Source organism: Hesperophylax consimilis, chromosome 1 (genome assembly GCF_061612785.1).
Source record: "Hesperophylax consimilis isolate HC1 chromosome 1, BYU_Hcon_1.0, whole genome shotgun sequence".
Taxonomy (NCBI): domain Eukaryota; kingdom Metazoa; phylum Arthropoda; class Insecta; order Trichoptera; family Limnephilidae; genus Hesperophylax; species Hesperophylax consimilis.
Genome location: NC_142836.1, coordinates 47,776,793 through 48,241,786, shown reverse-complemented (window position 1 = coordinate 48,241,786; position 464,994 = coordinate 47,776,793). Strand labels below are relative to the sequence as shown.

Genomic DNA, 464,994 nt, shown 5'->3' with positions numbered 1-464,994 from the left:
GAGGGAAATATTTTCTTCATGGCCTCCTGTGTGGAGTTAATATAAAAAAAAGTTTATTATTTTTTGACGTAATATATTTTTACATTAAATCGTAAACGCCATTATTGAGTATTCTGATTTACTTAATCAGATATTTTTTACAAATCTACTTCTAGACAGTACGCCCCATTTCACACTACGGTTACAAGACTATCAACTATCAAATATGTTCTCTAACATAAACATAGACTTGACGGCCGGCATAGTCCAGTGGTAACGCATTGGACTGCCATTCCGAAGGTCGCGGGTTCGAACCCGGCGTGCGCAAATAAATTTTAGTTGATTAATTTTGTGTTATTTCACAATTAATTAATTAAAATAATATATAGTATATTTGCGGCACGTTCCAGAGTGGAAGATACTACCAGTATCGCCCTGGTGTAAGACCACCATTCAGAATTGAAAAGTTGGTTTTAGCCGTGTTTAGTGACTAGATCTGAATAGCCAGGTACTTCCTCACCTTCCTCTTTCACTTCCCCACTTACCTTCAGCCTCACAACATCCCCCAATTGGGGATGCCATAGTCTCACTGGCTCCAGACGGGAGCAGTTGAGACTCTTGTGAGGTATTCACTATAAAAATAAAAAAAAGTCCATGGTCCTGAATGAGTCCTGTGGAGGAGAAGATAACTTTAGTAATATGTTTTTGGGTCGATAAAAACCAACGTATGGAGGCATCCTATATTAATCAAGTGAAGAACTTTAACGTTTATATGTTTTCTTTAAGTTAGTTCCTACTTCAACCCTTTCGTATCATGTTTGTAAATGGTCTTTATTTTGTTTTATTTATTTACAGACTTACACAAGTACACATGTAAATTCAGTTAAACACACTTGTATTAGAAAGTTTCAGCTTCGAGTAGATACGACTGTGTCTTCGAGTAGAGAGGACAATATATTGCGCGATTTATAGTTGCTATTTTTTCCTCCATATAATTACTTTTATTAAATCTCTCTAATTTGTAAGGAAAAATATAAACATATTATAAAGAAAATTGACAATATTTGTTTTTGAAAGGCAATGAAATTCACAAATTCTACAATTATAAATATAATAAATGGATTTTCTCGGATCTAAGTTATTAAATAAATTATTTTGAAATCTATAGCGAATAGAATACAATAAAAGTCTCTCGGCTTTTCTTCATATGTATACATTACTTCAACCAACGTTCATTATAGTCTTGGGTCGATCGTAAATGACCCACTCATTGAAACCCGCTCACGAGTCACCGAAGATGGATATTTTTGTAGACCGTCTTTTCTTCTTGCATTTATTATCTTTTGCTATTTTCTTTCCTGTGAAATCTTTGAATCATTTATTTCTTAAGAATCTCTCTGTATTATGTGTGTATATTGTTTTTTTTAAACTTTTTCTTTAATATGATCAAGGAATTTTCAGTGACGTGCAAATACTGCGATCAAAATGTAAACACGATTTTCATAAAATATCGTGTAACCCAAAAGTAAAAATGATCTACCAACATAATATGAAATAAATCGTACAAACATTATTTACTTTGTACGTCCTCTTGTACTTCTATTCCAGTATCATGTGCATGTAACTGCGGTAACTGAAAACTGAAATCATAGTGATAATTCATTTCAGTTTCAGATTAACCATCAATATATCTGTGTTGCGGGGATGAGACTTGAGACGCCCGTTCTACACAATTTCACATCTATGGTATGATCTAATAGTTACAGGACCTAATTCATGAAAGAGCAGGTTTTCGTGACCCGCTCACGACGTTAGTGGGTCGTGAGCGACCCTATTCGTGTAAAACGAACAATTGACCCAGCTCTGGAATAATACCTTCCAATACTTATCAACGTTTCGTACTGAATCTTCGAATTACAAAAATAAAATCAACATGAGTAAAGCAGGCGTTATATGCTGAGTCAGATAAAATTTTACAGTTATTTTTATATTAAATCAAGTACATAACAAGAACTCAAATAGTATATCTGAAAATAATAATGCAACCGAATAAATAAGGATAATTTTTCTCACGTTTACTTGAGCCTCTGGTACTGGTTTGTGTATCTTTTTCGTTATTGGAGCTCTCGACAAAATCATGTTTATGTCAACTTTATCCTGTTCCCTTTTTGGTGCAGCATCTGTCTTTCGAAAATCCATTTGAATGTTCGGAATATTATATTCCATTTTGATAACTCTTAGATTAATGTCACAACTGTTCATTTTGAATATTGCACAAATCTTTCGTGTAAACACAACACAAGTCGGTATTATTGTTCTAGTTATTATTATTTGGCTATCAAAAACTTAGCACGCAAGCTTAGCTATTAAGACCTTTTAGGGTCTACAATCTATATATAACATAAAAGCCAAGTTTCCTTTCAATAAATACAATTGAACGCATTGCAAGCGTACAAGTTATCACTATAGACTGTATACTGCGTTTTAATAATTAATAATACGAACGAAATGATAATAAGTCAAACTGATAACACTTTTGTGGTATGAAGTAACGGATAACGCCGGAAAAGACAAGTATGCAGGTACACTCGTATATAAACTGTCGGTTGATTTAAAATTTATCCGATACCTAGTTAATGAATTCACAACCATTCGGATTCTCTTAAAATTTCAAGAAAACGTTTACAACATTTTACTGAACATGACATTTAAGTTAAACAGTACCATTTACGTCCACGAAAACTGTGTACTAAATATGAAATTTAAACCGTCCTAAACTCACTCGAAACCTGAACAAACGTACCTAGGAATTATTAAATTGGATACGAAAGTCGGCAAACGATATTGTCAACAATTAGTTACTCCTTCAAAGCGTTCTGTGAACAAAATCGCTTGTCACAGAGTAGCCCGCATGTTATCACATGTGCAAAGTGCTTCCGGTGATTAAATGCCTAAAACGAAGTAAGTAAATAATTAATTATTCGAAGTAAAACATGTTCAACCGAATGTAATCGTGTCGGCTAGTATGTTGTGAGAATGGGAAAGCGGGAGAATCCCATGATTATGCTGATTATGTGCTGGAAGCACTTGCAGAAGATTCACTTGCAGGACAAAACGGGTGGTGTACTTTTACGCAATTAACCCTACAGACCTTTAGCAAATTGACCGTTATATTTCTTAAATGTGATGTAAGAAAATCAAATGTGTGCAGCACTGGTGAAGACGTGGAGTCTTCCGGGTACTCCAATGTGAACGAGGTAGTCGAAGGTGCGATTGACCTGATGAGATGCAGGCCGGCAACGATGCCACGAGGCCGAGGCGCAGATCGGCGAAGGTGTCGCAGGGTCTAGGCGCGTGAGGTCAGCGCTGGCCAGGAACGATGGCCGGGGCCAGGGCGCTGAGGTGATCCCGAGGAGTCCATAATCAATTGTATTCCGTGCAGAGCCGGGTGTAGGTGATAGTCCTGTGGAGGTGCGACGTGGGGGAAACAGCTGTCGGTGGTCGGCCACTTCAGTGTGCAGCAAGCAGTAGCAGCGCTCACAGCTTAGTCACTCGTAAAACTGCTAATTAATGACAGACTAACTTCTCGATGCGCTTCATTATATAGCCGCCCCAGTGCATCGACAACATTTCAGAACTGTAGGTAGGAACGCCGAATGCTTGCATTGCGTCTAGAGTGTTCCCGTACAATGCATTTTGTATTGGCGATCGTTCCAGAAAATTCTCGTAGCATCGCATAATATATATAGTTTTTCCTGAATTGCGGTCGGAATTTTCAGTTAATTTGATGTATATTTTAATAATTATGTGGTTAACTTCTATATTTGAATATAAAGCTTTGTATTTTATAACCTAAGAGGCTTAGTTCATATTTCTAACTATGGTGGTAAGAGAGACACAACGATTTGTATGAGAGCATATTACGAGCTGTTCCGAAAAGCGAACGAATTGACTCTACGGGAAATAGCTGTTTGTTCCCAAAATCGAACGAATTAACCCGAGAAGTTAAGAAGTTATATCTAGCAATCTGCCAAATCACCGCTTAACGGAGTGTTTTGAAGCTGCGACAAGCTGCTTATAATTTAAACATTTTTGAAAAAATTATTTCAAAATACCAAACAGTGGCGTGCAGTCCATAAAGACTGAAAAGCGGTGTCTACCTAATAAATCATTTTTTCATATTTTTTTATGTCGACTTTCAACTATGAATTTTAAACAAATGACTCTCAACGGAATCACTGATTTGTAAATACAAGATTTTTCTCGATTCATGATAATCATCTCCAGGGCATCTAGCACTGTCGATCGATAAAGGTTTGATCGATAATTACGTAAACTTGTCATCGTTTCCTAGTATGACTGCAGATCGTCAACGAATAAGCAAATGTTCACTGCGAATAAGTGTTCATAATTTATTCGAGCGGAACTGTTGTTTTGTACCTAAGCTATCTGCAGTCGTACTCAGAAACGATGACAAGTTATTGGCATTTTTGATAAATCCTCTATAGATCGATCGTGCAATACACGCACATTATTACATTTAATAATGTGGTTTTCCAGTAAGTAAATACGTAGTATTTTAGATTTTTAAAAACCAAATATTGTAATAAATTTACAGCGTGCTCATTTTATTTCAATAATTGAGTGTTCTTCAAGTATCGTGTTTTTCAAATAATAATCTCCGAATAATAAATCGCTTTCTATGAACAATCCGCCTCTGGCATATATCGCGGACTAAGATATTCAATATTTGTAAGTGTAATTTTAAAAACAAAATAGGCAGTGATTTTTATTTATGTGGACAATATAGTAGTCGTCGTCTTTTGTATTGCCGGTCTGACTGTCAAATAAAACCAATATTTGATTATTGGATTGCTGTTGATATTCCGTAGGGATCTACATTTTCCCGTAAAAATGAATTATCTAGTTCTTCAAATAAAATACGAAATGAATTGCTTCGGGAGACGCTGGCTTGGATTTTTGAATGCGACATTTGAAAATGGGACAAAGAAAAATCGAAAAGGCAACAGCGTTGCTAGGATACTTGAGTATTTGTTTCCCTTCCCATTTAAGGCTTTGACGGCGTTCTTGCTCTGTTATTATATCAATATTTTCCGATAAAACTTAATAAAAGCCATTGTATTGTTATAATTCAGACGTGAAAATAAGATGTTTGAGTACGAGAGTGTGAATGATATCTTTACCGTAAAGGACGAAAAGGAAGAACGTAAAATAAAATACAGGAAGGACGCGAGGGCGCAGTCTGCAGGACAGGAGCACAGGTACAGCCATTTAGGTGCGTAAAAAGTTATTTATTCGTCGATTTTTTTTTGTATTACACGTATGAGAAAAAAATATATCACACAAGACCTAAAGATAACAACATGACTTCTGCCTCAATCCCTTCTAAATAATACATCATACAAGACCCGGAGATAACCATATGACTTCTGCCTCAATCCCTTCTCAATAATATATCATACAAGACCTGGAGATAACCACATGATTTCTGCCTCAATCCCTTCTAAATAATATATCATACAAGACCTGGAGATAACCATATGACTTCTGCCTCAATCCCTTCTCAATAATATATCATACAAGACCTGGAGATAACCACATGACTTCTGCCTCAATCCCTTCTAAATAATATATCATACAAGACCTGGAGATAGCCATATGACTTCTGCCTCAATCCCTTCTTAATAATATATCATACAAGACCTGGAGATAACCACATGACTTCTGCCTCAATCCCTTCTAAATAATATATCATACAAGATCTGGAGCCACATGAATCAGTAATATCGCAAAGAGAGGACTAGAGAGTCAGTTCTCGAGGACGACCTCAATTGAAAGGAAGAACCAGTTGCAGGAAGCAGGATTTTACCCGTAACAAGTGCACAGATAAAGAGTGGTGTGTGATTACCAATTTAAGTGGTTACCAAAAATGCATATTGCTTGCTACAGTACCTACCTACTTACCCACGTTTTGACGCAAAACGAGTAAACGCCTAGGTAGGTGTTTACTGTTATCAATAATATTCGGTTGATTTGTATTTTTGTGAAGCGCCGTTTGTGTGAAAAATAATCTCAAGGGCAATGTGTTAGGACTGTTATATATTGCGTATATATTTGCGAGCCGAGCCCCGAATTATGGAAAATGAATAATGGAACGAAGCAACCGCAAGCCACGTTTCGCGCCATTTGGTGATAATTCGTTCCTTTCCCATAATTCTAGCCTCGGCTCGCAAATGTAATCGTGCCATTAGGTGAAAGGTATTATCAACGCCTTGGCGCCTTGACGATTCGACGCCCGAAGCGGACAGCTCCAATGGCGCCTGCTTAGGGCCAGCCCTACCCATGTCATGGTTTCCTGAAACATGTTTGAAAAAAACACAGGGGATTGTGAAAAGGAGTGTAGATTAAAATTTAGTTGTGATTAAAAATACTTACATTATAATATTATTATATATAATACGCTAAATACACAAAATACAAGATATCAATTTTCAAGTTTTTTAGTGATTGTTTATAAATTGATTCAATAATTAATAAATTAATTAATTAGAATTATTGTAGATATAAAATACACAGTAAATTAATAAATTAAACAAAACACATTAAATAAATACAAGAGGGTTATAAATTGATTGGGATAATTTTAAGGAAACTAGATATTACTTTAATCAAATATGATTTAAGATTTTATCAAAATAGATATTACTTTGTATATATGTGCACGTTGAATATGTTTTTTTGACAGAAGACAACACGTATGCAATGTGATTTCTAAGGAAACTAGATATTACTTTATATATATATGTACAAGTTGTACATGTTTGATGACAGAGGACAAGAGGTATGAAATGTGAATTCTAAGGAAACTAGATATTACTTCATATATATGCATAAGTTGTACATGCTTGCTGACAGAAGACAACAGGTATGAAATGTGAATTCTAAGGAAACTAGATATTACTTTATATATGTGTACAAGTTGTACATGTTTGTTGACAGACTGAGGACAACAGGTATAAAATGTGATTTCTAAGGAAACTAGTTATTACTTTTTATATACCTATGTACAAGTTGTACATGTTTGTTGACAGAAGACAACAGGTATACAATGTGATTTCTAAGGAAACTATTTATTACTTTATATATATTTGTACATGTTGAACATATTTGTTAACAGAGGACAACTGAGCTCTCAACTCTCAATGAGCAATAAATTTAATAATGATAGTAAATAACCAAACGAAAATACCCAGTCATTTTCTGTTTCTCTGGTATTTTGTTCTTACTAGTCAGCTAACGAATAGTCATAGAAAAGCGCTCACTCAAGAAAAAAATGATAATATTATTTGTATTTGTAAAAGAAAAAATTAAAATTAAAAAAAAGTTCTACAAATTAAACTTGATAACATTAAATAATTAACTATTTCTGATAAAATATGTTTTGGTGTCTTTCAGATGCGGTACAAGGATATGGAAGCCAGGTAAAACCGCAGCATCCCTTTTACCGAACGTCGAGCAATGAGTATGGCTGGCATGTTCCTGGTAAGTGTCATCCTTCTTATTAGCTTCGCATCTTCTACCAATCTAGGTTTATCAATTATGTAAAACTATGGCTGCCGTCGACAGCAGTTGAACAATGTTGAATTTACTGGTAAAATGGTATCATTCATCTGCATTCATGAAACTTTGGTCTTACATTCATCTTGGAAGTATAAATGAAGGTTGGCAGAGTCCAACCAAAAAAGTGGGGAAAACCCCTCAAGAGGTAGGGAGAGGGGGAGATTTTTTGAAAAATGTATGTTTACAAAGTAGGTGGAGTGAGGTATCGTTTGCTATGTCTTTGTTTGTGCTTAACAAATCGAGAGAGACTACTCCCAAGTCAATAGGATTAATATTTGGTGAAACAAGAAAGGTTTTTAGTAAACAATCGTAAAATAAATTAACTGTATCACCAAAGTTTCATGAAGGAATGCGTTTTGTCATTTATCATTATTATTGTGTTTTTACCTGTGAAGATAAATATGGAGACATGGAAATGATCTATGAAAACTGGAAGGTGAATCAAATAATTTATTTCCAGGAAACCACAGCGTTCCCAGCGTCTACTTCCCCATCCAGCAGAGGTTCAGCAGTCAGCTAGCGGCCGCCGGGATGTACCGGAACTACTCACTCAACACCAACAAGAACCCTTCTCCGTACATTTGAAGATACTCCTATACCTTCACCACAAGAAATGCCTTCTTTTGCATAATGCCCTTTGTAAGAAAGTTGAGCACTTGAATTTAACTGATTGGTGATGTGATTAAACAAGATAAAACATTCCCAGAGTTACTTTTTCAAATTCGTGCACTTAAAGGCCATATTCATTTCAAGTATTCTTTAATGGAGACTCACCTCTGCTTTCCGATACATATTCAATGAATATCTGCTATCTTTACCTTGAAGACTTTAAGCAATAATGTAGATCACACCAATGCAAAGCAATGACTGAATAAATTAGTTTTTTTAATAATATTGCATTTATTTCATATCATATAATTTTATAGAATATAATATAATGTAACACCCACATACTTAAAATGACACAATTTTAAATGAAGGAGCAGAAAAAAGTCTCAGAGATTATTTCAAATAAAATGTGTGAACACAAATAATTCATTCAACTTAATTTTTTATACATTTCTAATTCCACTATGCTAATTATTGCCTTTACAAAACTGACTTGTCGGTAACAAATGAGTGATAAACTGACTTCGTAAACGCTTGTTAATTTAATCTACAAATGAACAAAAGTAAAACAACCGCCAGTACTTATTTCTGCCCTTTACGCGAACACTAACAAATGCGTACACATTTTATATAGCAACAACAACAACGGCTTAATTAATACTTTCATCTCATGAAATCCTTATCCAATCTATAAACCTATTATATTTATGAATCTAGTAATATAATGTAATACCAATCCTTCAATTATCATTCGGGCTCCAACAACTTCGACTGATAAACACGGAAGCGAAAAGTGCAGTTATAATATTGTAACGGTAAGTTATTGTAGACATTACGGTGTATGATACAGAATATACAACACGCCATTCTAGGGACTACATTTGGTGCCTCCACAGTACACAAGTCATTAACCAAATAGTATACGAGTTAGTGCTTTACAAACGGGCTACGTGATTAATAATCCCTGATTACGTATAATAATGAGTTTATGCTCTGAAACATGAATCTTTTGATGTTTTTTGCAGCAAAAAAGTTTAAACAGTTTAGGTAGATACCGACTCAGAACAATGGCATGCTTTCTTTGTTCTAAAACATATTTTTTGTTTTACCATTTGCTCAATCTCACTGAAAACAACAAATATAGAAGATCCAAATGTTATCTATTATAGCGATGTCTTTCTGCCATCAATAGAATGATTTGATGATAAATTCAGCACCCAAGCTTCAACGGCAATTAAAAAAGTTTCTTTAGTACTTTGAGAAAACTAAAACAGAAATTATGTAAAGCATAATTTAATAAATGTAATTATTCATGTCTCATTGAATTGAGTTGATTTCTAGAAAATATTAAGTAATTTATGTAAAAGGGATTGGTTTGTTGCAGTTAAAATGATTGAACTGTGGAAATATACATAATTATTTTCATAAATAATATATATATTTAATAATAAATACACATATTACAGATATGTAGAATCACAATGATTTGATAATGTTGAAGGATGCAGAAAAACAAACATGTAAAACAATTTTAAATACTAAAATTATAAAAAGGAAAAATAATGGACAATTGAAGAAACCACTGACAGGTTTGCTTACAATTAAACACGCAATAATAAGACAGCATAAGAAACGCAAAGCATTTTATATGTGCTTGCTGAAAGCTGTTCTGTTTGGATAAAATAAAATGAATATGTATCCACGTCATTACCAATTCGTTAAACGTTGAAAAGACCCATTTACGTAACATTCTATTCCTTCTTTTCAGTGTATGTATATATTTTTACTATGATTACAAATATTATGTTTAATTGAAATGGTTACAAAAGTTATAAATACTTTTAAAAAAGGTACCAATTTCAAACTTATTCTAGAATTATCTGACCTTCAATAACTTCTTCGTTGTAAGAAATCTATATGTAACTATTTTTTTGCTAAGCATTGATCACAAACACTACTGATGGATAACATTTACTTAATAAATACGTTATAAAAACGATTTTAGAAATAACTTGATTAAACTATGGAAAAACTTCTTATTTATTAATGCACATTTCTTTGGTATATACTTATTGTAAAGAATGGTAATGATACAATATTAGCTGCTAACAAAAGAAATCATTAATATGTAACAAGCCTTTATTCAAAAACGTATGTAAATAATAAGTATTTGTTACTTGCAGTGGGTAGATACTGTTTTTAAATGTAACGCCAAGAAAGATTCATCTCGACTAACCAAATTATACTGCATAATAAAAAGTTTTAGTGTAGTTTCTACATAATATTATCTAATTAAATAAATGAGATCTCAATGTGGGACATTATTTGCAATAAAATTAGAAGTTGTGTTTGTATTAAAATAATAATATTGTTCAGCAGTTTTTATGACATTGCATGAAAAGAAATATTAGAACAACAATAAAAAGTGTTCAGGTAAAACGAAATTTTAAACTGATAAGATTAAATTGTGCTCCTGGCATTTGAATGCTATAAATAGATCCTTGATACACTGGTAATCTGATAGGTAAATCCATTGTTGGATATACCGATAAGCTGCAGGATCTGATGTGATTAATAAATCTTTTGCAACCAATCCCGATCCAGTGTTTTCACTTGAAATTCTGGTTGATTGAAAATTCCCAATAATCTTAAAACGTAATGGCGTGAAGTCTTTTAAAATTTATACTTCCAGAAACAAGGTTCAGAAAATCGTATCACTCAACAGATAATATCAATGTAACGGAGATGCGTAAACAATTTGTACGTTTGTAATAAGTTTGGCCTAAAAAATGTGACTTTACTTTAAGTCAACAAAATGTTCAATATTAAAGGTCAAATATTGCATACAATAATTATGCTAGTAAAATAACTTAGTACCTAATGTTACCTTGAAAACAAACATGTATAAGAGTCAAAACGGTATTGTCGGTTTAATATATTTTGTATCTTAAGATCTACAAGAAGAAAGCGCATTAAGTCTACAAACACAAACATGGAAAGCCACTGCACCACGAGTTAATAGGATATCAGAAAGCTAAAGAGAACATTCTTCAATTCAGCAATTTACTTATTAAAATCATTCTGTAATCTCTGATGCAGATTTCAATATTTAGGAAGAAAAGTTCTTAGGAAATATCGTAGCATACCTACATCAGGGAGTTAAAAATGATACTTTGTTCAGAATGGTACAAACTAAAGGAATTTGAGTATGAGCGATTGTTTGTAAGACACCCTTTCGTTCATGAAATGGATTCAACCAATTTGTTATTTTTAAAAGAATCCTCGAATTTTTCGAATGATCAAAACCAAAATGGAGGGTTATATCTATAGTGAGGCATCTTAAAAATCACCGTATCCTAATAATCGCGTCCCCGATATAAATAAGTTTCAAATAGCTGCATAAAATTAAATTGCCTACTAACAATACAAAATATTAATTTTTAACAAAAACTTCAACATGTTTCAACTTCAAGCATTTAACAATAATATGTATTAGATTTTTTGTACATTTCTTTAAAAAATTATTAAACCTATTCAAAAAAGAGTAAGCCAGTAAAATAAAAATATCTCTCTTCTAAAGACTCAAATGAATGTGCAGAAATTATTTTTCTAAGGAAATAACTTTTCATTGACAAATAAACAATATGCATCGGCCAAATGCCAAAATTACATAAATATGTATGTATTTAAACCAAATTAGAACCGAACTTTACAAAATGGTGAATTTTACATGAGCATCAGTGACATTTGGGACATACATATTGGTTATTCGTCAAAGATATAATAAATTATACGATTATAATTCCTGGCCTATTCACTAATTCAAAATGAGTATTGTCACAAATAAATCACAGAAACATATCGTTTGACTAGAATTGCATAAATTTAAACAATAAATTTACATTTTTGTTATTTGTTTTTGGGGTATTATGCCGTGTTGCGCTAACTCCTTCTTTAGCCAACGTTTCGGACAGCATTGCAGTGTCCATCATCAGGGCAGATGTCTGCCCTGATGATGACCTGATGATGCCCTGATGATGGACACTGCAATGCTGTCCGAAACGTTGGCTAAAGAAGGAGTTAGCGCAACACGGCATAATACCCCAAAAACAAATAACAAAAATACTTTTGGCCGTGAAAATCTTAAATCATAATAAATTTACAGCTTATACATATATGGAACATGAAAATAAATAAAGACGCTTATATCACTAAAGTGGCTTTATGAATCTCAAAGGAATGTCAAGTTAAGACGATAATAATTATCATAAAACTTTAAACTACTAATGAAAGTTTTAAGAAAGATCTATTATCAATGACATTACAAACATACAGAAACGTTATTGTCTCATAAAATTAACAAAAAATTTGGTAAGTAACAAACACACTTACGTTTCCAGTAAGCTTTTAATTCAAACATTCATTTGTATATGACAAAGATAGACATTCAAAGAATATGTGTGTAGAACGAAATAGATATAGTACTGGCCTGCGATTCTGGAGTTAAACGATCAATCGTTTTCGTATGCGCCGTCTTCGAGTGAAAAACTACTAGTCGTCGCGACTAACTTTTTCGAATGTTTCAATTTTACGTATTCTTGAGCGTCGAACGGTCGAAGTTGGTAGAAGAGATGATTATATTGGCACCCCTGTGAATATTGTCTATGTTCCCGATGTTTTTGGGATTTCTATGGTGTGACTGTCAAACAGACAACAGTTATTCGTTATTCAAAAGAGAAATGGCTGCGGGACATATTACAAATTGCCAAAAGTAACTCTTAATTGAGCTTGTAAGCTCCGATAAAGACTTAGTAAGTGGGAAATTTTCACCCACTTTTACATTTGCGGAATCCGCGCGGTAAAACAAAAATTGACAGCTAGACTAGATTTTGACAGCCAATTCCATAGAAACGCCAACAACCTACCACTCGCTGCCCTGTTTCTACTGGTTATACCCAGTAGTTGTTGCGTGGAATGACTTTGACGTTTGGCGTCGAAGTATGTACCTTCGACCAATTTAGGGAATAGCAACGACGACCAACGTACGTACTTTCGACGGCGATTACGAGCGCCCTCGATTCAGGAATAGAGCCCCTGGGCAGTGTTTATATAGTTAAAAGTTACAGCGAATACTACATCCTACAACATGGGTTTGATTGAGATGAGAAGATAAGCTTACTCGCTATGCTGTATGAGATGACCTATTGACAGTAGGTTGCACTTCTTACACTTATGTGTTTGGTACGTTCACTATCTCACTTTCCCTATTGACGCTGAAAGTCTTCAGGAAGCAATTGAAATATTTATAATATTAATAAATAATAAGAATGAACATATGTTTTTCCTTGGCTTTTACTAGTGTTTGCCATATAATGGACACACTTTCTCACCACACACACGAGGGCTTATTTGGCACTCATTTACGTAATTTAGTTAGAGAAAGCACACAACCTCATGCGAGGTATACAGTTTTCTACTAAATCTAAAGTACAAGAATTACCGTAACTTTTGATCTCTATAACGTGTCTATGTGTTTTGTAATGTCATTGCCTAAATTAGAATTAAAATAATAATTTAATAGATCTTTTCTTACTACATAATGTAATGGTTGGATGTTGTCATCAAGATAAAAGAGTCCTATTGTCGAGACTAGCATTACGAATAGATTTAATATTACGTTAACATTTGACTGAAAGCCCCCGTCATATGGTGGGAGTCAATACTTTACGGATCTTTTAACTTGAGAATAATACTTTAAAATACACTTTACTGAATCAGGTTTATAATAATAATCTACAAAAACATCTGAATCACATCAAATATCAGTATTCGACAATGCAACAAGAATTATGAGGCTGATAAAGTAGTCAAAATTAGATGATTGATGAAGAGAGAACCTTCAAATCTAAAATAAGAATAAGGATATAATACCATTCAAACACATATATAATTCCCAAATTTGGAATAATCGATTAATCACAAAAAAATAAGGCTAAGAACAAGCAGAAAAGTCTCAGTAAAACTCTGAAATTTTCCAAAACATATCTGTAATATATGTATGCAAATTATATTTTAGAAAAATCAGAAACTTTACAAATATAATTTTAACATAAATTCAGCCTCATGATTTCTGTACCCAATGCGGTCTAAAATCTCAATCGCCTGCAGCATTACACATGGAATGCAAGGCTTTACATGTCCCCGAATATGCCGGCAAAGGTCTTGCGCAAGTTCTTCATGGTGTCCTCTGCATCCTCGGCTACGGAAGCCGACAGGGAGCCCTGGCGCGAGAAGCCGGAGCGCTGAGGCACGTCAGGGGCACGGGGCACGGAGGTCGAACTCACCGTGGAACTCTGGGAGGCTATAAAAGAAAAAGAAATTGTTCACTTCATGTAATAAAATTGAAACTTATTACAGTTCGTGAGCTTCGTGTACTTCTTGCTTTAACATTTTTTCCTCTTCATCTCTCCACACAAATTCTTTCTGATTTAAAATTTTTCTCTTCAACTCTCCATACACTTCCAATTTAGTATTTTTCATACTCATACCCACATCATTAGTAAGGATTAAGAACAATAATTTTCATCCCAGACCATATTACCAGTACATTAACTAAGTATGTATTATTCAATATTTAGTACCTTATAACTTGTAGTAAAATGTACTGTGAATGTCCACATAATAAATAAATAAAGGGTCAGGTAAACAAGCAACTTTTTATTATAATTTCTTTCCGGCAAGGTGTTTACATCAAGATTTCCACATTGTCATTCCGATTTCCGATTGTTGTGATTATTGTGCCTATTCTTGTCGAAGTATTGCCATGTCTTGACAATGAGTTCGCTCAGCTATTGATATTGCGACAATATTACCAGGTCAAAGCTATTTCGTTCTCACTCTATTACGTATGTTAGTTTCTGTTCGCCCTTACCTGCTACCAAAACTGTCGTAAATTATAATGCAATTAATTTAATTAATTTTAGTGAAATTTTTCAACTTTATACATGTAAGTCTGGTGTATATGCTAATAAAACTGTAACCTAAAATAATGTATTGCTGTATAGGAACCTATATTAAACATTTATAAGTAAACCATAGACAAAATGCGAGAAATAATTAACAAAAAATCTGCCTCAACACAGGTTCACCTAGTGAGGCAGGTTATGCACAACTTAAAATATAGTATATTATGCCATATCTTTATAACACTCAAACGTCAAATCACCAGAGATCAAATGGGAAAATAATTCACCGTCTCCAGATATTTTCATATCAGAGGGTTCGGCTCGGTAGAACTTCTAACAGGGCCTATAAATCCTACTGATCCCTCAACATAAATATTTAAAAAATCTTTTGTTATCCTACATGTATTCAAAATGACCGACTTTTGCATCTTTATATATAATTTTTTTGATAGATCTAATACGCCTAAATTTTTAATTAGAGAGCTAGGTATAATGCCAGTAGCCGAAATAACGAATGGTAATATTTTTATAGTCTGAGAATGCCAAATTCTTTTTATTTCATTTCCTAAATCTGTGTATTTTCTTATTTTTTCACTAACAGATTTTTGAATATTACAGGAATTTGGAATAGCGACATCAATGATATAAGTTATTTTTTTAATTTTGTCATGTAAAACTATATCGGGTCTATTATGACTAATCGCTCGGTCTGTTAGTATAGTTTTATCATAATATATTTTATAAAATTCGTTTTCTAAAAATGAATTTGGTTCGTATTCATAATATGGTACTACATTACGGCAGTCAATCAAGTTATGTTTAATTACCAAATTTTGGTGAATTATTTTTAAAACTTGATTGTGCCTAAATGTATACTCGGACGGTGCTAATATAGAACATCCCGATATAATATGTTCTATAGTTTCCGTTTTTTTTTATATTTATTTTTCTTCTATTAGAACCTGTTTTATTATTGTAACATTAGTTTTTCAACATGGAGTATGGAGCTTTGTCAAAACGCAAAGAAAATCTCCCTACATGCCGGAACACCTAACATACGGCTCGAAAATCGCACACAACAGTAAGGAGATCACTGATCTGTTTGCTGACTATTTCTCTACCGTCTTCACTGATCATACCCCAAATTTAGCACCTGATGTCAAGGAACCTGATCGGTTAAATAATATAGCCATAAACTCAATTAAAATCAATGAAGACATCACCTACAAATATCTTTCATCCATTGACATTAACAAAGGACCTGGTTTAGATAGTTTGCCTGGTATCTTCATACGTAACTGCAGTAAATATATCACTATTCCGGTCAGCGCAATTTTCAAAAAATCATTAAGTGATGGAACGTTTCCTCATAAGTGGAAATCTGCCGTAATAACTCCCATTTATAAAAAAGGCGGTAAACATGACGTTACAAACTATAGACCTATCTCTCAACTTCCTATCTTAAGTAAAATTCTTGAAAAAATCGTTTACGACCAACTTTACCCGACTATCGCTACAGCAATTACACACAACCAACACGGATTCATGAAAAACCGGTCTACTACATCTAACCTGGTCCTATTTGTCAACTATTTGCACAGCAATATGGACGAAAGGGTACAGGTCGATGCTATGTACACCGATTTTTCAAAGACCTTCGACCGCGTTATTCACTCAATTCTTTTAAATAAACATACTCGTCTTGGAATACACGGTGACTTATTTAGATGGATTAAGTCATACATTAGTAATCGTAGTCAAGTTATCTCAATAAATGGTGTCTTATCCAAAATAATCAACGCAACCTCGGGCGTTCCTCAGGGTTCTCACCTTGGTCCGCTTTTCTTTAACATATACATAAACGACATAGGCTCATGTTTCCAACACTCAAAATTTTTAATGTTTGCAGATGATATGAAAATTTATGAAACGGTCATCTCTCTATCGGACTGTAGAGAGCTACTAAGTGACTTAGACAGGCTCTGCAACTACTGCACAGCTAATTATTTGGACCTCAATGTTTCAAAATGCCACACCATGTCCTTCACCAGAAACAAGCATATAATTAACTTTCCCTATTCACTCCGCGATGAACCCGTGATCTCAAAAAGCGAATGTAAGGACCTTGGAGTCTACGTAGACAGTAAACTTATATTTAATACGCACATTTCTTCAATCACTACCAGATCTTACAAAATGTTAGGTTTCGTACTGCGTCTGAGTAAATTATTTAAAAATCCACGTACGCTAGTAATGCTTTATTCCTCACTAGTCAGAAGTACACTGGAATATGCATCGCCTGTCTGGAATCCCAAATACACTTACTATGTCAATAATATGGAGCGCATACAAAATAAATTCATTAAGTACCTAGGTTATAAATACAACAATAATTATATCTGCACTCTCCAATCCCTGAAATCCAGGCGAACGGTAGCTGACATGACATTTCTCCATAAAATAATACACAACGAAATAGACTGCTCAGAACTTCTATCCCAAATAAATTTTAACACCCCATCCAAAAGAACTCGACACACCAACCTTTTTTACACAACTAGTAATAATACAAACGCTGCAGCCAATTCCCCTATTTCTCGCATCCTTCAAACATTCAACTCAATTCAAACAAGCACAAATACCGATATATTTTTTGATTCTCTCCCTCTATTTAAGAAAAACTTTTTTAGCACACTGAATTCGCCCACATAACACATACAACCACACACAGACACACATGCACACGTACACACACACACAAACACTCACACACACCTCTCTCCTTCTCCAGCACACTAATTTAACTTAACTTAAAAATGTAACTTAACCGTAAAATGTATAATATACCTCATATGTATATATGTCAGCGACATGTCATTGGTACCAATTATTGTACTAACTTTTATAATTTTGTAACTATTGTCATCTATGTAATTATGTACTGTTTGTTTCTGCAATAAACAAAAATATAAAAAAACAATGTCATTGTTATTAACTTACAAATAGGTATTTTACTTATTAATGATATATTACATATTCTGTAATTTTTTTGATGAAATAAATAAATTTTAATTTAAAAAAAAGTTATTGGAGGAGATTGTTTTTTGTGTTGTGAATTTGTATACTATGGCAACCTTGACAGGACACTACAATATTGAGGGCCAACACCTTGTCCTGCAAGACTGTTGACAGCCAAGTCAATTGTTCAGCAATAGGCAATAACAGGCAATTTATCTTGCTCGTTTCCCACCATCTTGTAAAAAATAATAATTTATAATGTTTATTATTTTATGCAGATAAATACACAATGTACTCTAACCTAAATGAAAATATGCACAAGGTAGTCGCTAGCTGGTACGTAGGACGTTTTAAAAAGTTTATGTTTCCTATCTGGCCACTGCATTTATAACGTTTGCAAATTTCTTTTTGTATCAAATACTTGTAAATGGATTGATGGCTATCGTTTTTGATTATTCTAAAACGTTTTCCGTTAAAAATATTTGAATAGTTGCACAAATTGTTGGTAGATGGATCCCTTGGTTTTACACCTTGGGGTCTTTGATTACATTATTATCACTTGGAAATTACAGAAAATTTGAATATACCTTGAGAGTCTCTTCTTCCAACAGCTGACAAGGGTGGATTCCCTGGTGCGGCGTGATCAGGCTCCGCAGGGATAGGCGGCAGCGGCCTCTCGCCGCTGGTGGAGCCCCGCTTGGCCCTCTCGTCGCCTGGAGGTACGGGGGGTCCCATGGGTCCGGCGGGCGGGGGCCCGGCCGGGGGTCCCCCGGGGGCGCGCTCCTCCGTGGGAGAGGTCACGGACCCCGTACGGGAGCTGGTGCGGGCGGGGGCCGCGGTAGCTGTGGCGGCTCCTGGGCGGCAGGTGTTCTGGAGATGATAATGTAGAGTTTAAGAATGTATTGCGGTCGAAAGTTGAGAACAATAGTTCTATGCGAAAAGGGAGTTGCAGATATGGGCTGTTAAACATTTCATTAGACTGTAGTGAGCGTAAACACAAAGAAGTTTGAAAGATTGTCGCCTTAAACACATTGAAAGTAAAATAAGTTTATGCAATAAGAAATTTCAACTATTAGATAATGTGTTTTATGTATTATAATCAAATTAAGATTAATCACAGTAAGTTTTGAGTACAAAAAACGTAAAAGAAAAAAAAGACCCGTAAAAAACTAAGTTTAAAAAAAATATAATACGTACATGTATTTTCAATTTTTGACAAACCGTCAGTTTCAATATAATATAATGGATGACTTAACTTTACCGTTGTACTGAAAAAGATTGCGCTACCTAGTCACTACAGGCCCTGTACTGCCATCTGGAGTTGAGATTTTAAAACGATTTTGCTGTGAACTTAGATGGATGTATGGCACATAATCTGAATGGATCTGCACCATAACTTTATTTGTATATTTACACAGCAGAAAAAGAAGGAATTGGAGATACAAAAAATACAGCTCCTCAACTATTGAAGTTATACTGAAAAAAATCTATTATCATTACCACTCTATTACATGCTTCAAAGCGTTAGACTCCCTATTTCCCATAAATAAAATAGGTATGAAAATGCAATATTTGAAATCTATAGTTATAGTAAGATAAAGTCACTCCAGTACCTGCATTCTGTGTGCGACCAGGTCTGCAATATGGCGCCGGTCGTCTTCTTGAGATTCTCCCATCAGGGACAGGGCGCTGTCGTTCACCTCGATGATGTATTCCCGCCCATCCTTGGCCACCACCACTTCCAGCGCGCAGATCTCTAGACCGCCAAACAACTCACTTACCTATAAAACAACACACACAAAGTTTTAGAGATCTCGTTGATAATTTTATAGTCGTAAGCAGTAGTGGAATTGTAATTCCCAAATTAAGCAAATGCAATAGGATTAAAACCGGGAGCAACAGTAACATTGCCACACTAGAAATAAGTTAACAACACTTCAGTTTAGGTACACAGAACACAGATAGGAAATATTGAGAATAATGCAATCTCCTCTGCCTCATAGACGAGGGCCCTCCAAAGTGTCTACTAAAACTAGATCCCAACACTAACAATTTAAAGAAGCCCCTTTCGTCACTAATAATTTTGAATAACAGAAAGCAAACAGAACAGTAAGCATTTGAGACATTATAAATCATGAGGAAAGAGTAAGAATTTCAGATTTCCTTGTGAAGAATCTTGGAAAGTGTAAAATAGATATTTTTGTAGCCAACTTTATACACTCTGTTTCAACAATTACTACAAGAACTATTCATATGCAAAATAGTTATCAGGTTCTTAGTTTGGTTTAAATAAGTAATTTATGCGTATTTAGATTCAATCAAAAATGGCAGCAAAGGGATCGTTTTAGGGAAATTTGGATGAAAATGTATTTTAATGCATCTTTTATCATTTATCCCGGCTTCAATCGTTGTTTCTTGTGGCAATTAAGTTGAACGAACTGTATTTCCATGATCTGTGCCTATGAAGTGCGGCGGTTAGGGAAATATTTACCTGAAATAACAAATATTTTTACTGTGACCCTTCTTCACACACAATTTTAAATTAAAAGAGAGTAGAACTAGAGAGTATCATCAGTAAATAACTGATCTAGACTTCAAGTAACTAGACTATCTTAGTGAAAACTGTAAACAAACACCGAATACAATATCAAAATAATCGAAACAACGTCACTAAAGTCAGGTCAGTTGTCAGTTTGACATTTGAATCGGCAGTTTTCTACCCAAGCGGTAGATGGCGCCGTTGTACATTATTCATTTAGGAACTTTTAATGTCGCTTTATGTTCATGTTAATTTCGCGAGTTTCCGCCATACGGTCAATTATAATATAGAGCTTTCATAAAATATTGTCAGATTCATGTGGAAGTTGCGCTGGTCAAAACTGGTCCAAACCTTCATTAGTTTAGGTGTTTTATCACGCCAAAGGGAAAGGAGTAAGGCGGGGTTTCAATGGTTAAGTTACCTCATCCACCCAGGTCTTGTATCTCTCAGTCATGGCGAGTTGCTCCAGCATTGCGGACCCTTGGTTGGTTTTCCAGTTTCCAGAGATTGATTTGCGCCTGGAATTAGAAACACGGAAACCATTCAGTAATTATTTTAACACGGACGAGAAAATATTGCAGAAAACAGGCGCATGAATTTTCGCAAGTCTTACCGACGATTATATTATTTATCAATATTGCTTGCGAAACCTATATAGTCATTTTTGTAAAGTCCACAAATCTAATCAACATCAAAAAATATGTTTTGGTTGCACTCATTAACGAGAAAAATCAATTATTGGAAGATATTATATACATATTGTAATGGCATTGGATATATCGACGATTTTATCTGCTTAGAAATTAATGAATGCATAATGCATTGCCCGTATTTATTATTTTAAAATAACTCATTCAGCATAAAACAATTGTATTATTTTTCAATTTTTCTTACAATGGCCTTAAATACATTTAAGTAAGTCTCTTCAACTCAACAATCCAACGTCTAAAACGCAAGGGTGTGTCTCTATCTGAAAAGCACTTATGTTAATTTATTTTTGCTTACAAACTAACGAAATAAGTAACCATCACGCCATTCCCACAAAGAGATAGACGGAGAGGTCGGAAGGTCATATAACTCGGTCTTGGCATGCATTCCTTGCCTCATTCACATGCATATCTACATCGTCTAATACATACTGTTTTGTTATTTTGACTCTTGACACGGTTCGACTTTATTTGGTTCACTTCCCGATTTTTTCTACCATTTACATTAGCATCATATATTCTCCTTACCCTCCTTTCTTTGTTCATTCGCTCTACATACCCAAACATCTAAGCGTCCCTTTCTTAATCTTACTCATTACGCTTAAATCGGTCTTGCATTTTTCGTGAATCTTCCCACTTCTTATACGATTATACACGGTTTTACCAGACATAAGGTATCTCATTTCCACAGCATTCAGCCCATTAATTTATTTTTACGCTATGAAATCGAACCTGCAACCCAACTTAAAGTCAACAAGTCAACGTCGTAAACCACTGTAATTACCAAAAACGATCCATTCATGCGACATAGCTAAAATACAAACATGTGTTTTTTGTCATTGTCGCTTTTAGGAAAGATAAACGAATTGGCAAAATAATAAGGAAGCCTTCCATCGCTGAGTTGAGTAGGGACCAAAAAATTTCGTTTTTTGTGGAATTTCTGGGAAAAACCGTGTTATTTGTCCGCAAAAGAAAATGTATTGTTACCATATAGGTATTTCGAAGCAAAAAAGTGAAAAACTTGGAGGAGCGCCGTGTGTATGTATTGTTTTTATTTTTATTTTTTAATCATGAATAAAAGTACGCGACCCTTTCGATGTGAGGTTAGCTGCATTTTATGCTTATTCATTATGGTTATTCAAGTTTGTTCAACCGCAGACGAAGAAAATTTTATAATGTAGTATACCACTTTCTTATTTTAAATTGTTTAAGAGACAAGGTTTTTTATGCATATCACAAAAGATATTATTATTAATGCCTTTCCTACATAAATAAAGTTAATTGTTTTCTAGTGAAAAATCTAGTAAGTAATAATTGGCGAATGAAAAATCCAAGATTTTTTCAATTTATATGAGTGTTTCAGACTAATAATTATTGATAAAAAATAACAAAAAATCGCTTGAAAAATACGAAAAATAAAAAAAAACGCGCTATCTGCCTGAAAATTGTAATTTCGAGTTTGTTTCATTTTCGTGAAAATGGTAAAATTTGCGTTTTTCGCGTAAAATCAGAGAATTACTAATGCGAAGTTATCTGCCCTCTTGAAAAGAATAGTTATACAAAACTATACGCGAATTTAACAGAGCAATGCAAAACTTTAAAACTCATTGTAAAATAATATACATATTCCACACTATCCACCGGTGTTTAAAGATATTCCTGACACATATTGTAGGTTATATTGTTGTATTATTATAACAAAGTTAATATATTCAATATTTACCGACGGGAGACTGAGGAGTGGAAGACACCCTAGTAATTAAATTCGCCACAGATCGTCTTCAGTACAAATGGTGAATCATCACTTATTGCGGTACCACAACGTGGCCGCAGTGGTTTCAGGAGAATATGTAAATATACACATATAGGTATGTTATTATATTAGTAGACCACCGGCTGTGTGAAGCCACCATAAAATATCGAAGTTTTCGACGGTTTCTAAGGAATCTAGGGATCAGTAGGTATGTCGAATAGTGACGTATAAATATATCCCTCCCGCCGCGGCGCAAGTCAAGAGACCAGTTGGAAAGGCAAAAGGGTCTCCCAAAACCAGCCTCTCCCGATCTGGCACCCCACGCAGCTGGTGGGCAGGTGCATCCCGGCTAAACTAACAATACAAGAACAACACGTCAACTCACCAGAGATCAATTGGGAAAATAATTCACCGACTCCAGATATTTTCATATCAGAGGGTTCGGCTCGGTAGAACTCCTAACAGGGCCTATAAATCCTACTGATCCCTCAACATAAATATTTAAAAAATCTTTTGTTATCCTACATGTATTCAAAATGACCGACTTTTGCATCTTTATATATATATTTTTTGAAAGATCTAATACCCCTAAATTTTTAATTAGAGAGCTAGGTATAATGCCAGTAGCCGAAATAACGAATGGTAATATTTTTATAGTCTGAGAATGCCAAATTCTTTTTATTTCATTTCCTAAATCTGTGTATTTTCTTATTTTTTCGCTAACAGATTTTTGAATATTACAGGAATTTGGTATAGCGACATCAATGATATAAGTTATTTTTTTAATTTTGTCATGTAAAACCATATCGGGTCTATTATGACTAATCGCTCGGTCTGTTAGTATAGTTTTATCATAATATATTTTATAAAATTCGTTTTCTAAAAATGAATTTGGTTCGTATTCATAATATGGTTCACCAAATTTTGGTGAATTATTTTTAAAACTTGATTGTGCAAAAATGTATACTCGGACGGTGCTAATATAGAACATCCCGATATAATATGTTCTATAGTTTCCGGAAAAGCCAAACATTTTCTACACAAATCATCAATTTGATTTGTATCTTTGATTATATGCTTTCTATAATTTTTAGTATTAATGATTCTATCCTGAATAGCAAGCATAAATCCTTCTATTTCTGCGCTCAACTCTCCAATACTCATCCATTTGTTTGACGAAAATTTGTCAACATACGTTTGGTTGAAATAATTGCGTGTTTTGCGTGTAAAATTTTATTTGACCAGGAATCTAATAATTCCTGGTTGGGATTTATAAAAATGTTGGCATTCTCATCGTATAAATTTAAAGGTGTAATATTTCTATCTGCCTTGAAAATTATTTTGTGCATTTCTGAGCTATGAGCTTTCCTATGGAAAAAGTTCTTAGCATTTCTACCTGATTATGTTTCAAAGAAGTTATTTTGATTATACCTCTACCTCCTAAATTTCTAGGTAAATTAACTCGTTCTATAGCTGAATTCGGATGATGGTTTTTATTATTATTATGATTTTATTATTATCATTTTTTTTAAATTTTATTTTTATTTTTTTTTATATATTCAATAATATTGTTATTGGGTTTATACAAACAGTTTATTTTTAAACAAGTTCTGCTGTGTAATTATTATTACGCGTGACAGCTGTTTCGCCCTCTGAAGGCATTATCAAACTAGGCATTATATTATCGTTTGATAATGCCTTCAGAGGGCGAAACAGCTGTCACGGGTAATAATAATTACACAGCAGAACTTGTTTAAAAATAAACTGTTTTTATAAACCTAATAACAATATTATTGAATATATAAAAAATAAAATGGAGTTCTACAAATTAAACTTAGTAACAATAAATATGCAATTATTTTATTGAATTTTCGGTCTTATCAGGGATTTAAAAAATGTCAAGTAATGTAACTCTGCTATATTATATATTTCTGTGAGGAGATAAGGATCTCAACCTCTGTTAAAACAATTACCCATATTAAATAAGAAATTAATAATTTGGTCCAATAAATAGAGAAGCGATTGGTATAAGCAGTCACGAGTAATTCCCCATCCGACAGAACTTGGGAAAAGTATTACTTGTTTTGTTGACTATCTTCCTATTGGTCCTACAAAGCTCGTGCTGCCTTTACAAGCTAGACTCGGGGATCAAGGTGTCCGTGTCCTGTTGAATTTACAGTATTTCTTTTAATTTTCTAGATTCTTATATGCCGTGAAGTGGTGAATCATTTAAATTTACTGAATTTAAAGTTACTGTTCTTTAAACAAATAGAACGGCTTCTTTGCGCCTTACAATTTTAACCTCATATGGGTGTTTGAAATTTTACCTGGCTATTATGGACTAATAGGCCTTTTGTTACCTAGAAACACTACTAAAATTGCATATTTGTACTCATCATATTCTTCATCATCAGCTCACCAGCAGCCAAAAAGAATTTACAGTATTTGTGCGAGCCGCACCCCGTCCCATGCACTATTTGAGTCGTTAGTGTAAAACAGAAACGTGTCAATTATATTCATAACTATTCAAAAAATTTTAATACAAATAACGATTTTCAGATTCTATATTCTACCATTCTATTTTTTTCGATTTGCGTGCCATTTTCCAAGTACCGCGATAATAATATTTAAACTGGGTACTCCTCTATGTAACAACATTGGAAAGCTTTCAAAGTATGCGGAAATGTCGGGAAGAGCGGATATTAGCTTTGGATATTGCATCATCATCATGCGAGATATGTGTCTCAAGTGGTTGAAGTTAAATCATAAATAAGCACTTTGACGCAATGTTTGCAAAATACAAATTACGGGAAAATGGAAATAGAAATGCTTCAAACGATCGATTTGTCTTCTGACGTCGTCTGAATACCGCGTCTCGTAACACTCTATCAAAGAATGCTTCTTGAATGAGTTTTACATATTTTTTGGTTTACGGTGTCATGGAGTATTTTGAGACAATCTTCATCGAGTTTATAAAAACCTGTTTTCAATGATCTCGGTGTAAACAAACGATATGTGCGTTTTACGAAGACATTGCGTTGCTATAAGCCATAATGTTGTGTTCTTCTGAGAAGCGTGACGTTGGCACTGTTGGCAGTAACCTGCAAAACAATGCCTTTTGACGTGGGATTTTGCCTCATATTTGCTCATCCTAATTTAGTTACGTTTTCTCTGAATCTGGCGATAACCAACATCGACATATCCATTTCTTATTTGTTGATACAGATAATTTTTTTTCCGTGAAATTATGAAGATTCTAAATATAAGATAATTTTTTTTGTTAATCCCCCTCCACCTCTTATCTCCCAATGGCATCAATAGAAGGGAAGGGACAAAACAGAATAATGGGTGACGTCTACAAAATATTACAAAAAATGGTTATTAAAAATGTTAATGTTCTTCAGCTATTTTTATCGAATGAATTATATCCGAAAACATGTTACTTTCGTAGATTATAATGGGTATGCTATGCTAAAAAACAGTGCATATATTTAGCTGTGACTTCATTCGTTTTAAAAACATATTATTTTAAATCTTCGATGGCACCATGCTAACAGAGATGATGATGATGTTCAAAAATTTGCCATTAAATATCACAATAAAAAACTGGCCTAGGTGTGGTCAGAAATATTAAAAAATGAAGATAATATTACACTGCACATTAAAAATAGGCGATATTTTGTGATGAAACAAATGGGTCATTAAACCTTGTGGCCTCCACTGTTTAACACTTCGCTGGTTTTGTTTCGTAAAACAGCAGTTGGGATATGGATTCATAAAGCTATAGTTAATTACGATATTTACATGAATGCTTTGTAGTTGGCTCCAATCTTTTGCACGTGAATGTCAAACTTGGCGTCGATGTAAGGCTCCACTGTACAGTATGAGCCAGATATGGCCACTACTCCTGCCATATCCTGGAAAAAAGAAGAATAATCTTGTTATATGAAAATGTCAAACTTGACGTCGATGTAAGGCTCCACTGTACAGTAGGAGCCAGATATGGATACTACTCCTGCCATATCCTGGAAACAATAAGAATCAAGTTGTTATATGAAAATGTCAAACTCGGCGTCGATGTAAGGCTCCACTGTACAGTAGGAGCCAGATATGGCCACTACTCCTGCCATATCCTGGAAACAATAAGAATAAAGTTGTTATATGAAAATGTCAAACTCGGCGTCGATGTAAGGCTCCACTGTACAGTAGGAGCCAGATATGGCCACTACTCCTGCCATATCCTGGAAACAAAAGAATAATGTTCTTAAATGAAAATGAAATACTTTTCCGCACCACTTTTAATTAATAATAATATACATGTTTCAAAGTCAATGGCTTCGTCAGTTTTACAACAATAAACTAATTTAATTAATTTAGAATTAATTAATTTAAAATCAATTATTTAAAATTGATAGTTTTGTTGATTTTCATTATACTGACGAAGAAGCCCATTGGATTTGAAACAAGTAGATTTTAAATAATGAAAAGTGGTGTATACAAAGTATTTCGTTTTCATATAATTAAAATGATGCCACGAAGTAATTTTGCAACTATTGAAGAAGAAATAAAGCTGTTATTATGCGAGGACAACGCAAGTAGCGAATCTTACTTCCATCCTGTAAAATTGCAGAAATACGCATGGGTAAGGACAATCGGGTTCGCAGTCCTAAGATCTATGCATTCGCAGTTGGAGCAGGTCGCTCCAAGTGGCGTGTTGTTGCCAAATTTGTCGAGATATCTAAATCTACATTATAACTGCAGTTATGAGTGGTTTATTTATGACTGCAGTGCTCGCCTGCCTTAGCACCCGTTCACACGTCCAGCGCCCAAAAAAAAAACAATGATATATTTCATATTTTATTAGATTTGCGCAGGCGGTAATCAAACCTGTTAAATTTCTTACCGACAGATTCTTGGAGTGCTACCATCGTCGTATAAACGATATATTGTTGGTCGATGACTACTACGCTATATAATATGCCGTGACTAAAGGTGGCTATATATTGTACGGAAAAATACTTCTGTTTGAAACGATGCAATACAGGCAAAACACAAAAAGATCTAGGGTCCATAACTGTTCAGAGAATGTGTAGAGTGGAATTTGTTACATTCATTCCAAATGGCGCACGGCGCCAAAGCTGCTCCAGAGGGTTTCGCCGTAGCTCTGAGGTTCAAATTAATTAAGCACATGAACCATGCTCAATATGTAACACACAATAATAATTATAAAGCTATTTAACAACCATCGAAGAATCCCTGGAAATTAGTTTTAAATGTTAAATAAATGGTATCTTTCAAATGAGTAGTTATGCTGACTAAATCGCCGGTTAGGACTTCGGTAGACGTACTAATTTCGTGGCGTCAAATATCAGCTAAGATAAGATATTCAAATGATGCCATATTGAAACAAGTTAAAGTATATTGATAGAGACAGTAGAAGCATTCATTGCACGGATGGGTTTGTACGGATGTAAGCATGTCATCCCATAAAACGGAATTGGAGCGGAATTGTAGTTCCTATACAAATTAATATTACTAAGTAATAATAATCTCAAAATTTGTATTTCGTAATGTTTTACGACGCAAGCAACTGGTTAATAATGCTTACTTTATACATAGTTATCTACTCTTGAGACGACGCGCGACGTCTATCGTAAGGTGTCTTCACATATACATTTGGCGAGGAGAACTGGGCGAGGGGAGCTCGAGTTCTACTGTCGTATTGGGCGGTAGCTGCTTAGATTGTGGTGGCTCCGTCCTTTCGGGCATGAACAATGAACACAGCTGAGGTGACTTTACATCACTGATTTCCCATTTAAATTTTAGTTTCTGGAAAATTTTATTGGTTTATGGGAAATAATTCTTAGGTTAAAAAGGTGAAGCTGAATATTTACCTGAAAGTCGGATTGGTTTTCGATCTTGACCTTCCCCACTCCGCCGTGGGCGTGGCCAACCTTGAGAACCACGGGGAATCGCGGCACTGACACCTGCAACAAACAGCAAACAAATTCCAATTAATAAAACAAGTTCTGCAACAAATACAAAAGCGACAAACGCCCAAACATGACACATTCAGTGGTGTCATCAAATTTTCAACAACAACAAAAAAGTCAGTACAACAAAACACAGTTGTAGTCATGTGGAGAAATGAAATTAGATTATTAAAAACATTAAATATAGTGGATTTTTAATTATCGCTGGCCATTTAAAAATTACCTGTAATTGATCGATGGGCTATTCATCGGGCCCGTCTATCTATATATATCTTTCTACGTATGTAATTCATAATTACAAAAATAGGAGTATCCTGTGTGGGTTTGTTTTCAACAAATCTACAATTTTATTACGATATTCATTAAATTCTGCATATTTGACATATATAATACGAAAAAGGTAAGGTCTACTTGAGATATCATAAAACCATCTTCATCCCCTTTCCCAATCTTTAAATATTAAAGAATGTTGATACTACTTGGTGAAATTTTACGCAAATTACGTTCTAAGTAAAAGAAAAATTACTGTCCATATCTGATTTCGAAAAACTCTGTGTAAATCCCTGGCAATACGACAAAACAAACAAATGTTAGCGTGAACAAAAATATATTTTTAGAACATTCAATATCGAGATGCAAGAATAGGTTATTATTTAACTTGCACACCAGGAAGTTTATTTAAAATGACTAATTTCCAGAAATGTCTATTTTCGCGCAAATGGTTTTCGGAAATTAACTAACTAATACCTTACAGAGGCAAATTTCTCACATTTTCCGATTAACTTTCGTGATGTGCTGTACAAGTGGGCATTCAATCGATACCTCGTGGGTAATAAAAGCTCTGAAGATATAGTAAAGGAAAGAATAATAAAGATTTTCCACTGGTTTATTTATTAAACGAAAAACAACTTCACAGCTACGTTAAGCCTCATTCAGAGAAAGTGTTTTTTTTACCTTAGCGTAATTTTGACTAAAAATTAAAAATCTGACAAATTGTGGGATTTGTGTTATACCTCAATGAATTTTCCGAGTGTTATTATTTACTAATGTTATTATTGGGGAATGCAAATGTTAGCAGAAGCCGGGGACTCCCGAGGAAGACGACCAAGTGAATAAGATAGAGTCAGAATAATGGAAAATAATGCATGAGACGATGTATGAATGTGAATGAGGTAAGGAGTGTGTGCCAAGACCGAGTTGGTTGGCGATCCGTCCTCTCTGCCTACCCCTTCGGGTAAAACGGCGTGATGGTTAGTTAGTTGGTTAGTATTATTTGCTCTTAAGAGCTTCAAAGATTTTCATTATTCACAATGAATATTTGATTAAATGTTGACCTTTTTAATGCCTTTCTGTTCGAAAGGAAACTTACATGGAAAACACAACTTTAACACAATACTACTCACTCAACTCTACACCTGTTTTACGTAGGTAGGTACTTTTGACCTTTCCCTTTCACATCTTTTTTCTATTCCCAGTCCCTCCAGCCTCACACCATGCCCCAATTGGAGAAGCCTTATTGACTTCAGACAGTTGGAACTCTTGTGAGATGTTCACGTAAAAATGTACTTGCTCAAATCGAGCAAAAAAGCGCGAATGTGGCAAAAAGCTCCTGGCGAATGTTTCAATATCAGATGTTAAAGAAGCCTAAAGCCTTACTGCTTTTTGTGGGTTATGCCTAAATACTGTAAAAATAAGTTTATGTATTGTAAAGTGTCCTTTGCCATATAAATAAGTTGTTAATAGGTTTACACCAGACATAAAAATGTTTTTTATTGTAACTAAATAAAAACATACAATAAAAGAAACATACATCCAAGAACTTCTTTCTCCACACGCCACAAAAAAGTGTTACTACCGAATACGTAACTCCCTTCTGAAACAAATAACAACTCTCAGGCGTGTGTTATTTAGCCTCCGTGGCGGAAAGAGTAAATTAACCAGAAGAGAGTTTCTCGGATCTCTGATTTAGGTGGATGGTTCGGGCTTGGATTAATACAATCATTAATCTTGTGTTCGTTCGTGAAGAGTTTCCATTATTTGCGCTCGTTCCTGTACTAACGATAATTTCATTCAATTGTAATGTCATAAAAACACTACCTTTGTTGAATAAGATAGAGTAAGATCACTGACTGATTGGGACTAGATGTTGTTGGCTTTATTTGCGACACGAGAAGTTGAACTTGGCTCCGGACAGTCAGGAGCAGTTGAGACTCTTTAAAAATCTAAAAAAAATATTTAAAAAAATCAAAAGATGTACAACACAGCTCATTTTATAAAAAAACAGTTAAAATAAGCCTTTGGCTTTGTAAGCCTTAATAAATATCTTCCAGTATATTGAGATGAAAACGAAGAACGAAAATTAAAAAAAGCATTATTAATCAAACCAAATTATCCAACTTACATTTCGACTAAATGTTTGATGGTGAACCTTATTTGCAAGCAATATTAACTTCAACATTCTCTCGGCGTATCTAATACTTCTAATGTATCTAACCGCTTCGGTATTTGGTTTGGAGCCAGTTAGAGTGCGGATATTATAGTCCGGAATTACCGAAATTCCCGTGAAATGATTTCAGATTTACGAACCCACATCAAAGATTGTTTGATCTCAAAATTGCGATGGTGTTATACATACCAGACCTCCGTCAAATATTCAACTAATTAACGTCAATGTAGGTAGGTACTGCTCTCTGTTTCGTAATCTCAAATGAAAATAATAATGGGTGTTAACAAGTATACTGTTTTTGGAAAAGTTAATAAATAAACTTTTTTATTCGGAAACTAGATGGATTTTAGAGTACGGATATAAAAGGAGCGTACTGTCTTAAACTCTCATTCACAAAATAAGTTTTTTTGCGAATTGCATGTTTTATCTCACAAAATTTTTATTGTTGTTATTTGAAGATGGTTTTTGATGGAAATTATAAGGCGTATAATCAACGAAGTTAGGAAAACAAGTTTTCATTAAAATTACAAAATATGATTTTTTCTTTATGTGGGTAGTGTTAGACGGCCAAGCAAGTGCAAGCCGAATATTTCACAAGTTATTCATTTAAAATAATATATAGTACCTATACCTGCGGCACGTTCCAGAGTAGAAGATATCGATATATTCAGTATCGCCCTGATGTAAGACCAGCATTCAGAATTGAAACGTTGCTTGAAATGGCTTTAGCCATGATTGGTGACCAGATCTGAATAGCTCCTCCACTTTCCTTTTCCACATCTCGTTCCTCTCTGCACTACCTTCAACCTCACAAAATATACCAATTGAGGATGCCATAGTCTCACTAGCTCTAGTTGTTTTTCTCTCAGTCAATATTTGCAGGATTGAAATGAATGAAATAATACGAAATTCTGATAATAAGCTCGTAGTGTCGGTGACATCAATGTTACCATTAAAAAAGCGAGAATAACAGACTATTACTATTATTGAGTCAATATCCTGTTGGCGGGTGGTTGGTTTACAATGTGCGTTCGAAAAAACAACTCGCTCATTGCTTTTCTATTGACCAGCGCGGCGTCAGAGTGCGGAGCGTAGGCGATGCAGTCAAACATTGGACCAGAGAACGGCGGAGGTCGCTACATTTGATACAAGACGAGATAAAACATTTATATAAAGTCGGAATCTTAACGGTGTAAGTTAAGAAGCCATGCACGAAAATATGCGACTCGCAGACCTGGTTTATTGGATAGACCTGCCGTTGAATTTACCCTTGCAAATCTCTAAAAGAAAGTGGGAATCTTAACGACAAGTCGTGAACAAACAATATTTAATGGACCAGTCGAATATACTCTAGCAGGCCCAGAAAATTGATCTTTCCGAGGGGTTTATTTTAATTATTTCTGATGAACTTGGTACTAAATATCTCGGATGTTTCTTGAGGAATTCCCCGGGAAGTTATTAATTCATCGTCTAGAAATATAAAATCTGGTATTTAAAAACATAACTTTTATTGGCTTACTTTCTAACGTTTTCGAGACGTTATGACTAGCATGAAACCTTTATTCAGTGGAAAACCAGTAATGTGTGTACTCATTCGGTTGTAAAACGGTTTTTATTATTTAGTACAGACTGTCATTATTAAAGTTCCTCTTTCGGATCTCTTCAAGACCCATATTACAAGTTATTTTTAAATAATGTTTCCTACGCCAAACGAGCTGCCAGCTTTAGTATTTCATCCTTCGTTCAATCCGTTTCTTAAGTTAATTCCACAACCCACCTTAAAAAATTACCCGATCGGAAGGCCAAGTTGGCTAGTACAGCCAGGGGAACTCTTGTGATGCGTCAAATAAAAAAATTGTACCCATAGTAAATATCCCAATAAGATCATAATGCATTTTTTAAATGGGTTTTCCAGTTTTCCCCGATCTGAGGGAGGATGGAAATTACTTTGGTTTCTTTGACATTTTGTAAAATTTCAAGAATCATGTATACAGCCAGGGGGATTTTTGTGAAGCATCACATAGAAAAATATGTACTCATAGCTATTATCGTAATAAGATTATAATGCATTTTTCAAACGGGTTTTCCGGATTCCCCCGATCTGAAGGAGAATGGAATTGTTTTAGGTTTCTTTGACCTTTGGTCAAATTTATGTTCAAAGTAACCATGACTAATTTTGAATCAGCTTGTGTCATATTAAAAAATAATCGTGTAAGTTATGTTAGGGGGTTTTTGTAAAAAAAATATAAAAATGAATTGAAGTGATGTTGCGTTACTTGCTTCGCCTTGGTGCATTTCGTTAAATATATTATTATTATAAGACATGTTGTTATTTTACCTGCTTCTTTAAAAATAATTTATATAAAAAAATGAATCATTGAACACAATATCAGCGACTCTCAAATGAAAATTAGAAACAGAACAATCAGAAAAAAATTTGGTCGCATCTACGAATTGAATCCAGAATCTCAGACTGGGCCGGGGCTTCTCTCTACCACTGAGCTAATTCGACCCCACCCCTCATATTTAACTGTATCATGCTTTGACTAAGAACTACCAACACTATCATCATTTTCTGATCGCATATTTTTACTGGCTTTACTAACTTTTTGTATGTAAGATTCTTCCCGAACTAAATGCAATCTAGAGACTATCTCGGATAAATATATCAATTTTTAATTTTTTTTATGTGTGACATCTTCTGACTTTTCTACAAGTCTAGGATGAATTTAGAGTTTAAACGTGTTATAGTGTGAAGGCATACACTAAGCTTCTAACTTCCGTGCAGTTTAACGTCTTCGTTAAATAATGGTTTAAAAGACGCATGACGATGACGTAGCAAGCATTCACAATGAATCCAATTACACCTTATTGTTACACACTTCCTCCACTGGCTTTTTGTTTACAACAGATGTGATTCTGGGAAGTAATATACTAATAACCAATGGGCACGGTTACATTTCGTCATTGGAAATCATTTCCTGAATATCCCGATTACTACTACGCTAGAAAAAGCGGTTGGACATTGGACTAAATAAATATAATCTCAGTGGTTATTTACTGTGTCCCCAGTACCCACATGCTTCGGGTGGTTATTGATTATTGGTTGTAAACCAAATCATTTTTACCACCTAATATTTATCACAACTTAAATGTTTCTAAGATGTTTACGAAACAAAAAATAAGCAAGACTAATCCGTAAGTGTGTAATTTATTTTAATGTTACAATCTATATTCTAATTTTGATAATAGCCCGCAAATGTAAGCCTTAGCACGCATGTATCGAATAAAATAATCGTTTCGTGAAAATTATACATTGTCACTGGACGGCATAAGAACTAATTAGAATTTACATATTTTTTGCAATTTTATTCAGCCTATGGTAGTGAATTCATTCTCAATAATTGTGATTAGAACCACTCAAAATACAAAGTGTAATAAAAGTGGGAAACTGATGATTCTACGTCATATTTGGAGTCGATTTTGTAGTATAACTTTTTTTGATTTGAGCTTTTATTTTCGGGTCTGAAGTTGGAAATCTTTTGGCCAAATTTAAAATAAATCGGTAGATAAGGGGTTAATATCAGCTGTTTAATGTCTTTTAAAATGCGTCTAAACATAAACCCGAAAATATGAAAAGAAAGTTTAAAAAACATTGAAATAAAAAAAGTTATTTTGGTTCTATATCTGACAAAATGGCTTATAAAAATATGGAAAATATATTTTTAAACATACTAACACAAAATAATTCTACACGAATAACTTAACGATTAATTTACTGTTAAGGTAACTGAATAGAAAATAGATATAATATAAATTTTTTCGTTACGGATATTTAAAATTTTTATTATTTAATTTAACAGTGAATGTAAGATAATATTTACCGTACAAAACACAGGGACAATAACCGGTGCAAAAGTGAACTGATAATACACGACTAATGTTCATTCTAGAACAGTCACCCACTACTAGTTACACCATAATCACATTTATTATTATTCGTATGTAACATTATGACGTCATTACTTCTTCTCATCATTTTTTACGTAAAACGGTCGTAATAAAATAGGTTAATAGGTAGGTCATTTTTATTTAAATTTATTTATAAAAAATATGTAATTTTGACACACGCAAGCCAGAGGTGCGCAAGAATATTTTTTGATTAATTTGTGTTATTTTACGATTTACTCAAATAATATACAGGGTGTATCGGCACTATCCCGACAAACTTTAACCAGCTATTCCCTAGCACATTTGGAGTAAAACATGTTATGGGCACTTTGCTGTCCGGTAGCATTTTTTTTTCAATTAAAAACAAAAAAAATAAAAATTTCCACACTACATCACTGTCATTGGCATTGCTTTTCGTGTTCAACAGCTGTTATAAGCAAGTATGTCGAAAAGCGTCTTCGCTCTTTTGCACACACTAAATAATAATAGTTAAAAATGATGGTGCCGTGCCATTTCGTTGTGATTGTAAAAGCGCGCCAATCTAGGTACAGGTACAGACGTACATTATTCAACGGAACTCGAATAAAATATTGCCAGATGGATTTTCAAACTTTGACAAAGGATATAACAGTGGTGACATGTGGTGAAAATATAAATAGTAAATTTTTTATTAAAAAAACACGTTACCGGACAGCAAAGTGCACATAAGATTTTTACTCCAAATATGCTAAGGAATAGCTGGTTAAAGTTTGTCGGGTACGTGCCGATACACCCTGTATAGTATATTTTCAGCACGTTCCAGAGTGAAGTTACTCTCGGTATCGCTCTTGTGTAAGACCACCATTCAGAATTGAAACATTGCTTGAAATGGATTTGGCCATGTTTGGTGACCACATCTGAATAGCCAGGTACTTCCCCACTTTCCTCTTCTGGTTTCACACATAACAAATGATAACGAGTAATAATTCATATGCTAGTATTGTAACATTTAATTATTTTTTATTTATGTACGCAGTTGGGGCTTTTAAAATTTTGTAGTTTATTTCTATATTTTAGTTTAATGATGTACTCTATAAAAACTGTGCTTGTGCATTTGGTGGGGGGAGGGGTGCTATTAATTTAGTTAAAGAAGTTTTTTAAGTCTTTGTTTTATTTTTATTTTTTAATATTATTTCAATTTTAATACATGCTTTCAGTTTGTGTTTCGAATTCTTTAATCTTATTATTAATGAATCTGATATTTTTGGCAACTTAAATACTAAATAATGTTATTCCTAGGTATCTGTAGTTATGTTGGTCCGAAGTATTTTTTACATAGCTATCGAAATCGGTAACCTGTTTTTTTGTTATTTTGAAAGGTACTGTTTGATTTAAAAACTTTTCTTTATATATGAATGAAACGTCATTGATTAATATCATGTTTATTATTTAGATTTATTTATAGTTCGTGTTGTTTAAAGTACATATCAATAACACATTAAAGGAGATAGGATGGACTATCTCACACATAGCTTATTGTTTACAAAATAAAATAAAAACTAACCTAACCTAACCTACGGAGGCCCAGATCGAAAAAAGCGAGTGCCCCTATGTCCCTTGTATTTTTCAGTACCTACAGAAGTGACATTTATTACAGTGTATTAACATACACAATTTAATTAAAAGGAGCCAAAATGCCAGCTGCTTCAGGCGCCATTTGTCTACAACCATCCAATATGACGACACGCCGATGAGCTCATCATCTGGACTGTTTACTGTTTCTTAGAAAACCCTGTATAGTGTATCAAAACCTAAGTATGAAACAATAATTATAAATTAGATTTAATTCCGCGCTGACCAGTAAAACGTAAGGTTATATAGATCCACGACGCACGTGTTCTGAATTCAATGACCCGAGGTGATCACTGACCACTGATCAACTGTTGCAGCTAATCGCATTGAGCACGCTTATGAAAAATGCCTCCGCTGCGAATCTGCAGAGTAATTTGCACGTAAGACTGGACACTGGAAAGGGAACCCTCCCACGGGAACACGCCTCAGTAAGTCACCACTAATCTGACCGAGATAAATGCGCAGAATGCACCGATGATTCTCTATGGGAGATTATTATCAATTGCAGGCAGGATGAAGCTGGATAGGGATATCATATTTCAAAAGAACGTGACCAAAAACTGAAAAATGATTTATTTGTTAGAGCAATATACTCTTATAGGTAGGTAGATATTTATTCGCAAAGGCTTGATGGATACGAATCTTCAGCATTTAATCCTACAATTGTCCCACCTATGTAGATGAACGGTTGTTCCAGAAACACAGATTTAAAATATTGAGGAATACTGTCCATCGAGTTCATCGAGTCCAGCGGATGTGTAGAAATTAATAGTCCCATATAACATAGCCGTTGACATAGTTTTGACACTGATCCTTCGAGTGTGTAAAAAACATTGATGTATTATATTTAGACAAGGAATGAAGCGAAAAAATATGTTCCATCTTTTTTACCTGCAACTGACCTCCAACTGACCTCCAACTCTTCCAACGCTCTAACTAAAACTACCGAACACGCCGCACATCACTTATTGCGTTCTAATAGTGGAACAAGTTTAGGCTAATTGTTTCCCTTAGTATACAGAGGGCTTATCTCAGCAGCACCTTTTAACACTAACTCATACAGTGGAGTCGTAGTTTTACGTCAACAGTATTGTTGCACATTTTGTGTACAAGTGTGTCAAGAAATGTTCTTCTCCGGACGATTGCCCAGGTTGCCCATTTAGTTTTTACGTCGCTGACACAATATTCTTTTAATTTTAAAATTTTTATGGGTCATTCTTGGAGTAAATATATACAATTTCTCTAATGTGACACATGCGTCTTTGTGAAAAGAGTTAAGGAAGTGACTGTACATAGGAGAGGATTTATTAATGCGAGCCTTGAAGAGGATGGGATTATATAAAAGAGGAAAAGCAGATGCCGTTCCACATACGAGCCGACTTACACAAATGTGTCAAAGAAACGACCCGTTCTCATCCAACATCAACTGTGAATGGTTGTCCGTCTAAGTTCGCGGTCGTGTACCGAAGCATACCACAAACCTTTCTACAGAAGCAACAAAACTATTTATCAACTCTTACGTAGTCTCACGTCTCGATTACTGCAACGGCATTTATGCCAGCCTTCCAAAAAATCAAATTGATAAGCTTCAATCAGTGTTTAATGCAGCAGCAAGGCTCATAACCGGGGTTTCAAAATATTCGCACATTTCAGAACACCTTCGTAACCTTCACTGGCTCAAGTGCCCTGAAAGAATCCAGTACAAACTGTGCTGGATGGTGTTTAAATCCATCAATGAAATGGCCCCACCCTACATCTCTGAACTATGCGTCCCGGAAAACACTGGTCTGAGGCAGTCAACTCTTAAATCAGCAACATAATCAGCCGTAGGCAGACTGATGAAACCTTAGCGCAAGCCAAATACTTAGTTTGGTGATTGAGCTTTCGGAGCATCTGGGCCCAAGGCTTGGAATAAACATTCCAAGCCTTGGGCCCAGGCTCCAATCCCAAGGTTCCTCCGGAACAAAGATCTACAACAAGTCCAACTGAATTCAGGTCTAAACTAAAAACTTACCTTTTCAAGCAGCCATACCCGTAAATTAAATATTCCATTCCTGATAGAAAGTACAATTGTATCCAATTTTCCAATTATGTCCTAAATCCTGTATCTAAATTTCGCTAATAAACAATAAGATAATGTTTAAAAGTGTTAATCTTAAGTGACCTACCAGGTAAGTATGCTTTTTTTATTTTTTATATTATCTCCACACAGGAGGCCCTGAAGAAAATAACCTGATATGATCAGCTTATTAACAACGTATTGTCAATCAGATGGACTGCCCTCTTATCAAGTAATTTAGGGCTCCAGCCCAGAGGTCAAGCGATATCAAAAATATTCGGGTAGCAAAATAATATTAATGTTGAGATTTTGAAAAAAAGCCTTATCCACAAAAAGTATTTTTGGCGCATGCACATCATCTCGATTTTGAATGTAATCTGACAGAAGACGTGTTCACTGTTCAGTTTTAAAATACAATTTCCGTAGCAATTTAACCTAGTGGTTTTGCGTAGGTGGCCAATAAAATTTGTTTATGCTGAATTTAGCCACAGACCGAATTTGAAGTTCACCTCAGTCTTTATTCTAGTTTCAAAGGTTAAAATTTCAAAAATATTTACGTTTGAAAGAAAACATGAGTGGAGTTTTATTACTATTCTACATAATATATTATATAAATTACTGTGTTCTAAAAATAACAACAATACAGAAATCGACGTAATTTATAAACCATAAGAGGAATCCAAGCGACACATTCGATTGCCAAGATGTTTCGTGAATTTTAGATGCACAGAACGTTTCGAACCTTTTTATAAATATAATTTTTGAATGATATCTCGATTCGGTCCATCACTATTACCATTCACCCACTCATTTCAGAACCAGATTCCCATCATCACTGCAATTCTTCACGCGTTCCTTCAGAACTCTGCACTCATATGCAAGAAGCCACACTATCCCAATGTCCAGTGCACACACATCTATTGCACATGCGCGTGCATTGAATTCGGGAGTATTTTGGGCGATTATGCACTCGGTCAGTTAGTCACCCAGTCACCTTCAATAAGCTAACACACTATATTATAATATAGTCCCACCGGACCACGATATTTTCTAAATACAGTGTGTTTGTTTCGAATCTATTTTAATTTGTTTAACTCTCGCCTAGTGTTGAATGAATCATCCTAGCAGCGACTTCCCCGTTATAGGTTTTCTGCCGTTTATATTGGTATTAGTTGAATTAATTCACAACCGGATTATTTTGGCAGATCGTGACAAAGATCCACTGAATCTACATCAGTATGCATTGCAGTAATTATACCGCTCTCTACTTTGCGTGATGGGTAGAGGGACGGGTTAAACAAACAACCTATTTTTTTCATTTTTCTTGTAATATGTGTGGGGTTTTTTAACCAATTAGGAATTTCTCATAAAACACATTAATGTAACTTAAAATCAGTCAAATAAAATACAACCATCAGACATAGTAAGACCAAATGAGCTGCAGTACTAGTTATATAGATATATGAAAGGGAATTGTTATAAGCCCTAGCTAGTTACAGGATTACGAAAGAATCCATAAAATGAAAAAAAGAGCCTGGTCTAGATGAAAAATAGACGTTTGCCGGATCCAGTAGAACCAAAGATATTAGAAGAACAGTAGAACAGTAGAAAATTGGTAATTTTCTGTCACATGGGAGAGTGTGGTTGGATAGAGATCATATTATGAAAAAGAAAGGGGATAGGAACGTTTGTATAATAATGCAAGCACAGAGAAAAATGTGTGTTATTAAAAATCTATTTAAATTATTATCTATAATACGATTAAAAACGGGATGGCAGGCGCTTAACGAAAAAATTGATAGATTTTAACTAATGTATTATCACGATGTCGGAACTCATGTTCAAAAAAATCCTATTATTTTCGCATTTCGACATTATACATAAACAAAAACGGTGACCGGATAAATCATCACAATGATAATTCATCACATCTTTAAAAAGTTATATAAAGTCATGGAGATTAAACAAAAAAATTAACTGGGTTAAGTAGGTTAGGTTAGGTTAAAAAAAAAATTTTTTCGTCGTTTCTAATGACTTTATATCACTTTTTAAAAGTGTGTTGAATTTTTACTGTGTTGAATTATCATAATCCTGTTGTCAAACGGATTATCAAAAACTTGAAAATATTTTCAATAAATAAGCATTGAGCAATAATCATTTTTATCTGTGTGATTTGATTTCTAAACCCAGGTAATTCTAAGTTATTTCATTTCACCAGGGTATTTCTGATGGTAATTTTGGAATCTTGACAACACGGAGTGAAGCGCAAACATTATTTATATATTAGTTAGCCTACACAGCCGACGACTAAATGTTTCGTTTTAAGTATTAGCGTTGCGTTATTTACCTTGCGATTTTGAATCTAGCGTTATTGCCACCAAAACATCGTTAGTTATGTATTACAGTGTATTTTCATAATAGTAAACTGATTGTTTTACTTTAAAAAATATAAAGACTTCTTAACTTTAATTTTCACTTCCTTAAAAAAAATCAGTTTCGAGGTTTCACATCTGCTAGGAGTCCAGTGGCAGATATTTAAAAAAAATCTACCTCTGTTTTCTACCCTTAGGTTCGTTCTTTCCTCTCCATGAAAATGCTCTTCTCATAGTATTTAGTAATGATTACATTATGCCACGAGGGAAATCCCAGAGTTTCCTGTGTGTAATCATGAAAAATGTATTTTAAAATAGTTTTCTTGAGGTGATATCACAAAAGTAATAATGATATCTACAAGTTGTATACCTACCATGGACTGTATATATCTGACAAACCCTGTATGTGTATTGGACTTCATTTCCCTACCCTTTACGGTTACGTGGGCAAACTTCCAGATCGGAAAGTCCCATTTCTCTTGGAATTCAGCCAGTAAGCCATTGTGTTATTTTACCTGATTTGGCAACATGCATACTTAATTACGAAATCGTTGATGCTTTACTAAATACTTCAAGAATGAGTGTTCTTACACGTTAAAAAGTTTAGTAAGAGATTTAAGATGACTATGGATTATTTTTCGACATTAAATCGATAGAAATTTATCTTTTCTTGAAAGATTTTACGATCTTAATATTTATTTTCCATGGAAATATTATGAACAATCGACCTCTGCTCTGTCTAATGTCTACGCATTTGACTTTCAGTGGGAGGTTGCAGGTTGGATTCCGTGTAACGCAAAAACATATTAAATTAGGAATTCGGAAAGGAAAATAAATTATGATATAATATAAACTAAGCGGTGCTAGGATTTGTGGCATGAAAATATTCTAGATCCACCAATAAACTAGTAGTTTTGTGAACAGTAGACCTCGCTTATTTAATAAATCCAAACCAACATTTTCTCTGAGATCATAGTACTTGTAAGTAGGTATTTAAATACCTACCAACTTATTTATTTATTTATTTATTAAGTTAAAAGAAATTTACATTTCACTTTCTCAACTAAAATATATAACATTAAATAACCAGTTTTCTAATATTGTTCTAATAACTTAAGATTAAAAAGTTTTTTTTCAATAGATTTATACTCTCCGTTTTAAGTTTATCTAATAAGAAATTTAAAAAAATTATTTAATAGAATAACCATATTATAGTTCATGCAACTTTCAAAAGATTTCAAATTAGGAATTATACGATTTGTCCATTGAAACGTCACTATCTTGCAAAATTTAATTATTCAATGGAATACATATATATATATCATAATTTAAAATACAAATAAATAAAATGGCACGTAAGCCCTTTATTTAAAGACAGGCAATATTGTACCTACCAAATACTGGCCGCAAGCTCGTAATGTAGTCCGAAGACCAGTAGAAGTCCGAAGGAACAATTTCCTTCACTTTTTACGAGGCATATAATATTATTTTATGGTAAATCTAAGTTAATTTCTTCGCACTTATGTAGTAGAGTTAATGAATGGTAAAAACAATCGGGGAAGCTCCAGGAAGACTAAGGCATTATCTCTGCACTGAAATGATATACGAAGTCGAATTAAGGTCGATATGGTGTTTTTTTAACAGTAACAATATGGTGTATAGTAGTTATATGTAGAAAAAGTTGGTGAAGCCCGAGGAAGACATGGCGCGATCAAGTGAAACAAATACTTATGTATGACAAAATTAGGCGTATTTAATGACCGAAAAAAGGGGTATGAGGAGAATGTTTGACGTGGAAGTGAATGATAGAAGACGTCGAGGACACCCAAGGAAGACATGGCGCTATCAAGTAAAACAAATAATTTAAAAAAATAATATTATGCTTTTCCACCTTAACTACACCATTCAGTTTTTCGTTTGCATGAAGGTACACTAAAATTCACAAACTCAAAACTTAGGGGTACACGGGTCAGCTATTGAATATATTTTTTGGTATTATATCTTTTCACGTACTTAGGTTGGTTTATACACACCACTGCCTACTTTGAATACATCACCATTAAAAACTTTTAACAACTGTTGAATTTGGCAGCCACCTTTGGTCTGGAGCCCCAAAATATTTGAAAAAAACCTCGACTTCAGTTGACAATATTGGTTTGGTTTACTTTTTGACTTTCGTGTGTGTATCTCACTAGAACGGCTCGTTTATACGACTCGAAAGACTGCCGTGTTTCCTTACTCCTGCAATATGGAACTCTTTAAGACCTATTTTCACAACCACATCTTCTCAAAAACATCCCCACACAGCATCCCCAAAGATGACATAGGCCCAGAGGATTTTTTTTCTTAGGCCTCCTGTGTGGAGTTGTTGTTAAAAAAATACTTGCTAAAATTCCATTCTGAAATTTGAGCTATTTCATTTATTTATTTATTTCACGCCTATTAAGGCTTTTACATACATGTATGTAAAAAATATTTACGAAATTATACATGAAAATAGTGCAGAAAACGACTATTTAAAACAATTGCAGAAAAATAAATATAAAATCAAAATATCACTGAACTTGATCTACACAGCATGCAGGCACAAAACATAAAAAAATCTGAAATATTTTTTTTCTGTTTCAGTTGACAAAATTATTATATGTTAGTCAAATCAAATTAAATACCTTTATTAAAATATTCCACTACTTGATGAAAAAAACTTCAATAGGGTATGATTATATATTGAAATTGACGTACTAAATATATCAACAACATCGTAGTATTTGTTTCCTAGCTGTTGAATCCGTCGCATAGGAGTGTGATATTGGGACGTTGATATAGAATTGCTACAATAATATGGTAGGTACTGTCTTGTAACCGGCCTGCTTGGAGTATCAAAAGAGATTACATATAATAAATCAGGGGTATCAAACATTGAATTAATGATTTCATACAAACAGGTCAAATCGGAAATAATTCTGCGATCAGATAATTTTATTAAATTTAATGAACAAAGTACGTTATCGTCATTTAGGTTTTCTCTAGGAATGCCCATTTTAAAATTTACATATCTTATTAAATTTATTTTGGATTCTTTCAATCGCATGTGAATGAACCTCATAATTTGGGGACCAAACCGTGGAATTATATTCTACATGACTCCTTACTAGTGACACATATAATGTTTTTACAGTATTTACATTATTGAAATCACTAGATACCTTTAAAATAAATCCCAACATTTTGAAAGCTTTATTGGTTATTATTTCAATATGCTTGATGAAGTTAAGTTTCGTGTCAAACCAAATACCTAAGTCATTAATTTCCGAGACAGATACTAACGACATATTGTTAATGGAATAATGAAAAAATATTGGATTCTTTATTCTATGAAACCTCATAATTTGACATTTGCTTATGTTAAGTTGCAAGCGGTTATCACGACACCATATAATTAATCTTGACAAGTTATTTGACAATATATGGCAATCGTTAATGTTTCTGATTGCTTTGAATAATTTCAGGTCGTCTGCAAACATTAACACTTGAACATCATTGAAAATATACAATACATCATTGAGAAATATTAAAAACAGGATTGGACCTAAGTGTGACCCCTGGGGAACACCACTCGTAGCAGTGAATTTGTATGAAAATGTACTATCAATTTTAACAGCCAGTAATCTTTTTTTTTTTTTTTTTTTTTTGTTAAAATCTTAAATCATATTAGCCAGTAATCTGTTGGTCAAGTAACTATTAAACCTTTTTTGTTTTTAATGAGTTTTTATTATTCACAATGTACAATATTAAACCACTTATATAGTGAACCACCTATACCGAATTTATGGAGTTTATTCAGCAATAACGAATGATTGATTTTATCGAAAGCCTTGCTAAAATCGGTATAAATAGAGTCAACTTGACATTTACTAGACATGGAATCAGATATATAGTTTTGATAGGTTAACAAGTTAGTAAGGGTAGATTTTACAGTAGAGAAACCATGTTGTTTAGGAGAAATGACGTGGTTTAATCGGAAAATAACTTTTTAAGAAGAATTTTTTCAAAAACTTTGGGAATTGTTGATAAAAGGCACACCGGTCTGTAATTAATCACCTCGTGTTTATCTCCTTTTTTAAAAATAGGCATAAAAAAGCTGAATTTCCATTTAGTAGGAAAACATCCTGTTCGTAAAGACTGATTAAACAGCAAATATAAAGGATACGCCAGATTGGTAGCACAATTATTCAAAAATACAGGAGGTATTTTATCTGGTCCACCACTTTTGCTTTGATCTAGTAATTTTAGTTCAATCAATATATCATTATATTCTATGTGGATAAAAGATAAATTAAGATTATGATCAGTAGTAAAATTTGATACTGTACTAGCAGAAACTGGTGTCTCACATTCATAAACGCTTTTAGAAAAATCAGCAAAAAGGTCAGCGATACTTTGAGTGTCTTTGGACTTTTTACCTGCATATTCCAAGTTGGCGGGTATACCAAAGTTGTTATTTTTCATTGATTTTGCATAGTTGCAAAAATACTTTACATTATGATTTATTGAAGTTTCAACATTATTAATAAAATAATTGTAACACATTTTTGATAAGATTTTACAATCTTTTCTAACGTTTTTAAATTCAATATAATTTGATAAAGACCTGTCTTCTTTATATTTCTTATGTAAAACTTTGTTAAGGGCATATAATAATGTTATAATTATATGCCCTTAAAAAATTGAATTATAATTACATATTTTTCTAAATTAAAAAAATATTATTATGTAGTTATTTTAATTATGTTTATCTTCCATATACATAAATAAAAATGGAAACGTTTGTTTGTTAAAAATTTTAAATCTCCGATAGTTCTTCACCGATTGCTTAGAATATTTGACACGACGCACGTTCATTTGAATACACGTATATTTTTATATTATGCATTAATATGCATAATAATTATACTTATAGATGTCACCTGTGACAGAAAAAGCACCATCCATTGGACGTGAAAGCATCACGCGCTATTGTTTCTCTATCTGCACAGACACAATGAGCAACAGAAACTAGTGGTTGGGTACAGCTAGCTGAAAATAAAAATAAACGTATATTTACAGATACGTTGTGAAATTCCATGATTTTTAACTGGAACTGTATCCTAAAAACTAATTTTGAACTGTATCCTAAAAATAAAAATACGGATCTACAAAGGTATGTAAGTCATTTAGGCAATTTCATAGCTTCTGTGAATGCGGACGATCGAATTAGACAGTGATTTATTCCGGGGTTCCCAAAAATAGAGTGTGTGGGAACATGAATGTAGCGGAGACCGGACAGGTGTGTACGCGTGGTCGGAGAGGGAGGTGGGAGTAAGGGGAGGAAGCAGGGACTGGGGAGAGGATATCGGCTTCTTTCGATCAGTCACGGTCACTTTTGGACGTCCCCTTTGATCTTCATTTTCTTATTCATGGATTTTTATATACTTTTACTGATTTAATAACTTCACCACCCACCTTCGTATTGGAGTAGAATTCCACAGTAACCTCAACCCGCTGAATACAGAAGCCAATATAAATGTGTTGTGGGCGTGTGCGTTTGCCCGTTGTAAACTTAATTTATTCTAGTACATTTATGAAACATTTTCATGTATCGATTTTTTTTATCGATAAACGATTTTATAGTACTGTCCTAGGAGTCAAAATATCTCAAGTAAATTGGTGACAACGGTTTTCTTTCATATCTTTTAGCATCACACTTGTTAATGGAAACCGCACAAAAGTTATAAATTCTCGCAACCGCCACCAACCGCCAACCAGAAGGAGATGGAAGAGATGAAGGTGGGGAAGTACCTGGCTATTCAGATCTGGTCACTGAACACGGGCAAAGCCATTTCAAGAAACGTTTCAATTCTGAATGGTGGTCTTACACCAGGGCGATACCGAGAGTATCTTCCACTCTGGAACGTGCTGAAAATATGCTATATAATTGAAAAATAACAAAATTAATCGAAAAAAAATTCTTGCGCACGCCAGGATTCGAACCCGCAACCTCTGGCTTGCTAATCGAGAGGCCTACCTTTAAACCACGGAGGCCGTCAAAATTACATAATAGCCAAAGCCATTTCAAGAAACGTTTCAATTCTAAATGGTGGTCTTAACTATATAACTATGTTGAGAATATCTTTCAATATCTTTGGAGCATGCCGCAAATATAATATATATTATTTTATCGGTAAATTGTGAAAGACACAAATTAGCCCGTCATCCCACGGGTCGGTAAGTAATCGACATAAACTGAATGCTACAAAACCATGCGCAGAAAAGTACCACACTGAACCGCTGCAGACCGTTACCTTACTCGGTTTATATCTTACCGACCCGCGAGACGACGGGCTTAATCAAATAAAAATAAAGTTCGCACGCCGGAATTCGAACCCGTGAAATCCAGCTCGCTAGTCGAGAGCCTTACCCCTCGACCACGGAGGAATACACTTGACCAAGAAAATCGATACATGAAAACCGAAAATTTTATGACGCAAGAGTTATAATGATAATGCTGAATTTAAACTTCATTTTCCTTCTAAACATCACGGTTACAACAAACAACAAAATAATATAACTTCTAAAAAAATCGCGACTATTATCTGTTATTACACGTCTACTCTACTAAGCCTGTAACACTTATGAGGCAACCTTGCACACCAGCTGATCAGAGCTCAGAGCGATGACTATAAGCAGGTAGCCAATAATATATACTCTTATTATGAACTTGAACCAAACAAATATGATTTAAGATTTTTTTTTTTGAACCAAAAAAAATAAAAAAACTATGAATGACGTTGCATTTAAGTAAAGCCATATTGTGGTTCTCCAAAGTTATAAGTTAATTTCTACGTAGTAGGTAACTATTATCTACCTACCTATCTGCTTAAAAGTGCAAGAAAATAATATTTATAAAAAAATGTAATTTTGGATATGGTAACACAAAGTACAAATAAGATAAATAATTTGCTAGTGCAATTAAACACGTCAGCGATATGTAATTATCCGCTCGTTTAATCACGTAACACCAATTAATAACTACTTCTGGGTATTAAATCAAAAGATTGTTTATTGGACAAATAAGTAATTATGAAAAAGGTGACATCACAATGCGGCGTCTTCGGTACAATACTGGTATTATAATCCACAGATAAACGTTGGCGGTAGCTATCTGTCCGATAGTTCAAATGTCTACATTCATGAGATGATAATACTATGTCAAACAAATTAATATAAACATCACCAGGTCTCAGATACCTTTACCGGTAATTCTAAAATATCAGTTGTCAAATGTTTTGCTGCGTATATTACGAATAGATTTGGTTTCAGATTATTACAAAAAGTAGTGTGCCAACGAAAACGTGCACGTACATTTAACATTTTAATTACCGTTGATTTGAAATTGCTTCAAAATCAAAGATATACCTTCGAGTAGGTAATATGTACAATTCATGCACATATCTTTTAAGGTACCTACCGGTAGAGTCGTTTGGAAGACTTGTCTTCACATCTTCAGAGACAGATTTTTCAACCTAACACCTGACATTCTGACAATATTTTTTTTTCAATTTTCCGTTATCGGCCACGTATCTAACAATTAGATATCAATACAATAACATTGTAATATCTTCCTTAAAACACTTTATTACGGGTCATATTATGATATCAGCATGTCAGGTTTATATTTTACCATTTGAGATTCAGCTATTGAGGTACTTATTTATTTATGTCTATCGGTAACCTTATACGGACGTAATACTACCGGTTCTAAGTATGTGTATTACGGTTTATTTATATGTTCCATAGTCATGGATATGTTCAAACAATTATTATTTGATGTCGACTCCAAATATTATAAATATTATTCAAGGTAATTTAGATATTTTAATGAGGTATTGTTTACGATACGAGATCTCTTTCACAATACAGGATATTCAAATATTCGTAATCAGATATTCGTCATAGTAGATATAATTCTATAAAAAAAAAAAATTGAATAGATATATTTCAGGTGGTCAGAAATGTAAATAAAGGTTATGAGGTCACTAATTTAAGTCTTTGAGGCCAAGAATTTTGACCACATTTTAGTTTGGCTATGCTAATCTCATATAAAAAACTTATAAAACAAGTGCCTGCTATACACATGAAAATGGAAACAAATGTTTCATTTAGCCCAATAGCCCAGCGCTCTGTCACACTTATCCAATTCGAATTTAAAGCATCCAGTAGGCAAATATTAAGATCTCGAAACAAATCCACAATGTTATTCTTTATTCCATCGCTAATCTGGAAGAAACAGCTGTCACGTGTAAAATAATGTTATTCATTTTAACTTTTTAATACGACGTGTAGACGATTGCGGTGCAAGCATATTGTCGAAGATTGGAAAACGCTCAAAATTCTTGTTGCTTGAAAAGGTTATCCTTGTCCTTGTTACTTGAAAAGCCTTTCCTTCTAATTGATGCTTGAAAAGACTGTCCTTGTTCTTGTGGCTTAAAAAGGTCATCATCGTTTTTGTTGCTTGAACATGTATATCTATGAAGGTTAGCCTTTTTAAATAAGTAGACCTGTAAATAATCAGGTTATTCCAACCTTTTTTCCCTCAAAACTATTTCTTGGGGCAGGCAATGTTTTGGAAGGACTTTTGGGTTGGCTTACAAGAAAGAAGATAACTTCAAATTCATTATTCACTGTCAACTGTTCATGTTATTAATCACCTATCGGGCCGTTCTAGGTGATTATTATAGAGTTTTCAAATTGTTAAAGCATAAAAACATCAAATCATTACCGTATAAAACAAACTTTCAATAAAAAAAACTACCTGAACAAGAAAATGCTTTTAGGTGTACACTGTTTTTTTTTTATATGTGACAATGCCTTTAATAATTCATATTAATGATCACGAAGATTTGTTTTGATGACATTTTTTTTCTGTGGGTTTCAATTTGTGTTTCATTCTGATATTAAATGGCAAATACGTTTTATAGTACCTATTAAGTACTATAAAATAAAAAGAAGAAAAGTCATGTTTATGTAACATGCACTACTTAGTATTAATAATTACATTAGTCATTAGCAACTTAATTGACAGCCCTGCCATAGTTGCCACTGTTAAATTGCACGTTCCGGCTATGAACACATGACAAAATGTAACATTCTTCTGCAATACATATACAACCAACTATCAGACACATTCACTAACCAATGGGATGCATGACCTGGGCAACAAGTTTGGGGGTACTATTGCCATATTTACTGACTCCATTTATAGAATTTAACCAGCACTTTGTTGAATCCTACAAATTTTAGTAGCGTTAGTAATGTAGTTTTATTGATTTGTCTTATATAGTATTGTAGTTTCTATATTATTTTACATGTTTCACTAATATTGTTTCAAATTATTATAAGCAATAATTATTACCCTGAAACACAAATATAATTTTTTTTAAATCTTCCGAGTAAAGTTAAATGCCGCCGACGGGAATTAAATCCGCATCTTCTGATTGCCGGTCAGGTGCACGGAACCACTGTGCTACGTCAACATAAAGTTGGATGTTTTCAGGTGAAAACTCAAAAGTTATAAGGTCACTAAAAAGGTCAAAAGGTCACTTTATTGATATATTTTATTGTATAGTGGTTTCGGTTTATAATTTTTATAACTGCTCTGATGATGGTACGGAGGTACTGAAATCGGTAGACAATAAAATTTATCAATAGAGTTACTTAAAACCAAGTATTTTCATTTCATTTCATTTATGAATTATTTGGTAGTTAAACATAAGCCGACGTAGCACAATGGTTCCGTGCACCTGACCGGAAATAGGAAGGTGCGGGTTCAATTCCCGTGGGCGGCATTTATTTTTTCTCGGAAGATTTCTTCGATTTATATTTGTGTTTAAGGCTAATAATTATTGCTTTTAAAAATTTGTTATCCTTTGTGCATTGCACAAAAACCTTGTCTTATAAACATAAGTTTATCTTTAATAAAAAAAATATGGTTTCATATTTAGTTATTCATTTTAACATTATTTGATGCTTTAAAAACGTGTGTAAAATATTTATAGCTCACGAGGTATATTCTGTTCTTAAAATCCATGTAAAAGCCCAGCTGGGCGTAAAATAAAATAAAAATTACGCTGGACATACATGTTATTATAATATATCGATTTTACGGATACCAGTCGTTGACACGAAATTTAATAACACTTGCGTACGAAGTCCAGAATGTTTTTCTATCATTGTTGACTGAAATTTCGAAACATTGTTATGCATGTATTTCTTTATACATTTCTCGGAATCGAGAACGCATATTAATAGAGGTCATTAGCGCTGTTTTTGTTAATTATTGCAGCCTGGCGCCACATAATTTACAAAATATAATAGCTATTTTAAGTACAAATGCGTAGCGTTTCATTTAATTTTTACGTTTTAAGATATGGGTAGAAATGGAAGAAGCATCAAAAATCATTATTGAATATGGATATATTTTATTAATATTAACTTTAGTAAATTTATCGGTCAATTATAAGGTATTTGTGTAAGAAGGACATTGATAATAAGGCATATTAGTTTGGTAGCTTGGTGGCATTTTAGTTTTGGCTATAGTACATAAACTTTATAATAGAACTATTCGATAATTCTTGAGACGCTAATGGAACGGATTGGCGACAATATGTCATTTATTTTACACTAGTAATGGAAAATACTATGAATATACGTACATTATACACGAACATACATAGTTTCTAACCACTATTTAAAACTAGAAAATCGTGAAATTATTTCTTTAATAGACAGAAATGACTTAACGTTTTGGTTAGTTTAACTAGTAAGTGTGGGAATGAATAGCTGTGTATTTTGTGCTACTGTACTTACTATCGTGTATACTCATTATCGCGAAATGTGTATTCCAAACGGTGAAAGGAAAACTCGTCAAAATATCAATTCAATACACATTTAAAAAGTAATGAAACAAAAACTAAGTTAAATCAATTTTAATGACTTTATATAACTTTTTAAAGGTGGGTTGAATTGTAATTTTGTTGAATTATCATGGAAACATAAGATTGTTTTATTTATTACACATTTCACAGAAGTTTTCACGCTTTTTCGTATTATGTAATTATTTCATAAAAACCGTTTTTATTATAGATTACTGGTTTTTATCACGCAAAACAATTCAAATTGTATTTTACAGAAAAGTTTAGTAGTCGAAGAGAAAGGTCATACGTACGTCATCGACAAAACACGACTTGTATGAAAGCCAAAAAGACACACAATACTAAAACGATGATTTCCCTCTGCGAGCAATGTGTATTTTTTTATATGAATAGCGCCTTAGAGTCCCAGCCGCTGAGACTATGGCATCCCCAATTGGGGTATGTTGTGAGGCTGAAGGTAGTGGGGAGAGGAAGAAGATAAGGGAGAGAAAGGTTGAGGAGCACCTGGGTATTCAGATCTGGTTACCAAACAAGGCTGAAGCCATTTCAAGCAAAGTTTCAATTCTGAATGGTGGTCTTACACCTAAGAGTATCTACCACTCTGGAACGTGTCGTAAGTATAGGTTCGGTATATTATTTTAAATTAATAAATTGTGAAATAACACAAATCATATTATCTTGCACATGCCGAGATTTGACCACAGAGGCCGTCAGTATAATATAATATGTTTATCCTGATATCCTGTACTCCTGTAGGAAATGTCTACCAGACTTGGGACCGCTCTGGACTCGAACTAAATACGGCGAATACTATTCCAAGCCGTGAATCACATTCCGATCCCGTGTTCCCGACAGATAAGGGAGCGATGAGTATGATTGTACGGGAATTCTCCGCATAGGTCAATGATTTCTCCGCAATGGTACACATTTGTCAACAACATTACTATGAACCGAGTGCTGTTTCGCGTATTTATAAACTTTGAAGGTCAGCATGTTGAGTGTTGGATGCCACGCTATGTAACGAATTCGCAATTAGTACTTGCGGTCGTGTTCTTAACCGAACACAATTATGGTGAACAATGAGGTAATATAGTATCTACAAAAGATAAGATAAACAATGTTCATATTTCCTGACACTTGACACACTTGCAAAATAAAATAACTTCAATCGTGGATGCATGTTTGAAATTGTATGCCATAGCATGTTGTCGGATTCCATATATTTAGAAAAAGGAGATCACACACACAAACATTTTAGTCGAAATGGAGGTTCATTCCAAAAATTACTAATAAAAATGACCAAAGAACATTCGCTTATCTTGTACCTTCTATATGTAATAATATGCCAATGGGTGTAAAAAGAGAATCAACCTGCAACACTGAACTCAAAAAAGCAAAAAAAGGTTAATAGATCAAGATTATTACTCACTGAGGATACAACAGCACCATATACTTTAAATAGATCATTTTGAATTCTTCATCCCGATGTGATGAGTCTAAATGTCTAAAATAAATACATAGATATTGCACTGCTAATACTCATTTCTCGAATCAAGTGTCATAAAAGAAATACAATTCCTTAGACGGCTATTCACTATTAAAAAAAAACAATTCAGACTTGCAGACATGATCAATGAAATGTCATAAAATGAGCCAGGTGTAATGGTATATAAATTGAACAACAGAAACACAATTACCTTTTTTTTAATTACCGACTTTATAGCAAACTTATTTCTTCAAAAAATATATAATTTGTGAACAGAAATTCATGATAACTTTAGAGTTCAAATATTAAAACACCGAATATCTAATTTAGGGTTCAAATATTCAAAATAACCGGAACAGAATTAAAGCTCTTGCCACACGACACAGAGATAAAAAAGCATTAGCAAACTATATTATAGTATCTACAGTATTTGGTTCACTCGATGCTGTTGATTCATATATGTTAACTGTCAATAAATATTTTTTTTAAATTGTTTCAATATATAATACTAGTGTATTGCATGCCAATGGTTGCTTACGAGTATTTGAATCCATAAATAACGCTTCTGCATACTAATTTCCTCGAAGAAATTCTTTCGAGTAACGTTCCTCGCTAAAGATAGCAATACAAGTAAGTAGTTATTAATTAACGTAATGAACGCCGTGTAGCGATGTGTAGATGCTGCCGATAGTATCGCTAGAAGAGTTCTGGATAGCACTCGCGCTAGAGATGACACTCGCCAGAGAGCTCTGTGACTTGCTGTCACTAGTTGCGCAGTTAACAAGGTAAAACCGACATCCCTGGTCTTGCAAGCAATCGCCTAAGAAGCAAGAAAGGAAGTCTTACAAAGTTCAATGTCTAATAAACCCGTTCTTAAAAGCTCGTTCACTATAGGCTTATTTTACGCGTTTAGATGGAAAATGGAATGTCGAATGTCAAATTTAAAAGTTATTTTTCAAGTTCTGTGAAATATTTTTCCAAGTTCTGTTGTTATTTCAGTTCTGTCAAGCAACTAGCCTATAATGATATAATAACAGAACTTGAATAGGACTTTCACAGAACCCGAAAATGAAGGTTGAAATCTTGTTTGGAAAATGGGTTAGTCCGGCTGTTAAGCGATTTTTGTCCTAGTAGGTACTTGTTAAAGAACAGAGGCTTAGGAAGTTAAAAATAAAGGCTCTTGAAGCATGATCCAAACTTCAGCTTCAACAAATAATGCTTACAGTTATACGAGTTTCAACTCTGCTTGATATTTCATTACTTTTGCACTTCAATTCTGAAATCTACTTGAAAATCCGTGAAAAAACGTTTGCATCGTGAATACTCGAATGACAACATCCAACTATTGGTTGGCGCCCAGCGTAGAGTGACCTTTCACTGTACGTCAATCTCCACGGCGAAAGTTTCGCCGCTGAGGATTTAGAATGGGTATTTACTAGTTTTCTCTGCATGACATGTAAAATATGTATAATATGCGGTTCTACACACGACCTAAAATGCATAGAGCGTTTTACGTTCGGCAGCTTTTCTACCTCATGGGTGCACTTTGGTGCCTGATAGCAGTACTAGCTCTCTGTTTTCTTTTCAAAGGTATGCCCAGATTCTGCCTCGGGCGTACAAAACACAAAATCTACCGAAAGGAAAATAGGTGGCACACTGGAATCGCGGATGCTCTTAAATACCGTATTCTATTGGTCAGTATTATGGGTAATGGGTATACATAGAGAAAAGATTATTTCCATAGGCACCTACAAACCACCTTATTAGAATAAGATGTGAAGACATCCAAACATTTTTATCGATAAAAATACTAACCAATAACTTCACATTATTCTGAAATTGAAATTCTAAAATCTGTACATCACTTGGTTATGCAACCAAGAAAGGTTAGTCATATTTTTGGTATGAAGATCACTATTAGAAATATTCTTCATATTTGAACATTTTCTATTCTGACACTTGACGTCTGGGTAGGACATTAGTATCTACATATTATGTATGTCCGGAAACTGGTTGTTCAATTGAGAGACTGGTGAAACTACAAAATGTAAGAAATTTTTTAGCACATTTTTTTGTTTTGGATTTATGCATTTCGATTTTTGTATTGTTTTATTTCCTTTTTTCAACAATTAAAGTGTTACAAACTTTTGGAGCCGAGTCTACGCTTTGACGCATTTTAAGACATTAAACAGATGATATTAACCTACTAATCACCAAATCCAACTTTGGACTAGATTACTTGAAAATGAAAGCTCAAATCAAAACAAGTTATACCAAAAAAGGACTTTAAGTGTGATTCGGCAGTTTCACACTTGTAGGTACTAGAAGTTTACACCGTATGTATTATAATCTATCTCTCTGATTTGGCAGAGTTGTAACGCGGGTTAAAGTAGGGACTGAAGGAAGGGATCTATTGAAGAGGCCGGGATTATACGAAGGTGGAAAAACAGATGCCGGTAACTCGTTCCACATACGAGCCGTCACAAAAACGAGTCGAAGAAGCGAACCGTTTTGATGAAGCCAATATCAACTGTAGATGGTGTACCTCTCGTGTACGTCGAGTTTCATGCACGTGCACCGGTTCCCCGGGGATCAATGCTGCTGGCTCCTTTAGAGCAGGCTCCATTAAAATACCTGTGGAATAGGCTCAGCATGTCCACATTGCGTCTGTGCTTTAGAGACGGCAATCGGTCTTTTGACCATGGATTGTGAATCAGACGGACCGCCCTCCTTTGCACAGAATCAAGAATGTTTATCAAGTATTTGAGGGCTCCAGCCCAGAGATGGCCGCCAAATTTAATTGCTGGACGTACTTGAGATTTGTGCAGGGTTGGCAGCTGATTACTATTGAAGAATATGCTTACTCTATACAATACGCCTCGTAAAGTTCTCGTAATGTTGAAACTTTGCCATTATGCTTAAAATTTGTTACTAAACACTAAACTAAAGTAAGGACATCAAATCTTGACTTAAGGAAATATTGGAAGAAGAACTAGCTAATATATTAAAAACATCATCTTAGTCGCTGAAAACGTATACTAACATGAGATAGTCCCCCTCAGCACAGGATCTCCTAGTGAGGAGGACTTCAATGATCTGTTTTAATTTTATATTTTTTTTTTTTCATGTGCCATACAAAAATGTACCTAATTATTTAAAAAAGTAACTAAATAAAAAAAAATAATAATAGTTAAAAAATATATATATATTTTATGCTCTAGAAATCAAAGTGCAGGAAGTTGGGTGTATTGGGGAAAATAAACAACTGGATTAAATCCTCAATTACAATTACTGTTTTACACAGCAAATATCCTTAAATGGAGCGACAAAATTACACGCTGAAAAAATGAAAAGAAGGCGCCATCGACCAATGATATATTCATGTTGGCGCTAAAGCACAATACTCAAACGCTACTTGCCATTGTGACACAAAATAGAGTTGTTGGTCAACATTGCATGAAATTAGTATTATGGATGCAAAGCATGAACTCTTGATGCAAAAATATCCAAAAACAGATGGAAATGCAACGTGGGATGGATAAATGCATGTTGTTAGGCATCAGCAAACAAGATCGAAAAATAAATTAATAAATAAGAAAGAAAATAAAGTGATCACAAATCAACAAAGCAAAAAAGCTAACTATAATAACCATGACACATTGCTCCAAGTGATGAAACTGAGAGGGCTTAAGGTTGTCGAAACAGATACCGAATGAAAGACAAGTTGGTCAATATTAGATGATGTTAAATATTTTTGGTATTTTATTAAATCTCAAAAAGCAAATCCTCATACCCAAATAAACTTAAGCGACGGAACGGCGACTATTTCCGATCCCGAAATAGTTAGCCAAAAATTTGCTGACTATTTCAAATCAGTGTACAGCCAGACAGCCCCTCTACTAAATCTAGACTTTACTCGAACAGAGGAGCCCTGGAATATCGGAAAAATCAGTCTTGGGCTAACCTGTGCAGAGGAAGTAGATGCCTGTACTCGGACTTTAAAGCTCGATAAGGCGGCAGGCTCAGACGGAATACCCCCCTATACAATTGCTTATATGTCAAAAATCATAAGTCATCCACTGAGTTATATATATAATCTAAGCATTTCTACTGGTTGTTTCCCCCATTCCTGGAAACTCACGCGTGTGAGCCCAATTTTTAAAGCTGGAGACAAGGCTGATATTAAGAATTACAGACCTGTTGCCATTCTGTCAACTATACCCAAAATATTTGAAATGATTATTTATAAGAAATTACATCACCAAATTATGCCGTTTCTAGGAGAAAACCAACACGGTTTCATGCCAAGAAAATCCACGGTATCAAATTTGTTAACATTTTCGCGATTGGTGGCCGTCGGACTGGACTCGAGACACCAAACCGATGTAGTGTATACGGATTTTGCCAAGGCTTTTGATCGAGTTGATCATGATATTTTATTACATAAAATGTTTAAACTTGGCTTCGATCAACTGACACTTATCTTATTCGCGTCATATCTAAAATCCAGAAGACAATATGTATCAATAAATGGACAGGAATCTAAACAATTCCCCGCCTTGTTTGGTATTCCCCAAGGGTCAAACCTTGGTCCTCTGTTGTTCCTAATACTTATAAACGACATCCAGGTCTGTGTAAAATATAGCAGATGTCTTTTATTTGCGGATGATCTCAAACTTTTGATGGAAATAATATTTTACGAAGACTGCTTAAAAATGCAAACTGACCTTGATGCTATAGCAGAATGGTCAGATAAAAACAAATTAGAATTTAATATAAAAAAATGCGTAACAATGACATATACCCGCTCTCAGAAGCCCGTAGTTTTTGATTACACCATTAAAGAGAAAAAATTATGCCGAGTCAATAGCTATAAAGATCTCGGTATCGTCTTTGATCCCAAACTAACATTCTCGGACCACATATCACGACTTACTACAGCATGCTACAAACTCCTGGGGTTTATCACCAGAACATGTAAACAATTTCAAGACCCAGATGCAATGATAGCCATGTTTGATGGCGTCATACGAAGTAAGCTGGAGTATGCTAGTGGTGTGTGGACTCCGCACCAAACTAAGTATATTAATATGCTGGAACAAATCCAGAAAAAATTCCTCAGGTATGTCTATATTCGGATGCGTGGAACTTATCCAAGGTTCATGCACCATGTGGACTTACTTGAGGCAACAAATAGATTTAGCTTGGAAACTAGACGTCATGCAAATCTTGCAATACTTAGTTTTAACATAATCCATAACTATATTGATAGCCCGTTCCTCTTGGAATGCTATGGTTTATACGTGCCCGAAAACTTCAGCCGTAGTCGTCGACACGACTTATTCAAAATACCATACGGCAGAACAGATATTCTAGCACAACATAGCATGACAAGAGGAATGGTGCTATTGAATGAAATCTCAGAAGCACTAGATATATATAATTCTTCTTTAAATAGCCTAAAGTTTTTTTTGTATAATAATTATCTTCATAGGTGTTAAGATTGTCAAATTGAGAATTGTACAGTAATTGAATAATCTATCTGTTGTGCAATAAAAAAAAAAAAGAAAGTTAGATGGAAACACTTGGCGGCGCAAATAACAAAAATAAAAGTGATATCTCATCAAAGATTTAATTGTCTAATGCCAGTGGAACACTATCTTCGCAATCGACAAGCTGACTTATAATAGGTACACTCCAGGGCACGCGGCTGCCAAATTAACTAACAAATAATATATATATTTTTTTATGAATGCTGTCTAATATCTCTCTTTAATTAACATTATTGCGGTAAAAAAACACAAACATCAGAAGTGACGAGTACTAACAACAATATCCGCCGCTTGCCAACTTTCGTTTCTCGATGGCATTGACTTGATCTAAAGACACTGCGAGAAGGCCTATCCTTGCCCAATCGACAAATAAATGACGAAAGAATGACGGTTGAGAAGTTGTTGAGAGGAATGGTAAGGGGAAAGGTTGGGAAGTACCTACCCGGCTCTTCATATTGGATCTCTTAACAGTAGAAGTAATTTCATAAATATAATCCTTAAATATACAAATATTTATATGCTAAAGCCGGGTTTTACACACGCGGCGTCTGGATCCGAAGTTTACTAAGGTTGTCGTTAGATTGGACAATTGGACAGTCAATAGCTGATGATTATTATGACAGAACAGGCGAATATATAATCAAAATATGAATTAGGTACTACGATTACACAGCAGTATACTATTTAATATTATTACTAATAACTTATTTTATATTAACTCATAGCTGATTGCTGCGTGCGGTTTGCTGCGTAGGTACGACATTTCCCGGAACTGATCTCAAATCAATTATCGGATCTGGGATCTGCTACAGTTGATATCTGCTGTTCCTCTCATCTCCGTCACAGTCCCGCGCGGGACGGCCCCAGAACGGAGAACAATAGACCAATATAAATAATCCATACATCATCGCCAATAACAAATACACTTGTTGTGAACACGTGTTCACATCACACTTACTGTCTCGAAAAATAGATTAGCTGAAACAGATTAATGTCTATACCGCGTGTTAATCCTCGACTGAAGCACAGGGAATACAATGTATTTAATGTGATAGACAGTTCGAGCCGTTGATAAGAAATACAAATACAAGGAAAACTCGAGATGTAGCTGTCAATTACTTCAAGCAGTCATAACTAAGTGCGAAGGGAGACTGCGATGCCCGCGCGGTTAGTAATGAAGTCAACCACCTGAGCAGTCATATCCGACAGCTTGAGCAGTTGATATAATTATTGGTAGCGATTGAATGGCAATTCCGGCTGCGAATATATTGGTCGGGTCAAGTTGCGACTGCTTATCCTGAGAACCGCAGTTGGCTACGCAGTACGCAATCCGTACGCCCTCAGTCTTAGTGATCTTCACACCTCTACAAAAGTGCCGCTGATAGCTCTGTTGTAACTCTCCCTTCCTTTCTAATAAACAACGCATGTAACAGTGGCGCGCCTACATGTATGCAAATAAGTAATCGTTTAATGACGAAAAATAAATGAACTTCTTGTTCCGTAACGCCGATTGCTTTTGACAGGCTGTGTAGTAACCAATCGTATCGTCAGAATTTAAACTGTATAGTTTAAGTTCGCACACGTCAGCTAAAACCACGGAGAGCCGTGAGCCGACCCAGTCGCACAAAAACCGTTCACCCTGTCAAAACACCATCGCCGGTTCTTTATCGAAATAATAACCTTACGTATTTTATCGCAATTTAATTTTAAATTACGAGTGCGAACAAACCACGCTAAACGTTCCAGTGCTGACAGATGATGCTCACTATGCAGATTTCACCATCTCCTCCCGGTAAATTGATTGTGAATTAACGTTATGCATTGTGTTTTCGCATCGCCTGTCACAAGCCATAGAATTCATTTATACTTTATCTGTGTGGAATAGCCCTTTAAAGTGCGGCTATTCCAACCCTTGTTCGTTCCTCGAACACTTCTATTAAATTAACTAACGGCTAAAAAAGATTGAACGCGATAAAACACAGTTCACACTACTGGTTTCGTTCGTTTATTATCTCACACGCATTTTCTCAAATATTGATGCAATTATTACGATTCAGTTTCAACCCCAGGTTAAGAAACTGGTTCTAATCTCCGATTTTATGAACGATTATCGAGGCCTTTGATTTGAACTTCCTCAATGAAGTGTCAACTTCTTCCCCCAATACAAGGAACACCGTCTTCTTTACCTCTACATGTGTATTTTTTTACGAATAATTTACGAAGAAAGACAAGGAATCTTTACATTTTACGAAATGTTTATTTTAGTCTAGGAGTAGTTCAGCTAATCAACAATATTTTTATGAGTTTAAAACAATGGTGCAAATAAAGAAAGTGCATTCATTTTTCATTCCTTCGAAAGAAGAAAACGAGTCTATTTACATTTCCCCTAAATGTAAAATTTTATTAATCTTTTGCACGTGTTCTATTTTGTAATTTCTTCATTAATAATGTACCAGGCGGGCGGCGTGCATTTCATACAAATCTACAATTTCTTCATTAATAATGTACCGGGCGGGCGGCGTGTATTTCATACAAATCTACAATTTCTTCTTTAATAATGTACCGGGCGGGCGGCGTGCATTTCATACAAATCTACAATTTCTTCTTTAATAATGTACCGGGCGGGCGGCGTGCATTTCATACAAATCTACAATTTTATTTCGAGATTGACCAAATTTTGCCACGATTGCCTTCATAACAAAAGAACGGTCACTGTTCGCATCTGATTTCGAAAAACTCCCTGTAAAATCCGGGCGAAACCGGGGACTTCAGCTAGTAAAAAAATAAAAATCTGTAAAAAAGGAATAACATTTTTCATTACAAAATCGTAAGCACTAATGCAAAACTCAGTAGGTATGTACTAAATGCTCAAATATATACTGTATTAGTTAATTTATTTAATTATTGAATAAATATTGGCGATTCTTAAACGCAAATTTGAAACAGAAACATCAGAAAAATATCTTTTTCTGATTTTAGGCTTTACTCATTAAGTTATTCCAAAAAAGTTAATTGATTTATTGAGTTAGAATATATTTATTACACTTGATTCACGTGATCGTGTCATATTGTGTTTTTGAGACAAGACCGACTCATCCGAACCACAAATGCTAAGCCTAAATTTGGTTACAAAATTATAATAGAACAGGCCATGAACGACTAATAACCACATGATGTATCCAGGGCCGGATTAATCACAAGCTAAAGGAGGGACAGCTTGTGGCCTCACGCTCTAAGAAACGCACTCGAAAAGGATTATAAATGTACATAGGTTGGTACATTTATACCACAAAGCTTCCAGAAACAACTGTTTAATAACATATGAAAATTTATATGAGAATTTACAAAATTTCTTACAACTTAGAATAAATAATACCACAAGAAGTGGCTCCTGAGCGCGTTTCGCGATCCTAACATTTGCATAAACCTTACATTTCTAATACAAAACTGTGTTTACAAAATTCAAATAGAATGGAGATCTTGATGTCAGGTGAGTGTAAGTGAGATGGAGAGCTGGGCTGCCGGGAAAAATGGAACTTTTGTTTCCATTAAAGTTTGTATGGAGGGCACTTCCAGTTTTCTTTTTTATTCTATGACTTACAAAAAGTGTTCCAGTTTTTCGTCGATTTCAGCACTATTTAAGAAAAATCTTTTTTTTTAAATACGGAGAAAAAGGAATATGGCTTCTTATCTTTTTCGAACAAAATGGATATTCAAATGATGACTATGACATTCAAAGCTTTAAATAGTGCTGTTAACTAAACATTTCTAAAATAAAAACTCACAATTCGAACGGTTTTAGTAAGAATTTCAAACAGATCTTCAGTGTTAAGATAGTTCTTAACTCTTAACTTGATTTTGCTAGCTAATCATTCCTTCTTATTTCCTTCCTTGTAATTCTACTGGGGCGTAACTACTGCTAATTACATAAAAAAAAATCATTTACTGATCATTGCAATCTATCGGATATTTACAGACGGTTTTAATCACCTTCAAACTTGACTCTTTTTTTTCTAGATGTTTTTAACATAGGCCCTTTTTTAAAAATGCAATAAGTTCGTGTAACGGACGTAGTTGACCAACCCCGTGAAGAGGCCCATGTCCCCACGGGGACCACAACCGCTCCAGTGTGGCAACCGATTTGATGAGTTGCCCGAGGTAAGCGAAGGCGCCGGCGCGCCGCGTATAAAGCGTGCCAATACTAATAATAATTTCTCTCCCACAGGTACCGGCAGGAGAGACCGCGTTCCCCCGGTCGTGATGACCCTGGGGAACATGACACACGCGCAGATCACAGCTGCGGTGCAAGGACATCTGGGGGCTGGTAAGCATTTTACTTTCAGGTATAACAGGGGCGGCACGGCCAACATCGTGGTGCGCACGATGGAGGACCATCGCGCCCTCACCAATGGACTGCGGGCGGAGGCTCGCGGCTTCCACACATTCACGGCCGAAGCAGAAAAGATGAAAAAGGCCGTCATCAAGGGCCTGCCGCTCGTAGAAGTGGAAGATATCAAGGCAGACCTGGAATCGCAGGGATTCCCAGCAGTGAAGGTGGTCAAGATGACCGCCTCAATAGAATATCCCATATACTTAGCGCACTTCAATAAGGAAGTCAACATGGGACAGCTGCGCGCGGCCGTCAAATACCTGTGCCACTGCCGAATTCGACTCCAGAAGCACAGGAGCAACCACCTTCAGCACGGCACTCAGTGCTACAGATGTCAAGACTTCGGGCATGGGTCCCGAAACTGCTCGCACACAGCAAGGTGCGTAAAATGCTTACTGGAGCATTCTTCGGCAGAATGCCCCAAGAAGACGAGAGATGAGCCCGCCGCATGCTGCAACTGCTCAGGCCCGCATCCCGCCAATTACCGAGGCTGCCCCAAGCGGGTAGCGTACGTCGCCTCAATACAGCAGCGACCTGCCAGAAGGGCCCAACGCCCGCCGGCAGAACAGAACCCGAGCAGGCCACCTCCTCAGCCGAGGACGGATGGACGCACATGGGCCAACGTAGCCGGAGGCACCGCCCCCGCCCAAGAGCAGCGCGAGACCGCGCCGCCCCCACAGCCACGCCCACAGCAGGAGCCCGTGCGCGCGCCCACCTCTTCAGATGACAACCTGGACCTGATGGCCCTGCTCCAAGGCCTCCTGAGGATGCGATCACAGCTCGCCCGCTGCGCAACAAGAGCAGACAAGCTCGTCATCCTGATTGAGCTCCTAGACACCCTCGATGCCTAATACCGAGACGGTGAAAGTCCTCGTATGGAACGCATTTAGCGTGCGCAACAAGACAGACGAACTGCTCGCTTTGGCAAACGAATTACACACCGACATTATTCTCCTATCAGAATCTCACTTGAATCCAAGCGTACCGCTGAGAGTGCAAGGTTTCGAGATTTATCGTGACGACCGACAAGGAAGATCAGGCGGAGGAACCGCAATATTCGTTCGGCAATCTATGACGTCCACAAGAATCCCCACTCCGAAGTTGAAGTACGCCGAAGCCACGATTATCGAAGTCACCATAGAGGGTAGAGCGCACACCATCATCTCCGTATACTGCACCCAACATAACCTAGTGAGAGAAGATCTCAATAAATTGCTCAATCTGGGACCGATTGTTGTGATGGGAGGCGACTTGAACGCCAAACACAACTATTGGAATAACTACAGAGGAAATGCGAACGGAAATACGCTCTTTACACACATGCAGACAAATACCTATTCGATAATGGCGCCCGACAGACCTACGTACTACTCGCAACGATCTAGATATCCGAGTACACTGGACATAGTACTCGAGAAAAATGTCAAGACAATATCTCCACTGCGCACACTAGACGAACTGTCTTCGGACCACCTGCCCGTGAGCTTTACTATAGGCGGCACAACTTCAAGGACCCCCAGAAAACAGCGCAATTACAAGGATGCGAACTGGGAAGGATTCAAAAAAGAAGTCAACGAACGAATTCATCTCACTTCGGGAACTCTGCGCTCACCACAAGAAATCGACGCAGCTACAAGCACTCTCACAGAGATTCTTCAAACAGCACAAGATACACACATTCCTCTCAAAGAAATACACCCATACACGATCAAGCTTCCCGAGTACGTTCTATCGCTCATCAAGGAGAAAAATCGCCTGCGACGCATGTTTCACCGCACACGCGACGAATATTTCAAGACAGCGTATAACTGCCTGCAGAGGGAAATCAAGACCGAAATCGCAGAACTCAAGCGCGAACTTTGGGACAAAAAAGTCGCATCACTCACGCCGAAGGATAATTCCCTATGGAAAATGGCAAGCGCGCTGCGACATAAAGACTTCACAATCCCCCCGCTACAGAAATTGAACGGCCCCGGGACGGCGCTTTCGCTACAAGAAAAAGCTGAAACACTCGCCGACGGATTCGAGAGAGCCTACGCCGCTACAGACGGCCTTTCCGACCCGGCTACGGACCGGATCGTAGCTGACTCTCTACGAGACTTGAGGGAAGCGGAGCAGACAAACGCTGAAGATATTCACTTTGCTACGCCAAGTGAGATTGCTGTCACAATCAGGCGAATGAGAACAAACAAGGCGCCGGGAAGCGATCAAATTCACAACATTTTACTCAAACATCTCCCTCAAAAAGCCATCATCTACACAACAAAATTGTTCAATGCCTGCCTCATGACCGGGCATTTCCCCCAGATTTGGAAATCGGCGACCGTGCTGCCTTTCGCAAAGCCGAATAAAGATAGAACGCAGCCGACAAGTTACCGGCCGATTAGCCTATTATCTACGCTGAGCAAGGTATTTGAACAAATTATACTCAACAGGCTTGTACCACACCACGACGACAACAAAACGTTGCCAGACGAGCAGTTCGGCTTCAGAAAGAGGCACTCCACGACCCATCAACTCACCAGAGTAGCGGAATACATCGCAAGAAAATTTAACGAACATCGCTTCACCGCCGCTGCGCTCATCGACCTAGAGAAGGCATTCGACACCGTATGGATAGACGGGCTCGTGCATAAACTGCACCGCACTAACACGCCCATATACCTAACGAGACTGATACAGGAATACCTAAAGAATAGATCGTTCAGAGTGTTCATAAGGAACGTGCTATCTTCAATGCGTGAGATTCCAAAAGGCGTGCCGCAAGGAAGTTTACTTGGACCATTTCTCTTCATTCTGTTTACCTTCGACATCCCCCGAGACGAGAGATGCAATCTGTCTATCTACGCAGATGACGTCAAACTATACGTTTCCTCGCTGAAAGCGAATATGGCCGCTATTTACCTACAGAGGGCGCTCGACGCGCTCGTAGAATACTACAAAAAATGGCGCCTGAAACTGAACGAGGCGAAAACTGAAGCCATCATGTTCACGAGAAAACGTGTAAACAGAACACCTGACTTTAACATCGAAATGGGAGGACACAGCATAGAATGGAAAGATGAAGTGACATATCTGGGCCTGACCATGGACTCCCGCCTCAACTGGAAATCTCACCAAGCGAAGATGCACACGCGCACGCGACAAGCGATCGGCATGATGAAGCCAATTTTCAATAGACGGAGTCCGCTACTTCCCAAAACCAAACTCCTCGTCTACTATTTATTTATTTATTATTTTATTTACGCCCTAATGGGCTTTTACATGAAAATATACATTTACATTGATTACAATAATTGAACATAAGAAGATAAATGGAGTTAATTGTAAGAAAGCAACACATATAATAAAATTTTGTGCAAATTAGCAAAACACTAATAAGATGGATTCAATATAAAATATACCCAAGCATGAAATAGTAAGTAAAAGAAAGTTCAACATAAAAAGTAAGTAAGTGGGTGTGTTTAAACCCAGTATTAATTGTGAGTTTAACAAATCGATAAACCAATATAAATTAGAGTGTAACTTACTCGTGAGGTAAAGAACATTATAACAGAGATTTAAAAAAAAAAAATAAAAAAAAATAACAAAATAAGAGTTGCACCTGTAAAAGCAAAAACTAATAGAATTTAGCAATATCGACATGAATAAGAAATAATAAGATCTGAGATGGAACATAGTGTTATGTATAAAAAGTAGTTAGTAGGTATATGCATACAATTATAAGTGTATAGTAGAGCAAATAAAAAACAAACAAATATGGATATAATTTACTTGAAAGGTTTCGAATGGGAGAAGATGTAATAAAATTATTAAAGCTATAAAAGTTAATTATTAGCCGATAGAATCGAAATAAGTTGCCTTTTAAAGCTCACAAAATTGTCAAAACCAAACATATCTATAAGTTCACAGTATTTATTCGCAAGGTTGTGAATTCTAGGAATTGGTGAAAAAATAGAATAATTAGTGTTGAGGTTCTTGTTAAATTTAAAAGTATCTTTACTGCGAGTTTGCCTAGCAGGAACATTAATGCAAATAAGTTCCAACAGATTAGGGCTGTCAATTAAAGATTTAATAATTTTGAATAAAAATAGCAAATCAATTAACACTCTTCTATCAGATAATTTAAGAAGTTTAGTTTCAGCAAGCAAGTTATTGTAATTTATAAATTCGATTGGAATTTTCATTTTAAAATTAATGTACCGAAGGAATTTATTTTGTACCTTTTCTAATGATTGAGAATGGACCTTGTAGTACGGTGACCATACGGTGGAATTGTATTCTAATTTGCTTCGTACTAACGAGCAATACAGATGTTTTAATGTTGACATACTTTTAAAATTTGCTCCCATTCTCAAAATAAAACCTAGTATTCTCATCGCATCGCTTGTTATTTCATCGATGTGTTCGTTAAACTGTAGACTCTCGTGGAATATAACACCAAGATCACGAATCTGTGATACACGAAGAAGATTAGCACCATTCATAAAATAGGAAAAATTAAGTGGATTTTTGCCTTTGTAAAAACTGATAATCTGGCATTTACCTAAATTTAGTTGCAAATCATTGACAGAACACCACGCACATAGTTTATTAAGGTTCAACTGCAAAATTGCGCGATCGTCATCGTCTTTGATTATTCAGTAAATCTTCAGATCGTCGGCAAATAACAGGACTTTAACATTAGTAAAAATATTAACAATATCATTGATAAACAAACAAAATAATATTGGGCCCAAGTGAGATCCCTGTGGTACTCCGCTCGAGGCAGCAAATGTATAAGAAGTAAACGAATCTATCTTGACTGCTAAGTACCTTCCTAATAGATAACTCTTAAACCATTCCAACATGCTCCCTCTTATTCCCAACAATTTTAGTTTACGTAATAATATTTTGTGGTTTACTTTATCAAATGCCTTACTGAAGTCAGTATATATGGAATCAGTTTGATGTGATGCATTAAGGGCATTAACAATATCATTCGTGTACAATATCAAATTGGTAAGAGTAGATCTACCTTTAATGAATCCATGTTGAAGGGGAGAGATGGTTCGATTGATTCGGGATATCAACTTATCTAGTACTAGGCTTTCAAAAAGTTTGGGTAAAGTAGACATTATACATATTGGCCTATAATTTGTTACTTCGCTCTTATTACCTTTTTTGAAAATGGGCGTTAAAAGACTAAACTTCCAAAGGTCCGGGAATACACCTGATGAGAGTGACTTTGTAAATAACTTATGAATAGGTTACTCGCTCATTCGTCCAGTACTCTCGTATGCGATTCCCGTATGGAGCAGCATCTCACACTCAGACCACAAGAATCTACAGACACTTCAAAATCTCTGCATTAAAATCACATACAACACGAGACTCAGAACAAACTTGAAGAGATTACACGAACGAGAACAAATTCCAACTCTATACGAATTCACACACAGACTGACTGAACGCTTTTACAAATCACTCACACTTAGTAAAAATCAACTAATACGAGACATAGGACAATACAATGCTCCGAGCGACTTGACATTCAGATACACACATAGACTACCAAAACACATCCTCATGGACCATGACCACATATGGCACATACCAGAACTAGACGCGGACGAATAGCGAGCAGTAGGTATTTCCTAAACTCCCGACCTTCTTCCCAAATATATAATGTTTATATATCTATTTATATATTTATATAATATTTTATAATTTGTATGTATATGTATGTTTATTTTCTATCTTCCCATAAGTATATATTAACATAAAAACAGACACACACACACACATCTCAAAAATGCAGGACATCATATACCGATGTTACTGAAGGCCGCAAACGTTTCAAGTTGACGTTCGGCCGCTCCTTCCTGGGTAAGGTTTTCTGCGATTTTCCTTACTCCCAACGGCAAATGCGGAAGGACTCCAACAAAAGGGCGCAGCCAAAATTTCCTCCCCATTCCCAACACAACACAAACAGACACGTATGTAGTATATGGCCGCTGTAGGTCGCCGCTGGTGCTGATGCTGGATGATGATACATGCAATTTTAGTAGGGTTTTTAGGTAACAAATTTTTTCCCTACCGAGAAAATACAAGGCCTCTAAGTCTATAAAAGCCAGGTAATATTTGAATAAACCCATATGAGGTAAAAATTGTGAGGCGCATATGACGCCGTTCTATTTGTATAAAGAACATTAACTTTAAATTCAGTAAATTTAAATGATTCACCACTTCATGGAATATAAGAATCTAGAAAATGAAAAAAAAAAAAAAAAATGCATTTTTTCTATGTAAAAATTACTAGGAAAAATCAATTTTTAAATGTTGCAAATGTATGTATTTTACTTGTTCATCCCCTCGGCGGTAGTCAAATAAACACTATTTTCGATATACTACCGCTGAGGAGATATTAAAAAAGCTGTTTTTCACCCATATGTAAACCCATTTTTGAACAATATTTTTTACCTTTTTTGCGTGTACAAAAATCCAGGAACCTCGTAGCATAGTGAATCTTATCTCTTTCTGAGCGCTATGTTACGGGGAACCTCGGAAAAATACTAACTTAACATGTTTTACAAATTTGATCGCTTTGAGATCATTTTTACACATTTATTTACAAAAATTTCTTATTTTTTGTCGTATCTTGACAAACAAAAAATCTAGTTGTCAAGATACACATTCCTATAACTACTATGCATTTAAACTATGTAATTGTCATTCATGTAAGCGTTCAAAATCTTTTCTAACTCGCAAATTTAAGCGACTACTATCACCATTGCTGCCGACAAAATGAATATGCAACATTTTGTCGGAGGCTATAAACTCATTGTTGGCGCGGGTACAACCCCCCACCACTTTTGGGCTCCTAGCCCAATGTCGGGCGCGAGTCAGGCTAATTAAATATAAGCAGCCACATAATTAAAAATAAATCAGTTCATCTTTACCACCGAAACCAAGCGTTTTATTTATCTACAAGTGACTCCTGCCCAACATCTGCCTCACCTCGCCGAGTCTTCTGCTCCAAGATCTTCTGGTGTTACCTCTTCAAGACCAGCCGGCCCTCCTCTGGAAAACCGCCAACACCAGAAGCGAGCAGAGACGACAGCACACCCAGTGCCCAACATTCACCAAGCCTGGGTGCGGGAGGCAGATTTCATCACCAATATTACTACTATCATCATCATCGGCCGTAAAGGAGCATTCTCATCGGTTGAAGACACGGTTTGGACCCGGCGCCTAAATCTACAGTCTAGTGCGGACTCCCGTCCAGTACAGTTCGGATATTTTTGGAGTTTCTGATATATAACATAATTTAAACGTAGGTCATGTTAATATTCCCTCACACATTTATTTATCGGGAAATCATATTTGGTATCATTTTTAGCAATGTAATGAATAATATTCAACCTGGAAAACTTACTTACAATAATATTCTCTAAATTAAAATTAAAATAAAATGCCAAATGTACAAAACCTAGAATAAAAAAATATTTTTTATTTGAATATTTCTGTGTAGTTTGAATATTAAAGAAGGCATTGAAAAAATTGTATTTATTTAGAGAAATTAAGAATAACATAAAAAAGAACTCTTATTTGTATAGCATCAAGTCCCATTAATTGTGACTCCGACTCTGGTCCTACTACTTCAAATGCGTTAAAGGAGGAATGTCTGCTATGCGTGTACTCCTGTAATGCGGACGTCGGATGTGGTTGGCTATTTTTATAAATAATTCCCGCCTTGTAGTCAGTCACAAATCTACATATAAGTCATTACTAATTACTTCTTCATATCCCAAATGTAAGCTTTATGTGAAATAATTACATAGTCTGGATTTGTCTAATGAGAAAAAAACAAACAAAAAAATTAAACGATTTATCATGCATTTAAAATTGAATATTCTTCTTCTTCTTCGATGGCGCTACAGCCCATATCGAGCTTTGGCCTCCTGCAACAGTCGCCTCCAACTCCTCCTGTCCTCAGCGGCTGACTTCCAGTTTGTCACCTGGAGAAGCTGTGCGGCATCCCCTCTTACCTCATCTTCCCACCTCAGTCTGGGTCTTCCCACTTTTCTCTTTCCACCTGGGTGACCAGTCAGAATTCTTTTTGGGACGCGTGTATCCGGCATTCTCTGTACATGCCCAGCCCATCTCAGCCTGAGGAGTCTCATGTGTGCAGAGATGCTAGGGGCCTTATATATATCGTACAATTCTATATTGTGCCGGATACGCCACTGTTCGCCCTCTTTCACGGGTCCACATATTCTTCTCAGCACCTTTCTTTCAAAAGTATCCAGCATTTCAGCCATCTTTACCGTCAGTGTCAGCGCCTCACATCCATATGCCAATACAGTTCTTACAATGGTCTTATATATGGTTATTTTGGTTTTTCTGTGGACACTACGTGACTTAAACACTGGCAGCAAAGAGAAGTATGTTTTGTTGGCTGCTGTGATTCTCCTTCTGATTTCTGCTGGATCCTCATTGTTCTCTGTCAGGCTGGAGCCCAGGTAGGTGAATTGATCGACCACTTCATATGAGTAGTTGAATATTGGTGTTGGTAAAACAATACTGGGGATTTACTGCAAATTATATTTTTGAACGGAAGACGCTGTGGGTATACCTAAAACAGTATAGAGCACCAAAAAATTGTAACGTGGTTATGTAACGTAGATAGATAGTAAGGATTCTTATGGGTTGCCAGCTGTAGTAATGTAACGTGGTTATGTAACGTAGATAGATACTAAGGATTCTTATGGGTTGCCAGCTGTAGTAATGTAACGTGGTTATGTAACGTAGATAGATACTAAGGATTCTTATGGGTTGCCAGCTGTAGTAATGTAACGTGGTTATGTAACGTAGATAGATACTAAGGATTCTTATGGGTTGCCAGCTGTAGTAATGTAACGTGGTTATGTAACGTAGATAGATACTAAGGATTCTTATGGGTTGCCAGCTGTAGTAATGTAACGTGGTTATGTAACGTAGATAGGTACTAAGGATTCTTATGGGTTGCCAGCTGTAGTAATGTAACGTGGTTATGTAACGTAGATAGATACTAAGGATTCTTATGGGTTGCCAGCTGTAGTAATGTAACGTGGTTATGTAACGTAGATAGATACTAAGGATTCTTATGGGTTGCCAGCTGTAGTAATGCCAGACTAGCAGATAAAAACGCGCTGCCGCGGTTTGAAAATTTCAACGGTTATTTTTGAAAATATCAGAGGACGCCACTTCCGTTTACAATAATCCTAAAATGTACAGTCATAAAGGTAATAATACAAATAAAATAATGAACAAGTGGAAGCCATAGTCGAAGCGACTTATATCCAGAACACGAATGAAGTGAATTGACTACGTAGATAATTTTAGAGCAGGGTGTATAGGCTTGAAAACTGGAAAAAAACTAGTTAAATGGAATAGTTGGAGAACATTTAAAGTGGAGTGGAGGTTGATAATGCCCTTTGTAATCTAACTTTTCGAAAATAGTAGGGAGCCTACTATCGTGCGCAAAATATCTCAAACTGATAAATCATTTTAAGTGACTCCTATATATTCGATGAATTATTCAACTAACGATAACTTGTAACTATTTTTCAGATTTTTCGCCGCCAGCTATTTGTCAGACGCGTATAAATTATCCACAAACTATTTTGTAATTTATTATCTCTGTTTTATTTATGTGATTTGTTCACTTTTATATTGGTTGAAGAAATACCAATATCGTAGTGCGCAAGGTAAGTTCATAAGGTAAAACTCCAGAATATTTATTATTTGTAGTTTGCTTAGGTACATTAAATCATTTCTTGGCCCTGGATATATAAGAAGTGATTTGGTAAACATAATTTAGTGACTTGTCGAAATACGAAGATTCATTATTATACTAACTATGTAAGCAAGTCAATAATAAATAGTATCATTTTACAGTAATTTGAATATTTGTTATAAGTTATTATGTATTTGTATAAAATTCATGTGGTTGTTTACCTATCAAGAAGCAACAGTGTTAACATATCGCACCTCCGGTGCTAAACTGTCACTTATGCAAATAATGTAATTTTTCAGGAGAAGCGTTTGAAAATTCGACATCCTATTATAATGTATAGTTCTTCTTGTCTAAAAAATGAACTGGTAATTATTTAAACTACAACTTTAAACTTCACATCAAAGTAAAAGCAAACGTCTCACAACTTTGTAATAAAAAAATATAAACATTTTAAATTTACAACCCTCCCAGAAGTGACATTATGGCACTAGAAAACAATTTACCAGGCAATTATGTCATAACAATCAAAACACGATATCATACTTTTCTAAAGTTTTATTAATTAAAATATCAAAGCAGTATAACAAACTTTCTTAATTCTACATATAGAACTTTACTATTAATTAGACTTTTTAATCTCAGTCTTCTTACCATTTTACGAACGGTTTTCAGCGATGTTTCATATTAAATCAGTCATTGGTCACGTATGGTTCCTATTTAAATACTATAATTACGCAATCAACAACAGTATCAAACAAATACAATTTCTTTTACTTATTATTATTATTTTAATTAGCATTAATTTTGTACTAATTGGGTACTCTTAAAAAACAAAAACCTTAAATTTATTGTCACATTCCCAGGAAAATCAGGGAGTCTTTAACGATGTGGTTTCAATAAACTTGTTTTCCCTGCAAGTGGAAATGTGACTTTATAGAATGTTAGAAGCACAAAAAATTAAATGAGATCATTATAGAAACTTTCGTAGTATCTTGGTATGATATTTGCCTCCACTAATTGCAATAAATCACGCTTTTTGCGTTCTGTAATTGGTATTTTTGAAGTGTATGCTTGCTTGAAGGGAATGTCATCTATTCTTTGGGCGTTGCCTCTACTTCCGCGTAAATTTTTTCCTCTTGGTTGAATTATAGCTTTTGCTTCCTCCCAGTTTTCAGTTTTGTAAGTTGTTCGATATTGGTAATTTTCACAATTCTTTGTGAATTTAATGCATTTAATATCACCAGTTTTGATTACATCTCCGTTTAAATTTTTGCTATATTGAACTTCATGTTTTCCTCAAGTGACTTCAAATCAAAGAAATCATCGTAATTCATTTCTTTTACAACAAATGGTTTACCAGTCTTCTTCGCCCCGCGAATCAGGAACATTGTCACAATTGTTAATCGAACGAAAACTTTATACCATAAAACATAAGGGTTGGGGAAACAATGTCACTACGTACACAAGTATCTTTATTATTTCATGTCACAACCAACTTAAGTGTTGTTATTGCTCCAAAATCATAAAAATGAATTGTCATAATTACCTTAGTGGCGTTGTAGCTCCAGGAGACTGCTATTCGTGCGGGGTGCCGCGCGCAACTAACCAATCAAACGTTGTTTCTCCCAGTGGAGGTTAGATTTGCACCAAAACCATAACGACATAACTACCCTCACGCGGAAATTATACGCACTACACAAACGACGATGACACACCAAGTAAAGAGGTACATTAGTTATTTTTTCTCATACTTAGATCAATTTTGACAAAACTTGCATAAGTGACAGTTTAGCACCGGAGGTGCGATATGTTAGTAGAACAGGAAACAGAAAATGTATATTGTATTTCGATATACATGTTTTGCCATTGTAGGTATCTTATTTTCCTCAAAACAGAGGCGTAATACATCCTGTTTCTGGTAAATAATAATAATTAAATGTTAATGAAGCTTTACTTGAAATACGAGTAACATTACGAAATGGTATTTTGGCACATACTCAAAATTAAAGATTCACACTATCAATAACTGACTGAAAAATATTCACAAATATGTTTCGTTCTGCACGCTGGATTGAATTAATGTTGAAATATTTCGACTTCAAGGATCATGTAATAGCAAAACGAAAATTAATTGTACCCCATAGCGAAATATATATTTTTAAATACGAAACTCACTTTAATAAGATCGTAAATCATTTTTTAATTCGTTTTAGTGAATTTTAATGACGCGTTTTAAATAATTGTAAAGGTCGTTGGCATTTCAGATTGAATTCCTCGCGACCAACCCTCAAAATTACAAATCTTTACGTGTAATATTTTATTAGACACTATTTTACTAAAATGAAATTATATAACACAAGATAATAAGATCGCGGAACTTCGTAAAAAATCTTTTCGCATCACTGTTTTCCGCGTCTAAGCTCTGTATTGCTGTTGAAGCGTTTCGCCTTTTCATAAATTTAAAGTAATTACGTACATTCATTTCTCGCTTTGGACATTATTATTATGGTCTTTATAGTTTATAATGGTAATTCCACTTGTCAAAAGTTCAAATGCTTCTTGCTAGTTTCAGGGTTAATTCTCCTTCTACAAATAATATCTAGAAAATGTTATGTTTAATAATAATTATAACAATACAATTTTCTAAGCTTATTTTTATGATATTCCAACCTTGACCTCTGTTGCAAAGCATGTTCTTGATACACAAGGAGGAATTCTGACTATTTCAACTCCGTACTTGATTTTTGACAATAATTCTGCCTTTGATCGTTATCTTGACACAGGTACTTTTAATTGACTATGTCATGATTACTATTTATCGTCCGCAGCCACAAACCCGAGGAAGTACAGACCTTCTTATAAAGCACGGCTGGTGTCAGTTGGTTTCTGATTCGTGATTCTCCAGTGATTCCTCATCATTTAGATGTTTTTAGCATTTTGACAAAATAATAGGAAGGTAATTATAGTATCCGTAGAATCTTAAAATATAAACGAAAATAGTACCAACATTTCTTCATCTTAATTACGTAGATATCGAAAAAAAAAATTTGCCTTTTCCGTTGAAAATAATTGTAAAAGGGTTAAAGGTAGCATAAAAATACAATGTCGTAATTAAATTCCATTGAACACAATTCATATCTCAATGCTAGAGTATAAGATGTTTCTATCAAATTTTAGAAGGAAATCACACCTTGTCCTTCTCGTGTTTTCTCATTTCATTCACCCTTCCTTAAAAACTTGTGCAACTCTTTTTATTATTTTTAAATGATAAACTAACGTTCATAAGACAAGGTTTTATACATAGCAAAAAGGATAACAAATAATTATAAGCAATAATTAGTCATCCGAAATACTAATACAAATCTAAAATATCTCTCGAGTAAAAATAAATGCCGCCAAAGGGGAATTCCCATTGTCGGCATTTATTTTTACTCGGGAGATATTTTCAATTTGTATTAGTATTTCGGATGACTAATTATTGCTTCTAATTATTTGTTAACTCTTTTTATGTTGCGTTCAAAATCTACATACAAATTCACCAAAGTGAATCTAATTCATAAATGTACACAACAGTTCCAACTTCCAATAATGACGTCTCGTACAGGTCTAAAACGTAATAAGTAATAACGTACGCGTTTTCCTGTTACGCTCACAACCGTAGAAGACCTTCATTGAAGGAGAAACTTATTTGCGTCTCGTTACTCTGCAATTACAGAATGAGCGCACCCAAACGTGGGTACATAAATATGCTCTCGAGTTATAACGTCTCCACTCTATCTAACCGGCGAACATACCTTGATCTCATGACTCTGTATAAAATCTGTAACAACGTTATTGACTGTCCCGACTTACTGAAATTGATAAACTTCAAAGTACCACCCAGAGTAACAAGGCTTAACGACTTATTCCACATTAGCAGGACGCGTACAAATGCTGGTGTCAGGGATCCAATCAGAAGAATGTGCGAATCACTTAATCAGAATCAAAACCTCAAGGACTCTGACTTATTTTTTGATACACGCACTACTTTTAGTAGAAAAATGAAGACTGTTTTCCTACAAAGTTCAAAGTAAACAACTTAGACATACTTCGTTTAAATATATTTATATATTTTTTACTTTCTGTTTAACATTGTTTATCTATTTATATATATATATATTTTTTTGTTTTACCCTCTAAATTTTTTCAAAAATAATTTGTAAATTCTTAAAAGGATATTGCGCATTTCTTTCATATCTCTATTTGTAAAATAATATTCTTATGTATATATTTTTCCCCTATTTATAAGTGAAAATATTTGTAAATGTTTTCTGCTATTTAAGTTAATTCGTGAGAAATAGTTTGGATGCAGGTGAATTCTCTAGTTGATGTTTCGTATATATTTTTGTCAATTGATATCTGTATCTGTTTTTTCTCCTTAATAAAAAAAAAAAAAAAAAAAAAAAAAATGTATTTTGCCCAGTATGCAAAAAACGACTATTTAATTATAATTATGATGCCCTTCATTATCTCATTTGCTTAAACGCTCTGTTTATGAATGAAGCTACTCGGGATGCTGTGTAATTATACGACGGAGATTAGAGATTCTCTCATAGCCCACGCCTACAAACATACAGTACCTATATGTTAGAGTAGTAGAGTAGTAAGCTCAGTGAGTCAGGGGGTGAGCTAACAACTAGCTTTTCAAGAGTAATGCTGTCATTTTTGCTTGTGACTCATGTCTCGGCTCTTAGCCCATGTAAGTACCTACAATAATACACACTGCACTATACAGGGCCTATAGCCTATAGCCTATTGGTATATCTGGGATCTTCTAGAATGGTGTTTACGTATTCTTCGAAACAATGCGTGATAAAGCGTCATTGAGGTGATTTCTAAAAATAAAACGATGATAATATGTAAGGTTTTTATCCAATTTTTTAACATTACATGTTAGGAATATGTAGTATCGATATGGAAGTAAATATGTTGAGTTGAACCCTTCAAAAATACGAATAATGTGTTATGGTTGAACGAAATGCACAAATTATTCAATATAAAATTTTCATTTAAAAAGGGTAAATTTAGCAGACTTAAGGTTAACAGATTTAAGGTCAGTTTAGCAGACTGAGGACTAGAGGAAAGATTGTTAGCCGAGCGCCGGATGTGACCACAAAGAAAATTATTGCAAATATGTATTCCCAAAATAGACATAAATTTTATTTCTCCGGTTGGAGTGCCTGCATGGAGAAAAATGCGTATTGCTAATTTAATTAGAATCTCTTCAAACTATTGGTAATCTGGGTAAAAACGGGATTGCAGGCCTTATAAACTTTTAGTAAATTCCTAATATACTGGAACATGTGTTCATACACCTGCATTTACCTTCAAAATGTATACTGAAGAAATGCGAAAATATTCATTTTTAGACACGTGATCGGACATCGTGATAATACATTCGTATTTTCCTAAAAGCTTATCAGGAAACCTATCAATTCATTCGTTATGGGCCTGCAATCCTGTTCTTAACCGGAATACGAATAATTTCTTAATAAATTAATAATACTCATTTTTCTCCGTGCGTCGGCCACAATGTCAAAATCAATGACAAAAGCCTGTTGAAAAGAAAAGAACGGTTCGCTCAGCCACTAAAATATGTGCATTTAGATGGATATCAGCATATTAAAAAATGGTGATTTTTATATAAAGTTTAAGAAACCATTACTCGTATAAAATATTGTATAACTGAATAAAAAGTAATTTTAATTTTTATGGGCACTTTTGAGGAACAACTCCGTTACATGTTAAAATATTAATAATTTTTATTTAAAATATGTTACGTTTTATTTGTGGTTGATGTACAACTGATAACCTATATTAGTTGTATCGAATTAAGATGTCATTTCTATAAATAGCGATTATTAAATATTGTTTGTCTTGGGAATCTCAAATTTGCGCATATTTTAATCTTTATCTCAGTACGCAAATGTTAAATTTAAGCTTTTTGTCCTGTCAAAGTTATAGTACGACCTAACCCATAAATATATCGCAATAAATGAAAATAGAAAAAAAAGTTTTTATTTTAAATTCCGAACAATATAAAAAATCTTGCCAGAACAACAAAAATGGAGCCTAATAAAGTGGTTATTTAATTATTGTGATGAATACCAATTTTTATTCGTTCCAAATAAATGCTTCAATTAATTGCAAATAAAATAGCTGCTTTACTAACAAGTTTATTGGAAGTTTCTCGAAATTAATTGAAAAAACTTATATGCTCGCAAATATTTTAATTATTGTTTCCAAGATACGGAGATTAGAATTTACAACAAAGTTTTTGCTACCCTCTCCGAAGCTTGGCGTACTGCCCACTGTACAATGTAGAATGTACAGTGGGCAAATACTTATGGTGGTCATAGTAAACAGAATAGGTATGGACTGTACAAATCGGGAGTACTGTTGAGTTGAGCATACTCCATACCTCTTGTATGAAGTCGTAAAATAACACTCGACTAACGCCGCGCAAAAACGGATACCCTCCCTTTTAAACCTAACCTTGACTCTTATGAGATTCCCCTTTTCACATCGATCCTCACATATATTGGACCCACATGAAAAATCTTTGCTTTTTACGATCATTATTTTCATACTTGAGAAAAGTAATGATATTTTGGGACGGGATAAATCGTCAAATGATGGTAACATCTTAAATCACTCGAAAGCGTTTGTCAGTTGTCTTTGCCGTTGCTATCAACAAATTATAAAAAATATACGCGAAATCAAAAATATTTTAAATATCAAACGAAATAGACATGAAAAATTTTAAGATAATATAGTTACGTAAAACAATGACAGGTAATAATAATGTTTGTACGAAAATCATAACGAAAACAGATCACGCCATTTTTCATTTCGAATCCATATTTAAAAATGACCAAAAAATCATCGTGTAAAAATCCGATTATAGACGGAAATTCAATTATTATGGGCCCATCTACGACAGGAAATTCTGTGAACTATGTATTGTCAAACCAAAATCATTGATCAATATAGTACATTGTTCACTAAGCAGCATACATTTGACGTTTTCAACTTTCACGATATGTCAGCGTATTTGCTTCCTTCCAAAAGTAGCACGTGTCCTTTCAAAACGCCATCTTCATCTCGTTAATCATACTCCTGCATTCTGAGAGATGAGCGAAATTGCAAAATGAAATCCATTTTACAAATCGTCACATAACAACATAAAAAAATTATGATAATTATATGTGCATTTGTTTCTTGACTTAAATCACTCGATGTTAGATAGATCAGAAGGTGGATAACCTCATCTTGATGAATTAAATAAAAAATTACCCATCAGATTAGAATACATTACGCCATAGATTGGAGATAAAAAATATAACATAAACTACACACGCAATAGATTTTCTAGGTCTGTGCTTTTTCCGTGATGGAGTGTTTTTTAGATTCGTTTAGTCGCTGGCCAAGAATGATAATCTTATTCATTCATACTAATCTTCATTTCTTGGCAGTAAGACATCTTTCATGTTGGCAAATGTTTTGAAAATCAGTTTTTGTCAATGTGACATGTTTATTTCCCGGTACAATATTTACATTTCTCTTAGAGCCGAGACGGGCCAAACGTTGGAAGCACAACGCTTACCACGTGTTTTTCTTCAATGATCACCTCACCGGATTACCAACTACCACGTGGAGTGTTTGAATGAAGAAGAAAACATAGTTACTTGGACAAATTTTCTATATATGGCAATAAAAACAATTGCTAACCGATTGGATTTCTTTTAGTTGTTTATTTTTCCTGAAGGAATGGTGATTTTTTTAGTATATCGCCTCTGCCTAAAGGGTAAGTAGAATGATGTACTAGAGTTAATTGGATTTATCCACCAGCATTTATAAATTTCCTGAAACCATTTACTTGTTCGTGTACGAAAATTAATAAATATTGATAACTTAAATTTTTAACACATTTTCGGGAGTACTGTTGAGTTGAGCTTGCTCCATACATCTTTTATATTCTTCCTAGCACTATCCCAACTCATTGCCTAGGTAGGCTGTTGGGGTCGGCTCTTCTCGTTCTCAGGTTATAGCTTCTTCGGTTCTGAGTGTAGCTTTCATCTAGGCCGTTTCTTTGTAGGATTTTGGAGCATTGGGTCATCCAGGAGTTCTTTGGTCTACCTCTGGATGACTGTCTTTGAAGCTCTATAGACATTGCCTGCTTCACAGTGTGGTCTGGTGGTCTCCGTCTTATGTGCCCATACCATCTTAACTGTCGTTCCTCTAGCTTACTGTTTATGTCAGTGACACCCAGGCTACCACGAATGCGTGAGCTTTTAATTTTATCTTTTAATGATACTCCTGCCGTCCATCTAAGCATTCGCATTTCTGCTGATTCGAGTTGCCTAGAGTAGGAGTTGTACATAGTCCAGCATTCGGAGCCATACATTATCGCGGGTCTAACAATAGTCTGGTATGTCTTTCCTTTAAGTTTTATTGGCATTTTCGTGTCGCACAAAATTCCTGTTACGGATCTAAATTTCATCCATCCCACTCCTATCCTATGGTTGACATCCGCTGCACATCCTCCGTCTCTGTGGATGAGTGAGCCTAGATACTTAAATGAGTCACAGTTGGCTAATGTTACTCCATCCAATTGCATCGAAGGAGTTACAGCATTTGGGTCTTCAAATGGTAAATACAAATATTCCGTCTTTTTCCTGCTAATTTTTAGTCCATTATCCTCCAGGATCTTTCTCCACCTTTCCAGGCTATTTTGTAGATCACAATGGTTTTCTTCTATCAGTACTACATCATCTGCAAAAAGTATACATCTCCATCATATACAACTCCATACATCTTTTATGAAGTCGTAAAATAACACTCGACTAACACCGCGCGAAAACGGATACCCTGCCCTTTGAACCTAACCTTGACTCTTACGAGATTCCCTTTTTCACATCGATCCCCATATGAAAACTATATTGGGACCCACATGAAAAATCTTTGTCTTTCACGATCATTATTTTCATACTTATGAGAAAAAATGATATATTATATTTAAATTTAATGAAAGTAATATACTTTTTTTACACCACTATTTTTGATAAAAATTATCAACATGTTTCAAAACAAAATTTTTCTTCGTCAGGATACAAAGTATACTACCCCGATAAAGAAACCTTAGGTTTTAGCACATGTTGATCATTTACGTGTGCCCGGCTTTGCTTGGGGTGAATGCATGGCTTGGAGTAAAGATTTGAATTTGTGAAATCTAGTGTACCCGAAAAATAATATTATTCTAAAGAATTGAAAAGTTTATTATTTATAAGTTTTTTTCACTTGATATTAGCTTCGTTGAGATCACATCTAAACATATGTAATTAATACAACTTATCAATATTTTTGCATAGGTTACCTTTCACGAATATATCAACAATCTTCATTCAAAAGATAATAAAGAGTGAATGGAACGAGTAGCTACTTACGGAGGAAACAATCGTGTTACGTCTTGTAAGTTGTTATATATAGGGAAAATATATATATATAAATTTATATATATATATATATATATATATATTTATATATATATTTATATCGGACAACACTTATTGGAACATCTTTGAGTAAACCACCTTTCTTGATCATCCTTTCACATGTGATATATAACGCTGTAAATTACGTGGCAACATGTTTTTTTGTGAAATAAATTTAAAATGTGGTCAGCTATTATATATACAGCTATTTTATGCATATGCTCACAAAATTTTCATCATTAAATCATGAACGCATGTTGATCTTTTTTATGAAAGCACTTACTTGATATGCAATGTTGCCAAATCTTTTGTCCTTCTGTCGAGCTTCTGTTTGGACGGACTTGAACAGATTTATTTGTTGGTTGAATATTCGAAAATACGTAATGCATTGGAACGTTTGGCGCGAATATTTAAAATTGCGGGTTTATTTAAAAGTAAAGTTATACAATCAAAACTTATTTATATTACGTTTACAGTTGAATTAATTATTTTAAAATTAGTTTTGTAGAACAGGCTTTTATAAGATATTCTATCTTTTTAATAGCATTAATTTATTATTTGAAAATGTAGATTGATTTACAATTAAAATACCAAAGTTCAATAATATTAGTATTGTGTTTACAGTATTATTGGAAGTATATTTTATAAAATCTGATTTATTTGAGTTGTTTTCTTTCCTTTTATTATAAAATACCTATTATATGATTTTCAGAAAACGATTTTTGTACACAATATTTGTGCTGGTGTATAATAATAACTATTAATACATATTTTGTATTAATAGTTCTTCATTTTTGTTAATTTTATAACCTTAAATATAAAAGTTACAAATCAATGTACACCATAATATGTATGTATAGTTGTAATGTGTAAACTTTCCTAAATAAAGATATTATTATTATTTTTTAGTGGAATAAATCTTTGATTTTTTTTTTACATTTACTCCACACAAGAGGCCCTGAGGATAATAATTTCCCTCAGGGCCTATGTCATCTTTGAAGATGCTGTGTGGAGGGTCTTTTTGAGGAGAGGAAGGAGTGAACATGTGTCTTGAAGAGACCCATGTCATATGAGGGAGGAAACACAGAGGCCGGAAATTTGATCCAGAGCCGAGCCGTTGAACACCGAAACGAGTCGTAGAAACGACCCGTTCTCATGCGACTAATGTTAACCGTGTACATATGTTGGGCATGCATTTGGCGTGTTTCCCGACTATGCTCCGGTGCTGAAGGGATTAATGATGCTAGTTCCTCGGAGCATCTTCCATAGAAATACCGGTAGAACAAGCATATGCTCTAAAAATTGCAATCCGTTTGTTAAGATGGGAGAATCTATCAAACAGACCGCCCGTTTCTGCACAGAGTCGAGGGTTTTTTCAGGTATTTTCGGGCTTCACACCAGAGGTGGCTGCCAAATCCAACCGTGGGGCGCCCTTGTGATTTGTACAGGGTTAGCAGTTGTGTACTATTCAAGTATTTGCGGGCCCTGTACAGTACGCCCTCATTAACCTCAATTAATTGAAATATTCAGAACTGTTTTATAGTGAATTGTTTTATAGTGAATACCTCACAAGAGTCCCAACTGCTCCCGTCTGGAGCCAGTGAGAATATGGCATCCCCAATTGGGGGATGTTGTGAGGCTGAGGGTAAGTGGGGAAGGGAAAGAGGAAGGTGGGGAAGTACCTGGCTATTCAGATCTAGTCACTAAACACGGCTAAACCCATTTGGAGCAACGTTTCAATTCTGAATGGTGGTCTTACACCAGGGCGATACTGGTAGTATCTTCCACTCTGGAACGTGCCGCAAATATACTATATATTATTTTAATTAATTAATTGTGAAATAACACAAATTAATCAAATAAAATTTATTTGCGCACGCCGAGTTCGAACCCGCGACCTTCGAACTAGTTATGTTACTGAGCCATTTTTTTGTTTGTTTAACAATAGCTCCACACAGGAAGCCCTGAGGAAAATATTTTCCCTCAGGCCTATGTCATCTTTGAAGATGCTGTGTGGAGGGTATTTTAAAGGAAGGGAAGGAGAGGAAGGATAAGGGGTGGGTGGGTGGGGTCTGTGGGTCCAGGAGTGACGGACGTATGAATCCATCCCTCCCACTGCGGTGCAAGACGATGTTCCCAAAGAGTTCTGCCTGAAAGGTTTCCCTCAACCTGTCTCTCCGGCCTTCCACGTAGCTGGAGGACACATCCACCGCCAAGACCCGAGCAAACCTCACCCCATGAACCCGGGCACAGTCACCAAACCACTTGGGGTGACCTATGGCAGAGGTGTAGTTATCCAATAAATGGTTCCCGGGGTGGCAGTACCAAATTGTAAATAGATTAGAAGATACTTTCCTGAATGGTCGCCATTCCCCATGGGGTTACCAGTCACGTCTTCCACTCTGGAATGTACCCGGCAGTAGCTGTAGTATAATCTACCATAGCCACATATTGAACAAGTCTTGTGTTTTAATAAAATTTTGCACAAATTCATTGTTTGGTAAAATAAAAACAAATTTGAAAAAATTCACATTTTAATTTATTTATTTTCAGACATTTTTAAAAACTTTCATTAGGAAATTCAACAGAACTAAAACAAACTTTAAAACTAATTAAGTAATGATTTTTACATAATTGCAGTTTAAAAAATATACAATACGTTATACAAAACTGCCATTATCAGAGTTTAACAAAATATATAATAGCAAAATCGAGAGAAACAAAACATACTTAAAAAATAATGAAGTAATGATTTTTACATAATTTCAGTTTAAAATAATATGGAAAACGTCATACCAAACTGACATTATCAGATATTAACAAAATATATAATAGCAAAATCGATTGAAATAAAACATACTTAAAAAATAATTAATTAATGATTTTTACATAATTTCAGTTTAAAATAATATGGAAAACGTCATACCAAACTGACATTATCAGAGTTTAACAAAATAGAGAAATAAATCACACTTAAAAAAAAAATTGCATTCATTTTCAACTAATTAATTTTCCTTATTTAGTAAAATCCTTATTTAACAACATCCCCATTAAAGAATGCCTTAAAATAATTGAAAATATCCTAGAAAAATCTAATGTCAACCCAATAATAAGAAAAGAGTTATTCCAGCTCATAAAAATTTGCATACAAACAAATTATTTTCTTTTTAATGATACATATTTTGAGCAATTGGACGGACTTCCCATGGGATCCCCTTTAAGCCCACTTCTAGCGGAGATATTTATGGATCATATTGAAAATATTATTCTTAAGTCTCCCTTAGCTAAATATATAATATACTATGTCAGATATGTAGACGATATCTGAATATGTTGGAAAGGCACCAACCGTCAATTAGATATCTTTATTAATTGGACCAACACTGTTAATAATAAAATCTGCTTCACAGTCGAACATGAGATCAAAGCTAAAATATTTTTTTTAGATCTAACAATTGGAAAGAATAATAATAAACATACTTTTGAAATATTTAGAAAACCAACTTTTACAGACACTACAATAAATGCAAATTCAACTCATCCTTCAGAACAGCCAGAAAATGCAAATTCAACTCATCCTTTAGAAACAGAGGTAATTATCTTTAAAATGTACAAAAAGTACGTTACCTGAGAAAAATCCACATAATCGTGTTAGAGTACTAAAATCATCTTCTATATTATTATGCCCAGACAATTCTGAAATTTCAGAATCTCTAAGAAACTCAAATATTTCATGTATTTAAAAATGATAATATTGCAAAAATAGCAATGTCTGACCCATTAATATGTTCATATGGGTCTTTATTATTAAAAGTAATCACACGGAACACCATTTGAATACACATATAACATCGAAGATGAGGGATTTAGCCAAGGTGTATATAGTTATTAAAGAACAGAAACCTTCAATTTCAACCTTTGATTTAGCGTTTGACCCTGTGCATTTTGATGTTTTTATTAAAGCCGTACAAATAAATAGTGGTTACGATGAAATTACAGGTTCTGTAAAAATTCCTAGCATGTCTCAACGACTTTGTACGGCTATAAAAGATTGTACAAAGTCGTTGAGGCATGCTAGGAATTTTTACAGAACCTGTAATTTCATCGTAACCACTATTTATTTGTACGGCTTTAATAAAAACATCAAAATGCACAGGGTCAAACGCTAAATCAAAGGTTGAAATTGAAGGTATGTTCGTTACCAGTTTAGTACAATATGGACATGAGTTTTTACGGTCATGCACTCGTGCTCATTTACTAGTAGAAATAGTGCTTCGAGTTGTAGTCGATGACACTTCGATTGCCTCCTGCTTCTCTAAATGATGTTGCTCATCATCGGCGTTGGAAATTTTCATATCTAAAAAGTAACAATACATTATTTAGCTTTCTTTAAACTTAATTAGTAAAACCTCAAATTATAAGAAAGCAGTCATTGTTGAATGAAACACTAGTATATATTGAATTATTTCGCGGATAAGCGATAAGCCGCCATAGCTCAGTGGTCAGAGCTGTCGACCGGAAATCGAGGGGACACGGGTTCGAGTCCCGTTGGCGTTATGTAAATCTCAATTATTTGTACCTATATTTTGTTAACTCGGATATTTTCTTATATTATTTTGTATAACATATATTTATCATATAAGATATAAGATCTGTATAATTAAAAAAATATATAAATAAATAAAGATGTACATTATTATCTGTAAAAGCCCTATGGGCGTTTAAATAAATAAATAAATAAATAAAGTATCTTTTATCAGGAGATTTTTCAATGTGGATGAGTGTTTCAGGCGAATAATTATTGCTTTTAAAATAATTATAATTAAATTAAATTATTTAATTAAATGAAGACAATATTAGCATCACTCAATCTAAAATCTGAAACAGAAAAGATACGGTCACATCTGGGACTCGCACCGGACCTTCGGCTTTCTGGGCCGCACCTCTGACCATATAATAATCAAATTATATGTTACGTATTGATTGTTTCAAGAGTATTAAACATGTTTTCTGTAGATACCTGATTCTATCGAAGAAGTAACGTTGTTCGGTTTGTATAGTGAATCATCTTCGGACGTCGGCGGACTCCTTTCTAACATTACTTCAGTTTTGGTTTCTAAAATAAAGCATAATATATTATATATTTATTGTTATTAAGTTTAATTTGTAGAACTCCATTTTATTTTTTATTTTTTATATATTCAATAATATTGTTATTGGGTTTATAAAAACAGTTTATTTTTAAACAAGTTCTGCTGTGTAATTATTATTACGCGTGACAGCTGTTTCGCCCTCTGAAGGCATTATCAAACTGTCGAAGGCATTATCAAACTGATAATGCCTTCAGAGGGCGAAACAGCTGTCACGCGTAATAATAATTACACAGCAGAACTTGTTTAAAAATAAACTGTTTTTATAAACCCAATAACAATATTATTGAATATATAAAAAATAAAAAATATATTATATATTTATCCAATAATAATATCTCAATGTAGTAAGTAAGTCATGTGCACAAATATGAAACCTAACCTAATATAATAACAAAACAACAGACTAATTAAGCATTTGCAACGGAATATTTAATTAGCAGCATTTCTGATATTACCTATAACAATTTACTATAAGCTAAGGTAGCTCTGTAATATTTCAGATTATTATCAGTGAATATTACCTGAATCTGAGGAAGTTTCATGGTTAATTTCTTCGCCCAGTATGCTCTGCATATTGCTGATGATTAAACTTTGTCCTTTGGAAATTAGCGAAAAGGGTGAAGACGAGATCATGTCGTCAGTACTGTTTATTGATGTACGTAAATCACTGGTTCTTGGAACATCTATAAAATATCAAGAACAAACACATTGAAACATACATATATGTACCTGCAGTTTTCTGTTTTTGCAAATTTTATTTCCACAAAGGAATTTGTTTAATTTGAATATGAACAAATTAATGGGTGATTATCCGACGTGTAAAACTTCGTTTTAACTTAATTATTTTAAGAAACAACTGTTTGAAAACAAAACATGCTTTTAAATGCATATTTTAGTATAGGAATATGGCTTTAGTTTGATTTGACATTTTTACCACAAGTTGTTAGGTTAGCTTTTTTGAATTTTGTTAATACATAATATATATCTATTATTCAAAATAATTTTACTGCTTGGGTTCTCAAAAAAGAAAGAAAAAAATCATGACCTATATAATAAAATACGGTAATTATTCTGTACTCATTTGATAAGCATAGATTAAAATTGTTAATATTATATTTATTATATTAATTCTATATTTTACAATTAAGGTTATTACCTATTTAGAAATATGTAATAGCTTACCGTATTTAAAATCCATTTCGCAAAGCTGAAAGATTTTATTAAATCTCCTTCGTAATAAAGCTAATAAAACGCAAAAACAAATCAACCTGTCAACTGATTCGTGATATACGAACATTGAATAACGGTAATATTTAATATTATCTGTTAGCCAGTTACAAGTCATTAAGTGTTTCAGAAAACTAACCTGAAGCTAGCTTCAAATGGACCAATACAAACAAACCAGCCTTGTGCTAGCAAACAACATCATTCAATAATGGGCTTTAAATAATATAACTTTAGAGGTTAATTTTGCATACAATTCTTGAGCCTTATAGTTCCTTTCGAATATTGTTTAGACCAATACGCAATGTCGTACGATAATAAGCTCTAAATAATATTACTTTAGAGGCTATTTTTGCATACAATTGTTAAAACATTTAATTACTTTAGAAAATTATTTGTACACCTGCGTTTGACACAAATAACGATGGCAACGTCGCTTTTTGAGATCAATGAAGTTAGTTTAACATACGATAGAAATAATTAACAAAGTCAGGTTGAATATCTGAGATAAAATCGCATATAGGAGCATATCTAATGCTCACGAAAATCGCACTTGTCACATCAAATTGAGTTGAAAATGCCACTGATCTCGTCTCGCCGAGACGATTAAAATGGCATTTAAATCTCAATTTGTCGATGATCAAGTAAGTGCTCAATGATCAAGTAAGTCGAAATGATCCAATAGTTCCGGTTATTTGCAGACGCTAAGATGTACAAAGTGCCGTATCATAAACCTATATATATATATATATATATATATATATATATATATATATATATATATCATACACATGCTTACGGATTTACCGTATTTTCCCTTATTTTATAGGTATACGTGTATATGTTTTTAAATAATAACAAAAATTACCGATTTTTGAAATATAGATAATAAAAAGCTAAAAAAATAATGTTTCGCGATTGCATCTACCTGATACGTCTACACCAGAGGTTCCCAAAGTGGTCTATATGGACCCCCAGGGGTCGATATCGGCTTGCTGGGGGTCTATGTCAGCGAGAAAAAAAATGAGAGGTCTACGAGATTCAAATGGGGGTACATACGAGCGGACCACATTTACCTCAAGTCAACATTTAGGAGTTCCGAAATGACAAAATAGACCTAACATAAATATAATCGACTGAGAAATTACTTATTTGATATTTGTTTTTTTATATTTCGTAAAGTTGTTAATTGAGGTATATAAATAGAGTCTACGTTCCTTTTCTCGTCAGAATAAATATATACAAGCAAAACATTGCACATTGGAAGCCGCGAATTTTCCTAGTTCCCCAACTTGTTTTTGAAAAACGTCCAAGGTACTAATGACGTTCAACATTTAAATGCACTTCACACAGACTTCAAAACTAAGTTTGAGGACATTTTGACCATGAAAATGGAACGTTGAAGAATCGGATACCATGTGACAAGAATAATTGACCGGAATAAGCACTGACAAAGAACTTAAGTGGCAGTTCTGTAGGGCTAGCTACAGAAAGAAATTCCCGTTGCTTATCCTGCTTCATTTTAATTTGGTGTAATGCCTCACAATGGCGCCCCTGTCTGCACAGTGTAAAGACAGGGGAACTATACCGCCACCCGGTTGTTGGACAGGCAAGGAAAGGGAATCTTTTCACAAAAAAAATAAATGATTATCACATGGGACGTTAATAGTTTTAGGGAAATTCAATATTCTGCAGGCAGGGGGTCTACAGAAAAATTTTTTTTTGGCAAGTGGTCTACGGGGCAAAAAAGTTTGGGAACCTCTGGTCTACACTATACTTTTAAAAAAGTATGTATCAAGCACAGACATAGGAATTCATATGTCTATGGTATCAAGCAATACACATAAATAATATATTGGATTTTTATGAGAGAGTTTTCTGTCCTTCGCTCTTTGACTTCGCGTCCAATAAAGTACTTTTCAAATTTTCTCTAATCAAAACCAAAATTTCCCCTGAAAACATAAGATTTATAAATTGGATCTTAAATACTTACCTACTTAATAAATAATCATTTCACATTTGACAAAAGAATCCTTAGAAAACCATTTAAACAGACACCACCTTGACGCGGATTCTGAACGTACTAACCAATTTTACAGGCTGATGAAATACCAAATTGTCGAGTTAAAACAGGAATTCGCTAAACTCAGTCAATAAAGCTAAATAATGTATGATGTCATCCATAACGGGTAATATTTAATTACTAGCTGTTCCCCGGCACGCGTTGCTGTAGCTCAGTCTGTCGGTGCAGATAGAGAAAAAATAACGTTGTTTTTACCCATCACAGGTAACATCTATATAATACAGGTATATAAAAACGCACGCGTATTCGAATGCAACACAGTGTTAAAATTTCAAAGCAATTGGTGAAGAACTTTCTGAGAATTAAGCTTTTGAACAAAATAACATTTAAATTTTTATTTATATAGATAGATATCTCATGGTACGATCGATTTAATGTTCCACCCTCATTGAAAAGGTGATTAATAAATAGATTTTTTTTTTAAAGAAAATAGTACCTAAGCATAAGGTACCTAAATAAATCGATTTCGCTAATGTTACAAGGCACAATCTGTCCAACGCAGTAGTTGGTATTTTAAAAGATATCTTCTTGCTGAATGAAACACAATTTAACAAGGATGTTTTTACCGACAGTAATTATAATTATTGTGTAGGTTCAATTTATTATACGCACAAAACTACAATTAAGTGAATTCCATCAGTCATCTCACCTCTATAATAATGTATTCAAAGTGCAAGCCGATGCAAAATGGGAGCCCAATCCGTCAATTATAATATTATTTATTAGTTGCGGAGTTATATCAAATTATAAACATGATTTAGTACTTGCGTAGGTCCTCGAAAAAGCTATCGACTCATGTTTTGAGTTGTACGTGGTTGTGATAATTCATCGCAATCGCAGGTCAATGTCTTTGGTTTTATAATGTTTTATTACTCAAGAATAATCACTTATCAAAATATCTAAAAAGGAAATTATATTTATTTAATTAATTTTATTAATAAAACTTTTGTACGTAACAAAGGAATTCAGAGTTATTTTTTATCTTATGATTTAAATTGCTCTTCCATTACAAGCATTTGCTTGTGAATGTAAGAGTAGTGTACATTAGAAAAAAAAAAAAAAAACAGTTTAACAATATATCACGGTACATGCATAATTTTTTGAAATATTATACACCCGCCATAACACAGGGTCAACCCTAGCATGGAGGGTGAAATATCACAAAAACCATACGTACCCTCTAAGTCTTGTATTAATAAATAAATAGTAATAAATTAATAGTCGAGTTCGTCATATTCATAGAATTTCTTGAATTATTTCCAAGCCCATCAAAATTGCGAATTTCCGTTAAAATATTCCGTTAAAATAGCGACTTCTTGCTACAAAACGATTTTTGTGTTGCCCTTGATTAAATGATTGAGAAAGTTCGTCATTAGTAAGTATATACCTATAACACATTCTCGAGCCTAAAACAATGTTTATAAAGCGTGGATATTATTTGAAGGTTCTAATATTTAAACAAATACAGCATTCGTAAAAAAGGTTCGCTTACTGTTTGGATACCCGGAGGTCACGACTAAAGGATTCAAAACAAAAAGAGATGCAATGAAATAAGAAAAAATGGTAAGTTTTCAGATTCACTGGACACGCTTAATACGCATTAAAAAAATACCACTTGTTTCAACTTTATTACCACAAGACATAACAATTTATGTCGGGGGAGAAAAAAAACACTGTTTGGGTTATTTACATAATAAATGTGTATTTCCCAACCTTCAAACCTAACCTACGACAAACGTCAGATCAAAAACATGGTGTTTAAAAGGGTCACAACATGTAAAAAATTTAAGTTTGTAAAAATAAACTTTAATGCTGTGTTATCCATCACCCTCACGTAAATAGTTGACTAAGTTAAATTGAAGTGAAGTGAAATTTTATAAAAAAATTTCCAAATTAAAGTTTACCAAAAATGCTAATATTAATTACGTTCGTTAAAATATTGAAACGATCTTGTTGTTATCATCAAATCATATCTCATATCGTATCAAATCGTATATCGTCGTGGCCGGGAGTTTAACTGGCGCCCGTCAAAAAGACGTCTACTATAACCACCGTACTAGTCGCTTTTCTTGTCGATAGGAAAAGCATTTCCGTAACTTCCGTTAAGATGACGTCCACCTTCCGCCTCACTATTAATACACCATGACACAATACGAGATGAGAGACGAGCGATCAGTCCTACAAGCTACATAGTACATAAGGTAGCCCGGCTTAGCGAGCCATTCAGTTTGCTATCAGAGCCGAAGAGCGGTGGACGCGTGTTGTAGTACTTGTTTCCGATTAAATAAACCCGAGTCTGTTTACGCGCGCGATTGTTACGGAGAAACGTCAAACTGTTTACGCCGCATGCAAAGTGGTGTGTTTTGCTCCAATTTCGCAATTATTTGGATTCCACGGTGCAACGAAAAGTTATTTATCGAGGCTTTAACCACGTTTTAAGTGTATTGTGTGCCACAGCTGTTTTTCTAGCGGTTTAAATCAAGGTAAGTTGTTATTGACTTCTTTTTACCGAATTTAGTCTCGTTTGTTGATTATTTTACAGCTTGCTTTTCCTTTTCCTCGGAAGTAATTACAGAATTACTTATACGTGAGTGCGAGCTCACGAAATATTACTACTTAACCATTTAACTACAGTTAGATTAAAACTGATTGAAAATGTATGTACGAGTTTATAAATAAATAAAAATTTAAAAAATATATGGTCAATTTCTTAAATGACAGGAAAAGTATTTCCACAAAAATAATGTATTTTTCAAAAATGCATTCGATTTGTCCCTCGCACCTAATATGTATACAGAATAATATTTTTTTTTAACTAAATGCCGGGAATTTCTTTCACAATATTCTAACCAAACATTTTTTATAATCAATAAAAATCTGTAGATTATGTTATGCTGTCAACGTTGTAAGCGTTTGTCTTTAAAATTTATGTGACTTGTTATGTCTACATATTTATTGATATTAATTCTTACAAATGATTTTGGCCCCTTCATTTTAATATGATTTTACAGAAAATACAGATCTCTACAATAAAAAAAATTTGGGCCGAAAATTACTGTGACATACGTATACCTATACATCTATATAATAAATGTATTTAAAACACATGCGTATTCGAATGTAACGTTGTGTCAAAATTACAAAGAAACTGGTGAAGAACTTTCGGAGATTTTAGATTTTTAAAAAACGAACATTTACATTTATATGAATAGATTTACTAACTTTTTTCCTACAATGTTAAATTTAACAAACTTCAATAATTACAATCGGTGCCGCGACCTGCCTTCCCAGCAAAACTCAATAAATTGCCTATATTTAATTGTAAAAAACAATTAGTACCATCATAATTTTCCCGGTGTGGCTAGAAGCTGTCAAAAATAACACAACTTTTATTTTTATGATGTAACCTAACATAAAAAAAAAATCATTCTTAGTACTAACGTATAAACAAACTGTTGTAATAAGAAAAAATATAGTTGTTTTTACGATTTTGCGTTCTTGTTTCCATGGAAAACCTGAGATATATTACTGAGATATTAATATTTTATAGCATTTATATAAAGTTTCAAGAAAAAAATAAATATTGTATTTTGTCCCCCCAGCCATCAAGATTTGGTTAGAGTGTATTTATGGTAAAATGTGACAGTTATGGCAGGAAAACTGATAAGTTGTTACCGTCAATAGTATTGTGTGCGTAAGAACGGCACAATAATATATTTCGATTTCAGATAACAACTTGCATAAAAAGATATGGATTATAAATATAGCATTGAAACTGGGCTAGGTTATTTACAAGATTCGAATACATAGGTATTATTTTACATTGGGGCTTGTGTAAAATTATTTATTTTCCGTTATGTTGGTATTTCTTCCACACGAAGGCTTTGGCCTGCATTATGCTTACACCTTGTTGCCAGATTCTGATGGTTGCTATAATTGGCTTACATCTGCAAAAAACACACAAATCTGAATTAATACTTATTTTGTAAGTTTTAGTAAAAATAAATATAGTATTGGAAAGCAAAATACGTATTTTTCTCATACGTATTATCAAGTCTCTAATATAAATAATTTTATGGAGATAAAGGTGGCATGACAGATGATTGATTAATAATCTGTAATAAATAAGGTTGCCACACGTCCTGTTTGCACGCCGTACCGTCCTCCCGTATAACATGGACTACATTTTATCAGACTTCAGAACTTTATTTTTAATTCTGAATACAAGCCTGATAAATATCAACAGGATACAGGACAGTCACGCGAAAATATTTTTAATGTCAGTCTCAAAGTATAATTTAAAAATGACGAGCTCGAAATCAATTTTAGACTATGGAATCAACGACCGGTCCTTTATTCTTAATTAACCAACACAGGAGGCCCTGAGGCAAATTATTTCCCCAGGAAAATTCCCCTACGTTGTCTTTGGGTGTGAAAGTCCTGAGAAGGTAAAAGGTATGAGGGGTATGTAGGAATCTAGGAATCAGTTTCTCCAGATATTAAGAACGTACGAATCTATCCCTTCCGCTGCTATGCAGGACGACGGGTAGAGAGAGACCTTCTGGAGAGGTCAGAGGGTCTTCCCAAAACGGCCTCTCCCGATCCGGCCCGCCACGCAGCTGGTGGTGAGGAGCATCCGCCGCCAAGATCTGGACACACCTCACCCGATGAACCGCTGGCGCCCCTGCTAAGTCACCAAACGTAGCGAACCACTGGGGATGATCTTTGGCCGGTGTTGGTTATCTAATAAATGGTTCCCGGGGCAGCGGTACCCTTAACCGCCTCCCAAATAGGTCGGCATAGTCCAGTGGTAACGCATTGGACTGCCATTCCGAAGGTCGCGGGTTCGAACCCGGCGTGCGCAAATAAATTTTATTTGATTAATTTGTGTTATTTCACAATTAATTAATTAAAATAATATATAGTATATTTGCGGCACGTTCCAGAGTGGAAGATACTACCAGTATCGCCCTGGTGTAAGACCACCATTCAGAATTGAAACGTTGCTCCAAATGGCTTTAGCCGTGTTTAGTGACTAGATCTGAATAGCCAGGTACTTCCCCACCTTCCTCTTTCCCTTCCCCACTTACCTTCAGCCTCACAACATCCCCCAATTGGGGATGCCATAGTCTCACTGGCTCCAGACGGGAGCAGTTGGGACTCTTGTGAGGTATTCACTATAAAAAAAAAATAAAAAAAAATCAGAAATAGGCCTGTTATAAACAATTGTTATTTAATTTTTGAAATTTAAAGTTTTTGCAAATATTTTTTCTATGCTCACAAGGTTAATTAATATTACAATAAAATCCATATTCCGCTTAGTTATCTAAAAACTTAAACTATTTCCTTAATTCATCATCTTCCCGTATCCTAATTTGACATTTATGGCAACCCTAATAAAAAAAAGGTTGTAATACATAAATCATGTACTTTCTCCTGTCCGTCTCTTGAAATACTAATTTTTCTTCTATTTTTTTTTAATCATTCATCTTTATGTTTAGTTTGTCTATATTTGGCGATTTTTAAATTATATGCAAAAATTTCACAGAATTGAAAAAAATGAACTAATCAATTATCAAAATACTGGGTTTTCGATGATAATGTTGCTATGATTTGAGATTTCCACGGCCAAAAGTTTTATAGTGATTTGTTTTTATTTATTCATTTATTTACACATATACGGCACAACACGTGCCATTAACATAATTGACATACTTATAATAGTACAACAACATGAAGAATAACAGTATAAATGTTAGTAAAATTTAAGAAAATAGGTAAAAAGTAAGGTAATAAGTAGTGTATAAAAACTATAATGTATAAAAGTAAATTGTAAAGTGAATAGTTTAAAATATAAAGTATTAAAGTACAAACCATAATTTATTAGGAAAAAGTAAAAATAAAAATAAAAATTTAAAGATTGAAATAAAACAATAAAATGTACTAATAAGATACCTATCTCAAGGTACCGACAATGATTTAAATATAAAAAAGTAATAAATCCTGGATTATGTTAACCGATATGATAAATTTTACAAGTACTTATGATTTCAAGTGCATTAATAGTTTTAGAAGTACTGGTAGGCATATTATGTTTACATGATGTATTTACGTGGTACTAGCAAACAAATTTAGTTTAACGCATCTTTTGTATGAGACAGATTACCGGCAGCGTGATCAATATTAGCATATTCATTGCCTAAAATATGCAAGCGATTTATGGTTGAGTTTTGTTCTGCGTTCGTCATAGTATTGTCACAGTGGAAAGGTGTTTTGAGTCAAGTCGGTCTACTAGGTACATGGTAATTTATTAATGAGACCAATTCAGGGGAGTCAAACCAGTTATTGTTTATTTTAAATAAAAAAAATAAGATCATTGAGTATTCTTCTATCTTTTAACGATAAGAGTCTCATTTTTTGTAATAAAGATTCATAGTTTATGTCAACCGCGGGAATACCTAATTTGAAATTAATTGATCTGAGAAATTTGCGTTGGATTCTTTCAATGGAGTTTGCATGGCTTTTGTAGAAAGGGTTCCATATGGGGGAATTGTATTCTAAATGACTCCTAACCAGAGTTGTATATAGTATTTTAAATGTTTGGATATTTTTAAAATCTTTACAAATTCTTACAATGAAGCCCAGAATTTTCATTGCTTTACCCGTTATTATATCAATGTGATTGGTAAATAGTAGTTTAGAGTCGAAGGTTATTCCAAGGTCCCTTATTACAGGTACTGACAATAAACTGTGATTGTTAAAAGAGTAACTATATTTGATAGGGTTTTTAATTCTAAAGAAACTCATGATTTGACATTTTTTTATGTTAAGTGTAAGTTTGTTAATGGTACACCATTCTACGAATTTTATAAAATTGGATTGGAGGGACAAGCAGTCGTATATATTTTTTATGATTTTATATATTTTCATGTCATCAGCAAATAATAATATGTTAACATCAGTGAATATGGAAGTGACATCGTTTATGAATAGTATAAACAATATTGGACCATGGTGCGAACCCTGAGGCACACCACTAGTGGCTTCAAATTCGTAAGATAAGTGTTCTTTAATACAGACAGTTAGTACACGTTTTGATAAATAATTCTTAATCCAACATAATAAATTACCACTTATTCCTAATTTAGACAATTTATTTATAAGAATTTTAATGCAAACCTTATCAAAGGCTTTACTAAAATCCGTGTAAATTGAATCAACTTGTTCTCTATTAGCAAGAGCACCAGAGATAAAATGTTCATACAGTGTAAGGTTAGTTAAGGTAGATCGTCCAGAGATAAAACCATGTTGAAATGATGAGATATTAAATTTTATGCAAGAACATATTTTTTGGAGAATTAACTTTTCAAAAATTTTTGGTATTGACGATTGTATGCATATTGGTCTGTAATTTTCAACTAAAGACTTGTCTCCGCTTTTAAATATAGGAGTGAGAAAGCTATTTTTCCATATTTGTGGGAACTTGCCTGTTAAAAGTGATTGATTAAATAGTAGGTACAGAGGGTAAGAGACACTACTCCCACAGTTTTTTAGAAATACGGGGGGAATTTTATCTGGCCCTGAGCACGATTTAGGTTCCAGTAGTTTGATACATGCTGCAATTTCTTTAATCTCAATATGTATCTGAGATAGTTGTAAATTTTTTTAAATTTTTGGGGTATTATGTCGTGTTGCGCTACCCCCTCTTTAGCAAACCTTTCGGACAGCATTGCAGTGTCCATCATCAGGGCAGATTACACACGATAATGTTGCTGCTGACTCCCTGATAATCAGGCAATTTCTCAGAAAGGGCACGTAGAATAGATGGAATACCGTACAACTGCCTTGAAAAGCACTTCTTGCGTTATTCACACAATATACTTACATCACCTAACTTAACAGGCCAGGAGAGATATTTCAATATTGTATAGTTTTTGCTTATTTTCGAAGTGATCGTGTCCACAACTGCACCCAAAAATAAAAGTTTCAAAGCATATTTTTTCGGTACATGCAATGTTAATTTATATCTGTATGTAAATTGTTAATCTACCAGTAAATATTTTCATCTGTGGTCTATACGAACACATTTAAACATTTACTACCGTATTTATATATAAATAAAGATGTAATATTATTTTTTAAAACAACATAAATTATTGTACTTTGAAATCAACCCGACGACCACTTGCACATCAAACATTCTCCTTGTACCCTACGTCAATCTGCTGACAATCTAAACGTCCCTTTCTTAATCTTGTCCATTAAACTTACATCGACCTTACATTCTTTCAGCCTTGCAACTACTCAAAACATATTTAATTCGATTAAAAAGTGATTCAATAATATTTATTAACAACCACATGAGATAACATCTGTTACAAAATCAAGCAAATCACAGGTATTTATGTGTGTACAAACTTGTAAAAATTATACCGTACGAATACCGAATTAACATAAGTTTTGCGTTATTCGCGCCGTGGGACATAATCACCGTTCACCTCATAATCTAGTGCATCATTTAAAGTCACCTTATATTGACATAATGTTATGAATAATTTAAAATTCGACTTATAAATCAATTTGACGATAGTTGTTCAGTCTGTTTATGGAACGTAAAATGCCTCAATTACAATAAAATTATAGTACGTACATTGCGAACGATTTATTGAATCTTTTGATAATTTCATCTTTTATTTTTTTTAGAAAATTGATGCAAGTCAACGTAATATTTATTCCTGCCATTCTTTATCTAATGATATTGATATCTTTAGCGTTATCGGCATATTTTAGATATGATGTATTAAGATATGCGAAAAAGAGACGCAGTACGTTCAATGTCAAAGTAACAAAAATTGCTTGTGAAAATCAAACATGTAGTGTGAATTTTCTGAACTGCGTAGTGTTTATTATAATTTAAATAATAAAAAAAATGACTTGAAAAAAAACTGTCAAGATTAAAAATAATTAAAAGACACAAATGACCTGTTTACACGAGGTCAGTGTTTTATAGAGTGATCTAGTGGCTGCTAAACGGTTTAGTTAATTTTAATGCATTGTTCGCTTGTAGACAGTGTGCTCTAGGGGTAAGTAATTAGTTATCTTTTATTTGCAATTAAGCTGACTAAAAGAGAATATTTCGTATATTCCGGCTGAGCAGACCGCTTCACCGCTGCATGCGCATCCTTCTACTGTAGACATGTGGTCTAGCATTAATCATTAAAATTTCAAGTTCACGTATTACTATCGATGCAGTCGGCAAATATTCTCACCGCTGCATTCGCATCATCTATTTAATTTCAGGTTTGGATGGCACTCTCAGGACAGATATTTAGTTAAAACTAATCAGTAATCACTCGGCCTCGTGTAAACAGCCCATAAGATCCAGCTTTGCCCATGTTACGAATTTGCTAGTAAGAAAAAGAAGGTAGGTTTGAAACTCCATTTCTATTTTGAGTTGTTATTGAGATGTCGAGATTCCCAATTACCTTGTTAAGTGTCTCGCATTAAATCCAAACTAATTTGTCAAATCGAGACATCGTATTGTCCTGGTCGCACAGAACGCGGTTCGAAAGGAGGAAGCTTCTAATCAAATTGATATATTACATTTTAAGTAGCTGCTCGTCGATGGGGCATTTTAGGACCATCAAAACGTAATTTAAATTCACAACATGATGTACAATACGTACATGTAATGTTCATTGCATTGCATTCGTTTAGGTCATATATATTATTACGATGCTCATTGCGGTAATGTTCCGCCATTCACAGGACGAGTTATGGATTGCCAGGAGCTTAATAGAAACATGGAACGTAATAATGTCAATCATAATAATTCAATGTCAATCAGCGGCGTACTTTTATTTTATTAGGTTAAATTTTCCTATTCCGCCTCACTCTTAATACTTACATATTATTGAAATAACATTTCGTTTCAACTCAATTACTATAAAAAATCACCAACTTAAGTCGGGGGAGATAGAAAAAATGCATTTAAATTCACACTTGGTAAAAACTTTCGTTGGCAGAATTTGTAATTTTCAATAGACGCCATGTTTGAATTTCGGTATAAGTTATCCATGTGACAAAGCCGATCGTAAAAAATATTACATTTCAGCAATAATATACGCACACTAGGTAGGTACTATTTCAGTAATAAAAATATTACAGTACAGCTAAAATATATGCACACTAGGTAAGTACTATTTCAGTATTAAAAATATTACAGTACAGCTAAAATATATGCACACTAGGTAAGTACTAATTCTGTAATAAAAATATTACAGTACAGCTAAAATATATGCACACTAAGTAGGTACTATTTCAGTAATAAAAATAATACAGTACAGCTAAAATATATGCACACTAGGTAGGTACTATTTCAGTAATAAAAATATTACACTACAGCTAAAATATATGAACGCTAGGTAGGTACTATTTCAGTAATAAAAATAATTGATAGTATACAGGGTGTCCGGGGGTAAAGTGTGCTAACTTCGAAAGATGATTGGATATTTTCTCTAGTTTTTATATGACCCCTTTTTATTAGTTACCATTTTTCGTTTACCACGCTTCAGATTTATTCATTTTAAGATCTTTTCAATAACGATTTCAATTTTGCATGACGTAAAATGGCTCTCCTCATAAATTAAGATTACCGTTTTAAAAAGTCCCGGGAAATATTTATATATTCTTAATAAAAATGAAACACACTGACTTTCACACGAATTAAACGTAATTCCATTACGTCTTGTCCGCAAAAAACGTGTTGACGAATATTGTTTCAATTAGTGTATTGCAGCAAAGTTGACAGCTGCCACTGTGCCCGCTTATAACGTGTGATTGGTTGGACAAATGGCCGCTGACGTTATATCGGGGTGCAAGCAGCAGACGATGCTCGTCCATTATCCAATCTCAACTAACAACTAACTAACTAATAGACATAATAAATATATCAATTGCTTCACAGTCTATTAATGTTACTACGTTTCTGGTCACTTCTGATCTTTGATTATTCTGAGGTTTAATAGTGAAATACACTAGAGTCAGCAAAGTTCAGTTGGTAGTCGGCAGTGACCACACACACGAACATACATTAGAGCCAGAATAGTTTATGTGGTAGACCGCAGTGACCACAGACACAAAAATACACTAGAGCCAGGAAAGTTCAGTTGGTAGTCGGCAGTGACCACACACACGAACATACATTAGAGCCAGAATAGTTTATGTGGTAGACCGCAGTGACCACAGACACAAAAATACACTAGAGCCAGGAAAGTTCAGTTGGTAGACCGCAGTGACCACAGACACGAAAATACATTAATGCCAGAAGAGTTCAGTTGGTAGACCGCAGTGACCACAGACACGAAAATACACTAGAGCCAGGAAAGTTCAGTTGGTAGACCGCAGTGACCACAGACACGAAAATACATTAATGCCAGAAGAGTTCAGTTGGTAGACCGCAGTGACCACAGACACGAAAATACATTAATGCCAGAAGAGTTCAGTTGGTAGACCGCAGTGACCACAGACACGAAAATACACTAGAGCCAGGAAAGTTCAGTTGGTAGACCGCAGTGACCACAGACACGAAAATACATTAATGCCAGAAGAGTTCAGTTGGTAGACCGCAGTGACCACAGACACGAAAATACATTAATGCCAGAAGAGTTCAGTTGGTAGACCGCAGTGACCACAGACACGAAAATACACTAGAGCCAGGAAAGTTCAGTTGGTAGACCGCAGTGACCACAGACACGAAAATACATTAATGCCAGAAGAGTTCAGTTGGTAGACCGCAGTGACCACAGACACGAAAATACATTAATGCCAGAAGAGTTCAGTTGGTAGACCGCAGTGACCACAGACACGAAAATACACTAGAGCCAGGAAAGTTCAGTTGGTAGACCGCAGTGACCACAGACACGAAAATACATTAATGCCAGAAGAGTTCAGTTGGTAGACCGCAGTGACCACAGACACGAAAATACATTAATGCCAGAAGAGTTCAGTTGGTAGACCGCAGTGACCACAGACACGAAAATACACTAGAGCAGGAAAGTTCAGTTGGTAGACCGCAGTGACCACACACACGAACATACATTAATGCCAAAAGAGTTCAGTTGGTAGACCGCAGTGACCACACACACGAAAATAAAACAAGGTTTTCGGTGAGTCCTGCGTAACCCTGGTTCAATGAACTCAATTTTTTTTGAGTTTAAGTGTTAATTTCAAAATTGGAACTGATTTTGTGAGGAACTCAGACAATCGATAAAGTTCCTACCTGTAATATAATCTTTCAACACAAAATTATTTTATCTGTCATTTTAAAAATTGTAACTGATTTGTCAAGAATTCAGACTATCCCGTGGTTTAACACTATTCTGTGCTTAGTAATAATACGTATACTGTATTCACGCATATGGTTATAAGAGACTTCCTCTTCTGATGCCCTCTCCTATCGGATGTTGGCTATCATTAGGGCAATTTTGAACCTGCGGCCTGTATCACTCCGCCGCCTGCGAGTTTACACTAGTTCTACGAGCTGCTACGAGTAACAGTGAGGAAACCCTGAGGCTCAATGCCTTTCTCCATCCGTTTTCCATCAATATTTTCAATGGTTTATCTTATTTTACAAAAGGGAAGAGTATTATTTTTTTTTAATTTTATACAATAAAAATCAAAAACCATAAAATCAAAAATTAATTTTGATTTTAAAGTGAAAAGAAGTAATTCTTATCAAGTGGTTGCGGCGGTTGTCCGTGAAGCATTTCTGAACCTGCGCACCATCCTCTAAATATAACTTTATTACCAGACCTACAAATAAGAATCATTACTTTATTCTTTAGTGCGGTGCGAAGGTTAAATCTTGCATTATTAAAGTAAATAGCTTCATACAGTTCTTCGACGCTAAATTTAATAGTTATTTCAATATGTTTAATTTCAACCCAATTATTATTGAATTAAATGAAGAATTACCTCATTTATATAATATGCCATTCTTGTTAAACTTGTTATCTTGTTATAAAATGGAGTAATATGTATGATATGATGTGCAGTAAGTAAATGGAGTAATGTGGATGGATGGCTTCATACAATCGACTACTAAAGACACTGGTATGGGCTGAAAGCCGTGGTTCAGTCGACAATGCTCCGAAGCAGTTCGACGAAAAAACGCGGCTTACCGAGCCTACAACACATCTCGAACGCCCGAAAGCAGATCAGCATACAACAAATCGGCAAAGGAATTCAAGAGAATCATTAATAGGTCAAAATTCGAACACGACCTGCAGATCAGCAAAAAGCTGGCTGCCTGCCCGCATGGCAGCAGAGCATTCTGGTCGCTTGCGGGCTCAATAGGTCGGAATTTTTGCAAACCCAGTTTGCCACCTATTACCAGACCTGACGGCTCACTAGCAAACACCGCCACCGAAAAGGCTAACCTATTAGGGAAAATGTTTGCGGAAAACTCGACCCTTGACGATGGAGGTGCTGTTCCGCCGTCGGTTCCTCACTGCGGCTTCTATATGAAAAAGCTGAGGATCCGGCATCGGGATGTACTCCACGTCATACGGGGGCTCGATGTTAACAAAGCTAGTGGACCTGATGGAATACCTGCCCTGGTATTGCAGAGGTTTGCTGCGGAAATAGTTCCAGTTTTGACAAAGCTCTTCAAAATGTCCCTGAAGTGTGGCACTGTGCCCTCTGGTTGGAAAAAAGCGGTCATTCACCTTATTCCCAAGAAAGGTGACCGCTCTAACCCAGCCAACTACCGCCCCATAGCGATCACATCAGTTCTGTCCAAAGTGATGGAACGTGTGATCAACGACAAACTGCTCACATACCTCGAGAAGAACAAAATTATCAACGACCGTCAATACGGATTCCGGCGGAACCGCTCGTGCGGTGATCTTCTCGCGTATGTGACGCATGTTTGTGGGCGGTGCCTGGAACGTCACGGTGAGACCCAAACGGTCGCACTAGACATATCCAAGGCCTTTGACCAGGTCTGGCACCGAGAACTTGTCAACAAATTGCATTCTTACGGACTTCCCGCATCCCTGTGTACGTGGATTGCAGACTTTTTAAGGGATAGGTCGATTCAGGCGGTTACTGACGGTTTCACCTCTTCCTCACACTCCATAAATGCTGGCGTCCCACAGGGATCGGTTCTGTCTCCGACTTTGTTTTTGTTGCACACCAATGACCTTTTGACATGTTCACCGATTCATTGTTACGCGGATGACAGTACAGTTCATGATAGCTTTTTGTTTGACAAACCCCCAAAGGGCACACAAACTCCAACGGCTCGGAGGGCTTTGAAGCAGAGAATGTACGGTTATCTCGAGAGTATTTCCTCCTGGGGTAAAAATAATCTCGTCGAATTTAATGTTTCAAAGACCCAATCCTGTCTGATTACGTCTAAAAGGGATCCAAATGATAATCTAGTCTCCTTCAACGGAAGAAATCTTCCAAACAGGCCTTCCATTGATATGCTTGGTGTAACTATAAGTGACCAGCTCAGGTACGGGGGCTCCATCGAAGCCAGAGTAAAGTTGGCCTCTCAGAAGCTGGGCGTACTGTACAGGGCCCGCAGATACTTTAATAGTACACAACTGCTGACCCTGTACAAATCGAAAGTGCGCCCTACTGTCGAATTTGGCAGCCATATCTGGTCCGGAGCCCCAAAATACCTGAAAAAAACCCTTGACTCTGTGCAGAAACGGGCGGTACGTTTGATAGATTCCCCAATCTTAACAAACGGACTGCAATCTTTAGAGCACAGGCGTCAGGTAGGTATGCTGTCTTTGTTCTATCGGTATTACAATGGAAGATGCTCTGAGGAACTAGCGTCATTGATCCCTTCGGCACCGGTGCGTAGTCGGGATACACGCCAAACGAGCGCCCAACATTTGTACACGGTTGACATTTGTCACATGAGAACGGGTCGCTTCTACGGTTCGTTCTTAAGTTCAACAGCTCGGCTGTGGAACGAACTGCCGGCCTCTGTGTTTCCTCCCTCCTACAACATGGGACTCTTCAAGACCCATGTTCACTCCTTCCTCTCCACAAAAAGACCCTCCACACAGCATCCCCTAAGATGACATAGGCCCTGAGGGAAATTATTTTCTTCAGGGCCTCCTATGTGGAGTTAATATAAAAAAAAGAAAAAAATATGCATCATATGATGTGCAATAGGTACATGGAGTAATATGAATGATATGATGTGCAGTTTGTACATGGAGTAATATGTATGATATGATGTGCAGTAGGTACATGAAGTAATATGTATGATATGATGTGCAGTAGGTACATGGAGTAATATGTATGATATGATGTGCAGTAGGTACATGGAGTAATATGTATCATGATAATTATATTCGTAATTTAATAAAAGTTTATCAGGAAACCGTTAATTCATTCACAAGCCCTGCAATCCAATTTTTAACTAGAATTACCAATAATTGTAACAGATTCTTAATAAATTAACAATAGTAGTTTTTATCTATGTAGACAAATATAACATAAATGACATAACGTAAATGTAGTTTTTTTTGTAATCGCAATATGCGTGTACTAAGGTAAATATTCACTTAGCATTGAAAGCCACTTTGTATCCAATAACTTATGAAAAAAAAGAGTTTATATTTTCCTTTCAGTGAACCGAGTACACCAACTACTAACTACCCTTTACAGGATTTAATATTTTTATTTGTGTAAGTAATTTTCTTGGAGTACTTATTTACATTGCAATAATGACTATTTAATTGCTTTATTTACGCAAGAAGATTAGCGATGCCTTGAAAACTGTGACCTGTGCGGAATAAATTAACATTCTCTGCTCGCTGATTAATAATTACCAATGTTTAACGAACGTTAATTATTAACAGAAAATGTATGAAACATTTTTTCTAAAGCAGAAGCAAAGTACAATGCACATATATCTTAAATTTATTATTAGAGAACCTACCTACATAAAAACTTTCAATAGTTCGATCGAAATTACTCATCAAGATTTAAAACTATATAGTTTTTTAATATAAAAAATCCAGGTAAATTAAAATTACTGCGCAGATTTATTCCCATTTACCTCAAGATAAAGGAAAACTCATAAATTAATTCTAAGAATATCTTAAGTGGAACCATTTGTAATTATTTTTTAATGCATTTAGTAATAACTAATTAATTTAGACAAAGATCTGAATAATAAGGTACTTCCCATCATTCAGCTTCCCAATTACCTTCGGCCAAACCAATGTTCCTATTTTGTAAAACTAACTTGCGCAGTTTTAACACCTTTTTTAAATACGTGTTCTGGTCAGCTATGAGCTGTGGGTTTATTTAATAGACGCATAAAAAATAATTCTAAGATCAACGCAAGAGAAGAAGTTGTTACTTTGTAAATACTTAGTATTTCTTAGGCAAACAGAGAAACCCAGTTGTTTTCAACTTCGAGATGTCTTCATCGCGAGCAGGTCGTGTTGTTTCAGTCTGTCATCCATCAATCCAAACAACTCTGCGTTTGACAAGTTCAACATTCAACACGGCCTGGATTCTCCCTTGTCGCTTGTTTGCTGATTCAACGATTCCTTGTCGACCCAGGTTTGTTCAGTCTCATATTTTTAAAGGTAAAAGCTTGAGGAATCTGAATAAGTGAATACAATACAATGACTTGTCACTTTCCTGCTTTAAATTAAAGTTTTTACGAATCCAAATATGCTTCATTGTTAAAATGGTTTTTAATTTACATTTTGCTCAGCCAAGTTTTGTGACAAAACAAAGTATGATTCAGGAGAAGGATTAGGATATTGCGTATGACTCAAACATTCAGATGACACTTCCATAAAGGTTGTACACAAAGGCTGTATTATTTCACTATACGTACTCACTTGAAACAGAGAATAATATTTTTTAACTAGCCATCAGATTAAGCTTTATGAAGCTACCCTTGAAAAAGAGGATTACCTTGGCTTACTTTGTTAAAATATACAAAGGTTCTTAAATAAACAAATACTTACGACAAAAGACAAATAACTGTAGTTAAATATGCAAACGATAAAAGCACTCGATTTTGGAAAAGAAAACATCTAAAATCCCAAGCAAACACTGTAGTTTTATCTAAAAAACACTTAATGACACATTTATGTTCAAAATCTGGTGGGCCGATTAATTTTGTATGTAATATTTTTAATTACACTATTATTTTTTCTTGACAAATTTAAAAGAAACTACATGCAAGTGAAATGCATTGAAGTGTCGATTATCCGTATTTAACGCATCATAACCTTTTATTTCTAAATTCTTAAATTTTAATTGTATGCTCTTGAGGTAGTAGGGTTTACAACTTATCTAAGTGCAGGTATTTAAAGAATTTTCGAAGAAAAAAAGTTAGTTCAACACAATTCTTATTCACAATTCAATTAGTTTTACACTAAAGTCAATTAAAAAAAATACACCAGAATTTGTTGTTCAACAGAGTCTGAAAGGGCTTTCTGATGTTAGAATCTGTTGTGTTATGCGAGAACACCATGAAAATAAATGTTTTTAGTAATTCACAGAAAAAATAATCATAACTGTGAAGTAGAATGTTTGTGTACGTATTGTGTTCGTTCACGTCTGGGCCACTTGTTGACTCTGTTTGTTTAAAGGTGGATATCTATGTAAAGACAAACAAACTCTGCTCGTAGATTCCTTGTTCTGGCGCGTATTATTTCTTAAGAAAGAGAGGTAAATGAGCACCCCGTGAAATACTTCACGTTGACGCCATTTTGCGCACTTGAAATAAAGTTTAGAATAAACAATGTTTCAACATTAGATAAAGTCTAAAGTTTGAGCCGAGAGTAACGTGGCGTGAAAATGAAATTTCTTATCGAACACAAATGTTATATTTTTTATAGGCAATTATTGTTTGATAAATGAAATTGATATTCCATGATTCTTTTGTGAAGGGTTTGAAACGACCTTCTTAAACGATGAGATCTTTTCCCAGAGGTCATAGGTACAAAACCAGACAACGATTTATTGAATTGACATGACTTGACGTGTCGTTTTAGGTCTACATAAAAAATTCACACACATTTACGTTTTGTTCTAGAGTGGAAAATTATTTTAATATGATCTTGGTGGGAAAACAAAGTCCAGCATTATTTGAAAGGTTGCGCGTTGCTTAACTTAAACATAACTTAGACTATGTTTAGTAACAATAGAATTGAATTATAATCTCTCATTTCTTCAGTCCCACAATATTCCTAAATTTGGGGTACCATAGCGTAACATTAAAATGTATTATAAATATAAATAAAATAATAGAAAATACTATTTTCGGTCGCGTCTCTGGTTCAATGATTTCAAACAAGTACATAATAGGTACACACCCATAATAAATTATTAATTAATTCTAAATTTAAAATGTGTTTTAAAAAATATATATTGACAGATTTCACGGTTTTTCAAGATTACTAACGATGTCCACTAAAAAGGTAAATTTCAGATAAAGAAAATTAATAATATTTGTTTTTGAAAGGCGATATTCCTGGGGCAAATATTTTATAAATACTTTCAGCTTCACAAATCGTACAGTTTTAGAATTAAATGAAATACGCAGGAAGATAGCAGACATTACAAAATATTAAAATGCAAGAAACGCAATTTCCTTTGAAACAATAAAAAAAACTATTAAATAAATAATTGTGAAAGTGATACGCCCGAATCATTACCCGTTCATTTTAAAAGTTTAACCATGTTCCCTCGGCCAAATCAATTACAAACATTGAAGTGAAATGTATGGCATATAGTGTGCATGGAATAATATATTTTGAAGGCATCCATACCGGCACCAGGTAAATAAATAAACAGGCGTGACTTATTGTGACTTCAAAAAAATATGTTATTCCCGTGAACTAGAAGGGTACTAGTAGAGTTTAATGAAATGAACGTAGGTCGTAAATTATTTTGATCTCTTCGTTCAGTTGCGTGGTATGTATCTAAAGTAATTATATTTTGTTGTTGTTCTTACTGAATAAAGTTATATTTTGGTGGGTATTTATTTAAATGTTGCGAATTTCTGGGTCTGGTCAATTTAAGAGTACCTAGTCGACACCTATTTCAATGTAACCATCCACAAACAAATAATGCAGCAAACTCGCCAATTCCTCGCCTACATAGTCTTGCAAATGAATATGCCAATGATATCGACAATTTGAATGTGACAAATTCGATGTGATTTGAAATTTTCACGGCCAAAAGTATTACAGTGATTTATTTTTGGGGTATTATGCCGTGTTGCGCTGCCTCCTTCTTTAGCCAACGTTTCGGACAGCATCACAGTGTCCATCATCAGACACATCTGCCCTGATGATGGACACTGTAATGCTTTCCGAAACGTTGGCTAAAGAAGGAGGTAGCGCAACACGGCATAATACCTCAAAATAAATCTCTATACCAAATTCGATGTTTAAAACCTATTTAAACAATTTTTTATGTCAAGATATTATTTCTGATGAAATCAGTTAATAATAATATTATTATTTTTTATTTTATCCAATTTTAAATCACTGACGTTTAATAACTAGTTCCTAATGGTCTGGTGGTTAAATACGCTGTCCCGATAAGACAAGAGATCCTGGGTTCGATTCCTAGTTGTGAACTTTTTATTTTCTGTGTCTTGCCTTGTTTCATGATCCGTTTTGATTTTTTAGTATTATCTTCTTCTTCTTCAATGAAATATTACATTGATGGGTTTATGCCCAATAATAATTAGTTATTCAGGTTATCCTTGAAAAGAAATAAATTGTTTCTCAAATGAAATTGTTTACAGTGCTAGTTTTGTAATGCATAGCACACTACGACACATTATATGAGCTAGCGCAGATCCGTGAATAATCACGGCATATAATAATTCCAATTTTGAAAAACACAATTGAAATTATTTTCTGTTTAAATATTACATTATAGGTAGGTACTACTTTATCGCTGGTCTGAATTCTTCACGCAACTAGTTCTTATTTTTGAAAATGACACATACATTCAGAGCAAATCCGAGTTCATTAAATTAGTATTTTTGACAACTAATTAGGCAGTGTCCTTATTAGTGGAACATTACGGTTATGAGAATGACGTTTTTCTGCAATGATTTTCTAATAATTAATTTAATTAGGTTTTGGTTTTTTTAATAAAATGTTCCCTTCAGACGGCGAAGGGTTTTTGTTCATCCGAGAACGAAGCTCATTGTTAGAACCCATCACAAAACGTATAAAAGGAGTAGGTACACGTATGGGTTAAATATTTCAGATCACGTAACATCATATTTTATCTTTAGACCTTTGGGCCCAAAAGTCACGTTTCAAACATTTGGAGTCCTGACTCCTGAGCTGCCTCGATTATGTGAACGGTGGAAGTGTCAAAATATTAAATTGATGTTTATTCGATAATTTAAATGATAACAAAAAACGGGATAGCTGATAGAGCAATTCCCCAGAAACTAAAAGGTTTCTGAAAGTCTTAATTCCGCCACGAATCTTCTTCAAATAATGATCAGCTCAAAAATATTAAAAAAAACAATGTTTGTGGTGTGAAATTATATAAACATACTGAAAAATCAGTAACATTGACTTGCGTTACTCTTCAATGACATTTATATTCCGCTTGTGGTGTGACATTTATATAAAAATACTGAAAAATCACAGTTACATTGTATGCACCACTCCTTTGACATTCTAGATTTTAGATACCACTTGTGTAAAATTTTCATCAGGGCTGGATCACACCATACCACGGGTTAGCGACATACATGTTAATTAGCGAAACCGGTCTGCATATAAAATATTAGTATTTTATCAATGATTTGACAACGTGATTCCCTACTGCCCACTGATGTCTGAATAAAACTGCGTATTGTTGCACATAAATATTATTTCCTTTGAATGCGTACATATCCATTATCCATCCATCAATCTGCGAGATGATGTGGTTGAGAGTAACACGATATTTGAAAGCTGTTTATTGTCTTTGCAATGAATTTTCCAGATTGATTATTGGAAACAATTGACCATTATTCGATTCGATGCACATTTCTCGGTGACTAAGAATTTATAATTTAATTTGAAAATTGCCACAATGGTTGCTGGAAACATAGAACGCAATCTCATTATTTAATAATTGGTGCTATAACCCCGTTATTTATTACTTGCATTATTTTAGGTATGTAGGTAGGCATCTGATTAAATACATTACATTACTTAGGTTAGGTGACGACAAGGTTCCACAATATTGATGCAACAAAATGAAGATAATTAAACCCTCACTCACAAGTTAATAAACTTATTTTTAACCTGGATTTCGAGCAAAACTGATCAATTAGTAGATACTTTAACCAAACCTTAAAATCTAATAATTCGCTGACTTGTACCCGACGTTGTCGGACTATTTAGAGATGAATGAAAATTTTATAACGATTGAAAACCACATTTTATATAAATAATTTAGTCGTCGACTTGAAAAACCCGCTCCAAAAATTTCTGGTGGTTCTGATAAATTCGCTAGAATTGCTTCAAGCAATTTAAAAATCTGATATTATTAATACTCCAGCGTCTGGACGGTGTAGGCCCTCTGATTGGTCAAATTTAAATTGTCTGTTTCGGTTAAATTCCGCTAACTTCAAAATTAAGACACGATTTCATACTAAAATAGGATCGCCTCATAATAATACGAGATTTATTCAAAAGCAACGTTTCTGCTCATATAATCTTTGGATAATATCGAAGAAAATATGTTTTAGAAAGTTCATAATCCATTGGATTAATTACATTACAATGAAAATTATCCACAGTTACGTAATTATGCTTGACGTTTATAAAAAAAATCACCCGTTCCTTCAATGGCCGATACGCACGGCTATAGATGGCCGACAGAGAGCGCACCTCTGGCGGTTTAAAAACGAACCAAATGAATGGCGCGAATATTTAAATATGCAGCTCACAATATTTGACTACTTAGATTAACAAGCGTTTACTAAGAAGATTTCTTCTGGAAGCTTATCACTTTGTAATGGCATTTTTCATTATTATTTATATTTTTTTTGTTTATTAATTATAACTGATTTTATATTGACATGTTTTCTAATTTCTAAAATTTCAAAATTATTTATTTGCGGTGCTTTATATCCTGAGTGAAGTATTTTAAGACCTGATTTTTTTTATCGAAAGTGTGATCATTATTCAAAAGATGATTTGCAAACTAAGATTCACTATTTCAAAGACCGTTTGAAGAGAATATGTTTAATTTTTTTATTTAGTATTTCAACTATCAATTTATTAGAATAACCGTTATTAAATGCTATTTGTCTTATGAATATATTGTTTTATGGTTATATGCTATTTGTTTTTTTCAGGTCTTAAAATACTTCACTATAAATAATTTTGAAATTTTATAAATGAGGAAACATGTTAATATAAAAGCAGATATAATTAACAAGAATTTTTTTATAAACTCTCTTTTAAATATTTTCCCACTCAACTGGTCTTTCCCGTCTAACGATATTGTAATTCCTAATTATTATAAACCCAGCCTACTCTTACCCCTCCCCCCTCCTTCCACTTCTTCTTTCCCAATTGCAATCTATATTTAATTTTTGACTTCGGTGTATACACAATAAAATGTAAACATTATATTTTTTCATTTATTGGACAATTTGCATAGCGCCGCTTTTGTGAGATATCACCTCAGGGGCGCTATATTGTAATAATCTACCTTTATATATAAATTTTTACTCTCCTGATGATGTTGTATATATAATCTAACTTTAAACTTTATTAGATACAGTAACAGTTGTAGGTAAAGAATTACCACCAGTTGGAGTAAAATTAACACCTTTTAATTAAACCGACTGCTGATCTCATCGCACAATTCCCCTCCTTTTATTCATAAACACTGGTACAATTAATAAATATGTAATAATCTGTTATTTAAGTGAACTTTGTTATAACTATCTTTAATGGTGACAAACTAAACGATATTGATTCAACTTATAGACATTGACGGTTGTAACACATATTTAAGCACTGCAAGTCTCCTATGAGCTAATTATATTAGGTACCTAAGATAACAGTTAATATCAGTTGTAGACATGTAGTCAATAATAGTGTTTCATTTGAAATAATCCATCACAAATACGTAAAATTTCATTTATTCAAACAACTGTCATTCTTATTATGCGTAAATTTAGCATGTTATTATTAATTATCTCCTTCCTGTTCCGTGTTTTAACAATATATATACTCACTCTCTCTATGTGAATGTCCTAATATCTATCTATTAAATGTAACTGTTGTTAATATCACTTAAAATGGGCGAAGCCCAACCAAGTGCCGCCCGCAGGGCCTAGCAGAAAAAAACCCGCGGAGCGGGTTTTTAACTGCTAGTAAATATTAATATTTTAACTATTTATACTTTTCGCTAAATATTAAAAATAACAATCTATAATTATTTTGGTATTTAGCATAAGAGGTATCTTTTTTTTATCTTCAAAGTGTTCCCAACAGTTTTTCGTGGCATCTACCGATTTCCGAAAAATTCCGAAAAGAGTGGGTCGACGACACAATATTATGTTACTTCGTTGTTTGTTTTAAGTACGAATGTATCATTTTGGACAAATTTTCGTTTTATCAAACTATTCAAACTATTCAAACTATCCAAACTATTCAAACTATCCAAACTATGCAAGCTATCCAAACTATTCAAACTATTCAAACTATATAAACTATCCAAGCAAATGATGAAAAACAACTGTTAAAGAAATGAATACTTTCTAATCTAAAGTGAAAACATTCTCTTTATGTTTCTTTTAAACAATTCTCCTGTACAACAAGAACCTTAATATGGTTATCATGATCCCGAATTCAACACGAAACTTATAAATTGCAAAAATGAATTTTGGTAGTGAAAATAACTCCCAAACATCGTTGCCAGATTACGTGGTAGGTATAATACCAGCATAACGTAATTTATGTACCATGTAACGAATTTAACGGAGATATCAAATCGTAAATTGACGCGCGACGTACAAATGAAGTGCTCAAACATGCCCGATACGCGTGTCTTCCACACTGGCGTGTCTTCCACAATGAAGTCATTATAGAATTCTTCGGATTCATACGCGTCGCTTTTTATTATGTCCACCGAATGGAGTATTCTTACAGTGGTTTGCAGTTAGCAGTCCCCATTTGCCGTTTTTATTACCTGCAGTGCTTTGATGTTGATGGTTGATGGTGATGTATGTATTAAGACGGGGAAACAGACGCAGACGCCTCATTGATGGAGTCGTAAGTCATGCACTTTTCATAACGGTAAATTATTATCGACTGTTTGCATGACTGCTTTCACGACACGATTCGCTATTATTTACTGCAGAGAAACTGCAAAACTGTGGCTGCTGAGGGTTGGTCAGTTTTGACCAGCTGCGGCTATCGACTTTAAAATTGTTGTACAGTCTTATTGATCTTTTCATTTTTCTCCTTGTGATCAACATTTATTCTTCATCGGAATGTTAACCTGGAAAGGTTCTTTTAATATCTTTTAATAAGCTAGCCGATAGATAGAAACAATATTAGTTATAAAGAAATCTGTTGTGTTACACGCCAACGTCTGTTATTTTTATTAATTTAATTTAATTAGTTTATTGACATCAAATAATTATTAATCTCACTAGTACTAGGCCTGAGTCTATGTTACTTATTGCTATTTATAATATATGCTATTGTTGTTCATCTAGGTAAGCTTTTCGATACAAAAAGCTCGTATGGAACAATATGCAGAGATTTATGTTTGTTCAAGACATGTGCTATCGGGAAAAATTATTATGTGGAGGTATAACTGTCACAAATCTAAGTGACCGATAGCGTTGTCCGACTCCACCATTGTTATTATGGTGGATGTGAGCTTCAAGATGGATCATGTGAGTAAGAGGAATGAACTCTTTGTAAAATTAAGTCGAGTGAAGGGTTTGTCGTCCTTACGGAAACTAATGAACTTATATATAGGATTTCACTAATACTATAAGAAAAAGAACTAGCAGTGCCCATAAATAAAAGGAAAAATTTCTATGTACGTTGAAGGTGCTACAGTTAAAATTCTTTAGTAAAGAGTTAAGATAATAATGGTTGAAAGTGAATGCCTCTCAGTGACTGAGTACAACAGCGGACCGCTACAATTTGCACTTAAGTACGGCAGATGCACGGAGAATTGGGTCGAGAGTTATTATATTATATAATATACATATATATGCACCGAAATCCTATAGTACTGCACTATATGTACCTATTAACTAGTTCCTATCCAGAACACAGCAGAAGTAGTGCATCCAGCCATATGACGTGCGGCATCTGGAAATGTTATGCGAAGCTCGCCAGATTTCACTTTCCTACGACCTTTAACAACGATAATGGATAAAGAATTCTTTAAATAGTAATTTCGTGTGTTTTATTCTGAACTGCGTTTATTATGAATGATTAGGACCGTAACATTCTTCACTTTTTGCTAAAGTTACTTTTTCATGTACACAATTGGTACACAAACATATGCAATCTGCTAAAATGGAATATACGATTAGAACTTTGGGTACCTACAGAACAGTAATCAAAATAAAAAAATTATATTTTAGGGATTGAGTCAGCTCCCTTAAAAAACATTGACTACTAAATGAGATAAACCACTATAAGCCGTTTCCGAAACACATTTTTCGATAAGACAAAATACATGTATTTAATTTACTCTCAATTTCTTCACCGTCTTTTTCAGGCAGGCGTCAAATCATCAGATAGGAAAAAAATCCCTTGAAGTAATTAATGATCTATATTATACTTATCTCGACTGTGACTTATCTATGATAATTATTAGTTTTCATAGATTTTGATTCAATACGCGTTCTTTTCTAAATTCATACCTAGTATCCCGATAATGCCCATCACAATTCTAACTAAAAAATCTCATTATTTATCTCTTATGAGTTGAGGGAAAGCTGTACCAACTTTTACTATCGAATTTGTAAGTTGTTATCTGCCTTGCGGTGGTACCTATCCATTTGGATGGGAAACTGCATTATGTATAAATCCAATAGACCTAAAATTTGAACAGTAAACAATCGCCTTGTGTTACTTAAGCAGCCCAATGCAAGCAACAAGCGAGCAGAGTGTATTTGTATAATTTTATCAGCGTATCGGTAAAATGTTGTTTGCCACCTTAAGGGTTACGAGTAATATATTAGCCGTGAGCACGACCAGCCTATCAAGGTTTCACATCTAGAAAGTTCTCGAACAATGTGAGAGTATGAATTAAAAGGTTACTGAAAGCTCGGGCTTACATCTCTTATCCCAGCCCGATCAGATAAATCTCTGTACCTATTGTACCCAATTGTACCAACCAACCCACCTTCTCTCTACTTCTTGTGTCCTGGTATTATCATTTGGTCGCTTTTGGTCAAATGTCATTGTGATTTGTATAAACCGTAACAAAGGCTTTCTTAACAGACTATACTCCTTTTTGGGAGCACAAAGAGCAAGTTATTATAGGGAATAGGCATTAGTGATATGCACGATCAAAATCATTTTAATAGTCGAAAGATGGCCCAATTAACTGTATCGAAGTATTCCTGAAGCATGATGTTTTTAAATTTTTTTTGTCACCTCATGGAGAAAAATGAGTATTGATAATTTATTAAGAATCTCTACATATTGTGTGTAATCCGGTTAAAAACGGGATTGCAGATCCCTAATGTATGAATAGTTAGGTTTCCTGATTTTTTTATTGAACTACCTTGTTGGAACACATGTTCATAAAAATATTGACATTTACCCGGTTTTAACAGTATATTATTATTCTTAATGTATTAGCAACTATAATTAACTAGATATACAATCCTTGTACATTGATATGTCTTAAAACCGTTTTTTTTTTTTTTTTTTTCAAATTATGCAATTATATTTGATATAATCTTCAAATCAATGTGAATTATTACTTTATAAAAATGGTGCAGCGCAATATAGTCCTTTGCATGTCGTAACAGTATAATTTTGTTCCTACGCAGTTGGAGACGTGAGGAAAATGGATACTAAATTTGGTGTAATGCGTACCTTCAGTGGAATTGCTTTTATTTGCAGGCGAATTATAAAAAATAACATATTTGTACAATAAGCACGACGACCTCTAAGGTAAGGCTCGACTAGCAATCCGAATGTCGGGGGTTCAAATCCCGGCGGTGTTATATCACAATTTATTCATTTAAAATAATATTTACATATACATATTTGCGGCACGTTCCTGTTGAAGATACTCTCAGTATCGCCCTTGTGTAAGACCACCGTTGAGAATTGAAACTTTGCTTGAAGTAGCTTTAGCCGTATTTGGTGACTAGATCTGAGTAGCCAGGTACTCCCTTAACGTCACCTGTCCCATCCTTCCCCTCCCCACTACCTTCAGTCTCACAACATAGTGGTCTCATCAGGTGATTTTTCACAAAAACGGCGCTCTACAAATTATCCAATTATTATTATTATTATTATACCTCAATGGGGGATGCCATAGTCTCATTGGCTCCAAACGGTTGGGAAGAGTTGGGACCCTCGTGCGGTATTCACATTCGAAAAAATCACTTCTAATGTGGCCAACTGTGGATACCAATGTGGGATACTTATACAAATATTCGGATATTACGGACGATACCGAATAAGAAAAAATATATTTTGGTTTTTACTTTTTTACACCCGTCAGTAATGACGGACATTCACTCGGTAATTAATTTATAATACAGAAGAGTGTAGGACACATAACAAGTGTCGTAGTTTTCTACAGAGCTTGTTCGATTTACACCTGTATAAAATATCACCTCCACTTTCCATAATTAAATGAGGCTCATTTTACTCAATTTCAACGGTTTATTAACGCTGCAAGTACATCCATAGACCTTCTCTGTAAAAAACTGGTTTATAAGGTGATCAAATTAATTAAAAAATAATTCAGCTCTCACACTTACTCCGGGTCGTTTCTTCGTTTGGTGCATATGCAATGTTTTAAAATTAACTGGATATAATTTATTGGCCGAAGGGTCACAAATAAAACGTAATTAACATACCATATAAGACTATAGCGGCCATATAAGGTTTATGCGGTTATTTTTTATATTGCGACCGGATTACGCAATTATTTTTCCATTTAAGGTAATCGAAAAGACACACGCAGGTATTATAATCTCTATAATGATTAGTAATAGAGACTTATGAGCGTTTAGACATTTAGTTTGATTACCTAGATACAAGTGGTTTTATTAAATTCTGAATATAGCTGGCGACACGCCTAATTGTCGCGTGACGATTACTAATTGAAAACTACGAAACAAACGATATTACTTGTGGAAATAAAGCTTTTAAAATCAGTTTATTATAATTATAATCATTAGATTATAAGTAACTTACTGCCGCTTCAAGGAATGTCCCGGTTGTGGGTGCATCATTTTATGAAAAGTCCCTTCGATGCTTTAGACGCCTAGGAATCGAGATACTCGGTGACTATATAAGTACAAGTTTTATGTTTTGCATCACATTTTGCATGACGTTTAAATTCTGAATGGTGGTCTTACACCACGGCGATATTGAGAGTAAATTTCACGCTAAAATGCCATATATTATTTTTAATGAATAAATTGTTCAATAACACAAAATAATCAAATACAATTTGTTGTTGTGTTGCCGTTATTTGAACCTGCGACCCCCGGCTTGCTAGTCGAGAGCCCTACCCCTCGACCACGGAGGCCGTGTCATTTTGCCAATTGCCAAATGTTGCCATTTTCATCATATTGAAATGCAAGAAATGCGTTCAATGCATCATATTTTTAAGATCCGTGTTCCAAAGTCTAATTAATGTCAATAAACGGAGTTAATTTTTTCAATACCAAATTCCCAAGAGTACGAAGGTCAATAATAATGAATTATCGGCAACTTGAAAAATTTGTCAATAAAAAGAGTTTTTTTGGCAATTAATCAATTAAATGTTTTTAACTTGAGTCGCAATTCCCGATCTCCGCGTTACGCCGCACTTTAAAAATACCACAAAACAAAGCAATTTGTATTGACATTGCACCATCATTAAATAATAAAGTAAATGTTGACCTGATTGGCGAGGGGTGTTAACTACTAACTCTACTGCTATTGACAGCCCAATTACCAAACCAGGACACGGCCCGTCACGCAACTCAGATGACGGGCCTAGAGCTACTAGCTACTACCCATTATATTATATTATTACCGCAGACCCGTGAAAAATCACGGGATATCATAATTGTAGGATTTGTGAAGCTGAAAGTATTTATTGTCTCTGGATCATTGCCGTACAAAAGAAGAAATATTAACATCTATACAATGGCATTATTAAAATATAGGAAACGTCATAATCATACTAATCGACGGCCTCCGTGGTCGAGAGGTAAGGCTCTCGACTAGCAATCCGAAATTGTTTGGAAGTGTTTAAATAAATTTTAGACCTTTAATGCCATAAGTTTTTCTTATGTTCAAAATATTTCTTTCTTAATTTGTTGGAAGCGTAGGTTTTGATTTTATTGTACATAATCTTGAGAATTGATTTTTGTGTAATTTCTAGGGGTTTTATGTGATTATTGTATGTACCTTCCCTACAAATTATACCATGGTAAAGAGATGAACCAGTGCATCGTAAACTTCGAAGACAATTATTTGAAACTATAATTCTGTATTATTATTTTTTTTTCTTAGGTTTATCAACAGTGATTCATATCAAAGCTCTCGAAATACAATTACATTAATTAAACTTGGTTGATACTATCACTAATTACAGACAAACACAACATTGATTGTATTATGAAGAAATGCGTAGCTCACCTGATCATTCGTTCAACAGTGTAATATTACTTATCATTGGCAGTGATTAGCTCTAAAAAACTGGGTTAGATCAGCTTCTCCAAGGAAATTGAGACTTACCTGAAACAAGTGAAAAGGTATCATATTGAAAAAACGAATTGTGAAATAATCAAAAACATAAAACAGAATATCATCAAGGCAAGAAATCTTATTTATAAGGATCCAATTAATATTTAGTATCGAAATTTAACACTCTTTCTTGCTAATGGAGTATGAAACCAACAAAATAGCTCCTGGTCGTGTTTTTTGATAGAAAGGTGAAATATTTCAATTATTTTTATGACTATACCATTCTTCACTTCATTCACTTTTGTTTGTACCTGAACTATATATAAAAAAAGATTTTTAATAAGTATACATTTTTTCCAAGTTGGTGGGGAGTATTCAAACATTTTCACAATATTTGAATATTTATTTAAGAAGGGTATCACAATATTTTTTATATTATAATAACAGCATTATGACTTTCATTGGTAGGGCAGTAGGTATCAATCTGTCGAAGTCAATCGATAAATCTAGTGTAATTTGGTATTATTTCCAACAAAGGTCAGTGTAGATTTAAATAAACTAGTTTACGTTAAGGAGGCAGCGCATGTGAAAAAGGAAGGGAGGTTACGAAACAGGGACAAGCAAAAGGTCTTTTGGAAATAATCGGGCACCAGAATGGCCCGAGGGTTTTATTCAACGTTTATAAAACCGTAAAAGATAACAAAACCAGTTTAATAATTGATGCAGTACAATATCTGTTGTTAGTATCACAAATTGTAGCCTAATAACAATAACTAATTTTATTGGTACCCACTCAACTAATTAAAACCAGTATTTTTTACAGCAACGCAGCGTCCATAATACAACCCGTACATAATGGTACCTGCTAATAATTGTAGCCTAAACATTAAAGAGACTCATTGACACTATTTCATTTTGATACTAGTATTTTTGTGGTTGTTTAGTTATCTTTTCTGAGCCTTCTTCGGAGAGCATTATATTGTCTGTCTTCAGGCTAGATGTGTTTTTATATTCGTGTATCGGTGTTACCATGTTCAGTACGTGTTTCATTCGATCGTGAGGGTATTTTTAAGAAGAGAACTGTCTTGAAGTTGACTCCGAAGCTTTCCGAAACTTTGGCTCAACAAACAGATCGACATTTAACTTGGCACATTTCCCAAAAAGAAACCATTTAATATGAAAATTACTGTAGTGAAATCCTTTCGGCATCCGTGCTCGAGGGGTAAGGCTCTCGATTACGTCACGGGCGCTAGTAAATCTTATTTAATTGATTTGTGATTTTTCACAATAAATTCATTTAATGTAATAAATTGTATGTATATTCAGAATTTAACGTTCATTGAAATGGTTTTAGCTGTGTTTGGTGAGCAGATCTGAAAGGCAAGTACTTTCCCACCTTCTCCCTTTCTTTTTCTCCTCCTCCTCCCTTTCTTTTTCTCCTCCCCGTGACCTCTGGCCTTACAATAAACCCCGATTGGGGATGCCATAGTGTCACTGGCTCCAGACGGTTGGAAGCAGCTGGAATTCATGTACGGTATTCACGTAATTTTTTTTTAAATAACTGTAATTTTTTCTCATTTGTTTCTTTACCGTAATCCGCCAGAGTAAGATATTCGAAGCGAAAGCGTTATTTTCTTATAATATTAGCTTTGTAAAGCGCTGTTTTTACGCCAGCTGAGGTCGGCTGGGCGGCTTCTTTAGTACCTACCTTTCACACAGACGTTTATAGTCCTTAAAAATTAACACGAACGCCTAAATGCCAATGGACCGTCCCAAATTCATAAACTTCTCTACATCTTATAGCTTACATGTACAACATAAACTTTTGATCGCCTGATACTCGTCTTATGTCGAGATGTAAAGTAACATAAAAACATGAAATTTATGAAGGATAACACGGAATAAAATATTTGAACAGGATTTTTATGTCGGTAAATATTTCCTTTATAAGAACCTGAATATGGCCGACGGCGACACACTGAATCTCGAATAATAACATCATTTTTTAAAAATTTAACATATTTATAGTTTTAAACTCGGTCTACCAATAGAAACTATACATCACAATCACTTGATGAATGAATTCAAATTATTAAAACTCTCAGTTAGAAGGCTTGATTCCGACTTGACTTGTATTTTTTCAATTATTAATGGAATTATAGACAGCCCTGATTTATAGTGTCTAATCAACTAGACTTGCGATTGAAAATTCTCTTTAATTGCAAACAATAATATCAGTTCTGAGTCATTTAGATACTCGCTTGTACCTAGATTGCATGCAGTTGGCAACACCTTCGCTGAAATTGTTGATGTGTTCAACTGCACGGAATATAGTTACAAGAAGGCTAAAATAATATATCTTAGTAATAATATTGATTAAGGTTAACATAATACTTTCCTTCTGCATGGCTTTATATAATTCAAAACAGAAAATTTTACCTTTCCACGGAATTACTATTTACACACTATCTTATGTTTATTAAAGCCCATATTGGCGTTTAATATAAGTAATTAAATGTATAAATCATCGCAGTAAGCGTTTATCAGAATTTTATTTATTGGAGAACAATAAAAATAATGACAAACGAAATGAGAAATGAGTATTTTAAAAACGATGTAGGTATTTATATGTTTTATATGTATACAAAATGCAAACTGAAAATTCTAAAAATGTTAATTTAATTCAAGATGGGTAGATATTTTGCAGATTTTTGCGTTTATCGTGGAAGATGTGAACGCAGAGGTTACTCCTTATTATGATTTCACTTGCTTCTGTAAATAAAAATGTTTTCTGCCGCACCTCACTTTAACAATTCTGAATGAACATAAAGTCATTGTCTACCGGAATTCATTTCTTCATAAAATAAAAGTTTTCGGCACGATTGTACAAAGTCATAAAACTTAAAGAAACCTTCTGCTAAAAGGCTATTAAATAAAATGATGATGTCGACTTTGACAGAATACCACGTGATTTGAATTTAAATCAGAGTTTATAAAATTGGTTTGAAACTTGAATGTGTTTTTGAGTAACGACCTAATTTGTCGAAGGCAAAGTTTACATTTTATCCTCCGTTACAAATCTGGAGTCACACTGCGGACAAGTTAGGATGGTTATGTTGTGTGTTTATTATTTGTAAGATACATCTCCTATAAGTTTAATGGTATTTCGTTTTGCAAATAATTTGTATGGTGTACCGATGGAAAAATCCAATTGTTGTTGATAAACAACCATACATGTATAAACACCATAAATGGTTTTTCATTAGTTGTTTAAATCAAATTAATTAGTATGTGGTATTCCTATCCACCCTCACACCTTTATCCTTCCCAGAATTATTCCCCTTCGTTTCCTAAAACCAAACCCCAAAGATGAAATTATTTACATTAACTCCGAGGGGAATTATTTTCCCCAGGAATTCCTGTGTGGAGCAAATGTAAATAAAATAATAATAGTCATACGCCACACATATCGTAAGGTCGAGAATATTGTAATTATTATCTATCAATTTACCAATTATCGTAAGTATCTATTTATAAGACGTTGTCCAGATTACGCAAATAAAATCTATTCTCACACTTGATGGGCTTTCAACTAATATCACTTTCTTCGCTCCGAATTTCGAAAATGTTTCAAATTGATAGTGTAACTTGCCATAAAGGTTTTATGAGTTTATTAACCTTTCCGTTCTAGATTTTAAGTCTGAGATATATATATTTTTATAAATCCTTGTTCTCAGATAAAGTACCTATTTACAGTTTAATAGTTTTTACAGCGAACAAATTAATACCATCGCGTTTTTTTCAACAGCAGACGATACGTATTACGACGCAACATTTTTTTATCGTTTTAACCATTTTCATAAAACTCCAAAACATAAACACGGGAGTGCACAAATTCTTCTATTTTTGCTCCATTGAGTGCCGCTCGCCGCTACCAATCTTCTAATTTAACTTTATTATACTAAAAATGCTAATACATTCATCGGCTGAAGGCAATATATAAATGAGGAAGTTAAGCATAAAATGCGCTTTATGTAAATAAATTTGAGAATCCCGTTAAAATTTATCTGGGAATTGTAACATCCTGCAAGTTAATAATTTCCATTATTATTACGTCAGAACGCGATCTTTAAGAGTGCTTAAATCTTATAGTGCACTTCAAAAAAATGCAATAAATATTCGTTTTAAAAAAATTATATACAAATACAAAATCTATGCAATTGTGATAGGTTTAGCGTATTGCGTAGCTAGATTATTGGCTATATTTACTATGAAACCAGTAAATTAATCAATAAGCGATAGAAAACGTAGAAGGAACTAGTCAATATATTAAACGTCAACTGATATTGTTTAGTTTAGAAGAAACTTTTGTTACGATATTTTTATTTGATGAGATCATGTAGGTTTAATGTTTGTAATAGGCTATGGTATATTTTATGTGTATAGATTGAGATTTTCTTTGCAAGATAGGTTTTTTGTTTTTGTTTTGGATAAAAGGTTTAATTATATTTTTTTAGGTTTAGGTAGAGAGGTCTTTGTCTGAAGATGACAGGTGACTTCAGTATGGTCAATCACTCTTCTATGAATATGTCGATGACAGTTCGTAGATTAGTTTTAAGCAAGACATAATAAAAGCATAGTATTTGGTGGTTTCCGGTTTCGACGATTTGATGAATATCATTTATTATTAACAAGCTATAAAGAAAGATTTGTTGTTGGGGGTAAGGTTTTAGAGACAGGATATTTACAGGCATCTATAAATGTACAAAATTTTGGCAGATTTTTATTAAAATACTAGTAGACCCCGTAATGTTATTGTAATGTCGGTATTGCTAATGTCTTTCTCGGTTTATCGACTTTAATTCCACTCCGTATCTCATTCCGGTACAGAGATATTGCTTTAAGTATTCATCGGGCGTCCCCGACTTCTTCTACTATCAGATACCTCTCTAAACACTCCTGGCACTAATAAGAACAAACGTACTATTTTTCGAGTTTTGTGAACATATCGCATACCAGGCAGGAAATTTTATATAGATTAAAATTTGTGGCAGTTAACCTAGATTTGTTAAGTAGGTGGGTAAGTATTACCAACATTCCTATTTTCCACATTGAGAATCTTAGTAACATTTTTTTTAAATCATTTGATTTTGAAAACAAGACACTAAATTAGGATAAACATTATATTTATAACTTGCCGTCAAAATGTCTGCGCTCTCTGGCAGTAAAAATCTCACGCTTGACATTTAATGTCAACAGAAAGCCGCGCGTTTCTTCCGAACAATTATTATGCGTTTAACATGACTTGTGTAGTTACTCGTATGTAGCTCCCTTTATTCAGTATTGTTCCAGAAGCCGCGTTTAACAGCTGCCTGTTACTTATTACGTTATTAGTTACGGTTGTGCGACGGAACGCGCTGAACTCTAAGGTCAAATGCAACGGTTAACTCAGCTGTAGGTTAACTGTGGTAACTGAGGTAACTGTAAACGGTATGAAAAACGACTGTGATAGATTACATGAACCGTGGATATTTTATAAATTCCTTTGAAATAGTGCATCCATTGGTACACATGAGGATTAACTGTGAACCGGTTTTAAAACGCATAAAGCACGTCGGTAGAATTTTGTTAGTTTGGATAAACCTAAAACCTGAAAGCTTATCTTTAGAGTCCACAGAATACTTGATTTGACAATATTATCTTTTTACTCGCTGAAAATTTCAAAGTTTGTTCTTATTAATGCCAGGAGTGTTCAGAGAGTGGTTTGAATAATGGAAGAAGTCCGGAACGACTGAGAAAGACTTAACACATTATCCCTGCACTGGAATGAGGACGGAGTCGAAGTAATGTACTTTTTTAACAGTAACAATACGGATTTCATCCATAGACATATGAATATTAGTAGACCTGCCCTAAGTGATTAAAAGCGTATTATCCCCACTCCCCATACCGGTTCCATTGGAGGCGGCTGTGCTCGCGTATGGCCTCAAGTGAAATTTGAAAACGTGACGTCATCATTCTTGTGCGAACTATGGTCGAGGCATCATCGGTTCATTTTACGAAATAACACGGCAAAATGTTGACTTGTACTGTGAAAACTTGTAAACATAGATGTGAAAAAGAGAATAAACCCAATTGTCGTATTACATTCCATATATAAGCATTATTTTACTTTATTTTAAGCATATTCACATCGTATAATATGAATCAGTTGTTACTATCACATCGAGAAACGTCTGGACGCGAAACACAAAGCTGGTTGGTTGCTGGGAAGTAAATTATGAACATTTATAAAAGTGTCTTAACTAAATACTTAAACGAAATATTCGACTCTGAAAATGGAACCGAATTTTTTTGCCGAATTTGGACTTCGCAAATTTGTTCATAACGTGGCGAGTAATTTGCGCTCCCATGTAAAAATGTCTATTCACTCAAAAGCAGATTTTACTTTTAAGAAGTAAATGGTGATATTATAATGCGAGATGCCTATTTACTGTCAGATTGATTTATTGACGAATCACAGTCAGCTTCACTCCCTTCGTTCTTCAACAGTTGATTTTACCCCTCGCCATTATCTTCTCGTCTATTAATTCCTATGTCTGTGATTTCATCATATAACACCACGTGAATGATAGAAAATGTCGGGGATGCACGAGGAAGACACGAATCGAATAATTATATTTGGTAAAATGAAGCGTACGTAATGATCTAAGAAAGAGGTATAAGGAGAATGCACAACTTAAACAGATATTACTACATTAATATTACTTCCACCTTAAAAATGCATCCACTCGACATCCACATCCACGTCAGGTGCACTAAAATTCTCAACCTTTACTTTACCCCGAGCCATTCATAACACCCCGAGCAACACCAGGTATACGTCAGCTAGTGTATAATGAAATGAAATAAACAAAGTTATAATTAATATCCTGGCCATGAAAAACCATTCAATGACAACCTGTATTGAAATAATCGTGATATTATTGAGCTGATAAATAAATATAAGAACTTAGGGTTATTTACTGTGCAAATTATATTAATACTGTAGTAGAATTCCAGTTCTGCAAATAAAACAATTTAGAGCTCGTACGTTCATTTAAATTGAGAGTTTCCTTTGCAGTGATTTGAAGGTGACAATTGGCTATCTTACGTACAATGAAATAACTTCCCCCTCCCTACTGTTCTGTTATAAACTTAAACACTGATAACTACAACGTTTTCATGATTGGTTTCTTTGGAAATGTGAAACATTAGGAGAATGCTAAATGTGTAACTTCGTATGTAGATTGAAAGCGATGTGTTGCTTCTCAAAATCAAGAAGGGAAACTGCCTATTATCTTAGCCACATGAAACTAATTTTCTTAGTCTTATAAAATATATAAAATCTCTGTTCCATTTACTAAATACGAAAAAAATTATTCTCATTTGCGCTCTACGGTCTTTATTCTTTTTCATTGTATTTATGGCCTGCTCAAAAACGTATATCGTTTGAAAGTTTATTATATTTCATAATATCATTTTAGAGATTTTCACTGTGAACCTTGTCAATCAGAACCTTCCAAAATAAAGCAGTCTCAGAGAGAGGTCGTGATGTCGTCGTTCGAAGTCATGAGAAGGAAGATTTTTCGTAGATGACGTACGCACGACCTCTCTATGTGACTTCTATATGCCAACACCGTGAAATTGGTAACTTATTTTAATATGTCTTTACACAATATTGGAGATATTCAAAATTTTTTTAAAAACCGAATTTACCGAATTTTCTAGACCTTTTTTAGAACAGTATCTATGTCAATAAGAACATTCTGAACGCAGATCACGAGCTCTAACTTTATAATATTTACAAGCTGCCGGCTCTAATAAAACATCTAAAGGCCGTGATCAGACCCTAAAACACCCTGGGAATATAAACTCACGTCAATGTTTTTACACCCAGAGGGAATGGATGTAATTTATTCGTCTTCGCCGTCAGTATTCCCCTAATTAAAATCAACCATCCGTTCACTTTGTTTACCTGCTGGAAGCCATTAAAAGAACAATGCTCACTTTTGTTACTTGTATCTTTAATTACCGGTCTCGGCAGGTGCGCAATGAAGTGCGTATTGCGATCATATAAACACATATAATACATGCGTACCTATATTATACAATGTCTTCTCTCAGACTATTATGCTAGCTAACTAACTAACCATCAAGCCGTTTTATCGCAGGGGTAGACAGAGAGGACGGACTGCCAAACAACTCAATCTTGGCACACACTTCTTGCTTGATTGACATTCATACATGCACCGAGAACGATGAGTATTGTTGATTTATTAAAATTCGGTTAAAAGCAGGATAGCATGCTGTTTCCTAATACACCTTTTTTATACCCATAATATATCGGAACACGTGTTCATGCACCTGCGTTAGTTGTGATAGTACACAATGACGAAATGCGAAAATATTTGAATTTTTATGAACACGTGTTCTGACATCTCCGTCATGTTTTACTGATAAACTTAGAGTAAAATAATGTACTGTCATAATGTTGGAACACGTGTTCATAAAAATCCTAATATTTACACATTTCATCATATTATCAATGCAAATACATGTGCTCCGATGAATCAGGAATTTATATTTTTATCAGGAAACAGTCTGCAATCCCGTTTTAATAAATGAGCAATACCCTTTTTCTCCGTGCCCGACTTCTATCATTCATATTCGCGTCATGTATTCTCCTTACTTCATTCATTCGCTCTACCTGCCAAAACCATCTGAGTGCTCCTTTCTTAATCTTACTCATTACACTTAAATCAGCCTTTACACTATGCGAAGTTGTAAAAAGGGTGATAAGGGATGAGGAATGACATCCTTTAGCGGATTTTGGTCGGATTAAGCCTTTTATATTTAATGTACACAAATTACGGATAAATTTCAAGAAATAATTTACAATCAATATGTTTTGGTAAGTAGGCACTGACGTAAATAAAAGATTAATATAAATACAAGCATTACATAAAACATTATTTAACCCTTTCAGTACCAGTTCAGTTTCAGTTTCAGTTTACTCCACACAGGAGGCCCTGAAGAAAATAATTTCCCTCGGGGCCTATGTCATCTTTGGGGATGCTGTGTGGAGGGTCTTTTTTTGGAGAGGAAGGAGTGAACATGGGTCTTGAAGAGTCCCATGTTGTAGGAGGGAGGAAACACAGAGGCCGGCAGTTCGTTCCACAGCCGAGCTGTTGAACTTAAGAACGAATCGTAGAAGCGACCCGTTCTCATGTGACAAGTGTCAACTGTGTACAAATGTTGGGCGCGCGTTTGGCGTGTATCCCGACTACGCACCGGTGCCGAAGGGATCAATGACGCTAGTTCCTCAGAGCATCTTCCATTGTAATACCGATAGAACAAGGACAGCATACCTACTTGACGCCTGTGCTCTAAAGATTGCAGTCCGTTTGTTAAGATTGGGGAATCTATCAAACGGACCGCCCGTTTCTGCACAGAGTCAAGGGTTTTTTTCAGGTATTTAGGGGCTCCAGACCAGAGATGGCTGCCAAATTCGACAGTAGGGCGCACTTGCGATTTGTACAGAGTGAGCAGTTGTGTACTATTAAAGTATCTGCGGGCCCTGTACAGTACGCCCAGCTTCTGAGAGGCCAACTTTACTCTGGCTTCGATGGAGCCCCCGTACCTGAGCTGGTCACTTATAGTTACACCAAGCATATCAATGGAAGGCCTGTTCGGAAGATTGCTTCCGTTGAAGGAGACTAGATTATCATTTGGATCCCTTTTAGACGTAATCAGACAGGATTGGGTCTTTGAAACATTAAATTCGACGAGATTATTTTTACCCCAGGAGGAAATACTCTCGAGATAACCGTCCATTCTCTGCTTCAAAGCCCTCCGAGCCGTTGGAGTTTGTGTGCCCTTTGGGGGCTTGTCAAACAAAAAGCTATCATGAACTGTACTGTCATCCGCGTAACAATGAATCGGTGCACATGTCAAAAGGTCATTGATGTGCAACAAAAACAAAGTCGGAGACAGAACCGATCCCTGTGGGACGCCAGCATTTATGGAGTGCGAGGAAGAGGTGAAACCGTCAGCAACCGCCTGAATCGACCTATCCCTTAAAAAGTCAGCAATCCACGTACACAGGGATGCGGGAAGTCCGTAAGAATGCAATTTGTTGACAAGTCCTCGGTGCCAGACCCGGTCAAAGGCCTTGGATATGTCTAGTGCGACCGTTTGGGTCTCACCGTGACGTTCCAGGCACCGCCCCCAAACATGCGTCACATACGCGAGAAGATCACCGCACGAGCGGTTCCGCTGGAATATCCATCACAAGTGATACGCAATATATACGGGGTGATTTATTTGAAAAAATCAACAGATATTATTTTTTTTGTTCATGTTCCTCAGGAGGAACTTTGGTATTGAAAGGGTTCATTTAAAAGTTTGTCATTAAAAATAACAATAATGCGTGGTAGTGGTCACATTAATATATTATGAATGCCCTTTTTTATGCACCCATAATAATATTATGGAGCTACCGGTATTATGTAGGTACTGTTAAAAGGATACTATATAACAGGTATTATTTATTTTTACACATGCAGGTATTGCAGGTGTAGGTATATATTTGAAATTGAGTAAAATAAAAGGTCTTAGATAATTTTGTTGAAAAAAGATACAATTAATAATAAAAAAGTCTCGTATGTTTTGTGATATGGCTTCCTCAAGGAAAATCAACATGACTGGCACGAGTGCAGATCTGCTCAGTTATTTTGGATTGAAGTCTGATGGATGCGGGTTGCTCTGGTGTGATAAGAGAGAATACCGGAAGAAAAAGAAAATCATCGGAATAGCACAAAAAGTCGCATGTTTTATAAATCCTTTTCGATAAAAGGCGGTAACTCGGACACTATCATTACAAGAATCTTTAAAATAGCCATTTTTTACCCACGTCTAATAAAACCCTTTGATACGTTTGCGTCTTAGAACAATTTGATATCTTTGATAAGGTTTTTTTTTTCTTTATTCGTAAAATATATTTGTACACAATTTTTACATGCTTTTCGACTACCACACTAGACACATGTCTGTATTGGTGACCGAATAAATCATCACACCGATAATTCATAATATCTTTAAAAAGTTATATAAAGTCATGGAAAGTAATGAAACAAAAACTTTATTGACTGGGTTAAGTAGGTTAGGTTAAATTTTTTTTTTCATATTTTCTAATGAGTTTATTAGAGTGTGTTGAATTGTCACTGTGTTGAGTTATCATGGAACCGTCCGTATTATGGTAGTCGAAATTTGTATATAATTATAAAAATGTAATATATGTTCATTTGTTAATATATTATTTTGTAAAATGCAATGTATTTGTAAAATAGGTAATACTTTAACTGGTTTTCTAGTTAAGTAGATTTTACAAGAATAGTACATGCTCACCGATAAATTCTTCGAGTCCAGTCGCGTATTGACATTATTAGTGATACGACCATAAAGCGATAAAAACACTATTTTGATTTATATACCCATGTCCGTTACGACAGGTGTAAAGCCATTTCTGAACAATTGATGCAATCAACACACTTTCAACTTCAACAGTAAAACGACGAAACTGGATAAGCTTCTTGCACAATGTTTCCTTTCAGTTCGTTCTAGTAATTAAAAAAAATTGTAGCGCTTCCGTAGTTTTAGACGAAAATCTATGCGTGAGACTCATTTTCTCTTTGTAACGTATTTATTCTACACAGGGGAAGGTATGAATATACATATTAATTCTCTCGTATCTAGGATGAACCAAGTATATATAAAGATTGATTTAATGATGAATTTGAGTAAGTATAATGATGATTTTTGAAAGAGAGACTCTCTCTCTCTCTTTTTTTGAAAGAGAGAGAGAAAGAGAGTACGAAAACGTTTAGTACGTAGAGTGTGCAATATAGTTGTGAATGATGAATACTTGGAGCAGGGGGATGAGTTTGTGTCTTGAGGAAGTATGTTTACGAGAGATGGAAAGGCTGATTGAAAGTAGGGTTAATTCAGGAATCTCCAATTAATGGAGGACTGAACGCAGTTGGCACCAACGAAAAATTTCCAAAGATGCGAAGCTAGCAGTCCACAATGGAGTGTTGGTATCCAAAATGATGTATGGCTGTGCGACATGGAACTGGCAGAGGAAGGAAGAAAGCAGACTGAATGCTGTAGAAATGAGATACCCGAGGCGAATGTGAGATAAAACCATCTATGATCGTGTGAGAAATGTGGAGAAAAGAATGAAAGGCTGATATAAGCGTGATGAGTAAAATTAAGAAAGGGTTGCTTAGATGGTTTGGGTATGTAGAGGTAATGAACGAAGAAAGAAGTGTAAAGAGCATAATTGAGGGGAATGTGAATGGTAGAAGAAGTCGGGGACGCTTTTGGAAGACATGGCACGATCAAGTGAACTAGATACTTGAGTCGGGCCATGTCAAGAAGAGTATGTATGTGAATGTGAATGAGAGTTGTTTGGCTGTCCGTCCTCTCTGCCTACCGATGAGAGAAACGGCGTGGTGGTTAGTTAGTTACCTATTAATTTACCAAACTTCATACTTAAAGGTACGTAAAACGTGGATACTATGGTAGTATTCTAATAAAATTAGCATTGATATCGTAATAGCAAATAAAGGTAAGCTCAACGCAAATGAAATTCTTCCGACGATTTTTGTGTATTTAACAAAGGCCAAATAAAACAAAAATGATTACTCAGTCACATTCTTGTTCAAATCTGAGGCGTGTTTACGTCAGGCGAGTTAAGTAAGTTGACCTAGGCCATGATATTCAACTGTTGGATTTATTCCTAAATATAATGACATATTACACATTTGTCACTTGACCTCAAGTACGAAGAATGTATTCACAATTCTCCGATAAACAAGTAATTTTATTAATTTCAAGGCGAATGACGAGCTCAGTGGTAGAGCATAAGGATAGAGTGTTAACAACTATGGGCTCTGATTAACATCGCGTCTACCACGCGGATATGTGGGTGTGATTATGAAAGTTTTCAAATTTATGAAATTTCATAACTACTGCAAAACTCACCTAGAGCACCTACTTTGTAGTTTTTGGCTGTCTTCTGGTGAATATTGTCGGCTATGGTGAAATATTGCCATAGTTGGAATGAGTCAAACTAAATTTGGCACTGGGCGCAGAAGTAGCGGGTCAAAATCCGACGAAGTGAAAGTGAAGAATATTTTTAGTTTTTCTACACAAACTCAATGTAAGAGGAAAAATATGATGGATGGGTGGGAATCTGGGGTCAATGTTTACTCTGTTTGGTCTATTATTTACATTTATTTTACCTACTGTTTATATATTACTTTCCGTTGATAAAATTATACTCATCTAATCTATAAACCAATGTACATAAAACAGTCTTTCATGTATTTCTATAGTTATAGTTTGAAAATTTATCACAATAAAGATATTATTATTATTATATTATTATAATGTGTGCAGAAGTGAATCAATACTCCCACTGTGGTGCAAGGTGTTGGATGGAGGGGGTCCGGCTGGAGAAGTCAAAGGGTCTTCCTCAGCCGGCAGCTGGTGGGAAGACCCTGATAAGCCTCACCTCCTTGAACCCGGGTTCTTCTGCTAAGTCACCTAACGTAGATAACTACTTGGAGTGACCTATTGTGAGTTGTTGGCTATCATGGATTGGTTACCGGAGCGGCGGTACCTACATATACCCGCCTTCCAAAATAAGAAAGGTCACCGATTATCCACATTAAATTTCCCTAATCGAGAGTTCTATAGTTCTACTGCTTCAGGACCTGTGTAGTGACAATAATACAGAAACAGTGTTCCTGTAACTGCGCTTGGAGAGAACATTACACACTGAAATGTTATTAAGTATCAAGCAATATATTAATCTTCGTTTCATACAATGGATACGCAACAGGAAGCTCCAGCAGCTCTCCACATCAGTTGGAATGTAAAATCCAGCCTACAGCTACATTAAATTAAATTAAATTCATATTGTCACTTACCATTCATTTATATTTATGACTGTGTAGTTACTTCTAATGGTACTTTACCGAGTTCATAAATAAATAATAGTTAACGGGTTAGATCATACGGAAGGTATGAATTTTACGCATGTTTCCCAAAGTTCATTTATTCACCGCCCCCTTTTTAATATACTCTTTTTCCAGCGCACCCTCTGCAACTGTTTTTTTTTTGTATTTCCATTGATAATCTCAGTATAACACATATTTCTGTCAGCACGCTAGTGAATTGTTAAGAATCATTTTTAAAGTCAATGATTTTTATATTGATTTTATTATTACACCTCGAAACACAACATGAATGCATTTATTATTATCAAGTTTAATTTGTAGAACTTCATATTAAGAAAGTTTATTTAAAAAGAAATTCCGCTGTGAATTATTTTTATACGAGGCATTATCAAACTCTTTTAATAAGCATTTTTTTAATAAATTAAGTAATAATATTATTTAATAAGTAATAATGTTATTAAATAATTAATGTGAATAGTTGATATATGTATGATTTTGCGATGGTGAAAAGCGACTAATTTTTTCAGCTTTTGTATTGTCCACTCCACTTTCTTTTTGTTCTTCGACCTTCTGTGCAATTAGGACCACCGCCCCCTATGATTCAACCACCGCCCCCAGGGGTCGGCATCGTAAACTTTGGAAACACTGCTTTATACAGTCGGCTATATTTCGTAGTATCTAACTTTTTATCTCATAGATAAACTGACATTTCCAGGGAAACCTTTAATTTACTACGTTCCATTGTAAACAATAGAATATCTTATATTATGAGCCAAATAAGGCACCGCACTTTGAAATGAAATATAGCCAAGTCAACTTTAATTTGAACGTTTTAATGGATTTATTGTGGGTAATTCGAAGGTAGTTTTATATCAGTGAATGCTTCGTACAATGTTAAGTAAACTTAATGGTGAAATATATAATTGCATGCATGTTGCAATTACGTAACTGCACTGAAGAAAATAAAGTTGATTTATTTATGTATTTTATGGAAAAAATATCATAAACTTACAAAACAGTACATTGTAAGACTATACAGCATTGAAAATAATTTATTTACTAAATTAATTAATTATTTAAAAATAACTAACTAATTATTTCATTTATTAAATAGTCTATTCTTATATTTATTAATCTTTAGTACACGTTTATCATGACGAAGAAATCATTGGTTTCGAAAATGTCGATTATTTCGATTGTGGTAAACAATCTGATTAATTTTCATTAAATTTAACCATAAATAAGTAATATTTAATAAAGATTTACCGAATCACATATTTCGTACTAACGGGCTAGCTTTCCTCTTTTTCGTGACTGACGAAAATTCTATTAAATTTAATTAAAGTTGGATCTAAAAACGTGATTATTTAAATGTTTTTATTTTTTCATAAAACTAATGGTAATTTTTCTTTTTCAGTTGCTGTCTATCGAGCATTTCGTGAATCGAGGTAAGAAGATTTATAGTAGAAACGTTATCCATTTATTGTTATCGTCAGTCAATTTTTATTTTCTTCTTCTACCTCTGCTTGATGTTTTTCAGATCAGAGGTTAAAACATCATTGTAACCTTAATGGTAAAGCTTTAAATATTACCCGCCCTTCGAAATTCATCAACACCATTAAGTTCTCCTTCTTCAAATACTTGAATCATTGAATAAGGCTTCTTTTTTATCTGAATCTCTGGAAATTCTCGTACTGTAGAGAAAATTTTAAGCAAAAATTGTGAAGAAAATTGTAAATTACTTTTACTGAATTCAATGCGTCAGTTGTGTGAAAGAAGTTTGAAACTAGTATACGTAAAACAGTTAGTATAATTAAATATTAATAGTTGTACATTTTCAAATCAAGCGTGAAGATAAAATACCTTGAAATATTGTTGGAACCGTATTTTCACCGGAAAAGGTTTTCACAAACGCGATAAGAAATGCTGTTCATTCAAGTATTTAAACTTGGAAAATAAATTTACAAGTTTAAGCATGAGGTTAGTAATAATAATGGTGCAATTTAATATTTGCATAACTTATAAAACAGATTTTTCCAGGAAATTTTCTTTTTTTGAACATTTATTAGATTCGTTTGTACTCCGCGGTGAGTCAGAAAAAGGTTTCCGAGAAAATGTACATTTTTTTTACTATTTCAAAATCGTGGTTTTATCTTGCGTTAACATGAATTATTTATCTTTGATATTTACGGTGGGTTCCTGCCTAAAGCCTTTGCATTTCTTCTCCTTTATTATTTACATTCGTGATGTGGGTTCATGTTTGTACAGTCAAATAATGTTATCTTGATTAATTTTTGGGCTACTGTGCCGTGTTGCGCTTACTCTTTGTTTAGCCAACATTTTGGACACTGTTACTGTGTCCACTATCATGGCAGATGTGTTGATAATTGTGGTATGTGGCTTTATGTATATACGCGCTCAACATAGTATCACTTCTACATATATTAACACACACTTCACAAAAATCTAAACGTCTACCCTGATGATGGACACTGTAACGCTGTCCGAAACGTTGGCTAAAGAAGGAGGAAGTGCAACACGACAAAATAACCTAAGAATCAATTATGGTAATACTTTTGACCGTGTAAATCTCAAATCGTAGCAGAAAAATAAAGATTTGTGTAATAGTGGTTTGCTATCATTGAGCCGTTTCGCGCAAAACTGATTATTAAAAAGTTAAAAAAGAATTAAGTTCAATTGATTAAATAAAATTAAAGTACGTTCATGTGACACCCTAAAGTAATTCCCAGGGGAATTATATCGCCACCCGACTGCGAGGCAAAGTTGATTGCGAGGGGCGCGGCGTGTTGAAGCCGTTGAAGAAGAAGAGAATAAATTATGGAGGAAATATGTTCGCTGGTTATTTCTTATTTCATACAATCAAGTCGGTAATTTTTTTTATTCCCACGCTGCTTACATAACTACGAGGGAAACACTATCTACAATTTCTTTATACAAAGGTAGTGGTTCAATACGTACACTTAGTCTAGCGGTCTACAATCTTACGTATTCCTTCCAAAAATAAGGTATTCTTCACCTTTCCTACACGTCTAAGTCTGCGGGAAATCGACAACCTTGCAAAGCTTCCTCGAGCGGCCCAAACAGGTGAAAATCGAAGGGAGCAAGATCTTGCCTCCAGTGTACAGTACATCCAAATGATACACCGTGTCTGATGTTCAAAGAAGACGCTTCCTCACCAATGGTAACTCACCTATTCGCTAGGCCCATTCCTCAAGTCGTTGTCGTTCATAGGAGGTTGCGGGTATCCTGCTTCCTCATCGTGCATCATACACGTCCAGCCATTTTTAAACTCCTCGATCTACATAAAAACACTTACAAACCCCCTTATGAAGATTAAAGTCTAAATTTTAGCCCCTAACATACCCTCCGACCAGAGAAAAGTGATCACTGCTAGCTATTCCTCCTTGGTTCAAACTGCTACCGGAGAGGACATGTTTACACCGTAATAGCCGGAAGGCAAATGACGCAATCGGGATCAAATTTCGCTCACGTGACCGCATGCGCAAAGGCAGTTTGTTGGTTATGGGGAAAGTTTAGATAATTTTTTACTCGCCCAGATACTTTAAAAGAAGGCGTTCCCCTCTTTTTTGACAAATAAACATTCGATGAAACGATGTAAAGGAATCAATCATGTTAGTTTATCAATCTAAAAATTTGAATAAAATTATTTCCGTGTTAGCGTGAAGAAACCTTAGGTATATTCATCTATGAAACATAAACGTAAAGCGAAGATTTGTTATGATGCCATTGTAGTAGACATTATGTAAGTTGCGTTGAAACAGAAGAATTACACATGTACAACGTTGTGCAATTTTGTGACTCAGTTACGATCTATGTTTACTTAGTAAATGCACAAAAATTTCAGATAAGATAAAGCAAGAACGCTGTTCTTAAACATTTTGTTTGAATAATGTATTCCCTTCACATCACAGAATGGAATTGCCTGACAGGCGCGGTAGACCACCGTTTAATAGAAAAATAGTTCAATAAATTAATTCAAATCTATCAGAGGATCAGCGCCACGCAGGAGATAAATCAGTCAGATAAAGAGTTATGCACGTCGCCTGCACTGGTAATACGACGTTTCTGATACCTGATATTGATTAAATTGCTTAGATAAATGAATATATTATTATCGGCGTATTTGCCATCGCTACTAGTACCTACTTGAAGTGTATGAGTATTGGCAATAAAGTCAACATGGCGATATTGGCTACTTGAGCCGTGCGATAAAAAAATAGTAATAAATTTTATTTCAGATGAAATATTTCCTATTGAAAATTGAGAAAATATTTTTTTAAATTACGTTAAACCACTCTTTATTGTAAAAAATCGATTAATTAATGTTAATGCAATCTAACAACTTTTTGTTTAGATAATATTATAATAATGCACACAAAATGATTTTTTGAAATCAAGAGAAAATTACTGTGTTAAGTTGTGACTAATTATACATCTAACATTTGACGTTGTATTTAAAGGTGACCATTTAATGACTGAGTTTAATAGTTGCTAGTATTAAGTACTCAGAAATATGACTGGTAGGAGCATACAGAAACATTCCATAAATTATTAACTATTCGAATTATCCACGCTGAATGAGTCAGAAAGATAAATAAATCATAAGGTATGTTTCCTCACTTACACAGATTTTTCTGAAATTTACTGCATATCGAATGTACTATTTATGTTTATAGGAGATTATCTACAGACAGAAAATATAAAGTTTTATCCATCTCCAAAGCATAAAGAAAACTTAACAACTCACTTGATCGCGATTTCTCTTGAGATCTCACGTCATGTTTTTAAGACGTTCACTTTTAAATAGCATCTTAAACATTCTCTCAATTCTCAGTTAAACAGTCTTCATTGTATGAATCGGCTCGGACAGAATCAATGATAGTAAATATCGTACATCACATGCCAACTCTTAAAATAATGCAAACATTCAGCTAAAAATCTTAAGTGATTTCTGCATTGTATTCATTTAACATTTATGAACAACGGTGATTTAATATTCAGACACTCGCCGCGAGGCTACTAAATCCGTACAAATTAATCACAGGAATAATCATGTAAGGAAATAAATAAATTATAACTGCATTTCATTTGAATACCACACACGAATTCTACTGCCCGAAGCGAGTGGTCCTATTTAGTCCTATTTAAAATTCGGGATTCGATTTGTTTTATTTCTTTGTGTCCACGTGTCCGTAGTCCCAACGGTATGTACTATGCACAGAAAATGAAATACACGAGGAAGGGAAGAAAGAAGACGAAAGTTGGGAAGTGGTAAGTGGCTATACAGATCTAGTAAGTTTTCTGCTATTGATGGTGAAAAGGCTAGATGGCACGGGCACGTTACGTTTTAATTAGAGTTCCGAATAGAAGTTCCTTGAAGTAAGCCTTTACCCGATAGGGTTCCTTGCAATCTGCGATCTCCCACCCCATGATATTTAATATAACCCGACCACCTCTGCATGGATGTCAAACATAATTTTTCATCTATTGTTATTATTTCTTTTTCATGTTCAAAATTATTTCTCATATTAATTTTATACCACCTTAATTTATGTAAAAGCCTTCTGGGCCTAAAAATTAACAAAACAATGGTTTTAGAAGAGATACTGATTTCAATAAAAAGAAGAAATCTTCCACTCGTTTCAACAATGGCTAAAACCGTTTCAAGAATTGATTCCAATGGAAAGTGTGCACTTTTACCAGGGCGATACTGAAAGTCTCTTTTACTCTGGATAAATAATCCTTGAAAGATTTGATGCCCTTACAAGATTTGAACAAATAGCATAAACGATTTTCCTTGCGAATCTTATATTTGAACAGTGAAGTATAATTTAGTTTGAGATAAGGTAAGGTAAAGGGGGATTCCTTTTATCGAGAATTGTTGAAACGACACTGTTTACTTCAAATAAATAATAGTATTTTACAATTATGTTGGTTTTTTACGATTTTTTTTTATTTCGATGCCCACATATAAACATATTTACAATATTCTGAAGATAAAGGTCATCTGTTTCTTCAATAACAAAAAACCAATAGCTGATACTTATTTCACTGCAATATATGTTAAAACTACTTCATTATATGTTTTAAATCTCAAGTCTTTATTAGTACCGTGGTACGGGCTTTTTTATTGTGCTCACAATTTGCCCGTTTTTTTAAACTTTTTTAATCAAGACCTTAAAAGTACTTACACTAAGGACGGGTTGTTTCGGAGAATCTGAACAATTCATCAAATTTCAACGTTCATTTACGGGTTCTGTGAAAGACTTATTCAAGTTCTGTTTTTATATCATTGTAGGCTAGTTGCTTGACAAAACTGAAATAAAAACAGAACTTGAAAAAGTTTTTCACAGAACTTGAAAATGAACGTTGAAATTTGATGAATTGTTCAGATTCTCCGAAACAACCCGTCCTAAGGAAGGTTCATGGATTCTTGACATAAGAATCTTTAATTGGAATGCGATGACATTTGAAGGCGTCTAGAGTTTACTTTACTAATGTAAGCCTTCGCATACCCAATTTCTACTGATTTACGACAAGTTTCTCGTTTTTAAGTTCCTAAAAAAATATATGTTATTTTTGAAAATAACATCTAAATATTAATTTTATGAAATTCCCTCCATAGAAAAAAATCGCCAAGTAAGCTCCGAAAATTATTAAAAACACGTTTGTTGTGTTATTAAATTTGTTATAGGCATGAAAAAATTCACAGCACATCTTTAAATGCAACTAAATAAAGCATTTGACGAGAGATTTTTGCTCTATTTAAAACGAGTCGTGTATTATTAAACATTAACGCCTTTTTCGCTTAATTATTAAATTCGTATTTACATATCTCCCTTTCAAACCATCTTTGAACGCTTACTACGAGGCCTTAACCTTCGAGGGTATTTCAGTAATTAATCTTAGTTTTTTATCCGTGTCCACTGTCCATGTATGTATTTCTTACAAAATCTAAGCGTAAAGAGAAAGTGTAGAAGTGTTCCACTTCTAAAAAGGAGTTGATTGATATTATTTCCAAAAAGACACTGTTAGTTTCATGTTTGTGGTTCCATTTTCATTGGCCTAAATGGATTTTGAGACTGATATTCATAATACACTGTTCCGTCCTTTGAAGAAAAAACCACGTACAAAAAAACGAAAAAGAACGTATTTTTAAATGAATCGATACAATCTTTTGATCTGTGCTTTTTTATAATCTTCTGGAGTGTTATTTGTTTGAAGCTGGCAACTTGAATGATTGCTTTTGCATTTGTATTTCAAGTCGGAGCTCGGCAAAAGTAAAAGCATATAACAATAACAAGCGCCCAAATCTTTCAAAGACTGAAGTATCCAATTACCGAATAAAGCCTCTTGTGCGAAAGTAAAAAGATTTAAAAAACGGTCTCAACAAACCACTCATACATCAGGTCATTATTTGCGGAAGGCAACAGGCAATATGGCGAAGGTATTCCATTGAAATTGAAGATTTGCAAACAAATGTTTTCGGTTATGCTGAAATTAAGACTTCTTACCAAAATATTCCACTGCCGCTTGCATCGAAGTATATATACCGCAATGGCCGCTTGTTATGTTTTCTGTCTTGTGAAAAACGACAGGTTTATGAATTGGATAAAAAAAATCACATAAGGTTTCGATGTTTGAAGTCCGCCAAGGGAAGTATTTGTACACAGAGAAAAATGAGTATTGCTAATTTGTTAGGAATCTCTTCAAATAATTCGTAATCCGGTTAAAAACAGGATTGCTGACCTTAAAGAATATTTTTTTACAAAATAATATAAGATTTCAAATTATATCAGTATGAAAATAAATATATTTTTAATAATTAATCTACTACCTCATAAGGTGGGCTTCCAGGATATTCGAAGTCTTATTAAATAACTACAAATGTAATTCAACGTACCTAGAATTTAACATAAATCAATATTCAAATAAAATAAAAACATAATTATATTATATAGTATACAGTAAACGTAAATTAAGGATACAATACATCATTATCCAATTTCAGGGAGTTAATTTGCTTTTTGAATTGTTCATATTTCAAAGTTTCGTTTACCTTAATTTTGTTTTCGGACAATAATATATTTAACCAGTTCACACTAAAAAACATGTATTAAATAAATAGGTTTCCTGATAAACTTGTAGTAAACAACGAATATATATATATTATAACGATGTCGGAACACGTGTTCATAAAATTTTCGTCATTATGTATTATCAAGGCAAATAGCCTGCAATCCCGTGTTTAACCGATAGTTTGAAGAGATTCGTAATACTCATTTCTCCGTATACATATATTTATCACTGTGGGTGTGATAGTCAACAGGTTTCTTTAATTATCTAATTACAAATTAAAGCCCCGAAAGAGATCTTAGGACGCTTAATCATAAATTATGAACTTAAAAATAGTTATAGAGCACAATATGTATCACTCAATGCGAATGCAGGTATAAAGCTGAGATTGACATAATATGGGGTGGAAAGTTGGATGTTAAGTGTTAAGTATCACAAAACGACATTGGTAAAGAAACGGTCAAAGTAAGTAACCGACGTAATTGTTATACACGCCAAAAAAGGAAATGGCAATGGAGGATGTACAATGATGGACCCAACATTCTGTGGCGCCCGAGATGAATCACGGGGCTCAAGGCCGCCCCCCGCCCCACAGGCAGCTGGACGGACGAGATAAACAAGTTTGGCGGAAACACGCGGAATTGGAAAGCAAGGAACCTAAAAAATTGTAATGCTTCGGTTACGTTCTCACAACATCAGTCAAAAGGGGGAAATAAAGAGTGTGGAATCTTTTGTGACTATAATAGTGTAATCGAACCTTCCCATGGAAGAATCAGCCCTTATGTTAACATCACCTAGTTTCATATATTACATATATAATGTAATGGCAAGCATCGATAGGGAACGAAGTATATTTTAAAGTAGCTGCATACGTTCACAGCAAAGGGTCAAAGGATTATGCGAGGTGATTTGTGACCGACATTATATTTGTTTCACTTTTTTTATATATGATTTTTTTAAAGTAATAATGCAGCTCGTGTTTCCAAACGCAAATATTGATAATCATATCAGTATAGGTAACAGTGGTGCCGTCAAAAGAGCTGATCTTTTGATCCGAGGAACCAAATGCATATAGACGCAATAATTGAATTCATACACTTTATATTGCTCTTATGAGTATGAAGCTTCATCCAACGGCGATTTATAAAGAATGCAGAAACGTATGCTCACGGAAAAAAATCCACTGCATTGGGTGGATTATTCTTCGTTGCAAGGCATTCCTATTACATTCGTTTGTTTTTAAAGTGATTTCTTCCGGCGAACAGAGCGTAATTCCGCCCAAGTCATAAAACATACTGGCAGCATACCCAATAACACCGAACACAATTCAAAATTCAAGTAGAATAGATAACGTTTTCAAATCGTTCGGCCGAACACTTTCTAACTTGCTTCTTGCATTCGTTTGTTTTGTATGGTTAGCATTACGAGGTAAATAAAAGTAACAATAAATTTGAATCCTTACGTTTTGATTAATCGTGCCTACTTGAAGTACTGGGTGGTCTGGTACAATGGCCAGGGTTATTAAGTTAGTTGACTTGGTTAGTCTAAAAGGTGACCCCACTACCCGGGCGAAGGAGAGTGGATATGGAAAACAAAGCGTCAACTAATCTGGTGTTTGAATCTGGAATTCTCGACATTGATACAGTAATATGCGCATACACAAAGCGCAGACTACTTATGCTTGTTAATCTCAATGGACCACTTATATTTTTTTAGTGTTACAAAAAACTGGCGCCGCTGAAACATTCTATTTTATTCTGTAATCTTTGTTTATTTATTAATATTCCTTATCACAGCTGCAACCTACTCATGCACCCAGATTTGTACTAAAATATCGTGTTTTCATTTTTATGAAGTTTGCGAGACTGGACTCACAACTTGGCACGGAGGAATAGTTTCAAAACATAACAAAAGTATTACGTAAGTAGATACATAATTTTTTTCCTTCCTGAAAAGTAATCTCCAAGCAGTTTTCCATGGTCACATTATCGGGTAAAAACTCCAACCAAATCATTTTATTCTGAAACATGAGTAAGTCTGTGAAAGTTGAAAGAAAATTATCCAATATTCCTATTCGGTAGTATCTACGTGAAGATTTCAGAACTTTTTAATAAAATTTTATACATCATAAAATTATACTTACCTAATAGTTTGTGGGTACAAATAAAGTTCGTAAACTTCATAGGTATCTACATAATATATTAAAACGTAATCCTGTGAGAATCTCATCTGATAAAGTTTATGAAACAACAAAAAAAATCAAAAACGAAATTTTAGATAATTTTGTTTGCTTTTTTTTTTTTTTTGTAATCATTTTTAATTTTTAATAATATGTTTACATGGTACATAATTCATTTTACATCTTGTATTTTTTTTACTACTCTTCCATTGAAAGCATTTGCTTGTGTATGGAAGGGGAGTGTACATAAATGTTGTTGTTAGTTAGTACTTAAATAATTCTTTTTACATAAATGTATGTTTGCTGTAGTATTTTTTTTGATAGTAGTGAAGGATAATATATTAATTTATTAAATTTAAAAAAGAAAGGAAGTTATGGAAAACTAAGGATATTTGTGAGATTAATTAAGTGACAGTAGTTTTTTTTTTCAGAATATTTTTAAAATGTCTCTTGACAGAGAGCAGTATTCGGGTTTTATCATTAATGCTTCAGATTTCTTCTGGTAGACGATTGAAAAAAGTTCTTCTCTGGTAAGTATAATGATGTTGTGCAAAAGACGTATTTAGTTTTGGGCATAGAAAAACATGTCTAAGTCGCGTTCTGTTTTCATTTAAAAATTGATATTTATTTATTGTTATTAAGTTTAATTTGTAGAACTCCATTTTATTTTTTTATTTTTTATATATACAATAATATTATTATTGGGTTTATAAAAACAGTTTATTTTTAAACAAGTTCTGCTGTGTAATTATTATTACGCGTGACAGCTGTTTCGCCCTCTGAAGGCATTATCAAACTGTGGGTAGCCCACTTACAGACGATAAATTTATATTATTTCTAGGTAGGTATTTTAATTTCATTTACTGATTTCTTAATTGATTTCTAAGTAAAATATCAAAAATTATTAATGGTTATTACCCCAGCAAAGTTTCCCCAATTAGTGTAATGTTTAAATTTGACTGAATGTCTTTATGTTAGTTATTCCCAAACGATGACTCATAGGGTTATTTTAATAGCATAATTAAGTACTTCATAGTGCACTCGTATTTGCATTAGGTTTGAAGATATCTAGTAGGGGTGAACGAATTATATTTGTTTGTTCATTAATTAGAATAGCTTTTGGATTATTAGAGTTTTTGTTAATTTCTAACTGCTCTAAAAGATTCAGTTTACGGCCTTTATTTTGTATGTGTAACGGAGTTGGTTTATTATTATCATTAAGTGAGTGATTTTCATCTAGGAGATGTTTGGCAAATTGAGATTGTATTTTATTATTATTTTTAAAAGATCTTATATGTTCTTTAAACCTAGTGTTAAAGGACCGGCCCGTTTGTCCAACATAAACAGCGTTGCATTCGTCACACTGGAGTTTATAAATGCCACTATTTTGTAATTTGAGTACCTTACTTTTTGAGTTTTTAAGAGATGATCCTAAGTTGTTATTTGTGCGGAAGGCAATATCTAAACCACACTTTTTGAGGACTTTGGCAATTTTATTAGATGTCTGTCCGATGAATTCTAAACACCCGAATTTATTATTCGTCTTATTATTAGTCGTTGGGTAAATTAATTTAAGGTTATTTTTGTGTTTGTTATTATTAATTATTTTTTCAATGTCTCTACCCTTGAAGCCATTATTTTTAGCAATAGTTAGGATTGTATTTTTTTCCTTCTCGTATGCTTTCTTGTCAAGTGGGATATTAGTAAGCCTATGTACCATTGAGTGGTAGGCAGATAATTTATGTGACCATGGGTGTAAAGATTTATAATTAATGGTCGTATCTGTAAACGTAGGCTTACGGAAAATTTTGATATTTATCTTTTTCTTTTATAATTTGGATTAATGAGTTTTTAATATATAGGTCTTTAAATGTAGGTACTTGAAATTCTTCAAACAGGCGTTCTGTTGGGTAGTCAAAGGATTTTTTTAATGTAATTTTAATAATTGTTCTTTGTATAATTTCAATTGGAAGAAGGTTACATTTATACGCGGATCCCCAACTAATAATAGCGTATTGTAAAGTGGATTGAACTAAGGCATAGTAAATTAAATATAGATTTTTTATCGACAGAAAGTTTCTAATTCTTAAAAATATATATATTAATTTTCTAATTTTGTTTACTACTTGACATATTTGTTCCTTCCATTTCAGATTTTTATCAATAATTACTCCTAGATATTTAATTTTATTTGTTGTTTTTAGTACTGTACAGTTTGATTTGCAATAGTTTTGGCTGTGAATTTTAGTATTATTATGTATGACAATGTTAAAGTTTTTAGGAGTATCATTTGTATGGATTGCAAATGGAATTACAAATGTCTTTTCTTTATTAAGTGACAGTAAATTAGTGTCGAAAAAATTCTTGAGCGTGTTGATGTCTTCTGTGGCCTTTAATTCTACATTTTCCCAATTCGTATCACTTATTATTAATACTGTATCATCGGCGTATGACGTAATTTGACCATGTAAGGGTTGAAAAAAAATATCGTTTACATATATAGTAAATAGAATTGGTCCAAGCACTGTACCTTGGGGGATTCCAAAGCTTGTAATCTCTTGATCACTATTAACACGATTGATTTTTACTACTTGAGGACGGTTTTTTAAGTAGTCGGTGATCCATTTAATTGCGTTGCCTTTTATGCCAATATTATTCAATTTTTTTAATAACATCTCATGGGATATGCTATCGAATGCCTTTCTAAGGTCAATAAATATACCCGCACATTTTTTACCTTTATCTAATGATTCGTAAATGTATGAAGTTACGTTAGCAATAGCATCTTGTGTGCTGAGTGATTTTATAAAGCCAATCTGGTTTTTGTGTAATATTTTATTATTATCTAGAAAATTTACCAATTGTTTTTTTACTATTTTTTCAAAGATCTTTCCTATATTAGAAATTAGACATATTGGGCGATAATTCGTTGCTTGATGTGGATCTCCAGATTTGTAAATAGGTGAGATTATTGTGGTTTTGTAGTTCATTGGAAAAATTCCATTTGTTAAACTTAAGTTTATTAAATGAGTGATAGGTTTTATTAAGTGAGGTTTCATAGTTTTTAACATGTGTGTCGTAATAGAATCAAAACCGGGGGACGAACCTCCTTTCATATTTTCTATTATTTTCGAGATTTCACATTCTGTTGTTGTTTCAAACATTGAAAGTATATTACGTTTCTGTATATTTTTATTTTTATGGTTTTCTTGGTTTGAAGGCTTATGAATATTTTTCGCAAGATTTTTCCCAACATTTGCAAAGAAGGAATTAAATATGTTTGCACATTGTTTAGGCTGTATATTGGCATCTATAATTTTTTTATCATGTTCAATGTACTTAATGTTTTGTGTTTTTTTTTGTATTTTCTATGGCGAAATTAACAGTTTTCCACATTTGTTTATGGTTATTTTCTGAAGATAATATTTTATTTTTAAAATACTCTTCTTCACTTTTTTTAATATAAGATGTTAATTTATTTTTATATTTTTTATAGAAAATATATGCTTTTTCATCTTGGGGATTTTTTAAAGTTATTTTGTAAAGTTTTTCTTTATTTCTGATAGATATAATAAGTCCTTTGGTAATCCAAGGTTTTAAACATCTTAATTTTGATTTTATGTATGTTGTTATCTCAGTTGTCGAATTTTTAATGTGTTGTGACATAATATTTTCGAAGTTAGTCGAACAAATTTCAGTATCATCACTGTTAAACATTATTCCAATCTTCCTTTTTTTAATTTTTCAGAGAGAATAGTCATATCTATTGTTGATTTTTTGGTTATTAAATTATGTTTTTTATGTTTAATATTATTATTATACAGAAGTAAGCATGAGTGATGATCAGTTATGTTAGTTTTCCAAACAATTGATTTTATTTTGTGAAGATCTTTAATGTTTACATTTGTCCAAATGTGGTCTAAACAAGATGGAGTATGTTCTTTTATTTCCCTAGTATTTTTATTTATGCAAGATATAAAATTTTGTTCAGTCATACAATTGATGTATTCATTTTTGTTATTATTTTCTATTTTTTCATTAATATTAACGTTAAAATCTCCTACGACGAAACAAAGTTTATTTTTTAATTTTAATAATATGTATTTGAGGTCATTAATAAATGTAATAATACTCGAGCCATGCGTTCTATAGATAGCTATTATATGGTATATGGATTTGCCGAGTTTGAAATGTACTTCGATGCAGTTTACAAAGTGTATTGGATGTTCTATTATGTTAACAATACTAAATTTATTGCTTGCAAATATTATTATTCCCGAATTTTTATTGATGTCTACTTTGGTAGAAATATAGTTGTACTCAGGTAAGTGATAAGGCGGTGACTCAGCGTTCGTAAATGTTTCGGATAACACTATAAAGTCCGGTTTTTTAATTAAATTTTTTAACATAAAATTATTTACAGGGAGACTTCATTTACTAAAAGAAAAAGTTTTTTATTTAAATTTATTTTATTTTGGTTGTGAAAAATATACACATCTAAAATCTGAAGTTTTAATTTCTCATAATTAATTCTTGAAAGTATTTAATTAATTTTTGAAAGGTGAGATCTTTTAAAAAAAGTCTCTGAGAATTTAAAAACAAAAAGTTTTCTGGGGAGTATTCGAGTTCAAATCTTATTTATCATCATTATAAGCCGATTTTCTGTATCCGGCAAAATCAATTACTCACGGCGGTGTTTATTTGTCCTGACTCTTCATGAATTATTCAGGTGGCCGAAATGCAAAGCTCAATAATACGCGCCGCGACAAACTGAATAAGAATTACCATACATTTATCACTTGGACATATAATTATATATTATATTCCAGTATCGATTTACTCAAATTAGCCACTAATGTCTACAAATGTTGAAGTGAAGTATTTATGCATTCGTTTTAAAAGTTGTTTTTTCTTCTGACAAGATATCGTTTTTGTCCAAAAAATAAATTTGGTAGTAAAAATGTTTGTTTTGCCTATTTCTGAAAAAACATTTTTTTTATTTTAAAGAAAGACATTCACGGGTTACGGATAACCTAACAATATTTGAAAATCTCCTACTACCATCACACTAAGCGGAAAATGTTGCTTGTGTTGTAATGGAGGACTTAGCCAGACGAGGAATTGAACTGAGCCACCGACCAGTGTTGCCAACTCAACTACTTTAAAAAATGCTAGAGTGATGGGAAAAATATGCAAGAAATATGCTAAATTCCTTTAAAAAATGCCAAAAAAAGCCAACATAAATTTAACTTAGTATTTATTGAGAAATATAGTGATGGGAAAAATATACCAGAAAAATGCTAAATTACTTTAAAAAATGCCAAAAAAAGCTAACATAAAGTTAACTTAGAAATAAAATCAGTGAAATAAAATATCAAAATCTTCTTCTTCTTCATTAACAGCAGCTGATGTGGAAGGCTGAGAGACGGAGTCGTAACTTTCTTTGGTCCCAATGCAGCGTAGTACTTCGTCAGGAACAGTGTAAGAATAACAGCACTTTCCTGCTCTCTTTAGGCCAAATCTCACGTACAAAATGGCATTCAGGGTTCTCACCGCCAAAAGATTTCGGAGTTTTCTTTTGACCAGACTTATTTGGCTAAATAAACGTTCAATGTCCGCATTTGAATGCGGCAATGTTAAAATAGACATTGCAAACTGACATAAATCACCGAAGGGGTTATTAATAGCTGCATCTTTATAGTATTGCATGACTTTATTCCAACACTCTACAGTGGAAGTCAAGGATTCCCATTTAATGTGAATTATGTTTCTCCATTGAGACACCAGTTTTTCAATCGATATCATTTTTGTTGGTTAAAAAATTGGTTTTTATTATTTTCATGTTTATGTAAAAATAAGCCAAATAAATATGCTATATGCTAAAAGCATAAAAGTTATGCTAAACATGGAGTAATTATGCCAAATTTAGCATATAATATGCTAACTTGGCAACACTACCACCGACCGGTCATATCAGTATAGGTAACAGTTAGTTTTCAATGTTGTTTTTTGTTTAGTAATTTTTTTTTTGACTTTTTGTAATTCACCCTTTTATTTTTCATAGCATTTTTTTTATATTTGTTCAAAATAAGTCAAAATGATCGTCAAAATCATCGCTATTAACAATTAATTCGCCAACATAATTGCATCAGATATCGCTGTCTGGCAAAATGTAGCTTCTGCAATACATACACAACCACTATCAGACATACTCACTAACCAATTGGATGCATGATCTGGGCAACAAGTTCGAAGGTACTATTTTTATATTTACTGACTCCATTTATATAATTAAGCGTTATCTATAAGAGCACTTTGTTGAATCCTAAAAATTGTAGTAGCTTTGGTAATGTAGTTTTAGTGAATTGTCTCATATGTTGTATTGTTCTAGTTCTTATTTTATGTTACTGTTACATCTTTTACTAATATTTTTTTCATATTCAGTTTATCAGGACAGTTCGAAAATGGCTTTGAAATCCGAAACAGCCGAACAATAACAAATCCAAAATATACTTGCAGAACTTATTAATAATATTATTAAATTTGATATAGGTACATTAATTAAAAAAAAAAACAGTTTAATGTTATTTCATGCTTTAAAAACTTTGTGTATAATTTTTGATAGCTCACTAGATATATTCGGTTTTTTATAATCCACGTAAAAACTCAGCTGGGCGTAAAACCAAATAAAATAAAATACCATGATATTATAATCGATCATATTATTGGAAGGTTTTTGATTCTCAAGATAAATTAATCTTTCTTAATAGGTTATCGATTATGGCCATAGCTAATGGAAGTCTGAGAGAAAACACCCGCATAGCATCGATAGTAAATAAATTGATTTGCTATCGGCGTTATGTTGCGTTGCTGGTTCATAGTTCTCAGAGCGATTTCAACGTGCCATAAATCATCGAACAGTGTACAGAAAAGACTAGCCTCGAGTGTGAGATAGATAAATTCTACGCTTGTTTGCTCAAGTACGGTGAATTATGTTTCAGAACATTGAAATAAACCAGAATTGTATAGAAACGTCAATTAGACCCAACAAACTGTACTGGGAACAAGGAAGTCCATTACAAGTTTACAAACGGTAATATTTTCTGAAAATCGTAGTCTATACAACACTTCGACACTTCCATAACGTATAGAAGAATGCCTAAGGGCTAAGTCAGAAGAAAGTTAGAAATTCTTCGTTTCGTGTCTGTTATTGTAACATTTGACAGGTTTTTTAACATAAATAATGCATCATTCATTCTGCCTGACAGTGCTGTGTATTTCGAACCTAGTTCAGACACCCGAATACGTATTTACAGCTAATCACGTACAAACACCTACGTAAGTACTCGTTACGTGATATCGTGTGTTTATGATGCGCGTTGACAATTCGATGCCCTTTGGGGAGTGGTCTATGAGCAACATTCCGAAGATTTTTTGAATTCTGTGCGATTTTTATTATATTATTTTAAGTTTTAAATCAATCCAATTTTTGAATACGGCAATAAAACACTACAGTACATTCTAGATATTTGTAACTCGACCGTTTTACATTTCATCTCTCTAAATTTGTTTGTACGATCCGTTTTCGTTTCAAGTTTGTGGCAGTTTTAATTGATCAGTAAAAGTTCTGTTTTCAAATGTGAAATCGTCGTGTTTATTTGGAATTAAAAAAATATTATGTTACCTACCCGCTTAAAGTTTAGAAAAATAATTGTCATTTTGATAGTGACGTTTCTTTGGACAGTTTGTATAATTCCTTAATTTAAAATATTACGCAAAATACAGGATTTATAATCAACTAGGATGTTAATATGTTTAAGTACCTACATAGAATATTTTCGTTTTGACTTATTAAATACGAGATAATTTGAATTTGACCACATTGCTTTAGTCAATCCCTCAACTGTTTAAAACTCTGTGATTAAAACAAGAAAGTTGCGGTTGTGACTAGAAGCGTTTATGAATAGCTTTCGGTTTGGATGTAGTACCAACTCTCACGCTGAACATTTTACGCCAATCTGACGAAGGCTTCAAGGCACTTTTATGTTTATTGGGTGGTAATCGAGGTAGGCAGCAAATATGACTTAACGAAGCCAGTTATTAAAGTTTTTGGCTGCACAGACGACTCCATCTTGGCCCCCACACCCAACGTTACATATTGCAATATCGAAGATTAGTTATCGCGAGCCCCATCGCGTTGATCGAATTTGTTCGGTACTCTGCTTGATGAAGTCAGATTACGGTAATTTGGCGACTGGCCTGACCGGCCTCGTTCCCTGGAGGCAGGAAAGTAAGAAAAAATGCCTCGGGTGAGGCAGATTTTAAGCGAATTTTGAACAACTTGAAGTTGATGCTTTTTGGGATAAATTATGATGAAAGTATTATATTATCCAGATCTCGCACAAGCTTAAGATATTTGAACGATTAAATGCAGCCATTTAATCATAATCTAAACTAATTATTTGTCGAAACGACCCGTTCTCATGAAGCCAATATCAATTGTGAATAGGTATTCCCATCGAGTTTCACACACGTGCACCGGTGCACAGAGTATCAATGCGGCTAGTTTATTGGAGCAGGCTTCACTGTAATACCCTTATAACAGACCCAGCATGGCTTCATTGAGTATGTTCATTCGAGATGACAGTCGATTGTCAATCAGATGGACCGCCCTCCTTTGCATAGAATAAGTAGGTTTTTCAAGTATTTTGGGGCTCCAGCCCAGAGGCCGCTCCCAAATTCAGTTGTTGGACGTACATAGAAAAATATTTCTCTCTAATGATTGTATGGGTATGTATCTACATATACCTTCAGTGTACACTCTACAGTAGGTACAAGGTACAACGCTAATAAGAAAAAAAATGAAAGCCTGATTTCGTTATCGGTCCAGTGATGCATGGGCCATTTGACGTGTTATTAAGATATATACGATTTACATAATATAATATTAGGCATTTTAATTTTAATTCAACATTTAATTTCAGTTGGTAAAAAGTGCATTATGCATGAAGCCGGTCGAGGCGTGTTAGCGACGCACGCCCTGTGATCAGCTGTCCTTGAATTGTGCACGGCACTAAGCAAGCAAGGAGGAAGTTCTGACCTAACAATTTATGGAATATTTGTATAAGTGGCGGAATGCGACATTTTAATTTCAATCGGATCAGCTGCGTTGGAAGATCACTCATGAATTCTAAGTGTCCTCTGGACGATAGAGAACTTGGCAGGGGTGGAACTAGGTATTTGGGCACTACTTTTCAGTACTGAATGTAGATACAAGAAGGCTGTAATAGTACATCTCTTCAATAAATAATACTCATATATATGATCATAGAATATGTAAAAGCCCATAGTGTTAGGTACATAATGAATAAATATGTATTTTTAAGTATCCTTTTTATATATATTATATATACTGAAAAAATAATAATTTCTCATGAAACTAGAAACTAAAATAATTTGTCGTGAGACTATGGTATCGAACGATACTGAGAATATCTTTCCTACTGTAATTTATTTTTGAGGTATTATGCCATGTTGCGTTACTTCCTTCTTTAGCCAACGTTTCGGACAGCATCATAATGTGTTCCGAAAAAAAAATCACGGCTTTCGTATTCTTTTATTTTAATTTTATTTATATTCCCTTTGGTGAGCGTCTGGAGTCAGTCGGCCATAACGCAGTAACTGAAAGTAAACAACTCGTAACTAACTTGAATGCGCCTGTGTAAGTTTATCTGTTGCACCTGTCTAGTTACGGCACTGCCAGTGCAAACAAGTGCTAAAGTTATGTGTTAGAACATACACACACTATCTGGAGTAGAATAAGGCCATTGTTTTGTTTTGATTGTCTGTAGAATTGCATTTATAAACTCACAGCCCGAAATCCGAAACCGGCATTGCCAAATTTGAAGCTTAACATTTTTCAAATGACCATTTAGAATTATCGTTCTGTCTTAATGATCACGCTATTTCTCGGGAGGTGGTGGGGAGAGGTGGCCACTCCTTTTTTATTTCAGTTTAATTTAATTTAATTATTTTTTTATTCAGTTTCATTTAGTTTTATTTAGTTTCATTCATTCACTTTAATTCAGTTTCATTTAGTGTTATTTAGTTTCATTCAGTTTCATTCAGTTTAATTCAGTTTCATTCCATTCATCTTATTCACATTCCTTTAAGAATTTATTGCCGGCAACCCAGGTTTTTATTTTTAATACTTTATATATGAACAAAGGTTACCGCGCCTCAACAATCAATGCCTGTTCTGATATGGGATTTTTCTCGTTGTTGACATGATCCCTCTGATATTTGATTAACTTGAAGGTACCGTCTTCCTAGAATCACATCTTCATTAATACGCTTATATTCTTATGATATAGTATTACTGTACTATTGATCTATCCGATGAACGTATTAAACATATAATTATTATTTGTTTCACATCATCAGTAATTTTTTTTACAATTGGCGTATTTTGTCAAAGGGTATAGAATTCCTCAGAAAACAGACTGTCAAATGTTCATTTTTAGATATTTTGAATTATTCCAGTTTTAATCATGAGATGTTGTTTTTAGATACCAAAACACGTTTGGATAATTGATATTTCTATTAATTTAGAACGGCAATGTATCCTCCCCTAATCTCTGAATACGTATTGGCTAGTACGAAGTTGGAAAGTAACCCAGACCAGGTGTATTGAGTGATTGAGTTAGCAGGCTTCTGTTGGTCCACTTAGATTGGTCTGGCGCCAATCAATCTGAACATTTTAATCAATGTCCGATAGAAGTAATCAATAGCTGTCTTACCATATTATCTTTGTAGGTTAATAAAATTAAGATGAGTTTTTTTACCGACTGGTCTCTCAATAACAGAACACAGGCTGCCAACCAAGTATTTGGAAGGCCGCACGTAAATTGCTATTCTGAGGTTCGAAAGGGTTTTTTTGCGTAGTCAAACAATCACATGTCATATACATCTATTTTAGATATTTTTGTAGCGAAGTGCTGTTTTAACTCGACCATTTGTAATTTATTTTGTCTGTAAATTTGTTTGTTTCGTTCCGGTTCTGGTTCAAAAGATGGCGGCGAGTTGGATTCTACATTTTTCCTACGAGAGTTCGCATGATCGTGGTTCCTACTACCAGCTGTCAAATCAGAATTATGGTACCAACCGACCTGAATAATTTTTGTAATGATAATTGTCACCGATTGAGATTGTGACATTTATTTACTTTTTTACATCAACAGACTAACAGCTAATTCCGCTGAAGTTTTTAGGGCTTAAGATAAAATTGACAAATATTGAATTATAAACTCCCAACTTCTAATTAATCAATATAATCACCGCAAAACAGGGCGATATATTGTATTCAAATGGCATTTAAGTCGCCGTTATTAAAACAATCTACCACAACCCAACAGATTATTTTTATATGAAATATGTACCATTCAGTGATCCTAAAAATCCTATTCCACTGAATCCATTTCAAAATCAAAGAGTACTTACTCACAAACTTGTTCACTTATGGTTACACCGTCACACGAGTGTCCGCGTGGGTGAGATGATATGACGGACTGGAAAAAACTTGTATTTTTGACATTATTGTTCAAATAAACAACATGAAAATTCGTTTTGTGATTATGTACACTAGAAGTTGTCATGTTTTTTGTCGTGCAGCCAGAAATACGCTGTTACTAAAAAGTGGAGAGACGTTTAGAAGATAAATCTCACACACTTTTACTTAATAAATATGGCAGGTCAGTGAACTTACTGCAACTTTAAATTAGTTCCCAACGATGAAAGTGGGTTCATTATTAATACGTTCATTAATATAAGTTTAATATTAATTGAGAAGGAAATCTCTAATGTTTGTTATGTCTATGTGACGTTCAGCATGCAATATGAGAACAAATGGCTGCGCAGTATTGCCTTGTGCATATTGTAGGAGCTGGATAAGGATCTGCAATTAATTGAACTCTTGACAGTGAAGATTAATGATGTTGGCGGTATTTATGATGTCCAAAGAGTGTTATCACGGCTATTAATAGGTGATCGATATCATTGGTTACCTATAAATCAATCGTTTTATGTCTATCGAATGGGTCATCGATTGCGTTAATCGGATAAACAGGTACCTAGCGAAGGGATTTCTTGATACTTTCAGTAGTAACCTAGCTATATTTTAGTAGACTTCTATTTGTATATTATTATAAGTTATTGACTCGATCTCCAAAATATTTAAACAAATATGATGGGATACAAAATTTTAGCTTATTAGGTGAATCATTGTAACACTGGTGAATAGATGAAATACTTTTACGAGTATCGGTGGACTCTTGAGTTGGCACTTTATGGAAATAGATCGGGATGAACTAATGAAGGTGAACTCAGCTAGGTAATACGACGGAGAATAAAGGAGTAATCCCATAATAATGTAAAACTAACGCATTTATATTATGAATAATACATGTTTTATCTCTTCCAATACTGTAGTACAATTTCATCATATTAAAGTATTTAATTTCAATTTTATCTACATCGGTGCTGTACGAAACATAGTAAAAACCCAAGCATATAATATTTCTGGGAGTATTTTCGAAAAGGCTTCTCTAGAAAAGTCGCACACAGTGTAAGCTGTATAAGTGACCCATATAGGATAAACGCGCAGTATAACCTTTCCTTCATTCGCGATGGCGCCAACCTAGATTCAAGCGGCAAGCGCTTCGTGTCACATTGTTATTTACTGCAAAGTGAATGTGTCTTGTCTTCTGTCTTCCATTTCTCATGACAACATTCATTTAATGTGGTTGTGCGTGCATCGCGAGATTAACCCAGAAGCCAAAAACATTGCGAAATAGAAAATATAACCGAATCTCTGGCACCTTTTATAGAGTCTTATCTGCCCAATGGATTATCGTGATCCGCTTTAGGTAATGTTGTGAGTTGTGAGGCGAAGGTAATACATTCGGAATGGAAAGGCAAAGGTAAATATTACATTGTATTGATTTAACAGTCTTTCTTAAAGCTATTTATTCAAAGTCAAACATACTTGACCATCGACATCCAACACTAAATCGATCCCGCAGCTATCTGAATTAAAGTCAAATACACACACCCCTAGAGAGTATCTAGTAGAGACCATCTAATAAATATATAACTGGACAACTTAGAACCAACATTTATATTTATGGTCTCACTCGTTCACTTGTTACCAATCTGTAAGTATCCTACAATAAATGCATTTTTATTGGCACTTCAGGATATGAACCAGCAACCTCTCGGTCCAGAGCAAGGTACACAATTAAAGTTCTGCTATATATTTCCCAATCTCCATCCAAATTACTTCTTAAAAATGAATAAACCAGGGAGGCTGCCCTTCAAAATTAATTGTCTTTTCTTCAGTTTTATTGATAAGTATAAAAAAAACCTGAACTGGAATCACAAATGAAAAAAAACATAGCTCCGCCGATCCCATTTAAACGTATCTGGAGAACTATAGATGTCTAGACAGAAATAAAGAAAGGGCCCGATCAAAAAAAGGTTCGGCTGCTGAATATAATCATGCATGTTTGTAGGTTCTTTGATTTGAAGCAGAGTCCAAACGACCCAGAAACGAAGCCTTAAACGGTAATAATAACGGTATTTGGATAATTTTTATAAATCATTTTTTTGCGTAATAAACCTATTTTCTAACGTAAAATCTTAAATATAAAATCTTGTTTTAGATCCGCATAATTCTTCAGATGTAGAGAAAATGCGTTGTTTGCGATAAATACATGACAAGTATTATATTATCATGATAAAGGAATCAACATTTGCGGACAAAATAAATAGAAAAAGCGGTATTGATACAAGTCTTCTATCAAAGCTAAAAATAAACATTGGGCGCCTCGAATGAAAAAAAATCGTCGTAGATGTTGCACATACGTCGTAATATATTATAAAAAAGGATAAAAGCTATTTGAGATAGTAGATTTAGTACTTTTCAGTTATCTGTAGTGCCATAGAGACATAAATAAGAAAATAAAGTCGCTAGAGAAAACGCATTTGAATAAATGACTCGAGGGCCAAATGGCGCCGAGGAATATATTCCGAACATTTGATTAAAATTTAAAAAAAAACTTTTATGATCGAATGATGTTTCGATTACTCGGAAACAAACACGCGACACCGGTTTTAACTAATAAATAGAAAATAAACACTTTTTGCAAACCATCATGGTAATACGATCCATCAATAATAATAATTATTTTTTATTTTTATATTAACTCCACACAGGAGGCCCTGAAGAAAATAATTTCCCTCAGGGCCTATGTCATCTTTGGGGATGCTGTGTGGTGGGTCTTTTTGTGGAGAGGAAGGAGTGAACATGGGTCTTGAAGAGTCCCATGTTGTAGGAGGGAGGAAACACAGAGGCCGGCAGTTCGTTCCACAGCCGAGCTGTTGAACTTAGAAACGAATCGTAGAAGCGACCCGTTCTCATGTGACAAGTGTCAACTGTGTACAAATGTTGGGCGCGCGTTTGGTTATTAATTTCGCGTATTAATTCGTATTTTAAATAGATTTCGGAATCTTATTTGTTAATAAATTTTAAATGGTTTTTTACATAAACAGTCTTCTGATTTATTCACATTTTAATTACTAAAATCCTCGATTATTTTTCATTCGTATTCCAAATATTAAGCTTAGGTACTTTACAGGCCATTGTCAAAAGAGAGACTAGTTTTTAGGTTCTATCGTTCTGTCGTACAAAATATTCACGTTTCGTGAAATGGCTTTAGGCGTGGTTTTTTACCAAATCTCTTTCCTCCTCATACCCCAATTGGGGATGTCATAGTCTCACTGGCTTCAGACAGTTGGGAGTAGTTTGTACTCTTGTGCGGTTTAACATATAAGAAAACAAAAACAAATAACCAAGCAGGATACTCGAATCGCGAGTTATTAAAAATCTACCTTTAAGAATGTCTGCAGAAAACGTGAGGCAGCTTTTAAATAAATACTTTACTTCAATCTCTAGGTTCAGGAATTTGAAAGATAGATTAATTATTGTTTATTAAAATCGTTTATGCAAAGTGGAGTTTTTATGATTATAACGCGCCTTAGAATAATTGTATAATGACTATTAAAGTATTGCGAATTGTTAGGAATGCTTTAAACATTATAATTATGTGTCCAATTATTCATGTCGTTTTAAAACTACATAGTAAGAAACACAAAACGCCTTAAGACGATTGTATTATTCAGATCGCTGCTTGATATCAATAGACTGCACTGAACACTGCTATTGAAGGTTGCCACGGTCAATTATAAATAATAGAGACAGGCGGTCAATCATAAATTAGTCGAGAAAAAATATCTTTACCTAACGAATATTTGTATAATTTTTCAAACCTCACCAGCAAACCGTGTTCTTCCCTAAACTATGGAAACTCCAAAAACTATAGCAGAATTATGACGCTGAATTTGACATCTTTGAAAACAGTTTTACCGGTATAACCTTCATTTTATTTTTTATATTGAGGAGGAATACATGATTTGTAATAATACTAAGATTTGTATAAAAGTGGAAATTGTAGAAACTTTTTGAAATTTCTAATTTATTTAGAAATTGTGAAATTTCTACCCCCAAACGGGTTTTGGGTTTTTTATAAATGCATCTATTTGAATTTTATTTATGTTTTTGTCAATAAATTAATGCAAATCTGGCAAGTGGAAATTAACCCACTTCCCGACATATGATTGAGCTAAAACTCAGCAGATAGACTCGTTGTCGAAGACAATTTGATTTAATCTATAACTGGAATATTTAAAAAACTAGGTATATATAACAAATACAGAATTTGTCTAGTGAGGCAAGTAAAGAAAACTTTGTGATAAAAAATCAAAATAAAATAAACGACCGGGTTGCCGGCACTAAAACGAAAAAAAGAGTCATCATTATTAAGAAAAAAATTTCCCCAAAATTTTTGTCTAGGTAGGTATTACTTATATATTTTGTATGTATGTATCAACGAGAACATTAAATTAGGTATTATTTTACAAATTTTCCATGTTTTTTTTTATAAATAATTTTGTTGTGATGTAGGTAGGTTAGGTTAGGTTATGGTATTTTGTAAAATAAAGCAAATAATTTATTTTATTTTTATTAATAACAGGCTTACGCCGCCACGCATTGTCGTAGCTCAGTCTGTTTGTGCAGATAGAGAAACAATGGCACGTTTTGCTTTAACGTCTAACAGATGGGGCTGTTTTTTTTAAAGCTTGTTTTTAGCGGTCACAGATGACATCTATATAATATAGGTATACAAAAACACGCGTATTTGAATGGAACGTTGTGTCGAAATTTCAAAGCAATCGGTCAAGAACTTTCGGAGTTTTAAGATTTTGAACAAATGTACAGTTAGGTACGTTTTTATTTCCATAGATAGATAATATTTTTGTTGAACTAAAACGCAAGATATTTCGCATTGTTAAAACTAAAAAAATCTCAATTCAACATTTTTTTTAATTAACTTTGTGTTTAGTTTTCTTATTATTATAATCATGATTACGGTAATTGAATGTATCTTTAAATATCATCGTAAAAATAAAAATAAAACCCCCAGTGATTATTCATTTAAAACTGTACTCGAAAAACAAAGTTTTAGTGAAAAGATTCCTCCAGCATAGTGTGATTGTTTGAAACAAGTTGTCTTCCTAATGAGGGAGGGAACAAAATGAAAATAAATGAGTAAAGATGAGATGGGAACAAAACTAGATGGCAGCACAATGACCCTTTTAGTTTTTGAGGAAATCTCGTAAAACAATGGCCAGCTCATTCTTGATTGCACTATCGAAGAAAGTGTGAAGGTTGTAAGAGTGGTGGGTGGACAATTTAAGAGCCCTTCTTTAATTTGACCGAAGGGAGCCCATTAAGAAGGAAAATTGATAAAAAAAACTTACTCTCAGATAAGCAAGTGAGTTGATTCAATGCATAAAAAATAATGGTAAATCTGGTTCTATGAAACTCAGGTCAGTAATAATTCAAGACACTTTTCAAAGTGATATAAAGTGTTGAACAAAAACTAGCCTGTGAACCTATCACAACTATTTTAGTTAACCTAGTTTTTTTACTTTGTATGACTTTATATCAGTTTTCAAAAGTGTTGAACTGTCTGTTTTGAGTTGTCCTATTACCGGTAAATCTAACAATCTTTTATATGAAGAAGAGTAACTGTGGCGGGCGGGTGGCGTGGATTTGATTTGTATACAAATATACTGTTTGAAATGTTGCACACTTGACTTCCAAAACAATTGGAAAGCCCAGGCATAGCCGGGGTATTTATTATATTTCGCTCACTCTCACGAAGTATTATTACTTCTGGTAATTATTTATATTAGAGTCCAAAGGTCTAGTCTTAAGGAAAGTACATTTTTCTCATTTCCAAGCCCAATATATTGAGCTTGAATACTAAAATGACGAATAATCGTTACGCTAGAATTAAAACATAGGTTACGCGATAAATTCCACAAATAATCTGCTTCATCGAAACCTTTTCCCAGTAATAGCCGATGAGTAAATTAATGCGTGAGATATTCATAGCCACAAACAGTGATTGATCTTGATACCAAAGCTACACCGCGCAGAGTGAATAATAAACAATCACCCAACATGCAATACCTAACATGATACTTTGAGGAAAGTTACGAATTTCTCGAACGCCGATTTTGTTTGCGGTCTGTTTGTTAGTGGTGGAATCAGTTCATCAGAACCTCTCAATTCACGAAATTACGAAGGCAGAGGTTAAGCAATAAACGTTGCTAAAAAGTTTTTTTTATATACGAAAACAGAATGAATAGTCGTTTAAGTAGTTCTGTGTGTGTTTCATTTTTGTAGCCATTATTAGGTTCTCTGAAAAATTGCTGTTGTACAAATTAATCTTGTCTGCCTACTTCTGTCAGATTATTTTGAAAAAAACTAGGTATTACACAGGACGTTCAGGGATAAAGTGCACAAACTTCGGGAGGTGATTCTTCACTTTAGTACAATTAAAACGGTAGATCACATTTTTAGAAATTTCAAAGTTTTCAGGTAGAACAGTTGAATTGCTTATATGGAGAAAATAATATTTTTCTATGCAAAAATATTTTTAAATGAAAAAAAAATCAACGGAATTTCGAAAAAAGTTACTTATAATTTGTACTTCTACCATCATGTAGAATCACCTTCCGAAGTTTGTGCACTTTACACCAGGACACCCTGGATTATATGAGTAAGAAATGAAAGAATGAATTGAAATCTTCCCAAAATCAGATTGTTTCGTGAACTTTAGGTATTAGAAATTTTTTAAAACTACTTGGCCAGTATATATGGTGATAATCTGGCGTGTAAATAGCACAGACCATCAGGGAATATTTTAAATCCCTATGAAAAAAAAATTGATTGATCAATGAATTCACTCTGCAGGAGAACACAACTTATAACCGAGCCACCAAAATACATATGAACAGAAAGACTCACCAGAAAATAGCACTTGCAATTGAGTTTTGCTCCTTGATCTTCAATCAGCACAAAATATATTTGAGTTCGCACTAGGAGATTAAAATGTGTTACCAGCTCTCAAAAGGTGTCGGTAATCCGTTACCATTCACCTGCAGAGCAAAATCCATCCAAAAATGACCAGAGATGTCTCTTTTGTCCATTATATACATTAAAAATTAATTAATTCATTTGTGTATTTTAAAAATTAATTCACACTAATTTTATTTTAAATTAAATTTTAAATCGACTGCTTCTCCAATATACTAACTATTATGACTTGACTAAAAACTACTACCTGCAGCTTTTTTCTCTTACCGTAACGTTTCCCCAGATTTTTAGAGTTCTAGACTTAATCATATGGTATTTTTTCATGATAATAAAATTTATTGTTAAGGTGAAAAAAGTTTTATAGAAATAAAGGTAGTTAATTGTTTCATCCGGAAAAAAAATATCTTAGAAACATTCTTAGTGTGATAAATAACGCGTAAACGTGAGATCGTGGTAATCAAGATAAATACCACCGAAAATAACTTTATATTCAGAGGATAATTTTATTTCAGTCAGGTACATAGCTTACGCATGTTCTCAGTCGTAGGAATGCCGAGCCTTCCTGAAAATTCATCATTATTATCATAAAGGCTTTTTTCAAAGGCCACGCTGAATATATTAACACGTGAGTGAGAACATGCTACACATTATATTCTCATACCATTATGAGTAGTTGTAAGTCGTACCGCGGAATAAGCCAAACCAACACGGAACTAAAAAAGTGTTTACAAACAATTATTCTTCAACAGTCACTTAATTTTGATGCAACCGTTGATCTATGTCAATTTTTTTTACTTCACTGCACACTATAAAAAGGATTGGTTCCGCGGCACACCAAATAAAAATGTCTTAAAAAAGAGACGTGCTTAATTAATATGAATAAATGAAATCGTAGTGTAGGTAACTTTTAAAAATATTATGTTCACTCACTCACACTCACTCAAATTAACTCACACTCACCACGCTGCATTACTGTATACCAGCGAAACTGTATCCCTCATGTGTATCGCGTCGATCACTATTTAGGAACTTGGAAAATATTTATGTACATGTTGAATTTACTTAAAATTGAAAAAAATAATGAATAGGAATTATTTAAACTGAAAGAGTAATGAGGCTTCTTCCTTCGCGGCCTACCTGAGACTTCTTGCAGGACACAGTTTGGCAGCCACTGATCTAAATCTGTGTAAATGATCTGAATGCTACGATGACTCAAATCGTTGTTACACAATTCTGTAATGTCTTCGTGCTTCATTTTGGCTTAAAATTGTAAGTCATCACACATCTCAATCGGAATAAAACAAAATAGTGGAACATGCTCATAATAGAAGACTAACTACAAACGATGGACTTATTATTCGGAGATATCTAAATAATGTGTCGAAGAACCTTAGATACAATGTCCCTAAAATTTACAACATGTTACAAAACTCAATAAAAAATTGCGAACGAATTTTCAGAAGGCGATGGATGCATGCTGAAAAAAGGGTTAGGTTTGTGATAAAGACTTGGTGCTGATTTATTTTCCTCTGTAATTTGTACTTTTTTCTGATTCTGCATTAATTTTTTGGTGATTTGTTCTTTATTTTATCTTATATTATAAAATGCAATCCAAATGGTTGAGCTAAATTCTAACTGGTTTCTAATCTTAATATATAAAAATTCATCCTGCGTATGTTTGTACTCACAAAACTCTAAAAATATATCGTGAAAATTTCAAAGTTTGTTTTTATTAGTGCCAGGAGTAATTAGAAATGTTTAAATGGTGAAATAAGTCGGGGACGCTGGAGGAATACTTAACGCAATATGTCTGCACCGTATTGAGATACGGAGTCGAATGAAATGTAGTTTTTTAACAGTAACACTGTGGTATACACTAGAGGTGGAAGAAGTTGGAGGCCCCATCATTTTAATGATTACCAACTATTTGAAGAGATTCTTAATAAATTAGTAATACTCATTTTTCTCAGTGTACTATCTAGCGGTTTAACGGGACTTCATTGTAATTATGAAACAAATAAAAAAATCAGAGCATAATTTATTGTTCATTAGGAATTATTAGAGATGGTAAAATTTCGTTTTAACTAAAAACGCGAATAAATATTTATGTTTCGAAAATAGGGCATTTATAAGTTTTCTTTGCGTTTCAAGGCATTTGAAAGTGTTTCCAGTGATTTCTATTTCGCGAATTAACGCGAAAAACGTGATTTTGGCCGTATTTCAGCTAAATTATTCTATTTAGCGAAATAGGCGCGAATTTCCCGAAAATACCGGGTATTAAAATAATATGTGAGAATTTCAAAAAATCGATATTTACATTACGATTTTTTATAATTTTGTTACTATTTTATGTGTAAATATTTAATATTTTTGTACTGTAGGCTAAAATTGCTTTTTGACATTACACAAATTGTGCGAAATAAATTACGCCTATTAATGTTAATCGCAATCTGCATTTGTTGTGTTTGTGTTCGACCCGTACTTAGAGTTTCCTTCCTTATTAATTTAATATTAAAATTAATTATTTATAATCTTTCACCTGAAAATACTTGCAAATGAAGGTTAAACATATATTTTGCCAAAAATACTTAAAATATGCGCTAAAAACATTCAGGAAATACAGTTTTTTCTATTTTGCTACAAAACGCTAAATTATGCCTCAAAATGCTATAAAACGCTAAATTTCCAATTGTTAATGATAAAAAATCTGAAAATTAATGCTAAATTTTGCCATCTCTAGGAATTATGTAAATTTGAGTCGGAATAAAACAAGGAAGAGGAATGTTACGATCTAGTGCTATTGAGATCTGATTAAATTGTTGTGGACGATTCCCGCGCGGCGCTAAATTACGCATACATGATTTGATAATAACATTATAACATCACTGACGGCCGGCATAGTCCAGTGGTAACGCATTGGACTGCCATTCCGAAGGTCGCGGGTACGAACCCGGCGTGCGCAAATAAATTTTATTTGATTAATTTGTGTTATTTCACAATTAATTAAAATAATATATAGTATATTTGCGGCCCGTTCCAGAGTGGAAGATACTACCAGTATCGCCCTGGTGTAAGACCACCATTCAGAATTGAAACGTTGCTCCAAATGGCTTTAGCCGTGTTTAGTGACTAGATCTGAATAGCCAGGTACTTCCCCACCTTCCTCTTTCCCTTCCCCACTTACCTTCAGCCTCACAACATCCCCCAATTGGGGATGCCATAGTCTCACTGCTTCCAGACGGGAGCAGTTGGGACTCTTGTGAGGTATTCACTATAAAAAAAAAAAATCACTGCAAGGCTAAAGTATTGTTTTGTTGATTTTAATGTTTGGAAAACCACATGGAAGTTAATCTTCACCTGGCTTAATGAACATTGACAAATAAATACGACTGTAAATAGTTACGAGATGCTTCCGAATCAACTTGTTGAGACGTTGAGACAAAAATATATTCTGATAATAAACTCCATTATATTTTTTTCACACTATTTCTCCTTTTCTTCCTGCATTTTTTTAGCATCACACTGTTGACAAAAATTGCTGTCGTAATTCCACTGGTTCCAGGCAGCGCAATTTTTGCGTGGTTTTCATATACAAAGTTTTCGCATTGTGTAATTTAATTGCACGCGCGTTCTATTTTGCATAACGTCACTGAAAGTTGTAAACGGCTCAATGAACCCGACATTGACATTTACAATAATAATACCAGAAATTATTAGATTTAAAAATTTATATGGCTTAAAACATGATGAAGTACAGGCAGTTAAAATAAACGCTAATATTGGAAAGATTTATGTCTAGATATGATTAAAATAATTATCTCACAGCATCAGGAAATAATAATGTTGATCCTTCAACATGTTGTCTTAATAATTATCATTGGTAATACTCGTACCTCCGCCCAATAGGCGTAGTTCTTATGCCCGTATTCTGTTATGGATTTTATTATTTATCTGACGTTATTCTCTGACCAACCTACTATTTGAAAAGTTAGCATTGTATTTTATCATTCAATTTAATTTAATGTTGATTATGTTTATGTTAATTCGTAATTAAGTAATAAAATGAAGCAATCAATAATCAAGACAGACTAGTAAACTTCAATAAAAAAGTTTTTGCCAAGTAAATTGTTTGAATAATTAGCCCGGTGCGTAATAATTACTTTTTATTGCTTTATCAGCGGTGAAAAATATTTTCCTTGTAGATTTGGAATTAGTTATCTAACTAGGAAAAAGTGCTGAAAAATATTTTCCTTGTAGATTTGGAATTAGTTATCTAATTAGGAAAAAAGTGCTGAAAAATATTTTCCTCGTAGATTTGGAATAAGTTATCTAATTAGGAAAAAAGTGCTGAAAAATATTTTCTTTGTAGATTAGGAATTAGTTATCTAACTAGGAAAAAAGTGCTGAAAAGGGGTGATAAATTACATCATGGAATTTTTTGCTGTAATATTTTTAAATTTTTATAGTGCCATTTCTGGGAAATATCAACTCAATGACCCCAAATTCGTGCCTTCATTAATAAGGTGATTATTTATCGATGTGATTTACATACACACATTCTTACTAAAAAAACGTGGTTAAAAAAATAATCAATTGATAAACTACCGTGTAAAACTGACGAAAAATAACACACTTTAGTAAATTATAGTAATATAATTAATTGGTCAACATGATTGGAATCACAAATCAAAACTGTCATTTTACGGTTGTAGCTCAGTTGTGTTCGTAATGTTGTCAGTTCTTTCGCAGTGTAGTTTTTAAGTTTTTTTAAACTAATAATTGAAATAGAAATTGTAAAATGTGTAACAAAAATAAAGTTTAACGATTGTGATTTTTTATTAGTAACGCCGAGAATGATTTTATAATTACCTGAAATCATGGTTCTCATCATGTTTATTCTAGCCCGCATGAAATAAGATTGAATTTATGAAGACTACAAGTCATTAATTACGCGTACAGAAGTACGCCCTTTTTATTGAATTAATGTTTATATAAAAATACCTTATTCGGATGTTTCTGTTCACTGGGTTTTACATAAGCATATTGATTGTGTGTCGGAAAATTTCACAATTGGGTCAATAATGAATTAAATTTATTTATAAATATATAAATTAAATTCATTCTTTAATTTATTTATAAATATATAAATTTAATTCATTCTTGACCCAATTATGAAAATTTCCATTTTACTAATAGCCTGAGTCAAGTTGAATTCAAGCAAAGGTATTTAAATATATTTTTTCATAGATTTTGTAAGAATAACAAAAAATGCTTCGTAATTTCCCACACACGATGTTAACTCGCTATTTAACACCTTCGAACTAGAAAAAATATTAACACAAAGATTTGAGTATTTTATTTCCCTCTCCGTTCGGCATGTCCGGCTTCGTGAATTGAATTTTCCCCTGCGTAAATATGTCTTTTTCATTAGCAATAATTTATGGAACGTCGCAGACATTTTATTGACTGAATGCATTTTTAATTGGGTAGAGAAAAACTCCGAATTATTTACACTCAGCGCCACTATATTTTGTGTACTAACATAAATAGATTGTCTGAAAACGGTACGGTAGGCGAGAAATTAATGCTGAATAAAGTTTAATAAAAAAATATTATGTTAAAGAGCTGTCAACAAGAGTGCAAAAATTACATACCTTTAAAATTTTTATGGTGGAGAAATTGTTTTTTTCTCCTATCGCACACCTTTCGGCTTATATTATTGTTATTGTCTATCTTTGTATAGTATATAAACACACATAAATAAATGTTGCTTTGTTTCATTCGACTTATATTATTGTTATTGTCTATCTTTGTATAGTATATAAACACACATAAATCAATGTTACTTTGTTTCATTGAAAAGATTGATCTTATTAGTGACAGGAGTGATTAGAAAGTAGTTTGAATGGTATAAGAAGTCGGGGACGCTTTAACGTCTTAATGCCTAATCTCTATACTGGAATGAGTTACAGAGTCGAATTAAAGTGACGTAATGTAGTTTTTTAACAGTAACAAAGCGGATTTCATGACAATACATCTTATACCACTTCATCAAGGAATGGTAGAAAGAGTCAGAGATGCCCGTGGGAGACATGACACGATTAAGTAAAACAAATACTTTAACTACAATACATTGATATTATTTCCACCTTAAAAATGCACCCAGTTGTCAGGTAACATAGAATTCACAACCTGAAAACTTTCCTCCAAACCATTTATTTGTCCCCGGGCAACGCCGGATACGGATCAGCTTCTAAAAAATAAGTTTCCTTGACTTTAAAAAAATACACATCATTATTCCTGCAGACTCCCCAATTGAAGAAAAATAGAGATTATGTGAAACCCATACAAATAGTTACTTAATTGACCATAAGTTTACCGGGTGACCAAGATTTGCTTATTTTAAAAAATCTTTTGCATTTAATCTTTAGTACTTTTTTATATACTTGTTGTCGGTTAACGAGCGTAGAAAATACCAACTTAGCATCGAAATATTCGTGACGGAATGGAACAACAGGACGTTAAACAAATTTCCGTGATCCCACTGTTAAAACATTTCATTCAAAATGACCATTCAAAATAAGAATAAACTTGTTTTACCGCCCATTTGACGATGTCAATTTTATAGCATCATTACGTGCCTACTGCCTACGTCTTAATTCTTCCAGTTTCAATGGTAGTGAAATTTTTTTCTAGTGATGAGATGATTCTAAAATTGACGATTACGATTACGATTAACATAAAGAAATAATGCATTGATTTAATAAATTAGTAGAAAAATGATTTCAGATGTCCCTTCATTTACGAATTGTTTTTGTACATTCATAGAACCCCATTTAATTTTTAAAAATTAAACGCAAAAGAAGCCGGGGTATTTTTAAAAGTAAATGTAAATCAAATTGAACGCTTTTAGTATTTTATTTTCTTATTATTGTGACAGCTGTCTCGGCGTTCAAGCCTATTGTGCTTAGGCTACGGCCATCAAACAGTGCTTAAACATAAATAAATAAAATAGTAGGAGGACATACAATTTATCCTAAGAACAAAATGATTAAATAATGTAATTTTTAAAATTTATTAAAAATTTGATTAAAGGTTAAAGCATCATTGTACGATTATGAATAAAGTACGAAGATATGAAAATGAAAAATATATTTTTTATCGTTGTTGATAAAAATTCTTAAAAAAAATTGGTTCGTCATTCGAAAGAAATTAGTCATTTGTCAAAGACATCGAAATTGTCTCTAAAATCGAAATTTAGGTGATATAATTGCACGCATAGAAAATATTATGCAACTGCCGTATTTCAGACATTTTTAGATATAGTAGAGCGATTACGATTATCTAACATTATTGGAACCTACGTTTATCATGCAACAGAAATGCAGTTGTTGCGTCACTAAGAATATTATCATCTGCTTTTAAGGCACATGGCTGGGGAATTATTATATTATATCGTTTATCCTCGGGGCATCTTAAATCGTGATTCCACTGTGTCGAAATCTTCGAAAATTTAGACGAGAAAACATAAAAATGTTTTTGTGTTCGGTGTCTTCAGCATTCAATATTTAAGGATGTATTGAACCTTTTGATAATGTATCAAATATTATCATAAAACGTTTGGAAATTTGAGTATAACGTTATGTGTATTAATATGAAAACTTAAGCCGTTTCCTAATCATTTGTATTTAGTATTTTTTTTTAATTTATCTATGTTAAAAAATCAGCGTCTTATAAAAGCTTTTTATTTTTTGTCGAGTACTCGCGTAAAAATAAGGTTATCTAAAAGAATTACAGAATAGTAGTTCTGCGAACAGTAGACTTCGCGTAATGTTGATTATTCCGATTTGACAGCTCGTAACACTCGTGCGAACTCTGGCGGAGTATACACGGAGTATACGGAGGTACTATCCAACATGACAAATAAATTTACAGACAACCGAAATGCAAATTGATTGAATGATTTTTTAGTTTAAGCGGGGATAGTTATTGACCTGTGAGTGCAGCATCCAGTGTCAAATCTGCTCATCTTGGGCGTCAAACATAACGGTATGGGCAAATACCAGGAATCGTGCTGTTAGATGGGAGACGCTATCCGAGCTGCACAAAGGGATATGAGGCGAAGATGGTTGTTATTTGCCTTAAATACTCATAGAGGTCAATGTAAAGCGACGAAGACAATGCAGTCATTCAGAAAATGGCTTGCTTCAGGTTCTCCGAATACTCCGAGGTAAACTTAAAACAACACATCAGTAATAACACTCATATGTCACAAGAATCTTACTATTGCCGGGATTTGTACCTAATCACAAAATAATAGAGGTAAGTTGAGGTACCCTGAACACTTACCACCTTAGAAATAAATTTTAAAACGCGTAGTAAGGCCCTTAGTAATTATAACAGTTTCAGGCAGTACACAGGGAGAAAAATAGTATTTGTAATTTATTAAGAATCTCTTCAAATTATTATTAATCCGGTTAAAACGGGATGCAGGCCTGACGGACAAATTTACAGATTTCCTGATAAACTTTTAGTAAATTACGAATATATTAACACAATGTCGGAACATCCGAATAGTTTTAAATCATGATATAGTGCATTAGCCTTGATAATATATCATGACAAAATGCGAAAATATTCGGATTTTAGTGAACATATGTTTATTAAAAGTTTACCAGGAAACCCTTTCATTCGTTAGTAAGGCCTGAAATCCCGTTTTTACCGAACCACCAATAATTTGAAGAGATTGTCAATAAATTGACAATACTTGGGTTTCACTTTTTTGGTTTAATTTAAAAATATATATAAATGTATTTTTCTTAACGCTCGCTGATTTCCAAATCCGTCACCTCAGATTCAGGAGTTAAATATTTACCCACTTCTCCCACAGAGATCGTAATACTGTTTTTACCGCGTTTGCAAATATTTGGCATCGAAAATGGTGATGACACTACCAGCTTGAGGAACACCAATAAACAATAATAAAGTATTATTTATATGACTTATAGTGTGTAATAATCGTGCGACCACAATGAGAAGTTCGCAACGCAATCAATCTCACTAGTTAGTGACAAAAATCAGAAAAACCACAAAAATATAATCAAAGGCCGATACAAATATACCTACATTCCAGCGGTCAGATTTATTGAAAAGTTTACAAATAAGTATTATATTTTCTCGGAACTAACAACTTCTCCGTACTATATTGGTTTATTTGAGATTGCACACAGTAAAAAAACTATAGAAAAACTTTTATTACCAAGATAACAAAAAATAAACACTGAAAACTTTAAACAAAAAAATACAAGAATGTAATGAACATTATCGCATTGTTATTACATATTGTTTGAATAAGACACTATAATTATGTACACGGAGAAAAATGAGTAGGTATTGCTTATTTATTAAAAATCTCTTCAAATTATTCGTAATGAGGTTAAAAACGGAATTGCAGGACTGTAACAAACGAATTGATAGGTTTCCTAATAAACTTTTCGCAAGGTACGAATGCATTATCTAGATTTCGGAATACGTGTACATAAAATTCTAGTATTTTCGCGTTTCGTCATTATAAATTATCAGGGCAAATGCAGGTGCGTGAACACGTTTTCCGATATATTGTGAATTTACTACAAGTTCGTCAGGAAACGTCTGCCATCCCGTTTTAACCGGATTACCAATGATTTGATGAGTTTTTTTTAATAAATTAGCAATACTCATTTTTCTCCGTGTATTTCATCACATTGAGACAGACAATTGAACACTTTATACTGCACATTATTTGCTCACGGTGAAAATAACGTTCTAGCTAATAGATTTTGCCCAAACCGCATGTTAAATTCTTCCAACTAGTGCGAATTGTGAATGAGTCACATTTTCATTACTCTCTGATAACGATAACCCCAAACGCGTTGGGAAGAAAGTCGAATAACAATATTCAAATCGAGTGTAAGATCCCTCTACTTCGATTCAACGTTTTCGAGTCACAACATTTATGGCCGAAATTCAAAACCGACTTAAAAGTGAAACAATAATCAGTGTTTTTTTTACTAAACAGCCTTGGATCAAACATTAAAAGACAAAGTTGTAAAACTTCGGCTCAGGATTTGAACCGAACAGAAAAATAACGAATGTTCAATGGCCAACCTGCTTACCACCCTTAAATAAAGAGCAGCCCGCCAAATTCTCATTTTAGACGTAAAGTGAATAAAAATCAGTATTGAATTTAAAGGAAAGTTATTAATGCACGAAGTAGAAAACTTTCTATACCATTGTGTATATAGCATACATCTGAAAAAGAGTAGCTGAAATCCATAGCATCAATCAAATACAATCCAAAAGAAACCAACGTGTGAGATTTGTCAAACACGATTTGTGAATGTTATGTTGTTGTGATTAGACTCACTAATCATAATGCAACCTTCAAAAGTTTTAGTGGTTCCCGGCGATAAAGTTTATCTTACTTTCTTGCGATTATGACAAGTGTAATTTCATGGCATGTCATTGGCCACCAATGTTTAGTTAAAAATAAATTATGAGCAATCATAATTTAATCAAAGCTCGAACATTATCTAAATAAATAAACGATATTTTTATTTGCTGCACGGAGAAAAATGATAATTGCTAATTTATTAACAATCTCTTCAAATTATTGATAATCCGGTTCAAAATCGGATTGTAAGCTCCAACGAATAAATTAATAGGTTTCTTGATAAGATACGAATTATTTAGGTTAAAAAAACTCATAATATTTTCGCATTTCATCATTAAATATTATCCAGGCAAATGCAGGGACATGAACACCAACTAAAAGTTTATCAGGAAACGGCCTGCGATCCCGTTTTTAAAAGGATTACCAATACCTTGAAAATATTCTCAATAAGCTAATACTCATTATTCTCCGTGTGCAATCATTATTTATAGAGACGGTTGTTTATCTTTATCATCATAATAATTATGATGATATATTATGTCATGTCAGTATATATAATAATTACTATGATGATAAAGCTAATAATTATGATGATATATTATGTCATGTCAGTATTTATTATATCATAATTATTATAATTATTATGATGATAAGATAAACAACCTTTAGAAACAATTGTTTATCTTTATCATCATAATAATTATTTCATGTCAGATAAAACCGACCACCCATTAAAACAAGACTTCTTTCCTTTCTTTAGGTGGGTACACCATCCGTTCCCCACATTCTTTCATCAAATAGTTTACACCATTTAATTTCTTGTACAAAATTATAAGCATTCTCACAAGTAAGAAAACAGCCAGAATTTTTGAAGCCAATAATAAAAATAAATTCCACATGTCTACTCCTCATGAATCTAGATAATGCAGTCAGTTTAAATTCGTATTTTCTCTGATAATTCATTGGCTGCGCTTCACTTACCTTGATTCATTTACCAATTTTTATTATTACTTTGTAACCGAAAACTTTAACACGGTCTCCAATCCAAACCCTTTCCAAATAATCTTGACTATGTAAGTGCACGATTACTGGATATACCTAAGAATTGTTGCATATATTTAGGATGCATGTATAATCCATTTTGTACGTTGTACCTCCATCACCGCAATGTGCAATAAAACACCAATTCAGAAGATCAGCTGGTATGAAAATCTTCTGATGCGTGTTCCTTATGTCTTGCGGTGAATAATCCTTTTCTTTTGCCATTGTGGTCGGAATTTATTTTCGCATAAAACTGAGATGTTTCACAAAGCATTCCGCTTTTGGTGTGGCACAACTCATATAAAACATAACTCCCCTCTCCTTCTTAGCGAGCACCTTTCTTTCCTTTATACAAAGATCAATGCGAGATGTGATTTACTATTTACTCTGGAACAAAGTGGACGGTTCAGAAAAACCCTTCACAAAATGGAGGAGATAATTAGTAGTAACAGTAAGCAATTTCCATATAATATTAATAATACGCTCAAGTCCAGTAAACATCAACAACTCTGGTCTCAAGAGGCGCTGGTAATTCGTTTCAATGGCGGCAAATTGTATTTATTTAGTACTTGGTGGCGGTGTTTTGCGTTCTGTAATTTTTACTTTGATCAATATTGATAAAGATACATATAATAAAACTTGCAAATAAGTTTTTTCTGTGTGTCGTTAGGATGTGATAATTAAAAACACTCAAGTATTTTTCAGGATGCCAAAATTTTTTAAAAGGTTGGTTATAATTGTAGGAATTAAATTGAATTAATAATAAATCACTTCTTCAAATTTTGCAAATTCACTTTGTGGCACCATTTTATTAATAAAATAATTAAAACACTTTGTTTTTACCACGATAATCTTTATTTTTTATATAAAGTCAACATGTTTCGAGAACGATGTTCTCTTCATCAGGACAATTAATGTACTAAAAACTAAATTGTCAAGTATATAGAGACAGTTGTGGGTAGAAAAGGAAGTTGTGTGGGATTGGGGGGGGGGGGGGGTTGAGGGAAGGGGTGAGAGGTGGAAAGGGGAATATTATTATATTAATAAGCCGTCATCAAAGATTAAAAAAATAAAAATAATTTTTGTATTTATCTATAAAATATTTTATTACCTTTTCATCAAAGACAGTATCTATTAATAGCCGCTTTAATATTTTTTTACAAATCACTCTTTTGAAGGTGAATTGCCTGATAAAAAATAAAAATATTTCTTTATTTATTGTATGATCAAAAACAGCAGTAAAGTCGTATTAAGGTTACCTATTTCTTCTCGATTTCTATAATTTATTAGCGTAAATTAAATTATATATTTCATTACCCATAGAAGAAGATTTATTTTCCCATTAAAACATTAAAATTTCGAAAAAAAGTTATTTTTCTTTTTTTACTTCTCAAATCATGTAGAATCATCCCCCGAAGTTTGCGCACTTTATCCTCGGACACCCTGTATAAGCAATGCTTTAGAAGTATTCGTGAAAAAAAAAAAAAATTACGGATACCTATTATATTACGCATTTGAAAATTCATACTGGCACTTAGAAAGTGCTTAGTTCTATTGACGAGAGTTGCCATAAATTAACTCATCTCAACGAAGTAAACAAATATGTTGCATTGTATACGGTTAGGTGGAAAACGATAAGGAAATATGTTGAGAGCGAGTTATTTAATATTCGTTAGCCGTTTGTTGGTGAATTTAAAAACCCTGAAATTTTGTTCAAGTATGCAATGTTATTTTTTATAATCGGTGATTACTTTAAACTTTGAATTAATAGTTTAAGCCGCGGGTATCAAAACCGAATTCGTAATAGCAAATTTAAATTCTTGCAAATTAATAAAATATGTATCTATTATAAAATGGCGGTTCTTCTGAAAATCGCGATAAAAATAGCGGACCGCAATAAAATAATTACTTTATCTAAAATATATTATAGTATAAAATGAGAATTCTTATAAGATGAGTAGTATATTGAGGTTAACCTCGCTAGTAGCCAGTAGCAAGGTCTGTGTCATGATAAACATGCGAAACAAACAAATCATAAAATTGTCACCACATTAACCAAAGATTTATCGCGGAATTAGATAGTGAATATATATTATTACCAAATTCTACAAATTCAAATATGATGTACCTACTGGTAACTAGAAATGCAAAGATTTCCCAGGTACTACCAGTAATGATGGGAAAACTCAGATTAATGTACTGTACGTGACATTTTTCACGCACCTTACACGAAATTATTATCACAAATTAATATATAGAAGGATTGCGCTTTTCTCAAAATGGCTAGATGATTGGGTATATTGAAAATAATTTAACTAAGTTAGAACCGGGTGCAAATATTTTTTGTTTTAAAAAAGAGTTTGTTACTCGTACCAACCGATTGGTTGCAGAATCTGAGGATCTCTATGGAACCACCACAATTTACTTTCTAACCATATGAAGAATAAGACGATAAACTGATTGACAAAAATACGCAAGTAATTAACACCCATTTTTGAACGATGCGAAAAAAATAAACCTACACTTGCGAAATTCCATCTAGGACCCGCGAAGTCGCGCGCGCCCCACCGACCGCCCTACTATAACGTGTAAAAAGCACGAACTAAGTACGCAAAATGACGCACACGCATCGACTGTTAGGACTATTAGGACTGCGCTCATGTCATGTTCAAATGTGGACTGTATTCTACACAAACATGTACACGTAGGCGCAATGCGCATTTAAGGGAAGACTCGTTTGTGTCAGTGTCGAAAAAGGCCGTGCCTTTCAGTGCCAAATCTTGCGATCAGTGCCACCTGCTGGTACCTCCATTAAATAATACAATTTTACCAATGAAATGTTTTTCTCACTATGTTTATTTTCATTGAAATATTGAATTTTATTTACTAAGCGATTAAAAACCTAATAAAACATCCGCTAAAGCCAACAGGTTCTCCATTCCAAACCTACCAAGTAAATTAATCCGATGTTTTTCCGACTGCCTTCCCTGATTAAGAACTTTTTGCACACCACTGAGTGCCAGTGACCACAATGGTGTGAAGTCGCCGTTATTGGAATGCAAATGTCCCGCATTAGCGTTGGAGAAAGAGCCAGGTTCTTAGTTAATTAAGTTCCCCCAAGGGAAAGGTTGCGGTCGGGGCTACGCTGAATAGTGAATTATCGTTTTATTAAGCATGTTGGGTTTAAATTATTTCTTTACACCGTCCAGTAGACAGTGATATAAAGCTGATCCCAAAACAGCCAAAGAATGTTAATTTAACCACATTACGAAGATTTTAAGTGAATTGATCTATTTAAGGGCGCCGTACAACGCGGAAAAGTTATGTAAAACTATTATTCAAAATTATAATTTCGGTGGTGAGTCTCGTCTCGTGAGTATCTTCGGTTCAATGACCTAGATAACTCTGATTTCCTTTGATTTTCAAAATTGGAACTGACTGTCGAAACGATTCAGACAAGCGATAAAGTAGGTACCAATTTAAAAAAAATTAATTAATGATTATTTTTTGTGAAATGTGTATTTTTTATTGAAGTTCAAGAGATGTCATAATTTTTTAAGTTTGCTAATGTTGTTAATTCAAACTTCTAATTACTGTGATGATGTGTACATCCTAAGGCTAATATTTGTTTTACAAATAATTTCAGCTCCAAAAATCCAAAAATTATAGTATCCCGTGATTTTTCACGGGCCTTTTTACCAAACTAACCTTACTAACTAACTAACGGTACTAAATAATCTTGTAAAGTTTATTTTTGGTAATTTATACCTTAAACAGACGAATACAGGTATTCGTATTTATACAGATGCCGTGGGCTGTGAAAAGGAATGTAATGTATGTGATTTACTATGAGGATCGAATTTTGAACTTATCAAATTAAAGTACGCTTAGTTTCGTATCATAATATTCTCTACATACTAAAATTACTTTATGTCATCTGACAATTCACATCAGTTACTTAGTTGAAATCGTGCACAAAGTAACCAACCATCAAAATAAGTGTTGTAAATGACCTAGATCTTGAATACATAGGTACTTTAGAAAACACTTGGTAATTTGTCTACTTACGCCTCCATTAAATGCCCTAACACGCTTAAGTATTATTTCCAACAATACGGGAGATAAATCTCTTTTAAAATACACCAATTAAAAGGTCGTTCTCACGGGTCTTCTGAGAAAAATAATGATAGCTGTTACCGATGTAGGCGGGATCAATTCATCTCGTATTACATCCCATAAAGATCACAGTCTTTTTTGTAGGAAATTTTTTGTCTCAACTCACAAATAAATGTACTTTTGTCATACACTGGTGGGCATTGCTTTGATTAATAGGATTAATCTATGCGGATCTTGCGAATTGGACAATTTGGATGGGAGTAGTATGTAAATACTAAATGGTTACATTGTGGAGTGTATGTTCTTGTAAACTTCACAGCGGGTAACCATGTTTTTTTAAATAATTTAATTATTCTATTCTAAGAACTCTAAATATCTTTTATTAAATTTTTTTCAAGTTTAATTTGTATAACTCCTTTATATTTCTTTTATAAACTCAATAATATTATGGGGTTCTACAAATAAAACATGAAAACAATAAATAAATTGAAGGTAGCTGATATAGCTACCCAAGTGATACATAGCAGAACTTGTGTATAAATAAACTAGTTTTATAAATTGAGTAATTTTGAGTGTATAAAAGAAAAAAAATAATAATAAAAAACTCTTAAACTATCTGACCGTAAGGGGGGGGGGGGTGTAAGGATTATTTTTTTGTGTGAATACCGCACAAGAGTTCCAACTGCTCCCAACCACCTGGAGCCAGTTGAGGAACTCGGCACTACTCATACAACAGTGATACGTGAATTCGTATGACGTGTTTGACGCTTAACATGTTTTTTTCTGAAATTATTCCCCCCCCCCTTCCACTCCCGCAAATATGAAAATATCGTGACACCTGACCTCATTTCAGTATTTGAGTACCTCAAACAAACTCATTTTAATATCATGTCTTACCAAAGACTACTGCCATGGGTCACCACAAGTGGTTCGCTACGTTTGGCGACTTAGCAGGGGTGACCGGGTTCATCGGGTGAGGTGTGTTCAGGATGTGCCTGCCCACCATCTGCGTGGCGTACCAGATCGGGAGAGGCTGGTTTGGGGGGACCCTTTGACCTCTCCAACTGGTCTCTTGACTTGCGCCGTAGTGGGAGGGATATATTCACTCCTGGCCATCCCTAGATTTCTAACCAACCTTCAACCCTTTTACCTTCCCAGAAAAAACATCCTCTACTTCCTGTCCTTAAAAATGACCTCCCACACAACATCCCAAAGGATGACTCCTTTGTGGGGTTAATGTAAAAAAAGGTAATGAAAATGTGTTAGCATAATCGTAATTGTGAAATTAAAAAAATTCAGACAAAAACTTATTACCTTTATTTGAACCTTACCTACTCATTCATGCACCTAGACTTTCTATTTATTGTGCTCGCGAAACACAATAAATATATATTCTAATCGTATTTTATTGTAGGTAATATTAACGGTTAGTTTGATCGTCCATTTAAAAGTATACGCAATAATCATTAGGTATTATGATTATTACTGATAATTGTACACTGAACAGTTAAAATAATAATCACAGCCGTCAATAAATAATCTAAAATTATATGTGTACCTAAAATAATCTAAATATCAGGTCAAGATTTCATATAACATCGATTTGGTAAACGAATATTGCTCTCTCGATGGCGACTGTTGATAAATGGTGTCGTTCGTCAGCAAAAACTGTATTTATGTTTGAATTCATAGGATCATTCTTCAAATCAGACGGTCATCTATCACAACCTCGTGACGGTTGTCATCGATCAAATCCTTCGCAATTCTCCGAGAACTATAAAAATAAATAAATTGCATTAAACGAGATGCGAACCACGGCCATAACAGATTCAAGAAAGGATGAGCAACCCACGTCAACTTTTCCACAGTCATCTAACTTATCATTATTGTTCTAAATATTACCATCTTCACTGAATGCTGTTTATCCAGGGTGGTATGGAGGCCTCTCTCAGCTTACTTTGTAGTGATTGAACAATACTTTAGTTAAACCCTAGCTAAGGTCCCCGACGTTGCCAGGGTTTTATGCGGAAGTTTTTGAAGTTATATGAAGACAGTAATTTTATTCCTAATTTGAACGTGAAGTATGCAAGATTGCATCAAGAAGTATCAAAATTCTGCTTTAAGATGGGAAACTGGAATGGGGGTGGTTTCAAAATATCATAAAGAGAGTTGACCTTCGTCTTGTTTTGAAGGACAATTGTGGAAAATATCATCGATCTCGGAATAAAACTGTAAATGTGTACAAAGTCAAATCCACGCCGCCCACCATAGACACTCACTCTTCTTTATATGAATGGATATATGATAAAAATTACTATTGTTAAAAATTATTAGTTCTTTCCTAGAACTTTAAGTCCTTAAAGATACCTCTACGCAGCATCCCCAAATATGACAAAGGCCATAAGGAAAATTATATTTTTCAGGACGTAAAAAAATTGATTTTATTTTTTTTATAAAAAAAATTGACTTAAAATTTTGTACAAACTTTTGTCGTGGGTTTTATTTTAAGCAATTGGCTCTAATTTCCTTCTAAAATGCTTGACATTGAAAATTAACAACGAAAGCATTGTTAACGGTTGGATATAACCAACTGGATTCCCTTACCTGGGGGAACTGAAATAATTATTATTGTTAAAGGTGTCTGTAGTAATACTTTGAAATGTTTTGTATAAAAAATCTTTTATTTAACTATTTCCTCTGCCGTTTTCGTTAGCCAGGTATTGTCGATAGATCAGTGACGGATAAGAATAAACATAGATCGATGAAACGACACCCTCAAAACGGTGGTCAGTCTGGTCGTGTAGACTGTAGAGCACTAAAGCTGACTAAGGAACCGTAAACGAACCCAAATAACCAAAAGGACAATAAAAAGATGCATACCCGGCAAGGATCTTGAAGGGGTAGGAAAATAATCGAATGGTAAGAACACAGATCAATGGCACCACAACTTTGATCAATCGGCTGATGATATAGTCTTCCTCTCTACAGATATAACGTGGTGTCACATAAAAAATGGATACTACACTGTATTTGATGGAAGTTTTTTTTAACAGAATTTGAATTTTAACTTTGAAATTTGACTAATTGTTCAAATTCTGTGAAACAGCCCGTCTTAAGTGACGCCCAGGAGGAACCAAGAGGGCCCAAGGCTATGTTCTAAAACCCCTCAGGATTGAAAAAAATCATGTTATTTAAAAAATAATAAGCAAAACTTGAAACCTATGAGAATTAGGCTGGATAAGCTTTTATCCAAAAGTTAATAGAACATCTCAAAAAGGCATAAAAAATATCAGTCGTGATTTTTGGTATTTAAAAAATAATTAAAGATAAAAGTATTCCGTCTAAACACAAATTTTCGGGAGATCATGATATATTGTGGGTATTTACTTATCATCAAAAATACTATTTTCCATAGTATGTCTGTCTGTCTGTGAGTGATAGTAACTCTAGTTCAATGAACTCGGGTTTGTTTTGAATTTGAATTTCATTTTCAAAATTGGTATATACGTCTACCTTTAATATAATAATTTACCAAAAAAATATTTACACCGAAATTTTCAGAATTTAACCTAGTCAAGATTTCAGAATATCTTGTGTTATTCACGGTTCTGCGCTAGTGAAGTAATATTTATCTACAGACTAAATAGTAAAAAAGAAACTGGGTAGGTAACCTACCTACCGTATTTTAGCAGTCACAATAAATTCAATAATTTGGTGAATTCGCGGTGAACGCACTTAAGACTGAACACACTCCGAATGCTGCGATATGAACCCTTGATCTCTTGGCCGCATTTTATGTTCGCATTTCCAATTATTTTTATGGAACATCACCTCGTTTTACGACAAATACATAATCGAATAAAATAAGTGCCGTGTTTATGGCATATTTGAAGCCTCATTCAAATTATATACGATTTAAAAAAATAATTACTGCTCCGTTATTGAAAATTATAAGCGGGTGTCACCACACGTCACTGCAGAACAAATTATAATAATAATGTGGATATATTTTTAAAAAGTAAGCCATAAACGTAATACGTCATTATACCTCGAAAGATTTTCCGATATATATGTATATATATATATATATTGCATTTATGCGTGATTAATTTACTTTACTCCACTTGCCAACAGGTAGTTCGGTAAGATTTCATTCATGTATATAGGCAAACGTATACACACGAATGGTTATATACATGAATGTTTATATACATGAATGCTTATATACATGAATGCAATCTAAGTTCGGTAAGATTGCATTAATGTATATAAGCATTCTTCTCGTGTCAGTATGTAGTCCGTTACAATTGCATTTACATAATATATATCATGTTAGCCTAAGCTTTAGAGCGTGAGCACACAGAGAGCGGTCAGGAGTTCCGAGTTCCGAGTTCCGCGTTTGGCGTTCATTAGAATGTACTGATACTATAACAACAACGCACACAGCGGGCAGTCAGACCGCGGCGGTCAAAACGGAACGCCGCGTTCTAAGAGTTCTTTTGCCGCCGAGGCAGAGAACGCCAGAACGCCGCGATGTTTGAGGTTACAAACACAGAAAAGTTAATTGAATTGGTTAGGGAAAGGAGTTTGTTATACGATTTAAGTGATGCAAATTATAAAAAACGCGAAAAAAAAGTCGAAGCTTGGTTTGAAATTGCTACTAGTAAATTTAAATTTTAAGTAAATTTTATTATTAGTAAATTCGCCTTGTTCTTCTCGCGTTGTGTTGATTGGGTGCACCCAATACTTTCTTTTCTTTTTAGAAGCTGTTAAGCTCCACAAGAGCAATATATTTTCACGGATGATGAACTTTCTAGTGACATGTTCATATGCAAAGACCCAAACGAAACTAGAACGCGAGAATTTGAACGCCGCTTGTGTGCGTTGGAACTCTTGAGCGGTCAACGGTCACTAGAACGCAGAACTCTGACCGCTCTCTGTGTGCTCACGCCCTTAGTCTCAGTATTTTTTTCTTGTCAGTTGATAGTTTCGTAAATTACCTTATGCACGAAAATTGTACTTCTTATCCTTAGGCAATTCGATACGCTTGAAGAATATTATAACAACAGTGGGTATAGGTACTTAAAATAATTAATAATCTCTTCTTTCATAAAGGACGCTAATTTAATTATGTTAGGTAAAAAAAAAAATTTTGCAAGTTACGCTTTAAAAATTTAGATCAATTATTTATTTGCGCCCGTAAATACAGGTTTTCCAATAAGAGGTGTTATTTTTAATAGCCCGCTATTTCGGTAAATGTTACTTTTGAAGCTGTCATTTTTAAACATTTGACAAGTAGAAACTACGCCATTAATAAAAATGGAACAATACATGCTTCAACAACGCATTGAAATTATTAAAATTCACTTGAGTTAATCAAATGCAAATCATCTTGAGTGATGAGGCCCATTTCCACCTCGGTGGCTTCGTCAAAAAGCAAAATTGTCGCATCTGGGGCTCGGAAAAATAAGAGTTATTGTTGAAAAGCCTCTCTATCCTCAACGTGTGATAGTTTGGTGCGGTTTATAGTCCAGCGGAGTCATTGGACCTTACTTTTTCGAAAATGAGGCTGGAGCAACAGTTACGGTGAATGGATTGCGCTATTGAGAGATGATTAATGATTTTTTATGGCCGGAATTGGATGGTATTGATCTGGACAACGTTTAATTTCAACAAGACGGTGCTACGTGCCACACAAGTAACGAAACCATTGATCTTTTACGATTGAATATCAAAATAACACCACTCATTGGAAAACCCTGTACAATACATGAATATGAATAAATAGTTTTGTCCAAATTAAAACGCACTTCTTTCAAGAAAGGCATACAAATACAATATCGGATTGAGTCACTGATATTGGAATGTATTTATGTTATGCCTTTCTTAAAATAATGAACTTTTTACACCGATACACATAATTATTTATATTCATATTGATGTGTACGGGCGCCGATAAATAATTGACTTGAAAATTTTAAAGCATAACTTACAAAAACGGTTTTTCTTAGAATAATTAAATTAGCGCCATTTATGAAAGAGCGCATAATGAATACTGAAATAAGTTTCTGTCATTTTAAATTTTTGTATATACAATTAAAGACTTGCGAATATCTATTTGAAATATTATTTGCAAACATATTTATGTTGCGCGTTGCGTCTTCAGTTGAAACGTATTTTATATAAATATTCAGCAAATAAATTGAATCTACATTCTTAATCACAAAATAAAAAAATAAAAAATAAATTCGCTGACTGACCTACATTTTAGATGTATCTTGAATGCTGATAAAGTGCTTTCAAATTTAATGCACACAATAATAAATACATCACCTGAACTTTGATCTTTAAAATATGGCAAAAGAAATAAATTTGATAATTTCCATAGTAGATTAATGGTCTTATTATTTTAAACTGGCTTCCTTATTAGGAACTCAAGAACAATATGATTCTCTGTAAATGTTCGCCGAGGAGAATATTTTAAGGCTGCATACCTCATGATGGAAATGACAGCTTTCGATATATCTTTCATAATCTTCATGTGCACCTTTTACCACTGTATTGTTTAGCTTTATTCTATAAAATACTCAATATGGCGTAGTAAAGGTTTGCTAAATACAAACATGCTTTACCCGGCCTCCATTGTTGAGGGGTAAGGCTCTCGACTAGCGATCGGAAGGTTGCGGGTTCTAATCCCGACGTGCGCAAGTAATTTTTATTTGATTGAATTGTTATTTCACAACTTAATCATTTCAATTATACAAGGTATATTTGCTCCACGTTCGAGATTGGAAGATACTCTCAGTATCACCACCAGTCCGAAGTGAAACGTTACTTGAAATGGCTTTAGCCGTGTTTGGTGACCAGATCTGAATAGCTGGATACTTTCCCACCATCCTTCTTCCCCATCTCCTTTCCCTCCCCACCACCTTCATCCTCAAAACATGTTGGGGACGCCATTGTCTCACTGGCTGAGATGGTTGAGAGGAGTTGAGACTCTTGTGCAGTATTCAGGTAAAAAAAAAACGAAACGTAAAGAAAATACTGTTCTGGTTTATTTTTATAAATAACAACAAAATTACTACACGTTGCTCTGTGACAGAACCTTAAATGCTTATTTTACTCTTATGCTAATATTGCAATATCCCTTGTACAACTGAACTCTCTATGATAACTTGTATTGTACCTGCTTATATCGGCCATACTCAGTTTAATATGCTGTGTAGGTAGTATACACTTAGGATGCGTTGTTTCACAGAATGTGTACAATTCATCAAATTTAAATGTTTATTTTTGAGTTCTGTGAAAGTCCTATTCAAGTTCTGTTATTATATCATCATTCTAGGCTTGACAGAACTGAAATAATACAGAACTTGAAAAAATCTTTCACAGATTAACTTTGAAATTTGAAGAATTGTTCAAATTCTCAGAAACCACCCCTTCTTTATTACTGTACTCCTGAACAACTTACCTATGTAACATAACTTACCTTAACAGTGTATACATGTAAAAGCCTTCAAGGCGTGAATAAAAAAATAGATCTAGAAATTTTTAAAAATGCTATTTTCGTAAATGGCAGAGTTACCAGTCAGAAGGTTTTTTTTGTAAAACATAAAAAAATGCTTTTATGTTCTATATTCATGATTGTAAAGTCAGAATAGAGGAAGAGAAGCAGCAGGAAACAGAGATTAGGTACTACTGTACGGGGAACAAGAAGAACTCCTTCATAATAATATTTCCCCAAACACGTAAACTCAAAACCTCATTGATCAAAGAGAACGCCAGTAAACACGGTATCTTTCGCGAAAGTTAATTTCATCGTTTTATTTTATTGTACGAGTAATGTTGCAAACTATTGATCCGTCTTTCATATTTTGATTAAGTGTGATTGGAACAGCTCATTAAATGATAAAGTAGTTAAAGTTTAGTGCCTAAAGTGTTTAGATTTTAATTATCTTTTCGGGAAATAACTGACCTCTTAGTCATGTTATGAATGTCCATGTAACAATGATATGTAATGCGAGAGACTGCTCCTTCGATTCAATTGATTCAAAAACATCACTTACCAACCTGTAAAGTGTGTAATGTAGTCTAATATAATACTGAATTGTTATTCGCAAAATAATCTTTGTAAAAGTAGTCACCATATTCCGTAATTCGTATTTGATATCACAACAATGTTATGCACGGCACGTTCATTTGTGAGTTCACTAACCAGATTATGTGGGCCGTAGGTACCTTTTAAATGGTACACCAAGATTCATCCATTGTAAACTCTTTCAATGGTTGCATTTTCAAAACATCATGATGTTTAGTCATAACATAGATACTATTAATCACGGTCAATGACCTATAAAGCAAAATATTTTCTAGTAACATTAACAGTAGAGGAGCTATCTAATGCAGCGGTTATATAATATATATTATCACTGTATATATTATAATAAATACACGTCTTTTTTGTATTAAAGTAAAGTAATATACCGTCATACCGTGGCTTATCGTTCCGCCATCTGACTTCATTAATAACATCATTTCGGGCATCAGGGCGGTGTTCTTTGGCAAGCTTCAACGCGATGCAAACTGATCCACGTGCTCCAGGTGCGCCTGAGATGAAGTGTGATTGGGCAAAAGCTGGAACGCACACGGAGGTCAATTTCTGCATTAACAAAGGTAAAAAATAAGACTTTTCAGGAGTTGCGTTGTTTGCTGATTATAAGAATTTGACTGGTGAATGTAAGTGAAATTCTTTACATAGATTTACGTCTCTATCCGTGCTGCTAAGAACACATAGTGTAAGGCCGAAGTTATTGTGAGCACTTATAGTATTTTTTGTGTAGAGTGCACAGTACAGTAAAAGTGTATGAACGAAATAAATAAAGACATTTTTTGGACCCCACTAGCAAATTAAAATTGCAAAGTTTAAATGAACCAGTCACTAGAACATTTGGAACAAGACTGTGTAGGTTTCAAAGGCTGCGATGGGCTGAAAATGTTGTAATATTGCTAGATGACAAATTGTACCTCAGCAGATATTAAGGAAGAAATGGACTGATAGAAAGGCTCGGTAACTAGGAAGGAATGATTAAAAACAGGAACTAGTGAAGGTCACTTCTGGAAGAGGCTGCAAATCCGGGATTTAACTATTTCGTGAAGAAGATAGAAATTGACTGAACCAATTAGTAAGGAAACAAAAACTATTATATTTATTTATATTATATTTTAAAACCTTTCCAGTTTATTGACTAAGTGTGTACTTTGCAAATTCCTACAGGGAAAATCACTTAACCTCGTCGACGCAAGTCTTCCATCGGGCTCAAATTTCAAATGTGCTTTAAAGATAATATTGCAGTTGAAATAATCCAATCACCGCAGAATGTGCATACGCGGATAACGCTGTAGACGGAAAGATTATTAAGCAGTTTTATAATTAGTTGATAGTAGGAAAAATTGCTCATCCAAGAGCTTATCTCAGGCCTTCATTGAAAAAGGTTATCTCAGGTTTAAAATATTTCACAGAATTCGAAATCCAATTTTACATTCATCAGAATTTCTAGAATGTTGTCATTTTAAAATACCCATCTTTTACGAGATACGTTCCTATCTAACTATTCCGTTTTTCAATAAAGTTTTTCACCCGCAGATATATTAGCAACTAGATTAAAAAGTGCACACTACGAACAGTCATTTGTACATACGTGAGGAATAATGTTAAATTTAAGCATTTCAGTTTTTACGAATAGTTCAGAAAAAGATACGTGGTAAAGAAATTATAACTAACTATCTAAATCTAACCATCAAACCGTTTCCCCGTAGGGGTAGGCAGAGAAGACGGATTGCCAAACAACTCAGTCATTGCACACACTCCTTGCCTCATTCACATTCATACACACTTTTCTATTATTTAAATTTACTTGATCGTGCCATGTCTACCTCGAGCGTCCCTGACTTCATCTATCTTTCACATTTTCGTCATATAATCTCTTTACACTCCGTTCTTCGTTCATTCGCTCTACATGACCAAACCACCTGGGCGTCCCTTTCTTAATCTCACTCTTCAAACTTACATCAACCGTGCATTCTTTGCGGATCTCCACATTTCTCATACGATCAAACATAGTTTTACTACACGTACACCTCAGGGATCTCATTACTATACCATTCAGTCTACTTTCATCCTTCTCTGCCAATCACATTCCTCACTGCTAGACACCAGGTATAAAATTCTAACTGCGGACAATCATTGATGAGAAATAACCTTTGGTCGGATGATAATATATAAAAAAATTATATGTGTCAAACATTTTGTCCAACCTAAGAAACCAATCTAAAATGATTATGACAGTTTAAAAAAAATATCTTCTTACCTTATATTTGTTTAACGTGCACAAGTAAACAAATTAAAAGTTAAAAAATATATATAAACGAAACAGCTCTACCTTACAGGAGTTATTCATAAAAGTTTTTAATTAATACATAACAGCTGTAGCTATAATAGTACCCACGTTGTAGTGGGCAAATATTAAGAGATCTCTACGCAGAAAAGCTGCCCATTTCTGAAACGAATAATTTTAAACACGTAAGCAATAATACCTCACGTCCTCTGAATCAATTTGAAATAAAAACAAGTTTTGTAATTTAGAAACCCAGCATGTCATAATTAAACGCCACTTTAATAACTTATTTATATTAATTAGCGTACGATGGTTTATGCAGGGTCTACGAAACTAGAATGTTTATGATTTCGGCATCTCACAAAGGATACACAAAATTGGCCAGTCATAAATATTACAATCTTGTCTTCAAAAATCGTTCCGAGATTGTAATTTTGAAACAGTTTTTTTATTCTCTCCATTCAATTTATTGATACGAATACATTATATTGCCTGCCTAGTTTGAAGTGGCGGTCTAAAAAAGTAAAAAATAAATATCAATAATTGTTCTACAACAACAATCAACGGACGCCTACATTTTAACACAATATTGAACAATTTGTTATTTACAAGGAAAAATAAATAATATTATCTTATTTTAAGCATTATAAAGGAAAGGTGGGGTAGATAATGGTCCCATGATAACTCAACACAGTGACAATTCAACACACTTTTAAAAAGTGATATAAACTCATTAGAAACGATGAAAAAAAAAAATTTTAACCTAACATAACTTACATAACACAATTAATAAAGTTTTTGTTTCATCACTTTCTACGACTTTATATAACTTTTTAAAGATGTGATGAATTATCATTGTGACGATTTATCCGGTTACCCTTAAAATTATAGCAAAAATAATTTTCCTTCACATTTTTGTGAATTGATAACGACAAATTATTTACTGAGTATAAATCTACTTACTGAGTAGTTATTTTTAGATTGATAAGTATTTATATATCCTTAAAACATTATAAAAATAATTATGTGAATCATTTTTCAATTGTCTATATTAATTTATGCTATTATTTTACTAGAAACCTTGTTAGTATGTTCTTTTTTCCAATACACATTTGAAAGACTGCGGTCGTGTACGGTTTATCCTCCTATGGAAATTAAACAAATTTGGGATCAATTCTTCAACCCGAATTATACTTCAAAAGAAATAAAAATGCACTTTTATTATCTGTGGAAATGCTGGGATTCTGCTCAGAAAAATAAAAATGCACCTTTATAATTTGTGGAAAAGCTGGGATTCTGCTCAGAGAAATTAAAATGCACTTTTATAATCTGTGGAAATTCGGGGATTCTGCTCAGAGAAATTTTGGTATTCGTACAATATTTCATTTGAATGATACAATGATTGAAATATTTAAAAAAATTGTTTTTAGAATCAATTTATCTAAGGATGATGCTATCTTTCCTAAAGTGTTATTTGACTACGCTCTCCTCCTGATGTATCCATATTTTAACACTTTGTAGAAATGGGTTTCAACAGAAGTGGCGTATCACTGATATGATTATCAGTTGTAACCTCCTCCCTTTTCTGATAAATGGAGGTCGCATGTAGCAGAAAGAGAAATTATTATCAAGCTATCATTAGCAGGACCATGTCTCCATTACGCAATTATTCACTGGCTACTTTTTCTTTGTATGTATAAATCATGATAATCATTGTGACCAAGCTTTTCTCGGGGCAAAATTATTTTTTGAGCCAGAATTTCGAATTTATTTACAGTGCACACACCTATATATCAGGGCAGACATGTCACACATATGTGTAGAGATTTTTAAAAGTGGTTCATTCTCTCTGCATACCTCAGTTGGGAAATGACGGAATGATGACTAGTTTAATTGAAGCACCGTAATTGAATATCTAAAAAGGTTTTATAAAAGCTTTTTGTTCCAGAGTGAAAAATGATAACTGTATTCATCAATGTTTACAATGATGAATACAATTCCCAGAAATCTCCTAAATCGATCTGCCTTGACTGCACCGTGCCCTCTCCATAATCTGCTGATGAATTGGAGCTGCACTTCAATAGTTTAATGCACCGGCAAATTGATTTTAAGTTCTGTGTCGGGATGATTGCTTACGATGTTCAATTGCAGGAACACACAGCATCCGTACAGTATCCAATGTGTGTTTCCCAGCATCAGTAATTGGAATGCATTTCAATCTAGCGACATGCAGTTGACCATGCTATTGCATCAACCTATCGATAAAGAATGCGATAGATTGGTCTTTATGCTACGAAAACGGCTGCAAGTGTGTCAGATGAGCTAGTATGGCTACCAGACTACGGTCTATCTACTTATAATCCAGACAAATACTAAGCGTTTCTTCGAATTGGTAAACATGCCTGTTTTTTTCTAGCCCCGTCTTCACGTCGGCAATTTTTTGTTTGTCCGTAGACCCTTTGGCTGACAAATATTGATTTTTTTTCAATCTATTAACGTCAAATGTGCTTTTCAACTGACATAGTGCTGCTCACTGTAATTGAGTTTTTTGCAAAAAAAGAAAAATATGTACAATGTTCATTCAGACCTTTATTGAAAAGACTGAACATCCAAGTGAATATTTGGATTTTGGGACGAAAAAAATCAGAACCTAGTTATTAAATAAAAGTAAACAAGTTTAAAATATACATAATACATTAAATAATGCTGTTAATGGAAGGAATGAGTCTGATGCTTTGACAGCTATTGAGGGGTATTTGGCTTCGAATTAGTGAAGTATCGTCTCAAATCTCCACGTCTAGTGATTTCTTTCACGCAACCGATTCTTTTTTTAATGAAATTGGAAAGCTTTAAAAAACTTTCAACCACTCATTCATTCATCGAATTTTGCATACCAAGTTTGAAAAAACATTTTGAGCGATCGCTTGCTATAATGTGCCAAATTTATTTAACCTGAAAATATGAGATAAACGGTGAAATCTAGGTAGATTTATTGGCTTTAAACCGCAGGCAGTAAGTAGTTTCATATGTTTCCATATTAATATTTGGAGGAATGGTATTTATTAAATAATATGGTAAAAGTATAGAAATGACACCAATTGTTTAAGTGTTTATGATAGTTAATATACAGTGGCGGTTCTTCCCTTAGGTCAATTGGTGTTTGACCCCCCAAAATTATAAGACAACAATAATAAATATAATAATCAATTATGTGCATCAAAACATTTAAAATGTAACGCGAAACAGCGGCGGCGGCGAGTGACTAGCAGTGACATCTGTTGTCTCTAATAGAAGCTTTCATTCACAAGTCCACACGATTCGCTGGGTCAATTTAAAGAATGTCCAATTTGGCATCTTCTGTCCCTACGCGCGCCATAGAATAAACGAGATGGCACTATATTTTTCGTCGAAGTAAAAATTAGCTTCCGAAGAAAGTTTAGGGACGCTTAGGTCATGACCGTGGGGGAGACAACACGGTGAATATTATATGTTTTACAGAGATGGTGACATAAACAAATGTCGTTTTTTCATTTTACACGCTTGTAGTGTGTGGAACAATGGTTGTTTTTCAATTGCATAGTTCGGGAAAGGATTAGAATAATTATTTATGTTGTTATCGATTTAGAATGAAACAAAACAAAAAACGTAAAAAATCATTGTCAAATAGAATCAAACACTGATTTTATTTATTTTAATGTTGTGGACAACTACATTAAAACTTAATATCTTAAAAATAATTTGCCGTAAGTACATGGATTGTGTATTTATTTCCAATTTATTATATTAACATAATATTTATTTAGAGTCGGCGACTCTAAAACTCTATAACAAATTGATATAGTTAATAATATATGGGCATTTTTCACAATATCAAATAAAGATTAGTCACACATTTTTTTCAAATGACCTACCACGACTGAATCCCTAGAGCCGCCTCTGGTTAATAATGCAGGGTAATCAACTGCTGATGCAGCAGGGTACGATATTGTTTTATACCACAGACATAGGAATTAATAGACGAGAAGATAATGGCGAGGGGTAAAATCAACTGTTGAAGAACGAAGGGAGTAAGGCTGACTGTGATTCGTCAATAAATCAATCTGACAGTAAATAGGCATCTCGCATTATAATATCAGCATTTACTTCTTAAAAGTAAAATCTGCTTTAGAATGAATAGACATTTTTACATGGGAGCGCAAATTACTCGCCACGTTATGAACAAATTTGCGAAGTCCAAATTCGGCAAAAAAATTCGGTTGCATTTTCAGAGTCGAATATTTCGTTTAAGTATTTAGTTAAGACACTTTTATAAATGTTCATAATTTACTTCCCAGCAACCAACCAGCTTTGTGTTTCGCGTCCAGACGTTTCTCGATGTGATAGTATATGTTTCTAAAACTGATCTATATTATACGATGTGAATATGCTTAAAATAAAGTAAAATAATGCTTATATATGGAATGTAATACGACAATTGGGTTTATTCTCTTTTTGAAATCTATTTTTACAAGTTTTCATAGTACAAGTCAACATTTTGCCGTGTTATTTCGTAAAATGAACCGATGATGCCTCGACCATAGTTCGCACAAGAATGATGACGTCACGTTTTCAAATTTCACTTGAGGCCATATGCGAGCCCAGCCGGCTCAATGGAACCGGTATGGGGAGTGGGGATAATACGCTTTTAATCACTTAGGGCAGGTCTACTAATATTCATATGTCTATGTTTTATACGGATTTTGAAAGGAACGTCATTATTTATATCCCTACCTCCATGATTATTATCATAAACATGATGTCTATTATAAATATTATGTACACACAATCTGTGTAAGGTGTGTTATGTAATTAACTAAAGGCCTGAAAGTTGAAGATGACTCGATGTAAATGGGAGTATACTTCACGTGTATACTGTAAATCTCATGGACCTTGAGTCAATCCACGTGTAAATATCAGGGACTCCCAAATTTTTTTTCTCGCCGTCATGGACCCCTAGTAAGTCGTAATTGACCCCTGGAAGTCCATGTATACAACATCGGTAATCTGTAACCTAAACGGATAAACGTAGATTAAATAATCATGACCAATATTATTTAGTACGAGAGGGGCTCTTTTGTGTATCCTGTTTCAATGCATGCGCTATAAATAGGGACAACAAGCCGAGGAACAGGCATCAATGTCCATGCAACAGATGTTGAACAAGGTCGGTCATAACACGGGAAGGTCGTTCCTTATTGACTTGTTGCGCAAGGGTATGCACAAATAATAATGTCACAGCTTAAATAATACTTTCCCAAGGCTGTTAGGATCATAAAGAGCATAACCATGAACGACATATCGTGCCAAGGATCCGAGATTGTACGAGCTATCCAGAACGGATGGATCGAAGAATCGAACAAGGGATTATCGTAATACAAACGGCATACTAATTCGGAATAACACATAATCGATTCGAAAACATTGGAAATAGAATATGAGGCTATGAGGTTAATTGGTGGGGTTTGATGGGATACAGGAGGTTGGGTAAGCTACGTTTCATGTGTCATTGACATTGTTTTTTTTTGTGACTAAAGAATGCAGTGTTGTTTTGCTATCCAGCAATTTTTTTCGTAATTTATTCAGGTATTCGATAACAACAAAAAACCTTTGATACGTGTACATTAAAAAATACATACTTGCATGTTTTTCAACGTCGTAGTTATATGACGCATTTATATGGCGATCTTTTTTCATTCGAATCGAAAAGGTTGTTGCTTCTCTTGCAACACGAAATAATGCGAAATCGTTCGTGTTTGATTCGAATATTTAATCACTTAGACGTAGTTATAGATTCTTTAATTATGTACTGCGATTATATCTCAGTAAGGCCTTTTTATAACAGATAAAGTCTTTTATAGGGCTAGAAAAAAATATTTCTATAAAAAAGTTCATTTATTGTTTTTGTGTTTAATTCGTAGAACTCCATTTAATTTTTTTATAAATTTAATTTAGATTAAATTTGATAATATTATTATTAAGTTCTGCAAGTGTTTTAGTTTTTTATTATTGTGACAGCTGTTTCGGCTTACAAGGCCATTTTCAAACAGTTTGAAAATGGCCTTGTAAGCCGAAACAGCTGTCACAATAATAAAAAACTAGAACACTTGCAGAACTTAATAATAATATTATCAAATTTAATCTAAATTAAATTTATAAAAAAAAAAAAATAAAAAAAAAAAAAAGTTCTTTGAAGAGCTAAAACTTCTACTTACGAAACCCTTTTCGGATATGGTTTTATTATTTAATGTGGAAAATTAAGTATTTGGTCCATGGTCGGAAAACATTTTAATATTTATGCCTGAACCTTAAAAATGTTAAGTTGTTAAATCCGATGTTAAGTTGGACAATCAACCTTATCGCTATCTGCAGGAGAGCAAGATTTCGCCCGATTCCGAATATTACACGCCCTGAAAGATCGCCAAGGCCTTCTAAGGAATTTTATTCTTTTTATTGAGACTAATAAATAAATATGAAATTTTTTCTAGAAAATTATGTTTAAAAAAATTTTCGAGTCAAAAAATATAATGATGCAGTATTTTTTAATCTAGTGATTTTATTCAGGTTATTGCGTCAGTCAGAGTTCTCTTCTTTAGGGGAAATATGATTAGGCGTATAAATGTCGTAGATTGTGACAGTTCTGGAAGAAAATGCCCGAAAATGCTAAAAGAGATGCTGGAAGCGGTAATTTATTTCAATTATTTTACAAGCAATAATTATTCGCCTGAAACACTCATCCACATTGAAAAATCTCCTGATAAAAGATACATGACGCCAACGGGACTCGTATAAAATAAAGTTGGTTGTTTTCAGGTGAAAAAAATGTAACAAGCAGTAATTGTTGAATGAAACACTAGTATATATTTAATTATTTCGCGGATAGGAGATAAGCCGCCATAGCTCAGTGGTCAGAGCTGTCGAACGGAAATCGAAGGGACACGGGTTCGAGTCCCGTTGGCGTCATGTATCTTTTATCAGGAGATTTTTCAATGTGGATGAGTGTTTCAGGCGAATAATTATTGCTTGTAAAATAATTTTTACCCTTTGTGCTATGCATAAAAAATCTTGTCTTAAAAACATTAGTTTACCAAAAAAAATAATGATTAATTTATTTCAAATTATTTATGTATTTTTGATTGCAATGATTTATATTTCTTCTAATTATTTCGTCTGTGATGGGGATAAAGTATTATTTCGTACATGAAAGGGAAGTACATCTCTAATCTAGAAGAAGAAAACCGCAAGTCTAGGCCACATCCCAAGAAATGAAAAATATTGCCTCCTTGAACTAATTACGAAAGGATATTATGTAATTAGAAGAAACTCCTCGTAACCTTAATTTTTGAACACGCAATAAATACATTGAAATTCATATTGACTAATGAAATAAACTATACCTTATTGACTTGCACACAAAAAATATAAATATAAAAACATGAACACGTCACATTTCGTAAGTTCCTTTTGCAAAATGCCGGTATCTACGTATTGGCTTGTTTTGAAAATGATCTTCACGGATATCAGCGGAGCGTGGCAGATTAAAACACATTAATCCTATCTATTTATTATTTAGACATGGAATCTGTATAACTAATTCAATTCAATAGGTAATAGTCTGTCTTTGTTCACTAAAATAGTACCGCCCGTAATAACTCGCAACAATAGTTTATTGGTTTAGAACAGTTTTTTTTCAATGACAGCTAAATTTATCAGAACACCGTCAATAGACGCAGACACCGCACAACGAATTATCAACAAACCTGACCGACCTTGACAGTAAGAACTCGCTGATTTATACTTGCAGGTGGGTGGGCGGCTTTTATTATTGCACTGAATTAATTTAGGCAATGAACGCATCAATTATAGCGACAGATAACAGATTGGTTAGGGGACACACATTAAGTCTTGAAAGCCTGCTAATGTTTCGAATCAATTGAAGTTTATATCCTGGAATAAAAAGTGGAGAAATTTTGTGACTCCTGTTAAGGGAATCCCGTGTTGTGAGGCAGAGGGGAATTGCTACCAGCCCTAATCGGGAAGCAATCTAGTTACCTACAATAGCTACAGTCATAGAATACAGAATATAGCAACTATAAGTGCTTACACTCGACCGAAGTTGTAGACCTCACTCCTATTTAAATTTCGAAAACAGTTTTGTACGGAAAAATAGACCCTAATTGGGCAAATATTTGGATCACGAAACACGCCCACAAGGCACTACTTGATTTATTCTATATAATATGCGTACAGATCTATCTAGGATTGTTTAATTTTTAATAGTGGTACCTCGCTATGGCAATACTTTAACTTATACTATAATTCTCCACCTTTTTTGTGTGAATAAATTCAACAAAGGGTTTTTTTAATTCGTGCGACACGTGTTTAGAAATAGTGAATTCTGCTCTGAGAACAAATGATACTACCGCTCTTCTACCGTTTTCCCTAGCAAATTCTTTTTCTTCCAAAAATCCATCTCTTCTGCTTTGATCTGTTATACATGTTATCAACGAGGAAAATCTTATTAGGAAATTCCTACCTATTTTTATTTTGCTACAAAATTAACTCGACGCACTTACCTACGTGCTGTTTGAAAGTGTGTCTAGCTTTTTCTTTATTCATCCGGATTTATTATAGATACAATTGATATTCACTTAAGATTTCTCCAGGGATTGTCTTCAGTTATTTCAGATACTTCCGAGCAGAATACAAAAAATACGTTTTTATTTACCCAGCTACACATTGTTTCTGATGACTGGAATACATTTTGAAATGATGATTCACGCAGAAAAATGACTGCACTTGAAATTTAAAGCATCGAATAAGAATGCACTTTTTGTCGGTAGTTCCATCTGTTTCTTGAATTAGTGCATTGTGAGTATGCCCATTGCAAACACAGCATTACGCCAGGAATATTCAATGAGTTTGTAATGAATATTATGCATTTTTAAAGAAATAAATTACTACCGAAAGTTTGAAAGTAACGCATCGTGGGATGGAAATATCAATGTTTGACTTCGTGAAGTGTTTAAAAAAATCATGTAAAACCGCACTAGAGTTGCAACTGCTCCCAACCGTCTGGAGCCACTGAGCTATGCCATCCCCAATTAGGGTATGCTGTGAGGCTGAAGGTAGTGCGGCGGGGAAGGAGGTGAGGAAGAAGAAGGTGAGGAGGTACCTGACTAATCAGATCTGGTCACCAAACACGGCCTAAGCCATTTCGAGCACCGTTTCAATTCTCAATGGTGGTCTTTTACCAGGGCGATTCTGAGAGTATCTTCCATTCTGGATCGTGCCTCAAATATATTACATAATACTTTAAATGAGTAAATTGTGAAATAACATAATTTAATCAAATTGCACAAGCCTAGATTTGAACCAGCAACCTCCAGCTTGCTAGTCGAGATCCTTACCCCTCGACCACGGAGGCCACAAGATTTTAATCAATAATAAAAGCCTATCCCTTTTCAAAATCTTTGTCAAAATTTTGTTAAGTAAAATAAAAAAAAAATACATTGTTCTTACCTGTGTGAATATTAAAACAATGGATGCTTTATTTTGAAATCGAATAAATTTCATAACACCATGTATATGATCATGTTCACGCCAGGGTTAAAGAGGTTAGCGAGGTTAAAGATCCGCACGTTCAAGTTTGCCCCTTCATTTAATGTTCTCCTGTCAAACCTTCGTCAGGTAAAGGTAACCGCTGTTTCAACATCTAGTGGCCTAGTTTAAGGTTGTTTATATCTTTGAGCTCTTTTTTGAGACGAGTTTGCTTTTTCCAACATTGTTTTAATGCGTCGCAAGAGGTTTACATCATTTAAAGAGCGTGGGTTGGACTAGGTACTAATCAGAAATCTCAATAGGTGATGTTTACAGCGTATGACGTTTAAGGCAATTTAATCACAAACAGTAAACACTTTATTTTCTGTAAACTGACATCAGCGTCTGACGCCTCACAGAGCCCGGACAAGCATTTGTACAAACAGATTTCTCCATATTAGGAATACAGCGCACACTCCGTCCGTAACACTGTGTACCTACTCTCAGCCCACATCACTCCCTTTTCTCGTGCATGTCACCTCCGGAATTCTATGGAAGCGGAATGATGAGTTCCGTATTGTACGACTTAATAAATAGTCATTTTGATTCCTACGCTCTATCGATGTGACACTATTTTTTATAACTAAACCCACTCATTTAGTCGGATTACTTGATCGAATACATTAATGCATATCGCGGTCATAACCTCAAGGGCCGGACACGTAATATTTTTCGCCCGGTACAGGAACTGGTGGCGGGCATCATATCCATTTGCTGATTTATTTATAAACATTTCTTTATTATTTATTAAAGTTAAAGTAATATAACTAACTACATAAATCAAAACTATGTAATATTAATAAAATAATAATAATTCTACATTGTACGAATATATCTTATCGTAAAAATTATTCCACATTAAAGTATATTATAATTTTTTTCATTAACTTAAGATTGAACAGGTTAAAAAATATACTTATTCGATTCTCTGTTTGAGGCTATCGAGAAGGATATTTTAAATGTTTATACCCTTATAGTATAGCCTACGCTTCTTTTACCCCTTTATTTGATTCTATGTTTTGAGGCTATCGGGAAAGATATTGTAAATGTGTAAATCCTTATAGCATGAAGGGTAACAAATATTTTATAAGCAATAATTATTAGCCTGAAACACTCATTCACATTGAAAATCTCCTGATAAAAGATACATGACGCCAACGGGACTTGAACCCGTGTCCTTTCGATTTCCGGTCGACAGCTCTGACCACTGAGCTATGGCGGCTTATCTCTTATCCGCGAAATAATTCAATATATAGTAGTGTTTCATTCAACAATTACTGCTTAAGGTTAATAATTATTGCTTATAAAATATTTGTTACCCTTTGTGCTATGTATAAAAAAATCTTGTCTTAAAAACATTAGTTTACCAAAAAAAACAATAATAATAATAACCTTATAGCATGGCCTATGCTTCTGTATTAACTACATTTATTCCGTAGTCTTATATTTATAGTGTTCGGGTACTTGTGACGTTTTTATGAATGATGTGTTCATGTGTATAATACATATTTTTTATTTGAAGATTTTTAAAATTTTTATTTATTAATTATTTTTTTGTTACATACCTACATATAATAATATATTTTTTTGTTAATTAGAAAGAACTATATATATATTTTTAAATCTTATATGTAGATATAGGATTAAAAAAATATAATTAAACAAAAATATATTAAAATAGTATGCATATATGTATAATATCAAAAATCCCACATGGGCATTGCCAATTCGTGGGTATACTTACGTTTTATTATGCAGTTAAGATTACAAATTATAATCAAAATCTCTTATAAATATATATAAATATACATATATTAAAAAAAATAACATTATGTTTTAAAATATTAAGAAAATATTTAAAAAACAAATAATTCCAAGATAAGATTAAACAAATACTATTTTTCAATAAGTTTATTTCTTGGTATCCTTTTTCCGTGGTGGTATCTGGGTTATAATTGAAGAGTTTTATAGTAACTCTATTATGTATTAATTGTTAATCGTTAAAGAATGTAATGTATTTGTTTCCCCATATTTCCGGAAGATAATTTATTTTAGACTTGATTAAGGTAAAGTATATTATCTGCTTCTGTTGGCAGAAGATGAGCTATTCTACCGAATATACTGAAATTAGTGGATTGATTTTTTCTTTTAGTTTTCCAAGTGCTATTTAAAGGTCAATTAGTTACTTACCTACAAAAAATATACTACTTTAAGTTAATCGCTCGTATACAGAAGACATCGATATGGATAGGTGGGAACATAGGATAAAGAATAACACTAAAAGTGTCTTCCTTACAAGTTTTAACGGAAACAAATGTTCTATTCAGACCATTACGTCTCACTAAATTTCCATCCTATTTGAATTTCGTGAACACAGTTTGTATTGGAAATTTACGGCTCGATTAGGCAAATATTTGGATAACGAAACATGCTCACAAGGCGCTTCCATTATTCTATGGGTAGGATCCTATCAGCTAAATATATTAACAAATTATGGGAATAATAAAATGGTGCTCCTTAATTTTTCACGAGCTTTCTCCACAAACTTGTTCAGGATCCGGCCCTGGCAGACCTCACTAGTCACAATGCGCAAAGGTTTGTTCGAGATAAACGCATTTCGGAAACTAATTAATTAAGATTAAAAACAAGTTTCTTTAATTTCATTCGTGCTTTTATAGCAGTGTGGCTGAGAAAGTGGTTAATTAAAGTTTCAATTTAAAAGATACAAAAATTAATGCGTAAAATGAACATTTTTGTATTTTAAACCTCCAGATATCTTTATCGAAGATATCCAATCCAAGTTTCCTCTTAAAAGCAAGTGTCGCGTTAAGAAATGTGAGTTCTTAATATGATAAAGAAAAACTTTTGACTTGATATGCGGCCCAAGCATAAATGCCCTACGAAAATTCTTTTTTATAATTCATATATTTGCATTTATACAAAATATTGTCGCCATTAATTTCCCGTCAAGGCCAAATAGAAAAATTATTTGAATAACGTCAGTAGTAGTTTGCAATGGAAAAAACATCGTATTTATTTCGAAAACATGATGTGGCTCGCTTGTCGAGTAGTTAAGTCAATATTGTCATAGTTTACTAAGATTCTGCGTAAGTTATTGACTTTTTTGTTTTACACAAAAAATGAACATTTCTAAAAAAACATACACTTTCGCATAAAAAGGTAATTTTGAAAACCAACATATCTAAGTACTTCTATAATTCTTTTTTTTCTGTAAACTCCATCATCACAACTGATGTGTATAGATATTTATATTCAATTTATTATAGGAATAACTAGAATGTAATAAAAATATCACTGAAGAAGAAGAAAGTAAATATATATTAACGAAACACGGAACAGAAAAAGATCAGAAAAAGAAAATAAGTTTAAATCAAAGAATAACCAATATTAATTATCCTAATTAATTCCCAAATTTTTGTCTGCTATATTTTTTGTACGATGATCTAGTAGCTCAGAGGTTAGAGTATTATTCATATAAGACAGAGGTCCTGGGTTCAACCCCAGTTGCGACAGTTACCTTTTTTATTTTCTGTTTTTTTTTCGCTGTTTCATTTTTCGTTTAGATTTATTATATTATCTGCTTCAATGATCAGATATTTATAATCTTCGATAATTGAAAATTCACCTTGCTGCGTCAATTTACTTTAAACAAAATAAACAACTTTGTAAACACCACTATAAAGGATCGATTTGTTTCATAAACCGATGGTTTCTTCGTCACTTATTCATTTTATTTAAATTTAAAATGGGAATTAAAATGTTTTATCGACAAATCAGAAAAAAAATCATGCACTCTGACAACACATATTTTATTTACGTCTCAGTTGATTCACTAACTGGACAAGTCTTGTTCAGTTGATTCTTGTTACATCACGTTTAATTGTCAATTAAATCAAACATCACAATTTTTTTCGCTAGGCATGTTTTTGTTTTTATCTATTAGGCCCCTGCTATTGCAGGTTTTTATATGCATGCAAATTGGCCTTCGGTATGTGAAGCTTGTTTTATATTCAAATTACTAGATAGTGAGAGCTTTGTTCCGCAGCATTGTTAAAGTCTAGACTCTGAGGGACTTAAGTGTGATGTAGTATGTAGGGGAAGACTGTTGAATATGTAGGAATGTAATGTTCCATAGGCACTTATATTAGGTGCTCTAATCGAGAGGTATTCAGCTCGCTGAGGAAAGATTTAGCGAATATCTTAGCGTTGACACCCATTGTTTGTTAAAGATTTTCGAGCCCTCCGAAACGACCGGCAGTGACAAATATTAATCATTTAATAAGTATTTAATTAATTAGTCTTACAGATATGTGGTCTGGTATTGATAGAACCTTAATATTTCCGTGTTTGCCTATCCGATGATCTTCTATACATGTTAAGCATATGTGTAAATAGTGAGTTTATGTAATATCTGATTTAGGATGTTAGTAACTGTAAACCAATAGTTTTATTTATTAGGTAGTACTTTTATTATATATTTAAATAAACACATGTGGTACAGTATTATATTCTCTCCTAATATAAGTATTAAAAAAACTGTACGGTGATAAAATAAAAAAAGGAAAAATAAAAAGTAATAAATAAGGAAGGAAAAGCAATAAAAATTTACAGAAATTTAAAATGCACTCAACTGACCAAAAAAGCACCATGCTTATAATTATTTCAGAAATTTTAGATTTTATATATTTATCATTATATCTATTTGATACAAAAAGAAGAAAATAAAACTTATTATTTTTATAAGAATTTAAAAAATAGAAAAGTATGTAAATAATAACCCCCTTAACTATTTACCATACGTTAATAGTTGTTTATCACCTGTATAAAATTTAAAATATATTTATTAGTAAGAGGGTTAGTGATTTATAAATATTATAAATTATATGCACGATCATTAAAAAAAATGAATGTTCTAACGTGCATAGTTTTTTACCAGCTAAAATAGTGTACCTAATCTACATTTGAACGTATTATGCATTTAGTTTTAATCGTATCAATGTTAGAACATATTTAAATGCTACTATGAAAATAAATTCTGCTTGGTGTTTTAAAAATATTTCAAAATTTTACTCGAATTTCTTTGAATTGTTTGAATTCGTTCCAAAACGTGCAATGATATCGCGTTCGAAATTCGATTCGGATTTGAATTAGGCTAACGAAAAAGATACGGACTAACTCCCCCAGACTTGGAAATCATTTGTTTGTAGAACTAAACGGGTCCTCTATTCTAAATAGGTACATCGTAAGTATAATATTAACGTATTTTGTAATTTTGTCAAGGCTACAAGATGGAAGGGAAATGGTGGTGGATGGCGCTGGTGCTGCTGGCCGCCCTCTCCTCGCAGCCCGTGGAGAGCTGTTCCTGTGTCAAGGAGCACCCCCAGACACACTACTGCCAGTCGGACTTCGGTAAGTTCACAAACATATATCTAAATACCTAACTAACCATTTAATAACCATTCATCCATTATATTATACATTCATTATTTCAAATTAGAAACACAACAACCGGACAAAAATGACTTCAAATTTATTTTTAAAATTACCAAGAAACTCCGAAACTTTCCATATTCCTTTCCAAAGAACCAACTTAACCCCATTTCAGCCTCTTGTGCGAATACTGTATTATAACATTTGCTTTAGCGGCAAGATTCCGGACATATTTAGCCATAGCCACCAGAACTAAAGTAAGTTTCTCGAATCTCTTGTGTTTTCACTTGACTTCACTTAACCTCACTAACCCTAAAATCACTGTCTCTTTTGTTGTATTACATACTTATTTTTCACCATTCTCGTGATAGCTGTCAAAAGCGCTATTCATAGAATAACGCATATTTTCGCTTAACGATTTATTTGTAAAGTTCGAGCATACCATTTGGTACTTGAACCCATGTTTCCTATACATCGATCCGAGTTTGTTTTATTCATAGCGAGTATTTATTAATTTTAATGGATCTAAGGGATGCTTAGATGGTTTGGGCATGTAGAGCGAATGAGCGAAGAAAGGAGTGTAAGGAGAATATATGATGCGAATGCGAATGATAGCAGAAGTCGGGGACGCCAGAGGAAGACATGGCACGATCGAGTGAATCAGATACTCGAGTCGGGCCATGTCAACAGTCAGAATAATAGAATAGTATGTACGATGCGATGTATGAATGTGAATGAGGATACCCCCTATTAAAAATAAATTGCTGGTTGTTCACCGTTAATGGACGGTTGGTATTTATTATTTCCTACTATTTTAACATCTGTCTGGTGTGTAGGTACATTATACATTAAATAATAATTATGTTATACTGGCTCTTAACATGACCTGATACAAATATACATTCTGTTGTAGCGGCTCTTAAGAGGAAGCTACAAGCCAAAATGTGTATATTCTTGGTATACCTTATATTGTAGGTAATAGGCATTAAAATCATTTGAAAAACGGAGTCTGGAATCGTTCAATTTCAAGCAAAAAACCGTTTTTTTTTGTAAATTTATTTTGTAAATAATTTTATAAAAAATCAAAAAAGTTAATCAAGTGAAACTGTCACAGATACGCTTAGCTATATTACTGTTTTTTAAAGTTGTTTCCTTTACGCGTTCATACATTTCTATTGAAAAAAAAAAATTTATAAATTTTTTATTTAGTAATTTATTATTCTACTCAAGCGAAACGATAGGAAAACGTTCAATTTATCTAAAGCATATTTTTTGGTATTCATAATGTACACCAATTCGTAATTAAAGATTAATCAAAATAGTGATTTAGCATTAAGCTTCGCCTTAGCATGAACTGATACATTATACATTTTTTTCTTTTACTTAAAAAGAAAGACAAACATTCCCGGGTTACGAATAACCTGACAATATTTGAAAATCTCCTACTACCACCACAGTTAGCTGAAAATGTTGCTTGTGTTGTGATGGAGGACTCAGCCAGCCGAGGAATTGAACACACTACGCCTGAGTGGGACCCAAGCGCGATGTCAACTCGGCCACCGACTTACTTTTATAATGTTAGAATAAGTTATACCCCAAATTTATAATGGAGTTTTGAGCACTAGAACTTCGCTAATTATAGTTTTGTTTCCGTTTTTTGCCATGGAAAAGAAGACCTGCATCGTTTCTAATGTACCTATTAATTTATCATCGTATTTTTATTTTATTTCAGTCGTGGTAGCGACCGTAAGAAGACTGATGAAGTCCACGTCATACGAAAGTGTTTACAAACTGAAGATCAGAAAAGAATTCAAGGTAGGTTCAAAGATAATTTATCTTACTTTTACAGATGGAAATAAATGCGGTACCTCTCATTACCCTATTTCGTTTGCTGGTGACCAATCTAAAGTTTTCAGAAGACTAATAAATTTCACTTATAAAAAAATCCGAGCCATGTAATTATTTTACGTTTAGAGCCGACACAAAAAATAGCCCATTAGGCGTTTCCCTTTGTAAAAATTGTGTAAGTTGCTCAGCCTTAAGTTTTTCCATTATTTTGTGTCCAGTTAAATAAAATGACTTGTATTTGCGCAAATATTATTTACGGCGCCTTCAATACGACAAATTTACCTATTTTTTTTAAATATGAGTAAATTATATTGGAGACATGGTTTTAATATTACGTTCGTGATGAATATGGTCGAACCTTTTGTAAGTAATTGATACTGTTGCATAACTCGGGTCGTTCGGACATTGTTCTGAACTGGAGCCAGCGCAGTTAGTACTCGTTGATTGCTGGAGTCATACTCACGATATAGGATGCATGTGCAATGTTACATGGGGCTATACGTCGGTAAAGGTCTTAACCCTCTTAACCTTTCACGAAAAAAGTCTGGAAACATTTAAAATCGTTGTCAAAATTACGAGCTGCAAGACAAATGGATAATAATATGACAACCTTTGGGTTTACAATATTTACGTAAGCTAAGAATTTATTTTGTAGCAATAACTTAAAACTGGCTTATAAGGTCAAGAAAAGGTATGGACAAACCAGGAAACTTCAAATTATTGATATCTTAAAAATATGTAATTCAGTTCTTTAATACCTATCTCGCAATACCCATCACAATAGTTCCATTTTAATATAATTATTTTACTATCATTATCATCAACCCGTATGAACCAGAATAAAATAATTCTAAAATAAAACTTTTTTAACAGCCATATAAGTGATTTAATACAGTCCTAATCATTTCACTTTATTCAAAATGTGGACGCACTCAAGACTTGTAGAATTAACTTTCAAACTTTTGATTTATAGTATTTTTTTATTATTTGAGTTGGAAACATAATCGCTAAATTTCCTTTCAAATCTCCTCCGCATTGGCTTCACTGCTGTTAAATGGTTTTAAACCCTTTCAGACCCTAAACGTCAGAATCGATTTTCGTGTTATTTTGGCACCCGATGGTGTTTTTATACCAAATACCAATCCAAATTTCAAATAAATTAAAACAGAATTTTTATAAAAGAGTGCACGCATTTAGATTAATAATATCTCATACACTTGTCAATAAATATTTTTATTGTTCCATTTCTAATCAATAAGGATGTTATTATTCAAATGACTGAATGAATTTTTTTATGGGCACAGTAGCCAATTGCCGTTTTGCAGGGTTTGCACAACACATTGGACATATATTACACTAAGTAGGAGTAAATTTACTAAACAAGTGTCTTCTGTACCCTGGGAAAAATGAGTATTGCTAATTTATTAAAAATCTTCACAAATTATAGGTAATCCGGTTAAAAGCGGGTTTACAGGCTGTTTCCTGATTAAAGATTATCAGGAATCTTGATAAACTTTTAGTGAATTTCCAATATACCAGAACACGCGTTCATGCACCTGCATTTCCCCTTGATAATATACAATGACGACATGCGGAAATATTAGAATTTTTAAGAGCGCGTTTTCCAAAATCATGATAATACATTCGTATTTTACTAAAAGTTAAAGGAAACCTATCAATTCATTCGTTAAGGCCCTGAAATCCCGTTTTTAACCGGATTAAGAATGATTTGAAGAGATTCTTAATAAATTGGCAATATTCAAAAATTGTATTTTTTCTCTGTGTAGTATTATAGCTATTTGATTAACAATAAGATATAAAGTAGTAAACCATTTTAGGTACCTACTGGATGAACATACTCGTACATATACTTTTATTTATAAATACATTATAATTGAGATAGGGTTGGACATTCTTCATTACTGTATAATACATTGAGATTTGTTGGTGACATGGGTAACATCATATTTTATTTATAAATTAATGTGTTTAAAGATTTTCAATCACTTCTTTGACGGGCTTATGTGACTGTAATACATAGGATGGAAAAAAATTAAATTTAAAAATTATTATCTCCTATTATAAGATGGTAGCTGTACTATGTTTTGATATCTCTCATATTTAAAATCAATTCTGCAGTTTATTAACGGTTGTTGAAATCAATGCATTTTTTTTCTCTAAGCTGATTATTGTTTTAATTATTTGTTACACATTTTTCAATTATTCAATACAAAATAGTGTGAACTTTTGTTTATGTGCAAAAAAAAGTTTTTCAATTCTTCAATTTTTAATAATATTAAGGTATTCAGTAATAACATTTTTATTTCCATGTTTATATTATTATAACAATTTATTTACTTTCAGATGTCTGAAAAGGCGAGAGTTGCTCTGAAATCTGGACGGCTCATAACTGCTAACGTCGAAGAGCTCTGTGGGAGATCGCTGCAACTAAATACGACGTACCTCATCACAGGTAAAAGCCAAGTTTCAAACCAATCAGTTATTGTATCATACTAACTTTGGAATGTTCAATGCCATGTAGATTTGTAGATGTACACTGACATCGAATATTCATACATGGATGCATTTACAGCCGTTTATAATTTTATTGTTTATAATTAATCTGCCTTGGCGGAAAATATTTCTGTTATTATTTTGCAAATGTAATATCCATAATATATGGGATATGCTCTGATTCGTTGTTCCTTACCATTATATTATACATATTTTTATTAAAATTTCAGGAAGAGTCATAAGCCTTCAGGCGCATTTGAATCTGTGCAACTACGTGGAGCCCTGGAGGGATGTGACTCCTCGCCAGAGAAAGGGGTTCAGAATGCTGTACAAGCAGGGGTGTCCATGCAGGGTAAGGACTTTATTAATCATTTTAATCAGTACAGTTGCACAGTTGCACATGGAGCCCCGGAGGGATGTAACTCCTCACCAGAGAAAGGGTTTCAGGATGCTGTACAAGCAGGGGTGTCTTTGCAGGGTAAGGACTTTATTAATCATTTCAATCTGTACAGTTGCACAGTTGCACATGGAGCCCTGGAGGGATGTAATTCATCACTAGAGAAAGGGGTTCAGATTGCTGTACAAGCAGGGGTGTCCATGCAGGGTAAGGGCTTTATTAATAATTTGAATCTGTGCAGTTGCACATGTAGCTCTGGAGAGATGTAACTCCTCACCAGAGAAAGTGGTTGAGGATGCTGTAAAAGTAGGTGTGTCATTACAGTGTAAAGACTTTATTAATCATGGATTTTCCTGAATTATGTTAAAAATTGTCTACAAATACGACTTGAAAGAAAAACTAACACTCAATTTCGAAAACATGTCTTTGTAATTTAAAAATGATCAAGTGTTAGAATACCAACGTTATTACTCCTTCCGTCTAAACCTGAAATGTTTCTGCAAGGCATTCCTAAATATTTCTGCAAGGCATTCCTAAATTTAGTCACCAAGTTCGTTGCGAAATTACATGTAGTTTTAATTATTTCCCCAATAGTAAAATGTTATAAATGTCTGACTTCAAAAACCCTCAAATGCCAATAATAAGTTATTAATAGTGTATTTTTGTATTTAGATCAACAAATGCCACTCGCGCAACGAATGCGACAGCAAAGCCAAGCACATCTGCAGGTGGGCGCATCCCTTTGACAATCTGGATTGCCACTCGCCCTACGGCATCTGCCTCATCAACAAGGACGGTTTGTGCCACTGGGCTAGAGCGCCCCGACTGACGGAATGCCTTCGGAAAACAGCACGGGAGGAACTGGCGTTTAACGGATGAATATTTTCACAAATCACTACATTTTATAACTTTAGATTAAGTTTACAAAAAAAAACTTTAAAAAAATACACATAACAATGTGAACACACTTTTCAAGGACGGGTTGTTATAGAAAAATTCATCTTCTTTCGTTAAAACGTAAGAAAAAATGTAATTTTGACACGTTTTAAAAAAAATATGGATAAAATCATTTGATTTGTGAAAGAAATCGTTTGATTTGAGATCTGATTTTACTATTATTGTTAAAAAGTTGCGATTTGACCTATTTATAATGATATTATGTGTTTTTTAAAGTATGTACCTGGAAATTAATTTATGACATTACTAACAGGTTGTAAAGGGTACCTGTAGTTTATTGTACCAGGATCAGATTAAAGCATTATGAATAAAGCATATTTGAATGAACGAAAATTGAATTAATTCCATTAAATTAACCGTTATATTTTTAACTGCTGAATGAGATTAGAAAAAAACATTCTTATAAAGATTGTTAGTACTTTTAGTTAAAAGTAACATATCACCTAAAATATTGAAAGAATGATTGGTTATTTATAATGATTATAATATTAATGTTTTGTAAATAGGTAGGTTTTATTTATTTTATTAATTAAAATTAATTATTAGAATACATTAATTAAAAGTTTTTTTCTACATTTTATTTTCTATTACGTGAATGTTTAAGATTAATCATAAAAATTGTAGATTTCACGAATCAAGGAAAATAAATTTTAGGAGTACCAACAGCTAATATGATTAATTTATAAAAAGTTTAAAATATAAATAAGATAGGTGTTCCAGTTCTTGCTGTAAATTTGCTTTAAAAATGTACAATATTAAATAGTTGAAAAATATTATTTTATTTTATATCTTTTAGAAAACTCAATAAAAAACATTTAAAAAATGATTATAATATATTTCATTTCTTTTACATAGAAGATGGCATTGAAAGGGAAGCTAGAAATTATTCTTCTACTACTGAGAATTGTTTTTTACGATGCTAAATGAGTAAAAATTGTATTTGACCAACTGATAATAATGTCGCCAGCCACTTGATGATTTCCAAAATAAATAAATGAAATTAACATTCAAATATCTCTTCAATTAAGCTTTTGTATGGGTAAGGCTCTCGAATCGCAGGTAGAAGGTAGCGGGTTCAAATCCCGGCTTGCGCAAATCAATTTTATTTCACATAAAAAAATATATAGTAATGGCACGTTCAAGAGAGGAAGATACTCTCAGTATTGCCCTGATGTAAGACCACCCTTCAGAATTGAAACGTGGCTTGAAATGGCTTTGGCCGTGTTTACTGACCAGATATGAATAGCCCGGTACTTCCCCACCTTCCTCTTACCGATCTCCTTCCCACTCCCACTATCTTCAGCCTCACAACATACCCTAATTGGGGATGGCATAGTCTCACTGGCTCCAGATGGTTAGGACTCTTGAAAAAATGTATGTCTTTGATTTGAAAACAAAATATATTTTTAAGATAGTGTAAAATATAAATTTACCAAAACTGGCCTAATGAAATTTATAAAGAGGGGTTAAAAAACTACTTAGAATACAATAAATGAGCCGATATTGAAGAGAACAAATTAACTAACTAACTAACTAACTAACTAACCATCACGCCGTTTCCCCGCAGGGGTAGGCAGAGAGGACGGACCGCCAAACAACTCGGTCTTGGCACACACTCCTTGCCTCATTCACATTCATACATCGTCTCATACATACTCTTCTATTGTTCTGACTCTTGACATGGCCCGACTCAAGTATCTGATTCACTTGGTCGTGCCATGTCTTCCTCGGGCGCCCCCGACTTCTGCTACCATTCACAATTGCATCGTATATTCTCCTTACACTCCTTTCTTCGCTCATTCGCTCTACATGCCCAAACCATCTAAGCGTCCCTTTCTTGATCTTACTCATTACGCTTACATCAGCCTTGCACTCTTTGCGGATATCCACATTCCTCACACGATCATACATGGTTTTACCACACATACGCCTCAGGGATCTCATTTCAACAGCATTCAATCTACTTTCATCCTTTCTTTGCCAGTTCCATGCCTCACTTCCATACATCAGGGTAGGTACCAGCACTCCATTGTGGACTGCTAACTTCGCTTCTTTGGACAATTTTTTGTTAGCGCCAACTGCGTTCAGTCCTCCATTAATGGAGTTACCTGCATTTACTCTTCTTTCAATATCTCTGTCAGCCTTCCCATCACTCGTAAACATGCTTCCTAAATACACAAATTCATCCACCTGCTCCAAGTATTCCTCATTCACAGCTATATTACACACTGTTTTCGTACTTTCTCTTTCAAACACCATTACTTTAGACTTACTTACATTCATCATTAACTCATTTTTCACGCATACTTCGTTCATCCTAGACACGAGAGACTGCAGATCATCTATACTATTAGCAATCAGCACCGCATCATCAGCGTACAACAGGCAACATACTTTCAGATTACTCAAATTCGCGCCCACTCCCACATCTTTCAATTCTTGCATACAATTATCCATGTATAGATTGAATAACCACGGTGACATTACGCAGCCTTGTTTAACACCTTTTGTGATATCAAACCACCCCTTAAAACCACCGTTCACCCTAACACATGCAACGCTTCCCTCATACAGAGACGCAATTGCCTGAGTCAGATTCGCATTCACTCCATACTTGGACAACACCTTCCATAGCTTTTTCCTGTCGACTCGGTCGTATGCTTTTTGTAGATCTACAAAGGCACAGAAAAGTTTCTGGTTTTTTGCCAGAAACTTCTCGGTGAGCATACGCAATGAGAAGATCTGGTCCATGCACCCCCTTCCACTCATAAAAGCACCTTGCACATCCCATATTTTATCTTTTGTTTCCTTTCTTACTCTTTCAATCAAAATTCTACCATACAGCTTGCCAACTGAACTTAGCAGGCTAATAGCCCTATGATTCCCACATTCCATACGTGACCCTTTACCTTTGTATAATGGCACGATCACTGCTCTTCTCCAATCTAAGGGCGTGTAACCTTCCTTTAAACATTGGTTAAAAAGATTGCACAACCATGTGAGAATTATACGGCTACCTCCTTTAAAATATTCAGCAGCAATATTGTCGAAACCGACAGCCTTACCATTCTTCATACACTTAATTGATCTTTCTATCTCATCCATGCTAATTTCGGTAACATTCAGTCCATCATCGTTCATATCTGATTCGCCGCTAGAATCACTGTCACTCACTTCGCTTTCAAAGACTTCCTCGAAATACTTCATCCATCTCTCTTTTATTTTTTCCTCATTCGTCAACATTTTTCCATCTTTCGATTTTATTACTTTCATGCTTCCGGTTTCAGGGCCACACCGGGACCTTTTGACTTCCTTCCAAAACAACTTAATGTTTTCTTGGAAATGGTTTGTCATTTTCATTCCTTCTTCCTCTTCCAGGCGTTTCTTTCGTTCTTTCACTCCAACTCTTACTTTTTTCTTACATTCCTTATATACTTCTTTCGCTCGATCCTTCTCTTCGCTGGAAGCACTGCCAGCCGCAATCAGACATAACCATGCTTTCTTCTTCTCTGAGACCAGTGCTTTAATATCATCATCCCACCATGCATCACCTTTCTTTCTACCTTGCGTACTTATTCCACACACCTCTCTAGCAGATTCACAAAGACTCACTTTTATGTGGTTCCATGTTTCGTCTATGCTTAGACCATCCATTTTTTTCTCATTCAATCTCATCTCTGCACAATTCACATACTTACTCCTCTCATTATCGTTTTGTAGTTTTTCTATTTTGATTCTTGTTAGAACAAATTAACATCTAAAAATTCTCCTTGGAGGGCTTAGATTTTTTTATAATTATTTCTGTACTTGCAGAAATTCTGTCAGGCTTTTTATATTGTTAAATTCATCCCTTCCCGTTTTTTTTTTTTTTTTCAAACTTGTGGAAGGATGAAAGAGAAGAATTAAGATAATTTGATTATTTTCCGCGTTTTTACAATTTTTCTAAAATAAAATAAATATTTTTCCAAAAGGAACAATCGGTGACAAGGATAGGAATATCGAACATCTGTAGAGTATGGAGTAGGCACTCACCATGTCCGTGTGGTTCGGGAAGTAAGTCTGCTCGATGAGGGGGAAGTTTTCCTTGCCGAGCCTCCTCTGCAGCTGCAGGAGATGGCCGAACACCCACGGCTTGTCCTGGAAACAATCAACCGTCTTAATAATGGCTACCCACTGTTGATTCTCTTTTAAGAATGAACACCGTAAAACCAACAATTTTATTATAATTCCAATTAAACTTCTTTATACTTGAGACGTAAAATTTTATAAAAAAACTGTTAGAAAAATATTTATTTATTCACGTTGGAGCTTAAATAATTTTTTAACCTCTGAATTAATTGTAAAAATGTGTGGTGAGAAAATAAAGATAATATTGGTAGTTTTTATTCGAAGAATACAGTTAAATATGACAGAAGGAGATAGGATACCATTAGCTCAGTTGGTAGAGCGGCGCCCCGGCAAGGCTTCAAGTCCCAGAAGTGAGCCTATCTTTTTCTGTTTCAAATTTTCATTCAAAAATCGATAATATTGTCTTTAATACTTAAAAAAGTATAATATTTTCAAAAACTAGCACAGACCCGTGAAAAATCACTGATATCCTGAATTCTCTTCAAATCAGTTCCAATTTCTTTTATATACTCAACACTGTGGCCACAGTTTGATAATACCTTCAGAGGGCGAAACAGCTGTCACACGTTATAATAATTACATAGCAGAACTTGTTTATAAATAAAATGTTTTTATAAATTGAATAATAATATTATTGAGTATATAAAATAAATTTAAAAAATATAACGGAGTTCTACAAATTAAACTTGAAAACAATTTTATTTTATTGATACATGATTTAGAGAGTACATGTGGTTTTTTGTGATATTTCACCCTCCATGCAAGGGATGACCCTGTGTTATGGCGGGTGAATTTTACAGTTTGCGGACATAGAATCTACTCATTACTATAATATAAAAAAAAAAATAAGAAAAATGATAAAAAAATACTTTAACGCCTGTCTGAATTCTTTAGGCAAACACTTGGAGAATTCCGATAATTTTTTTAACTTGATTCAATGTTCAAAATTCTAGAGTTATTCAACTGGAGTTACAGACAGAGTCACAACCGAAATTATTATTGATTCGTTCAATTTTCAAATGTGGAAAATGAAATCAAATTCAAACCCGTGATTTTGAACATGTACCCGTACATAAATAAAATGCTATGATTATTGTAATACATGTCAATCGATGAACTCACAAATTGCAGGCTGCATGGAACGGGAAAATTGTGGACTGGCGTGTTTCGTGTAGCGTGTGGCGCGTGGCGTGTGACGTGTGGCGTGTGCCGGCGTCACACGCGAATGTCAAATTTATTATTACATCTCATTAATTACACGGTCACATACTTCCACTATTCCACTTTTCCACTGTTACGACCTGTACTATTGACTTCCGTGTGAATGCATTAAGCATTAGACGGATGAGCTTGCAACACGTGTTAAATAATACTATTGACCTAAATATGTTAAAATGATAACAATAAGCTAAAATAAATTATGGTTAATATTTTGTGTGTATGTTTTTATAATTATGATGATATGGATAAATAAAATCTCATTCTTCTTAGTATAGAAGGACTAAGAAAGACTACTAGTTTATTATATTCTTCATCCAAACGAAAGAAAAATATTAATTCCTAGGAAGATACTCAATGGGTGACATAAAAAACCCCCGTGCTTAATTACGAAACGTTGTATGAATTTCCGACCACTTAATTGAAACCGGCTATTACCCAAAACACATCGAACACGCCTAATTATGGAGGCAATTGAAATTCACAAAACCCTACGATGTTTAACTTAATAGGACTTGGTATCCAGTACTTGGCTATACAAAAACTAAACGATTTAAAACGATTCTACCGTACATAACTTGCCAAAACATTACATTTATCGTAATATTGTTCGAAATCTTTGAAGGTAAACACTAAAATCTTATTTTTAAAAGTGGGTAAATAGACTTACAATCTTAACTCGTTGAATGAAAATACACACGCATGGAAAAAAAATAATTGCACACGTGGAAAATTATACACCCGTAGAGGGCTTTTATTACTAACAAACTTAGAAATAATGGAAAAATTACTATTCATCTAACTTTCTTATCGAAAAAGGGATAGAGACAATTTGCCATGACTAAAAAAGCGACCGCAATTTATTAGTCGGGGAGAAAATAGGACCATTATTCATTGAAAGTCATTATTCTAAGCGAGTGATTCACAACAGGCAAAAAATGGCGGGCAATCCTAAGCAAAGAACCAATGTTCATTAAATTCATCTAAGGGCAATGCGTCCTCGCTGTACCTGCGCACATATTTCGTATTCATTTTGGGAGGCGAGTATGGGTACCATCGCACCCGAAAAAATTAATTGAATAACCAAAACTTCAACCGTAGGTCACCCCAAAAGATTCGCTACTTTTGGTGACTTAGCAAAGGTGCCCGGCTTTATGGACTGAGGTTTGTCCAGGTCTGCCCACCAATTGCGTGGCAGGCAGGTTGAGGAAGACCCTTTGACTTATCCAGCCGGACTCTCTCAACCCACCACCTTGCAGCACAGTGGGAGGGATGGATTCACACGTCCGTCATTCCTGGATATACTGAGCCCCAAATTCCTACCTACCTTTCATACCCTTTTCCTTCTCACAATTTCCTTTTCTTCCTTTTCTAAAAAAAACCCTTCACATAGGATCGTAAAAATGAAATTGGCCCAGAGGGAAATAATTATTATTCGTATTTCCAGTTGCCCAAACTCATGGAGAGATATTGCTGGCATATGCCTGAAAGATCATTAAACAAAAAGTGACAGTGACCAAAATAAATAGGCCTACGTCCGACAATGGGTTGAAAAAAATACAGAATTACTGTGCGATTGAATGGCTATCTCAAATCATACCATACTTTGTAGAACATCACTATTCTTGTTACAACGTTGCTAATATAAATTAATAAACAAACAAAAAGGTAAAGTTATTTTTTTGCAAAAAACGTGAGACAACATTGTGAATGATGCGGTTTAATGGATTTAATTTAAAGAGGAAAAGTTCTTCTAAATGATTTTCACTTTGTGATGGCATTATTTATTAACAGTTTCTATGAAACGTGTTGATTGTGTATCGAAATAAAGTAAACAAATCGATTTGCCTTTCAATTATTAGTTTAATGTACCTTACCTAAGGGATTTGTACATTTTTAGGGTAAATAAAGTAGTATATGGGTATCTAACGTTGTCGATCGATTGCAACAATAACATTTGGCTGTCATCAGTTGTTTTGTTTTGCTCCATCTAAAATTAATTTTTTACCATTCTTTTTTGTTTTCTGGCAAAAAAAAGTGTAGTGTGTTGTGCCTTGAGGTTTCTTCTCCCTCCTGATCTTCCAGGAGTCACTTTTCGCTGCTGATTTCCAGATATTTATAAACTTTTTTACTTCTGTCATTTTTCATACTATTATTGAAGTGAAACTTCTTTAGGCGCGTAATGGATTTTCGGGGACGGAGTAAAACCGAGTCAGGATCGACACGAAAATGCGGGTACCCCCACCACCGCTCACCATTCACTGTCCCTCTCTCACCATATGCGCTTGTTGAGGTGGGGGAGCCGCTCACGAACGTTCTCTCTCTTCTCTTCTTTCCTCTCTCTCAGACACCAGCGAACTGCGCCACGCCAAGCATCAGCTGCTTGGTTAGTATACTGCGTCGTGAGTGTAATACGAGTGAAATACGTAATTGATTGTGGTTCATACGGTTTGGTACAGAATTTCAGTGTTAAAAATGAGTAGTGACGAGATAGAGGTGATGAACACATCATTGTCATTGTAATTTCTTTGTAATTTTTAATTGTAATATTGTTATTTATGTAATATTGTATACTTGTGAATAAATTGAAAATTTTTGGAACTATACATTAATCGAACGTCATTCATCTATAAGAAAATATTAGAAAAAGCAAATCCATGCTTCGTCGTTGAATTATTTAACCTCTAATTTTCAAACTAACCTAAGAGAGAAAATAGAGATGATGAAATGAAAATAGAGAGAGAGGAATACTAGAAGTTTCACTTCTGTCTTGCGTAGGCTTGACACACCCACTTTTTTGTAGTTGTTTACTGTTGTGAATAATGGAGGAAGATTTCCCTCCTGGACCCCCTACAAAGCCCCCAGATCCCTCTCCAGACCCCCCAGACGGGGAAAATGTAGAAATTTCTGACAGTGATTCTGTCATCTTGACTTCTACCAAAAAAAGGAAATTTACTCCTTCTTCCCCAATAAAACTTGACTCGCCTTCGACTTCACTGTCCCCACCAGCACTTTCTCAACTTACTCCAACAAACTTTTATTCTCCTCATTCCCGTGGCCCATTCATAGCATACGCCCAAAAAACTGAGCAAGGAAAAACCATCAACCCTCTTGAATTTGGCAAATTCCTATCAAATAGCAAGAATCTTTCAATCAAACCTGGAGGTGTAAAAGCCGAGGGTCGCTTCCGAATCTCCGTCGAATTCCTCTCAGGGCCAGCTGCCAACAGTTTCATCAAAAATATCTTCATTTCATCTAATTCAAAGTTCAAGGCATATATCCCTACTTTCAATGTCACTCGCATGGGCCTGGTCAGAGGTATCTCGACCGATCTGTCCATCGAAGAAATTCTGTCTTCACTTTCAACCCCCCAACACATTGGCAATCCCATAAAAGCCAGGAGGCTAAATTACAAGGACTCCTCTGAGGGTATAATTACCTGGAAGCCCTCCCAATCTGTTGTTATCACCTTTGAAGGTCAATCTCTTCCCTCCCATATATATTTATTCTTCAACTCATTACCAGTTGAAATGTATACATATCCCACCACTCAATGTTTCAATTGCTGCCGTTTTGGTCATACCAAAGCTGCATGCAGATCTCAACCCAGATGTTTTAAATGTGGAGAAAACCACGCAGCTGACCAATGTCCTTCTTCCTCCTCACCTAAATGTTTTAACTGCTCAGGCTCACATACAGCTATCAACACATCTTGCCCAGAACAATCTCGCCAAAAAAATATTAAAATTTCAATGGCCTCTCAGAACTTGTCTTTTCTGCAGGCTTCTAAATTATTCCCGCCTGTCAAAAAATCATTTGCTGAGGCTTTATCCAGCAACTCCTCATCCAACCCTCTTCCCTCCACTACAACAACTTCTTCTCGTTCAACTAAATTCACATACAAAAACGCTATCTCTAAACCGGCTCCTGGATACGATCAGCAACAACACAACTCACTGCTCTTAAATCCCAATGGTTCACTTCTTTCAAATGCCACAAATGGGTGTGCAAATAATTATAATCCGTCCTCAATGAACTCTCTTAAACTTTCTGAAAAACTCTCCCAAGACAATTCTTCATTTATCCAAACTCTTATTATGCTTCTAATTGACCTTATTTCTTCTCAAAGTAATCTACCGTCCAACGCTGCTACTATTATTTCCACATTAAAATCATTTATTCAAAATGGCTCTTCAGGATGTCAGAATACTTCAGTGGAATAGCCGAAGTGCTATTTCTAACAAATCTGATCTCCTTAACCTATTAAATTCCAACTTTATTTCTTTGGCTGCTATCTCGGAGACTTGGTTTACTCCATCCACCCACTTTAATGTGGGAGGGTATTCCTGTCTCCGCGACGATCGCCCGGAAGGTTCGGGCGGCGGTGCTGCCCTTTTTATTAAAAAATCCATATCATTTTCCCCAATAAATAATATCAAACCCCCCAATGCTGACTTCCAAATGGTTGCAGCTAAAATAAAGGACACATCCTTTATTTCAGTCTATCTTCCCCCAACAGCCCACTTCAATAAACAAACTTGGTTGCAAATTGTAAGTCAACTAAGCCCTCCTTTCTTTATATTAGGCGATTTTAATGCCCATTCCCCCGTCTGGGGTTCTGCTTTCTCCGACCGAGATGGTCGAAGTGTGATGGATTTCCTAGATCAATCCAACCTTTTCCTTTTGAATGACGGATCTCCTACTAGGATCTCACGCCCCAGCACAAACCCCAGTGCAGTGGATCTCTCGATATGTTCTACTAGTCTGGCTTCTCTCTCCTCGTGGGTGGTGTCCCCCGACCCTTGCTCCAGTGATCATTTCCCGATCATCATTACTTATCAAACTTCTTTCCAATCGGACAAGTCTCATATTTCGACAAAGATTAAAACGAAACACACCAAATGGGATGAATTTAACTCTCATATGGACAAGTTCCTACTAAATTCACCCGCCACCGATATATTTTCCGTCAAAGATGATTATAATAACTTCAAATCAATGCTCATAACTGCAATAAATAAATCAAATCCTCCCCCTAAAACTAAATCTCTCAAAAAACTCCCTCCAACTCCCTGGTGGGATGAGGAATGTTCCAAAGTAGTAAGAATTCGGAAAGCTAAATCTCTTTCCTATCGTTACAATATGACTATGGAGAACTATCTTATATACAAAAACGCTGAATCCAATGCCAAAAGGGTATTGAGGTCAAAAAAAAGATCCGGATGGTACAACTTTTGCAGTTCAGTATCTCCGAACACTCCAATTTCGGAAGTTTGGTCTATGATCCGAAGATTTCGATCCTCCTTCAGTTCACCATCTCCTCGAGCGTCCCATTCTAAATGGATAGATGAATTCTTGGACAAAATTGCCCCCCCTTCTGTTCCTAACTTAGATGAAATAACGCCCATCTATAATACTCCCATGTCTAATCATTGGCTAGACTCTCCATTCACCTTAATTGAGCTAAAAAATTGTTTATCAACAGTCAAGGACTCATCTCCAGGCAGAGATGGTATACCTTACAGCATAATCAAAAATAGTAATGATAATGTTCTAAACCACTTCTTAAGCATCTTAAATAAAATCTTCCAGACTGGTATAATGCCTGATGACTGGAGTTCTCAAATAATCATCCCTATTTTAAAAACAAACAAATCTCCAAATTTTGGATCCAACTACAGGCCAATCGCTCTTTCATCCACCCTCAGTAAACTTTATGAAAAATTAATTAAAAACCGATTAGAATTTTTTGTCGAGAGTAAACAGCTTCTCTCTCCATCTCAATTTGGATTTAGGAAAAAAAAATCCACTCAGGATAACCTTGCCATCATCAGCACTGATATTAATTTATCAATTTCTAAACAGGAAGTTTGTCTTGCCGTCTTTATAGATATAGAAGGCGCCTTTGACAATGTTTCCATCCCAATCCTGAAAAAAAAACTTCTAGGCCTTGGCCTTCCCCCCATGTTTGTCCAATCAATTATTAATCTATTTCTAGATAGAAAAATTTTCATTGAACTTCCAGATATTTCTCCTCAAAGTAGGTCTATTTGGAAGGGTTTACCACAAGGCGATGTATTGTCCCCCTTACTGTATAATATATACACATATGATATGCATGTCACTATTCCCCCACAAATAAAAATTATCGAGTTCGCAGATGACATAGCTTTCTTCTTATCATCCAAAATCATCCCTCTTGCCGTCAAATATCTTAACGAAGCCATGAATGCCCTTTGCACATGGCTCACGTTACATGGTCTTGAACTTTCAATCCAAAAGACTCAGTGTGTCACCTTCTCAAACCGCCATAAAAACCCCCCCGTTCAAATTTTATTTAAAAATTCTCCAATCCCCAACGCTTCTGAAGTAAAATTTTTGGGAGTAACATTTGATAGGAAACTTAAATGGTCTTCCCATATTAATAATTTAGTTACTAAATGCGAAAAAAATTTAAATATCATCAGATCATTATCTGGCGTTTGGTGGGGAGCTCACCCTACTTGCATTAAGTTGCTTTACAATGCACTTATTCGAAGCCATCTCGACTATGCCTGCCCACTTTTTAGTACTGCCTCAAAAAATGTACTTAATAAATTAGACAAAATTCAATCTAAATCTTTGCGAATAATAACTGGAGCGATGCAATTGTCACCCATCAATTCCCTTCAAGTAGAATGTTCTGATCCTCCTCTTTATTTAAGGCGTCAACTATTTGCTGACAAATTTGTTCTTAAATGTTTAAATTCTAAATGTCATCAGGTTATCCCCAGCCTCTCGTTGTTCATTGACTCAAACCATTCATCTACAATCAGAGCTTCAACTAAACCTATTCCTGACATCTGTAAAAATTTTAAGTCTCTCTCAGAGCTCCACATCATCCAAAATGATCTACTTCCCTTATACAAACTAAAATATAGTCACGTCACCCTATCCCCAACAATATTAGAAGGGATTGGAATCTTTAAAAGTCATTCCAATCTCCCGGCCCGAACTGTCAATAATATGTTCAATGACATTATTTTATCTAAATGGCCCAACTTTTCTCTTTTATTTACTGATGGATCCAAATCTCCCGACTCTCCTAACTGTGGTATAGGTATTAACGTTTACCACAATAATTCTAATGATAGAATATTTCATTCAATTTCAAATCAATTTTCAATATTTTCAGCTGAGTGCATTGCAATAATAGAATCTCTCAAATATATAATCAAAAATAATTTTGAACATTCCCTCGTTCTCTCTGACTCTCTCAGTTCCCTCCAAAAACTTGAATCCAGTCCTCTTCTTCATCCTGATGATCATTTTGTATGCCTTATTCGAGAGATGATAGCATCCATTCAAAGCTCTGGTAAATCTGTAACTCTGATTTGGATTCCTGGACATGTTGGTATCATGGGTAATGATATTGCGGATGCCTTGGCAAAACAAGGAGCGTCCAACCCTGTTGTTACCCTCGTAAACCACATTCCCTTATCTGACATTTTTTCCATCATCAAAGAAAGATCCCGCAATGTTTGGTCAGAGTATTGGCACATTGCTAGTCAATCCAAGGGAGCCTGCTATGCCTCAATACAAAGGACTATACCATCAAAACCGTGGTTTCAGCAATTCCCTCATTTTTCCAAAAAAGAAATTTCTTCACTCATTCGAATGAGGATCGGTCATTGTTCCGTTCCTTCCCATCTTTTTAAAATTCACGTCCTTGACTCCCCAGATTGTACATTCTGTGGTCTAGAAGTGGGAACTTCAGATCACATATTTTTTGGTTGTCCCTCTCTAAACAAATATCCTCTCTTCTATCAAGCCTTAAATAAAATTGCCTCCCCTCCATTCAACATTTCATCTCTTTTAAGTCTGAACTCGACTCCAATTTTCATTATAATTTTGAAATTTGCCTATTTAAATAAAATTAATATTTAAATTCACCTTTCAATACACCTTTCTCAATAATTTTAAATGATGGCCAAGAACACCCTTGAAGGGTGAAAGCCAGAAATAATGGAAAAAAAAAAAAACGTTGTCGATCGATAATGGTCTTGTCGATTATGTCGGTAACTTGTAGTAGTTCCCGTGCTTGATTGTAGATCGCCAACGAACAAACAAAAGTTCACAACGATCTTAATTTGTTCTAGGTGAACTGAAGTTCGTTCGTTAGCGATCTGCAGTGGTACTAGCGAATGATGATAGTTATCGATATTTTCGATAAAACCTTTATCGGCTGACCGTGCTAGATACGCTGATTATCTCGACCTTCCCTCGAACAATTCTTAAGTTCATATTCCATTATTTTCATGTGCATTCAATGTTTGGTATAAGGTACATGCGATTAATTCAACAGTCCATCTTTCATTGGAGCTTGCATTATTTTACAAATTCAGTTAACCACCTACGGTAATAATAAAGTGCACATTCGTAATGCCTGTTATTTATTTATTTATTTATATATATATACTCCTAAAAAGGCTTTTACATAAAAGTGATACATGATGCAGTGTACATAGGAGAATATCTGTATTATACAGGAGATACTGACAGTAAATATATGTAATCCATTGTAAAGTAGGTACAAAATACACAAATGAAAATTTTTGATTATAAGTATAATGAGAAAATATTAAGAAATAATTTTAAAAAAAACTAAATAAAAATAAACTAAATATGAAGCAATATTAGTAAAACGTAAGAGTAACATAAAGTAAAAAAGAAATTACAACAACACTACATATAAGACAAAAAATAAAAACAAATTTACCAACGCTACTCTAATTTGTAGGATTCGACAGAGTCTTGGTATAGATTATGCTTTATTCTATAAATGGAGACAATAAATAAATCAATAGCACCCCCCATACTTGTTGACCAGATCGTGCATCCTATTTGTCAGAGAGTGTGTCTGCATTAACACTTGTTCCTTTTTATGATCACTCTTAAGTACTCTCCAAGTGCGTGAATTATTTGTACATTTCAAAGGCAAATTAGAAACATTGATAATACCAAGTACCTACTGATCATTTTTTTATCTACGTAAAAGATCCGATGACAATCGTGTGACGTTTAAGATTATTTTGTCTGGAAAATACCTGGAAATTGTAGATGGCGTTGATGGAATTGATAGAGGGGACTCCTCCGAACTTGAGGCCCAGCAGCAACGAGCGATACTCCTCCCCAGCATCCCGCAGATTCTGGCGGACTAGGACGAAATCTGGCCTGGAATAATCAACAACACTTGTTTAGAGACCTTTTATTATATTATATATATATATAATAATAATAATAATAATAATAATAATAATAATGTTTCAAATTTTAAATAAAAAGAATTTGGCATTCTCAGACTATAAAAATATTACCATTCGTTATTTCGGCTACTGGCATTATACCCAGCTCTCTAATTAAAAATTTAGGCGTATTAGATCTATCAAAAAATTTATATATAAAGATGCAAAAGTCGGTCATTTTGAATACATGTAGGATAACAAAAGATTTTTTAAATATTTATGTTGAGGGATCAGTAGGATTTATAGGCCCTGTTAGAAGTTCTACCGAGCCGAACCCTCTGATATGAAAATATCTGGAGACGGTGAATTTTTTTTCCCATTTGATATCTGGTGATTTGACGTGTTGTTGTTCTTGTATTGTTTTGTATTTATTTTACTTATATAATGCACTTACATAGTGTTGATTGACTAGCTGATCATTTGTGGAAAAGTGAGTGGAAGGGTTAAGTTTTTCCTTTGGGGAAGACTTAACCCGGACAACTAAATCGGAAGTTTAAAAAAAAAAAAAAAATAATTGCTTAGCAACGCTAGTTTAGGCATATACTTTGCATTTGCTCTCTGATTATTTTTTGTAATATCAGATAGAAAAGAATTAGCTTTGATCCCAAAAAATATAAATATTTAAAGAAGAGTATATCAGATAACGCATTAAATAAACTGCCAGTAAGCCATAGGATATTTAGGTAAATAAATAGGATTTAAAAAAAAAAAAAATATTTGAGGACCCCAGTAACCAAGGTAAACAACAATATTTGACATTCATTTGAAAAAAATAAAAATATATTTTTATGTTGATAACGTTTTTCTGGAATATAATATATCATAGATTCGTAATGTTGAAAGGTAGTTGAATTAGAAATTATAGATTTGTTATGTCGAAAGGTAGTTTGATTAAAATATTTAATTTGGTCACATTGAAAATTATTTATTGATTTGGTTACTGGAATGTAGAAGTAAAGATACAATCATCTCCAAGTTGTTTTGCAAAATGACAACAATGTCATTTGCAACCAACGTAGATGAACAGGGGATTATTATGTCATCTGTACAGATGAACATGGATAGTCTAAGACCCCAAAAAACAAAAGCAGGTATTCCTAGACAGCGTATGAAATGGACGAACGATGTCAATATGTTCATTGTTCGTTCATATTTTTATGTAACCAAAGTAGAAACAGATATGTTGTTATATAGGAAAAAATTACATTTACTTTTCTCACAAAATTATCCGATTGCCCAAGTAAGCGAACAAAGATTAGCAGACCAAAAGCGAGCTATTTTCAAAAATAATTTAATTTCTGTAGTCACATTAGAACAGATTAAAAGAGAAGTAGCAGATAGATTGCAAAGGGGAAATAATTTAGAACAAATTAACACAAGTAACAATGTCATATCAGATGCATTGAATGTAGATAGTTTGGATAATATTCTAGTCGAAATGTCCAATGATATTACAGTAGATTCAAATAACTTAGCCGTTATTTATAATCTTAGGGAAATCAACATTGCAAATTTAAACTTTGTTGATGAAAATGTAGTAGAATTAGCTAACTTACTTCATAATAATATAAACAGATATATAGATGTAGAGCCAACAATTAGACCGAAATTACCGAAATTGCATACGTCAAAGAAATTATCTAAATTAATTTTTGAATTAAATAACATAATTTTACCAAAAATCATATTTGACGAAATTAGTTTTTTAGATCTTCATACAATAGTATACGCTAGTGCGATTACTGTTTGTAATAAGTTAGGAATTAAATTATCATCCTCTGACGATAGATCATATAGTTATAGTAAACCAGAATGGCAGATCAGATTAGAAAATGATGTAGTATTTTTAAGAAGTAACATAGCTAGAGTAATAGAATATAAAAATGGAAATAGAAGTAGGAAAATTTTGAGACATGTAGATGAAATTGGTAGAAAATTTGGTTATAACATTGATAGTCATAATAATGAAAATATAATCAATGATTTATTGGATTTATTAAAACAAAAATTAGGCGTAAAAGCTAGTAGATTAAAAAGATATAATTATACCTATAATAAAAAAAATAATAATAGATTATTTCAGAAAAATGAAAAAATATTTTATTCCAAACTTGACGATAAACAAAATATTATTTCGAATAATAATATTCCGTTACCATCTGAATCAGATATGCGCAATTTTTGGACTAAAATTTGGAGTAAAGATATAAAACATAACGAGTCAACTCCATGGATAGAAAATGAAGAACTCAATTTTTCAGGTATTGAACAAATGAGTTTTTCTAATATATCGGTTGAATTGTTAACCAAAATGATTAAAAATACTCATAATTGGAAAGCCACGGGTTGCGATTGGATACATAATTTTTGGTACAAACGTCTGACTACTTTACATCCTCTTTTGGCAAAAAATCTTTCAAAATTTGTCAGTCAACCTCAAAATTTTCCAAATTTTCTAACTAAGGGTATTACTTATATGTTACCCAAAAGCGAAAATATTAATAATCCTTCTCAGTACAGACCCATTACATGTTTACCGACAATATACAAAATTTTAACCTCTTGTTTAACAGATTTAATATATACTCATTTAGATAAAAAAAATATTTTATCTGAACAACAAAAAGGTTGTCGCAGAAAACATATGGGATGTAAAGAACAATTAGTTATCGATTCTGTAATTCTAAAACAGATTCAAACTCGAAAACGTAATTTACATACTTGCTATATAGACTACCAAAAGGCTTTCGATAGTGTCCCGCACTCGTGGCTGATCAAAGTATTAAAAATATATAAAATTAACCCCATTATTATTAGCTTTTTGGAAAATATTATGTCCTTTTGGAATACCAATTTACTTATCAATTTAAAAGGTAAGAAAATAGTAATACCGGGCATTTCAATTAAAAGAGGGATTTTTCAAGGAGACTCATTGAGTCCTCTTTGGTTTTGCTTAGCATTGAATCCTCTATCTAAAATGTTAATTAAAAGCAAGTTTGGAATAAAAGTTAAGGGTAATACAAGGGAGAGTAGTACAATTTCGCATTTATTATTTATGGATGATATAAAATTATTTTCGAATTCTGAACAAAATTTAGAGAAAATGATCGAGGTAGTTAAAAACTTTTCAGATGATATCAAAATGACATTTGGTTTAGATAAATGTAGAACGATCCATATAGAAAAAGGCAAAATTGTAGATGGGGACGAGAGTATATTTAGAAATTTCCAAATTACTAGTATGAAAAGGGATGAGGTTTATAAGTATTTAGGATACCCACAATCAAATAGATTAGACCATAGTAGTATTAAAAATGATATTAGGATTAAATTTCAAACTAGGATAAGGAAAATTTTAAAATGCAATCTATCTGCTAAAAATTTAGTAAAAGCAATAAATACTTGGGCAATACCTCTATTAACGTACTCATTTGGCATAATTAAATGGTCTAATACAGATTTAGATAACTTAGAAAGATTAATTAGAACTACGCTAACAAAATTTAATTGCCATCATCCAAATTCAGCTATAGAACGAGTTAATTTACCTAGAAATTTAGGAGGTAGAGGTATAGTCAAAATAACTTCTTTGAAACATAATCAGGTAGAAATGCTAAGAACTTTTTTCCATAGGAAAGCTCATAGCTCAGAAATGCACAAAATAATTTGCAAGGCAGATAGAAATATTACACCTTTAAATTTATATGATGAGAATGCCAACATTTTTATAAATCCCAACCAGGAATTATTAGATTCCTGGTCAAATAAAATTTTACACGCAAAACACTTCAATTATCTCAACCAAACGTATGTTGACAAAATTAAGTCAAACAAATGGTTGAGTATTGGAGAGTTGAGCGCAGAAATAGAAGGATTTATGCTTGCAATTCAGGATAGAGTCATTAATACTAAAAATTATAGAAAGCATATAATCAAAGATACAAATCAAATTGATGATTTGTGTAGAAAATGTTTGGCTTTTCCGGAAACTATAGAACATATTATATCGGGATGTTCTATATTAGCACCGTCCGAGTATACATTTAGGCACAATCAAGTTTTAAAAATAATTCACCAAAATTTGGTAATTAAACATAACTTGATTGACTGCCGTAATGTAGTACCATATTATGAATACGAACCAAATTCATTTTTAGAAAACGAATTTTATAAAATATATTATGATAAAACTATACTAACAGACCGAGCGATTAGTCATAATAGACCCGATATAGTTTTACATGACAAAATTAAAAAAATAACTTATATCATTGATGTTGCTATTCCAAATTCCTGTAATATTCAAAAATCTGTTAGTGAAAAAATAAGAAAATACACAGATTTAGGAAATGAAATAAAAAGAATTTGGCATTCTCAGACTATAAAAATATTACCATTCGTTATTTCTGCTACTGGCATTATACCTAGCTCTCTAATTAAAAATTTAGGCGTATTAGATCTATCAAAAAATTTATATATAAAGATGCAAAAGTCGGTCATTTTGAATACATGTAGGATAACAAAAGATTTTTTAAATATTTATGTTGAGGGATCAGTAGGATTTATAGGCCCTGTTAGAAGTTCTACCGAGCCGAACCCTCTGATATGAAAATATCTGGAGACGGTGAATTTTTTTTTCCCATTTGATATCTGGTGATTTGACGTGTTGTTGTTCTTGTATTGTTTTGTATTTATTTTACTTAGATAATGCACTTACATAGTGTTGATTGACTAGCTGATCATTTGTGGAAAAGTGAGTGGAAGGGTTAAGTTTTTCCTTTGGGGAAGACTTAACCCGGACAACAAAATCGGAAGTTTAAAAAAAAAAAAAAAAAAAAAAAATAATAATAATAATAATGTTTATTTCAGCTGGACAGAGCGGTGTGTGCAATGCTCTGCCCGCCATAAAAGTTTACATTTAAGTTGATACATAAAAATAAAATGAATAAAGATATAAATAAAAATAATAAATAAAAAATCAATACATTGATGTGCACATTAGGACTTTATGGTGGCTTGAGTGAAATTCTCCATCTCCGGTGTAGAGGCGCTCCCTGCCACTGGGCAACGGCCTGGACAAGAGTGTTGTCCGATCTCTGGTAGCGCTGACTCGTCCCGGCTATTCTGTGGCGCATCAAAGCAGCGAACCCATGCACCCTTCCTTCGGTGAACATCTGTGAGGCGCTGCATCGCCAGGGGAGGCCAAATAGGGCTCTGTATGCGTGGTTGTACTGTACTCGGAGTGTGTTCATGACGCCTTGTGTGTATGTCGTCCATAGCTCGCTAGTGTAGAAGCTCATACAATATGTTTGGAAAAGTTGCTTCTTCACCGGAGGACTGCATTTGTTGAATCTCCTGGCAAGCATGTTAGCTCTCACACTCAGTACTCTTCTTTGACGTTCTATGTCTTTTTTATCATTTAGGTCATCGGTGATGACATGCCCCAAATATTTGATTTCGCTGCAAATTGTCAGGTTGGCCCCGCCGAGACGTATGGGTGGAATGACAGTGGGACCAGTATTTGCTTTAAATATCAGCAGGGATGACTTTTTAGCATTGTACATCAGCCCATGACTGTCAACGTAAGCTTCGCATATTGCCAGAAGTTTTCTCATCGCTCTTATCGATGGAGCTAGTATGACCATGTCGTCTGCATAGCTAATATTGTTCATACATACCCCGGCAATATGGCATCCGATTCTTGTCGTATTTAGTGTTTTACTAAGTTCATCCATATACACGTTGAAAAGCACTGGGGACATTGAGCCTCCTTGTCTAACGCCGCACTTTAATTTGGCTGCTTCTGATAGGCTTTCATTCCATCTGACAAAGTTTTCCTGTTGGTTGTACCATGTTCTCAATATATTAACAATTTGTGGTGGAACTTGTCGTTCGGTCAGTTTTTTCCACAACGCATTATGACAAACCCTGTCAAAGGCTTTGCTTAAGTCTAGGAAGCATGCGTACACCGTTGTTTTTCTGGCTTTATAGTATTCGATTGTTTGTTTCATGCTATATATGGCCGTATCAGTAGAGCATCCAGCTTTGAAGCCCATTTGAGAGTCCTCTGTATTGAGCTTGTCTTCCGTTAAATTTAAGATGACCTTTTCGAAGATTCTTGCAATTATTGTGGCAAGAGATATGGGTCTGTAATTAACAGATGATGTCAAGTTCAACTGGCGGCTTTTTGGGATCGGTATTATTATTGTTTTGGACAGCTCTTTCGGAATGTGTCCGAGGCCGATCATGGCAGTGAAGAGAGAGGCAAGCAGTATTGTTAAATACTCCCCCGCATGCTTTACATGTTCTATCACTAGTCCATCGTGACCTGCAGATTTACCTCCTGCCATGTTGCGTATTGCTCGCTGGATCATCTCAGGTAATATGACGATGGACGGCTGTTGTTCTGGTTGATGCGTTTTTGTCTCAATCTCTTTAACCATTATTTGCGGTTGATCTGGTGCGGAGCAGAATGTATTTCTGAAAACTTCAGCAATATCTTTATTTACAGATTTTCCATCAATCTGGCTCGGTGCGGTGTATTTCGCTTTCAATACGGCATTGGTTTTATTCCAGAAAGATGAAAAATTCTTGCATTCAAAGCTGTTCGCTATTTTGTCCATTTTGTTCTGCTCAAAGCTTCTTTGACAATTCTTATATTTTTTCTTAAAAAGCAATCTGGTTTCTTTTCTAGCTTCCATGATGGGACCTTCAGTAGGTCGTCCATTCTGCAGCCAATTTATGTGTGCATTTCTAGACGCTTCATAATATAAGGCAACCTGCTCATTCCAACCCGCTGTAGCCTTCCATTTTCTCCCATTTTTTGGCCTTCTCCCTGTGTTAAACGCAGATATAGCTGAGTTACTCAATGCTTGTACAATTTTTTTGTATAGGTCATCGATTTGGGCTACATTCATCGTGGTGCTGTCATAAGTTTCTGTGTTGGTTCCATAAATTATCTGAAGTTGACCTATTGCAAATTGGGCATACCTGGAGTAGGACTGCACTTCTACATGACTTTTGGGCCGCCATCGACACGGATCCTCTACTTTTGTGTGACTTGCGGTATATGTGGGTAACCCATTAGTTCTTAGAGTGGTGTGCATTGGTCTATGATCAGACCAGTCGGACTTGTAGTCAATATACATATTTTCTATTGTATTGAGTACTGCCTGAGTCACTAGACAGTGGTCGAGCCACTTCGTGGTATTATGTGCATCGCTTACGTATGTGTAGGAGTCGAGCGGGAGTATGTCAACATCCGCAATTTGTAGGTTATATTCGGAGCAGAATGATTTAAGCTCACGTCCAAATGGCGAATTCATGTCGGCATTAAAGTCTCCCAGAATAATACAATTAGGGTTGTCTCTTTCCTCAATTATCGTGTGCATTTTCGATAGACAGGATAAATATTCCGGTAAATTATCAGTGTTGTCCACTGGCATGTATACACTCATGACAAGTAATGTTCCAGTGTTGAGTGTGATATCAATCGCTATTATCCTGGGAGTTTCACAGTCGATTGTCACTGCCTTGAATGATTTCCTCCATAGTATAGCTAGTCCGCCATATGGTCGTCCTCGTAGTGGGCCATTAGAGACATCTACCGCTGAGGTACCATAGCTCATGAATTCAGGGTGAATTTCGCTAAGAAAATCTAAATCAGTTGGTATAAGCCATGTCTCTTGCAACAGAATGATATCGTTTGTAATACACAGATCAGAAATAAATTTTTCTACTCTTTTTACAGATCGGCAATTGATCGAAGTGATGTTTAACTTATTCATTTTGTTGTGTTCCTTTCGTGGTTCGCTCGATAGCTTCTCTGTATCTTCTAAATACGATGCCTTGGGGCCAGAAATCGTGATTCATCACAGTTTTAATGTCGCTTTGCTGGATCATGATTTTAAATGTCCTGAATGGAGTTTCTTTGAAAGGTTTTAGGATTTCAACATTAATTACTTTTAAACCTTTATTTTCGCAAAATAATTTTACATCTTCTGTGTTTGTTTCAAGTGCGAAACGAGATACATATAGCCCTATTGAAAGGTTTGCTATTTTTAAATTTCGATGAATATATAATATTATATATATATATATTATATATATAATATTATATATATATATATTTTTTATATATATATATATATTTTTTTTATTATATAAGTACATTTTTGTTTATTTGTTACAATATATGATCAATATTTCAAGACCCCTCTTCCATAGAAGCATTAGCTTGTGGCTGGAAGAGGAGTGTGCATTGTTTTATTACAGTATGTAAGTAATTAAAAATAAAATGATTTTAAACTTATTTGAAGAATGGAATGTTACTTAAGGAAACTAATTGAGATGAGTTATTCTTAAGATTAATACAATTGGAAACATTTTTATTTTTTTGTAAGTTTGTCTTTAAAATATTTTTTCACAGTGTTTATTATTTGGATGTTATCATTAATGTTTCTAATTTCTTCAGGTAGTCGATTGAAAAAAAAGTTTGTTAAAACTACAAAATCGCAACAAAGTTGAAAATTAATTTTATGATCAGGTTCGAATTATTGAATTGTGCTTCAACTCGCTATTTATTCATGAAAAATCAATGAAACGCTATATTTGGTATTTACTGTAAAAATATGATATATAAAGGCTTACTTTTGATTAAATGAAATATTGATCCCAAAATAAGGGCGATTTTTTTAATATTTTTAATACGCCAATTCAATGTTGGTGTGGTAAAGCCATCCTCGAGCCTGATTTAAGACCACTGCGTTTGTTTTAACCAAACAAACGCCTTTTTCACTGCGCTAACTTTACGCGCCGCGTAAAATTTATACCATGTTTTTCAGCAAGGCTAAACGACGGCGAAGCGCAAGTAATTTTATTTGATTAAATTTTATCATTTTACAATTTATCCATTAAAAATAATATATAGTGAACTTTTGCGGCCAGTGGCGACTCGTGACTTTTGAGTGTTAAGTTTAAAAAAATCGACATTATTGTTGCTTGCTCCAAATCGATTTTTAATTTTTTTTAAAGATTTTTAAGATTTTTAGGAATTTTCAGTTTTGCCGTGTGCCACACGGGTTTCCTGAAAATCTTAATACAAAATACCAAATTTACAAAAAAAAAGCTTTCAGCTACAAAAACATCAATAATGCCATATTTTTAATATAAGGCAAATTCCATAGCGGAAGATACTCTTTAAATTCAAGTCTTGGTGTAAGACCACCATTGGGAATTGAAACGTTGCTTGAAATGGCTTTGGCTGTGTTTGGTGACCAGATCTGAATAACTAGGTACTTTTGCACCTTCCTCTTCCCCATTTCCTTTCCATCCCCACTTCCCACAACATACCCCAATGGGGGAAGCTATAGTTTAACTGTCTCCAGACGGTTTGGAGCAGTTGGGACTCTTGTGCGGTATATACTTAAAATAATAATGTAAAAAACTACTTGAATATTTGAATACTATTTTTATACTAATTCATTTGATATATGTAGGCGTGTCGTTATAATAAGTTCATTTAAATATGGTGTATCAAAATCACCTACTAGGAAAGGTCTATTATTATATCACTCCCCAAACTCACCTACCTTGCAAACAAAATACGATATAACATCAATCAGTGAAAGGTCGACATTAAATACAATTATTTCAATAACAAGGTCTTTTTAAAGCAATTAATTGATGGAAAATGCTTTGTAATTATTGGTGAAATTACGGTGAATTTATAGCTGCTCTAACGTCTAAATCAATTCGTCGAATTCCTAAGGGAAATAATTTAGATTTTAATGTAAGGAAATTTCAATGGATTCAGGATTTTGACGTAACGGGGTGGAAGAGTGGATTTAATTAGGCATCATTAAAACTATTTATCCACTGAACAAAAATAAACACAGTATAAAAATGTTTACCCGTTCGAACGGTCAATAAACTGCCTAGCGGGCTGGCAAAAAAGCAAGGACGTTATACGTAATTTATTTAGTAATTATAGATAGAACTCGATTATAAGAGAAAAATGTTCATGAAAAGTGCGGTTTTGGCATTTTTTTCTTCTTAGTGAGATATTTGTACAAAGTTTTTACGTGCTTAATTTTGTAAATGTCAATATTATAATTTATAATCTCATTTTCTTAGTATATTAATTATTTGCCGGTATACGAGTAATGTATGAAACTGGAGAGAGCTGGCGCGGGACCGAGATGAGTGGAGGAAGACTCTTGAGGAGGCCAAGACCCACCAGGGGTTGTAGAGCCAAAAGTGATGATGATGATACGAGTATATATATTAACATTGAAACCATACAGGAGGCTCTGAGGAAAATAATTTCGCTCAGGACCTATGCCTTCTTTGAGGATGCTGTGTGGAGGTAATTTTCGAGGAAAGGTAGGGGAGGAAGTTCTGGGATGGAAAAAGATATGAGGGGTGGGTAGGAACCTAGGGATAAGTGTGTCCAGGAGTAGATGAATGTATATAATTGTCCCACTGCGATGCGATGGGTTGAGAGACCGGTTGGAGAGATCAAAGGATCTCCCCAAACCAGCCTCTGCCGATCTGGCACACCACGCAGCTGATGGCCAGACGCATCCTGAACATCCTTTGCCCGATGAACGCGGGTACCCCTGCTAAATCACCAAACGTAGCGAACTACTTGGGGTGACCTATGGCAGAGGTGTTGGTTATCCAATATATGGTTCCCGGGGTATTCATATATATAAATTGAAGTGATTTGAACATGGAAAAAATCAACCGGTAAAAAAAGTTTTTTCCTATAATACTTCTTTTTAAATATGTTTTCATAAAATTATTATTTTTTTGGTTTGGCTGAGGAATAAGCCTTCCATCCCATGAACTGGAGTCGACTACTCAACCAACCTCGTCAAATGCCGAACGGGTAGGACTGACATTTATTTCGACTGTTTAATGTAAATCCGATTTCAGAGAAATGCACATGTATCCGCTTGCGTGTGCGTGACTGCCACCATACGAAAACGAGTATATCTGCCAAGTTTCAGCTCAATCGGAATGGGGTTACTTTCCCCTTCCAAGATTGGCATTCATTCATTACGGAAAAGTAAAATTCAAATAGACATATTGATACTGAAAGATTCCAGAATGACAAATAGACGGCTAAGCGCAATCAGCAGCTGACCGGATAGTACCTATATAAGGTACAAGGTGTTCTATTTTACTTGATATTTATATGAATAATATGGAAGACAGCTTTTCCATAAATTGATATTGGAAAACACGTAGCTGAATTGTTTGATTTGAAGGAAATTAGCTGCCATTCGAAAACACAAAAAAGCAAATAATTTGATTAGCTGATTAATTATTGCCGTATTTAAAGAGATGTAGTATAACAGGAGGAGATCGAGATTGGAGCGGAGTGTAAGGAGAAGAAAATGATTATGGAAAGTAGGATGTGTCTAATGTGAATGTTGTAGTACAGAAACTACGTTGTAACTGTAAAACAACTACATTACATTAACCTCAATTCGGCCCAGTATCTCATTCCATTGCCGAGACCATGCGTCATAATGAAACACACATCAAAATTTGTTTAATATATGGTTCTTACCTAAAACACCGAGCAACCTTCGTCCCATTTCTGAATACAGCCATCGACACATTGACCCCATCAGCGTTAGCAGTTAGGGAGAGTTCCTGTTGGACAAATTAAACAAAATATATTATTATTTTTAAAAAATTGTGAAGGAGAAAAACGAATTTATTGTATTTTCAAGATTGAGGTATTGAGTGAAAAATAGTGTGTACAGCGAAACTTAAAAGTTGGAAACCACGTTAAAATGGTTTCACACAATACGATATTCGTGTTATTAAAGATAACATAATCGACAATTAAAAAAATTAAATACATGTATGGGTCACTCTCAATTTATGTCCGGGTTAAATCTTCCACATAGGATAAACTAAACCCTTCCACACACTTTTCCACAAATGATCATATAGTCCATCAACATTATGCAAGTGCACTATATAAGCAAAATATATACAAAACAATATAATAACAACACGTCAACTAACTAGAGATCAAATCGGAAAAATTAAAAATTTATTGTATTATTATATGACTTAAAAGCATTACTAAATTTCTTACTAATTTTAAAGATTAATTTGAAAATCTTAAATTTTTTCTGTAATAATCAATATTTGTGGTCCACAGAAGTGATTTTCGGACCACAAAATATTGGTTATTTCGGAACGTTTTAAAGATTTTCGAATGAAAATTTAAACTTAGTTAGTTCTTATTAATGCCACAACTGAAAGCCACTTATGTTAATAATATAGTAAATGATTACTTTTTGACCTGCTTTGGGAAATTAGCCATTTACATTTTATGGTGGAATCCTTTACGAGTAAAAACTCAAATTATAATATTTAAACATTGAAGACAATATTAACGACTCTCAAACGAAAGTTGTGAAACAAAAAAGACAGAAAAAATTCATAATTCCTAGATAGATGTGAAAAAGAAAAGATTCAGTCGGATATAGGAATTCCTAGAAAGATGTGAAACAGAAAAGACTGAAAAGATTCATAATTCCTAGATAGATGTGAAAAAGAAAAGATTCAGTCGGATATAGGAATTCCTAGAAAGATGTGAAACAGAAAAGACAGAAAAGATTCATAATTCCCAGATAGATGTGAAAAAGAAATATTCAGTCGGATATAGGAATTCCTAGAAAGATGTGAAACAGAAAAGACAGAAAAGATTCAGTCGGATATAGGAATTCCTAGAATGATGTGAAACAGAAAAGACAGAAAATTTCAGTCGGATATAGAAATTCCTAATAAGATGTGAAACAGAAAAGATTCAGTCAGATATAGAAATTCCTAGAAAGATGTAAAACAGAAAAGACAGAAAAGATTCAGTCGGAAATAGGAATTCCTAGAAAGATGTGGAACAGAAAAGACAGACAATATTCAGTCGGATATAGGAATTCCTAGAAAGATGTGAAACAGAAAAGACATAAAAGATTCAGTCGGATATAGGAATTCTAATTAAGAATATATAACTAATAAGAATATTTTTCTGCCTTTTCTGTTTCACTTCTTTCATTTTACAGTCGTTAAAATTTATTTAAATTATTATATATGTAACTGACGGAACTAAAGTTACGAAATTAATTAGGTAATTAGCTTTCGTAGCCAACTTAACCCGGATTTAATCTTTAACCAGAAGAAAAATATAGGAAAGATTCTATAAAACCGTGAAGCGTTTGTGACTTTTCATTTTACCCTTTCCAGTAGCACTCAAATATGACGTTTCATTTTTTTTAAATAATAATTTTAATGTAAATGTAAAATGATGTCATTTAGTTGTACAGGTAATTTAGTTTTTATTATTGTTACAGCTGTTTCGGAGTTCATTGCCATTATCAAACTGTGCTTATACTACATTGAGAGTCGTCTAAGAATTAAACATAATGTGCCTTACTAATAAACGAGTTTAAAATTTTACACAGTTGATAAACAACTATTAACGTAGGGTAAATGTTGTTAAGCAATCAGTTGCATAACATTTAGAAGACGTTTATAAGGGGGAATAACAATAAATACTTAATATACTTTTTTTTTTTTATTAAAACACAAATAACATTGTTTACATCACTTTATTTCGATACAAAATCTCAACATGTTTCATGAACCAAGTTCACTTCATCAGGAGCACAAGTATACTAAAGTTATAATTAAAATTAGGTCTAGAAAGAAGAGGTAGAAGGAGTGGGGAGGGGTAAGAGTTCTATTATTATTATTATTATTTTCGTAGGGAGGCCTATTTTTCCTTACATAAAGGGAATCCTCGCCAGGATACACGGATGCGACCGCGGGCACCAGATTCCTCTTCCTCAGTCGCCAGATTACCAGTTTCCTGCCACGGACAGTCGCCAGGAGGCGGAACTGACTCTTCCTCTTGCTCCGTCTGGAGCCCCCTGGAGCTCAGCCTGATGAGGTGCTGCTCCAGCTCGAGTAGGATGTTACTTAATTAGCTAGATAGATAAAGCGTGGTCGGAACCTTGGGGGTAAGCTTATATCTAACTTTTATTATATTGTTTTCGTTATAACTCACACGGTAGAGTGTATAGACTTATATTGTATTCGAAATAATATACATTAATGTTACTCTAAACCTTCTTTCCTTGACTCTAAATTACACATTGTAACCTGACACATTTCTGGTTTCGAACCCAACCCCCTGAGAACCCTGGGATCACAAACATTCTTGTGGGTATCTAACCCTCAAGAATTGGCGCTTCCAGTACTGGATAAAGTTTGTGATTCCACATTCATTATTATAACCTAAAATGTCTGGTGAGTATTGTAGGCTGCACGTAGCAAGTAACCATAGCAACTACTCTACGTAGCTATTGGCGCCCAACGTGAATAATTTTGAAATCCTAGAAATAAGAAAACACGTGAATATGAAAGCAGATATTATTAATAAACAAAAAAAATTTATAAACCCCATTTTAAATATTTTCCCAATTACCCGGTCTTTCCCGTCTAATGACATTTTAATTCCTACTTTGAATAACCCTCCCCCACTCTTACCCCTCCCCACTCCTTCTACCTCTTCTTTCTAGACCTAATTTTAATTATAACTTTAGTATACTTGTGCTCCTGATGAAGTGAACTTGGTTCATGAAACATGTTGAGATTTTGTATCGAAATAAAGTGATGTAAACAATGTTATTTGTGTTTTAATAAAAAATAAATAATGCCATCACAAAGTGAAAAGCAGTTAGAAGAAGTTTTCTTCGAAAAATTACTTAATATACGTCTGTGACAGACCACGCTAGACAGACCAGCAGTCATGAAGTAATGCAAAACGGTACGAAAATGAGCGTGACTCAAAAATGTATTATTATGGCCCTTTCAAGTAAAATGCATATTTTATGGTCGCATTCGTGATTTATTTCGAGCGAGAAATTTTTTAAAAACTGATAGGTGTTAAGGGATTTAATCTGAATTTGAGATGTATCATTTAATATATTTAAAAGAAGTAACGGTATTTATTTTTTAAATGAAGTTTGACTACCGAATATTTTTTCTACGATTACCTAAATAAGGATTTTTCAAAGTAGGGGCCTCGTGGGTACCTGCGCCTCCCATGGGGGGGCGCAAGGACCTTCAAAAGGGGGGCGCTACCTGTGTAAATGGATATTACATTATTTTGGGTCAATTATTTCACAATTTATCCCAGAATAGCAGCAAATTACCCTTTCCATTACTTATATGTGCGAAAGGGTATTTCCTACTATTGTAATTATAAAAATGAAGTACCGAAATAAGCTTAATATTGCTAGCGATTTATAATTTTAAGGCGAGAATTGGAAACCTCGTGAAAACCATCCAAGCTCATCCATCTCATTCAATTTATTAGGTTGGTATTACGTAAATAAGTAGTTTGTATGATTTTATGTTACTTTAATACGCCATTAATCAAACTTTGATTTTAATTAAATTTTTTTTCAAGCCCAAATTTATCTGTTAGAAACGAGGCAGAACATAAATAAGTTTGGGAACCCTTGACCTAAATAATAGAATAGCATATGTTATGTTTATAACTTAGACATCGCGCAAAACTCTCGTTGGGGGTAAGTGAATTACCCTACTTGGATCGGAGTGTTAACGCGTTTATATTGTTTCCTTTATCTCTCGAAAATACATGCTAAATTTTTCGTGATTTATTTATGCGCCAGCGAAAAATGAATGGTGTTTTGGAAATTCTGCTTGTAACATTGAATCTAAATTTTTCATTTAAGTACGAGTTTATATTTGAAAAAAATATTTATTCTGGACCAACAGAAAGCCAGTCAAATTCCTTTATGTTTTTCCTCTTCATAGTTTTATTGAATTCAGTGAGATTCGATACAAAAAATTGTAATTTTCTAGGAATAGTTGCTACGTAAAGTTAAATGATGAAAATGCTTAATTGTAGCAGGAATCCTTAAAGTTTTAATCAACCTCAAGTTGCTTCCACCAATATTTTTTAATTCATAAGGCATCGCTACGCAATCCCCCAATTGTCAATACACTAACAGGTAGTAGATGATGACCAGTTCTAGGAGGTATTAAAATTGGTTCCAATGCAGCCATAAGTACTCAAATGAGTTTTCTAACGAAAATGCACTTTTTTGGTGGTTATTTAATACGTTTTACCTATTTCTTTGGTTCCAGGAAAAGAATATAGGCATATTGGGATTGCAAGGATCTTGCCCCGAGGAAAAAAAAATTCCCTCGGGGCCTATATCACCTTCAGGGATCTTATGTGAAGGGTATTTTTGAGGGAAGGGAGTAGTGTACCTTGATCTTGAAGGAACCCATTTTGTAGAAAAGAGGAAAACAGAGACCGGAAAATAAGTTCACGAGCTTTTTGAACTCAAGAATGAGTATTTTTTTCAAGAATGAGTCATAAAAACGACCCGTTGCGTTGCGTTCGAAATAAATTTCGTACATTCCATTTGATTGTATGTCAAATATTTAATAATGTCTTCATGAAAATATTTAAAAATGATTAAGGACATACAAAGTCTTCAACACGTGTATAATTCCAGTCATCACCTATGGATGCGAAACTTGGGCACTCACCAAACGCCACAGAGAAAAGTTGGAACGCTGCCAGAGAGCCATGGAGAGAAGTTTGACAGGAATAAGAAAACAGGACAGAGTGAGATGTAGCAAAATAAGGGAGATAACTAATGTTGCCGATATAGTTACCCAAATAGACCAACAAAAATGGAGATGGACAGGTCATATGATCAGAGACCCACAAGAAAAATGGTGTAAAAATGTCACTGACTGGTATCCCAGAGATGGCAAGAGAAGTGGAAGACGTCAACACATGAGATGGGAAGACGACCTAAAACTCACGGCTGGACATCAATGGAGAAGAGTAGCGCGTGACAGGTCCCAATGGAAATTGTTAGAGGAGGCCTATGCCAAGAGGCAAACTGAGCTTCGGGATATATTATAATAAACAAAACATTTATAATATTAATGTACCTAACAGAAGTTCAGAATAAAAGGCTTGTTATTATTATTATTATTATTAAGGACATTTATAAATATCGAATTGAGATTCTGAATTTTTAATAAATCGCGTTGAATGCATTTACGTATTTTCTTACAGAAACAACAGAATCCTAGAAGATTGTGAATAATTTTTTTTATAAAGTAATTACGAGACTTTTTTCGGAATATATCATACCCGAAACATTGAAGCATTTTTAGAAAAGTACAGTTTGTACGATATTAGGTAGATTTTAGAAATCCCACACCGTAAAAGAGTATTAGAATGCCGTAAAAAAGCACGATGAAAAAAACTATAAAAGTCTATACGAAAACCAAATAAAAAGGAGTTATTTGTCTTGCCTGTCGGCTATTTACGAATTGAGCAAAATGACGAATTCTCCAACCTTCTCACGAAGCGCTTTTTCTACTTCAGTTGAAGCTTTCCCCTCAAACCTTCTCGTGTATTAACTTCGTTAATGGGATGTTAGGGTGTGTTCTGTGGAGAGGTTGTTTTTTTTTGTTAAGTTTTTCAGATGCGGCTAGAGTGATAATCCCATGACATCGTCTTGAATCTCAAAAATAGGCGAGAAAGTGAAATACAAGTGGATATAAAAGGTGAGCACAAAATAAGTTATTGAATAATTTAAAAGTTTAAACGATGAATATTTCTGATTTTTTTTTAACTTAAGAAAAAGTAAATCAACATGGTAGTTTAAGGATCTAGCTTATTATATTCCGATATCTTCGTTACAGGTAAATCATTATATAGCTAAATAGGTCGCCTAATATTAAAATATTGTTGAACGTAGCTAATAATATTGGAGACGTAAACCAATATACATATAATGTGATGACGTAGTATTTTAGATATTGGTAGAGTGATGAGTCGGAACACAGTCATGACATAAAGGTTTTACTCTCTAGAGCCTAGAAAGCCATGACTGGAAGAAGCCATTTCAAGATAAAGTCAATGGACGTTTTCAATCAACTTGGTGCGAATTACGTTTCAAGAATTTATTCAATGAAATATAACATAATAAAGCGGTAACCGTAAATTTGGATGGATTTGAAATATAATATATCCCATATCCTTTATATGTATATAAGATATTTTAAAGCGTTAGCCTCTAAATTAAGAGATACTATTATGCCTTGCGATGTTTATCATCCTCCATCTCTAGAAGAAGAGTAACAAATAGAATAATACCACAAAAATGTATTTTCAATTCGTTAGAGGGCTGCGTACATCCTGCAATCAATTCGATCGATATTGGCAAAAACTCAAATGCTTTGAGTATTTCATTTATTTTATTTATTATTGGATAATTTGTATAGCGCCGCTTTTGTGATATATCACCTCAGGGGCGCTTTACAGTTGATGCAGGTATTACAGAAAATATAAATATTACAAAAATAGAGTGAAGTTAAGTTAAGTAAAATGAATTAAAGGAACAGGTGACACGAAGATAGAAGATGGAGACTCTGAAGCCAGAATCCTAGGTGGTGAAGAAACTGGGCCAGCTGCTGCAGCGAAAGAGTCCACCGCGTCCACCAACAGTGCCAGCACGAGGTTCGTCATCCGTCCAGGTATGTGTCTGCTGCTAATAAAGCGCTGACACACTATCCTCTCACAGATACCAGACCTTGGCAGCACCGCTGTGACGTTCTACGAAGATAGAAGATGAAGACTCTGCAGAAAGAATCCTAAGTGGTGAAGGAACTGGACCAGCTGCTGCAGTAAGAGAGTCCACCGCGTCCAACAATAGCGTCCAGGTATGTATCTGCTGCTAATAAAGCGCTGACACCTCACATAGATAAGAGACCCTGGCAGCACCGCTGTGACGTTCAGCAAGTTCATCATTTATCTCCATGTAATCCTGTTCCTGGTAATTGTTGAAGTAGTGCATTCTGTCCGCAATAAAAAGCGACGGTTGGGTAATAAATTACCCTGGGCTTAGTAAAAAACTTGCCAGTGTCCAAGCTTGCCCAGTTTCCGAGAATTTTGTTGAAAAAATCTGGAATGCATTTACCGATCGCCGTTCGTTTCGAATGTCCAATATTTTGAGCAAATTTCCGAAAATTCACTTTTAAAACACTGCACTCAAATCACATATTATGAAGTTCTAATAATTATTAAGTTTATTTTTATTTAAGTTCAAATGTTGATTGATTGATTTTAAAAATAATTTCAAAGGGATGTTGCCTCATTTCCCTTGAAAATACTAAAAAAACATAAAGCGGTTGGAGGAAGCGTTAGGACGCGTCCTGCTGCCACGAAGGGCGCTATACTACTCTTTGTCTTTTATTAGGAATTTTTAAAAACGTCTAGAAACTAGACACTTTCTTTTAAACACGTGTTCCGATATATTAGGAATTAACTGAAAGTTTTTTTAGCAAATGGCCTGAAATCCCGTTTTTAACCGGATTACGAATCATTTGAAGACATTTTTAATAAATTAGCAACACTCATTTTTTTCCGTACAGGCGCAATTCCTGAAGTCTAGAATTTATAAAAACAACTTTTAATGTTGTAGTATCTAAAACAGTCATTTCCGTGACTAACTTAGCTATTTATGTGTTTAAAATTATTTAGGGTCTATAAATATACCTTAGCAAGTTTTTAAAACTAGAGTATAGTTTAATCAATAACAAATATATTTTTCAACCAGTAATAGACATATAGACAGTATTCATGTGGAAAATATGTTTTTAAATAAAAACATATTTTAACACAACTCATATCCTACGCAAAGAAACGTCCCATGATTTTGAACGAAAATGTATAATTGTAGTCTTATAAATATCAGTTATCAAGGTTAGTTTTATTTAACCTACCCACAGGCTCCATTCACAAGGGAGTAAAATATTCGGCGCCGAGACTTTTATGGAGTGGGAGTTTATGATTACGCTTTGAGCACACAAACGGTTTGATTTTATTGAATTTTCCAATATAATAGTAGGTTGGCGTGCCAACAAATTTCAAATTTATTTTATAATAATAAAAATATCAACTATTGGTGACGAAATATGAAATGGTAATGAACATGGATGAAGTTAATTTGAGCAGCATATATACTAACTAGTATATACATAGCTATCTTTTTCAGAATTTACAGAACAAAAATCTATTGTTTGAATATCCAATATTTGATATAAAATCATTTTGGCAACAGCGGTAAATCTAGGAAAAATGAGACCTTTATCTAAAGATCCATCGAAGCCAGAGTCAGATTGGCCTCTCAGAAGCTGAGCGTATCGTAAAGTTCCCACAGATTAATTAATTTAATAGTACACAATTGCTGACCCTCTTCAAATCGCAAGTGCGCCCTAGTGTTGAGTTTGGCAGCCACATCTGGACTTGAGTTCCAAAAAAACTATTGACTCCATGCAACGGGCATATATATCACCCTATCTTAAAAACGGATTGCAATCTTTAGAGCCCAGACTTCAGGTGAGAATTCTGTCTCTTTTCTACCGGTATTTCAATGGAAAATGCCCCGAGAAACTACCCTATCCCTTCAGCACCGGTGCATAGTCGGGAAACACGCCAAATGGCAGACATTTGTCACACGCAAACGGGTCGCTTCTACGACTCATCAAGAGTTCAATAGCTCAGCTGTGGAATGATTTGCCGACACCTGTGTTTCCTCCCTCCTACAACAAGTGTATTTTTAAGGCCCTTTTTTTACTCCTTCCTCTCTTCAAAAATACCCTCCACACAACATCCCCAGAGACACACAGGTCTCCCGCATAGACTAAATGTTAATAAAAATGGGCTTCAGAAGGCCCAAGAAGAAGAAGAAAAATTTAAAATCCTAAAATTTTATCGTTTTTCTTCTGAAAGCATTAAAAATAATGAATACAATTGCCCTGGGTTCGAAAAACTTAAATCATTTTCAGTTTGTTTTCTTGAAAAATGTTGTTGAAAAAACCTGCCAATCATGGAAAATAACATATTATTTAATCTCGAGTACCTACTATTACTAACTTCATTGGCACACTATTTATCAGATCATCTATGCAAAAACCGTACGGCCCTGTTGCTGGGTTACAACTTCCTGTCATCCAAAATTAGGATGGAAACACTTTCCTGAAGTCAAATAACAAAATAAAAATATCATTAATATTACTGTCTTTTTATTTTAACATCTTAATGATCTGAAATAAATCAGCCTTTGGTCGGTAGACAGAAATCATTAGTAAAATTTGTTAACCAAAACATCAACAAAAAAGAATATTTGCTAATGGAGGAATGGAATTATTTAACTACTAAAGTAAATACCGAAGTTACAAGTGGAACTAAAGTCAATTATACATGAACACCAAAATAATGTATGATCAAACATAAATTGAAACTCCGCTCACCGAGAAACTTGAATGGCACGAAACTTTGGCGTTTACCATACATAAGGGTTGTTTGATTGTTTAACAATAAATTGTTTGTACATTAACAATAATTGGCTGGTTTGTTGAATTATTAGTTGAAACTTAGAGACAGACATGGTTAAAGGTTAGCCAAAAGGTATTAATTTACAAAAGCGTTTAAGAGATGTCCTAACAATAACACAAGTTTATGAAACTCAACCAAAGTGTTGCACATTTGAAAACACATTGCAAAGTACTGTTAATTGATTCCACACGAAATTACTGATTTTCAAATACGCATTTAGTTTCAATAAATAAATAAGAAAACTTTCTCGCGGTACTTGCTTATTTATCCACGACTTTTACATACAAAAAATAGTAATATATATAATCGCGCCCTAAATTTCGTCTATACACACTCTTAGATCTAAATATATTAATATATATCATTTAGGGTTCCATGATAACTCAACACAGTGACAATTCAATACACTTTTAAAAAGTGATATAAAGTCATTAGAAACGATGAAAAAAATAAATTTAAACCTAACCCGACCTAACTTAACCTAACCTACTTAATCCAGTTAATAAAATTTTTGTTTCATCACTCTCCATGACTTTATATAACTTTTTAAAGATGTGATGAATTATCATTGTGATGATTTATCCGGTCAGCATCATTTTGATCTTAGAGTGCGTATAAACAGAGCGAAATTTACAGGAATTACGGAAAACAAGCTTGCGGTTGCTTCGTTCCTTTCATAATTCTTGATTCGCGACTCGGTTCACGGAAATTTTATCCTGTTTATACGTAGTAGGGTGTATCGATTTTTAACTTTTTTTTTGTTTTCAAATTCCAAGTTGAAAAAAAGTTGCTACTAGGTACCACAACTTACCACAAAAAAATTTGGATTTTTAAAAAAATGTTTAGGTCTTCCGCACAAGGCCCAAAGTTTTAATTTTTTTCAAAAAAATTTCAAATTTTTTTAAAATTAAAAAAAATAAAATCGTAACTTTTGTGTTTATTCTAAGTTAAAAAACAGTTATATTAGGGAATAAAAATAAAAAGGTAGTTTAAACTTTAAAAAAAAAATGTTTTTTTTATGTACACAAAATTACAAAATTTCATCAAAATTAACAAACTTTAGGGCTTGTGCGGGAGACCTAAAATCCATTTTTTATAAAAAAAAATCGTTTCTTACTTATTTTTATGCCCTAATATTACTGTTTTTTAACTTGGAATAAACACAAAAGTTACGATTTTATTTTTTTAAATTAAAAAAAAATTGATATCTTTTGAAAAAAGTTAAAACTTTAGGCCTTGTGCGGGAGACCTAAACATTTTTTTAAAAATCCAAAACTTTTTGTGGTAAGTTGTGGTACCTAGTAGCAACTTTTTTTCAACTTGGAATTTGAAAACAAAAAAAAAGTTAAAAATCGATACACCCTAATACGTAGCATTAGGTCGCTCTCTCTGGATATAGAGTGTGTTGAATGCCACCGAGCGCCCACGCTACAATTACTTGTGTTGGTAATATTTATACATCTCTCATTATCTATAGTAAACACAAGTTAGGTACTAGGTACATACATATGTATATTAGACAAAGTAACCCCTAGATGCGGTACGCTGATAGAACACTCGGGTGATGTCACAGCCTATAAACCAGAAACGGAAAACAGAGGTCCACAATAAACGTAAGAGCTTTTCCGCTTCCGTGACGTAGGTGAGGGGTGTTTGCGAAGCTTTTATGGAGAGAAATTTACCTAGGACACGTAGTAACTATATACTAACTCCCCGTGTGCGGCAAATGGGCTTTTTAATAAAACGCTCACTCGTAATTCTGGTCTAACTAGTAATGAGCACAACAGATCATAATTTTAATGTCATTTAAAATGTAATAAAACAGAGATTTATCGAGTTACTTCATAAAAGTTCGCACTTTCATGACACGACTTTAATCCTTAATTGAATTTCCAATAATGATAAATAGCTTTGTTGTCAATAATGCAGATACAGTATTTCCTTGACAGAAACTCTTTCTCTGTTCGAACGGAAATTCAATTTTCAATTCAGATCAGTTTATTATGTTAAAATCATTACGAAATTGATTTTTAGCTGGGTTTCAAATACATTTGTAAAGAAGAATTACAGTAAATTATAAGAGATTTGCTAATTTATCAAGAATCTCTTCAAATTATTAGGTTTGAAATGGGATTGCAGGCCATTTCCTGATACACTTTTAGTAAATTCGTAATATATAACACGCGTTCATGCACCTGCATTTACCCTGTTAATTGCGAATCGCGAAAATACTAGGATTTTTATGAACACATGTTCTGAAATCGTGATAATGCATTTATCAGGATATAATCGCGTTTTTAACAGGATGACGAATAAATGGAAAAGATGTTTAATAAATAAGACATTATTTTTAACACTTCTTTTCCCCCGTGCAGAAATAACAAAGTCTTCGAAGAGTCCATTATTTGCTAAGAAACCCAAAACAACTGATGTATTTTTGCATTGATAACAAGATAAAATTATCATTATAGTAAATTATTATCATTACGGTTAATCTACATTAATTATTGTTTACTTTGCTGTGTACGACTCACGCCCCACGTTTCGCAAGTAAGGTAAATACAAGTTAATTCAACAGGCACACGGTATTTTAAAAACTTTTTCCCTCGGTTTGATCAAAGCAAACATTGGATTTATCGACGGGAGTTTGTTGGTTGTAAGAAAACTCCAGAGATATCAGCCCCAGTGCCGCTGGGTTTATTAGATATAGTAGTGGATCTGCGAATGACGGCACAACTTAGTCAATTACCGGAGAAACCGCGTTTCATTGTGTCGCAAATCCGGGATTATGGCGACGCGTCGTCTTGGTCTGCGGCACATTCGCAAATAAACCTACCCTGGAATCTGGAAAACTGGAGTACCAGCTATATTGGCAGGAAAAAAATTACAGCAATTTTACGCGGTAAGTGGATTGCGTTAATCCCAGTTCTGGTGAGAAATAACATCTAGGACGGATATGAGATAGCTCGAGAATATATTGGGTTGAAATAACATCTTTGACGGATATGAGACATCTCGAGAATATGTTGGGTTGAAATATAAATGGATTGGGTTTGAAGGTAGTTGAAAACAGTATCATTTAAGAATTTTTTTAAAATAAATCTAAACAAAACATAAAACAGAACAAGAACCGTAAAATAAAATTGAACCCAGGAGCTCTGTCTTACCGGGACAACGCTTATAGCCACTAAACTTCTGAGACCTGATTGTCTCAATTTCAGAATTATCGTCAACTAATTCCTTATGTGTCCCATGTTAATAAAAATCGGATAGATTTATTTATTTATACTGGGTTTTTACAGATGATCACACTTACGTGAGAACAATCCACTTATAAAAACTCAGTTATTGTACAATTACAAAAATCTACAATTAAATAAAGGTACAAAAAATTAAATACAGATACATACAATTAAATACAGATACATACAATTAGAAAACAAAAACATCAAAAAATAAAAATAAAATACACAATCATATACAAGCTCGCTCAAGTAACACATTACATTATACATTATTACAAGTGGTAAGAGGCATAAGAAATACGAGAGGTATGCATAGAGAGAAAATTGACACAATGAATTAGCTAATATTTTTTAATAGCGCCAGAACTTTTTTTCTGAATCCGTACAAATTATCGACGAAAATATCTATTTCAGCACACTCTATCTTGTTATATAGTCGACACATCTGGGTCAGAGGGCTAAAGTAGGCGATATTATTTATAAATGTATTCAGGTGAACAATATTATGGCGTCTTAAACAATGCGAATTGGGGACATTTATTTTAATATTGCTAAGACATAATGTAGTATCAAGTTGACCGTGAATAATTTTATGTAAACATATGAGATCAGTCAATTGCTTTCTAGTTTTAAGTGTATCAATCTTGAAGTAATCACGACGTACGTCATATGATCTAAGATGGTCATGTAATCCACATTTGAAGGATAACATTCTTAGCATTTTTTTTTAATGGATTCTACAATATTTTCATATTTGCAGTAATGTAGATTCCAAATAGAGCTTCCATATTCAAGTTTACTTCTAATTAAGGTATTGTAAAGAGTTAGAATTGACTGAGGATCTTGGAAAGGTTTACATATTCTATGAATAAATCCCATCATTTTTAATGATTTGCACTTAATGTCGTTAATATGTACATCAAATATGAATTTAGAATCAAGAGTGATTCCTAGATCTCTTATTGAAGATACTTTTTTGAGAATAATATTATTAATAACATAAGAAAAATCCTTTATAATTCTATTTCTAGTGAAGTTTAAAATGTAACATTTTTCAACATTTAAGTGCATATCATTGACAGTACACCAGTTATTAAGTGTGTCGAGGTCGTTTTGAAGCAGTTGATGATCGGAAACAGACTTGATTTTACGAAAAATTTTAAGATCATCGGCGAAAAAAGCATAATCACAATTTAATTTCGAGCCAAGGTCATTTATGAATATAAGAAAAAGTAGGGGGCCAAGATTTGAACCCTGTGGTACACCGGAAGTTACAATTATAGGGGATGATTTGTATCCATTAATAAGAACTAATTGAGTTCTGTTATACAAATATGATTTCACCCAGCGAAGTAGATCTCCATGTATTCCTATTTGTTCAAGTTTTTTTAATAAGATGGAGTGATTAACTTTATCAAAAGCTTTTTGGAAATCAGTATAAATTGCATCTACTTGTAATCTTTCATTAAAAGAATTACATACATAATTACAAAATTCCAAAAGATTTGAGTTAATAGATCTTTGAGGAACAAACCCATGTTGCCTAGTGCAGAGAAGGGGCTTAAAATGCGAAAAAATATTTTTATATATCAAAGATTTAAAAACCTTAGCAAAACAGGATAATATACTGATTGGTCTATAACTTTTTACTAAAGATTGGTCTCCCGATTTTAATACTGGTACCACATGTGCTTTTTTCCACAGATCAGGAAAAGTTCCCGTGATTAGGGATGCATTAAAAATTATAAAAAGCGGTAAACATAAAGAGTCTGCAAAGCAACTGACAAAGAAAGGAGGAATATTATCTGGGCCTGGACCCTTGTTGGAATCTATTTTACTCAAAAAACATTTTATTTCATCTGCACCAATATGTATTTTACCCAAATTGCTCTGATTGTGTTCAGTTATGTTTGGCATTGAACCATTAGTGGATGATTCCGAATTGGTATAAACAGATGAAAAATATTTAGAAAATATGTTTGCTATTTGTTCACCTTCATTTGCGGAAATATCGTCAAGATGCATTAATTTAGGAATACAATTGGTTTTTCGTAATGATTTTGAGTATGACCAAAACACCTTTATGTTACCTTGCAGACCACTTTCGACAGAGTTGATGTATGATTTATAACATTCGCTTTGTATTTTTTTTGTAACTTTCCTTAAATAAGAAAATTCTCTATAATCTGACTCGTTACCATGTTTTTTTACCTTAAGTCTAATGTTGTTTTTTTTTTCTTAAGAAGAGCAATCAATTGCTGATTAAACCAGACAGGATATTGATTTTTTGTTTTAGTAATATATTTTTTAAAGTGTTTTTCAATTATTTCCCATAATTTTTCATAGAACAAGATCACCATACTATTCACATTTTCATTTTTAAAAAGAGTTATCCAATTAACAGATAATAGATCCTGTCGACATTCATGAAAGTTTCCCTTCCTGAAGTTATATTTTGAGTCATTTCTATTGATTTCTAAATATTGATCTTTATTTTGTTTCACCATTATTTCAAATGAAGGGTGATATTGATCCAATTTGGTTAAGCCTGGTGCTATATGTATATCTATGTTAACTTTATCAGAGAAAACAAGATCCAATAAATTTTCATTTGTATTTAGTACATTATTGAATTGATACAATTTGCAAATTGATGAAAGGTTGACAAGACTGTGTGCTTTCATGCTTTTATAATTAGAAGGTGAAAGTACATTATTTTTAAATGAATTGTCAGGTAACCATTTTATTTCGGGCAAATTGAAATCACCAATAATAATAAACTGTGAATTGGAAATTGAATACTTTAAATACAGATCTTGTAATTTTTCAATCTGATTACAATAATTGTCTACAGTTACACTAGGAGGAATATAGAGGATGCAAATAAAGATGAGCGAGTTGGAACGAGACTTAATTACAAGCCACAAATCTTCATTGTCACTCTCCCATTCCGTTTTTCTGGATACAAGAAGTTTTTTAGAAACGGCGGCTAGAACTCCGCCACCTTCTTTAGACGCAGATTTGGTTGACTCACGATCTCTCCTAAATACTATATATCTGTCATCAAACAGTTCTTCACTAAACACTGTTGAGTTCAGCCATGTTTCAGAAAAACAAATAATGTCATAATTATTGATTAAAATTTCATTGCGCACACTTACGGTCTTTGTTCGAATACCCCTCACATTTTGATATAGTATATTTAATGCATCAACAGCCACTGCCTCGCCATCTTTTTCCGTATGATTAAACGCCATAGTCGATGGTGGAGAGATCCTTCAATAAAGCCGCTTTGTACGCCGGGCAGTCCTTATCTCCAGTGGGGTGGGCCCGGGAAGCTGCAGGCTTTCCGAAACGTGCGCATGTAGCGCAACTGGGTGCTGCAGCAGCAGCGGGGAAGGCCTCGCGCGCGTGTCCTTCTACACCGCAGTGAGAACATCTCTTTGTATCTTTGCAGTACTTGTGAGAATGTCCAACCATTTGACAGTTCAGACACACTGTAAGTCCTACAAAGTCACGCACACCGCAAACGGTCCAGTCCACGAATACACGACCTTGTTGCACCAATGCATGACGAATGTTAGCGGGCACCGAGTACACTCTGTGGCAAGACGGTCCGGTTCGAGCTCCAGCCATATGACTAAGTTTGCACTTGGATGCACACTCTTTAAAGTTGTCACCTTCAGAGATTCCAGAGAGGGCATTCTCTAAAAATTTCTCATCCGATAGTTCACGGGCACGTTAAAAAATATTAACCTTGGCTGCCTCCTAACTGGAAGACGGGCACTCAGCAAGTCAGAGCTGGATATAACAGGATCATTTAAAAGCCTTTCTTGTTCCTGGCTGCTGGCAGTGTGGATAATGACTCCTTTGTTTTTTATGTTTTTTACTCCCGTTATCCTCACTCCTAATTGCGATGGCTTAACGATGTCCTTAATAATTTTTTTAGTCCCATCGCTATCATCGACCCCCGGTAGTTTGGGAAAAAAATATACAGATGGTCTTGGTTTCCCTATTTTGATACTGGTACGAGTGAGTGGTGGAGGCACTGGGAGTTTTTTCTTTGTAACTTCAGCAAATGAAAGGCTAGCCTCTGTTGCATCAGCCACACGGCGCATTACTGGACCCAGATCTGACTCAAGCTGTTGAATTTTGTCCAGCAGCTGTTTTGTATAATTTTCGGCCATTGTTTTCTCGGCCTGCAAGACCTTGATATTAGCTAGGGCCGAATTAAGGTCTCCTCTTAGCTCTTCCTTCTCCAGCAAAAGTTGGGCAACGGAACCGAGAACATTTGTCACGTTTCTCGATACTTTGAGCTGCTGCTCTTTAGACACTTTGGATGGCTTTTCAGCCAATGCGTCCTGTAAGGCTTTTATGGCAATTTGAGTCCCGGATAATATTTTATGTCCTGATACATGACTCAGGTCAGGGTTATTTTCGGCTTCAATCTCATCAGCGTCGGAGTCCGATTCTTCAGACTGGGAGGTGTAAGGGGAAGCAATTATAGGGTTTTTAACAGAGTTCTTTTTTTTCCCATAATTTTTAAACATATGTTTCAACGGCAAAGGTTAAACGAAGTATTTTTTAAATAAAATAATTATTTTCGATTTGTTAGAATGCAGAAAATATTTAAAGTTTCAAAACACTATGACAACCAATTGGAGCTCAGAAAAGTGAGCTCATAATCAAAGGCAACCAATTGGAGCCCAGAGAAGTGAGCTCATAATCAAAGGCAGCCAATGAACGCACTTGTTGTTGTAAATATCACTTGGTAGGTACTTCTGTTAGTGAAACAATTATTATGGATGATTAGTTTATAACTTTAAAAATGTGCTTAAAAGCAAATGATTTAAGAAATAACACTTCCACAAGTTGAACTTTCGTTGTTTTTCACGATAGATAGTTTTTTACTTTCGGCGGATTAGTTAAACTTGTGTTTTTCTTAGTATAAATAACAGCTTGACAGAACACGACAGGTACTTTACGTACGTTTTATATATAGAAGAGTCAGAAATATTCAGAGCCAATAGTCAGAAACACTGTCTAGGTTACAGTTATTTTCGGATAGAACTTTGTAATCAAACAAAGATGGAAAAGATGTATATTACATAGATGAGTACAACATTCAAAAGATATTCCATTTAATAAAAAATATTTTCTTTATTCAACCCAAAAATAGTACTAAACATAAATAATTTTAGTGACCATTGGTTGGTAAATATTTGACAAATAATAATTTAAACAAAATTAAACAATAAAATTTCATATTATTTTTAAGCAATAAGTTTTAGCCTGAAACACCGATGTAAATTGAAAGAAATCCGAGAAAAAATACATACTGCCGACGGGAATAGCCTTCTGACTGCCGGTCAGGTGCTCTACAAATTGCGCTTCGTCGCGGTCGGCTTATTCATATATTCTGGTATTTTTCATACAACAATGATTGCTTATTAGATTTTCTATATTATATAAATGTTTCAAGCTAATATTTATTGCTTAAAAAGAATATGCTATCCTTTGTGCTATGCATAAATAACCTTAGCTATTAAACATCAGTTTCCCATTAAAAATAATTATACAATTTCATTTAACTTGAACTTAAACCTATTTACAATAAAAATTATGACGAGCCACAAAGTAAATGCTTATTACAAATATATTAAACCTATTTGTTTTAGATTATATTTTAAAACCCGTAACATATGAGACATGTACGATATATACGTAAGTTGCGCACATATTTTTAAGTCTGGGAAATGTAAATATGTATGCTAATAAAATGGTATAATATGCTTTTCCTAAGGTCGGTAGGCGTAAGATGGCACTTACATATTTTTTACACATCTCTCTCGTCTGGAATTTAGCCAAGAATAAAACGTATTACGTCGTCTGGCTAGGGGGGCATCACATTACTTGAGCCATGAGAACACAATCTGTATGGTGCACACAAAGCTGCTTAATCTAAATGTTAAAGCTAAAACTTTTTGAGTAAAAGAGTAAGTAGAAAAAATTAATTGTGTTTTAAGTGCCATTTAAAAAAACAGTCTATAAATTAGTTTTTTGCGATAAGTAAGATAAGGACGTTTAAAGCTAAAATACTAATAATATCATCAAATATAACGAGAAACAAAGTGGTGTTATGAATTAGTAAACCGATTATAAAAGCTCCTATTCATATTAATATATGAAGCTTAAATACAATTCAGATAAATAAACCCCTTTACTAATTAACGTGCTTTAAATTTTGCAAAACCATTATGTGGGGTGATAAACATTGAAATCGAAATAAAAAAAATGTTTTGGAAAGCTAAAGATAAAACATAACTTTTTTGTTAAAATGTTAAAATCTTTTATGTTTTTTTGTTGAAAGTCATTTAATCGGTGGACAGCCGAGATTTCGAAAGATTCTCATTATTAAGTCAGGTCTCCAGCAACCAAATATTTTCAAAACATCGGACCAAACAAAAACATCGTGTCGGGGTCACAACGTTTTTTGTTTTCAATTTACTACGGAAAACCAAAATATTGTAGCCCAGCCCCAATTTTCATGTTTGCATAAAAATTTGGTTCAATGTCTGTGGTAATGTTGTCGCTAGAGTCGCGGCTTTACATATATATGAGTAATAAAGTCTTAAAAAATATTTCTAAATCAACCTATTTGTGAATTTTAATAATTCTATCTGTTTTTTGTCATTTTTTTCTGTAAATTATATTAGTAATATCACTGTACAGGTTGCTTAAGCCCCCGCATTCCCAATTTCTACCGATTCATAACATTTTCCTCTTTAACTTGTTATATTCCAAAATTAAAAATATAATTATTGTTTATTATTATTATTAAACATTTGTTATGCCGAAACAGTAATTATTAATAACATATAAACGGTAATTCCCTCGATAGAAAAAAAACCGCAAAGTACGCTCCGAAAAATATTAAAAACACGTTTTATTCTGTTATTTAATATTTCATAGTTATGAAAAAATTCACTGTGTATCGCTAAATGTAATTAAATTATTTGTCGAGACCTTTTTGTCGTATTTCAAACGAGTCATGTTTTATGAAATATTTTCACCATTTTCGTTTTTTAATTTTAGCGAGCTCCCTCTAACATTCGTATTTACATATCTCCATTTCAAACCATCTTTGAACGCTTACTACTAGGCCATAAATAAATATATGTCGTCAATTTACAGATTGCAGCAGATTGAAGTGCTTATCACACACGAATGTTCTCAAAATTTTATATTTATATTTATAGAGGTAACGGTGAAGTACTTCATCCAAAAATATATAAAAGCCCATTTTCAGATATCTCATTTGACCGGTTGGTGGCTGAGTTGACAAATGCGTCGGGTTTCCACCTATCAATTCCTCTGCTGGCTTCTTCATCATTGCACTAGCAACATCTTCTTATTTTAATGATGGTATTAGGAGATTTTTAAACATTGTCAGGTTATTTGTAAAGCTGGAGTGTTTATCAAACTATTTCTTTAAAAAAATACAAAATTTATGAATTTATTTCAACGAAAGCACACTGAAATTGTAAATGTGTCTTTTGGTGTTTTTAATTAATCTGTAAGTTTTTTGAAAACCTTAAGGAGACCATCCGTCAAATAGATTACAAGTACTCGTAGACTTTGTTGAACATTTCATTTCCCCGGGAACTAATGCATGAGACGTGAATATTAAAAAGCCGTACAAACGGATATCCTGTCGAGCTTCGTGATCACAATAATATTAACACACAAGCCCGATTTTATTTTCCTTTGAGCGAAATATTCGGGCGAATCTCTATATCTCTGAAAGTTATGAATATTTATTGAAGTGAAACTTCTTTAGGCGCGTAATGAATTTTCGGGGACGGAGTAAAACCGAGTCACGATCGAAACGAAAATGCGGGTACCCCCACCACCGATTAAAGTTCATTTGATCTAGTCAAAGTTTTGAAGTAACATATAAATGCTTCTTAGCTCATCCCGACAACTGGCGTTGGTGGTGTAATGGTCAGCATAGTTGCCTTCCAAGCAGTTGATCCGAGTTCGATTCTCGGCCATCGCACATTATTTTTTTGTTTTTAACGCCTTTTTCATTCAATATCTTATTTTTTAGTAGGTCAGAACATTTTTTAAAAGAAAATAATATTGCAAAATAATAAAAACACTTATCTCACTGTGATAAAACATTACTCCGCTAGAGCGCGCTTTGCGTTATTGTGTTGGATTAAAATTATTATCTAATCCATATATTATGATAATTGTATTACATTTATTTAATTAATTTATTTATTTTGATAATATGTAATAATTTTCAAAGTTTTGAAGTAACATATAAATGCTTCTTAGCTCATCCCGACAACTGGCGTTGGTGGTGTAATGGTCAGCATAGTTGCCTTCCAAGCAGTTGATCCGAGTTCGATTCTCGGCCATCGCACATTATTTTTTTGTTTTTAACGCCTTTTTCATTCAATATCTTATTTTTTAGTAGGTCAGAACATTTTTTAAAAGAAAATAATATTGCAAAATAATAAAAACACTTATCTCACTGTGATAAAACATTACTCCGCTAGAGCGCGCTTTGCGTTATTGTGTTGGATTAAAATTATTATCTAATCCGTATATTATGATAATTGTATTACATTTATTTAATTAATTTATTTATTTTGATAATATGTAATAATTTACAGAAAAGAGAAAATAGAGATGATGAAATGAAAATAGAGAGAGAGGAATACTAGAAGTTTCACTTCTGTCTTGCGTAGGCTTGACACACCCAGTTTTTTTATTCCATTGTTGCGCCAACGTTATTTGTGAAAGTTGTTGACAAGTTACTTTTTCGGATATATTAAATTCACAAGAGTCTCGACCAATCGTTCGCAAAATATAATAATACGTTAACACAGTTTCTGCGAATGTAAAGTTTTTTTTAAGGTTTCAATCTCATGTCAATTCCACCCCAAATAAAAAAAAAAAGTGGGTGTGTCAAGCCTACGCAAGACAGAAGTGAAACTTCTAGTTTCAGCTGATGCTTGGCGTGGCGCAGTTCGCTGGTGTCTGAGAGAGAGGAAAGAAGAGAAGAGAGAGAACGTTCGTGCGCGGCTCCCCCACCTCAACAAGGTTTCACTTCAAAAATGCCACAGCCGAGAATCGAACCTCGCTTAACTGATTGAAAGCCAACCACGCTGAGCACCAACTGTAAGCAAAGCCGCATAAATTGATTATATTATGTAGGTTCTGAAAATATGAGAGCTTGTTATGTTTTATAATGTTACCTACATCACACCCAAAATATAATATATTTTTAAAAATAATGTACAATGTACAGAAATAGAATCCCACACAAGATCGCGTAGTGCGCTCTAGCGAACGGATATTTTATCAGAGGGAGATAGTTTTAATTTTTTTTTCTGTAAATTATTACATATTATCAAAATAAATAAATTAATTAAATAAATGTAATACAATTATCATAATATACGGATTAGATAATAATTTTAATCCAACACAATAACGCAAAGCGCGCTCTAGCGGAGTAATGTTTTATCACAGTGAGATAAGTGTTTTTATTATTTTGCAATATTATTTTCTTTTAAAAAATGTTCTGACCTACTAAAAAATAAGATATTGAATGAAAAAGGCGTTAAAAACAAAAAAATAATGTGCGATGGCCGAGAATCGAACTCGGATCAACTGCTTGGAAGGCAACTATGCTGACCATTACACCACCAACGCCAGTTGTCGGGATGAGCTAAGAAGCATTTATATGTTACTTCAAAACTTTGACTAGATCAAATGAACTTTAATCGGTGGTGGGGGTACCCGCATTTTCGTTTCGGTCATGAGTCGGTTTTACTCCGGTCCTCGAAATTGCATGACGCGCGTAAAGAAGTTTCACTTCAATAACTATTTTTTAAACATATCTAGGCGATTTCCATAATAACTTTAAATTTGAAATGAAAGTATTCAATACATTACTTGGGAGGTTTATTTGAACAGTACAGCATATTGAACCATTTCAAAATGTTATGTAGCGGCGAGTCATAAATTTGCTGTGCCTCTATTATAACGGGCTTTGTTAGCAGAATTGATTCCATTTGCACCGATTCACCAGCGAAAAAAATGTACAAGACACGGATACCCGTTTCGGTTGATTTCGGCTGCAACAAACTGAGTGGTTTCTTCGACTCTTTTGTAAAATAGCATCCCTACTCCCTACTTACCTTCAGCCGCAATTTCTACCCACCTAGTTCCACAGGGTGGTGCATTTGAAATTAGAGTTTATGGCTCTACACGACATGGTTAGAGGATATCTAAATCAAATATAACTATCATCATGCATACGCCAAACGTCAAAAATCATTACACTCGATCAACGAGTGGCTCGAACCATTCGTTATTCGAGTGGAATGACTTCTTTGAGAATCGAAGCCAGACAGGAGTCTACGGAAGCCTAGCGGTAGACCATATATATTTTTTAGCGTTTCAATATAAATAAATTAAATTAAATAAACTTTCCATGTTGAAATTTTCCTAAAAGCCTCTGGAATTTCAAAGAATAAACCTAAGTATTTTCATTTCCTTATTATTAATTACGTTTATACGGATGTAAAGTTTAATTTAGAGTCGAAAATGATTCTCAGGTCATTTATATCTTCGACAGAGGTAAAGGTTGAGTTATTAAGTTCATATTAATAAATAATTGGTTGACTCATTTTGTAAAAATGTTAATTGTTTAGTTTGATAATCTATGAAACTTGTTTTATCTACTGATATTTGCATATTTAAAAATGCCAGGGTCGTGAAAGTTCTCAATTAATTCGGTAAGTCAAAATTTGCTGAATGATGCCAAATAAAAACCTTCTTTAATATGAAATTTAGTACGGTATAGGAATGACAAGATTGACAAATTTGGAAATTGTATTTCAAAAATTTGGAGATATTCTTATCTTAAGGGCCTGATGACATCGAATTTGAGATCTCCGAAGTTATCTCGACTGCGTTTTAGTTTTGTCATCCTTCCGATAAGTTTAATCAAGACTTTAATTGCAGTTGAACAGAGCATTGAAATAGTACAGGTCGAGAGTACAGACCTTGAATTCCGCCTGCTCCACTCGGATGTCCCAATCGTGGTGAAGCTTTTTGCCGCGGAAGTACTTGGACCAGTCCGTGTGCTGGTCGTCCACTACCAGTAGTGTCACGCATCGCTCCTTGTTGAAGGACGGCCGCACATTTGCCGCCGCTGAAGTCACGCTGCCTGTTATGAACAAATTATTTTATTGAAATAGCATCCGAATGGCGATGGCAAATCAAAAATCTGTTTCTGATATTGGAGAAATTTGAATGAGTTTAATTTTCAAAACTGGATACGATGAGTAAAAATCGGTGATCGGATAAATCATCAAAATGATAATTCATCACATCTTTAAAAGTTATATAAAGTCATGAAAAGTGATGAAACAAAAACCGTATTAACTGGGTTAAGTAGGTTAGGTTAGGCTAGGTTAGGTAAGGTTAAAATAAATAAAAATTCATCGTTTGTAATGACTTTATATCACTTTTTAAAAGTGTGTTGAATAGTCACTGTGTTGAGTTAACATGGAACCGTAAAAATCACATCAGATTTTAGAACAAAATTATTGTTTTCATTAATATTTTTTTATTTGAAATGTGTATTTCTTTTGTTTACATGTTTGACAGATGATGTAATTTTTAATCTTTAATTTTTTTTCTTTTGAAAGGCAATTATCCCGAGGCAAATATTTCACCAATTCTACAATGGGTCTGCGCTAGTAAATAAATCAAGAGGAGATAGACGGAAGAAAATACAGGAGATATCTAAGAAAATTGTGGTTAAAAGTTTCTAAAATAGTTGTAGGTACCTAGAAGGTTAGCGCCCTGATCGCGGGCCGCCCCGGTGAGGGACTGCACTCGCTGCAGCAGGGACTCTCGTGACTTGGCTGGGCTGCTAGGAGCCGAGGTGCCCCGGGGCGGGCCGCGCAAGTTCAGCGACAGCTCGCCCCCCGCGGTAGGGGCGCTGGCGCCGGGGGCTACGGCCGCCGCCACGCCACTGGCCGCTGGGGCTGCTAAATAAAATTATACACTCAATTAAAGGATATTTAGTTTAACATAGGTCCACAAGCAACATGGGTACTAACGAGTTATCATTCGACTGTTTAACTAGAGATAGGAGATCGACATCATTTCGAAAAATAGCTTTTAAAAAGTTTGTCCATCACAATAATTACGTAATATAAAATTAATATTTATTAAATCCTCCAAAAAAGTTGAGCTATGCGTTTAAATAGATACTAACATTTTTAACATTTCAAAGTAGGTACTATTTAGATTTTTTTTAAATTAAAAGTGTCCATTTAATTTTCGAAATGGATATCTCTCGATAAATGAGTTTATTCCCCGTGGAATAAACTCATTAATCGAGATAATCATGGATAAACATTATAAACTTTGAGTTATCGAGTAGGTTTCTACCCCTCATGAAGACAGGTCACCAGATCCAAATGTGCATTTACCTGGTGGTTGTGTGGACGACGCCGAGACGGAGGACTGCCTCTGCGTCGGCTGACTGGTAGTGGTCGGGGGCTTCTGCCCCACGTAGGGATCTACTTCTCCTTCCTCGCATTCTGAGGACAGGTCCCCAGAACTAAACCTACATGTTCAAATAAACACTTTTATTACGGTTCTCGGAATATTTCAAAATCACCGAGTCTAAATTCTTCTTTCGTTCACATAGTCGTAAGGTGGCACATGCAAATACTTCCAGAACAAGAGTGCCACATACAAACAAAAGTCTATTACATATATTATATAATATTATACAGCTTTAACATATATGTACACTACGGAAGAGATCTAGTAAATTTTTGCAATCACCGGGGTATTTAGAACGCTCGACTGATAAAGGTTTTATCGATAATGATGGTAACTTAAATTGACCTTATTGATTAACCGTGCTAGATACCCAACATACGCGCATGGCGCTTGGAAACATTTTTTATTTTATTTAAGGATAAAACACACATACACACAGTAATTAATTATCAATAAGACAACGTAAAACATTAATCGGAGAATTCGATTGCATCCTAACCATATCTTAAACATTAATTAATATTCGTTCAACGAAAAAAAATAAAGTAAATAAATTTTCGGGTTATAATATCAATGTGTGCGGCTCGCTAAAGTATGGCGGAGAAAATGTCTTATTTAAATACGTGCTACTAATGTAAAATAAATCTTTGATTGAAATTTTAATAAGTTTTAAAAGTTGATTGTTGTTACCATCCTTAGGTGAGTCGAAGCGATTGAAAATTAGTTCGAAAACGATTTTTGTGAACTATATCCAAAGTAACTCGTGAAGAAAGAGTTATAATTATAATATTTACAATCCAAAACAGTTAAATATTAAAAATTGAAGTCATAAGTATTACAGAATGCAAAAATAAATACTATGTGATCAATTATTCCGGTATGAAATAACGGTTTGTTTCAATTTTTGGCGTATTTTTCAAAAACTTTTTAGTAGTAGTGATAAAGCCTTTTCTGTTCTTCTTGCCACCCAGTGAGGCCACCTAAAATCTAAAACATCAAAATAATATTATATGTAAAGATGGACCTTTGAAGTTTGAGAAAATATGATAAATATTAGATGTTTTCAGTCTATTTGTTAAAATTCTGGTAAGGTAATTTTTTTAAAATTTAGGTACAATATTTTACATTTGTTTTACAGATGTTTCTAATATTAATCATATTTTCTCAAACTTCAAAGGACAATCGGAGCCTAAAGATATTTTTAAAAAATAATATTATTTTGATGTTTTTAGATACTAGACATCTTTTCGTTAGTAGCACGCAATGGGATTCTGAAGAAAAGAGATCAGCCCACACTAATTATACTTGAAGTTGCAAGTAAAAATATGTTTTAAGATATTTAAATGATAGATTTAGAAATATACTAACATAAAAATTTTCCTAGGTATAACATAAAATAGAAAGTTCTACGGCTTTAATAATATTATATTTTATATGAAAAATTATACCATGCATATTGTGTAATAATAATACAAAGAACAATTTCACTAACCATAAATGACAAAACGTGTATTGATTTTATAAAAGATATTAAATACTATGAAATGTAATTTAGATTACAGAACTCATCATCACATGTATGTTCAGTGCTCTATGTGGATAGTATATATATATTTTTAAATATACTAGAATCTCTGTTGATATACGCTCGTTTAATATCAGGACAAAAAGAATGCTTACTTTTTACATACATTTTATTGAGTTTCGTCATCTAAGATGGGTTGTTTCACAGAATTTGAACAATTCATCAAATTTAATTTTCACGATTTGTGAAGGTTCTATTCAAGTTCTTTTCTTATATCATTATTGGCCAGTTTTTTCACAAAACTGAAATATTAACAGAACTTGAAAATCATGAACTTTGAAATTTGATGAATTGTTCAAATTATGTGAAACAACCCGTCAAATCTTTGCTCGTTTTATTAATTTCTTTTGAGCAATATAAATTTAATTCAGAATAACATAGATTCAACGATATTACATATTTATTTCAATCATCGAAATAATCCAGTAGATTACAACATAACTTACATCCATATATTTTAAACTGAACGTACATTAAATGGTTTACGTTTATTATACGTTAACTTTGATTTTATCTTCAATACTGATTATTTAAAAACTACAAAATAAAAATAGTATTTTTCTACAACATTCCACATTAATTATAAACAAAAATATCAATTAAATGTAGTCTAACACCCCGTTTTTCATTACCAACTTTTTTTTAATACAGTCTGTGTATGCCTGCGCTCGTAAAAAAATGACACTAGTAGATCGATATCGCTGAAAATTTCAAAGTTTGTTTTTATTAGTGCCAAGAGTGTTTAGAGAATGGTTTCAATGGTTCAAAAAGTTGGGGACGCCCGAGGAACATTTAACGCAATATCTCTGCACCGAAATGAGAGACGAGGTAGAATTAAAGTCGATGAAATGAAGTAACATTGTGGTATACAGTAGAGGATGGTGTATTAATAATGTAACATGTACTTATAAATAAATAAATTCTTTTAATAAATAAACAAATCTTTATGAAGCTGATAAAAAACCAGGCATTCGTAAATAATAAAAAAGTACTAAGGAAATGGTACTGAAAAAAACCTACTGGTGCATTGTTTAATTTTCTACTTCTTACCCGACTGAATAATCCAAATTGGTGCTGATGAACGTATGGTATTGTGTCATACTGAACAAAACTCTTCTCCGTCACTCAAAGCCAAAGTCGTCAAAAAGATAAATCTTCGGTGTCGTATAAAAGCCAGTCAAGCTTTGCACATTGATGCACTTTCCGGCACAATCATTCGACCAAACCAAGGGAGTACGAGTACTTACAACAACATCAAGCGAATGGGAATAGAAGCAAAAATGTTTCTTACGAGTACCTCCGTTTCAGGTAATTGACATTGGTGGTGAAGGAGTTGCGGAAGCTGGAGAAAGACAGTGTGGGGGCGTTGGCGGGCTGCGGCCCACAGATGCCGGGACACGCCGACCGGTCTATCTTGGCTGCCGCCTGCAAAGTAACCAAGTGTTTACAAAATATAGAAATAATAATAAATACCAACCTTGGAATACCGGTGTACAACGATATCAAAGCATAAAATAATAAGAATGTAAAATAACAACAACAAAAAACAAGGGACAATATTATTAGGGTCAAGTGATAACAGCAGATTCCAGATGAATTTCACAGAACAATTTATCAAATTTTAAAGTTAATTTTCAAGTTCTGTTATTATTTCTATTTTGTGAAACTACTGGCCAATAATCACAGAACTTGAATAGAACCCTTACAGAACTTTAAAATTTACTTTGAAATATCATGAATTGTTCATAATTTGTGAAACAACTGGCCTGACGTTTTGAGGTTTCTCAGAAGATGGTGGTTGATATTGATTTGAGTGTGGCCAAGAGGGAAGATTCTATATGGAAAATAACGAAATTATTTAAAAAATATATATGTATATATATTTTAATATCTCTAATTTTAAATACGCTAGGTGTTTCTTCGTTTTAGTGCGAACAATCTGAGGTGTTCTAGTAAGTTACATTGGTAGTAAGGCTAATGAAGAGTTGGTTGCTAAAGCCGGAGAAAGAAATTGTAGCGACATTCTAAGTGGTCTCTCTCGGTTGCCGCTTGAAAATAACTTGAAAAACAGAAATCTGTGAAATCTGGTGAAGTATAGTTTGTTGGCGTAGGAAGGCTGCCTGCAGTCTGCAATTGCCGGAACAAGATAATTTTGGTATTTTATTGATGCAATCTACAAAAGTTTACATAAAATCGGGGAAGTGAGATTGGTGGTGAAAGATTTTCAAAACCTGGAGAACCCAAAATATGTCGAGATTGTCGACTTATCTATTTTAGCACGGGCCAGAAGAGATATATACAAGTTTACATTGGTGGCAATAGAGAAACGTCGAATAAAAAAAATAACCTCTCGAAATGTATCTCTGCTTATAATTCCCAAATTACTAGGCATTCACCAATACAAAGGGCACTATAATTAAGCCTGTATTATAATATATAGTTAGTGTTGAGGTGCCCTTTAAAAACTAAATCAGCCCATGCTAAAAAAAAAACCACTTAGGTCAGAATAATAGTATAAATTAACACGTTTGAATTAGTTTAGAACACGCGATATCCTAGTTATGCGGGAAACCCTTGTAAAATAACAATAAGCCGAATAAAGGACATGGGTACGTGAGCTGAAGCAAATCATTCGTTCTCATCATAATGACCGGTAATAATATTATTTCGACCATCGGCACAGAGATTTTCTGTAAATTTAATACTATGCATGTAGCTTGCTTTTAATGGGCATTATTCAAAATTTGACTGAGGAATGAAGTTCTCATGTATTAAAATGGGAAAACATGAAATTATCTGATACATAGGTAAATAGAGTTTAGCGAAATGGAGATATACGAAAGATACCTACGTAACTAATATTTTCTATAAATGAAGAATTTTAGTGTGAAAGATGGAATTTTTCTTGATGTGTCTAAAAGTTATTAGATCACCATGGCAACACGGGAAGAAACTTACTTAAATTCCAGAATTGAACCCACGACAATTGGGCTCCGAATCAAATCTCTCACCTCTTTAGCTTTACCTAGAAACACTAAACAAATTAATAAAAACATGTTGTTCCATTAGCACGATTTGTGATACGGCAGTTGTTCTCAAAGCAATTCTTACCTACATAGGTAATTAAGCTAGCGTGAAATGGAGAAGGCAATAAGTAGCTATAATTAAATAATAACACGACAAATTTTGTCGGAATTCCCTATTAATGTTCCGAGTTTTCCATCAATTATTTAAGCAAAGGAAAATTCTTTATCCATTTCGTTACCTCCAAAGCCAATATAATCTGAGTTAAATTAAATTAGAGACATTAGCATATTATATTTTAATCGTGATTTCGAGGGCTTAGACCATTTTGCAATAATTATTTTAACAAATCCGATATTTGGTTAAAATTAATAACATTACATATTGTCTGTATGGTAATCTGGACCTGGATTATATCCTTGCCGAGCAGAAACTATATTCAATTAAAATTTCCATAATATATAGATACCTCGGCAAACAAGAATGCTGTGGTTTTATAAACTATCTTAAGAGTTGAATGTATTAGTGAAAATTTCGTTTGCTATTGGGAAACAGTTGAGCAAAATGACACGCTAGAGGGTTGTCGTGATGGATGTTTAAAACGAATTTCCAATCCATTAAAGTTACTTTTACGCGTGAAAATTTTTGTGTCGCATTTCCAAGGAAATTGTTATCAATTTAAAAGGTAAACCCAATGGAGTTATTATTGTATTGTTTAAATTTTGCCAATTTAAGTAGTTATTAACTATTTTGTTTTTGCAAATAGGCCTTTGGAAGGCAAAAAGGCTTTACAAGTAAAATATAAAGAAATTACACTTATTAGTTTTTTTTTGTATTTTAATACTATCGCCGCTAAATGATTGGGAACTAACTACTTCGCATTTCCAAAGGAAGTAATGTAGGATGTGAAATTTTGAATTATGATTAAATTTTCATTGAAATCACCGTCGGAGTCGTGCAATGAATCCATACATTTATCTATTAACCAGTTGACTGTGGTTACGTCGGTAACCTTCAGAAAAAATGATATAATTTATTCCAAAGCCGTCAGAAAATCTGCATAAATCAAATAAAAAGTATTTTTGAAGCAATAATCTGAACTTATTCTTCATAGAGTTCTTATTTACACAAGGGTTAAAATCGCTTTAAAAAATTTCATCGATTTTTTAATAGAGGACACCGGTGTTCCACCCACAGTTAAAAAGTTAAGGAGATTTCGATTCGAATCCAACTCCGATGCAATTTTAACCTTTCGTAGTTGATAGCGATCCCAAAGTTTAATCGACAGATCGGTGACTGCTAGAGCAAAAGCAATTCCATCCCCTCGTATTGTAGTTTATATGATGTAATACCCTGCATCAAATATAATTTGTTTGAAGCACATCATATCAGTATTATACATTCGTGTCAACGGATAAAACAAAATAAGAGTCTTGTAATTGATAGAGTTTGATGGTGTGGTATCTTACGCCAGATCTTTGGTTTAAAAGAGGAAGATAGCAGGTGACCGAGAGAAGTGAATACGTTTATCAAAATTACATTATACTTATATCAGGCTTGCAAAGCCAGTGATTATGAAGGGTGCATCATTAATTTATGTTCATATCTCTGAAGATTTATTTAAATAGATCCTTTATGAATTCTTTTTAATTTAAAATTATTAATTTTTGACGGTCATGACGAAACGAATAAGTAAAACAATTTGGGGACTGCCTGTGCGAATTTACCCTCACATAAAATACATTATACTGGCAGATATTATTTTAAAAAAAGAAACGTACGTAAATGTGGACTTATCTCACAAGTAACAGTCTTATTTTTACAAAAATGCTGCAAAATTCCTTGAAATCGCAGCAAAATATACTCAAAGGTAAATTCTATCATTCCGCTTCAAACGTGAAAAATTCAAGCCATGTGATTTATTATTCTGTGCCATGAATAATTCTGACATTCTTTGCTTGAGAAATTTTATCTAAGTCCCTCAAATCTTGTTGGTGGAAAGTCAAATCAACAGACAGGCACGAGACTCCATTTACATGTTAAAATACTATGAAAAAATAATGTGCGGGTTGTACATCCGTGCTCACACGATGGAGAGAATTTGTCAGAATATTTCAAGAAAAGAAAAGGAATATCTAAAGCAAGTAGAAAATGCGTTTATAATTATAAACAGCTAAGTATGTGTAAAGGGAGAATTTTATTACTAGAAATCACAATGAATACTTCTGCAGTTTATGCCCACTTGTAGTAAGAAAATAAATAAAACAATCTAAAAATCTTATCAGCTGAATGATTCAGTCGAAGTACTCAGGTTTTCAGTATGTTAGAAATGTTATTTGAGCAAATAAAAATCACCCTTGTATCGCGATGGCGAACGCTGCTGATTGTGAAAATAGTTGTACATTCTGTAGCTTCCGTTATGTATTTTTACCGCACAAGAGTCCCAACTGCTCCCAACTATCTGGAACTAGTGAGACTATGACATCCCCAATTGGGGTATGTTTTGAGGATAAAGGTAGTGGAGAGGGGAAGGAGATTGAAAAGAGGAAGGTTGGGTAGTCAAGCACGGCTAAAGCAATTTCAGGGCGATGCTGAGAGTATCTTTCTCTATGGATCTTGAAATACGGATTGCTAGTAGATAGCCTAACTCCTCGACCACGGAGGCCGTCAAAAGCCGGGTAATAATTCAGCTCTCTATTCATTTTTATAATGTCACCCTCACGAAATGGAGGGTGGAAATAACTTTGTGGCCCTTCTGTTCTGAATTTAAGTTCCAGAGGGTCCACCACAGGACTTATTGTAATTTTATTTGAAAAAGATAATCGAAAAATCATTAAAAGTTATTTAGATATAGATGATATTTATTTAGATCCTGTGGCTACATGACGATTCTATCACGAATGTATTATGTATATTACCATTTGCCTTTTTAGTGGTATTGATCTAATTGATTTACGTCTATTTATTCGACACAAATACAGTCAATTAAAATAAAACAATATTTTATTATGTAATTTTGGAAGAACTTAATGAGCAAAAACTCTGTTTATTTTTTAATTACATTTTTAAAGATTGTGAGTAACATTATGTAATGTTAAGAAAAAATGCAATGACTATCGAAAATGATAAATATATATTATAGTATTTCGTGTACCGAGATTTTCACGTGTTGTTGATATTGTAGATTTAGTTATGAATAGATTATATTTTTATGTTAAAGAATATTATAAGAAATAAGTTGGTAATTTTGATCAATGTAAATGTTACGTGTTATTTCGGTACTTGATTTCTGGTATCTTAAAGCTGTACTCAGGAATTGTTTTTCTGCAATGTCTATAAAAATATATCTAATTTCAATGGAAATTCACTCCTCGCTGCGATAATATTAGTTTAATATTAGATTTTCAGCCAGGACACTATTTATGTTCAATTTGCAATTAGTTTTTGTTAAGAAATAACCTTCAGTGCTTGCTTGTTCAGAATTATTTTATTGAAAATTCTTCAATAACAACTTCCAGAAAACAGCCTTCATCAATTCAGTATTAAAGATTCTAGGCGTAACTGATCGATTTAAAACATAGGTCTAGACAAAACATTTTGGCTTAAGTATCTACTTTCAAAGAATGTTGTAAAATATAATATAGGTACATGCTGAATGATATAATATAAACGTATCATTGTTTTACGATTATATTATATATAGGTACATGCTGAATGATATAATAAAAACGTATCATTATTTTACGTTTATATTATATATAGGTACATCTGGTACATGCTGAATGATATAATATAAACGTATCATTATTTTAAGTCGTTTTATTGGAGAGACTGCCCACTAACAATTATTTGTTTGTTCGTTATTTGGTTGTTTTTTCTATACCGTCCACCAGGTCAGTTGAGTGTATAGATCTATTTTTTTAAGTTAATATTTTATTTTTGGAATAATTTAATGAGTAAAACTTCATATTGTAATATTTAATTATTGAAGACAATATTAGCGATTCCTAAAAGAAAATTTGAAACAGAAGAGTGTTGACCCGGCAAGCCAAAGGGCCTGGGTTCGAGTCCTAGATTGGACCGTATTTTTCGGATATTTCTGTTTCAAATTTTCGTTTGGGTATCGCTAATATTGTCTTCAATAATTAGATATTACAATTTGAGGTTTACTCAATAAGTTATTCCAAAAATAAAATATTCATCCCAGATTTGCAGAAAAAGTCAATAGATGTCGCACATTAAAATAAAAATAAAATATATTTATCTAAGACACTTTCTAGATTGCATTTAGTTCGAGTTGAATCTTGCGATCATACATAAAGATAGCAGTCAATAAAAATGTGCTGTGAGAAAATGAAGACAATTTTAGTAGTTCTTATTTGAATCACGATACAGTTAAATATGACCGAAGGGGATATGGTCCCATTAGCTCAGTTGGAGAGCGGTGTCCCGGCAAAGCAAGGGTCCTAGATGTGAACCATCATTTTCTGATTAAAATTTTCGTTTAGGAATCGCTAATATTGTCTTCAATAATTAAGTTATTATTATACAGGTAATGTAGATTTAAGGGTCTTCATGGATGGTATCTGACAGAAATAGCATGTCGGTTGTACCCGAATGGTTACGAGTTAAGCCGATGCTAGCCGAATTCTTGGTAGGGAGCTCACTTTAAATTGCGTCCCACGTTAGAATTACTCTTAGCCTCTGATAAAACGAAAGTATGCCATGTTAGAAATTCATTGTAATTATCTTGCGATAGTAAAGTACTCATAATCTCTGACGAACCAAAGCATTTATTGAATACTCCCGATTTTGAGAGTGCACACTTGAATGCATATTAATCATAACAGGTTTGTAGAACACGTAAATAATTATTGTAGGTATGCATATACGTATTTACTTGCTAATATTTATAAAATTATTTTTATTACTACTTATGTATTTTTAATTTCTACATTTTTTCATTATTATCGCAAAAGCCCAATGGGTGTCTAAATAAATAAAACATGTCCGAGATTCTGCAGATGAAAAACCTTTTGTATAGAGAGGCCTTCTTAAAGAAGAATATAATGCTAATAAATCTAAACGAAACATGAAATAGAACAAAACATGGTTAAATAAAAACTCTTTCTGGGACAACGCATCTAACCACTCGACCATTGGGGCCTAGTTATTATTTTTTTGTTGATCCAATATGTCAAATTCAGAATTACTAATATTATCTTTCAACTAATTTTTCCAGTATTTTTGGCAGCTATAATAAAAAAAGACGTATAATAATTAGGTCCCAATGGCCGAGTGGTTAGTGTTGGTCTCGGTCTTAGTAGTTAGTAATGGTCTCAAAAACGAGAATTATTATACGGGGTAGTGTTATTAAAAAAAACAAAGAGCTTGTAACCATTTGAATGTCGTACTAAATAATTAAAATTAAAAATAATAAAAATAAAAAAAAACATGATTGTAAAAAAATTATATTAAAGTAGATATCTAATTTGTTCTTTCGAGAAGTAGGTACCAGACCGTTATTTTTTTTCTAGGGCTTATATTAATCATTTATTTAACCACTGTAGAATGTAATCAAACACAACTTTTGTAAAAACAATAAAGCGGTAAATCACAAGAAACAGTAATAACAATATTACATTAATTGCTCTCTAACGAAATCCCAAACAAATACTGCTTCCCTCAGCTTTTATTATTTTCTTAACAAGGGTAGCCTTTTGTCTCTATTTTCTCACCCGATTTTTGTATTGCTATTAACTTCTAATTCTTCTAGTATCTAGATTGAAGAAAGACACGTCCCGCTAGATATTATTCCGAAAGGTCAAATGTGACCTGGCGTAGGGGAGGTATCTATCTTGTAAAATATCAACATCTCGGAGATACAATCTATGATGGAGTAAGGTTGGCATTTGTATTTGAGGAAGGCCAAAATTTGTCATCGTGCTCTGGTCAAATTATGAAGATAAAGTAATGTATACATATTTTCTTCACATATGGGATGGTCCGAAGCTCTGTAGGGAACCCGCTTGCACAGCGCGGGTGTAAACTGTGCACCCTAAAGTTTAACTTTAGACTTACGGAATTCAATACTTAGTTTGTGTGAAAGCACTATGAAACAATACATGATTAATATTAAAATTACTAAATCATGTAAAATCGCTCGTTTTATTATCCTACCTTTTTTTGTTCATTTTTGTGGAAGCTTCTTCATATTAATGAGTGATATTTGTCCGATAAGAATCGACGTAATGCAGGCGGTAAATATTTTTTCACAAATTTTATTGTGGGATATACTTGACACCAACTAAAGATCATATTTTTGCCAATTTTAACCGTGTCTGGCCTCTATTGAAAACGGAATTGTTTTAGTTAAAGGTACCTGTTCTACTGTAATATGTAGCTTAGTAATTCACTTCACAGAATAATGTTTTTATATAAGTGCTAGTAAGGTGTGATAAGATTTTAAGTAAAGTTGAATTTAAGTAAAAATTACAGTAAAAAAGGTTTTTACGATAGAAGTCCGCTTTAAATCTAATAATCTGATAGGAAAAATTGAATCTGAATAAATTGAGTAGATAAGAGTTTGCCCTTAAATGAATATCTATCGGAAATCTAAGATTGTATTTTTAGGTATTTATTCCGTTATTAATAACCGTTGTTATTCCATTAATTTGTTTTGCAGGACAACATTCAATTATTGATTCTTCAAAAATAAATGAATATATTTTAACTATGTTCATCGGGGTTATTTGACTTTCAATTCCACATGGTGTCCCCGGGCAAAGTGCGCTAATTTCGGGGGGTGATTCTATATGATTAAATGATTGATGAATGAGAAAATGATTAATAGTTCCCCGTGTAGAAAAATATCTTCGAATGGCTAATATCACGGTAGGTACTTTATGTACGAAATAATTTTGTTCGGCAAAAAGATCTGTGACATTTGTGCTGATGAGAAATATCCCACCCTTCGTCAGACTTTCAATGTTTAAAACATATAATTATCCTTGCATCAATTATTGTCTTTTGTTCATTATGTTCGTTGCGACGATAAAACAATTAGGCTTTTTACAAATGTATCATTAAAAAGATTACAAGCTCAAACACAGCATGTTATCAAGTTCTATGTAAGCAATTCGTAGAGTGAGAATAATCTAGACAGACGAGATTGTTTTGATAATTGAATAGAGGAGAAATACCTGCGATTTTTTGCGTGAGAAGTTGTCTTATATTTTTTAGCGTTTCTAAACAAAGCGCGTCGTTTAAATATCACAATATTTATATCAGTTTATCAAAATGTACCTATCATTATTGTCTCTTAAACTCAAGTAATTAACATAATGTAATAAAAATAATTTGAAAATCCATCCAGACAACATGCCAAATGCGATGAACATGAGAAATATTTTTTTGATTGGTTAGGCTTAATTTTTGCGGTTCTTGACCTTTAGACATTATTTCGAAGGCCAAAAGTGACAACAGAAAGAGAAGACAAACAAAAATAATTATTTCTTGACAAAGATAGAATAAATTAATTCTTCTATAGAATATAACGAATCGAGTAGAGTGGAGGCGCCTCCATCGACAATAATAACGTATTATTGTAGTCCGGGCTACAAGCACCGGCATCGTTATCTCCCGTACGGCGTCGCTGGCTCTGTGGCTTAAAATAGAACCTCCGCTTTAGATTCTCTCTTCCAATCCAGATAAAGAAGTAATTGCCAACTCTCCAGATATCAATAACTATGCTCAATCAGATATTTTAATTAGGTTCTCTAGGGTGAGGATAAGCTGAAATTTATTACATTGGTTTTACAATCAGATACAGAGGAACTAATAAATTGTACCATTAACGCTGTCGAATGTTTCCATGGATGATGTAAATTTATGAATATTGAAGCTACTATCCGTTATGAGGATTCAGAGTCTGATGTATACATTTCAGTTTCTGGAAATACATGTGATTTATACTATAGTTATCTCTTACATAAAAGTGGCAAAACATTATTGTTAAATTGTAGATAATTTAATTGAAAATCAACATGCTTGTTTGATTAATCGTTTCCTGCCAGAAAAATGATGCTTTGATAAAATAAGTGACTAAAAATTTTTTTTTTTTGTTCCTAGGAAATTTTTTAAATTTTTTTTGAGTTTACGTGATGGTGAAAATAAATAACTCTTGGAAATGCGTACAATATTAATTCTTAGAATGTAGGTGACCAACAAAATTAACGATGGAAAGGGAAAACCTAATCGCTAGTCGTTTGTATGGAGTATAGCATTAATAAGTCCTAGTTTGGGTAGTAAACCTCAAATGTCAAAAAGGTTTTCCAGCTACTAAATAGAAAAAAAGAAAGATTTATTTTTACCATTTGTTTTTTTTTTATATTTTAGTGAATATTTCATTGGTTCGGACAATTTTCCGCTAACTTTTGCGGAGGCTTCTTTACCAGTCAAACTGACTGACTGCTTATTTTATTTTCTCAAAGTCTAGGTCATCTAGGCTAGGACATATTATCTAGAATCGCGTCTGGGAGTTATATTCGAGGATTTTATAGTAGATTCTTACTTTTTCATTCGTTTTTGTTTGACAAATGAAGCTGTAAGGCTTCTTGTAAAAATAAAGGTTTTATTTCGTTGAATTTAGATAGCAGAAAATGATTAAATTAGACATAATTATTTTGACTTCTGAGTAATGTATTAACATTTCTTTTTAAAATTGAGAAGTGGGTTTGGGTACCGCCACCCCAGTAACCATTTATTGGATAACCGACACCGCTGCCATAGGTCACCCCAAGTGGTTCGCTAAGTTTAGTGACTTAGCAGAGGTGCCCGGGTTCATCGGGTGAGGTGACAGATGGAGAGAGGCTGGTTTATGGAGACCCTTTGATCTCTTCGACTGGTCTCCGCATTGCGAGGGATATATACATATGTCCGTCACTCCTGGACAAACTGATCCCTAGACACCTACCCAACCATCATACCTTTTACCTTCTCAAACCTTTCTCTCCTTCCTTTCCTTAAAAAAAAACACCCCAAAAGACTACATAGGCCTTGAGGGATATTATTTTCCTCAGGGTCTCCTGTGTTTTATTTTTTTTTATGATAACTCCACACAGGAGGCCCTGAAGAAAATAATTTCCCTCAGAGCCTATGTAATCTTTGGGGATGCTGTGTGGAGGGTCTTTTTGTGGAGAGGAAGGAGTGAACATGGGTCTTGAAGAGTCCCATGTTGTAGGAGGGAGGAAACACAGAGGCCGGCAGTTCGTTCCACAGCCGAGCTGTTGAACTTAAGAACGAATCGTAGAAGCGACCCGTTCTCGTGTGACAAATATCAACCGTGTACAAATGTTGGGCGCGCGTTTGGCGTGTATCCCGACTACGCACCGGTGCCGAAGGGATCAATGACGCTAGTTCCTCAGAGCATCTTCCATTGTAATACCGATAGAACAAGGACAGCATACCTACCTGACGCCTGTGCTATAAATATTGCAGTCCGTTTGTTAAGATTGGGGAATCTATCAAACGGACCGCCCGTTTTTGCACAGAGTCAAGGGTTTTTTTCAGGTATTTAGGGGCTCCGGACCAGAGATCGCTGCGAGGTTAATATATAAAAAAAAACATTACGAATACTATACTAAAATTCCGGTATTCATTACATGGCTGTTAATTAAAAAATATAATATATTTTTATTATTGTTAGTCTAATTTGTAGTCCTCCATTTTAATTTTTGTTTTTCTTTTATATCTTCAATAATATTATTGTTAAATTTACAAATAACGGTTTGCTTATAAACAAGTTCTGTTGTTTTTTTATAAATTTAATTTAGATTAAATTTGATAATATTATTATTAAGTTCTGCAAGTGTTTTAGTTTTTTATTATTGTGACAGCTGTTTCGGCTTACAAGGCCATTTTCAAACTGTGGTTAGTCCACATTGAGACGACGTTTTTATACTATTTCAAATGTAAATTTTGAAGGTGCATACATTGATTTATTACTGGTTACACCGATGACATGATCTATTGTTGGTTAAACCAATCTATGTTTTCCCCTCAGTAAATGGTAATGGGTTCTTAATTATTTACTAATGACTTTATTGCTATGAATTATTTGGGTGCATTATACTGCTTGGGTTTTGTGAAAATACTAAGAAGTGGTGAGTAAATTATTTTCCGTACTTTATTAATTAGTGTTAAATTTGGGTCATTCGTTCGTTTATTGATTTCTAATTGTTCAAGTAAATTTAATCTAATGCCCTTTTTTTCTATATGCAATGGTTTAGGACCCTTGTTGTTAAGTGGGTTATGATTATTCACCAAGAGATGTTCTGCGAATTTTGAGGATGTGTTTTTATTATTATAACATCGTATATGTTCTTGGAATCTAGTTGAGAATGCCCTCCCCGTTTGTCCGATGCAAGTGGCGTTACAATCGGCGTGGTCACATTTTAATTCATATATGCCACTGTTATTGAGTATAGGGATTTTACTTTTAGAGTTTTTAAGGCTTGTTCCTAAATTATTGTTTGTTCGAAAAGCTATATTTAAACCACATTTTTTAATTTCTTTTGCAATTTTTTCAGATATTGGGCCGAGGAATTCGAGACATGCAAATTTTTCTATATTTTTGTTATTTACCGGATATATTAAATTGATTTTATTTTTATATTTCTTATTTTTTATTATTTTTTCAATGTTATTTGCCTCATAGCCGTTATTAATCGCGATCGTTTTTATCGTTTCCTTTTCTTTTACATAAGCTTTATTGTCTAAGGGAATGTTAATGAGTCTATGTACCATTGAATGGTACGCTGATTATTATTACTCATTAACATTCCCTTAGACAATTCACTCACCACTTCTTAGTATTTTCACAAAACCCAAGCAGTATAATGCACCCAAATAATTCATAGCAATAAAGTCATTAGTAAATAATTAAGAACCCATTACCATTTACTGAGGGGAAAACATAGATTGGTTTAACCAACAATAGATCATGTCATCGGTGTAACCAGTAATAAATCAATGTATGCACCTTCAAAATTTACATTTGAAATAGTATAAAAACGTCGTCTCAATGTGGACTAACCACAGTTTGAAAATGGCCTTGTAAGCCGAAACAGCTGTCACAATAATAAAAAACTAAAACACTTGCAGAACTTAATAATAATATTATCAAATTTAATCTAAATTAAATTTATAAAAAAATTAAATGGAGTTCTACGAATTAAACACAAAAACAATAAATAAGTTCTGTTGTGTAATTGGAGGGCGAAAAAGCTGGCACGGATAATAATAATTCACAGCAGAACTTTTTTATTTGAATAAACATTTTTAGAAATTTGATAATAATATTATTGAATATATAAAAGTTAAAACAAAAATATGTGAATATTAAAATCTTTAAAACATTGAGAAATACGAGTACTTATACCTACCTTTATCGAACTATCTCTATAAAACCAAGTGTCTCAATAGAGGCGCCAAAACATCTCGTCCAACGTGTAAGATGGAAAAGCTATAAACTCTGTGTTCGAGGTGTATTTCATACAATAATAAAACAGTTGATAGATGAAATTTTAGTGTTTTAGAGACTGCTACTTTATTAGTTAGGCCGTACATTTCAAAACCATTTGTGTCGTAGGGTGGAAATAACATTATTTGCTTCCAAATCACTCAACACTAGTGTGCTACGACCAATCTGAACGTATGTGTGTACTGTAGATTAAACAGATTTACTTTTTAATTATGAGAGTAGCGATAGTTAAAAATCATTCGAAAAAATATAAACCCGCCCCGTACAAGCTTTGGATCTCCTGCGTTTTAAAAGCAATGTAGACGGTACCTACCAGCGAACAGCATAAAATAATAATTAAGTTAATTTCCTTATTATGGCAACATTTTGTGTCCAAGACAACAGTCCGTCAGTCCGCTGACCGATTCATTCCTGATTTCTCGTTCGTCTCGACTGGTTGTGCCCTTTTGAATACCGTCTACATTCTAGAATCGTCAACAACCTTCAAAAACAACCTTCTGATATTGAGAGTCTTTTAGGATCTGTTTTACCCACAAAACAAGTAAAAAACTCTAAATCATAATTAAAATATTAATTATGCATAAATGATTTTCTCCTTTTACTGGAGAAAATTCCTTACAATGAATTTCTTTTAAAAGTTGTCGATTAACTACAATAAAGTTTGTAATTTTCGCTATCTGCCAAAGAGTATTTTAATTAGAGGTTGGAGTAAAGTTAGAAAAAGAAACCCTAGAAATCCTGTTTGATCCACTGAAGCCTTTGTTCTACGCTCAATTATGCTGGGGGTATCTATGAGGTACTTTTATATTCAAACGGTTGGAAAATTCCACATTCATGTTGGAATATTTCACATTCAACACAATATTAGCGATTCTGGAACAAACATTTTAAACAGAAAAAGATATGGTCTCATCTAAGACCCCCCCGACAAGGCGAGGGTGCTGTGTTCAAGTCCTAGATGCGACCGTATCGTTTATTGTTTCTTTACGTCAGAATTTTTAACCTCACAAAAATAACAAAATGGTTATATATTGAGAGAACAATATTTTTACAATGAATTGGGTACCTACGGGTTACTTACATCTTTTTATACCGTATCTTTTTCTGATTTTTCTGTTTCAAATTTTTGTTTCAGAATCGCAAACATTGTCTTTGATAGTTAAATAAAAAAATGTCATTTTATAAAGAAAAAAAAGATTTCCGGTGGTATAAATGTGGCAAAACTTAAGAAATAATAATCCGCTTGGTTGAATATTTGTTTTATCGGTATTTCTTCACCTCTAAAATTCCGACCTTTCAGACATACTAATCCGATTGTTTTCCAACGCGAATTTATTTTGTTTGCTATTGCAAAAATCCACGAGAAAAATAGTTTCAGGATTTGTCTCAATCCGATAGCCTTATCCCTTCTCACACTATAACACTAATAATTCATGGTAGTATTAGCTGTTGACAAGGAGAAACTACTGCGCTCAGTAAATGTATGGAAGTTGAGGAAATTCCCCTCTTATCACAGAAACCAACACAGCCAAACGAATTAAAGGAGAAAGTTGGCGGCCAAAAGGTCTTGAAATTATTATTTTTATATAACAGGAATAACACCGAATATCTCTTTTTTGTTTCGAAGGAGTGGATGGAGAATATATGATGCAAATGTCAATGGTAGAAGAAGTTAGGATACCCGAGGACGTGTCATGGGTATTCGTATCTTAAATAACTAAATATTTCAATTCAAATTTGAAATACTTGAGTTGGGCAATGTCAAGAGTCAGGATAAAAGCAAGGTATGTATCAGACGATATTTTAATATGAAAGAAGCAAGGAAACGTCCTTGGGGACACGGAATGATGGTTAGTTAGTTACATTCTTAATAACATTATATTTATCGCTAGCTGAAAAAATTACCCTTTACAATATGCTCTCAATTATCTGATAAGGATTTTTCTAATAATAGTTATTAATAATAGATATAATGTTACAAAAACATAATTTAATGTTTTCAAAAATGCTCAAAAAATAAACACATATAATTGAATATTTTCTAATTTATTTTACCAATAAAAAAGAGTTTTCAATGACATGCAATCGAACTGCTAATTTACAAAGCGCCTTTGGTTTGGGTTCTAATACAAGGAACAACCTTGACTCATGCATAAAACGAAAAATGCATCTGATTCTCTAAACTCAACTGCCGAACGGCAATCGGAATAATTCCGACAGAAGTATTCTGCAGGAGCCGAGGAACAGGTGTAATTGACTTTGTTACTGATTCAATATTGGTAAATAAGATAAACCGCATTATTTTTCAAGTAATTCTTACGCAACACCGGGATCAGAAAATACTTGCCCGCTTTTATAATCTTATTTTCACAGCATAAATCTTCTCGAAACACAGTTTTACCCCTTCCACATTTTTATGGGAACCTCGAAGTAGCATCCCTAAGACCTGCTGACCACAGGACTATGTCATCATACATGGTTTGGTCACGTAAAGAAACGCGAGCTTAAGGGAAGCTTAACATTGTTAATTTTTTTTTTTTGGTAAACTAATGTTTAAGACAAGATTTTTTATCCATAGCACAAAGGGTAACAATTATTTTTATAAGCAATAATTATTAGCCTGAAACACTCATCCACATTGAAAAATCTCCTAATAAAAGATACATGACGCTAACGGGACTTGAACCCGTGTCCTTTCGATTTCCGGTCGACAGCTCTGACCACTGAGCTATGTGGCGGCTTATCTCTTATCCGCGAAATAATTCAATATATTCCAGTGTTTCATTCAACAATTACTGCTTATTACATGTTTTTCACCTGAAACAACCAACTTTATTTTATATGAGAAAGGCATTGTAAGTGCTAACTCTCTCACTAGATGGCGTCGAGACAAATTGTCTACATTTTTTGGTGAAGATACTAGAACTTGTCAAATATTAATTTTTTTTTTGGTAAACTAATGTTTAAGACAAGATTTTTTATGCATAGCACAAAGGGTAACAATTATTTTTATAAGCAATAATTATTAGCCTGAAACACTCATCCACATTGAAAAATCTCCAGATAAAAGATACATGACGCCAACGGGACTTGAACCCGTGTTCTACAGCGGCAACAGAATCTACACGTTATTTCTTTACACGTGGTGAAAGGAGCGACATCTTCCACCTTCGTGGATCGGGACCTCCGGTCCTTCTTCACAGTACTTGTGTGTCTCACCTGTCTGGCACACATATGATGAGTAAATATTTAACATAATGATAATTTATTTGTAAACACTTACGCATATTATATGATGCGAGTATTAATATAATATGCAATGTATTTGTGCATGTAGTTGTAAACGTGAAGGGTCGATAAAGCGTATAAATGCGTAACGAATAAAAAAATAAAAATTCACCAGAAGCATTAAAAATACATGACAGGATCGAATATAAAATTCCTCTGTCTGTAGAAGAACATAATTTATAACTCTTCCATAAGTTCAACTAGCAGAGGTCAAGAGCTTAGCCGAAGAAGGCTATGTAAGGGAGTAAAGAGGAAAGGCGTAAGGCAGGAAGGGAATGAGGGGAGATGGAGAGTACTAACCTGTAAAGTTTGGACGACGCTGGGCGCCGACTTTTCCTCGAGAAAGGAAGCTTTCCGGCTCCTTGGCTGGAGAAGGGCTGTAAGTGGGAAATGTGAAGGAAAGGGTGGGTTTATGACGTAAGGGAGAGGAAGCGTCTCCTTATGACTTGTTGCGTCTGAAACAAAGGAAAATACACATAAGGATTTTAAAACTCAACGAGTCTTGGGTTAGAGGTAATGGTGGTGCACGTTTCATATAAAGAGCGTTGAAACGTGACACCAAATGACGACAATTAAAAAAATCAAAACTGGTGAATCAACATTAAAAAATATATCAAAACAGTACGTGTCACTTATTTTCCACTTTAACTCCCCAGGCCTAAGGCCTATTCTTTCAGAAGGATTTTGAGAGTATTTCCGCCTTGCAATAATATCCAAATAAATTGAATATTTCAGAACGTATTCAAAAACTGAAATCTTTTTTTGAGAGTTGATACGCTTTCAAAATTTTATTATCAGAAATAAAAATATGTTTAAAAAAAAAATTAATTCAAAATAAAAAAAATGAAATAGTTCACTTTACGTAATTTGTAACTAAAATTACTGATAACGAAAAAAAAAACCACACGTATTTTATTAGACAAATGTATTTTGTCACCTCACTTCTGTCGTCGTTTTATATAAAAATAATTCACGAGGTTTTTTTCAATTTGCGGGCGGAACCTTTGGTTTTGTAAAGGTGAACATTTTAATTTTACTCTTAACATCTAAATAAAATTTAAATATAAGGAGTGGTGTTTTCTCTTTCTAACACCGTATATTAGCCTGAGGAGTTATTCATAGTAAATCTTTAAATTCCTACGCACACCAATATATTAGTAAGATTTGTCCTGTCTGAGTAGGCATATACTATATCGATTTTTATATATATGATGGGTAGATAGTTAGACATAACATCACACACCTGTCAAATTGCCCAAATTTATACATTGAATTGCTTCTGATTCCTTTTATCTGGATATGGTCCGACCCACTTTGATAACTATATACTACATCTTTCATACGCTCGTGCTTCACGTATTCTAGCGATAATCCTATGTATACAAATCTGTCCAATGAAAATTCAAAATATACAAGCGATACATGTCTTTATACTATTCATAATGTTTACATCGGCATTTCCGGATTCGTCATTAATTCGGTCATATATAGGTACACGTTTTACAGAGCATGCCCGGGACATGGGCCACAGATTCATGCATTGAATCTGTATTGTTTTTATTGTTGTTTATTGTTATTTTTCTTAAACTATGGAATTTGTTGTACAATTTGTGATTGGTGAACAATGATTTTATTTAAATTAAAGAAACTCATACACTAAATACCCCGATATTGTATATTTATTATAAGGAAAATTGATCTAGTCTGAAGATGGTCATGATAGGATGACCCGGTAATGATCAACAATAAAAAAGTGGATGCAAGCTTTAAATTGTCTAAATGAATTATTATAATGGAATTCCGCCAGGAATCGTAGAATTTTGAATATAAATATTTAAAAAATATCATGCTTTGATTGATTCAATAGCATAAACATATTAAATAATATATTCAATAACGACTACCTTTAAGATTACTTCTAAACAAAAGCGTGTGACCATTTGAAACATTTGAAACAGAACACACATTTTAAAAGTAAACACATTATTGATTCATATTCATAAGTGTGAAACGAACGATTGCATTTTTCCATAAATAAAAGCTAACAATCGTAAGCTAGTAACACAATGTAACTAAGATCTAATGTTTACTGGAATGTACATTACATAACCCCGTTATACAATAAAATTTATTACACGTGCTACTTACAACTCGCAACAAAGTTTGTTGGAAACCAAATTGATGTGTGTGTTGTGACGTAAAGAGTAAAGGGTCGCCCCCACTGCACTTGCTGTAAAGTTGCGCAACTCAGTGAGTGTTCCCCCTAAATAGGGGATGGCCTTAGGGTGGCTGTAACCTGTTTACTGCAGCTTTTGTGACATAAAACTGCATTGAACGTGTTTGTATGGACACTAAATTATCGCACGAAATAGAGGCGGTAGTTAAATGCTTCAGTGGGATCATTTTATTCGTAACACGTCAGCTTTTGGCACTCGGATAAAACTTAAAAAGTTGCGATTTCCCCGAAGAATCTACAATTTCTATGTAGGACAAAATAAAAACATAAATTTCATAATCTTTTCGTATTTCTATTGTAAAAACAGATGTTTCCAAGAGTTTCAGTCCGGTGGTAAGCCCGGTCCATCACAGGTCTAGTTTCTCCTCGCATTACTTCTTTTTGCTTTCTTCAACTTTATCTTGTGTGATCAACCATTCTACAAAATAGTCGTTGGTACCAATCGTAGGTACCAATTCCCTTGAGGTGATTTTTCACAAAAACGGTGCTATACTAATCAGCCATACATTATTTTTATTATATATTGATCCTGAGAATATATCCAAGTCACCACACCTGAGAAGTTTCTACAGTGAGTAGAAAGGGTTCGATGCCGAGTACTTCTCCTTCCAATAATGGAGCATCTAATTCACACACCCCTGCCTTCCACCGCATATCTCAAGAAATTAATTTCGGTATCTTGAACCCTTTGTTAATTGCCCTAATTGGGTTGATTTTTTCATCAATATAATATATATAATATTTATAGTTTGAAAAATAATGAGAAAATTTTCATTGTGATTGTCGTGTGTACACGGTATCCAGAAAATAAAGGTACACGCGGGAAACCAGTTAATCTACACCATCCAACAATTTTTTTTTTCCATGTGATCATTTCAATTTTTCTTAATTTTTTTCTTTTTTACCAGTAAAGAAAAAAACTTTCCGAGCCTGCTCTACTCGTCGACCTATTTTAAAAGACAATAAATATCTGAAAGATACCTCATTTTTCAAATTTGACCGAAAAATTCCAACTTCGGACTTAATTTACTCAAAAACGAAAACTAGAATCAAAAAAATTATCCCTGTAAATTTGATGAAGATAAACCAGTTTCTTTTTTATTAATAGTTCCCTATATTTAAGAAATGTTATATCATTACCAGATAAAGCATTATTACAATAATCGTATGTCGAAGAATGTACTCAATAGTCAGGAAAGCTTTAAATTCTAGTTTCGAGAAAATTTCAAACCCTTCATGAAGACAGCATTCATTACACATCTCATAAATAAGTCGTTCTCCCTACAATCATCATGCTAGTTCCAATAATAAAGCATTCAACGCACATTCATGTTGTTTAACTACACGATAGAAAAAACCAAAATTCGTATGCTTGGGTTATACTGACCACGAAAATAATTGCGAACAGACCTTTTTCATAGATACAATGATTTTGCTCGGAAAACTTCAAAAACAGATGATTATTCCAGACAGGGTTTATAGCTTTGAACATTGAAAACTCATAATACAGATTTTTCTTCATAAAATAATCTTTTAATTTAAAAGTGAAGGTATTATGTCAAGGTTAACTTTTATTTTTTAAGGTTGGAAGTCATTTATTTAATATTATTTATATTCATTTTGAAATATGTTCAAATAAATACCTACATCTTTATTTAATTCTTCCCGGAAAAAGTTTTTAAGGAATGAAGGAAGAGTTATTTGGTTTATAGTAATGTGTACAGTATAGTACACAAATATTAATTATTCCGTTGAAGATTGAGTCGTCCATTATAGGCCAGTGCAATTAGCGCCAAAAAGGGGGTCGCGATCGAAGTAATTCCGGTAGTCCCAATTTTTTTATATGTTATATAAACTGATCCCCTGATGTAACATCTGATTTTCCGACCTTGGCGCACCTGTGCTCGCGCCGCCATTTTGAAAAAACTGGCCGAAATCGGGCCAAAATCTAGTTTTTCCCAAATATCTTATTTCCAATGCAAATTTTGGCTAAAGTATCTTAACAAGTATGATAGAACATAAAATAACCTACAATTTTTGTAAATAAAAATTTCTTCTATCTCTAATAGGTACCGAGGTAGAAAGTCGTAAAGGTGCGTATATTTTTGAAAAAAACAAGTTTTTTGCGCGACTATGTTTGGTTTTTTATAAATACCTCGTTTCCAGTGGAATTTCATGAAAATTTTATTGATACCAATTATGTAGAACATAAAATTTCAAGAAAAGCTGTGCCGTTTTTATGTTTATATAGTTTTCTACCGATATAAAGAATAAACAAATCCAGGTAGGTACGCACAGAAAATCTATCACGGTTTATTATCACGTTATTAGATTTTTTTGGCATTTTTAAACACAAACATCTATAAATTTACTAGAGGGCACTTCGGTATGGGGGGGGCTACCCCCCACCCTTCTACTCCTCCCCTCCGGTTCCCTTCAGTTGCCGCATGTCACGTCTTGAGCCTGGAGCGGAGCTTGACAGCGTCAGTGTCACAGCAGCGTTCAGTTCGAAATGATTCAGTGCAATCGAGTATGAAAGATTTACAAAAGAGGGCTACTTTACGATCCGACGGTCTCATAAATTTTGGTCAGGGATTTGGTCTGACATGACCATCGAACAAACTCTGATGAGATCGATGAAAACATCTGGAGGTTTGACCCAAGGACGGGGAATCACAGACAGTTCCATCCTTCGTTGGACTGCTGGATTCGTTTATCTGCATAACATTTGTGAGGGTATCGAGTCATTTTGTGGGATTGAATCAGGAACGTCAGAGCAACGTGTAGAGATGAGGCCTGCAAGAATTAAGAGGGATGATCGAGACGTTCAAACTCTCATTGATTGGTTTGCTTGCCATGAACCATTTCCTAAAACAAACGTGATTATGTCTATTAGCAGAGGCACAATCGGGGATAGCAAAGTCACTTGTCACATGGCAGAAAAGATGGGGAAATTAGCTATGTCTAAAGTTATCATCAAAAACTTTGGAAACCTACACTTAAAACGTAATGATGCAATAGTTTCTCTTGCGGCGGTGACCAGCAGTGTCAAAAATCAGGGTGTGACTATGTCAATAGATCCATTAATGCTATTCCATCGTATGTGTATTGCCAAAAAGTCTGAAAGTGAACTTAAATAATATTTTCAATATGAACTCTCTCCTGTACCATTGTCTCTTTTCTCAGAAGAAGGCATGCGCAAAAGAACGAAGTCTATATTTTATTCATCATTAAACCCTCTACCAAATAATAGAGAACTGGGAAGCAGTAAAATACAGGTAATTGATGGAGAATATTTACTGCACAAAGTTGTATGGGGCTCGTGCTCAACTTTTTTCAGTAATTTTCCAGCAATATGTCAGATATGTACAAAATCACTATGGATCCAATGCAGTAGTGGTATTCGATGGATACCCAGATTCTATGGAAAAAAAAGCACTAAAGGGGTGGAAAGAGCACGGCGTGCCAGAGTTACAACTTCTGCTGAAGTTTTGTTTTATGAAAGCATGCACCCACAAGTGCCACAGGAAAAGTTTCTGGGAAATGAGAAGAACAAGTCTCGTTTTATTTCCCTACTCAGAACCTCATTTGCACGATCCCACATAACGACAGTACAAGCTGAAGAGGATGCTGACGTTCTCATAGTGAACACAGAAAATTCGTTGTCATCTCAACATGATGTAGTCATAATCGTTGGTCAGGATATTGATCAGCTGGTACTCCTCACAGCTCTCTCACCTCTCAACGTATATTACCAAAAAGTTCTAACGCGTTGTACTCGAAAAAATGTTTTTAACACATTGAAATAGTTGAAAACATTTTATTACTTCATGCCATAAGTGGTTGCGATACAACTGGAGCTCCGTTCGGTCAAGGCAAACACAAATTTTGTAATATTCTTCTCAAGAACCACTCAGTGAATGAACTTGTTCGTGTATTTCAAGACCCAAAAGCAAAGACAGAAACAATCACTTTGGCTGCCGAACAACTATTTGCACTTTTGTATGGCGGCAACGAGAAATCAAATTTGGAAAATTTAAGGTACATCATTTTCGTCAAAGTAGTAAAAAAGAACAAATTCAATTTATCCAGGCTACCACCCACCAAAGATGCAGTCCAGCAACACGCTTCAAGAACATACTTGCAAGTGCAGACTTGGCTTGATCACGATAAAGATCCGACTGAATGGGGGTGGAAAAAGGATGCTGTTGGGTTACTTACTCCAGTAACAATGTTGAAGGAAACTGCACCTCAGGCCTTTCTGAACTTCATATCATGTCAATGTAAAAAAGGTTGCGCTGGAAAGTGCACCTGCAGAAAGTCGGGTTTGAAATGTTCCCTACTCTGCATTCATTGCAATGGCAACTCCTGCGAGAATGCTGTAGAAGCCTTCGTTGATGACGATGACAGGAATATGATGACCCAGTCGCCACAAATTTGGGTGATAAGACAGATGAAGAAGCTATTCAAGGCTAGAAGTAAGAAACTATAGTCAAGGGCTCGTACTTCTGTCTAAACTGATCTACCATTAATTTTATTTTTTGTTATGCTGACAACTTAACTAATAAAGAAAAGAATGTCAGTAAATGTTAATTTTACGAAAATACCAATTTTTTATCTTTTTTAAGTACCTTATCATCTTAATTGTATTAATAATCTTAAATGTATGTTGTTATTACGTTGATAGGCATGTCAGACCAAGCTGCGAGCACAAATTTAGTGGCTTGGCCTATTTTAGTGGTCTTCCCATTGGGAATGTATGGCGACCAATATGCTGAAATAGTCTATCTACTATATTTATAGCTAGGTCTGACACAGGCATGATGATTGTTGTCAACGTATATGTTCTTAGAACAATAATTGTTAAAGAAAAATAAAATCAAGGAATGCCAAGTTTAAAACACCTAACCTCAGTTTCAATTTTTGGCCTGGTTTTGGTGGATTAGAGTTTGGATACGTAATAGAGATAAAAAATATAAATTATATACCTATTTCTTTAACGAAATTTTATTTTCTACAAAATTATTATCGATAAATTTTTCACAAAATTGTACTGGAAACGAGGTATTTATAAAAAACCAAACCTAGTCTAAATAATGATAGGGGAGTTTTTTTAATTGTATTGTAAGGATCTGATTTGTCAATGCACACGATTGGACAAATACGAAAAGTAAACCAATTTCCACGTGTGAAGTAATTTACCTACATAGCAGAACGTCGTGTACGTTGGAATCGATTTAAAAATACGGTGAAATTGTTATTTTACAGTTGCTGCAATCATTACCGTTAATATTAGTTAGTCATTTTCCAACAATGTCAGGTTTCGAAAACTTTTTTTATCGAACGCGATTTAATATATGATTTTTCTATACAATCTAAGCTATTTGGTTGGAACTTGGATTCAATGCAAAATATTTAAAGAGGTAATGACCGACCGGAACTAGATTTTCAGCCGAAACTGATACCAAAACCAAGTTTGGATTCTGTTCTAGTTTCAGCCGAATTTCAATTTATGAAAAAGAGCACCAGGTAGAGATCGATGAAAGTCGATGAATGGCATCATTAATCAACTACCAGCAGTTCAAAGGAAATTTTGAAGCGTGCAAAAGGGAATAGGAAGAACTCCTGATAGACAAAAATTCTAAAATTAATTCTGAATACCAATTACGACACGAATGCGGAACACGATGATAATGATTTATAACAAACGCACCGTATTCCAGTTAATAGTAACTTTATTTGAATGGTTATTGTGATTAAATCGATCAGTTAAAATTACACGGCGATGATGGATGTGTTTTCTAATGGAAATGTGATATTCAATAACGCACGCATGTGTAGCTCAATATTACACCTACTACGTTAATTGAAATAACATGTCACGGGAGTGACTAAAAAAAACGAATGCCTAAAGAAATAAATCGTCTTGAAATTTACAAAGGTAATATATAAATATTATAGTGGGTACTTACCTTCGCATACAGGTTTAATAATAGTTCTCGTCATTTTGGTCTCTGTAAATAGAGTACCCAACTCAACCTTTTTAAATACATCCATTTGAATTTCTCTTTTGTTTAAGGTAATAAATGGTAATTAATGCAAACCTGACATCCGATAGAGCTGAAACTAGGTAGATAAACTCGTTGTCGATGACAATGCAATCTATCATTTGGTGGCAATTACGCATTTTTCTAAAATCGGATGACATTACAGCAGTAAATAAACCAAATAAATGTCAGTCCTACCCGATCGGCATTTGGTGAGGTTGATAGAGTTATCGAGTTCAGTTCCTAGGTAAGAAGGTTCAATCTTCAGTTACACAAAAAAGTAGTTTTACTAGTTATTTGAAAATAGATATATTATAGTATGGATTGGGGTTGATTTTTTTTAAACTTTCAGTACCGCACTTTTATGTACAAATATAGAAAATATTTTAAGCTCGATAACACCTTAAGCAATTATTTAAAAATTTTAGGTTTATAATTTTTTTTGCTCACTAATTTAGATTTTTTCTAATTTGATTTTTATTATTTTTAGGTCTCAACGGGTTATTTTTTATTAATAAGGAGAAAAAACACATATCGCACAAACAATTGTTTAATCAAACAAAATAATAGTTTATAGTGTAACATACATAAATTTAAAAATAACATAAAACTTATAAAGGATCCCATTCCAAGCAAAAAAGCCAAAACGGGATCTGTCATTATATTTACAGTATTTGTTGCTGTAATAAAGATTGTAGCCTAGCATAAAAAAATAGACGTCCTTCACAAGCTATTCGCAAAATACGGGGCGATTTGTTTGGCAAAATCAAGAGATATTATTTTTCTGATCATGTTCCCCAGGAGGAACTCTGGTATTGAAAGGGTTAAATTTATTTTAATAGTTCAATAAATTGTATTCAATACATTGGTGATAATACGCTCATTTGAATGTATTTGTGCACACCGTTTGTGATTAAAATTGGTTCGAAATAGTTTGGAGTAGTCCCTCACTACCCCGCAGTATTGAGTTTTACGATATGGTGCACAACTACGCAAACAATTCGAGGGTAAGGAACTTTGATTTTTCAATGATTCATTGCTTAATTTTGGAACCACATTGTGCGGTCAATAAAAAATTATAGTAAAATCGTTGAATTGGACATTGTTTTGTTTTAAATTAGGAATTTTAACTACCTTGTATATATGTATGTTACTCAAGCTGATTTATAAATTTATCAAAATCATAAATGTTGAGGGTTAACACGGTTTATGCTGCGAGACTCTTAATTTTAAATTGTAATATCGCACTATTTTCGTTTTGCATATGAAGCAAAAATATCTTACAAGTATATTAAACCTTTTGTAAGGGCCATATTTTCCGCATATTCAGGGCTTTACCCTTCACAATGTATCCAACTATTTGTGTACAGTAATAATAGTTCTACGACCTTGAAAGCGATACATTTTTAGACACACGTTGGATTTTTTAAAATTCGTTAGAACGATAAATGACATACTAGGCATTTTAAAATTGAGAGCTTTATAATAATAACAAGTAATTATCGGATGAAACGCTATTGATAAGATTTTTTTGTATTAAAACCATTGACTACGATGATTAAAACCATGTTACTAAGTTAAGATATCTTTTTTATAACTATAATTTTCATATTTGCTTATTCTAAAATATATTTAGATCCAGAAGGAATTTAAACTACCCGTTTCTCTAAACTGAATCGTATTAATAAATAATAATTGTATCACTTGTATAGCGCCGTTTTTGTGCAAAATCACCTCAAGGGCGCTGTGCAAATTTATAATACATTTCTACAGTGATCTATGTTATTACTAACTATTTATGGAGATAATATACAGTACAATACTTACCTGGTAGGTCACTTGAGATTAACACTTAATTAACATTATCTAATTGTTTATTAGCGAAATTTAGATTCAGGATTTAGGACATAATTGAAAAATTGAATATAACAGGACTTTCTCTCAGGAATGGTATATTTAACAGCTTAAAAAGGTAAGTTTTTATTTAAGACCTGAATTCTGTTGGACTTGTTATTGCACGGATTGTTCTAATAAAAATAATATTTTTAATTGAATTAAGTGACTTCCGTGCTTTAACTCCCTGTTTTATTATTTTAATTTCGTAAAACCTAAAATAATGAATTTACATGATATAAAAAACGCCTAATAAAACGATATTTTAACAAAAGGTGCCTCAAAATTTTGCCTGCTTTGCAATAATTTTATTTGAATTCACAGAAATAATATTATACTTTAAGCACATTCCATGTGAATTCATGATCTTTTTGAATGGGACGAGGCAATGTTTACATACTAAGCTACCCAAAGATATTAGAAGAACGAGATGTGCTATGAGCAGTTCATATTGTGTGGAATTGTTTTGCCTAGTGTTGCCGGTTTTGTTCACCAATACTACTGCACAACTTCGCTTACGCTAAGGTATCCGCACTAATACAGAGAACAGATTTCTGTGCGTACACGTCCTGATAGTATTCAAAGTACCCTAATTAGGTAGTACTCCGCCTACGATCCGGCGGCCAACATAGCATATCTCGTTCTTCTAATATCTTTGAAGCTACCTCACTGCTTGGGACGTAAGGATTTCATATTAATAATTTAATATTCTTTAATATGAAAGCAGCTTTATATAAACTCAGAAAACTGCGATGTTTTCCAACTTGACTACACAAAGAAGTAATTTTCTGTACGACAAAGAAAATCTTATTATCTACGATAACTACGAACGTAAAACCGAGAAGAGTAGAAATGAGATTTAAAAATACGGCAGTCTGTAAATAAAACCAGGTAGTAGGTACTACTACGTCAGTGGGTAGTGTCTACTCGTTAACTGCAATATGAAGTTCTTACGTCCCGCGAGGAAAACTAAATAAACAAAAGATTCACCGCAAGTAGAGCTTTTTCAGTAGTAAAGTTTTAATGCCGCGCAATCCGGGTTATGCTTTCGGATCCCGCCTCATGGAAAATGGAATATATTGCCAACTCCTGCTAAATGGAGTTATGCAACCCAATAATTATCATTAGAAATTCATGAAATTTGTTTTTTTTGTATTTTTAATAAAACAGCACGAAGAATATGATCAGACAATTTCACCGTTACTCGTTAATTTAAATTTATTTTCTGGACACAGATTCATTTTCTTTATAAAAACAAATTACCGCTTACTAAATATCTTCTAAAGTCAGTAGATAATCTTACAATTATGTTTGAATCAAATGCGAAGTTGTAATTAAATCGCAGCGTGTTATGACCCAAATAATCACACACGTTGTTATTTTTACCGTCCCCAAAAGGCCATTCCACCAATTTCATGAATATTTGGTGAGGGGAAGGATGGTACTACTCCTATAACAGGAGGGTAATTTTTTATTCTACACAGGAGATTTGAATTCCGTCCTAAGAACCTACATCATAATCAAAGATGCTGTGTGAAGGGTCTTTCTAAAAATATAAATAAATGAAGCGGAGGAAACACAAAAAATTCAAAGCCGAGATGTAAAAACGATGTTTTCGCGAAATGAAATTTGGCAAGTATTTTTCATATGTCTGGCTGTGTTAGATGGCAAATCGATCAAATTGGATATATTAATGATTTTAGACTTTCGTAATGTAGACGGTATTTTTTCATTACGTAATATTATTTATTCTCTGGATCCTTAAAGTACTACACTTAACTCGCCCCGAGCTGCTACAGATGTAATCAAAGTACCTTAGCAAAGTTGTAGAATCCAGACCCATTTTAATAAAGATATATGATTGTGAAGGTGAACATGAAGGGTAGGAAAGGAAGGTCTACCTCTGGAGAAACCACTCGAAAAGTGACCCGATAACTTCTTATAATATTATCTGCAAAATAATTTAAAATTAAACAGAGGCATACTAATGCGATCTTTTATTACTCTTTGAACTCGAATAATACTTACCCTCCTTCAGTTTCAATAATATTATTTTTTTTACGCATTTAGGTACAAATTCTGGTAATTTTCTATTCTTACAAGATCAATGAAATGGTTGGTGTCAAATACTGAATTCATATTTTTCAATTAAATTTTGTAACTTGAATGAAACCATCTGGCCTTTAAGTAATTTGTTTTAAGTTTGCAAACTAATTAAGAGTCGGAGATAATCCGACAGTTAATATTTATCTTAACTTTTGCTCAATGTGTTTTTCTCTTCAAATTTATTCCCGAAATGTTTCATTAAAATTCCGTCACTTCTGTAGTTTTATCAAAAACCTCAGACTTTGTGAAACAATGGATTCCAGTGGAGTCACGCAAAATGAACATTAATTATAACTGAAAGGGGTTCCACAAACCGGATTTTCCATGATGCGTTGTAAGGGTTGCCGAGCAGTATTACAACATAAATACAACATATGAACATTTTGAAACACGATCATTTAATATTTTTCCTTTAAAGTCCCTTTTCTTTTACATTCGTTCTTCCGAGAGCCTACGGACAATATGTATGAATAACGAATTTCCAATTGCAAATGGTGTGTTCGTCAGCAGGCTTTTTTTGTTTCAATGATTCTAACTTAAGATTTGATTATTAAGCGTTTACCCACAAGTCCTACAGTCAACATTGAGAAGCGATTAAGATGCGTTTATTTCCCGTGAAAATAACCAACAATTTTTTGACTAGTGCTTAAATCATCAAAAAATACGTGGGACAATTGCCACCAATAATTTGGTGTGAAATACATTGATGTCGAAGAGGAAATACGGCTTTGTTTCGATTTACACGCTGAAAATACTCGTACAGTATTAAATTTTAAAACACTTTTATCGTTCATTATTCACGATGAAAGCCTAAAACAATGATTTCATAGAATACCCAAAATGATTTTTTAAATTCAATGAATGATATTTGAATATACGATCGTTTGCATCAGTACCTTCAAATTTACAATGGGTTATAAAACGATATTCAGAATTTCCGACAGTTATTTAGCGATATCGAGAAATACGGTGATTTGTAGGTCCAAATTCGTAATTATCATTCGTATTTAAATGGGCCTATTTTCTCACTACTCTTGTTAATATCCATTTGAAAGCTATATTTATTCTCACTCCGTTATGAATCAATAACACAAAGGTCGTCCCATTTACCATTGTCCATACCTATATTATCGTAGGCCGCTTTGAGGCACATCTTTCTGACTTCTGATCTTTAGGGCTAGCTTATACTGCGCTCCTTTCTTCATTGTTTATCCTATTGTATTGAAGATTTTTGACAGCAGAATTTGAAATTCCAAGTAAATTTGGGATACTCCGTGAGTGCTGTTTGTGTAGGTACCATTAATAAAGGCGAGACATTAAAATCAGGGCAGGTGTCTTCTGCATTTCTCAGAACGTTAAACATTTTCACCACCATCGTATGCATCGATGAACGGTTGGGAATAGCTGGATTTATTTAAATGACCTGTACGATATTGCTCTAAAATTACATGAGACTCTTTCTAAAAAGATAAAAAAAGGGTTAAATGTGAATTCAGAAGATAGTTACTTTCATGCCTTGAGATCTTGTGAAACTGTAACTAGATGGATGCCAACTGCTTTTCTTTCTACTGCAGAAGATAGTTTTTAAAGATGCTATATTATAATGGAATTCCACCATGAATTATCAGTTTCAAAAACAGAAATATTTAAAGATGTTGTTTCAGAACTTTTCTTGGGGCAATCACCGGAAGTACTTTAAATAATTTTAAAATTTGTATTAAGTTATCAGTTATCATTCACCAGAAGAACCAGGTAAATAGAATAATTCACCAGGTATATATTTTATTTTTATGTGACACCTCACAATAGCGCCCCTGTCTGTACAATTTAAAGGCAGTGTAAAGACAGGGGTTTGGGAAGCGTTGTGAGGCGGGTTAGGATAGAGGTTGTAGGAAGGGATTTATTTAAAATACCCTCATTATATGAAGGAGGAAAAATAGATACCGGTAGCTCGTTCCAAATACGATTCAACATATACAAAAACAATGGTTAACATTAGAGACGGTTGTGTCAGGAAATATAAGAGAATAGTCATATCAAATATTGTATTGGGTTTTGAGGAAGTCAAGCGTGATAATAATTACACAGCAGAACTCGTTTACAAATAAACTGTTTTTCACAAAATTGAATAATAATATTATTGAATAAATACATAAAAGAAAAACAAAAAAAAATAAAGAAACAAAAGTTAGTGTCAAATGCTAATGTTTGATATGTAAGTACCATCATCTTGGCAATAGGTGCTATTAACTTAAAATTCACAGAAATGCCAGGGTATCTAACTAAAACTACACGAATGCCATGGAAATAATATACAATGTTACTGCCCCGTCATCGAAAAAACACAAAACATAAAATATCTCGGAGTAATAATCGACGAAAATCTTAGATGGGACCTACACATCAAAGGTATTAGTGAAAAACTCACAAGCCTTATATATTTCTTTAAAAATCTAAGAAACGTATTAAATAAAAAGGATATGAAAAAGGTCTACTACGCATTATGTCATTCTCGAATTGAATATGGAATCATAGGATGGGGATCTGCTACACATACGTACCTACACAACCTGAATACGATTCAAAAAGGAATCATAAAGACCATATTGAAAGTACCAATTAGAACGCCTTCAATTGAAATATTCAATTCCTTTGACGTATCAAATGTACAGCAAATATATGCCAAAAATATATTATTGAAGCTCTTCAAAAATAACAAATCCTCTACTAGACTGTGTATGCATAACACTAGATCGAACAAAAATGATATAAAAAATATTCCAAGTTATAAAACCACATTCGGACAAAGAAACTATACATACTTTGCAACAAAACTCCATAACATTCTTCCCCAAGACATAAAACTAATAAAAAATCCTAATGAATACAAATCATTAATAAAAATATGGCTGAAAGAGGTCAATGAAAAAACCCTAATGAAAACACTAAAAACGATATAGAAGACACTAAAAACGACATAGAAGACACTAAAAACGACATAGAAGACAAATAAACCATATTTTAATAACTTTAGTCCACCTCGGCACAGGACCCCCTAGTGAGGAGGACTAAGAAATACAATATTTTATACTTAATTTCACCATTATATTTTGTATGTAACAATTATTTTATATAGTCGCTAAAATAAAAAAATAAAAAAAAATCTAGCACGATCGATGGATAAAGTAACTTTTCATCGTTCCCGAGCATGACCGAAAATCACCAACGAACAAACATCAGCTCAAAACGGCTATGTGTTCTTAATTTATTCGACTGCTATTTGTATCTTAGCGATCTAAAGTCGTGCGTGAGAATGATGACAAGTTATCGACAGAATCGATAAAATCTTTATCGATCTAGCGTGCTAGTCACCCAGAGGCTTATTATTGTATTTATTCATTAATTATAGGGATGTCTATTAGACTCTATTGGTTTCTTTATCTAGGTAGGCTCTAAGTAATAGCAAAATGCTTTAAAATAAGTATTTATAATATTAAATTCAAGATAAGATGTTTGATTTTATTTAAATACATCTAGTATTTTTTGTAGAACTTTTTCGGGTATGAAATCTGAGGACTCAGCCTCTTTTGCAACCCTCAAACCACTATACTTATGGCGATCGGTGGAAAAATGTTTTTTTGCGAGAAGGAACAAAATACGTAAAATTAATGAATATCCCGTAAGTATTCTGTTGAAAGCTCTTTACATTAAAATCGTTAGTACCCACTCACTGCTACTGTTCACTGCTGCTGGAAATATAAAGACAGAGAATAAGAAACATAATATTATGTTTTGGAGTAACTTTCAAATTTTTAAAAGTGTCTCCAAAAATATTTTCTTTTGTTTTCAAGTCATGAATAACAAATTCCACCGTCAAGTAACTTTCAAAAGATTGAAATTTGACATTTCGTAAGCCCCTATGTGATGGAATTCGCGTCTTGAAGTATTTTTTTCTGAAACGGAAGTGGGATTATCTGAGACAGGATAACTTTAGGACATACTTTTACTTTTACCAAATATTCCCGCAAGAATTATTTATCCCAGAAATGCCAACAAAATACCCGACAGAAGGCCAACTTCAAGATCACCTCGTAAAGAAATCATGAATTGAACTTTGAAACGTTCCTTATAAGCATAATATATTAAATTGGAGTAACCGATCATTTTGCATTGTTGCGTGTTATTTACATTACTAACAGTTTGTTTCAGCGTTGAAGTTCATACAAAATCCCGAATTGAAACGTTATTTCGAATGACTTCTGATAAGTTAATTTAGTTACTAGCAATGAATAGCATAGTGGCTTTTCGCCTGTTTCCGCTACAACAAAAAATATTCTTTTACGGCCGAAATATTTTTTCGCATTTGCATAAATATTGAAACATTTTTGGTTGGATTAAAAAAATAATATGATAAAAAGTGCTTGGTTATACTTTTAATCATATTCTTTTTCTTTTCATTTATTTTTTTATTCATTTATTTCTTCCGCCTCATAACATATTCCATCTAGGGGCGCTATGTGCTGCACTCCTGCCTATAATAATAGGGCATCGACACTTTTGTATGGTTTTATAAGAAATAGGATTATTTGATAAACGTGTTTTGACTCACGTATTCTCTTTCTATAGTGTTCTTTATATTATATCCGTTTTATTGTGATTTTTGCGCTGACGTTAAATTAACAGGCCTGTTTAATAAAACGTCAATTTAGGAATGTTTATCGATTTGCCTAGATAATATAAAATGAAAATACAAAGAATTTTTGTTGTAATTAAAAAATATTCGGATTTTCATGAACACGTGTTCCGACAACATTAGGAACTGTTTTAATTCATTGATAAGGCCTGCAGTCTCGTTTTTTACCGGAATTACTAATAATTTAAAGAAATTATTATTATATTAACAATAGTATTTTTTCTCCGTGTAACTAAAAGTTTAAAGATGAATTATATAACTAATATAATTCATCTTGAAACTTATTTTCCTAAAAACATGAGGCAAACTAAATCCAAATTCTAAACATTTCCCGAAATTGAAATCTACCTTAACAAAATTTCCGAAATTCGAAGTGTGATTTCACCAATCCTTCTTACAAGACGACCTTTTCCAAACCAAACAATATTATTGAAATTGGAATTCGTAAGGCGCTTTTTGGCAATGTAAATTAGGTCCAACCTTCCGCCTAAGCTCGCACACTCTTCGGAGGGATTAATATAATTAATAATACGTGTTCCTACTGTAGTCTGACTATAGATTAAATAATAAAACCGCCCATTCAAGCCCAGTTTGTTTTTCAGCATTGTGGCGGGAAAAATGATAGTGGGATTTGTAGGCCTAATTAGTGATTTTATTTTAAATAAGTTCTGTTTAAAACAGTTAAATTTATTCAGTGATTTAATTTCACACTTATAAATTATTATCATTTAAAAAATATAATCACCATACATTGTTAGCTAAATTCACGACGGAAAAAAACAGTTTGCATAAATTTTAATTGAAAAATATTGTGAATAAGTGAATTCCTAAAAAGTTCTGATACCTAAAATAACAGCAAAAAAGAAAGAAATATGTTAATTGAAGGAAAATGCTATAACCTTTGTTGTATCTAAAGTAAAAAGAATATAATAAGACTAACTAACGAAAAATGATTTGCATTCAATATCCGTACATACTAACATTTATAGAAGATTTCATTTAAAGTTCTTTTCACATTTGGCGCTTGCATTTACTATTTAACGCACAGTTATCTTAAAATACGTACATTTAATTCGTTTAGGATGTTCGTAACAAAAATATATTAATTATTTTTATAAGCAATAATTGTTCGCCTGAAACACTCATCCACATTGAAAAAATCTCCTGATAAAAAATACATGACGCCAACGGGACTCGAACCCGTGTCCATTCGATTTCCGGTCGAAAGCTCTGACCACTGAGCTATGGGGGCTTATTTCTTACCCGAGAAAATATTCAATATATGCTAGTGTTTCATTCAACAATTACTGCTTTTTACATTTTTTTCACCTGAGAACAACCAACTTTATTTTTATATGAAAAAGGCATTGTAAGTGCTAAATCTCCCACTAGATGGCGTTGATACAAATTGTATACATTTCTTACCTTTTTTACCTAGTATTTCACCTAAAAAATGTATACAATTTGTATCAACGCCATCTAGTGAGAGATTTAGCACTTACAATGCCTTTCTCATATAAAAATAAAGTTGGTTGTTCTCAGGTGAAAAAAATGTAAAAAGCAGTAATTGTTGAATGAAACACTAGCATATATTGAATATTTTCTCGGGTAAGAAATAAGCCCCCATAGCTCAGTGGTCAGAGCTTTCGACCGGAAATCGAATGGACACGGGTTCGAGTCCCGTTGGCGTCATGTATTTTTTATCAGGAGATTTTTTCAATGTGGATGAGTGTTTCAGGCGAACAATTATTGCTTATAAAAATAATTGTTATCCTTTGTGCTATGCATAAATAAAAATCTTGTCTTTAAAACATTAATTTATCAAAAAAATGATAAAAATATATTACTTTAAACAAAATTAATACATAACTTTGTAAACACCACTATTATATCAAAAAGAATTTCTTGATTCGGTTAGGTTTATTTTGTTTTTATAAATGTAAAATTTGTATATACAAATGTGATAGTTTATAAAAGTTTTTGTTATGTATTAGTATAACTAATTAATCACCGCTCGTTGTCTAACTTAGAATATATATTACAATATACTATAATATGTCTGAACTTGTTTGTCTATTTTCAAATTGTAAATTTTCATTATACGTTGATCCTGACGAAGAAACATGTTCATCCGTTTTGATTAGTAAGTTGTGTTTACAAAGTTATTTATTTTATTTAAATTTAGATGACGCCATAAAGGGATTTTGCAATTATTGAAGTTAAACAGGTTTCTCTAAACTTTGTAAGATAATTAGCGATATTTATATATTGAACATAAATTTCATTATTGTTCAGTATATTACTCATAAAGTAGTCGATTTATTGTCTATCCATCAAATCGTACGGCTTGATTGGGCATTTGGAGGATTTAGTGATGTAACTACGCACTGATTACTGCCTACTTAGCCGGATTACCGGGGCCATATGTATTATGACGAGATCATTTCAAATAGTGAAGCCTTGACAAGTTTTAATGGAGCAGTTATAGACGCTCACCGAATACATACTTTTATAGATCATGTGTTAAATATATCTAATCTAAACAACTTTTACCAAACACAATATGTTAAATATACCTAAGCTAACTAACTTTAACCAGACATAAATCAATAAAGTGGTAAATGTACCTAATCTAAATAACTTTTAACAAATATAATGTGTTAAATATACCTAATCTAACTAACTTTTAACAAACATAATGTGTTAAATATACCTGATCTAAAAAACTTTTACCAAACACAATAATATGTTAAATATACCTAAGCTAACTAACTTTAACCATACATAAATCAATAAATTGGTAAATATACCTAATCTAACTAACTTTTTCTAAACATAATATGTTAAATATACCTAATATAATTAATTTTTACTATAAATACATCTACCTAATAAAGCTGTTAGGTACGTCTCTTATATATCAGGTAGTCGCCACTATTATATGGGGTTAAATAAGAAAGAAGAAAAAAACTATCGCTGTTGAATAGAACTTATAAAGTAGGGAAAAGTAATGAAACAATATAAGTTCTCGAATTGAATACAAAATTGTGCAAAATGAATTAATTATAAGGAAATCGGAAAGTTTTCAATATCCATTTGATTCATAAAATTGAAAAGAAAACTTCGGAATGGAAAAGTCGTAGGGCGATAGTAACCGTCTTGATTGCGTAACGTTATTCAACATTTTCTTGTCCTTGTTTACACCAATTCTAAGCCGTCAAATAAAAAGGACACCAAAGCTGACGACTTCAAAGGATTAGAAAAATAATAAGGATTATACCATTAGTCCAGGGCTGTTTATCATCCGGAACACAACGGAAAGGTTTCGGAAGCTTTCTTTTAGCGAGCGAACTGAGATTTTCGGCCTTGAAATAAAATTGAATGTTTTTGAAACGCTAGCGAGGATTTTCACAAATCAAGTTAATTCTTACATCAAAAATGGGAGATGTCTGTTGACGAAGATTTTGAAAGGCTTATATTGTGCTCGTCAACTTTCTAAAACTTCCTGCTTTTTTTAAACGAAGCGTTATTGTGTTATTCTAGAATTCTTTTATTTTCACTAGTTTATGTTAAATTGTCTTTTTTACTAAGATTTATGTTAAAATAATATTTTGGAATTTGCAGTAAGTGTGGTATGACATATCAAATGAAAATATACACATACTATGTTTATAACCACGTTTTTTAAATTTATTTAATATTATTTAACCGACCGATTTCGCTTAGTACAAGCATCTTCAGGGTATAGAATCAAACTGTTCAAAGTTTAGTATTTGTTTTTTTTCATCCAATAATAATAATAATGTTCGTTTATTTCAGTTGAACAAAGCGGTGAGTGCTATACCCTGCCAAAATCATACATTAAATAAATTACATAATATGAAATTTAACATCAAATATAATGGTAAACATTTATAGTACTTGTACTACGGTGGCTTGAGAAAAATTCTCCATTTAAGTGGGGCGCGCCCTGCCACTGGGCGACGGCCTGGACAAGAGTGTTTTCCGATATCCGGTAGCGCTAACTCGTCTCAACTACTCCGTGGCGCATCAAAGTACCTTTGTATTTTGTTAATCTACGTTTGAGCTCCGAGTCGATAGAAGCACAATAAGCAAATGATACAATAAAAAATATCAATGTTAAAATTAAATACACGTCTTAGAGTTTTTTCATCGAGTAAGTGAAGTATATTTTGAAAATAATAATAATAGGTTAATTTATATAGCGCCGTTTTTGTAAAATCACCCCGGGGCGCTGAACATGAAAATATAGCATAAAGTAATCTTGTGGAAGACGGGCGTAAACGAACAGAAACATAAATAAATTAAATTAAAATTTCATTTTAACATATTGGTAAGCAGTGAATTTAAGAACATAATTTTAATCTAACCAATATAATAATTATTAATAACTTAGAAGCCATAAATATTTCAAGTAACTTTTATAAAACCTTGAACCCCAAATAATAATAAAACATTGTAATGAGGCACTTAAATTGTCACTATAAATAAATTCTAGCCCAATTGCCGTAAATATTTAATATTACGCGGCTATAAGGAACAACTTCCCGTACCATAGAGAGAGTATCTTATGCTGCGTATACATTTGCGAGCTGAAGCTTCGTTCCTTTCCCATAATTCGAGGCTCGGTTCGCGTTTCGGCTCGAAAATGTATTCGCTCTTTAAGAAACCAGCGAACCGGATTTTTTTAAAGCAGCGTTTACTATGTACGTTATTGCTATTTATTTTATTTTAATTTAATTTTGGATATTTACAGGTTGATAACATATTACTCGTACTTAAATTATCCTGTCGACTGTGGATGGGACATGGGACACCGGTGTCAACCATATAAAAAACAAATCGAAAATACTAGTTTCGTTTGTGTCTGTCATGTGTAACTCGTCTTCAATGTACTCAAATGTTTTTTTAATACGTCATTTTCAAATTTGGAACTGCGTTTGCGAAGAATTAAGACAAGCGATTATGTAGCTACCTATGAACAAAAATTTTAACAGTACATCATTTTAAAGTGTCATATCCAAAAATGGAACCTACACCTCAAGAATTAAGACCATCCCATGAATTTTCACTGGTATGCACTAGTGTATATAATAATTATTACTTTTCAATCCAATAATAAATGTTCACATCATGCACACATAATGTATTATGATATGAAATATTCAATACAGTGTGCTGATAACTTGTATAGTTAGACGACAACAAACATATTCAATACAGTGTGCTGATAATTTGTATAGCTAGCCCACAACAAACATATTCAATACAGTGTGCTGATAATTTGTATAGCTAGCCCACAACAAACATAATCAATACAGTGTACTGATAATTTGTATAGCTAGCCGACAACAAACATATTCAATACAATGTACTGATAATTTGTATAGCTAGCAGACAACAAAAAGCAAAACTAATTTTTTATATTGTTTTTAATTCGTAGAAATAGAATTATTTCTTTTTAAATTTAGAGTAAATTTAATTTAATAATTAGTATTTTAGTTTATACATGTATTTGAATTTCACTTTGTTTTCGTAAATAATGAATGCAAATCTTGTCTCGGGCAGTGTATTATTTCCACTTCAACATCCGATCCAGCTGAAACTCGGCACATTGCCTCGTTGTCAATGACAAAACATTCTTGGTGGTAATCACTTACACACACGCGGACATATACGAATTTCTCTGAAATTGATTGGCATTACAGCAGTTAATATACGAAATAAATGTAGGTCGTACCCAAACAGGATTTGGCTCAGTTGTTAGCTCAGTTTACTCCAGTTCCCGGGGAGGAAGGTTCTTTTTTTATATTAACTCCACACAGCAGGCCCTGAAGAAAATAATTTCCCTCAGGGCCTAAGTCATCTTTGGGGATGCTGTGTGGAGGGTCCTTTTGTGGAGAGGAAGGAGTGAACATGGGTCTTGAAGAGTCCCATGTTGTAGGAGGGAGGAAACACAGAGGCCGGCAGCTCGTTCCACAGCCGCGCTGTTGAACTTAAGAACGAATGGTGGAAGCGACCCGTTCTCACGTGACAAATGTCAACCGTGTACAAATGTTGGGCGCGCGTTTGGCGTGTATCCCGACTACGCACCGGTGCCGAAGGGATCATTGACGCTAGTTCCTCAGAGCATCTTCCATTGTAATACCGATAGAACAAGGACAGCATACCTACCTGACGCCTGTGCTCTAAAGATTTCAGTCCGTTCGTTAAGATTGGGGAATCTATCAAACGGACCGCCCGTTTCTGCACAGAGTCAAGGGTTTTTTCAGGTATTTTGGGGCTCCGGACCAGAGATGGCTGCCAAATTCGACAGTAGGGCGCACTTGCGATTTGTACAGGGTCAGCAGTTGTGTACTATTAAAGTATCTGCGGGCCCTGTACAGTACGCCCAGCTTCTGAGAGGCCAACTTTACTCTGGCCTCGATGGAGCCCCCGTACCTGAGCTGGTCACTTATAGTTACACCAAGCATATCAATGGAAGGCCTGTTCGGAAGATTGCTTCCGTTGAAGGAGACTAGATTGTCATTTGGATCCCTTTTAGACTGATCAATCTGTTCAATCCTCAGTCAAAACAAATTTAAAAAAAATGTTTTTAAATTTACCAATTAATAAAAATATTAAACTACTAAAAAAAACTTGTTTTTAAGGTATTTTTTTATTTTTTAATTATTTTTTTGGTGTTTAATTCGTAGAACTCCATTTAGTTTTTTTGAATAAATTTAAAATAAATCATATTTAATAATTATTATAACATTATCAAATTTGAGTTATTTTAAATTTATTTAAAAAAAATTGTTTTTAAGGGTTTGATTTTTTTATTATTGTGAATGTCTTCAAAATAATTACCAAACTGTGGTTACGCCATATTGATACGAATTTTAAACTATAGCCTATATATATACCCCTATAGCTTATTTTTATTTGTATGATGTGTGATAAAGAGATTTGTTTGGCGGTCCAACATTTCTGCTTACCCCTGCGGAGAATCGACATTGGTTAATTAGAAAGTTACTCTCTTCTTTTCGATGAAAATTTTTGTCGTGGGTTTTTTTGTTTAAATTTATTTTAAACCGCACAAGAGTCCCTACTGCCCCGAACCATCTAGAACCATTGATACTATGGAGTCCCCGATTGTGGTATGGAAGGTAACGGGGAGGGGAAGGTGATGGGGGATATGAAGGTGGGAAAGTACCTGGCTATGGGTCACTAAACACGGCCCATTTTAAGTAACGTTTCAATTCTGAATGGAGGTCTTACACCAGGCGATACTGAGAGTATCTTCTTGTCTCTTCTTCTTCTTCTCTTCTTGACATGTGCACCGATTCATTGTTACGCGGACGACAGTACAGTTCATGATGGCTTTTTATTTGACAAGCCCCCAAAGGACACACAAACTCCAACGGCTCGGAGGGCTTTGAAGCAGAGAATGGACGGTTATCTCGAGAGTATTTCCTCCTGGGGTAAAAATAATCTCGTCGAATTTAATGTTTCAAAGACCCAATCCTGTCTGATTACGTCTAAAAGGGATCTAAATGATAATCTAGTCTCCTTCAACGGAAGCAATCTTCCGAACAGGCCTTCCATTGATATGCTTGGTGTAACTATAAGTGACCAGCTCTGCTGTCCTTGCTGTCCTTGTTCTATCGGTATTACAATGGAAGATGCTCTGAGGAACTAGCGTCATTGATCCCTTCGGCACCGGTGCGTAGTCGGGATACACGCCAAACGCGCGCCCAACATTTGTACACGGTTGACATTTGTCACATGAGAACGGGTCACTTCTACGATTCGTTCTTAAGTTCAACAGCTCGGCTGTGGAACGAACTGCCGGCCTCTGTGTTTCCTCCCTCCTACAACATGGGACTCTTAAAGACCCATGTTCACTCCTTCTTCTCCACAAAAAGACCCTCCACACAGCATCCCCAAAGATGACATAGGCCCTAAGGGAAATTATTTTCTTCAGGGCCTCCTGTGTGGAGTTAATATAAAAAATAAAACAATATATTATTTTAAATGATAAAATTGTGTAATCACAAAAAATAATAAAATAACATTGACTTGCGCACGCCGAGAATTGAACCGGCGATCTACAGCTTGCTAGTCGAGTGCCTTACCCCTCGACCACGGAGGCCGTCAAGGGTATTTAGAAGTGTGCAAATTATTTATCAAACATGTTATCCATCGATCGATTTCAAATGACCAGCAATTAAGTGCTGGTATATAAATGTTGGTTATCAAATGAATAGTGTTTACACAGCTTAGTGATTAGAGCTAGTTATTAGGGTCTTTACAAAAGCAATTAACCAAATTAACATAATACTTAAGCCACCATAAATCATTTAAATAGCTCCACACAAAATAACGTTTGTTCAAATCAAATAAAAACCACATAATAACATTTTAACGAGCTCATAATCACAAAATTGTAATTATTCGACACCCTTAGTAGTGCTACGACCTACGCATTTGGATATTGCTTCTTTATGTTGGTTCATTTTTATGGGGCTGCCAGGTATGGGTTTCATGGTGTTGCTTATTTGATTTGACTCTTTACAAAACTATTCTACAAGTGTCGTAAGGAAGAATGAAAAATAGACATTTGATTTATGATTCTAACAGCCTAGAAATTTATTTTTGACGTATCGGGTGTTGAGTAGGGTGAAGTGAAATACCCTGACTTTGCGCTATGGAAACGGGATAAATATAATAAACGTTGTGGGTTTGCTTCTACATACACGGAAAAAAATTATTCTGTTAAAAAAGTGACAGCATGCCATTTCCCTGATAAAATATTAGTCATTCAGAATATATCGAGAAAACGTGTTATTTTCCAAATAAATATCATGACGGAATGTGACAATATTACTTTTTCCGCCTTCCTCATAAAACGTTCGCTTTTGACTGATACTTTGTTAGGAACTCTGTCAATTCATTCGTTATAGGCTCGCAATCCCGTTTTTAAGAGTAAAACGAATAATTTGACCAGAGTTTTAATAAATTAACAGTATTTCATATCAGTAAGTTTTCTACGTGTACTATAAAAACTAACAAAATCATCAGATTATTGCTTCATTTTTCGCTAAGAAAGGAAACAAAAACATTATTATTTTAAAATTCGAAGTAATTTAATTCCACTCATACTTAGACGAAATAAACTGTAATATTAAAACGTTAAAAAAAACTTTATTCCGCTTTAATAAGATTTTTTTATTGAGCCTTTCCTCCGTCTTGAGTTGACGTTTCGCATAGCCTTTCGGTTTCCATCATCAAAACAGATTAGGAGTGAATAGATATTTCTACTTATTTTAGACCATTCGTAATGTCTTATTTCAGTCTTACCCATGTAAATAAATGCTACTTTGGATTATAGCCTGAAGCAGTGAAGATAACCAAAACCAATCGAGCTCATCTAGTTACCGAGGAGATTGAGATGTACTAGGACCCGATCTCCATTAAGAGGGACTAACGGTGAACACTCAACACTTCCTGGTACTCGGCTTTGAAGGGTAGTTCTATAAAATGGACGTTGTAACTAAGATTAACCAGGATTTATTGCGTTGATGCATGTATTAGAGACCATTACCAAAGCCCAGTTTTGGCAGAAATAATGGCAGAGCCAATAGAAATAGGCAGGTCATGCTAAACTGGACATCAGGACAAGAAAAGCCATCGGAGATTGAGCCATGATTGAAAAATAGATGGAGGGATGAAACTGGCCTCAAACAGAAGAATTTGAAACGAAAGTAAAGGAGGCCTATTATAAGGTACTATAATCAATAATGGGTAGATTAAGACTGAATAAAAATAATCACACAACAACTATGGCTCAGTGTAACTGATGCAGTATTACCTACATATGCACCACAAATATGCCCTGATGATTGAAACTGCGAGAAATATCTAAACTTTGGCTCAAGAAGCTGGAAAAAAATACCAAATTGCTCACAACGCCACAACCCAAAATTCAAACAGCGAATAAATTGAACGTTTCAATTCAGCATTTATTATATCTCACTCTGTTATATACAAAGTTCAAAAGGGTAATTATCTTATAATTCATTAGATAAAATCATTTCCATGAATTAAGGTAATTTTAAGCAGGCTCAAATAAGGAGATTTAAGCAATCTGATAAAATCTGAAATGAAACGGATTAAAATATTTTTCTGTTATTCCTATTTACATGGAAATATTGTAAATATATTTTTTAATGTAATTTCTGTACGGATAGAGATAAAGGCACTTTTTATTTTGTTGAATCGTAAATGTTAAATGCGTCTGAGCTTTCGCTTCATTTTTATAATGAAGTGATCGCAAAAACATATATTATGACGTGTACCCGGCGTTGGTAGGGGGTTATCATTATAAGATGAACATACACAGCATTTTAGGCAGCACTACAATTTAATAAATTTAGTTCGTTGGTTTTTAATAATTGTTTATAGGTATCATACAAACATCCGAAATTAAAGGGATGTATTTAATGTGCTTCGAAACAGTTTTACGAATTTATTAAGTAATTTCCGGTGCTATTACTAAGCCTCCTTTCGCAATAAATTCCACTTACTTTCAATGAATGTGATTTTAATTATTATCAAACACCAAAGTGCCATGTTAGTAAAACAAGCAAAAGTGAAAAATTATGTGAGCCTTTATGATTTGTTTTGAAGTGGATAGTTCTTAGGGAGAAATTCAAATTCAAATCGAAAAATATTTATGCCTGAAAATGCTTGAATACGTTTTTTACGAATAAGTTGCATTATTTAGTTACTCAAATTAAAAGCAAGCATGCCTACTCTTCATCCCTTTAAATAAAATATTTTTATTCAAACATTTAAAAAAATCGAGCTTAAAGTTTTTTGGGTCATTCGTTGTTAGAGTAGTTTTATGTTGATAATACTTTTTAAAACTTATATTTTCAAAAATATTACAAAAAAATGGGTTTTGCTGATCTAATTTTCAACCGAAATATTAATTCAATTTTAACTTTGCACTTTCGTAAATATACATAACAATGATTTAAGTGTGAAAGGGATTTTCTTTTCCACTCGGGTTTGACTGTTTCGTGAATGAACGTCTTAAAAGCGTAATGTAAAATATACTTACGTATATGAAATTGGTGAATTGGGTGAAGATTTCGTGAATTCCAGATAATTTCGGTATACAGGGGTAGAGAAACTACACTCGGCGACGTTAGAGCGCGCACGACGGATTGCCTTATATTGATTTTCTGAGGGCGCGACTGGCCGATTTATCGTGGTGCGACGGCAGCGCCAAACTCGACGCGACGGTGGAAATTCAAAACTTTGTGTCGGTAAAGATGTAAGCTACTTTTAGTAGTCATATCAGTCGAGAGATGTCACTAGCTAACTTTTCAAACCAATAAAATAATAATTATTAGATATCATTTCTTACATCTTAGCTATTGCATTTTTGTACAAAATATATTCACCGTTAAACCTACGTGTATTTAATAAAACGGAATTACTACGATCATTTTATACTTTCGAAAAAGAATTTAAAATAGTGTTTTTATAATTTAAATTAAAGCAATTATTTTAAATAAGTTCATATATTAAAGTAAAAAAAAAAACTTTTTATAAACTTGCAAAACAAATAAAGTTCAACACAAAATAAATCTTTTTGACAGTATTAAAAAAATATTTTTGACGAGTAGACGTAAAAAGGACGGAGCACTCCCACCAATAAATAATAACAATATCCAAGGTGAGTGACCACTTTTCAGACAACCTAAGATTTTACCCGAACATCATTCTTTTCTCGCAAACATACCTGTGGATCGGTTTTTTACTCCGCCACATTAAAATGGGTCCGTCTCTTTCTAAAACGTCCGGCAAAATGTTGCGTCGTTTCAGGTATAATGTGGTCCGTTCCCCTTTTTACGAACGTAATGGAGTTAAAGACAAGCGAAATCGAAAGTTGTTGCGGGCGTGCGTTTAAATTTGTCAGTGGTTCAAATGGATTTTTAACTGAACCAATTAACAATTTATTTGAGATGTCGTGTATCGCCTTCATGTCGAATGTGGTATGGTAAAACCCACCAAGCCGAAAAATGAAAACTTCACGGGAGACGATTAAAATGTTTTTTTTCCAAATTTGTAATAATAATTAAAAAATCTTTTTACTTTAATGAAAGAGTTAATTTCTTTTTCAAAAAACGGTTGTGATTTATTACAATTCTATTTATTAATGTGAAATATTTGAAAGTAATTTTATCTACAGTTTTCTCAAAATAACCGAAAAAATTGTACACACAGAAATAGTTTCTAGTATTAATCAGAAAAAATATTTTACATTTATTATTCTATATTTAGGATAATTGGCTTGAGGGGATTTATAAAAACACAGTCGATGTAAAATTGGCTTGAAGGGTTTTTCCAAAACACAGTCGATGCAAAACTGGCTTGAAGGGTTTTACCAAAACGCAGTCGATGTAAAAGCCTTGTTATGGGGATAAAATGAACCAAATATAGACAAGACTTATTTATTTATTTTTGATATGTATAGTGATTTTATTAATTAATTTTAGGTTTGTTGTTTGTCATGATTTTTAAATAATGACGCGAAAACTATTAAAATTAGTACCCGGTTATGAAAATGAATTGAAAAAAATATAGTAATGGAAACATAGATGTAGTTAATAAGACTTTTAATTAATGGAAACATACTAAAGTTGATGTTTAAATTTTGGCCTATTCGAAAACTCATTTCATTGAAAAATTTCGTGACAATAAAAGCATTTTTTTCTGTTTTAGTTACAACATCATTCTAATAACAATTATAAATTAACAACTAATATTATTTATTTATTTAAACGCCATAAAAAGGCTTTTACAATAGAGTGATTACAGAACAAGTAATGTGAACACAAAAATATTGTTGCAAGTGATACAGTTGTTAATAGAAGTGCAGTTAAACAATACATAATTAAAAGAAATATCTACTAGTGTAGAAATAGTTGAATGAATACTAGGTTTGTATAAAACCTGACATAAATCGAGGTATGAGGTGTTTATGATAATGAATAGTAATTAATATAAAGTAAATTCTATTAAAGCCTAGAATGTCATAATAACAGAGAATATTTTATTTGAACAGAATATTAATATGTATAAAAAATTGACTTTTTCACATGTATAATCTAGCAAAATATTATAATAGAGTGATTATTAGTGAGTTTATTGTTGCCTTCAAAATTAATTCTACTTGGAATAGCTGTATCGCATTTTGGTTTTAGTAAAACAGGGCTGTCAACGATTTTATGATACTTTTGGATAAGAAATAATATATTGTTTTCTTTCCCGACTATGATGCTAATTCCTTACCAGTAGAACAAGTATGGCATTTCTACATGACGCCTGTAATCTAAAATGTAATCTTCCAAAGGGCCACCCATTTCTGCACAGCATTGAGTGAGGATTTTAAAATTATTTTGGGGCACCAGATCATAGGTGACTACTAATGCAAGTGACTTGCGATTGGTTCAGGGTCAGCAGTTGTTCACTACATATTACAGTTGTGTATTATTATGTATTTCATATATCGCTTATATATTGTATATATATAAGCGTGATTCGTTTATTTTTATTTTTTTTGATTGGCGTGTCATTGTAATAAGTTTATAAATTGTATATAAAAGTCACCCCTCTCTGAAAGGTGACATTGACCACTATTTTTTTGATCCCCCAACAAATTGTATATATCTATATCTCGATGGTTTGAACATGTGCAATAAAATCTTCATAAACATTGATCGATGATTGGAAGCTTGGTGATGACAGTATCTTATTTGTTATTAAATATGTAAATGGTTTTAAAAATAAGGTTTGTAAAAGCATTAAACAATTGAAATACCAGATACAAATATCCAAAATCTCCGGTCAGTGTTAATACGCACAAATTATTAATAAAAATACTTTTTATCAGTTTAATAGCAATAAAAACTATTGACTTTTTTCAGTCACCGGAAACGGAAAATAATGCATTTTAACAGCTATTTCGTTATTTTCGGATAATTTGATATCTTTCGTTCGCGCTATGTTTTGAAATAATAATATGAACGGAGGTTTTTTAAAGCAATCCTTTTTTTATAAACCCAACATAAAATGCATTGATTTCTCTTTCACGCGCCCTTTCCAAGTGTTTTCCAAAAAAAAAATATTTTTTTTCAAATTAACCGTATCCAGCGGTTCAGGATGTTTAACCCAATTGACTACTGTCTGGTTTTCAGAACAAGCCCTATCCACGTTGTTTCCACTTCAGGCTCTGGCTCGGGAGGCTTTGAATACGCTATTGCTATTGCCCCATGGGATTCAGTTTAATATGAGTGGCCGCCAGGTGCGCTAGTGTCTCAAGTGTCCCTCTTCAACCAACCGAACAACCTACCGCTGTCCGCTGTCTGACATCTGTGTGCGATATCAGCTCTGCACTTTGTCCTCCTGTCATGGCTGGCTAAATACCCCGCCAGTATAGTGATACGCCATAACGAACAACTATTCAGTGAACAAGTGAAAATATGTGGTTAAAAATGGTGCTGTTAAGGACAAGTTTGTTTCTAGTGACATTTGCCGCGCTGTGCAGATCCCAGGTAAGCTGCTAACAGCTACGTAATAGACGAACTTCACAATAGTGAAACGTCAAAATGCGCCAAACTTTGTTTTCAACTTTTTATTGTTGCCTTCGAACTTTGAATTGAATATTTTGCGAGCGTGTAAAATTCATTGCAAACGGGAAATATTTCGTGAATACTAAAATAGGTGTTTTTGTGTTTGATGGAATAATGTAACGATAAATAAGTTTGGGCTCTCTGCTGTAAGGTTTTTTTTAATTATTTATATTCAATGATTACGTGTTCGAACACCTGTGTCACGTTGAACTCATGTGGACGTTCTTTTGAAATGGTCTGTTATTTATTTTGATAAAACAGAAGTAAGGTCTCCGCTATCGAGGCGATTGAACATAAATACATAAAGTTTAAATTACATTTGTATTTAATCAACGTGTAAACTCAACTGTAAAATGTGTGGTTTTAGTATCTATGTATAAAGACTAAACCAAGACATTTAACCGAAAACCGAGTCCAAAAAAAATGTAAGAATATAATCGATTAATCATGAAGAATACAATTAATAACTGTAAATTTTAAAAAAAATCTCCATTGATGGGGGTTGTGAACCTTACGCCAATGTCCATGATGAACTACATACTCACTGTCCTGTTTTGAATGGACATCTGTGGATATCGATGTTCTGGAGACTTCCTTGACTGTCATCTGCTTCTCTTGTTCTCAATTTTATCACTTACCATAATTTTCTGTGGGTTCTAGTTTTCAGTTTGGTGAACTAATCCACCAATCCAACAATCCACCACACAAGTAATAATTATAGGCTTGTTTTGGATGACTAGCTCTTTCAGAGTCTTCAGATTAGCGTTCTTGGCTGTTCATGGTATTGCGAAACCTGTGCATCTTCTTTATTTTCTGTATCTTTCGTTTATCTACCGTTCTATTACTGTAATTGAGTGTTCGTGTTTTACACCGTACGGAAATATGTGGAAGAACATCACCATATTTGTCAATTTAATGATTAATAATAAAGTCAAGACGTAAATTATTCTAACCTTGTGTCTCTTTAAGAATGGCTCTTGCTTCCATAAGGAGGCGAACCCACGCTTCCAGTAGTATGGTACAAGACATAAATAAATGTTCGATAATAACGATAATGTATTCCAGAATGGATTCACTCTCGCGCCTAAAGAATCCAACAAAATCGAAAGTAGTAACGCATTATGTAAGAAGAAATATTAAATAATGATTATGCCGACCTCGACCTCCTCTGTAACTTTCTCGAGGAATGGAGATGCAGTGAGAAATGAGAAGTCAGAGATATGTAAGAGTGAATGTATTCAATGCGGAGTAATTTCCTCAGCACAACTATGAAAGTGTGATTTATTATAATGAGCTGAGAAAGGTCTTTAGTTATACATAATCTAAGGTATAATGGAATCCTGGAAAGTGACATTTATTTCTGAAAAACGATGCTTGTTATGTTTTTCGAATCTTTTGCAGGTAATTTACACACGTAGGTTAGCCGAATAAAAATCAATAGATTGTGCATCCGAATGCGCCAAACATGTTTTCTAATGTGTGTTTGTTATTCAGAAAAGTATTTTTCTACAAGCAAAATAACTGATTACAAAAGTGTTAATTCGATAATACGATAATTAGAATTCCTGATAAGAAAATTAAAGTTTTTTTCAGACAGGGTTACTTCTATGCCAACACTTTCGACGAAAATTCATAAACGAGATCGTTCTTGCATATATCCTACACACTTATCAGAAAGTAAGAATGTTTCTTAGAGGAATTATTTTCCTCGGGGCCTTCCGTGTGACGTAATGTAAAATGTATCTATCAATATTAAATCTTACAGCAGAATTCCTAAAATCTGCGCGTTAAAAAGCCCCAAAAACTCTGTGGTAATGGTTAGTTAGTTTGGAATGCCAACGTAAATATTTTATAAATTAAATTTAGATTAAATTTGATAATATTATTATTAAGTTCTGCAAGTGTTTTAGTTTTTTATTATTGTGACAGCTGTTTCGGCTTACAAGGCCATTTTCAAACTGTGGTTAGTCCACATTGAGACGACGTTTTTATACTATTTCAAATGTAAATTTTGAATAGATCATGTCATCGGTGTAACCAGTAATAAATCAATATATGCACCTTCAAAATTTACATTTGAAATAGTATAAAAACGTCGTCTCAATGTGGACTAACCACAGTTTGAAAATGGCCTTGTAAGCCGAAACAGCTGTCACAATAATAAAAAACTAAAACACTTGCAGAACTTAATAATAATATTATCAAATTTAATCTAAATTTAATTTATAAAAAAATTAAATGGAGTTCTACGAATTAAACACAAAAACAATAAATAAAAAGTAAATATTTTACTTCGCTACGTCATTTTCATCGTGAGATTTCATTAAAAAAACTAAGCCATGTTTTTTATTTAGTAATAATACACGTAGAATCCATAAATCGGTGGAAGCCGTATAGTCAAGCTAATGATTAATTTATAACTTTTTGAATATCGGGAAATGCTGTAATTGGTAATAATTTTAGTTTGAGAAATCCCAGCTCCGAGCTGCTGTCGGTATTTCAAGGCCCATAAACCCACAAGCCACCTCTGCAGATTGGCCAACACCAGATGCTGTGTGCACTGAAGCTAGCCCGCAGCAGCTACTTCTGGTGTAGGTGCTCTGTGCTCTGGGCGGCGTGGGAGGGCGGGCTCCTCACTCCTCACTCCTCACTCCCTACATGGTCCCCCGCCCTCGGGCTCCCCGGCGCCCAAACGCGATAACCGGGTGTTGTTAAACATACAATTTTTAACGCATAAAGGAAATGATTAGATGTATATTTTTTTGTAATGGACGATGAAAATGTAGCTTCTTTTACGAGGTGAGTGAAATGCGGTAAAAGATGTGTATTGCTTGTTTTACCACTCACTCGATTCATTGTGGAAAGATTTGTCGGTGTACAATATCTAGACCGAAATCCTTGAACCATAGTATACCAAAAACTAACGCCGAAAGCCACATTAAGGACGAGTTGTTTCACACAATTTGAACAATTCTAAAATTTCAAAGTTGATTTTCAAGTTCCGTTATTATTTCAGTTTAGTGAAGCCCCTGGCCAATAATGATATAATAATAGAACTTGAATTGAACCTTCACAGAACTTGAAATCAACTTTGAAATTTGATGAATTGTTCAAATTCCGTGAAACAACCCGTCCTAAGAGCATTAGTGCTTGCTCCACGGGATAAATTCCACATATTTATATAAACACACATTTATATAGATACTGTAGGGTTGTCAGAAACATTGTCTAAAAGAAGAAGGAAGTGCCACATGATATAATATCCCAACGATCAATTACGATAAGAATTATAGGTACGTTTAATTTGGTTGTTTTTAATTCTGCTAGGTTACGCTTAACAGCCGTTTCACCCTTCGAAGTAATTATCAAATTGTTTCCATTTCAATTTCGTCACAGTTTCCAATGTCTTCGAAGGGCGAAACGGCCGTCACACGTTAATAACCTAACATCACTCAATAACAACAATTAATCTTCGACATAAATTAGTTACAAGAACCATAAATAAACAGGTTGGTACCAAACTATTGCATCCATTAAATTTAATTACGTTGTTTTTATGCACACATTTAAAATCGGACTCTATTTGGAGTTACTGAGAAATTTAATTCCCTGTAAAAAAAACTTACCGGTAAAAAACTTGAAAAATCAAGTTCACAATTTTATATATGTAATGTAGGTATCATAGTATTTTCGTAAAAAAATGTTGTAGGGTAATATAAATTAGTAATTAATCCGGTTAACCGGATTAAATCCGAATTCTGGAAAAAATAATTTCTTCAATTGTTTCAAATTCCAAAATAAAAAATAAAAAATGGAAAAAAAAAAAACTGTATTTCTGATATATATTAAAAAGTAGAGGGTGCCCTATTGAAATTTAAAATAGGTGACAATTATCAAGCAATCTGATAAGGGTGCATTATCTTATTCGTATACCTACATAGTAATTGGAAGAACATATTATGCATGAAGCCCTTGTTCGCAGTATCATAGAATATAGCTCTATTATTTGGGCCCATTCTGAACAAAACCATATCATAGAAATAGAAAAACTACAAAAGAGGTTTATTTGTTATCAATACATGTGAGAAATATTTATTGAAACATTTTTTTACTAATAACTGGAACTATCTATACACGTTAACTTATAAGTCCCTAACAAGTATACTCGTGGAATATCCCATGCACTTTTTCATACTCTGAGAGGACTTATGCTTATCAGAACGCGCCAATCAACAGACCGACTCAACTGCTTAACAATTCTGCATTGACCATCGACATTTTCAACGTCAGTTACAGACAGTTCAGCAACTTTCTTTTGATGTATGTCACAAAATAGTAAATGATTTTTTTTACTTACCGTTTTATGGAGAACAGGAATAAATAAAATAATAATATATAGGCACAATATATAATTAGTTTCATACATATAATAACAGTATTTGTTTCTTTACCGTATTTATACGCTTTCTCCTTCTTAGATTATTATTTTTTCTTGTGTTTAATATTTTTCTGACTAAATAAGGAGCACTTCTATGTATTAAATCTCGTATCTGTGCATCGGTGACCGGATAAATCATCACATCTTTCAAAAGTTATATAAAGTCATGGAAAGTGATGAAACAAAAACTTTATTAACTGGGTTAAGTAGGTTAGGATAGGTTTAAAAAAAATTTCATCGTTTCTAATTACTTTATATCACTTTTTAAAAGTGTGTTGAATTGTCACTGTGTTGAGTTATCATGGAACCCTGTGCATCATATGATCATTCAGTTTTTGTGTTCCAATCATCAATCAAGTATTATTAATTACAATCACTCTTAGAAATGTATAGATATTATAGTATTGCATTGAAATAAAAATAGTCTGTTTGTTTCGCTCATTTCATTTGACATTGCGTTTCAATAACTTATTTTATACGTATTTACAATCTTTTTATATATATTTTTTCATAAAATAAAATACTTTTTTGTTTTAAAACCACGATATTTATTAATTTAAGAACCGACCAGTTTCGCTTTACTTAAGCATCATCAGGGTACAAATTAATACTTATATTCTAGTATTAATTTGTACCCTGATGATGCTTAAGTAAAGCGAAACCGGTCGGTTCTTAAATTAATAAATATCGTGGTTTTAAAACAAAAAAGTATTTTATTTTATTAAATATGTCAAACCACAAAGTGATTGCTTTCTACAATAATATATATTTTTTCCACTGATTTTGTTACGAGAAATCCAAAAAATCTGGATTTTTCTCAAAATGTATAAACCGGATTGCAATTCCTCGTTTATTGCTATAAATCAAATTTGCTGTTCACTGCCGTGTGCAGTGTACGGTTTTCAAATATATATAGACCACTTGCTAGAGTGATTATATCGGTAGACTGTATGGTGTGGTTATAGTACACCCAAATGTTCCAGTAAACCGCATATTATTGTGTAAATGTTCAGGTTCCAGCAGATCGGAGATCGCGTGCTATAAGTTCACATGTCCTAGTGAATAGCTTGTTAATGCGTAAATAATCCGACAAGTAGATCGCTTGTTTAGTGTAAATATACCGACAGATTACACAATGCAGTGCCTAGTTTAAAAATCACCGTTTGCAAATTACCGATAATTACCTAAAGTTTCGGTAAACCAAATGTTAAAATGTAAATGTCCCAGCAGATCGGAGACCGCGTGCTATAGTGAAAATGTCCAAGTGAATTTCATGCTAAGGTGTAAATGTCGCAGTAGAGCGTTTTAGAATTAAAATCTGTAAATAAAACTCTACTATTCACACATATTATTTGGTATGAATCTAAACGACTACTATGTAATGACTACTGTTAGATAGGTGTCAAGGTATAATAGTTGCGTGAGTATCAATTTCTTAGATGCCACATTCTATTCAACTGGGCAAGGTTAATCAAACCTGTCGAAGAATATCATAATATTATGTACACACAAAACATGTGTACAGATGTATTGTCATAATTATATTAGGTGTACCTATTTCAAGCTTGCTCGATGTGTGGTCGGTAATATGAAAGAATTTTGGAGGCTATCAGTAAATACAGTTAGCATTCATTCTATCCAATAATCATTTGTGGACGATCTCTATCGGTACATTCTTGGGTAAAGTTTTTTTATTGAAGAAGAAGATAATTTTAATAAATTGAAGTATGAAACAGAACAAGATACAGGAAAAAAAATAACGGTCTCAACTGGGAATCGAACCCAAAATCTCTGTCTTACCGGGACAACGATACATTAAATTGATAAAACAATAATAATATTTGGATGATTTGCATAGCGCCATTTTTGTGCGAACTCACCTCGAATATATAGTATATCTCTACAATGATCTTTCTTATTATTAAATATAGACAGTCAAACTTTTATCAACTTATTGCATCCACCAGTTCGTCGATAAATGTTAGAATGTAGAATTTTGTTATTACTATTATTTATTTATATATTTTTTTTATTTTTTATTATACATTATACACTTTACAAATATAAGGTAAAAAAGTCCCGATAAACTGCTTTTTAGCAGTTTGTCTATCGGGTTCTTTCATTATGAATCTTATTATAGTGAGTTTACAGTTAATTTTTTACAATTATATGTATAAAACAAAAAATAAAAGTTTTACAGAAATACAGCAAAAGAAAAATTATGAAAATTTATATTCAGGCAGATAACATACAGGACCATACTTACCTGAGAGGTCACTTAAGATAATCACTGTTTATTGTTTATTAGAGAAACTTATATATGGTTCGCACACAGATGACATAGTTGGAACACATGTAATAGGAAATGCCATTATTAATTCTGGTATTTATTTTAATAATATGTATTTATGTTCTTTAATAAGTTTGTTTATTAGAGGTAAATCACATTTTATGTTCGGCGGTACAACAGTACCAGGATTTTATAATCCTAAAAAAGATGGGAATGATTTTCAAAGGTTAAGAAAAGTTCTTCTAATGAAAATTTAATATTCATTTAGATTTTAGAAAATAAACTATAGGTATGATGACAAGAAAAATACATTGTACAAAAAACTGACAGGATAGCGGTAAATAGGTACCCTAGTCACTTTTTTATTGTAAAATCTTGTTAATGTCCTTAAAATATTATTTTGACCGCTACTTATCTTTGATCAGGCTAGTCTACAGGTAGACTCCCAGAAAAAAATTCCCAGCATTTTTGTTTCATGATTTCCAGACATTTTTTTTATATTTACTCCACACAGCCCCCGAGGAAAATTTTCCTCAGGGCCTATGTAATATTTAGGGATATTGGGTGGAGGATCTTTTGAGGAAAGAAAGGATTACGCTTGTGTCTTAAAGATACCCTCGTTGTAGGAAGGAGAAAATATAGAGTACGGCAAATCATTCCACAGCCGATTCTTGAACGCAAGAACGATTCCTAGAAAAGGGCCGTTCTGTCTGAGAAGGTAATTTCAATTGTGTACAAATTTTCGGCGCGTGTTTCTCAACTGTACATCGGTACCGAAATGATCAATATCTCTAGTTTATCGAAACATCTTCCATTGAAATACGGGTAGAATGAAATACCTGAAGATTGTAATCCGTTTGTTAAGAATTTGTAAAACGGATCGACCGTTTCTGCACAGACTCAAGATCTTATTGTAATCGATAATTTTAATGGATTATTAGTTGATAATGCTAATATACTTTTTAAACATCCGTTGTGACATCCACAACACCCACTGTGGAGTTGGAAATGATGGCAGTGCGGCCGGGGTCGTCCCGTAGGCAGGAGGTTGATTGGCAGATCCTGCCATTGCATTGCAGCAATGAAAAATATAGCAGGATAACGAGTTCCTTCACCCACTCGAAACTGCTTCCCAGCCAGCTCCTCGGGCGAGTTTATTCAATCATAACGATCCTTCAGTTTATTGCAGACACAGCCTTTGGTCCTTTTTGTTGTCACGATGGTACCAACCTCATCCTTAACGCTTTGTGGCGAGAAACCTCCGAACTGATTGATTTCCAGCCTGCTGATAAAACTCACAGACCCAGAGTTTGGTATGCTAATTAACACCTCTCGTTGTAAAATTATGATTATTATTTTCTACGTGGATAGTTTCCATATGATATTTAGTATATAACTAACAAACTAATTTTATTCGTTCTGTATAAAATTTACAGAAAATGATGCAAGAAGTCAAGAAGTTCAACTTTCTTTCGGAAAAAGTCTGAGGTTGACAAGTTAACAAGTTGACAACATTTCGGCTATTTACCGTCGACGAGGGTTAGTTTAACCCTGGCGGGTGACTTTAACCCAAACTGGAGAAAAGTTAGAAATAGTTTGTTTAACCTTTAAAAAGTTACCCACCAGAGTTACCACATCTTTACTGCGTGCAACTTATTATGCTATGATTCACTCCCACCTGAGTTATCTAGTTAGTATCTGGGGCACCATTACCAAAAAAAAAGTTCGGAAATACAAGTAATTCAAAATAGAGCCGTACGTAATATATATAATCTGCCATGGGATACACATGTCAAAGATATATACTCACAGACACAAATACTTCCCTTTACAGTTCTGCCAAAGTATAACATCACAACTGCCATTCTACAAATAATTCAACACTCCTCACACACCAACACTAAACCAGTTTTTAATTCTGACATACACCAGCACAAAACACGATCACAAAATCAAATACATTTATCGTCATCTACTTACACGACCAAATTTGGAATTAACTCCTTACAATACATTGCACATAAACAATATAACGCATTACCTAGTAATTTAAAACTTCCGGCAACAAACAAAAAAACATTGGCAAAAGCTCTTAAAAGCTATTTCCTTAACAGTTTCATTAATGACTAACACAATCTTTCTCTAGAACTCCATAATAACATCTGCGTTTATTTATTTTAATGTATTTTATTTTTTTGCCTTGTCCTTTCTAATGTTGTCTTTCCCGAAATGAGTTTTATAAACTCATTGGGAATAATACATTATTACTTTGTTATCATTTTGTAATGTATTATCTTGTAATAAAAAAATACCCTCGTCAACGTGGTGGTATGTTCTTGATTTATTGTTATCGTATTTAATTAATTGAATTAGTAAAATTATTCTATTGATGAAGCTCTATGCCATTATCGAAATGACTTATTCATATTCATATGATTTTATTTACTTCTGCCCTATTTTTATTTGTAAGATAAGTGATTTATTTTTTTTAAACTAACAAATTCTGCAGAAATTGGTTACTAAAAGCTGTAATGCTGCCCAAACGATATTATTATTTAAATTATTATTAACTTTTCACACTAAATATTGCATTACGCACAGAGTTAGTGTTTCATATATTATCTGCGGATGTGCGTAGATGTAAATAATCACAAATAAATTATTGTGAATTTTAACGAAATATTATTTGCTTACAATTACTATCGAACCCCTTCTAGAGGGGGTTTCACAACATACTATTTCAGCCATGACAACTACTCTTTATTTCAGGATTCCAGTGTCGTGCTTATCCTATTTATCATGTTTTCTCTTTTGAGATAATAAGAGTACATATAAAAAGTCCCTGCACATACCACATTGTAAAATTAAATGATGATAGGCTTGAAGTGACCTGGGTCCTGCGGGAAACCTCGCAGCCTTCTGTATGGAGTTAATAGAATAATATAATATACTAGCCGAAGTTCCCGGCGTTGCCCGGGCTTTACACAGAGTTTATCATGTAGACAGGGATCTTCCCCAGGTCAAGTGTACAAAATTTCATCACTCTTAGAATAAAACTGTAAATTTGTATAAAAAAGCCCCGCCGCTCGCCAAAGTTATTGGTTAAGAAAGATTAGATTTTCATCCTCAGTGCACTCGAGTTTTGAAAAAAAAGCATATTATACTTCATTTTCTGCATTCTATAAGCAGCGTTGTTGTCAATGCAGTACCCGAGTTGAATTAATGGCTCAGTCGTCCGTTTTTATTTAATTTGTCTCTGTGATCACAATACGAGATGCAAATGTTCTCAAGGTGGTGGATTAGCTATTGAGTTAACCATTGTTCTTGGCCATGCAGTTGTGCATTGTAATTAACGATGCCGGGACTTAATAATATCAAATGGCAATCCTCACTTAAGCAAGTCAATGTCTACAACTACCCGTTCAATGTCATTTAATGGCATATTTGACACCTCCTGAAAACTGGCTGAAACAATAAAATTGATCGACGTTTAACTGGACTTGCGATGGTGTCTCGATCAAATTTCAAAAATCTGTAGTGTAAAACTAACTTCAGGGGATGGCCGTTTATAGTGCCAATTGTACCTCTATACTAACAATCAAAATTGTTATTTATTTATTATCGCCCTTTTTAGGGGCTTTTACGTATAAATAGCAAAAATTATACAGTATTTGTTAGACATAACTAAAGTGTCTTAGTAACAATCTTTTGTATTTGTGACGTGATAAATTAGAGATAGATTAGTATTGTTAGAGATTTCCGTTATGTGGTTAACAAATGAAAAAAATGATTGAAAAGTGATGCCCAAGACTTTATTTAATCGAATTTTATGATCATACTAATGTTCTGAAGGCCGTTTATGAAGTCAAGTGTTCTATTTAGTACAAGCTGAGAAGTTCAAAAAATATATTGATATACGTTGATAGTATGTTAAATATACTACACTGCCATACGTCAAAATGTTATGACAAATTATAAATATTGTAGTTTTGGATCTTCACCGTAATGTGTGTCATTATCGGTATGACAAATATCAATTATGGCATCGCAATTTTTCAATAATAATAATGTTATCTAGTATTTGGAGCTGTCGAAAATCGTGCATTGGAATACTTAAGCAGAATTCGAACTCCAAAAAATTGCATCCAAAAAAAATCAAACAAATCCTTTGATCCCAGTTACTTTGAATTGTACTTGAGGGAGGGCGATTCATGTTTCTGTATAAACGAATTCAAAATGAAAACATAATGTTACCTTAAACAAAGAAACGCGATAGTGAGACTGAACAATACAACCATTTCGCCTGCTATTAGTTAACTCAAACTGAGATTGTTTTATTCAACACTTAAATATTCTAGAATCTATTTTCATTTCATAGTTGTTGGTAAGTTGGCACTTGCTACTGGGCGTTCTCTCTAGGCACTCTCTGCAAGCCCAGATATGAGAGGAATGGCAGAAAACCAGTTCATAAGCAGGTATGAAGGGTCCTTCTCAAGGATACGTCAGTCAACTTACCAGCCTACCTGGCCATGCCTAGTGCCAAGTCCCAGCAATGTGAGGCGTGCGGGGCGATTAGAGGACAGGCAATCAATCCATTACTCGGAAAAGCCAATTAAGCGCTTGCATAATGGTCGCCATTTATAAACATCATTCATATTGGATCAACTGAAAAGCTTATTTTCATAATTTTGTTTTTTAGTAGTCCTAACGACTACTTTGCTGCTTTTGTCCATCAAACCGTATTATAACAAGACTAATTCAAATACGACTTTGAAAGCTTATTTTTCTCACTGATGACAATAACAATGAAACAAATTACTTGGAGTATTGTCTTATTTATTTTCAAGTTGATTGACTATTTCAATGCTCCATAACTCATAATGGAAATGAATTTGAGAGTTGTAAGTGTTAAACTAAAAATTATAGACCTATAACACTCATGAAAATTCGATGAAAGAGCTCACCTTTAGAAAGTTTTGCTGCGACAAACAAAGAGTTTTTTTCTTCTGTTTAAGCCATCGAACAATTCTTATTATATCAATTTTCTAAGCTTATGTTAATACGCTAATAATTTTGCTCATTGTAATTCATACCTTGCGTTTTGTAACAAATTTCTTCGATATTGAAAGAAATAAAGAATGATTTATTCGGTTTTTGTGTTTATTGGACCCATTCATTTTTTCTACTATAGCATACGTGATGTGAAATTTGAGGTAATTTATTAGTAATACTTTTAAGGTCTCATCAATGACAAACACCAAGGATGACTCTTATTATGTGTTATGCATTGATGCCTCAGTTAGCCATGTTCTTTGAAAAGTTTCTTACTCATCATACATGGGTTGGTTATAATTTATAATGGAAGATCTATTTGCACATTGGCATAATTATTATTGGCTGCAATACGAGAATCGCTTCATGAATCATTGTTTATTCTATTATTATTTTCATGGTTCCTTCAAAACCAAATAATAACAAGCTATAATTTTTATTTATTTATTATTATTATCGTCGTTACGGCGAAACGGCGCTCGTCAATTACCACAAAGGTAGACGGCGTTTCCTGTATTTTTTGTAGTAATTTTATGGTTAAATCGCTTGGAATAGAAAATATATTGACTCTGAAAATTCAGAAGGGAATAAACATATTTTTTGTGCAAAAACCATTTCGTGGCTAATTTAGCACATCCTGCTATAAGGAAATAAGCAATTAGTGTGATAAATAGTGTTTAAATTATTTGAATTCACCGTCACAAAAAAAAAAGTGATGGAATTTAGATGCATGGGAGCCGTTTTCAAAGTGAATTAACGGCGATTTCAAAGGAATTAAGCAGATATCTACCAAAAGGGTATTAACATCTACGAGTACGCACAATACAAAAGGAAACTAGTTGCATTTCTCAAGTAGCCGCCAGCCTTAACACATCAGACGGGTAAATGGGAATATGGAAGTGCTTCATTAAAATATCTCTCAGATTAAAATATATAATAAATATATATTAAGTATAGAATTTTATTCTGAGAGATATTTTAATGAAGCACTTCCATATTCTCATTTACCCGTAACACATCAAACGGGTAAATGGGAATATGGAAGTGCTTCATTCAAATATCTCTCAGATTAAGTATGAGGTTCTATTATGTCAAGTTAGTCTAACAAAGTCATCTATCGCGTTTTTTTGTCTTAACAGTCTCACGGTTATGCCAAGGTTAAGATCAAGACCGATAGGGAGAAGGAGCCTGGGAAGGCCAAAGTTAAGATGGAGCGACAACGTCCTCAAAGATTTGTCTGCCTTGGAGCTTCGAAACTGGAGAGAGCTGGCGCGGGACCGAGATGAGTGGAGGAAGACCATTGAGGAGGCCAAGACCCACCAGGGGTTGTAGAGCCAAAAGTGATGATGAAGTATGAGAATTTTAATCTGAGAGATATTCAAATGAACTACTAACATATTCCCATTTACCCGTCTAATATGTTACGGGTAAATGGGAATATGGAAGTGCTTCATTAAATATCTCTCAGATTAGGTATGAGAATTTTTAAAAATAATTTTTACAATCAAAATGATAGATTTTACTGTTAATAAACGTGAACACGAAATATTTAAGCACAGATAATATTTCTCAAAGGTTTTTTCATCTCATCTGATTTTTTCGTTAGTTCTTAAAAGTACTGGTTTTGCACTCAGACCGTATCTGTCTACAACAGCCCTATAGAAATACCATTACCTCGCATCAGAAACGTGATGGAGTAGTTTATTAAAAAAAATAGTGAACTAGCATTATGTTCTTGCGGCCAGCAGCTATACAAACACGATAAATCTATTTGACGGTACATAAAGACTACATAATAACACAGGCATTAAAATACCACGATGTGGACTGTGGACGACCCAAAACGATTTTCCGAGGTCTAATTTGCGACATTATGTGTACTCGTACCTCGACGGCAAACGATTTGCCTCCCAATGCCCGGGGAGCAGAAGTTACCAGATATATGGACTATGGAAATTGGTTCTCCATCGATATGCTGCAAGCCGGGCATGAAATCAGACGCCATACTAAATTATCCGGTTACGAAGGCAGTCTAGGAATCCATCAGCCAAATTAAAATATCCACAATTTTGACATTATTTAATCATTTTGACAGCCTCCGTGGTCGAGGGTTCAAATCCCGGCGTGCGCAAGTAAATTTTATTTAATGAATTTTTTGTTAATTTACAATTTATTATTTAAAACAATTATACTATATGATTGTTTTCGTCACTTTCCAGAGTGAAAAATAATCCCATTATCACGCTGGTGTATGGTGATACAGAATTGAAACCCAGTTTTTTTCAGAATTGTTTGGTGACCAGATCTGAATAGTCAGATACTCCCTACCTTCCTCTTCCCCTCTCATTCGCCTTCTCACTACATTCAGCCTCATAAGATACCCCAATTGGTAATGCCATAGTATCACTGGCTCTAGACGGTTGGGAGCAGTTGGGACTCTTGTGCGGTAATCACATTAAAACAAATAATAAATAGGTACTAAGTAATATATGAACGCGAATTAATACCTTACGTGAAAGAGTTTAAAACACTGATAGTAGTATAAAGTGGATACTCTATGAGTATGAAATGAAATGTGAATACAAATTCCAACAGATTAACAGCAATGCATACAACTGAGGAAAGTTGAAGCAGCTTGGGAGGACTTTCTCCAGCAGTAAACCCACACTAATGATGACTTTGGTGTTAAAAATCAATAGACCTCAGATTTTTAAAGTTCTCGACTTTAACGTTTTCTTTGAAAATAATTGTAGGGGTTCTTATTGATATCAGTTGGTCAAAAGTCATTATGTTTAACCCGTTCTTTGAAAATAATTGTGGTGGTTCTTATTGGTTCTTATTGATATCAGTTGGTCAATAGTCATTATGTTTAACCCGTTCTTTGAAAATAATTGTGGTGGTTCTTATTGGTTCTTATTGATATCAGTTGGTCAATAGTCATTATGTTTAACCCGTTCTTTGAAAATAATTGTGGTGGTTCTTATTGGTTCTTATTGATATCAGTTGGTCAATAGTCATTATGTTTAACCCGTTCTTTGAAAATAATTGTGGTGGTTCTTATTGGTTCTTATTGATATCAGTTGGTCAATAGTCATTATGTTTAACCCGTTCTTTGAAAATAATTGTGGTGGTTCTTATTGGTTCTTATTGATATCAGGTGGTCATTAGTCATTACGAAATTATTGGAACGAAATAGCCGCATGGCCGATTCTCAATGAGATTATTTAATTTGATTAAAAAAATATATTTACGAACAATATGTTTTTCAGTGTCCATTATATGCAACGGAAAATGATAATTATTATTATTAGAAATCACGGTCACACATGAACCGCCTCAAAAGTTGTATATCTGTATAAGTAGTCATGTTTGTGATAATATTTATTTCCAAATTTCAAGGGCGGTTTTACAAACATAATTTTAATAGAAATCATTACATTAGGAGGTAAAAGCATCCATATAGATGAAGAAATATATTTATTAAATAATGTTTATATTCAGATAGATGAAACGGCTGGAAATACACCTAGATAATATACTCCTGTATGAAATCGAAGTCATACCTAACAGCAAAATAAAAATAGCTCTTAAACTATTACGCAAATTGTGGTGCCATAGAAACATACACAAGACAAGAACGTCGTTAGACCAACAGCGTGTACCAAGTATTTTGTACCTGACACTGACAAAATAATATGCCATTTATCTTATACAATTTGCCTGTAGCGCGTTTGCGCTGCAATTTGTCCAGCTTCTCTCACGATCTCCTGCTGCCCTCGGCGGAGAGGAACAATGGTGTAGCAGCTAACAGCCAAGAGCCGACAGCCGACAGCCTGTCAGACAATGGGAGATTCCATAACGCCAATAGGAGATGCCGTGAGAGCAATCAAAGCCACCCGCGTGTCACGGAACACATGGTCAGTTCCACTGCGCGTACACCAGACCGTTAGATACTTCATCACTTCCTCATGCGATATGGTCTCCTGGTACTTAAGCAGAAACAAAGGCTTTCAATAATCATCGATGATTGATCGTCGACATAATATACCGATGTGATTGATGCATTCCATCATAATTTGATATCCGACAAACAGTTCGGAGATAATGGAACTACGTGTTTCGGTATATTGCGAAACGTAGGTACATAATAAAATGTACGAAATACATGTATTTGTGTGTGTATTTTTTCTTTGTTGAAATGATTTCCATTGCTTGTAATCTGAAAAAAGTTGACAAATCGCAAACTAGCAGAAATGTACTACGGTATCAATTATATTATAAAACATATAAAATTCGCTGAAGCATCGAGTCCAGTCATTGTATTTTGAAGATGGGATAAGAAACCGGTGAATCTTTGGAGCCGATTGAGTTTGTGTTCCAAGGTACCTTACTATTATTGTGATTGCTCTTAAAAGGCCAGCGAATCCATAAGGATACATTTAAAAAATCGTTTCTCTGAATATAACTAATCTGGTAAACTACAAATATTAGATTATATATTATTTTTTATGAATATACATATAAACACCCTATCAGGTAAGACGATTTATAAAAATATAATTTTGCAGAAAACAGGTATGTAAGTAATGACTTAAGAATCAGGTACATAACGCAATTATAATTAATGAAATGCTAAATGAGTCCCATTGTCATTTAAAAAAATTTATAGTTCGACAATTGTATAGGTTTTTGAGGTAGATACCTACATCAAATCTCATACTACGTCCAAGACCTGGCAGTAACTGCAAATCATTTTAATTTTTGCACTCTCCGAAATCAAACTATCAACATAAATATTTACAACAAAAAAAAAATTCTCCCTTCGAGGGGGTTCTTCGCTGTTGATCAAATTGTAAATTCACAAAGTAATGTGAAAAATGGATGAATTAAAAATTAGACCGAGAAAGTCATTTTAGTACTTTATGATAAATCAATGGGGAGTGTAATAAAACCCAAGTATTCTTTGTGATGCTTGTGTTTTGTTATTCTCAGAAATAACAGATTCACAAAAGACTATTATGAGCGCGTGGATAAGGCATACCAAGTAGGCTGTATGAATTAACGCGACACGGCCATACCTTGGCGGTGATATCACCTGGCTATGGGCTATTGGTGATGAGTGTGATGGTGATGACAAAACATATGGTGCTATCCATTTACCACCACCGCTGTTTTAGTCAATGTCATACCTGAAGCCCAACGCAATGAATATTTTTGCTAGGCAATTTGGCTTTGCGTCATGACTATTTTTTTACCGAATCAAAACATTGAATACAAACGATTCATACGTGTATTACCTACAAAGTAATTGACATTTCATGCAGGTAGGCGTCTGAAACAGCTGAGTTTCGTAATAATTTGAACTTGAATACAATAAAACTAAAGCAAAACTAATCGCCACGTAAACAAAATACCAGAACAAAAAGTTGAAAGATAAATCGTTTTTCTGTTTCTTTAAAATATTTTTACCTTTTTTATACGATTATACAAGCGCTTGGTTAAACACACTCTCTGTTTTTCTTACTCGTATCTCGACTCAAGCAATTGAATTTATCTTTTTGGGAAGTGTACAACTTATTTCCTCCATTTGTGCTTCATACTATTATAATGTTCTCTTGGCAGTGTACTCTTTTCTCCATCCATTTCGATTTAATATCAAAATTCAAAAAAAAAACTTATTTCACAAAAATACATAGTACCTACAAAGGGTATAGCTTATAGGTTACATCCGATTTCTTCCAGCTAACCCAACAAATTCAAATTATATTACACAACCCAACAATTACATGTTAACAAATGTATGTAAATAATAAATAAAAAACAGAGGTATTTAATTTATGTAAGGTATTTATTTAAGGTGTAGTGACATTCGTTTAAAAGAAATGTTTTTAGTGATGTTTTAAATGATAATCCAAATTTAAATTATCTTTAAATTAATCCAAACCCTCTAAGCGTCATAACGTTCTTTACGCTCAATCGCCTCAATGTTTAGTTATAATACCTATACAGGGTTTATTAGCATATACCCGAAGGGTTTTAACCAGCGGTTCCGGAGCATATTTGAAGTATGCTCAGGAACCGCTAGTAACCGAACTGAAATGTACATGTCATTTGCTCTCCAATATTTTTTTTTCAATAAAAACTAAAAAAATAATAATTCCATCTTATGTAGTCACTGGAATCAGCCTAATGGATCACGTGATACGCAGTCCGTCTCGTTCCAGCAGCATCGTATAGTCGAGACGGCGCGTTTCGCGTGATTCGTTGCGACGTGTGGCAATGTGATCAGTGGCGACGTGTGATACGTGCGATGTACGACGGATGGCAAATTTACATCTACATTTTACTCCAAATATGCTTAGGAATCGATGGTTAAAATCCTTCTGATAGGTATGTGCTGATACATCCTGTATAGATAATAATACTTTAAATTACTTTGTAGAACTTGATAAATACATACTATTGCATCCATTACACTCATTCATAATCAATTTATGATGGAAACCATTTAACTACATATTGTTTACATTATTATTTATTTTATAATAACTTACCTTGAAATACGTTATCACTACGTCTTGAGGTAGGAAATATCCCAGTTCCTAGTGAGACTGGTCTTGGTACATTCTAATGTAATGTTATCAAGAAAAATACCCGAACATTTACCAACTAACTTTAACTAGACTAAAAAAATAATTGAAAAAAAGAATTGTTTGCGACTAACTCATAAAATAATACATGCACAATTTTACTTTACGGACCTGTTAGAAATGATAATATTCTTAGTACCATAGAAATATAAGAAGTACCTATAAGTAGTTCCATTTCATAAAGAACTATTTCGTACCAACATTGCCTTTGAAGTCTTTGTCCATACAGAGACTTCATAGCCTGGGTAATAAATATTGGTCAAGGGTTATTTAATCAGGATAACCAATACAAAGTTGAAATTAATAAACTCTTACCATAAAAGATTATTATTTTTATTGTATTCTACTTGTAATTTCAGTTGGATCGCCGTTTCAAAGAAATCTAATCGGTGCCGATGATGGGTTTCCTCTATCTTCAAAAATCAATATATACTCGTATATATAAATATCTCGATAAATGCCTGAGGATCGTGACCATGATGCGTTCACTGTGCTGACGATTCTATTTCATTTTTGTCGGCACCTGCGGCTCTGAATGCTAAAACCACTTAGATTCCTTTTTGTGGCCTGAACTTTGTCTGCCCAGCCAGCAGGTTGGGAGACCTTCTTCTGCGGCCAAATCAAAGTCTAATATTTATCTTTTTTCGATTCGCCCTTATCTTTCCAAATCTTTTTCGTCTTGTGGTACTCTACGCCGTACCTACTGTCTTTCGTACACCGCTTACGGCGCTCAACTGTCATCGGTTTAAGTTAATATTTTTTTGCCACTTTTATGAACCACAGTTGGTACCTATGTTTGATCATTACTTGATATTATTTCTTAGTCAACAAGATAATGCAATCTCGATTTTCAATAGATGATAGAGGTTATGTTTTTCTGATACAAAATCCCATGGATTCACAACGTAAGATATAAAATTTATATTTTTTACCGATCTTTGAACAATTAACCTTTTAGTACGCTGGGAAGAGGCACTCTGTTCTAAATTCTGGTTGTATTTTTTTAAACATATAACAGCACAAGAGCTCTTCCAACCGGAACCAGTAGGACTATGACACCCACGATTGGGGAATTCTGTGATGTGAAAAAAAAATCAAAAATACAAATTTCAATGGGCTTGTGTTGAAGTAACTGGAGCGATTGCTGTTCTGTATGGTTGTTCCTTACCAGTGTGTTACTGACAGTACAGTATTAGAATTTTGGAAAAAGGCGTCAGGAACTTTTCTAACTGGTAAACAACAAATTTCCCGATTTAGGTACACTTTATCTTTGTAAGGTTGGTAGAAGCTGAAATGCAACAAAGTAACTGGAGGTAAACAGAAATTGTCCATTTAGTTTTGGTTTGATATTGCTGAATACAAAATTAGCCAATATATTCAGGAACGCGTCTTTAATGTAAAAGTATGATAATAAACATTCAGCGATTGAGCCAATAATTGACAAACCAGTGCAGACAGTCGGTATCAGCTTTGTTCAGGGATGGGGGAGGTGATTTATGACCTGCCTGACGCAGTAAGGACAGAAACCTGTTTTTGGGTGGGTCTTTATATGGACATATGACCAGCAACCTGGTCAGCGCGTCAGTTCTGATGGCTGGGTATGTTCTTACATGGCAAACCGTTCAATTCTGCAATATAAAATTTGCGAATAAAGTGCGTAATATATTATCAAGATCCAGTGTTATTTAATCCATGAGGGCATTACATTTTACATTCGAAGTATATTTGGTATTGTGAGATTGCACTTTTTGAATTTATGAATGGGTTTTTATGCAAACATTTTTTTTCTGTTTCTCCGTGTAAGGAATTCAACGATTCTTCTCAATGTTTGACTGTCATCAGATTTTCTGCGAAGACATTGTTAAATGTTGTGAACCTTTTTTTGAGACATAATGCCTTTGTTTAAAATTGGACTTCAATTTAAGTTCTTGGAACAGCGCTTTAAAAATCCTTGGATGAACAATCTAGCAACGATTTAAATTAATAGTGAGTACTGCATGCAATGCAATCATTTTCAATATAGTTAGAATTACTTTTGGCAAAAAAATGTAATGTAGAGTTGGCATGTACCAATGGGATATAGTAACTTTTCTAAATATCCATCCCAGAATAAATCGATTTCGAAAATCGGAAAAATCGTAATAAAAAACCTCTTGTAGGAGTTGTAGGTAGTAGCGTGACGTGATCTTTCGATTTACCAAACATGGCGAGGTGTTTGGTTACTTGACAAAAAGCGCGACCAATTTCCTAACGTTAATCATTTTGTCGCAATGTAGGAATCTTTGAATGTATACAGATTTCCGATTTGTTATTTCTTTTTAGTATTTGAGTTATTAGGCATTATGTAAGTGTCCTTCAAGGCACGTTCGTTCGGTTTCTTGAACACGGGTTGTAAAAAAACATGAGCTGTTTGTACGAGAACAATTATCGCTTTTGTGGAGAGTAATACTCACAGCACTGAATTAGTATGAACCAGGAAAGCCTTCTACCGTTTAACGATCTATCACTATTTGATTTCAATGTGCACACTACATTTTCGGACATCTGCAAATATATATTTATATTAAAATTGACGCCGAGTAATTGTGACATTAACTAACATTAAGATAGGTACCAATTCATCAAATCGAACATATCTATAGTCTACTATTTATTACATAGAATTTTTAGCATTCCGACATGTTTTGGTTATTATATATAAATGAATCACTTAGTTTTAGTAGTACTCGGTAGTTGGTCGGTGGAAAGATTTCGTTTTTAAGGCCATGGGCCGAAATTGTATGCATATTTTATATCAATGCTTACTCAAACTCTGATTTAACTAAAAAACTATAATTTACAATGAAGAATGTATTTATGTATGCATCGCCCGCTAAGAATTCCCACCCATTTAAATGAATATTATTTGAAAATGATTGTATGTTGCCAGCAATTTGCATAGTTCCGCGGTTGGCCTTGCTAACGCCCGCGATTCGATTAATATTACTTCATCTCGGCTAGCATTATTGAGGGCCGTATTTGGTCCACACCGGAGGCTGTGTTGCTCTGATTAATACAAAAAAATAATATTAATGCCAATTCATTGCATTGATTGCAATCTCCTAAGCCGTATGGTTTCCTGGTGTTCTTTGTTTGCTCGCCAAGAAATATGTAATTTAATCTAGTTCGTAAGTTCTAGTTTATCTATATACATTTATATTCCCGGTTTGGTCTGGCGATACCTTATGCACGCGATAAATATTAATGTATTTCAATTTCTTAACCATAGCGCTGTTTATAGCATGAGGCCATTAGCTCGATCAATCAGAATATCGGAGATTCTGCTAAACATAAAGCCTTCCTTGGCACTTGATTTTAATTAAAAAACAGGATGCATCAGCTGATATCAAATCGGACTTATCTATAACCATAGCATTTATTATTGGCAAAGATGTTATGCATAGCTCAGGTCATATATTATATATTGGGCTGTTTCCCGTGCTTCACATTCCTTCCTTTTTGAGGTTGACTCCTTGTCCCACAACATGGCTTTGCAGGTATCTGAGCCTTATCCCTATGAAGGCATAGTAGTTTAGGCATTTGTTAACGTTTACTACGATTATTATTCTACTACTTTCCACTCTCAACAATAACTATTACTGGTGGCTCCAGAAGTGGCAGTGTTGGTTGAGGAATATACAAACCTAAAATGTGTATATTCTTAGTGCGCCACAAATATAGGTAATAGGCATAAAAATCGCTTGGCAAACGGAGTCTAAAGTGGTATTTATTATTTATCTTGTGAATAATTTTATTAGACAGAAAAAAGTTAATCAAGTGAAACTGTAACACATAATTTTTATCCATAAAAAAGTATTTATTTTTCGGAATAACTTTATTGAGTAAAACCTCAAATTGTAATATTTAAATATTGAAGACAATATTAGTGATTTCTAAACGAAAATCTGAAACAGAAAAATCAGAATAGGATACGGTCACATCTAGGACACGAACCCAGGACCCTTGTCTTTCCGGGACACTGCTCTACCAACTGAGCTAATGGGACCTTATCCCCCTCGGTCACTTTTAACTGTATCATACTTCGAATAAGAACTACCAACATTGCCTTCATTTTTTCACCGCACATTTTTACTGGCAACTATCTTTATGTATGATCGCAAGATTCAACCCGAACTAAATGCAATCTAGACAGCGTCTTTTTTAAATAAGCCTTATTTTTTTATTTTTAATGTGCGACATCTATTGACTTTTCTGCAAGTCTAGAATGAATATTTATTTTTCGGAATAACTTTATTGAGTAAAACCTCAAATTGTAATAGATGTGACCGTATCCTATTCTGATTTTTCTGTTTCAGATTTTCGTTTAGAAATCACTAATATTGTCTTCAATACATAAAAAAGTATTTTTTAAAATATTTCTAACATGAGTTCATACATTTTTAATGAAAAAATGAAAAAAAAGTTGTTTTCGCTTATATTTTTATAAAGTAATAAACAATTTTATTTTAATTTCTTCTCAAACGAAAATTTAGGAAAAGCTTCAATTTATACAAAGAAAAAAATGGTATTCATAATAATAACCAATTCGTGGTAAAGATTAATCGAAAAAAGTTATTTCACATTAAGCTTACTAGCTCACTGAATATGTTCCTATCCATATTGAGTAGTTGTCCGACATGTTTTATGAACCCAGAAACAATTGTCACACAATTGTCAAACACACAAAAATATATTTTATACTTGTAAGTCAATAATATTATTGTGCTTCATGTGTATTTTTAAGCCACATGTAATATGAAATTTAAATTATATTCCTTACCATAAAAGTTAACTTAATAGTGTCTGCTAATCTAAAGATGACCATCAGCAACTTTAATCTTCATGCGGTATTGTGTTTTTTTAATTGCATTCTTTGTAAACCACATGAGATAGATGTAAACATTATGTAATGATACTAATATAGTTTATTGTCAGTCACATACCACATCGCCACAAGCCTTGACCTTCATAGAATATTGTTACTGCATTCAAAATCATTTTAATTTGTTGCAAATGCCTAAATTTCCTAATGCCTAAACCATCTAAGCGTCCCTTTCTCAATCTTACTCATTACGCTTACATCAGCCTTGCATTCTTTGCGAATCTCCATATTTCTCACACGATCACACATGGTTTTACCACACATACGCCTCAGGGATCTCATTTCTACTACAAGAAGTTCCATGCCTCACTGCTATACACCAGGGTAGGTACCAGCACTCCATTGTGAACTGCTAGTTTCGCTTCTTTGGACAATTTTTTGCGCCAACCGCGTTCAGTATTCCATTTATGGAGCCATCAGCCTTTCCATCTCTCGTTAAGGCGAAGCTTAATGCTAAATCACTATTTTGATTAATCTTTATAACGAATTGGTGTACATTATGAATACCAAAAAATATGTTTTAGATAAATTGAAGGTTTTCCTTAATCCTTTGGATTGAGTAGAATACAAATAAAATAATAAATTACTAAATAAAAAATATAAATGTAAACTACTAAAATTTTTTTTTTTCTATATAATAAAATGTATGATCGCGTAAAGGAAACAAATTAAAAAAATACAGTATAATAGCTAAGATTATCTGTTACAGTTTCACTTGATTAAACTTTGAATTTACTTGAAACCGAACGTTTCTAGACTCCGTTTGTCAAGCGATTTTAATGTCTATTACCTACAATATAAGGGATACCAATAATATACACATTTTTGATTAGTAGCTTCCTCTTAACATACTTCCCAAATTCACAAACTCATCCATCTGCTCCAAGTATTTAATACACGTTCATACATTTTTAATCGTTCATTAAAAACTAATAATCTAAAATCTTATAAATTTTGCAATAAAAATTCTTCTTGTATTTCTCAAATTGATTTTCGTAAATTTTGATTTATCCTCTTCTGCATGTAGTCGATAGTCAATAATATCATTTATGAACACATGTATTTCTTCAGCTTCACTTTTCGTTACTATGTAAGTACCTACATAATTAAAACAATTGTTATCGGCTGTAATTTTCTTGCTTGGATCGATGTATTTTACCCATAACTAGAATATTGTGAGCTAAATACAATCAAAACCGCATTCCGTATATTGCCTTGTTACTTTCCCTTTCAGTTTTGATACAATTTCCAAGTAAGTATAGCAGATAATATTAATTTTAATACTCTCGCAAGGGTCTTAGAAGTGGACTTCAGTTGTGATCAAGGACCTGTACTAGGAATGGACTATCCATATAAGAATCTACTGTCCATAATCATAACATTTATTTCGAAATTCCCGATTTAAATTCATCTGAAGGAATAATTATTACATTCTCAGTTAGTTATCGAACTGTAAATTGTTGTCTTGACAAATTTGTTGACGTTAATCAATTTTGCCGACATGCAAATGGATGATTTGTAAAAGGTTTTTTTTTTAAAGACAGAGAAACATTTTGTGTTACGAATAACTTTACAATTACTTGAAAATCTCCTACTAACACCACAGTAAGCGGAAATGGTGCTTGTGTCCTGGTGGAGGACTTGGCCAGCCGAAAAATTGAACTCACGATACCTGGGTGCCAACTGAGCCACTGACCGGTCGGTCAAGATTTTGGAAAAGATTTCGATAATGCCAATCAATAATAATTATTGTTTCAACAACCCTTTTCAAAACTTAATAATATTTGTATGATTTGAATAGCGACGTTTTTGGTGACAAATCACCTCAAGGGCGTATAATTGCAATCGACAAATATCCATGATTCATAATTTTAAAAATACATTGTTCATTCTTATTGATCATTGTCTAACCGCAATTTAAAAAAAAAAAACTTAAACAAACCCAATTATCTATTTGACTGTAAAATCATTGTCCTTAAAATTATTTACGAATTTAAAAGCAATAAATCTTGTCGATTATATTTTTGGTCCATATTACCAATAGTGGCGTAGCGACACGCTTCGGGACCCTCGGCAAACAGGGCACTCACCTATACGAGTATGATGCATTACTTATTTCTTCGTAGTGCCCCATACTTGTTTTTTATAATTAAATAATTGTTTTACTTCCTGCCAAACATCCGTTGGTTTCATTTAGCCAGCCTTCTCTCTTCATTCACCCCCTACAGATTCGACACCTCTCCGTTAACGAATATTCTTCCACTAATCCTTTCACGACGAGTATTTATCACTTATAATGCTCCTTAGCATGTGTCCTGTCCATGTATGCTGTTTTCATTATCTTTACGCTTTTCAAGAGCTCCTTCTATTTGTCCAGACCAACAATACATCTGCTCGTTTGTGTCTCTTACATTATACTATTACTATGGTATTCTTCGGAAATCTCCTGTACCCGTACAATCTGAATTCTAACGCTTCGATGTTGTTCATTTAACTAAATTACAATGTACAAGTCTCTCCGAGCCACAGGCACTCTGGTAACTAACTGCTCAAGTGGTCGCTACGCTACTTTAATCGGTAGTGTAGCTTGGGATCAAAAGTCTATCCCTTGAATTTTTTAGTTTAAATAAATTATCTCGCGAAAAGATGTATGGAACATTAGGAGATGGTTTGGAGTGGGTAAGGTTTGGGGGTAGGTTAAGGTTTAGAGGTACCGACCATTTCAATCAATTATTATTTCTGAATATTGGTTTCCCGCCAGCGTCATACTGAAAGCATCTTTCGCTCTACAGAAGTGCATATCAAGTTAAATAAGTAGGAGAACATCAACATAAGCACAGGTGCCGTAAATAACGTTAATGAATTAATAACATAAAGGCTGTATGAACAATACCGCTATCAAATAGTAAGATTATCGCTCTTGTAATAAAATAAGGCCATTACGGTAATCGTATTGACCTTCATGAAGCAAAAATCATTGATTACAATCATTATAATGGGAGTTCCCACACACGGAACACGGGCAACGGGCATCATGCTTCAGGAAGAGGGACGGCGAACATCTCGTCTTGTGGTCGGAAGCCTGTTTGCGATAACAACGACTGTCAATGTTATCGTTAGTTATTCTTATTCTCATCTATCGCGGATATATCATGGGAATGTCTTGCGCCGCTCCATTGATGCGGTTTTTGCGATGTTTACGACATGTTATTCTGCAATTCTGTGTTCTTGTAGCACTAGCTGCGACCATAAAAGGCACTGTTTCTGAAGCAATTTGTACTATGGTTCGTCAAGCTGAAGTAATGGCACGTAGTTCATACGTGTTTCTAAACATTAAACTTACTCAGCAGAACGCCAGTAAGTTTTCTTGAAATTATTTTTACAGATCGTGTTTCCGTACTCTGGGCCAAGAGGTCATGCTCCTGAAGTCTCCTGAAATTTACTCTCCATGGTCAGACATCTCTTTTAAGATTTCAGATACATGTTTAAATTAAAATACAACTCAATAATTCAAATTCACTTTGTGGCGTCATTTTAATTTCAAATAAAATGAACATTTTTTATACGCCACTCTTTAATCATTGTGCACAATAATCGACATATGTCAAAACCAATGGTTTCTCATTTCTTGATTTATTTAATTTACAATACGAAATAAATAACTTGTTTATTTTCTACGAGTTTTCTTAAGAACCATAAGACGAGGGATGCAGAATGGGGCAATCGTTCCAGCGTGGGGTTAATTTGGGAGAAAGGATCTAACAGAGCGTGACGGAGGGAATTTAGGGCTAAACACTTGCTAGACGTAAATGGAAAACCCCTAGCCATTTTTTTAAGTTCGTGAATCGATGTGTTCATCTGTTTTACATGCTCCAAGTGATACGTTCGGACTTCGCTTTTGCCTTTTTGGCGCATTCAGTTATTTTGTCGACATCTTTTGTTATCTTCAATTCGTTTCTTTATCGATCTCTTTGGTCGATAGTGTGCCAAGCAGACATTTTTCATTAAAAACACGGTGTTATAAACAGATATTAAAGAAATATAAACTAATAAAATATTATTTTCGCAAAGAATCATAAAAAAGTAATTCTCAACAAAATCACATTTAAACTGTTTCCAGTACCAAATGTCGATGAAATATTTAAGCACGCTTCCATCATCAAAATCTATATATTTAAAAATGTAAATGTTCGTTTATTCCAAATCTTAAATCCCGATTGACCGATCGCTATGAAATTTTGACACAACGTTGCATTTCAATACGCTTTATGTCACCGGTGACAGGTAAAAACGTGGTTTTTTAAACAGCGCCATCTGTTGTACGTATTAGCAACACGCGCTATTGTTATCTATCTGCACAGACAGAAGTATGTAACGAAAAAACCTCCAAAATTCTACAAACTAATGAGAAATGGAAATCAATTTATTACACCTAATTCTAAAACAACACAAATGAAAAACCATTACATTTACCAAGCCATACATTTTTTAAATCTCCCTTCTGAATTGCGCTGTATTTTCAACCAATCAGAATAAATAAATAAAATTTCACAAATTTTCAAAATAACTAACATTAAAAAATATAATATGTTTTAAAGAAAACATTATATCCGTCGTACTATCCGGCATAGTATGACACGAGGTATGGCGCTATTAAATTATATGTCTAAAACTGTTTAAACATTTTTAACATTAGTCGTATGTGAATTCCATTAATTACCCATTATAAACATGTATTTTATGTTTCGTATTTTTTTTAGATATGTAGTTTGTATTACAAGTGCATTGGAAATGGGTAATGTCTGTTATGCGCAAAAAAAAAACAAAACAAAATAAATCATAAAATACAACCAAAATAAGAATCGTGGCTCCCTTACCAGGCACGACCAATGACCAATAATAACCTAAATTATAATATTTCGTAAAATATATATTTGAATGTAGCCCATATTCTTCATATTACAGTTAAAAAAATTTGGTAGAAATGAACTTGAAATAATCGTTTAAGTTTCTTTCCTTAGATCAATAGCACCGAGTAACCAGTTTACAAAATTCTTATAATGTGAAATCAAATTACCTGCGGGTATATCAAAGTGTTTCCGAGATCAATAACGCCTTTACACATGATTTTCCTTTCTCCGAGTGACCGACGCTGCATCCTTACGATAAGGCCACGAGCAGGCCTTGTGTTGTCCGATTTCCCAGGGGATCGGTTTAAAATTGATGATGTGATGATGATATTTATCGCAATCAGAAAACGCTGGAGCGATCTAAAGGCCGACGCGACGCACGGCCTGATAAAGTAACAGCCGTTTGGCGCGGCACTGACCGGCCGCCGGACCGGGACGGACTCACCACTGACCGAATTAATTAACACTGCCGCTAATCACTACGTTAATGGCACCTGAATAGAACACAGAACAATTGATAATGGGGTACGCAGATACTGAAGCAGGCATCTGGTCCACTGTTGTTATTGTTTTGAGCGACAATGCAGTGTCCAGTGAATGCAGGAATTCTGATTATGTAATGCAAATTGTGTAATAGGTAAACGACCCACTTTAACATAATATTACAGGAGACCAAAATGGCCATCGTTTTAATTCTGAATTTGAACCCTTCAGGCCTCTGGCATATTGAAAGTTATATTTATTAATGATGCTGTCAATCAAAAAATAAAATCAAAAACTATTTTTTTTTTGAAAGGTGATTAAATACGCCTTCAACTGTTAAATATTATTAAAAATAAATATATAAAATATTTTCAAATATTATTTTTTTTTAAATCAAACGTAAAAAATTAAGTTTTAAAAATTGCTCAATTTTCGCTATTTCATCTAAACACCGAACTAAAATTACTGATAACGGAAACAAAATACATCTTTTATTAGACATGTGTCTTATAAATATTACTGCCACCTCACTTTTGCGTCATTTCAAAAAGTTTCATCATTTTTTCTCAAATTTGAGAACCTTTGGTTTCATAGAGGTGTACATTTTAATTGTTCTGTGATTAACTTCTATATTTGAATATAAAGTTTGATTTTTTAGTTTAGTTTAGTTTAAATATGAGATCATACGAGCCTTTCCGAAAAACGAACAAATTGATTCCGGGAATAGCTGTTTTTTTTTCTTCCCAAAGCCGAACAAATTAACCTGAGGAGTTAAAGTGAATATTTTAGATTTTTTGTAACTCCCATTCTCCTGTTCTGTTATTCTGATAATTTGTTTGCTTTGTGAGAAATACTGGTTTTTCCGTTCTAGGTACAAAGAATATGAATGCACTCGAAATAAGTATCTTAGCAAATTGTAAATATATTTATACCAATGTCAGCTATGAGAATAACTTCGCCATGTTCCAAACCGCAATGGAAGGTTTTATTTGCATTTTCCTTAGTAAATTTGTTCAGAAATGCGTGGGCAACTTTTCATTAAAAGCATATAATTTTCAACCTTGTATACCTTATTAAATGACTCGTTATTAATGTTGCATAAACCCTTCGATCTATGGGTATATATATCTCTGATCTTTGTTTCACAATTCCAGTTCTAGTTAGAAATTAACGCGTCAATCTGCTTTTTCAAAGATTGATTTACTTATAGCGTTGACAATAAATGAAACAAATGTTAATTGCTCACAGAATAATAATAAATAAGTGTTTTATTATCTTCCTTTTTTTGGAACAAATAGATTTAATGATATCCTCACATGGATCTCCCGTGCTGAGGATTTCATTAACATATTATTTAAATTTAGTACTATGAATAATATAAACATTATCTTTTTTTGTTTTTTTGGTTGAGGGGTTTCGGTTTCAGTCTGTATTTGGTGTCAGTAGGTATATTATCTTTCTCTGATCTCCTCAAGTTTTATATCGAGCTTTTTTGATTGAGATTTAAATGGTATAATGTTGTTTTGAGTTTTGAATGAGAGTGGGATAATGTTGTAGAGTTTAGTGCCATAGAATAGAAAGATTTTTTACCCAATGTCTGTTTTTTGACCCTGAGATTGTTTCTAATAAGCGTGTTAGTTGTTATTTCCTTTGATTTGTATTTATGAATGTAAAGGAGTGTTGTTTTTGAATAGAATTGTTTAATTGACATGATGTTAAGTTTGTTGAAGATTTCATCAGTGCCTAATTCTTATAGGGACTTTCAGAATATCGAAGTTATATGCTTGTAATAAAAAGTTGCCCACTCATTTCTGAACAAATTTACTAAATGAAAATGCAAATAAAAATTGAACAAAAAGAATAGAGTTGTTTAATTGACACGATGTTAAGTTTTTTGAAGATTTCATCAGTGCTAATTCTTACCGCTACATTCAGACTAATTCTCATTATGAATGAGATTCAGACTGGATTAATCAAAATAGTTATACAGACATCGTTTTAAGGTCTACACACTCAAAATATTGTTTTGAATTATTCTACTTTTAATATAAAAATAAACAAAGATTTGATCTTAATGTGCTGTTTTTGTTAGTTGAGTTGTGTTTATGGTTCAAGTATATGTAATTTTTTTTTCAGTTTGTTTTTTTTTTATTACTTCTCTTTTCGTTGACCTGATCCAGTGTTTTGTATTTGTTTGTTATTGTGTTTTAAATACTATCGGAATAATATTATACAATTTTGATCGTAAATAGTGACGTGTCCTTAGTCGTATTCACTGTGGGTATTAATATGTTATGTAAGTAAGTTTTGATTGTTCAACTGCAGTTAAAAGTGGAACTAATCTTTTTTTTATAATTCGGTGATATAAGATAAGCTTTATTTAAACTAAATAAACTAATATACTTAAAACTATTAGTAAATTAGATTTAAAAAATTTCCTCTACCCCTCCATAAAACTTCTACAATGTTCTCACCGAAAGCGTTTGACATTGTCAAATTAGTGAGTTTTTAGCGGTTTCAAAAATTATTTCTGATACTGGTGAGACCTACTGAACGTCATACTACAAACCTACATACGTTAGCATAAATTTAATATGTGTAGCTTTATTCAAATTCTTCACGGTAAAACTTTCATTTTTCCCAGGTATTTCTCTCTCGAGTAATATCTGAGTAGATATTCACAGCGATAGTTCACAGCGCCATTATGCAAACAAATATTGTTCGGTTTATTGCAACAGGTGTTCGAAGGAACTCCCAGTCAGTCCTAGTCTCTGAACATCACCTTGTGTTGCACTTCAACTCATCACAATGGCCTCTATCGGTGTTATCCAATCGAAGCAAAACACAACACTGTTTTGTTTATACGACCTCCTTTTATACAGCACGATTTTAACCACGTTTTACAGAATTTGTCTAACTTTAATAGACTTTTCATCAGCTTATCTTTAACGCATAACTGTTTAAAAGATAGCAAATAATTTTCAGAGTTACTCTATTTTGTATACAAACATTTAAAAAATGTATATTCCTTGCTTTCACCCTTCAACGGTGGTTTAGATTTTGGATTCATAATATAGTTTAAAAAATCAAAAGTTGGAGATTGCCCTGAAAAAACTTTCAGCACCTAAAATATGGTTGTAAGTTTGAATTTTGACTTCAGTTATAAATATTTATATTTAAACCATTTTATATTAATTTATCACGTCATGCTCTCACACAAAATGGTGCCTTTCAGGTATTTATTTATATTTCATCTGTGAACATGAATTTTTCATTCATACACGAAGTAAAATGATTACCACGTTTTTTGTTATCAAGATACTGTTCAAAATGTGACTGCATGACCATTTCCTAGTAAAATATTAGTCATTCAGAATATATCTGGACACGTGTACACGCAGGTGGCCTTATCCGAATAAATATAATGGACGAGATGCGAAAATATAATTATTTTTAAGAACACGTGTTCCGACTTCCCCATAAAGGGGAACGACTGCGCGGCCTTTTTCATACTAAACTTAAATCTGTGTTCCTACGTGCAATTATGATGAAATATATTTTTATAAAATTTAAATTATACAAAAGCATTTTCACGCGCATGAATTCAAATTACAAAGTTACAACTAAGACCAAATAAAATATTTTTCATTATAATAAAACAGTAGGTAGTGTAAGGTTATTTTTTAACAATTACAATTAACTCACAAAAAATGCCTCTAAAAAGATGCCTCTAAAATCATGCCAAATTAAATTATTTTAGGGCCTACATTTCATAATTTATAACACAAATAAAAAAGTAGCATATATCCGTACTAGATATTCGCTATGATTGAGAAAATAATTTTTCAGTTTGGTTAAGTATTTTGTCCTAAAATCTATATTTAAGTTTTGTATCGAAATTTCCTCCGACACGTTCCTCTTAATGATAGTTTGTTATGAAATTTATCAATTCATTCTTTGTAAGCCTCCAGTCCCGTTTTTAACAGGAAAACGAATAATTTTACCAGATTTTTAATCAAATTAACATTATATCATAGTTTTCTCCGTGTCCGCACTCAATATATTTCAATTAATATTTTTTCCTTTAATTTATCTGAAATTTTAATTACTTTATATCTTTGACCCTGAGGTGATATATCACAAAGAGGGCGCTATAAAAATAGTATTATTATTAGCTTATGTCATGTATATTTATAAATATTGATTACACAACGATTTCTAAAATGATTGATTACATTGATTGGAATATTCGAGCTATGTCTATGTCATCCAGATTCTCTAGAAAGTGCAGCGTATATCATTAATACGCAATAAGCATTCACAGTTTATTGGCAGCAGATAATTTATCAATATAATGTTATTCATATTAGAGGCATTCCTGCGCTCACGATCGTTGCAAAATATCTTTAGGTGTTGCGTCTGGAATTCTCAATTAACAATGCAAACCATCTTCTCCGATATCTACTCGCGTTATGTATGGAGCGTAATGACTGTCAAACGGTAAAAGGGAATTACTTTTGTGAAATCCACATTTCAAAATACAAAATACAAAATTACCTGGGGTCAATGGAAATATGGTGTTCTGAATTAGAAGGATGTTAAGAGGATAAGAAAATATGGAAGGTTCAGAAGTATTAGATAAATGATCTTGCCATTATCTTCTATAATCTATAATAATAATCGTCCATTATTATTCCTTTAACAGCAAGGCCGAAGTGAACCGTCAAATCCCGAGATTTTTTTTTTTTTTTACAGTGAATACCTCACAAGAGTCCCAACTGCTCCCGTCTGGAGCCAGTGAGACTATGGCATCCCCAATTGGGGGATGTTGTGAGGCTGAAGGTAAGTGGGGAAGAGAAAGAGGAAGGTGGGGAAGTAACTGGCTATTCAGATCTAGTCACTAAACACGGCTTAAGCCATTTGGAGCAACGTTTCAATTCTGAATGGTGGTCTTACACCAGGGCGATACTGGTAGTATCTTCCACTCTGGAACGTGCCGCAAATATACTATATATTATTTTAATTAATTAATTGTGAAATAACACAAATTAATCAAATAAAATTTATTTGCGCACGCCGGGTTCGAACCCGCGACCTTCGGAATGGCAGTCCAATGCGTTACCACTGGACTATGCCGGCCGTCATAGTCGGAAGGGAAAAATTATACTATTATAAAAAAGGAAAGGGATTGGCGGAAGGGAAAAATTATACTATTATACTCACGAATTTTTAGAACATTTAATATTGCACAATCGGGTCAATGTTATTTTATTCCATATCCAGCGTAGTAAATATATATTTTTGTTCTCATCTTCGGGATATAAATATGTATATTTCTTCTCTCTTTCTTATATATATAACACAGAAAAAAATAGCATAGAAAATAATATTCACTGCAACGCTGCTCTTCGAAATTTAATTTCCTTAAACATGGAATTGTAAATTTTTCACAATATTTAAAATAAATAAGTGCTGGATTATTTATTACTTTATTTCAAAAATATATTTACACCGTTAAGAATTAATGTTTCGACCCACTAAATAATTTAAAATATATTTTGAAAAACTAAATGTTGGTGTCATTTCTCTTCAAATGCGCAGTCGATGTATTGTTATGTAACGTGATCGCATTAGTTGCTCTTGTATTTGACAAGTTGACTTTTACAAACTTAACACAATACAAGACAAGTTCATAGACCTTTCTCGCACAAGCTAAGTGAAGGCACGTAAACCTTCGTAGGAAATAATGCGTGATAAAAAGTATACTGGTCGGTAACGGTGAACAAACGTTAAGAGAACTTAGTCTTTCATCTGGGAAATCTAGTTTTTTAAAGTCATGATGGCTTACAAATATTTTATATATGTAGGTATATAAAATAGTTGGTAAAAGTTAAAAAGTGGAAGATGCAAACATCACTCTGACCAGAGAAAACAATTCCAAAACAACTGAAAAGAACTCCATTTTAAAAAGTTCGGAAATCTCTTTTTGTGTTTTACAGCAGTGTTATCTAACTAGATCACAAGAGACGAACAATAATATAATAGGTTAATAATTAATTTTCCTCTTCCTTTGTGTATGTATATGTATATATATATATATATATATATATATATATATATATATATATATATATATATATATATATATATATATATAAAATAAATATTATTCACCAAACGCAGTAAGAACCGTGGCTCCCGTATTAGGCACAAAAGCTTTCTTTTCTGATTCACACGCACTTAATTTTTTTTTTAAATATACATGTACAACTTAATATACCTTATTTTTGTATTCCATTAATCTTTTTTTTTAAATATATAATCAGAGTGTCTGTGATGGAGGGGCGGGCAAAATGATGGCTTTGTTTTTATACAAATCTACAGTTTTATTCATTAGCGATTAGTACATTTTGCACACTTGACATTCAAAATAAGATTAAAATTACTGTATACATCTTGCCTATAGCTCGGGCAACGCCGGGGACTTCAAATAGTATATATTATGCTACTGCATATATTATAAGCACCAAAAAGAACATCGTGTACAACAATTTCTCAAAATACAAGAACCTATCTAGACTATCAACAGTACCAAACTAAATGGGTAATTACTGAAAGGGTATAGAGGTTGCAAGGACCCAAAGGCGGTGTATTCCTCTTGCGGTAGTTTTTTTCGCAGTAATATCGAATTTGAGTTTTCCCCGGGCTGCATCTCCCATTGCAACTCCCCCCCCCTTCACTCCCCATGAAAGAGATGGTAAACAGAGCACAAAAATAAATTTGTACTTTATTAATCCGTAATTGTACTCATTGTGTAACGTGTGGTTACACGCTAGACTATAGTTAGTGAATTGCTGAATTTAAAAAGTAGATTGGATGCAAAAAAGTTATTTTATTTATTATGGCATTCGATGTGTAGAAGTGGGTTCCGAATGACCAGTTTGCCTGTCGTCTGTCCGAGAGTTACTAAATCACTGACGATGTTTCATAAATCTCTTCATTAAAAATCTAGTAAAATCAACGATGGAATTTATTTGTGGCTAAAAAATATTTCCTGATCGAAGAGTAAGGTAAGTCGGTATGTAAATTAGTTTTACCGGTCTCTATACGATCTGTGATAGTAATATGACTTGAGCTTAACCTCATTATATAGTTTTCTTCTCTTTTTTGAGGATCGTGATCCCCACTCCAATTTCCATGGTGGACAAGGTTCCTCCACTCCTCGCGGTTCTGCGCTGTATGGAGAGCCAAGGACACCCTAGTACCGGACGCCAGTGATATTTGGTCACTCTAACGCATTGGTGACCTTCCTATGTTTCTTGTGTCAAACGATTTGCCAGTGACTACGAGTTTCTCTAAGTTGGAGTCCTCAGTTTGGCAAACAACGTGCCCAAAGTATCTTAAAATACACTCTAGGCAGTTAGTTGGAAGCCAACACAGAGAAAAATTATCCTTTAAAAATAAGATAGCATGCAAATTTTCTAAATATAAGTCATTCATAATATATCGAGAACAGGTGTTCTTTTACTAATAAATATCTTGACTAAATGTGACAATATCAGTTTGTCAATATCAATATCAGAATTTGTATGAACACGTGTTCGTCGTAATCATAAAACACTCGCTTTTAACTGATAATTTGTTAGAATTCTGACAATTCATTCGTTAAAGACCTGCGGTCCTGTTTTTAACATGAAAACGAATAACCAGATTTTGATAAATTAATAGTATTTTATATCAGTAAGTTTTCGACGTGTATTGTGGATGTGGAGCTCTTCCAGAATGGACACATTTAGGCACCTGGCTGTCCTGGATTCCCGACCATTTTATTCCAGCACCACATTTCGAAGGCGTCTATCAGTTTTTCCATGTTTCTACACTGTATAGAAATAATAAATAAAACAGTAAAAAATAAATGTTTAATCTGTCTAAATTTCACTACAGTACGTACGGTGGAGGGAAGGGTCAGAAGAATTAGATTCGAACCACTCGACATCTATTTATTGGAAACAGGGTATGTGACTGCAAAGTAGCCACAAGTATTTCGAACACAACGGTCACCAAACCGACATTTTGAAATGCTGTGTTCGCTGGTAAAGTGGAAAATAAGAGAAATGCCGTCTGCTGAACTGGTAACCGAACTACCTATCGCCCGGTGTTTAACCCCTTGTCCCTATACTGTTTTCTTATCTCCTTTTCAGATTCGCCTTACTCTAAATCGTAGTTTTTTTGGTTCCTCTAAGAATATCCTTACTTTTCTTTTTTTGAGTAAATCCTTGATTGCGTCTTTACACCTGATGTTTCAGGAGACAATTCAAGTAAACAAGTTTTTCTAATTCTCATGATGCTGAGACACAGGTACTGTAATCCACCGATTTGTGTATTCACTTTTCTCTTGGCCAATCTTTGTGGTTTCCATGGATATTTTTTCTAATTTAATTGCGTCCCTAAGCCTGGTCCACAGTATGCGGTCGTGCACCGAATCCGGTACACCGCATTGTGTTGTGTTTAAACTTTCACCGGAGCAAAATCAGCTGCCTTTTGCCGCCTGCCACTGTGAAGTGTAGATGGGAAGCAGTTAATGGTTAGTGGCTATCATAATGAAGAGACAGTAAAGGATTTCACAACACCTGACGTAACACCCTTTGTTTCTTTAAAAGGCGACACAAAAGTGGAACATATTTAAATGATTTATTTCATCATCCATCTTCAAAATCGGACGGATATTTTCATTGTGAAACTTCCTTTGTTACAAATTAAATTTATATCTACAAAGAATATGATTTTTTGCGGTGAAGTAGGTACCCACCTCGCGGCCTTCTTAAAGTGTCTGATTTCTAGTTTTTAAGGTCGTTCATGAAGAAATAAACTTAATAATATATTAAAAGATTTGAATCAGCAATCATCATATTGCCACTTCTCATTACCGTTTCTAAACGCAGATCTTACCTAATTAGTTGAGACTCCCTCAGAAAAAGAGTAGATATTTCTTCAAGAGGCATTATTTGCATCCCGACATGGAACTCAATTCGTCGAGACAGAGGTAGAGCCGGGTAATTTTGGCAAATGGTTTTAACTAAGTAAGTTGGTACTGAGAACTGTGTACGGAAGTTGCAGACAGGGTACACATAAACAAATGTGGAAATTCACCCCTTTGGCTCTCTGAATCTATCTATTTATGTAAAGAAGAGTGTCTGTGGCGGACGGAAAACGAGCGGGTGCAGTGGCGTGGATTTGGTTTTTATAAAAATCTACGGTTTTTTAATGAAATTTTGGGCACTTGACCTTCAAAACAAGAGGAAGCTCACTGTCCACTTTGATTTAGATTTTTTTTTGAGAAAAGCCCGGTCAACGCCGGAGACTTCAGCTAGTCCACTATAAAAGGATAGGTAAATATCGAATATTGTAAAAGAGTATACACCAAACTGACATCGTTTTCGTGGAAAAAAATACCTAGCGCTTGTCACGAGAAGCCATGGAGCCCTCTCAAAGTTAAATATTTTGCCCCCCTGACTTCATAATATTATTATTATGGGGACATAGATCTCCAGGGCATTTGTGGCATTCGGTACATGCGACTATTTTTTTTTAACATTAACTCGGCCATATTCAATCCTTGCTTAGTGGTTAGCCCTTAGCAACACGCCAACAGCCAAGGTTTATGACAAATTTATTCATTTTTCGATGGAAATTCTCTCAGAGGCATCAGTTTTCTTTCAAAGAAAATGTGTCAGAATGACAAATCTTTAATATAAAACTATACCTAATCAAATTAATTCTACTTTATTAAAGGTAGATAATGTCCCATTATTATTTTTCATGTATTCCTATAAAGAGAGTGACGTTACAGGTTCGACACAAAGCTGGGCATAGCGATATTACACTAACGGCTTCAGCTATTTTAATGTTATTAACTTCTCAAAAAAAAACATGCTTTCTATTGACCGAAAGTTTCTTATGTAAGAAGTAATTAAGTTCTAACATGAGATAAATATCTTTGCTCAACGAATCATCAATCAATGATTTTATTTTATCCGAGTTCTAAAGCCAAATAACAATGCAGCCGTAGTCAAAGGTCGATTTCTTACAGCGAATGGCCAGCAACATAATGTGATTAAATATCTCTTATTGTGGCTAAGATCCTAAATCATTAGAGCAAACTGTTCCGAATTTCTTATATATTTTTTAACGGTTTCGTAATAGTTTTAACCACTGTGGCAGTTCTGATAGATTGCATTACCTGCTTAGTTAGTCGATCATTATACCATTTTGGTATTATTTATTAATTCATAGGTTTAAATTTGTTAAATATTATTTAATTGAATTGAATTATAAAAATATGTGAGGTATAAAATTAGTTTACTATCGAAAAGTCAAAGGTCGTATGTGGTGGTGCGCAAATCTTTCGTTCGCAATTGTGCGGGGGTTGAATGCGGTGGTGCGGTAAAGTGCGATAAAGACTAAGACAAACAAAACGAATTGAATTTTGCCTTAGTGTTTGCAAGAGGAAAATGAGTAGGAAAGGCCAAAGACTTACCCTGGTCTCGTTCTCCTTAGCCGCTGGTTTCTTTTCACTTATCAGCTTGCAATTCCCTTTTAACATTCGCTCACTTAACACAAAACAAAAAACAGTGACATTCACTGCGGCGGGTAAAACGTTTCACTGGACGATGTGTGCTCCGAAAACAGTCACAGCCGAGTTCAACATATGCGGGTTTCAAGATGACACGAATGTTCGCGGTCCAATGCAATGATAACAATACTCCTTGTCTTTGGCTCGGATCAAGGAAAGGGGACAAGGGGCAAAGGGGGGTGAAGGGTACACATTTAAGGCTATTCAATTTTAAAACCTCACGCGCAACTAGTATGTATATTTTTTTAGAAGAGTTGTAAAATTCATTGTTACTAACTTACATATGGGTATTTTACTTACTAATGATATCTTATATATTCTGTAATTTTTTTGATGAAATAAATAAATTACAATTTAAAAAATAAAAATAAATGATCTCAGGTAAACTGAGTTAACCCCTCAGGTCTTTGGCATATTGACCGTTTTATTCCTTAAAAACGCTGTCGATGGTCGGAGAATTTGTTTGTATTTCCGTTTTGCTATTGCAAATCCAAATAAATTTAGTATTTCTGAACGTATCCAAAAACTAAAAACTGTAGACATATGCTTTCAAATTTTATTATAAGAAACAGCAAATAATTTTCGATAGATTAAAATTTTGATTGCAAACATAAAAAGTTTTAAAAATGGCAACCTTACCTATTTTCGTCTTAAGACTGAACTAAAATTATCGATAATAAAAAAATAAAAAAATTTTGTATAAATATTATTGTCAGTTCACTTTTTTGTCGTTTCGTAAATTATTCTCAAATTAATATCGGAACCTTTGGTATCGCAGAGGTGTATATTTTAATTATTTTGTGGTTAACTTCTAGATTTGATTATAAAGCGTGATGTTTTCTTTTTCTAACACCACTTCAATCATATTTCTCGCCATGGAAGTAAGGGAGATAATAACGATTTATATTAGACCATATAAGTTGTTCTCAAAAGCGAACAAAGTGACACCTAGGATATTAGCTGTTTGTTTCCAAGCCGAACAAATTAGCCCGAGGAGTTAACGAGCATAAAATTGGTTCAATTACTAATGAATGAATTATAGTATTTAGTGCTGCCAGTAACATAGTGTAAAAGAAATCTGTGTAAAACCACAAATTAAATTATTCTTCCTTTAAACTATTGTCGGTCATTGCCACAGTTACTTAAAAAAACTGGAATCTCACATGAAAGTATCTGATTTTTTCTAATCGACTTGTTTTTAAAGTACACATAAAAAGTTGAACTATTCAATTATACTATCGACACTCGATACGTAAAAAAAATCTAAAGTTACTTTCGAACGAGCAAAAAAGTCTCCGTTTATAAAAATAAATATTTTGAATGGTCATTAGAATGATAACAGGAAACATCTACGCTTGTTTAGATATTATAGAAAAAATGAGAACACATGAAATGCGATGTGGGCGAGTTTCGTGATCCAAAAGTTTGGGAGATTATCCCTTATCAAATTCTTGACTGTGTTTCATTTGCATTATGAATTTTTAAGTTTAAGAGAGACAGAGCACATGCTAAATGGGATAGAACCAAAAGGTACAGGTAAGTCAGTGGCATAATTTGTTTCCATTAAAATCTACATGAAAGGCATTTCTAGTGTGCATTATCTATCCAGTGTTTGATATTGTCATAAACTTGACGGGCAGAGAATAACATAAACATTACCCGATAACAGTATTCCGACTTTCCATTTTTCCGTTTTATGGCGCATATATACACTTGCGAGCCAAATTACCAATCATGGGAAAGGAACAAACTATCTTTTCTTTTCCATAATGTGTGGTTCGGCTCGTAAGTGTATACGCGCCATAACACCATACATAATAATACCATTGGCGTGGTAAAAATTTTTCGAATTCTCACTTTTAAAAATAAGCGGGCGGGACACATCCCAGTTTCAGAAAACATAAAAGATTTTATTTTTATTTATTTATTTATCTATCAATATAGGTAAAGGTTTTTACTTGTATTTATCGATATCTGTCTCACTAGGGTACACCTGTGTCGAGACAGACGTATACATTGAATTATTATAAGTAATTATTAGTCGCCTGTAATATCAATTCAAATTTTTATTTGAGATATTTGCAATTTGTATTGATATTACAGGCGACTAATTATTACTTATAATAATTTATTATCTTTTGTGCTAGGCGTAAAAACCTTGTCTTATAAACATTAGTTTATCATTAAAAAATAATAAAATATTGAGTTTGCATTAAATAATTGTTTTTATTAGTTCCGAAGCATCAGATTTTTTTTATATAGACCAGACAGTTTTTTGATGAAAAAATAAATTTTAACGAAATATTTATAAAATCGTAAAAATATTTATTTACGCCCATGATACTGTTAACATTTTATGAAATATGTCAATGGAAGTAAGTTACAAATTTTAACATAGATCACAATTTTTTGTACGTAAATATTTCGAATGCTTGCATTTAGCTTTATTACAAATTTCTTAAAGCGTAGTTACCTACCTATATTAAATATATAATAATATATTGTTATAAGAATTTAGTTGCAAGAAGGCTATAATAATAATGATAAAAATTATGGTTAGCAATACTATTCTTCTGTATGTGTTCTATATACTCGTAATTTTAAATGAAAATTTTATTTTTGATTACTGCTCCACTGAATTATTATGTACCCACATATCATCATATGTTTGTAAAAGTCAGTATTCTGAGAACCGATCATATCCTGAAAAATGTTTCCAATTTTTTCAGTAGAAAAGACAGAATTCACATTTTCTTTAAATGATTATCTTAAAGTTAAGGCACGTTACTGCTTTAGTTTTAGCTGTGTTGCCCCCATATGCAATGAAACTTGCAAGCATTTATTGTTCAATTTTATTAGTTTCAAAAGTTTATTGCCTCCTGTCTTCATTTTATGTCCTGCGAGGCTTTTTAAATGGAGTGGGGTGTGTGGGTGATACAGTACAGCGATGTATACGTAGGTACTTTATATATAATAGTATCTAGTAAGTTTCAAAAGGATCGAGTTGTCTTTTATGGTATACCATGGTCTTTGGATTTATTAGGTAGGTACTTGACTAAAATAATAGCAAATTACTCATCAGAAAATCACTTTTTTACTATAAAAAAATAAGCTGGACATACTGTACACTGACACCTCTGGTCTGGAGCCCAAGGTACTTAAAAAACCACTTGATTCTTCAGAAACGGGCATTCCGTTTGACAGATTCCCATATCTAAACACACGGATTGCAATCTTTAAAGCACCGGAGTCTGGTGGGAATGCTGTCTTTGTTCTACCGGATTTCAATGTAAGATGCTCCGAGGAACTAGCGTCATTGATCCCTTCGTCACCGGCGCTTAGTGGGGAATGACGCCAAACGCGCGCCCAACTTTTAGGAGAGATGAAATTTGTCAAATTAGAACGGGTCGTTTCTTCGACTCGTTCTTGAGTTCAACAACTCGGCTATGGAACGATATACCGACGTTACCTCCCTCCTACAACATGGGCCTTTGCAATACCAACGTTCACACTTCTCTCTCCCCAAAAAGACTCTCCACACATCATTCCGAAAGACGACATAGATCCCGAGGAAAAATATTTACCTAGAGGTCTCATGTGTGGAGTTAATGTAAAAGAAGTATAGGTGTTTTCATGTGCGAGATAATATTTTAACCAGAATTTTAGAAGACATTCTTAAAAAAATTTATGTTCTCGCATTTGTTAAATTTTCCACACAATTGTATTACGTTATTTTCGGAGAAAATCATTTTTGAACTTTGCATTGAAGTCAGTTATCAGACATTACGAGCCAGTGAGACTATGGCATCCCCAATTGAAGTATATTGTGAGGCTGAAGGTAGTGCGAAAGAGAACGAGATGGAGAAGACGAAGGTGGGGGAGTACCTGGCTATTCAGATCTGGTCACCAAACACGGCCAAAGCCATTTCAAGCAATGTTTCAATTCTGAATGGTGGTCTTACGTGCGTGCCGCAAATATACTATATATTGTGAAGTAACACAAATTAATCAAATAAAAATTACTTTAAAGCTTGCTAGTCTAGAGCCCTACCCCTAGACTACGGAGGCCGTCGGATGTTAATCAGATTTTCACAAAACACGGAAGATGGCGTTATACAAATCATCCAATTATATCAATCATTTATGTTCAAGACGATTCATGAGTGCGATTGCAAAAAGTGTGTACCAGTACTGATTTATACGGCCTTCTTCCTTGCTTACGAGTATGCTTTATAATTTGTCTTGTACTTACCGGTATAGAATCCGGTGTTGGAGCTTGGATTAGGGATGGACCATGAGTAATACAATGTTATTATAAACAGCCTTGTGTTTGGCTGTAAGTTACACATATTGTGTTACACATACAAGTGTGCGGAATAAATTAAGGGTCCCGTGGGTGAGAGCTCCGTCGTAACGATATTTCTTGTATTGAGACAGACAAAAATGGATCGTCTCTGGAGTTTGGAGTCACGGCCACGACGAGGAAACAAATGACCGGAATCTGTATCGTGTTCGACTGCGGACAAGTACCTAATTGAAATCTAGCCGATTCGCTGTTATATCGCCGACGATCGGCATACTTTGTTGTCCAAATAGAACTATGAGGAAATATTAAAATAGTTACATTATTTCAAACTATTCACATTTTTGTAACCTTAGAGGATATGCAAAAATAGTATCATTTCATTCATTCAGTCTGAATTTGGTTACATAATAAATCGAGTATATATACTATAAAAGCTCTACATCTATTCTCCTGTACAATCATTAGACGGTTCGTAGATTAATATAACTTATTATCCTTTACTTTTCAGTAAAACTATATACCAACACGCGATGTGAGCGGGTTTGTCGTGTGTTTTGGAAACTCCCCGATTTGTGTTTTTGCTAATCTTGACTGCAGAAGTGTAGTATGTCTCGTACATTGAAAATAACTTCCGGCTACATTTTTGAATGAATGTGTGTTTAAAATCATCTTTGAAATACGTATGGCATGCCTAATAAATATTAAAGCTGATTTCCTTTTGCCAAATTATTTTGCTGCATAGAAGGCAAAACACATACTTTCACAAAAAGGGGGGTCATTTCCTCTTGCTTATGACAGTCGATAAAATATTTAATTCGGTAGCTTTCTAGCGGAGAATCATCGTATTCTCACAATCAGAAAAAAACTTTATAAAAAAAAATAATTCCTGCTGAAAATTAATTTAAAAAACATATTGGTTAAAAGAAGTGGATTTATTTATGATAGAATAATATTCATGTATGTTTCCACTAATCATGGCATAATCATGCACTCAACATTCCTCTCCCGTTTGTCCTTTCTCCCTCTCTCTCTCTCTCTCTCTCTACTACACGTTTATTTTCTGAAGAGGAATTCTCTGTCTTCTTCTTCTAACGACTCTTCACCCCGCAAGGGTGTTTCAGCCAGTGCCATGTTGAGAGATATTCTTACGCCGTCTCGGACACTCATAGCGTTCTTCCATTGAAATGTTAATTGTCTTTTTTAATTATTCCTCTTAAGTTCGCAAATAGAAGTACGCTTTACGCGACTAGCCGAGGTCCAGCGGATAACCGGTTGGTTGTGACGTAACGTCGCCAGTCGCGTCCCAGCCTCCTTCGCCAGATGGAATGTGACACAACCTTAAGACTTGCAATGGTCCGGTCGCTCCGACTTCAAATTTTCGGCCGGTATCTGAAAGATGGTCAGAGAAAATATATAACAAAAATATTAAAAAGTATACAACAAAGTATTATTGACTGTATTATATATCTAAAAACCGTTAATTAATTGTTACCAATTCTATTTTGTTCCTACTTAATTAAATTATAGTAGCCTTACTAATAAAAAAATATTTCAAAACAGTTAAACGGTGCTTTTGTTACACATTGTACAAAGGCTGTACAAATTTCCATGTCTAATATGTCTCTAACTGCGCCGCGAAAGAACTGGCAACATTGAATTTTGTGCAGACTGGCGCATTTTCTCGGCAAATGACAGTTTTGGTTTGTGATTTGTGACATTTGGTTCAAATCATGTTTTTGATAAAAAAAAAATCTATTCCAATGACCAATTCACTATTATATTAGTATTTGTAATATTCACTATTATTTGCGTTATTTTTCTTCAATTTTAAGCCATAAATAATGGAAAAATCAAGATTATCCCGAATATTTTGTTTGTTGAAATTGACATTTACCGCGTGTATTTAACAAAATTTCCATGAAAGTGACGTTTTTTAATAACTTAAATGCCTTATGCATGTGTAGGTAAATACAAATTTAAAAAGAAACAATGTTTATGTTGTGCGAAAATGTATAAAAAAAAATTTTTTTTTGGTTATTCTCTGGGAACAGTTATTATAATTTCTAATTGTTTGAATGAGATAAGAAGTGATATGACAGCTTTCTCGCAAACTCGTTAAATAAAAATACTGTGTTTTTAAAATTTTTTTATTCTTTAAAATTATTCGACGTTTTTATTAAAAATATTTGTGATTAGCATTTTTTCAACTTATTTCACGTTTGAAATTAAAATATTTCACTTTTTTAATATGTAAGTGAATTTCATATTCTGAAAGGTAATTTTATATAGTTTCTCAAAAGGTTAAAAATAACGACGAAAAAATTCTATGAAAAATGATTATTTATTTAAGTTTATACAATAGACAAACAACTCTCTTTGTCTGGAAAAGCAATGTGTGTATATTTCCATCACTATTTTTTGTCAGTTTTCAGTAAAGTTTATCCATTGAATGAAATTTTCACCACGTTTTTTAATAAGGCTATTAGAGTTAATACGATTTTACTTTTAATTCAGCCTAGCAATGTGCCATCTGACACACAACTGGGTTCACTTCGAAATTATGTGATTTTATTGAATTTTAAATGGAATTACTTCGCCCCGATCGGAAAGAAAAAAGTGTGAAAAAAATTCCATTCAAATTGCCTACAGAGAAAGTTTTGGCTCGAAGCAAAGTTTGACTTGCAGTAATGTCCTAAGGGTTTCATTTCATTTGCTATTTTTATCTTCAATTTTTCAAACCCCAGCGAGTTGTAATTGAATGATGGTGACCCGACGATGTTTATTATTCAGTTTATTTTGCAAATATGGACTGACAGTCGTAAATTTAGCGTCTTTCCATACTATAATAAAACTGAGAGTTTTATATTCTCATGAACGTCTCTCAGAAGCTGGGCATACTGTACAGTGTACAGGGCCGGCAGATACTCGAATAGTACACAAAATACATGAAAAAACCCTTGACTCCGTGCAGAATCATGCAGTCCGTTTGATAGATTTCCCTTACTTAACAAACGGATTGCAATCCTCAGAGCACAGGCGTTATGAATTATAGTCATTGACATGAGGTCGGCTCGCTTCTACGATTCGTTCTTGAGTTCAACAGCTCGATTGTGGAACGATTTGCCGGCCTCTGTGTTTCCTCCCTCCTTCACTTGGTGTCCTCAAATAAACCCTCCACACAGCATCTCCAAAGATGACACAGGTCTTCTGTGTGGAGTTAATGTGTCTCTTCATTGATTTAAGATAATTATCATAATATAAAATAATTATTACGTGTGTGGGATTTGGCCTGTTTTTGCGCGCACATTCTTCATCTTGTATCGCTCGCTTCAGATTTTAGTGGCCTTTCTCCAAATCAGGTTTATACATTTAACAGCTTCAGAATCAAATGCCAACATCGAAAAGCACTCACGGGTCCAAAGTCAACACACCACTGCGACATTAAATATTATTAAGTCACCGAATATCTCGAACCGAACCTTCGATTAGCATAATTTGATCACAACATGTTACGAGATTTTGGCAGGAGTTGTAGGCAGAACGCTGAGCTAACTAGAAGGAAGGCTTATTTGAATATTAATCTATTAAATGTCAATACTGGGTCCCCAAGTATTGCCAACTTTACTATTGGGTTTCTTAAAATGTAATTAGAAATCATTATAAATAATTTAGAAATCTTCTAGTGAGGCGGGTTACTTTTATGTTTGTAATTATGATTATGTTATTCTAATAAACGCCCGGGTTGCCGGCAATAAAAAAAATAAAAATAAATTCATGGCATTGATTTATTTCGAAAAATAAATCATTTCATGCGTTTTGTAAATATTAAAAGTATTCAATAATAATACATTTCGATGATAAATTGAAACAATTTAAATTTTTTTCCCTTTTGTAGTTAGGTTTAAAATTGTTTTAAGTATTTCTTTTATGTGTATAAAATATTGTTATGTAATAAACAAAAAATGTTTATGTTTCAAAAAAGTTCTACTGTGTAATTATTATAACGCGTGATAGCTGTTTCGCTTTCTGAAGCCATTATCACACTGAAAAACGGACAAAACTTTTTACAAAAAAATAAATAAATGAAGTTCTACAAATTAATCCTGATAACAATAAAAAAATAAATACGGTTGAGCTAATTTAAAATTGGTTCAATATTTCATAATGGTTAAATTCCACCATGAATTAATATTTTTTAACATTTTGCACGAAACGATCGATTTATTAAAAATCTGTAATAAAAATATAACTTTCGATCGAAAGTTCGTTATTTAGTTAATAGTCTTCCGAGAGGCAGAATCAACGAAGTAATAAGGGTTTATTTAATCTTGAAAGAATACATAATAACATTTGATGATTTGTAAAGCTCCGTTGTGACAAATCGCCACAAGGGCGTTGTACATTTTTTTAGTTCTAGGCTCTATCTAATTTTATTATTTACAAACAGATTCAGAAAACATACTTATTGTTTACAAACAGATACAGAAAAACATACTTACCTCGCTGGTCACTTCAGTTAAACTATAATATCCCTTCTGATATTAGTAGCTATAACATTCTAATTGCCCAAGCATTTAATATGATATTAATGTGAACTTGCTATATGATTTTGTACCAGCGTAATTATTGATTCAACTTGACTTGTTTTTATTTTAATTTTACGAATTTCGTCGAACCATTTCTTTGAAACAAAAATTATCTGCAGGTAAGATTATTTCGCCTTAGGCTAGGAATGACTCACATTTCCCGTCATATTATCTAATAAAAAGTCTTGTGTACAATGCACATTTGTGTTATAACTAGTTATTTGTACGAGACATTCGTCACTGTTCTGAGAACTTTCGAGCATTCTAGGCTGTTTTTGTGGAAAATATCGAAACGTGACCATACTGTTCTCTTTGACTGAACGCTTAAAAGAAAAGAAATAAAGTGCTCCGGTTAAAACTGACTTCAAAATGGGAAAGAAAGAAAACTGAAAAAATTAGAACATGATATAAAAAGAATTGAAAAAGTATTCTTAAAGAAATGCTCTTGACAGTAACCTGATTTAATCCAATTCCATTATACTGAAGTTTTATCAACATTTAAACCTGCACTTGATACCATTGGAGCTAGTCTAGTGAACTAGTCTAGCTATATTTGTTCAACAGATCCCAGGAATTAGATACTACAATGTCATAATTATCGGCGTTACGACATTTGATGATCCTTGACCGTCTCTGGTAGACACCCCAACCCCTGTTAATAATTCTGCCCTGTTAGTGTTTCCGTTAACTTTTGTACATACAAAATTCAGTGTTAGCCTCTCAACATCGTCCTACCGCCCATGTTTAAATCACGATTTTTTTCCATCCTGCGCGCTTATTGAACGGGTTAGTTACTTGGAAAGCCTTTCCATCGTTATCAAGTCGTTTCCCTGTTTGTTCTTCCAAGTATTCTTCAGACACTTCACACATATTTTTAGATATTATTGTCCACATTCCTTAAATCTGCGGTAACGGCAGAGGGAAATGTTATGTCGTATTTTTTAACGGAACAAATAATGGCAGTTTGGATGTTTTGAATAACGTGTTATACAGGGTGTCCGGGGATAAAGTGCACAAACTTCGGGAGGTGATTCTACATGACGGTAGAAGTAAGAAAGAAATATGACTTTTTTCAAAATTCCATTGATTTTTTTCTGTGCAAATATATTTTTCCGTAGAAGATTTTTTTCAATACCAAAAATTCACCTTTTTGACCTGAAATCTAAATTGTTGAGTTTAGTTTAGTTTAAAAAAAATATTTAGTCCATTGACACAAAACAAACTGCACAATAAATTGCTAGATATGGAACACTCTCAGAGAGAAATATTGCTGTTAAACAGAATCAATTCGGATACCGACATTTTTGGCATCAATGAACCTGCCTTTAAAAGACAAGCTCTGTTACTACTAGTACAGTTGATATACTTACTATTTATATTTTTACAAATAAATGTTTTAGAAATACCAAAGAAAATAGAATATAAACGATTATCTTTGAAAATCATACTAAAATGAACAATTTTGTAATGCTTTTAAAATAATGTATTGAATTGAATTAATTAATTTGAATTCTGCAACGGCCTCCAAGCTCATGTGTTGCTTATAAATTTGTTCAATTCGAATTCTGCCGCCAAGCTCATGTGTTACTTATGTATTTGTTCAATTCGAATTCTGCCACGGCCTCCAAGATCATGTGTTACTTATGTATTTGGTATGGTCGACCATGTTCTGTCTTTCTTGAGTAATAATTATTGTAATTTCTACAATTTTGTTTGTTTGTTCCCCAGGGTCTGGAACAGGCGGTGGACTTCTCCCCAGTGGTGACAGCCACCTGCAAAGCGGGTTTTATGACCATCCGCATCAACTTCAACCAGTCTTTCAGCGGGATCGCCCAAGCCAGAGATTACAGGTAAAACTAGCATACATATATATTTATTACATCTACAATTTACATCAAAATATGTGTATATTAGATAGACATCTTAACTGCTTGCGAAGATCGGGAAAGATGTTTTAAGGCGATGCAATGCGAATTACTGCAAAATCATACAAAATCATGCGATTATGGTTTGAAAATTTGATCGCTTCGAAATATTATAGACGCTATAGATATATATATATATATGTATACATATATAGAAATAATTTTGGATAAATGGAAGTTACGCATTCTACGAATTAAGCCGTCGCTGTATGCGTTTTACAGTGTTTTTTGATAATCCTAAATGATTATATAATTTTTGTATTTTAGACTAATTTTACCAGTATGCGTTTAAGGGCGTAACTGGGAGTTAACAGATTTCGTGCGCGCTTTTGTTAAGTCTCTTATAAGTATTTTATATCCCTCATAAAATGCCAGGCCCCTCCTGATTTCAAAATAATGTTTGACCTGTGGATTGCATTACGAGTTCTAAAGCATTAACTCGTGAATCAATTTGAAGAATCATAATTTCATTTATTATTATTACAAATCAAAACCAAATACGATTCCACTCGATATGTTTATTTACACAAGTAACATAATACATTTTTCGCATTCCGAAGGCAATCATCAAGTTTGAAAACGAAAGCAACAAATTGTGATTTGTAATAATTAGAATGAAATAACATTGTTTTTAATAACCGGTTTAGGTTCATCCTGATTCATAAGGGTTATACAAAAACATATTAAATCAATAACAGACTAACAGTGTAAGATAGAAGAGGGAGAGGGAAATGAGTTTGGTCAATAATACAAAAATAAAACTATACTGACTCTAATGCTGCGTGTACATTTGAATTTGAATTATGGAAAGGAACGAATCAACCGCAAGCGGCGTTTCGCGCCATTTGCTGTTGTTTCGTTCCATTCCCATAATTCGATGGTTGGCTCGCGTTTCGACTCTTAAATATTATATTCGTGCCATAATAGTGACTATAATTTGGGATGACGGCTTGCATTTGAACTCCTGGGAGAATGCTGCTTTTAATTCAACATCCAAACTTCCCTGTAAAAATATATGCCTACTTGCCATATAATAAGTAAAGATGTAATACTACTCTTTACTACTTCTGAATCTGTTTGAAAATAATGCAATTAATTAGAGCCTAGCAACTCTTAAAAAATTTCACCCTTGAGGTGATTTTTCGCAAAAACGACGCTTTAAAAATTATCCCATTTTTTGGGTTTTTGATACACAGTATATCTAAGACTTTATTTCACCAATACACATATATTCCGATTACGCTAGGGGGTAAGTAATTCGTGGAGGTTCATTAGGGTTTCGATTTGAAATTATCACTCAATAAATACTTACTTAATTCGTTGCTCATCACACATCGTCAACTTATATTAGTGCTATCGGGCATAATTACTTTTTATTCTTGGAAATGACCTGCGCTCATGGCTGTCATTATCTCCCATTATAACTGATTATAACGGCGTCGAAGTGATTTAGAAAGATGGAAAAGTATCACTGATTTTATTTGAGATAGGTTGATTTTTAACGAAATATGTTAATAAGTTCATCAGATTTTTTATAGACCTATGGAAATTTTTCTAAACATAACATCGTTTAATATATCGTTGCCGGAGAGGCAATAGGGCGTAAGCGATAATTTAGTAAAAAAATAGTTAAACATACAGTTTTGACCAGACAAAATTCCTAACATAACTATTATTCCGACTCTTAACGTGGCCCGTCTCAAGTATTTGATTCACTTGGTCGTGCCATGTCTTCCTCGGGCGTCCCCGACTTCTGCTACCATTCAAATTTGCATCGTACATTCTCCTTACACTCCTTTCTTCGTTCATTCGCTCTACATGCCCAAACCATCTAAGAGGCCCTTTCTTGATTTTATTCATTATGCTTACATCAACCTTGCACTCTTTACGGATTTCCACATTTCTCACACGATCATACATGGTTTTATCACACGTACGCCTCATGGATCTCATTTCTACAGCATTCAGTCTACTTTCATCCTTTTTATGCCAGTTCCATGCCTCACTTCCGTACATCAGGGTAGGTACCAGCACTCCATTGTGGACTGCTACCTTTGCTTCTTTGAACATTTTTTTGCTAGCGCCAACTGCTTTCAGTCCTCCATTAATGGAGTTACTTGCATTTACCCTTCTTTCAATATCTCTGTCAGCCTTCCCATCTCTCGTTAACATACTCCCTAATTACACAAACTCATCCACCTGCTCCAATTATTCCTCATTCACAACTATATTCCTAACATACTGTATGGTTAACAATTTTTTTTACTAAATTATGCATTTTTACCTTTCTGGCGTCGATATAGTGTTATATTTTCGGGGTATTACGCCGTGTTGCGCTACCTCCTGTAGTCAACGTTTCGAGCTCAATTATAGTGTCCATAATCAGGTCAGATTTGATGTGTGACACGGCATAATACCCCAACAATAAATCACTATAATACCTTTGGCCGTAAAAATCTCAAATCATCGTTGATGATACTTTAATAATATTAAGTGTGAAGTATTCAAACGGAAATGGTAGTAAATTTAAAAATTAACGCGAAATTTTAAATAAAACCTTAGTAGGCACATAAAATAGAGATTTATCTAGATTATTTCACCAAACCTGTTTTTTTTAATAGTAGGCATGCACTTTAAGTTTTTAGATACAAAATCTTTTCCAGAGAATATTACCGAGCCAATTGAAAAAGTGTTATTATAACGCGGTTCATTAATAGCGTCGAAACCGCTATTTACCTTCTGTAATTAATGTTCTTTTTTCTAATTATAATTATTTACGGAATGAACGTAATCCAGTTATATGGCGCTATCACTATTTTTTTAACTCCTCAGGCCTCAGATATATTCTGCCAGTTTTTTTTTTTTTTTTTCTATAAAATAAATAAAAAACAATATATTTTTTAAATAAAATCAAAATAAATGGATTCTTTCTGAACGTTATCGGAACCCCCTTGATTATCTTTCATTTTCATTGCTTCGCAAAAGGCAAAAAACAGTCGCTTCAGCAGCTTACAAAACCTACATTTCTACAATAGAATCCGGTATACAGCATAATGTTAAAAAAATATGTTCCTACGTCAATTCTCAAAGAAAATCTCCTGCCATCCCTGATCATATGAATTACGGTGAAAAAACTGCTAATGACAGTATAGGAGTAGCCAACTTATTTTCTGAGTATTTTGGATCTGTATTTTCGAATGCTCAACCTGCACATACAAGCAATGCCAGTCTTTGCTCTAATTCAAATAGCATAATCAACTCAATCGAGATCAATGAAGACATCACATTCAAATACCTTAAGTCCATTGATATCAAAAAGGGGCCAGGGGATGATCAACTTCCAGGGATCTTCATAAATTATTGTAGTAAACAATTGACACCCCCCATTTTTGTTATTTTCAAACTATCGCTATCTGAAGGAACATTTCCCGACAAGTGGAAAACAGCCTTGATTACCCCAATATATAAAAATGGCAGTAAAAATGATGTCTCGAACTATCGACCTATATCCAAATTACCAATACTAAGTAAAGTATTGGAAAAAATTGTTTACGATCAATTATATTCTACTATTATTTAAGAGTGAGGTCACCCTCACTCTTAAATAATCAACACGGCTTCATGAAAAATCGCTCCAAAACTTTTCAAACCTTGCATTATTTACAAATTTTCTTCATGCTCAAATGGATATGCGATGCCAGGTAGATGCCATTTATACGGATTATTCTAAAGCATTTGACCGTGTTAATCATTATATTCTTTTACAAAAGTTATTAGGTCCAGGAATTCACGGTGACCTCTATAGATGGATCGCATCATACGTCAATAATCGACACCAAATTACGGTTGTCAATGGTTTTGCATCTTGCTTAGCGGAAATCGTCTCAGGTGTGCCCCAGGGGTCGCATCTTGGACCACTCTTATTTAATATTTATATAAATGACATTTACGTTTGCTTTAAAAATAGTTACTTTGTTTTATACGCGGATGACATGAAAATTTATAAAGCTATACAGTGTTTATCCGATTGTATGGAATTGCAAAGCGATCTTGATAATTTGTGCATATATTGTGAATCAAATTTATTGTCCTTAAACATATCTAAGTGTCACTCGATTACATTTACTAGAAATAAAAAAAAAAATAAAAAAAATCCATACAACTTGAATAACAAACCTTTACAACCTATGTCTACGTGTAAAGATCTAGGTGTTTACTTAGATAGCAAATTAATTTTTGACAAGCACATTGAACACATTATTTCAAAATCCTACAGAATGCTAGGTTTCTTATTAAGAATATCCAAAGTTTTCAAAAGTGCTAAGACTCTGAAAATGTTGTTTTGTTCATTGGTCAGAAGTCCACTGGAGTATGCTTCCTCAATATAAGGTATACATAGATATAGTAGAAAGTATACAGAATAAATTTTCGAAACATTTATTCAAGAAGTACAACAATACTACAAATAATATGATAACTTTACAAAAAAGACGCACATTGTCAGACCTGTTGTTTCTACATAATCTGCTAAATAATAAAATAGATAGTCCCGAATTGCTATCCGTCATTGGTTTAAATGTTCCAACGAGGCGTACCAGGCACACTACACTATTTCATATTGAAGCCAACAATACCAATGCAGCAAACAATTCAGTTATTACTCGCGCAATCACAACATACACCCATTACGAAAAATTACTACATTTAGACATCTTTCATGATTCCTTTCTAACATACAAAACTAACTTATTAAATTTCTTAGCATGACATATTTCAAAAATATTTTCAAATCGTTTTTCAAAACTACTATTTATTAACAGTCAATTACAATTCGTGAGCTTATTTTAATTCTTGTTTTCAATTCATTTATTATTTTTATTATTATCCACACACTTCCTTCCTTTTATAACAATCTCAGGCGAAATTACGTAATGTTATTTTATGGACATACGTAATAGGTACTACAACTATGTAAAGTGTCAGCTACACTACTCGCTTCGACGCTTCGACGAAGTCCTCGACGAAGTTAGCCAAAGTTCGAAGTGCGTGCCCACACACTCGTGCAACTTCGCGAGTAATGCTTCGAGTCCTTTGACTCGGGCGCATTTACCGACAACACTCGGAAGTCGGGCGAAGCGAAGCGAAGTTGCCCGAAGCGAAGTGAAGTTCGTGCCCACACTATCGTATTCGGTCAACTTCGATCAACTTCGCGATTAGTGTAGCTGGGCTATTATAACTAAAAATATCTAATTGTATCTAATTGTACTGTATATGTCCTAACAAATAAATAAAAAGAAATAAAGACATTTTTTTTAAATATACATTTTGTCTGCAAAAAAAAAAATATGGCTCACTTTACGTTTTTTGTAACTAAAATTAGTCATGACAAAAAAATATGATAAAAAAACACTTATTCTATTAAAAACGTCATAGTATCCTCACCTTTTGTCGTTTCAATTAAAAAAAATATAGTATAAAGTGTTATAAGTTTTATTTAAATTGCTGTTGGTACCTTTGGTTTCATAAAGGTGCACAATTCAATTCTTCTATTTAACTTATATTTGAATATAAAGCATGGTGTTCTTTCTTTCTAACACCGTTTAGATCATATTTCTCACTACAATAGTAAGGAAATTACAAACGATTTCTGTGAGACCATTTGAGTTGTTCCCAAAAGCGAACAAATAAACCCAAAGGGTTAATATTAGGACTCTAGAGACTTGGAATCATTAGTTCGTTCTAATCAAGCCTTTATAATTAAACTCGCATGTGAGAATAAGGAAATAGTAAGTATTAATCTGGTTTGTGTAAAAACTAACCCCGGTATTGTAGTTATACGGTACAGCAAAGGTTTCCATGTTTTTTCCTTGTCTATGGCATTTCCAGGGACAGCCCAGGAAGCGGGAGATTTACTATGTGGTTTCCAGGCACGTATCGATCCACAGGCCGTTTTGCAATTTCCTGTGTAGCATCTTATCTTTTCCGATCCGTGTCTATGCCTGTATTTGAACTGAATGGAAACTGTTCTTCTAATATCAGTGAAGTTACTTGAATGTATGTAATATTTATATATAATACTAATATTAATAATAAACTCCTTTTGTGTGCCGTGAAAGGATATTCAATAACTGATTACTTACAATGTCTGCAGTATGATTAACGAAAACTGGTATTTACATAATAATGTCATAAACTGACGTGCTGTGAAAATTCAAATGCAGATTCGTGGATTCATGGGTTGTCGGTATTTTGTAAGTACAATCGACAGAAATATGATTATAGATAGAAAACGACTGTGTCCGCATAGGTACGTAATTAAAATAAAATGATATATTTTATGACGATGTAGTTTCTCCTGATAACAATGCTGCAAATGCTATAAGTGTACCTACATAAAATTGACAGGGCATGCGGCACATAGAGGAAGGAAATTTAATTGATTGGAATACACAGTTTTACAGCCTCTATGCACTGCACGCCCTTGTTAAATGTTGGCGAATGTATGAGTGTATAGGTCTCATAATTATTATGCTGCGTATACATTTGCGAGCGGGAATGCGAGCCGAGCCTCGAATTATGGGAAAGCAACGAAGCAACCGCAAGCGGCGTTTGCTGATGATTCGTTTCCATAATTCGAGGCTCGTCTCACATTTCGGCTCGCAAATGTATTCGCGCCGTTAGTGTCCTTAAAAAAAGTCACTGAGTAACAGCCTTATGTCTTTCTTATGCCTATTTATTGTTATAAGCAAAAAAGGGATAACAAGTGTGCAGGCCAATAATTTTAAAGAGGACACGTTTGAATGTATTTCTCCGTACCGATAGAATCGAAAGTAAAAATAAGGTTTTTCAAACTAGTTTTAAATAACGATGTATTAACAATTTTATGAAACTGGGCAAAAGGTTGCAAATGCCGCTTTTCTCTAGCTTCTTCTCCTAAATTCACTCTAATTTTACATTTTCGAGCACGTTTCTAACACACAAAAAAACTAGTAGGGCAGGACGCAGAGAGCGTCGTGACCTGTGGACAATAATTCCATAAAAAATTAAGTTTATTGAAAGAGAAGTTCTAAATGATTGTTTCTTGTTACTTTTGTGTGATGGCTGCACCTGTATGGATAGTAAATACAAAATAGCAAGGAATAATGCTGTAAGTACTAAATAATCGAAAGTTTATGATCTCAACCATATCTTTCTTCCAACACGTATTCCGTTTCAGTTTATTTATCTCGAGTTTCGTTATTAAGGTAATCTTTATAGAGCTCGTGATTCCTATTATTTGCGCTATCGTATTAAATATCTCTTCCGCAATATTATTATTACCAGATATAATTATCTGTTCTTGCCCCGGGAACAACCTCCTGTCTCCACCCAATTGAAAACCCTTTGTGGTTTCGTTTCTTAGTATCCGTGGCATAATATAAATAAACTAGTTTAAATTTTGTTTCAATGAGTGCCTTACAGAACAAAGGTGCATATTTTATTATTAATCAACATAATTTAGATCTTTGTTTCAATTAGAACCATTTAGTCACTAAACCTCGCTTAAAATTGCTTAAGCCATGCTATAGCCAAGTTTTATATCCTCTTTCCCCTTCCATCCCGGGAAAGGGTTTCCTGTAATCTCAGTGCGTTCCTTAAATTATGGATGTCAAATTCCCACAGCCTTCTGACAGAGCGACTATTATCTTGTTATTTGTTTTTGGGGTTTTATGCCGTGTTGCGCTAACTCCTTCTTTAGCCAACGTTTCGGACAGCATTGCAGTGTCCATCATCAGGGCAGATGTGTTAAACGTTGGCTAAAGAAGGAGTTAGCGCAACACGGCATAAAACCCCAAAAACAAATAACAAAAATACTTTTGGCCGTGAAAATCTTAAATCATATTTGACTATTATCTTGTCGCTAAAAGCTTCCTTGTGACATCTCTTTCCATACTATTCTATTTCATCGCTGAGAAAATGGGAAAGATTACAACGGAGCTATAATCGGTATATCTGAATGGGGGCCTTAGCTCGAGCAAACTAACCAGCGAGGCCCAAATTATCATATATGTTTAAAGATAAATTGTAACAATAAAAAATTTCTAAAATAGGATTTTCACTTAAGATAAATAAACTAAATGTGTATGTAAAATAAATAAATTAGTTATAATATATTGTATAAACATCGGATTACTTGCACTGTCAAAATGCCAAAATGTGCACTAAAACTTAACATATATACAAAAATTAACAAAACATTGATATCAATGCTAAAATATATGCCTAGATTTTATGATACAAAAACAGGAATATGTCTTTTGGAAATTTCTTTGGGAATTTTTTTTTTATATTGGAAGAATGAAAAAAAATATGTGGAGAAAAGGAACATTTTTTTTTCAAAAATATTTCACTCCCATCTTTATGTATGTACTTCTAATTTAGTCTATGACTTATACTCTCTATGTCTATGGGATGTGTGGGATTGTACTTTTCTCTCCCCATTATAAAATGAAGAAAAATGTTTTTATTATTTATAAAAAATTGACGCTCCTAAGAAAACCTGTTTACAAGAAAAACAATAATATCAGCCATTTCCTGTTTTATATCAAAATTAGACATTAATTCCGGGAAAATGCACAAATGTTCATTAGGGACCAAATATAGTAAAACATGCTCTAAGCAAAAAAGCTCAGATATAATCCGATGTTAAATAATGTCGTGTTTTTCCAGAACACCGCCCTGCATGGCCAATGGCAATGGCAGCAACTTCTTGCAGCTCGGTATCAACCTGCTGGCGCCCCACGGAGCCCCGGACTACTGCGGAGTCCTAGTCAACAATGTAAGTCCAAATATTCAATTATTTATTACATTATATATTCGCTTTGCTACTTGTATTGTTTGCTCGAAATTGAATTCGTGTTTGATATTCGTGCGTAGATACAAATATACTAGTTATACACCAGGCTCCGCTCGAGTTTCAACGTTTTCTTCTTATTGATCAGTTGAATAACATGGGATAAAAAATATGGCGTCTTGTCTGTTTTTATAGTTATTATGGTAATTAATGGATTAGACGATGCTAATGACGTTATGAAAATATTTCCATGATTGATTTTTGATAAAAAGTGATAATTTCATGAGATTTTCTCATTTAGATTTTAGATGATAACTACCTTGCTTATACCAACTGAATTATTCAATATGTTTTAACAGTATGTTTCACATAACTCAATATATAAATAACTGATATTTGATGCTAAAATCTTAATTATTTAAAAGTATTTCACAGAGGTCGTAAAGAATGATTTCCTATTTATTTTTTCTTCTTCAGTAAGACATGTAGAGTAGAGTAGAGTGTGTCAAACATTAAAATCCAAAGTAGGTACTTAACTTCACAATATTATTGTAAAGTGGATACAATCGAATTATGAATTTCCACTCGAAATACTACGACAAAATGGCCTGTCGCACGAAGCGATTCCGTGAAGTTACTCCGCTCTCCTCAAAGTGAATTTAAAAGAAATAACACAATAAGTATTATAAAATCTACTATTATAACTTCAGAACCAGTTTCTCACAAATTGCTAAATAAATGAAATTGGCACTTCACTCTACTAACATATGTTTCATTTTTCATATTTGCATGCACAGAAAGCGTTAAATTACTTCACGCTTCGTACAAAGTTGGGCTACTATTTATTTTCAATGGGTTAAAACCAAATATCAGCATGGCAACAGCACTGACTATTATTTGTATACATACGATACCTATTCGCAGGCTCGGAATAATACCCTGCACAACAATAATGATTGGGAATCCAGCGGATTGCATGACTTATTTCTCTGTTATTGAATCACGACGTTAGAGACACGATTCTGAGAATTATGAGCGTCAAGTTCAGAGTGTCATTCTCTGTCAAGTTTGCCAGGATCGTGATATCTGTTCATATATAGGATCCATGACCCGAGCTACATTACACAGGAAACTAAAGATTTGGCACCTTGCTGATGTGATGGGTGAAACGAATATTACAAAGGGAAGATGAATGTAATGTATGTATGATCGTTTGTGCGTGCTGAGAGCCCAATTTTTTCTCATAATTATAGTTGATACCTGCATCGTAGAACACTTCATCAAATTAAATTTTATGAAATTAAATAACAACACAAAAATTCTTGAGCCATGTAATTTTTGCTTTTCTGTACGAAATCAGGAAAACAAGTATTTTATTTTTATTATTTACACAGGGAGCTCAGAGATGTCAGAATTTCAGATCTTTCATGAGTCTTTCAGGAATTTTACAACCAAGGCTTAGAATTCGTACAGCTGGATGGCATATAATTCATAACAGCGCTCGTCTGTTAGTCGTACAGCTGGATGGCATATAATTCATAACAGCGCTTGTCTGTTAGTCGTACAGCTGGATGGCATATAATTCATAACGGCGCTTGTCTGTTAGTCGTACAGCTGGATGGCCTATAATTCATTACAGCGCTGGTCTGTTATTGTCACTGTTATATTACACGTTATGTTATATACAATTTGGGTCGCGTTCTGCTCTAAACATCTTCGTTAAAAATTACGTTGTAGGCAGTGACGCCCCTTGTCAAAACCTTGTGGACGCCTAGATCGTGATTACTGATCAATACAAATCGGATGATTTGTATTTATGTGTAGCGTCGTTTGATGAAAAATAATCACAAGAGCGATGTGTTAGGACTTTAATGTATTAGATATTATTAGCGCCTTGATAATTCGGCGCCCGGAGCGGACTTCTCCAATTTCGCCGGCATAGGGCCGGCCCTGGCTGTGGGTACAGAATTATGTTAGGCTGAAACACGCCCATTGAACATTTTTATGACAACATCACTTTGCTTTCTTTGTAAATAATGGAGGCTTGACTTTTTACACTCATTGGCTATTATCTAACTTAATCCGTACTTAAACCTCATCAACATTTTCCTCTTAAAAGCTACAAATATATCGTCTGCGTACCTAATTTTATTAGCATTTATACCAGTCTACGTAATTATTCTAATATCATCTTTTGTTGGAATAACTTTATAAGATTATACCCGTCGCTGTAATATTAAGAAGATAAACCTATTAAGAGCTAGATTACAAATAAATTCCTTAGTAATTTGAAATCATTCAAAAGGCTATCAGCCAAAAATATGTGAAAATTAGTTGAAGATAATATTGTTACTTTGAATCGAAAATTAGGTGACAATGGCCAAGTGGATCGAGTCCACGATCGAGTCTCAGGGTTCGATTCCCAGTTACGATCGTCCTTTTTTATTTTATATGTTTTGTTCTATTTCGTGTTTCGTTAAGATTTATTAGTATTACCTACTTCTCCAATGATTTATAATACTAAACCTCTTGAGTACTCACAACTTTCCAGATAAATATCAGACCGGGAGTTGCATAAAATTCATGAATGTCGTATTAAATTATTCATAAATATATTGTATAATAACAAATAAGTATTACTAACTGGAATATCTAATGGAACATGCTTTATAAAATTATTTATTGGTTAAATTTACAATTAGGCACCTACACTGTATCCTATTGTTGTTATTGGTTATTACGTTAAAAGTGTTATTACAATTGAATAAACGACGTTCATTATCATCGTAAAATTTCATAATTTTTGTGGCAGTTTTCTCAACTTTTGGGTCAATGTTACAGGAAAATAATGTGTATACCGACTTATTAATTAAGGATTTTCGTAGATACGTATCGTAACATCATATAGCAATAATAATTACATAATGCAAGAGTAGCCGACTCAAGCTCAAGGTATTTTCGTGTATTTATGACGGTGGGAAACATTATTTGAAGGTAACAAAACAATGTCTTCGCAATTACGTATTAATTCTGTTTGGGTATTGTTTGATTGGCCAATATATTTTGTGCTAGTAGGAAACCTATCCATGTTTGCTCATTACGTGTATAATATTTTCCAAATAGATATCACATACCGCCCTTTAGATTTGAATTAGGTTAGTGAACAAATATTGTAAAAATATATGACTAATTTATAAGGGAATTTCATTTTAGAAAAGTAACCACTTAACAGTTCAAAGATAATGTAATATCGCCTGGATGTATGTTTAGTCCAATCATCATTCTTTTGGAATTTGTGTCGCTATATTTCAGAAACAGAAAATGCTTTACTCTTCAGGCCTCTGGCATATTGACCGTTATATTTCTTTTTTTTCAGATAGTCGCAGAATTTGTGTGTATTTCCGCTTCTCAATAAAATCAAAATAAATTAAATATTTTTGAATTTTATAAGTAAAAATAAATAATTATTGAAATATTCATATTTTCTAATCAAAATAAAAGATTTTTAAAAATGGCTCGCCTTACGTTTTTTTGTCTAAACGCTAAACTAAAATTGCTAATAGTAAAAAATCATATTTTATCGTAAAAATGTATTGTAAACATTACTCCCACATCACTTTTTTGTCGTTTCATGTAATAAATAATTAATTAAAAAAAATTCACAAAGTTTCATAACATTTTCTCAAATTATGTTCGGAACCTTTAGTTTCATAGGAGGGCAGAATTTAATTATTCTGTGGTTAACTTGGTGTTATCTCTTCATAACACCGTTTAGTTCATATTTCTAACTTAACGGTAAGGGTTACACAACGACTTCTATGAAACCATATGAGCTGTTCCCTAAAGCGAACAAATTGACTTTACATGTAATAGCTGTTTGTTCCCAAAACCGAACAAATTAGCCCGAGGAATTAATTTAAAATAAGTAAAATTAACCCGTTTTTCGAAATGTTGAGACTAAAATTTTTATCTATATTATTTATTATTCATTAACGAGCCTTTGGGCTTTTACAGAGGAAATTGACAATTTATGTATGTAAGTGTAAAATAATAATGGATAATAGCATAATTATATCATAATACAAAAAATAAATATCAAATACTACTAATAAGATTAACATCAAATCCAAATAATGACACCTGATATTGTAAATATAGCAAAGTTTCAAATATAAAGTAAGTATGTACATTGTACATTCGTATAAGCATACAATTATTCATGTTTGTTGCAAACCAGTAAGACTGAAAACAGGAAATCTGTCTATCAATGATTAAAAAATGTTTTTCAGCAATTCCGAATTATCATTTTTAATCAAATATCGTCAAAAATTATCATTTGATTTAAATTATCGATCTCACTAAAATCGAAATTCTTGCGCTTTTCGATCACAGCCTAACTAATTTTCTCAGGTCGTAAATAATTCGCCGGTCAAAAACACGAAACGTTTGTCGTCCGAAAATTCCGTTCACCAATCAATTTACAACACCGAATTAAACACACTTTCTGAAGATATGACCAAACGTGCCTCGATCATTTTATTGTTGTACTTTTAATTAGTTCAATTTTAAAATTTCCCAATAAGGTACGCAGACTTAAATCGTAACAGCAGCTAAATGTTTTTACTTTAAATCAAAGCAGGTCATTGATTGCTCGCACTATTATGAAAATGAAATAATGATGGGTATTATCCTAAGACGAATTAAAAGGGAAGATACGTTACTGAGACAACGCGCGCGGTCGCACTGAACTGGGTCCAGTGGACAAACTGGCGTTTAGCATCGCACGTCAATCAAGCAAGCTCTCACCGGCTGCCTGCCACAAACTCGTCGCTCAAATGCTTTTCGAATAAAATAAAGTGAGACAGCGAACGCAGAAACACATAAGAGTATGAAGGACAACTTAGTGACAGTACGTCGTATTTTACTTCTCTGCTCGATCATCTGGTAGCCAAGAATGAGGGTAAAAGCGGCCCACTAACGTGCAAGCATGTTCGCAGCAAGCAGTCTGAGTAAGACGTCGATACAAAAATGCTCGTCCCTCGCCTGTAACGTCATGTTTGCCGCGGACACGCTCGCCCGTCAGTGGGACGCTTTGGTGTCGCGAGGAGGTAAGAAAAACGAAGGGCGTTCATAATAATATAGTCGTTTCACCCGTACACATTTTATTTGAAAGGCAATCTCTTTCTAATGCGTTCCGTTCATTTTGCTATGTATGATGTTATTTGTAGCCATTTTATTCATTCACACAAATTCGTTGGGGCTATTCTTTTCCCGTGCGTTTCTTTATTCGATTTAAATCTAGAAACAGGAACGTGTCGTATTTTTTGTACGATTAGTTTCAACATAACGCTACTTTGTATTTATGTCAATGGCACTATCGAAACTTTTGAACATAACTTTTGAAAGTCTATATTAATAAATGCCCTATAACAGGTGTGGCGAACCTTTTTGGGCCCGCGTGCCAAAAATCCTCAAATATTATTTCTACATTGTGTGGCGTGCCCAAGCTGTAAAAAAAAATTAACCAAATAGATAAAATAAAAAAGTTTTTTTAAAATTTTATTCATAAGCTTAAAAAATGACTTAAAAATTGAAAATAATGACTCACAAGCGAAAATTGATAATATTGCTCTCGCTAGTTTTTTTAAATCGCTAAAGATTTCTGGAATGGCTTTCCAAGTTTTCATTATTTCTTCTTCTGCATTTTTATTATTTATGTTCGTTAATCGATCGCTTTCAATTATTTCCAAATCATTTCTCAAATCAACAAATTTTTGTTTCCATAGCGAACTAGATTGGAATTCGATAAATTGTATTTCAAAATCTTCTAGATTTAGCCACTCGAAAATCTCCAAATTGAGGTCATCTGCTGATAGTGTATCTGGATATAAAATAAATTTTGATATCTTTTCAAATCTCCTGAATTGTTTGAATCTTGAAGAAAACTCGTTGATTATCGATTGAATAACTACAGAAAATTCTTGTGTTAATTTGATTTGATCTGGCTTTTCTTCTGCAAAAAGTTTTTTTGTATTTGGGAAATATTTGAAGGTGTTAGATACAACGTCACAATCAAAAAATTGTAATTTAGCTTGAAATGCTTTGATTAAATCAAACATAACAATAATTGTTTTGTTAACGCCTTGCAATTTAATTCATTTAAATGTAAGCACAAATCAGTAAAAAACATTAATTTTGAAAGCCATTCGAGGTCTAGTAACTCATTATATTTTTCAATGAGATTCTCATTTATTAAAAAAAGCCCAACTTCTTCCAAACCCTCAACGAATCTTTGAAGAACTTTTCCACGACTTAACCATCGTACATTGTTGTACATAAGTAAGCCCTTATATACTGAGTTTACTTCATTTAACAATTCTAAAAATTTTCGTTTGTTTAATCCGCGTGCAGATATCAAATTGATCAATTTTGTTACAAGAATCATAACATCTTCCAGTGACTTAAATCCGTGCTTTGCGCATAAAACTTGCTGGTGTATAATGCAATGAAAACCCAGAATGGAATGTCCAACACGTTCAGTAAATAAATTGACAAAACCATTTTCCTCTCCAGTCATACTGCGAGCGCCATCCGTCTTTACTGATACATTTTGGAAAGATCTATTTCTCTTTCAGTGAGTGCAATAAAAAAAAAAAAAAAAAAAAAATTGAACTTGGAAATCGTTAGTGTGCCATCCAAATGATCAAACGTGCCACCTCGGGCACGCGTGCCCTAGGTTCGCCACACCTGCCCTATTATATTAATAACGTTCAACTCTAGTGAAATAGTGGTAACATCAACAACGCTGGCCGCTGTAGGCGCTAGTGTAGCATATTGACTTTGACATTACTTTCAATGCCGACTAATTGAATTAATTTAGTACTTGGTGGTGGTGTTTTATGTTTTCTAATTTGTATTTTGATCGATATTGATAAAAAATATATGTAAAAATGTGCCAAAAAGTAGTTTCTGTGAGTGCAGTTTACGGATGTAATAATTACAAACAACAAAAAACCCCAAGTCGTTTTCAAGATTCCAAAAACGTTGACAGTTTAGTTGGAAAAATAAAACGAGTTCGTAAAATACTAGCAAATGAAATGTTCTTGATTACATTAAAAGTGAAATCTACAAGTAAGAAATTTAAAAAAAATCTAACAATTACACGAGTATTTTAATGAAATTTCTAAACGATCCGACAAAGTAACCGTAACCGCTTTGAAAAAATTAACGTGTGATAAAAAAGCGGTGAAATCGTACGAAGGTTACCTATTTTTTTCGGGTTTTCTAATTTATTACATACATTTAAATGGACTTAATGTGTATGAAGAAAATCAAGGCGCACACGGAGAAAAATAATCATATTTAAAAATTGACAGCATATCAACTTCATGGTAAAATATTAGTCATTCAGAATATATCGAGAACATGTGTTCTTTTCCTAATAAATATCATGACGGAATGCGACAATATCAGTATGTTGATATCAATGTCAGTATTTGTATGAATACGTGTTCTGCCGTCCTCATAAAACATTCGATTTTGAATGATACTTTGCAAGGAACTCTTTCAATTCATTCGTTATAGGCCTGCAGTCCTATTTTAATTTGACCAGATTTCCAATAAATTACCAGTAGTTAATCAGTAGTTAATTTCAGTAAGTTTTCTTCGTGCACAACTCATGCCGCTGGGAGGCGCTAGTGTAGCACGTTGCCATGGTCAGAAGTTGCAGGTATTGTTAATATTATAGGGTATTTGATATTATCAACTGACAATATCATAGTCGGTAGAAGAGCGTGCTAGCACAGCTTTAATGGCTTTTGACACCGCCAGGCGCTACTAGAAGAACACCGTTTGAATTATGTCAAATTATTATAGATTTATAGCGCTGCGCGGTGGATTTATGATATTTATCATTTAATTTGGTAACAACGTCTGCTCTGCCGGCTCCTAAATTCCATAATATTGTTCTATGCTGCAAGTCTCACGAACCGTTTCCCGGATGACGTTTGTGCGGTATTGGAGCCAGAGGATCGCTCATTCGCGTCGTTTTGCGACATCACTAGCAGCTTCGATAACGATCAAGCAAAATCAGATGGGACTCTGTGAAATCGTTATGGCTTTAATTATTAATGGATTGTTCTGCTATTTAGTAAGCATTTGGCAATCACCTAGTGAATGCTAGCGGTTTTCAAATCCCATTTTACACAAAAAAAATTGATTTTGTGATGATCCCACATCGTTAAAACAACAACATTATTTTATTTCTACAAAAGTATCTTTCACGAAGCATACTTACCCTTTTCTGTCGGGAGTCGGACATTGACAAGTATTTCTTAAATATATTGTACAGATACATGTTCAATTATTGTATAGGCAGGGATGTAACGTCACTTGCATTGCTGATAATAGTTTAACGTAGGCTGCTTTCATAAATGCCACCCAGACATACTAATTGAGGTGTTGACACCGTATAGTGGTAGATAACCTCTCTCAGTATCGCCCTAAAGACCACAATTCGAAATCTAAACATTGCTAGAAATGTGAAAAACGTGTTTTTACCTTTCTCTTCGCCTTACAACGTACCCCAATGGTTGGGGATGCCATAGCCCTACGCCCTACTGGCTTTGGATGGTTGGGACTCTTATGGCGTGCGGTATTTTCATTAAAACAACAACAACAATAAATGATATATCCACTCGAGCGATTTTTGGTACATTATGGTCGCTTGTCATAATGTGCCAAATTTGTAGAACCTAAAAATATGGGATGAACGCTGAAATGTAGGTGGATTCATTGACTTTAAACCGCTTTAAGCTATTTCATATGTTTAGCTACTAATAATTGTGGATTCATTGACTTTAAACCGCTTTAAGCTATTTCATATGTTTAGCTACTAATAATTGTGGATTCATTGACTTTGAACCGCTTTAAGCTATTTCATATGTTTAGCTACTAATAATTGTGGATTCATTGACTTTAAACCGCTTTAAGCTATTTCATATGTTTAGCTACTAATAATTGTGGATTCATTGACTTTGAACCGCTTTAAGCTATTTCATATGTTTAGCTACTAATAATTGTGGATTCATTGACTTTAAACCGCTTTAAGCTATTTCATATGTTTAGCTACTAATAATTGTGGATTCATTGACTTTGAACCGCTTTAAGCTATTTCATATGTTTAGCTACTAATAATTGTGGATTCATTGACTTTAAACCGCTTTAAGCTATTTCATATGTTTAGCTACTAATAATTGTGGATTCATTGACTTTAAACCGCTTTAAGCTATTTTATATGTTTAGCTACTAATAATTGTGGATTCATTGACTTTAAACCGCTTTAAGCTATTTCATATGTTTAGCTACTAATAATTGTGGATTCATTGACTTTAAACCGCTTTAAGCTATTTCATATGTTTAGCTAATAATAATTGTGGATTCATTGACTTTAAACCGCTTTAAGCTATTTCATATGTTTAGCTACTAATAATTGTGGATTCATTGACTTTAAACCGCTTTAAGCTATTTCATATGTTTAGCTACTAATAATTTGAGGAATGGTGTTAAGGCGATGCATTAACACCATTAAAACCAAAATCATGTGTTTTTGGTTTGAAAATTTGGTCGCCTAGAAATCTTTCAGATGCTTTAATTAATTAAATACTGCGAGTAGAATACATCTTGGCCTTTGAAATAATCGAGTATTTTTTAGATAAGTCTTTTTATAAGCCCAGAAAAATATTATGTATAAGTTCAAAATCTCCTTCTTACAAACCCATTTTCGGTTATGATTTTATTGTATAATGTGGCAAATTAAGTTATTTATAAAATGATCGAAAAAAAAATTAAATATTTATTCCTGAACATCCACAAAATAAAATAAAAGGCACTTTTTGGCCATGTTTTTTTCTTGCATAAATCAAAACAGGCGGATGGTGTCAAGCGGGACTTTAAACCTTATCGCCATCTAAGTAAAGGTTATTATTTATAGCGGCTCAATTTAAAATAATACACGACGTAGTGCATCGCCTTAATTAAATAATATGGAAAATGTATAAATACGACACCAATCGATCGAATGGATATTCTTAAATTTCTTTAGACTTTCTCTGTGCTTCCTTTGAGCTTCCCTAACTCACTCTGGATCAGACGGCATTTTAATGAAAATATTAAAATTAACCAAGAATGAGATGTCTCAAGGGAGTCACTTCCAGATCAGATGACATTTCAATGAAGACAATCAAATCAACCATGTACATACTGCATATCTGCAAAGTTTTCGACCAAATTACTTTAGAATTTTATTGTATAGAAAATGACTTCAACGTAGATATAATTCTATGCCAATTTTACCCAACGGTATACATGTTTCAATAAGCGAGGGACGGTTGAAAAGGTGAAGGTTTCTGATTAGTAAACTTTCGTTAAAGTAAATTAGTTTAGTTTAACTCGCCAGCAACTGGGGTTATTGGATTGCGTGCTGATTAGGATTGTGTTTACTCTATTCATTCCACAACTTTAATTTATAACTGATAAATAACCAAAGGCAGCCCCTTGTGCCTGAGGAGAACTAACTTTCACGGTTGCGGGCGGTGGCAGCTCTAGCCCATTTAGATAATGTATGGTACGTGTGGTATTAAAAATAAAAACACGTAAGCTTTTTATAATTCACTTCATAAATGCATGGTTTCTTTTCTGCAATGAACAAACGTAAACGTGCGCTCTGTCAAGCGCCCCTGTGGTGAATCAATTAACAAAACAACAATTCAAAGTTGACCAAGTGTTTTTAGTCTAATTACAAATCAAATAGATAACTAATATTATTTACACATGCAATTAAGGCGATGCCATACGTAGTAATGCAAAATCATGTGTTTTTGGTTTGAAAATTTGGTCGCCTAGAAATGTTTAAGGTGCTTTAATTAAATACTGCATGTAGAATACATCTTGAAACCTTTGAAATAATCGAGTATTTTTTATATAAGTCTTTTTATAAGCCCAGAAAAAAATAATGTATAGGCCTATGAAAACTGCTTTAAAGTTCAAAATCTCCTACTTGCGAACCCATTTTCGGTTATGATTTTATTGTACAATGTGGCAAATTAAGTTATTTATAAAATGATCGGAAAAAAATAAATATTTATGCCTGAACATCCACAAAATAAAATAAAAGGCACTTTTAGGCCATGTTTTTTTCTTGCATAAATCAAAACAGGCGGATGGTGTTAAGCGGGAATTTAAACCTTATCGCCATCTACGTAAGGGTTGTTGTTGATAGCGGCTCAATTTAAAATATTACACGACGTCGCCTTAATAAAATTCATTCACACCTACTATTTTCGGTTTTGGGTCTGTCACTCTGTGTGTAAATGTAACTCTGGTTTAATATTAATATAATTCGGATTTGCTTTGTATTTAATGTCATTTTCAAATTGGAATTGATTGCGTGAAGAATTCAGAAAGACGGTAGGTACTCCATCGTCCTACGATATAATATTTTAACAGAAAATTACTTTTACTGTAATTTTCAAAAATGGAACTGATGTGTCAATAATTCAGACAATCTTGTGATTTTTCATGGGTTTGCTCCTGTAAATATATATTTTTTTAAATAAGTAATTTCCTTAATATATGTTATGCGCGTGCCTCCTAAACTTCCCCTGTTTTGAAATACAATGAACGTTTTTTTTCCTTCTTGAAAAACTTTCGCATCAGTTACTTTGATTGCCAAAAAAAAACATACATGTAAACGTTACTAGTTATGTATATTATGAATCATTTCACGTTCCAAGTTCCCAAAATTTTCCCCGTTTTCAAATTAAGAACGTGACATTCATAATATTAAGGAAAGTTCACGAAACAAATCCTTCCGATATCTTGATTGCTGAGAGACCGGTGGGGTTTCCAGCCAATTTGAATTCAGAACGTTATTCCCGATTTAAATAAATTCCAAATGCAATACTAACTTATATCTAGGTACTTGTCGAAATAGCTTGTTATTTTTTATTTAACCTACAAATACTCCTAATCGCATATTATAGGTACTCCATCGTCGTAACGTAGTAATATTTATGTACAGTCAAGATGTTATCAGCGCAATGCGTGTAATTATTAATATAAATATCGGTATACTTTTTACCTACATAAGCATAACACCGTGATTCCATGTGCGTTAGCAGTGGAAATTGCAACAAATTGATTTTTAATTACCGGTTCTAGGAAACTCCCACTAGTTAAAATCATTTATAAATACATATCGATATATTTGGTATTTCAAAGGGGTTTCACAAGGCTGCATTCTCTCCCCTGACTAATTTAACAAACATGGATATGGAGAACATCTTGAGCAAAGCATTGGAATTTTAGAGGCGGTTCTTCACCACAATTCACGTAGTTGCTATCTCAACAATCCAATTATTGTACAATTACCTACAAACAAGGACTTCTGCCTACCAGAACGCGCCAATCAACAGAGCGACTCAACTGTTTAATGATGCTGCATAGACCATTGAAATTTTCAACGTCACATTGCAGTTTAGCAATATCTTTTGATGCATATCACACAATAGTAAAACTGACCCAATGACGTTTTTATACTTCAACTTTTCCCCATTTCCTATCAACCTTCTCTAGTGCAACATCTTCACGTTCGTTTGATTTCGTGGTCTTTAGTATTTATAAATATTCAATAAACGTACATCATTTAATCATTGAAGACAATATTAGTGACTCTCAAACTAAAAATTTAAACAAAAAAGATTTGGTCGTATCTAGGAAATTAACCCATGACCTCAGCATTGCCAGGGCTTTGATCTACCACTGAGCTAATTCGACCACTTCGGTCATATTTAACTGCATTTTGACTAATAACTGCCAACATTATATTTATTTTATGCTGATATTTCTGTTCCAAATTTTCGTTTGAGAGTCGTTAATATTGTCTTCATATTACAAATTACAATTTGAGGATTTTGCTAACATGTCATTTACTTACTTCTACTATTTGCCATTGAGACCATAAAAAAAACATTAAAAATACTTTTCATATTACAAACAACATGCATTTGTTCAATCGGTTACCCAAAATTCCAACCCAAGATTTCGTCTTGTTATTGTAGGTAGCTACCTACTGATAGCCTATTGTTTTTCTTATGGTTTACCAAGACCTTGGTTTAGGCTGTGTGAATATGATAACACAAATAAAGCATTGCAAACTTTGACAGGACGTACTATTTTAAAACCAACAGTAAAATAATGCTGAGAAATTCATTATTGACTGTGCGTATTACTGTTATAACTCGACCGTTTCGCATTTCAACTGTCTGTAAATTTGTTTCTGCGTCCCGTTTCCGGTTTCAAAAATTTGCTGCATGATTTATTATCCAAGCTAATCTTACTTTGACTAACTGATAGCTAACTTTGACTGAACTTTTAAATATTATGATGCTTACCTATCTGAGTCATTGAGATGATGTTTCTTTGGACAAATTGTATAATTCTTTGTCTGAAACAAAAAAAAATGTTACATAAAATATATGGTTTATGATTAAGTACGTATGTATTTAAGTACTTACGTACAAATCTAATGATTTCCGAGGAAATTTAGGTTTTGATCTATTAAATAAGAGAAAGTTAGAAACATGCCTTTTTTGGACGTGAGGTCGACTGTTCACAGAACTACTAGTTTATTTATGAGTAGGCAGAGTAGGTATACACATAAATCACAAATTCTGTTCTGAAAACTGGCAGTAGTAACGAGGCGACATATGGTTTTATTTTTGCAACCCACATCTGATATAATAACCAGTTTTTCCAGTCTTGCACTACTTAAGCCGTGCTGTTTTTCTGAACGCAAAAGATGGAATTTTTTTTTAGCTTTGTCTTATCCCGCTCTACCCTACACTAATTATGTTTTCTGTAACACGGTGATCTTCATTCAGGGGAGCAGTGATAATAAAAGCAGTGCAAAGTTACAAACAGACTATAGCTGAATCAGAACAAACTACGAGCATAAAATACAATGGCGTAGCGATATAATAATAGTGTAAAACCGCACATTCAAACAACCTGGGAGACAGTGGAACTATGGCATCCCCGTTTTATGGGGTGAGAAGTGCAAGAGGATGATTGTGAAGTAGATACACGCTCTTCAGATCCGGTTGACCTAACTGATGCCACCGGGGTTTCTCAAGAACTTTCCGATTAAATAAAACTCCGGCTTCAATAAAACACTTGGACTATCAATGTGATAGATTTACAAAGGGCTCTGATATCTTAATTAGCAGAAGGTTAAAATAATATGGATCTCAACTTTCTCTACAGCAAACGCCATTTATGGGTAACCTTATAGACTAATCTAAAGCCATTTATGAGTGAGCTCATACACTAATTATATTATCAAGGATATTACATCATCTAAATTTATTTATTTTGCATTAGCTCTACACAGGAGGCTATAAGGAAAATACTTTCCCTCAGGGCCTACATAATCTTTGGAGATGCTGTGTGGAGGGTCTTTTTAAAGAAAATAATGGGAGGACGTTAAGGGAGGGTAGGAATCTGGGGGGTCAGTTTGCAACATTTGAATCCATCCCTCCCACTGCAAAAATTCCATCAACCGGCCTCTCATCTGGCGGTCAGACACTTCTGCCGCCGAGACCTGGACAAACCTTACCTCATGACCCGGGCACCCCGGCTAAGTCACCGAAATACTTACGGTGACTTGTGGAAGAGGTTTTATCTAATAAATCGTTCTCGGGCGGCCGAACCCATTGTCGCCTCTCAAATTCAAAACAATTTTTTGATAGTGATCGAATACACGTAGAACTCACAAATTTTTTGTATTTTTTTATGAAGCCATGCGAGCATTGTCAGAAAATATTTTAGCTGTTTATTATAAGTTAAGTGTTGAGTTTTCCGAATTGAACTCTGTACTGAGGAAAATGACTATTACTAATTTGTTAAGAATCTCTTCAAATTATTTGTAATTTCGGTTAAAACGGTATTGCAGACCTAACGAATTAATTAACAGGTTTCCCCATGAACTTTTAGTAAATTACGAATATATTATCATTGATGTTATATCAATAAGGCCTGTTAGTTTATCGTGAGGGCATAGTGCATACGGTTGCCCCTTGCTATTACCTTGCTTAGTATCTACTAGTTTTACCTCTCTCTGAACGATAAGTACATATGATATAATATTGGTATGTATCTAGATACAATATTCGAACTGCTATGTTTATTGTTGGGCCATTGATGCCGTTGATTACAGGTGGCTGGCTACTGAAATTTCATAATGCCGACTGAATTGATTAAGAGCCTCTACACGGTTGGTAATTAAACACTAAACATCCACATGCACCGCTGAAATCCTAGCGCGCTATTATTATAAGCAGACCGATAATGGGTAGTTAAATATCCAAATGACAACCTCAACTGCGGACGATTCCGAACGTCGGACGTATTATTTTACGTAAGGGTGTGTGATGGCCATAAAGTAAATATTGTAAACGATGAAATAATCTAATGCTGTTTTGAATTATAACTTTGATGGCAGGTAATCTTCTGTTTATATAAATAAGATTGTCTGTGGAGGCCGGTGGGCAGGTGGACATGGGCGGGGGGCGTTTGTTTAAAAAGTTTGAATGAAATTTTGCACACTTCACCTTTGATTTCGTAAAAGTCTAATTTATTAAAAATTATTAAAAATCTGGTCCAATTATTCGTTTTATTGTTAAAAACGGGACTAGAGGCCTATAACGAATGCTTTGAGAAATTTCATAACAAACTATCAGTAAAGCACGAATATGTTATGAGGAAGTCGGAGCACGTGTTCTTCAAAATAATAATATTTTCGCATCTCGTCCATTATATTTATTCGGACAAGGCCACCTGCGTATGACTAATATTTTATTAGGAAATGGTCATGCAATCACATCTTTAACAGTATCTTTATAAAAAAAGGTATTCATTTTTCTCCATGTATAATCAATAATTTTTAGAATCGTTCTAAATGAAGTAAATGTCGTTGTTTTACAATATTTGTGTATTGAAATTATTTACCTACACTTACACGTTATGATCTTGATCTAGAAAAACGCCAAAAATCTTCAATGGATAGCAGTAGGTATATATAAAAAATGGATGCAGATTGTGAATAACTTTAAATTTGACTTGTAAATTGCCGTGAACTCGAAATAATTATCCCATTATTCCGGTAAAATTTACGTAATTTCAGTTTAGATTCGCTTTTCAGATAATTTTATGGAAATTTGTAGTACAGTAAATTAAGTAGGTAGTTATCCCGATAGATAAGTTACGGGTGGTTTTGTATCAGTGTGCATTTGAAATTACCACTGACAAAATAAATACTGATTTGAAATAAAACTTATTTCCAATTTTACCCAACGCCTTTCGACTCCCACGCAGACCAAAAAGGCAATTGAATTTTTTGAAGTGAAACTTCTTTACGCGCGTCATGCAATTTCTAGGACCGGAGTAAAACCGACTCATGACCGAAACGAAAATGCGGGTACCCCCACCACCGATTAAAGTTCATTTGATCTAGTCAAAGTTTTGAAGTAACATATAAATGCTTCTTAGCTCATCTCGACAACTGGCGTTGGTGGTGTAATGGTCAGCATAGTTGACTTCCAAACAGTTGATCCGAGTTCGATTCTCGGCCATCGCACATTATTTTTTTGTTTTTAACGCCTTTTTCATTCAATATCTTATTTTTTAGTAGGTCAGAACATTTTTTAAAAGAAAATAATATTGCAAAATAATAAAAACACTTATCTCACTGTGATAAAACATTACTCCGCTAGAGCGCGCTTTGCGTTATTGTGTTGGATTAAAATTATTATCTAATCCGTATATTATGATAATTGTATTACATTTATTTAATTAATTTATTTATTTTGATAATATGTAATAATTTACAGAAAAAAAAATTAAAACTATCTCCCTCTGATAAAATATCCGTTCGCTAGAGCGCACTACGCGATCTTGTGTGGGATTCTATTTCTGTACATTGTACATTATTTTTAAAAATATATTATATTTTGGGTGTGATGTAGGTAACATTATAAAACATAACAAGCTCTCATATTTTCAGAACCTACATAATATAATCAATTTATGCGGCTTTGCTTACAGTTGGTGCTCAGCGTGGTTGGCTTTCAATCAGTTAAGCGAGGTTCGATTCTCGGCTGTGGCATTTTTGAAGTGAAACCTTGTTGAGGTGGGGGAGCCGCTCACGAACGTTCTCTCTCTTCTCTTCTTTCCTCTCTCTCAGACACCAGCGAACTGCGCCACGCCAAGCATCAGCTGAAACTAGAAGTTTCACTTCTGTCTTGCGTAGGCTTGACACACCCACTTTTTTTTTTATCGGGTCGAAAAAAACTTGTTTGCTGACCGAAAACTTTTAAAATTATTTTCAGAAAACTGAAGAACGATCAGTGCCCCTGGCAGTACGAGTCCACCGAACCCTGGAGCTGGCGGATGATAAGTTCTACGTCATCACTTGCGGGAAAGCTGGCTTCAAGAATTCCAAGTGAGTTACAGTTCATCATTCTGTTTGTGGTTAGGAACCCGCTACAGACAATCGTTTGTTTACTGTTTTATATAATAATTGTGACATTTTTATCTTTATACTTTCAGGAATGAAACATCTCTGGTTTCCTTGAAGGTGGTTAACGAAAATGGAAAGAAGATTCGAGAAGCTGTGTTCGGGAACAAATACTTTCTGAGGGCAGATCTCAGCAAGCCTGATGGTGGGCACATATATTATCTATTTAAATAAAAATGTAAATGTTCGTTTGTACAAAATCTCAAATCTCCTAAAGTTTTTCACTGATTTCTTTTTAAATTTTGATGCAGCGATATATTATATATGTATGTCACCTGTGACAGGTAAAAACATGATTTTTTTTTTTGAATAACAGAGACATATGTTGGTCAAACATGATTTTTTTTCTCTAAATCAAAATTAATGTTTCTTTGTTTATCCCCAATAGACTCAAAACTACTGGGCCGATTTCGCTGAAAATTTCAAAGGTTGTTCTTATTAGTGTCAGAAGTGTTTAGAGAATGGTTTTAATGGTAGAAGAAGTCGGGGGCGCCCGAGGAATACTTAACGTATTGTCTCTGCACTGGAATGAGATTCACAGTTGATTAAAACTCTATATAATGTAGTTTTTTTTCATTTTTTATTGATAACAATGTGGTATACATTAGTGAATGGAGGAAATTGGGGACGCCAGAGACATGTCACGATCAAGTGAAACAAAAACTAATAAAAAGTTATCTTTTCAATTCAAAAGTAGACCCAGTTTTCAGATACACTAGAATTCACAACCTCCAAACTTTACTCCAATCCATTCATAACCCCGAGCAACGTGCTTTATAAATATGCACTGTACTAGATTTAGGAGAGTGAATTTAGGGCTGGCCCTGAGCCAAATGGCGCCTGACGCTGTATTAAGTGTTAGGTATTATCAGCGCCTTGCCTCCTTAACTCCTTGGCACAGGGATATGAACCGGATCTGAATAATACCTGTTTTTATTTTCTGCCTAAAATAGATAAACCCCCTCTGAGTTTATAGATAATATACCCATAAGTGTGTTTTATTTCTGCAAAGGTGAATCGTACCTCGCAACTTAAATTTAATTAAACATTTATATTTACAGGAACTCATGGAATCCGAGTGAAATCCTGCTTTGCCTTCAATAAGCAAAACTCCAGTGCTCCTCTCATAGACGACCGAGGGTATGTTTCAAATGTGCACCTAATTAAAACACATAAGTGAAATATTAAAAGTGTTTTTACGTTTTTATTCCAACACAACTTTGGATTAAAGCATTTCCAAATTTACTGTCCTGCCTATTGACACAATTAGCAGCAACCCTATACCATAAATATCTCTGATTCAATAAGAAGTACCTATATAGAAGATATTTTAAAAATATAAAATAACACAAAGAGAATTCGACTTTTGCGATAAATTAACATGTACTTACCAATAAAACATCAATTTAAGAACATTTTATGGATTTGCTTGATGATGATATATAATAACAGTACAAAAAAAAATACAGCCTAAAAAATTTACCAAGTAATTCTGACAATTTGCATTCTAACGTTTGTTAGTCAGCAACGTCCTGTTAATTCATTCGCAAGGCTTGCAATCCCATTTTTAACCAGAATTACCAACGATTTGAAGAGAACTATAAATAAATTAGCAATACATTTTTCTCCGTGTAAGAGGAAGTCTTAAATTGACTTTTTTTGTTTTTTAATGATTAAATCAAATATGCATGAATAGTATATTCACGGTCGTCCTCGACTCTTGACTAGGGATTTGTGATTCAAGACGGACTGGAGGTAGTTGTGTTGGTATTAATTCTTCGTGTTTGTAGACCTCATATACAAGTTTGTTGAATTCCTCCTCTTCATGTTTGTTGACTTCCTCATCTTCTTGTTTGTTGCCTTTAGGTTGATGTTTTTCCTCTTCTTAGTGACTATGTTTGATTAATGCTCTTTATATCTATGTGTTGTGTGATTTACTCTCTGATTATTTCTTTGAAATAATGATTTTTTTCTAGATGCCCTGTTCACGATGGAATATCCGCTTTTACTTACGACCCCAGCACTGGGCGTGCTGATGCAACCATATCTTCCATGTTCAGGTTTCCGGATTCAGCAGAACTCAATTTCCAATGTGATGTTGCTATTTGCAAAGGTAATGCATTACCAAAATATTTTCATAAATTTATTTAAACCATAGTAAATAAAATTATTTTAACCACAGTAAATAAAATTATTTTAACCCTAATAATTAAGGAATCAGATGTTTCATGCTACTTATAAACACAACAAAGTTTCCACTAGCCGAGGTGCGAATTTTCGGAAAAGAACGAAGCAACCGCAAACAGCGAAAACCCCGCTTTCGGTTACTTTGTTAAGTTTCAATAATTCAAAAAAAAATATGACTACATTATAAAGAAAATTGACAGTATGTATTTGTTTTTGAAGGGCAATGATCCTGATCAAATATTATAGCAATACTTTCGCCTTCAAAATTTAGAGTTTTTAGAGTAGATATTATATTCTTGAAAAAAATTGTGTCAATTTTCACTGCTGTCATATTGTGATGGCCAGCGCTGTACGTGTCAATTCTGTGAACTAATGTTTTTCTGGATTGAGAATGCATTCTGGTATTGCTGGAAAAGCCGTTGGTTTGCAATTTTCTGACTCCTGTATTTATAATTTGTTTCTAAGTGCTTTGGTATTTTCTTTCAGGTGGTTGCATAGCCGTGGATTGCTCTTCTGGAAACTCAGGAAATATCCCTGGAGAAGATGGATCGGTTTCAGCATCTGCAAATATATTTGTTCTGGACCCCGGAGAAATTCCAAGTAAGACCACTCATTTTAAGTAGAGCGATATTGACTCCAGCATCTCAATATTCTTGTTAAGAGTGAAGTTAGGTTAATTCGGTTTCAAGATGTACACATTCATAGTAATATCATAGTGTAATTTCTAGTTGTTTTAAAGTCCTAATGATGATTGTATTGTCCTGTTGTGTTTTTTGTAAAGCTGTAATCTGCATGAAGTTTGGTAGTAATGGAAAATACCTAATATTTACTAGTCCTGAGTTGATCATGAACGACCTGATCATCGTAACCCGCTCACAAACCACCAATGGTAATCAAAGTTATAAAACAATATATTCTATTGTCAGTACCTGTGTCCCATGATGTGTAGGTGTCGGTGTGGCAAACGACCACAGATGTATAAATTTTGTAGACCGGTCATTTTGAATCTCGTTTTCGCGACAGACAAGGTCTGTAATCCTAACCTGAAATCTAAAATAGACCATCTATCAAACGAAAGTAACCGATCAAAGATCGGTTGACAAGTACTCGGGTCTCGGGTAGGACTAGTACTTTGACTTACAGCGGCTGCCAACCTCTCTTCTCCACTATACATATAGCAATTTTTAATCTGTAAAAGTACCTGATTGAAGAAGGGATACTCTCAATCTGATCACTTCGCCATTGGGTCTACTGTCTACTTCCCTCTCTGAGCATTGTCTAGCCACTGCGGACAGAAAAAGGCTATATCACTAACAATGATTGAGGATTAGTGTTCACTTTTGTATAAATATTTCCAGGAGTGGAAGAGCTGTGTGCGGAGGGTCAGGTCCACCCGGCATGGCTGCTGTACCTGGCCATCGCCCTCGGGATCTTGTTCCTCGTGATGCTCATCATCAACTGCTTCCTCTGCTCTGCCATGACCTGCTCTTGTGCCAGGACAGAGGTTATTACAATTCATAATATTTTGCCTTTCTCCTATATTAATTTAACTTATAAAAGGGAGCAGAAATAATAATTCTTTCTGATTTTATGATAAATTTTTGTATATTTTTAGCTGCTCTCCACTTGATAACAGAAAATCTTTCAAAACTTCCTTGTTTAGTATTTCTTCTTTCTTTTGTGTTTTTTACCAAATGTTCATGTATTAATGCAAAATAACAATGTTCCATTTCAGATTTTGGAGAAGGACCCATCAGTGGTAGAGGACTATGATCCTTATAGAAGTTGGCACGGAAGTCAATATGGCTCCAGATACCCATCATCAACCATTCACTCCGCCAGGTAATTTCGATGTTTCATAAACAATGATTATAATTACAAATAATTATTGAGGGCAGGGACATATATTATATCCAAACATGGTTTTTTTTGTGGATTGTAGTTGTATGACTTTAAGCCGTAGAATTATAAGTATGTTTTTTGTAGATAAAACTGTTTAACTTTAAGCCCTCAATGTAAGCAACACATTCTCACATTATTTATTTGGCCGCAGGATTATAATATTGAGGTTATGTTTGAATTCCAGGTCTGTGTCTGACAACAGTGACCACTACGCCATAGTACAGTCCCGTCCGGGAAGTCGGCATTCCGGCGCCCACCGCTCTCGCCATTGACAATATTCTAATATGTAACAATAATAATTCATGTTGTCCCATCTGTCAAGTGCTTTCAGATAATGTATTACATATTTGGAAATCACTCCCCAAGTGCCTTATCTTATAAAATTCTTATAAAAGTAAGAGATACTTGATGTCAAAAGTAGTAATTAAGGAAATATCAGTTTTTCTTAGTGCTTTATATAATTATTTTAACAAAAACTGTGCTTAATTGGGTTGCGATAAAAAAAAACCTTTTTTCTGGATTGAAGTCAGAAAACCAACAGAAACCCATTTAAAGAAGAATTCTTTTTTTCGTGAAACCACAAAGCTCTAGTTCGCAATTCTTAATCAAAACCAGATTTTGCCTCCAAGGCTTTCCACAAATGAGAAAAAAATAAGTTTTACATCATTAGGAGTGCAGAAATGCAAATGGTAAATATTGTCAGCTTAATTCATAGAACGCTAACACATTTGTCAAATTTTACAGAAGGCGCAAAAAACCTTGTAGTGAAAAAAAAATGAAAGAAAAGTGAGTATTTTTTATTTATGTTCGGATAATAAGAAAATACCATATTTTCTGTATTTATTTTCGATCATTAAACGTTTGTAAGTTTAGGCTTTCTATTTTGAAACGGACTTAGGAAGTTTTCTTAATTCTGAAAATGTCGGAATGGACATAACTAATTTGTTTTGCTGACAATATATGATATTTGTCATATGAAAATTATCTAGGTATAAGGTAGGTACCTACTAATGTTTGGGTTTAGCATCCCATTGCTGGATCCTCTAGTATCGGTGCTATTGATAACAAAAATTGTGATCCCATATACTGAATCTCTTTTTCTTCCAATGCAATACTAAACTATCCTAATTGGTCCTGTAATATCTGATAAATGATACTTTGTTGATTTTCATAAGATCATTTCAAATTCAATATTATAACCTCATTAAAAAAAACTTGGTAAACAAATGCTTAGGTACTTTCACAGTGAAAATTCGATGAAAGGTTTTTTTAAGTAAATCTATACAAATTCTTTTTAGCTCTAGCATAAAAAGTCACAGCAACTGCACATAACAGATAATTACCTATGCTAACTAATAGAACATTCATTACACTTCAGAACATAATATTATGAACAGAGAATACTTTGTATGTTCCGTTACTTTAAAATAGTGTAGGAAAAATAGCTATATTGATATAATAATATTGTGTACCATCGCAATATTTTTAAGATTAGGTATTTAAAGTGATAATACATGATTTAGATAAGTATTACCAGAAATCGCCTAATAAAAGAATTTGATAGTAATTTTATATTTTAATAAAATGTTGTAAATCTGATTACGGTAATACCTCGAAGTTACATAAAGGTTCCAGAGTCCATTATTGAAAATATCATGTTACAATGTTATTGTAGAAAAGTTATTCTGTACTAAAATTAAATGACTGATTCTTGATCATCCAAACCCCGTTCGAATTGCATATTTAAAAGCTTTAGTTTCCTTTTCGCCGGGCTACCACTCCCGTGAAAGATTTTTTTGGATAACGTGTCAAGATGAATACAAATCGATATGAGTATGCGTCATTCTTCAGTATCAATCGACGTGAGTATGTATATACGAATTAATCTCGGAACACATTTACATAATATTATTATGTATGAATCGAAATAGAACAAATTGACATAGCTCGAGGAATTACTGTATTTGATTAGTCAAACCAGTATACCTGGAATTTCATAAACGAGAAATAATAATTTTCTATAAAACTTTTGTGGCTCGTCTTTTCTTGATATTACCTTTAGCAAGTTGTGTTTTTTTCTGTTTAATGATTTGCTCACACAAAACTATTACTTACTGCTTACTTTTCATGTATCAAACAAGTAATAATGATAAAAATTATTGAAATAAATATTTTTTTGCTAATAATAATTCTTCAAGTGTTGTGCTTTTAATTTCTATTTTTATGTCCTCTCTAAAGGTGGACAGTCGTACTAAGCGATCAGGTTTACGCAATAAGACTTAAAGTAAATAATAATTATGTATAAAAATCTTTGTGTAAATAAGTATTTTTAGGCTTCTTATTCAGAAACGGAAAGTTATGTATAATATTTTTATGGACTTGACGAATGTAGAACTTTTTATAACAGAAATAGAATAACTAAGCCATTGCAGTTTATGTATTTAACAGAGAAACTAAGACAATAAAAAACATGAAATACCAAAAAATGTATTTTTATTATTCAAACTGCCTAATGAAATAAGTACATAATTTTGCAAAAAAAAAATAACCGTGAACACCTCGTCAATTTTTTTATAACTAACAATCTATTTTGGAATGTTTCTGAGGTTGGTAGGTTCTTAACACAATTCTGGCGGGTATTTTATGAGCTGCAATCTCTGGGCGAAAATAATGGTCCTGCGCGAATTTCTTTAATTCTTTTTAAATAGAAAATAACTAAAATATTTTAATAAAAATTTCTACAAGTAACTCAGCATACCCAAGCTATAAAAGTACTAAACGAAAATCGAATATTATTTGAAATGCAACTCAATTAACCTTGTATGTAATATGTTTATTACGGTCCGCCTATCGGTATTTGCCCATACCTGCATTCTATATCCCTCGATATCTCTCGCTCGCTTGCACACAGGAGTTGAGTGCGGTGGAACAGAGATAGAGATTCGAATCAGGTTTCACGGTCATAAAAACCATTATTCCAGGAATTTAATTATTACAATAAGAAAATATGTTATCCAAATAATATACTATCCTTTGGTGAAATAGTGATGTAAACGAAAGACACGAAGATAAATATAAAAAGAAGATTTGCATTACGATTCGATAATTGTGTACATATAGTTGAGACCTTTACAGCAAGATTGGTATATAATATTCATATAAAAACATTGAATAATTCTAATTATTATTTTTTGGTAAACTAATGTTTAAGACAAGATTTTTTATGCATAGCACAAAGGGTAACAATTATTTTTATAAGCAATAATTATTAGCCTGAAACACTCATCCACATTGAAAAAATCTCCTGATAAAAGATACATCCGTAAAAGATACGTCCCGTTGGCGTCATGTATCTTTTATCAGGAGATTTTTTCAATGTGGATGAGTGTTTCAGGCTAATAATTATTGCTTATAAAAATAATTGTTGAATAATTCTGTCTTTTTTGCCATTGAAGTGAGGCTGGCGCAAAAGGTGGAATTACCCTTCCCGGCGTTGAGCATCAATCGACCGAATGAGTAGAACTACCCTTCCCGACCGAAGTGTGTTAATATTTTGGTGAAAAATGGATAAATATTTATTTAACCGCCGAACTTTTAATATGCACATATTATGGAAATTACACTTAATTACTTCAAGAAACAACATTTATGTCAGGAGCGATGGTAAAATTTGTCCGTATTAAATCTCCATTTTTATTAAATCAAAGTTTAAATATTCCCTCGTAAAACATGCTTGTTCTGGCCATTTCGGTTTTTTTTGGTATGGAGTGATGTTTGCGAAAGATTTTTAAGCTAAATACTCACAAAGTACTTGCTATTACTAACCTTAAGTGCAGTTGTAGGTAAATATTTAGGTACCAAAAATATTATTTTATCCGACAGTGAAAATTTGCTTAACCAATTTACACATCTGCCCTGATGATGGACACTGTAATGCTCTCCGAAACGTTGGCTAAAGAAGGAGTAATACCCCAAAAACAAATCACTATAATGACAGTGATATTATACACAATGAAGTGTGTGCAGACAATTTATGTGATGTTCCAAGTTTTATCGGTATTACAATGGAAGATGCTCTGAGGAACTAGCATCATTGATCCCTTCGGCACCGGTGCATAGTCGGGATACACGCCAAACGCGCGCCCAACATTTGTACACGGTTGACATTTGTCACATGAGAATGGGTCGCTTCTAAGATTCGTTCTTAAGTTCAACAGCTCGGCTGTGGAACGAACTGCCGGCCTCTGTGTTTCCTCCCTCCTTCAACATGGGACTCTTCAAATCCCATGTTCACTCCTTCCTCTCCACAAAAAGACCCTCCACACAGCATCCCCAAAGATGACATAGGCCCTGAGGGAAATTATTTTCTTCAGGGCCTCCTGTATGGAGTTAATATAGAAAAAAAAAAAAATGTAATGTAGCGACCGAATAGAATTGTTTTGTTCCAGGGTTTTTGTTATTTGGTGTACAGTGCAAATTTCAGCCAGGGGTAAGTCTTACCAAAGGTTTTCAGTCTTATCAAAGGTTCCAATCTGTATCCTAAAATGGTACATGAATATCTTTAAAAATAATCATCGACATATTGACAAAAGGTGAATGAAGTTTGCAGTTTTTAAAAACTCTTTTGAAAGATAAAAATAAAATGTGAAGAAATCTTGGTCGGTGTCACGGGTTATTGGCTTATAGTTAACATAATAAAGGAAATAGGGGTTAATGAATCAGGAAAATGAAATTTGAATGCATGAATATATATTTCTTTATTTTAGATAAATTACATAGCCATTCAGAGAAGGTAACTGACATCTAAGTACTTAAAAAAGTAAAGGAAGTTATTATTACATCAATATTTATTATTTATTGTGATCAATATTTAAGTTGATATGTTGTAACCTTTTTCACTTCAAACAATAATTTTCAAAACGGAATAATAACTGCATGTGTCAAAAATTCAATTTATCTGGCTGGTGATAAACTGCAAATATGACACAAGCCATTTGATGTCAGAAAAACGTAAAGTAATGTTGGATCATGGTGATAATTTTACAGTTCGATAATTTCCATTGGATATGTTCAAAGTTGCGCCAAATTCAGTGGAAGTAATTTAAGGCAGAACTATAGGAAAACAATGGTTTTACATATTATTAAACTAGTTAATATTATATGCGCTTCTTATGCGTGTCATTCCTTAGAATATAGGTACCAAATGTAAAAGAGGTGTTTTGCTGGGTAATCTCATTTGTTTGAAGTAATGGCAACCTTTATAATGTGTTGTTTTTTTTATCAGATGCCAGCGGACAATAGAGAGTTCTCATAAACAGTGAACAATTGTGACAATTTGTGAATCAAAATTCTAATAGTTAAATGGGAATGTAACACAGCTTATAATATATTTTCCCTCAGGTGCGGTATTGTTCATATATTTCTGTTTTACAAAAAATTTTACCGCGAGTGCTCGTAGCCCTCTGCAATATCATGTAAAATTATCACCATAATTCTTGTGCGAAATAAACATCACATCATTCCACCGATTTCGTCAGGCCAAGGATAAAATATCAATTGGGTAAAGCACCTTTTCTTTTGTTTAAAGGTAGTTAGATCTTTTGTGATTATGTGAAATGAAATGGTATAAGTTATGTTTGCTCTTTTCTCCTTTCTGTACGGAAACCTGACGCTTGACCGAGCTTTCATAAAATACCAATGGAATGTCAATGCTTTCTCCAATTGTTATCAAATCAAACAGATTTTACCGTAACATAATATTTTAGAAAGAAAAACAAAATCGCATCCATAAATTAAAAGTGTTGAACTACTATTGCCACAACATATTAAATTTGAATGTTTTCAACATTTAAAAATACATTACCATACTTGACTAGATAGACAGTGTAAATTTTATAATAATATACCATTAAAACATTTATTATTATTTTATCCATTTACTTAAAGATATTATTTTCTATTTTATATACAATAATTTAGAAAGTATAGAGCTGTGTTTGTTTGAAAATAAGATTTATTTTGTGGGTTCTAACGAATCACCGAGTTATGGGTACAGTAGAGACCACACTGAGGGTTGCTCACACAAGTCAGAGTTCTTGAATATTATTGTATGGACCAAACTCCTAACAAAAGTGAGCATATTTCTCTTTGATTTTTTTCGATTACAATTTTTGATTACTTTCAGATCTAGTTTAGATTCAAACAGTTACGGCAATCAGATATGATTTACGATTTTCTCGGATAATAGTTTTATTATTTGAATGTTAAGTGTGGATTAGTGCTGCACTTCCTTCCAGGGCCTGCCCTGTGTAGGGGCAATGGGGGCAGTGTGCTCTGGGTATCGACTTACCAAGGAACCAAGAAGACAAGGCGCCGATAATACCTAACACCTAATACAGTGAGTGCCCTTGAGGTTTTTCGTTTGGCTCAGGGCCAACCCTGCTTCCTCCATTTCTTGAGCCATGGTTTCAGTTTGTTATTCATGGTTGTTAAGGTTGCCTCGATAGCTAAATGGTTTAAATAAGTTACCCGGTGTTTAAATAGACAGTAACAATTCTGTTAATTGATTATGTATTATTTTTATTCAGTTGCTAATATTGTGCAGATTAATTCAAGACCGAAAATTAAAATCTTAGTGATTTTTTTATCACATTATTAGCTGATCCTATTATCCAGTAAACACATTAACCATTATGTACTCTTTTTATATTAAAATATATGTAATGTGTACGCGGTCTCTACTGTATTGCTATAAATCGATGATTGTATTATTATTTTGTGTATAAATACTTATCTGTTTTGAATAGAATCCTATGGTGGTTAAGGGGTGTATAGTATCGTAGAGTGTATTCATTGCCTAGTTAGTTTTTTCGGAGAGCATGCCTACTTTCTTGGGGGCCAGCCGTTTGTAACGCTCCGGAATCCAGGAGCGGTTTTCTTCATCAGCGTTGTTGTTCTGCAGAATTGATTCATACTCATTCCTCATTGGTTTCTCGAACTAAAAATAAAACAACATTATGTGAACATACATCATTCAATTTGAGTGTACATAAATAGTATATTGTTGCCTCCTCTGTGTTAGAGATATGAAGAGACTTGATTACTTATAAATGATCGGATTACATATATTGGTTTTTCCCCTTCAGCTAAATCGATCTCCTGCATTTTGAGCAAATAGCCTTGAATAGTGTACAGATCCACAGAAAGAGATATTATGTATCTATTGTTTTTGCCATTGTGAATTAAGTCATTTCAATTTCCTTGAATTTATTATGCAAACACAATGGAACTGGTTTTGAATGTTGATTTACAAATGTTTCTACAGACATTAGATTATTGATTTTAAACCATGAGATTAATTTTATAAACTACATAACATTGTTTATAAAATGAATCTGACACTGACAAAATTATTGATTTATAAATATTGCGATAATAATTTTCAAAGCAAGTAAATGATATCTGCATTTCAAGGGTTTACTTAAATTATGATTTCATTTTTTTTCTTAATAGCAGCACGTCCTTCAAGGCAGTCCTCACTACGAAATGATGCAAAATCATGTGTTTTCAAAAATCTGCTTTTCATTATGGTTTTATTGTATAATGTGGCAAATTAAGTTCTATGGAAAATGATCATAAAACAATTTAAAATATTTGTGCCTGGATTTTTGGCAATGTTATTTCTTGAATCAAAACAGGCGGCTGGTGTGCGGGAATTTAAACCTTATCGCCACCTACATAAGGAGTGTTTTTTTTTGTCAGCGGTCCGATTACAAATTTTACACAACTTGATGCGTCACCTTAAAAACAGTTAATATAATAGATTAATGCTTTAATTATGGTATTGTAAAACAAAAATAACTTTCTACTCAAATATGTGCACAGGTATAGTTCTAAAAATACAAAAATAATTGTTTGAAAGAAATTAATTAAATAAACATCAGCTTGAAGGTTTTGTCTCACACACACATGGAATCACAGGATAATTTTGAATTGATTGAGTAAGTATATGAGAAGAATAATATTATATAGTTACTTGGACATGTCTGAGGGTGAATTCTACCCTCTTGGCTGGCATATAGGGCTCGTTGCGCACCTGCACCCGCCGGCTCTGGGGGTGGTAGCCCTCCTTCTGCGCCGTCACCTCGTAGAAGCCGGGGGTCAGAAGCCTGAAGAAGTCGCCACCGTGAACTGAAAATGTAAAAATAATTTTTAAATGTTATGGCTTCTGTGACATTATGATTAATGATTTACCTACTCATTTGTCAATCAGTAGATTATGGATTCTACGACTAATTGTGTTGAAATTATTACTTTCTGTGGGAGTTTTTCTCTGAGGAGAATCCTAAAACTATCCATGACGGAATGCACAACTAACTTAGTAAGTATGCCCTCATCAGCAGTATGAGAGGAAAGTCCTTCTAATTTTCCTCTTCACCTTTCTTCTCAATTTCAGCAGCCTCACAACATTTCCTAAATGGAGATGCCGCCATAATTCCATCAGTGTAGTTGAAACTTTTGGGGGAAGAAAAACAGCATTCAATATGCAAGAAATGAAAATTACAATTCCCTTCAAATCATATATGTATATATTGAGCTGGATAATTGAGCAACTGGACCATCAAGGTTGCCCCTTCTCTCCTTAGCGTTGTTGAATATCCTAATGCTTTCAAAATAATAATGAAGAGATAAACAACAACAAAAATAGCTAAAGTTGGATAAGTGTAAAAAAAAATAAAAAAGCAGAACTAATTAAAAATATAATAAAAGTGGAAGTACAACAAATGTAATAAACCTATATAAATTATATAATGCATTATTCAACAATATTTGTGGTTACAACTATGCTGGATATAGAGGAAAACTGGTTTTGGGGTTGGGACGGGTTAGTTTACCTGAAGTAATATCGTGGCGTATCTCATTGTGCCTCCAGCTGTCGGTGATGTTGCGCACCTTGATGAGTGCCCCCGCCAGCCCCTTACCGGCCGGGTTCCTCACCATGCCGCGCACCCCCGAGTGCGTCTTCCACATGTAGCCGATCAGCGCCGCCTTGTTCCGCTCCCACTCCCCGCGCAGTGCCGCAGCCGGGGGGTACTTATCGCAGCCCAGCTCCAGTGTTATTTCAAAGTCATTGGATGAGAGGTAGTTGAAGTCTTGCATTCCTGGAAGTAATACATTTATTTCTTGTACATGAAGCTATTTCATCAATCGAAGGCGAGTTCACCCTCAGATTAGTAATTTTTTCTGTGGCAAAAAAGGTTGCAATAATGTGTGAATAGACAACTTGCATTTTATTTTTATTTTAAGAATTTCATGTATTCAGATTTTACCAAAATAATAATTTAGAGTCTACTGTTATGCAACATGCCTATCAACACTGAGACACCCGAATCTGTTATTTTTGGTTTTTTTATATTGATTTTTCTTTTAAAATTATTATTTAAAAAAATATACACATATTATAATTGTTTTTTTTATATTATTAGTTTTACTACATACATGCATATCATTGTATGATTTTAAATGTTATATGTTCTCATTTGTTGTATGTTACCACGATGATATGGGCACTTGCCTAGTTTGAGGTATTTAAAAAAATTATTAAATAAACAAATTGTGTGTTTTAATAAAATTGATTACATATTTAAAAAAGGCTGGAAATTAATAAAAATATAACATTATCAAAGGTATTTTAAAAATTTGTTGTAAAATACTCAAATTTTTGCTTCAATTTCACTGTTCAGTTTGTGGCCATTAATTATTACAAAAAAATCAATAATAAAATTTTCTACTCCTTTCTTAGGTAGGTACTAGTTACTATGGTTAAAGGTACCCTTTAAGGTTTAACTCATAATATAATATTGATCATAATCAATTTGTGTTTCTTGCTTTTACTTTTATGATTACGACTGTTAATAGCCTGATTACTAATTTTTGATTAAAAATAAATATAGCATTTCGTTTCATTGATCCGAACGAATTCGAATTGATCGGTCAATGGTTGACATTGCGTTTGGGTCCCACCCAGGCGTAGTGTGTTCAATTACTCTGCCGGCTAAGTCCTCTAGCACAACACAAACAACATTTTCCACTTACTTTGGTAATCGTGGGATATTTTCAAATATTGTCAGGTTATTCGTAACCGTAACCCGAGAGTGTTTGTCTTTCTTTAAAAAAAAATAAATTAATATACATAATACGTACTGAAACTATAAAAAAACACATTTATAATATTTTATTTGACAATTTGTTGCTTGATTTGCAGCCAGCATTTTTGATAAAATGCTTCCAAACAACTGGTCTTTTTTTGACGTTCACAGACATATATACTCAGGTAGCTACCTATGTAATTTAAAATAATGCAATAGGTAGGTAGGTACTATTATTTATGCTGTGAAAGTGTAATCAAAATTGGCTGGACTTCATTCTCATTGGTAATGGTATTAAAGCGTACCTCCTTGAAGACTGTACCATTGCGCACCGTTGGTGACCCCACCCTGCTTGCCGAAGTTGTAGGGCTCCTCGGGCTGCTCGAGCCCCGGGGTCCTGCAGCCCTGGCGCACCTTGGAGCTCATGTCGGCGTGGAGGCGAGCGTATGTGAGGGCCAGGTCTCTGCAAATAATTATTTTACATTTTTAATATTTTTTTCTTACCCAGACTCGAAGATTAGGTTTCAAGAATTATGATTAATTAAGGCATAAATGTTTTCTTTATGGCCCCCTACGGTTGTATCATTCATCGGTGTCACTCATCGGAAAGGCTGATGATTATACAGGAGATCTGGAGCTACTTTTTACTAGTGCCAGGCGCCGTTTTATACCTGGATTTTACCTCAGGCTGCTTGGTGCCTTGGCTCCTTGGTGGCTTTGTCGGTGCCCAGTGCGGACTGATCCAATTGCGCCTGCTCAGGGCTGGCCTCGAGGCGATCTTACTCACCGAAAGGTGTCGTCATCGGCGGTTCCCGCATACTCCTTAGAGGAGGCGCCTGTGCGGCTCTCGTCGAAGGGGTAGTTGGCCACCAGGTCGCCCCCGTGCAGGTTGGCGCTCAGCACGAAGGGTACCTGCATGATGAGACGCATCACGGCGCGGGTTTCCGGCTCGATCTAAACAAGTAAATGTATTTATATTAGTTGATACAGGCATACGAAGGGTGTAACACCAGCCTATGATTAATGTAGTCTTGAGGTTATTCCGGGCTTCAGCCTGCATTGTGAAGATTAATCTGATGATAACAAGCCTTGAAGCACGTTTTAACAAAATAAGTATTGTTTATTCCCCTGAAATCCCCACTCAAATTCTCTTGCTACCTTTCAATATCTGAAAGATAGGTACTATTTAAGGGTCAAGTGGACAGAATGCCAATGACAGGCACGGATAATCAGGATGGACTGCAGACTGCATGGGATGATCTGAGCAACTAAAGTGTAGGCATGATGTATTGGTGTAAAATCGACACCCAAATCAATTTTGATATGGTTCACGTGCACATTTATGAAAACGCACGCGTATTGTATCGCAGTCTTTAAAAATGACACTGTGCATTGTGTTTTACCTTCTGTTGGTCGAAGTGGCGAGTAAATTTTTCAAATCGCTAAAAGGTAGCTTATTCAAAAAAGTAACAAATTAAAAATCAACCCGTAAAAAACAAAGTTTCATAATACATTTATTTAAAAAAAAGTTGGTTTAAATGAGTATTGAACTTTCCTACCCAAAAACTGGAATCAACAACTCTACCAACCTCGCCAAATACCGATCGGGTAGGACCTACATTTATTTCGTATGTTAAATGCTGTAATGTTTTCGAAGTTCGCGTTCCAAAAATGCGCGTGTGCATGAGTGCCACCAAAAGTTGATTGAATGCATTGTCATCGACAACGATCCTATCTGCCGAGTTTCAGCTCGATCGGATGTCGGGAAGTGAGTTAATTTCCGCTTCTAAGATTTGCATTCATTCTTTACAGAAAACCAAAGGGAAATTCGAATTTTAAAAGTATTCTTTCAAGCAAAGTTTCTGACGTCATTCTTCGCTTTAATCATGACGTCATGACAATGTGTGTGTGTGTGTGTGTGTGTGAGATGGGAAGGCCAGAGGATTGGGGACGAGTGGCTAAAGATCTTATGCTACTATATAAAAAAAAATTATGTTAGCGGCTGCTTGAAGAAACTCCTTATCCCTGACCTATAAACTTTATCGCATTAGCGAATCATTATTTCGATAAAATTAACCGTTTTTACACTTTCTGTAAGTAGTGTAATGAAATGAATAACGATTAATTAAACAACGTATTACCTTTTCATTAAATGGTATTATTTTCTATAGCAATTTTCAAATTACTTTATTTAAACAAGCAATTGTTAACTACGTGATTACACAAGGTACAGTCGGCTTCATCAATGGTTAGACGAAAGAGTTACTTGTTTATATCTCCCTTCCTTCATCCGTGGATATAGGAGGAGAGGAAGTACACCAGTAAACAAAAAAGGATTCAAGGATTCGTGGTACAGTTGCATATTATGTTACAGGATTTTGTACGCATGAGTATGAATTGGATGCGTATTTAATTGGATGTAACTTTGTAAGCAAAAGTCAAACGGGATCTATGTAGTATATTTCGGGAATTCGCAAATACCGGGAAATGTGTGACCATTTTTTCGAGGGTTGTTCGATCCAGGTGAGGAAGATGGCAGTTGTCAGCATTGAATATACTAAAACATCTTAACAGGTCGCTATTAAGTAGGTACTTCAAAGATCAAAGACCATATTAAATTCATGAATTTATACATTGTTTGCTATCATCAAACTTATCTTGTACCTTATTGGATTCAAGGAACGGCTGCGTAACCCTTTTCACACAAAACTTAATTTTGGATTTGATGCCAAAATACCCGATCAAGCTGATTAATAATAAAAAAATCATGATGTATAACAAATATCTAGTACGGATATGAGCTATTTTATTTAGTTTTTACAGCTGTCCCCCCTGCCGATGTTCATGAATCATTATCCGCGGAATTAGTTACCGGTTGGGACAAGGTGTCAACTTCTGGCAGCAGATGGTTGTTGTTGCCGTAGCCCCCCTTCTCGTTGGTGAACAGGATCCTGTCCAGGTTGGGGAAGTTCCTGTTGAGGTCCACGGAGTGGTTGTTGTACCGCCCGATGATGTAGTCTTTCCCTCCCTGAAAACACTTATCATCATTACAAAAGCGTAGGATTAAAATTGGTAATGATTGTCCGCTAAAGGAAATTCTGACTTTAAATGGGTGTTTGGTTTATGTTAGGTTAGGTTTTGTCCTACAAACCATATTCCAAAACATTAAATAGTATCCTAATAATTTTAATAATAGTTAATTACCTATCTAATCCTTTCGTCGATTATTGGATAGCCAAAACCGCTGCCATAAGCCACCCCAAGTGGTTTGCTACTTTTGTTGACTTAGCAGGGGTACCCAGGTTCATGGGGTGAGGTTTGTGTTGGCGGCGGTCTACCCACCTACTGCGTGGCATACCGTATAGGGAGACACTGGTTGAGGGAGATCCTTTGACCTCTCCCCAGCACAGTGGAAGAAATGGATTCATCCGACTGTTACTCCTGGTCCTGGACACACTGACCTCCAGATTCCTAACCACCCCTTCATACCTGTTTCCTTCCCAGAACTTTCTCTCCTTTATTTCATTTAAAAGACTGTCCATACTGCATCCCCAAAGATGACATAGGCCATGAGAGATATTATTTGCCTCATGTGTGGAGCTAATGAAAAAAAAATACGCCGGAACAAAATTACTTTTTTTATATAACATTTTTTTTTTGCAATATTACAGTTCATAGTGATTTCCAGAATAAACAAAAATAATCTAGAGAAATTTTGAACTAAAATAACCAAGATTTCAACACAAATAGAAAATAGAAAATATCTGAAAACAACTAAGTAAGCAAGAACTTTTTTAAGCCGATTTAGAGCTAAATCTACGTTTTAAGAATCTGTATTGGTATCACTCGGCCTAGTGCTATTAGTTTGAAGATATTGAGATCGCTGTATATGCCGCCCCCTGATCGTGCCGCCCGCGTGCGGTCATGCCGCGCACCACCCTGCAACATCCTTACATCTGACCAAATCAGTTTGCCCTTTTCGTAATTTGAACATTGGATGTGAAGGAGTCCGATTTTATCAGAATCCGTATCGTAACAGGATCTTCGATAAGGTTATCTATATCTATTTTCCATATATGTCAAATTATGATATTTGTCTTTGATCTTTTTAATCTATTTCATATCCAGTCTTCACCTTCAGCATTACTTACAAACAGACAGTCGCACTAATAAAATCGTTAAATATTTAGCATAATTGAGTTTTATGGATAGCATAATTCATTACTAACCTCTAGTCGCCACTACTACTAATAATACTAATATGTTTGTTATTATGAATTTTATTTTCATCGATTACTTTTCTATTTTACGGAAAATGCACTGATTTAAAAATGAACTTATTTTAGTTACATGATAAGGTGACTCAAGTACTTAAGTCGTTGAAAGGTGAGAAAATATTATGAGAACGAGTGGAATGGAAAAAGGAGTAGATATCCATACGCAAAACAGAAACATGTGGAATTTTGGCTTGCAGAGAAAAGGAGTAATACTTATTTACGTAATGGTTATATACTGACCGCTTCGGTGGCTGTCTGCCAACCGTCAGGATTCATGGACGGCATCAGGTGAATCCTGGTGATCTGGACCAGCCGGCGGATCTCCGCATCTCCCTGCAGGTACCTCTCGCACAAGTAGTCTGCCAGGCCTAGCATCAACTCTCGGCCGAGCACCTCGTTGCCGTGCATGTTAGCGATGTACTTGAATTCGGGAGTCACTGATAAAAGAAACATACAAAAATGTTTATAACTACTTATTATTAACATTTTGTGGGGAGGGCAATCTTGCTGTTGAGCAGAATCAATTCGGATATCGACATTTTTAGCATCAATGAACCTTCCTTTAAAAGGCAAGCTCTATTATTGCTGGTATAGTTCATAAACACACTGTTTATATTAATGTAAGAATTCTTATTACCAAATGTATTTTAAAAGCGCATTAAAATCGATTTTGTAATGTTTTTAAAATGAATAAACTGAATTGAATTATATGCTGATACACCAAACCGAAGTAGATAATTCAATTTAATGAACGATAGAAAAAACACCTTCGTCTAATTTCTCCAGTCTTGCGATGTACTTACCAAACCATTCAGGTAATACAACTTAATAAAGGATGCAAATATGCTTAATGCAAAATCATGTGTTTTTGGTTTGAAAATTTGGTCGCCTAGAAATGTTTCAGATGCTTTAATTAAATACTGCGAGTAGAATACATCTTGGCTTTTGAAATAATCGAGTATTTTTTAGATATGTCTTTTTATAAGCCCAGAAAAAAATAATGTAGAGGCCTATGAAAACTGCTTTAAAGTTCAAAATTTCCTACTTACGAACCCATTTTCGGTTATGATTTTATTGTATAATGTGGAAAATTAAGTTATTTATAAAATGATCGAAAAAAAATTCAATATTTATGCCTGAACATCCACAAAATAAAATAAAAGGCACTTTTTGGCCATGTTTTTTTCTTGCATAAATCAAAACAGGGGGATGGTGTTAAGCGGGAATTTAAACCTTATCGCCATCTACGTAAGAGTTGTTATTGATAGCGGCTCAATTTAAAATATTACACGACGTAGTGCATCGCCTTAATATGCGAATGCGGAGAGTATTGCTATTCTTATTAATACAAAGGCAAGTATATATTTACTAGTAAAATATTAAAATAACTAGTACCTTATTTTGCATTAATTTAAAAGTAGTACCGTCAAAGTTAGTTTTCTAATAAAATCAATTCACATGGATATAATATTATCTAGGCCAATTCAAAATCTATGTGGCATATTATGATAATATTTATTTTTATTATTGAAGACCATGTTAGCGACTCTTAGACGAAAATTTGAAACAGAAATAGTAATTGAATACATAAAGATAGCTGCCAATAAAAATATGAAAATGAAGATATTGTTGGTAGTTCTTAGTCGAAGTATGATACAGTTAAATTTGAATGAAGGGGATAAGGTCGAATTAGCTCAGTGGTAGAGTGAAGCCCCGGGTTCAATTCCTAGATGCGACCGAATCTTTTTATGATTCTTTTTTGTTTCAAGTTTTCGTTTGAGAGTCGCTAAAATTGTCTTCAATGATTAAATATTACAATTTGAGTTGCCACTAATTAAGTTCTACAACAATTAGATGATTGGTAGTGACGTTATAAATGATAATAAATTATTATAAGCAATCATTAGTCGCCTGTAATTATTATTGCTTATAATAATTTATTGGTTATAATAATTTATTATTCTCTGTTCTATGCATAAAACCCTTGTCTTATAAACATTAGTTTATCATTAAAAAAATAAGTTATAGATAAAATTTGTTTATAAAGGAACCTCGTATATATTTGATACAGGTACCTTGTATATTCTTATATAGGTAACTTGTATATTTAGATATAGGTACCTTGTATATTTTATATAGGTTGTATGTTTGATATACCTTGTATATTTGATATACCTTGTATATTTTTATATAGGTACCTTATTTGTTTGATATAGGTACCTTGTATATTTGATATAGGTACCTTGTATATTAGATAAAGGTACCTTGAATATTGGATATACCTTGTACATTTGATTCGCTGATATTTCTTCTAACTCTCCCAGTTAGATTTTTCCCGAAAGTTTTAAGAACCAATTTCCTGACATTTCAACTTCGCGAAAACCGAAGTGGGATACTTTGGAAGTCTTTACAACCCCAGGCGGTAAATAACACGCCTACTATAAAAGGAAATTGGAAGAAATTTTCTAGACCTTTTTCGATTCTTAATAAAGTTATGACGTAATTCTTCTCGGACCAATGCTGGATTATAGTGCTTTTGGACTTGATCTACCATCGTATTTAAAAATAAAAAAATTTATTCGATCCTTAATTATATAACATATGGATGAAAATTATGGACACAGAAGTTAAAGAAACAACATATTGTGGAATGGAAAATCATGGACACTCAATGGACCCAATGGACACAGAGGTTAAAGAAACAACATAAAGTGGAATGGAAAGATACCATATCTGCCAAGATATAGTAAAATTAAAGAATGGGTACAGAAGCATAAGAAAATAACTAAAAAAAGCAAATGATAATAGTAAAAATAGATTGCTCGGAGGATGTTGAATAAGTTTTTTTAATCTGTGGCGCCCAAAATAAACTAAAAGAAAGAGTGCTCAAGGCAACCCTAAAATTCAATGGATTGCCGAAAAAACAAGTTTATCCACAGACATTCAAATTAATAGACTTGCCCTAACATGAAATTTGGGTATCATTTCGATGAGCTGGAGGCAAATCACGTGACCATATTTCGAAATCGAGAATGCGATGAATAGACATGACATATGACATCAGTCGTACTTTGACCACCGAAGAGCTCACATTGAAATAACCGTGCGCAGAAAAGTAAAGTTCGCTAAAGTAAGGCAAAGATTTATTTATTTATTAACGCCGTACTGGGCTTTCAAAAACAACAGTATAACATAAATAAAATTAAAAGAAGACATACAATACAATATTCTTATCGCAATAATTTTAAAGACCCCTAGAAATTCACATGTGAGTAATAAAAAATAATAACAAATAAAAAACATTTTGTAAATTCTCAAGCATATTCATAAATTTTGATTATTGGTTATTTACATTTACTAAAAAATGCTGAATTAATTTGGATTTGAATGTTTTAAGATTTAACTCATTTGCAACGTACCCATTGTGGGAATTCATTCCCACTGTGGGAATTTTCAGTGCAGGATCTGAATGTTCTTAGACAAATCGCCTGGCGTAACGACGCTAAATTCGAGTGAGATGGGAAAATTATTATACAATTGAAAAGTGTCTAACTAAATAGTGTAACATAATATTACATTTTGGAAACAAGCCCGAATTTTTGTTTACCCGATTTGAGATTTGTAGTAGGTAAAGTTTTTACGCAGCCAGCAATTTGCGCGTTAGTGTAAAAAGGACTAGTAATACGTAAGTAGATTTTATTTTCGAGGACCGAATGGTGATATTACAATGCGAGTTACCTGCCAACTTAATTTACTAACAAATCATCGAAAGTGGGACGGTCACGCCGCACAGTGGCTTAAATTTGAGCGCTGCTGGCGCGACATTGACCCCAGATCGGCATGTTCCCGAAATGATTTTTTTTTTACCAATGTGTTCTCAATTAATCACTGACATTAAAAATACCATTGAAAATATTATCCGAAGCTTACTTACACGGTAATTACGCACAGAACTGAGATGTTCGGGCGCGCAACTATGCTGCTGTATCTAGGCGAGTTTGAAGGCGTGCGAAATCAGGTTGTTTATGTACTTATTTTACAAAAAAAGTGTTTTTTTAAATCACTTGAGATATTCTTTAAGATAGGTGCTTTATTTAAATAACTGAAAAAAATTTTTTTTTTAAATTATAACTGTTGCCTTGGTTCAAAGTTTACCTTTTTTTCAATTTTTTTTCCCATTTTTTGCCTTTAATGGAGTAGGAATAAAAATCTTCACGCTAATTTTAATAGGATATTATTGCTGTGTCTTTTTTGTACACGGGAAAAAAATCACCACCAACTTTAGCCAGCTACTCCAGTAATTGCATTTTTAAGAAATGATTGTACTTAATTTCCGTCATTTTTTTCAGAATCCAATATTTGACTCCGATATGTCAAAGAAAGATCAACTGTATGTAATATTTAGTTCTGCGTACCGTTAGAATAAAATTTAAGTTATTCAAAATTATTCACTGTCAATTTATATTAACATCTGAAACTCAATTATTATGTAATTAGTCGCAGAACAGGGGTACACTGATATTCGGGCGCGCAACTATGCTGCTGTATCTAGGCGAGTTTGAAGGCGAGCGAAATCAGGTTGTTTGTGAACTTTTTGTAAAAAAAAGTATTTTTAAAAATCACTTGAGATATTCTTTAAGATACGTGGATTATTTAAATAACTGAAAAAAAATATTTTTTATCATAATTTATAACTGTTGCCTTGGTTCAAAGTTTACCTTTTTTTTCCAATTTTTTGCCTTTAATGGAGTAGGAATAAAAAATTTCACGAGTCTTCACGCTAATTTTAATAGGATATTATTGCTGTGTCTTTTTTGTACACGGGAAAAAAATCACCACCAATTTTAGCCAGCCACTCCAGTAATTGCATTTTTAAGAAATGATTGTACTTAATTTTCATCAATTTTTTTCAGAATCCAATATTTGACTCCGATATGTCAAAGAAAGATCAACTGTATGTAATATTTAGTTCTGCGTACCGTTAGAATAAAATTTAAGTTATCCACAATTATTCACTGTCAATTTAAATTAACATCTGAAACTCAATTATTATGTAATTAGTCGCAGAACAGGGGTACACTGATATTCGGGCGCGCATTATGCTGCTGTATCTAGGCGAGTTAGAAGGCGTGCGAAATCAGGTTTTTTGTGAACTTATTATACAAAAAAAGTATTTTTTAAAATGAGTTAAGATATTCTTTAAGATACGTGCTTTATTTAAATAACTGAAAAAATATTTTTTTTCATAAATTTTAACTGTTGCCTTGGTTCAAAGTTTACCTTTTTTCCAATTTTTTGCCTTTAATGGAGTAAGCAAAAAAAGCATTACAATCATTATCAACATTTCAACTAATAAGAATTAGCAAAAAATAAGTGGTATTTCTTATTAATACTAAAAAAAAAACATCAATGATGCCAAATGGTCAAACGCCGAGAGCGATGTCGCGCCAAATCATCAAAATTGGCCACTGTGCGCCGCCTTGGGTGCTGCGCGCAGTTGGTTTGTTCCTCTTTCCCTGATTGGCTCGTCCAATAAATTTGAATGCATATGAGTTTATCGGAAAAATGTAGTACCACAAAGCATAAATCCGAAAATAAGGGAAGCATGGAGAGATCTCTCACTAGCAGCGGATAGAAAGACAATGGGTGATTGTAATTACGATATGTTTTACATACATATTTTGGGAATGAATTAATGGCGCCTTAACGCTATAAAATGTTTTAATTCTAGATACTGTCCTATAGTAAATAATCTTTAATAGAACCTTAGTTAATTCATGCCGAGATGCTTTCGAGTAATTTGTAATTGTTCCATCAACAGTAATAAGAATATTAATATAATACCTGCCCTAATGACGTCAATGCTGATCATAATGCTCAAGTGGGCAGAATGAGTAGGTTGGGTATTTGTTTTCCAGTTCGTCAGCGGGGAATATCGTTTCAGAAATTTTCCGAGAAAAAATACACCACGGAATAATAATTTCAGATGTGTTATCAGTAATTTCATTAGCGATAAAGAACCTTTAAAAACAATCTCGTACCTCCTCCGGCGCTTTAAAATATGACACAGAGCCTTTAATTATTAACTACCTTAAGTCTCCGCCATTTTCCGGGTTTTAAAGAGAGTTTTCGAAAGCAGACTTAGACAGTATTATTATTATTACTCTTATTTTGAACGTCAAGTGTGCAAAAAAAATACGAATTTAATGTATCAAAATTCTACTTTAAGGGGTATGAAAAGGTGATGGAGGTGGTTTTTGAAATCTCATGTAGCGACTAGCGATCATTCTCTTATTATGTACAAAAACCTTCCGGCACGTCATGTGCGACCTTTCTCTGGGACCCATATAAATCTAATTAACAGTAATAATATTATCGATAGTATTGTAAGAACCTTTGTACAAAAACATTAATTGGAACAGAGAAATAAATTAAAAATGAAGTCTAATAGCGTAGGAATTTTACGGAATAATCATATTTCTCAGATAATATATTAGATTTACAAAACAAAAATAAAAAAGATTAATTAAATGAAGATTTACTGGTTCGATTGTTGCATTGTTGCAGTTGGGAAGTTTCATAAGCTAATCACAACGGAAATCCCATTTAATTAAATCGATAACCTTTTGTAAGTACTTTAAGGGAAATATGGGATCCATTTAAAAAAGGGTAAATTAATTTAATGTTGAATACATTTGGATTTGATTAAAAATCAACGTTTTTGCAAATCTGACTCAGTAAATTGATTTATTAATGAAAAACATCGATTTGAGGTAAGCCCGTAACTACCTTAATTTAAGCACCCCGTTTCAGAGTAGAAGATATTGTCACAATTCTCCGTATGGTGAGGAGTTCGCCATTCAGAAACGAAACATTAATTGAACATTTGCATTGGCATTCACTGACCAGATCTGAAAAGCGAGGTACCTACTTACCGATATTCCGTTAGCAAAATTTTCACCCATCCCCACATCCCTCTCCAGCCTCCAGTCGCGCAGGTAACCTAAATTTAGGGTGTAAGCGTTCTATTCGGTCATATGATCAGAAATATGTATTAAATAATACATTTTTAGGAAAATTTTAGTGATCTAATAGATATAATGTTGATTATTCCGATTTGACAGCTCGTGCGCCAGGGCGCACTAATGCGCTCTAACAAAATTACGGACAGACAAAATAAAAAGTGCTACAGTTGAAACAGGACTTCGCTGCGCTCAGTCAATAAATAAATACTCTCATTAGGTACATAACATTAGGTACTTAACCGATAAATAGCCACTATTCGCTTTGTATACATCGTTTCAATCAATAGAAAGGTGCTAAATAATTATTATTCATAGGTCATTTTTCTGTAGATAAAAAAATGATTTGACAAGAGGTTAAGAGGTACGTCCCTACGTGTTCGTTAGTGTTTATTTATCACATTATATGTGATAATAAAAAGATGACGTGTCGTCGTCATCTTCATACATTTCAACCATATATGTCTCACCATTACAATTATCACGCCGTGATTTATTTAACACTATCCGGTCATATTTATCATAACCGATCTTTACACGAGATTGACATTCTTGTGTATATTGACGTCTTTTCATCAAGTATTATAACCGCTTTACGTACATGCATCTCATTATTTATATGTGCATCAAATAAAATGTTTTTTTCTATCCAGTACATCATTAGACAAGCTAGGTTCCTTATAAAACGATTTGCCCATACTAGATATTGGTTTTTCTTTGTAATTATACACAAAATATCTATGTCGATAATATCCCGAAACGTCCATAGGAAAACCAAAATAACCCTGTATAAAACAATTATTAGAACGGTCTTGGCCTATGGATGTGAGGCGGGAACACTGACAGCAAAGTCTGCGGAACGGCTGGACATCTCCGAAAGAAAGGTACTTCGAAGAATCTTAGGAGCGGTGCGAGAGGGAGAGGCATGGAGAATCCGCCACAATAAGGAGCTATATGACATCTACCAAGCTCCCAGACTCTCTACTCATTTACGGCTCCAAAGACTAAGATGGGCCGGACATGTGCACCGAATGCCAAGCACACGTGTACCAAAGAAGGTTCTAACAGGACACCCGGGAGGCAAACGAAAGGCGGGCAGACCTAGGCTGAGATGGGAGGACGATGTCAGGAAAGATGCCAGAGGACTACTCCATGTTGCAGAATGGAAGACGACGGCCGAGGACAGAGTGCGGTGGAGGCTCATGTTAAAGGAGGCTAAGGCTCGAAATGGGCTGTAGCGCCATTGAAGAAGAAGAAGATCTATGTCGATAATTGCAGAATGCGGAATGAAATAAGAGACCTAAAATAAAGTTACAAGTAGGTCATTAGTCAACCTATTTAATAAACAACGATAAAGGTTGTTTCAGTAATTGGATTCCGAAAGGTTGATAATGGGTGATTCTTTCACTGGGCAGGGGAACAATTACTTCATCAAGGTGCTTTCAAGGGTTCCTATCTAGAATTAAATTGCTCCACCACGAAGGTCGTCATATTGTGATAAAAATAGTGTGTTTTCCAGGCAAAGCTCAAGTGAATGGAAGCTTTTTTTCTAAATGACAATAATATATTATTACTAGATGACGTCTACCAGGCGTTGCTGGGGGTCATCCTTATGAGATAAACACATACCAAAACAGACTTTTCTGTTTTGGTATGTGTTTATCTCATAAGGCACAGATCTAAGGTATCTCGTAAGGACAGCGATGGCAATGTAGTGACCAAAATATATTTTTACGACTTTATTATAAAACATCGACTTTTCTCTACTTTCTATAAATATAATATGCACGTATTATACATGCAAACCTTCTGAAAGAAATTCTCTAAATTATAGTGCAAATCCTATCATCAGATAGATGCGGATAGCGACTTTATTTTACACTATTTAGAAAAGATTCCTACTAGTGGAGACTCGTGAAGACCGAGGAATACAACTGTAGGATTTGTGAAACTTAAAGTAGGTATTCATAAAATATTTGATAATATGGCCGTTTCTGGGGTACGAAATTCCCATTAGAGGTGCAAGTGAAAATATTCTGTACCTATCTAAAAGCACAATAATAAATGGCTTGGCGCAAACAATTAATAGATTGGAAGATGATAAACGGTACTCTAAATAGTGAATTTCCGATAGATGGGAATAGGATGCTTGAACACTTTTTCAGTTAAGCTGGGCTTATAGAATCAGCAATTTAATCTTGGCTTGGAGAGAAACCTTGGACAGAAAACTGGAGGATGCTAGATCAACTAAATCTAGTAAAAATCACGAAATCTACCAAAAATTATACAGGTACACCTTTGAAATATAGAATTAATATAATTAATAATAATAAAAATAAATCTGATCGCAGGTAGGTACTTACTTAAGCGCTTGTCTGATTATTCAGTTTCAATTTTGAAACTTAAGAGTTAATTGAACCAGAGTTACAGAGAGACACAACCGAAATTAATATTTTTGATGATTGATGATCATACAACGTAACAGGTCTAGATCTATAATCTATACCTACTTACTTACCGTTTCTATAATCTACATATATTATTATGTAGTTACAATTGGATGTGATTCTTCTGCTTATAAATATTTACGTACGAATACTGACATGACTTTATGGTATGAATTTAAAATTAGACTTACTCAATTCATGGTGTCCGGGGTGCGTAGAGAACTCGATGACGTGCAGGGGTGTACCTCTAACAGATGGCTCGCTCAGCCGATAAACGCGGGTCACATTCTTACACTTATTGTGCACGCTCTCCAGCACTTCCAGCAGCTCGTCGTTGTTGTGGTGTTTCCATTCGAACGTTGCCACCGCCAAATTAGCGGATAATAATATTATGACGAAAGGAAAAACTAAAGCTAGACGCGCGCGCGCCATGATGCAGCGCGCCTCTAAATGACGGAGAGACGGCGAGGGACAACAATAACGATATGCCGAGAGTTCGCTGCTCGCGCGTCAGCGGTTTAGGGGAGATAGCGCGGGATTATTGATCCGAATTGTCGTTTTTTGACAGCTGGCGGGAACAAGCGCTCCTGGCGGTAACTTTTGGAAACTTTAATGACAAATTTTTGAAAAAGTTAAAAACTCTTTTTGAACTCTCTGCGACTGCTTCGATTTTTACGACTTACTAGTAGTTGTACCCGGTTTCACACGAGTTAGAAAAAAATTCATTAGATTGTCTGAGAAGTAATATTTTATTATTTTACTAGATGATGTGTACCCGGCGTTATTCGGGGAATTATGACTGGATAGGGGTAAAAATTAAGATAGTGAATTCTAGTGTACCCAGAGGTAAAACTGGGTGCATTTTAAAGGTGAAAATAATATTATTGTATTGTAATAAGTATTATGTTTCACCTGTTTGTACCATGTTTTCCAAGGGCGTCATCGACTTCTTCAGCTATTCACTTCCAAGTCATACATTCTCCTTACACCTGGTTCTTCGTTAATCACTTACGTGTCATTTTACCACGAATACTTATGCTATTCATGTTTTCCGCGGGCGTCCAAGACTTTTAATACCTCTCACTTCATGTAGTATCATGAAATCCACATTGTAACTGTTAAACAAAACTACATTATGTCTACTTCAACTCGACTCCATGTCTCATTCCAGTGAAGAGATAATGCGCTAAGCCTTCCTCGGGCGCCCCCGACCTTTTTTACCATTCACTACTTCATACCGCATTGTTACTATTAAAAAACTACATTATATCGATTTTAATTCGACTACGTATCTCATTCCAGTGCAGAGATAATGCGTTTGGTCTCCCTCGGACGTACCCGACTGCTTCTACCATTAAAACCACTCTTTAAATATTCCTGGCACTAATAAGTACAAACTTTGAAAATTTCATTACAATCTGATGAATGGTATAGAAACGCGCACAAACAAAGAAACATTCATTTTAAATATATATAAATACACGCCCTTATTATATATTATTTATATTAATTATAAATGCCCTTATTGTATTTTCCATGATTTTATATTTAATATGATTTACCGCTTGAAACAGAGACAATAACAGTTCTTAATCGTTAGATAACATGAAAAAAATAACTAAAAAAGGAACATAATTCATGGTCGACGTTTAACAAAATTGAGAATAGAGAAAGAAAAAAAATCAGAAACCATTTTTTAAATTGCAGATGGCATAAAAGTAATAATACAAGTTCATAATACATAATTTACAAGTAGTTTAGAAACAATATATTATGTAGTACAATATGATAATAAAATAATCATAAAAACAGCAGTACAATAATGAAAATATTTTTCTTGATGTGATATTGTTAAATATGAATGCGCAATTGTTTTTTTTTCTTATGGGCGTTTTACAGGGTGCTTTTTTCGTCCAGTTTCCACATGGTTGGATATGAAAAACATCTTAAGGACAAGGAAAAGGCATATTCAGTGTTTGTACCGATTTTCGTACATTTTAAATGGGGAACATTATTTGACATCTTCTATCATCTGACATTGTTACGCGAAAATATATTCTGTGGAAATGTTAAATGTTTATTTCGTTTTAAATTTAAAAGATTGATGAAAATACCTTACCTTTATTACTGATCGTGAACGTGTATTACTGTTTGGTGAAATGAATTTCGTGTGTATTGTTGATGATTTCTTGACGGTAATGGCAAAGGCGAATGACAAATACTTTAATGTGATCTATAGTTATGTTAACGATTTAGTATCCTACCAAAATATTATTTCTTCTCTAGTGGCAACTATTTGCATGAAATAGTACATATGACGAAATGACTATGGTGTAAATCAAAGATTTTGCATATTTATGGTTCCCGATATATGTTCTACATTATAGAATAAAGCACCGTGTAAAATGACCAATACACATTGAGTTATATAATATCAAGTTCCATTATGAATGCAATTTTTTAAAAAGAGTGTGTATCATTCATTTGTCATGCTATATTTGAAAAAAATATATTAATATTTTCCTTCATTTGTGTAAGTAGTGATCACAATCAATTTAAATTAAAATTCTAAATGAAAAACATCCTAAGCGTTTAAGGCGACTGATGTATGAATATAATATAATATTTTTTTCTGACTTTATGTCCGGGTTAAATCTTCTCCACAGGAAAAACTAAACCCTTCCACACACTTTTCCACAAATGATCATATAGTCAATCAACATTATGCAAGTGCATTATATAAGCAAAATAAATACAAAACAATACAAGAACAACACGTCAACTCACCAGAGATCAAATGGGAAAATAATTCACCGACTCCAGATATTTTCATATCAGAGGGTTCGGCTCGGTAGAACTCCTAACAGGGCCTATAAATCCTACTGATCCCTCAAATAAATATTTAAAAAATCTTTCGTTATCCTACATGTATTTAAAATGACTAATAATCTTTGATATATATATATATATATATATATATTTTATTTTTTTTCTTTATTCATAAAAATATATTTGGATACAGGTTTTTTACATGCTTTTCGACTACCACACTAGACACATGTCCGTATTATGGTGGTCGAAATTTGTGTATAAGTATATAAATGTAATACATGATTCATTCAGTTGTAGGATAATAATTTAAATAGGTTTAACTGAAAATAAGAAAGCGATGAAAATAAATATAAATTAATTTTTTTTTTTTTATATTATAGTGTGTTTTCTTCTATTTGGTAGTGTTCGCTATAATACCTAACCCCCTTTTAATTGCGATGTCACGCAAGATAGTCACTTCACGGAGAGTCAGTATGACTAAGGCCTATTAGGGGAATGGTTTGTGCGGGTTCGTCCCCCTAATCAAATATTATGTAGTACAGTGTGTGTTTAACTTTCTGACTCTGCTAATTATATCTATTCTAATTTTATTACAACATCTTCATTTAAAATGTTTTGAAGGTTTTACCCACCAACATAATATTCAATCATTGAATAACAAGATTATACTAATATATCACACGGAACAGCACAATTATGAGAAAATTATTTGTAAATTAATTCTGAGATTGAATATGAGGTTGACACAAATACGGTCTCAATGGCTGTATTGTTGGCCTTGTCCCGGTAAGACAGATATTCAGGATTCGATTCCGAGTTGCGTCCGTTACATAAACCTAAATACATTTTAATTTGTTTCGTTCTGTTTCATAATTCGTAATTTTTTTAGTTTTTTTATCTTCTTCTTCAATGATTAAATGTATATTTGTCTTTAACTCTAACTGGCTCAATGGTTCATGCTGTGTTCTCTGTCCCAGTTGACTTCGCTTTAGTTGAATTAGCTTAACTCTTCCTCATTTTACTCTGTTGTTTCTATCCAAAGTGCGTTATTTCCCAGCTGTTCTCTGACATACTCGGCTGCATTACAGTCAGTTCCACAATCTCAGTACTCTCAGTTGTCTCTATTCCAGTTGACTCTGTCTTCCTGTTCCAGACTTTCAGTTTATTCTGTACCAGACGATTCCATCCCAGTTGACTGTATCCCAGCTACCTTTGTTCTCCTTAACGCCGCACCAGTCGTCCACTTCCCCAATGCCCGCTGTTCGTTCGCCCTGGCCCGCTCGGCGCGTCCCAAGAAGATCTCCGCCGCGAAGACTAGGCACCCCGCCACGGAACCCAGCACGCACAGCATGAGGGGGCCTTGTAGGTGGGTGACGCCCAGGGCGCGGGGGCCCCCAGAGCTCGACTTGCGCCCCAGGGAAAGGCGCACGCCCAGCTGCACGGCGAAGTTGGACCATTTCAACACCACCTTTGGGAAATGGTTTATTTAAGTTTGTTTAAATTTTCCTGTTGATTGTAATGCATGGTGTTAAATATAATAACTAAAAACTATTAAACTAGTACCAAATTTAATTTGAATTCGGTATTTTAATTTAGAATGTGTTTCCGCTAAAAGTGTGTATCTACATAATACGCAAATAATTGTATTTTATGATATTGAGTAAAAATCAATTACCTAATAATTTTTTTATTCACATTTGTTAAAAAAACAATCGTATGTAATTTTAAGAATGATGATGAAATGTGTGAAATCCTTGATATTAGTATATGAGCTCACTCAGAGATGGCACTATGTTAGTCTGTTAGGTTACCCACAGATGGCGTTAGCTGTCGAGAATATTAGGATAATAAGAACTTCAAGGTCGGGGTGTATAAATGAAGTTGGGAGAATACCGGGCTATTCAAATCTGGCCACCAAACACGGCTAAAACGTTTCAATTCTTAATAGTTTTCTTTCACCAGGGCGATATTGAGAGTATCTTCTACTCAGGAACGTGCGGCTAATTTACTGTATATTAGTTTTAATTATTTAATTATGAAACAATCTTGTGCATGCCGGGATTAGAACCCGCGACCTCAGAATTCGTAGTCGAGAGTCTTATCCCTCGACAACGCCAAGACTACAAGCAGAAGTAGCAACAACAAAAAATACCATTTGATCTATGTTCTCCCAAATTTATTTAGTGACTCTTGTATTGTACATATTTCATTCTTCATAAATTAGGACAATGGGTCTTTTGTTATCATTGTATCCGGTTCAGATAAATCTAACGTCCTTTATTTGCGCTCGCGGAAAAGATTACAGAGCTGTCATAATATTTCTGTTTTACATAAATGGTACAAAATCATTTCAGTTACCTCGTCTTGTTATGTATTTTCAAACTTGAAAGCCGAAACAGCTGTAACAATAACAAAAACCAAAAAATACTTACAGAACTTAATAATAATATTATTAAATTTGATTTACATAAAAAAAAAGAAATTGAGTTCTACGAATTAACCACAAAAACAATAAATAAAATATGTTATGTATGATTGTGCTTACTTACCCACCCACTCGAAAGTAGTCATTTTTATTTTGTAATATCTAGAAGGTGTGTAAAAGGATTCAGTTAATTTTGATCATATTATTTTATAAGTGTATTTTAATTTTTTAGATTGTCAAATTTGGTAAGGACACTTTAGCAATCTCCGATATTGCCGCTTCCTGGTTCGCTTTCGGATAATGTCGATAATTTTTCATCGTTCACGAGCACGACTGCATATTGCAAACGTTTAAATAACAGTTTACATCGAATAAATTAAGAACACTGAGGTTGTGAACTGTTTGTTTGATGGCGATCTGCAGTCATGCTTCGGAACGATGACAAGTTACTGACATTATAGATAAAATCTTTATCGATCGACCGTTCTAGATAACGAGAAAGCTTGGCATCGCAGAAACCTATTCAACGAATTTGCCCACGCATCCGGACGTTTCTTCTTTCATTATTAGCAACTTGCTTTTGTTCTGTAGCTCCAACAAACTCTGCCATGATTCTCACAGAAGGGGGAACAATTTCTGGCTGTCATTACGCACTTCTCCCAGTTTACGCTGTGTATACAGTGGCGGATCCAGGGGGGGGGGTCACGGTGGTCATGACCCCCCCCCTGGGCCCCAGCCCAGGGGGGGGCATGACTACCTAGGTCCTGGGCCCATCCAGGACCTAGGTGGACCACTAATTAAAATTGTTAAACATAATGTTTTTATATATTTTTTGTCACAATATAAATTTTATTTAAGTACTTTCAATATTTAATTAATTTAATATAATACTTTGTTTGACGGCAAACGCATTATTCGGGAACGAACGCATCGAAAATTCGAATGTTACCGCGTCACCGCGCACCGCCACCGGCGCGCGCTTCGGCCGCCACCTTTCATATTATTATGACACATTTCGTGTAACCACGTGTGACGCTTGCGCGCGCTTTGTTTCGACTAACGTCTAGCGTCTAGCAAAACCTAACCTCAATCGGAACGACTAAACTTTATTAATAAAGTGTTTACTTTTATTTTGTTTACTAAGTTTAAAAAAATAAGTTCCAATATAAGTAATAGTGTTCTTAAAAATTGTTGCTGCAAATTCAATTCATTACAAGAAATGGTAAGTAATCTAATCAGTTTCTTCATTATGCCAGTGTATGTGTGTTTAAACTCAAATGTTATTTGTTAATTTTCTAAGGCTGGGGTTAGACTCGTTAGTTTTTTTCCTGTAAATCGCTCTTGAAGGCGAGTTTGGCCAAATTCCCAATGTAAATGACACCAAAAGTCACTTAACGTAATTTTAGTAAGTTACAGAACTTATTCTTTCGGAAGTTTTTTGACAGGTCTGGACAGGTCTAACGCGCCCGCGCGAATTACCAGCCTTCCTATACTTCCTAAAGCAATTCTTAAGGCGAGACACAACCTCGTTCATCGAGGTTTTGCCCAAGGCTAACATTTTAATTTATTTCGGCGAAATTATAATTGAATTTAAAAAAAAATAAAATTATGCCGCACGAGGGAAGCAAGTTATTTATATTTTAGATTAATGAAACAATACCTTACAATTAATATATTTTACGTTCAACGATTTTAAAACTTTATAACCCGTGTATAACTATAAAGTTAGCGGACTTAGCGGTAAGTACCAGATTTTATTTTTCTAGATGATGAATTAATAACTTCGGAAGTGGACACATTTTTAATATTTGTAACAAATTCTTCAGAATCAATTAAAATGAAGGCTAAAAGTGTGGATAGATTTTTTTACTAAGATTACGAAAACGTTAGTAATTTTTTTTAGAAATGCATAGTATTATTTTTAATGATGGATTTTGAATGATTTACATAAAAATGTTCCGTCTCCGATTATGTTCCCTTAATTTTGTAAAATTCCACACTGATTATTTTTTTTATACGGCAACACTTTGATATCCGGCGAATTTTTGAATTTGACGTTTAACGTTCACTAGATTTATTGTTTACTTTTTGGAATAAATTCAGCATAGGTAGATGCAAGTTATTTATTTTCACCGTTTTTTTTTTTAAGTCTATGTATCCATAAATTGATGTATCTAATGTAGAATATTTTCATTTGAGAAATTTTAGGTTGACGAATATAATGCTTAAATTCAGTATTGGTAGATCAGAGTTAATATTTTATAAGAATAATTTTTAAATATATGTAGCTGTGAGCTGTTCCTTGAAAATGTCTAATACTGAGATTTGTTTGCCGGGGTTCGAACCCGCGATATCTATTGTATTTGTTTTAATTATGCTCTTTTAGGATAAATTCAGAATAGCTAGATGCAAGTTATTTATTTTAACCTTTTTTTTAAGTGTATGTATCCATAAATTGATGCATCTATTGTAGAATATATTTAAACCTAGCTGTGAGTTGTTCCATCATCATTTCTAATATTGAGATTGGTTTGTTGATTTGTTTCCAAAAAATTTATTTGTAAATAAATTTTACAAAAATTTTAGATGTGGAAATTTGATAAAGTGTATGTAAATTTGATAAAAGTACATATACCTAGTTTTCTAAAAGAACGTATTAGTTACATTTTGTTAATATATATACATATTATATTTAACTTAATCAAGTTTCTTTTTATTAATATTTATATGTACCTATTAATAATTCACTTTCAGAATATTTTTGTTTGGATTGTAAATAAATAAAATCAATTCAAATTTTATAAATATTTACTTTTATTAGCGTTCCTCATAGTTTGAGGATTGTCGATAATATTGACTACGCTGCCGGCTCGGCCGCTGCTGGCAAAATAGAATGGACGGTATTCATCCACCAGGTAACAAGGTATTAACAAGCGTATGGAAGCATCGGCGAACGGAGATCTCGCTGGGCGCTTCTTACGTATTGCAATCACCGCGTCATGGCAACAATATTTATTTCAAATTACTTGCCTCGTGCAAATCAGGCCAAAATATGACGGTGCAAGGCGCTCCGTTTTAAAATTTATAAAGCACAAGAATCGAAATATTTCCAGCGTTTATATTCCTCTTAAATATGGAAGTACAGTACTTACATTTATTAATAACATTTGCTGCACACGATTGGTCCTAAAGGAGTTCAAATTTTTAATTCATTCGGCCTCACTATTGAGAAGAGCACGCTGGAAGGCATTATTCTACTCTTCGATAGACTGGATAGACACTTCATACCTACAGTGAATATTACAGTGGAACGATTCAAATTCTTTACCAGGAAGCAAAGAAATAACGGTCAACAAGCTGTTATTATTTGTCTATTTTGTCGTGACAAGCAAAGTGTTACAATAATAATGTCGAGTCAAATTCTGCAAATGCAGAATGCTACGGATATGGTTGGCGAGTGGAAACGTTTTAAGCAATCATTTCTTTTATATATGATGGCGAATAACTACAACGAGGAAAAGGAAATTCAAAAAGTTGCAAGATTCCTACACACAATACTATGTTGAAGACACACCTGACACCATGTTATATTGTGGTGAAATAAGAACACGATTAATAATTGTAATCTGTACTGTATTGGTTGACAATTGACATTACACGAGCCTACGCCGCCCGGGCTTGCGGAGCAAAAGACAATCTTAATGATATACCTAGTGTTACCATATCCAACAATACCTACTTTTTACTTGTATATATTATTATCAAAATTAAATTATAACTTCTTGTAACTGTAACTGACCGGACCTAAGTCCTCCATCACAACACAAGCAAGCATTTTCGGCTTTCTGTGGTGGTGGTAGGAGTTATTGTTGGGTTATTCGTAACCCGGGAATGTTTGTCTTTCTTTAAAAAAAAAAAAAAAAAACTTGACCACGACTACGTGACCCCCCCCTGGCGCCAAAGCTGGATCCGCCCTTGTGTGTATAAATAGGGAACTGCCTCATCCATTACGTTCTATCCTCACCTGCGTTTCCCAGGCTTGCAGCAGCCCCGCTTGGTGCAGCCGGCCGAATAGCTGGTTGAGGCGCCTGGTGAATGGGGAACTCTTCCTGGCCATCATCACGCACTGCTCCCAGTAGATGTCCTGCGTCATCAGCTGCAGATAAGGAACAGCCTCTTCTGTCACGTATTCGCCTATTGCAAAGTAACCTTGAACCAACGAAAAGTTACATCATTTTTTTGTAATTAATCTTATATTATCAATATGATATTTAAAGAGCAAACTTTGTAAGATATTCCTTTGAGGGCGATTAGAGATATCTCGTGTTCAGATTTAGACATAAGCCTTCTTCAAGTATCTACAGAATTGCCAATTCTTGGTGTCTGTCACCCTTATAAAACGGTCTTCTCTCGTGTCACACGCCCAGCTGAGTCCCACTTGGGTGTGGAGACTGATCATAAATTTAGATACAAATTATATTTAATTATTGAAAAGCTTGATTTACCCACCAGCTGGAAGTCTCTCAACACTGTAGGCAAAATCTCTAGTTTTTCCTCTCGATTTCAACTTATCGAATGGCCATTTCTTGAAAGACTTCACAAGGCGCTTCATGTTTGGCTGTAAAACACACGATAATTCTTACATAATTTTTTGTGTAATTTATTACGTGTATGTATTTTTTTGTTGTTGTTGGTATACCTCGGTGGCTAATAAAATAGAAAAGATCCAAGCATCGTGAGTGGCACCCCAGTCCAAGTTACTATCAGCTAATTGTTGAACTGTATCGATGGGATCTTCGTATCTGGAAATATGTGGGTAAGGAATTAATAAATATCTAATCATGTACCTTTATTATGAAATGATTAACTTAGGATGATTGTGAACTGAACACAATAAATGAATGAACAACACAAAATAAGTATATCGTAAAAGGTAAGTACCCGTTTATCTGTTAAATCAGAAAATTGTATCCCAATTAAAATATATAGTCGTTGTTCTCGTTGGTACTCTTTTGGTAAGGCTTTGAGACTAGTAACTCTTGGCCTCAAGAGGTAGAGAAAGCTGTGTACGCGGCCATAGTTAAAAGCCAACTAGATCTGTTTATTGGATGAGATCGGAGAGGTACGATAAATACATAAGAAACTTACATTGGAACGGTGATGCTGCTAGCAAGTCCACTAGAGTAGATATTCGATAGAATCAAGGTAAATAAGAATAGCAACGCAATAACTGTTCTCAATGACGGTGGTGGTCGCTTCACGGATGGATCCTGAACATTTAAAAACTTCATTAAAAGACCAAACTAACATCATAGGACCATGGATCGCGTTTTTTAAAGGAAAAAACGTAAAAACGCTTGAACGTCAAACCTTACCTGTAGTAGGATGATGCCCACCACTCCAAGAACTGATTGTACGACTGAAAAAGAGTTCTTTCCAGAATTGGCCGTGATGAACACTGCAATAGAGGAGTACACGATGGAGATGATAACACACCACCACATCACTGCGTTGAAGGGCAATACGGGGAGCAGCCAGCTCGCCACCAGACTGCAACCAAATCACAATAAAAATAAATGCCATTGCAACGGACAATAATTGAGCAATAAATGTGAAACAAACCATATAATTGATAAAAAAATAAAAATAAGTTTCGCACCACAGATATAGGGAAAATAATAAAAAACAGAATAAAGCTTCATATAATTTTTCTTCTACTTCCTCTCGTCACAATTCACTTGACATACTTACCCAGTATTTTCCAGGAATTGCTCCAGGTGCAAAGATTTTGGCTACCCGCGGAGAGGGTTTTCTTTATCCATTATGCCACTCCAGACATGAGGCATTTAGGGCTTTTTCATCTTTGGAGATATGGATGGAGGGACTTTTTAATGATAGGATTGAAAGAATCTGAGTCTTTCTAAGATCCGTATTGTGTGATGGAAGAAACACAATATACGCCAAAGCTGTTATGTAGAAGAACGAGCCGTAATGACACATTGTAGTGTTTGTTTTCAATTGTTCGCTGAAGGTGATCTAGGACCTTGTTCATTGGAGCCCAGGTACACAAACATAGGTAGATACAGCAAACCCTCCTTTGTTCCTTACATTTCGTCTGACCAGTTACTGACCAAAAACAGCATCTTGTGACAACTAAGGCTGATTTTAGTGTCACGCTCACCGTCAGCGCTCATAGATCAGCGCGTAGTTCGTCAGCGCTGAGGCTCAGCGTGGCTCGTTTCAGTATCGTACTGACCGCCTTACTATACAGTCGAAGACCAAAATGCGGAGTGTATTAGTTATTACTGCTTTGTACTACCTATCCCAAAAAATAAAAACCGGCGACGACGAAGTCCCCATGTTCATCCATTGATTGAGCAGAGAGCCGTTGCTGGAGACTTTGTCTTGTTATATGGCGAACCTCATCGATAACTCGACCTGTATCCACTTCGCGATTCGCCATGACTGTACACGCGATGACGTCTGCTCCGCTCGACACTAGAACGCTCGCTGAAAGCAGAGGCGATCGTGCGATCGTCAGCGCCGACAGATACGCGGCGCCGACGCGCGACGCGTACGGCCGCGTAGCCATCAGCGCTGACCACCTTGCGCGCTGATAGCTACGCGTCATTCAAAAACGCTTCCTAGAAGTTCATATATCTCGACCATCAGCGCCGACGGTGCGCGTGCGGTCGGCGTGACACTAAAATCAGCCTAAAGCAATCTTTTGGCTGACTTTGATTGGAAAATATGATATACAGATATTTGTAATCGTTACCTTGGAGCTGGAGCGATGACTGTTATTCCAGTTCGTATGACTGGCATGGATAGGTCCAGAAACATGTATTCGTGGTACCAGGTGTACAAAGCGCCTATGGAAAACACCAAACAGCATATAAATTACACTTAAATTAGGCACAGAAATAAAAAAATAAACTATTCGTTAATTTTATGTTGTAGTAGTGTAGATGTAGAAATGAAATAATATTTCCTCAAGCCCCGTTTATGGTTATTTATGTAAGTTGATGATTATTGATTATACTGTGGAATAAAGGCTTTATTGAAAATATTGGTAACTTGTCATCGTTCCTGAGCATGCACACGGAGAATTTGAGTATTGCTGATTTATTCAAATTATTGATAATCCGGTTAAAAACGGGACTGCAGGCCGCTTCCTGATAAACTTTTTAAAATTCGTAATAATATCGGAACACGTATTCATGCACCTGCGTTCGTCTTAATAATATATAATGACGAAATGCGAAAATGTTGGGATTTTTAGGAACACGTGTTCCAACATCGTGACAATTGATTGGCATTTTACAACTAAAAAAACCTATCAATTCATTCGTTAATGGCAATATCGTTTTTAAATTAACTTTAATTTATAAATTAGCAATTTTTTTTATCAGTCAGTTTTCTCCGTGTGTCTGCAGGTCAAAAAGGAACAAACAAGAGTTCACGTCGACTAATAACTCCACTAAGAACCATAAATAAACCAATCACCTTAGAACTGAATTTGACCTACGATAACATTTATGTTGCTCAGAAAACAGAGGTAAATGATTCATGATAAACTTCTTAACTTACCGTATCCAATATCGGCTACATCTGTAACAACATTTCCAATAATTCCATTTCCGGTGCGATTATCAAAAATCTCTCCCCATTCCAAGGAATCGTCCCTGATAATTTGTATTGTGCAGTTACTCCAACTGTTCAAAAGTACATATATATTAAAGAATATTTAAAAACATCTAGCGCGAGATCGTAGCTTTTTGACCAATGAAGGTCATTGCTGGATTTATCTGTGATGTCGATGGAAGGTATAATAAATATTATCACATTTTAAAGTGAAGCAAGGCTTTCTAGGTAGCGAATGATCTGGTTGTTCGGAATTCCTGCATAATCTTCTTTAATCTGCTGAAGATTTGCTATTTAGATAAATATTTTTCTAAAATATTTTGTTAGTGCTAGTGTTCAGAGAGAGGTCCAGCGCTGGCGCGCAGCTTGTGTTTTGTTTTATTCAAGCCTTCATTCCTAAAGCATCAAATGTATTGATCGAAATAAAAATAATTGTCTTACATGCAAAATTCTTGGGCTGCTCTCCACTCCGTACCGTCTACAACTGTGTTGTTATTTTCGTCTAACTCGAATATGGAATATGGTTTGTAATGAAATGTCGCCATTTTGACAGTTCTTCCTTTTAAGTTGGAAACTTTATCAGGAAACAAGTTGGCTTTCTTCTCGAAACTTTGGCTTTCCGAGTTCCATACATCTAAAATGAGCAGCTCCTTTTCTATAAAATATTTTTGAGTTCCTAATTCGTACAAGGTCTTCTTAGAATCTTCACTAGTTTTATTAACAGGGAGTATTAAGAGAATATCTGGAACAAATTCAATTGCTGGTATTTTAAGGAGTTCAATCAAATTTTCCCTTGAGTTGGGGTTGTATTCATTTGGAACAAAGATCAATTTTCTATTGCCTCTTCTCTGATTCGTAACGTGAATGTTTTCTTCAAACTGGGCAACAAAAGTTTCTGGATCATTAATATTTATAATAAAATCAGAGCAACCCAAGTCCAACGACTTCAATATCAATGATTGCATCTTATTCTCGCCGGAAGATGAAGAATAATGTAAAAATGGAATGTCTATTTTTTCCAAAAAAACATCTGTCACATCATCAGTAACAATAGTGACGCAATATGTTTTTAACAAATAATCTTGAATAATGATGTTTAAGAGTATTTTTAATTTATCGGACAACATTTTGAAGTGAACGCTTAGAACTGTGTACGAGTGGCTCACGGTATTATGGCGAACAATTCTCAGGAGTTTCGTTATTATATAGCAGTTCAGAAGAGGTTTTCATTATTATCCATTGCTAAGTAAACAGAAAGTCTCATTATATTTAAGTGTATCGTGTTTCATTTGCAAACAATAAACATTCGTGATGTAAAGCCAATAATTTATTAATAATATATAACGTTTATTAGCTTAACGATTCATCCAAACATGGTGAATACAGACTCCTGAATAATTAATCCAAGGCAAATTGACTAGCCATCGGTCATGGTGCATCGCATTAAGTGGAATGAGTTTTAACTGAAACTAATCGAATGCATCATTAAAGTATAATTATATTATTGTATTAATTTTGTATTTGAAAATGTATTTGTTTTGAAGTTCTTATTCTATCGCATGGCAGGGATGAGACGCTTTGAACCTGGAGTCGAACTAAATGTTGGTGGAAAATCATTATTTTATAATGATTATTATAGTCCCTTCATAAAACAAGTATTCAAGATAATTAGTCGTAAGAAGCTGAGCTCTGAGCTTAAATTCGTGTCTTAGATTAAAATCATCTTGAGTTTCAGGTGTCAGCTGTGATTGCTCCTCACTCCGACGGTTTTCCTTCTTTTTTTACCATCTATTATATATACCTATATGCCTTGAACTGTACTTATTTTTATAGTGATTTGTTTTTGGTATATTATGCTGTGTTGCGCTACCTCCTTCTTTAGCCAACATTTCGGACAGCATTGCAGTGTCCATCATCAGGGCAGAGGGCAGACACATTTAATTGAACATTGACACTGCAATGCTGTCCAAAATGTTGGATAAAGAAGGAGGTAGCGGAACATGGCATAATACCCCAAAAACAAATCATTATAATACTTTTGGTCGTGAAAATCTCAAATCATACCTACAAATATTTTTGATCATTAATTTGCCTCTCACTGCATCTGTCAGAATTTTTTCCTTCCTAGATTTGTTGGTTTATTTATTATTATTATTATTTTTAATTATTTCATAATTTTAAAAAGAAATTGTTTAATAATTAAGAATTATAATTGAAAGTATTTCAAATGTCTTATGACTTGTCAGGTCGATATTATTTCTTAACTAGGCAATTGTTACAATTTAACATAAAAGTATTAAACAAAGACTAAAAAATCCATTTATATATTCTCTATTTGAAAACCGAGGCGATTGATGAAAACCAATGACCAAATGAACAACCAATGCCATCTGTCGTCTCTGATTAAAACTACAATTAATTTCAATGTGTCATTAATTGAAATTTATTTTGTTGTTATCATTTGAACTAGAGTTTAGGCGTTATTCAAGATAACAAAAATAATTATTTCTTCCATGCGCAGGTACGTACAACAAGAAAGTAATTTATTTAGGTCGTTCTTTTGATATGCATAATTTTCCATCTGCTTTAATGATAACTGATTTAGCAATGCCCTCTATTAACAAGTAGCGCAATCATTCTTATCATTTCTCAATAATAAGGAGCAGTAAGCTGTTCTTGATGCTAGAACCGGTAGACGGATTTCGATGAGTTTTCGCCCCTTTTTGTTGTTAAACTTGTGCCAGTGGCGTGTCAGTAAAAATAATAATAATAAATTATTATACTCCACTAAGCTCCAGATAAGCAGGCACTGTACAATACTGTATATGTGTAGGTAGTGGCACACCCAGGATTTTATCTTAGGGTCATGTTAAAATAACGTAAATATGCATAATTAGTATTTTAAATGTCAGTGGAAGTCGTAAAGACAAACATGTATTTGAAGGTGTTCTTACGTACGTGTGAACAAGACATTTTCAAAAATATAAAATATATGATTAGGAATCTGAAAATATTTTTTTTTGCTATATTATGAGATTTATGAATAGCACAGGAAGTACCAAGACTTGCTTCTGTTAAAATAACCTAACTGCCTAACTAGGCTGTAATATTCTGCCCCTATTCTGTCAACTAAAGTTTATTTTAAACATTTTAACATTTTTCGTTTTAGATCAAAAGATGCATTTCTAAAGAAAATTACATAATCGAACAAACGCAACGCTCGTTGTATTCTACGTGTTCACAGATGGCGTTAATTAATTAATTTTGTTTAAATACGCTTTTGCAAGGTATTGCTTTACAGTATTAAGACAAATTATTTGTTTGCGCCCTCATATACGCAATATGAATATGAATAAATAGTTTTACTTAATAACGAGTACGCAATATACAACACTAAATAATAAAATGCTGGTATAATTCCTGACACTATATGTATAAAAATGTACTTTGAGTATGTGGGGTGCCACAACACCCCGCGAGTGCTCACGAGGCTAAAAACCGCGAGAGTGATCGAGGGTTAACAATATCTTCAAGAATCTAAGAAATATATTGGACATAGTTACATTAAATCTGTAGGTATACTATCCGCTTGTTAAATCAATGCTTTCATATAATGTTGTATGTTGGGGTTCTTGTCACAAGACTACCCTAGAGCCTTCAAATGCTGCACAAGAATTAATTTAAAAAATAATGCATAAGAAAAGTTTTTATATTTGTCACAGCTTAATTGAATTATAGTGAAAGTAAAATTATGTCACTAAGGCAGTTGTACATAATACAGCCTCTCTGTAATTTTTCAACAATATTGATACTGGCAAAAGATCCCAACAAGTGTGCAACACTAGATTGGGTTCTTCTATGATGTATTTGCCTGTGAATAGCAGAACATCTTTTGGACAAAGAAGTTTTTCTTATAAAGCTCCGTTGCTTTATAATGTGCTCGGTGAAAATATAAAAACTATATATTCGTTGAATCTATTCAAGAAAATAGTGAAAAAATCCATACTGGCTGAGAGTGGTGATTTTGGATTGTCCATGTCGTGGCTTTTGACATGAATCACCTTGGGAGCCCATATTCAACGTGATCCATCTGTGTATGTGTTATGTGATTTAATTATTTGATTCAATATAATTGTAAAGCTGCTCATCTCGATGCAGGAATTCCCTAGTGATATGAGCAGTTGAAGAAAAAATAAAAGAAAAAATACAATAAATAAATAATTAAGAATGAAATGTTACAATACTTGCACGTGAATCTCTATATCAATATTACAGAAACTACTTGTGCTACGAGTACAATCATTTTACAGCCCTAATGACCACATAAAGTATTCCCAGAGAAAGCTCGTACGCACGCCATCGTCGATCTTTCTCTCCCTTCTCACACCACTTGTATGAAAACTAAAAAGATAGAATATACCTTTCTCTGGGACTTGTATATTTAACTATAATATTTGAACTTTTTGTTTTTTTGTTTGAAGTTTTTTTACAACAACCTACTATGATGTTTGGATGACACTCTGGCTATGCTGCAGATTGTGCTATCGGGGGTTTTTCATTATGGGCAACCTTATCTTAACATTATAATATCGGCCGTTAGTGGGAAATTAGAGGTAAAAGCAAAGTAAATGGTTGCGCACTGCCCCGCTAAGTATTCTCAATATCTCAATGCGCTGATTTGGATTGTGTGGAAACGGCAGCTGCTTACGATTATTACGGTACTAACGGTGATATTCAATATTATTCGTAGCTATATAGTTATAATCATTGCTACTTATAAATCAATAATAATTTCGTAAGATGGAAATCCGTAAAGTATTCTAGTAGCCTAGTACTTAGTATCTATAAGCTAATACTTTGCCTCGAATAAAAAAAAGGTTTCGTGTTGCACGAAGACAGAAAACTTAATATTTATACTGTAAACACTCATTAATAGTAAATATCGGTAGAGCAGGGGTCGGGAAACCGTTTAAAATAATTGATTTGGGAAAAAAAGAGTAACCACTCGACCATGGGACCCCATTATTATATGTCATTTTTGTCGATCTCATATTTCAAATTCAGAATCAGCAATATTATCTTGCAAATAATTTTTCCTTTATTTAATCATTACAAAGTTGTAAATACTTGATTTGCAGCCTAGATAGTATCTCGGATAAACATATACGATTTTTATTTAATTGGAATATAAAATAAGTGCCCAACAAAAATAAGTCACTCGACCGCCCTGGCAAGAATATTTGAAAACATTTTATCGACGGTCGTAACAGACCATCTAAAGACAGAGGATAACCAGTTCGAATTTAAATCTGCACTGTCAACATCTATGGCAATATATTCCTTAAAAGAAACCATCAGCTATTATAAACAAAGAAAAACGCCAATCTATACCTGCTTTCTAGATCTAAGCAAAGCGTTTGATCGTGTTTGTCACAATAAACTCTGGGAAAAACTCAGGAAAAGAGCAGTTTCGGAAGATATAATAGCGATTCTTTCAATTTGGCACACGCAGCAAGAAAATGTGGTGAAATGGTCTGGCGAGTTTTCCAACCCATTTTAAGGCAAGGAGGAAGCATGTCTCCAGCACTGTTTTTAATATATATACTGATGAACTAATTCAAAGACTTAATAACAGTAAGATAGGTTGCCATGTTCAAGGAGTATGTGTAAACAATATCAACTACGCAGATGCTATGGTTCTTCTAGCACCGTCACTTAGCGCACTGATGAAATTACTCCAAATATGTGAAGATTTTGCAAAAAATCATAACCTTGTATATAATACGTCCAAATCAATAGTTATGGTTTTCAAATGCAAAAGCGAAAACATGCTAACACCTTCAGTATGGCTACATGGAAGGAAAATGGATGTTAGTCGTAGCGTCAAATACCTGGGACATATTATTACAGACGACCTGAAAGACATCGAGGATATGGAAAGGCAAAGAAGAGCGATATCCGTTAGAGCAGGTATGCTGTCAAGGCGTTTTCACTTTTGCAGTACAAACGTGAAAAATATACTTTTCAACGCATTTTTCACTTCGCTGTACACGTCAGAACTGTGGGTGGATTACACTGCATCCCAATGGCATAAGCTAAAAGTCGCTCACAATAATGCTTATCGCCAACTATTCCGCCTACCGAGATATTGCAGCGCCACGGAAATGTTCCTGGAGGGACGAGTACACTCTTTCAGAGCGCTTCTCCGCCATCACATGGGAAGCTTATGGCGCAGACTACGCCAATTGAGTAACAAAATCATCACTGCCATGGTTGCCTGGATGGAGTCCCCTCTGATGGCCCTCTGGAGATGGGAGATGTGCAAATATCCCCCATAAACGGCTGTTCACACTCATTTTTGTGTTTATATTTTAACTTTTTTCACGTAAATTCCGCTTATTTGTGCCTGTCTGAATCACCTATGTTATTACCTACCTTATTATTATTTTTATTACTTATTATGTATATTATTTCAAATATGGAATGTTTTGCATTGCACTACCCCTGCATTAATTCTGGAATAAATTCATATTATTATTATTATAATTAAATATTTGAGCTGTATACGTAATACGTAGGTATTATACGCTACTTAGATGGCCACACTATGTCGTGTTACTACCCGGTTTCGCTTGAACGATTTCAACACCCTTTTTCCCAAATATTTTGTTAATTTGTATTTTATTCATAATTCAAAATGGATGGATATGACTTCGCGAGCTGAATATAGCTGCGTTGATCTATGAATTCCCAACAAAAATTGGAAGATAACTACGTACATTTCTCGGCGAACGAGTAATAAACATAAGGATATGAAATATTTGTACCAGTCTGAAGATGGCCTTGACAGACTGAAACCGGTTACGGTCAAAAATAAAATATAGTGGAAAAAAGTTTTAAAACCTCTTGTTATATTATTATAATGGAATTCCACTGAAAATGTTCAGTTTCAAAAATAGAAATATTAAACGTCATTTTTGTTGATCTTAGATCTCTAATTCAGAATTAGCCATATTATCTTGCAACTGACATTTCCCATATTTTAGGCAGTTTGAATGATAACAATGTTTTGAAGAAATAAACTCCTGACTAAGTAATGGCATTTACGAACTGGTCGGCAGTTTATGGACATATTTTTGCTTTAAAAGGAAGTTTCCCACTAAAGGAAATACTAGCGACTCTCAAACGAAAATATGAAATGGAAAAAATATAAAAAGATCAGTCGCATCTAGGAATTGAACCCAGGACCAGTGCAAATCCCCGGCAACCTGAGGAATTGAACCCGGGACCAGAGCAAATCCCCGGCAATCTGAGCAATTGAACCCAGGACCACAGCAAATCCCCGGCAATCTGAGGAATTTAACCCAGGACCACAGCAAATCCCCGGCAATCTGAGGAATTTAACCCAGGACCACAGCAAATCCCCGGCAACCTGAGGAATTGAACCCGGGACCAGAGCAAATCCCCGGCAATCTGAGCAATTGAACCCAGGACCACAGCAAATCCCCGGCAATCTGAGGAATTTAACCCAGGACCACAGCAAATCCCCGGCAATCTGAGGAATTTAACCCAGGACCACAGCAAATCCCCGGCAACCTGAGGAATTGAACCCGGGACCAGAGCAAATCCCCGGCAATCTGAGCAATTGAACCCAGGACCACAGCAAATCCCCGGCAATCTGAGGAATTTAACCCAGGACCACAGCAAATCCCCGGCAACCTGAGGAATTTAACCCAGGACAAGAGCATATCCCCGGCAGCCCGCGGAGTCGAACCCAGGACCAGAGCAAATCCCCGGCAACCTGAGGTTCTGGGTTCAATTCCTAGAAGCGACCGAATCAATTTCAGATTTTCGTTTTTTCGATTTAAGTTTTCGTTTGAGAGTTGAAATTGTTTTTGACGATTAAAGATTACAATTTGTGATTTTACTCATTAAGTTATTCCCAAAAATATATGAACGAGTAATAAACATAAGGATATGAAGTGTTTTATTTACGGCCACTAGAACGGCTAACCACTAGTGCCTACGCATGGTCGGTGCACAAATTCACAATTCTGTAATATGTACCTGTTACTGTTAATAAATGAGTATTTATTCTTAAATAGGCAGTAAACGTAAAGCTGTGAAGGTTTATCTTTGATATTATGCTTTTTACAGACACCGTAATGGTTAGAGCGTGTTCAACGAAAATCAGCTCATGGGAAAGAAGTTTAAAATGTCGATAAAGCAGGCACCATCTTCAGACGAATGACCTTTTGGAAGGTGTGAATTGGTTCAAGTTAATAGTTACCTACTTATTTACCGCGAAACACGCCTTCATACAGTACAACAAGCAACAATCAAATAGCATACATTATTGTCTACGCGCTTGTTGTGCACGTTTACTAGATTTTTAATAGCTGAAGTCCCGGGGTTGACCAGGCTTTACGGAGATTTTTTTAAATTTGATATAGACAGTAATTTTACTCTTATTTTGAACACAAAGTGTCCCAAATTTCATCGAGAAGTTCAAAATCCTGCTTTAAGAGGTGGGAAAAGGGAATGTGGTGGTTTTTTAAATCTCTTGTAACAGACAACGGACATTTCAACACAAACACTTTGTCCTTATTTTGAAGGTCAAGTGTGCAAAACTTTCATCGATAAGGTGATACCCAAGGTATATTCCATGTGCAAAGTAAAATATTTTTTATGTTTTAATAGATCATCAAATTTATTTATTTATGTATTTCGATTGATGCTTGTGAATTGGTAATTCGGGATTATATTTTGAGGTTGTTCGACTTCAGGATCGGAAGCCCTTGGTATTTTGTTATTTTTTAATGTAGTACAATACAATTGTCCCAATTGCTCCCAACTGTCTGGAGCCAGAAAGACTGTGGCATGTGATGTGAGGATGAAGGTGTTGTGGAGGGGAATGAGACGAGAAAAAGGTTTGAGGGGAAATACCTGGCTATTCAGATCCGGGTATCAAATATGGCTAAAGATATTTCAAACAGATTTTCAAATTTGAATGGCGGTCATACACCAGGGCGATACTGATAATATCTTCCACTCTTTTTAATTAAGGAGTTGTAAAATAACACAAATTAATCATGTAAAATTTACTTACGCACGCTGGGATTTGATGCCTATTAAATGCCAATATTAGCATATTTATTTTACCTATTTATTTTCTGTCTTCGGTGTATTGTTTGTATTTTAGCGCCAGTTGAAATTACCTAAAATTTTAGATCGTCTTCTCAAAACGACATTGTAGCGATTAAATTAGTGACAGGGCTTAAATAAAAGAATCCGTGAAAATTATATTTGAAACGGAATTAGTTACGAAACATTGATTAATTCGCACCGAAACTAATAATAAAAAGTAATTTATGAACAATATTTCACCCAATCTCATTATTATGATTAAACTCGTGGTTTGTGGTTTTGTGGTTGACTAGGAGTGCCTCACCAGACTCAGAGGGCCAGCGCCTTTCCCACACTGAGCGGTGCGCATCCGCAACTGTGGGAATATAGACTAGGGATGCGGCGAGTACAAACATTACCATATTCATGAATGCTAAGATCTCTTCATGGTTAAGGTGCTCTAGTGTTCCAAGTGTGTCGAGCGAACTATTTTTCTTGGATTGATCTACAAGACTCTGAGATATACTGCCTACTATCGTCATACGCAAAAAAACACTCGGAAATTTTCAATGGCTACATTCTGATGTACGAGACCTTTTATGTTTATACACTATTATAATAAAAAGTACATCAGAATGTGATCATTGAAGATTTCCAGCTGTCTCTTTGCTTATGACGGCAGTATAGCCACATTAGGTGGCAACGAGATACCATAGAAATACCGTTTTTATATTATACGCGGTGTCCGGAAACTCGTAGTACAAGCGGGAAACTGGTTAATAAACATCAAATTTGCAGTCAATTTCGTGGTATAATTTTTTTGATATGAGAATTGATCAGCATACAAAATGTATCGAAGCGTAGACCGGACCAACAATGTTTTTTTAACCCTTCAGTTGCCGAAAAAAAAAATCTAATTTCTCTGATTGAAAAAAATAAGTATTTTGGGTTCTCTATGTGGTGTAGATTCACCAGTTTCGTGTTTGTATTACCGGTTCACAGTATAAGAATTATATTTAAAATTAATAACACTTAAAATATATATTATGTAATTCGAGAACACTTAAAATATATATTATATTATTAATAGTAAGTTGTTCAGTAAGTGGTAAGTAACTTCATACGTTCATTAAAGTAATTGAGGCTAGTCTTATAAGTAATAAGACAGTGAGATCCATGACCGTCGGATTAACGTGACCAGCGATTTGTTCGCCTATCAAGCACAGTTCATGCACGAAGATAATTTTCGAATTAATTGAATACATCTCATTAAACCTAAATCATATTCCATGTATGAATACGTAAAAACTAGCCAGTAATTTATAATTTAAAATAAGTTTTGCAAGACTAAGTAGGTAACTAAATGCCTTCCAGTTATTTTAATAGTACTATCCCTCCTTTTATGTGGGTGTGGGCAAATACATATTTTTTGTTCAATTAAGTGGTACATATCTAGTAGATAGCTATTATCTACCTATATGTGAAATAATCCATTGAATTTTTATCTACAAAATATTTTGTCAACTAGGGATCTAAAGAGAATTCATATTATGCTTTATTCCACTCTCATTTGCGATCTGGAATAGTATAATGAATCTTAGAATCTTAGCAGCATCAAATCACATAAAACGACTAAACTTATCTCAGAAATGTATCGTAAAGACCATATTAAAGGTCCCCACAAGGACGTCAACAACAAAAATCTTTAAACAGTTCGTCGTTCCAAGCATACATAAAATCTATGTAAAAATATTATGGTTCATTTCGAAATAGATAAAAAGGCAAACTTCACACATAATCTTAAAATCAGAGCAAAACAAATAGACAAACTAAATATACCTAAAAGTGTAATAGATTTGGACAGAGAAGCTTTAGCTGTAAAGTTATATAACAAACTCTAAGCAAATAGACAAACTAAATATAACTAATAGGTACTACCTTTGGACAGAAAAGCTCTGAAAGTAAACTCCCACCTGGTATCAAACAAACTAAATTTTAAATTACTACATTAATGTCCACCAAATCTACCCAATCCCGAGCCTAAAATTATATTTTTTATTTATCATAAATGATTTCTTTCCAAAGGATATTGCAGAAATAATAAATAGGTATTTATGTACTAGAAAGGTTATGCCGTAATTGATCGCAACCTCGGTGGTAATGTCAGTTTATTGAAAATACATTTTTGAGAAATCGCATCGGGCGTCGAATAAACAGTAAATTTGATTCCTGTTGGAGCTCAATTATATTACTTGGATGGGCTACAACAAAGTAGGTTATTCGTAATTATTAGTGACGCAATGATTGCGCTTCTGATGCATCGTAACCACAGGTTATATGAATCTTTAAGGTTATCAAAATTGCAGAGGTTCATTTATTTTAAAATTTTAACTTTATGAAGTCAAAGTCTCTTATTTTGATTTGAAGAATGTGATGTTATCTATTCATCATCATCATCAGGAATTAATAATGATGATGCATGGATAACATCACATTCTTAAAATTTTAACTTTATGGAAGTCTCTCGTTTTGATTTTAAGAATGTGATGTTATCCATTCATGATAATCATTATTTCTATATTTATTCAGGATTTCCCCATGTCCCTGCCTATATCAGAGCGCTTACATTATATTTTAAGAATGTGATGTTATTCATTCATCATCATCATTAATTCATATATTTCTTCAGGATTTGCCCCTGTCCCTACCTACGTCAGAGCGCTAACATTATCTTTCTAGTTTTTGTGCAGGTACTTTACCTACATTCTACATGTGTGTGCAAAAACCGTCTTTAATGTTCATATGTAATAATGCACAGAATCGTATACTCTCTTACTAATCCGTTGGATTGTATGCGCGTGCTGCTTTGACAGTTTGCTTTGGGCTTTAAAAGCTGTATAATTAAATCATTAATGTGAAAAAGTTTTGTATCTCGGCCATTTGCGGAAAAAAACTTATTCTGGATACTGGAAATATTGAGTTATGGAGCTTAATAGATATATGGAGATAATTTTAGACGGTACCTAATTGTATCTTGTTCGTGGGCTATCGTGTAGATGTGCATATTTGATATCAAGTACGTAAGTAAGTGCGAGTATAAACATTTAATGTCCAGCACCCCTTTTATGAAAAGGTACATCGCTAACAATTGTGAAAAAACTACCTTAATCTTTTTTGTTAAAAAAACTACTATGTTCCCAGTGCCAGTGCCCTAGAAAGAAATCTTAGGGAGTAATTTGTAGATTTGAGATTAACCGCTCAGAGAACCATCATTGCAACATCGGCCCGGAATGGACGATGGATAGGCCCTATCTGAGCTTGATCGATACAATTATTAACTTTGCAATACTTAACGAGCTCTCGAACGAAGGGAGAATTGGGATTATGAAACTGTTGTGGATCACTTATTCCGTTGAATTTCTTTTGAGTTTAGAAGAGTTAGCATCCCAGATGGGGCACGTATCAAGACTTTGTCTCTGTAAATATGATTTTCAAAATATGCACAGTTACATACGTCAGTTAATTATTCAATATCAACCATTGACCCTTCACAGACTTCACATTTAGCACGTTCTATGTTCGTTTTTGGTACGGTAACACATCTTGGCCGGAGCTCCAAAATACTTAGCAGTTATTTTTAGTAACTATTATTTGTTTAGAGTGATATACTTGCGAATGAAGACCCTGTTTTATCGGTATAGCCCTACATGAACTAGCAGCATTTCTTCATTAATAAATCTCTTAATACAGCTCCTACCTTAACCCGCCTCACAATGATGCCCAACCAGCGGGTGAGATAATTAACCCGCCTTTACGCTATAGGTACAGACAGTGTGGTTCTTGTGAGGTGTTTTTAAAAAAAATAAAATAAATGCGCACAAGTGGAGTACAACATTTAAGTACAATTAATGCAAGCAGCGCATAAACGAGTCGTAGGAAAAAAAAACACCTTTGCAAGAAATTCTTTGAAACATTAAGAATTATTTGGTTGTGCCCAATATCTTTGGTTGTGCCCGTACATACGCAATATGAATATGAATAAGTAGTTTTACAAACTCAATTCTTCCAAGAAAGGCATACAAATGCAATATTGGATTGAATCACCGATACAATATTGTATTTGTATGCCTCTCTTGAAAGAATTGAGTTTTTATACCGACAAAATTATGTATTCGTATTCCGTGTGTACGGACTGTACGGAATGTACGTACTGAACGGACTGTACAGACTGTACGGACTATACGTACTGTACGGACTATACGTACTGTACGGACTCTATGTACTGTACGTACATTGTGTACAGTCCGTACATACGGAATACAAACAAAATTAATCTCAATATTTTACAGCACAACTTGGGAAAAGTGTTTTTTGGGTACATAATTAAATTTGCCCCATCTACGAATGAGCAGTTTATGAATATTTTTTTTACCCATAACTCTACATAAGACGTTACTCAATAGGTGGTTAGGTTAGCTTTAGAAGCACTCGTGGGACGTTACGTAATAAGTGGTTTTTAACTTTCATTTTGTAACTCATCTAATGTGACGTATCCCATGTAATATTATGTTTTACACCATTGAGGGCGGACACAAATAATAAGTAGGAAAGACACCAAACCGTGGAAAATTCTTAATAATAACCCTGTGCTCATTGTTCGATACTAAATAAGAACTTGTGAAAAAATCCGATTGCTAATTTTCCATCCAGACTTTTCGTTAAGAAATAGTAAGAAGTGAATGTTGTTTAGTGAGATTGCTCTAATGAACCGATTTAGATTAATTGTAGGGTTCTACGGCTTTATTAAAAACATTGATTACGCTTTCATCAATAAATCATTATGTTAAGGGTGCAGTAATTAAATTAAATGGACGCACGTTATACCGCATTGAATAAATCAAGTAAATGCATGGATTAAATGCTATTCCAATATTATCAACTGTGTACAGGCGGAAATAGGTAACTAACTTTATTTTTTTGATGTATATTTAATTCACCACGCATAAAACTGTTATAAAATAAATCTTATTGAATATTAGATTTTCGAATAGGAAGCTTAATATATTAAACTGAAAACATTCAGTTTTCTAAGATAACTACTGAAAAAGGAGATTAAAAAGAAACATTTTCGTAATTAGAAACGCCAGTGAAAAATATTGTGACTTTAAAAATCAAACACCCAACGCCGTTTCTAAATATATAAGTTTTATTATCAGATTCGCATATAGCAGATTCGGTAATGTTATTTAAAATTATACATAACTTAATCGATGGTCCTGATCTTCTTCAACGCCTATTATTCCATGTTCCCAATCGCAACAGCAGACAGTCGCTTACATTTAATCTTCCTCTTTGCAAGACCAATTCCCAACAAAACTCATTTATTTACAGATCCACACATTAATTTAACTTAAATTATGACCATATTGACATTTTTAACTCGACTTTACGCGACATAAAACAAAAACTCACTAATCAACATAACTCAAACTAGAAGTTCAATCCCTATATATTCCCGTACTTTGCCTCTTATTCCTAATCGTATGTGTCCTCCTTCTCCTCCCCCCCCTTTATTTTCATCTTTTGTATCTAAAAAAAATAATTTAAGAGAACACTTCTATGACATTGTACACTTCCATTAACCATTCAACAGTGGAAAGTTCATAATTTGCATAATTAATTATATTATTTTTGTATTGTTGTATAATTACAGATTTGCTGTCACCTTTTCCTAAAATATATAAATAAATAAATTATACGGTTGGTAAGAGACGTCTGACTGTAAGCATTGTTTCATGACATTATTTGGAGTAAAAGTGTACAATTTGAGAGTAATTTTAACTATGAAAACAAACTTTTAAATATATATAATTTTAAGGTATTTAAGTTAAAAGTTCAATATGAAAAAACCAAAATGGACTGGAGTTCCTCATTCTCATTAGAATGAATGATCAATCCACATATTTTGGGAACGAATTTTCAAGTTATTTTCAAGTCTTGCAGAATTTTATGTTTGAGAGTTATTTTCTTTTGTCTTTCAACACTTTAAATAAAAAAAAACAAATCAATTAAAAACAGGTGTTGGTTAAACGAAGTGCAAAACGCCTTCAGAATAATGTAATTATGTCGTAATTTAAAACCGTCGTGAAGTGTTGCTGGATCACTGCAATAAAGTTAATTTACTCAATAAATAATAACGGTGGATATTTCAGATCCTGAATAAGTTCAACATCCGTAAAGTCTTTTGTTCGGATGTTTAAAGATCCGGTAAAATGGTGGATTATAAAATAGCGATAAAACATTTAATTTATAAAGAGAAATATTGCCACATTTCTACCACAGCGTGTTCTACTAGCAGCTTATAACTTTTGTTCATAAAAGTAGGAACTTATTTATTACCAGGAACTTTACAATATTCTTAATTATTTAGTTAACCTAGTACTGTAAGCGACCTTCCTTAAAAGTACAATATTCATAATTAAATACTAATATACACGAAGCAACGCGATACGTAAATATATTTTTTTTTGTAAAATTTAAAATAGTAGTTCAGTGAAATCATGACTCCCTTCAGGTGCACTGTAATGCTCAGTACATAGAACTAGGTTTTAAAAGATTTGAAAGTATTTCAAAATTTTCCATAAAATCAAAAGTTGACATTGTAGATGCCTGTCAATTATTTCAAATAAATTTTCAATATTAAATTTGGCTTCGAGATATTTCCAAAATATTAGCCGTCTTCTAAGGGTTAAATCAAAGTGATGAATTTGTTGCTACATCAAATATAAAACGGTTTTATACCAATGAGAAGTTAATCAACAATTAAAAGTTATATGAGAATGTTTGAACGCAGTGGAATCATGAAAAAAAAAACGAAAAAGCAGGTAAGTGGCTAAGTTAAGACTATAGTAACATTAACATAACATTTAGGTCAATGAGTGAAACCTAAACAAGTTAAAAATTATAATGACCATAAATAACTTTGTGTACGTCACCGTTTAATCAAAATAGTCGAAATGTTTCGAAGCCTGTGGTTTCTTAGACAAATTAGCAATTGTAAGAATAGACCAGCACGTATAGACAAATAAGTTATATAAAAAATATTACAATGAGCAGTGATTAATTGAAAAAAATTTAATCCATGCTGTTGTAGGGTAAATTATAGGGAGTTTACATCTCCCGAAAATAATAGCAAAGTTTACTTTTCCCTACATTTATGTGAGACTGGTATCATTGTAAACTCGCGCGGAAAATATTTCTCTCTCTCTCCAGTGGTCTCAGCCGCCGGTTTAGTCCTAAATCCCCTCTAACTTACGCGATCTACTTTTCATAAAATTATTTTAAAGTGAGTTTGTTAAAATAAAACTAAATTTAAAAGATTCGAATTCTGATTTTACACACCGAGGGTAACCACGCAACCTTGGGTTCTGTGGATCGGAGAACCACAGAATCATCCAGCCAACAATCCATTTAAATTGGCGATAATTCACAATCCTCCAAACTGTTAATAAATTATATAAAAACTAGAAATTATTCAAAATGTCAGATGTTAATGAAAGGCAAAATATGCAAAATTAATAAAATGAGAGAAGAGCTAAATAGGATTTTTTTTAAAAGATTTAAGCATAAAATTATCGATAATATAAATAACACAAACGTTGATTAATATAACAAAATTTATTTTTTTAATGAAATTGTACAATATACAAAAATGTGAAACCAGAAATATAAACAGAATTATACTGCAGTAGGTACCTACATGATAAAAACAGAGTCACATAACTGCTTAATGAGGAACAATAATGTGTGGTGAGATGTTTGAAAGTCTGTAAAGCATTTAAAAAAAGGGCTAAGCGAAAAAAAAATTTATTACAAACAATGAAATGTGATCATGAAAGTAAAATGTAATGTAAAATAACTCAATAAATAATAAAAATTTCAACTTTCTCTCATCTTTGTTTTCACAAACTGATTGCAATCTTTATAGCACAGGCATCGGGTGAGAATAATGTCTTTGTTCTACGTATATTTCAATGAAAGAAGTTCATTGATTCCTTTGATTGATTACTTACCATCGATTCCTTCGGCACCGGTGCACAGTCAGGAAACACGCCAAATGCGCGCCCAACATTAGTACACAGTTGATATAATTTGTCACATGGTCGTTTCACAAAACGTTCTTGAGCTTAGCTCGGCTGTGGAATGAATTGACTCCATGTGAGTTTCCTCCCTCCTAAAACATGGGTATCTTCAAAACCCAGGTTCACTCCTTGCTTTACAAAACATCCCCAAAGATGTCAGGGAAATTATTTTCTCAGGGCCTTCGGTTAATGTAAAAAAATCCTTTGCTAGCTAATTCCTCCATTATTGTACAAGAAACATCTTTCGTTTATAAAGAAATTTTTGTCTTTCATAAAAAGACGGAAAATGACTAAATTACACGCTTTGTATCACAGTAAATGTAAGTAATTTTGGAAAGAAAGCGATCGAAACTAAGCGATTTCCATAGGTAATCAAAATATTCTATGTGTGTTTTATTATCATATGCAAAGGTGTGAAGTCTATTTAATGTAACAATATGCCACCAAAACATGAATAGTAACCGAAAAAAGAAATCCAAATGGTATGTAATGGGACAAAGAATTATCAATTTGCTATATTTAAAGTTTAACTCTTCTTCGTTTAGTGATGTTTACTCTACTGGCATATTAATACAGCTGATAATAATGAAAACACGTAATGCTGCATATACATTTTCTGACCGAAACGCGAGCTGAATCACGAATTATGGGAAAGGAACGAAGCAACTGCAAGCGTTTCGCACCATTTGCGGTTGCTTAGTTCCTTTCCCATATAAGTCGTGGTTCGGTTCGGCAGTTCGGCTCGCGTGTGTATACGCAGCATATATGTAGATTATAATAATGATGGTACCTAGGCAAAAAAATATGTTGTTTTGTTGTCTCGTGGAAATAAATCTTGCGTCAATTTAGTACAATATTTTTCTCTTACGTATTAACCTTTTATGCTAATTATTCGGTTCACGCATTTGCAACATTTGCAAAACGACAAAAACTGATTTTTTCTAACTACCGGGTTACATACTTACGTAATATTCAAGTTTATCCACGAATAGGTCAAACTTTTTATGCACCAAAAATAATGTGTGTGAACCAGTGTTATCGGTAACCAACAACGCATTATCTAACTTAAAATTTTCACAAGTGAAGTCACGAAGAAACAACAAAACAAAAGTCACAACTTTGCAAAAGTTACAATACGTTTTATTTATATTTTTTTGAAACTAAAATAAAAACCATTCATTTTAGCTCGAACTTTTGAATGAAAATTTGGAGATCTGGTGAGGAGGCACGGAATGAAAGACGTGTCGTGAAGGTCAGAGTGTTTTATTTGATGAGTCAGGTAGCCGTGATGAGATGACGTTGGACAGATGTAGTATTCTCCAGATGCAGGCGGTGATGGCAGGTCAAGCGCGGGTCTGTGAGTCGACGCCGGGCGCTAGTGACCGGACTCGTCGACTGTCAGGCACTGGCGATCTTGGCAATCAGTACTCCAGTACTGACGAGAAGGCCGAAGGTGCGGTGGACCTTGTAGGCGGTTGAGCGGGAGCTGAGTAGACCAGTGAGGATGCTACGTGTCCTCGTGGTGGTCATGGTGAGTGGATGAAGCGCTGGTCAGAGACGCTGGAACCAGGGCGCTGTAATCCATGTAGCGTTGGCCAGGGACGGCGATCTGGGCCAAAGCGCTATGATGATGTCCCGATGGAGTCCATGATGAGAGCCGGGAAGAATGTCCTTCGCGCAAGTGAGGTGCGCGGATTATCACTCGTTGAGCACCTTGTTAACTGATGGCGGATTGATGACTGACTGACTGCTTTCTTCACGCCGTCGCTTTTAAAAAGTGAAGAAGCTTCTGGAACAATTTGATTGCTATGTAGAATTTTCCAAACAAATAAATAAAAGAACATCCAAGAAGCTTGTTTGGAAAAATCGAGACTTCTAGAATTTCGTTCGAATGAAGTAGTTGCGTACCACTACAAAAATATCAAATCAACGAATCTCTAAATAATATTTTTTCCTTCCCCTCGTTTCCATAAAACCACCTTCAGTTTAGTTCCCACGCTTTTCGTCCAGTGTCTAGTAGCATTATGATTTACATTTAAACTAAAACACTTCCGTAGACTAAACAAACAGGTCAAGCATGACCGATCGATAAAGCCCTATTTCAAGACGATATTCACGAAATCCGTTATTATTAAATTATTTCGATTCGACACTATCAATTTAATAGTAAAATACTAACTTTTAGAAATGTCAATCCATAAACAGACGTATCAGTGTTGCCAGCGAATGTCGATTTGCATTGTCAATATCAGTCTGGCTATCAACACCGTGACCGTGCTCGGAAAATTACGCCTGATGATTCGATATTGCAAAGTTATCGATTTCACCGTGTTATACCCCAAGAAGGGCGTTCCAGTTCTATTTAGTAATGCCCCAAGCTGTCATCTTAGAGAACTGGAATCGAAGTTAATGAAAACGTCGTTAATTTTAAGGTTAAGAACAATTATTTATCCTTAAGTAGAACCTGAATCGGTTAGTTTAGCGCGAATCGAATCCTGAACCATGAACTACGCCTATCCACATGAACCTACGTTATTATTTTTGAAAATAATTGCACAACGTAACAATAAGCAGATTAACTAGGCAAATGTCAATTCCTTTGAAACATATTTGGTGAAGTGACAACGTTAAGACCACTCTAAGGCTATAAATTATTTCACCAAACGATTTACGTGACTCTTTGAAAGATTCAACCTCAGTGAGTAAAGTTGGCACAGCTTCTTCCACCTTCATAAACCTTTGTGACTTCCATATATTTTGAGTTCCACAATTGCTGTCCTTCACCTGAGACTTTTATGAATAAAATAATAATTTGATTTTTTTAAATATTTTATATTCGATAGTGTTGCTGGTAAAACAATTTAATATATATTTAGAGTAAAAGAAACCAAAGTTTTAGTAAACTAATATGCACAGTAACTAACTAACTAACCATGACGCCGTTTCCCCGTAGGGGTAGGCAGAAAGGACGGACCGCCAAACAAATCGGTCTTGGCATGCACTCCTTGCCTCATTAACATGCATATATGATCTCTTCTATTATTCTACATGCTCTTCTATTCTTCTGACTCTTGACATGGCCCGACTCGAGTATCTGATTCACTTGATCGTGCCATGTATTTCTAGGGCGTTTCCGACTTCTGCTACCATTCACATGTGCATAAAATATTCTCCTTACAATCTTTTCTTCGCTCAGTACAGTTTGCTATACATGCCCAAACCATCTAAGCCTCCATTTCTTAATATTACTAATTACGCTTCCATCAGCCCTGCATTCTTTGCGGATCTCAAAATTTTACCACGCATACGCCTCACGGATCACATTTCTACAGCATTCAGTCTACTTTCATACTTCCTCTTCCAGTTCCATGCCTCACTGCCATACATCAGGGTAGGTACCAGCACTCCATTGTGAACTGCTAGCCTGGCTTCTTTGGAACACTTTTTGCTAGCGCCAACTGCGTTAAGTCCTCCATTATGGAGTTACCTGCATTTTCCTTTCTTTCAATATCTCTGTCAGCCTTCTCATCTCTCTTAAACATGTTTTCTAAATACACAAACTCATCCACCTGCTCAAGGTATTCATCACAACTATATTGCACACTATTTTCATACTCTCTTTCAAACACCGTGACTTTAGACTTACTTACATTCATCATTAACTCATTTTTCATACATACTTCGTTCATTCACGACTCGAGAGACTGTAGATCTACCACACTGTTAGCAATCAGCACTGCATCATCACCATAAACAGACAACATACTTTCTGATTACTCAAATTCGCGCCCAATCCTACATCTTTCAATTCTTGCATAATATCCATGTATAGATTGACGATTTTTTTATTTATTTATTCATGCTCTACATAAAAAGGTAATGCACAAAATATATTAGGAAGAAGATTACAAATGTGAGGTACATATAAGTATAAAAGTTCACGGAGGGAGTTTTACTATTTTGTGACATGCGTCAAAAGATAGTTGCTAAACAGTCTTTAAATGACGTTAAAAGTGTCGATGGTCAATGCAGAATCGTTAAGCATTTGAGTCGCTCTGCTGATTGGCGAGTTCTGATAAACAGAAATCCTCGCTTTCGAAGTATAAAAAAGTGCTGGGGATCTCCCACGAGTATACTTGTTAGACTAACTTACGTTAACCTTTTTCAAAATAAGTGGATTAAGTATAGTTCTAAAAATTTTGCCAAGAGATATTTTTGGGTGTGCTTCTAAATCGAGCATTCCTCTCAAGAACAAGGATGGATACAGGAATGGATGGTGCGTATATTTTCTCATATAACGCATATAACAAACCTCTTTTGCACTTTTTCTGTTTCTAGGATATATTTATCTTTTAGTCGTCGAATTATGTCAACGGTTCATCTTCGAACTTTTTTTCACACGTTTCTTTAAATTACAAAAAAATTTCAAAAAATCGATATCAATACAAAAAATGGAGCATGGATGTTGTTATATCATTTTAAGAATGAAGAATAATATATAATTTAATTCGCCGACTCCGTGAACTACATTGCAAATGGCGGTAAGTGATTGATCAACCGGGCGCTTCTATGAGAAAGGTTTAACCTTTTGACAAACGTTTCGGCTAGGTCGAGACAAGTCATTCCTTATTTTAATTTGATCGTTCCATATTCAAAACGGCCATTAAGACAGTATTGCGTGACGAACACATCAAATACATCGTCTTTTAGCGTATTATGTTTGTTCATTCTTTATAATAAAAAGGAGATTGCATCAGAGGCTATTTGGTAACGATAGTATATTATAACACTTATCTATGAAATCCGTAAAACGATGGATTAAGAAGAATGAACCTATTGATTCTTTGTAGTTTGATCGGATACATATTTTATGGCAGATGGCTGATAGCAAATTCATGTTCAAATGAATAAATATCAGATGGCTTCTCGTCCTTGAGAGATTCTTCTTGGAATATTGAAATAGTATAAAGCACAACTAATAAGTCATCAATTTCTTATAACTTCAAATTTTGAATTACTTTACATTGTAATTCAGCATCCAAGCACAAAACTTTTATAGTTTCTTTGCACATAAATAATAATTTATTGACTATTAAATGAATGAGAATTAACATTAAACATAATTTTGATTATGTTATAGGTATTTTTAAACATCTGAATAAAGCAAAATGGTGGAACAAGCTCATTACACAAGATTAACTGCAAACGATGGACTTGTTAGTCCCAGATATCTAAATAAATACGGCCAAAGAACCTTATAATACAATGTCTCTAAAATTTACAACATGTAATTTACAGCAAAAAAAATGTGGACTAATTTTCAGAATGAGATAAAGGCTGAAAAAAGGGTGAAGAAGATTTTTTGTACAAATCTTTTTTTTCTCTCTGCTTTTCTCTGTACTTTTTAAATTCCGTTTTAATTTTTGTTGTATATTTTATTTAATATATATATGTGATGCTTATGATTCCAAATATTAATGAAATATGTACAAATCCTAAATATTAAAAATATATAAGTTGGTCGTTACTAAGAACCCGTCCACTAACTGCTGTCTATCAGTTTAACGGGACACTATAAAATAATAAATAAAATCAATGAAAAATTGGGATGTGGTTGACCTGATGTTGATACAATCACAAAATCATTATATTAGAATAATTAAAAAAAAAAACGAAAAACTTATTTAGACGAACAATTAAAATAATATTAATATAACAACAAAAAGTGAGTAAAAATAATATTCGATACCAATATATAGGTACATATTTTTATCGCTTGGCAGTAGCAGTTTAAAAGCGCCCTAAACAACGATAGAGATACCTCATCAAATCAACTTGAAAGTCATACATATGCAAACCAGGCGATACAGACAAACTCTGCTACTCCAAGTAGAAACCCATTCAGAAGATTTTGTTCCAAAATCAACTTTATTTTTGGCATTTCTTATGGCACATACAGTGTACACCTCTGGAATTTAAGCCATGGATCTTATCACTCTGTCAATGTCGTCAAAGCAACGAAATGCCACGAAAGTTAAATGTTTTTTCAAAAATCATTGATTTCTTGTTCAATCTTCTCACTAGCACTATATAACTTTGCAGTTGAGAGAGGCCCAAATAGAAACAACATTTGATGAAAGTCATGGAAAAGGCTGACACAGATCATTTCCTCATTCCTAGTTTACAAGAGACGATTCGTTCGACCTATTTTCTGCATTTACAAATTTCTCACACAATTATGTATCCTACTCTCACTTCACGCGGCGCATTCATCTTTAGAAGGCATGCAAAATGTAATACAATTCAGACCATAAGGTCAGAGCAGTGGTTTCAAAAACACTAGAATTGCTTCCACCTCATGAATATATCTGAAGGCGTTTAGATTTGCGCCACGCGGGAGATATGCATTTCTAAGTTATCCGAGATTCTGGAGATCATCTTCTCGGAAATTTATACTGCTCATTATTCCAACCTCATATAAACAAGCGAGTATATTCTGTTTATCTCTTATTTCTCTTAATATCCTTTTGAAGGTTATTCGAATTTATCTCTGAACTTTTTTAAAAGACCGACACACCCACAACATTAGCATTAAAAATGGCAAGCAATTTAGTTTAAATATTAATAAAACATTCTCACCGTATCGATGGAAGAGGTAAATCAAAAATAACAAATTGATTCACATACGATCTGCACATGCTACAGTTCCAAACACACCTGAATTAATGTATATCATAACTACACGCGTATTAATCAAAACGTTTTGTAGTTCAGCATATGTGATAGTATTGACCTGGTAAGTGACTTGATTGCAACTTCAAATGGGACATGGGTACAAATTTTTAAAAATTTCAGATTACATTTTTTAATATTTTTTTCCGAATCTGTCCTGCCTAAATCCAAAAAGCATTTTACAAATTTTGGACAAATCGTGACAAAACACAATTCACGCAGTTTCAGTTGCGAAAAGTTTTATTTTTTGTCCGAGGAACTAGAATAATTTTTGATGTGTCGCTGTGTTGATTGTTGAACGGAAAGGTAATTTCTGCTCTTACTTTTGGATTGGACAAAAAATTGCCCGAATGTACAACTTTTATTAAAATTGTTTAATTGGACGAAGAATTGTCTAAATGTTATATTTAAATTATCCGATTGGATAAAAAATTGTCCAAACGGACAAATTTGACGATATTTTGAATATTGTAATTGTTCAATTGGAAGAATAATGGTCTAAATGCTATATTGTTATTATCTAATCGGATCCAATCGGATAGTAACAATTTAGTCAAAATGGATAAATTTTACTATATCTTGCACATTTTTATTATTTTTTGGTATTTCATTCTCTTTACTGTTGTACACAGCAAAAACATAAAAGGGGCTTATTAAAGGACCTTTTCTCAATTCGGCAAAGCCCCAAAAAGCCGCCAGAAGGGCCTAGCATCAAAAATACCGCTGTAGCTGGTTTTTATCTTCTTGTAATTGTTATTAATCAAAGCGCTTAAAATTTTTGTCGTTGAAGAATATACGTACCTACGTCAAAAAATTAGTTTAAGTGAAATATTACATCAATTATGCGGGTTACTTGGATTCTGGTGGGATCATTGACTAAGTATAATACAATGGGTGGGATCCAAAATGACACTCCAGACCTTGCCTACCAAGACCCTGGAAACTAAATCCGCTAGCCACCAATAACTGGAGAGCTGTACAAATAATGAAACGGGTTTTTAAAGACGATTTCCCTAACGTGGGAACAATCCAGTTATAAAATCTCAGTTAATACACAGGTAGGTAAAACACTCTAAAAATCTACTCGGACCATGATACATTAACTTTGATACTTCTAAAAAAAACAAAATTCTAAAATTATGTGAAAGCTCACTCAATTAACAAATAGTACAAAAAAGTAAGAGAAAAATAGAGACGCAAGTAGTACATAATATAATCGGCCCTACATATTTTTTAGCAACAGCAAAACATTTTTTCTGAATCCATATAAATTATTGACGAAAATGTCTACTTCAGCACACTCAACTTTTGATATTGCTGTTATTATATAATACTTAATTCTATTATTTTAACATAAAATTTCCCCCATAATACGGGCGTATTATTATTTCCACCGTAAATACACATTTGAGACATTTTTTTGATAGTCACTCAAAAATTCAATACGCTACTTTTTAAAGAAATGCCAATCTCGTAGATTCTGCGTCAGTGGCCAAGTACAGTTGGCGCAAATCATGATGTACCATCGAAGATGTTACCACAATATCGGTTAGACATTACGGATATCCTTGTCATGTTTTCTTAGCGAAGGTCTGCCGCCAGACGGATTCTGTGGATAAGAAGATTTAATCCACAATAGCGAAGCCTTGACCTTTCATCACCGAGGTTGTTTGTCACCATAAATTCATCTATCCGCATACGTTGTTCATCAAGCAACGTATTATTAAGAACCGATGAAAAACTAAATTACTTTAATAACTCCATGCATCCTGTTATTTATTACCCTTACTGGATCGGTAATATAATAATGTTACATCGTTAAACTAGAGTCGGAATCTACAATGTTCACCGATGTCAGTTTTGTGATAAATGTTGTGAGGTTTTTTTAGGTAATCTTGTTGGTATTTCAGTATTAATGGGTCCAATGCCAATCATTAAGTTTTTTAATGCATCGATTATGATTTTATGTAGGAATGATGTTATAAGGTGAGCCGTTATAAATTATTTTATGGTGTGGACATAGACATGGGCATTTTCTCTGTTTTACTACGGAAAGCCTAGCACGGCATGAACGGAATATGTAGGGACTAGAGTTGGGTTAATAATGTTTAGTTCATTGCACAGCGGGGAACAGTTATTTATAAATAAATCTATTTGAAGTATTTGTAAAAAGCATTAACTTTGTGGCTCGTCATAATTTACAATAAAAAACACATAAATTTGTTTTTGACCACTTTAATTATTTGAAAGTGGTCAAAAACGTTTATTTGAATTTCGATCTTGTTTTCTTGAATGAATGAATAAATAAATGAATTAAATGGAATTTTGAAAGGGGAAAATAACCGATATCTCGACATCCGATCGAGCTGATACTCAGCAGATAGACTCGTCGTCGATATCATCTTTTGTTGGCATTTATGCACACAAACGTGCACACACACGCATTTCTCTGGAATTGGGTAACATACAAATTTACAGATTAATGTACGAAAGCGCGGTTCACTCATTTTAGTCAGACCCCGGGGAGGGAGGTTCAATCCTCATTCAAACCATTTTGTAAAGTTTACAAGATATGTTAAAAGTTAAAAGCCAGTCTCTGGGGAGGAAGGTTCAATCCTCAATCAAACAAAAAAATTGAATTAAAATAGTTTAAATATATCTATTAATAAAAAAAGAAAATTACAGTGAAAAAAAACTTGTTTTTACCGGTTGATTTTGTTTTATTTCTGCAAAGATTGCCACTGTATTTAGAGATTTGTTATCTGCCACGAGTATTAGTGATTATTTGATTGCTGTTCATGTTAGTGTTTTTTTCGCACACCATACTATGAATATCCCTGCGTTGTTGCTAACGAAGCATCCAACAAAGATTTAACAAACGACTGATCAATACGGTACAGCAATAAAGCGTGCACTCTTTACAACGACTGATGCGAGAAAAAAACATGTTACTGTTAAAAATGCTACTAATTGAGTTTAAAGAAATTGACTGGAATGCGTCGTATCTTGTATTCATAGGAAGAAAAACCAAATTTTTAAATATTGAAGCAACTCGAATTCAGAACATTCAGGACAAAGTTCAAAGCGATGAATGTACCATGACAAAAGTTTAATATAAAACTACCAGTGGAAAATTTAAAACTCGAATGATTGCTCTTATTTCAAGCAAGCGAAGCCTTTTTGTACGACGAATAAATGGTTTTGATTCATTTTAGATTGTGTAAATCTTGGGATGAAAGAACGTCTCAATTTTTTACGTGCAATCATGGCTTCTTAATGAGTTTGCTATGACTAGGGAGAATCTCGTATCGTCTTTTTCAATTCTTTGTCGTATTAATGTGCATGTCATGTTAAGTTATTTAGAGGTCAATTTAGACGATGTTCAGTTCAAGGTTATGTAAAAAACATAAATGGTGCAGCCTCTTTGTAAAGATTTCTTATGGTTTTTTTTAAATTTGAATGCCTTGTTTTTTTTATATCTCTTTTAATTCATTTTTCTTAGGGCCACCCTAAGATGTCCCGAATTTTCTACTCGGAGACTGGGAATCTTCTCTTCAGAAGCTAAGAGAGAGAATTTTCTCGGCAAGTTGCACAGCAACATGCAAAGTAGTTTGGTTGCTCGCTTTACTTGTTCTATCAATTTGGTAAGGGATCGTTTTAATATGCAGGAGTGAAATCAAGTGCAAAAATCAAAAGTTATTATCGGAATAACAAAAAAAGACGGCTTATATCATCCACATCCTAGTAAAAATTCTATATTTATGTCTTTATACGAAAACCTGTCCCAAGCTTCGCTTACGAAATAGGAGCAATCATTCGCGATCTTTAACAACGCTTACCGATTGATGTTCGGACTCCACAGGCACTGCAGTGCCTCATCGATGTTTACAGAAGGGCAAGTTCCAGGATTTGCAGCTCTGTTAAGAACCAGGATTGCAGGACTGAGGGGAAGTATAAACCATTCCAGAAACATTCTTATCATAGAATCCCGTCTGACTTCAGGATCGAGCATTGAAGACCATTGGAGAAAGATACTTGCTCCCACAATCTTAGATCCGATGGATTCCCGTGCTTCTCTGGTTTAATTTCATGTTTAATTTAATTTTTAATTTTTAATCTTTTTTTTAATTATTTTTTATTTATTTTACTATCTGTACTTGTATCCTCTATGGGATGTGTGAGATTGCACTAACCTCCCCACATCCTGGAATAAAGAATTTATTTATTTATTTAAAAAAAGGTTCTAAATAAAATTAAAGGTACTGAAATTTTAAGAACATAATATTTTCAGTTATTTTTAACACTTTTTACAATTTTCTTGAAAAATGGGAATAAAATTATGATTTTTGCTTTCATAAATCAATAGGTTCCCATATAAAGACATATATATGTTTCTTATAATAGAATTTTGTAAGTATTTTAACGAGAATGTGGTTTATATAAAGCGTCTTATTTGCTATTACAATTCGCAAATCCAAAAAAAGAAAGTTCCACACAATGTCACTCCGGCCTACCATATATTCTTGGACATTTGCTATTACGATATGATTCTTAGGACTCTCTTATCCTTGTTAGGTGTTGGAATTGAAGGATTATTTTGGTTATTTTCAGTTACTGTAAGATTTATTGTAAGATGTCCAGATGATTTGCAGCATTTGCCTCAAACGCCAGATTTCAAATGATTAATTTTGTGGTATTAGGTTAAATATGTTGTAACGTCTTTGATTAAATCTCACAGAGCAGAAAATTAATTGAGGACCTTGCTTCAAAATCAATAAAAAAGTCTTTTAGAAAACGAAAACTGATAAATGATTTATATTTCATAACAAGACACTAATAAAATTGCAGTGCAAGATTTTGTCGTCAGATTTTTTTGGAATTTTCTTTTAACTTTGTTCATTCACTGTCATACATCATAAAAGATTTTAAATTTGGAGAGAAATAAAATCATACCAAAAAGCTGCAAGCACCTCATGATATTTGAATGATATAGAATGTATAAGAAATGTTAATGTATAATAAAATGTAATTCCTTCTTACGCAGTGAGTTGTGTACACATAATACACGAGAGTTGTGTATCCTACGAGAGCGGACGTGTTTTAACCGCTCCAGTTTGTTTAATCCTTTCAGAAGGTTTCCCTTGTTAAGAGATCGCTGAAAAATGTTCAGCATCCGTGTTTTATATAGTGCTTACCTTCTTATTTCACAAAATGCGCGTAACTTCTACCGTTTAGCCGGAATTTGCAATTATTATAGCATTTTAAACCGATTAAATTTTGAAAGTGAACCTAGAACAAAGATTCTCAGTGCAGTCGAAGATTTTATACCTGACTCAAGTGTCAAGTGGTGTCGGGATTTACGGGACCTTTTCAACCGAGGATGTCTGCCTGGAGGACAGATAAGCCATATTTTGTTTAAAGTTTTTGTTTTTATTTTCTGTTTTTGTTTATGTATTTTGTTACAGATGACACATATAAACTTCACTTTGACTTTGGTTCAAGATTTTGCTTATGATAGCCTGCGATAAGCGAGCCCTAAGGGTCTGAGACAGAGGTGTGAAATCGTCGGATCACGACAATAGAAAGAATTTTATTTTTTATTTTTTTTGCTGGATTTTATTTAGGTATTGGAGCCAGGAAGGAGTCTAAAAGGGTCGAGAGGATGCACCAGGTGGCATGAAAGGCTGGGAGGTGACTGGAGAGACTAGGGTAGACTAGGATGAGGTGATTTTGCACAGCGGTGCTGCCAAGGTCTTTTATCTATGCGAGGATGTTGTGTCGGCGCTCTTTATTGGCAGCAGACACATGTCAGCGCTATATTAGCGGCGGACACATGCCTGAGCGGATGACGAGCCTCGTGCTGGCACAGTTGGTGGACGGGGTAGTCTCTCTCCCTGCAGCAGCTGGTACAGTTCCTTCGCTACCTAGGACTCTTGCAGCAGAGTCTCCATCTTCTGTCTTTGTCGAGCGTCACAGCGGTGCTGCCAAGGTTTGTTGTCTATGTGAGGATGTTGTGTCGGCGCTCTTTATTGGCAGCAGACACATGTCAGCGCTATATTGGCGGCAGACACATGCCTGAACGGATGACGAACCTCGTGCTGGCACAGTTGGTCTAAATAACAAATGTAGATCCTAGGAAATAAACTGTACAGCGCCCTTGAGGTGATTTTTCACAAAAACGGCGCTCTACAAATTATCCAATTATTATTATTTATTATTATTATCATATAAGCATTATAAATTAACAATTAAATACCGCGGCACATCCAAGTTAATCAAATTCTTGAGTTATACCCTATTATATATTATTATCAGAATACCAGAAGAGTATGTATGAGCGAATAAATTTAACGTGAATGAAGTGTGCCAGGAAAAGAGTGGTGTGGTTGTCTATCCTCTCTGTTCTCCCTTCAAGGAAATAATGTGATGGTTAGTTAGTTAGTTAAAAAGAATTTAATTGAAACACACGGTAAAAGCATTCTAATTTGTATAAAACCATTCAAAAGAAAAAACATAAAGATAAATGTTGAGTTAACGCTATTGAATAAATACGGAAAATTAAATGGAGTAAAGCCGTGTAAAAATGCGAGTCCGAAGGCTGTGGTTGTGAATCATAAAATCTCTTAGTGGTCGTTTTAAACTATTTTGGTGCTATTTGGCCACTATAAAAACATTTTTCGTGTTTTTAGCGATTCGGTGCTATTTGTCTTAGTTAGAAAGATTGTTACGTAAAAGATTTGTATCGAGATGTGTGGATCCTTCTACATATTTTGTATTATATCTATAGTATTGTTCTGTGGCGCCTCCAGCATTTACGCATTGATCATTGTGCATTGGTCAGATTGCCAACTCTTGAATTTTTGGGACAAACCTGCGATCCAATCACAAAACCTTAAAGTTTTAACTAATTATTATAGTTTAGACTAATTATTGATTATAATACTTTCTTATCTTTTGTGCTATGCATAAAGAAACCTGGTCATATACACATTAGTTTATCATTATAAAAATAAATAGTAAAAACTATTTATGTTGTAGAAGCGAGTAAAAAATTCTTGTTCAACAGCCCAGAAAAGTGGGCACCCTTTTGGCTGGGGATCGACGAATCCGTTTGATACTTTCACTTCCATTCTAAAACCATCTCGAGGAATAATTGTGGAAATGAAGATTGAGATGATTTTCTGCGGACAAGCTGTCTTCAACCGCGCTTCATTTGGTATTTCACCGTTCTATTATTCAGCAAGCAGACAGTTTAAGTTTACGATTCAATATTTTATAATATAAATCTTAAATTTGTAACTCTTTTTTATTTTAACAAAAAAACCCATCATTTACAGAAAATATAATAATATTTTGGATTGAAGTATTTACTCATAGCTTTATTTCAGCCAACCTTCACAAAATAGGTACTCGGAACATTAGTTTGTATTTTACGTTTTATTTTAATTTAAAAATTGTTACTAATTAATCCCTTGGTAGTAAGATACAAATTAAGATTGACATTGAAGACATTCTTGCTGTCGAATAAAATCTTTTCGGATATGTATTGACATTTTTACCAGCAGTAAGGCTGATTTCGTTAGTTTTGTTACTTGTGAAATAATAAATACCAATCTACCTACACTGTATCTTCTTTGTAAACATATTTTTTTGCAAGTACACAACGTTTTTTTTTTCAAAGTAATAAAATTTTATTGAATGGCCGTTAGTGCAAAAAAGATGGAATAAATTATCAACAGTCTAGTCTAGAGGAATCTACAAACCACTTCACAAATCAATAACCATCGGGGCCTTGGGATTCTAATGGGGTCAGAAAAACACATTCTTTCCGTAGAAGGAAATAATTGATCTTAATATTTTCCAACCTGTATCGGTAAGGTTGATCAACGTAGATCCATTTAGATTGTATCTGTTCACACTAATTCTTTTATTGATCTTTCACGACTCCCAAATTAGTCACATGCATTACCGCATATCGGTAAATGTTAATCTCCCACAGCATAGGTATTAAATTTGCATTTTAGCGCCCAGTGCGGTAGCGACATTCTGCGTCAGGATGTCCAATGTATTTTTCGTTTTTTTTACATCAACTCCACACAGTGGACCTACTTCAACTTTGGGATGCCGTGTGGAGGACCTTTTTGAGGAAAGGAATGAGTGAGCATGGGACTTCCATGTTATAGGAAGGAGGAAACATAGAGGCCAGCGAATTGTTCCACAGTCGAGCTGTTCAAGAACGAGTCGTTCTCACGTGACAAATGTTAACCGTGTACGTATGTTGGGCGCGTGTGTGGCGTGTTTCATGACTATGCACCGGTGCCGAAGGGATCAATGACGCTAAGCATCTTCCATTATAATACCGGTAGAACAAGGATAGCATACCTACCTGTGCTCTAAAGAATGCAATCCGTTTGTTATGATAGGGGAATCGACTGCCCGTTTCTGCCCGCGTCACCAAAATGCCCACTCTGGGAAATCGCTTCCACGAAAACTGAACAAAATATTTTAAAACATTTGCTAGCAAGTTTATGTATATTTAACACTACTTCTGCATTAAAACCCCAATTTGGAAAAGATGTTAGTTAGCCACTTGTAGCTCTTTACCGACTGTATAATTATATATTTTTGTCACCAACGGAGACAAAATATGTGGTTCTTCCTTCTTCCTCTAAATGGATTGTGCTTTAGAGGTAGAACCGACACATTGAATGCAGACAAAATTAGAAAAAAAAGAAGGAGTATCGCCTTCTCCTTCGATTACTGGCTGGTTTTAGAATTCGATAGTTAATATAATATTTTTTACTACCATACATTTCAGCCTTTCTGCCTTTGAGATGCATGGTTATTTATATTTCACGTAAACTATGTAATAAAATATTTTGTAGGCGAATCAGCGAACTCTGCTCGAACCAAAG

General features: G+C 33.9%; 7 protein-coding genes across 8 annotated transcripts; 3 read left to right on the top strand and 4 right to left on the bottom strand.

Moving 5' to 3' along the window:
* Positions 1 to 2,885: 2,885 nt before the first annotated feature.
* LOC149427039 (piercer of microtubule wall 1 protein) lies at positions 2,886 to 8,218 on the top strand. The gene is made up of 3 exons (XM_089639704.1): positions 2,886 to 2,940; positions 7,456 to 7,542; positions 8,081 to 8,218. Exons 1-3 carry the CDS (start codon positions 2,901 to 2,903, stop codon positions 8,203 to 8,205), a joined length of 252 nt encoding a protein of 83 aa, XP_089495830.1. The 5' UTR covers positions 2,886 to 2,900; the 3' UTR covers positions 8,206 to 8,218.
* A 4,169-nt stretch (positions 8,219 to 12,387) lies between these two features.
* On the bottom strand, positions 12,388 to 314,317 carry Syn (synapsin). Its single transcript, XM_089634409.1, has 16 exons — positions 314,258 to 314,317; positions 310,958 to 311,081; positions 283,155 to 283,309; positions 266,298 to 266,425; positions 263,337 to 263,473; positions 262,686 to 262,889; positions 261,897 to 262,060; positions 237,656 to 237,741; positions 225,880 to 226,006; positions 215,480 to 215,584; positions 29,106 to 29,198; positions 27,016 to 27,128; positions 21,173 to 21,269; positions 19,826 to 19,993; positions 18,800 to 19,082; positions 12,388 to 14,590 (listed from the first exon to the last, which is right to left on the bottom strand). The coding sequence occupies exons 1-16, from the start codon at positions 314,315 to 314,317 to the stop codon at positions 14,421 to 14,423; spliced, it is 2,214 nt and encodes a 737-aa protein (XP_089490535.1). The 3' UTR covers positions 12,388 to 14,420.
* On the bottom strand, positions 87,497 to 90,184 carry LOC149427038 (uncharacterized). Of its 2 annotated transcripts, XR_016303155.1 has the most exons (4): positions 89,670 to 90,184; positions 89,009 to 89,170; positions 88,355 to 88,450; positions 87,497 to 87,691 (listed from the first exon to the last, which is right to left on the bottom strand). XR_016303155.1 is itself a non-coding variant. In XM_089639687.1 (3 exons), exons 1-3 carry the CDS (start codon positions 89,118 to 89,120, stop codon positions 87,585 to 87,587), a joined length of 315 nt encoding a protein of 104 aa, XP_089495813.1. In that variant the 5' UTR covers positions 89,121 to 89,297; the 3' UTR covers positions 87,497 to 87,584. The 2 variants fall into 2 exon arrangements, 1 of the variants encoding a protein (XP_089495813.1); XM_089639687.1 differs by lacking the exon at positions 89,670 to 90,184 and having other exon boundaries at positions 89,009 to 89,297.
* Timp (Tissue inhibitor of metalloproteases) lies at positions 94,008 to 211,987 on the top strand. The gene is made up of 7 exons (XM_089639673.1): positions 94,008 to 94,277; positions 137,220 to 137,250; positions 205,582 to 205,710; positions 207,464 to 207,546; positions 209,944 to 210,052; positions 210,324 to 210,445; positions 211,163 to 211,987. The coding sequence occupies exons 3-7, from the start codon at positions 205,590 to 205,592 to the stop codon at positions 211,367 to 211,369; spliced, it is 642 nt and encodes a 213-aa protein (XP_089495799.1). The 5' UTR covers positions 94,008 to 94,277; positions 137,220 to 137,250; positions 205,582 to 205,589; the 3' UTR covers positions 211,370 to 211,987.
* LOC149427035 (uncharacterized) lies at positions 314,194 to 397,763 on the top strand. Its single transcript, XM_089639661.1, has 11 exons — positions 314,194 to 314,459; positions 364,535 to 364,656; positions 373,441 to 373,549; positions 391,009 to 391,121; positions 391,229 to 391,341; positions 392,258 to 392,336; positions 393,173 to 393,309; positions 393,870 to 393,983; positions 394,742 to 394,887; positions 395,119 to 395,225; positions 395,470 to 397,763. Exons 1-11 carry the CDS (start codon positions 314,388 to 314,390, stop codon positions 395,555 to 395,557), a joined length of 1,200 nt encoding a protein of 399 aa, XP_089495787.1. The 5' UTR covers positions 314,194 to 314,387; the 3' UTR covers positions 395,558 to 397,763.
* A 2,262-nt stretch (positions 397,764 to 400,025) lies between these two features.
* LOC149427034 (carboxypeptidase E-like) lies at positions 400,026 to 419,689 on the bottom strand. The gene is made up of 8 exons (XM_089639649.1): positions 419,371 to 419,689; positions 409,951 to 410,147; positions 408,306 to 408,461; positions 406,221 to 406,387; positions 405,739 to 405,896; positions 404,180 to 404,446; positions 403,321 to 403,475; positions 400,026 to 402,282 (listed from the first exon to the last, which is right to left on the bottom strand). Exons 1-8 carry the CDS (start codon positions 419,609 to 419,611, stop codon positions 402,142 to 402,144), a joined length of 1,482 nt encoding a protein of 493 aa, XP_089495775.1. The 5' UTR covers positions 419,612 to 419,689; the 3' UTR covers positions 400,026 to 402,141.
* Positions 419,690 to 423,173: 3,484 nt separating this feature from the next.
* LOC149427033 (uncharacterized) lies at positions 423,174 to 433,207 on the bottom strand. The gene is made up of 9 exons (XM_089634306.1): positions 432,522 to 433,207; positions 432,027 to 432,151; positions 431,215 to 431,308; positions 429,812 to 429,986; positions 429,585 to 429,706; positions 429,136 to 429,238; positions 428,946 to 429,054; positions 428,461 to 428,645; positions 423,174 to 423,479 (listed from the first exon to the last, which is right to left on the bottom strand). Exons 1-9 carry the CDS (start codon positions 433,205 to 433,207, stop codon positions 423,174 to 423,176), a joined length of 1,905 nt encoding a protein of 634 aa, XP_089490432.1.
* Positions 433,208 to 464,994: the final 31,787 nt, after the last annotated feature.

What these genes read in the sequence shown, in the direction of transcription:
- LOC149427034 (XM_089639649.1), bottom strand. Translation starts at nt 419,611, where the DNA reads ATGGCGCGCGCGCGTCTAGCTTTAGTTTTTCCTTTCGTCATAATATTA. An exon ending in CCCCGGACACCATGAATTGA is followed by an intron (nt 410,148 to 419,370) that starts GTAAGTCTAATT and finishes TTCTTTTATCAG; the next exon opens with TGACTCCCGAATTCAAGTAC. An exon ending in GGCAGACAGCCACCGAAGCG is followed by an intron (nt 408,462 to 409,950) that starts GTCAGTATATAA and finishes AAGTGTTTTCAG; the next exon opens with GGAGGGAAAGACTACATCAT.
- LOC149427035 (XM_089639661.1), top strand. Translation starts at nt 314,388, where the DNA reads ATGTGGTTAAAAATGGTGCTGTTAAGGACAAGTTTGTTTCTAGTGACA. An exon ending in CCGCGCTGTGCAGATCCCAG is followed by an intron (nt 314,460 to 364,534) that starts GTAAGCTGCTAA and finishes TTTGTTCCCCAG; the next exon opens with GGTCTGGAACAGGCGGTGGA. An exon ending in GCGGAGTCCTAGTCAACAAT is followed by an intron (nt 373,550 to 391,008) that starts GTAAGTCCAAAT and finishes AATTATTTTCAG; the next exon opens with AAAACTGAAGAACGATCAGT.
- LOC149427039 (XM_089639704.1), top strand. Translation starts at nt 2,901, where the DNA reads ATGTGCAAAGTGCTTCCGGTGATTAAATGCCTAAAACGAA. An exon ending in GATTAAATGCCTAAAACGAA is followed by an intron (nt 2,941 to 7,455) that starts GTAAGTAAATAA and finishes GGTGTCTTTCAG; the next exon opens with ATGCGGTACAAGGATATGGA. An exon ending in GTATGGCTGGCATGTTCCTG is followed by an intron (nt 7,543 to 8,080) that starts GTAAGTGTCATC and finishes ATTTATTTCCAG; the next exon opens with GAAACCACAGCGTTCCCAGC.
- LOC149427033 (XM_089634306.1), bottom strand. Translation starts at nt 433,207, where the DNA reads ATGTTGTCCGATAAATTAAAAATACTCTTAAACATCATTATTCAAGAT. An exon ending in GCAGCCCAAGAATTTTGCAT is followed by an intron (nt 432,152 to 432,521) that starts GTAAGACAATTA and finishes ACTTTTGAACAG; the next exon opens with TTGGAGTAACTGCACAATAC. An exon ending in GTCATCGCTCCAGCTCCAAG is followed by an intron (nt 429,987 to 431,214) that starts GTAACGATTACA and finishes ATTTGGTTGCAG; the next exon opens with TCTGGTGGCGAGCTGGCTGC.
- Syn (XM_089634409.1), bottom strand. Translation starts at nt 314,317, where the DNA reads ATGACAGGAGGACAAAGTGCAGAGCTGATATCGCACACAGATGTCAGA. An exon ending in GTCGTCCACACAACCACCAG is followed by an intron (nt 262,890 to 263,336) that starts GTAAATGCACAT and finishes AATTTTATTTAG; the next exon opens with CAGCCCCAGCGGCCAGTGGC. An exon ending in ACAAGACCTGGGTGGATGAG is followed by an intron (nt 19,994 to 21,172) that starts GTAACTTAACCA and finishes GTTGTTTTATAG; the next exon opens with GTAAGTGAGTTGTTTGGCGG.
- LOC149427038 (XM_089639687.1), bottom strand. Translation starts at nt 89,120, where the DNA reads ATGATCTCGTCTTCACCCTTTTCGCTAATTTCCAAAGGACAAAGTTTA. An exon ending in TGAAACTTCCTCAGATTCAG is followed by an intron (nt 88,451 to 89,008) that starts GTAATATTCACT and finishes GCTTTATTTTAG; the next exon opens with AAACCAAAACTGAAGTAATG. An exon ending in TACTTCTTCGATAGAATCAG is followed by an intron (nt 87,692 to 88,354) that starts GTATCTACAGAA and finishes GTTACTTTTTAG; the next exon opens with ATATGAAAATTTCCAACGCC.
- Timp (XM_089639673.1), top strand. Translation starts at nt 205,590, where the DNA reads ATGGAAGGGAAATGGTGGTGGATGGCGCTGGTGCTGCTGGCCGCCCTC. An exon ending in TACGACGTACCTCATCACAG is followed by an intron (nt 210,053 to 210,323) that starts GTAAAAGCCAAG and finishes TTAAAATTTCAG; the next exon opens with GAAGAGTCATAAGCCTTCAG. An exon ending in AGCAGGGGTGTCCATGCAGG is followed by an intron (nt 210,446 to 211,162) that starts GTAAGGACTTTA and finishes TTTTGTATTTAG; the next exon opens with ATCAACAAATGCCACTCGCG.